Here is a 448,571-nt window from a genome sequence, read left to right on the forward strand (position 1 = left end):
ATAAGCCTATATTCTTCATTTTTTAATATAAAATTGTAATATTCTACAGTGCAAACATGCTACTACTACTAGCAATAAATTACTACATATATGTCATTCTCAATTTCTTAGACAAGTAGACCCCAGTCACAACAAACATATAAAAAATACTAGAAGCGAAATATTGCGATAAAATAATTATTTAATGATTGTAGAAAGATTAAATCTGCCAAAAAAAATTGCTTATGAATTATTTTTTGTAATAGAAATGGCAAATAACTTGACGGCTCACCTGATGAAAAGTAATAACTGTCGCCTATTTACATTATTTACATCAATAACCACATAAATCACAAGATTGCCATTCATATCTCGTATCATCCTACCGTATATTGTATTCGTTATTTCATATATTTATTCAACGCTTATAAGTTGGTGTAACTATAACAACCGTCAGATACGCCCGACGGATCGAGCTGCACTTAAAACAGGAATTCTGACAAATTAATTACGTTGCGTTGTATACGTTCAAAAGACCAATCTATACAAAAGATAACCAATATTAACCTAATGGATTCCTGAGTTACTCCAAGTAAACTCGTATTTAAATCTAAAGATATTTAAACATCGCCCTCGCGCTCCTCTCGCCATAAATAAAATAAATACAAATATTCTCACGTAAGCGAGTACCTCGAATGCGTTCATTTACATTTGTGAATGTAATAAATGGGGTATCTTCTCCTAAATACGAAAGTAGACTTACGAAAATAGACATTTTTGTAATAAGCAGCCACTATTAGAAAGCTAGTGTCTTTCAACATATACGAAAAGCTGTAAGTATATAGGATTCGATTGATTTATACTTTTGAAACAAATAATTCATCCAAAATCAATAGAGCTCTCATATTCTTATATTATATACTTCACTTAAATGGATAATATATACTAATTTACTTCATTACTACAGTGTTCTTCAACTTACTGCATATGTATTCCAATTATTGGGGGTAATAACAATTCTGCAAGTGTTTTGCATTATCGTGAGATATTATTGCACAGTTCTGAGCGCCCTGTGAGGGACTTCATATAGTTGATGTTCTTTTATTTGATATGTCTCCACTAAGTTTGACAGTTTAGTTAAATATTTATTTTACAGTACCAAATACAGTCTTCAGGAATCTCATCATCAACATCTCAATGTTTTGTAATGTCTTTAGTGCTAATCACGCTCTCAGGCGACTGCGACAACATTCTATATGTGTCTTTTTTAATAATCAGATTAAAAACATAATAATATAAACATATAAAAATGTAATAATGTTCTTAACAATGATATACATATCATCTAAATACAAAATGGCCGCTCCATAAGCAGTCAAGTATTGTGTAAATATTGCAGGAAAGGGTTGGCACACCTGCATATATTCATTCTCATACTCGAACAGATTTACGACCAACCTATTGAGCCAACAAATAAGTTCTTCCAAAAAATCCTCCCAAAAAATATAATAAGAGCATCACAAAAAGCAAGACACGTCAACGTCGTCCGCACTCTGCGCTCCATTGGTTGCGCGAACAAAGAAATATTGCCGCGCATTCATTTATTCTCTTTACGCCATATTCATTTTTTCTTAATTTAGTACGAAAACTGGAAACGACAGTGAAGTCAATTAAGGCAGCTTTGTATTATAAGGCTATGATCACAAACAAAGAAATACGGATGATTATTTTTGTTTATAACGTACAAAAATAATGATTATGCACTGAAAGAAACACAGTAAGATGATAGATATATAAAATATGCACTTTCGTCAAATAAAATTCAACAAACCCACAAAATCATGCAATATTCATATGAAATCAACTATACCATAGATACAATATAGTAAACATGTAACTAATCGCTATCTGTACTTGGAGCATGGTTAAGTATGGAAGATATACAATAAAAAGAGATTAATAGAATTTTACCTGTTCGTACTCTAATCTCAAAAACAACTTAATCGATCCGGGCATCGTTTTTATTAATAACATATATTAATAAAAACGATGCCCGGATAAACTTCACTTCAAATTTCGTGTTTCTTTTATTCCAAATGGATTACAAGCAAAAAAGTTAAACTAAATGATAAATTCAAATAAATAATCTGCATTACCTACATAGTCACATACCTACGTATACAATTAGAAAAATAAATTTAGATAGTTGTTGTAATAAAGCATAATAAGTATGCCTACACTGCATTGCAATGTAATGAGACATCGAGGGTCGTATCATAAACTTTAATATTAGAATGATATGTCATAAAAGTTTGTCAATAAATTATTCAAACAGATCTCATAGGGGCCCCCCTACAACTAAATACAAATATCAGGATACTAATTATACGTTAGTTTATTTAGATTATACTTATCTAGTTTATAACATATTTTAGTGCACCATAAACAAACATAGCAAGAGTTTACAGCTCCTGACGGTCTCGGCGCACATTCGAGCCATTGTGCCTCTTATAATTTTTATTGGGGCAATCCGTCGGGCTTGATTTACTTCTTCCCGAACTGACGGATCTTTCATTTAATTTACGGTTCTACCCCAGTGTTCCAAACGTAATAAAATCTTACAAAAACAAGCAAAAATTAAGTCGTCGCGACAGAGTTTTATTGATTTTTCTCGACAAATAACGATGGGTATATAAACAGTAATAAACAACTATGATATGTATCTACTATCAAATTATAATGAGTGACAAGATCAACGTATCAACAGTTGTTCTACTCAGAATCCAGTAGGTTCATTACTGTAATATTTCTACATGCTATTAAAGTCTTCTCTCTTGCTAATATCTGCAGGCTCAAAATATATAATAAAATAAGTGGCACCTTTTTGAAACTATGATATAAACCGTGTCATATTCTGTTTATTCAATGTGATTTATTCTAAACTTAATCCTTTATAGAATTAATATATAAACTGCCCGATACATGTTCTTAACTTTATAATAGATCATTTATAAGTAAGTGTAAGATTTCCAAAACTTTATCAATTTTGAGCATAACACAAGTACAAAGATTTATCATATAAAATTTACAGAATACTTTCACTGTTCTACTACTATGGCGGTACGGCTCTATATGATTTATGGTATGAGCAATCTCTTGGAAAATTTATAGTTCATATTTTCGGTACATATTTTAGTGGATATTCATAAGGTTTCAACCCACTCCGATTCCTATCCGACAGGCATTTGGCACCGCACCCGAAAATGTTATTATCATAATATCGCTTCTACTCATAACGCTATCGGCTTGGCAGATGTCTTCATATCCTCAATAACCCATAACTTTCAGAACATTAATGTCAAGTCAAATTAAATGTCCGATCCAATGAATTCATTGATTCACAAGCACACTAATAAATAGTCATTACAAAAAGAATCTCCCTAAAGAAGAGCCAATGGATGTCCGAGAATGTACATTTAAACATTGAAAATAGGTGAAAAAAAGTTTTTAATTATTCGTACCTACATCATGAGCGAGCTAACAGTTACACGTTTGCTGTGCGTCTCATTTGCAAGTAACAAGATGCGTATTATAGACCCACGAAGGCAATAAGATAAAAAGACGCTCAATAAGGCGCGATCAGAAGCAAAAATGAAATAAATTGCCAGTGAATAAAAGTTCTGTGTGCAATTGAAGCGAACATGGCTGCTCATTAGAAGGCACGGCCGATCCTGGTTGACCCACCCGCCAGCGCAGCCACCACGCCGCAACCACCGCCACCATCGCCGCGCACATACCACTGAGCGCCAACTAACGATCTCAATAAATACTAATTGCACACATACACATCTTAAATAGGCACCGATTTGTCGCCTTTTATCTTGGATGAAAACAAAAGTGTTTCCGATTCCAGGAAAGTTTCACATGTACGGTCTTCACAGTATCGAGCAACAATGAGTTTACTTCCAGCCCTTTTGCCGAAAAGCTGTAAAATCGTGGAGCATTAGCATAACAAAGCTGGCAATTTATAATGACAAAGCGACCGGGTACGTACAAGATGTCACTTTCACTTATTGCAAGTGGAATCGCAAAAAACTGGAGCACTTATTATTAAATAGTATTTAGTTGACGCGTTGGATCAGTGCGGATATTTTTTTTAAACCACAAGCTGCACAGAAGCAATGTAGCGGCGACAGGAGTGGTGCAGCACGTCGTGACGAGACAAAAACTTATTTCACTAGAATATGGATCCCTAAAGCAAAGAATAATGAAAGGCATGTCGCAGTTTGCATAATGCGGCAAATTAAAAGAAATTTTTAGTTCTGCTAAATGACTACACAATAAAACTATAGAGGCGCATTCACACTTTTATCATTTATTTCACTCGACCTATATATTATTCCATACTATGATATGTTGTTGTTACGGCATCATTAGAAAATGGTACAGATTTCGCGCAAATATTGGAATGTAATAAATGCTTCATAGTTAAACTTTATTAATGGCGTATGTTTTATCAAAATTTCATATTGACACTGACAGATATATCAATACTGCTGAAACTTTATTTAGATTCATAAATTGGGACTTGAACAAAATTTTATTTACATGGTTAATATCAATTATAAACCATGTAAACAAAATTTTGTTCAATAATCTATAAATACAAATGTTGAATTATATCTTATTGTTAGATAGTGGATAAATATTAATCAACATTTTCGTCTCTATAGCCGTTTGTATTACGTGATGGTATAAATGTAACAAGGGCGGCAGACGTAGTGCACCAAGTCAACGTCACACATCTCCACGCACCATTTACATGCACCCGAGCGCATCCCGACGCGACCCGTGTTGCTGCCTGCCACACAGAAATAGTATAATGTCATATCAAATGTTTAAAGACACGTGCCATGTTACACGCCTGTTCACCGCGAAAGGTATCACAAACATTGTTTGGAACATCCGACGAATTTTTTCCTCGATATGGTCAAGCAATGTTCGACCTACGCCAGAATCTGGGCTTGTGCAAGAACAAAGATATTTTGACTACCTGGCTTGTCCGAATAAAAATTCAAGTCAATATCCCAGCAGCTGATAAAAAGTATTCACATCTTATGCAGAATAATAGAGACAACCTTTTAAAGTGTTAAAATTTTATTAACATTAGACAACGACAAAAACCGTATTGACCAATGGGCTGGTCGTAAATTTTAAAAACGTCACATTTTTTGTGTTTAAATTTCGAATAAATTTACGTTTTTTCCTAGCTCATGACTAATTGGCGCTGATAGAGAATAGGGCGGCGGGGTGCAGAACAATATTGTTTTGTCGGGTTTTGCAAATATAATAATAAAAGTTTATTACCCCGTTTCTGAAAGGGTTTGTCTCGAGATAGGCTGAAAGGGTAGTCAGTAAAACCAAACTTCGTGCCATCATAAGTCAAAACGGGACGATTGTTCGGTTGCACATCATCATAAATCAGCTTTAGAAAAATATTCAATGAATGGGAGTCGTTATTCAATACGAGATCATTACACAAATATAGATTTTTGGCATTTATGCACGTAGCGTGGCTCATTGTGGGTGGTTTGAATCTTTGCAAAATTCTACTGTTTAAAATATTCTGCGAAAAGAAAGTTAAATAGTACTTATATAAATGGTGACATCTGCCTGTTATTTGTCATCTGCTATGAAATTTTACTGTTTAAATAAAGATCAAACAAGTGGAAGTGGCAATATCAGAAAATTCTTACTTACCATGTTCAATACATATTTTTCTGGGGTCCATATTAAAAGGTGACCCGACTATATTTTTTTATCACTCGACGACGACCATTTTGCTGTCGCTATTTAATCCATAGTACATCCACAGTTCATTACAGTTTATGGCAAATATATTTTTAAAGATTATTTGTTATTAGTAATGCAGTATATGTTTTAATATTTTTTGTTTCACTAGGTACTATCTGTCTACCCTGTATAGAACCTAGCATGAACATAATAAATTTTAAATGTATCAGGTAACTGCAGCTAGTTAAAAATGGCGTTATTACGGTGTTTGTTAGTGATAGAAGAGTAATGAGCCGGGTTGCAGACAGGGTCAGCGCCGTCATACGTCATCGCTAACGACGACAAATGATGTAATGTGAAACGAATGACTGACGACATTCGATTGTATAAATATATTTATATACATACATCTATATCTAATACATACACCTATATCTACTACATACACGTACGTCTATATATATGTATACAATCTGACCACAAGAATATTATAAATGCCAGTGACCAGATCATAATGACATTCGACGTAAAATAGATTATACCACGAGAACATGCATTGGATAGTGAGATAGGCTGAAATAACTTTGATTTCGGAAAAATTAAGTAAGGCACAGTTGGTCTATGACCCCACACTATATTGTCCCTGTATTGTGGAAGTTAAAACCATCGAATTTAACATTGATACTGCGATCAGAGATAGGAATAATATTTCGTTTATATAATTGTAATAATATATTTAAAAAAAATTGTTTGTTAGTCCGTGAATGTGTGCGGTTATGTATGAACGCGCGAGCTCATAATTATGTGTGTGTGATACAATCACATATATCATAGTAAAGTATAGATTTTATTTAATTATATAAAACAATACATATGTATTAAAAAGTATAAACAAATATTAATTAAATGGCAATGAAAATATTAATCAAGATAAGAGTTTGTAACATTTATAAAAATAGAATAGTTTATATAGTTACTTATTGAAATAGTCAAATTGGGTGATAAGAGTTAATAACTTTTAAAAAAAGAATATTTTATATAGTTAGTTATTGAGATATTATGTTCTAAGCATGTTTTATAGCACTACTTTATTATATTAAACGGCCGATGACAGAGTTCAAGTAGATAATACAGAGGGAATCGAGCGTATTTTTTAACGAACAGAAGGAAGGTGTCAGTCGTCAGTACTATCCATCACGCTATTCGTTTCCTGCTGGCTCGTGACACATGAATTACATTTTAAAACAGTATACATTCCAACATTATAAACGTTCCAAATAAATATTTTTGTATATTAAACAGAACGCGCACGGATCAGTGGGTGTTGCAAACTTATTATCAGCCATATCGTTCAATAAACATTAAACATATAAAATAAACATTGTTTTTGAAATATACTTCATAAAATAACATATATTTAACAGACAATAGTGACACCTATACTAATATTATATGTGAAAATATCTGTATGTTTATTTGTTACTCTTTCAGAATTAGTCGGCTGGACAGATCATAATTATTTGATATGACAGAGAAGAATATAGTTTTAGTTTTTAGTTTTATACCTCTAGAAAAGCAGACAAAGCCATGCATAGCAACTAGTAGTATCTATGTTATATTAAACACTTAGTTAGTTTTAAATCTATTTTATGTTTTTTGTGGAAATATATTTTTTGGTAACATTCTGCTGAGCAATAACAACAGTATACATAATTACTTTACGTCACTAACACAATGAATACCTAGGTTGCAGGAATGATGTCACAAAAAAGATCGCACGACGTCTTCGTCGCATCCGCACACAAATTAATATTAGATTAAAAAAAAAAGATTTTCATTACTTCTTAAAATAATAAATACATAAGCATGTTAGTTAATGAAGAAATTTGCATAGTTAATCATATCCATTGTGAAAAAAAAACAGATATATATATATATGTAGTTATAATTCAAGGCCAAAACCGACTCAGTGTAAATTCTAAATGTCACCCTAAATTAAATGTCACATCCTAATAAAAATGTAACTTGTAAAAAATCAAAATATCGTAAATAGTGTAAGAACGGTGCAAGATCGATGGTTAGACAAGTTTCCCACAGAGATTTGGCGGCGAGACTGCGCGACCGACCGGCTGCACGCGACACAAAAATAGCACACATTTGTCGAAAAATAAATTTTTCCCCAAATAGACAGAAATATACAAAAATGTGTAGCAAAGAGTGAGGGGCGAACGTGATGGCGTCCCGTAATGTGCGCCCCTAATTAAAACGTTAAAAACCGACCGCTTCTGAAAAACGTCAATTTTGAAGAGAAATGTGCCGTCCATGGGATCCCCCTATCATGCGTTTTTATTTATTTAAACGCTTGAAAAGAACAAATGGATACCAAGGAAATGAATAAATGCATACCATATTATTCTTTTTCAAAGATAAACTAAAAAACTACATTAGTGGTTAGATATTATAATTAGACAAATGTATACTTTTAAATGATGTATTTTTATGTTAGAAGTAAATAAACATATGACACTGTCACCTACTTCTAGGAACACACAAACCTGTTACCACATGTACATATTTACTTCTTAAGTCTTTGTAAGCGTAATGGATATTGAGTTACGAGTGCTGATTACTATCATGTCTTGTCTATGCGTGCACAATATCAATAAATTAGGAATTTAGTTAGCGTTTGAAACACAGACAAGTAAGGAATGGATAAATCTAGCCGTTAAAGCGATATGCAGATCTGCATCGACATTCATTACCTAATTAAAATCGCATGCCCCTTCCGCTCGCTACATTTCTCCAACGCGCTGCCAATAAATTTCATCCGCCAGTCGCCCCATAACGATAACCAGTTCCTCGGGAACTATCGTTCAATCTGCCGTCGATGCCGTATGTTGATCCGGTCGTGTACCCGCCGCTCTTCGCAGACGGCTCTGTCGATACCTATGTATTATTTAGTGCCAGCACTACACTGACTATGGAAGCAAGATGCTGTGTGTGTGCACCCAGCACACAAACGCACACATCTATCAGCGCAAATGTCTCGAGACTCGAGCCACGTCAGCTCAGAGATAACGAGCTCACATATTCATAAAGAATAAAGAATTACTTATCCAACAACCTCTTCACTCTCCGCATCCTCCACCCCTCTTTGATCGTAATGCTCTCATTCACACTCTCCGGCTGATCTCGATCTATCCGTTCCCCTCTGAGACCTCAACGAGAACGGTTCTTAAAGCGATCCGAGTAGAATTGGATTATAGACTTTAATTTATTCACTAGAAGAAATATTTCATTTTTCATCTCACCTTGATCATGAAACCCTTTCATTCTTCGCGAGTATCTTTTGAGCTGTTTCAAAACGATCATTTCGTAGTAAGATGTAGCGACCGGTTTTAATTCTTACACACATAATACGAGGGATCATATCGTCGCTCCTACAGAGTGGGACAAAAGCTCGTTATCGATTTAACAACTCCGCGGTCCAACCCTCGAGGCAGCATCTTTATGGGCGACATATTTGATTCGAAAACTTGTTATGCTTCGTCCTAAATAAATTATAACGAGAAATTGTAATCATTAAATAGATATATTTAATGTATGTAGATGTCGATGTGACCACGGCGACGGCGACGGGCTGGCAGGCCCGGTGCCGGCCGATGGGTTCTGACGGCACGGTGCAGTGTGGAGGTCTTGCTTGCGGGTCGCGGGTCGCGGGCGCCTATCTGCCTACACGAATGCTCGGCTCTCCGAGATACCGCAAACAAATCTCGGTAACTTTTGTTTGTCTTTTTTAACATTTTATTGCTTATTTTGTTATATATCTGTACATAGATAAAGTTAGACATTCTTAGATAATTAGCTAAATTCGTTTAGTTACGGTAAGGAAAGGCATGTTAAGAATATATAACTATAAACATAGATACATCAAAAATAGATATTGACTGACTGTGGGGCAAAAATCAATACTAAAATATAATAAAGGCTACATGGTTTCTTGTTTCTATAATAAAATGAAAAATTATAATATTCGTAGCTGTCATTATCAGCATCATAATAATCGTTTATGATCCCACATCTCCTCCCAGGCCTCCCAAGAGGCTTTAGTCTATTACCACTCTAACTGTGGCGATTTGATACTTCGAGATTTCAATATTTTGCACTCATGTTTTTATTCTTTCTTTTCCTTATCAATTCTTCCCAGATCCTGGATATGAATCGGAGTTATAAAACGTTTTTCTTACTTCCACTTCCCGATTAAAGCTGTAATGAATTCTAAAACTTGGTATCTGGGTGACAGTTCCGACTTTTTAGTATTTGGTGATAGAACGATGATCACACCTGCGCTAGTGGTAAATGTGTACTACTTCTCATCCTTTCAGTTTTTGTTGTATCCGTGATACAACAAAAACTGAAAGGATGAGAATAAAATCAGTTCATCGAAAATATAGTAATCCATTAGGAACATTTTTTTTCTAGGAGAGACGGTGTGAAGGTCAAAGTGTCAGACTTACAATCCTATATCTTTTGTTTTATTAAATTAAAACATTGTTTTCATACAATTCGATTTCTTTTTCACAATAAAAAACAATGTCAATACACAAAGAAAATGTTGCTGGCACAAATTATATGTACCATATAAATGCGGTTTCATTATGCGCAAGTGATTAATAAAAAGTAAAACCAACGATGTGTTGAAGCATACAAAAAGCAACGCGAGATGCAATGAAATAAAATGTTATATAGTGATCGTTAACACGGCCCGCGTCCAATATTAAATGGACAGCGGTGGAGTAAAAATTAAAGACAAACATAAATATCAAGAAAAAAAGTTTGATTCAAGTTCGGTATGACCGTATAGTAAGGCTTTTTCCACACTGAACAGAAATATCGAAAAATATCATAATAAAAAATACGATGTTGCTCTGTGAACAGCTCTCTTTAAACGTTAATATTTTATATCCTTTTTACATAGAGCTCAAAACCTTATTTCTAAATTAAAATAGGTATAATTACTATAACCACATAACCTCATATAAGAAAATTGATAATTATGGGCATTATAACGATTTCATTTATTATTTAATTTTAGCACCTATCTTATTGACAAATAATAGTGATATTTATGATGTAAAAGTATATTGTAATTACATTTATATATTAAGATTTTAGAGATTACTAAAGACGTATTGTTATTATACTACTATATATTTTATTTTTAATAAATAATTGTTTATTCCTCCTATAGAAATATTTAATTTAATTTCCATAATTAGCTAACAACCGTCCATACAAAACTAAACCAATGTATAAGAAGTTAGTATGAATATATACGAATAACAGAGTTGTCGTTCTTTTCGCTTATTGTAGAGCAGGCCTTAGCGGTAACTTTTGACGTTTGAATTGTAATTTGATATTTTTCGATCTACACTTCCATTGTCAGGTTATAGTCAAAACCCACATAGTATGTTTTATTATCTGTTTTATGAATGGAACCCTTTACTATGTTAGACACTTATACGATATGTATCTAAATAAAAAATAATTGTTTCCTGTTCAGTACCTATAACATGATTACAAACAAACTTCTACTGTATATATTAGCTGGATCATAATGAAAACTTCATAATGTTAACAATCGAACTCAACATAATGTGTAACTTCATAAGTAACAAAAAAGTAGGGCTATGAATAAGTTTTAACTTTGATTTTTACGTTTTAAGTTGGTATAGAAATAAGAAGATTTTTCCAAAATGGTTGTCCCTTAGTTCCTTTTATCGGCTATCTAGGTTTATTTAATTAGAAAACTCTTATTTATCCTTTGAAATAAATTACATCTCATGTCTCCATCCCAACGTCTTTCGTATGCATTTTATGGAGATAAATTTATGACAAGCCTTTTTTTAAATTACATATAATTACGGATACCCAAAGTATTATAGAGGAGGCACCACCAAAACTGGATTGGAGGGAGACGAATAAATTAGAAGTTAAGTTATGAGCGGGCCGATCTAACAACATGAATGAAACCGCGGCCCCCGCACCTCAGCCGTTTCAACACCGCCACCTGACGCTTCGACCGCGTGTGGCCTCTACCTTCGCAGTTCCAGGCCTGAACTTGGAATTAATAAAATTTAATCAAAAAGAAGATAATAATTATTCATAAATATTGTGTTACACAAATTGGTATCGACTTAAAGAATTGGGTGAATGACGATATTTTTAGTGTGTATGTACTTACACAGCAAACTATAGCTTTATTGATACAATTTATTAGTATAATCAAAGTATACAGTAAATAATGGTGTACTAATCTACTGCATGTAGCATGAAATTAAGTTTTACGAAAAAATTTATAAAAAACAAATATTTTTTACTTGTTAAAGTACCTACTAGAAACAATAGGTAACAATATAAAGGTTAATTACTTCTTAATATAATAGTAGTAGGTAACAATGAAGTCTGCTTCGGCTACGAACAATAACAAAAATTATCATGATACTATTCACTTGTTTATGCATAACTTACATTTTACCTACATAATAATATGATGGCATTATTTTTTAATTAATATTTAAATTTATTTAATTCGCAATCAATTAGCACTACTGAACATTTTAATTATTAATATATGATACATTAAACAGTACTTAACGCCCAACGATAATTACCTCATTATAATATGTTTTATTCATACATGTCTCTTACAAAACTTGTAATTTCCATTATCGGCAGAAAATTATATTCTACTAATACTGATTTACCAAATTTAGTGATCGATTACTAGAACATTTACCTACTAAAAGTCTACTTGACTTTGTACAAAGTTATCTGTCTTATCTAATTCAATTATAGCCTTCTAAACTAAATTTAAATAATTTAGTTTAGAAGGCTATAAGACCTACAGTATACGAATGCACGACAATCCTTAAGCATGACAATGCACGAGTACCACGAACGTCACATTATGACACGATGTCCGTGATGATGTCTGTATTTATAGACAATGGTTAAAATAGCTAAACAAACTATATTAAGCAAAAAATATCATATAGCATACTATTTTTTTAGAGTTTATGAAGTAAAGTACGGCACTGGCTCGAGGTGAGATGACGCGTTATCGACATCGGTAATCTAAACCCAAAATATTACGATTCAAAACTTGGTCAAGACTTACCTCCGCTCTGGTCGCGGCCAACCAACCTACCAACAGATTTTACGATACAGCGGTCCAGATGTTATAAGTAATCCAATTATTTTTAAAGAAAAATCTATAGACTAGCTTTACTTCTACTTCCTGTATTCTATACATATCGACACCATTTTTTTACATCCCTGAAGAAATTCATGAAATGTAAATTTTAGATTAGTCAAAAAATTTCTAAAAACTGTGTAGTATTCATTCATTCATTCATAATTTAGGAGCTGTGCTTTTGTCGGTGGAGCTCCCGCCACCTTCCACAATCTTCTATCAGTCCTTTTAGCTGTTGATACGACACGACTCCAAATTTTTCTTTAACTTGCTTGATATAGCTGTGTCTTGGTTTTCCCCTTCCTCTCTTTCCATCTATTTTTCCTTCAATAATGTTATTAATTAGTTCATCGTGTCATATCAAGTGCCCCAACATTTTCGCCGCCTATTCTCAATAATATCGATCTGTCTCTTTTCTTTAACCCTTTCAAGCACTTTTTCATTCCTTATTTTATAGTATTTATTTATTGTGTAGTATTAGACAATATGAATTTCAGTCTCTTGAATATTTTTCTACCAATATGTATTTATTATGTCTTTATAATGCGAATAGATTACAAATGATTTTTCAAAAATTCCGAGCAACAGTAATTACTAAATTTATGAGTAGAAATCTGACGAATTCTAGAAAACTATTTCTCGAAGCTTTAATATTGAGTGAGACAAATGCTTTATTTATCATTAAAATTATTCATGTTACGACTTCAATAGCATGTCCATTCATTAATGATTAAACGGATTATTTAATTTAAACAGTCGACATTAAAAATAAAATATCATATAAACAAGTAGATCGGTAATTAAATTTTATTCTTTAGGTTATAAATTGTAAAAATATTTTGTTCTATTTTGGGTGGGAGCTATTTCGGTTGCACGCGACATCGACAAACGAGTTCTCTGATTCTATATGGATATTCGCTTGTGTTGAGACAAAACGATGGCCGTATGTAATATTGACTTTGTAAAAATCCCGCACCTCGTTATGTGTCGCGATTTAATTGAGATTTTATATTAATTAGAGTAGCGACGTACTGGTCTCGAATGTGCCCAACGCACGCAGCCTCCGCACGCAACTGACTAACTCACAGACATCGCATGAACAAAATATAACTAGCGAACTGGCATAAACTTTACGCAAATGCATTTATTGCGGAGATCTTTAAAAAAAATTTAAATTATATAATCCCAGCCCATTTTACTGTCTAATAATGTAGCTTATATGAAATTTTAAAATCATTAACTATTGTTTAAACTTTAAATTGTGTCACTATTATCACAATAATGACACCATTTATAATATAGGTTAGATAATAATTTTGTTTTTTCATTTATTAGTTAGTCTATTTTTAATATACACAATTTGGATATCTACTCACTCATACCTACAAATAGACTGATAGTTACTATTTGCGTATTAGAAACACTTAAACCATGTCCAGATTTAAACCGACTAATATTGTCATGCGAAAGTTTGTTACTTTTTTCCGTAATAATTAGTAAAGGGATTAGAATGAAACTTGACACACAAATAAATAATTTCCTAGACTAAAACGAAGAATACTTTTTACAACTATTTATATTGGCAACAGCACAGGATATAACTAGCGTGAAATACTTTTTTTGTAATATATTTCTGAATATACTTCATTAATTCCAGTAGATTGCCTTTGGAAAGTGACACCTTTTTCTAAGAGTCAAAAACATGTCTCACTCATTACTAGCTATTTTACCTATATTGATTGACAAGTTAATAAAGCAAAATAGGTTTATAAGTATCAAGAGAAGATTCAAATTGCGTGATCCAATAAACGAAGTAACTTTAACGTTTATAATATGCGTATTGAAGGGATGAAGAGTAAATTCATGGAGAGGGCTCGCGTGCTCGATGACGTGATATCGCGCCGTCACGCGTGTTTACACCGACTTTATAACAAGTTGTAAGGTGGCAAACTAACAAGCCGTTACAATATCTCGCCTCTGCCAATGAGGCATGCAACAAAATTCCTATACGATTATTTCATTATTACTACAGAATGGTTAGCATCTGGACAACATTCTTTTTATTCCATTAATATCATATACTACATGACCCATCTAACGTATTACTCACTATATTAAGTAACTACCTACATTACAAGCAGTTTTAACGTCTCATCAAGATGGACATACTTATTAATACTCTTAATTAACAACTACAAGTTTTTAAATAAAGGACAAGTGTATTAATTAGCCAGTTTAAATTTGTCACTGTCTTCTGTCATTAAAATAAAAGGCGAGTAAAAGAATTTCTAGATTATCGATAACTCGAGACGGTGTCTGTATGCAATGTGTCACCGCCTCACCGCCAAACCCGACCCTGACTTCCCATCTGATGATCTGTGAACATATCCACTGATCTCCTTCCACATATAATAATTATTATAAAATAATAAGAATACCAATAATTTAACCATACCAATATTATAAATGTGAAAACCTGTATGTCTGTTACTTGTTCACGGCTAAATGACTTTATGGAGTTGCTTATAGATAAATTGTATCATGAGGATAGTCATAGGCCGTTTTTTATCTAAAAAATAACTGCAAGGTGTGAAATAGGGGATTGAACTGTGGAGTGTGAAGTTATGCAGGCAAATCAGCGAGTAACATCTAGTGTCCTATGAAATATCTGAACGTTTGTTTATATTTTGTGTCACAAAAAACCTACGTTTCAAAAGAAATGAAATTGGTAGGTAGGTTCATTACCTAGAATATGGTCCAATTTTAAATGTTGTTCATGGTTGCTGATATATTGCGTAATATATGAGTAATAAATTAGTCAAATTCAGGACAGTATTTGAAATCTGTTAAAAATGAAACCTAAATTTTCCGTTACAATAATTAATAAGTATTTATAACAGCTCGATTTAGCTGAATAGAGATTTCTTATAATGCCAGTTATAGCAATTGAAAGGATGCAATAATGCTTGACAAACACATAATTAATTAAACAGAAATGTAAGAGCTCTTTTTGTGTACGTTTTGTTTAAGCTTTACATGAAAGAGGGACAAAAAATGTCACCATTGTAAAGCGAACTAACGCTCATAATTGTTGTGTTATTTCCTTTTCATCCAGGGTAGGCCTTTTACCAATAATTTCTTGTCATATTAGACCTTCGAGTTTCGGAACTATACACATTACTTGCTTTTTACAAATTTTTTTTTATAAAACTTTTTAATGTAAATAAAAAGCAGGCAAAAGACAAATAAACAGGCAGGTGTATGAAATAAAGTATAAAATATAGGTACTATATAAGTTAACTATCATATTTCATCGGTGTACTATCTACCGATTTTAAATTGAGTATCTCATATTTGCATATTAACTACTACACTAACCTACTACAGATTACTAGAGTGATATATATCCATGGTACTTCTCTTAATATTGTCATATATGTAATTACAATTTAAATTTGACTAGCTATTTTTACTTTGACTAGTTATTTTTACGCACCACCAATAGACATAATAGGTTAGATAAAATAAAAATACTGTAGATAATGGAATTACTTAATTATTATTTTTTTGCAATTAATATACAAATTAAAATCTCATAATACATCACAATACTAATGCAATATTTTATTCTATGTAAGTACTCATGAAAATATATAGGAACCGCTGATTTATAACTAATTAAATTAATTAGTCCACCAGCCCGCATTATAAATATCACCTAGTGTGGTATCGCCCATTTAGCGACACATTCTCGGAAAAGAGCGACAAACAAATGGCAGAATAATATCCCGTCTATATAATATTATATGTCACGAAACCAAAGCTTTATGAAACCGGATATTTTTGTCATATCTTATTTTATTGCGGCTCAATAGAATCAAAGTATATTGAATGATTCAATAGGAGTAATGTTTTAGGAAATATATTAAAAGGTAAGCTATAACTAACTAAAATATACTTTGTATTCCTATATCCATATGGGAAATGTAGGTAACGCTGCATAGACCTTGTATTAGTAGATATACCTCAATTATTACTGCTAAATGTGTCAGTTAATTTCCCTGTGAAATCAGTTATTTACTTTTGTCTCTTTTATTATTGTTACTTCAATCTGAAAATAAGCCAACAGGAAGTAAGTCCAAAGGAATATCACTAGTAATGAGAGTAGTTTTATTATTGATAGTGATTATATCCAAAAAAATTACAGATCAAAATATAAGATCGTATAAGAGTTTAATAAAAGAATATCCTCAAATATAAAAAAATATGTACACACTGTCCGAATACAATAAAAAAAACGATATCGAGATAACGACATTACATTATAAGCTTTAGATGTGTACGTCACGGCACCAGGACAGATATTATGTATTAATCCAATAGTCTTTTACAAATTCAGTGTGCGTAACAATTTCAAATTTTGCACAAATCTAGTCGCATTTAAAGTATTGTATTACTTGATGTATTAAATGGCCGGTTGACAATGTCGTGCGGATATTAACCCACAAAAAATGTCCTCGAATGTCCCAAGGATTTTCCGCTTCACGCAGAGGTGCACTCCGCGGGCTCGACAGTTGACAAAATATTGCATTGTTCCTATTATCTGCCTAGTATTTATTTTAAAACGTTATTTAAATGGATGATTTTAAGCCCGTTCGACTGATGCCGCTTTTGTATTCGTGTTTAATAGACTCGCTGAGCAAGAGCAAATGCGGATATTAGAATCTTTTTCAATATAATAACTATAGACATTGCGGTCGTCATTGATAGCGTACATCTCAGTATTTTACTTTAACAAGAGCCATAACAACATAACCAAACAAGACTATAAAAGCAATTGATTACCTTTATCACTTTGTTCACTCTGTTATGGTCATCAAGCTATCGGTGGCCATAAATTTGAATTCACTCAGTAACTTCAATAAAGGTAATGAATGAAGGCAAACCAATAAAATAATAGAAATAAATTTGATATGACCGACATATGGTGGCTCTAATGTGCGGCGAACCCTGTTATTGCTGTCAAACATGCGACAAATAGCTCAGAGTCTGAATTCAATTTCATTTTATCCAAACGTTGATTACACAGTATTGGTCCGTCGGACGACAATGAAAACAATCTACAACGACCAATATGTTCACACCCCTTTCTTTTTGATTCACTGTGATGACCAAAAAGTAAATTCCTGTTTATTATTATTCCATTACCCGTCACCCCATTTTAAAAAATATGTCAGCAGATGACGACTGGGTTTTGCATGGGGACGCGGCCGATGGGCGCAGGGAGGTCGCGACCCGAGAATATTCAATGTGTTTATATAAAATAATTTTCATGTTCGACAAGTCGCGATACAATGCCGTATATTTTTTTGCTCAGTCGATAAATTGGCAGGATTATCATTTAATGGAGGGCTCATGTTTGTTGGGCTTGTCCCGATTCCCTATGACTGACATGATTTTATTAACGCCATATCGGTGTTCCGATGCGGATCGAATAATTTTAACGTGACAGCAACGATGCGTACATAATTCACTCGGTTTCATTTCGAAAGGTATCGTGCCAATTTAACTTTAGGACGTACGAGTTCGGTTATTAGTCAATTTAGGAGTTTTAGGATAGACATGCCTATAAAATATTCAGCACGTATGCGGGCTTCTATCGCATGACACATAGGTAAAATTTAATTGACAATCAAATATTCACATTTGAAACCTTTTGTTTCCACTCGTAGTGACACTAGATGCTTTAGTTATGGAAAACCACAACGTCGACTGCCACTTTTAGCTACTTTAACAATTCATTCGAATTCTGTTTATTCGTGTGAATAAAAGCGAGAGACAAATCATTTTTATTTATAAAAGAGAACACAATTTATTGTGTCACACAAATTCAACATATTTGGGGTAAGATCGCCTAATCTCTTTTATATTATGGCGAATAATATAAATCCCTTATTAGCAAGAAGATTAGGTAATGTTATTTTTTGTGTGTTATAAAAATTCGCTTGTATTATTAGTATGCGACATGCATCGGAAGTATGAGATGTTATCTAGTCCCGGCGGAGTCCCCGATTGTTGACACTAAATATTGTGCGACACAATGAAATTACATGACATCTGTAGTACAAATAACGGGAATATCTTTATTCATACCGCGACGAGCAAACAGGCTCCCCTCGCGTTTATATTGACACCGCTCCCAACGTCTGCTCACTGTCGCTCTACTAACACACTGTTATGTTATATTACTTGCGGATAATAGGTTACGATACATACAAAACAAATAGATGTTTTCATGTTTTAGAACAAATACATATTGTTAATATCAATTAAGGAAATGTTGTTTTTTAAATCAGAATCCGCGAATAATTTAAGATTTTGTTTCTCAAAAACAACCGACTTATCCTCCCTAAATTTGTATGAATTTTGTAGAACCTTAAATACTAAAATTACAAATAATCTGTTAAAAGTATTGTATTTTAACATTTTTTATCAATTAATAATTAGATACAACAATGAATACGTAGTTACTTGTTATTCTGAATTATTTTTAATTTGCCTAAAATAAATTATATTTTATTTTTATAGCCAAAAATTGAGATTGAAAAACTCACAGGTAAGAAGAAATAATAATGAAAATGACAACAGAAGACGGATATTATGTTATCACAAGGAGGGCAAGGAAGCGATTTACAATAAATAACTTTAATATTAGAGTTACTCCCCCATATTGATATCGATAGTGAAAAGAGAACCCTTCGCCTTCGGCGGTTACAGAGAACGTCAACATTTTATTTTCCAAGTAGTCACACTAGAGTATTATTAGTATATATTACCAGTATATCTAAACTGTATAAAACTTGAGTTTGTAATATAGATGAATATAACAACAATATTTAATAAACTAAATTTTAATAACGCACTGTAGTCAGTAGATTATTTTAAATTTATTGTTACTGATGGGTTGTATTATTGCAATATGGCGTATAATAGTTAAAATATTTAAAAATCGTAGTACCATAAGAAAACGTAATCTTAATTGATTAAATGAGATTACAACGATTCAAATAGGAAATAATATTCAAAATGTTATGTATCTCTGAATTCTAACAAAAACGGTAAAACAGTCGTAACATGTTAGCAAAGGAGCCACTATTACTTTTCTTTACAACTCATATTGACAATGTCGGAATCCCGCGCTTTGTCATCTGTGAGGTAATATAGCGTTGAATTGTTTTGTTTCAAAATTATTAAAAATAAATATATAAATATTATGGTACTGAATGCAATTGAGTTTTAGCGGATGACGTATTTAACAAGAATACTTAATTTTTTACGTATAATTTATTAATGATTATATAAAGAAATGATTATATATAATTTACTATTAAATATTGGGTGTTTATGAATCAGACATACGTCTATTTATCCACAAACACTTTTGATAGTGGCAAATCAACTTTCGTGGGCGAAGAATTTTAAAAATGGTACAATATTTTGAATCAATTGTCTACCACATATTAAGTTACAGGTTTGTGTCCTATAAAAACTTAGGAATAAACTATCTTTATTTATTTCCTTTTTATATTCTCTTATACTTATACACTTTCAAAGTCCATAGATGCATAACAAGGAATTATTTGATTAAGATTGCTATTTCATACAACAAAATCATAATTTCCATTTAATCTTCTTTATCTATATCAATATTAACTCCCGATGTAACATACAATATATAATAATATTCAATAACTAATCATTGATTTTTTTTAAATAAGATTGAAAGTTAGAAGAGAAACAATAATTATAGTCTTTTATTAGGAACCTTTGCCAAATCTAAAACAATAGTAATACTGTCTGTAGTGTAAAATAAAATAATAAATACAAGGGCTATATTTGAACAAAATGGTTACCAATCAGTGCAGTAATTACAACCATATATAGTAAAAACTTAAATTCATACTACACTATAATGTTACTTCTAGTTCAAAACCTAGAATGCAAGGTATGTAACAAGGTAGGTCCTACCTATGCAATCAGAAGAACGAAGTAATTTAAGACAATATCCGAGATATTGTCTTAAATTACTTCGTTCTTCTTCGTTCTTTAAGGTCTAGGTTTCTCAGTTAAATTAGTTATTGTGGTACCCTTTGTGGTAAGGGTACCACATAAGTATAGGGATACTTATGGGCAAAATCCAAGTATGTATAGTATATCTGTGTGTGATTTTGATTGTATGCGTATGTATGAGTGTTATGTATCTTTTATTATGAGTAATATGTATAGTAATTAATACATTTATACAAAAATAGAAATGAAGCCAGGTGACATTATTCATAATAACAATCGCGGTCCAGTAAAATCAGATCCGGGTGTATTGTAAAGAATTATGACAATAATACAAAAACAGCCTTCAACAAACTGAATGTCCGAATCGAGTACAATTAAGATATAAATCATCGGAAGAGCGATATTGTATTTGAAGGACGTTATGACTGTCCGTGTTCGATTCCGGGTCGAATCTTGCCCCAGTTGCCATTAGAAACGGTCACCAATTTATCATTAAGGCAATTTTTGCAATAATTGTTTGGTTTGTGCGGGCGGTTTCTTATTGAAGTGTGCTCTACTTCGAAATATGAAAAGGCGACGTAGTCTCATTCAGTTTTATTAATTAATTTAGTTTAGTTAGTAGTTATTAATCGCACTTTTTTTATTTTTACAGATGCTGATGTGATATACATACATTGTAAATACACTAATTAAGTTACATCAATAATAATCACAGATGCAACTGCATATCTATAATTAATCATTTTATTTGTGTCAACGATGAAAAATATATTATCAACTTGGCACTAGCCTGATTATTTATAATACATATGTTTTTTTATATTGATTGAGGTATAACGTAAATACATATAGATATTTTATTTCAATAAACATTTGATAATTTGTATTTAGTAGTATAATATATTATTTATTATAATAACAATACAATATTATAATTAATAGTAATTATTCACTAATAAGGAGATTAATATAATAATTGTTCAGCATCAAGAAGTACACGATGTATTTACGATGTTTATACGAAATAACTCAAATAGAGCAACCTTCGTGCCGTACGCCGGTCAGCGGTCCACCTACGCACAAAAGGCGCGTGGGTGCAAAGATTACTCTCATTCAATTAAACCGCATTGTGCGCCGGCGCATGCCACTTTCGGCTACCTCTTAATTACCGCGCAGCTGCTGACCTGCGTCCATCTGGAACGTCACCACCTACACTGACATGATATCCACAGGCTGATTTTATATATATTTCTATGTAGTAATAATAATCCAGGACCGAAACGAAACTAAGCAAATCTTGTACAAAGAATTCTAAAAATCGACAGAAAAATTAATAACCCAGACCAATATAAATAATATGTTTTAATTTGCGACCATTGAAAAAAAGGTTTTAAACTAAACGCTTAAATACCGAGAGCATCAATATTTTAATAATCATTATAGATAGAAATCACAAGGGTTAAAATATTTTAACTCTTATTGAATATCAAGATAATTAGTTTGTGAACCTATGCGAGATTGTGTGGGTGTCTAGTATTAATTAAATAAGAAATAGAGCATCCTGTGCAGCGATGAACACGCCATATTCGGTTGATCTGTGTATTATAGGTGAAAGTGTCCAGTGACAATGGGGCATCGGGTTCGAGTGGCCAGACGTCCGGCAAATCTCATTTGTGGATTTATCATTAACCGTATTTCAACCACCCTTGTCTCATCACGGTTTGAAGCCTATTAGAGGATATAAATTTTATTTCCGACCATTGTCAATAGCGTACGGATGTTTATTCTTCATAAATTCGTTATATTAGGGTAACCTAACGAAGTGCATTTAGTGCAGAATAACGTTTGTCCTTTTAGAACTAATAGTATATTTTCATCTCATTTAATCCGATACTAATACTACAAATACAAAAATACATATGGCTGCTACCTTTATATCACTAAACAACTGAAAAGGTGTTATCGATTTATACGTAAAATAACATTGTATCCCGAATACTCACATGTATTTTATTTTAAAAAAAGCAGATGAAGTTGTTGATTATAAATACATATTTTTATATGCAATTAATATTCGCTTATTCCTCTGCCCAATGTGACTAAAAATAAAATAATTAAATTGAGTGATACATTATAGAAGAAAAGAGAGACAATAAAACATGTAAGCGAACTAATGTCGGAGTGAAGTCGTAAAAGAGTGAAAATATTGGCAATAACACTACTGCACTTTTCAGAACAATGAGGTGTGCCTTAAATGCGCCTTATCGACTTACTTCTATCTTAACTCCACGATTACAAATTTATGGGTATATATGGAACCTATTTGCTATAAATAATCCTATTTTTACGATGCCCATGCCATTTGAAGCAAGACTGTCAAATTTCACATAAATAATTACTGGTCTACGACCGATCTTATCGTTCACAGCACGTTACGAGTTGTAAACAATAGAATAGTTCTAATGACTGAATGAACAATCGTAAACCCTTGATATTTACGCACGATTCTTTCAGTACTACCTTTTGAAAGGTTTTATAACTTTGCCGGGATGGTTAGATCAACCGTTCCCTTGGCGCCCACGCCTGTCGCATCTCTATATCTGATTTATTCATACCACCCAAAAGACATGATCAGCTTTTAGAATGTAAAGTCTTTTTCTGAGGCCTGAAGCCTTTTGTTAACAAGTGCACTTTGAAACCACTGTACAAAATAAAGATTGTGCTACACTATAAATTTATATTTACACATCTAAAAATATATATATATACTTACATAAACAAGGCACAATGTAAGACAGTACTCAGTTCATTCTGTTTATTCCAAATATTAAGGTATACTATGACATTATAAATATTAAATTTTCAAGTTTTATGAACCAGAATATACTTAAATGTTTTAATGGCATAAATTGTAAAATTAATAATATTAAAGAATATAGAATAGTTTTGTGATTCAGTCTCGTTAGAATATGTATGGTTAGTATCTAATCATTACAAATAACGTCAGAGTTAACTTACAAATAATAATGACATAAAAGTGCAGATATCGAATTGCAATTAAAACTATCGATTGCAACTCGTAACAGAAGCACAGCGTGGGTGGACATAATAGCAGATGTGTGCGACCCTTACAACCTTACCGCTGACCCTACACTTATTACTTATTGGATTCGCTTATTTATTTATCAGTGTTCGCTAAAAATAACATTTTTATGAAGCCTGAAATTAATAATCTGAAGTTGATTCTTGATTTTAACAATTTGGGGGGTCTATTTTAGGATATAAGTTCGACTGACGCAAGCCCGGATAGGTACGATAACGATACAATATTTATTGTCACCCGACGTCCGTCATTAAGATAGTGTCAAAACTTGCTGGCACGCACACGGGCATCACTTACAGAGGCAGCACTCATAATTATTACTAATGCCTTAAATATGTCAAAACAGGAATCCAGGTAAAAAGGCGTAATTTACGCACGGCCGATAGAGATTTGGCAGTTGGCGCCGTGGTGCTCGGAGGCAGGCGGGTTGCCATCGCGAGAAGGCGCCGAGTTTTTGTCAACCATTGTCTTTGATATAAATTTTAAATAGGAAATGTCCCTTTTTATGGAGATCTAGTTTACGGCGCTGACAATGAAGGCATAAATCTAAGGAGTGTATCACTATACGCTGGCGATGATCGATCGATAAACATTATTTATGTACTTCCGTTGACTAGACACGATTGGATAGCTTCGATGTGAATAAATTCGTAACACATATTGAATAAGGAATCAGTGATAACGCGTGGGAAACTAGTTATTAGGTTACGTATGTAATAAGACATTTGGGAACCTCAGTAGGTATGTAGGTTATTTACTTTATGTTATTTAGTTCACAGTCTACGATACCTATAATTTTGCTGGATTAGAAAATAAAACAAAACATTCGAAATGAGCTGTATGAGTAGGCTAGCCATATATTATAAATTTTGCGTATGTTAATAGTCCAGTGTAGGAATGTTTATCAAAGTTAATTTTATGTCTGCGAGCAGTTCAGAGAATTTATGCCGATGGCATCGGGCGTCGCAAGAAACTCCATTATCCCAATATGTTCTCGATCGATTACCTACTAAATGTTCACCATCAAATACCTTTGACTAAATACTGTTGCAACAAAACGATACAACAAAATCAGGACCGGCGGACTCTATATGATTGATATAATTAAGCAAAATGTTAATAAAGGGGACAAAGCCGGTCATCAATACCAAACGCGGGTCCAATCAACGTGCCTCCGGGAGAGGGGCTGATTAACGACAATAACTCAGGGACAACACCAACTTGCTCACATTTATTTTTATTTTAGTCCCTTTCCAGTCGATCTCTAATGAATACGGTTTATCTTCAAGTTTATATAAAAAATAAATCGCTTTTAACTGAAGAATCACGCCTTAAAAAAGAAACGCTTATTAAAATTTATTTCTTTCTCTCCTCGCGGCGCTGTCGTGTACTTGAACTCGAATAAAATTAAAAAGTCAAGAATTCTTATTTATTTTAATACAATAAACCGCAATCGCTGAATAAAGATAAATAAAAAGCAATAAAAAATAAAATCGCATTAGCAATAAACAAAATACTTCAGCGGATGTGGGCAGAGCGGAGAGCACGCACACGGAAATACGTAGAGTGGAACCGTGGCGTCGTAGAAGTTACGACGCGTATTAGAGATGTATCTCTAATCTGATTACAAGTAATTAATTTGATTTTTTACGTTATTAATATTATTATATATTATTTTTATTGTAAAATTAATTTTAAAATAAAAATAATCTACATTATAAATAGAATCATTTACCTAGCTGATGAATGAAATATGTAACTTTTTTAGGCAACATTTATCTAAAATATTATCAATAGTTACAACATTAAACCAAAAACTTTCCAAAAAGTATTCACAGGACAAGGAAATAATTTATTTTAATAACATGTTAATATCTTAAAACTACTATTAGGAAAATGTAATAGTGAATTCTGTAATGTTTACATATGCCTGATAAAAATTGTAAAGTTCCCTGTTTCTATTGTGGGCGGTTCCTATACTTACAATTACTTTTAATATTCTATATGTATAGCTAGTATGTGGTTAGTAAATAGTTAGGTATATATAATACTATGTAATATAGATAGTAAGTATTACAAAACAAATTAGAGAAATCTATTAAACAAACAATTTTTCTATAAAAAGGAATCTCCACAGAATACTGTTAGCCGATTGTCACGAGTGCTACCCTCGTCGGCGTTTTCTTAATTGTGCCGAAATATTTATTTGATTGCGAAGTTCGTAGCACAGGCGTGCAACCGAAATGGTCAACGGCATCCGTATATACCGAACGCACAATGGCTATAGCGTTTGACTGGCTCACTAAACATCCCACAATACATAAGCCACGTCTATTACCGACACGAACAACTATCCACTCATCCTTGTACTTCATGACTGGACCTATGGCACTTTATTACTGAACGCTACACAGTTATTATGTTACACTGCTCGCTGACCCGACACGTAATTTGTTATCCCATGTTTGCGACTGTTCCACTTTTACCAGACGGTGCCATTTTGCATTATATTTTTAGCCTTGTTAATGATACTAAAATAGAATGTTATAAACGGTTGACCTATGACAATTAAAATCATTAAAAAGGGTAACCATGTAAGAATATTCTATAACGTGTTTTTATATCTACATAAATACCTAATATTAAAATAAAAAATACTGAAACGCTATCCTTTTGTGTTTCGTGACAACTGTTAATAGATATATTGTATAAATACTAATATTTAAAAAACTATTGTAATAAACTTAAGTAAATACCTACTATAAACAAGTGGGTAATAAAAACAAACAGTAAGTATGTTGTAAAAAACTATTCACTGTAGATTAGATTATTTCATGAGATAAAACGTTAAAAACAGTCAATTAGAAGAACGCAATGTCTACGTAAGTTTATTACAAAACATTCCTCAACTAAAATCTTGCACTGCCGATATACACGAAGCTTGTCCGTCAGACCATTGTCGTATCTGAGATCTAAATGGGCCACAGAATCGATATTCGATACATTGGTAACAGCGTAACTACGCATCGTGCAGATCATTGCCGTGAACGAGAGATGAAATAAAGTATGAACTGGTCGCCCACTCCGATCGCAACAAATACAACTGTATGGTGCCCAAGCCAACAATCGAGATGCGAAGCGCCGATAACGATGTCAACTAGCGCAGCCTGTCCTCGCCGTTCCCATGATTTGCGATGCCGTTCTAATCGTTATAATTACGACCTATCCATCAAATAGACATATGATAAACATGCGATTCGGAAACCGATCCAAGAAATCGGTAATCGTTATCGATCACAACGCGTCCGAATATACCACAGTTTGAGAAATAGCAGAGATCATTTTTTGCAAGAGTGACGTGTTTATGAACGTTCCGTTATAAATTCTCTTTGATCTCATCTACCATGTCACTTTGAGTTTTCCAAGTCGTTTCAATGTTATGTTGGAAGTGCAGACATCGGTCGTATAAGTATTTTTATTGCTCTAATTTCTCTAGTCACGTTTTGATCGGTCTGTTGACGATGGTCCTAACAAAGCTGACTAATTATGGTGGTGCGGCATGTCGTAAAACAGTGCATATTGACGGAATATAGAGAGGCCGGCACACAGTGCTTAATGACATTAATCACATTGATTTATTGTGGTTCCGAGTTATTACAGGCCGGGCATCGTGTGCTGTGTGCGTGCATCGTGTAAGTACGAGTACATACAGACCGTTGGCTGTGGGGGTGTGCTTCTTGTGTAAATGTGATACGCAATGCATACAGCATGTTGCAAATCCAAGTGGTATCATTTTTATAATCATGGTACATCTACACTAGATCGTGTTCCACACTTCTATGTACCTTACTACACTTGTCCCAATTATAGCCACTATATACATCAAAATAAGTATTACCATATAAGATGTCCTTTATTTGCAACATTTGCATTAGAATAGAATAGAATAGAATAGAAAATCATTTATTCAAATAAACATTTAAGCACTTTTGAATAGTCATAACAATTTGTTTTTTATCTAATTAATCACAAGAAGAAAGCAAATCTTTTAATATGCTTTTTCATTGATATATTATACACATACATGTAATAATAATTAAACAAAAGCAAATCAGTTAAACACATTACAGCTATAGCTGTTTTTAAATTTATTTATTTTTTATTTCTAATATGCAAAGTAAGTTACGTTGTAAGTCAAGGTCATTAGAAAGAAGATTGAAGACAAATGGTGCACGAACAGAAGAAAAAAAACACTGAATATGAAATAATTCTAGTCTGCTTTTCTTATATAAATTTACTAATAACTGGACATCTAACAAAAAAACACCCTGTCTATGCGTACTATGAATGTAGACCGCTGTAGTGTGCGTGCTCGGCATTAGGCAACAATTTACGCTGTTTGCGGCGTGTTAATATTGATTGGCTCGCTTTATTTCCACTCGCGTGATTCTATCCATGGCACTAAGCCGAATCCGCATATTGCCTCCAAGACCACATGATAGACTATCCAAATGGCTCTAAACTATCCTAAGCGGTGCTATTTTACAGAAGGCAAGAGAGACTGTATAAAATCGTCTGCTTTAATACTTCTATCTCACGTATGTACATTCTGCTGGCATACAGCTTACCTTTGGTTTGAAAAGTAAGATGTTGTTACCTTAGTTAAGTCCTCATAGATAGCATGAGGAGTATCCTATGCGTCATATGATGACGTGATGTTCGATGACTTATATAGACGACATTTTCGAATGGGCTTTCAGCATATATTTAATCCAATTATACAAAATAGTATTATATAATTGTACCCCAAACCTCAATAATATATACATACATACAGCAACGGTTGTGAAAATCTACGCGTGCAGTCAACACTGAGCATTTACAAAGAATTATTTGTTCAGACAATTTATTACGGTATGTACGTGAATAGAATATTTAACATTGGATATTGATCGCAGACAAATAACTTTATGCTGACATGAAGCCAATGATAATAATGTCATATAAATGTACTGAGGAAAACTTACATTTAAAATAATATTTGACCAAGTTAAGTAGACAATATAATTACTTAAATAAATACATCCAATTTTTTTAAGCAGCTCTATTATTAAATATTAGAGTTTAAAACAAATTATCGCTTTACAAGTCGATTTATTATTGGTATAGACTTTTACTAGTTGCTCCCGTGACTTTGTCTTGAGCCATAAACCGTCTTTATCACGATATATAATGATATGATATGATATATAATCACTTTCTTTTTTACCTTAACAGCTTATAAAATTGGTCTGTTTATTAATCTTAGCTTAGACTAATATTGATAGTCAAATTTGACAAACGCCAAGAACCATTTAAAGTGAAAACTTATATTCAAAATCGTTTCGTTTTTGTTAGACTTTTCGGCCTCTTATACACGTCACATTTTCTATTTAGTAGTCTCAAAATTATCACTGAATGTATATATTACAATATAAATAATATGTATACATTACAAAACATCAGTTGGTACACTGATAGATGTGAAGTTACTTATAACTCTACCAGTGTTACTCTATATAGAGGCCATGTAACCATCCACTACGAAACGTTACGTGCCCATTGCGAGAGACACGTCTGTCTGTCCCGATTGAGCGCTAGCCAGCATATCAAACACATGATTATAATTTCATAATGCACTCATGTCAACGTAAATAATACGCAAAATTTATGTTACGAGGTTCTCACCGTTCGACCGAGGCGCGAGGAATACCTAATAAGCTATCATTAGCTTTAAAACTGAGTGCCACTCATATTCATGTGTGAACGTGGTTATAAATTCAATTAAGCCGTTTGTAGATATACCAACGTAGTGATATTGTAACCATATGATCTCGAATGCAAATTCATTTTCTTATTTGCATAAATGGCTATTTAAATTGTTTTATGGTTTGTTTGCTACGTGAATTACAGCGGTCTCACATTGCGCGATGTTTCGCGGACACACATCGAGGCCCTATTTTGTAGTAGATCTCAACGCAAATGTTCAATAAATATTATCTTTCCAGAAAATAAGAGATAAAATACTTACTCTAATTTACTTTACTCTAATTATATTAAAATATATGTCATATATATCATCACCTGGATTGTATATTTCTCAGGCTATCAAGAATATTTAGAAACTACCTATTATGTAGAATTAAGGTTAGTGCTGATGGCAGAAACTGAAATATATGGTTATTAATTATCCATGTTTTTAATATCTTCCTGATTGCCAACAACCTTTGATGTTAAATACTAAACAAAAACATTTGTTCTATCCGTCATTCCTGTTTATCTGCCAATCACTATATCTTTGACAATGAACAAGAACATTTGCTAATATTGAAGTTGATTATTATTTCATAAAATGTACTAGTATTGTCTATGATAGCAGGCGTACGCTTCCCCACAGTAAGAGTATAACGTCGATTAAGTGGGTCCATCATCGTTAGTGATATATTCCACCAAAATTAGCTACTCGTAGCAAAGAGTAATAAATATCACAATAGGGTTGCCATCAACACAACGTGGTCAATATATTATATTATTGATGAATATACAATAAATAGTTTTTGTATAATATATTATACAAAAACTATTTATTATATTACATATTAACCATGACGAAGATTGAAAAGGTTTAAGGTTTAATTGTGTACATAATCGAGGAACGATAGGAATCAGTGTTAGTGGAGAACTCCTCAATAGGTTGTTATATAAATTATTAACTATCAATGGCTCAAGTAGCATTGATTTTTTAATAGATTTATTATAATGTAACGGTACAATTCACCAAGAATTAACTTTGATTGTTTCTAGAGGAGACCTCGTGGAGGTTGCCCTGTTAGGAAAGTACTTTGCTAGCAATGAGCACACATGGTTTTCATTATTAACCATTCTTCGCACCTTGAAGTATGGATTACAAAAAAAAATACAATAAACAACACAAGCGAAATGTAGCATTGGAATTAATGTTGATAAATACGGAAACGCAGCGACGTGGCGCGTCGGCCGCGGCCAGGACGCCGTCCATCCATCATCCGCTCGTCGCGCATAAAAACGCTCGTTAGTAGCACTCCCGCCCCCGCCCTACCTGCCTGCCGACTCTCTATTAATGTTCCACTCAAGTGCCTCTATTACTCCTGTCATTTATTATATCCATTTTGGCAAATTGTCTTATCTCGCGCACTGCGGTTGCAATTAACACGAGCCTTTTGTATCGCACCGTGAAGGAAAGCCTGCTTGGGGCGTGCGGTGAAATCTGTGTCGTTTCAGCTAGGATATTCAAATCTTTTTTATTTAAGGGCTTTTGTTAATGATATAATATGTTTATATGAAATAAAAATTATTGTTAATGAAATAATATACACTTATTTCTTTGATAATTATTGTAATTTAATTGGTAATACCTAAATATATATATATATATATTGCGAAATAACAATTTCCTTTTCCTTTTACACATTAACGGCATCAACGACAATACATCATCACGTGACGCCTGATGCCTCCGTAAGCTGTATATTTAATACTATATCTCACTTTCAAACAGAAACATAGCGTATAAAGCAAGCTGCTTGAAGGTTGAAATAGATGAACCAGATATACCCACGCAGATGACTTTGTCTAAAGACTACCGCTATTTGTATTTGTTATACAATACATAGGCAATAAATTAAGTACCTAATATCTTATCAAATTAGATTGTGTTTTAGATATGTAAATGATCTAATTAGTAGTAACCTGTATCCAATAACAATACTGATATTAATAACATGTATTTACATATTTAGTAGTATTGTTTGCTGATGACACATCACTTATTTTCAAAGTGAAAAGAAATACAAAGGATTTTAGCAATATAAATGCTCTTGAGGATGTTCTAAACTGGTTTACATCAAATAATCTAGCGCTTAATTCAATGAAAACAAAATGTGTTAAATTTTCTTTACCAAATACATAACAAGTAATGATAACTGTTAGTCATTCAATGATCATGTTTTGGACTTTGTTGATGAGACTTCTTTTCTTGGTATTGTAATAGATAATAAATTGCAGTGGGGACCACATATATTCACACTGGCCAAAAGACTTAGCTCGGCTGCTTTTGCTATCAGAAAAATTAGACAGTTAACTGATACTGCAACAGCGAAGCTAGTGTATTTTAGTTACTTCCATAGTATAATGTCATATGGTATTATATTGTGGGGAAGGGCGGCTGATGTAGAATAAATTTTTATATTAGAAAAAAGAGCAATTCGTTCAATATATAATTTACCGTGTCGCGAATCTCTTAGAGAACGCTTTAAAGAAACAGGTAGTGGAGTAACTTGAAACAGTCATGCTGGCTATAAAGTTCAAACTTGTGACAGCGTGGTGGGTCGGGTCAATGTGCTCCCTCTGATATGGTTGAGTGCAATGATGGCTGACTCATCGGTCATACTCGTGAACGCTTGCTGCTTGTGGGGACTGGTCTGTTCAGGTTGCGAACACTGATATATTTTTTGTTTTTTTTTCAATAGCATATGCTGGTGGTCACTCTATTCTCCCAAATATGAATTTGAATGAATCTGTACTAATGTAAATAGGTACCTACATTTAAAAAAAAATACGAGCTGAGTTTCTTATCAGTTCTTCTCATCTTTCGAAATTATTCCGAACTGACGGTAGATTTGACATATCACACACAGACTCTTCTGTAATAGACCTACATGAATAAAGATATTTTGAATTTGAATTTATTACCAGAACCTATACTGACAAGTTCATTGTTTTATAAAGAAACAAAAAACATCGCTATAAAACTATAAAAAGCCCACGGGTGTCTTCAGTTGACACAGAGTCGAAAAGATTGAGGACATGCACGCGAGGGTGACAACGCTCACGTATCCGCGGGGAACCCAAAAAGCGCTTATAAAAGTATGTGCCGGAATCCGCCAGTGAAGCCCTGCGTATTAAAATTATTATGAAACCGCCGCCGCGCCGCGATAAGGCGGGATGATACCGGCTTAACACCGCGGCGAACCCCATCCCACCCCCGACGCCCCCTTCGCACTATCGCACAGCACTCAAATGCCTTTTCAGCGTATATCTACGTGAAAAGTTGGAAATAATGTTTATGCATAAATTTTCCTGCAAATAAACAAAGCACATGCTACCTACAAAGGTAACAAGTTTGTAGGTGATTCGTTAATTTATTTACAGAAAAAAGTATACATGAAATTATTTCACTCTTAACATGAGATTCTTATTATTAAATAAAAATGTAATAACAGTAACTTGTTATCGCTTATAAGCTAGACAAATTTTGTTTCATTGTATGCACTTTTATATATATATATATATATATACATAGATAAATAATATTAGGCAGTATAGCTACAAAGATAAAAAAGGCATCTCGTTCAGTGATGTCTGTGTATATCGCATTAATGTTTAGGATATTCATATATAACTATAGATAACGACGTAGGTAAATATATATTCTTCTGGATATCAGTCGCGAGTATTGAAAACGACGATTCCGTCTAACTGAGCTATTTGAGAGATGCTCTACATCTGGAGAAAACTGACAAATATGTATACGATATAATAAATTCCATTTCTTATCGGTTATTGCCTCGTTTCATATCTAATTATGTATACAAAAACTCAACCAATCGTAATTTATGATAATTTTAAAACTATGATCTTATATATTCAACAATTTATTTGCGAATGTCTTATTTGGCTGGGTGCGAATTAGTTACATTTACTCAAATCTTGGTAGTGAAATACAGTCATAAATCAAGCGTTCAATTCAAAATTTATATGATATGATATGTGTAAGATACATAATAAAACTTAGAATGAAATTGTATTGGAATTATAAATAAAATAGGATCGGACAATAACAACAATTCATAAAAATATATTAATTCATTATTGTTCCATGCTACACACATTTCTGATACATACAAATCTAATAGTCTATTAGCTATAAGTAAGTAAAATATACAGACAGGTCTATATTAGAGTTTAAATACTTAGACAAACACTGCAACTAAACTTACAACATTAACCAAATAAACTTATTCCAACAATGTAAACATCAGGCAACTTTATGCAGAAGCTGCAATGGTATGTCGAACGACAATTATAACTTTGGCCCCGGACACGACTGTACGTTCCGTTGCAACAAATAAAATATGTCCTCGAGCGAAAACGCGCGAGGAGGACGCTACAGAGAAATTTCGTGCATGGCACGAGACAAAGATAAGCTTAACCAGCACGAAATTATGAGCGTTTAACTGTTTCTAGCTGTAGAATCTGGCACGGGTGCTTCGCCGGCTCGCCAGCGCGCGTTATTTACGAGGGGGGCCGCGCCACCACCCGCCCCCTGGTGCACCCGAGATAGTGCCTTCCCCGGAAAAGCGACGACGCCGCCGCCGCAACTACCGCGCGACAGGACTCTCAACAACGACACGACCCACCAACATAACCCTTCATACCGAATACATATGGTTCATTATAACCAGCTTTATGTCTCACCACAGCACCTCGCTTACACCTCGGGATGGCTCGTGCAGATTGCTGCCTACCCGCGTTTAAATAGTACTCAGATTTGACCTCTATCACCGACGCAATAGGATTAAATCGACTATATGACGCTTGGCCACTTTCAGTTCTGACTCGAATAGTTTTCCTACATAGTGAAGATGTCTGTATTTCTGGTTTATGATAGCATAAAGCTATGCTTGGCAAATTTATACCGTTACATTGGTGTAAGCATGTGGTGAACTCTACCGCAAATGCTACGAAGCGATACTACGCACTATTAACATAGATAAGACGCACAGTATTATGATAGAACTGTCTCACTTCCTTAATATAAATGTACTGTAATATAGAAGTTATTGTATGCATAGTATAGTATTGAAAATTTATCGATATTTCTAAAATGAACATTCGTTTTGAAATAATATAAAATGAAGAGAGAGAGATCTCTCTGTGCAACAGATTATAAAATAGATATCACTTTATATCTGTTGTATACGGCGTGGACAGTTAGTAAACCTCAATTCCTATTAATGTATCATATCTGAACCAACTCTATTTGGTCACCCCTGGAAACCGTCGTGGTTCTAGTGAAATCGCCACAACGACATTGAGCATATACTATTAGTGAAGGCGAGAGCACACCCTTAAAAATAAATATGTCGTGGAGTTCGAAATATTTTTTTATAGTTCTTGTCATAGATGTACTCAAATACACTAACTATATAAAGTAATACCTTCTTAATTTAAGTACTCTTTATTTATATGAACTTCATAACAATTTAAAATGAAGGTATTGGTAGTAATAATAAGGAAGTTAGTAGCTACATCTAAATTACTAGCTATTGACAACTAGAATTGTATTGTATCTTCTACGTTTACTAAAAGCAGGTCGTTAACGTATCCTGAACATCAATTCAAACTAACACAGATGAGAGGGGTCGCGTACCTATGTCATTTAAGTGAAAATATACGACACACAGAAAAGAGAAAAATGCGCAAAAACTGTCTAGAGCATTATGCGACGCGGCGAACCATTACTTTTAATATAAATAAAATAACAAAATATGAGCGTCCGGCCGCTGAGTGCCCCTGGACACTTTTATATTTCAAGAGCTAGAGAGCACCCGCCCGCGCCACCTCGCGGCCAAGCGCCGCCACACAAGATTTATTTTTTAAGTTCCCCAAGGTACAGTCTGCTTCATAAAACAGTCAAAATGATTATCTCCATAACAAATTTCATTATAGGACATTATCGAAAACGTATTGAATAATTTTTTGTAGATTGCATTAGAATATTAAGTAAAATTAATTATTGAATTATTTTATTTCTGTACAATCGGTGAGTTGAAGATTATAGTTCTTGATATACTTACCGAATTAATTTAAAAAGAAAAAATATAACTATAAATGTAATGCAATAAACTAGATATATCACAATAAATACACTATTGACCAATTTATTAACTATTATTTATAAATGTGACTGTACCGTGTACAATAGATGCACAAGCTCGGAAACTTTTCAGATTTGAGAATGGATATCTGATAGTTTTTATTAGTATTGAAGTCGCTTGTTCAAATCAGTTCAAAATATATTTTTATCCAACTTATATATTGTGAAATGCCCAGGCTAGGGTATTTCATAATATATAACTAGGATAAAAAAAGTATTGTGAGTATATGTAGTGATGCTGAGCGTTATTTGTGGACCCAGACATTTTTCACCCATTTGATTACTTAATGATTGAATAATTGGAGGAATGGGCTAGACATATTACTATACTTAACTGGGAATATTATAGCTATGCTCTACTTACAAATATTTTGCTAAAATAGCTAAAATTTATTTCATAGCAATTAATTATATTGCCAAGTATCGCATCTGTGATATGGCGATATTGGTATACTAACCCTATCTATATACCCTACCTACAATAGATATATTATGTTTGTTTTACTTGAAGGAGTTCATTAAACAAATTTCCTTATTAATTCTCTATGCCATGCTACCACATAGCTAGCGTTGTATATTAATGTAGAGATTAATACAAAATTTCGAAACTATGTCTAACTTTAACAAATAAATTTTAACATATAAAAATCTACACATAACTTTTATATGTAACTTAGAATGCCTGTGTATTATTTTACCTTGATTATGATAAAATAATATATAGTATATACGTTCCTACGTTTTATATAATAGTTATTTTAAAGTACATTAAGATAACTCTACAACCTTGTATTTACATCACTAAATAAAGAACACTTATAAAAATCAATACTTTGATAAATTAATGCTTAGTCTAGTACTTTTTAATTGGCCTTTTAGATATCATTTCCAAAGATATAATTCCCAAACTAACCGTTTCATCTGTGTACTAATTACACCGAACATTACCCCGAAACCTTACGACGCATCATCGACAATATCGTGAATAGCGGCCGATCGTAAACTGCGCCTAACAAAACAAAGAACATAACATACCTATAGAGTCGGCAATAAAACCGCGCGAAAATGGCAATAGCTATTCAAAGGGAGATATTAAAATGCATGGAAATAAATTCGGCATCGCATTCGGGCGTACGGCTCTGGGGGTGCAGTAAAAATAAACAGCGTCGCCATTAGAACTCACTTCCATATTCAAATTTATGAACGCGTCCGCGATCGCGCCACGCCGCCCGCCGCACGCTGTCCGCCCGCGCCACTCAGCCCACAGCCCACAGTCCACGAGCCCCGAGACCCGACCCACCGGTCATTTACGATCGCCATAATAAATTTGACGTTCAATTTAAAATTTTCACCCTCGCTTTACTTATTGCAAATGTTACAAAAATATGGTGAAAGTATTCGCCGCATGTTTATAAATACTTAATATAGAGACAAGACTGGCGTAGTACCTGAGTAGGAACTAATTAGTCCCTATCTTATTCCCCTGTATATTACCTTTGTTCCGTTATTTTTAAGTTACCAATAATATATCTAATAAAATGCAAGTCTTTCTAAACTAATATTATCAAGAACAAATCTTCGGTACGACGAGATCTCCGTTCTCTTACAAAATTGTTCCCAATTTTAACCTCCATCATAACTCGATCATGCATGAGGTTAGTGAGTCAAAATGAGGCTTTAAGTTACGTGACCTAAACTAAATACAAAGTAACATGCTTGCAGCATCAACCGTCCAATTCAAACAGTGATTAAAATTACGACGGCTCGAGCCTAGGTATGAACTCCTAGTAGTACCCTCAGATTAAAGTCGTATTCGTCAGGAAGAAGTAGGCCTTCAGCCGTTCCATAAGTCCTTCAGCGAGATTGAAGTGCTTCTCGCCCCGTATCATTTGGTAAAATTTTAGAGGCCAGCAACAAACAGCATTACCTTATAATAGTTCGAAATAAATCTAATCACAAACTTCTATTTAAATATTAATATAATACTTACTTACTATGTAATTAAATAAGCTAGGTATATATTGTAATGCCTGTGAAGTGCGTAGAAATTATTAATTAGATTACATTAACATAAAACATAGTTCATTCGATATTTCATTTTGAATTGTATTCACTTACATAATAAACAATATATAACGAATATTTAGCATACAATTAACACTAACTCTGACGAACATTAAGACACGAGTAACATTCTATAAGAATAACTGGAATCAAAACAAACGCAAGACAAGAGCATCCAGGAGCCGGTGCGGCCGCATGCTTTAGCTTAAATAAACAGAACTTTTCAAAAATTTGTGTATTTAAATCGAATGTGACTTGTGTTACTGCGCTATTTCTGTTAACAGCCGCACTGATGGATCTGAAATAACACCTCCCATACCGTACAGGGAACTCGCATTAATTCATAAGGGATTAGATGTCATCATAAACAGGAATTATTTAGTCAACTGAGGTTAAAAACAACAACATGGCTACTTACTGGCAAATCAGTTTGGAAATATGGCGTAATAAATGCTATTTTCAATAGCGTGTGTAGACTAAGACCCTTGGTAATAAATTTTACCCATGTAAGTACGATATTTTTTGTTAGCACTAAACTCATTGCGGTGAAACTAAAAGGAGGGTTGTTATGCCTATGTAAACGTTCGGTAAGACATAAATGTTACCATACATTTTTTTAGCCGTAAACTAACCTAAATAGGTATTTCGAATGCGTTAGATAAATACTCATAATATCATAGTTACATTGTTATGGGGTGACCTCCTAGCTCCCTCCCACTTCCTAAGAGGCATTCAATTAAAAAGGCATTAATGGCCATAGAATGCATGCCAAATAGATTATGACAAAAATTAGGAAACTTAAATTTGGCGAATAATGGCGATTTTTTTATCAATATTAGGCAAATGTGTTATTAATACATTTATTTTGACGACCTAAGTGGTATAGCGATTTAGCACCCCGCCTTACTTCCGATGGTCGCGTGTTCGATTCCTTGCAGGGTACAAACATTTGTATTCATGAGTATGATTGTTTGTAACGGTATAATAGGTGTTTCATATGTCTATTATCTATGTAAGTATGTAGAATAAAATGTATTTAAATATTTATATCAGTTGTCTAGTACCTATCCATAACACAAGCTATGCTTAGCTTGGCACTAGAGGGCTCTGTGTGAATTGTCCAGGTTTCTTATAAAATATTGAAATATTTTCATTAAAGATCCGACATCATTTTAATAAATTATGACTTATTATAACTTTAAAATATAATACATTTCGATGTAATCTTTCATTCCCTATTTAATCGTAGAGTACAATTTACAAAAAAAATCTGTAACTTTTCTTTCTTCATTTTTGGCACAAATTCCATTGTCTTCCAAAAATTTATAAAATTAGCTCTAAAAAGGAAATCTCCTATAAACGACCAGTCATAGTTAAGAAATTATTTTAAGAAAATAAATAGCACACAATACAAGATTTCCAGTTACAGTGCGTGATTTGACTGAAAGGCCGATTACATATTACATATATACATATTTTATGATACATACATGGCCGATACAATTTTTTTTCAAAGCTGACAATATCGAGATTTGTCTTATATACAAATTATGAAGATCTATGCAAACGTTTCAAGGTCGTTACATTTTGTGAAACTCTATTTAATCTCCTTAAAACCACATTACATTTAAGTACTAAATATCTAAAGATATATAGTAAAATTAAATAACCAAAGTAGTTATTATTTATTGGAGTGTAGGTTCCGGAGCTCGCCGCCCGAGCCGGTCCGGTAATGAATATTCAACACTCATACTACATAAAAACCTCACCTTGTTGGTGACAGTTAATTAAAACTTTAATTTAATTATATTATGTTTTCTTTGAACATTGAAATTTATACGCCACTGTACTAAATTAAAATAACTTAAAATATTAACTGGGCGTTATAAAAAGTTAGATGCAACTATTGTCTCTACAATGTTGCAGTATCCAAACGGTCCAGTCATTTTGCTACTTATTATACTTAATATTATTTATCTTAAAATTAAACCGTTTCCATGAGGTCCCTACAAATAGTGCCTTCAGCAATAAGGCCGCCTTATTGTAATAAAACATGTGTAAATTGATATTTTGTGTATTGTCCACTATACAAGTATATTTCAAATATTACAAATAAAATATACTCTACGTATCTACTTAATTTTATATTAAATAATTACATTTATTAGGTATTCAATAATCTAATTCACACAGCGCCATTTAATCCCAAATTCAGCTAATTATTAAATAGATAATATGTTATACATATTTATTATTAAAACATAGGTGAAGTTTAAAGTACTTTTAATAATAGGTAAATAAACTAATTATTACGTTTGATATTATTGGTTTATTATTATTTTAGTAAGTTAATTTTAAACTTTTTTAAGATATTTATCTTAGGTATATGTGTATCACAGATCTGGGAGGTGAAGGTAAAACAAATGAAACTGCAAAATGTTACACGACAGACAATTCAGATACAATAATATTCACCACTGACACATTCGTATCCCAAGCAACCGCACTTGAGAATTAATCGATCGTGTTTCTCACTAAATGTTTTCAATTAAATATTTCGTATACTTTGTTTAATTATCGAAATGCAAGCATCCAAATCAATTACGGGAATTACCACTTGGTAATTAAAAAAAAAACAAATTAATCATCCTCTCCAGAGGTACGGCGAGTGACGTAAAAGAAAATGGTATCCGCCGATTGTGCTTAGTCGATACCTCGAGTCGATGACTGGCAGAATCGACTAAATTGCTTCTATCACATTAATATTGGATCCCGGGACCATGCAGTCACACGTAAGGCTATATTTAATTTAAACACACAAAGCGATTGCTATGGCTCCCGGTTTATATTTTTTTGTTACAAACTTGTTACAAAAATTAAAATTGGTGGGTGTGAATGGAGCTAGTTACAGATGTCAGCGGCGGGTATTAGTCACACCGGCGAGTGTTGGATGTTGGTTGTCTTTTATACACGATGATATACAAAACTATCATTATAAAAATGGATGAAAGTATTTTAATTAAATTAACCAGAAGGTAGAGTCGGCTCTTTACTTGACGAGAGCAGTCTCTACCTTCTATATAAGTATTACATTATTTTTAGTATTTAAAATTTATTTAGTATTAAATACCTATAGATAATGCAATATTAAAAAAAGTAAAGTAGAGCTATGTTCAGACTTTAGTCTGATTCACATTAATTGCATTATATTTAATAATAATATTTATATTTATTTATCATTGTTTATTATTACGAATGAAATATCCAGTAAGTGCATACATATCTAATTATTTTTAAAATTTACAATATTATTTTTAAAACACAAAAATTATATTGTGAAATGGAATGGAGCAACATTGAATACGATCTTATATTTGGCGCGAAATACAAAAGTTAGAAGTAAGTTTTAATAATATTCTAAGTTAATTTACAGAAACATATATATTTTTAATTTGTGTTGATCTCATTTTAATAACGTACATTTTTATATAAAAGGTAAACAAACAATAATATTTAATATTAATAAATATATTGAATAGGGAACCTGCACATTAGACAACTCTACGAATAGACCTATACATAAATAGATTTATGAATTTCATAAGCAATAAAATACAAAAAATTTAGTTATCAATCACAACAACATATTTACGCGTACATTAGCATTTTTATTAAATAAAAAATGTAGAGCTGTTTGTCAGTTGCCAATATATTACTAGAACAATATAGGTACTAGATTTGAACTGATATAATTAGTTAAGTAGCAACATAAATACTAAAAATAAAATATTAGAAAACCAATTTTAAACCCTTGCATTTCACTTGCATGGACATTAATTTACAGCACGTTATATTAACAACTGCTAACACGCTAATGTTTAAAGAAAAATATGAGTCAGATATCTACACCTTATAACTACCAGACAGACATAAGTACACTAGTTATAATATGAAGAAACTATAATTTATGACGTGTAGCTTCAATTAGCGAATGTGGGAGGCTTCGCGGGGCGATCGTCGCCCGCCATCTAGCGGGCGTCAGCGCCGCCCACCACCCGCCTCGCGGACTCGCGGCCGGCCACATATCGCTTATGAATATGAGGCGTTATGATTATGAAATATGCCCCGCCCCGAATATGGAATATGGGAGAGGGGGTCCCTGCAAGCGCGTGCGAATGGGCGAAGTTTGATTTATGAGCCTGGCGCGGCCCCGCCTCCCTGTCATAACCGTATACCTGGTGCGCGCGCGCGCTCGCCGCCGCCCGCCGCCCGCCGTCTCCTCGCGCTCAGTCCCGCTTCAGATGGCGAGAGGTTCGCTAGGGCGCACTTCGAAACCGCGTCCGCTCCGCACTCCGCACTGCGTGTTACGAACCGAGCCGAAGGCACCGCGCGCGAGTGTCGCCCGTCCCGTCCGCCGCGTGCTGTGAACACACCGCACCGTTCTCGCCGGCGCGGGCCCGCGACGTCGCCCCTGCCATGCGCCGGTACTGAGACAGCTGAGCCAGCGCGACACCATGCCGCGCATCAAGCCAGCCTGCGTCCGCCGCGTCTCCATCGGTACTTAACCCAATACATCACACTTGCGACACCGCGCCACTACACATGGAACAGTGAATTAAATTGACAAGGAAAATACGGTGATTTATGTCGATAAGTTTGCGTTCGCCCCTCGATCGAGTACCGTACTGAAAATGATTCAGTTAGCGACGATAAAATTCGGCATCCACCAGAGAGTGAGCACTAAAACTCGCATCCAGCGCGGTGAGTACAAGTGCAGTGCTTTACCACGCTTATCAAACACCTGTTATGATATTGTTAGTCACGGATATTATTATAGCTGTTTGGATTGTAGTGCTATCTATTTTATACGTGAAAATATACAAGTTCTAGGTGTACCTAATCCGCGGTATAAACTAATAAATTTGTACTAAAAATTTATTAGTTAGGTATCTACTTTTTTTTAATTTGTAGATAAAAACTTTTAAAAGTAAATTCATAGAAAATTTTTGATATTTAGTTAAAAAAATGAAATTTGTCTATTAAAATTATTCTCATTGTACAAGTTCATAGAGTTAACTTTAGTCGAATTATCACTAAGTGGTTACATACCATCTTTCGATAAACATAACTTTTGGTGAAAATAGTAACTTTAACACCTAAATGCCTGGTTACTGGTAGATACGGGGTAACTGTAGGTATAAATATCCAATTAATAATTTTTATCGATTTTGTACGTACAAATAAACTATTATCTTTTAAATTTTTAGGTTATTGTTAAAATGTATACTTCATAACATAGTATTATTGACACTTATAAAGAACAATTTTAAAATAATAAAATTAGTACTATGGGATAGAACTTGGTGAACTCATGATTAAAAATAATCAAAATAAGTATAAAATAGAGACTAACAATTATTTAAGTAGGTAGAGTCGCTAACTTAAATTAACTTAATTTAAAAATTATAGTGAATTTAGAAATTCTATTTATAATACGGTTTTAATAAGCACGTAAAGTATATATTTGCGTACATTTTTGAATTATGAACTGTTTTAATGTAAAATTTCTAGAAATAGGACTTCCATAAACAAGAGAAAAGTTTTTCTATTCCAAAATACTCATAGATTTTAAATTAGACACATGACAGATATGTTTTAATAGGTACTTACATTTTAGAAAATTTATATTTAAAAAAAAAGTTTTATGTTTCTCGAAAACTTGTGGATTTTGAAAAATGAACATGATAGATCTTTTTAAAGACATGAACAAAGTGTAAACAAGTTTTCTTTTCTTAAGCCATAGACTTTTAAATTATGAATATAATAGATTTATGACTAATAACCCGGAACCCCTGTCTACATTTATTATTTCTCCAGGAAAGATGTAGTTTTTTTTATTGGGAATATGAGCTCCATAGCTTCACACATTTATACCTGTAGAAACTTTAATAGGTATTATAAATTAGCTTGTTTTTTTTTTAATAGTGATTTTTTATGATATATAATTTTCCTAATCCTTATTAGATTAGGATACTCTAGGTAGAAAGTATTTAGAATATAGTATTTTGTGACATAGATTTATATCTATGTCACAAAGTACTGCATTAATTAATTAATGCAAATGATATATTAAATATTAGGTATCTACACCTATTTTCAGCATTGCATTCGATGGCATCCAATCATTTAGTTTAAGATGTAATTTTTACATAAATAAAAATGTAAACAACACCTATTGAATTGAAATATTTTTCTATATTTATTTTCTTTAGATTTCCATATTGATAAATGAGTCAGACTGATGTATTTTTATTTTGGACGTAGATTTACATCTGGTGCCTACTACATGACAGGTTTAACAGTCTGTGGAATTCATTATCTATGTTAGGAATTTGGTACATTTACCCTAACCTTATACCGATTATATAAAACCGTATACCACACTATAAGTAATAATAATGTATTATTACAGATAGGTAATATAAATAAAATAGTTTTTTGATGAATCATAAAAGAAACAAACTTATTTGTTGTATAATACTTATTAAATATAAAATATTGTACATTATAAAAGTGATTATTGATTAATAAATAAAAATTACATTTTTTTTTTATAAATGGGAAATTCATAGTAGGTAATGTTGAAAGGTCAGTGCACCCTGAGTGTATATTGAGTAAGAATTAAGTAACACTTAACCTAATAAATAAATACCTATATACTTACATTATAAATACTAAGGTACCGTAAGTCATAAGTAAAAAAGGACATAGTACTAATGAGTTTTGCTAATTTCTAATTAACGTCTAAGTGCATGTAGGTTTTATTTGAATATTATTATGAACAAAATTGAATCAAATTAATTTTTAACCTACCTCGGAAAGGAAGTTCACAATTTGTTGACTTTTTGTCTATTTAGTAATTGGTTGCCTCTATTCTAAACATTTTTTTTGCATTAATTTGCTGAAGTACTTAAGTCACGTGGTCAGAAGTTTTTTTTTGCGACTAAGTTCTATCTGCTAGATACGTATCATTAAATGAGCGGATTCCCAACACTATATGAAATTATTTTAAATATAATACATATGGACGGTGTTACAATTATTTATACACTCCTACCTAGTATCTAAATTATCGGTAAATGTAAGTGGCTAACATTAACTCGATCTGAAAGTCTATAGTAACTACGAGAGGTAGGGGAGGGGGGATCGTGTCTAGGTATACCGACAAGCTGTAAAATTTTATTATTACGAGCACAGCGCGGCCGCTTATCTCATTGCCACTTTTATGAGTGCTCTATAAAATATTTAGAGACGTTTTTTATCTGGTAACGATTGAAATAACCTGCCCGTTCATATTCTTATGAAATATATTCACTGTTTGTTTGTAGGTAGGTACGGTTAATAAATTCGAAAAACTCGTCGCCGGACCGGTTCTATCTGGTACTAAAATGAAAGATTGATATGCATACTGCGTCCATTTACCTTGAATGATGAATAATAATTGCTATTGATGTTTAAATTATAGACTTTCTGTAAGTAGATTAATTAGAACCGACTCCCAATTATAATGACCAAATATTCTAACGGCCATTATATTTATGGACATTAACGCCACCCACACATTCTATGTGTTACATTTCCTTATCTATGGCTGGGTACGATATCATATATGTATCTACTATAGTTACGCATACATATGTAGGGTACAATTAATCAATATACCTAAATATTATGTACGTAGGTATATTTACCTACAGCCTGTTACAAAATACATATCCATTATTAATTCCCAACATGCCAACGTATTGGTAGGTAATTTTCTACGAATAATAGAATATCATCTGACATGAATATTTATGTCCTATTTAGGCATTGTGTATTATACCTATACCTAACTTGCCTAGTCTACTACCTATATTTCCTATATAAAAAAAGTTTATAATATATATATTTTTAAAATTGATATCACATTACGGGCACAAGCATACCTGATTGTTACATTTGTCTAAAAAAATAACATGATTTTAATTTTAACTGTCTATTTGTAACATTGGGGTATATCTATCTATTCAAATTGATCTAGTCGCTGTAAAATATCTGGTTATTTAAAGACTAAACCATTTTCTTATCTTTTTGATTCAGTGCATAGATAAGGCCTTAAAATTATATTTATAAGAAATATTATAAAAATTAATACAACGAAAAAGTTCTTACCTGCTTACACAAATGTCACAGTGTATAATCGACTTTGTCCATGAAGTATGTATCTATACTTTCTTTTTGATTAAGGGATTTAGAAACTAGGCTAAAAGTAATAACTCTATTGATCTGAAGAAATCTATTGTGCTCGACGATCTTTAGAGTTAGCTGCCTAGGCCCGTCAGGGTCAAGAATTAAAGGATATTCTTAGGAGAGATGGTTTTTATCTCCTCAGGATAGAGTGAGTACTTTTTACAAGAGATATTTCATTTATGCATGTATGGACTACAGCCATATAAAATATACATGTATACTTAATATATATGTATGTATACTTTAACAATTTTAAATTATTATAGATGAGTTATCTTTTCTATCGCTATAATTGACAACTTTTGTAATATAATTACTACATAGTATAAAACAAAGTCGCTGTCGCTGTCTGTCCATCCCTATGTTTCCGTAAATCTTTAAAACTAAGTAGGTACGCAACGTATTTTGAAGCGGTTTTTTTTATAGATAGAGTGATTTAAGAGGAAGGTTTACATGTATAATACATGTACACCCGTGCGAACGGGGTGGATAACTAGTATAATATAAACCTACTTGATACGTTAGTTATTATAATAACTTCATTCTTTCTTCTTCTTTATTCTTTATTCTTCAACTTTCAGTATTAGAGAACCACTTTTATAAACTATATTGAAACTTTGCTGCATATATTACTGACCACCCTGTCACCTACGGCTTCATTAGTATGTAGGTATAGCATAAATATATATATGTAGGTAATTGTCTATCCAATGTCATTTTTAAACTGTTTCAAACGCTACATAGGTATAGAACAACTATTATTAAGACTCTTTATGAACGTAAAGTATCCAAACAAATGATTTTTAAAATGTTTGTCTGTTTATCCTTATGTTTATGCGCTTTAATTTCAGATACAGCATAACTGATTTGGTTCCTATTGTCACTAATGATTAGCGTTTGTTTAATCTAAATTATTTACACAAAAAAAGTTATAGGTACCTATAAGATCCAAATCACGGTTTCCATTAATTGTGCAATAAGTGTGTTCCACAATCAACATGTAGGTATATTTATAGATTCGACTGTACATAAACATAATTATTGATTCGAAATAGATATCCTTAGTAGAAACTGATAACTAAGGAAATGATAATAAACATAGGTACTTCACATTCTAATTAGGATAGAGCAAACTTTCATTTTGAAACAGACTACCTGTTTTTTTTCCTACTCTACATATTATACAACTTATGTAGATACATAGATAGGTGCTCTGTTTAGCACCATAGTAATTAACCACTTACGACTTCTTTAATTTCTTTATTAGTCGATTGAATTATTGGCGTCAGTGGTATTCCTTTGGCAGGTTCTATGTAGCTAATATTTATTATAGCCCAATATGTTTATGAACATGCAACGATAATCTGCCAACGATTAGACTTTCCCTGCATTACTTATTAACATAAATAAGTATTGCATGTTATACACGCTAGTCGACTAAGGTTTTCTAAGGCCGAATCTGTTTGACTTATACCTATAATTTAAACTAGTTCCCTTCTTTACATTTGATACTGACTGAACAACAGTTATAGAAACTACTTACATAGTTCTATCGACTGCTAAAGGAATAGTGAACCGCCCTCTGCATGGTGTGATGTACGTAATGGGAACCGGTAGAAAATGACAGCTACAGTAAAGTCGGTTACTTTGTTCATGATGACATAATCATCAGGAACTTAGTTTTAAGTGGAGACCGTGTGGCGGTTGACTATTTAGAATTTTTATATTGTTAAATAAGTCGTGAATGTCGTAGGATGAGTTTATTTTTCTATGAATATATTACACTAATTAATATAATAATAATAATCTCACAATTCACACAGTATTATCTAGTCCCAACCTAAGCAGAGCTTCTGTTATCATTAGGTACTAAACAACTGATATAAATACTAAAATACACTATTTTTTTAAATGCATATGTTACACGCAGGCTTATACATATAATCATACATATAATAAATACAAAGGTTTGCTCCCTACGAGGAATTGAACCCGCGACCAACGGATACTAAGGCAGTGTGTTAAATTGCTAGACCATTCATCCGTCAGTTAGCAATGGGGCCAATAGTTCGCATGTTTACTATGCACTCCATAGCCTTACCATACTTAATATAATTTTACTAGCATTACCATAGGTTATTTGTAAAGGTTACCCCAAACTTGTCTGCTAGAAACTGAATCTGAGAAGAAATTTTGAAATTTTCATACGAAATTGATCACATGACAGTACAATATGTATAAGTATGAAAGTTATAAAATCGTTTTCATTTTCCAGTTCGCTTCTTTGATACCTAATATTATTAGTGTTACCATAAGGGTTATACTAAGAGTAACCTGTACTTATTAACTATATGTACACGGTTACTCTTAGAACAGTTGTACAAGGTTAAAGCAACTATTACCCATAACTGCATCAGCATAAACATTTATACACTATATAACTCTCAGACTATATTTTTAGACAAAACGTAGCCTATGTTCAACCTAGTAATAATACAGTATATCTTCATATTCATATTCAAATATCATTAAGATCCGTTCATTCATTTAGGCGTGAAAAAGTTACAAATAGACAGACAGACATACTGTCGCCTTTATATTATTAATATGAAATATTTCACATAAAAATTCTCTTTATACAATACAATTTTTTAGTTATTTTGTAGGATATTGATGATTAAGTTTTCTTTTTATAAATGTACAAATGGTAATGGTTATAGAAGAGTGGGATGTATCTGGCACAGACATTGCTATGCTTACTACAATACAGTATTGTAGAAATTGAATTGTTTTTGAAAAAAATATACATTTTTTATTATTTCTATCTTATTACATAAAAATATCACAAATTTATTCAAATGTACTGCATGTATCTAAAATAATATATATCTATTGTGTTACTGCTTTCGATATAGTATTTGTATTGTCCACAATACTTGGGTAACGCTTTTCAGATATGAAGACACTTTGTTTTTTTTTTGTTCCGCGTAATGCGGCGGCACAGTCTGGCCGGTAAACGTCTTTGTGATGCCGCAACATGGAGTTCTACTGTCAAACAGTCGCAAACAGACACCGGTAATCCTTCTCCTTCCAAATAACTATTAAACACCGGCATCTTGCCACAAATGAGATATTTAATCCCCCGCCGCAATATTAACCGGGATTATGCCGTGTTGTGTTGGTGCTCACTTTCAACTGACTATAAATCCTCTATTTATATATTTATGTTCTCAATTCGTCTGCATTCTTTTATTAGGTAAGCAGTACAAATATTCGGTATGAGCAGTTCTATTTCGAATATTTATAATTGCAAAATTACAGTTATTAAGGTTTCTAAATATTCGTAAGTTCCCTTTAGTTTAAAAGTTATATGTAACTTATTGTTTGTCATAACTTACCTAATAATCAGACAGACATACTTTTAAATTTATATTAGTATGGATTAAGTACCTAATACCTATGTATAAACCATCAACAGATTGGTACTTCCTTGGTGTAAAAGTACTTCCTGTATTCAAATTGGTATCATTTGTAAATAACTAAGTTACTAAACATTAAATACAACATTGTGATAACACACTATTAATGTGTGCAAAGCAAATTAATAGTATCCTAATATATGGAACTTTAAAGAAATATTTATTTTGTTTTTGCACCACTATTTCTCTCATGAATTTACGTGTATTATTTTTCTAACATTTTTTATGCCATTTTGTTGTATGTATATACATTAAGGTTAACCGGTATTTAAAAATAAACAATTGAAAGTTTTTAAATACATACGAAGTGGCCTGACATATTATTATGCCGTTAAATTAATACATATGCCTAAACAAACATTTGATCGCCTGCGCGATCATTTTTGTGTTGACCTCATATATTTATGTCATATTCATTCGTATTTTTGACAACCTTTGCTCATGGTTTTTAGAAATCATTTAGTGTAGGTATAGAAATTCAGAACCTAAAGGTATTGACAAATATTATCTATATGCATTTTTGATGTTTGCTTCTCTATTTAATTAACCGCAGATGTATAAATAAAAGTGTCAATAATATATATATATTTTTGGCTCTTTATGACTGCGAAAATATGTATATATGTATATGTACAGCGAAAAGTTGTTTAAAAAGGCATAATTATGAACCGTTGTCTCAAAATATGAAAATATAGTAAGTTCATTAAATTCCCGCACATAGTTATAAAATATTAGTGCAAAATTGACAGCATCGGTGGTTGAACGGTTTGTTACTCATTGTTATTTTCCGATGGTCGCGGGTTGCTTCCTCGCTTGATACAAACAAACCTATTCATGAGTAAGTTTGATCTGAATGTTTTCTATGTATATAACTTATCTATATCAGTTGTCTAGTGCCTATAACACAAGTTCTGTTAAGCTGGGGTGTAGATCACACTGTGTGAATTGTTGTTATAAAATAAATATACCTAGCGACTATATTAAAAATAACATAGTTAATTATTCCGTTGAAAGTAGCTACCTACATTTAATTTGTACATTATTACAGAAAGGGCTTAGATACATTTTTAAATGTCTACTAAGGTTGGTAGTTAATTTAACTTTCAAATCCAAAGTTGTTATTGGACATATACATAAAAAGATATCACGGCTTGAAATATTAAAACGGTGAAAGTTTTATGAAACTGATAAGCTAATTCGAACGTTTAATATTCGGATGTTTGATAATGGGCCCAGTAGTGGGCAGTATGGCACGTCAAGTGTTTCTTCGAAATCATTTTGGATTATGAATAATTTCGTAATCTTATAAACATCATCAAATACATTTAATAATATTAAAAAGTCTTAACGTGGTCTGAATTGACGTATTGTCATACATTCTAACTGGAATTGTCCAAATTATGATTGTAATGAGATAATAATTTAAGGAATTAGCTTTTTATCAAACTGTTAATTAAGACTAACTTGGCATCTTAATGGAAGTCCATAAGTATGTACTGTATATATTTTTTGTTAGGTACACAGTTGAACATTTAAAGTAGACTCTAATTTTAAGTGTAATAGAACAACGTTTACAGTTAAGGTAAATGACGGTGTTTAACAAGAAATCTCTAACATAACTGGTAGTTAGGCAGTAACTTCTTATTATAGAATCCCAAATTGCAGCTTTCAATCGATTTATAATCTTATTCTGTCACTTCTACAGATGCAACTTTTATAGTTTTATAATCTTTAACCAATTGTCAAAGTTATTCTTATGCACAGCCTATGGTCATCATTTAAATACAATTAAAATAAGCACAATAGATTATTGTAAGAATCTTTTTGCTCACTGTTAAGCTGTAGAAAATGGATATGCAATGAGGTACTTATTATACTACTATAATGTAGTAATTAATTTGTAAAACCTAGAGCATTTAGATAGTAAGAGATAATATGTTTTCCTCTTACAATACTAATAGCACCATTCCATCATCCATTATGAACAAAGAATATGTGTGCAACATATTCCTTGTTCATAATGGATGATGGAATGGTGCTTCCTTCTACACTACGTTAGCGGAATAAAATGACAAAGTAGAAGTTAGCAGAAGATGATAAAATGAAAATTACTCCAGGCCAGTTGACCCAATGATTTCATGTGGAAACTGCGTGTAGGTCAACTTGATAGGATATATAGCAATGGAGTCAATTGGAGGAATTAGTACTGGGTCGGATCTCCTAAAATGTCACCACAAAGTTTGCAAATTTTGCTTGATTCATGTATAGGGTTCATTTGCAATCACAATATGCAAAAAATATATTGTATATGGTAAATGCGAGTAGAAAACGTGACATTCGTAACAGTGTTGGCATAAATAATTAAATCTCTTTTTACATAAATCTGACCTGAAATATTTTATTATGTTTAAAATTTTCTTATAATTTAGTTTATACATAATTTATATTTATATATTTAAATATCATTTTATAACTTACACGATACCAATTTAAGTATACAACGGTATTGTTTAAAACACTTGCTATTGCTTCTACCTACTAAACGTAGGGCTGGTGGCAAAATTATTACGTTTATAAGCAGCAAAATATATCTTATATCGACAAATGATTTTGACTTTGACATTAATAGATATATTTTTGGAAATTACCCAAATTATTCATGAAACTATATATACAATCTGCTTTATCTATACTGATTAAATGACGAGGTATAGGAAGGTGGCTGGAATTACTTGCTATAGAGGCATAATACCTTCGTTCTTATGAATGAAGTAATGAGTACCACAGTTATGGAGCTGTTTATGTATTTTTTTATACCATGTATGTAGGTGGCATACAGCCCATCTGATGGTAAACGGTTACCGTAACCTATGGATGCCTGAAACATCAGGTGTCACTTAAGAAACCTTAATATTCCCTTCTTGAAAAACCCCAGTAGTCTCTCGAGTAAACCTCGGCAGGTCTAGGTCTAGGTATAAGCAACATTGTTTCACATTTTAAACTATATTGTGCTCAACTATATGCGCTTTTTATATACAACCCATATCCGTCAAAGATGTATGCCAATATATTTAAACAAATGTATACCAAAATATACATAAAATATGCTTACTTTAAATATCACGCTTATCTATTTGATCTGTTTTAATATTCAATTGTATCAAATGCGGCATTTCATTGCCAAAACATTCACCGGTGCTACCGTCGCGTCGGAGACAACGTTTTGCATTGATTTCGAAAACTAGAGCATTTATCTACTCATTCTGAAATATAAAGGAATGCGGTTTACAAATATTGTAACAAATCTCAATCTTCTATTGTAAGAACATAAGTATCAAATTTGACTAACTGATATTAGACATTGTTTAATATCTGTAGTTATGATTTCGTACTTCATAGTAAGAGAATTCACATATACTTAGGTTAATTACAGACTTATAATAAAATTACTTCGACTTTTCTAGGCATTGTTTTTGTTTAACAGGCTTCCGAATCAGACAGTAGAATCTTAAAAAAATATAATTAATAATTTTGAATATTCGTTATTCATTTGGCGAACAAATTATTAACCGTTCACAGATAGATATCTTTGACATCGTCATAATTACATATATTAATGGGTTAAAAAATACAGGTACAGTCGCTGGTTACAGATATTTTTAAATAACCACGCGATTTATTTTACTGTAAATTATTTTTGCTTATATGCTGTTTCTAAATTACATACATTGAAATTGTACTCATTTTTTATTAGGTACTCGACTCGAGGTTCATGTAGAAAAAATCTATTTAAATTCAAAATTCACTATTATTTTTTGGACTGGAGCTTGATAATTCGTATTAATTTATTTTAACTTTTGAATTTATTACGTTCCGTTGAATGTTGAAGTAATTACTGAATTCTCCAAATATGTTGTATGTCCGTTGTATTAATTCTGAATCAATTTAAGATACATACGACAAGATATTTTAAATACATTCATTTGAAATATCTGTCGTTGGATCTTAAGTTTTATAAAAATATCGTAAATCATATTAAGTCATATCATAGTAAGAAAAATGTCAATGAACAAATCGCCCTTTAACCATAGAATTTGAGAAGCTAACTACCTAAAAACATTAATATACAAAAGGTATTTCACATATTATCAACATTTTGTTATTATAAAAAGTAAGTACAACAGCTATGTAATAAGAAACCAACAAATGTCTGAAGTTTGAAGAGTTTTACATTAAAACTGGATCGAATTCGATAATTCCATCTTACACGTGTTACAACCTCGAAATCTAACCTAAACGGTAACGTACAACAACGCCACCTAAAAATCAAATTAGAGAAATTGTTCCTACTAAAACGATATATATGGATCCTGTCGTCCACCGTGGGTTGCTCGGTGTCACCTATTTCAACCACCAAGCAACTTGCTTTGTAAGCTGTGTTTCAGTTATAAGCTGAGAAAAGGTGGTGAAATTACAGGGTAAAATGCCTTTTATGCCATGCCATACCGGAGGATATTATACCTAATATCCTCTGGTATGGTATCACACAATAACGTGATGCCCATAGCGCTGTTCATTGATACCTATAGGCGACGGACGCTACCCCAGAACACCAATATCCTAAATACTTACTCTCAGTGGACTTTCAGCTGCCATTCCAAATAAATTTAAAAAATAACTAGTACCGTCATCAATTGCAATTTGATTCATAAAAAATGTAGATATATTTGGCTCAAATAAGAATAAGGTCTAGTTGTAAAACATAAATTAGCGGGTCATCTAATGTAGAATTTAAGTAGTGAGCCTTCGATTTATTAGATACTTTCACATATCTACTAATTAGAATTATTCTTATTTAAACTTCTTATTGGAAATATTATATACAGTAGCTACCTGCCCACGTTTTAATATCACTATATTATATTTATTGCCTATAACCATTCATTTTATTTTCGATAACACTACTGATAAAACATTTTTTCCACTTTGTCAAATCTGCTATATTAGGTAACTGAAAAAGAAAAGTGTAATAAGAATTATATTAAAAATTCTCTATGTTAAAATTAAGCCGATACTCGTTTTCTTATATTCGTATAATTCTGTTACACAGGATAGCGCTACGTATAATAGAATTTACAAGGACTAGTAGCGACATCTATTGTAGAGTGGCTGAAATTATTTTAAGTACTACAACAAACCTCAAATTACTTTGATGTTTTTCATAGGATTGATATAACTTATAATGAAAGTAAATTTAATATTATGTTACGATTTTGTAAAAAGAATCTAAAAGCGATAGTGACGGAAAATTGAAGTAACAAAATAAACCGAGATATGACGGGCTCTGTCTCTCATCGTTAGTTCACTGTACCTGATATAACGCTTTAATAGGTAGGTATTTTTGAAACCATGTATGAGACCATGAATTTACTACGTTTTCGTCTTTCGCATAAATTGTTTCAACTTTTATATTTATATTGTACGGTCTCGTTATCAGTGTTGTATAAAAGTTTAACATTTATTTTTTCCACTTAGTTTCTATCTGAGAGTGATTCCGTTGTGTATTTTACATGGCTTTTGGTTTAGACCATATAACCGTGAATTAATGTTCCCATTGCTATTTGCGGGCCTCAGTGGTCTATAGGATTAGAAATCCTATCTATCTATCTTTATTTACAATGGTCGCCGATTCGATTATTTGCATAGTGCAAACATTTGTATTCCTGAATATGATTATATGTATTGGTCTGTCGGGTGTTTTCTATGTATATTATTATAATAATAAGCTAATCAGAGGTTGTATTATGGGTACGAACCTACTGATACAAATATTTATATATATATTTTTGTCAATACATACATAAAAACACCCAGACCGATAGAAACAATCATACTTATGAATGCAAACGTTTGTACCGTGCGAGGAATAGAGCCCGCGACCATCGGAAGTAAAATGGTGTGTTAAAACCGTTAAAGCAACAAGGCAGACACTTTAAGCACATTAAAAATACTAGTAGGTATACACATATGTTTCAGATAGAAATAGAATATTTTTATTCGTACCTAGTATCCACTGTCGAACTTGAAATTCCCGATGTATTAGGTTCAATTCTTTTTAATTAGTTATAACTTCTTTACACTTCATTTATGCTCTCGGAAGATTCAATTTATATGATAGATAGATATAGGCAGACACCAACAAATATTTTATTGTTTTAAATTTGGTTATAATTGTTATATGATATAATCTCTAATATAATAGATGGCAAACAAAATATATTTTTAAATAACGTAATATTACAACTTGATAAAGATTAGAAGATTTTTTTTCTCTAAATACTTGAAATACCTACTCGATACAGTGCAATACAAACATTACATTTAGATAGGTTACTTCATATTATAACTTACTTATATTTGATTTCATTGTTACAGGTGAAAGTTCGGGATCGTGTTCAGAAGAAGATATAAACAATATCACCGACGATGTTCGAGACCGGCCTGAGGCGCATATGTGTCCGCGCTGCCAGGAACAGTTCGAAAATCTTCACGAGTTCCTGTACCACAAGCGGCTCTGTGATGAGAAAGCACTTCAGATGGGCGAAGAGAGAATGCACTCTGACCCAGAGGATATGGTCGTTTCGGGAGACGAAGAAATGGATGGCCCTAATAAACGCTTAGAGCAAGTGAGGCGGCATCGACAAGATGCTGAAAACAATAATAGCCTCGAAGATGGTGAGGCAGAAGTGCCTGAAGCCGATGTGCCGCCGGTCGGACTCCCATTTCCCGTAACCGGTCATGTAACTCTTGAAGCTCTACAAAACACGAAAGTAGCTGTAGCTCAATTTGCTGCGACCGCAATGGCAAATAATGCTGATAATGAGGCAGCGTTACATGAACTAGCCGTGTTACAAAGTACACTATTCACACTGCAGCATCAACAAGTATTTCAGCTGCAGTTAATAAGACAACTACAAAATCAACTTTCGCTAACGCGACGGAAAGATGACCAACTTCATAGCCCACCACCGAGTGAACCAGAGCCTAATGCACCTACGCCCACCGCTCGAACACCGTCGCCGCCTCGTCCGCCACGGGAGCCAACTCCTGCAGCTCCAATTCCTCCTACTAGCCAAAGCTTGCCCTCTACCCACTCACATATAACTCCTAAATCTGAACCAATTTCCATTCCAAAAATTCCAAATTCATCACCACCAATGATGTCCCACCCTCCCTATAGCTCCATATCATCCTCGTTAGCATCTTCTATTATAACAAATAACGATCCGCCGCCGTCTCTCAACGAACCAAATACACTCGAAATGCTACAGAAACGAGCGCAGGAGGTACTAGACAATGCATCACAAGGTTTATTAGCAAATAACCTTGCTGATGAGCTCGCATTCCGTAAATCAGGCAAGATGTCACCCTATGATGGAAAATCTGGAGGAAGAAATGAACCGTTTTTCAAACATCGCTGCCGGTACTGCGGAAAAGTTTTTGGAAGTGATTCGGCGCTGCAAATCCACATTCGATCACACACAGGTGAAAGACCGTTCAAATGTAATGTATGTGGATCTCGTTTCACTACCAAAGGAAATCTTAAAGTTCATTTCCAAAGACACACAGCCAAGTTTCCACATGTGAAGATGAATCCCAATCCTATACCAGAACATTTGGATAAATATCATCCACCGCTACTAGCACAGTTGTCGCCGGGACCCATTCCCGGTATGCCACCTCATCCATTACAATTCCCTCCTGGTGGGCCAGCTCCTTTTCCACCAAGCCTGCCACTGTACAGGCCACCACATCACGATTTATTACCTCCTCGCCCACTAGGAGATAAACCTCTTCCACCTCATCCGCTGTTTGCGATGCGAGAAGAACAAGATGTTCCAGCTGATCTCAGTAAGCCCTCGGCGCCGAGCCCATCACGTTCCGCACCTGACATGTTTAAGTCCGAGCCGCAAGATGAAGAGAGCCAACGAGATTCTAGTTTCGAAGAAACAGATCGAGTAACACCTAAACGAGAACCTGATGAAAATGACCCTGTACAAGATACAGAACAGGATAGATACCCATCAACATCTCCTTACGACGACTGCAGCATGGACTCCAAATACAGCAATGAAGACCAAATTGGGAGAGAAAGTCCACAACTGAAGCCTGACCCTGACCAACCGGAAAATCTCTCAAGTAAGAATTCACCGATATCTGGACCAATTTCAATAGCAACGGGGCTTCGTACTTTTCCTACATTCCCATTATTTCCTCATTCTCCACCCAGCAGTATTTCCTCCGGTAGTTTAACACCTTTCCACAACATCACCCACAATGTAGTTGACGTTGATATCGCGCGGGACCCTGTTTTTTATAATTCATTGCTGCCCCGACCCGGTAGTAATGATAATTCGTGGGAAAGTTTAATTGAAATTACTAAAACCTCAGAAACATCTAAATTACAACAGCTAGTTGACAATATTGATAATAAATTATCAGATCCAAATGAATGTATAGTATGTCACCGTGTTCTTTCATGTAAAAGTGCATTACAAATGCATTATAGAACACATACAGGCGAAAGACCTTTCCGATGCAAATTATGCGGTCGCGCTTTTACAACCAAAGGTAATTTAAAAACACATATGGGCGTTCATCGCATAAAACCTCCGACGCAAATGCTACATCAATGTCCAGTTTGTCACAAGAAATTTGCTGACCCTAGTCTATTACATCAACATATACGACTTCATACTGGTGAACGTATGACAATTCCATACGATCAAATACGTAATATTGAAATAAACGGTTTTCATTCTTTAAGCAATGAATCAGACGTCAACGACTACTCTCCTTACCCGTCTATCCTTCCTCCAATGTTTCCAACTCCATCCACTCCCGGCGACCGACGGGCGGACTCCCGCGGGACCGACGATGAGAGCGGCCGGGACGAGCGCGAGCCCGCAATTCGGGAGTTCGACGACGACTCTGATATGAAGGATCGTCGAACTTCGCCGCTCTCCGTCTGCGCCTCGGCGTCCGAATGCGAAGTAAAAACCATCACCACAACGGCTTCCCTCCCATCGGCGACAGGTTCGGAGAGCGGGCGGAGCGCGCGAGCCTCACCACCGTCGCCTACGATGTCGACGCTGTCGACACCGCCGAGACTGCCACCGCACTCGCCGCTGCCTTCGCCGCCTGCGCCGCTTGCGGCGCTCGGTGCTCTTGGAGGATCGCCCTTCAGCCCACTCGGACTCGCGTTCCCTCCCGCAGGTATGCGATAGCGGGATGTTATATTTTCGTCCGCCCCGGTCGCCCAATTTCCGTTCCTTTTGCTTAATCCTTAAACTGCCAACTAATCAACAATTATTTATTAACTGGGCGCTCGAATACACGCTGAATGTAACAGAAAAGTTATGTCTGCAAGATATTTTACAATCATCTAATCAATAACAGTGTAATCGTGCGTTCCGACTATACATTGGTGACATTGAGTTAGAATTGAACAGTGGATTTATTTGTGTGCAGTGCGCGGCAACACAACATGTAACATCTGCTACAAGACGTTCGCCTGCAACTCGGCACTGGAGATACATTACCGGAGTCATACCAAGGAACGGCCATTCAAGTGTACCGTCTGCGATCGTGGATTTTCAACAAAGGTTTGTTGTTTTTATTATTTATTGTTACTATACATATTCAATATATGTGAACCTATAAAGCTAAGGCATAACGACATATCTATTACCTACTATTATTACAGTATAAACTATAGGAATATTTTTAATGAATAGTTTCCCATATTGTACCCAGAAAAAAGTAAAAAAAAATACAATATCACTAAAATGATTATCATGTAATAGTGGCGTACATAGCTACGATTGAATACCTGGCATCTGGCCAGCTCATAGTTTATTGTTACACAAATAGCTGAGCATACGTGTTTACGACACATCCACTAATTTTCTCTACATCTACAAAAATCCCATTGACAATAAAACTTTTATCTATACCTCTAATACTAAAGTGTGAATGAGTAATAAAGAGTCCGCGTCCACTTTTGTTCAAGATAGAAGACATAACGAGCGAATAGCAAACGTTCGATGCGTCAGATAAACGAACATAATTTTAGTTAAGCGGAGACAAGTCTAGGAACAACGACAAAGTTTATGCGCCGGTTTCATTTCATCCAAGTTTCAGTGCATTAATTTTGCAAGCAGTAATTACAAGTCGCTAGTCGGTGCCACTGCTTCGCATTAGTTTTAGTCGTTGTCTTCTGGCGCATTCGAGCCTTTTGCCAAGTAAATAATTGACGAGCATTGTTTTAGGTTCATTTTCGTTAGCTTACAGGTTCATTTATTATAATTTAATCGAAACTACTAGTGTTTACAACATATTGATTTTGTACAATATATTGGTTGATTTTATTAATAAACAATTATCCATAGATAGGTTCCTGTTATGGGAGACAGGAAAACATTATTTATCTTCTAATCATTTTCTTTTATATGCATAAAACAGATTCGTATGCAGAAAACGTAGTTAGGAAATATCAATTGAAATTACAATTAACCAAATAAATATCTGTATTCTTATTACATTATTAGTGAATTTATTGTATACGAATATGCAATGTTTATAGGTAGTAAAATACGGGAAAGTAGATTTCCGCCCCGCAGCGCCGGCGCTCCCCATGGTTTCCATTACTCAGCGCTCTAGCGTCTTATTTAGTAATTTATGTGTCAGTTTTATCTTCCGAATTAGGTATTAAGCATAATAGTTGTCAATAATATTTATTATAACTTTTAGTATTAACACAAAAAAGGGAAGAGTAAAAACTTAGTTCATGTAAATATACTTAGATATAATGTACCTAATATAAACAAGCTTCTTGTGTAAATTAAATACTTAATCCTAATTTTTAGCTTGTTTATGTTATGTGTTATGTTTGTGTGGTTATTTTCTGACTAATCAATTCTAGTTTGAGAAAAGAATCTTTTAGTAATTATAGTAAGTTCCTTTTATTTATTATTTTAGAAATAGAGCGCACGGATTTGAATGTGGCTTTTTTGGAAACCTATTAAATTATTTAAATTCAAACATTTATTTTTAACAAAGTATTAGGTAGGTTTATATTCGCGCTCTATAATTCATGAGGTTAATAATGTATATAAATCAAGTAGACGAGAATCAGAAATATTAAACTATCGTCTGCGCATAATTTTACTTGGTGTAAAAACATGTATAACAGATGTAGATATATTATCATTTTGACGGGTAATGTTAGTACTTTGTTTCCCAAAAAATACCCTACAATATGTTGGCAAATAAAAGTTGAAACCAAATAAATGGAAGATAATTTGTTTAATAGGCTCTCAACCTTTAGTAGGTGTTTTAATTGATTCGATTTTCTACATACGCAATACAAATTAATTTAACTTTCACGACAGCCAAGGGTAAATATGATAAATAAGGCATTTATTATATTTTAAAACGTTTAAAAGCAGAGTATGCGTTTAAAGATTTAATTTGTTATATAAAATAATAAATAAAGGCTGTTAAAAGCATTTTTATAGCGATTCAAGTTTTATACTCAGATGGGCCAATATTTCAAGCATGTAAGTTGCGCTTGCGTCGCAGTCCATCGCGTCGCGCCACAAAAATGATAAGTCATAAAAACAACGTCACGGAAAACGATCGGAATATTAATTCATGTCGTAAAATATTTATTACATATAAATCCTTGAGCCTTTACCTACGCTTCTCGTCATAAAAAGATTATTTATGCTTGACAAAGTAACATTTTTCGTATGTTTCCGAAAGTGACCATGCACGGCTCTTATCAATAAAATATAGATTATTTACGGCGGCGCCGGACCTTTAATTTTAAAGTTGACTGTCCTACCATCTTGTACATTTTATTTAATTGAGTTCGACTGATAAATATGTTTACTTGTTTATTTTAATTAGTTACCTTCGTCCGCATGATGGGGTGTATTAATATCGGTTGACCAGAATAAAAGATGTCCAAAGACCCTCTTTATCCCAAATACTGGTTACCTGATGCGTTTATGTCTCTCATGATGATTAGGTGAGCCCAGTAGCGTAACCAAATCATATGAAGCCCGTGTGGCAAGTTGATTAAAACCCATTCTGTAAGAAGCTTGTGATTACTTAAATACATAAAATAATATTTTTTAGAAAATTAAATAGCCAATATTAGATTGGTCTTGTGCTTCCACCTGTATGAACGATATGCAGGGCAGATGGCACCAATGGATAAGGTTGAAATCGGGTCATTCATTCCAATAGACCATCGTAGCAAATATACTTGAATTAACCCTAATTGTATCCAGGGGTGCCCGGGTGGAGTGGGATGAATAGTGGTTGCTTTGCTGACCATGATGCCACTAGACCATTAGTAACAATATCCCTTCTCCTACAAGATCTCCTATAACCGGAACAAAAAGCTCTATTAGTTACAATTACAAATATACTTTACGGTCTATATACCTACCTACCAACACCTACTCGCAATTTCGTTAGTATTACAAAGATCAATAGTATAATAATACTCTAAAAACAACAATAACATACACAGAATAATCACAATCTAAACGCGATGCTATCAATTGGTACTCGTTTAGATTGTAATTATTGTGACCAAGAACCTTAGTCAAATAAGAGCCTAACGAGACGTGAGCATTGATTATTTATAATTATTCGATGGACTAATGAACTATATACTTATTATTCAATATTATTAATGTAGAATATTGTTACAAATAAATAAGCTTAATAATTTTAATTAGCACTTTATCTCTATTCAGATAAAAATTACAACGATGACACCGCGTCAAGTTCAAAACAGTATATAACATCATTGTTATATACTATTGGAATTTGTTAAGCTAAGTTGGTCATCCAAGTTAGCTTAGTCTATGTTAAAAGTAAAATGGCTGTAGTAGCTAATACATAATACTAAAAACAACTAACATGTCCTCAATGCAGACTATAATTCATGTCTTTATCCGACCCAAATCTACTATTTACGTAATAATAGGACAATTAGTTATGGATAGGCTGTTATAGCAACAAGCGGTAATAAACTAGTAGATAGACTTACCTATATGTACATTTTACTGCGACATGTTCTTATCTTCTTCATCACAAATACTTTGTAAAAAGGTAACCTATATCCGATCTCATTATACAATCTAACGTCACGTCAAACATTGATCCGTTCTTCTTCATTCCAAATGCTTTGTAAAAATATCTAACCTATATTCGAACGTTTTCCTGCAAAAAAGCAATACTTCGTTCAAAATTGCATTCAATTCTATGCGGTACTCATCTAATTTTTACGTGATCAGTATATACTTAATATATAGACTGTGAGAATTTTTAAAAAACTGTTGTAATTCATTTTCTGTAACAAAGACGCTTTCATATTTGTTTTTTTTATATCTATAATTACAGACATTGGTCTGTTGTAATTTTATATTACTTGTGTCTGTAGGTATGGATTAAAATTAAATTAAAAGAACTCGAAATACATTAAATATTGTAAGTAGATACCTAGCTCTATAGGTATTTGTGAGACTATATTGTGACGTTAGAACACAGCAACGCTACGTTATCCACACCGAGCAACATCGGTGGCTATTTTACAAGCACATTTAAAATTACAATAAGTGTCGCCAACACCCGTGGCGGCGAAAGTTCACGGGCCAAACAATTTTATCGATTATTCCTATCTTATACTTATACATAAGCCAGTTTATTGACTCTCCGAGAGCGTGTTCAAGTATATCTAGAAAAACCGTCTATCTTGACTAGATTTAAAGATAAAAAATTTCATGCACAATTATTGTTAGAATGGCAAAGTTTGTCAAATAATGGAAGTCTTTTTGATATACCTATAAAGAAGATAATAGTCGAGACGAGTTTTTGTTAAACACCACTGTGGCAACACAAAATGACTAAGGCGTGTCGTAGATTACGAATATTGACGAAAAAGTCGATTCTACAGAATCGGGGAACCTATACCTACTCTATATAGATAAGTCATAGAAGTGTAAGATAAAAGAATACAAGCATATGACATACTTTGTTGCTACCTCGAAGGGGTGAAGATTGATTGACCTATACTAATATGAAAGCGTATATTATACACCTGAGCACCAACACGATATAAACAAAATATACGTTTTTTAATAGTTTGATCATCAATTTCTCAAATGACTAGTCTCTATGACTAGGTTAGTCAGTTTTTTTTTTTGTGTGTGGTACCATTTAAGCAAACGTAAATAAGAAATAGATATTGCAGCAAATAATGTTTTCATTATTGAAATAAAGTGATAATGACTTGAAATTCGTTCCTCAGTTTAGTAGAGACGACGTGACGCTACGATATAGGTACAAAATCAAAAATAGATTCAAACTCATAAAACCTCATTTTTGACATCGGGATTAATAATAAATGAGCAAGTATAGATCCACAATCAAGTATATAACGTTAGATTTTTTTATAACATTCATTCACTTATATATTTTTGGATTTAAATAGTAACCATCAATGTAGACCTCTAGCGTATTTACATTTCATTGCACTATAATAAAGCTATCTGATTTTGACATTGCTTACATTAGTCAAGTTAGTGGACTTAGTTAATGGACTTTATATTAATATTAATGTTAGTGAACTTGCCACTCTAAAACAATTAAACCAAAAAGTTTAATTTATTAACGCTTTCATAATATATTCACTTAGCATGCTAGTAAATTCACATAGAAACCATAAATATCGGTATTATGGAAATTAAGTAGATTTATATGAAAATGTTAAAAATACATTGTGGCATTATAACGAATATGACCTGCTTCCTCTTGTGAGTAAATAAAAATATCATCGGCGCATATGAATCGCCTACTTAAATATCTATTGATTCACCGTATTATTTTTATTCATATTTTAATATAAATCACATATTTTATCGCAGTCTAAATAATTAATGTGGATCTGTAATGGTACATAAATATTCTAGTTATCCTCTAAACCATGGTACAAGATTATTCTTATGTATGTACACAAAAAATATATGTATGTACTTGTTAATAAAACTAAAAAAACAAACAACAGTAGTTAAGTGTGTATACGCATGTATTTATAATTAAATAATTCTTTAAATACTAACAGTGAAATATTGTTTAAACCGAAATATTCGATGTAGGTAGGTACATATAAACATAAAAAAAATATTTTACTTGATGTTTGCCTCTTCGTTTCCTGATCGAGTTGGGATTTCTAGAAACCTTTTGAATCCAAATTTCTAGTTCTAGCTATATTGGTTGCCCCTACCAAATGCAACGAGTATCTTAGTCTAAGTATCAAGTATAAGTCTAGATTATATGCATGATTTTAGTGTCACCCCTATGTTCCCCTTTAGTATGTGTGTGTTGTTATACATATATAGGGTTGCCATATATTTGTTTCACATCAATTGTATTTAAATATTTTTTTCTATTGTATTTGTTAATATATATGTAATAATTGTTATTGGAAGTGTACGTATTGCCGGCACCCTGTGTATGTGTAACGTTGCGTGTATTTGTGGTTCCAGAGCAGTGGCGGCGGTTGCCAGTGCGGTAGGCGCGCGCGCGCGACCCGCCCGCCGCACGCCACTGCTTTGGATTTCTGGAACGCCTTCGTCTACCCGGTATGAAAGAGCGACGCCTGAGCGAAACTCTGTTTTAATTATATTTTATCGAAATAGGTGTTGTTACTTTGTGAAATTCCATTTTACTTACTTATTGGATTTTAATTTTTTTTTTTTAATTCCGCTACAATCAGCATGTGTCAGTGCGCAAATTTGACTAAGACCGTCCCTAATGGTGATCAAATTGTGTGCCGTGTGGGTGTACTCAATAACGGGTCGGAATTTGATCACCATTAGAGAAGCTCGTAGTCAAGTCCCAGCACTTAATATTTGTTGTCTTACACATGGTAACTGGAGGAATTAAACGAAATAAATGAAATCCATTAAATAGATCTATTTTTATTACCTAACAAAATTATTCTCTAAAAAATCCTATACTACCTAAAATACACATTTTCAATTAACACTTGATTTGAAACCCTGATTGAACTAGCTTTTAAACTTTGAGCTCGATAAAGATAAAGAGTACATCTACTTTATATATTTACATAATCTATAAATGTGAGTTATGAAACTTTCGCATTTAATCCCACAAAATGTATAAACATTTCGTTAAGTGTTTAATTAATAGTCAATCATATACTTACGTAGATGAATATTTCAATATAAGCAGGTACTACGTCAAAGTCATTATGTACAAAGTCGAAGAGTTAATAAAATAATTAATTATGAAATATAATAATACATATTGTTCTCGAGTTTATCTTATTCAGTAGATTACTTAAATTATGACATTTAGTAAAAAATCAAGTTAAATTTTTGCTTAATTTAACTTCATTTTTATATAACGTAGTGAGAGCATAATTTTTAATTAGTGGCTTTATGTCATTGGAGCCATAATATTGCATCTTTAAAACAGTTCCTTATGCAAACCATTATAAATAGTTACATAAATATAACAACAATCAAAATGTACTTTAATTATATACAACAATATCAAACAAATCATTGCGGCGGCCTAAATCTACTTAGGTACTTTTTAATTACTTAGAATAAACGAGATATTCTCATTTTAATGTAAAAAAAATAAAATTTGACAACAATCTATCTCCACACCAGTCCCTTACAGGTTAGGCAGAAAGTAGCCTGATCTCTAATAAAACATTAGACCAAGCTAAAACGTGGACAACGAAACATGAAAATAAACATACTACATTTATTAACAGGGTAATATGAAGCAACATATGCTGACACACAAGATTCGGGATATGCCTCCCGGTTTCGACAAGAATTCGAGCGGATTGACCGGGGGCTCGAGCGAGGACGGTCGGGATGGAAGCCCGGACCGGCGCTCCTCACCCGACAAGATGGACCTGAAGCGGTCGCCGCCCGCGCACCCGCCGCCGCCCATGCCGCATGCACCACCGATCGACATGCCGCCACTGCCGAAACGACCTACTGGTAAGTTTTTAATGTCTAATGAGTAACTTTGCAATCCGGGAGTAGAAAATTTGCTTACAACTTACCTATATTTGTATTATAAAAAACAAAAGTAATAGCTATAATAAACAACACAAACATAATATATATATAAAATAATTATATATTCGACACTATGTGTTGTATCCCATTCTCAACACAAGTTTGGCTCTACTCTCGGACAAACAGATGTATCTAGTCAATAAAAAAATGTGATCACGTCAGTATTAGGGTATTTTTATGTGGTTGATGATGGAATGACTATTCTGCCTAAGATAATAATAAAGATGAAGTAAGCAAGCAAAAGATGGGATAAATGCAATTTATCACAAGACATACAGCAAAGGGATTGTCAATGTTTCTAACAATTGCTTACCTCGGACCATGTTTTCTATATAGGCACGAAGTATAGTATAGAAATTGAGACGTTACTTTTGTTGTTTTAAATTCCATATGTTAAGTCCCATATTAGATAATTTAATTAATTAAATTATGTATCTAATCTGTTTGCCAGACAATTACTTGCATACAGCAACACAATTAACATTTAAGAAGCACATCCAACACTATATAGTACAAGAAACTCCAAACTATGTTAAAGAGTAAGAAAAGTGTCTCTGTACCATAAGAGGTAGTAACGAATGTTAAGGAAAACCATAAAATGTATTTTGATATATAGAATTATACGTATTTATAAAAGAAAATCACTGACGTGAAATAGGATTGGAATGATTAAAAAAATATTTCTCTTTTTGCCATATTACATGACATAATTTAATAATATTTACTTTTACTTCCCGACATAATTATCACTAGTCTGATTCCTATATTGCGACAATTTTCTGAAAATACTTAATCTTAACTCATAATTAGTATTACAAAACTACTACAGCAAAAATTCAAATATTAAGACACAAGTATATTACAAAAAGGTAGACCTTAACATTCATTTCCTGATGCGCAGTGCCCAGTGCTCCATCGCACCCTCCACCACCGACTTCATCCAAACATTTATGCGGGGTGTGCCGTAAGAATTTCTCGTCATCATCAGCTCTCCAGATCCACATGCGCACTCACACTGGGGACAAGCCGTTCCGATGTGCTGTCTGCCAAAAAGCCTTCACCACAAAAGGGAACTTAAAGGTAAAATAATTTAAACTTATTACTTCATATACTTCATATTTACATACTTATATCCTAGTAATAATATTAAAAATACTATATAGTCTATTCTATCGTAATACTACGTGAATGTCAAATATGAGATGGTTTAGCAGTGAAACCATAAAAAACAAACCAACTCACTTTCTCATTCCCAATAGATAATAAAAATAATAGCAGTCATACACTACAAATTATTTGGTTTCTTTGCCGCGTCACTCAATGACTGAAATAGCTAGATGGATTTTAAAGTAGATGTACAAATAATCCATAATAGAGAATCCTAGAGAACAAAAGAAATATACCTTATACTAATTCAAATAGGAAAAGAAAGCATAACTGTATATATACCTACTTAGTAGTGAACAGCAGTCGAGGAAATAAATTACTTTTATAGATAAATCTAAATTATATACACAGTCAAGTAATAATATTTATTAAATCAATTAAAAGACGAATTCGAGAATCTTGCATCATTTTACATTGATAGGTAAAAGTTACAAAATGGCGGAAAACAACCCTTTTCTTAATTTGCATTAAATACGTGTTTACACCAGGTGCATATGGGTACACATATGTGGAGCGGCGGCGCGTCGCGACGCGGACGGCGCATGTCTTTGGAGCTGCCTCCGCGGCCGTTACATGAACCCCACGAACTTCTGCGGAGGCCCGACCTCTTCTACCCGTACTTGCCTGCACCTTTCCTCAACGGCATGCAGCAAAAGGTAAATACCAATGCTATTGTAAATATAAATTTTAATTATATGGATTTATATATAGTGATAAGTTTGGTTCGCTAAACCTGTTTGGCATTCCTGATTTATCGATCATCCCAAAGGTTAACTGGTAGAGAATGACTCTAGCGTTAAGTTTGCCTTTTAATAAATAAATAAAACAGACACTGTTCACAAATCTTTGAAAGTTTCTTAAAAGCAGTTGCAAGTTGTTTCTTAATCATAAATTACATTAACCTCTTGAACTACAATAGACAAAATAATGTGTTAATGCCATTAAATTATTAAAACTAAGAAAAATAATTGTTGTTACAGCTCTTAGACATTAGGTATTAAAACATAGTTAGAAACGTTTAATTCTTAGTTTAAAATACTGATTTATATTTATGTACTGCTTAATATCATCTTAATACATAGGTATATGTATATAACATTTATATATATTGGAACGGTGTATACACCTGCAGAGGTTGATAGATTGAGCTTCAGGTTAGTGACAAATTAACCAGGAATTTATTATGATGGTTTCCGGGGAAAACTGCGTGGAAGTAAACCTGGCTCGGTGTATAGCTAGCAATGAAGTCATCCGTTCCCATTACTAACAACCCCCTTCCCCCCTATCTAGGTATATATATTATACTTACTTAGTTTTCTATTTTATCTTGTCCCTACAGCTGAACGAAATATCAGTAATACAGCAGAGTGCGGGACAGAACGGCGTAGCAGGGAAGTTCCCTGGATTATTAGGCTTCGGGGCGTTCGCTGGAGCAAGACCCGGTGCCGCATCTCCACTCGAGAGGCCGCCGTCCCTGGAAGGCGGTGATGAACGGCAAGCAGCTATGCGTGAGCTGGCTGAACGTGGGCGCGAACTCGCCGAGCGGAGCAGGCAGATGCGCGAAGAGAATGACTACCGCTCCCCGCCCGCCCACGCTTCGCATCCGCCACCGCCCACACAGCCGTCACCCCCAGCGCCCCACCACCAACACCCGCATCCCCTGGCCTCGTTACCGCCACCGGCGCGTACCGAAGGCCTCACCGTATAAACGGAATTGCATTATGAATAATCGAACACATTCCAAAAATTCTCGAATTGAACTGGTGGCCGTCGAAAAACTTCAACTTGAGACAGCGAGTGATATGCAACCGGATAGTGTCATGTCTATATTGTACAAAGAATTAGTAATAGGTAAACTTATATGAAAATAAGGGACTGATAAATTTACGACGAAATAAACGTCTGATATAGCATAATTATATGCAAAATGTAGTGCTATGTAACAAATTGTTATTCCACGTGTTATAACGCCTAGTATTACGATAAGTAACTTATATGCACGAGTACGGGCCTGGGGCAATCGGGGGCTCCACGCGAGCCCCACGTTTATGTCATTACTCTGTGATAGTGCACATTAGAGGCTGCGTCCTACGAACTGAAGCGAACGTTTTGGTAGTACTATCGGATAGGATACCTAATGTAGATGCAGCCGCATGTGCTATGACATCAAAAGTAAATATAAATTATCCCAAAAATTAATTAAAATCCTAAATATATATCTTTAAACTGTAAATAATTGTATAATAGCGATGAGCATAAAATATAGTTATATAATTATATTCAAGTGAAAATTTTGATTATTATCCTAAGTGATAATGGAGGGGCGATATGCATGATTTTTGTCTCCACATTCCAACCAATTGTATTCAAACATTTAAACCGTCAGGATTAGGAGATTTGTCAAAACATAAATGTATCGAATACCACACTAGATATACTTGTAATTGAGACCTACTTTAGGTCAAGACGAGGTGTTTAATAAACTTAAATACATTTAAGTATTAAAGGTTAATGACATACCAACCTATTCATATCATGTAAATTAAAAAAGTATTTGCATTTGAGGTCTACATAGTTATAAGTATTTAGAGTCATAGCTATTATATCGCTTTAGAATACTTCGACATATCGTTGTAAAAATGTGAGCGACAGATGTTATGAGAAAATGTAACTTCGTAAAGAGTAATAAGTACTATTGTAGAATGTCGCCAACACTCTAAGCAGACTGATCCACAGCCGTATCTATCCAATTGTATTAATATAGATATTTATTTCCAAATGTGCATTTCTCAATGCTTATGAATAGTAGTCTGATAGTCGATTTGATAATAAGTTTACGCGAAATTATGTTCACGAATTATGTGTTTTATATTTTCGATACTGTAGTAATTATATTATGTGTATAAATGTCCTATTAAATTATTTATAAATTTGAAATCATGCATACACTCTTAGTATTAAATGACGCTTGTAAGGCGCTAGGCCTCGTACAACAATTTAGTTGTCTAGAGTAAAATTTCATAGCACCTACAGTTATTGATTTTCAAGTTACAAATAGATGTAGAGAGTAGTATTAGTCATGAATATGATGTGTCATGTCATGTCAGTATAAATAATCATTGTAAATTATTAAATGTTTATGTAAATGTCCAAAAAGTATTCAAATTATTTAAAAAATGAAAAATCAATTATAACTAATTATTATTTTCTTTTTTGTTATCCTTACCCTGGAACTCCCTTTTTATTTTAACACTTTTTTTTAAACTAAATAATTAGATATATCTAGTACGCAGAAATGGTAACAGATGATTGTGATTATATATTCTGCATCATCGAGTACTGGGGAGGGAACAGCTAGAAATAGTCCTATTGGCCCCATTATCAGCAACGCACCCTGTCAGGTTGGTGCTCCACTCAAGAAACCGTAACGATTTATTCGTCACGATAAGTAGCATATTTTCATCCAGTGCCTCTTAACTTTCATTGGTGGCCCGCTAGCGATGGAACGCTATTATTGCAAACGAAATTACCACTTGGTTAAATTTAAAATAACAGAATGATAATAATAACTCTACTGACGATTCACACAGCGTTATCTAGTCTTAAGCTAAGCAGATCTTGTGTTGTGGTGTGGACAATGAATAGAAATACTTTTATTTTAAATACACACAATACACATACTAAACACCCAGACAAATTCAAACAATCAACAAATATATCGTGCAAGGAATCGAATCCGCGGCCATTGCAAGTAAAGTGGCGTACTAAAACGCCCGACTACCGACACCGTCAGCATGATCATACTGAGTTCCATTGAACACTTGATTGCTGAGCCTTGCACTAATATCACTTTTATTAATATTATCTGTGAAAATCGTCATTTTGGATTCTATCACAGATGAAACTCGCGATTCTTTTCATTAACTCACTGAATTACTTGGAGTGGAAGTGTAAAAGAAAGTATGTATATTCCATCAGCTTTCCATTCGGATTAAATAGTTTATAAAAAGATTATAAAGCCAAATTTTTCCATATTTTAACCTGGTGCGATTCCGTACCCATAGGGAATCGCACCAGGTTAAAATATGGAATAGGCATAGTTCCGTATGCCATAGGGCATATGTTAAGTCCATGAATATATCCATAATAGTAGTCCATAATATAGGTTTTTCGAAATCATGAATATAGCTAAAATTCCAAAGGAATGAAGTAAAATGTTAATAAAAGAAAAGATCTTAAGAAAGTTACATAGGCTTTGTCATAATATGGTGTTTTGTTATCATTACAGTAAGTGATGATATATGCTAGGACTATAATAATAGAAACTACCAATAATACACAGAGATTTTTATTAATTATTTCTATTTTAAATAAAAAAGTATTATTACAAACTGTTATATATTTAGCTCCCTAAAATATAATAGTAATAGAAATTGAAATGAGAGTTAAACTATTATGTCTCTAAGTACTTAGACAAACTAATATACTGTATTGAAAGTGTTAGAACTGTTTAAAGTAAGAGGCAGCTACCAGAACACATTATCCCCATTTCCACCCATATAGAAGTTATTATAGAAGTCATACACACATTGTGCATGACATTTGTATTTGTACTAATATTCTACACTTGTACCACACACATTTAGTGTACATTGAAGTGATACAACCTCTGTTACATGTAAAATCTTATACATTAACCATGGTGGAAATGGAATGTAAGCATGTAGCTACTAAAGTAGTGAATGAGTAAATCAGTCATTAAACCTACTGAATGTTGAAGTTAGAAATTGATGACGCTGGCCAGCTTCTTGACTCGGTTGAGCAACAAGTCGCCCTCGCGGATGGTGGCCTGGTACAACTGGGAACGGTCCGCGTCGGCACCACGACCCGCACCGGTCACTACGCAGCCTGCTACTGCGTCGATACGGCACTGTAGCCGCCCCGCTGCCGTGAAACTAAAAGCAAATAGCAATTTAAACTTAATTGACAAATATGATGTGATTTCTTCTGTAATTAGAATGTCAAACAAGCGGACGGCCTATTTGATTGTAAGTGATAACAGTCGCCTATATACATGATCACTACTATGATGTTATGCGCGCAGAAGATAAGAAGCCATGTGGTGCATGGCTTATGCTGTAGTTTCACTGCCATTTCTCATTCTTAATCTGAAACAACTTACAACATACTTAATTCCTTAAATTGCTGGCACTTAGCTACATAATTGTTACCAACTATACAGCTTAAGTTAATTTCATCATTTAACCTCAACCGAAAAGAATGAACTCTAAACTGTGTTTATGGAAAAATCCACCCACTATTGCACAACAGGGATCATCAAAAATAAGAAGACCACATGAAACTATACTTAAAAAAGTGACAGTTGCAGTTTATTTTAAAATATACACTTACGTGGATATTTCCTCTTCAACAAATTCCCGAGTTACACCAAAGGTATCGGCGATGTTGTCCAGGCTGAGCGAACGATAAGCGCGTAATAATTGAACATAAGCCTTGATACGCGCCTCACGCACATAATGCTGATAGTGAGGCCTAAATACGGGGTCCACACAGATTTGGGTCTCAACCTGAAAATCATTTTGCAGAACTTTAATAACCATAAAAATATTATTTCATATTCAATTTACATGTATTTACTAAATGAATATATTTTAATGGTTTGTTTTACTTTACTGTTTCATAAATAATATAATTGAAGTGTCACATACATTGTAGGTATATTGTATATAAAACAGTTGCCCTAGGTTTTTTTTAAATTTAAACTTTTTTTTACCGTTTTAACTCTTAACTTTTTTTAAATTAATATATGAAGAATTAAAAGTATGATCACAGTTAAAAAAAACTTATGCAATATAGCAAATTTCAGATGCCAATTACAGTTTTGTCATTGACCAAAAAAATTAAATATAAATAATATGATTTATGCTTAGTGCTTACCCAAGCAAGACTCTTCATAAAATCAGCATAACGACATTCATGCAGAGACTCAACCAGCTCTCTTAGTTCAGGAAATCTGGAACGTAGAGCCTGTACAGCGGCACCTTGCCGCCGAAGAGCTGCTTGCAAGGCATGGCGTTCCAATGCCAATGCACAAGCTAATACACAGTACTGAATGATAGTTCCTGAAAATTACAGGCAATATGTGAGAAACATACAAAATATTAGCAGCATATACAAATCAATCAAGGAATACAATTCATCAAATGTATCAAAGGTATCTTACCAAAGTCAACCAACTCGTAAGACTCAAAAGTGGACACACAATCAATGAAGAGCTCTGCAGCATGACTGTAATCTCTGACAGCTAAGCAATAAATCGCCTCATATGCCTTCAACTTATTTCTTGAACGCCAGTCTCCACCTTTGTCTACTAATTCATGAGCCTGGAAAGTATAAACAAAAATTAGTAATAAAATTCTGAATAATTCACACAATTTAGTCCAAGTTAACCAGAATTTGAATTACATGTGTACATAATATATATAAAAAATGCCCTGACAAAGCAGTCACGTTCATGAATACAAGTGTTTCCATCACAAGCGGAATCAAACACTCAATCATCAAAAAGTAAGGCAGCGCTAAACATATAAAGCACCAGGTTGCAAAACAATATTGTACCTGTTACCTGGTAATAGAAACAATATTACATACAATAGGGTGAACAGTAGATTTTATAATCTATCAACAGCCCAAAAAAAAAAAAGTATTGACATAAACAGGCTATGGTTCAAAAATGTATTCAAAATATGTACAATGTGATACCAATGGTACTTGTGTTGCCTAGAAAATTATACTGTCATATTTACTTATTTATTCATGAACAATGTACATTGTATTTGAATGTTGATATGATGGTTGATAAAATTAATAAATTTCTTCTTTCATATTCTTATACCAATAATTATATATTGAATCATGTACATAGCTTGGACATAAATTTAATGGCAATAAAAATATTGACACAATAATATCAAATATAAAATACTTTATAACATCCACTGGTAAAATGAATAAATAATTGATGACCTAAACTTATGAGCCCTTTATTAAAATGTATGTCAGCCAGTCAAGTCATGAAATGTATGATCCATGTGATAAGAAGATTCCCACAGATCAATAAAAGAAATGTTAATTAACAATCACCTTAGTAACAGCCTTTCCCATGTCTTTAACATTACAACCATGAAAGTAAGCAATCCTAAAGAGTGCAAATATTGCATCCAGCCTTCTATTAGTAGTCAATGTAGAATCCTCATACTTGGTAGTGGCTAATGTGATAGCAGCTTCTTTGTCACCGATTGAGCAAAGGTAGTCCAATCTGAAAATTATAATGTTTCATCTTTACATCATATGATATACAGTTGTTGTCTGTCTGTATTTTTACATCTTTTAAATTACACAATGGATTTTAATTCAGTATACAGTAATAGATAAGAGTCATGAGAAAGGTTTATATGTATAAATACATGCATATTATAATACAAAAAGTAAGCCAGGTCAGGTCAATAGTTGAATCATATTAAACAAACTCTCTTAACTTATTTATTTATTGTCTGTAGATTAATGGCAATTGACATTTCAATTTTTTAGTTTTATTTCATTGCATATAAAAAATGCAACAGAAACAAAAATATGTAACATGAACACGCAACAATGGGTAAGTTAAGAAATAATCTAACACATTGCCTATTCAACAAAGCAATTAAGGGAAATGTCAATTATGATTAATCTAATAACTTTTGCAGCAAATATATCTATGCTACAATACATTTATAGTAAACCAATGTAGTAAATGCTAAAATGTTAGCAGTTCTATCTACATCATACCACAGATGAGGCAGGCATAGATATAAATAATAAAAATTAGTAAAGAAATAATAGGTTTATAGTATTTTTTTGCTTATTTTAATACGTGTAAGCAAAAAACATACCTGTCTTGCCACACTGGAGTCTCAGAGTCATCCTCTTCAAACTTTGCTAACCTCTCTTGGTTTTGTTTTGCCATCTCATCATATAATTTTTGGTCCAATGGCCATCCAAGATCAGTACAGACTTCTTTATAATAAGGAGCCATATTTCCATTTTTAATTCCTTGGAGAAGTTCTTCTTTCAGCTGAACATTATCACTCAATTGTGGTAAAGAGAGTTTAAACTTAATACCTGCTAAAGCCATATATTCAGGTGTTTTACCCTCTGCAGAAAGCTCCATTTTGTTGTTTATAAATCAAATATTAAACAATGCAAGAAGAGTTATGTATATTTTATTCTATATGATAATTTATAAATGTGAAATATTCTTTATAAGCTGTAAATTTACTCAGCAGTTTTGGGTTTTGACATTTCTCTTTTTTTTTTTAGACGAAGGCAAAGACGTTTGATAGATCAACGACCGCGAACTGAATAAAGGAAAGAGACGGATGGACACAAGTCTTCCGCACCTCTCTATGGGCATCCAGGTTTAGGCCTCGAGGTGAGCCCACTGGAGCAATTTCACGAGCAACAACACCCGGGATCAATATTTAACCCCCTTGAGTGGATAATTATTTTTTTATGATAATAGTGTTCTGTGGCGATCACTGTCAAATGCTGGATGTTACTGTCAGCCAATGACAATGACATACCAGTCACTACTGTTGACAGATCACGAATGCTGTTCTATTTTAGTTTCTTTTTAATGTATTTGTTAAAAATTTATATTATTAAAATTATTATCATTCCTTAAGCTATTTCGTAAAATATAATTTATTAATTACAATATTTTTTGACATATATAGAACTAGTTTTAATAATCTATATAAATACAGAAAACTTGTTTGAAATACGTGTTTAATATTTAATCTTCTATTGAATAAAAAATGGTATGATTGTGTATTAATCATAGTAATATGACGACTCATTGTTTATATAGTTTTAACAATATTGATATTGCAGCATGGGCGAGTAAAAGTTCGATCAACAGAGGAAGAGAAGATTAGGAAGGAGAAAGAAAGACAAGAAAAATTAAAGATATTTAAACATGCTATGCAAAAAATTCAAGATAAGGTACATTTTATGGAGTTTATCAATAATAAAATCCTTATATTCTTATTAAAATTATTATTAATGATAAGTAACAATTAGATTTTTTAGAACAGCTTTTTCTTGCTCATTCTTATTGTGATGAGTCTGCATTTCAAATGAGTGGTAGAATAAGAAAATGTGACTATTCAAAAGTGCTTTTATTAAGTTTATTTGAATAAAAATGATTTCTATTTCTAGGGGAATGATGTTAATGATTTTAAAAAAATACAAATTTTATACAGTATTTATACAATTGTGCTAATACATGTATTTTACCACAATTGATATAAATAAAAGGTATTCAAATCAGAATTATATGTATATCTGTTTCTTACCCTAACAAATGTTTGTGTCTAAATTGATTACTTTGCAATATTGTAATTAATTTTGATACAAACATTTGTGAAAAAGATGTAAATCTACCTAAACAAATTACAGTGTGAAACATGTAAACCTGTTTGCAATATTTATTACAATAATTGTTGTGACATTTGTACTTTATCAGTTTAAATTTTTCAGCCTACCAAACAGTTTTCTATGTTTATTTTCCTGTACCTATAAATTTTGTATATTATGCAATAGAGCATTATACATGCTAATAATGCTCTATTGCAAAATTGATGTCTGTATATGTAAATTAAATATTTAGAGGAAAAATGAAGAACTGGACCAAGAGCTAATGGAACTGACTGGTAAGGTCCTTACAACAAACCCTGATATTTATACATTATGGAACATTAGAAGAGAGACTTTAAATGTTTTTAGGTACAGTATATTTACATTTGTCTAAACATTACCTATCTAAGAACCCTAAATAAAATTATAAAGGCAGACAATGATGGTGATCTGATAATGATTAACTAAGAAAATATAGATGTATGCTATATTACTTCATTACATTTTGTATGTATTAATATTATTGGTATCATATACAATTATCTTAATGGTTGATTAGTTTATTATATTTTTAAATAAGGAATCAGCAATCCTACTACAGTATTGCAGATTTCTTTTTTAAGTGGTTATTATTATTTATTATATTATAAATAGTTTATAACTGTTAGTGCCTTAGAAAAATGATATAGTGATTATTATTGCACTATCCTATATATCCTAGTTTGGCAATCAAAGTCAGGTAAGTTGTTAGCGAAGTTGTTTATTGACTTAATAGGTAATATTTAAATTTACAGAAAAAATATGGAAAGTAAGGAAGAAAACATGGTGGAATTGTATGATGCTGAGTTACAATTGACAGAGTACTGTTTGAAAATTAATCCAAAGTCCTATTGTGCCTGGCATCAAAGAGAATGGGTGCTATTGACAAGAACAAATCCTGACTGGGAAACAGAGTTATCTTTATGCAATAAATACCTGAAGTTAGATGAAAGAAATTGTTAGTATACATGGAATATTGACAAATTAGTTATAATGTTAATAATCTACAAGGTTTTAATGAGGAATAATTATGGAGAACACCTATTAATTAACATACAGAAATTAAATTCCTCTGGTTTTTCTATGAACTTTATTGGTATGTTCAGTGGGTTGTAATATTGACAAACAAATGTAATTTTGGCATATAATATTGACATAGTTCAGTGTATTTATACATACATTTTCTGCACCTTACACATTTAAAAATTTTGCGATTGTGATTTCAATTTATTTGTAACTGTTGTAAGGAAACAATGACTTTTATATGTATGTCAGTAACTTAAAATTATTTCCATACTACTAGAACCTTTGTTAACCTAGCATATAAAAGAATTCATTGTTACAAAATGACATTTACTTAGTTGAATAATTTCATTTTTTATTTATTCATTTAATTTGAATATCCATCCATATTATGTTAGTAAGCAACTTGTAAACTATTTTAGTAAATTACAATGTATATCCTTATGAAGTATCTTAAATATTATTTGTATATCAAATAATCCTACATTTCAGTTCACACTTGGGATTATAGACGATTTGTAGTCAGTCAATGCAAACCCTCTTTAAAAGAGGAATTTGATTTCACAACTGAGAAATTGATGGATAATTTCTCTAACTACTCTGCATGGCATTACAGAAGTAAAATATTGGTAGAATTACATCCCGATCTTGAAGGTAAGATGAGAAGATAATATTATACCTACACTGTCAAATCACTTCTAATAAATATATTTTAATGTCAAATTTATATAGTGTGTTAATCATAAAATGGAAAGCAAAGATAACATTTTTTTTTCGTAAAGATAGTTTTTCTATTCATGCAGTTTTATTTTATTTATCACTCACATCCCTATCATCCCCTGTGAAAACTTACAATAATCTCTACTTATACATTTTTTTATTTTGTTAATTTATTTTTAAATATAAACTTTAAACTATAAACTTTTGGTAAATTTAAATTGATTTATTATACATTATAGCTGGCCGACCAATTGAAGATGGACATCACAAACATGAGTTAAAAATGGTTGAGAGTGCTGCATTTACTGATCCAGATGATACAAGTGCTTGGTTTTATCAGAGATGGTTGTTAGGTAAGGTAATATTAACACATTTATTCTGATTTGCAAGTGAGTTAAGATGCTGGCTTTCTCTTTACTATGAAATAAAATCCTCATTTTCCAATAACATTTAGTCTTTGGCAGTATGTCTTTAACTGTCTCTATCGATAAATAACTAACAAAGATGCATGACCTTAGCCATCTGAAATTTCGATATCAGTTTGTATGACTGCTATTGCAGTTGTCACAATATTGTTATATTGTCCGCATTGCTATTTCTGTATATAAGCTATGATTACCTCTTAACATCAGGACCACCTGTTTGCTATTAATAACAAGCAGAGTAACTGTATAATTGCCCGGATTTATGAGCATCATTTTAAATACATACATTGTCATAATTTAAAATTCACAATGATAATGAATTATATATTACTAGCAGTAATAAAAAACGCAACTATGTTTATTTTCAGGTTTAAAATGGTTTACAATGTACGTTACGCCGTATTGGTCTCATCTTCTATTGTCGTGACTGTATTTTTATTGAACTAAGTTTCAAATTATAAATCTCTCATTTCAGGTGCTGTAAAAGTCACAGTCGACCTTGTAGTATGTACCGTTAGTCCTATAAAAACAACAGTGGCGTTTAACAAAAAAGTCTCCAAAGATTATGTTAAAAAAACAACCCATTTAATTATAAATAATGCATCTGTAAATGGAGAATGGTTATCCTGTACGGGAAATCAGTATGATAATGTGTGGATATATGATCATAATGAAATAATTCATGATAATTTGGATATAAAGGTAGAGGCATGTATTTTTTTTTAATTATTATTTTTTTAGTTTACAATTCTGTGTTAAAACTGAGTTTCATTTCCTAAACTATATTGTTGATGTTTTTATTGTACTTGTAGTCTTATAAATAAGAATACAAGAAACTGTGATATATCAATAACTGACTGAAAGTGTACTTTGTGTCTGCAAGTTTCTTATTTACTATTTTTAGGCATAGTTTGGGACAGTAACCACTATACCCAAACTTTAGGTATGTTTAATAAAACTTATTTAAAAAATTGTGTTCTAATTATTTTTCAGGTAGAATACACTAGAGACAATGACAATAAAATTATTATTGCATGTAATTTGCAAAAAAATACTGTGTACATTGGAAAAAGTAATATAGATTTTCAGAGAAAATATTCAGAACCGGTAATTGAGGAATTAAAGAAACAGCTTGATTCATGTCGTCAGCTACTGGCCATGGAACCAGATAACAAATGTAATTTATGGTTTTTAATTGAATAATTAATTTTTTAAGACAATCATCATCACCAATCACTTATTTTCTACTGATTTTATTTACAAACATCTTAAGCTTTTCTTTATGCAACTGGTATGGTAAACAAGTTGACGATCCACCGTGACCGTCGCCTTTCGTACAGCACCATGGACATTTCACGTGACTCCCATGACACCACTCATGCATTGTCATTCTGGAGGACTAAGATGTTATGCATGCCTCGATATCCTGTAATTTCATTGCCTTCTCTCACTGAAACCTAATGACAACTGTTAAGGAATACCTACTGTGTGTAAGACACGTTCCTTAGTATATTATGTATATCGCCTTCAGGCCCCAAAGAGCTAAATATTTCAAAATATAAAGTAAAAATACGAAATTAAATACATTTTTTTAAATGCTATCGACAAGATTACCTTTTACAACAACAATTTATAAAGCAAGGTCCTCACGCAGATGACTTTTTACACTAGATAATTATTATAGAATAATTATTATTATAACATACCAGTTTTATTTTAAATTAATACAGGAGCAGTTAATATAGAAATATACTTATTTTTATTTTCAGGGACTCTTTTGACTACAACGGTTCTTTTACATTGCATTAATGCAAAACATTATCATAATGAGGTTATTCAAAATTTAAAAACATTACAAAACAACGATAAAATGCGTGCAGGGTATTACAGTGACTTAATATCAAAATGGAGTATAGAAAATCAATTGCAAGATGATTATAAAAATGAAAGTGCAGAGTTTACAGTAAAGTTTTCAGAGAAAATATCGTCATTGCCACATCTCCATTATTATAGCTTTTGTGAGACTGTCAATTTATCTAATCAGAATTTAACATCACGGGTACTACCTACGTTGTCTGTGCTTCAACATTGTAAGGTAATGTATAGTTTTTAATTAAATTAATGTACAGTTTCTTACCTATTCAACTTCGTCTACCCAATCTAATATCTTTCCCATTTTTGCAAGAATTTTCATTGTGCCATAGCTCCTATTAGTAGTGTCGTGATGTTATGTAGCCTTCCTTGTTAAATGTATTATGTAAATCTAACAAAATTAGATCACTAGCATCGGAAATTATCGCGAAAAAAAAAACTCGCAAACTAGACCAAACGTTACACTTTATCTGCATTTTTCATATAAAATACGGCTATATCCATCCTCGTGATACAGTTTGTCTTTACATTTTTCATTAGAGATCAGAGTGGACACTTAACAAACAGATGTACAACTTTCGCTTTTATAATATTAGTATTGAACAACAGCATTAAGTAATTGTTATTAACTAAATAATCTATATAAAAAAATATATTATGTTCCAGAAATTGTCATTGGAAAATAACAATTTGACGACGTTGAAAGGATTTCCTCCTCTGAAACTTGTTCATTTAAATTTGAAAGGAAACGAAGCCTTGGATCTTAATGAAATAGAAGTGTTCAAGAAACAAAATAATTATGAAATTACGTTTTGATGACGTGCAGTGATATTTACTAGATAATATATTTATTTTATAGTATGTAAGTGTTAATTAAAACCACTGTTTGCCGGTTTCTGATATGAAATATATTCTATATTTATTGAAAAGAAAGTAAACAAATTAAAATGATTACAAAATGCATGCAGTTGTTACGCATTACCATTCCGATTACTAAGGTATCATCCCTCCGTCCCCTGTAATTTCACTGCAATGTACATTCCACCGAAACAGCTTACAAAACTAGCTTTCGCCTGTGAGACGCAGACAACTTCACTTGTCAACTACAGAGATTACATCCAATATCTGCTGAAGTTAATGGCATATAATCGGACAATGCTCTCTCGCCCCTTGATTAGTATGGTGATCAGGTAAAAACCTTACATAAGTGACAACTAGATATACGATGTCATAAGCGTAACTAGACACGAGTTAATCGGGTTATCGTGGTAGAAGAGTGTTACAAGTAGGATAAAAATATTCCTTGCCAAGTCGAAATTTGAAAATAGTATAATATAGAATATAATAATAAGTTTCTCCATACTTGTTTTATTAGTGGAATTTTATATTCTTCGGGAGTAAAAAAATAATATATTTATCAAATGGATACTTACTCAATTAGTGTATGTTTGCCTACAGACATGTCAATTTGAACAAGTCCAGAATCTACACAAACTAGTCGTGATATCTATATGATCTAACCACATTTACACACTAATTATGATATATTAAACTAGATTGCCGATTCGGTTTTGCACGGGTATTTATACAAAAATTTTGACATACATATTTTCATCTTTCGATATTGATTTCAATAAAAATAAGGTATAGAATATAAATTTAAAAATATTTTATCGCCTATATTCATCAGGGATTATGTACGGATTCTAAGTGTAAAAGAATTCTTCAAATCGTTCCAGTAGTTTCGGAGTCTGATTGTTTGTGCAACAAACGAACAATCAAATCTTACCTCTATGATAACACAGGTATATATCACTTTCTGTATCTTTTGTTATAAGTAGCTTAAGTTAGGGATTGTAATTAATTTCTATGTAAATAAAAGTTCTTAAATATAAGGAAGTATTTTTTTTATTTATTCTTAATTTGTACTATTTCATAGGTTCACCCCCTACCATATAGTAATATTTGTCAATTTACATATAGTATTATTAACAGTTTTTAAGAATTCGTCACCTTCCCAATATAGCTTTCCACAATCTTCACATACAAATACTGGCTTATTTGTTACTGATAAACTATTGACGTCAATAATTTGTATTGGCAAACCTTTACTGGTTTTACAAAGGGATTGGTGTGTATGTTTAACTGGTTGTATATGATACATGTCATCATCATAGTCTGAATCACTTAGAAAGTTATCATAATTAGTTTCCTCATCATCATAATCATCAGTCACATATCTAGGACCAGGTGTGTCTGCATTTGTGAATGATTTATAGCTATTACACAACTGTAAAACTTCTTTGGAATCAATTTTCTTTACATCTTTACTATTGCATTCAATACAACATGTTAATAAATTATTTTGTACAACTCTAATGTTATAACTATTTAATACTTTATCTAATTGGTCTTTAATGGAGGTAGACATGCCTACATCCAGTATAGAACTTTGTGGAAAATTAAGAGAAGGTGAACACTTTAACTTAACAAGTAAAATTAAACGATCTTCAGATATAGCTAATTTGACTGTATCACACCACAGCATAGTAGATTCAATTGTTACTGTGTCTATACCACAATATCTTAAGTAAGGCATTAAGTTAGATAGTTTAATATCAATTAAAAATTTTACATCCTTAACTGATTTTGTTTGACTATTATTTACACATGGTTGAAATCTTTCAATTATTTTAAGTCTCTTAGAATTCTTTGTCTTTTTTTCTGACATTATATTGTTACAAATTTCATCAAAATTAATGCCCTGTTTTTGACACAACTTTTGCAGCAATTCATAAATTTCTATAAGAACATGAGCATCTAGTGCTGCATACATAATTTGTGTCTCTCTTAAAGGTCGTAGTTCCCAATTAGAGCATTGTTCTGATTTTTCAAGAGGTAAACCAAAACATAATTGCACTAAGGAACTAAGACTGTTGCCTCCAGATTCATTATTACAAGGAAAAATGAAACCTATATTCAATAAGTGTTTCCAAAGCAAGCCTAAATCTAATAAACCTTCACCTCTCACTTTTATATTACCAAGACCATTAACTGAACATTTCAATTCTTTTAAATCTTGCTCTAGTCCAAATCCTAACTTAACTATCTCTGCATTATCTAAGAATGACTTATGAAATGTGTACCAGAAACTGGTATATTGCTGGTTATTTAATAACAAAGCATCTACCAAGTAGACATTATGCTGAGTTGCAATCTGTACTAATGCAACTTGTGACTGTGTGGCACCAAATGATGGCTTCCACTCACAGTCTACACTCACTACACTGCAGGTAGCTAATGTAGAAACCATCAAATCATAAAACTTTTCTGCTGTGTCTATCATTATAATTTGATCAGAAGGCAATGAAAACTTGTAATAATTTTGAGCAGGATCTACCTCAGTGTCCCAGTTCTCTTCTGGTGTATCTTGCAGGGAGACATTTCTAAGAGCTAAAGGTAAATGATTTTCTGTTAAATTGAGGTACTTTGCCCATTTTAGTGCTTCATTTCTATCATAGTCTATTAACATGTCTATAAATTCATGAGCAGATTCAACATTTTGTTTTAATGAGTCCTTTACCAGATCTTCCCAAACTGATAAGCTCACATTATGTTCCTGATACTTCTGATGTATTAAGTACTTCAGTCCACCTGTTGTACGGTTTTTACTAAGATTTTTACAGGTTTCTATAGGGATATTATATTTATTGCACAGTCGCCCTACTAGCTTGCCTAAAGGTTTATAATGGAGTTTTTCATATTTGACATGGCATATTTTATTTTCATCTATATATTGCTGTATAAAATCACGAGTCCCAAAGTTTTTGTCCAGTAATTTATCTAGAAATACTAGGAGAGGTTGCACTTGATTTGGGCATTCAGAAAGATATTCATCTATTACACAAGTCTTGTCTTGTAATATCAAAGGAAACAAAAGATTTTCAACTGGAATGTCATCAAACAATTCCATTGCTATAACTATCTGTGATGCTTGCTTACAATTGTCATTCTTTATCATATCATTTACGAAAGGTAAAATGTCTTCTTTGATTGTAGCCATTTGATATGTTTTTGCTATCAAATTCAAAAAGTGTTGATTTCTTTGATAAATGGCGAAATGAAAAGCAGGTAGTTTTATTGATTGCTCTGGAACAGATCCACTGTGTGAAGACCATTTCTGAAGTGTTTCAATGATATAAAAAGGCAGTGACTTCGGTTTACAGTCTTTACATTCTCCACATTTTATAACAAAAACCAAGGCTACACGGTAAGGATCGGGAACTGACTGGAAAAATATTTCTATATTTTTCTCTATTGTTGTGCTTTTCTTCCACAGCCTGTAAGCATCTTTCAGTTGCTCAAACCAGACAACACTGTTTACATCCAAATCCACATTTAATCCAATGCTTCGTAAGGACTCCTCAATAGATGGAACTATTTTAATTGATTGATTCTTGCTGACAAGTTCATTTAAATTCATTTTGCACGTTATTGCAATAGAGGCTCTAGGTACTCTACGTACCTGTATACGTAATTATTTCACAATTAGACGTATCTGCTAATATAATGAAGGGAATACCTCTGTTATTATGTTAAACTTAACATTTAATGCCATTTAAGTCACGTCAGTTTCTGTGTTATTGATATATATTTATACATTACTGTAAAGAATTGAATTCTAAAGAATATAATTATAATAAGCAGAAAGTGGCAGAAACTAAATATATGATATATATACGTATCTCATAGATAAATAATAATCCATGTACAGCACAGATCAGAAAGACTGGTGGACAGCTACCATAGACCACAGCACAGATCAGGAGCAGATTATCAATCTTACCACTCTTAGTGGTTGCATGGACGATGATATTTTTGTTTTTTGTGTGTTACACACAGTTTGCTGTTCCAACTTTCCTTCCAACTTCTTTTTAAGGTACCATACCTTAAAAAGATACTTGTAAATAAAACGCAGGACAGTCCTCTTTTCTCAAACATACATACGCTACTGAGAATATCGGTGCCTCTACAGTAAGTAGCTATGACGTGGTCTAGTGTTTTGAGTAGTCATGCTCACTAAAATGTCCAGATTTGTGGCGGCGTGGTGGGCCGGGTCATTGGGCTCCCTAAAATATGGTCGAGCGCAGTGATGGCTGACTCATCCGTCATACTCGTGAACGGGTACTGCTTGTAGGGACTGGCCTGCTCTAATCACTATAACTGATTTCCTCTTATTAATTGTTTAACCAGTTGGTTATATATTAAATATTTTTTCTATTTGAGTATTTAATTGAATTAGTGCTAATAGGTGGTCTGTATTCATACACTTAAATTAAAAAATGTAAAATAATAATAAAATTATTTAAAAGAGCAACACGCAAGTTTCTTGCTCGTTCTACTTGTGATATGATAGCTTTCCGAATGACCGGTAGATTAAAAAAATGTGATGACTATTTAAATGTGCTTCAATGTAAGTTTATTTGAATAAATTATTTTCTATTCTAGTCTATTCTATTTCTTAAGGATGTTATTTAGAATTGTGAATTATACCCGATTAAAATGTATAGTTTTGCAGTTAAATACGGAGCATAACAGTTACAATTGAACTCCATACAATTTGTCTCTCTTTCAAGTATGTAGTTCATACAAAATAGAAAATCTAACAATTTCCTCAGGGCGTGTCCTTTCCCCAATATTGTACTTACTGTACACTAACGATATATAAGTATACATATATATATACATTGTTAACGTAAAAGTAGAAAAATCACTATTAGCAGACGACAAGGCTTCAAAAAGCTGTTTTCATGCTGAGTGAGTGGTTCCGTCTGTAGCGTGTAAGTAAATGCCGCAAAATGAACACTTGTGCACACGTGAACATGACACTATTGCTCAATGGATCCAACTTTTCGCTCAAAACATCCCATGAGTTTCTCGAACGAAATAACTCGGTGTTACGCTAAATACGAAACTAACGTTTGGTCCTCACATCAAACGAGTCTGTTTACTCCTTACTTAACAAGCATAGTAAAATGTCACTTAATAACGGGAGCTGACCTCCCTACGAGTCCGTTCCATACCACACACACACGACACTGTCCTCGCCAGCGAAGACAACGAAAAAAAACGATATATTCCGAACTCTATGCCTCATCCACTACTATTTTATATGCTTTGGCTATAAGGTGTAAACCCAGATAAACCATAAATAATATAATTGTTTTCTTTCATCAACTTTATTGACATTAAATAAATTGACAACTTTGACAATTCAATTTCTCCTAGATGAAATATAAGAATTTTCATTAATATTTATTTTTTAAATTACTTTATCTTTGTAGAATGAATAATGCACCGCAATTTTCTTTGCGTTGGAATAATTACGTTACGCACGTTACAGAAGCATTTAATGTTTTACGATTTGAGAACGATTTGGTGGATGTCACCCTGTGTTGTGACGGTGGCAAAATAAAAGCCCATAAAATGTTATTATCTGCTTGTAGCAGCTATTTTAAGCAAATTTTTAAAGAAAATCCTTGCCAGCACCCTGTGATAATATTTAGAAACTTTAAATTTGAAGACCTAAATGCTATCGTCAACTTTATGTATCATGGTGAAGTGAATATTTTTCAAGAGCAATTGGAGTCGTTCCTTATCACGGCAGAGCTTTTAGAAGTAAAAGGATTGACCGATAATATCGAGGATGAATCGCCAAAAAGCCAATTGAAAATGAATGACAACATTTCATTAGATTTAAGTTCAAAGTCGACCCGTTTTTCTGAAGATATTGTGCCAGTATTATTGGATGAGCCGATAAATTTAGCTACAATGCAAAGCGATAGAGCCAGAGAAGAATACATTCCACAAAATAATTCGCTGACAAGTCTTCCTGATCAAGAGAATGAACATTCAGAATCACGACCTAGTATTGCAAAATTGGATGAGAGTTCGAGCACAAGACCCAAAACAGCAATTACAAATGAAGACATGCAAGTTGATCAATCAACGTCAGCAGAAGATATTTTAGAGAAGAGCACTTCTGGTATGTATTAAGGTAACCTTTGTACAAAGTGGTTTGTATAGAGATACAGATAGGTAGAGCTGACCGAGATAGGTAAGACAGAGGTCTTACCTATCTCGGTCAGCTCCTTTGTAACTTGGTTTTCCATTAGAGTGTGGGATATGACTGTGAAATTTCAGGATATGGAGGCATGATAATGTAGTTCACCAGAATGCACCACATGGGAGGTACTACAGGTGTACATGATGATATGAGGTGATGTTTATGTATATAGGTTATGGTTACAAATTGCAAATAAACTACAGACACCCAATTTAAAAGAAGAAAATCATATTAGTTTAGCGGTTTACAAATTAAGTAAATATACACATAGAAAAATTGTATGCATATCTCTTTTAAATCTACAATATCTCTCCTAAATCTTTAATTTCTACAAACAACAACCCATGTTAATAATATAAAAAACTCAAAATGCGAATTGTTTTCAGAATCCGACTTGGCGAAATTTCGTTGTCAACTATGTCCAAAAGGTTTTAAGCATCCAACATCATTGACTCTACATAAGGACTCTCATGCTGGGAAAACACAATGTCCTGTCTGTCACCGTTCATTCTCGCGATCATATGACATGAGGAGTCATTTACAAAGGATACACCAAGGGAAACAGTTGACAATAAAGGAAATAAGATATAAAAATAGCAGTGACAATGTTGGGCCCAAGCAGTTCACTCATAACATATAGTCCTAAGAATATGGTAACTACCTGTAGTTATCACAAATTAAAGCACCTGGTGCATAATATCTGTATAATTTAGAGTATATTCATAAATTATGTCACATGATTTTTGATCCTCTCTTCATCCTTGTCAAAACTGTCCACATTTCAGAAATTCCTCAGCTCCAACTGTTTTGAACTAGTTTGTTCCTCTCATCCTATGTTACACAATGCCGCTCCTTCAGTCCTCTTAACATATTACCTAATTTATGTATATACCCTATGAAAATGTTTATGTGTATAAATAAAGTGAAGGATATTATAGCAGTTTTATGATGTTCATAATGAAGTATATTTTATTTAATATTTATATTAAGTCACAAAAAAATTGCTCAGTGCTGTAGCTTTGGCTATTTTTATACTAGTCTACTACAATATTATTGTTTAATATAATTGTTTCTATTATTTTTTGTTTTATTTATTAGTAATAATTAGTAACATACATTATGCAAAGGGATCTGGATTGTTATAGTGCTAATGTGGATTAATAACCCCATCTCAAGCAATGAACCATGGTTTCCATGTGGAGGTCAACATAACATAGTTCCTGAAGATAGTGTGATATATTCCTGATAAATTTACCATAATGGCCTAACTAACCTGACCTCATGCTCATCTTATCATTCTCCACTGGTGCCCCGCCAGCGTAAACCGTTAGCGTATAGTGCGTAAACCATTCTATTATCAGATATAAAAATACATTCACATTAGATAAATCGATAACAAATCCTTGGCTGTACACACTTCTATTATATTCATACACTGTTTATACCAAAATGTCAGTGAAGGTGGAAAAATTAGGATTAAACCTAATATGATGATGATATGAGGACAAATGGAAGAGAAAAACATATTACGCCGAACCCAAAGGAATGGGGTAAGGACCACTCAGATGATGACATACGTAACTAAGTTTATGGGATCACTCCGCTTGGTACTATTTGCATAATGTATAGTTTCCGGCTCGAAGGACTAACACGCATTGCATTTCAATTTGGTTTGCATTGAAATAAGTAGTAAGACTTCTAAAACTTTACTAATGTGTTGTCAACATACTTATATCGCAGCGATGGAATGGTTAAAAAGTAATTGAATGTACGTATTTAAAAATAAGGAACATATTTTGACCCGGGATATGGACTGAAAAATACTTGTTACGATAATACTACCGTAAATATATTTATTATTTTTCTATTACAGAAAAATATTAGTCAAAGTTTATTATTATGGAAGCAAACCAAAATATGTATAATAAAAGTTCGTAAAAATAAAACAAAAGAATACTTATTTCATTGACTTCTTGGTAGGTAGGTTATTGGTATATACTTGTTCATAATCGCGTTTATATTACAAGACATCTATGTACCACACACTAGTGAAAAGGATATTCCTGTTTGCCAGAAATATCTTTTCACTAAAGGTATTTCTGGCAAACAGGAATATCCTTTTCCTTGACCTTTCCGGCGAAACTTTAAAATGTCTATTTATGACTACAAAGTGGCAGTTTGTATAAATAATTTTGTCAAATAGGTACCCATATTTTAATTAATAATAGGTAAAAACATATAAAGAGACAATTTTAATAAAAAAATATTGTTTATCTATGTTTGTAATCTGTAACGAATGTATCAATATATAAACAGTTATGATGTTTTAAAATTGTTACAAACACTTCAGTGTATATACCATGGTATTATCATAGAATAAACCATAAGATAATATTTTTTCAATCGTATTTGTATATAAAGCTTCAAGATAAATTTTGCACAAATGGATACCAAGTATTTACCTAATGTCCATTTATACAGATTATATACTTTAGGAATTTATAAAAAAAAGAGCGATTACAGGCGTGAGAAAATTATCACGATTACTGACTAAGAAAATACCATACATTGCAGTAGTATTAAATAAAATTGATAGTAAATGTAAAGTGGGGAAGATATTGTTTACTCCTATATAATAATAACGAAAACAAATACAGTGGGTTTAAGAACCTCCTATTTGAAGTCGGTTAAAATATCTAGCGCCTATTCAATCTACTGCAGAAAGAAAAGGGGAGTGCATGCAGCTTTGCAGGGGTAGTGTCGAAGCTCTGTAAGTAGGTATGTAGCCGGGACAGGGGTGACTACGAGGGCGGTGGCGGCGGGGGCAGCAGAACGGAGTGTGTTCGTTCGATACGATACGCGCGACGCGCGCGCGCCCGTTTACAACCAGTCGTATTCAGACGTCGCGGTAGATGGACTGTACGATATTTGTCGGCGCGCATCTGTCAAACGCTTCGATATCGATATAAAACGAATTCATTACTATAAAGTACGTATTCATTTGGAAACCGATTAGGAATGTTATAAACAATGTTACATCCTTATAAAAATAAAACTCGGAAAGTTCTTATCAATTGTTTAAATCTATGTATTTTGTTTACATTCGAATCACATGTTTACCGCTTAGTTTGGATGACAAAATTATCAGTCAATTGTTAATTGGAAATCAACAAATTTAAATTATCTTTGTGAATGTAGTGAGAATATGCGGATTTTATCAACTATAAATTCTTGTTTTGATTGTCGCCTATAAAATTCTGTGTTATATTTAGCCAAATCAGATTAGATGTCTCGTGAATTTGTGAGAAGTGTGATATTGTGAACGGTAATTCAGAAATAGTGCAAGCTTTTATTCAGTAAAATAAGAGTGTGAATATTTCATGGTGTGTCGTGAGCGGTTGTGTATATAGAGTTGAAATTAGCTCAGCGGGTGGACAGCGCGCGGCGGCGCACGGGGGTATTGATCGGCGGTGCGTCGAGCCGCGAGACGCCGGCGTCGCCGCCTGCCGCCTAAATAAAGCTCCCCATGTGTGCGCTCTGCGCTCGCCGCCCTACGCCGATCCATCCCGCCGTCGCCGCCACCGCCGCCACCGCCATCGAAGACGCTTTCGTCCTCCTCCCGTCACATCACACATGATTGCGATGTTGCTATTTACTATGCACCGCTATCTTTGATCGTTCTCAATCAAAGCTTTGACCCAGTTATTTCTCTGTGATATTTGACCAATATTTTCTGGTACTAACCTAGTGATGGTATTGAAAACCCAAGGATGACACCATAGAAGATTTAGCAGAGACCTACATATATATCTAATGGTCTATCTATCTAATGGAATAATTTATACATATGTTATTAACACAGTAAATAGCATGTTTACATAACATATTATATATACACAGAAATCTTGTGAAGAAATTGTGGTGCAGCTACGATATCATCTTTATCAGACAGATAAAAACATATTACAACCCATTTTCTGTGTGAGAATAATAGGTTATATTTAGCTAAAAAGTATTCTGTAATTCATTAATTGAGGTGTTGCGACATATTCTGTTCACTGCATACTAGAGATCTATTTATTAATATTAGGTAATTAAAAATATCTTTAAATTTTGTCATCTGAACTAAGTTGATTGGCGTGTTGACATTTGACCTTTATGTAGTTAGATACTAGGACATAAATAAATAAATCGTTTATTTTGTAGGTATGATATCTTACGTTAAGTGAGGTCCAACTAAGAGTGATGGCACGCACAGTGCTAGCGGGCGGAGCTCTGCTCTGCGCCCTGAGCGTGGTCTTGCAGACGCGCGCGCTCACCCTGCTGCCACACGACGTTCGTCCCGGCCACGCGGTTCGACATTTCGTCGGGAATCATTCTCGTTATACATTACTTGATCCACAATATGCCTCCTACTTTGCTCTACTAGATGATGGGCTACTAATGACTACTGCTGATCTCTCACCACTTTTAGATCAACCACTGAATCTTGCCGTATTGGAACAAACTCCATACAGCAGCTCGGCTCACTCTATCCATCTCCTGGTAATGGATCGTCGGCGAATGATTCATTTTCCCACAACTGATGGTTTACAGGGAGATATTCCTGAAAATGCCCCAGCCGGGACTGTTGTCGATTTACCAGCTATACGAGCCACAGCTCTTCTTACTGTTGGTCCAATAGCTTATAAAATTATTAAAGGCAACGATGAATCAGTCTTTTCTCTACGCGAGAAAACTAAACATGTATCTATTCCCTCAGTAAGATCAGTTATTACAGAAGGAGATGTAGAAATAATTGCTACACGTCCTTTAGACGCTGAGACAAAACGATCTTATAATCTGGTTGTTCAAGCCACGGACATTCACGGAGCTAACAAGGCAAATCTTCCTATTCGAATAGAAGTGACAAATGAAAATGATCATGAACCAATTTTTGAGCAGAGTATATATTATTTTGCTGTAAATGGTACTCCGGATGAAAATGGACCCAATGGAACAACACGCTGGCAAAGATTTTCAAGTATTGGCAAGGTTCATGCATTTGATGCAGATGGTGATCGTGTTTACTATTCTCTGAAGAATCCTAGTAATCTTGTAGTTATAGTGCCTCAAACTGGGGCACTGATATTAGTAGGTGAACCTGACAGTCATGAAGCAGAATTGCGAATACTTGCTCATGATACAGGCTCCCCGCCGCGTACAAGCCGACCTGCGCGTGTGTTTCTTGAGTTCGTTGTCCGTGATCGAAGAGGCCTTCCTATGCTTCATCGCGAGAAGCGTCGTGTGACTCGTGCAGTTCGACCCACAAAGCGTATAGAGTTTACTGAAGCTGATGGCGAGGTGGAAGGCCGTGCAGTGTTTACGTTGGAAAAGGAAACTGATCGTGAGACTTTTAAAATACGGGACGAGAATCCGTGGGTTACCGTTGAGCCTAGTGGTGTTGTGAAAGTTAAAAAGAAGTGGGACTATGAGGAGTTAGGACCTGAGAAGACCATCGACTTTTGGGTTACAATTACCAATGCTGGAAACGGAGGTAAGTCCACTACAAATTATTTACATGAATTTTGTTTTTTAATAAATGTTATAATAAGCTAAAAGTCCTATTACAAAATTCCTATAATATCCAAAAACATCTTCATAGATCTTCACCTACCTACCTAAATGTATAAGTACTTAATATCTTATTTCTAAGAATTGTAGGTACTTATATGTATATTAATATAAAAAAATTTCAAATATTTTCTCAAAGATGTCGTTACTGCTTCTATTTTAGATAATTGAAATCATACTAAAAAATATGTATGACTAAACAAATCTAAATACATTGTTACAATAGTTTTTAGATTCGATCATACAATGTCAATTTATGAATTATAGTTAACTAAAAGACATTACGTATCTACCATATAAACATCAACATATCTAAAAAACTTAACAATAAGATGCCGCGACCGGCGACCCAATGCGCAGCAAATCGTCCCAAGTTACATTATTTTTACGTTTTTTTGCCCCTACGCTGTGCTTAGTTTTTGTCGATGTGTATTAAGTCATAATCTACTAACGTCTCAATCGAGGGTGGATTGGGATAATGACAGGGAGAGAATAGGCCGAATACACATTGTTTTTAACTTTGTACTGTGATGCGTCCAGCTGCGTTGAGAATAACTTATTTGATAGGTATTTATAAATTCGTAGTTTTATCAGATTTTATAGATAACAATTTAGAATTTCTGAAATATTACACTGATATTAATAACTTCAATTTAATTACTGAAAATTTAGTTTCAGTCACTTTAGGAAGTTTGGTTTTGTTAGAGCTTAGATTAATAAGGAATTTGTGAAGATATCTATGATATAAATATCAAACAATAGTCTGTTCAAATATAATGTAACGAAATTTTAAATTATGCCAATAACTATTTAATTGCAAAACTAATAAAATCTGTTGCATTTCTAGAGACGATGTAACATAAAACTAGAGAGTCATTGCTATGAATCCTCTCAGTATGTACAGATATTTTGACTCCTGCGTTATTAATATATTATACGAAGCTTCATCAAAATTATGGGAGGTCGGATGTGTGAGAAGCGTGCATCCCTTTCGCGGTCGAAACTTTAATACCCGACACGCCGCGGGTCACGATACGACCAATTTATATAATTGCACTTTATCTAAGATGCTATAAATTTCTGGCTTACTATATTCCTTTACTCTATTAATCTATATGATTACGCGAACTTATAGGGTAAGCAAAGAGGTTCAAGTAGCATGTTTGTATCTTACATGTTAATACAGGTAAAAGTGGTATAAAATTAGGTACATGTATACTTATCTAAAATGAAAATATATCTTATATGGGAAGTACTTTAATTAATTTAAAGTTAATAACCAAAAATTAAAGATATAATTATCAAGTATAAAAATTTTCAAATGCTTAGATAAAAAAGTAACACAGTTTTTCACTGTGTAGGTACTGATTTTTCGCCTAATTTCTCCGAATGTAATAATAACAAATATCCACAATGTTTCTGAATGTGTAAATCATTAAATATCTAATAGGCGCTTTCCGATAGAGGTCCGTAGTTCATACACCTGTCGGATCGAATCGCGCAATAGACCATGACTGGATAGCGACAAGTCCCAAACGCTGCTGTCACGAGGATCGAACGAACATTCCCATCACGACCGCAACCAAATGATCTGATCTGATAGTTAGATGATAATTGTTATTTCTTCATATATCACTCAAATTACTGAGTTCTAATGGATCCCTTTATATTGTTTCTAGTGCGGCACAATCACATCTACGTACTGGTTTGTAAATTATTTTGCTACTTTTACAGCATTGAATAGAGAGTTAATGTGACAGAGCGCAGAAATGTTTATGTAATTGAAAGGGAAGAACAGAAGTGTATATTTAAAGGGATAAGACAAAATTTTACGGATAAGAAACAAACAAAACTAATTTTTAAAAGTAAAAATCAGGAGATCAAGGATATTGGAAATTGCATTAGGCATAACGAGCAGAAATACGGTTCACTTTGAGAGACGAAGGAAGAATTGGCAGCTTGTTACGGAAGTAAAAGCGCTAGGCACAGTCAAAGTCAAAGGAACAAGGGGAGGGGAATTGCATACGAAAAAAATCAGCATATATTATGGATATAACATATTAATCATGGAGCGTATAAAATTTTTGTACAAGCATAGGTGTCAAGATGATAAATTCATGGTTATACAATAAATAATTGTCATTTTGTTTGACTCCTAAAGTATATAATATAATATCGTAAAGTTAAATAACTTAAAAATCGAATTGAACCTTGGGCTGGAAAATATAGAAAGTATTTTTCTAATTCGATAGGTAACTTTATACATTAAATTATGATTACGTTATCAAAAGTGCATCGAAAGGCATCATTGCTGCAAGTGGCATTTCCACCAGTCACAATCATTGTAATAGTAGGCGACAGGTTGACACCGTGCAGAATGCGTTGATAATCGGGGACCTGTCGCACGGTCGCCTGGCCGCACGCTGCTATCCTGCCGCTTGACGCTTCATCTGATCACACGATGACAATTAGTAATACGACCGCTCCTTTACTATGTGGGTGTGGAATGCCATAGTTGTAGTTTTATAGCTTATTCAAAGCCGTATAGTCTTTCAATAGATAAATAACATAATAAAATGATTTTTTAACATTATACTATTTGATGGTTTTAGATTTCTGTCTATTTGTGCACGCTAACCTCTGAAATAGAAACCTATTCGCATGCCGTTTCAAGCATTTTCGTATTGCAAGCTTTTATCCGAATAGGTTTACAAAGAAATCTATTGCTACTTCGAATAACACGCGTATGAAGTCGTGGGCGTGGTTAAGTAGGTGTAGTTTATTTGCTACTGATTTTATAAATTTTTTTACTATATTACTACAATTGTACCACTGTCTGCGTTGTGGTCCTAATTGTCTTATTTAAAAACATAATCACTGGTTGTAAATAAAACGGTAGTATACATACGAGTATGTATGATGTAAGCACCTAATATTTGGACTTCTAGTACTCTTTCTACGTGAATCTCAAGCATCTTTTATAGAAACCAGTTTCTGAAAATAAATACGAGTAAGATAACAAAATTACCTACTACGAAAGCTATTGCAACCATTTATACCTACTGAATTAACAAGTGAAATCAAATGTTAAACAATAATAGATGCAGCCCAAATGCAGTAATCAACGAAAATTAAAGTTTTCGTTGTTGTTAACTACTAGTAAGTGTTCAGATATGAAAGGCGTTATCAATAAACAATTATTAAAAAGGAAACACAAATATTTCTAGTGCATCAGAAGAGTAAATCGTGGTTCGACTCTGTGTTATCGAGCGCGTGTATTATCAAAATAAATCGAAACTAGTGTTGTTTAATTACAACATTCTGGGTAGGCAGCGCCCGTGGTGGGTGGCCATACCCGAGCCCAAGGCACCGTTGAACGTCCCGCACCTCTCGGAAATCTAATCATTATCATTATTACGAGGATAGAGACATAGATAGGTAATAATGAACAAGCGAGTTCTTATAAGTTTTGTTTTGGATCGTCAGTTCTTTAGATACAAATATAAATATTTTGTTTACGTCATGTTACACTGATTATTACTGTTTACTGTAGCCCTTTAATATTATTAAGAAATGTTAAAAAGTAGAGAAGAAGGCGACTCTTACTACACTGAGCTGTAACAATTTTAAGCGTTGCACCGGGATTTTCGAGAGACGCTCGTCAAAGCACCTTTGTCTACTTGAAGGCGTGCTCTATTGGCAAATTAATTCCGTTCTGTTCTAGCAGCGTTGCTCTTTGAGCTACAAATACGGTGACAACACAAAAGCTTTATAGAGTGTTGTTGGGGAACTCATTCATCTGAGTATATAGTTGCTATATTATGCTTTGTTGCATTCATTGATAATCTAAATAATGATACATTTTTGTTTCTTTTGTGAGTACACATTACATTTAATGTACTAAATCCACAGAATTATTTACTTTACCTATAAGCAGTATTATCCAAAGTACAGGGTTATTTCTAGCTCATATATAAAGTATACAGATACGATCTGTATATACTTTTAAATATCAATACGATTGTTTTTATAATGTTACCATACCATAAATCAATGATACACCTTTTTGCAACGAAAGCATCAATTTTACGCACTAATAAATACATATTATGACTTTTTCACTACCGATATCACTATCTACTTACTCATTTTGGATAACTGTAGCTGATGGTAAAAAACTGTTGACTTGGATTGCAAAGGTAAAAACCTTTTTTACAGTTGTTTAAATGTTTTTTATTTCTGTTTGACTTTAATTCTGCTACGTGGTATACCGGTAGTCAGCTTGTCGTGGCATGTGGTCGTCCACTCACTTCTAAAGTAGGTATTATGGTCTATGATATAATTAAATTTCGTTTTGACAGGTGTGTATTTATGCAAATACGGCCTATTGGAATGCGTTATTTAGAGAAACAGATTCGATTAAGAACAGTTTTTCATCATATAGCATATGTTATCCTATAAAACTTTTCTGCAATAATTAGAATGTTTACAAGAATCAAAGTAAAATAAATTTATTGTTGTATATTGAATAAACAAAGCTCAGTCGAACTATTCGCAGTTTTTGGTTATCTAAGTCTGTTGAAAGTTTTCCGTGTGTGTTTTCTAAGAGATTGTCGGAAATTTAACTCGTTACACAAAGTTCTAGTGAATTCAAACTTTGGATACAATATCTGAAGTCTTATGAGCCGGATAGTTATATAATATGGTACTATATCGAATATTTGGAAGGTCACAATGTTCTTTCAACGCAAAAAAGCGTTATAGATGGAGTAATCACAATGAGTATATTATCATAATAGAAATATTTGTGAACACAATCGGACACTATTATTTTTATTGGATTACTTTGACTTGAGAATTGAATATGTTCTCAAAGCAATGTAATGTGGTTGTCTCACTTACGCAAAGAAATTGCTGCAGCTAAACTACAACTGTTATCAAATTGTTGGTTAACCACTATGACATTAACTTTAAACAACTCACAAGTTTGTAAAGCTATTATTACCTTGGTCAAAATTGTTCAGTGTTTTATAAATAAATATTATTTACGTCGTTTGCCTGTATTTTGTTACTTGAGAAAGTGAAATTATCTTTTTAATGACAATGTGGGCTTTTTATGTTATATCTAATTAATTGGACTAAGTAAAGAAAAATTATTTGAAGTTTTGTATACAAAAATGTCTTAATAATACAAATGTATATTGTTTTTACTTATAACGACAGTGAATAGTTCACGGTTAGTTCCGTACGTACAAGTTTGTTTTCATTATTTTAATGACATATTTGACTATTACGATGTAATAAAATTTCCCACTCATCGTCCGAATTAGAACATTGTTGGTGTTACCAAACCCAATGTAGTAACATTTAAGTCTTACACGATACTGAGTAACAAACATTAAATAATTTTCGACAGAGACAGGACAGGATCACGAGTGTTTTAAAAATACAGACATTATTATTATGTATGACCTAAGTAATAAAATGGTGACTGCGCGAAACATATTGAATGTGGAGCGGAGTAGGTGGTGTGACGCGATCTAGTGGGCCTGTCGTATTAAAATTGGCACATCCGAATTTGACCGGCGATAAGAGATTGTCATCATGAATATTAGGAATTACATTTGATGACGTTTAAATTTTACATATGATGACTCCTGTAGAATTTTGTTTGTTTGCGTATTTCACTCGCGTAGTTATGCCCATATTACTTCTCCATGTTTCTTAGGAGGGGTTTAGGACTGAAATGTGGGGATTAAAGTCTTATTTATCCTGAAACAACAAAATGTGTTATTGTTGTCCGAAGTGTAAGATAGTCAGTACAAATAAAAACACATAAGCAATATACACATTTTCAGGATTGGCAAAACCTGTGTTGTACTATGCGCTATGGAGTAGCTATATTTTGTTTGTACAGACCACGGTACTGTATCCATTTATGTGAGATGATTTTACAGATTTTAATCAATTCGTTTGCCAATTTGTTTGTCGTTCTTAGTTGTCTTATCTATATTTTAATCAGAAAACCGAGTTTCTTGTTAGCTATTCACAGCTAACTACATAGAAAATTAACTTATTCCAAATGTAAAAGACCTACATGCTTAAAAATGTATAAAGATTTGATGACGTCAGCTCTTTTAGATGCTTTTAGGGACATTTTTACAAGCTCGTATAGTTATACCTACAAATTAGCATTACTGTAAAATCATACGGTTATGTATTATATGTACTACATGGCAAAAATAAAACGAGTGTTCTTGCTATCATATTTATTTTATGCTTTTTCCCACGCATATAGCAGTAATCGAATAAAGTTGTGTTAAAAAGGTCGTAGTAAACTTGCAAGTGTAGGTGGGTTGTAGAGGCTATGTACAGTTAATTTTAAAGTGTATATAATACCAAGTGACAGTGGTAATAGTGATTAAAAATATGAAAAAAGTATGAACGAACAAGAAACTGCACGCATTCACTATTAATAAAGTATAAAAATTTTAATACACTTCAATACAATTTCCGTTTTGTAAATTTGTTTTAGTTGAACGTGTAACATGTATTTCCAGCTAATCTTTATGACTAACGCTGTATATGATTTGATATTCGGGTAAAAAACTATTAGCATTACATGTGGTCGAATTACGGTATAAAAAATAAGTGACAATACTGGCCGAGCATCACGTACTGGTTCCAGGCCGTTAGTCGGGTATTGTTTGTTAACTTCACTCATTCATCCAATCAATGGCAATGGGTGCGGGTGTCGGTCGCACAACAATCGGCGCACTGGCCAATTCCCCTCATTGTCCACTAGCTACAATTACGTACGAGCACTTCCTATGCATGACCCCCCAGATACAGCATCTGGCCTCTTGATGTTTTGCTTTTACGTTCGTTTAAATGAGGATGTATCTCTAGTTAATCAAACAATATTCATTGATTATATTGCAATGGTTATTTGTAATCTTGTGTATTTGTTATGATTTTCAGTTCAATGGTTAGTTAAGTCTATTCCATTTGATTTTATTGATGACTAACTACCTACGTAGTAGGTACCTATTGTTGTGTGTATAATGAGCTGATCTTGTTTATTAAATTTTCTATTGAAAGAAATAAAGTAGGTATTCGTTTAGAAATTAGATTCTGATTATAGTGTTGATTCTATGAATTGAGTAGTATATTGGATTATTATTCATCTCAATGGGTAGTTGTAGTGTGATTATCTATTGATTTTTACTACCAAATTTATTTAGGCTCTTGACAAATAGCAAATTAATATAATCAATTTGATTGAATAGCCACAGATAATGTTACAAGAATATTATATGATATAGCAAAATATTAAGAGATATAAAGTCATACAACAACAAACGCGACCCCATGACCTCGGCACACCATGGCGCCTCGAGGCATACCTACATTAAGTTTTTTAGTGGATAAGAATTCCACACTCCACCACCCTCGGTCACCCTCAACGGGAGGGTCTATGGAGGATGCTTTCAGTAAAAAAAAAGAGCCAAATATCCTATTTAAAATTATTGCAATTCTTGTTTAGCGAGAACGAAATATTATTTCGAATATGAGTACAAATACATTTCTTATATTAAGTTATAAGACAGTTGCGAGAGGAATATATGAATTTATTTAGTAGATCGATCATCAATAACTCGTCATATCTGAAACAATGATCTATGTTCGTGGGTCGTGACTCGTCAGTGATGTTAGATGTTGCACCTCTCTCCTATAATTAGAACTAACTCATAGTAAACATAGCAGGCGCTGGAGTGCCCATTTATAGGCTTTCACTCTGATTGTGATTTGATTGCGGTCATTTGCTCGTCTTCGTAAACGGTGGAGCAGCCGCAATGCGTTTACATGCTCAACTGACGTGAGAGATCACGATTTACTTGCCATATAATAAAGTGCCTAACCATTTGATACTGTGAACTAGTTATATGAATTTGATTAAACCTCTTTTGATTATTCAGGTCTGGGTCTTTTAACTGCAATTTATTCTAGGCAATCTTTGAATTCTGCTTGAGTTGTCGTTCGTAATGATATATTCTCTATATTTACGACTAACTGTTCTCGCGACTTCGTCCGCATGGAATGAAACTTTTTTTCTCTCTAAAATATAAGATTATTTCTAAAATAAAAGTATACTAAGTTACTACTTATTACATAAGCTACCTGCCAAAAAAAATCTCATCAAAATCGGTCGTGCCGTTTCAGAGGAACAAACAGACGGACAGACAAAAATGATAAAATTGGTATATTGGTGTATGTACCGTATTTATATACATATGCATGTAATAAAAAACGGCCTTTTCAATATTACAAACAGCACTTTAATTGCGCGACCATCGCTATCGGATGCGTTACATTTTCAGTTGGTGATCAAATTCCGATTGTTATTGAATCTATACCTATATGATTGTCATCGTATAGGTGTACATTCAATAACAATCGGATTCGATTTGGGTGTTTCAGAAAGAGGAATCATCAGGTACAGGTTCGGATGTAGCTTAAAAGCCTAGTGTTGATGTTTGGTAACCAAACAGCGACTGCGATTCTCACACAGTCGACAGTCTCGCTTTTACTATATCAGAGACAATTCTTATGTAATTCATGTTAAATTGAGCATGAAATAAATATACACATGCGACTATAAACGAAGCAATTAATCTACCAATACATCATTGTTAACTATAACAGTAATACGGATGTTCTGTCGTAATTATTGTACTATGTAGTACCTGCTGTCTAATTGTCTGCTCTCACCATAGACTCTGCGTATCCCGTGAACAAGTGTTGGTCTGTTCAACCTGAATGAACGCTTGTTTGACCTCGCATTCTCAAATGTAACATGCATTGCATTGTACTCCTGCTCTATTGTTATTGTGTGCATTGTTAACCCAATTCAAAAGATACAAATTACTATGTATTTTTTACTTCAGAACACAACCTGTTTAATGTAACATCTAAGCCCTACAGTTTTACTTTTATTGTGTCCCTGTTTGTGTTTATTTCAGACGAATATGTAAATAGATTACTTTATGCCCCTGGCACCTTTGTTAACGTTTTGTTAATAAAAGTTAACCTGAACAATACCTATCGATCCCTATGTTTTGTTACAAATCTCATTACGTTTTTTATTGCCTTTTCTTTTCTTTTTCGGAATTATAACATCCATTATGTTATAATTCCGTCACACCAATATTATAAATGCGATAGTGTGTCTATATATTTGTTGTTACATTTTTACAATTAAATGGCTGCATGGATTCCAATGAAATTTGACACGAAGATAGACTGACAATATAAGAAATAGATATGACAAATTGTAGGTCTAGTGAGTACATATTTATTTGACTCAGATGCCGTTAGAAATTCTCATGCGTTCAAAATGGCTGGCATTAAATATTTAATTATATAGTCTAAACAAGGTATAAAGCTCTACCACCTAATAATAGGTAGCAGTGGGTCTATAAAAAAATAAAGTACGTCTTACATTGTGCTAAATCACTAAAACGGGGGGGTTTAAACACTCGCCTTGTGGTATGCTTGCTCCCTCCATACCATTATACAGTTTTGCAATGACACTTGAGAGTCCTTCAGATCTACGATTGACATTCAGAGTCGGTACCAGACGGCTTAAAGTTCACCCCTTAACGCTGCTGTACAACTTACAAGAGACGTCTCGAATGCCAACTTGGGCTGTGGGAATTGTATTAGCGAGCTATTATATTCCAATACCTACCTATACTATTCTGGTGTCTTTTGTAAATTAAAATACTAGAATTGTTTAGTGGTATTTGTAAATATTTAATTTTAGTTAAACTGCGTTCATTTAATGTTTAAGTATTCAATCTGTAATAAAAATAATCTGTATAAATTTGTAATTAATCTTTTATTAGTCAGTCATTTTAGTATTAAATATTTTGTAAAAATGTGTGTCTCTACAATTCATACTAATGAAATCGATGGCAATATGACAAGTTTTCTGTCCTTATTTTGTACGGTTTTAAGTATTAATACTGTAATTGTGTCAGAGCATTACATGGAACATTGGATCGATCGTTTTCATTGGAATATTAAGTAAGCATATAGCATGCAAGCAGTAGTGCATAATATGTTCTAGTAAGTGCTTTTACCCTCTATTTCGTTCATGTTACCATAATGAATAGGGATAATATAGTAGGGATTTTTTCTACCCCAAATACTACATATATGTCAAATTTTGAATTGTTGGTTAAATCTATTGATTTTTTTTCTATCGATTTGCCTTATTAAGGCATGATGCCTGATGTAACAAATAAATAAGCAAACAAAAGGAAACAAAACTGACTTTCATAATTTATAATATTAGTATCGAATAGAATACGATTAATCAAAGCGTGTGTCTGTTCATTACAATGGTTAAAGTATACGTGGTTTAGTACCAAGTGGCGTCAAGTAGGACACCTCAATAGCTTAGTGCTGTGAGCTTGCACTAGCGGAGGGCGCGGGGTCACGTCTGCTTTCAACAGTTACGAATAGATATATGAATACTACATCATTTCAACCTGTAATTATAGCCGGTATTGTACAAGTTCTTCTACTATCTCATCATTATGTTGCGTAAATGCAATATTTCAAACTTTGTTTGTAAATTACTATGTAGATATAGCAATAAATTTATTCGAAAGACAGCGATAAGCTCGCCTTCTTTCTGCCACGTTGGGTTCAAATACATTTGGGGAAAAATGGGCATGTCATGCCCGCTAATGTCTAGTAAATTTAAATTAAATTCTTATTTGAACACTTGACAATTTATTGATGGCAATGAATGTTGTATTTGAATATTAATAAAATATGATCATAAAGTAATATTATTCGTATTATCATGCTGTAAAAAGACGGGAATGTGTAGCGTGAACCATATAATCAAATATTGATTTTATGTTGTCCAGTAAAGTATAAAACGTAAAGCGATTACATTCACAAACTTTTAGGCAATTTATGGCTGCGTAGATTGGACGATTTAAGTTTTTAAGTGGTATTTGATCGTCCATTTATTTGTAATTTAGTAAGCGCAGAGTTATTGTAAAATATAGTATTATGTTAATGGCAAACATAGGACGCTAATTGTAGTAAAAATATTAGTAGATACTGTAATAATATTTTCAAAAATAATGTTTTATACTTTATTTAAATACAGAAATCTAGTTTTAAATACCCAGATCCAGAACCCAATATTCTTTTTAAATTTAACGAGTGCATAAATTTTTTTATCATTGACAGGTAATAATAATCACTTAATATTTCGTTATGCTAGAATTTAGTGTTTCGAAACAGTGGTCATATATTAGTAACTAGAAAAACTAACATAATAAATAAACTAATATTTAATCAAAAACGACCATATGTATATATTAAAAAAAAAGACGGAGGCGTTAGGCCTATTGCCGTTGGAAGTGTAATCCGTCGCTTGGTCGCTAAATGGGGTTATTATATATTCTAAATTGCAGCCTCATCAGATTGGCTTTGGCACAGCTTTAGGTGCCGAAGCTGCTATTCACGCTACACGATCATTCACTGATAACGAAGAGGTGTGTGGAAGCCATAACATAATTTTAAAGTTGGATATTGAGAATGCTTTTAATAGCTTGGAAAGAGATGTGATATTATCGGAAGTGAAGGACTGTACTCCGAGTCTATATCCATTTCTTTATCAGTGTTACTATCAACATAGTAAATTATTTTATGAGTCAACGTCGATCTCATCGCAAGTCGGAGTACATCAGGGAGATCCGTTAGGTCCTATGTTGTTTAGTCTCGCTATACATAAAATTACTTCTTCTCTTGAATCTCCTTTGAATGTATGGTATTTGGATGACGGTACGATTGGAGGTGGAGTAGATGTAGTCTTGAAAGATGTTCAAACCATCATTAACAAATTTAAAGAGATTGGCTTAGTACTAAACACAAAAAAATGCGAACTATTCTTTTGTAATGCACAAACATCACTAGGTGAATTACATCGACTATTACCGGGTATTAAATTGGTAGATAAAACCAATTTCACTCTTCTTGGAGCCCCTATTTTTTCCGATGCCATTACTATGTCTTTAAAAGAGAGGGAAAATATTATTTTAAAATCAGAGAAAATTTTATTAAAACTATCAGCACATGTTGCATTAAGTCTTTTTCGAAGTTGTTTGTCCACGCCGCGTTTAATTTATATTTTAAGAACATCTCCGGTCTGGTTGTTTCCCGATGAAGTTGCTTCTATTGATAACTCTATTAAAAATATCTTAGAGGGAATCTTGAATATTAAGTTGGATAATGCTACAGGCAGCTCTGCCTATTCGACATGGAGGTCTTGGTATCCGTCGAGTACAGGACACGCTTTCCTGTCGCATGGTGCTCTAAACCTCGTCACTCGTATTTTATAATGGTGACGGGTTTATTTTACCATTTGTGAATGAGGCTTCGTACAAATTCAATAAATTATGTATTTGACCGTCGGAGTTAATTTGAATGATTGGGCACTTTATTAGATAATAACTCTAGCGATATTGAAACTAGCATCAATGCATATGTCGGTGGACCAAGACATCATGGACTTGTTGTGTCAGGAAGAAAGGCATGCTCTTATGTTTATTGATAACCTACAAACAGTTTTCGTTATTCGTAGATATTATTGCTGTAATAATTAACAGTCGATCCCTGCTGTGGGATGCGACGTGCGTAAGTACGTTTGCTGCTTCTCATCTGCGGGACTCCATTAGTCGGGCCTGAAACACGTATATTTATTTATTATGATTTGTGCAAAAGTATTTATAATGCTATATAATATATTTTATTTAATTTTATTGCGGGTATGATACGGGACAATTATTAATAAATGTTTTTTTTTTTTCTTATTATCTGTATTAATGTAATTAATTTTAGGTTTAAATAATAACATCGATTGTATTGTTAATAGTTTTAGAGAATATTTATTTCAATAACTGTATTTAGTAGTCGGTTTTTTTATACTTCTTTATTATAAAATTATATAAAACAGTAAATATACATATTTACAGAATCTAGTACAGAAAATAAACTATGCATGTAATTAGGTAGATGTATATATGCTTCTTTAATAGTTCTGAACATTTGATTAACATATAAATTTATACCAACTTTATGTTTATATTATACTAGTTATATATTCTTGTGAAAATACGCCAACAGAGCTACTGACAATCAGTGATTAATTCATTACAGGGAGAATAGAATATAAGGGGGAAGCAGTGTTTTTATTAAGATATAGTGCACCTTTGGGAAGTAGGTGCAATTATTAGTAGGCTCCTTGATGCCCCGGGGAAATATTTGGGGGTTATAATGTGGTTGTGGCCCTAACGCCTGTCGCCCTTGGTAATCAAGCTTCGTACAAATTCAATAAATTATGTATTTGACCGTCGGAGTTAATTTGAATGATTGCGTGTATAGCGTGAAATCGTATGTACCTACAAAGTCGTTCGTAGATATTATTGCTGTAATAATTAACAGAATCACTGCAGGATAAGTTTGCCCTTATATTTATTTATTATGATCTTGCTCTATAATGCTATATAATATATTTTATTTAATTTTATTGCTTAAATAAATATTCTGACACTAATAAACAAACTAATTGTTTAGTTTTAGGTATAAATAACTGACTAATCCGCGATTTCGTCTACTTTGTTTTATATGTATTCCAGATTAACGAAAAATTTCTATAGAATCTGTTTAATTGTGAAAATGTGACAATCAGACAGACACATTTTATCATTTTTAATATTATTATCGATGAGCTCACATCTGCTAACGAGGAATACATATTGTCAGGTACATAGGTTACAAACAATAACTTAGTTCTCTGAAGTGACAAACTATTAGTGCTCAGGGAAATTCTATATTGTCCATAGGCTTATACAGGACTGTTACAAATTATTTCATCAGCTGGACAACCTGTTAGGCATTGGCAATATCATAAAAATATTTTATGCGTCGTGCATGTCTATACATATACCTACTTTTCATCGGATATCGCTTCTGACACGTTTATCGTGATACAATCTATATCCTAATTCTAGATTTAGTATGTATAATATTGATCGTATTCATAAAATATATTTTTGGTATATATACATATTGGTCGAAGAAAAAATATAATAGGCACGTGTAACTTAGTAATAATTTTCCAGAAACCCAATGGCAGCGGGTATACAATTTGCATGTTTACGTTATGAGGAATACTAAAATTATTTGTGTATGTTGAAGGTGGAATTTCAATTATAGGCTAAAATTCATGATATGTGGAATAAAAGCCGTAAAGAATCGCTTACTATTTCCGCTGCGTGAATCATACAATAATTACTTATACCGCCGATGCCCAATTCATCACTTCGAATTTTATAGAGCGCGTTTCCCTTTAATAACTCGCGCTTGTTTCATTTTGCTCGCCATGAGCTACATGATTAATCGTTTGGGAAAACATGGCTGCCTAACCCTGTTATTTAGGTATTTGGGATTTGTGGCCGCTAAATTGATGCAATTATTTTTTCGTTAAGGTGACCAACTAAGTATAGACTGCTTCGTTTTGCAAGTGACTTTTAGTTAACGGGTGTTGATGGTGTTGTCGTGCATCGACTATTTGGCCGATTAGTCTTCGGTGATTATACTACGAATTCCGAAAGTGTGTATGAGGTTCGACACGGACTGCGGTTGTCATGGTATGATCAATCATTAAATGTCTTCAGACCCGTTATAGACAGATGTAAACAGTTCTAACATAAACACATTAAAATATTTTGAATTATATTCGTAGTATGTAATATTATATTACTGTGGTCGTAGTAACCCATTATTTTAAATTATTTTTAATTACAAAATAATATTCTATGATCTCAGTAGGTTTGTTCCTCCAATTAATTATGTACATTATTTCGTAATATTTGTATTGCAATGGATGCGGACAATGACGTGATATAAGAAATATTTTTGAAAATACTTAAAGTGGTTAGTTAATAATAACATCACTATTTCTTTTCACATCTGCCTATAAATTTACTAATCTACTTCTAGAATAAATATAGCAGTAGTACTGTAAATTTATAGGACAGATACATTAGGGTTTGATGTATTCGCAAAACGGATGGTTCATTCTGTGGACAGACATCTACTTATAGCTTTTAAAAAGGCTTCTCACACGCCTTATTAGTAGACGGAATATGGCATGGGTATGTAGTACGAAAAAAGTGACAATAATTGTTGGTGTCCAAATATGGATAACAAGATTTAACACGAAATTTATGTAGAAATTCTCGAATAGCAATTATTTCTAGACCCTTAGCCATATGTTATGTCACAATTAATGTTTTTTCTCAAACGTCCTCTAAGTCCTATAAAGGGTTTAGAAGTAGGTAATACATCAGTAGTTACTAGCACTGTTCCAATTAGCTTACGATTTTTGTTTTTGTCCTTTACTGAGCGTCAATTTATTTGTCTGGGCAATCTAAGTACGTACGTGACCTCCTTAGAAATTTTCTGCTTCTTTTCAATTTATCGGTCCCACACGAGGTACGGTCGAGTTCGAAGTCTGGTTATTCGATACCATGTCACCAGTAACTTACATTCAATAAGGTCCCATTTTGTTCATTATTTATTAAACTCAGGCAGCACTCTCATAAATTCGGTGTTTGTTTCATTTCAATTAGTTTACAAACAAAAAAATATATAAAACAATGTTATTCTATCAGCACATGGATACACGAATTCCAGGGTTCAACTAGAAGATAAAACACATTTTAAAATTAATTAATTACTTTATTATAAGAAGTCAAAATGTGGAAGTAAAAAAATAAGTATGCAGCTTTATTAGAAAAACTTAATGTAATGACATCTACAGTTATTAATATACTCATTATTGTGAATGACTTTTTGTGCTTTTTCTTTAAAAACTAAATAATTATTTTTAGTGAAACTATACACTCCAACTACACATATACTCGTAGTTAGAGTAAGTACACTAATATAAAAATCGTCTGCTACATAAAAAGTGAGTAGTGTCTTTTAACACATGAAATAAGATTACATTCTTAGGATTATGGTAGGAAATTATTATAAGTGTGAACATCACAACCGTACCCTTTAACCCGACACGTAGTAATCCCGTTTTATGACCGTGGTATCTACAAGACAGCTCCGATAATTTCAACGCTTTCTATTATAAATAACTGGAAAACTGAGTCGAGTGCCTGTGTATGTTTGTTTATTACTCATAGTTGTTGTTGACAGCCTCGGTAGTCTAGGGGTTTAGCATACCGTCTTACTTCCGCTGTTCGCGGGTTCGAACCCTCACACTATACTAACGCTTTCACGGGTATGTTTTTTTTAGTCGATGATAATGAAATGATGCACCCGCCTGCGCTACCGGTTTACGCTGACGGGACGCCAGTGGGGGTGATAGGATGAGTATGATGTCAGGTCAGTTAGCTCATCGTGACAAATTTATCAGGATGGTATCGTGAACCGCATGGAGGTCAATCTGACACCACCAGAGGTACCAACTATGATTGTATTTTAATCTGACTGAATTGATGATCTGATTTAAGGATACATGTAGGGATAGGGACAGCGACTTTGTTTTATACTATGTAATGATGATGATGTATTTAAAAAATATTTATTTCGATCCATTGTTTAATAGTTATAGTACAAACTCTGCTTAGTTTGGGACTAGATGGCGCGGGGTTTATTATTTTGGATTATTATTATTCTTATTGTATTATTATTCTTCTACCGCAGCCGGCCTCGACTTCGCACAGGTCCAATTTTGAATACGGATCTGTAATTAAAAAACGTACCCGTTTTAATGAATGATAATCTAGCTTTTAACAGGTTATATATATGGTTTTTTAAACGTAATTTTAGATAACAAGGCTCTTGTATGCATACGTACATATAAATTTAATCTTGGAGATAGCTTTTTGGAAGAATATTTGTATTGATAACGTTTTATTATTTCCAGATTTGTTTAATTCCGCTCTCATAATATATGGACTGTGTGAGTCTACTGTAGAAATGAGCTGTCGCATCTAACACCTATACCAATAAAATACAATAATTTATTTGTATGCACTTTATATCTATAATCTGAAACTAATATACTTATAAAAAGAACAACTGTACTCAATGACAAGTTTGCTTCGACACTTCGCTTAATGTTGTAATAAATATGACTTTAATAGTCCACTGACTAGTAATATTTTTTTAAATAATAATATTAATTTTATTAAATATTTATTTTTATTACAGAAATAATTACATTTTATTTTTCTAAATAAATTATTCGCCCTAATCAACGGCTCTGATGGGCGATGTAACTGAACTTTTCTTGGAGTCTATTTTAAAACAACAGTGTAGTATAGTTTTTGTTCCTTCTACTAACAAAGCTGTTCAATTTCATAAATGTATCACTTGGCTTGTTTCATATAATGCATTTATTATGCATTTTGTACAAAACGATTATTTATATCCCGCAGAGCGCTCGCGTGAGGCAAACAACCAAACATCCATATTATTTATGTATTTATGCGGCAACTTTATTAATTTATTTTTAATAAATTGGTGGGCTGTAAAAAATTGTTTAATTGGATTGGCAGCGTGCTATTTAATAACGAAATTACTTATAACAATGCAATCGTGACCAAGACTCCGTACAGTCTGTACCTCATCGCTACCACGGCCTACTTGCAATGCCGCGATATCTTCGCTGCAATCCTAACCTCTAGCGAAATTGCACTTCATTTGCGTGTACAGCGCTTCTGAGCACTGCGTTCCCACGCCCTCCGCTGTGAACCGACTCCGACACAGACAGAGAGCACGGAACATCACGTATACATTCCAACAGCATCGCCATTGATCGATAGATCGAGCCTAGTGCAGTATCATTTTAACATCTTTATAATTGAGGATAATGGTTCTTATTACAATATAGTTAGTAATATTTCAGTTATGTCGTGTCATCATAAGTTCTCAACACTAGTCGCGTCAGAGTTCAAATAGAAGTGGGATCGACTAACTGTTTTTTTAGGGTCGACGCTGAGTAGCATAGATCTCAACATAAAAATACGAGACTGCGCATAGAAACGTGTTTAATCGCTGGAGACTGCGATGCAGCGTGGGCCAGTCTAACCTGCGTTATGAGAGAGACAGCGATACCACACGTGCGCATGATGAAGCGGGCTGACGGTGCAGCTTTTGATATCATAATTAAGCCGGGAACGACCGACCCGATGGCGGGAGAATAAAAAATGTTTATTTTATAATCATAAATGAAGATGATTTTAATAACTCAACACGTTTGGTTATTAAATCAAGCTCGGACGTCGTGCATACTTCTGGCTTTAGAATCACGTTTAAATGTTCCATGTAGATGAATGCCCTATGGTTTTTTATTATACAAGAGTCGAGAAAGTATTCATCGCGGCATGATAAAAACGGAGATGTTCAATAGCGCTATGTGGGAGACAAATGAGAATTAAGTTTTTATTGTGCTTCTCTTAATAAGATAAAAGAAAACTATTTATCATGCCCATGTCGTGCCAATAACAGATCTACAGATAAGCGCAGTTGACAATTTAGAGCTATTTATATCTCGATAACAATATGGTGATGATACTTGCTGGTACAGTTTTATTTTGTGCGTGTCGTCATTATATTTATATCATATCATTATATCTATCATATCATATATCATTATATTCGTAACTTCAGTGCTTCAAGAGTTAAAGTTTAACACATCTGAGATAAAGGTAGCACAAGTACTCAATAAGTATTTTTTAAATTATTCTATTCAAAGAAATGGTGCTGTGTACTTAAATTAATCGATTGAAAAATGAGAAGGTCGTTTAGTCAGTTATATAAATTTTCAAATATCAATAAGCCGGCAGTTAAAACACATATTTGAAGATCTTTGATCACACATTTGAACACGTTGGCTCTAACAACACTATACCAGTCACACATTCTAAGTAAATATGGACTGCAGTCACTCAGTAGTACCTTCACATTTGAACTTACTGGATAAATGTTATTCCAATAATGTTAACATTAATCGTGTCAGATTTATTAAAGTATGCATAATGTCCATAGGCGATACAAAGTGTTAGTCAGCAATTTAAAAAAGGTTTTGTTTGTTTTTTTAAAGATATGTAGTCCGTGCTTTTTATGTGCATTATACCGAAAATAACTTCGCACAGTAGCAGCGGATGCACGTGTGCGTTATAGGCTCCACCCTCTGCCTTTTTGTAGCTATGTTTGCGCCGGCGCGGCTCAACGGCAGTCTCAATTTTGAAAGAGCGTATTAATTAAGGAGAGTTTCGTACGTTCTTTTATTTAAATATTATTCAATCCACAGTCTGACTTTTCAAAGTATGTTGCAGACGTACCCTCTGATCCAATAGGTACAACTATAATATTACATAGATTGTAGTTGCTACGGTTGTTGCAATATTATCGTACCTAATTTCGGCTTCTTTGTGTTTGCTGTTAAAACGCCTAGACTACTTTTCATTAATTTTTAATAGTCTATACCTATGTAAAAATATAGTTGTAGAGTAGTTATTCTACCTATATGATAATATAAATGTCAGATAATATTATTTAAAAAATTTTGTTATGTAAATACATACAATACTACTCGCGTAGGTACCTCAACCTGTCTCTTTATATTATTTCACATCAGATCTATCCCTTTTAAAGCCTTGTCGAAATATTTATGTCCCATATTGAACGTGAAATCCCAAACAATGAGAAAGCTACCGTTTGGAACGTATGCGTACGCGCTTCTCGCCACCGCACGTGTTCCCCTCATACATTACAATAGATTAATAGTCTGGTGTTTTTTTTACATTTAAATTATCTGTAGTAAGGTTTGTAATTTGTTCGATCAGGAAATGTAAATATTATAGATACAAAATGTTACTGTCTGTTGTGATAGTTTGTATTAAAAAGTACCTATATTTGAATTTTTTTATGTAACATATGTATCCAAATAAAGTACCTATACAATAAAGCAATTTACTCTGTTTAGAGGTTTAGCACGCCGCTTTAGTATGGTTGTTGTATTTGTCTGGGGGTTTATATCAAAATATGTACTTAAGTATTATGTACGTTTTACTTACCATGGGACTAGACGGTGTTGTGTTAAATGCCCAGGGTTATTTATTTATATACGAGAATAAATAAAGTACGTAGTTAAGTTTGCAGTGGGTTAAATAACTGACTTAAATTATCCGAGCTATAGAAATTTCTGGAAATCCTTTCAAAGCGATGCTTAATTTTCCAAAGGAATATTATGATAAACCATTAGTCCTTATGCAGAGCACGGCCACAGAATTCTAGTACAAGTTAGTTCCTTTTACAGGAGGTTAATACTGCGGAGTAGCGTATTTCCGCTGATTAGGCGGTTTAGTATAAGGTTTAGATACGAGTTTTATCCTTCTTTTGAATTGCTGTATTATTTGTTATTTCCCTTCGTCGCTTCATACGATATTCTGAAATCTAAAATGAGAAGTGTTGATATAGTTAATACTAGTCATTGTTACTTGGTCATAACAAGCAGACTCAAAGAATCCCTATGCAAAATTCCCAGCTTTCTTCCAGCTCTAATAGATTTAGTTATGCATAAGTATATACTTATGCATACTATATAGTAGTATTAATAATATTAATGTTTTATACTATGCACTTAATTTAATTCTGGGTTCTCTATTTTATCCCAAATGACTGAATTATGTTAGGCCTTTTGAAGCTTTTTTTTTGTTGAATTGAACATTTGAATAGTTCTATTCTGTAATACGTTCACACGTACATATGCTATAGTAATACGTCACGATATAAACTATTACATATTCATCGAGTTACAACTTTAAGTTTATTTTTTATGTGGACGGACTAACGAGCGGCTGTTGTGGGCGTAAGGCGGAATTGAAACTCAAATAAATTGAATTGTGTGACTATGATTACCTCAAGACGGTTACAAGCTACATGCATGAACAGAATTGTATTCGAAACGAGATTCAATATTGGTTTTTATAATTGGAAAAACGTGTGAATGTAAACATGGGTTACATTTGAATATATTATTCGTATTAGTGATGTAAACACCAAATCTATCGAAATCGATTCCACAGAGAAATCGAAGGTCAATGAACTTTATTGCTTTTATCTTTACATCTATTAGTCTATTTCATAATAACAATTAATAGTAAATTAAGTAAAATATCAACTGTTAGCAACACGCAGTTTCAGAAGAATGTTCTCTTGCAAACACTCAGATTGCGGATTAAACGATCTGCCGAGGTTTAGTTTTTCTAGGAATATGCCTTTTTTGAAAAACTACATTAGTAGTTTTTTAAAAAAGACATATTAGGTACATAGAAATCTAGAACGCTCACGTGTCACCCTTGGTATTTAAAGTATTATAAGTTACAGTAACTGTTTACGCAATGCGCCTTTGTCAAGTTTGCCATCATTTTTGAAAAAAGTAAAGTCATATAAAGGTATGGAAAACTACATTTTAAGAGAAGAATTATACGAAACGGCTTGCCTGTGACCCGTCCAGAGTCGGCGTCGCGTTAGAAGACGAGGGCGACATTGCACGGGGTCATGCATCGATCGGGGCGGGCGCGCCGGTGGCACGTCACAGTACGAAATTCGAATTCGACACTGCCTTATGAAACACATGGTGCACCCTTTTAGACGTAATCGCATTTAACTTTCATGATCTGGTGATATTTATAAACAATTTAAAATATATTGTATGAGATAAAATATATTTCAAATATAATCAGTAGGTAAGGGGATTGTTAGTAATGTAGGCTAATGAACGGACGAGCAGGAACGGTTCCATAATCATCCCTTAAGAAAATATATAATCAGTATATATATCTATGTATGTCAATATCGAAAGTAGATAGTCCATACCTACACTGTATTTATAAAGCAAAGATTTTTGGGTTCATCATTTGTGAATTTGTGAACTTATTTAATTTTGTGAATTATTATTATATATATTCGCTATTAATTGTATATTAATCCAAGTGTATAGCCTCAACGTAGGGATACCATTGCTATGTTGAATTTAAATATACTCAGAGAATTCTGGAGAAGTCACCATAGACAGAAACAGTGAATAACCTCTGAATTACCCCATCTGAGTTTATGAGTGAGCAATAAGCATGTTATCGGCAATAAAATGTATCTACCGTTCAAATGCATAGGTTTTTCTACCGAGGTAGACTTTGTAAATAGTCGTCTATGTGGTATCTTACCTTTGATAGGTTCCTTTATTTTGTATTTCATTTTTCTTAAGACAATTCAAACAGTGCCATTTAGTTCTAAATTAAGCTAGCTAAAGCTTGTGTTATGGGTACTAGATAACTTGATACAAATACATAGATTGTTTTTCTTTAGTACATACATATTATACATAGAAATCACAAGAATAAAAATGTTTAGGATTCGAACCCACAACCATCGCAAGTAAGGCGGTGTGCTAAACCGCTAGACTACCAAGGTTCGTTCTTTAATCGTACTAAATACCACCATCGAGTAACCACGATGAAGAGAAGACGTGTTGAAGGGTTGTCGCATGATTTTCATATATCACGACATGACGGGCGTCTGCAGCACTTTTGATATATACGTATAAACGTTTGTCACTTTTAGGTGGGCTCTCTACTTGTTTGCCATTTCAATTTTTACAAAAAATGCTATACGAAATATATAAGTACTTTTCCATGGCGTATAAACAAAATATACCCACTAGTATAATATAGTATGTGCGGGCGAGTCGTCGCCGGAAGGAAGTGAACGGTTCAATTACCGTGCGGTACCTAGTATGACCGAGTGCAACGGTGTGGTCACATGTAACACGACACGATCGATATTGCGACTGTTTCCCGATTTACTCTGCTTGCGGCTTTTCAAAATGCAGTTCTGGTGGGAACTCTCATGAGTTGGTAATTTCGTACATGTTTTTTTTACTAGATAATTGTGAAACGGTGCTCCCGTTTGTGCTAATGTTATACGCTGGCGGGGCACCAGTGGAGATGATATGATGAGCATGAGTTCAGTTTAGTTGGTCCATAGTTACAGGTTCGCCAGGAATTTATTACGATGGTTTCCAGGGAGAACCACGTGGAGGTCAACCTGACTTGGTACACTGTTAGCACTGTAGTAATTAATTCACATTACTAACAGTCCCTTTTCCCCCTATTTCGTACAGGTTAGTTTTGCTTGAGAAACAATGACACAAATTGTGATCTTTTTGTCCTATTACTGCTAGCCACATTTTTATTGTGATAGATGTATCAAGCAAGTACACAAATATAAAATTTACCATGCAGGTATGAAAATTGCTTTCAATTTCTTTTGAGTGATCTGCCAGGTATAATGCGAAATAAATCTAAATATGTTAAATGAATTTAATTTAACTAGGTATATAATAAAAAATCTATATGAGTGTAGTGTGTTTTATTCTAAGATTAAACAACGATACAAAATATTGCGTCTCTAAATGCTTCCTATAGAACGAATTTCCAAAATGATTGAAATATCTCTTTGTTTTCTAACAAAAGTTTGGATACGCATTTATACATTTAGAACTTAAAAATTAACAGGTTTTTTTAAGACTTTAATATTTATAAAAAACGCAACGCGATTATCATTTTAGATCATAAATTTATTACACATCATATTATCATTACAATTACAGTCAATCGAGGAAGTTGTAAGTATAATAAGCTATTGTTAGCTCTCTAAGATAAACATACATGCATATTTTCCGAGATGTGTTTGAAGAAGAATTTGTGTTAATTACCCCTCCGTGCAGTGGCACACAGTGGTAAACAAAATATTATTATATTCAGGAAAATTGTATGATGAAATAGTTAAAACTGATTACATTTATGATATTAAGGAATTATTTCATCGAATTGGACAATAATTCAAAACGGGGATTGAAATTCCGACATACTGAGCCAAGGAACCTTTGTATCATATATGTCCTTAGACTAAAGTCGTATCCGTTATGCAGATGGTCTTCAGCCGCTGCCTAAGTAAGGTTTAATAGAGTGTCTTCTGGACTTCTGTTCATATTCGTCTGATGAAGCTATTATGATAGATCGAAAATAAATGGATAAGCATACATATGTACATAGATGTAAGAAAGTGCGTTATACTTTAATCCTGCCTAAATGGTAGTACTTCTTGGAAAAAACGTTTTCTCGTGGTGCATTTACATTAGATTTTGTTAAGATGTTACCACAATAGCGTGATCGTGACCGCGCCGTAATGATTCGGTAAGAAGATAGCCTACCACACCACTCACTTCTACCATTCGGCTTCCTACGTCGTGAGGAGATTTAATTGTGAAATGCGAAGTCTTTCCAACTACACACGGGACCAAACTAATAGAGATAGAATAATAGGATTCCAGTGTTTGTTGAAAAAATATTTAGAGTTTCATATTTTATAGTAACTATAATATTTTTAGATTTAAAAACTATATATATATTGATTCCTATTCCACTCGTATTCTTGCTTTATATACATAATACTAACTTTATCAGACCGGTCTTTTATCTACCGATTATTAGCATAGTAAATTGAACAAATGAACGCACAATTGAAATTAATTTACAACATTGTTTCAGAGATAATGAGATTATTAACGCGAACGTCAGGAACATAAATGACTTAGGCGCTTAGCACACGGCGCGATTCTCCGTCAAGCGTCACGCCGCGCCATGCCACTTAGGCTGGTATGCCACATGCGTAGAGAGGCGGTTTTCGAATACTCCACGGCGAATCGCACGTGCGAACCGCGCCGTGTGTAGTGTGTAATGCGCTTTTTAGAGCTGCAAGAAATACATGCAATTGTTTTATCTATTTTTAATTAAAGCAATAAACCATTTTACTATAATAAAAGATCAAAGTGTTTATCTATGAAGCGCTTTGATTCTTGTAGTAACTTTGAAAGTACTCCTAGGTATAGGGGGATTTTTTTGGGAATAGAGTGAAATTGGAGTTGAGTGTTGTTAGTAAACAAATGTAATTAATATTAATAAATGTTACTTGCATTTATCACAGAACGGCTTCGAGCTATGGGTGCGATTCTGCAATCATTTGTATTCATGAGAAACGAAATATTGCGGGTGATTTGAGCAAATAATAATATGTATATATTAGACGGATAAATTGAAATTAAAAGTATTTTGATTTGTAGTAAATTGTAAAGGTTAATGCCATTACCAACATTAATATGTCTGTACTTTGTAAATAAGAGGCGGGAAGTGCGCCCTATTCAAATCTCTAGGTATTATCCATTCTGTGACTTTTGGTTTGGCCTTGGTTTGGGTACACACGTACCATACAATAGCCCTTTGTGAATAATATTAACAACTCGTAAGGGAGATAGTTGAAACAACTTTGACGTTGTTACTGGTTATCACTTTATTACAGCCAAGTTTTACTGGTATTGTAGGAACGCGTACAGTTAACTTCATAAAAATGTTAGGCCGAAAATATATTGGCAGAAAAGTTTGAAATATACATCATTAAAAGTTTAGAGGTCATTTCATATGATCTACTTCTACTCGAAGGGAATAGAAGATATAGATTCATTGTAATACCTTATTTAAAAATTTAGTATGTATATCTAATGCTGAAAACATAATATATAATATTAAAGACATTATTATTCCTTATTATTAAAATTAGAAGAAGATTTAAAAAGACTTCCAGATGAAGTCGAAATAACTGTTGCAAAAGATGAAAACAGTACGTTAATTAAATTTTTGTATATATGTATGTAATTGTAATTAATTAGTTCAAAATGAACACATGTTTAAAAAAATGACCATTGTTGTTGGCCGACAAAATTTACTTCATCTTCTAGTCGTTTTAGTTTCTTTAAACTTTTTCTTCTTTTTATAATATTTTCGATACAAGGAGCTGTTGAACTGATTAACTAATTTAAGTTCCAGTTTCTGTTGAATTATGAATACCGATGTGGGGAAGATATAATAAGGCTCTCATAGAGCATAGTATGAATTTTCATTTATATTATACATTTTTATTTATATTTATATTATAAATGAAAATTCATACTATGCTCTATGAGAGCCTAGTTAATTTTTTTCTTTTATTTGAGATTTATGTAGACTCAAAAAATTCTTATTACATAAATTTAGTCATATCCTAATTAATAACATTTTTCTTTAGAAAGATTTAAAATGATACCACTTCAGTAATAAATTATACAGTAGAATGATTTCGGTAGAGCTTTGCAATTGTAATTGAAATATTTTGGGCATTTAATATACTCACGGTAGCAACAAAAATCGAACATAAATTTTGTTGTCCCAGATTTTAACCAAGATATGCCCCATCCTCCAGAGTGCCGCCAATATTAGCATAGACATATTACTTCTGTTTGTAACTGTCTCTTAGCCAGTTCCTTTTATATAGTTAGTTACGTATAACCAATTTTAGACTCTACTGTCAGCCATAAAAGGCCTAAATTTGTATGCTTCAATCAACTATTGTTACTGACCGTATCACTAGAGTATTATTTATTTATTTTAGCAATGATTGAATGTTATACAGCGATAATGATTTGATTACAGGAAATTCAGTTTGTGTATGCAGCAGTTTGTGTTTATCAGTGAGAGTGAGAGATTCATATAATCATCACATCGCTTCCTGGTAAAATGTCTGTATAAATAATATGAATTAGGGCCCTTTAATAACGCGAGCGTGAATAACGCTACAGTAAAAATAAACAAGCACGCGTAACTGCTGACGTCGCTTTCTGACGATTCAACGTTTCTCTACGTGTTGTACGCGTATGAACTTTTGCAAACTTATATGATGAAATAAGTATTATTACATGTATATTACGTGTGTGATAATGTTTTATTCATACCTACGTCATGCTATGTTAGGATACATTTTTATAAATACAGTCGATGTATGATTGTATTTGCGTACGACTTTCTGCGGATGGTGTGCTTTTACGTAGGACATACATAAATGACGCAACAGTACATTTATATTATGTATATTTATTTGTATTTTATTCACTCCAAATAATGAAAAGTATGATTAATTAAAACAAATGCTAATTTAGTGATACCTACATATATACTAGCTACTTATTTATTACGGAAGATTAATGGAACTATCATTACTATATAACTATACAGTTATAGTATTTTTTGTATTAGGTATAATTGTCTTTTGCACATTATTATTTTTCAGGATTATCATACAATTAGTCCTAACTAGTTGTATGATTAAATACTGAGATCTTTATATTTTAACCGAAATAGGAAGGGGAAATTTTGAATATCAATAAGTACCTAGTATTTATTAGAAATTTTCAGGCGTAAATAAATAGAAGACGCTTACTAATATTGCTTTGTTTATGTCCAGTTCTAAAAACAAAACGGAGCATTCGTGAGCAGGCGGTTCACGGTAAACGCAGAGGGAAAGAAGCCGATGGGATACATAAACAGAGTGCGGGAGATTCGTGTCAACGGCCGCGGCTTTTTGCCTCGTCCCCCGCGCACTTCTCAAACCCTGCCGTGCCCTCCGCGCAGCGGGTAGCGATTTCAAGGGTGGATTGAATACAATACTTCCCCATACCTAGCCTTATAGACATCTAAGATTGCCACAATCGTTAATTTTCTTTGGGTTCGATCTTGATTACGATTAGCGATGCAAAGTAGTATGTTACTTAACTGCTTACGTATTTTAGTGAGTAGTAGTAGTAGTTTTAACTGATATTGATAGAGGTAAATTAATTTGAGTCACTTGATCGCGAACGCAAGTATAGGTATCCATCGATTTATAACTAATCGATGGATATAAGTACTTGCAGTTTCATCCTCTATTTAATTTAAAAGAGACGGTCTTCTCCCGGCTCACTGTTTCGTAATGCATCACACGCTTGCATTAGCACTTCTTTTTGATAAGAGATTTTTTCTTTTTGCTCCAGCCCTAAGTATGGCAGTGTGATGTTTATTAGACTATAAATCTTTATCAAGAATTGGGCTATCAAATGTAAAAAGGATTTTCAAATCGTACTACTTTTAGACGGATTTATTTATACAATATATGTATATAAGAGTAATTGAAATCAACGGGTATAACACGGCAATATGCATGGCGTTAATTGATTATGCACGGGATTATCCATGTAAAATCGTTGGACATACAGTCCACAGTCAATGAAATAACTGTTGTGATAACATTTTAATGACTACATGATGACACAAGAACGATCCATAAATTAGTTGCCGACAAGAGGAAACTCTCAAACAAAAAAGTTGTGACTAATTTAATAACGGTTACAACTGAGTTTTAAGGATCAATATATTTGGATGTGTATAATGATAAAATAAATCAAAAGTCTGGTTACTAAAGTAACTATACACGTGTTACATGACCGTAGAATATAATTAGCAAAAATGAAAATGTCCTTGTACCAAAGGACAAATATCTCGTATTTTTACGTGGATCTTAATATGGTTGACATTTTTGATCAGCTATTAGGTACACATTTCTTCCTATTACCGTTTCAATTTCATTATGATTTCAATTTTGTTCATATTATGTAATAATAGACGAATCTGTCATACATATTTCAACTGTTATTATATTCAATGGATGTTTGATAAAGTTCCACAGATATCTTGTGTATAATACAATACAACCTGAACACAAAGTGACAGTCAAGGTCGCTTTATTTACATTATAATATACGAATTATATAGTATTTATATGTATATATATTATTACGCTGTGTATAGTATTGACTTTCTACGTATAATAGTGAAAGGCAATTACTGAGTAATCAAATAATCACCTGTAATGGGTTACTGTTCTTTTTTTCAACAATAAAAAAAATCTAGATTTTATTAATGTTTACTAAAAAGTAGTGGAATGTTTTAAGTAAAAAGTAATTTATTGTTCTAACATCAAACATGTCATTATCAGTATTTGGAAAATAAAATATACAATAGCATTTATGAAGTACGTATACATATCATTCTAAAAATTTTAGTGGCGTATGTGCATTCTTTTCTACGATTCACATTTTAGTTCTTTACAACAGCAATCCTAAGATTCAACTTTAAGGAATGCAAAATTGAGACAAATGAAACAGATTTATTTGTCTACCATTTTACATTCCATAAAGAAGTTTTTTCAAGTTTGTAAGGTTCTGAATATATTTTATAGTAATTTGCATACCTTCCTATCCCTTTGTTCAAAATTATAAGTGTGATAACACATAAGCAGTCAATGGATGAATTCTGTTCGGGATTAGTTACTTTCTCGTAATACGACCGGGCTTAAGCATAATTTCATCCCGGATCGCGAATGTATCTGGCTGGCGGTCTCGTCCGTGACGTGAATGGAGTGAGACGTAAAACGTAAGACCCTCCCTTCAGGTTGGAAGCTATTGATCTACGCTCTATGCGTCTCGTCTCGCGAATTCGATAACTCATCGCTTCTAACTAGTTCGTATAAAACTTTTTCAGTTATTGTTTTATTATATCTAATCACGTAACCTTTTTACTTTATTGATATTTGTGACAGGAAATAGGTTCATAGCCGTAGGTATTATAAAACTTCGGTTTGTGGGATTCTTCGTATGACAAATTATGTCAGATTATTATGACAGACGTGATCTTTATGAATATGTGAGATTCTTGATCCGAATAATTTTCGGCAAGTAAATTTAAATAAAATAAATATTTATTGTCATGTTATAATATTTTATACAAGTTGTTTATAAATGTAAATTATTCTCTACCTAATTAAAATATTAGTACAAAATAATATCTTAAAGATATTTAAAATGAATGAATACTACATTATGACGTCAAAAAAGAAAACTGATGATAGTAGATTCTTTCTTACCTACTTAATAGTATTAGATAATGACCTCTCCGATATTATGGATCTAAGAATGAAACCCAGCTTATCTTAATGAAGCATAATCTTAGCAAATGATTGATGGTTTGGACCGATCAGCTTTGTCTCTACTTTTATTTCAAAATAATAATGATATTAAGCGAGATTGAAAAGTTTGCTTATCGTACAAATATATCGATTGTTCAATATATCAAAAAACACTATGTCATCGCCAAGAATATTAGTTTCTCTAGTCAAGTTTTAATAAAATTTCATTACTAAACTTTCCAGAAGACTATATGCATTACTAGCAGACTATCTTTATGGAATCCGTAAGTTCGGCGCAATAGTCGATATCCTAAGTTCTCGTAATGGGGGTAGTTTATTTAGTGGCTATCAGACCGGAGTCCTCGAGTGAAGTCCAAGTCGAGTCAGCGGAAACACGATATAGAGGGGCCGCGTGATATATCGCCGATTCGACGCATTCCTTGAGAAAATATCGCAGAACGCATGCGTTGTAGTAACATATTTCCTATGGTAGCAAGGGTGGAATTGTGCTGAAAGCTTTGTTAAAGGTCATCCGTACGAAAGATATTGATGTCCAAAGGAAATACATACAAGTTAGTAAGCATATAAAATGAAGATAAGTAGGCACACCTATTTATATTTATATCCACTTTAGCTGTAAATACATTAAACATACTGAATTGTGGTCTTGACTTTGGAATTTATAAATAGATATTTTTAATAATAAATGGGTATATTATTGTTCACATGTACTCATTTTACAGTATATAGTTATTTTTTGTTTATGCTTGAAATGTGATAAACTATATCTCCATATTGTGACCAATATCCATATATTCGTTAAGCTGGATACAAAAAATCACTTTAACAATAAATGCGATTTAAAGCGACCGTTTGTCGTTCTGAAAATGAAATATAGTTTGATTCCGCAATGCAGTGGGTTGCATAGCAGGGCAGTGGTTACTGGCAGTCGGCTGCACCGACCACACTGTTATGTGACTGCCGCATGAATACGGCGTGTGGTAGGAACATGTCAAATTGTTAGAAAATATTGATCTAATATAAATATTTTACTTACGTCATGAATAATATAATAAATAGTATTTTACAAATTTTAATCTTATGATAAAATTATTATTATTATAATATTATAGAGTGCATGTATATTGTTGGATCGGGAAGACAAGTTATTAACATTGACTGCTCTGATTGATATGATTAAAGAATGGTTACATTCTATTAGTATATATCAACATAGTATAATTACTTTTTTTCATATTCTCACTTTCCTTTAGAATCACTCTATGTATTTAAAATAAACCGCTTCAAAATCAGTTGCGTAGTTTTAAAGATTTAAGCATACATAGGGATGAACAGACAGCGACAGCGACTTTGTTTAATCCTATGATAAAATTATTATTATTATAATATTATGGAGTGCGTGTATATTGTTGGATCGGGAAGACAAATTATTAACATTGACTGTTCTGATTGATATGATTAAATATAGTAATAATATCAACATAGTATAATTACTTCTTTTCATATTCTCACTTTATGAATATAATGCAGGCGGATCCAGTATTTCTATTCCTTCATAGAAATCCACGTAGAGTCACGTGGGGCAAGTGTGCGCAGCGGGTAAGTGTACGCACTCGAAGTATTTCAAAAACGGTTTATAGGTACGAATTGATAACACCCCTCCTCATTAGCGCACAAAAGGCTATACTTAGTGCAACTTTTTCACTGTCCGCCGGTGAACCATTTTGTTTCCGTAAGTGAGTATTGTTTTTTGCTTGAATTATTGCGATTTTTATCTTAAATGACAGACTCATTCCTTTGTAATATATTTATATTTTGAAATTATGCTATATACCATCGAACAGTACATTTTATGTAATATAAGCCGTGTTTAATCTTTTGGTGATGACGATTACGTAATATTGCTCAGTTCTGGTTAAATTTTATTTTGATGGTTTGGGGTAAGTGTGCGCATACGAATGTCGGGTAAGTGTGCGCATGCGAATATACCCCGCTCCGCTTTGGCTTTGTATTTATGATGCAATTTGTTAAGTTTAATTATACATAAAAAATGCCTCGATTATAAAAGAAATGCCGGATAGAAGTGTTGTCACAGAGGAACAGCTAGAAGCTGTTAAAAGATTAATTTCGGAGGTTGGTAGCAAACGACAGTGTGGCACCCGCAATAATGAGTGTACCTTCGTCTAGGAATGAATATGTACGACTGTCATCCATCCAAGAAATACCGAAGTTGGCCTTAGGCATTTCTTGGATGAATGACTGTGATTCAAAATCGGCGAAAGAAAGGCAAAAAGTCAATCATTGATACTGTAAGTTCTTATAAAGTAGAATTGGAAAAACAAAAAACAAGAGGAAGAATAAATTGCCAAAAAAGAAGATACGACTTGATCTGAAAATAAATAAAATGATGAGCAGGAATTATTTTGCCCACTGTGTGGAGAAAAATACATATTTCCACCGAATGAAGACTGGATCCAATACAGCATCTGTAAGAGCTGGTGGCATGAACAATGCAATAACTTTAAAAAGGAATTATTTGAACTGATGTATTATTAGGTTGAGGATGTCTATTTTCTGGTTTATCATATGAGTCTGACTCTATTTACTGTATGTTACATGTTGCGTACACTTACCCGCACTACTGCGCACACTTACCCCTATACTTGGGTAAGTGTGCGCATTTAAACAGTTTTGATTTTGTTGATTTCCAAAGAATTTGTGTAAATGATAATTATTTATTTTGCGTTTAAGTTGTTGATTATTAAATATTTTATATAATAAACCTTGTTTTGTTCCAGTTAACTTCAAATATTTTATTATATGATACTTCAAACCTTAAGTGCGCACACTTGCCCCACGTGACTCTACGGTGTAAGACTAATTTCAATGACTATTTACTATACATTCTCATTGTATCTGTTGCAATACTTTTAAACTTGGCATAGGTAGATTATATTATATAAAGAAATACAGCATAAAATATAAAAAGTATATGAATCTGCTTTATGATTAGGATTGTTATCACAATTAAAAATATAAAAAAAAAACAGTAATAAACTTTATATGATTTAACTTTTATGTTACATTATCTACATTTTACTAAAACATTTACATCCTTAAGATTCTCTTTCTATCTGAGTGTAAATAATATTAGGGGAGACGGCGGATGTTGCCGATTTAGCTGTGACGGCGACATCGCTTTCAGATTGATTGTTCTCAACACTAAAATCAATAGTAACGATTGTATTATTGGTTGACGCGACGACGCGACCCTCGAGAAAACTATAGCAAGCAGGTTGCATTGTATGGGGACCCTGCCAAATCTCATCTGACACGATAAATGAGGGAGCAGCAAAATAAATTATATTCTTTCTAGCAAATATTGAAGCTTAATTAAGTTATTTCACTACGTTTGTTATGGTTACTAGAATCCCCAACACTATTATCAAATTTATTGATCTATTGGATCAACTTAAGAGTCAAAAACATTAGCTTTGTATGAATTATTTTTATTCCTAATTCTATAACCTAGTACTAACCTTATTTTAGGTATGGTACCTATAAAAATATGAAAATTACAGAATTAAAAAAAACATTAAAGTATTGGTAACTAGCTATACCCCGCAGCGCTACTTGTGTATAATATGTTCGCCAATGTTTTCGCTGTTTACGTAACGTAAAAAAAATTAAAGTAATTTCCTAATTGGTGAAGAATTTTTATCAGATTTTATTACAAAACGAATAACTGTACAAATAATCAAATCAAAAGATACAACTCGAAATAAGTCATAAATAGTCTTTCTCCCTTACACAGTAAACAGCAGAAATGCATACGTAATGTAATGCTATACTTAATTCGCTCCGTCCCTAATGGCTTGTAGCAATTCCTTGCTATATAATTTACATTTACAGGTCGCGTGTGACATTAAATAGAATTTAAAATGGAATCCGATTTCTGTTTCGGCAAATGTCGACTTTTTACGTGGTCATTAAAAGGAAGTGTTTGTGCACTCCAGATTTATACCACTTTTATGGTCCAACCGTGAGATACTTTTATCACGCCCGTAGTTTTCAATCATAACATTATTTAATGACTTTTATTATTGCAGTAATTTCTCCAAAGAGCTTATAAACGAGAAACTGACGTCTCAATTTTTTAAAATCACCTAATAACTTCTTTTAGAGCTGAAACTTGAGTTTAAGAGCTACTCTTTAGTGCAGTAATCGAACAGTGCACCCCGTTCCGTAAATGGGCTTACGGCGCAGACACATGTCTGTTCAGATATACATGTACACCTGTGTTTATGTTATCGTTCCTCAGAAATGAGGTTTATTACCTACGCTTTGTCCTGGGCCGTGCTTAGCGCCCATGTAAAGTATAAATCCTTTCCCAGTAAATTGCTCTCATCTCTGGGGTAATGCGACTGAAAACGTTTCTTATTTTATTTCCTTTCATTCTACGCATCGTTACCCAATCTTTTATTTATGCAATGGCATCCGATTATTCTTTTAGCTTTGTTCCAGTGTAATATTGTATTATAATAAAGAAAATGTTAACTGTCTCATACACATAATTTCAATTCTAAGTATATAATACTTAGAACTAAAGTTATGTATATGAGACAGATTGGTATTGTCAATGTTTTTAAGATTTAATTTTTTTTATTAACTTCTTTATTTATAATGAATTTTTTTATTGTAGGTATATAAGAGGTCTATAAATAAAGAATGTAGCATTCTGAAAATAAAAGTGTGTCCAGTAAGAATTGACATATAGCTTACATAATATTATTTTAAAAGTATAAGTTAATAAGATAACGTAATTAATTTCTATTATAACAGTTCCATTATTACCATTAAATATTATACATTTTTTCATTTCAACGCCTTCATTTTTCTATTTCAAAGTTGTGAAAGCTTTTATTTGAAAAGGGTGTATTGAAACGAGTTATTCAGCCCAAAGGATCTCTTGGATACTTGCAACCCTCGTGTTACTGCACACATGCTCTGCGTAAAAGCGCTCTTTTGAGACGTCTACCGAAGAGAGAGGGAACCACTGTATTTCCACTTGCAATAAATGAGACTCGAGTGGTGTGTCATATTCGTATTATTCTTTTTAATAGGAAAAGCAACTCTGTGTTTAATATCAGTAAAAGCGACGTACATTTTATTTTAAGTCTGTAATAAAAATGATACGTATGAATGTAGTGTTGTGTAGGTGTACGAGTCAATTTGAAAAGTGTATACTCTTTTTTTATAGTTATGTTGTGGATTAATTTGCTTGAAAATGTATGCAACGTACTGACCATACATTGTAAGTTAAGATACATCAGTACTATGAAGGTAGTTCTGCAACAAAATCTATGAATGACATATTTAACAACAAAATACGTAATCCTATTTTATAACGGTCTCTTTAAATGATGATATAGAGTTTGCTCTTACATGTTATTATTTTCGTAAAACTTTACTATCTCTTTTATTATTGTTTTGGGAATTCCTTAAGTGTAGTTACAGTTCAGAGCAGAATTATGTACAACATAAGTTTCTGTACAATAACCTGGTTTTGTATGTGAATAAATGGTGTGCTCAGCTATTACGTATGATATAATGATATAAGGAGCAGGAAGTTGCGGCAATATAAGTAGGAAAGTTTTCTTACGAGTAAAGCCGGGCGTGCTCAGGGGCCATCTGATGAGTTTAAGAAGTTGCTCCTTCCTCATGCTTTGTTCTATCCGCGGGCGTGTTCTGAACGCTAAATAGAACAGCTGCCAACTTTCGACGATGCATTTAATAAGTTGTGGTGTAGTAATGATAATGTTATGGCAGATATATTTCACACAAGTCCTTACCTCTGATTAAAACTAATTAAGCATTTGAAATGAGAACTTGTTTGGTCTACGCAACTGAAACATTAATAAAATAGACGTCAATATGGTATCAGAATCTAGTAGGTTCGTTTGCACAAACCCTTGAATTTAATTAGAATAGTACTCGTACTAATGAAATAGAAGTTTGCAACTTAGATGCTGATGAATGATTCATATTTCCCGATGAGAAAGGTTTTAATTAAATTTTAGTAAGTATACATATTGTTGAGGGAACCGAGTTGAACGGATGAAATAGAGTAAAGATGAACTAAAATAATCGCTGTAATGAAAACAATTAAAGTGTAAATAGTGAATTTAATTAAATCGTATTGGTTTTAGTTCTCCAATGACTGATCAATTAACATTGTAAAAAAGAATTTAGGCAACTTACCAATTTATATTACGATTTACCATACAACATATGTGAAAGTCCTTTATCCCAGATAGGGTAAGGCATTCTATTATTCTCAGTTGTTAGTTATTATAATAATGTAATCATTAATACATTAAAAGTTTATTTTATGATAATGTTTTATGACTTTGTTGATCAAGATCATGCACAGAAAATTCATATTTTTAACGGTAATGGAATTACCATTTTATAAGTACTTACCATGCATGCAGGCGTACTTTAATAACGTATCGAATGCGGCGTAAATATTTAAATATCTAAGTATTTAAATTTCCGTGAAATATTTTGGAAAAGCTTTTAACTTTCGCTTTCAATTTAAAAACAATTAACTCAAAACTCGTCAGAGTGAAAAGAGACGTGACCTCGCGGGAGTCAAGTTCGGTTTAAAATCTACGATGTTAGGAACAGCCTATAGATGCTATTATAGGTATTACATTGAAGTCATTATAATTTATGTAACATAGCTAATATTACAATATATTTACCACTATTTCATTTGTTTGAGATAAAAGATTGCGTATATCTGTCTTTGTGACATAATGTCACGTCTTTCATTAACACACGGCTAACTCTTTTATAAAAGATGACAAACATACATACCTGCAAATTAGTGTAGATAACTGCTTTTCTTTACCTATCCTTAGACTATTTAAATATTATTGATGCAACAGAGTTACCATGTTATCTATAAAAGTTTATGGCAATCAGATTTCATTTTATATCTACATTCATTTTATTCTACAGGAAAATTGTAGAATCGACTCGCTGTGTCGAGTGAGACGAAATTATTGATTTCAGCGCAGTGAGAGCGCAAACTTTTACATTTGCTGTCTTTACCCGACAAATTGCTATCTAAAACCATTATTTTCTTCTCATGTTTTCTTTAAAGATATTCTACCTAAATTAAAATTATGTAATTAACTTTAGTTGCATAAAATAACCTTTTCTATTTCTTCCTAAGGTATGTGGCGTGAAGGTTAGAATGCAAAAGTTTAATTCACTTATTTTATAGCGCAATTTTTGCTTTTCTTATATCTTAGCGTCCACTCACGCCCGGGCGGTGTAAACCAACGGTGCATCACGAACTTCTGGCTAATGACTTGAATGGCTTCATTAAGAGAGTTAGCCTGATACGTGACTAGAAATTCTAGCTGCCTTAAACCTGCCGTAACTGGGTGCTCGTCGTGAAAATTTAATAGGTATTTTTTTTGTAATCGTATTAGCATATGGAGCGAGATTTCAAACTGAAAGGTCAGAGTGTGTTGGGAATGCTCGTATTGTTCGAATCGTAACACGTGTGCAGTATGTGAACAGTGTATTGACGGGCTGGTGCTGGTTAAAAATAGAGAACCGGACATTGAACCGGCGGCTCCGGACATCGCTGTAATGAAAGTGTCCCATCGCGCGGAGTTTGCGTTTTCGCAACTGCATGGATTGAACTCATTTTCCTATACTTCTTGTATATATAATATTAATTTCTGTTAGAAAATTTTCTATGGAATAGGTATATGTTATATGACTGATGCTTCACCTGATGGAAAGTTGCGACTGTTACCACTGTCGTGGGTCGCCAGTCTGAAGTGCTAATCAAAGCAAGTACTTAAATACTTATTCCTCTTTTATATAAACTGTCCTTGTGTAAATAATAATTAATATTTCGTGCTGTAACAGAAAATAAATTAATAGTGGGTTATAAAATGTATAAATAGAATAAACGGTACCTTTATAATTTTATAATATAGTCTTAGTAGAAAACTATCTTAATAAATTGTTAAATTACACAATAAGGCAGTATTTTAACAAAAAGTACGTATACTTTGTGTACATAATAATTTAAAAGCGTTCGCGTTCCGTTCAGTTGAAGTAGAACGTTGTCGCAGTAACTGTTATTAGTTCAGTGTGGCATGTATGTACACATTAGTGGATTGCTACCACTACTCCTATATGATTAGTCGCAGTAGGCACGCGCTGTAACCGAACAGGTGCTTTTACTGCACCTATTAATAGACAATACTTGTTTATGGGATCAACGAGTTCCTATTTTTTTTATGAAACTAGTGTAGAAAGACTTCATTCATTCTTTAATTTATGTAGTATTCGAATAGAAAGATTTTCTTAAATATTCGATTCCAATTCAATTACAAAACAAATAAAAATATATTTATATACATGAACTATATCAGCATATATCTGTAAAAATAAATATCGGATAGATAATGACTTAAAAAGGTAAATACCATCGAATACCGTCTATTCTTGGCAAATTCGAATTGATCCAAACCGGTTCATATCAAGAGGCACAATACCATGCAAACGATTAGATACAAATCTTTCTTATTCATCATAGATGTTTTTTTTTTCCAGACATAGTAACCAATGGAGGGTTACTATACCTACCTACCTACCCCTACCATCGCCTATATACGAAAATAGTATCACGGACATCACGTTATCATGTAATGTCCGTGATACCACTCGTACATGAAGTCAGGAGGAGATGTTATTTCACTCAACCGAAACATCCTTACCAAGCAAGCTGCTTGGCGGCTGAATAATGTACATACATAGGTTCACACCTTCACAGTCGTCTTCGTCCTCATGTTCTGCGGAATATGAGGACGAAGACGACTTTATATATATTTTTTTAAATAAATTTATTATTCTAGTATTTTACTTGGTTATTAAATTAAAATTTATATTCACTAAAAGTAATACGCTCTTTGTCCACATATAATTCGTAACTGTGAAGCACTTCTGTAAATATTTCTACAGAGTCTCTTTGTTTGATGTGACATGCCTTGCGTGGGCTTGACCATTGTCCCGGATTGTTTCGTGCCCTTTGATATAATAGCGTGCGATAGAGGTATAACTGATGCTCTGATTCTAAACTGTTTATATTGTGGAGTGTGCCATGATTTTGTTTCATCACTTGAAGTGTACTCGTGTATATGTAATGAACGCATTCAGTGACGGGGGATCTCATTGTACTCATATATTTATAATAGTTGAGCAATATGTTGATAGTATTTGTAAAGGCAACTGTACTACTAAGTGTGTTATTCATACTAATTTTATTAATGCGAAATGTGCTTAGATTTCTATGCCAAATGTGTTTCTATTGTATTCTTGTAAAGACTATTTAACATTATTCAGGTCTTTAAGGGTTGAAAGTGGTACCATTTTGCTAAGTATTTAAGGTATCCTAATATTAATATAGAATATATCAATATCTTTATCTTAGCTATTTCAACTGATTACGAGATATCTTTTCGAAAAGAAGCGTTTATTTCTCTATTGGCCCCATCATATTTTATTGCGTAGTTCAGTTTTTATAGAGCAAAATACATATATTATATAAAAGTGTTGTTTTAATATAAGATTTCATACCGTTTATTATTTTCCAATAAACTACAAATACCTTTAATTCGTTTTACGTCGTTACCAGACGAGAAATTGTTGATCACTACATAAATAAAGAGGAAGATGAATGAACTATTATAAGTTCAGTAATTTTTTTCATAATTTTATACAGTAGAATATAAAATACGTCTCCCACTCCTATAGAGACAAAGGTCAGTCTGTACTATTCCGGTCTATGTTATTCCAAGCGCGCCTGATGCTATTACTTATTTACAGATTCACATCCTCTCTCCGTGCGACAATGACTATATTACTTGTCTGGGCATCTAGGTAATTGTATTTAGATGCCCATCACACAAGTGATATAGTCTCAATATGTGCACTACAATTTGTAATGACTGAAAGGTAGTAGCAAATCCTGGGCGTATTCTCAAATACGCTGAATAGGCACGCCCATTTCGTGTACCGTACCGTCACAATGTTGTCTGTTAAACTGATGAATCAAACGAGACTTGGAAGGAATAATAATTCTCAAATATCCTGATATCCTGTAAGATTCACTACTAGGAGCTGGGTTCAAGTTATGTTTTTAAATTTACAATATGTATTTATAATGCACGCAGAAAATACTATTATCCTTATTATTATACTTACATTATATGTATATAACTTTCATATTAAAATGATAAGTGCTATAAATATGAAAGTAATTAAATCATACAGTGAATGGTTAAATAATTTTGTTAATCAACAGATCCACAGAAAAAATGTAAACTGTGAAATGAAGTTATTTTATCTACGAGTATCTATTTCAAAATTAAGAATTTAAATATCGGTTTATCAAAAACATAGGTATTTAATTAGTTTGTAGGATTGTAATATAAATTGTATTTACCTAATATGTCTGATAATCCGAGTGGATTCAATATTTCTTAAAGAATATTATTGAAAATTTCAAACTTCTAAATAGCAAAATGGATTGTCTATTGCCCATTATATTAATTATGCTTTTACAAACCAGTATAGGTATATCACACGTCACTTTTCAAAAACTGTCAGAAATATTATTGCATGAAATAAACTGGCTGCCTTCCTGTAATATAATTCTGACCGACACCGATGTGGCTCTAACAAAGCAAATAAAAGGATTCGTGAGCATAAAAGTTTAGATTATAGGCAGTAAGTTAAGCTTTATTGCGTCAGTGTGATGTGGGTATCCTCCGGTATTTCACTTTATACGGGTTCCGCCCATACTTGTTTAACTTCATATAAAAGCGAAATTTGTCCCTATACTGATATTTCGCAACTTTCTAATAGTAACCCAGTGTTGCAGTTTATCACACCACTTTACTTGCGATGGTTGCGAGTTTGATAATCTCGCGATACACACAATTGAATTAATAAGTATGATTTTTCTATTGGTCTGTGTATTTTCTATGTAGTTTATATAATGTATTTACAGAAATATACATGAAAACATCGCAAATTGGGATCCATTTTAATGATACCCTTTTTTTGCAATTGCTTTTAATTTATGACAATAGACGCTATTTTAGCACTAGTTACAAACATTTATAAATTATATATACGGCATATTAACAAATTTCAAAAATACTTTAGAGAATAAGAGCATTATTTATCGAAAAAGTAAAATATAAACTGTCAAGCACTAGTTGCGAGGGATGAGGCGAGGTAATAAAAATCAGCCGCGTTTGGTTGATTCGTGATTGGTTTAATACACAGAGTTATTTACGAAATACGTGCTGTGATTTTTCTATTTAATTCTAATCTTTCAAGCCAAAAACGGAATTTCCAGAATACTAATGTTTTTCATATGTATTTACTTACACCTGCGTAATGTGTAACATAATGTCTTATTTACTTAATAGATAATACAAAAATGAAACTATTTTGATGACTTTTACTTTATTAGATGCTGGTGCTTCTCATGTGGTCCTATAATAATTTAATCAAGATCTACCTGTACTTTTTTAATTATACTTATTAAATGTATATTTTAAGTTTAACCGTAATATTCGACTTACATTTTTTCATATATCTTTGCTTAGTTTTTTTTTATAGAACGTTATTTAATCTATATTGATAGAAATAAATTTTATTTCTAAATGCTAACATAATTTGTAACATTAATGAACAAAGGAAGCTTTATCTTAATATAATATATAGGTACTTATTATTTTACTGTTTGCATTTAGTCTAATGGCCGTTTTCAGTGTAAGATAATAAATCTTGATTACAACTTCTTAAAAGTTTTATCGAGTTTTCAAAACAGTGATGCGAATAATATAAACAATTACTTTTACTTGCCGGTTATTATTTCTAAAACAATATAAAACTTTGCAATTTTCTATTCTCCTCTTCCTATTCCGTCCTAATATCATCCGTGCACTGAAATGCCGTTTGTACGTTATATTTTCTCAAAAAGACATTTGTACCCGTAAATTTTTATAATTCTTTTTTTAAACTTAGTAACAAGTTTAAAAAAAGAATTATTAAAATTTATGTCTGATTGTATGTCTACAAAACTACAATGAAATCGCGGGCATACGTAGTTTAAAATAAAACATATTCTATATATTTATAGAATGTACTGCATCGGCTTTACACGCTAATTTAATTTGCGGTTAATTCACTAAAGACGGAGACACCACCTTTGGGCGAAAGGCTCTTGAAAGTGTAGGCCCGTATCACGCTTAATGAAGCCGTGCACAGCAGTTTTAATTGCTCGGACAAGGCCCGTATACCACACTCGAGTCCCCAAATGACCCGACAAATTGATGGGCACACGCGATCCCTTACTTACATTATTATAGCTATTTACTGTAATAACACTTTTCAACTTAGATTCTAATCCGTTTTTTGGAATAATAACTATCACTTTCATGAATATCGATAGACATATTTACAGAGGTATTTTAAACAGAAGGCATTTATGATTGTTTCAATGTATTTAGTGTAATTTTAGATAGTAAGAATATATACAAAATTCTACTATCTGTTCACTTTATTACTGTGCTACTTATTCTAGGTTAGTAATTACGAAACTCTAGAAGTATGTATATATCCTACGTCAATTTGCTTTACTGTTACCAATATCAATTCAAATCAAATGAAAAATCGATATATAAATATTACATTGGCTGTCAATTTATCTTTTTCATAGCCTATATTAGAAATAGTATCTGAAAGACCGAAATATAACCGAAAATTATATACTTACTTAAAAATAACTTTAAAATGTGCACAACTGTACATCAACTTAGCCTAATTTTGAATATATGTTTGCACATACTTTGATACCAACATATATTTAGCTATATCAACCAGAAATTACGCTAACTCTTACCTATTATATAATATTGTTATAAATATATAATCGAAGAATTAAATATTTATATATGCGAAAGACGAAGTATTTTTTCATCATAATGATATGATAAAATATATAACTCGCGTTAAACATGACTTTTTGCAAAATATGACATATTAATATTTGCTCTAATGAGGCTTTATTCTAAAAAATACATACGACAAACATGCATGATGTTAATTGCCATCAGCGCCGGCGGTGGCACCAATTTTATCGTACAGTTTCATTGGCCCGTTATACCATCTGTTACATTCAATGCTAAACAGATATTATGTCGATTAATGTTTTAGTTCAGTGGCCGTGCAATGTGCAATTTTATAGCGGTCATGCCTGTTGTGCAGAACATTATTGTCGCTTGATTATTTTGTATCGTTTTTTAATATGGATCCATACATGTTAGTAACAATATGTGGCTACATTGTGTTTCTAGTTTATTATATGCTTTACAGCTAACATAATTATGACAAAGGTCATGTCAATCTAGACTTAACCAATGGTCTACATTCGACCAAAGGATTGCTTTGGTAGATATTATAAAGAGAGTATTGTATACTGTAATAGAAGCGGCAGTGACTGTTTTTAAAGACCAATTTATACAAAACGGGCTCTATTAAAAATGCAGCCAATAAAATAACCTTTGGGATCATCTATGAATAATGTGGTCTATTGTTGAAGATGAGAAAACGATCTTTTATCACGTAAAGTCTCTTATTTTAACTTAAAATGAATCTTCAATTTTTACTGTTATTCTTTTGGTCTAATTTTATTACCAGCATTATTTAATATTTTTCGTTTTCTTTTTCAGGTAATAACTTAGTCGTGACGTCCTTATAAGAAGTGGATTGGTAACTAATTGGAGAAATCGCCACATTAATTTGATTAATCTTTGATTTATCTTTATATTTATCTTAACTAACATTTTACTTTAATTATTATTTGCAACTGATTTAACATAACATTTGTTACAAGCCCGACATCCTTGTGCTAATATTTTTGGCCAAGTTTTCACTAGATATTCGAAATCATTAGCATTAAATTATATTAATTGTGAAAATATTTTAAATAAACTGACTCACACATGTGAATGTGGAACCTATCTTGGAGTAAACCAATCAACATTGCGCTCTACAAAGTAAATATATATTAAAAACTAGCTGACCCGCGCAACTTCATTTGCGTCATATTTCGCCCGTTTTTCATTGCAGCTCCTACTGGTCGTAGCGAGATATTATATAGCCTTTCTCGGCAAATATCTACCTATCGCATACTAAAAGAATTTTCACAATCTGTAATAAATTCAGAGATACTACCTACAACCAACTCGTCATTCTTGTGAACTGATCTAAATATTTATTTTTTGTGAACCGATCTAAATAAAGCAAAGACTATTAATTACACTTTAGGTAAAGATTATACATATATGCAGAACATGAGTAATAACACCGAAGGTTTTCTACATACATCCTTTATTTATCAAGACTATATGCATATATATATAGAGTTTAGCTTAAAGTTATACAATGTACACCATCTTTAAAAAAATCTAGTTTTTTTATATAAACGTTAAATAAAATTTAAAATTAACCGACTGAGACGTTTCTAAAATTATTACGTATATACACACAGACACATTTTAACATTAGTCTGTATTACGTTGATAAAATCCCCCAATAATAGGTTTTCTCATATATATTTTGGAAAGATAGTGAACACTTATATTTTATTACATGTATAGATATTTACACGTTACACTCAAAACTATTTACACGTTCGTGGTTACTATAACTATAACTAACTAAATAAATAAAGAGATTCAAATTTATAGTACTCCTTTTGCTTTTTACCCATGTTTAAACAGAAGGTAATTTCTACAAACAAATCATTGTGTCTTTATTTCTATATAATACCAGCAATTATTACGACATTAGGCTTGAAAATGATGCTCTATTAAATTGTTAAAATAATTATAACTACACCATTTCAATGCTGATACATTTGGAAAATTATAGTTCGTAATCGTCAAATTATAATAACGAAATCACGATGATTAATGATAAGAACTTTATTTATTGTTACTTCGTTTATTATTTTTAGACAGACGTCTATGGACATTGTTACAAAATTACAAAACCGTCAATTATAAAATTTTCAGAATTATGTCACATTCTAGAGACGTAGGCTATGCAGAATATGTAATGTCATATTGTAGTACATTTTATGATTTATTTGTTTCGTAATGCATGATGATTAATATTCTCTTATAATGAATGACAGAGTTCTAAGATAAAAGAGTTTAATTTAGAATCGCGTCTAAGCAAGTAATCATGTGTTATATATATATATATATACATATAGTAGATTATAGCGTTACGATTTGACAATGGCTCTACATAAGATACAATTACTTGTTGTAGATCTGGGATTTGGATTCTATAAATCTGTCAGATTCACATCTTTACGACATCAGATCATCAGTAGATATGTATTAATTCTTATGAAACCGTTTTAATATAGATTTAACAGTGTTATAGTGCTAAATTTAAAAGAAATGCTGTCATATTTCTTGCTATTGTATAAAATAATAAAAATAATGCTGACAAATTCCGTTTTACACTGTCGTTCGCTCTCGCTGTATCAAGCTCGTAAAGCCGAAACTAGATTCAACTTATTAAAGTTTCATGACTCCATTGTCTGCTTCATCTGTAGGCACTCTGCAGCTCCTAGCGATACGCGGATTTTATCTACATTATATTATTGAACGCTTTTCTCATAATACCTGTGTAGAATCTAATGTGTATGCGTCGCTAAACTTATTATTTAAAACATATACATAATTTTATATATTAAATTAATTTTTAGAATATACTCTCCAAGGCTTTGACCTGTGTTTAGATTAGAAGTAAGATAAATAATCTCAGATCTTCATTATACTTTTTCTGATTTCTTAGATAGTTTTTGTTTTTTCAGTAGGTAATTTAGAAATTTATATAGTTTATTTACAATATAAGACTCATAGAGTCAAGTGACATTTATGTTGCAAAAAAATACATTGCAATTGTTTTTAATTTTTCTATGAGGAATATAAAAACCTTCTAAAGCAATCTCATAGAAAATATAATTACATAAATTAAGTATACTAAGGTAACCATTTTCATTGGATTTAAACCAAGAAAATTCTAATCCATTATTGAAATCATTTTCCTATTTCTCTTGTGAATATAATGACTACAACACATTATTGATCGAAATAATTTATGGCGCGCGTACTTGATCATTAAAAAAAATAGAAAAAAATCTAGATCCCTCGAATCCGTCTCGCACTTTACCTGTTTTTTTCTTATAGATATTCACACAAACCACTCGTGCGAAGCCGCGATAAACGGATTATATTCGATATACCTACCTACACTCAAGACACTTTATATTTTAACTTGATTACGTGTCAGAAAAAGTAATAAGATTGATAAGCATTTTAGTATTATGAAAATGAAGAATGGCAGTTTCATAAGGATCATTAATCAAGAGATCATTTACCAAGTCCAATATTGATTTATTATTCTAAAAGTTTTTTTTAAACTTCTGACAGGCATCATCAGTATAATCAAATAGGTACATGTAGTACATTCATTGACTAATTTGACGATGTTGTTATACCAGTTATCGCTGGTAAGCAATGATAGATTTCTGATTAGGATTTGAATAAATATTATATTATGGTTGAGATTTAACAAATTGTATATATACATTTGTAATTATGTAATTGCCTTTGGATCAAGCCCGACAAGGTGTCACGGGCTAGATAGCGAAACCTCGGCTTAGCGGTCAGGTAGTAAGCCGCCTGAAAACTATATGAACTCATTTAACGCTACACGAATTTAAAAGTTTTTGATTAGATATATATTGGATCTCTTATAAACGTATATCTTTATCTTTATGTAATTCTAAATCTGGGTTAAACATATGTGGAATATTTCTGATGTTATTCAAGGTTATGTATTTCTTTTTACATTGATTTTGTAATTTACATTGTAGCGGAAATTCGGCTTTAGTTTTATATTAGCTATGAATTAGTAAAGACCTGTTGACACCGACAATTGTAATGTCAAAAGTTTCTGGTAGGATCTTAGTAATTCTAAATTCAAATGCAATTCTAAATACACATGATGGTGTAAAATGTGAGCATTGATTATGAAAGGACATATGGATACTATAATGTAAACACATATTACTCTTCGGAAAATAAACATGTTCGCTTAGTTAAAGCCGCGAGAAACAGCTACTAATAAACATGGTGACACAGCCGTTATGAACAATGGTATTACATTGATGTCCAATAGTATATATATATATACGGGATTTCTACTCATTTTCAGGCGGCATGTCATGTCGAGTAGGCCACGAGGAAAGCACGCGGCGACGGTAGTGTAGACATGCGCAGTGTAGCAACGGCGCCTGCCGATTATGAGGCGGGGAGGGCATTTGGTTGCAGGCCAACAGGGGGGTTTGACCCACCTCTCACACCTCGCAAACGTTATTAAAACCCCTATATTTTACGGAATCCGACGAGTGTCATTTATGTCTCTGTTCTCTCAACAATCAAGGAATCAAAATCTAATTTTCAGTAATTATCGGCCATTCTGTACTTTCATTCCGACGTAAACGTAATTAACGAGAGTATACTTTTATTGATTGATATTGAATAATGTTGTTCCTTTACATAATTTTATCCCAAAAATGCTACATCACTGTGGATAACTACGTTATCAGTTAAAAGGCAGTCTGATCCTAACATGGCGTTTTAAAAGATTGGCAACAGTCCATATATTGAATTTTAGAGGTTTGATAACTTTGTAGACCTTATTTTCCTACCTATCAACTTTATATTGGAATCTAATTCTTCTTTATCTTCAAATTCTATCAAATTCTTTATTACATTTTCATAACCTAGAGATCTTCCCACGTGGTTCTCACATCATTGTACATTTGTACATATAGACAATGTATTTTCTACTGATAACAAAATTTTATTATAATTTATGGTACCAAGTAGTAAACAAAATACATCATTTATCTATTCATTACTCTTTTATCTTATTTTCAAATTCAATCTCATTCTCTGTGGGGTTTGGTTTCCTTGTTCATATTAAAAAGTTAGGTACATATCTGTACATATAAATATATATGTCTTTTCATAAAACACGAAGTCAATATATGATAGAGATATTCAGTGGATTACATATATAGTAGTAAATATAATTTATTTCGTTCCGATTGCAGTTGCACGTTACATACAAACTGTTACTTAGCAACAATACTTATTTTAAATGTGATGGATTATACTTTTTCTACTACAATCAATGTGCCTAATACGGTCCCTTAATCCATTACATTTAAGACATTCTACATCTCTACATTTAAATAACATACATAATATATATACAGAAGAGTATATATATACCAAAATTAAATCTGTTAAAATACTAACAATTTCTGTTGGACCTATACGGCCCATAACCTGATAGAGATATTCAGTGGATTACATATATAGTAGTAAATATAATTTATTTCGTTCCGATTGCAGTTGCACGTTACATACAAACTGTTACTTAGCAACAATACTTATTTTAAATGTGATGGATTATACTTTTTCTACTTCAATGAATGTGCCTAATAATATATATGTATATATATACCAAAAAAAAGGCCCGTTAAAATTGGTCCAGCAATTTCAGAGATTAGACGGAACAAACAGACAGACAGACAGACAAAAATTGTAAAAAATGTTATTTTGGTGTATGTACCGTATTTATATTCATATGTATGTAGTAAAAAATGGTTATTTCAATATTCCAAACAGACACTCCAATATTATTTATATGTATCATAGTAATGGATTAAGGAATACCTGATAAAAATTTAAACTGTACTTTAAATTACAACAATTATAAAAAAAATAATAATGTACTTTTAATATATAGTGACATCATCAGTCTAAAAATTTGGTTACTATTTCCGATATCATTAATCAGCACACCGACACACTTAATTGTATTTACGTCTGTGACCGCCAGACATTCGTCGCGTTAAACTTTGTATGTTACTTGCTTTTTCTTGCAACGTTACTCAGCAGGGAGTAAATAAAAAAACATGCAACGGCGAGAGTCCAAAACAAATAGCAATCACATAAAATCCTGAATGCAGTAATAGTTCATACATATATGTATGTTTTTACTTTTGGCGTGCGTCCAGAATATGTCTAGGTACAAACAAAGCTGCTACTGTGCTCTGTAGTAGGCCATTCCCCTTCGTTGTTTGGTACGACGAATTTCTCGAATTAATCTTGATATATGAGATACGGTCACTGTGCTATGCATGTGATATACAGCTTTCATAGTATATATTTTCTTTGGATAATAAAATTCATGTTTAGCTTAGCTTATACTGCCGCGTACAGAGTTGAGGGGCGTTTATGTTTTAAATATTTGTGCAACACGTAGACAGATTTGAATTTACGTAGGTCACATTTTATAAAAATAAAGTAGGTATAGTAATATTTTCAGAATAATGTTAGTTGATTAAAATGTTTAATAAACAGTCTTGACAGCATCTAAAACTATTCTGATAAAATTTGCATAATAATATAGCGTATTTGCATGACGATCTTTGAATATTCTTTTGCCTGATAACTTCAAGCAAAAAGAAATAAATTTTCATTTCAGTTTTCTTTGAGAATAATTGCGACTAAAACGAGATTAAATTCGCGTATCGTCTAGATATATATATACATTATGGTATATTTAATATAATACACAATATTTAGGGTCATTGTATTATGTTTATTTGTCTTTAAAACTAGCTACACCCGAAACTAAAGCCGAGGAATAGGATTATAGCAAACGGGGGATTTATACCGCGGATTTACGAGAATCCTCCCGGACAAAACGGGATACCGCCTAGCCTGCTTGTTAGGACCTATGATAATGCGTGTTGTTTGTATGTATTAGAATAACCATCCCAGTATTTACACGCGTTCATGTTTCTTTCACAAAACATGTTGCAATATATTTGTTACTGTATCCATCAATAGATGTTTGACATTGATTATTGACATTCTTGATGTAGAAAAACCGATTTCTTAAATACACTTATACACATTTATTTTTTGTATCAATCAAATCAATCATCAAGTTTTAATATATATAATAAAGAAAAAGAATATATATATATTCTTTTTCTTTGTTACGTAATTGATGGAATTTTAAAAGTTTGTGAATGCTTTAAATAAAGTTTCTTATAAATATTAGTTTTCCAAGGATTATATATTCTGTTAGTTCTATTCTAAATAATGTGGCGATTTCTCAACTCTAGTAGTGGCAATTGTAGCTTTAATAATATGCTTTTAATTTCAAACTACAATATCAATCGGACATTGAGCATTGTGTTTTTATTTAATAATAACTTTAAACTTGTAGATAATGTGACTAATGTCGGTGTTGTTTCTTTTTCACGCTAACCCTTTAACAGTGGCTTTAAAATGTAAGTATATAAATATGTATCTTATATGTAAAATTATTTTTATTACAATTATAATTATTGTAATTATACAATACAATATTTATTTATACAGTATATAACATAAATATTTTGTTACACAATTTTGTATGGTGCAGTGTTTCTGTAATCCTGTTTAACATGGATAAAGAAAGGCGCCAACTGGTAACCGCCAAAATAAAATGTGTAGTGTGAATTCGCTTTTTGTTTAAATACAGTACACATTTTTTTATTTGTGATAACTCCGTTTTTATATTTAAATTCCTGTTTCTCTATATGTCATGTAAAATAAAGTAGTTTGAACAAACAAAGAAATTGCATAAATGTTATTTTAACAAATTCTGAGTTTGAATTGAAGATATTATATATTCTATAAAAGGATTGTTACCCGTCCGTATTTGCTCATAGCTACTTTAATCTCCTATATATTTGTTTAGTACAATAGACATTAAATATACAAATCTTCACATTACGTTTTAAGACATCTATTGAATAAACAATTACGTAAATGTTTCAGATACCGATAACCAAAGAGTTATAATCCACGTTAAGGATGTGAACGACGAACCTCCATACTTCATCAACCGCCCACTACCGATGCAGACTGTGGTACAGCTTAATGCAGCTCCGAACACACCAGTTTTCACTCTTCAAGCAAGGGATCCTGATACGGACCATAACATCCACTACTTCATAGTGAGGGACAGAACTGGAGGGAGATTCGAAGTTGACGAACGTTCGGGAGTGGTTCGCACTAGAGGAACAGACCCGTTCCAGTTGGATATGGAGTATGTTTTGTACGTGAAAGCCGAAGATCAGGTAATTTAAATAATGAATACGTACTTAGAAGAGTTGTTAACTGTAGTCGATATGGTGAACATGATACTTTTTTTTCATGCTCATATTTGTGTATATTTTAATTTAACGTAAGACCAAAAGGATAATAACAGCCATCTTTGTTATTTGTTGCTATTTATGTTACCAGAGTGTGGTAGATAATATTGTATGTATTATATTTGTATGTAGGTTCTTTATGTGCAGAAAGCTATTGCATCTACTCTATAACTATGTAAAATAAATAACAACACCAGAGATTCAGTCAGAAATATGACCATACAAATTTATTAGCCATATTTCAACTCACGATGCTTGTATCTAAGGCAGGGTAGCAAAGTACCAGGCCCTATGGCTAAAATCGATATTAAATAATGTATATTAGTTACATATAGTAAATTAAACTAGACAGATGCTCATAGTACCTTTTATAAGTGACCGCAATGACAAAAGTGATTGTATAAAAACAATACCGACAGGAACACTCCTATTTTAAATATGAATAAAAGAATAATATCAGACAGGTAACCCCATTGTCAATCTCTCTCTCTCAAAAAAATAGTTATCCATAAGGTTTTGCGTCTCTGTTGATGTGTTAGTAAGTAGAAATTACTTACTTACTTACTTAATTTATTAAAATATTTTCCTATTTTTACTTCAACAATAAGAACTTTTCAATGTATTTGAAAAGTTTTTTAGACCCGCGTAGGCTGTACAGTTATCTGTTAGTGTGTGAGATCGGTTTGGTCAGGACTTCACACTTTAATATTTTAGTAGGTAGAAATGAACAACTTGCCTGTTTGAGCCAAAAAAAGATTCCTTCTTAGAATGAAGCCTTGTCTGACTTTATAACTGATAAGTAATTCAATATGTTACGCATATGTCACCAAACTTTATGACTCAAATATGAAGCTCTGAATTCAATGATTTCATGTATGTTGAATATTAAATTGAAGATGACAAAGTTTCACTTGCCAATCTAAATATAATAATGTGTAGCAGATCTGTTTATTTCTGGGTGACCTAAATTGGGTCATCTTTCACTGTGTATATGGACGTCAACTATTTTGTTATTGTTATTGGTCAGAAGATTTTATTTGATTAGTTGTCGTCGAGTATTTAGCATATGAAATTTAAAATATGCAAATAATTATTTAATTTTAAAATGCAATTATAATTTTAATATACAAAATTTTGAGTATGGTAAAAATTATTATATTAATTCTAAATACCCTTAGATAATTAATACAGCGCCATCTAGTCCACGATAGCAGAGCTTTTGTTATGGGTACTAGACAACTGATATAAATACTTAGAATTTTTTGTAAATACATACGTGATATATATAGAAAACACCCAGACCGATACAAACTATCACACTCATGAATACAAATATTTGCAACGTGCGAGGAATCGAACTTGCGACCATCGAGAGTAAAGCGGTGTGCTAAACCGCTAAACCACCGAGGTCGTCAATATACACTTTATTATACACATTTTACCCAGAAATTTGGTAATTAAAAAAAAATCATAATATTATAAGTACTGTAAATTCAAACAATTATTATTTTTGTAACTCCGCTACTTGAGGACATTTAATTATTAGTTTCACAAATTCATTCATTGGTCTGTTATATCTTTGATTTGTTATACTTTTTATTTACCCTGGTTAACCCTATGGGTATATAAAAGTATGATTAATAAACTAGTTTCACCGAATCGTGTTACTATGTCAAATGCAGCAATTATTTACGTCCAATTACTTATATAAATATTTCTGGATTTTCAGAGCGGCCGTGTCGATGAAAGACGATTCCAGTCCACTCCCGAGGAACGGCTCAGCATAGTCGGTGGTAAACGAGCTCCACAGTTCTACCTTCCAAGTTACGAGGCTGAGATTGCAGAGAACCAGAAGAAAGATTCAGAGTACGTTTATATTTAACTGCTGTATATACGATTATGTTATAATTGGTATAAACTACATCAATATGTAATGTTTTCCCGGATATTTCAGTATATACAATATCGTTTTTGTAAGGTTTTATTAATTTTAGTTACAGTCATATTGCCTGTATTAAACAGAAACATACATTTATTGTGATGTAAAGTAAACAGTAAAATATATTAAGATGATTATTTCATGTTCTTATTCATTCATAAGGTTTACAATTTTTATATAAACCTGGTTTTTGAACTAGAGTTATCTGTGTGACAAAGTTAGTAGGTACCTTCCGAACAATTGTGGTCTTATTAAGGACCGACAAAACCAGTAACATTGAGATAATGTTGTAGAAATCTAACAAACTTATTATATATACATGTATAAAGATTAGTTATATCTAAAAATTTAAAACAGTATTATTATATTTGCGCAATATTATGTGTGCATTGTATGCAAGTATTGTATTTGTAAGTATCTACGTATTATGTGATGACTGTGTATGTTTCGCATTTGTATATAAAGCCAAGTATATATAAATATAAGAATGTAACAAAATAGGATTTTTAAATGGATTAAACCGCCTGTAAAAATATGGCTACAAAGCTATGTATCTGTGGATTTCGTATAATTGAGACTTTGAGAAAGATCAACTGTGAACTGTTACTGTTCACGGATTACAAGTACAAGGAGTTCTATAATAGAACCCTTGTGTTGTACCTACAAATATAGAATTCTTAAAGTATATTTTTAAATTTTTATAGGGCTTTTCTTCGAATAGGGGTCTTCTTTCTATTGGAGAAATATTAAATTAAGCAAAAGGATATTTAAAAACAACGGAAAGATAAATATTTATAACGCAAAATTTTGATTCCAGTAATTTATATGGTTATTTTTTTCATATTACAGTATTATCTCGGTGAAAGCAAAGTCATTTGCTGATCGAGAAATCCGCTACACTCTCAAGGCTCAAGGACAAGGCGCTGGCACGTTCAACATCGGTCCTACTTCGGGCATAGTCAAATTGGCCAAGGAGTTGGACTTTGAAGATTTGAGGCAGCCGCATGTGTATTCCTTGGTTGTTACAGCAACTGAGGACTCCGGTGGTTTCTCCACATCTGTTGAGGTCTGTTTCTTATTAATCTGCTACTGATTTTATATTATTATTTCATGTATTTATGAGTATTTTTAAATTTATTTTTAGGAAGTTTAACGGTGTAATTTTACATTTTACTTTAAATTTCTATGCCAATTATTTTTTTTTTCTGATAGCCCAATATTTCTCTCTAATACCGCAGATAACATAATATTAATAAATAAGTTATATTTTATGTAAGACTGCTACATACCTAATAGTTAATAGTTTGTGTTTACTAATGTTATAAAGGGTAAATATCTCATTTGCAATATATAAATTTTAAACCCACCAAAACCAATTTTTAAATTCGTACTATACCTATTACCTATTTATTAATGTGGTATACTTAAAATTTGGTATACAGGTATCGAGAATGTATTAGCACAGATAACATAATATTACATAGTATTAGCTACCTACATGTTGTCGTTCAATAAAGCATTTATGTAGATAATGATAAAAAGGTCATCATGTAATTTATCCATTGCACTTAGTTATGTTTGTATCAATAAAGACGAATAAGATAAATTTCTAATAGTATTCGATATATTTATCAGTATTTATTTTTATGCTAGAACTTTTATAAACTCGACCTTATATTTATTTTTCGATAATTTATGACACTCGCAAAGCTGGAATTTAGAATTAGATCAACGTTGGCCATTCAGCTTAATTTTAGTAGATGGATTTTTTATTTATTTTATTTAAACTCTTTATTGCACCAGACAAAGAAAACACACAAAATGATATAATACATAAACTGATACAAAAGGCGGTCTTATCGTATCTCTTCCAGACTACCAGTAGAGAAAGTAACATTAAGATAAGAAAATAGTAGGTGGTGCACGTAATGAACATAAATATACATTTGTACATAAATATATCTATTAATATATATAATAAAATATAAACATACGTAAACATACAATACTTTAATGCACATATCTTCAGAAAATATGGAACTATGAGACAAAGAGGACAATATTTAAAGGGAAAGAAAGTATTTGACAGAGACTTTGAAACTAGCAAGTGACTGAATGCTCCGAATGCTAGGGGGGAGTGCGTTCCATAACCTGACAGCCTGGACAGAAAAGGATTTAGAATAGAAGGAAGTGGAATGAGAGGGATATCTGAGAAGGAGGTTGTTAACATTACGCGACGGATAGCTACTGTTCTCATTGAGAAATGTGAAACTGTCACTGGATCAATTTTGTATAATACTAGGTGTTCGCCCCCGGTATCGGTGGGGTGTATATGTATTATACATATAAACCTTCCTCTTGAATCATTCTATCAATTGCTAAAAACTGAATTCTAATCCGTCGCGTAGTTTAAGATCTAAGCGTACAGACAGCGGGGGTAAATTTGTTTTATACTATATAAAGAAGTAGAAACTGATGCTCGTATGAGATATGGCCATCTATTCCACTTATATAAAATTCTGAGAGTGTGAAAGAAAAGATGTATAAACTAAAATAAGGTATACCAAGAGATTTCAGTTTCATTCAGTTTTAGATAAATATCTTAGAGGTTTCTTTTATTTTTAGATATCCTTTTGTGTTCTAAATAATTCACAATGTACTAATATACTTAGTTAGGTACAGAATATAATACTACAGTTTACTTATTATTACTGTTTTGCTTTCCAGCTAACGATTCGAGTCACGGACGTCAACGATAACGCACCAAAGTTCGAGCTGCCTGATTACCAGGCGCACAACGTTGACGAGGACATACCTCTGGGCACCAGTATCCTCAAAGTTAAAGCCATGGACGCCGATTCCGGAAAGAACGCCGAAATTGAATATTTAGTTTCAGGTACATAACAAATTATATTAAAACAACATACCAATTTTTATGTATGACTACTAGCGCCATCTATATTACTTTTATGTTAATACAACTTTCATATCTACACGACAGATGGCAGTACTTACTCTGTAATGGTTACAATTACCACGGACTATTGTGGTGCGCGAATTCTGAAATCAGTCTCATGTTCATACAAATGTAATATAAACTTACCATTATTTTGAATAATCTTATGTCTTCATTTATATTATATTTTATAATAGTAGATTTTCAACAGTTGTCATAAATAATCAATACACATTGGATTACCAATTGAACGTAACGTATTTTTTTTTAACCTTTCTACGATTGCAGTAAAATTTTATATATCCCGAATGATGTGATAATATACTGACTATCCTGAGTAGGTTTATCAGATGGTTTCTATACATTATATTTTGATTTAATGCTCTAGGAACTATTAAATAAAATTACTAACATACGTCAATATTCCTGTCATGTCATTCAATGTAGGTATAAGTTGATAATCAAACATTACACATACTTTTTCTTAATAGTAGTACAAAGCCATTCATTTTTAATGGCTTTGCACCTGCAATGAATTTCTTCTATTTACGCAAAGTTTTTAAATATAATTCGCACAGTTTATTGCGTTATAGTAAAGAATAAATGTAATTCCAACGATTTCTAAGTCGTATATATTTTGGTTTAGTTTTATAGACAATATTAGATGTACTTAATAATATGTTCCAGATGATCACTTCAGCGTAGACTCCAATGGAATTATAACCAACAATAAACAGTTAGACGCTGATAATAATAATGCTTACTATGAATTTGTTGTCACCGCAAAGGATAAAGGAGAGCCTGCTAAGACCGGAACAGCTACAGTTAGGGTTTACACAAAGAACAAAAATGACGAAGAACCCAAATTTTCGCAACAAGTGTACACTCCAAATGTAGATGAAAATGCAGGACCAAATACTTTAGTGACAACTGTAGTAGCATCAGATAAAGATGGTGATAATGTTAGATTTGGGTTCGTTGGCGGAGGCACTAGTTCAGGACAATTTGTTATAGAGGAAATAACTGGTGTAATTCGATTACATAATAAAGCTATATCCTTAGACAGAGACAAATACGAACTGAATGTAACAGCGATGGACGATGGAGCTTGTTGCGTTAATGGAGATGCTACGATACATACATCCACTGCTGTGGTCGTAGTATTTATAACTGACGTTAACGACAATAAGCCTATCTTTAAGGATTGTCCTAGCTATTTTCCAAAAGTTGAAGAGGGTGCGCCAAATGGTAGCCCAGTTATAAAAGTGCATGCTACTGATGAAGACAAAGGAGTGAATGGGCAAGTGAAGTATTCAATAGTGCAACAGCCAAATCAGAAAGGTACGAAATTTACTGTTGACGAAGAAACCGGGGAAGTGTCTACAAATAAAGTATTCGATCGAGAGGGTGATGATGGAAAGTTTGTATCGGTAACGGTAAAGGCGACGGACCAAGGTGAACCTTCGTTGGAAGGCGTTTGTTCATTTACGGTAGAAATTACAGACGTAAATGACAATCCCCCACTATTCGACAGACAAGTAAGCTATATGAACTGTACATAGTAGTTTTATATGCACGTATACATAACTGCATGACGCACACGTAAGTTAATTTTGCATGAGTATCAGGTGCCGCGATTGTTGTTTATTATTATAATGTATATTGCAGAAATACGTGGAGAATGTAAAACAAGACGCTAGTATAGGGACAAATATACTAAGAGTGTCTGCATCTGATGAAGATGCCGATAATAACGGTGCTATAGTTTACACTTTAAGCGCACCATATAATCCAGCTGACATAGAATATTTTGAAATTCAGCCTGAATCAGGTTGGATTGTCTTGAAGAAACCCTTAGACGTAAGTACGAATTTTAGTTATAAATTCACATCCAATAAAATCCTGTGTGCTTATGATAAGAGCGAAGCGTGAATGGGATCAACTTTACTATAAAGTTTGGTGGATGAGTGCTACCTACAAGCCCTAGGATTCAATTGGCACATACTTTAAGTTTACTTAAATGTAAATAGTTCTAAATTTATCTGCTGCTGTAAATTGCTGTGAAGAGGGGTAAATCCTGGCTGTGAGGAGTAGTTGTCCATTGAACGGCAGCGCGAACCAGCGCGGGCTGCTTGGGCCGCCCGCGCCGCCGCCGTCGGGGGCTTGTTCTTCTTGCAGCACTATTAGTTTCATTTGCCGCCAACGCCGGCTCCGCACTAAATCTTCGTTAAGATTTATTTCCGCAGCACCATCTTGCATTGACTATTCTACCGATAAATATGACCTGTGTATATTACTAATAACAGAGATAATACTGCTGTAAATATTTCACCGTTGAAACCTATGTTTAGTTCTAAAACATGTACAGTTTCTGTAAGAGCACTTATGTATAATATTTCGCACAAACTAGTTTTTCAAAGTTTATTTTATTGTAAGTAATTAATTAATTAATTTGAGAAGCTTACGCTTTGAACATACCTATCAGTATTATATGTATGTACATGTTTTGTTACTAATCTCCAATTTTATTTTGCGGAGCGATGTAATTTTTCCCATAAGGGCAGTTCGATTTCTGCCTCGCCAAAGTGTGATCGCTCTTGTAGACGACTACTCATATAATAATGTCATCCATAATGGTATTATCATTGTAATTGTAAAATTTTTTACAGGGCGCCAGTTTATTGATATTATTGTATTTTATTAGCATTAATCGAGATGGTCAGATTGCCTGCCAGGCAGTTTGGCCATCTGGCCAGTTGTGACATTATTCCTTCTGTGAAAGGGGCAACGTTCTCAAAACCAAATTTGTACAGTTAACCGTAACGTCCATCGTTTGTAATATATTCATTTCAATGAGTGTCGTTTCGTTGTAGTCATTCGAGGTCGCTAAAATATTTTTATGGCAACCCGACCTTTCCGCCATGTCTTGTATGCAGAGCCGCATGCATTTGCCTGCTTTTCTTAAGTTTTTTAATTTTTTTAATTAGTTTAGTTACATTATTGTAAAAAGTGTATTTAATGTACAGTTTGTCTTTTTCCTTATTGTACAGATCGAAATTTGTAAGATACGAGAAATATTTTATTTCCAATTTATTTTCTTGCACCACCTAATATTGGCTACATTAAGGAAAAGCTGTAAGTAAGTACGAATGGAGCCTGCGTGAAACCCGATAAGTTGTGACTGGTAGTAACATTATGCAAACTTCTGTTTTATACTCTTCTCTTGTTTTTATTTAGCTTACTGAACGAGCGCGTGACGTATGTGAGATTAGTAATTTGTTTACTATGTAAGTGATAAACTACAAAACTTCTTTAAACAGCCGATAGATATAATCTGAAAGAGGATCGATACTTGAGTTTACTTTTAAATTATTTTAATTGTTTATTAGCAATGAGTACTTATGTGTTTATATTTTAGTTGTGTTATGTTTTGTTTCTCCCCGCTGACCGCTGACCTCTGACCCGTGTATGTGTAGCGGGACAGGTATCGCCTGCGGGTCCGCGCCTCCGACCGGGGCCACCCGCCCTCCTCCGCAGACGTGGACGTTGAATTAGACGTGGTAGACAGGAACAATAAGCCCCCCATCTGGGACATGTCCACGTATGGCCCCGTTCACATCAAAGAGAATGTCACAGTGGGTACCGTAGTGACCAGTGTGAAAGCAAGGTTGGTATAAGGCGCAGCGGGCTTTCGGGCCCGCCGCTCCTCTACTCCTTAACACTACTAACGACGTGGTTTTGTCTGTTTCCATCGACTCTTTCCCCAATAGCGAGAAACATACAAGTTGGAGGCTATGGCTCAAGACAAGGGCTTCCCGCCCTTGTCCAGATCCGTCGAGGTCCAGATAGACGTAGTGGATCGCGCTAACAATCCCCCCGTGTGGGACCACACGGTGTACGGCCCGGTCTACATTCGAGAGAATTTACCCGTGGGTGCCAAAGTGGTGTCCGTGAAAGCAAGGTGCGTGTGTAACTGTTCGGCACGGGCACCGCACGCAGCCCCGTCACTTGCACGCAGTGTGCCACGCAGCGGCGCGCGGCCGCCAACCCTTCGTTCTCCTGCCCATAATCCTAACATCTTTTAGTTTTCATTCCTGTGTTCTTCGTTGCATAACCTATATTTAATTTATATTTCTCGATAGTTTATGCAGCGACGAGCATTATTTCCGTTGTGTTCCATTTAAGGCCCATTTTGGATTGAAGTGAACTCTATATTTCTGTCTAAGAATGGAATTTGGACATATCGAGATTAATTCAATCTACTGTGACATTCAATGGAATGCATACATCCATGTGTCTGTGCGCCGCTCGCATTTCAATTTATCGTACGTTTGCCTATCACTTGGTAATTACGATTGTCTCTGTACGTTCGTTTACAAATGCATCGTCATGAACACAATATGGTTACCGTGATTCACTAGCGTGCATTTGCAAGGGCTCACTGCTTACATGGAACGGGGATCACAGTTAATCGGGCTCAAATGTCGGAGTTAAAACCAAACTTTAGTGAAATATTTCTGTACTATGATGTATGAGTATATTATAATTATTAATATACCGTATAAAGAAGTATACCATAGATATACAGGAATAATATTGTTTTAATATCATACAAACATTTCAACTGTATTTGATGAATAATAAACTATAACAAAAGCAAATGTCTAAATATAAATATTTTACTAAAGTTAATAATAACAGGAATGCCTTGCTCGGAAGCAAATAGGTAATGGAATATACGTTTTTGAACGTCATTTGTAAGAGGTATGGGTATTTTTTAATTACAACTCATTGTATGCATGTAGGCCGATGCATTAACGCATTCTGAATCATTATTCAATATATCTAATTTTAAAGATATCTAAAGAATCAAATCGCATGTCAGTATAATTTTTAAATGTTTAGTCAGTAGACATTTTCGTTCGTAACATTTTCAATTAGTATTATTCAATTAGTATCATTTTCAATTTTTTTTTTCATGAATTTATTTATCATTGGTGCTTGCATAAGTACTAGTAATTTTTTTTTCTTTTTAATTGAAACGTACAAGTTATGTTTTTCGTTTATAAAATTGTCAAACATAATTAGTTACAATTGGTGTACTTAATATCTTCTATGATTTGGAATATTTTAGCATACTACATACTATTACGACAAAGCTCTTCGTTTTTCCATATATAATTTTTCTAGTAATATTTTGTTGGTCTGTATTATATTCTTAATATAATTGTCATTAAATAATGAAAATACCTATATAATGACATTATATCTATGAAAATATTTGTAAATTTAAGGAAGTATAAGAAGATAATCTTGTTCTTTTATAAGATATAGGGAGTTTCCACGACAAATTTATGTTAGATATAAAGAAGTTAAGTACTGCATTTTTGTTTTATTTTTATAGTGCATCAACCACGTCAGCACAACGAGTATTCGTCGATGACAATGATTCGTTCACCTCTATTACCTTCTCTGTCCATTTTAAAATACACATTTCAAACTTACATGAATACATGAAATGGAATCCATTACTAATACACCGTACTAACTTAACATATTTTAATATAATGTGCCTAAACTAAAATTTCTGTTGCAAGAAATAGTACAAATTTAAAAGTTAGATTAATATTTAGACTATGTCCATGTTCAATAGGATAAAATTACTGGGTAACCGTGCAGGACGAAGGATCTGTAATTAGATTGAACATAACAGATAGGTTATGTGTCAATAGTTAAGTCTGTTCTTAATTAGCCTGAGCTTAAAGCGGGTACTTAAACTCGGCACATTTTCTTATTCTTTTCATATTCTTCTTATTCGGTTAAACGACATGTGATTAACATGGTTATGGTCAATTTAGGAATTAGGAATAATAATAGGCATTGTTCAACTTGATTTCAGTAATCTGAAATCATATTGATAATGAAAAATGGATATAGATACATTTTTACATTTCATATTTATATAATTTTTTTGCTGATTGAAAATAAAGCTTTATTTTATCATCTTTATCATTTTTAATTTGCTATTCCAAATTATTTTTAGTAAGTAAATCTACGTCAGTCTGAACAAATTTATTTGGAAATTTAATCATCTATTGCTACAAAAATATATGTCATTTTAATATTTATATATTGCCTAAGTTAATATATTCGTAGTGATGCTAATAACAAATAAGTATTAAGGTGTCACACCATTAAAAGCATTACATGAGAAATACGGACCCGCAATACACGTTATATAAAGCAAGTTTTACAAATTGCATCAATTTTATTAATTTAATATAAATACTAGATGCATATCATCGTAGTCCTCAGTAATGGCATAAGGGTAATAGGCGGCAGCTGATTCCTATCAGCCGGGCAGTCAGCTTGTTAGTCATTACAGTAGCATAAAACAAGTACCTGTATTTAATAAATATTTTATCGTTTAATGCTAAAATGTTACCTACTGTATAATGTGAGTTATATACACATTTCTACCATTAAGTGTATTAAGATTTACTCACACGACTATATTCATTATCATTATAACTATGTATATGCAATCGGAAAAAAATTTATTTAATATATTTCTGTACTTTAATGTAGTCCTACTCAATATTTAATGTCGTCAAGTGTCAATAGTAGATATTCCAATAATTGTATTGTTGTTTGTTTGCTGTGAAAGTTGTTATATTGTTTTATTGTATTTTCAGCTCGGGCATTGAAAACAACCCGACCGTGTTTTACCGTCTGATGCCCGGATCGACGGCTCAAACTAATAAATTCCATACTTTCTATTTACAACAAAGGGCCGATAATGGGTTCACTTGGGCCGATATAAAAGTAAATCATCCTTTAGACTATGAAAGTATCAAGGAATATAATCTGACTATTCGAGTTGAGGTAAGTTTGTGATAAATAGTTTTTTTTATTTCGTATTGATAAGTTCATAATGGATTACGACATAACACTTATAAGTGATAAAAACCTAAATAACGCGTTCTACTGCAAAAGTGATGAACAAAATGTAATGTTAGGTACTTAGGTGGTGTGCCCATCTAAAATTATTAAATTAGTAATATAGACTACTTACTGTCTGCTTTAAAATGTGTCTTCGAAGACTTGTAAGTCGTCTTAATGCATACTTCTGGTACATTTATTTCTACCTCTAAACAGCTCGCTGTGTTTCGGTTTGAAAGATGATTAAGATAGCACGTATTCTGCCAGAAGGTTAGTCAGCTTATTTGTAATTCTGAATTGTTAAGTTGTTGCTTACTGAAATGAAAATGTATTAGGGGTATTGCCTGGCGTTGCCATTCCTAAATACTAAGGTGTCATACCTACGTACCTTATAATTTCAGTGCCATAGCGCACATATTTTGAATAAAAAGACAACTTAATACTTAAACTCTAGTAACTTGCTCGGCTCAGAAATATGTGACGTAGATGACTTGTGTACATAAGTCTCCCTAACTAATTAAATAATTATGTTTATTAGATAGGTCCCCAGTCTTAATTTATTTTAAGTACCTATTCATTCCAATCGGCTATCTTATATACTACTGAGGTTAACCAATATTACCCATTAGATACATTATATAAATTGGTTCGATCTCCAGTAACTTACTTCTTACTTAGTTCGCTAACAACTCTTAGGCTTTACATTCTCTACTAAGTTTTGTATACAATTTCGTATAAGCAATGACCCTTGCTTGAGTTCAAAACTGAATAGATATGTAGATAGTTTTAAAAAGCAATTAAACTATGTTTTGCTTATTTCGTACACATTTGAAGGCAGAACGTCTCCTTCAGCAGTCTCCTCTCCAAACGCAGCATTGATATTACGAGCCGTTTCTGTCGCGTCAGTTCCGTGTCGGAATTCGTATTCAAAAATGACTCGGATTTTTGAACTATTATAACTATTATAGACAATATTTTTCAAAAGAAGTAAATAGATATAGAACATATAAAGAAACATGTTTCCGTAAAGTAGGTATATAAACTTTTTATACTTCATTGACGTCACTTTGCCAGTCGCTCGATTAGTAATGCTTGACACTAATTTCTCCGGGTAAGATGATATTATTAATTAATGTCTATTACAGTCTAAGATCTATAATATTATTTTTGATAATGCCACAGCATAGCGATATAGGTCAGCCCCTTTAAATTGATATACAATGTTTTTGAGCAACTATAAATAAATAGTTCATAAAAGTTCCCTCATTAAAATGCGGGAATAACTGAAATATTATACTTAATAGTTGTAGGTTATAATCTTCTATTATTAATTGTTATTCAATACATGTTTTTAATCTAGCCTAATTGAATAATAAATTAATACCTATCTAAAATTCATTTTCACGGAAATCACATAGATAAAGTTTTCAAATACGTTTATAATAAATAGATTGTTTGATAATCTGTTGCGATTCTGTCGAGAACCTTTCGTCCCTACCGTTTATCGGTAATTCGGCATGTGTGGCCGCCCCATTCCAAATCAACTTGGTAATCTTGATGACTGTGTGGACTTTTGTCCCGATATCTTCATTCTGAATTCTATCACCCATTGATTACATTAAATCTTTATCATATAGCAAGCAGAATAATATATTTGTCATTTATTTTCATTACATCTTTGTATGCGTCACATTTTCCCGGTTTTTGCAATATTTCCTTTTGCATCTAGGCTTTTATTGGCCGTACTGTGATGTTATATAGCCGTTAATCTTCTTGTATCTATCTTAATATTATTGTAGATAAAATGGACCACTGTTTCATTGAAGCGAAATTTAAATTGCTTTTTATTAAATATATTAAAGTAAAGAATAAAATTCAATAAAAACTCGTCACCTCAATGTAAATAATATTCAATACAGTCTTATTAAAATCGATCACAAAATTGTAGGAGTGTCATTATTTGATCGTCCGCCTACTGCAATCACTTAAAGTTTTTGTTTGGTGGTTTACTGAATCGATTGTATAAATTTATTAGAGAAATTAATATATTATATGAGTTTGTCAATATTTTTTTGAGAAGTAAGAGTGGGTCATGGAATCACAAAACTATATTATAAAATTTGTTTATTTTGTTTAGAACAATGGCGCTCAGCAGCTGGCTTCAGAAGCGACTGTCTACATTATGCTAGAAGACGTCAACGATGAGATCCCACTGTTTACGGAGAGAGAACAGGAAACGGTCCTGGAAGGAGAGCCCATCGGCACGAAGGTGACGCAGGTCAACGCGATAGACAAGGATGGAACATTTCCGAATAATCAAGTAAGTTGAATTAATTATCCAATAAGAACATTAATAAAATTACCATTGTGGAGAGCGTCGTGCCCTAGTATACCACATATCGGTGAAAAATGAACATAAAATAAACTAATAAGCTCATTTGCTGCCATGTTAGATTCCCATATAACGAGCAAAATGTGAGCATGTCAAGTCTTGCTTTCACAACATCGACAGTGGAAGGTGCCACTGACTACCTCATCTAAGGTAACAGTCAGAAATCTACGTTATATTATGTTAACATTAATTACCAAAATCTCACAACGTTTATATTGTCTGGATTTTTTCTCTTAAATATTAGAAATAACTTCTTACTTGTGCTCTTGTAAGGAACTAGAACGATAATGTAATGACTCTTCTTATTAAATAGTCAGTGATATATTAATGGTAAAAAGGTAGCTGTGAAAACAAAAATTAAAGAGTACGTAGATGTTATATTTCTAGTGGTTGTTTTACGTTAATCCTAGCACATGATAATGTCAATTTTATTTTGTTATAAAAGCATCATACATTTAGGTATAGTAGTTACAAAAATATCATACATTTACGTACAGTAATCAATCAGATATATTTATACGTATATAATACTTTTTGAAAACGAATACACAATGTACGTAACGGATCTTTGCTAGTGAACGATCTTACGAAAAAAGTAACTTATTTTAAATGAAATTGCATTTTCAATATGTACAAAATTAAATAAAATATGAAAAACGTTGGAGACATAAGGTAATTATTATACTAATTAATATATATATGTACCGAATGGGCTTTCTTTTTTTACGGCTTCTCGTTATAATAACCTTAAATAATAAGAAGTATTTGCATAAAATAATTTATGGTCTCCTTCATAAAATTTTGCTTTATGATTCTGTCCTTTGGTTTATGTCATACCATACTTCATAAATTAAGGGTACAATTCCTACTCCTAAATGGTTTTGTAACAGTGCCACCAAAATGGAATACATTTTTTTTGACGTCAGTTACCTATATGGTTTATAATAAAATCAAGAATTAAATATATAAGTCCCCAAATAAAACCGCAAGTTATGCTCGATTCTTGTTTCCAATTTCAATCAAGTAATACAGACGTTTGTCCCCCCAAACGATAAAATACACTATTAACACAAATATAATTTGTGAACAGTTTTGAACTTGGTATACAGATTATTTTTAGCCAAAATTCGCTTTAATTTAAATTAAATTAAAACTCTATTGTTTTATATTTTTGAAAGACTGTTTAAATAGTGAAAGAGGTGCAGAACCCCGGAAGAGATCTAATAACAAGATCTGCACGAACATATAATATGTACGAGTATATATTGAAAATTACGTGTATGTCTGAGTTTATTTTATATACTTATAATAATTACAAAAGTAAAAGCATAATTTTAATAAATATGATGTTAGCTTAAATATTTATTTAAAATATATTTTAAATAAGATAATATAATTATATTTGTAGACACGAAATATCCCACACAGTACTGTACTCTTATGTCAATTCACTGTTTAGATAATAGCTGGAGTCTATTGCTGATGGAGCTGGAGAATATCTGGCCGCAGTGTATGACTATAAAATTAAATAAATACGGTGGTAACTCGGATAACAATATTTATGCAATTATCAGGTTCCTATTAATTAGTTTTGCATATGCTTTAACATTACATTGTCATGTGGGCGTTGCGTAATATGTAGGAGAGGGTTACGACACAGTTCTGTACCCTTTTCAACACGAAAATAACCTTAAAATTATCACCCACGAAGAGAAACGAAACTCGAAATAAAACCCCATACCCATACTTACACCCTTTATAGAACCTCTGGTCAGTATAATAATAATAAGCTTATTCCCTTGTGCACAGTAGTGGAAAGTTAAAGTGTTTTTATGATGATGATTAAGAGAATATTATGAAAAGGCATCGTTAATTCTGGTATTAATGCAAATGAGACTATACATTTTCAACCTACTTGAAATTAGGGAGAGTTTGGATTGCACCGTGTTTTTATATGTTAGAATACATTCTTGCTTTTATAATCAGTTGTCTATACTCTTGTTTTAAGAAAAACATTTTATTATGATTTACAGTTCAGTTCTGCATTCGGTATTTAGTTTTCAAGTTCTGGAAAAAGTAAAGTCGTTAGAGATACCTACGTATGAGTTGTACTATGAATATGACAGTGTAGGCTATCCATTAAGTCATATTTTGGTGACATTCAATTCAATTGGTCCATTATGTCGTATTGTAAATTATTATTAATTATTTCCATGGGTACTGCAAATGCGCTATTAATGAAATAAATAGTGATATTACAAAAATTCCAAATATAGATATCGAGCTTACTGAATATTAAAGATCAACGAGCTCCGTTCATCTCCTGACGGTTGGTTGAAGTAAGCGACAATATCGTTAGCGCTAACGATCTTAATATAAAAAGTACGAAATAAACGCCTTTTTTGTGTATTTGAAGAATTTTATTGATGGATACAAAAATGTAATGCGTCTTTTTGTTCTTTTGTAATATTATTAAGATGTAACATAAGTTAAGTCGTAAGATAAGTTTTATTCATATTTTATTTGCATGGATTAGGTTAGGTTATTTATGAGGTTATCTAAATATATATAACTCAAAGGTGACTGACATAGTGATCTATCAACGCACAGCCCAAATCAGAAGTAGATGTTATGACGTAGGCATCAACTAAGAAAGGATTTTGATTAATTCTACCCCCAAGGGGATGAAAGTTTGTATGAAACTTTGTCAATTTTAAACCGATCGGCCTGAGACTTTGCATGCATAAAGCTACTATGATGTAGGAATCCCCTAAGAAAGGTTTTTGATAAATTCCACCCCTAAGGGGATAAATTAACGCGAGTGAAGCCGCGGGCAAAAGTTAGTTAGGAATGAGAGAGTATGGAGTGTGAGAGAAATAAGAGTGATGTTCAGTATTGTTTTATTTATTAGATTCTAAAATTAAAATAATATGTACATATGTATGTTTTAAACTACAGTACATATATTATAGATAATTAATATTAATTGATAGAGCAGTTAAATATCTTAAATAAATTCGTATTATTAACACAACGTGGAGTACGTATTGTATGAAATTTTTTTGTTGACTGGGTAAATCTAATTACAAAATTTGTTATAACACTGGATACGGAGTATACTCTTCTTTTGATGATAAATTTATCTTTAAAAAAGTCGTTACGGATGAAATTTCCGAATATTATGTTTGGACCACATGCTGCAGCCTTCAATTTCACAATATTGTAGTAACAAAAAATATTGCTTCTTCTTTTCGAACCTTTTAGAAATTGCTGACATTATACAGAGTTACAAATGAAATATATCTAAGCCTAAGTAAAACTAAGGTATTTAATACTTAAGATATTATTACGTTGTATATTAATTTATAATATATATTTCTATGTTATATGTATAATACATATAACATATAGCTTTTAATAATATATTTCCTTAAGGTTTTTAATTTTTGGTTTTTTGTTGTATAATTAAGTTGTATATATTATTTCTACTAATTTTAGTGATTTTTTACAGTACAAAAGACATTATTAATCTCACATATCTAAAATAATGTTCAATGTTGTTTGCGTAAATAATGAATTGAGTATATATATAACTTCAAGCATTATGACCCTCAAGGATTTTATCCTAGTAAAAGAGTTGTCCATTGAAATAAAATTATTATAGAACCAACACTTAAACTATCGATTGCAAATTATTGTACTCAGTGCAGAATTAACTAAGTTATCATTGTAACAAAAAATGTACTGTCGCCGGTGGCGATAAGAAGCCAATCAAGAAGTCGTTATATAGGGGAAACAGTATAGTTATCGGCCAGTTAAGCGACCACTCGATAAAAAAATACAAATAAAAAAAAATGCATGGCTCTAAAATAAATACAACTCACGATATATGTTTCTTTATTAATGTATTTACTATACCAGGTGCCTTACATAAACTTTTATTAAATATTATAAGAGTAATGTGAACTTAAAAATATAAAACTTGAGATCACAGTAATTGGCCATAAAATTACAGTTACTGGCCATCAAATCATATAGCTAACCCTGAAAAATAAAATATAAATGGAAAATTTAACAAAAAAGTAGTATCATAATTATATTATTAATAACTAAACATCTCTTCATCGTGGTTTTCATCTTCAGAACATTCAGAATTATAGTGTCGTCATTTAACGATAAACAGTTGTGGCATATAAATCAGAAAGTTCATCGTCATCTATATGTTCTAGGTGTTTTTGAGGAATAATGACAATGGTATACTTTTTACATAAACTACATACTACTGACTTATTTTTATTAGACAGACGCTGGCACATATCACAAGTAACAACCACTATATTAGATGGAATCCTTATTTTACCGTGGTTGTTAATTTCAGTATCAATAGTTTCCTCTTTAGCATTTTCCGTTACAGTCTTCATGTCAATATTTTCCTTTTTCTTATCAATATTTTTTACTTCTTTCCTACACCTTTACCTTTTTTGGTCTTCAGAACATTTTCTTTTTTCTCTTCCCTTTTTCTTGCTTTTCCATATCTTTTTTTTCAATGGTTAAGCTAAAATTCTCAGAAGTCATCACAAATGGAGTCTTTTCTGCCTTTCGAATAAACTTTCTTTTATTTTCTAGAGCCTCCTGTAAGTACTTAGTAATTGACTTATTAAGATGAGTAGTTTCTGTCTTTGTGGTTACAGAGGTAGAAGTGGAAGGTTGGCACAAAACTTTAGGCATTTTGGTAGGTGTGAGAGTAATTTTAACTCTTGTCACATTATTTTCACTCATAAGATTTACATTTGTTGTGTTATTAGTGGATTGTATTTCAATATTAGTGGATTCTTTCTGTGGAAGATCACTTTGAAAAAAGCTCCAAAGTTTGAATAATATGGAAGCGGAATTATTCTGCATAAAGCCTTCAGATTTCAGTATTTTCATCTCGTCTATCATTTCCACCCCTACAATATCTTCGAACTCTCTTAGTGACATGACCTTGTTTTCGTTATTTTCTGCAGTTTGTCTATCTGTCTCTTCAACACTTGTAGGTGCACCTAAACATTTGGAGTAATCTATTGCATTCTCATCAAAGGGACACAAGCCACATGCCCGAAAACCATTTATAATTGTGTCAGATTTTAAGTCGTTAACAATGGTTTTTAAAATAATAGCTATGTTGATATATCCAACATTTTCTGATTGAAATTTACGTACTGCATTTCGGTACATTTTTTTATTGGTCCAAATACAGAAACATCCTGGCTGAGTTAATTATAAGCTTTGTTATTTATCAAAAATAAATAAAAAAAAGATATAGTAATTATACTTTTTCTATAGACTAGTTTTACGAACGATACAGTTATTGGCCTAGGCTATTAACTGTGAGTAATGGTTTAAAATTTGTAGAAATTGTGTAGGATACTATACAGTGTAACAGAAGACGTTATCTTTAATAAAAACGCTACCTTAACTTTTTTCAATAAATACAGCTATTAGCATAGGAGGCCAATTACTACGTACTATTCAATTAATCGAGACACTAATTGGCTAACAAAATTTTGCGGTTATTGAAGAAAATAAGTTACAATACAACTTTAATCTGTTTATAACACATAAAAAGGCTATGTTTTATCAAGTTTACATAACGGACTGACTACATACACATTTCAAAATATCGCACAAAAAAATAAATGCATTCTTAATATTTTTTTAACATACTCACCTGATTTTGTTCCTCCAGCAAAAAATCACACATCGGAAAAGAACCAAATAATCTAGCGGAATTTTGTTGAAACTTTTAGACAGAGAATAAAATTGTCACCATTAATCAGATTTCAAATCTACTATTTGTATGGGATGTTGCTAGTTTTTTGGCAGTAAAGTTGAAATGGCTAATAACTGTAAAGGGGCCAATAACTGTACTGTTTCCCCTATAAGTCGGTTGAAAATTATTTCGTATTTCTTGTTTTGTTCCTTGAAGACTTCAGATAAATGTGTCGTTCTAGTGATAAACATTTGTTTCCAATTTTGAAACATAACTTACATAGGTTACGACATTTGACAAAATATTTATTGTAATATTATTTACCGAGCTGGAATTTTGTAAAATGTGCCGTGTCATGTACGTGCATATTTTTCACTCTTATCTATTTTGGTCGCTAAACTGCATAAAATGTATTATTGTATTTATCTAGTTTTGCCATAAATAATTCTACAAGAAAAAATCTTTATCTTTTCTATTGCATATAACATTTATTGGTATAAAGTGTGCTAGTATAAATATGAATATAAAATCATTAAAATATATGAAGCTTATTCGAAACTATCTCTATTTCCTGCAATAAAGTCTTTAAAACGTTGAGGCTAGTTATCAATAGTAGCACCACAGTAGTACGGACTCTTTCCATGGGAAAATTCTTCACTGGTAATCTTAAGGTTTGCTTTAGAAACTCCAATAGCGTTTAGAGCAAACCTCGCTCTCTAAAACTCATGATAAATCATAACTCAGCGGATTAATTTCGGGACTAGATGACGACCAGTCTTCAGCTTTGATGGAGTCCGGAATGTTTGTTTCGAATTAAGCATGGATGGATTGCGCTTTATGAACTAAAGCTTACTATTCTTGAGAAGGTGGTTATCTTGTATACACTTGAGCCGTTGTGTTGATACTTATTTTAAAAAATATGGCTCAGTCTCTCCTTTATAACTCCCTTTAAACCAACACCAATGTAGGATAATGCAGCGTTGTACTTTGTTTACTAATTGGTAAGCTTTTTTAGCGATTTGAGCCTAAAATATTGCTCAATTGTAAAAAAAACCTCATTCGTAAAAAAACAACTTCTGTGATCTCCTTGCGTACTGCTTAAGTAGTTGTTTTGATTTTACCATTCTATTCTTTTTTTTAATTACCAGTTACGTAATGTGCATCTCTTATAGGCTGCAAGCCCATCTTTTAAAATACGCGACATGGTGTAGGAGCTATCATCATATGGGAGATGGATTTTTTTGTTTTCTGACAGGATTTCTTATAGTTCTTTTTCTTACTGCTTTGGTTGCACACATTTTCGCACGAACACTGTGTGGACGTCCAGATGTTTTCTGTCACAAACAGAGTAGGTTTCTTCATTGTACTTTTCAATAGCTCGGTATACAAACGAAAAGACTAATATGAAGCGGATGGAAAGTTTCAAAAATAGTACATATTTGGTTCCAGACTTACTTTGTGTAATGCAATCACAGCGATTCGGTTTTCTTTATCACCCCACTTCATTTGGTATCACAAAAAAAATAATTTTATTATGATACCAAATCATTTCAAATATCATATTCTACAGCCCATTGGCGCGGAAATCAGAAAACAGAATTAACATTCATAAAAGAATGACAGATTCCAAATGCGAATGTAATATTTTGTTTAAAAATAATTCTGACAGTGTTTAAGGCCAGATTATACGTATTAGTTGTCTACAACCCACAACGCAAACTCTGCTTAGCTTGGGACGAGATGGCGTTGTGTACCTAAATATTATATTATGATATTATAAAAAAATATAAATAGTAATAGGTGACAACGGCAACGTAGGTAACACTTACAGTAATTACAAGGTGTAGTCTAGTTAAATATACATAACCATTAATTTCGTCGTTTTAAATCCACTCTGTCAGAAATAATTACCCTGTTAGCCTAAACAAATATTTATTAGAGTCCGTTCAAATGTTTATCATATTTTATTTGACAAAATATATTTGAGTAACTTATTATAACAAACGCTAGGTTCTGTTATGGTAATAAATATAATAATGTATCATATAAAATGCCACGTAAATGGACGATGAGTGATCCTTGTTTGTTTAATGAGATATAAAACTTTAAATAGTTCGGTCCCATTCTGAAAATATACATATATAATATATATGTATATTTTTTATATGACTAGAATGGCCTGATAGGGAAATTGCAACCGTTATCATTACAATACTACTTATTTACTGCGTATCAACACTTGAAGTAAATGACCTCGTTTCTCTTTATATAAAGGCTATATCGATAAAAATATCGATGGATTTAAAATAAAAGTTATAGTTGAATATTATATTTGTGCAAATATGCAACGAGTGCAATTTACTCCGCCTATAATTTTCAGGAACACGCGCGTGTGAACAAAAATGCAATATTCATTCGTTGTATATGATTTCGCTTTGGATAGCTGTACAATTTTATATTATTAAATAGATTGCCTTGGTTTATATAATTTATAGTGTGTATCTTTTATTTTATTGCTAGTAGATGCGTATTTCTATCTGGAAATATTTGTTACATGATATCGTGGCTGAACAAAAACTTTGCGTCTCTTTTTCTAATGAATAAAGGATTTTATTCCGCATTCCAAAAAATATCCTATATTATTGTTCATTTGTATCAAAATGCGTACCTTTGCAGGTATTCATTACCGACAGGTACTTAAATAAGCGTTTACAAAACAAACATAGCTATATAAAAAACACTACCTCATATTTATATACCTATATATTTTCAGGATATTTATAGAAATTATTGTTATTGTAATCATTAGGGTTTACTTCTTTGTTAATTAATTAAAAATTATAACACACTTAATTTCCATGTGAAACGGAATGATATATAATTGTTAATTGTTACTGTCAAAACCTTTTGTTTCATCATATCAGCCCATCGTGTCCTGATTCTGGGTATTAATTTTAAATCTAGTGAACTGAATGAAATGACTGCAGTTAGTGAGATGGAAACAGTAATTACATATTTTGCAATGTGTGTGTCTGGTATGGATTCAATACAAAATAAAAAATCTCTAATCTGATAAATAAGCATATACGGAATACGTACTCTTTATAATGTACTAATCAATCAATGTTTTCTTTTATAAGTATTATTATGATTATATACTTTCTGTTAACTTGCTGTGATCGAACATATTTTAAGTAGTAGATATAGGCTATATACGAAATCGTTTTAAAGCCTAAAATCGGAAATACCTAACCTTGCGACTTTGTTCAATACTTAACAGATATCATAGACCACACGAAAAATTAATAAAAAACATTAATAAATTGTATTTCGGAACAAAACTTTTGTTGTGACAAAGGTTAATGAGCTTCGTTAAAGGCAAAAGGGATAGGCATTTTAATCCATAACGAATTTGAAAGATAATCCATCATAAAAATATATTTCTGATAATGTTTGCGGATTTATAAATGGAATTCAAACTCGGGTATCGCAAATATCGATATTTTTTTAGGTCTTTAACATTAATAAATTCACGCTGTAACAGCAGAGAGGCTTTATGTACCTACATAGTTGAAAAACTTTCCTATCTCACAATCACAATTTCGTAACTATATTTTCTTTTTTTATACCAATCGTCATAGTGTTAAAAAGAATGAGGTTCAATTGATGGATAGTACTAATCGTCTTCTATAAACATAAATAGAATAAGAAACCACATTCTGACGTCCATGGTAATACAGGTACACAAAGTTTATATGGAAGAAATGAATTAATGTAGTTACCTGCGTGTGGCTGTGTAAGCGACATTTTCGTTGTTTTTACGAGAACCTTTATGATATTAAAGAACTATGAAGATCATACTTTGGGGGAATCGCGATGTTTAGTAATGAGCAAACGTAAAGCCAAATAGCAGGTCTAAAAACATAAATCCTTATAATACTAACTGATAAGATCTTTGTCATTTTTTTCATTGTGTTAAAAAAAAGATGTGTGTGACCATTTGCATATCTGAGTTGACTATATTTTATTATAGTTTGTGATACATATAATTTAATCTTATTATTAATTTGCTGCGTTAAGTGTTTCGGTTCTTTTAGAATTATTATTTCACTCACAGCTACGTTTGCACTTAAAGTTACTGCAATGAAGAAGTTTTCGAGATGTTCCATCTACCAAGTATAGTTTAGAATCTTCTGACTTCAATGAAACAAGATAATGTACGCGTTGATTCAGATGGCCTTTGAATTGTTTACGAACTAAATCTTCTCTATATATTATTCTAAGCTGCTGAAACTGCTTTGTACAATGTACTCAAAGTAATGTACCTAAATAATATTATGCAATATTATAATATCTCTAAACATTAAATGACTCTTTAAATATAATTATTCGAAACTGCACAAGATATCACAGTAGTTTATGATTTAACGTCTAAATGATTTAACAATCGTCCGGAATGAATGATGTCAGAGAATATGATAATAAGAAATACTTGTGAAACTTAACTATTTTCACCGAGAAATAAAATTGAAATCTGAAAATAATAGTTGCACTTTTCATATTAAACTGATTACATGATCGAGCAGTTTATGTGCAAGTTGTAAAAAATATTTGTAGCTTTCCAATTGTGCTTTTATGATTTTTTTAAGTGTCTTGAATTGCTACAACATCTGAAAAGACGGGATAGTTAGTAATAGATTATTGTTCCATATTTTTGACATGACAATCTAGGTTAAAGTTGTGAACTAAAAACATACTATCCTGCCTAAAGCATAATAGACGACTGTGATACGTTGTGGATATGATATTGTGTTTTTGGTATTTAGTTTTAAACTAGATTTTTGCGTGTGTTCGACGTTGTCTTGTCGATAGAAAGTTAAATAAACATTTTCATTATATTATTCATTGTACAACCTTTATATTATAAATTCGTATAAAGGATGTACAATGAATAAAGAAAGAAGTAAGAAGAGGGGGATCGAAAGAGTATCTGTTTGTATGTCAGTTTGGTAACTTATTTTAAAAGCACGGATATAGGTTACGTTTTATTAAAAAAGCATACAAGATCTCGAGTAATAACTAGTATTATACCTACAAATTTTATATTCTGGAGGAATTAAAGTTAGTGACGTAATATCTATGCATAGCATATTGTAATAATTGGTACGAGTATATTTGTAGTGTCTTCCAAATTACATTGCCGATCTCCGTGATATGCAGTTTAATTGATGACCTTTTGCTATGTCTCATGAAAGGATAATTTTATTATAAAAATTGTTTATTTATAGACATATTTTGAATTAGGTTACACGAGTACAGCTATCCATCAAATGTCACTAATCAATTACTTAAATTACATTCTACATGAGCAAAATTTAATAAATAGAATTTCTCTTCCTCCAACATACAGAACTCTTCAAAATTTATGAAATTTACACATAAATAGTAATTAAAATTATCGTACTAAGAAATGTTTCTGTAAATGACAGTGCAAATTTTAATGTCTAAATAATATACATATTATTCCCCATCTTACATCTAAGCGGCACATTATTTTCTATAGTACGCCGGTTGTGCAAAATACCATGCACGATAACATTTTCCATGCATATATTCAAGATTTATTTTATTCTAAGAACAATAAAAAATCTGTAGTCATTAAAAGTACTCAATGTCTTTAATAAATCAAATGATTTATGAGAACAACAAAACTAATTATAATTATCATTTCCAATTGATGTCGTTTTAATATGCGATTTATTTGAAAAATATTTTACTTTAGGTTTACTACTATATCGTGGATTCGCCGCGCAACGAAGGAAAAGATTTCTTTGAGATCAGCATGCAGACTGGCGAAATCTTTACGAAGGTGGTCTTCGATAGAGAGAAGCAAGGGGCATATGCTCTAGAAGTGGAGGCACGTGATGGAGCTCCCTCGGCCCGGCCCAATTCAAACAATCAGCCAAACTCAGGTAAGTTTATTTTTAATGTCAATACTTCAAAAGAGTCTAAACATTTGCAAACATATTTATTATTATGGGTTTCAAGTAACAAAAACATTATTTTTTACGTTTGTTTTGTTACAAGAGTCCTAAAATCACAAAGGAACTCTACAAAAGAATGATTTTATAAATATTTATGTTTGAAAGCATTTGCTACATGAAAAGTTAACATGATGAAGGTCAATATTAAACAGGTACATAGTAAATTTTATAGCCGGCGTTTTTAAGAGCTCATCCTGATCACAAATTAAATGAAATGTTTAAAAATGTTAAATGTATTATTTATTACTTTTGTTCGACTTATAAATAGTTATATTACAACACATACTAAACCTTTCTGAATCTGAAGACACAATCTGAATAAATTGTATATAAAACTGATATCATACCTTCAGTTTGTATACACATATACCAGGCTTTATTAAAGAAGAAATGACAATATCTTATTTATTAAGTGCTACACATATTGCATGTTTAATCATTGAAACATATATTTCGGATCGGATTTTATTCGTGATTATGTAGTAAGTATCTAATTGTTTCTACTTTATGGAATATATTTCTGAGTATTAATTAATTTGTACGCTAAAAGTAATATTGCTAATCCAGCAATGGAATAAATCAAATATCATATTACATATTTAACAATAACGGGTAGCTAATGTCACCTATCATTATTTATATCTTATCTTATTTTACCTATTGAAATTAAATTCAAAAATAAAACTAAAGCATTGGGATCCATTTATGATGTTTATAAATACGCAGTTGTAGGTTTTTAGTTAATTTACATATTTAGCACTATTTCATTATTCAACTATTCGATCATATAGGTATCCAAAGTACTTAGAACTTTCGACTTTTAGAGAGGATCGGGTCCCATTTTAGTTTCATAAAATTTAAGTACAGTCCGTAACAATAAAATCGTTCAATTCATCTGTTGAGACGAAGGGTCTTTGGGTCGAGAGGCGTCTCCACTTGAGCCCAAGGGCTAATCACTGCCGCGACCCGCATCCAAATGACTTTTTCTCCGAGCATGTGCCTCACATTGAAATATTCGTCGACGACCTTCTTTTGGCAACTGTCGCTAGCTGGAACTGCCTATCTGCCTATCCAAGTGGCGACCCTCTTCGTTGTGGATATTGACATACGGCGGTCTCATATTTCACAGTGTTTTCTCGGGTGTCGGGGAATTGATTGTATCGCTACGTGTGACACTATAAATTGTCCGTTTTCAGCTTGGCCCTCTATTAGGTAGGCAGGTCGGCGACGCCTTGCCGTATCGCGTCATCGTAAATCAGGCAGCAGAATAATCAGCCGATGCCCCAGGCCCGTAATCCGGTTAAGCTACTCATCCTTGTATCTGTCTCGCGTGTACAATAGCGAGCTTTAGATCACTTGTGTTTACATTTGTATACATATCTACCAGTTTTATTGATATATAGCGAATGCCATTATTATTCATGGGACTCAATAAAATACTGAAGTAACACTCAATCGTAAATTTATACTATCTTCGTGTACGTGCCGGGAATGCAAATATCCACGTCTTGGATTCTACGAGTAGTGTCTTCTACAGGTATTTAACAACGCTGATTAAATACTCCACCAAGTTATAAGTTTCATTGTGAATACTTACATTTAAGTTGGGGAAAGATAATAAATTGCTTTTCAGTATTGAATGTAGGATTCGGTGTGAATATTGTGGCGGACCACGTAGCAATTTCAGCATATTGCAGTTGGTCGTGAGAGCGGGGACGGCCACGGCAGCGTGGTATGTGCGCACGCGGTTCGCATACTGATCAGCATATGAACATACCCGCATTACAGTAGTCACTATTGTATAGGCAACGCAATTTGCCAATGTTTAGCAATCGATTAAAACTAATAATATAAAGTCGAACTTAACTTTTAGAAATATTTGAAGTGTCTCATTGTTTTATTTTGTTATTATATTAATTTTTTAGATTCCATGAAATATATTTTTAAATAATAAATATCGAAATTATATAATACAAGTATTACGAGATAAAGAATAGCAGTAATTAACGAGTAAAGGATCCGTCGGTTTGTTTCTGTTTCCCATTCCAGTTAAATCGTTAGAATTATGTTTCGTTGTGTTATAAATAAAATTGTATCGTATATACACCCAATTACTATTCGATGTAGTATTCTACTATTATTCTACTCATATCGATAGCTATAAGAATGGACACCAGACATGGTGTTATCATAATCTAATTTTATGTGATAGTATTGTCAAATAATAAACATGTACATCTTAGTCCTTATATCTAATTAATTTATAAGTAGTGTTAGTTATAATAGGTCAAATAAAATTACCTGGAATTATGATTATTTCACGTAACAATAGTTCATCGAATCCTTTTAATAATAAATGAGACATAGTATTTTTATGATTTGATTTAATTAAAATAAAAATTGGATACTTAAATTTACTTTAACCTTCATTCAAAATTAAGTAAATCATTCAAACAAATCCCAAACATATAATTCTATAATCACAGAATTTAATGTAGAATATAACGTAATAATACATTTTTAGAACGTATGTAGGTATATCTGATTTACGGTTAACGAACTGCGTTTTGCAATCAGGATATCAATATTGCCAGCTTATTCAAATTATAATGGAACATGATTTAATGATGATGGCTTCCCTTACAGTGGTACATTAATTAAGGCTAAATATTATTTCAATACTAATGACTGACCACGATTTATTCTGCATAGATTATCCCATAGAAACGCAATGAAAACAGATATGAAAAATATTATTCAGTGTAATATTGTTTCTTCATAATTATGGCCCCCGGTTTCACCCGTGTGAAGTTTATAGCATAAACTTCACACGGGTGAAACCACGGGCACAGCTAGTATATGCCAAAGCCTATTGATAAAACGAACATATTTTAAATAATCGCAATAATTGTTATCAATAAAGGGACTTTAACTTTGTGACTAATGTTATTATGTCATACGTTGTAAAGTGACACTTGACATTAAAAAAATCAATTAACTGTAAATATTTGAAATGTGATTAACTAGCAACTTTCTCCGTTTTCGCAGGAGCGTTTCAATAATTTTATACAAAACATTAACGAATGCCCATTAATCTTCCTCAGAACGATTCAGTTGACAGATGAAAACCGCATGAAAATCCGTCCAGTAGTTTTTTTAGATTATCGCGAACATGCAGGCAGACTTGGCGAGGGACAGACTTTGTTTTATAATATGTATATATATAGAGACTAATTGTTTTATTTATTAATAGTTTTCGACTCTCGACACTTTCAACTTAGTTGAAACAACGGATGAAGTAAAAGGAAAATTATTTAGTTATACAAATAAAGGACCTAGTAGATACACAAACAAATGTAAATGGATTTTTTTCAATTAGCATACTTATTATCGATAAATTTTTTAGTTCTCGTGAATTATTCAAGAAATTATGTAACACGGAAGGTGGCGTCAAGCGAAAAACAATGAATCCAATCGCAATGAGAAACGGGATGGTACAAGTAGTCTCGCCCGTCGGGCTTCTGAACCGTATTCGTTGCTCGGTATTCCTTGCTACATAGCACTGCGCTTCGTCGGTTCAACAAAATTTCAGTTTTTTTATTGCCAGTTTCTGTTTTCACGTTTTGCGGGCTTCTCTTTCAACTGTACGTCCCTTGGCAGCACTTATCGTTTATTACGACTGTTTTTAATTTGTCTGCTTTTAATGGTTTTTTACTTTGTTTTTGTAGTATGATCGTATTCTTGGTTTTAAAACGATGGATTCTTAATCTGGATTTATGATTTTGGGGTTCTGAGTTCTTGTAATTTTTATTGTCGGCATTAGTTATTTATTCTGAATAAAGCTACGTCTGTAATTTTAAATGCGTAGTATGCATGCTTATATGTAGATTCTACGATCCGAAGAAAAATTAATATGCATCCTTCTACATATCAATACTATAAACTGCAGTATTCGATATATGACATTGAGTTGAGTCGTTACATGCCCAGAGTAACTTTAGTAAAAATTTACGAGTTGTGAAAATTTCATTGTTGTTACATCTTTCTTTTGTTAAAAGTATTTTCAATGCTTTGATAAGTTTTATTGTTCAACGCTGATTATCTTCAACAAATCTTAACTAAACTTTTGTAAGACAGAAAAGAGATTATATCATCCCTTTGAATAGAATAAAGCGAAAACGTCACTTTTAACAACAGTCTATTTAAATCTGAATTTTATCGTTATTGTTTATATTTAAAAGATACACACTTGTCTTAAGGTCGTCAATAAATCTGTTACTGTTCTTTTTCTGTCACTATTCTTTACTAATTTAATTTCCCATTAGTTCTAAAGTCCGTCTATTATTAGTAACCAGCAAAATATAGCCCTTCGTTTGTCGTGACATACAACTTAATATTATAACGTAACAATATCTATATTACTTATACCTTAAGGACTAACATATATATAGAAAATAATAAAACATAAAATATTAATCTAGACTTTGTGGTCACCACAATCACTATGGCACTATTCGACAATGTATATTCATCATTTATAAACAAATATTTGGATGAACTTAAAATCTGACTATTAAATTGAACTCCTGGTATACGCTAAAATAGTTCACTTTAATGAAGCGTAGTTTTAAATGCATCAATATCCAAATTTATTCAATGCTCAAGTTAATTGAGTATTACCTACGTATTTCTACGCGTTGTTGACATGAATCAAAGAAGATTGCTGCGACCTGCTACTAATGCCAGGATGACGTCAAATAAATGAGGGCTGAACGCTGACGCCGGCGGCTGCCAGTGTCGGGGTGGACCGGTGCAATGTTGCTTCAAGTCGTCTATTTCAACTATTTCCAATTACTTGGGCTTAGAGAAGCTGTGCAATGTCGCCAAGTGACAAAGCAATATTCCGCCCCGGAAACTTGGTGGCCTACATTTAACGTGGCGCCCTCGGGAATTTGTGATGAGGCTCCGAATGCAATGCCTGCTGTAAATTACTGGCGTAGTACTATTAAATATATCTGTTTATCAAGACTATGTTTTGACTTCGGTAAATTTGGCATATGAAAATAATTATGATGGAGAAGGACAATTCGCTACTTATTTATATAGTAAAATAATTTAACCCTGTCACGAAGATAAGGACAACTAAACTACTTGATCATCCCTTAAGTTTGATATTTTATACATATTAATATATAAATTCAAAGTGTGTCTGTTACCTTTTCACAATGAATCGGCTGAATAATAACTATATGTGACATAAAGATATTTTATTACAAGGGCGGGCAAATACTAACTAACTAACTTATATCTTAAAAAAAATTAAATGTCGCGGGTAACAGCATAGCATAGCTACTAAATCAATAAGTTGGTTTATAGAAGACTAGGATTAGATTTCTAATATGAGTTAATAAAAACATGAACATAATGTATGTAGTATGATGTTTGTATAGCCGTCTAAATATAATAACGTAGTTATATTAGCGTATAAGCAAAATATATACAGAAGTCGTGCAGGACTTGCGAAACACTCCGTGCGTGTCTCATTTACCGTATTAAATTAGAAATTCCTACTTTTGGGAGGTTATTTACTTACTGCTTGGAGCGGAGACTTATGTCCTCGGCATAAAAGCTTATTTTATGTTGTCGTATTTATTTCTTTCAATGGGTTTCTTTATAATATTTCCTTTTATATTCTCAAAAGCGAATATCTGTATAATAGAGCAATATCTATTCATATACAGTACCTACTAGTATTAAGTGTCGTTACATAGAAATATTTCAAAGAATAAAAAAAATTGCACTAAGCTATTTAGCTATTTTGGCAGTGGTTATATTTTCTAATTTATAAGTAGTAAGATAATATACCACACAAGTCTAATGTAATGCAGTAAATTTAGTGGTAACATCTGTATACGGATGTGTATTAATCGTGTTGTGATTTGTGTAAAGTTACTATTTTATTATTATTATTATTATATGATTCCAGTGTATAGAAACAATTATCCCTATATTATTATGTGCATCTTCCCCGTTATCTAAATCTTCGTAGTTAGTGTGTCTCCTTTTATGTTCACATTATTTTAGACGTTTAAATTTTATATATAAAGTACTATGACCGTTCGACTTCAAAATCTATAATGACAACATGAGATTTGTCACATGTGGGTAGATATTACTAATTTCAGGTAAATTTTCAATAAAGCTATTTATAATATTACCTCGTTTGTAAGAGAATTTTCCCTGTCATTACGACTGCTATTCACGAGACGAATCTTGGTAATTTGAAAGCTTTCTAGAGCCGCCTCGGCATGGGAAGCGGGGTATTTTCAGTAGGGCGGAATTTTGCTAAATCGTCAACTCAACACGAGCCGTTTTATAGGCGCCATAAGTTTCAGGAATCACCCGTCTTGGCCGTCATAAAAATCACCTAACCCCCTTTCGGTGCGAGTGTGTTCGCTCGTTTGCACTCAAATATACGTTAACGAATACTCTTAACCAATTCATGAATTTAGGTTCAGTCTAAACACCTTTGGAGTCGCGATAAAAGAAAGATGGTACGATCCTTCGTAGAGTGGAGGTGAGTTTAATTAAAACAAGCCATCGTTAGCCGGCGCGCCTCTGCGCCATCATCCCACCAGCGCAGCGGACCGTTCAATAAGCGACTCTAATTAAAAACACTAATAATTAATTTGTAACGATGTTGTCGGTGCGAAAGATCAAATTGCTTTGTCCGTCATGTTGCCACTTTTTGATGAGTTCCATTACGCATATTTTTTTTAACCAACTCCGAAAAGGAAATCTTAGCAATTTGGCAAGAAATTTTAATTTGTTTTACAAGCGAAAAGTTTAGGTCTCGTATAGGTTCATACTTATTTAATGCCGATTGGAGTTTCGAGATTTATAGAATACATCTTACCCTAAATTATGCCAATATTGCCAATATTGTTAAAATTAGGAACATAGCATGCTTATATGATTTTTTGATATTATTGATATAAAACTGATGAAATTTGCTGAATTGTGTAATGCTTATCATACATAAACTCAAAATATGATAAAAAAAACTTACTCATGAGTATAAACTTCCTTAAAAATATTTTATATACAGTTATTTTGTATAAAATAACGTAATATGTTTACTAAATTATCGTCGATATAATATATCAATAACATCCCGCAGAAAATTGATGTATTGTAAATACCTTCTTTTATAATTTTCTGGAGCGTGATTGGCTTCTTATAAATATTCATATATTTTACATATGAAGCGTACGTACAATATGAGTAGGTACACTAGGTACATAAGTAGAAGTATATAAAGGTATTAATGAGTAGAGATGCGGAAAGATGTCATTTGTTTAATAAGAATTTAAACTGTGTACAAAGTCCTGAATAGATATTTTTTTTTTATATTGAACATATCAAGGTACAATGTAGTTAACCACGTTCTAGAATACTAATAACTTAAATAAACTTCATGGATAGGGTTATTGGATTAATGAATTATTTATAAGGATCTTGCTAAGAGGCCTTCTTCTTCAGAAAGTTTGTTACCTTATAGTTATAACAGAATTAGCAATTTATTTGCTTCATGATCTGTAAACATAACAACTGGATAAGACAAAGATAAGGAACACGAATCTTAAATTTTATAATTTTTACAAGGTTATATCTCTAATAATTATTTTGTACAATATACCAATTAATATTTATCTAAAAAAGCTGACTTTGCTGCAAGTGATTATTATTTACAATTAATAGGTAGCTTCGTAAATATCGTTTTCCTCTTTTCGTTTAGATATTATATTTTCAACCGGCTGCTAAGTAATTTGGGAGAATATCAAAAAGAAAGGCAAGGGATAACGGTTCTGTCGCATTTTTTTGTGTGTATGTCTTATATTTAAAAAAGATGTTTAGATGTTTTTTATGCAACCGGGTTTACTTATGTATTGGTCACTCATTTTGACAATTTTAACGATAACAAAATTTGATGGTTTTGTTGGAATTCTAAGGACTAATTCTAAATCTCTAATTCGAAATATAATATTTGTAATTCAATTCTTTCGCCTTTGGTCTCATTTTTTATATCTAGGAGAGCACTCGAAAGACTGTTCGGCGATTGTTCAGCAACCGAATAGGTTGCTGAACAATCGCCGAACAGTCAACACTAGGCTTCCAAGCAATATTCGAACTCTATTTAATGCCCGATGATGCCTTTTTCAGAGGAGAAACATGTGTCGTAAAATGGATGTAGACTGAATAAAGGTCGAAATTTGGTCACCAATGGGTCAGAACGGTGCCAGTGGCGTCAGGTCAGGTTTCCGCGCAGAATATTTATAGTCTCACGCATGTTAATTGCTCTACAATTATTAAACAAAATAATATAAATCTATTAAGAAATGAAATGGACTTCCAAAAATAACATTTAATTGGATAAACTATAGACAGATAACAATCAGGGTTTGGTTATACTATTGTAGTAATAGAGTAGATTAAAAAAATCTATGTCATTATGTAAAGAGATTATTTTAACTATTCTAAATGTCATGATCTACCTAGCTATGTTTACATAATTTCGCGTGACGCTTTAATAACCTCGGGCGTTTTTATGGCATTGCCACGTTGTACACAAAAAATATAAATAAAGAGGAGCTATCTGGCTATCCGTTCTATAAAAATAATGTTGACGTCGTATCCCCATTTTGTTAGAAAGGTAGGAAATGAGCCCTGAAATTGCGCACCGTTGTTATTGTAATTATAATAGTTATTTGTAGTCCAAGGCATTAATGAAGCGGAGCAGCTGCTCGTTTATGAGGATATCTATAGCGGTCAGTAAAGGGTCAGCCACTATCGTTCTTTGTTTAACCACTTTATGTGAAAGCTATCCCGTATATATTATACATTTTGCTGATTAAAAAAACTAATCCAGTGTTAAATTTGTTAGTAATTAATACAGTTTATTTTAGGTGGAGAAGTAGTGTACACGTAATTTCCATAGTGCTAGCTTGATTGTATATTCTGTCGCAATATAGATACCTAATAACAGAATATAGAATCCAACTAGTCATACCTAATAGAGACCACATGTAATCGTTAATCACACTGTACATACATTATAAATATGAAAGTTAGTAATGTTTGACTGTTACACAATCGAGCTTAACGAACTAGAATGAAATTATAATTCACGGCACATAGCATTCTGTTCAAATTATTTTAGTTCTGTATAATAATAAACAAATATTTTTTTTTATAAAACGGATTTGAGATTTTCTCAAAAGGAATAGAAAAATAACCTGATTTTGGTGCCTGATTTAAATTTAATAATAAATGTTATTTTATTGAAATGGCAGTGTACTTTTATGCATAAGTAGCTGATCAACATGATAATGGTACTTGTACATCTAAACACTCGGCCTCGACAGTATTAGAGGAAGGAAAATAGTCATGTATGAGTATAGAGACGGAGACGTAGTATCTGCGAAAACTGACTACGTATAAAGATGATAGCACATAGCAACGTATCTCAGAAATCTTCTCAATGCACTGGTTTTGTATTAAAATTCTTTGCCTTGAGATGCAGCTGTCAGAAGTTCGTTACCATATTTCCCTTTTGTATAAGCGATACAAGTAGTAAATGCGCTGTTTGAAAAATAGACACAAAATTTAAAGTGTTCTTTTAAATCGCTTCTAAAGCAGTCAAATAATCCTATGTTTTTTTTATAACTATCCACTTTTTCATATTGTTATTACATCACTTTGTTCGTCTTCGCTGTATTAAATATACCGATATGAACTATAATAGATATCAGAAGGTTATTGTGAAAGTGGCTGAGACCGTATCAGTACTGGGCGGGGCTTCATGAGTAATGGAACTTTGAGCTCACATAGGGAGGGTCCACTTATGTCATATGGAATGGTATGATTGATAATACTTCTTGAGTAAAAACACTGTTTCTTTATATCATAACGCGGTTAATATATACGTAGAGACTAGATATACATTTTAATAGACATTGTTACATTTAACAATTTTAATACGCATAAATAAAGGCATGTGCAAATTTACATTATAAAAAAAAAGCAATCATAATTAATCTATTAACGAACGTCAGAACCTTTGAGAAATACTTCTTTTGATGTTACTGATGTGTTTTGAAATAAATGTATGTGAGTGTGTGTAGAACTTGTTACGGTAACGAGGTTGTTTATTCTAAACAAAAATCCAATATCTGGGAATCATGCAATCAAGCATAAATATATCAATAAGAAATAACATAACCAAATTTCCGAATATATTATTATAAACAGAATGATATATCAATTAAACTGGCTGAGCTTCCAGCAACAGACTCCTTCTGAAAACAGAAGAAAGCTTTAAACTGGTTTACTTACTTCAATATACAAAATATTAAAGTAAACCAGTTTATAGCCTATACAACAGCATTTAAAAGTATTAAAAAATTGTATCATCATCATCAGCCCACTGAAATACTAAAGGTGCTTAATTTAAGTTTAGTTGGATAAATATTTTTTCTATTTATATTCCTCATATCGCTAACTTTAGTAGCTTCTAAAATATAACTTTGTGACAGATGAACAGTAGATACGGACGGATGCACCATAAGGGTTAAATTTTATCTTTTTAGTTCGGAACCATAACAATACGATTAAAAAGTTTCACTATTTAAATAAAGTATTTTCAAATTGTCGTACAATGAAATACAAGTTTAACTTCTATTCCTGGTTGTCATAAATGCTTTAGAATAAATGGACACGAAAATAGATCTTTTTTGTATAGCATATTTAATATATTTGATTTTGAAAAGAAGAGTTGAGATTCTTTGAATTGGTATACTAGTAGGTTTTAAATGTGTATTTTAATATTACGGATTATTTTCAAAGATTTTAAATTACGGTACAATAAAATCTGATATCATAACTATTATAGGCTGCGAGTTCTTCAGATTTGAATTTGTATCAAAATCGACTACAATATTTTCTGTTTAACTTCAGACAACTTCGAAATTAATTCTCAAAGCAGCTCTGAAAAGAGCTTTCCGTCAAATTATTATGAAGTGATATCGGATCTCCAAATCTTATTGAATAAATATTTGCCTTATCCTTCTCAATAAATAGATAGCATTATTAGTAAGGTAAAACTTTTAATCGAATATGAAATATGATGAGTACGAGTGTAATGGAAACCGAAATCAGCAATAGTATTAAATTATGAGATGGAATAATTTCTTTCTAAATAACGAAGATTGAATACAAGTAATTTAAGATTGTGTTTCAGAAAAAAAAGACAGCATTCGCATCGACATTAGAATAGGATCGGCAACGAAGTATAAATCAATATATCATATAATAATATAGTAATCAGTGTTTATTAACTGTGACACTTCTGATATAAAAACAATCTTATATCCCTTTTGTATGTTTACTTAATAATTATGTATACATATGAATATAGTCAATAAATGTAATATTTGCAAATTACCTTTTCCGGAAATTGAACTTTGTGGATTCGTAGCTATTTTATTTTTGCTACCTTAGCTTTTGTAAGTTTCTATAACGAAATCTCTCAGCACAAAATATAGTACCATCGGTTATATTAGATACTTTATTAAATTCGAAATATATTATCCACTGAAAGTAGGTACGATAAAACATGAAAACAGTCTATTTGCACAGCGTGCTCATTGGAAATGTTTCCGGAAAGTATTTTGAACGAATTGTGGCTACACAAACATCTTACTTTCTTTTTTCATTTCTTTTTTATACAAATATTTTGATCGTTTTCCAAAAGTAATTATATTCTATTGAAATAAAAGTGACAATATATGTATATATATAAATAAAAACGTATGTACTTGTTGCTAAGGTAAATCGTAATTAGGTGTTTGTGCCTACCTACCAGTGCTTTCATATAATTTAAATTTTGTATGTATAATACTTTCCAATCGGGTAAATAGTAACCGAAAATTCTTTTTGAAACTTAATTAATTGAAATCACAATAGAGTTTCTTGCCTGTTCTTCGAACGGGCTCTTCAATAAATTAATTATAAATAAAACAATTTTTATTTAATTAAAAATCAATCGCTGCTGTGTAATTGCTTTTGTTGTCTGAGTTATGCGGAGCGTTAGCCGTTGAGGTTAAAAGTATCAACTCACTCACAAACTATTAAACTATAAGTTGAAATTCCCGTAACTCGGCAACTTGTCCTTTAAATTAGACAATTATATACCTTAACGATTTTAATAGCAGAAAGTGTAGTTAGAGGAATGGGTACCGTGTTAAATGAATACATGACATGCCCACGTCTCGGTATTTGGGTATCTTTGAAACCAAGGAACCAGGGAGCGATCCTACCGCTAATCAGGATTATTAATTGTTACAAGCAGTATTTGTTATTCATTCGCCCAGACTTGTACCCATAATCTTTGCGGTCTTAGGTGGGTAAGTAAACTACTAGGCCACCATGTTCTCAATGTCTTTTTATTTAATTTGATTATTATACTAAGTTGCGTGTGAACAGTACGATCGCGAGGGCGTAGGGTAAATTAGCTAATGTTTAAAGTTTTCAAGGTTTAGTTAATTAGTGAGGTTGTAAGCGAGGGTTCGCTCGATGAATGAGTAGAAGGTAATGGCTTGTGAAGAAGGGGAAGAAACCACCGTACAAGTTGTTGTAGTAAGTGCGACTTGTGAACTGTACCTTATAACTATTGCATGTTTTCCTCAACTTTTCCCTATGGAGAGTTATTGTTGTACTATTAGGTCCCAACTTTTCTGTGTAGTGTTCCCAAGCAAACAAACTTGGAATAGTACATTATTATTTCCAATTGAGTTTGTCAAGCCGACCGCTTCATATATAAGTAAATGTAGACGAATATTATTCATAAACGAGAAATACAATAGTAAAATAAATTTAAATTTTATATTGATCGTTCATATTCATTGTATTTTTTTTTACCAGTTCATTACGTATTTGTATAAACTCGTTTATTAGTGTTAACGAAGTTTGATTATTTAGAGTGATTATTTTTATATATATCACACACAGTACACAAAAACATTAGAAGTTTCATCAGAGTTAGCACAGCGGCTCTATTTATAACAAATACCTACTATATGAAATCGAGTTATAAAAACAAAATATGCAAATATTCATCTACTACAACGTTTGCCAGTATGCAACATTCTTAAGTTTCTGTTCTCTGTGCGCAAAAAGAGATTGTTACGTCAATAAAGCCATTAGCTTTTTTTATGCATATGTATGACCATATATTTATTGTAACAAGATTTTATTAAAATTATTAATGCGAAAATTTGTGAGTATGGATGTTTATTACTCTTTCACGCAAAAATTACTGAATGGAACGGAACATAGGCTCAGCTAGTATACTTTTCATTTATTCTGAACTTCATCTAGATTATCATTAATTTTAATAAAAAAAGACTTTTCCTGGTATTGTTATACTAATTAAATTAAAAGATGGGTTTTTTCTTTCTGTGTTCCAAAAACGGTATAATATAAAATTCGTCTGTAAATTCGAGTAATAGAAGTAAATATACGTAATTTTAGCTTTATTGTCATTTTGAAAACCATCACTCAATATTTAATGGTTAGGAGAAAGTTACTCGAGTAATAAGATTGTTGAAAGAAAAATTAAGGGATTGTTTAAACTCTGCCGCGGCGTAAAAGTGGAGGAACTCCTTCAAGTTGTGAAATTATGAAGTCTCACCGAGGCGTCACAGCCAAGAATACTAATTAGTTGAATTGGTCCGTCACTGTTTCCGCTGTATACCTTAAGAAATACCTTTTTAGATCACAGTCTAACCCCGCGACTAGGTTCGCTTAGGGCTTAAATATAATTTGCAATTTATTTGCATGTACATTTATTATACCATATATCACCAAACGAAATTATACTTTTACAAAAATCTTTTAAAATCATCGTAAAATTACAAATTTTAGACAATGATAGCGACAGATCGCATGTTTACATACGATAGGGTCTATTACATAATCTAATTACACTAGATGATATTTATTAACATTTTGCTACATTTTTGCGATTTTTAAATCTCATCGCGTATTTAAAATGACTTAGACTTTAGAAAGCACCATGATGCTATTTATTCAAGTCTATTTTCTGAAGAAATATATTGTGGTATATTTTATACAAAAAATACTTCTTTATATAAAATATTTGTAGAGCGGGTGGCTTTTTATACCCACTTACTTTTTTATAGGAATATAATTATAAAATATACCTAATTAGGTAAGCATTACGTACAGATTATATTTTATGAAAGTAAGCATTATTCACTTAATTGCTTTAAATATAAAAAAATAAAGTACGAATTGAAATATGAATCAGTGCGGTTTACAATCCAAAGAATCTTCAAAAGCATTTCAAATTAAATCTGAAAGGAATGTTTGTGCCGGCGAAATTGCTCATTAATTTATCTCGATCGTAAAATTGTACGCTTTGCTATTGCCCGTAGATTTCAGTTAATTTTATCGAAATCCGCAATTTCACCGACGCAGCAGGTGTTAAAATATATAGGACAACTAGCCAATCTTCAATTTGCCCACTTTTCCGTAACCATTTTCACCTCACGTGCAGTTGTAATGTACTACGTAACTGATATAGCGCAAGTTGAAATAGTTCTCCAACAGCGTTCGTGTTCGGATCAAGTAATGTGATTCGTTTAGTTGCGTATCTATTACTTTCAATTTACATTACAGCTATCTAATGTAGACTATTGATTGTGTACAATTTTAGATGACTAATCGTATCACCTTTAGTTACTAGTTGTAAATATATTCAAATGCAGTCAGTAGTAGTGTTTGTTACATAATGTTTGTAAGATTCATTTATTCAGCTACGGCTTACAAACTTCAAATTATAACTGAAATGCCAGGGAAAGGCTCCGTTGCTTTAGAAATAGCCTGTTGAAAAGGTCGGTAGCTATTACCGAATAATCTCGGTACCCAAAGGGCCTATTTAGCTATACATAGCCGTGAGGGTACAAAGTTTTTTTAACAGCTGGTTGATGTAAGCAGGTGTTCCAATAAGCCCTGTCTCCACTAGTCTCTTTTCAACTCACGTCCTCGCCAAGTCGTAACAGCAAGGCACTTCGCTTATATGAAATACCGTCTTTATGGTTACTTATTGCCGCGAATATGATCGCCATACTGAACATTTATGTATTTTTTCTTGTTTTCGTACTGCCATATTAGGTTTTATCGTGTACCAACAATTTATATACTTGCATTTATTATAATTTATTGGGGACGCTTCGTGCCCATACACAATATAATTCGGTTGGTATATTATACTGCGAAAACACAACTTTCGTGTATCTATGTTATTTGCATTTTTTTTTTTATTTTGTATGCTTTATTAATTGCAATCATTATTTTAAATCATGTGATGATTGTGATATTATGATAATAAAATACGCTGATGTAATATGAAAATTTGATGATATTCAAAATAAATTTCGTACTACAATTGGAAAATTGATTTTTTAAAATCTTGAAATCATTCATAAGTACAGTAATTCTTTGGTATGCAAACAAGCATGACATGTATATGCCTTTTCCCGTCACTGCTCTTCAACAGCTTTCAATTTCTTCTAATGGTTAGCTAGTAGAAAATGTCATTGACCTACCAATTGTACACCTTTTTAATAGTGCAATGCAATAAAGAATAAATAAATTAGATAAAAGGTTTTGTGAGCGATTCGAAATCGATCTTAAACTCCATTCACGTAGTAAATGGATAAAGTCTATCCATTTGGTTACAGTGTAAATGAGAGGTATATAAATACAACAAAGTTAGTATGAGTGTACATTTCTAAACCCGTTTGACTGATGTAGACTTTGTACAAAGTTGTCTACGTGGTTTTTTATGTCTCGTCTATTTCTAGCGACAACCAGCTTGCTCTGTAGTGGGTTTCGGTTACATAGCTGATAAGGCTGTATAATTTCGAAAACGCCGATGTACATGACACTTTAGACAATAGAAATGGTCAAATCAATACTAAGGACCTCACGACGATGTGATGTCTGTGATGCTATTTATGTAGGTATATAGGCGATGGTTACCATTTCTCGTCAGGTGGGCAGTCTGCTAGTTTGCTATTCCCGTTATTCGTATATGAAAAAAGCTTTATCAGTATTTACTCATTAGTTCACTGTTCGTGAAGAAGTGAAGTATATTGTTTCAAAAGGCCAATAGACTTAGTTATAGACACTAAGACGGGATCCTATAACAAATGATTCCAGAACTATCGATTATATTCGGACTTCCTGCGTGACATGAGAAATATCACCTCTGATCCTTGGTTGCGATTTATTTTTCATAACGTGAAATTTGCATCCAGAATTTAACTCTTCAGGTAGAAGAAAAGTAGTGAGAATTTCACGACACTGCGGTATCAATAAAAGTATAATTATTATTTTTAATAAAACACGATTAACTCGTCTCAGTTTCATATGAGTGAAAAAATCCATTTAATTCAGCCTTAATAGCTCAGCCGTTTAGCACACCGCCTTAGTACCGTAGGTTCTATTTTGGTATGATATTTCATTGTATTTGTTGGTATAATTGTTGTAATGGATCGGGTATTTTCTATGTATATATAGTTATAATACAAGATTGGTTGATCGGTCACTGTTTATGACTGAATGAATTGCCATGGGTTTATTAATTACGCAATATTAAATAATATCTGCTATTCATAAATTAATTGCAATATTATAGCTTCTTAATATGTATAGTGATAACCTTATAAAAAAAAAATCATAGTTTCATAGCGTAGGCAGCGACTGTTCAATTTTGAAACTGCATTCTGATGGTCCAAGTTTTGTTTCATACATGGATTTCAATATTCGATTATACGACTGTGGCTAATGATCACATTAGTTATTAATACATTTGAAACAGTCTAACTCAAAGTTATTGAGGCGTAGCTTCCTTGTTGTGTTTGTTGTGTTGCTAGTAGGTAAGCCAAACGTGATATGTGTCGTCTCACTGACTTCGAGTAACTCCGCCCAAGTTCTTAAGCCGGCCTTAGTTAATCCTATGCATACATACTTATTACTACATAGTTGCTGTGTTTTATCTTTCACGTTGGTACGAATAAACATGAATAATGTTATATTTTATGTAATAAAGAGGTCTACACTATACTACATGGTATTTTTTCGCTCAAATATCTAAATTAAAAAAAAAACACTTGATTGTTATTTATAGCAATTTCTAACAGAAACCTATATCCAGTCTAAACTTTGCTTAAAAGTTAGGTTTAGTGTTATATTACAGCAATATTCGTGACTGCAGTATACATATTTTTATGATGCCTTTGAGCCGACGTCATGTAAATCTAAATTGTTAATTGTAAATTAAGCATATTAAACGGTACACAAAATCACCTATAAATTGTATGAAAGTACCTATATTTATTTTTATTAAATAATTTATCTAAATTGCAATAAGTACTGAATGTCAGTTAATCAACAATTTACTCTGCTGTCGGAGAAAAGTTAATTTTATTTTCATTTTCAGCCGCAATTCAAATGCTTCAGATTGAAGTACGTTCGGAAATTTCACACACCATGTAGTATAAACTGTTGACTAATTTCAAAGAGGTATCATTCGATTTATTGTAATTCTGAGATATACATACTTCGGTCATATACAGTCAAAAATCAAAATCAGATCAGTTTTTCTGACTTTGTCAAGTCCACTTGTTTCTTGGATACTTTCCCAAATAGCCGCAAGAAAGGTCATTCCTTTTGTTCTATTGATGAAACAGGATATAAATGAAATAAAGTTGTGTTGTTGAAACACAAAGGAATATAGTTTGGAGTGAGGTCCCTCGCGGCAAATGCCGCCGACAGGTGCGGGGTGAGGCGGCGACGTGCGCGTGACTACGGAACAATGACTTCGAAAAATAACACATTTTTATTTATATTTTGTTTTCCTACATGACTACATGTTCATTATTTGTTAAGGAATTGGACTTTTATTGATAATGTTTAAAAATATATCTGCCATTTAAGATATCTGCATTTATCCGTCTTAAAAAACCGTTATATAGTATTAAAATTCTGTCTTTATTCTTATTATCATTAAATGTAATTAGGAATCCAAAACTTTTGTTGCCTTTTATTACTTTTTTAGAAGATTAATCATATCGTACACCTAACCAATGTCAGATTAATTAAATTGTTTATAATTTATGTACTTAGACTGTACCATAAAATAAAACATATCGAGTGGATTTTCCGAAAAAGATAATTTTTGAATCCATCCAAATTGCCATTTAGGTGTGAGTGGTTGGTTTATTCATATCTAAAACGGTAACTATTTGGTAAAAATAAAAATGGTCTCACTTACACTCATATGTATGGTGAGTGAACGGTATGTGGCGATCGTTAAAAGTGAAATTATTTTTTTATTTTTGACAATTTATTTTCATGTCTGTGTCTGCTATAGAGGACATCCACGTTCCTGAAATCCTTTGTAATTTTCTTTTCATAACAAATTGAATTATTTATCTTATTTTGTTATACGCCAATCGTATTATAGCAACTCGCCTAACACAACAGACATACCGTTGAATTTTATTCCGCGTAAATAAGTACTAATTTACTCTATTTCCTGAAGTAATCTTTCAACAGGTACTCAGTTCTTAAATATATTTTATAGTTATAGAATATTCTTTTACTATTTAGTATTACTATCTTAAATAAATAAATATTCAGTATTTATGTACACATTAATAAGTAAATCCTGAAAAATATGGTACAACTATGTTACTGACCACTGGTGCTTGCTCCGTTGTCCACTTTCGTCCACTGCTATTAAATTTGACAAACAGTTATGTAGAATAGGACATAGCCCAATTTGATACCCTTTGACATGTTAAACCAATTCGTATGCATTACTTTGAATCTGACATAAGCTCTGGAATTCGGACAAGAGTCATCCTCTTCCTGAATATAGTATTCACTAGGGTATCGATGTAGGTACTGATATTGCTTATAGGTATATGATTTATATTATTCCTATTTATATATTATGTATATTTTAATTAATGTTAATTCTGAAGTACGTATAATTAAAATGAGCCTTTAAAATATAAGTAATTACTTCCACTCCTAACTTCATTTGCGTGACCAAAACTTGTTGTTTCACTAGAATTAAAAGAAGTTAAACTAAAGCATTAACATATTGCGGGGTAACCATTAAAAAAAATGTAATGTCTGTAATTACTTTAAATTAATAGTATTAAGCTTTACGTACTGTCTGGATATAACCAAAACACGAAAAATACGTTCATTGAATTATTTATTGTTCACTGTTAATGACTGCCGAAAATATTGTATGGTTTCGTTACTTTTTCGTTGTTACAGAACTTTATCTGCTATAATTAAGATGAATCTATTAACACCCAAAATATTTAATATGAGAAACCGTTTTCAATTATACTCCATCAGATACGATACGATATATATACCACATCTGGTATGTATTTGAAAACATTTATTTTTGCAGTCCAGGCAGAGTTTGCTATCAATCAAATTTATAGGTTAATTAATGTTCTAAAGTTCTATAAGAGTCAAATATCACTGAAGAAGACTTATGCTGAACTCGAAGTCAACTTTAATATTGTAGACGAAAATTGTACCATACTTACGAACTGGTAGTCATATTTCAGGTTTTTACCACCTCGCTTCGCACAGGTGCGGTACGCATCCGCTATTACTTGGGGATTTTGTCGCGGTGAACTTTACTATAATTTTATTCATGAATAATTACGTTGTCGCTGTAAATATTTAGCCCCGTGTAAAAATGTGAATTTAGTAATATCTTCTCGAAATTATATTAAAGTATCATGATGAAATACAGCGATAGTATATGTAAGTAGATTTTATTATCTCGTAGAGTCGTTCCACAACCGTTTGAATACTACCTAGACACCCAAAAACATGGCACCAACTAGCTTCAACTTATGAAACTATAGCATGAGTTTGTCTTTTTTAGCTTGGGGGATTTTTTGTATTGTCTGTCTACAAATTAATTAGTAAGATTGTATTAAATAAAATGATATCCTCAGTGGTCTAGCGGTTTAGCACACCGCGTTACTGCCGATGGTTACGGGTTAAATTCCTCGAACGATGCGAGCATTAGTATTTATGAGTACGAATGGGTGGTGGGTATTTTCTATATAGAATATTATATATTATATAGATATAAAATGTAACTATGTAAAACACTGTTTAAATATTTGTATCTGTAAGTCTGGTATCCATAACACAAGCTCTACGTAGTATGCTGGATGGTGCTGAATGAATTGTCTATTGTTATAATTATTAAAAAAACCGAAAAGGTACACTAATATCCTCACCACAATAATTTTAAATGGGAAAGTGAGAGGACAACTTCTGATATTGTGCCGACACTAATATTTAATATGCTCACATTTCACGAGCATATTATAATTCAACTACAAGAGTACCTCATAGCGATATTATACCTATATCCGATTAAAAATCCCTGGACAGCTTACCCAATAAGCAAGGACAGGTAAAAAAAGGAACATTGCAAAATTGCAGTAGCAATTGCATAGACATTCCCAGAGGAAGTTAAATGAGAATTGAATTCTCGTCGAGAAAATAAGTCGTCTATTGAATGTAAAAAAGTGTGCTGTGATAATTTATTTTACTGTACTATATATGTATGCATGTATTAATTGAAAGTACTTTTTATATATTATTTATTTTGAAACTATCTAATCTGACTAATAAGTTGTTATTGTTAAAATATATGGTTATCTAAAAAATAAATTCTTATATCCATCGGTCACGCCATTTAATTGCTTTCTAATACTAATCGATGCTTACTCAGAGAACTTTGTTATGGAATTGTAAATAAAGAAAATTGGAGAATTTCAGTAAAATTAAAGACTATTTTAACTTTGCGCCTTTGACAGTTCGCGCATTTACTGAGACATGAGAACGTCCATCCGGTAAGCTAGTATTAAAGTAAGTAAATTAGCGAAACAATAACATATTTACAAAATATTATTAAATCGAATAAAAGCTAAATCGTAAAAGGCCATAATAATCATAATTTATACGAAAAGATTTAACTTCGATAATGCAATACCAACTCATTTAAAAACGTTGGTCCAAGCAAATATATTTCCATTTTTGGTGTATTGAGTATTTTCGAGAAAGCTATAAATAAATAAAAGCGGAGCAAGGGCTTATGAATAATACTTAAATGGGCAGAATATTAACATGAATTTATTAAACAGTCGATATTTACGCTTGGCCTTCGATTGTTTCTCTGATGTACTATTTTAACGATCTGTATTAGATAAGGGCTTCATGTTACGTTAACCGATATCTGATTAATATACTTATATTTTTGTTTTTACATTTTATGAATAGACAGCATTATTCACTATTAAACTTTGCTATAATAATTTGACTAAGATATGCATTATTTGAGGCACCTTATTTCAATCTTTACCATTTCTGTTTAATTTGTAGTAATTGGAGTGAATAAATTGGTTTTTTCTACCGACATTAATATATACTTTTGAAACAAGGGCGAGTCTACAATATTTTTATGTTTATCCTCTAAATAAAATAAAATAAAATAGGTGTCTGCATAAAATATTCACTCTATTATCATAATTGTAGTAAAATAGAATTTTTTATAATATACACCTTAGATTTATCTCTATTAGCACGTAACCAGGACGCATAAGAATTCTGGTTACGTGCGTTTTAAAATTAACGTTTACCTGCATATTTATTTACGAGACATTATATTTAGAGAGAAATTTTAAACATTTAAGCTCGTATCGAAATTACATTTTTAAAACACTAAAAACCTAACTATTTTGTAATGATTTTGTACTCTGGATAAACTCTTGGCATAGTTGAAAAATATATAATAAATTCGATTTATCATGATTGGAAACTCATATGAATAGCTATGAAAGTAATAAATTGAATTAATGCTGTTAAACATTGTAATGAAATGTATGCAATACCTTATACATCTCAATTACAGAAATATTATATATCGCTATATGTATATATTTATTTGGAACCTTCATTTAGACACACTGGCCTTAATTTATTATAGTAATAGCTTTATGAAATAAATACTTCATAATACCACTTACCTTAGACATATTAAAACAAATATTCCGACTTTAAAGAATGGCATTAATTTTGTTACATGCTGTATAATAATTCTTCAAGTTCTAACTGCGTATCACTTTGTATTTTATTGTAGTTTACCTCCAGCTGTAAATGCAACTACGAATTTCTGCTTCAGTGTTTCCGTATATTAAATCTAAGATCGACATTGGTATGTATTTTTAATACATGCCAACATTGTCAATCAAAGTCACTTTTATCCGCTTACGTTCGCGGCGAGGATATAAGGTGCCTAAATATTTCTTGAAATACAACATAAACACGATTTTGCACTCACCCAAGTAGACAATGATACTTTATACATACTTACATGTGTCGTTGCTGATAAATATAAAGGTAATATGTAAAAGGCAAAATAACTTGTGAAGGTGGCTCTATTTCTATTATGATGGTTCAATGACAAATGCAATTACTTATACAAATAGCTTGGGCCGTAGGTTTGAGTTTATTTTCATATATTATTTGTTATACCCTTATTGCATAAGAAATAAAGTTCATAATTTTAAAAAGAAAAATATTTGAACTGGACTTTTTTAAATAGGACCCACATCTTCTAGCTATTTATCAGTGACACTGAGTACGGAGCGAAATTCGTTTTGTATTTCAAAGGCACCGGCGAATGCTTTTAAAAAATTCAATGGACTAATTAATGTCATGTTTTTTTTTAAAAGATCGCAATACTGATGTCCATTGTTCCAAAAATAAGAGTGCAAATAGATGAATAAATTCATTAGCACCTTATTCGCTGCGTATTCGGATACTATGACCAATGTTTTTCGTATTTTCTATTTCATGATATAAAATTCTGGTTTACGTACAAACTTTTCATTTATGAGAATGTGGTTAGGAAATAAGGAAAACTGAAATCCAATAAACATAAGAATAGATAGGCGCCATTTACACTATTATTTATTTGTTTACACTTTATTATTCTATTATAAGAGGAATATGTATATTGATAAACACAATCGCGTTAAGTGAATCTTGTATTGAAGTAATTAATTAAATATTGTTTTTATTTTATTTCAGGTATGTTTAATATACAGTATCAAACATGATGTTCATCTACCATAAAAGGTAAGTGAATTATATTTTGTACTTGTGTGTTTAAATTTTAATAATTTTTTATCGCATTTCTTCTTTATAGAGATTAATCGGAAATTGGTTAGAGAATACAACATATACATTTTCTCACACAAAATAATTCTCAAAATCAATATTGGTGATCATTTTGCTTTTTTTCTTGATCGAATCATTCAGTGGTTTTCCTAGAGATCGGCTCTTGACACGACGCCGCCTACCCTCGAGATCTTACGTCGCGGTCACGGAGACCCAAATTCAACTCAATAGGCAGTAAAAATAAATGACGGCAAACAGGGTTCGATAGGTAGGCAGTACGATGGTACGTTAACAGGTCGATTATGCGAGGCCATCGAGCGGGCACTACTGGATCGGTTCGGGAGACGGGGACCACTCGCTCCGCGATTCTAATGACGGGTCACGCATTCAAATGACTCGATTCCCAATCGATTGTTGGTTACAAAATTTCGCATGAATTTTATTCCTACATTTTATCTATGATTTTAAATGACGTATGGAATATTATACCGGATTTAGTTGTATAGCAAAATATATATTCAATAACAGGGTAGTCAGATTTATTCTACACATGAATAGCGCCATTATATTCTTGTAATGCAGCTACATATATGCTTTCAGCGTGTATTTTATATCGGAACACTTATGCTTCATTTCGAATTGTAGGTGAGGTGAATAAACAAACACCTGCTCCGATTCAAAGAGTAGTATGTCTGCATTTTCTATTGGTGAGCCTCTACATTGTCTTCTAATGGCATATTCGAGCCATTAGCTGATGCTGTGCCGAAATGTGCTTAATATTTCAGCCAGTAATTTAGGCATTGTGCCAAGAGTAAAGAGCAACTGTATCTTAGTAGGTACATAGAAACAAGCTATGGTAGATTGTTCCGTATTAATAGAACTAGTCATGTCATGTTGCAGATAATTAATTCTTAATTAAGTGTGATAAATAGTTCGTGAGCAATATACATGATTTGGATTATCTTGATTACAACTGCATAAATATAATACTAGTGGACCCGGCAGACGACCTTCTGTTTGAAATAGCAAGGGTACCTACCGAGTCTATTGAAATATAATATCTAATAATAGTAACCCCTGGTAAAATCTACTCTGCATTATCTAGCCCAAAGTTAAGCGGAGCTGGTGTTATGGGTAGGTACTAGACAACTGATATAAATATTTCAATAGGTTTTTTGTATATTATAAATATATACACCCAGACCAATACAAACAATCATACTCATGAGCTCATAACTCATGTTTGCACCGCGTGAGGTAAGTCATCATAAAACCTGCAACCATCGAAAGTGTCACCGCCGTGGTATGCTCAAATCCCCGAAGCCTTCAAATATATATCATATGTACACAAAATTTCATCCAAAGAGGTTCTATCATTTAGGGGTTAGGTAACAATCATACAGACGAACTATATATGTCCGTTACATTTACGATTAAATATAAAAGAGGTATATCCTTGTTAAACCAATAATGACATGAATTTTTAAGCTAAGGTTCGTAGTATGTTCTCCAATAATGAGTAGTAGACGATAGATGCAATAAGAGAACAGAAGACAATAAAATATAATTTATATTGGTTTCTTAGCCTTATCTACGGGAAAGTTCTACAAAAGTATCTGTAAACTCTTAAATAACTAAATAAAGGTCTACTTGAAGAACAGTATCAGAACCTGCATTGTGGAAAAAATGTCGAATCATTTCTACATAATGAGTCGACTTCGGCAACTCATTGTCCGTAGAAAATAATTAACTTTCTGACTCGACATAAATTGAAGCATCCGAGTCTTAAAATTTAAAGATATTGTAAGGGTAGGAAATTGATTATGTATTTTTCTGTAGACATGCACCCTTTTTATATTATTGGAATGGCAATTAAGCTCACGATCTTCCTGATGAAATGCAGCAGTCATTGGTAATGTACATGAACAGCACTATTTCAGGTGGGTGCGATTATTGAAGATCTAGGTGTCTTGCTTCAATATCATACAATTTAACTGCCCTATCTCAAATCAAAATATAGGATACAATGTTGCATTGTAGCTTACAGTCCTTGGCGTCAGAAATAGGTGAGGCAAAAGTAACCACGAAAGATACCTTTGTACAGTCTATGTACCAAGATAAAACACCTTTTACATCTATTGGGTGTTTATTTGGGAAGTTAAGATTAGATACAGCGGGGTTATCTTGTTTAAAATACTATAGTAAAGATTTAACATTGTGCTAAGCATTCTCACCGTTCTGGCGTGGACAGTTATTGGAATAATTTATATATAATGCTGCTGTTCCTTTTAGCATTTACGTTATAATTTGTTTTGGTGCAAGAGGGTGCGACTATGAATTTTGGCGAGACCTCATTGTTTGGAGGTAATTTATATCGTGTTCAGAGGAATTAGCGAGGAGCCGCCGTAAGTTCAGGTGCCACCACGCCCCATTACCTACCAGATTTACTTCTCGTTCCCATTTGCCTCTCACTCCGACGTATAATCTGTTTAGTAATTATTACAGCTCATTAAAAATATATTAAGAGTTTGTTTTATGTTTTCTTCCAATTTGGATGTCACAGAACGCGAACATAGTAATAAAATACATTGTATAAATTAAAATGTTAAAAAATTTGTCCAAATTATTATTGTTAGACGAGTTCGAAAAGTTAGTATTTTTTTCCTACAATTATAAGTTTGAGACTAGGTATAAAATCTTTATACTACATTTTTCAAATGAACGGAAATCTGCAACCAACAACATTAGAATAGATTAAAAAATAAAAAATAGGGATGACTAAAATATTGGATACCCGTCATGGGTTTACATTTTTTACACTTACCAAATGATTCTAGCTTTTTTTTAAATTTATGTCGAGTCAAATGTTCCGGGTTTACCTAACAAAAAATAATTAAAGAATAAAAGTTACACTTAAAAAAATCGTTTCTAATATTTTTAAAATTGTCAATGTGCGAATAGTTACCGAAAGTCACTTGTTTTTATCTTATGAAGATATTACTTTCTTAAAAAATATATTTCATTTACACGAGAAAATGTACTGTAAATAAAATATTGGCAAGTGGTAAATATAGATATTTTACGTCATCAATAAAATGGTTATAAACTTGATACTTCTATGCTCCGATATTACACGCTGACCGACATTCAAAAGACCTTTTGTGACCACTGATGTGCTCATACAAATAAAATATTTTGGCATTCCGAAATACTCAAATGACGGAAGAGGGCCATGACACGGTGTTGCGTTGGTGGCGGGTGTGGATTTAAAAAAAAATGTTTTAACACCAGTGTGTTAATAAGAGCGGCGTGATAATATAAAAAAAGACATACGTACGATAACATGCATATTTTGAACAAAACACGAGGAGGGAAGTAGTAATTGTATCTTCTATAATATTATATAATCTATAATTTGTAACAAGTAGCAAGCAACGTGACCATTCCCACTATACTTCAGTCTGCAAATCCTGTATACGTACATATTGCAGCCTCTCCGCTTCTCTGACGGATTACATCGTTTCGAATTCGACTTTACAAAGAAATTTCGAGCATACCTTTCCATGGTTCGTTTCAATATGTACCCTAGTCCTACCGTCAGCATCCTACACTACTGTATCACTGAAAGAAGGTACATACTGGTTCAAAACTTTTCTTTTGAAGTTTCAAGGAAATAGACGACGAAACTTCTTGAAGGATTGCCTAGACCAAGTATGCCTTTATCAGACTTATTATCGAAGTTATTTTTACCTAGTTAATTGCAGCATCTGCTCGAGGCAAGACTACGTATTCAGTATGTTTATTATACATCTTTGTGTCTGTTGAACGTTAAAAGTTAAAGCCAAAGTTTCATAGAGCTTTATTACGAATCCTTTTTTCAGCTTTTTGCGGTAATGGTGACAGGCTCAGCTTTCCCAAGCGACCATTTATAACGAGTTTTAATCGCGACACGAAAATTAGTTATATTACGCGTCTATCCGCCTCGACGACTATATTATATGGTTATTAACTCTGACGACACTCGTGAACACTGCCTGGGGAATAGAATGAGTGAGAAATTAAAGACACCTACCGTAATTATACTTCTTTTTAGGGTTTCATGTCCATACTTAGAGACTATAAATTCATACTTATTATGTAAATTCTTGTCGCAGGGAGAGCCGTGTTAAAGTTATAAAAAACGCTCGATAATCTTTTCGTTTAAAGTGAATGGTAATATGTTTTTGTTTGTAATGTTATCTGAAATTAGTATACATATTTTGTATTACCATTGCACAAGGAACATATTTTCCTTATTATATTATGCAAAAATTACAATTTACTTCGTTATTGTCAATGATAATAATAAAATAGATATATTTTCTCTCTGGATACTCTTTTCTTTATTAAACATATGACCACGATCGAATGGCTTGACAACTAACCAGAACTTAGTATTTTTTTTTATAAAAATTTAGTCTTAACTTTTTTTTTTCTTTCGAATTATTTTTGATCGAATCCTTCAATTGTTGAATATTAATTTGTAATTATTAGGTACTCTTAAATAAACAAAAATGATATCGCACCAATAGATTTAATATCTAATTAGATCGTTTTACAACATTTATCACTGCGTGTATGCAGAAGAAATTGTTCATTTTATTGTAGGCCGTGATTTTGAAGTCAAAGATGCCGTAAAAAAATTTTGAGCCCAGAAACGTGATAGTTTTCTCCTTCATGTTTAAGTGTATTTTGTATGTTCCCTGTAAACATTAAAAATAGAATATTATTATTTATAGCTAAAGCTGATATTACCGATCAAGAGGTTTTATTACATAGTATTATAGCAACCGATAGATATGTACATATATTTTGAAATAGTGTATCATAAGTAACACCTGATATCCAGATGTTCGCTTTCCGCCACACGATCATGAGCTTGTTTGCCAAAATAAAATGGGACAGTTAGCGGTATTAATTACTCGATTGTTTCTATTATAAAACACAATATTCGACTTGTCCGCAATTTTCCAAGCATATTCGAATTCAACGTGACAGAGAATAGGGCTACTCGCTGTCTCTCGAAATAATTTGGTTTATTGTCGATGTTTTCCATCACCGGAGAGGTTTCTGCTAATTTTAATTACAAAGTCAGAAACATTGGATACTTCTTGATTTTAGCTAAATTCAACCCGACAAACTTATAAACCAGTTTTGTAAATGAGGTCATTATGTTCTATTCAATTTGAAGGCAATATCAAGGTATTAGATTATGGGATAATCAAGAGTAATGTTATTAATTGTGCTAATTTTTATAGTGTTTGTGTCTGTTATTTTATAATTATAAATAAATAGATCTTGCGGTTACGGAACTACTTATCAGAATTATCTAGAGTGATGTAGGAATGTTCAAGACTATTCACCTCTACATGTTTATGTAAAGTTACAAGTACAAAATTACATACAGATATGGAATGAAGTATTTTATTACGCAGTTGGAAATTCAAACTTATTTAATATAGAGATAGATCGTATAATTTACAGATATTCAACTTCGACTCATCAACTGTATTGTTGTGGCGCCAAACTATAAATCATATAAAAGTTTGGTGTTTCTATAAAGTAAGTAAATATGTGTATTGCTATCTTTCAAAAATAATCAATACTGTTAAAGATGAACTACAGAATGAGAATTACAAATTAAGGCTTTAAGATTGGTATGTGCCGATAAAAGGCACTCTTATGCTCTAAGGAAAGTCATATCGTTATTAAATAAATAGTTATTATTGTTAAAGTTAATATCAACGATTTAAGCATGTGGCCTAATATAGGAGCGTCCCGTATGCCTTGCAAGGCGCTCAGTATACCTTCGTAGATAGCAGTTAGGTAGTAAGGTTACCTACATTTCGCTGATATGACCTTTAATATCTTATCTTTTAGATTTACTAGAAAATAACTTACTTTAAGCACCTTACAGCTGGTGGTTAAATTAAAAGATTCTACTAAAATGGGTCCCATTACAAAATGTTGACATGGTTTGTCAAGAGCGTAGTTCCATAGTTTCTTTGTGACATTGTCGCTTTGTTTCGATCCAATGGTTATTCTCGCCTGTGGACGAGCATACGTCTTTGTTATACAGTCTTTGCCATTATATAATGCTGTGACAATTGAAGAACTTTAAATAGATGGCTCTATCGCACATAACTAAATCTATTCTGATGAGTTAATGAAGTAATGATATTACTGAACAGCTTTTGTCTGGGATTCTACATGGATTTTACTATATCTATAGATCGCATTAACAAAAGATTTTAAGACCTATTTTGACAAGAGTTATTTCACAATTAATTTATTCTGTCTTCAATATAGACAAATGGAAGGGTAGACAGAGAAAATTGTAAATGTTTATATTGAAATATTTTTAAAATTCATATTTACGGTATGATTATAATTTTATATTATTATAGTACATATACATAATACATACCATAGTATGTATAGTATATATAATATCTATGTAATTAAGAAACATGTATTTTGAACTGAATGTCGTAAAAAAACATATTAAAAGGGAATTCGTCTTTATGACACACAAGTAAATTTAGGTACAAGTTCGTGTTGTGACCTTTTCCCTTTTAGGATGTCGAGTAAATATATATACTATTCGTAAATGATAATAATAAAAATACCGTGGTAACTGGACAGTCTTTCTGGAAATCGATGGCGTAGCCGACGTTGGAAATGTTATTTGCACTTTCTATTTCAAATATTCCACAGTTGTTTTGTTTCGGTCCTTTGCACGTTTCAAACGTTTCCCAAGATACCGAGTATGGGCCCTGTAAAAACGTGCAGGTATATAACGAATGTGATATATTACACACATCCATTGATATTCGAAGAATATTCATACTGGTAATGTTTTTATTTATAAAAAGAAAGTCTTCGTTCGCAACTTCCTTGGTTAGAATTTTATTTTAATACGGCTGGTTATTTATTTATTTTAGGGATAACAGGGGTTTTACTATAGGTACTAACATAACATAACTAGAAAATACAGAATAATGATGTGTCCGGTTCAAAAACATTTATGTCTAACTACTTCTGTGTTAAATAATTACAAGATCTAATTAAGGAACCTGTACTTATAATAAAGAGTGAAAATGATTCTGCATAGAATATGATATCAGATAAACTTGTAAATGTATATTACAAAGTCATATTTAACGAAATACTGTAACGTTAAATATGATATGACTTTTGAAGTTCTCGTCTATTTATGTGTGTCACTCATATTGATCAAACTTTGCAAACATATTAAAAGTAAAAAAATAAGGTTATTGGATTTATACCTTCAAAGAAAAGTGGAAACAAAATAATTACGAGTTCCTATGTATATTTTTGATTCCCGAATCTTCTTATCTACGACGACAGAATTCAAGTTCAGTTTGTGTGTATATAAAAGATAATCTCTAGAACCACAGTACAAACTTAAAAAAACCTTACAGCATTGTTAAAATTTATTAACTTTTAACAATGTTCAAATATTAATTTGCAAGTACCCATATTCATAAAAAAACATAATGTATAAAGTATTGCATTAATGTATGTTTGAATGACGTCATTTAAAACTTAATGCTTTTTAAACATGTATATTTTTACCCGGAAATAATATTGGGATTATTTTCGGTTAAAACGAAGTGAGGGATGAACACAGTGCCTGTTCCTTTTATAAAACAGTACTTGCTTTATAAAAGTTAATATTATTTTTGAAGCTTAATTTTTTTATTTATGTGAAAAATGAATGAAACTATAGCCATTCGGAATCGTTATTTCATATTTCATATATAATATTAAATAAAAATATACAGTAAGTATTTGAGAAATCAAATCGAAGTTTTGCCGTGAAAGTTTAATTCGTCTCCACGTTATGATTTGACTGTCAAATGGAAGAGGACGAGATTCTTAATTTGTTCCTATTTATGTATTAGTTGATATTTCCGCTAAAACAGGATAGAATTTGTTGATTCTTTTTGCAATCCATACGATTACTATTTGTATTTTGGAAATTAGTCAGAATGAGTGAAAGGTTATATCATTCTGACAAAATCAAATGTGCTTGTTTACAAATAATTTTACAACTTACATAATCTTTGCCAACTATCTGCGTCTGTCCAATAGTATAAAGCCAAGAAACTAAAATGACAGCATGAACAACAGAAAACATGTCTGATAACTGTGTAGTCGTCTATTCATATTACTGAATCATATAAGAGCTCAACAATAATAACTTTATGCCAGAAATTTATATAATCAATTCAAAACATCTAAATTGTGTTGTAATTATTCGTATATGGTTTTTAAACAAACTAATTCATGGCTCTTTGTTGAATTAGCTTTTAGCTTATATAATTTTTCTATATTGAATATAATAATTATTTAGGTATAAACCGAACCGAATATAAATTTGAAAGTCAAGTTCAAAGCAATATCATATTTGATTGTAATTTGATTTTATCTAGTGTTCCCACACTAGATAAAATACCTATACAGTACCTACATATAATAGAAAATAACCGACAACAATTTTATAACTAAATTTATACCTTTGTTTCGAAATTATGTAGTTAAGTACGATCAATAGAAATGGATATATCTTCCGAACTTAGGTGTTCAATTTAGATCAGAGTTAATTATGAAAAGGCATTAAAAAGTGAATTATGAATTTAAATTCTACTCTTGGGTACATTGAGTTAGTTGTTTAATTAGACACTAAACAAAAAATATATCTATAATAATTACTGTTTAAGTAGCAAACCAGAATCGAAAAGTTGAGTCTTTAGAATGACCAGAAATCTTATACGCCTCTCGTTTATTACATCACGCGAATATATGTCAATTCACTTGAATAAAGTGGATCTCACAAGAGTCATTCTATACTAATAATATAAGCCAGCTGAAAGAATTCGCTGGCGCGCGATCGTTACCATGCGCCACCAAGGCTTTGGCCTCAGCAATTATTAATGCATTTTATTATATCCTGTTATATCTTGGATAGCCTAATGCGTTTCTCCATTATATGATGTTTTGGCTATGAACAATTTCACCAGGTTCGTGCATACTTATATTACACTTCAATGATTTTTAATGCTATAAAGTACTCGATTCTATTTGTCTGTATATATATTTATATGTATATATTTTGCATTGGTAATCAAAGTAAAGTAATTCTCAGTAGTTGCATGAAGCTAGACTACATACTAGGAAGTGCACTTGCAAATGCAACGATTTTACCGCAGACCTTCGACCTCTTTGTTGGCCGGCTTATGTGACGATCACTGAGCTTACTCTAAATTGCAATTAAACCAACTTGCGCTTTTAATCAAGCTCGGTTTTCATTCTAACATATCCTAAAGTTTCTGCCTTAGTCAAATTCAACAGTAAGAGTATTCTCAACATACTTAGAGCTGAGTCATCTGCAACTGTAACATCAATGCATACACAGGTGCTCGATCGCATTGTAATATCTACTCGTACAATCCTCCAAGTTATTGTCTTACTTTATTGAATAAAAATATCTATATATTATCGGGAATAATTTTGATTGACGCCAACAGATGGATAGGGTAGCAATTCGTTGTGTTTCTGAGGTAATTTAGTCAAATCGATTCAGCATCTTGCGTATTGTACAGCTGCTGAGTTTAATAACGTCTTTGATAAAGACGTGTATCCGGGCCGGGTTGGATGAATGTGAGGTCCTAATATGCTTCGCCCTCGTCGCGCTGCCGTCGACCGCTGTCGGCTCCGAATAAGGGTTCACGTCATATTCCTTACCGCAGCTCACGCCCATTCATATGGATAGTGCGGTGTAGTTTACATATTTTGATGCCCCCGTTGCTTTAATAAAGCCATTAATTTTAATAACTTATCGCTTATACGTTTAATAATTTGGGTTTATACGGTTTATAGTTTTAGATTTCCATCAACATAACAAATGTAATCGGAATATGCTTCAAAGTTGAAATCCTTGGTGGAAATAATTTGACACGGATTATAGAACTTATTGATCCACCATACAGTAAGATTTGTTTGTTTAGGACTCACAGCATTTTATTGTGGTGGAATGAAACAAAGCGAAAGCACTAAATAAAATATTCACCCGCTCGTTCGTAAAAATGATGACGTTTTGTAACAATGTGTGAAGTCGTTCTGAGTAAAATATGAACAATTTGCTTATGCAGGGATTCTTGTCAAGTGTGGTGTGAACAGTGATACATATCTAAAACCCGGGATCAAGCACGGTGAAGTTGTTCACATGGTACTGATAAGTTTTCTTTTTACTAACTTTTATGAGGATCCCATCTCATCGGCTCTACATCCGTTAAAAGTTGAGAAACTCGATCAGATCTCGTTCATCGCTGCTTATACTTTGTTCTAAATATAATATTGCCGTACCAAGACTATAAAATTATAGTCAAGTCTGTGATGGGCGAATACTTGGTCCTGTCTTATTATCTAGGTTAAGGCGATTGAATCTTCTTCGTGTACTTTGATTTAACGGAACTTATTATTTTGGCGTTTTAGTCTGCTAATTCTAAATAAAATTCTAAGATTCCTAACCGTAATTATGATTATTGTATTTTATATAAATCCGAATGGTTATACATATCGATGTAAGAATTTTAATGACTGTGTTAGTTAGAAATTTGGTCTACGGATTGTATGAAAATATTGCCACTACATGTATCAATAAATGTTCCAGAGTGCTTGACACTAAAGACCTCTAAAATTGTAACATTAAATCTAATAATACTAATTACCACTATTTTATGAGGGTAAAGGTGGATAACTTTACTCCTTATAAAGGACTTTATGGTGATTAATAACTAGTTGATACAAAGAACTGTATTGATCGGCATGATACGACCTAGAAGTATGTACTCGTATCTAATTTGTAAATGCCTAACCATATCGAAAAACAATACAAGTATTACTCAATATACAATTTTCCATTCGCCACTGTTATCATAATGACATACTATTGATCATAAAAGAATTACGGACATATAATCATAAATAGTTTAACGGGTAAGTACTGTGACTGTGGCAGGCTATCCTCCAAATGCTGAAAATGACGTAGTAGATTAACTTGAAACAGTCATGTTCGCTATAAAGTCAAACTTGTAGATGCGTGGTGAACCGGGTCGTTGTGCTCCCTGTAATATAGCTGAATACAATGATGGCTGGTTCATTCGTCATACTTGTGAATATCGTGTTCAAGTTTATAACTGCTATTGAATTATTTTTATTCAGTGGAAATATATGTAAATTGAAGTATATGCAGATAGTCACTATATTAGTCCTATGCTTTAGTTTTAATAATTATATATTATTGTAATGATGAATAATGTCATTAGAAAAGAATGAGGACAAAGTTTCGTACCAGTTCCGCTTCATTCGAAGTACATTCCAAAATGACAGCAAATTAGACTTAGTATAATTAATAATAATAATAATGAGTAATTTTGAATTATTTAGTTTCGATTCGAGAAATCTATTTCGTAACCTACTGCGGAGTATTTTTCCCAATGCGCATGATTAGATTTACTTGTCTCGTGTCACTGAATCAATTTTTACTTCACGAGATATTGTTTATGTATCAAATAAAATAAAGCACAGCAGTTGATCCTGCCGCACCAAAGCACTTAAGAGCGTTCGAAGTGTGATGAATGAGGGTGTCGGTGACGGCAGCACCAGCCGCGCGGAACACTGCGCGCGCTGCGCTGCCGTTCTTATGATTGATAGTGGTTTATATTACATTGAATTAAATATATATAGTATTACAGTAATTTTTACCTTTATTACTAATAAATATATGCTTTGTTATATGTATTATATATTTAGCACGATGTGTTTCCCTCGGCTTCGTCGGGGCGGACTTCGTTATCTTCCGTTTCCGTGGAAATTTCGGGATATCCCTTCGTACGTTGTACAAATGGATCTCCTATACAAAATTTCACGTTTCTACAACAAGTTGTTAATTTAGAGTGTGCGTTATAATTTCGATCTACATAATAGTTACTCATATCTAAATATTGGTTTATGATAATGTAAAATATTATTATTTACATTAATTAGTTTAATATACTTAATATTTTAATCCAACTACAAAGCTATTTATAATACAGTACACAGTACAGTTCGTAAAATATTCGTAAAATATGTGGGATATTTACCAAAATAAATATCCTCTTTTTTTTCAAGCGAATAAAAAGTGGTTGAGGTGGTGGCCACTTTAATTAATTTCTAATTGGATATGTGAGAGTCGGATATGTTTGCGTACGAAACGAATTCGTAGTCCAATCTTGTGTTTACTGTAAGACCGTAACCCAAGGATTTTACTTCCACGTCTACGTGTCAAGTGTTTGGATCCCTTATAACTTTGCTTTATTTTTATTAGGTATTGGTCAAATATTAGTCAGCTATTAGTGTTTTAACATAATGTCATTTTGAATATTGTTGTATTTAATGCATATTGTTTAAATGTATAGTATATTAAAATGGAATAGCGATCGTATTAGACAAATTGGTTGTTAAATAAAAAGTTTAATCCATCACATTTAAAATTAGTACTGTTGTTGCTATGTAACCTTCATATATACAACTATCATAGTAACCAAGAATATATTATATTTACTGTTGACTTACCACTGAAGATCTCCATAAATTTTTAACCAAGTGCCTTATTAAGATGTTCTTATACGATCAGTTTTTTTTGTATGAAGTGTGATATTAATGATTATTGGTACAATCCTTTTACAAATAATCATTACATTACATTATTCACAAAAATTATCACTACTAGTCGTATTAATTAGTCTAGTTTCTTTCCAGAATAAAAAATACTCATTACTCTCAGAGGTTCCAATATTAGATCTATATCTTCTAATTTATATTACTGTGCACTTAATACAACGAACTGTCTATGAGTTGTCGTTATTATATTACTCACTTACTATTACATACTTGATTGGTCACCTTCACATTCCAACGCTTACGTCGAGAACATCTAAATTGTTCTCATTCCCGGGATTACACAGTTCTGCGTAGCGAATTCCTCGTCATTATTACATACATCAATAGGTAAATGTGCCTCCGTATTTCGTTATGTAGTTAGTGACTTCCCATAATTTCAACTGACTTTCAAAAGGTTCTCAATGTGCAAGCAAACAAGTAAGGATACGCAAGCAACTCAATTTATATGAGAACTAAAGTTCTTACCGTGATTATACAGAAGCTATAATTGTCAGCTAATAATGCGTTCTAGTAAAACCATCAGTAAACGTTAAAAGTTAGGTAAAACTTTTAATTTTTTTTTATTTAAATCAATTTAGAGTCATTTCGAGTCAGATATTAATTTGCGTAGCAACTTCTACGCAAATAAATCTAAATTTGAATGACGCTAAATTCTAACTTTAAGACTAAAAAATGACATGTACAATATGATACGGAGTTACAATGTCTATTTAATTGCGGATATATCGGCAATAATGATATAAGTATAATATCTACAATAATATATGAATGTCAGTTTTGTATAAGCAGCAAGGAAACCGAAAATATTTTGTCATTTTAACGTTAATGTACCGTCCCATAATTTACAGAGATAATTTAATTAGTCTGTGATATTTTAATATAAAATATATGTTTTATATTAATCTGTACCCAATGTAATTACTGTCATAAGTAATCTTGTCAAGTGTATAGTTTATAGATATCAATTGATTATCATAAAAATGTGTAAAGAGGATCATTTGTGATCCTCTTTACTTTTAGTTACATTATATATCATGAAAATATGAAAGTTACCAATGGAGAGAGTACTCCACACTATGCGGAGGAACTAATGGAACGGCTGTATAGCAACTTCTGTCTGATACCATAATACTTTAGTCTTAGAGCTCCGTTGAGTTTTAACCTCTGCTCGGGCCGTTGTTATTTCGATCCCCGTTGAAAATGGGACAGAGTATCGATCGGAGAGGATAACTAATAGTGTGAGGATGGCACCCTCTATCAAAACTTTCTAAGTCGCTTTCATTTTGATACCACTTCTCTAACTTATGTTAGCAAACGACGGCTCTGTATCCTCGAAAGTACATCAAGATAATTTTCATAGTCATTTCATTTTATACCTGAAAAAAATCAGGGTTCTTTAGGTTGATTCAATATTGGGCGCCGGGCGGGTTTTAGACCTAAGGGACAGAATTTTCATTCCAAAACGTGAAATTGTGGCTAGTGTAATTTGTATACTGATTTTTCTTTTAATCGATTTTAAAGAAGAAATATTTTATTTGTCTATATAAACAAAAATAATTTTTCGTTACTTCTTAACCGATGTAGGGGATTTTTTTTTAATTAACGAACTTATTTCTTTATTAAACCAATATTAGGTAAATATAGATCTATAGAAATTGTATCATCATAGAAATTTAGTCGACAATATTTGTTTATACTTATTACATACACATAACAATCCTAGTGGCTCACTTGAAAGATTTGCTTGCAAACAGAGTGGCAATTGTTGATCTTGTTACTGGCTCCATAATTGCTATGCTACGATGCTTGTATACGATATGCAGAACTTGATAACCGCATGTAATAATCCAATGGTTCGTAGTAAGCCGTCTTGTTACTAGCGCATAATGCAAATTTATATGTACCTATACGTACTACACTGCTATTTTCTTAGTATGTATTGTATAGTAAACAACTAAAAATACAGCATTATAATATCGAACAAATCAAATCGGTCGGCAACTGAAATGTATATGTCTGTCAATTAGGTATTTCTTTTTTACGTGAAACTAAAAATTAAGTTGTAAGTAGTTGTGTATATATGTATAGTATCGGCTTCCAGACCTTTGATTTTATCTCCGTGCTGAGCAAACATTAGTGTAGATATGTATCAATAGAAGGGGATCAACAAGTAGTTTTCTATTAATTTTAAATACATATAATATATATATGGTGCACGTCTACAATTTAGATTTTTTTAGACAGTTCTTACTACCTTTGGCTACCATGTCTGATATTAGGCCGCAAGTCCTATTATTTTAACACTATATAATGTTGATGCATAATACTATTACTACTACTATAGCAATTCTTTATGTTGAATCTCTCCTGATTGATCGCCCAGCTATTGAAAGAGCAATGCCCCCCAAAGTCGGACTGCGAGTGTTTTGTTACCAGTCTTTTAGATATCGACATCTGCAGCCCAAGTTAATTTACATAATTAATCTGCGTCCAACGGCAACAACGGTGGTGCGTTGACGCCTCTCCATTAATTAGCCACAAGCCAAGTTATACCAACTTTAAAGTCTCTGTGGAGTAACCATGTTATATCAGACTTTTACTCTCGTTACAACCACAAATACACAGCATAAATATACCCATTGGGAGTACGCTATCAAATATTCAGGTACGTTCTCTAATATAAATCTAGTGCTATGTTTAAAGTATTCATAGCACGAGTTCCCTAAAAAGTTGGCTTTTTATCCTTTATGTAAGTTATCTATCTATACTGTAACAAAAGTGTATACTCTACATACGGTCTTAGATATTACTATATTTTTTGCGAAAATTTAGTCAGTAAGTTGGACATAAGCAAATGAAAGCCCTTTTAGATTTCCCCGAATCGGCAAGAACATAATGGTTATAATTTAAATACTTGCGTATGCTTTATCTATGGATAAGATATAACTAGATCTATACATAGTCTGATACCGTTTATACTTTGGTGCGAGAAACATAAATATATTTTTATAGAGTACTATACTACGTGAAGTGATAGTTATACAATGTAACCGCTTACACAGACCAGTGACTCTCCGCCTCGCCAACCCGTGACGAGGGCGCTTCAATTAAAACTGTTCAAGTTTGTTTAAATGTTTGTGTCAGGCCATTGCCAACGGGAGTTATTACAGTGCACATCTCCGCGCTTCAAATTACGGTCCAAATAATCTAAGATATTCCGGTTTTAAATGCGTGAAATTAACTTCTATTTTTGAACTTACAGCCTTATAAAGGGCAATGATATGACGTCAAAAGAGTGACGAGAAACGGAAAAAACCAATATACACGGAAAAAATATAATTTTTCTGTCACGACCTTTTGCAACACAGATTATAAATCACGCATCCATGCTTCGTATTCACGGATTTTATTATTACAGTTCTTTCATCTTGTATCGTCACATTTTATCTATCACTACTATCCTTATAACTTTTAATTAAATATGACATATATGTATTTACATTTCAATATAATACAACATCATAATTTATACCTATATAATATACCTAATGTGCATAATAATTATACTAAATTATAATAATAGCTGTTACAAACAACTTTGTTGTGCTTGAGTCGTATTTCGAGACAAAAGATGGCGCTCTCCGTGCTATAATCTACGTTCACGTCAAATATTATTACCATCCGTTCAGCCGTTTAGTCGTGAAGAGTGAATACATATTATAAATGCGATCGTGTATCTGCACCTACTTTCTCGTTTATAGTATTTGTATGGATCAATAATTATCTTACGGACTTATTATATTATTACTATTCTACTTGTATGACCATTGGTGAATGCACTGGCCAACAATATGTACCCATAAATAAATAAATAAAATGTTTATCGAAAGTTGCGGGTACAATCGGTACAGCCGGCTGCTTTGAAATAGTGAGATTTAGATTGTAACTCGGCTCAGCGAAGTTAGCCGCACGATATTTCATTCCCGGTAAGATTGCGCTTGGATTAACAATAAATGTGAAATGGCAACATCCAGTTTGTTGTTCAACTAATTGGGTACACAGTTTACCTTTCTTATTTTGTCGGAAATTCTGTAAGCTGTTCTTTATTTTCCATTGGAAAATTACTCAAATTATATCTTTCGAAAGTGCTACAAGTAAAACTTACTGAAATTTTAGATTTACAAATGGCTGGCAGTGTGCTAAGTAAGCTTTTCTCAAAATTATAAGGGTAGCATTAAACCATTAGCATTTGTTTAATCTTTGACCAACAGCGCTTTCCCAAAAGTATAGGGATAATCTTTGGGAAATATTATATCCAAAGTTGAGAGAAATATGTGACAGGGATATAGGTAAAGATTGTTTAACGTCTACATTTAAAGTATATACATACTTATAGAAAAGTGTCTTCAAGTTGAATGCAGAAGATATGTTTATCTGGATAATTTGATAGTATTTCAGTTAGAGTAAAGTAAAGAACTCTAAGGTTTCTGTAATAAAATATTACAAAAAAATAACAGTGATAAATTTATTTTACACGTAGAGATAGTAGTGGAAAAAGTCATGCAACATTATAGATTTACGATAGGAAAACCATGGGCGTAGTTTATCTATGTGTTACAAACAATTTCTAAATGTAAACGGGTGTTCGCATAATCCACATTATCCAATCAAAGAAAATCTTATTCTGGAATTAGCTAAATGTAAAGCAAGCAAGCGTGGTTAGACAGCAGTGTCGTTGTGAAATCTTGCGTATTTATGTAATTCTTAAGTAAGCCGTTTAATCGTCCATTGCGTACTTAATGTTTGAGCTTCTAAAAGATGGGGGGTGAGGTGCTGCAGTGAAGAGGAAGAGGGTCCCGAGGGTTGGTCTCGTTCTAGCTAACAAATCGCTTGCCTGTACCATGCACAGGTAGCGTCACGGCTCATTACTCTAAGTTTATGTTCGCCAGATCACTTTAACGTAGTGAATAAACAGGACATAGGCTTATGACTTGACTCATAATACCACTTTGGCACAATTATATTTGCTATACCTTCAGTGGCATTATAAATGTTTTATAATAAGATAAAAAAAATTACAACTAAATTATAAGATAAAATAAATATTAACATTTTAATTAAACTAATTATCACCAAAACCTGTTTAAAAACTTTAAAATTAAAAATACACTGTACTGAAATATGTTGTATCTTAACCTTGTCACTACAAAAAAAAATATGGCACACAGAGCATATAATTATTATTCTGCTATTTTCCGTCTTTATAACAGCAGAATATTCTGTGCATGACATTGTTTATTTCACTATGAAAATAACTAAATGAGACAATTGTACAAAACATTAGTATATTAATTAAGGTCGATAAGATTCCACTTAAAAAGTAGAGTTGATTTGTTTAAATAAGTTACTTTTAATTTTGTATTCGCTTCAGAACTTCACTGAATATTGTTAATACTATTTGTATATGATTCTGATAAGAAATTAGAATGTAAATTGTTATGGGGGAATATTCCTTTGTATTGGTTTAGATCCTAATCTGTATACACAGACGAATTTCCTGTCAATCAGCGGTTACATGCGCATGGCATAGAATCTGTGAGATAATATATTGTTAGAATGAAATAGGCTTACCATTTGATAGTCAGTTTTGCTTCCCTCTCTCCAATCTCTAGCTGGACTGGCTTGTAATTTCGTTAACTGTAACCTTGTTACACGGCTCAGTGAATTTGAGATTGTCTTTTGTTTGTCTTATTGTTTGGCTTATAGAAACACCAAGAAATTCTTGTGTGATTAACAGAATCGATTACAAAATCTTCATTATAATAATATTACAATATACATTCTTGACTATTATCCCAGATGGTGTAGGTACTAAGAGGCATTGTCAACGATCGAAGTCGTGGTAAACGTAACAGATGTATAAGACCATATTTATTACAGGTATATTTGAATGCAACATGGCAGAGGATTAGCTTATTGCCATCTTTTGAATTATTATATTTATATTTTGCGTCTCTTTCTGTTTATATTTTGTTTTATTATATTTGGACGCCAACAATTGTTTTCTGCACTATCTATGGTTGACTGGTAGAAAATGCCGCATGGTGTTAAGTCCGCCAAATATATTTGTATGCACTAAAGTTAAATAAATATTATTTTAATTTGTTATCGTTGTTTCTATAACTGCAAAATCAGTTATAAATATACATATATAATATATTGCTGTGTCAGCAACTTTTAAGATGTTGGTCAGATTCAACCTCCCGACATTTTGAATTTAAGTCTAGTGTTATAACTTATCAGTTTGATATAATTTCACGTGGCAGCTTTAGCGTATTTAGTTTCATGTATACTTTGTTACACCGTGTTTGCCTTCACTACCTACAGTTAAGTTATTAATCGCGCTATCTCGCTGTTAATTACATTATGGTGTTACATGTTTGCATGTGTATAACTTGGACTGTCAGCATAAACTTTACTACGTGATCCATTCCAATTGTGTAAAAAGCTGAGCACAAATGCCCGACCTTGGCAGCAGACGGGGTAAAGATTAGGCTGAAGTAGAAGATATTATAGTGGCATTCGCTTAATCTATATAATCTCATCAAAACTAAATTGTGTGCTGGGGGAAGCATTTTTGTGCATTGTACGAAATATAGTAGTTATATTATTTTATTACAATTTTTTTAAATGATTGTTATATTATTTAAAATTTCAATATAGATATATTATTATTATTGTTATCAACAGTAAAAATATATATATATAGAATGTTTCTATATAATATCTAAGTATAATATAAATTTACAATGCCTCACATATATGCAAAGCTGGGGTTAGACGATAGTATGTAAAAACTTACAACAGTGCTTTTAATAATAATAATAAAATACGGTAGAAAAGTAATTGTATTGATTCCTAATCTTTGAACGGCACTGACCTGCCGGATTTCCGGGTTGCTATTTTAGACGGGGATTGAAATGCGATAGCTTTAGGTTCGAACAGCTGACGGTGCTCTTACGTGAATGTCATATCTATCAAGCAGGAATTGGTTGACAGTCGCTCCATAACTCATTTGCAGCTTTGCTCTGAATATTTGCCTCCATTTATATTCGATGAAATAGAATAATAAGAATGAAATCTGTTTTATTTTGGTTAATTTATAATATCTATGTATGTATTAAATAAAAAAAAAATGGTGAACAGTTTTACTGATGTCGGTCGAAAAGTGAAGTTTTAAAATTATGTAAAAGTATACAATGCATAAACAATGCATATTATGGGATACCAATCAATAACTTAATTAAACAAAACAGGTTTAATGCAGTACATATATACCATAGTATATGTGTATACCATATACCATAGTATATATACAAGTTTAGAAGTCAATAAGCTTATCAACCGTCTTTTTTTGTCTTTTCGATCATTGAAGTGGGCATGGCGAAAGACATTCTACTGTATATCATTTGGTTTCATGGAAAAAGGGATGTGAAAGTCAAACTCATATGTATGTATATTGTAACTATACAAATAGGTGTTTTTTGAAATATAATACCTATCCAAATTTATCAATCATATTTATTATCCAAAAAATGAAAGTATCTTATTTCCTATTTTATTTTTCATTTCTTATTATTGTGATGGTCATAAATGAAATTATAGATACTATATAATAGAGAAAAATATTCAGACATTTATAGAATATGAAGCTCTCAATTCCTGTATGTAGGTATTCATCAACGTATAATAGAAAGCACTGAACCATGAAACATGATATTGTTGGCACTCTGTCGACGATATCATTCCTATTAATTAATGTACACATATGTAAGTGTCTACCTATAGATTAAATGTTCTATGATAAAATACTTTTTTGAAAGAAAATATTTAGCCCGAAAATGTTTAACTTCATATAACAATATTAAGGCGACGCATCGCAAATATTGACCTCAGATACCTTAACTTTTCTCAGCAATTACAAATCATTCGGGGCTGATATTTAGGTATTTCATTTTTCAGATCTTTGACATCATATTGACAGTTCCCGTTACATGATTGATTAACTTTTGTAGCAGAGAAAAAAATCTCAAAGATTGGTCTTATAAAATATATTTTTGATTCGTATAAGAAAACGGGACTGATTTAAGACTCGAATTTTCTAATATACATTATACTAAATAGGCACATAAATAGTACCATTCAGATGTATATAATAACCAATAGTTTTTATTTTAAACAAGATAAACTGTTTTTCCGCAAAATAATCTCTTGCTCACAAGTTGTTTTGTATGTTAGAGCAAGTCAGTCAGTCCCCGGCCCCTGCCAACGTCGGACCTGTGCTTAGCGCGGAGAGCTCGCCTCGCTATCAAATCGTAAATTATTTCGTCATACTATACTGCGTACGCTATAGTATGGTGCGGGTGACAGTTACTAATTTTACATTTAACAATTACTGTATTTAAGTTAATACAGTTAGTAATGATTCATTGTACATAATACGAATGTAATACTAAGTAATAATTTGTAAAGTAGTGACAATTAATTGTTAAAAATGATAAAAAACTTTTAGTATTAATGTAAAGAAATGGTTAAGAAAATATAAACAAATTTTACATTATTTTGATTTCGTAGTTATTTATAAATAAAAATGGGGCACTCCCATTATCTATACATATAAATAAAATTGGAGTGTTTGTTGGTAATATTGAAATAACCGTTTTTTACTACATGCATATAAATATAAATACGTTACATACACCAAAATAACATTTTTTACCAATTTTGTCTGTCTGTCTGTCTGTTTGTTCCGGCTGATCTCTGAAATGGTTGCACTGATTTTGACGGGACTTTTTTTGGCATCTGGCTAAAATAAATAGTCTTGTACGCCGTTTGGTAGGATTTTACATTATTTTATTGTAAAACTAATTTTATTTTTTATTTCTTAACTCAAGAAGTTTTGTTTTGCTTAGATGTTTTTTTATTTCGTTAGTTGCTGAAGTAACAGGTACAGGTAAATAATACTTATTTATGCAATTACCTTTCATTAGACGTTAAGAAGAATTTTAAAATGTTGATAACTGTTTATCTAGAACAGGGGTGAGCAACCTTTTTTATCAACGGGCCAATTTAAATTTTTAATATTTTGTTGGGTCGCACCTAAAGTAACACTTATTAATAATAATTTACAAAATTATATAATTACATGATAATTATAATATTTACATGATATTGAGACACAAAACCCTCAATAATGTAGGGTATCCGGCCTTTTTACCAATATGTCCCGCCAAACTGGATGGTCTGTTCGGCTATTAGGATTGGCGAAGTGACAACCCTACACCCAAAGAAAAAATCGACTGACTCATTATAACAAAGTAAAATCGTGGAGTCGTCTATGAATTTATACAAAAATTAAATATTGCTGTAACTTAATTCTTTTACTATTTAAAGTAATGTAATCATTTAGTTACCCTTTTTACATTTTTTACACTATTTTATTTACTTATACGAATAAATGTTATACGTACTAATACTAATAATATATAATATTGAATCCAAAATAAAGTATTTTTTTCTCAATGTTACTACATATTTAGTGTAATCAAAAAATTATTGATTGTCAATAATTTCACAAAAATATTATTTAATTAATCATTGTTGTCTGTCCGACTATATGTTGGAGTATCACATAAATATTTGTGACATATTTTCAACTTTATTTTCCCCGATAAGTACTTTTTATCTGTAGTAAGTCTAGATAAGCACTTTTCTTTGTAGCTATGGAAAGCAAATCAAAGTAATGGTGAAATATTTGGCTTCGATTATACTATACAGGCTGTCCCAGAACTCAATTTCAAGCAGTGAGAGAATTGATTGTAACCATCATGAGAAAAATCAGAAAAAAATCTATTCCATGCAGTTTGAAAATTAGGGGCATTAAAGAAAAACTTAGAAATTTGGTCAAACTATAACCATTATTCGGTCATTGTGGTTAATTTTTATTATTTTTGTTCATTTAAACTTTGGAACCATAAAGCCAAATAACATTTCTAGAATCACAGTAAAAAATAATGACACAATTGCCCCAAGTTTTCTAGAATTAAGACTATTTGTTAAACTATATTTAAAATTTTCATAAATTGCCGAGTTTGAAAAGCCCTCTTTTAAAAAAATGTACTAAAGTGCGTTGGCAAGTGCCATTAAAAGTTCGGACATTTAATCAGGATTGTAAATGTACAATATTACACTTGTTGTAGTACACTTTTTAGTTTCATACTAAAAAAAAACGAGAAAAAAAACTCAAGTAACCCGATTTTTGCTAACCCATTTTATTCCGTTCAAATGTTTCTTATTCACACAAGCTTATAGTAGTAGGTTCTTAATCTTACGGCAAAATGATGAGAGAAATGGGTAGTGGACATGTTGTCGTGAGCGAGGGAGACATGTGCCACGCAGTGAGACGGAGATGCGTCGTTTAAACGCGCGCGAATGAAACAGATACAGTCGCCATACCAAGCAAATGGCTACGCTACCAGTCTGACACCAGTTAGTACATTTTGCTCATTCTGTTTCAGCTTCAGCTCAGCCTACTGCGCGTCTTTCCGTATTCGCTGTTGTTGGCTTCTCTTTTTGGACTTGGATTTTTGTGAATTGAACTTGTTGATTCCATACCGACAACTTTGGGTTGTCTCTTTTGGAATTGGACTTTTGTGTTGGTATCCTTGTTATTTACTTCACAAAAAATTGCGAACAAGCACCTCATTTATGAGGAATGCAGATGCAATGCAATTGCTGCTGCTAGGCTTTATCGTGAAAGATATCCAAATTTAGAGCGCTATCCAGATCACTGCTTATATGTACCGGCCGCACTCACGGAGGGCGGCCATTTCCCGAATCAAATACGGGCTGGAGGTAGAACTCGCTTTCCTTACGAGGAAGAAGTGTTTCAAAAGGTCGCAGATGACCAAAGTATTTTCGTTTGTACACAAACGAAAATACTTTTTTCTTCTTTTTTTTTTTTTTTTTTTCTTTTTCCCGTTCTTTCTTATTGTAATAGCACAGCACATCGTATTTTACAAAGACCCGAAATGCATCCGTTTCACGTACAACGAGTTCAAACTAAAAGTTTTCCTCAATATTATCCTTATTTAAATAAACCTAAACTAGGTTAAGATTTTTCTTTATTTTACTTACTTTTGTTGCCTTTGGTAAAAGTGGCGTCATATCTGTCTCGCTCACTCATGGCAAACATGTCCACTATCCATCTCCCTTATTATTTTGCCGTAAAATTAAGATTCCTTGGTAGGTCCAAGGAAATAAATAAATAAAAAAGTGAAATAATGAAAAGTATTATATAAATTTATTAAAACGTATGTATTAATACGTGACAACTTTTTATCCTTTTCTTTTTATCGTAATAACTTTTTATCCTTTTTACGAAAAACAGCGCGGACGGATGAATATGAAATTTCGCGTACTTATAGTTTATATAGAGAAGGTTTGCAGAATAGTCATTAAATTATGCATAAAAATATAAATAATCATGTTCAAACCTATTCATTTGTATGAAGTTTATTCAATTTATTCAATAATTTCAATTGTATGAAGTTAATAGATCTTTTATGATTAGGTTGTAATTGTTCACGTCCTTTTTACATGTAATTAAAACTTAATATTTATTATAATAATTTATAAATTACTGTAAAAGTTTGACTATTTTGTCATAAAGTGTGTATCTTTACGTACTTTACTTACATATAATGTTAAATTACTTACGCATTTTTAAAAATATACTTTCTAAAACATAAAGAAATAATGTCCACTACGCGTATCAAATAAATAAAATTAAAGTCACATACATTATTGCTAAATTTAGGTTTATTGTATCAAATATATAATATATATAGATTTTTTAATTGATATACCTATCATTCACAGAAACGTAGACTTACTGTCTCTTTTATAAAGTAACTAACCTTCGTATATTTTCACATTTCATTTAACGTAAGTAAGTTAATGTAGTATACATTAAAATATCTAGCTGTTTCAAAAAAATGTCGTTGGCAAATAAATAAACGTCGTAATTACCAATTACAATATATACGGAAAACACAAAGATTATTTTTTGGTGTTTCTTTCAAAGATAGTAATAAAAGCACTAGTTTACGTTAATTATAATCACGGAAATATGTAACTCTACCTCAATATTTCTATTTAATTCTTTACTTTAAGAATCTTTATAATTAATTCGTATCGTAGTTAGTTCCACTGTATTGTAAATTCTAAAATATCAATGTGCCTTCATAAATATAAATTATATAAACAAACAGGAAGACTCCGTAATAGTTTTGTTCAATTGGGGACCGAAGCTTCGTCTACTTGATTCACGCGTTACATTGCGACACGGACGCGTGTTCGTGATATCGTGGTACGGGGAGAGCGAGCGAGCGCTGGCGGTCGATCGGCGATACGTAAAACTATCGGGGTGCATGAGGTGCGCAGACCGCGGGGCCCGATTTTGAAGTAATAGTTTATCACGGCGTCGCCTTAATTGTATAGTATTCATAGACGATAGATGAAGGATGCATTTTCATTATTAGATTTTATACAAATATCATCCCTATTATTTAATATAAATATATATAAGTATCTGTCTAGATTAAATGTGATTAGAGAAGATACATTTTATAATGAAAATATTTAACTTTATGTAACAATACTAAACGTAGTAGTAATAATATTTATATGTATAAAGAGTACATAGATTATAATTATACAAAATTATCTTACGTAATTAGAATAAACTTGTAAAATGTTACGTATGTGGCAGTTTATAATTATAATGATCATGGCAACAAACTGTTTTACAACTGAAACAATGAGTGTAATTATTCCACTTTCATGAGCGTATGTCACTAATTATGTAAATAGGAATTTTCGGGGTGACGAGCTCGTGTCGATGGAATACATGTATAGTATGGCTTTAATGATGGCACGTGCTATGCAGTGCCCATTCACAATGCACCGTGCTCTCTCGCATAGAGTTATTGTCTTTGCATGTATAATGGGTCATATAAAGGCCATAACTTCGTTTATATATGTCATTAAAGCTTTTGCCATCAATATGTTTTTAAACATTTTAACAAAAGGTGGCAGATTAGGGATAAAATATAGAATGGTCAAATATGGTGTTAATAATACTCGTACTTATTATTTTTATAGTATAAATGTTAGTTATGTTATGTTATGTATAGACTCTTCTTCTTTTTAATCTTGCAAGTTGGGCAGTTTATTGTCCAACACATTTTTTTCTTCTTGTACCAGTAGTAATTTCATATACATGAAGATTCTATTTCATATACATTTACATTGATAGTTTTGAATTTGGATATGGTTTAATGAAAATCCAGTAGTGATTGCGAAATGGAAAGATAAAAGCAAAAAATCATAATTCTTATAAAAGAATATTCCCGGGCTAGCTATTTGAATAAATATCAAGAGAGAGAACCATTTTTCACCGCGCTGGTGATAATAATGACGCTATTTATCAACGACTCGAAAGGGTAGGTAATTATTAACGTTATATTTCGGTGGTTTTGTTTGTTTACTTACACTGTGGACGATATTTTTTTCCGGTTCGCGACAGCGGAATAGTACATTTTGTTTGACTGCGCGGAGATAGCTCCGAGTGATTTATTATAACGTTGAATATGCATGTCGAGATGAAAAATGACTAACACCGTGTGTGTATATCCATTACGGATAAGAACAAGTTAGGTCGACTTGAGAACATGACCCGGATGGGTGTGCCATCGAATGACCTCAGTTTGACTCACCGGGAGAGTGTGCCGGCGGTGGGAACTGCCATCCACACGAACCGCCCCATCCGTGTCTACCGCGTCAACCGCGCCAACCGCGCCAACCGCGCCAACCGTGCCAACCGCGCGAATACGCTACCGCGCACCGCTATCCGCGCTGAACGCGTCACATTGCGGAAGTCGTTAAGAAGATAAATCGTGAACCACACAAGAGCCCATGATCCTTTTAAAATATTTAAGTGAAAGCCTTTTTGCACTACTTTCTTTTTACGATCTGTTATGTTAACCCTCACCCTCTACGTTTACTACACAATCATTGACATATATTTTATTTGTAAGTCCACTGAACTGCATGTTTATGGTTATACTACAAAAGATAATAATTTCTCGAGTTGAATACAAGTTCTTTAGAAGATAGAATTTACAAAGTGTGAGATATTTACACCTAGTGCACCCAGGCCAAATTTGTAGAAGTAGTTCTGAACAATAGTGTGAAAGTTTTACTCGAGCGTGCCGAGGACTGCACCAGGCGACTGCTCCGTGCCCGACGCTTTCATTCCCTTAATACGGCTCTGCACATTGCTATATAAACTCACATAATTTCAACTATAATAGCAATTTTACTCTTCCTATACGTACAGCAAGAATTCTCTTATTGTTCCGCGTTACCGACCTGCTTGGCATACGTATGCCAAATATTGGCGGCAACGTGAAACCAATGTTGATATCTCTGAAATTGAGTTCAAATTAGGTTGCGATAGCGTCAACCCTGTCACGAAGAGACAGTAGATTAATGTTCCTTTTTCTTTGGGAAATACATGCATGGAAAATTTTCAGAGACAACAAATATTTTCTAGTTCTTGTACATAGTGTTGTATATGGTGATCGAATTTATCAATAATCACAATGGTTAATATAATAGTAAAAGTTACATAAAAATAATTACCTATATTATATTTATCATTACACATTAGTTATTAAAATTGATTATTAAAAAAATCTACATGACAATAATGTAAAATACCTTAATTAATTAATATCTTAATATCCTTACATAGTGTGGTTTAGCTAGCCATGCTCAGCAGACCTTGTGTTATTGGTACTAGACAACTGATAAAAATACTTCAATACAATTTGGAATCGAACCCGTGACCATCGGAAATAAGGCAGTATGCTAAACCTCTAGACTATAGACTACCGAGGCTTTTAAATGCCGTCCATGCTAAACGTTAACTATTTCATATTTTGAGATATCCAACGATTCAAGTGTCGACATTTTACTATTATTATATACAAATAAAGTATTAAACAAAATCTATGCAAATAAATAGGCCATAATAATACTACTTGATTGCAATAATGCAACGAAACTTAAATAATTAAAATAACCTTATTGGTTCCTTTTAGTTACATCCCAAAGGTCCCAATATTCAAAACGGGCAAACGGCAAAAAGCATAGTAATTAGTGCGAGCCGACAACAACCTAATAACTCTCAGTCTCGGTTACAAACCTTCTGTAATGAATTCTAAACACGGTTACTGAAATGAAGTTTTAGCCATATTATTAAGCAACGGAAATGTTTTCTGAAGTAATATTTTTAAATTGAGCAGGAATGTAATATATATTTGAAACTATACCTATATTGAACAAGTCTAACATATTTTTAATATAAATTTCTTTTATAAAGTAGATATTTACTAACAAAAATATTCCGAATTTTCCACGGAATCCACGCAGGCAAGTCACGATTATCTATGTATAGTTCTTGTATCCTTGCTTCAAATGGAATCTAACCTGCGATGTTAGATTCCTCATACAATGCAAACATTTGTATTCATAATTAAGATCGTGTATTAGTCTGATTGTTTTCTATGTATATTATGTACATATTTACAAAAAAATTGTATCAGTTGATTAGTTGGATTCTATCAGTTATTTGGTACCAATAATGCAATCTCTTCTTAGCTATGGTAACAATGAACAATACCACATTGTCTATGTTCGTATAATCATATTAAAATTTCGTGACCGGATCATAGAGTCATTTAGAATTGTCTCCAATGTATTTCACACTATCGGAGGCAATCTAACAGTTGGAAAGTACTTCTATGTGACTACGAGCCTATCGTCTCGATAAGGACATAAAACGTCGACAGAAAGATGCACAGAAAGCCCGCAGGGTACAGTTAGACCTTTTGGCAATTGATGTACGATTATTCGGGTTAGCAATAAGTGCAATCTAACTGGCCTAGATAAATGGCAGTATTATTTCCCCAGATATTACGATTCCGTTGCCAGGACACGTTCTGAATAAATTAAACTGCAATTTGGAGGCTTAATACGGTATGTTGTAGTGCTATTGGGGTAGAGGTGTGTTGCGGCACACAAATATAAACGCCACCATATCAATGAGTACACAAAGGCGTTATGCTATCTGTCGATAATGCGGGCAGCCATGTGATTGTAGCGCAAGGCTCTAGGGATGGCATTTTGTAATGCTCATTCTATGTGTAGTATATATGTATTTTACATCTATCAAATGCTAATGTTTGACATGCATCAATTTTAGTTATTTGGCAATTTTCTTCTTTTATTTAATTGTCATATGTATTTGTAGATTATCGTCATACTTCATTAGATAATTTTATTACAACAATAAAAAAATACCATTCCGCTTTCTATCAATTTTTTTAATTTACAGATAGATCACTGTAAAGATTGATAACACCGTACATGGTTCCTCGTTATTACGTTTAATTTTTACAGACTTGATGAGGGTACTTGTAAATAATCTACTTATTTATCTTCTATACTAAATATTAGTTAGTATTAGAATACCAAAGGGACCTCTTATTCCCAATATGATTATAATAACGTACATTTACACCCTAATATACTAATTGACCTATTAATAACAGAATCTATAAATTGTTAATACAATTATTGATTAATACAAATATACCGACTAGTGATTTTGTAGCATACTTCTACGTATTAATTTTAAACATAGAATTACTTGTGGACAATCTGATATTTGAAATAAAATTTATATACACATTGACAACCACTTTGAGACATAGTATATGTGTCTATTTTCCAAGTAATGAATAGTTTACGAACAAGAGATTGAACTTGAGAAACACAATGCTTTGTTAAATTAAGTTACGCTACATAGTGTTTGACGAGATCTTTGCAAACTGTTGTTGATACTAAGCCAAGTTAACTAAAAATACCGGAATAGTTCTGTACGCTCTCGTTCTGAATGCCTCTTTAGTCTTTGAAATTTGGTATTTAAATAGTTACGAATGGAATAAAGTAAAATACACCTTTTGCGTGTGTATTATATACAACATCTATTTTTACGTTAAATACCTTAACGCAAACAAACTGAAAAATTTGTTACACACACACACACATAATTAATGTTTATATGGAGAAGTAACTAAAATTTTTATAATGATTGTTAAAAATATACGCTTTTTGTATATCGATTGCTCTGATAAGTATAATTATTGTATAAATGTTTGTCGCAATAAAGAGTTAATAAATAAATTAATGGGTAGCCCATTTGAAAGTGAAAATAGCTGAAAGAGTCGATCTTAACTTAACTAATAACTAAATAAATTATATTCCAATTTGGAACAGGTTTAAAATATATTTTAATTGTGTCCACGTGGTTTGCGTTTAACAGTAGGTATAAGGCATTCAATCAACTCGGTCAATTGGTTCGAATCTTTGCATAGCTAAATGGGCCTGTCGCAAACACAGAATAGGCACAATGTTGTTTGTGAACCCACATTCCTCGTCCGCAACGAAGCTAGCAATACCCGTTTACTGTGTTTCTGAATATTCGTTGCACACAAGGTAGGTATTCATTGAAGCGTATGTTTGCGTTTGCATCCTATACATCTAGTTTTACCTTATAGTTGCTTTGAGAGGCGTACGTAGAGGTATTGATAATCTCGCCTTGGGTGATATACGCCTTGTCTCATGTATTCTATAGGGACCGCAAGTTAATGACATTTGGCAATTAATGACATTGTAATAGATGTGTATTGTTGTTGTTTAATTGGCTCAACTGCATATTCAATTACCTAGTAGTGTAATTAGTGTAATGCAATGTTATTATGTAAATTCACTTAGGTGATCTGCTTTTAATTATACTGACCTCGGATTTAACGGTATAATTAATCGCATTAGTCGTTTACTTGAAATGTTCCTCTTACTGTAATGTTTGCTCTGTCCCTCTTGGACTCGCGCCAAATATAAAAATCTACTACTAGTCGATTCAATTATGCTAACATGTTCTTTTTACATTTATATAACAGTGTCTAATGTCTTTTTTACAAATACTATGCACTTAATAAAATCAGAATAATGTTCATAAAATATATTTTGCGTTTGATATACAAGCAAGATTAGAATTTGTAATACTTGTTTACATATGTGCAGGCTATATCCTCTCGTATATTTGCTGAATTCAGGAGTATAGAAAGAATAGTAAGATCTATATGATACTTTGGAGTCCCGATGACCATTAGTTAGAGTTTATTTATGATTATATATCTGTAATATATAAGGATTAACATTGCATTATAATAAAAATGGGTACGTTATACATTCTAAATATATTAAATACAATCCTATTAAAAAATAACTGCGTGAATTTATTTTACATTTGTTGTTGATAACATTGGATATTGTTTTTAGGTGAATGTTTATTTTAAAATGCGACATACTTTTTTCATATATCTTACGTAGGTTAATTCTTAACTATCATAAAATTAGTGTAGATATTTTTAATGAAAATTAATTGATACAAATATATATTGTGATAAAACCTGACATTTTCAAATGTTATATTGTAATTCGGCAAATATTTGTCTCATTCAGTGACTTGTAATGAAATTTTGTCTTAATTATTTTTCAGTTTTCCTCGTAAATTTTTCAGCCGAGAGTTGCTGAGCCATTTCGTAGCGGAAACATGCTTTTCCAGCTTAATTATTTCCTTTTTTTACAGTGTTCAATATTCATTCCGATTTTCGTCGAGTAGACATTAAAATTCATAACTCGGCTATTATACCCATCAACATCTGGCGCCAGCGAAGGTTATTATCTCAAACTCTAAGAAAAGCATTAATTAATTCAAAAGGTCATGGTTTAATTATAGCTCAAAACTGCAATTTTTGGTGCTATTACAGAGATAACGTCATAGATTTTTGCTTTTGTACATTTGACGTGGGCACACACATAAAATTAAGAAAATCACGCCATATTAGCAACTTTTTTCTTTATTTCTTTATTATAGAGTTTCGATATTTTGGCAGTACTACAACCGCCTTGATCACGAGTAAACTCACCCATCTTCAACCGTGACCATGGACCCAGTGATTTTGTTAATTTTATGTGTTCTAGATTCAGTTTAAGTACTTGAACTGATGGTAGCTTGAAACTAAAATATAGGCGTTCTATGAAATATTGAATAAGTTCCATTGCTCATATTTATTGTAGGTAATAGATGGAATGGATGAATGGATATTATTATGTAGCATTATGTCATTAACTTCGGTAAATAAATTAATCTCGGTAAAGAAAGTAGATTTCATTCCCTTGTTTCGCTGAAAAAAGGATTGCTTTCTGAAAATAATGAATCGTGTTTTCTACTTGTTATATCATGGATCAAAAGCTTTGCAACCCTATTATAATTCATAACAAAATATATCTTTTTGTTTTATCTTTTCTTAGCTGATATCTTTTATTAATAATAGAAGTTTAATGTAATTTTTACAACTATAAGTATAAATATGAAATTCATAACATATGGGCTGTTACATAATTAATGGTGTTACAAATAGTAATTAAATAATAATAATTTACAAATAATAATTCATTAAATTACCATCAAAAATTAAATTTGTCTGCCAAAGTACGTAAGTGTTTGAATCTTTAAAGTTTTAGATCCTTTTAGAAAAAACTATTCAAATATAAGAAATTGATGAAAAGAAAAATATGAACATAAAATTACAATAACATAATAATTTTTAGAGCTACATAATATTAAAAATCTTATACAAAAATGGGAGTATCGAGACATTACTGAACTGTTTAGTTCTTAGTCATGGTCGGTAATAAGAACAAATAAGATATAATTTTGTTTGTATATAAATTAGATTTTTAAAATTGATATTAAATTCGTAACACATAAATGCTTTCTTGGTATAATATTTATCGTTCGTCTAAAACATAAAAGTCGATCGTAATACCCTATACTCATTCGATTAAAAGTGGAAAGTTTATGAGTTCTCACATCGCATCTTTCGAGATTGGTTGGATTTCAACGCGGCTGTTTTATGCATTGAAGTGACGTTTTATTACTTGGACACTATCGTATTGTCTCCTCGAGTTGGTTGCGATAAATTTGCGTCGACAGCGCCCGCCCACTAACGTCGCTACCCGTAAAGCGGATGACAGCGGCTGGCAAGGGGCGAAATCGTAAACAAGGTGTTACGGTACTCCAGTCTGTTGTACACACATGTAACATCCGCCTAACATCGTTGTTGGAGATAGCACTCAATCATACAACACCTACTACCAGTGTCAAGAATATCTTTCTATTTCTTTGTTTTACAATTATGTACAATTTAAGAAGACAATGAATTTGTCTTATAGTACAGATGAAAAATATGTCATGGAGATAGTTATTACTAATGCAATAATAATGTTTTTATTATTGTTGTATATAATAATAATAATAAATCGTTTGGTAGTAATTGCTTCTGCTGTAGACTATGCACTTTTGCACATTTTGTGATTCAGTACCCTGTTAAGTATGATTCTTGTTTTAAATATTATATATAATAAATATAAAAGAGTTAATAAATACGTTGTTAAACAAGTAAGTACAATTATAAAAAATACTTAAATTCTGCCCAGTCTTGCCCATTCTGTTCTTTCACAACTTTTTACAATATTACATTGTACTTGTTTGTATTTTATTGTTTTCGCTATAAACATCCAGTACCTAAGGCAGAGGAGCATAAAGAATAATGGCATCTTTTTAGATCTATTTGCGTTCCATTTCTAAGTAGTAAACATAACTCCACTTTATAGGGCAATTTACGTAAATTCAATCTTTTTAGATAGTTAGTTAATAATGACTTTCTCTTATACATTCTCATACACTTCCTCACATAAAATGGTAACATCTCAATGAACAAACTAATTTGATACATTGTTTTTAGAATTTGATGGTAATTACTATTTAATTTGATGGTAAATTAAATGTACCCAAAAACAATCATCAAGTAGATACTAATTGGCGGTCGCGAAAATTTAAAGAGACCGACCTAAATTTGTGAAACTGTAGCTAATTATAATAGTATATTCTATCTCCTATTAATCTTTTATTATTTTCTAATTTTAACTAAATCGTATTTTCTAGTTAAGCTATTTCTAAAGGATATTTATTTTATTTAAATACGGAGAGTATTTATAGACTACTTTTTACATACAATAAACATTCCGACTTAAAATAGCTAAGTATAAACACTGTTATAGATATAATATAGGCTTCCATTTCAACAAAATTTTAATAATATGAGTTGTAGACAAAATTATAATATTGGACAGTGCTTCGGTTGAAACTCGATGTAGAATATAGTGCTGAATTCTTTTACGCAATGAAATTAAATTATATGACGGAGAGACGGCGCACTAATATCCAACTCTCACTTGTCAGATTTTTTACGTCGCTTCCTCTTAGATCCATTTTATATTTTTATTTTACTCCGTTCAGTCTAATTTAATATGCGGCCTCGTAGAAGAAATTGTGAGAATATATTTTCGCATTTGTTAACTCCACATTGAATGAAATCAAATTTGCCTGCTGAGTTTTGACAAAATTATAAAAGGCACACAATCAGGAGTTTCTTGTGGCAATTGTGATACATGCAACAATTTTAATCTGGACGGAAATCTCTGTCGAATTCATCTCACAAGTAATTTACAAAACCGACGTCTTTAAACTTTGAAATGCCAGTGTTGTGTATAAGTACGTAAACCTGAAACGAATGAGCTTTTATTTAATCTTATCTATTAGAAAGAAAGAAAAATCTCGTTCTTCCTAGATAGGAATTTAGACAAGCCCTCTATCGCGAGATTTTTAATTAAATCTGCTTTGATCACAAGACTGGAATGTCGCTTTCGTAAAATGATTCAAACCAATATAAAAGTGGTGTTTGTTTTCTGCGTAACTTTTATGTCAATACATGTTTGTGTACTCATTGTTTCCTGTGTCTTTGTCTACTAGAAACTATTTAGTGTCCTTGTTCACTACAAGGAAGAAAAGGGACCGGAAATTATAGGGAAACTCTTTCAAATGTTATGTCTGTAGACTCAGAGACTACTACATTTAACTGGTTTAACTATCCAAATAATAAATAACTCTTATAACTACAAATTAAAATACAATGGAAAGGTATTCAGAAACGGTATGATTTGCTGTAACCATTATGGTATATGAGATAAAAAAATTAAGGTTTTATTATTTTTATGATTTGTTGTTCAGAGTGTTTGTAATGATGGTTTGACAAACGAACATATAGACAACATTACAAAATATGTTTGATGTGAGTTCAATTGCTTATAGGCCAAAAAAGTTTAGCTATAAAAATTAAATTAAACATTACGAGACTAAGTGCCAGTTAAAGTCGTAAAGTTTTCGGTTTATCCTACTTCCGTCTTTCCGCAAACGTGACTGGTCCGCCGCATTAAAATCATAAAGACTAAGACTTCGTCAATGCAAATATCAATTAAGATTAGAATACGTGCCAACGATAGAAGGCACGTGACTGGCCGATCGTACCACACCGCAACCCTACCGTCCCAACGACCCGACCGCCTACAGTCTGTCTTTTAGAGACTGACGCAGGCGAACTTAAACTTCAAAATGCGAAACGTGCTGTTGCTTAAACAGGCACTTACCTAAACTAAGCCTTGTTGTACGACCTATTGTTTGTAAATGAATTAAAATGCGGTAACTTAATAATTTCTTCGTCTGAATTTCTATATAAGTGCAATGATGTCATTATTACTGCGCACAATACACCACATGAAGGACAGATGTTGGACGGATATATTAATCAATGTAACCAAACAGGCCTTAAAAATGGTATAGGGTTTGCATTCTTGCAAAATCTAGAAACGTTTCTGTCTATATTCATTAGTCAAGTTTAAAACGGTTGTCGGACGACCATGCGCTGTTATCATTTAAGACTTTGTAACTAACAAGGGTCTTCGCTCAGCTTAATTAGTCTCTTTAATTGGCATTTCTAGGGACTAGGGTAGACTGTCCGATCTCGAGCGGGTGCGGTGGTGGTCCCCCGAAGACAATTTGAACTTGAGCTAACTCAAGAAACGTAAACATATATTGCTAGCACCCTCTCGACTCGTCTGTCTCAGAATATGATTATGATTCTGTTCATACGTGGTCGTCTGTAGTGAAAACGAAGAAGCGATGCCGACAGTTCTTGCTAGCATTAAATTCTTCATACTTGTATTTAATTAGTAATAGAAATTAAATCTTGAATTATCAGTAAAATCATAAAAAATATTGCACCGCGTTATTTAAGAGAGCAATAATGAAAAACAATTAATAAGACAAACTTATAATAATACATTCAATGAAATTAAAGTTATTAAACAAAAATAAAAGATATTGAATAAAATTAAGCGACATTTAGTTAAATAACAAAGGAAATATTTAATCACAATTATGACATTATTTATTCATTTATTTAACTTCAATGTACTAAATACAATAGTTTTCGCAGATTAAGTATAATATATGAAAATTTATAAATCAAATATTTATCAGACAGAAACAGAAAATTAATAAAAAATTAAAATGGAACGCATAATTAGTGAGTAATTTAATTTTAAATAACATACGTCAGTTGTGTGACTCTACGTATTATAATAATAAGTATATTTAATGTGCTGTCTAATGGGTAAGAAGGGAATGAGTAGGGAAATTATGGTTCATGGAATAAAAGAAGGATAAAAATGCTGAGCCGAACTTAAATAATGGGATAGCGGCAAGAATATAATGATATATCACGCTATCGTCGCTACAAGATAACGTAATATACATATCATACATGTTTCTATTTTTATATTTATATGTATGTGTAGATCTAGTGATTGTAACTAGTAATTATATTATACGTATTATATCTTCATACATAATAAGATTTTATGAATTATTGCATATTTTTAAAAATGTTTTTTTTAATGTCGGCAAAGGTATTTATAACTCTCGAAAATATTCGAAAATGGAATTAATAATAAACTTTTCGGAATAAAAAAGAAAATATGTTTGTAAAACAAATATTTGCCTATTTTTATAGGAATAGGAATGTAGAACTATTTACAAATCATCATAAGTTAAGTTCAAGTTTTATGTCTTGGCAATATCGCCAGTACCTTGTATTTTTATTTTTTATTCCGTTTATTAGTTTAATTCATGAATATTTTCGAGAGTATTCGAGAGTATTTGAAAATCCATTTAAAAAATATGAATTATTTCATAATATTTTATTAAATATTAATGTATGAAGATGAGAATTGCACACAGTCTGACTAATTTATCTACGACCTAAGATAAATTATATTCAAAGCGCAAAATTTACATTACATACATATTTAATTTAAGCGGCACATTTCGGTGACCCTGAAAGAAAATCCCAATGGTTTTCTTAAATATTTATGAAGGCTCTGACGTCCAGTAACTTTTAATACTTTAGAAATATTATCATATCCTTGTTATAAGCCCTTTCCGATAAATATTTTCTTGCAAACAAACTCTGGATGAACAATATTTTAAGAATAGAGTATTATGTGTAATCTGTTACATGTGAAAATATTGCACTTTTATAATTTTAAAATGTACCTAGACAACGCAACGGTGAGATCCTTCAGAAAAATCTGTTCAACTCAAGAAAAATTTCCGCCGAGATTGTAACAATGGTCTACAACGCTTCGATAAGAGATAAATTCATTTTTAGCGAGATGATTTATCAGACCTCGCGTACGGGGCGCGTGCGACGTCATCATCGTCACTTCCTTATACCGACATATCTTCTTGATAAATGGTGAATGAAAAGAAGTAAATTGTCAAAAAATAAAGTAATCTCTACTAGACTGAAGTATTCTTATAATGCTTAAATAAAAGTAAATCTATAGCACTGACAATATTATCTGATTACATTCATAATGAGTGCGTAGCGACTTCTATGTTGATTATCGCATGCCTCTTACTTGTTATACTGTAATTATTTATATAAAAAAAACATCTATTAAAAAGAAGAAGTGTGAAAGAAGAATGAGCATGAGTGGTAGAATCAAAATATGACTATTCAAAAGTGCTTGTAATGAGTTTATTTGAATAAAGATTATTTCTATTTCTATTTCTATTCATGTAATTCCTTATTTCTTGGATTTTATTCTCTGTATTTTGAGACCTAGACAATAAAACAACAAAAATCACTTGTATGTAAAAACTCGTATTATATCAATTACTTGGTACACTGCATGTCAAAAGGTGAATATATTCTTATCGAAACGCGTTAGAATTCGGCCGCGCGCCATATGTCGATGACGTGCCTTAAGCGCCTGTTGTGCCAGCTCTCCTTTTATTTATGATCCAGTTGAACGGTGCTTATTACGACTGCGGGAGTAGAACATGTTTCATATTCCTGACTTACTTCCGCATTTTCTTGACGCATATTGAGACATTTTCTTGAAATGAGTCGTCTTATTCTCGAGCTACATTTATATTAATACATCCGTTCATACCTGAGGTATCTAATTATCGTTTTACATTACAAGAAACGCGCCCAGGCCTGAAAGTTGATTAATTACTCGCATAACTAGAACAATTTGTATAATTGGGGAGTTTTATCTTATACACATAAATCACGCGTCAAGTTTCAACACAGTTGCAAGAGTTTATTGTTATTCACGGCGTATCTTGAAACTGTGCAGTGATGTGTTCCTCCCTAAGCCCCACATATATTCGCCGTTTTTGTCTATCACTTGGCAGCAACTTCCCTAATGTTTTCTCATTCGCCGGCAGTCTTCCCAAAAACTTAGCTCATTCTTGTCGCGGTGGGTGCTTTCGCGAATTACGAACTCGGCACTCAGTCGTCGATGCGTGTAAAATGTCTTTACGATTCCCGTAAATCTTGCATTGCGCGCGGATACTAGAGCACAAGGCTACATTTTTAATTAACTAATTGCTAATTGAAAAAGTTTATAGCACAGAGGCGATGAAGTTTATGTTGTCTCAGGTACGGAAATCGAATTAACCTATTTTTAGTCAAAAACAATCTTCCATTATCATCAATTATTAAGTGAACGTAATAAAATTGAGTTTCAAAAAGTTTGAAGTATAATTCTTTTAATGGAGATTACGTACCTATACATTTTAATGGATGGCTTCTGTTTTATACGCGATATACAATCTATATAGAAAATTATACAATGACTGTCAGTCATTGTTGTAAGGTCTGGGCTATAAATTTTAATTTATTTTGAATTCCGTATCGCAAAATGTAATTAAATGGAATATACCACTTTGTTGTCCATAAAAACATAGCTTCACGACTGTCATCTCAAATGGAGTCAGACACATTGTTAACTAGCAATGTTGTGGGCAACGCAACAATACACCTTTTCATAATTCGCCAAGAATATTTTATTCCAACGTGTCAGGAAATATTTGCAGATTAATTTGTCTTGAAATCGAGTTATTATATTTGGAAAAATATATGATGTACAGCTTTTAGCTGTAGTCCTATAATCCTGGAAAAATTCAACTTTCTAAATTTAATAAAAGTTACGACCCGTCAAAGACGTATTTCCATAGTAACTGGCACGTAATCACATTATCAAGAACACTTCCGGTTGTTCAAAAACATGAAATTGGCGTAAAAGATTTTGTATTTAATACAGTTAAGTTTAATACAATCTAAAAATATTTAAAACCATATAGTAGAAATTATTGGGTTCAACGACACGACACCCAAAAGCTATTGATATAAAAGTGCATGTGAAGTACTATGAGCATTAAAGCCATTTTTTCCAATTCACATTATTCAGAATAACGTTTATCCCTCAAATCAATTCAAAAGAATTTATTAATTTCAAAATTGCCGTCTATCTCTTTATTTGTTACATTATTCCCAGAAAAGTGTCAAACGAATTGAATCGAAATTGTTATGTTTGTGTAAATATCAGTGCAACATAATATATTAAAAATTGTTTTTATTTCGTTTATGACTTATTTCATAATTATATTATTTATAGGCAAATATCTTATATGTTAGAAAGCTGGTCTAGATTGATGACAGAAGGAAGTACGACCGTCGTCTTTAACAAGGTTATATCTTGCAGTTCTATCAAAGTCTAATAACATTACCCATCCACTTCCTTCGAAACTTGATTTATTTCTAATAAAATAACAATCTTTATTTATATTTTAAAAACAGAAAATAACTTATGACTCGCTAGAAATAAAATTGAATTCCGTAAACTTCCTTCGCGTTCATTTATGTTAATAAAATTTATGGACAACGATATTCACTACCTGTGTAAGTATTTCACGTTCTTGACTGTTTAATACGTGTGATGATTTGTAGAAACATTACAGATCGTTATTATAACTAAAGTACAAAGAAAAACTAATAATCAGGCAAAGATTATGAGTGTACCTAGGATACGTATCTAAACTTATTAGTTCAGTCTTTCCCTAACAGTTTGGTGTTGAATTGTGAAATTAATAATAGCTTCATTACCAATAGAAAGTTTACAATATTTTCTAGCGGAAAGTGTTATTCCATGGAAAATATTTGAATCACAAATTTTCAATTAAGTCGTCTACTTCCATGACACATAGTTATTTATTTTAAAGCTTTCCTGATTACATTGACTAATTTCGATATGTTCGACTTTACTAAAACAATCAATCTTAATCCTTAGTAAAAGAACTGTCTATCTAATAGGCAAATATATACTCTCCATGTGCCTAAAAACAAGCAAATGTTTGCTGTCATATTAGTACAGTGTCGAAAAAAAGTAAGAATAATGTAACGTAAAAGCTGTTTAAAGGGGTTAAACCAGATCTCCGTATGAGCCGAAAATGGGAGTTGCATGAGTCAGCCCCTAGTTCCGGGCTCGCGGGCAGTGAGCCACGGATCCGGCCGGGTTTCTTTCGAGCTCGTTAACGAAACAATAAATAATGATTTGGATGTCTCCACCATTGTGACCTATTGTTTGGCTATCATATTTTCCGTCGGCCTGCCGGCATCATGCCGGTGACGTTTAGCCGTTTCTTTTCTGCCGATATGCTGCCAATGACATGCGACGTCCAAAGATCTGCCTTACTCTGATATATTTCTGCACCTATAATAACAACAAATACAAATTATTTACATTAATAATATTTATGGATCTTTAAATGATATTAGATTTAATAGATTTTAGTGATATAAACTTCAAGAATAATGTGACAATGGCGATAATAATCATTCCAGTTTGAACTTTGTATCATTAATTTCATTGTCATAAACATAATTTCTGTTAAGCTTCCTATAATTATATTTGCTTGTCAATTCCCTTATTGTATACATGTACCACCTAAACTTAATTGGGTGTATTTTGGGCGCTAGCGTTAGTTCTTGTTTGAACATCAGGTTGAAACTGATGAGATATCTTCATAATCGTACCTGATCGTCATCGACCGCACGCACTCACATGACCGTGATTGCTTTGGGAAACTATTCTATTAGTATAAGATGTTATAGAAATTACCCCGTACTATGATTTAAGGTGTAATTGAATGGAGGAAATTGGATTTTCTTTGTATTTTTTCATTACGAAAATATATGTTGAATAAATGACGTATATTGCTTTAATATTATTGGGTTCAAGTTTACATCAAGCTTCAATTTTCAGTTAAAGCTGTTTCTTGATTATAGCGTAATCTATCATAGTTAAAGAATTACACAACATATGTGTTCTCGTAATTAAAATTTAAATCTGTATATATATATAAATAACAGATACAGAACTAATTAAGAATATTATTTAATTAGTACCTATTTTAATTTTTATTTGTATTATAGAGTCTGTAAATGTTGTATGCTAGAAATAAATGTTGTTTTAATTTTCAATTCATTTCCTTTATTTGTAAAATAATTGTATGAGTCTTTGTCTGGCTGTGTTATTTCTGTGTTATGTTTTTATTTCTGACTTTATTGATGTTTATGTGTGTATTCCATTTAAAATAAACACTCAATGACATCAATGTTTTGTTTCAGGTAAGAGGACCCAGTTATCATCCTGGATACGTGATATATTGGTAAGGACATAGTATAGCTTTACCCAAATCGGATCAAAAGATAAATTCTTTTTACATTGAAATTGAATCCATGTTTGTTTCATTTCACACAAGGTGTTAGTTTTGTAATAATACTTTTTTACAGTATTATTATTGTATTTTTACTTAAAACCATATTTATTAATCAGTTGATACAATTAGTAAACTACTTCTGAGGTTCTACCGTTTATGACCCTGATAGAAGGACACATGAGTTCGTTATAATAGAATTTTTGCTCGTTATAACATCGAGTCGTAAAAAATGATTCATGCGTCAAAATAACCATAAAAATTCAATAAACGTTGTTGAAAGTGTAAGAGGTACTTTCTGGATATTGTAACCAATTTATCTTTTTTACGATAGATATAATTATCTTTTGATATGCTTGTCTGGTTACACTTGCTGTGCCAGCAAAATGTGTAACCATAGTGAGAATGGTAATTTGAATTATCATATATATATAACAAACTTAAATATATTATGGCAATAACTGAAGTGGAGAAGGCTGGGTTAGTCGATCTTTATAATTATTACGTATACTATCAGTAGTCTAATATTAAAATTACTTATTTGACATCACTATCAGATTATCACTATCATTCTTTATCTAACATACGTGTAGGTACAATTTAATTGTATATACGTATGACAAATTAATTGTAATTTCCTTTTACTTTATATTAATTAACAAAGCTTTTAAACTTTCTTGCCAAGTTAATCTCATACTACTTGATCGATAATACAAGGTTAAAGTTAGAATTGAAATATTTCAATGGAAATGTACAACGGAAAATGACTAACTTTGCTTTATTCTTATTATCTGTAGTATATTCAATGTTAAAGGAACATGAAGTTTTGCAGTCAAATATCGGAAAACAAGCTAACATTGTAAAACTAGCTTGTGCACAAAATCCTACACTAGGCGAAAATTGCAATATTGAGAAAACAATTTCGCACGTGTCGGTGCATCTTTGCCAATGTATATTTACAAACGTTTACACGCATTGTATCATGTACTGACTGGTATCAGACTACCTTTTGAAAACATTGCAATACTGTCCGATGTTTCAAAAAGCGTAAAGCGCATTGTTTTCTAGTTAGTAAAGGAAACATCTAGTGCTGTCAAGCGGTGGCTGAAATCTAATGGACATCTATTTACTTTGACGAAGGCTTTTACTGGGAAAACAACGTAACGTCTAGTTCCTGCAGAAAGTGTTTGTTTGTTGTTGCTATCTGCGTAGAATACCTTATTAAGTTACTAAAAGTATATTCTTTATCTGACTAGCATTAGCTAATATTGCAATTATGCCAGTAATATGTTATACAACAGTAATATGTTTTAGCGGAAAAATATATATTATTACATAAAAGGACAAAAGAATGCTAAACTTGCTGTTAAATTCTTGTTTATATGTATTTGTGGGCTATAAACGTGTAGAAATTTGGGGCTTGAATTCCTGTACAATTTCGTCCTGGTGTAAAAAAAATTGAAGATAATATTAATATTTGTCGTCTACGCCTATATCTTACCTATTAGAGCCGCTAAATAGCTTGCTCTATATGATGGTTTTAGTTTACGGAAGACATGAGATGGTGAAATTACAGGATATGGTGGCATAACTTGCACTTCTCGGGGGTGAACACACAGAGTCACATGATAATGTGATATTTGTAGTGCTGTTCATGTATTATATGTAGGCGATGGTTAATACTTATCATTAAGATGGCTGTCAGTCTGATTGTGTTCCAAATTACATAAAAAAGTGATAGATACTGAAATTTAGTAGTTTGATATTACAGAGAAGAAGTACAATGATACATTATTCATAAATAATTACGTAACTACATTCATAGAAACGTAGATAAAAAATTTGGTTGTCTATGGAAAAGCTTAGATAACACTGAGACATTAAATAATAATTGATGAATAGAAATTTCAATAAAATATTTTTTAACAGATTTGATTAATTTCAAAATGATTCTGGTAATTACTTCGTCTGTAGTATCTACATATAATGAAGGTATTTGTGAACGCTTAGAATTCAGAATCAATACTTACTTTCCTATTGTTATTTCCGTGATTTTTAAAATATGGATATTCAACAATTTGGTACCGAAATACTAACGTATCCATACAATAAAATTGTAATATTCTTTCTCGTAACTCATTGAATTTAATTGTGCCTATTGTTAGCCTTTTCATGATTACATTGACCATTACCCACACTATAAGTTGAACATTGAATGTACGAATTACGGAAATGCGACACTATTGAATTGCCAGTACAATTTTATAATAGAAAATAGTAATAAGGTAATAATAAACATTTAGTGCGATTATTAATATTATAGGGATCTCTCTAATATTATCAAATTTAATGAAAATAAAACTAACACAATTTTTGTAAATACCTCAACATCATTTGCAAAATTGTATTTGTATGAAACATCTACTTTATTACATTGTTTAATATTCTTGCCTCATAAAAGAATATTATCGACAATATTCCTTACTACATAATATGTTGGAGTGCCTTTAGAATTACTAAATATCTATAGTAGTATCTTCGCAAAAAAATAGTAGTTTGTTAAATTTAAAGGACTTTCTTACTTTTTTTTTGTAATGTAGAATTGAACTCGAATGTTATTTTCCAATCTAATCTTTATTCATGTGGGCCTAATGCAGATTCTTATGATAGATAAATAGTTTCAGTAGAGCGGTTTTTAGTTGAAATAAGAAATTACTACTCTATTATATTTATGATTGTCATATTTTTGAAATTGAAACTCTATATAAAATTGTTTTGTGATATGGTAGCTACGTTTCTAGTGAGTTCAAGTAGTTACACTACATGTCCATCTAACATGGCGTACTGGATTACAGTCTGTTTGGAATTATACGAACTTTGTCTTAAAAATAGCATTTTTGACATTCACGAAATCTTCACATTCACGTCACTCGAACCCTTGTCGTATATTTTCATTCGACTGCTGAAATAATAAGGACGATGCTATTTAGGTGTGTTGTGGGTTTGTAGTACTTTACCTATTATGTATGGGATCTCTAGCGCAAAGTACAGCTCAACGTTTCGTGGATTTTAATGAAGGAATAAGTATACAAATACTATAGGCAACTTGAAATTATGGCATTTAGATGATATTGAAATTTCTAGGACCTTCTTAACAACACATTGTGGTCGTACTTATAGTCACAGTTCAGTCTTTAGCCTCCTATTACTGAGCTAGTCAGTCGACTTGAATAAGGTTTTATTTCGGATTTTTCCTTTTTTGTACCGATGTATTCGTGCATTGTTCTCCTAGCTGCCTGTTACGATAGCCTCGGACTGAATAGGAATGGCGACAAAAGTGTAAGGACATCTTGGCCAAATGGAATTCGCATAATTTCATGACCATTATTTTCACAATAAAAAAAACTTAGGAAGACGCGAAGAGAAATATTAATTAGTTATAGAATTTAACAACTAAAAATGACTTATATCTTTTTATATTATAGATGTTATAATTATTACTATAACAAAAATAATGAATGTCTACTGTAATTAGTTGACTATATATTTAGTTGCGCAGTTATACGTGATTTGATAAATTAGTTCAATTCTTATAAGGGATTAGAGCCGGGTTACGGATTGATTAATATTATAGGTTTCTCTCACAAGAGAAATTGCCGGGCGTTAATGTATACGTAGATGGTCTGAATCCTATATAGATATAGGTATAGTGTAACAATGATTAGAACTGCCATTGTTTATAATTCTTTATTTTAGTTATATATAATTGTCATTAATATATGTCTTACTTAACAACGTTTTTATGCACAGATCTCTAAGTAGCGCTGGGTAGGGATAATGTAATAAAAACAAATGACTTTTATGGCTTGCTAGGTATAATTTAATATTATATTATATCTGTGAAAGGTTAATGTTCAGACGTTATTTATTTAATTAAAAAAAATCATACGATGTCTGTTATCCTATTTATTATAGAAAAGGTAATAGCTAGTGTTTTATAAAAGAGGTAATAATGGCTACCAAATGGAGAAAGTTGTCTATTAAAATTTTCTTTGTATGTTACACATTATTTTCATGAAATTTGAACTGTATTTGACGAAGATATGGTTTGGTTCTGGTTGTTAAGAATAGTATATAACCGAGTAATGAATTCCCCTTTCAGATACATGCGAATTAAAATCTGGACATACATTACCAAAATAATATTATCCACTTCATGCTTCGATAGTCGCGTCGTATTTATAATAATTATTACAAGTACTAAATTAATTTATTCCTACAGTCCATTTTATTGAAAGTTTAATCGTTCATCAAGTTGATTGTAATTATTGACCATAATAATTATGTTAAATAATTAAAATCAATTCTAAAAATTATAAATGAGCATAGAAAGTTCTAGATCTTAAAATAACTTTATTATTCATTTTCACTTCTTTACTGTCTATTTCTGAGAATAGATAACTTTCTCTCTTGAGCACCAATCATAGCAATGTACATTGAATGCTAAAAATTAGACTAAGATTTATAGAACAAAATTGATGTTTTATTATTCTTTCTTTTTGTTTGAGGTATCATAAAAAATAGTTTCTACGTCGTACTATTCTGTTACACTATAAGATGACTAACGTATTGCCAATTTGCGATATATTTCATTAAATGTTTGAGCGATTTTTGTATCTACTTTGTTATATAATACAAAAAATGTTTAGGAAATTCTTTTCATCACTCTCAAGTAGCTGTAACTATTGTTAGACCACTAAACGACAATTTAAATAGATATTTTTTCTTTGTTATCAATGATTATATATACATGTATATATGTACATTCGACGAATGGCTATGACAATAGAGTTAAGAAGAGATATCTATCGACTATCTGAATTACAGCAAGAAATATAATATTTGCGTTACGGTATATGTTTCTAAGGAACTTCGCTATTGATTAAATTAAAATTATAGGTATTCTGAATACTTAGAGTATCGATTAGAAATATATTTAATTAATTTCAATAGAACTTTATTTTTTGGAGTACGTATAAGTTTCCTTAATACTGATCTGTGAAGCAATTTAGTATTCTTTTCTTGAAGGAACTCAATGGGTATAATTAAAAACAAAAGTATTAAATATTTTATGTACCGCCAGTAACTTTGGTAAATTATAGAGTAAAGCAATATCTTTTTCTAACAAAAAACTGCTTATTGATTTACTCATTCGTTTGTTGCGTGACATAAAAAAAATATATCCATGTCCATTTATATTTTTGATTGCCACCGAAGGTAACACCGATAACAACAACAAAAAGTAGATAGTATCACTCACTGATACGTTGTATTTAAACATACCCAACGAAATCTCGGAGACAACGGAAAATTGACAATGCCTGTTTAAGGTTGTTATATACATCTCGGATAACAGACGTGTGATATTTAAATTTATTATGAAATGACAATATTAATCAATGGATATAAGAAATTGGCATATTGGTGCGTGAGATGCGTTAGATGCGCGTGGCGGAGGGCGGGCGGCGGCGGCAGCTCGCCAGTGGCACGGCGTCCCGCGTCCTGGCAGCGCGTCGCGGCGCCAGCACCCTTCGCTGTAACTTTCAACCACCCGCGCCTTGCGTGTCATTACCATTTATCCCACGTGCTGTACTTCATCCTGGATTTGGATATATGCTAAAGTTTTCTTTGTGAACAGTGCTTGTGTGTGATATGATACTGTGAAATATTGCATTAGAAAATTATACTAATAATATTAGAAAGTTAAAATTTTTCCTATCTTTTAAATAATTATACTTTCAAACGTGACTTAAGTCGGAAAATCAGTTTAAAACTTTTGGTCCAGTCGATTCGGAATAGCAATGAGTGAAGCGAAGTTTTGAAAAGTTTATTACTCGCCACAAGTTTCTTTCTTTTGTCTACTTATTTACATATAGGTATCTAAATATTTCGTATTGATTAATAATTTATGTCTATAAGTATCTGTAATGTTTACGTTTTTTATTTATGAGTAAAATAATTAATAGTATGTAAATTTTTAATAATGTTCATGAATTGTTTCAAAATGCGGTATTAAATATATAAATTGTAAACTAATATTTGTGTTAACTTCTACTACTTATATTCAATACTAAGGATAATAAGATGATATCAAGTAAATATTCCTCGATAGACAAAGACTGTTAAATATTAATACACAAAATAATTAACTAATTTCTAATTAATATTATTTTCTATTCGATAATAATATATTTCTATAAAAATTACGTTATATGTGATTTTTTGCAACATATTTATTTCATAAATACTTAAAAATGTTTGGTTGTGTGTACGTATCAGACTATCCCATATTTTTAAATAGGCTGACTGGATTTAATATTTATCTACAGTAGGTAGGTCTATACCTACTGTAGATAAATATTAAAGCCAGCATGGGGAACATATTATGTCAATATTGCAGACGAAATGCCAAACATTCACTATGCGGCAGTGAAAATTCTTGTGTAAACATTGTAAGGTTATATTAAAAATATTTCTGTACACCCCATCAAATCGTTGGTTAATTTATTTTGCTGTGGTCATATTGTTACATCGAATTCTTTAAATAATTCACATGTTTAAAAGAGCTGTCAGGTTCAACAATGTGTCTTTTTGGTAGCCTATTTTTAATTTAAACTAGGTTCTTAATAATGTTTTTGAAGTAGTGTACAATGATTTTCACTTGTTTTAGATATGTTAGTCTCATTTTATTGAGTGCTAAATTAGACATAGTATAGAATAGTACGAGGAAAGCTGCTGTGCTGCTTTCCTCGAGAAGCCTGCCTGAAGTAGTTTAATTTAAATAAGATATTATATTGATAATATTTGCTATATTGAAACATATATTTGTAATATTATTCAGCTTTTTATAAATAATAATTTTATTATCTGACATTAACAAAATTAAACGTAAATTTCTCTGCAACTACGGTATCTTTCGTTTCTGGAGCTATTTTCAAAACAAAAACCTTAATGTGTATTCTATGTGCATACTTTGAAGTTTCTACACTTTATATACTTTTTGCTTAACACAGAGCGATGAGTTAGAATACTTTTTTTTATTATTTTAAGTACTTACTGGAATAGGTATATAAATTCGTGATAAATTTTGTGCTACATTACAAAAATACTTCATCAACTGCTTATACTTTGTACTAAATTCTAGAGAAAGATAAATTATCACTTCACGGTAAAGGAAAAGTCGCGAAATGCCTGCAGATGACTGCAAACTTGTACTTTTTTATTGCATAATATTATGAATGAATCTGCATCTAAAACTCCAGTCAAGTGAAAATTGAAAGCGGTTATATTTACTTACTGCTATATATTTTATAGAAATGTTTTAATATAGGTATTACTGTGCTGGATGTAGGAATATTTTACATAATCTTTTGCGCTGTAGGTAGGCTCATGTTCGTGTTTAAAAAGGTAAAAAAGATTATTTTTGACTGACAATTCTTAATGATCCGCTAAAAGCCGTTCAGTTGGTTCGCTTTCGTTTGCATGGAAGGTGATACTAAGCTCATTTTCAACTCAACAAAGTAAAAAAAATGTATAAAAAGATATTTTAATTTCCCGATACGAAATACATCTGTATTTATAGACATTTCGTCAATCGTTGTGTAAGTAAATACTATCAAAGGGTAACATGTTACATTTGAAATGTAGTGACCATGTTCTGGGAGAAAATGTTTCTTCGAAAATAGATATCCCAGTACCACAAACGTAGCTTTGCGTAGTTGCACCTCTTTAAGCATTAAATCAGGACTTGGAATATCCTATGATTTGTCTTTGTACCGGGAATGTAAAACATTTGCATTTACGTTTACATTGTCGTTGAGTGTGTCCTGGCCTAGTGGTTGACTACCTGCTCGTAGAATTACACCGAAGAGGTCATGAATTCAAATCTAGCTGAAATTAAAAAAGAAAACTATAAAACTCTATGCGTTAATTTATATATCTGACTTATGCTTCGGTGAAGGTAACACTCATTTCAAAGTAAAAAAAACATCCGAGCGAAAGGCCCATCCTCTACCATGTTAGATTCGAAACTAAGCGAATTGTAGCCATATTATGTCAACTGTTTGTTTACCACAACAACAGTTACATTGCCTATGGCTAAGCCCCATAACAGTCATAACGGTATCTTTATTTGATGTTGTAAAACGTTTCATTTTGCTATTAGATATATTATGAATAGTGTCTTTCGTATTTTGACTTTTAGAAATATGACCTCTAATACTGAAGTTGATATATGCTCTATTAAATAAAAATTATTATCAGCCACAATTTTGTGCCCATTAGACAACTTATTATGTATTTAATTTTTCACCCAGACACACGTTTGTAATCGTATCATATAAGAAAAAAAATCTTCTATATTAATATAAAAATCGTGACAACTTAGTTACTAGGACATTATAATATAGTAGATATGTTAACTAACTACTTTCTTTGATGTGGTTTAATATTTGTATAGAAAAAGTTACTGCAAAATTTCGATTGAGAAATAATTATGTTCTACGATATAAGTTATTAAATTTCCAAATTATAACGTTAATAATTTGTATAAGCCCGTCTACAAATTATTATATTCTCAACTTTTAAACTGATGGAGTTGTATTCAAACTTTAAACCCATTTTTTATTCCCCCTAGGGGTTTTCTTTTGAAAAACATTTTCTTAATACTCGCTGGAGGCGAGTATTCAAAGAATCTTCATCTACATTTGCTTATTTATAACTGTTGTATTTATCCACGATATGAATGTGTTAGAACCTATAGCGTAGATCTGTTACTTCAATTTACCCATGCGTCACAATTTTAATTATAATATTGAGCAAGCAAGCTACCGTGTAATCGCAAGTTAATTTATAACGTATATCGGAATATAATCAATGTCGTACCTGCTTGTAAATAATTGATATATGTACGTACTGCTAAACTTCTATGAAGCTTGCTCGGAAATAATGAGACGAAACCTTTGACATGTTCTTAAATAAGTTATTACACCTGGGTATAAATATAAATTACTCTTAAGTGCTTGATGTTGGTTTGATTAGATTAATCTAATTGATAATGATTATAGATAAGAGGCTCTGTTTTAATCTTGGAGCCCCTGACAAGAGGTTTTAGGTACATTTGCCTGGTTTTCTATTGTCCAGTGCTATCACATACACAGAATGCTCTCTTCTTAAACTTGTTTAGATAGCTGATTGATACATCAATTAGGTACATAGTTAGGTACGTACATAATAAACATAGTATAATATATTAGCACATATATTTTACGTATGTGGTGCCGATTAATTGACTAACTATTAAAGTAAAAAAAAAAGAATTTTTTGACTTGGAATATTCATTTTTATGTATCAAATATTAATTATTTTCAAAACAATAAAATAAATATATAAATTACCACTGCAGGACATAGTATATTGTTATGAATACTCTATAAACAATCGTGTATAATTGTGATTACAATTTAAATCGTTGTCACAAAGGAATAAATCGATTAACATTTTATTATGCGGACAGATAACATCGCCCATTATACAATATGTTAATATTGTTAATTAACGAAAGCTAATCGTGTTTATTCATAAAGTGTTGCTAGAACACAAAACTGCCTCAACGTTATTAATCTTTTTAATTGGGGTGATGACTTTTACGTGACGTATCTGATATACCATCGAGTCTGTATAAGCAGACTCAGGACTCGTCCGATGGTATATCATATATCAATACAGTAATATTAAGAATTTCACACTACAATTTATAATTTGTATTATATTTTATTTTAGTACTATAGTACAATAACTATTTTAACTTTACATTAACATTCATTAGTTTTTTACTATTATTATTTATGATATATTTCTAATACTAAATGTACATGACCTCGCATAGTTGTGGATCAAAGCGTAGTCCACACACAAGTAAATAACCTATAAACTGCAAATAGCTCTGGTTGAAAAAGATTGAAATTTTTGTGTTCTTAGATATTTTGATAGATAACAACTCCATGTGCAATTTAGATATGATGAAAAATGAAATTATATGAAGGTCGGATTGCAAGAATAAAATCATATTCTGCGATGAAAATAAACATATATAAATCTTAAAAATTAAATCACAACAAAGTAATAAATACTTCCACTTTCTAAAAACATTAATATAGGAAAACATGAATTCATATTTATTATATTTTTTTATTAAATACATAAATACAATACTATGATTCCTTTTCTGTATACATTCGTATCGGTCACAGAGGACAACCATATATGTATATTGTTAGATTCGTTATTTCATTAGGTTGATCAAAATGATTTACAGACGAATGACTCTCTTGAAGATTATTACACGAGTAAGACTATTAACATAATAGAAGCTTTTCATAGGCAGTTAATTAAACATATTGATAAGGTCTGCTGTTCAGTTGATTGGTAGTTTGTTTGGTATGGAAACTGATTGATTGGTTTGCTAATAAACTAGCTATTGAAGGCACATTCATGTCGATTGGCAGTACTCATATCCATCGACAGTTAATCGGATTCGTCGACATTAATAGCTATTTGTCAATCGTCATACGAGTGAAATGTGATTACGTGATTACATTTACTGTATTATCCACGCCCTGTTTGCGTATTCATTATTTTGACATTCACTATATTGATGAATTGTGCATTTATTAATGTAATGAAAATGAACTACCGCGAAAGGATCACGATGATGATATTCCAGTACATTTCAATATCAGAACGGGATTCAAAAATATTGTAATTGTTGCATATTGCAAAAAATGTTAAAAGACTGTATCTTGTTTTTGTGTGTTTTTTAAGATGATTGATTCATATGCTACGGTAGATTTAGTAAACGCTGCAAAAATAAGCCAGTGAAGTTACACGATGAGGGGCACGATATCTTATTCCTTCTAAATAGTAACGCATAAGCGGTATCACGGGCATCACACGATAATGTGATTATTTATATATATTAATAATCACATTATCGTTTGATATATTTCCAAGCAATGAACTTACCATTAAATAAACTTTTGCTTCTAGAAATATAAATTTTATCAAAAGATTAAAAAGATAACTTAGTAAACAAATGGTTATGTTAACTATTCATTACTGCACGAGTAGTTACGACAAATGTCTATTACACTATCTGTTTACCCATAACCCAAAAGTTTAGATTAACCCAGCCGTACAGCTTATGCGTTGATATTAAGCAGTCACTCACTCAAGAGAAATTTCTTTATTTGCATTATTTTGAACCTCCTACAATGTAGATATTTGATAATAGAAATTTTTAGGAATAAAATTCCTTTGAAAATAGCATTAAAAGATTGGTGGCTGGCGTCCGACACAAGACATTAAAATGTCTGTATTTGCTCAGCAACTAGTATAGGTATTATTGTCCAATAGTTGTGGTTTTTATTCGAGTAGCTCTCAACTTTTTTAATTCTAAATTTTTTTTTTAATACGCAATATTAGATAGTGAACCGATTTTAACTAAATATTTATAAATATATTTCGAAAAAGTAACAGAGAGAGTGTTAACATTACTACAAAGATCACATTAGACAAAGCATGTCTAATATTTTGTTAAAAATATGTATGGGGCAGAGATTACGTTATTACATAGACATATCAAATAACTGGTTATCAATAGAATGGAATACCAATAGAATTGTGAAATTGGATAGACAGGGAATGACATTGCATTATATTTAAATTATTATACAAATAGATTTGTTCTAACTGATCAATACTGGCTCCGGTTTTAATACATACAAGTTCTTTATTTATTTACTTGCTACATGATAAAACTGTTACGATAATAACTAAGGTAGTTGATAATATACCGGAAGGACATCTATGGTGTATTATCAGCATTAGAACATTAAAGACAATTGTGAGTACAACAATATGTACATTATATGTATAAGTACTAACTTTTACAATTTTAATTTTAATATAATCTTATTCTCAGATATCAATTTAAGGATTTCAAATATCTCACGAGAACAAAAAATAACTTCTATTGTATTGGCGAAGCCGTGGTAAAAGCTTATTATAATTAAGTACACTCACTACAGTTGTCCATTTACTTTATTTATACGAATATATTTTCTATTATCTTTGGTTGAGAATAAAACTCCGTATTGTATTTAAGTATTTGTTAATTCCTAATTTAAGCCTGTTCTAAACATCGAAATTATATAAACATTGTAAATTATTTATTTCCTCATGAAGACTTGTGGTGTATTTGGCAATTTTGGAACAATGAAGATTATCAGTGTCACTGAGTTTGACGTTTTATCTCTGCATTACATTCCACCTCGCAGCGACATGTTCTGCCCAAAATGTCTGTCTGTCATAAACTAACTTTGAGTTTTGACGTCGACACCCAAGTTGAACGAAAGTTTTAGTACCTCACCTTCTCACAGGTAAAGTAAGAGAAAATACTTAAATTTCATCCGGGTGTTTACGAAATGGTAATTCTTTATAAACAATTTGAAGTAATTTGCATCTCACCTGAACGTTGTGTTTACTGTGTATAATTTTTCCTATTGTTTTTGAACAATAAATTCGGTTTTAATTTGATTATTTAAAATTTGATGAATTACAAGTTACATTTTATTATTTTTGGTCTCTTATAAATTACCTAGCTATAAATTACCTAGGTAGAATCATCATCATACTCAATATGATGATGATTCTACTTAGGTAATTTATAAGCTTTATGATTTGTCTGTTATTTATAAATATTTGACTGATTTTATTAATGCGACAGTGATTCTGTCTGTATGTTTGTTATTTTTTGTTCACCATTAAACAGCAGAATGAATGAATGAATTTGTTCTTATCATATTACCACAAATCCGTCGACATAGGATATTTTTGATCAAAAAATAATGTGAAGAGGGAAAGATATTAGACGATAAAGCTTTATACAAAGTCGCTTGTAATTGCTTGTAATTTAAAACTCTATAATCAGAAGAACCAAACTATGATCGGAGTGATTTGATATAGTTTGTAATTTTCATGGAAACGAAGTAGCAAGTGTATTTAGATATATATTTGTGTAAACAATCTCGGTACAGTTCTACTTGTTAATTTCGTACATGCTATTAATGGGTAACGAATGAGAACTTGACAAACAACTAACGACATGTCTTAATCATGATCTGTCTATGTAAATATTCATATATTAAGGATTACTAGTAGAAAAGCCGTGTATTACTCGCTTGGCTAAGAATTCTGTACCATTTTCTTATCTATTTCGGTGACGAAGCAGTAATGCATGCATCATTGGGTTATGGTCTGAAGTATAAAATAGTGTGCGTATAATCTCTGATATTAGAGGCAAAATAATACAATCGTCAACTTGTATTTTTGTTATATCTCTGTTAATATTAATGGTCCGTCTATTTTCATTGTAACACTTTTCTACCTCCTTATATAACATTTCTTTTAAAGAATATAGCATAAAAGATAGCCTAAGATAGACCTCATATTACGATCTATCCTCATATCAAATTTCATTAGGATTCGTTCAGTCGTAAAAAGATAAGACAAGGTAACTGAGGCCGTCGATGATATTTGGATTAGTTATATTTAGTGAATACGAAAAACTTTTTTTCACTAGGTACATTAAGATAAAGAGAGAGTACAAAATTTGTGTGATGTGAATATGTCGAGTGTAATCCCCAGTACACAAAATATAACTGTGTTCTACACAAAAATTGTCCTTTTAGTGAATTTTGTAGTTGACTTCAAACAGCTTAAGGAATGATAAAAAGTAAGTAAATATAAATAAGACGGTTATTGATTCATTAGCTATTTAGTTTGTGTATAAAAATTACGGTCATAAGTCCCTGAATATATTATATTCGCTTCTTTGTGTCTATTCTTATTCTCGGTTGTGCATAGAGTGGGCAGGTAATCGTGGGGCCAAATTACCAGTCCAAAGAAACAAAGGGTATTGTTATTCACATAAATGTGGAATCGTGTCGCAGGATAATGGATTTTGACATGAAAGAGTCTCTTCAGTTCTGTAATAATCTGATAAGTAAGAATTAATGCAAAGTTTTGTATGCATGCAAAGTGCACTGCAAATATATTCTAAATTCTAGCAATTTCGAAAAATTTCGCGGCTTTCAAATTGATCTACTTTTTATCTTGATACGATCGGATTTCTTAGCATGAAAATGGAACCGAAGTGAAAGTAGGGGTTTACGTTGGATTCAATGTAAATTGGAAAAATACACACAGGATTGGAATTTCCTTCAAGTTTCAAATATAGAAATATTTTTTTAACATATATCACAAATTCAGTTATTTTATTATTTTTCCTTTAGTTAGGTTTAAGAAAAAAGATATATTTATTAAAAAAAAACAGATAATATTTCAATCGGTGGACGTGATTTGAAACATAGATGGTGAGGTCGTTGGCGAAGTTTACAGTGATGCTAGGAACATAATATAAGTTTGCCCGTAAAATGTAACAGCTGCATGGGGTGTAATGATACCTACTCAAACCGAAAGTCGGAATGGGAAATTGAAGAGGCCCATGGATAAGGAAAATACTGATGGAAGCGCCTGAACAATAGAGAGAAATATATACTAAGAACGAATGAAAACAGCTCTGTACATGTATGGGGGTTATCTTGAGAAGGGTCGTTTCACAGACAAGTAGTCTGACAAAGCGTTATTGTCGTTTATATTGTATTAAATAAGTACTCCCTTTTAATAAACTTATGATATGTTCTATTGTGTATAACATTGAGGGTCTATTAATTAAACAAACTTGTTGAAATTGCTCTATTCGCAGACATAAATGTACTTGTAGCTGTTTTAAATATATTATTTTATCCAAAGTTATTCCTATATTTGACCTACTGATATAAAATTGAACGGCTTTTGAATATTTAGTAATAAGAAATCCTTTGTTATATTACTACGAGTAAAATTAACATCATTTTCAAGTCTTTCGGCAACAAAATATGTAACATAAATTCACTTTTAATTAGACCCCGAGGAAGTATCAGTCCCGGAAGTTCACTTCTTTCATGTAGTTATTTTATGCTTCAAGCATTTTTGTGTAGACTACAAAAATATGTTTTGTAGTCTACACAAAAGTCTACATACAAAGCCTTTGAAATGTCATGCGTAATGTTAAATAAGATTTATTGTTATAGGTTACTTTTAAGTTTAAGTGTTTTTATATTTGTGCTTGTTAATTTAGTTAAGTTCTATAGCGTTGTCTACACTGGCCTTTTTATATCTTTGTATTTCATTACCTAATAGCAAGAGGGTACAGTGTCTTTTTTTAGATGCGAGTATGTACCTATGTGTTCTGTATAATTCTTATACACCAAGTCATTTTCAATCATTGCTTTCTATCCTTGTATTTGTCTCTACCAGTAGAAACATATAGGTCAGAATTTAATTGATACCACACTCCATATGGAAACTAATTTCAATAAGTGTAGCCAGATTAGTATCACCTAATGAGCTTAGTTGCATATTTGCAGCATCCTTTGTATTTGCACTTATACGCGTCCAGTGCGAAAACCATAACAGACCTGTGTAATAGAGTATAATATTAAATTATAAATGATATGACTTTGTCACATCTTGGATTTCTACTAGATATTTCCAAGAATCCAGCACTAAGTATCGATGACTAAATTTGTCCTGGTACATAAAGGAAGACGATCTATTTGATATTTTATGTTTCAGATCTCTTTACTTTCCTCAATAAACTAATACGCGTAAATAAAGCATAACTCCCCAATCCCATAATTTTAACGTGGCATACACACAGTACAGAATGTTTTATTGGTCTTCAGGGTAGACTTGGGGAAACTTGTATTTTGCTCGTATATGTCCAGTCAATAGACTGAAATACTTTTATAACACACATGGGCTTTATTACGTTTACACTTTCTGTCGTATTGTTACTTTTACGTATTTCGTTCAATAACTGGATTTTATTGAAAATGTGCTTTTCTCTTTGTGCGAATATAATTCACTCAATATTAGAATATATTTTTTCTGTTTTCCGTGTACACACTTGTATATTACCTTCAATTCAGAGAAAATGCCTTCACAAATTAGATTTCAAATGATATATTTACCTGACTACAAAATTACATAAATCTTCTAATGTAAAAGGAGCGATGTGTTTTTGGTCTCCATTTTTATTATAATACTAACTGTTATTGGCGACTTCGTCCGTGGAATGAAACTTTTTTTATTACATTAAATAAAATGTCTAAAATAAAAATACTCTAAGTTACTCCTTATAATATTAGCGATCTGCGATTGAGTGAGAGAGAGGAAGTCCATTACGTTATTAAATGTACATGAGTCTACAAATTTCGAGATCTGACTGAGACTGAGAACGAGACATCATCAGGCCAGGCTCATTACTTGGGTAATGCGTATTTACTTAGGAGACATTAATACTATATTATTATGACATTCTTGTTTCGTCTATGTGAAATAGCTATTTATGGCACTAAATATGTATAAAACGTGCTATTATGAAAACATATAGTAAATTTTTGTATTTATGTATGTATATATATATTCCGCTGCTGCCCAGCCATAACTCTAGGTGAAGAAACCTATTAATTACTTCATATTCAACTAAATAAATAAATGGGAATTAATAGTAATACTACTACGAAACTCTTTGCATTCACTATTATAAATTTGTGTAATTTTGTTTTATAAGGCGGCGAACTCTACAAAGTCTTTTGTTTTGGATTCGCAAAATTCTACGATGACTACTTATATATAAAGATGTTGAACAGGATCGGTTTAGATAAGAACTAGTTCAGAAGTGGATTAGGGACGTGTGTTTAGTCCAAGTGCCTGCGTCGGTTGGCAATGAGAGAAGCGAATAAAAAGGATTGAGACCGGCCAGAAACATTACTATTATCGAGATCCGATTCACAAAAGAAAAGAAATGTATTGAGATTACCTTTGAATGGCCATAACAGATCAATAACAATGTTATAATCTCTAAAATTAATATATAATGACATGACATGACAAACTTATCATAGTTTTATATTTTTTATGATACCAGACTACTACTCTACTACCTCTTACACAAAAATAATCATGCCAAAATAAAGTAGTAATATGCGATGCTTTCAGTATATACTTATGGTTATACGAACTGAAATAGGTTTACTCTCTCAAGTTAGTCTACCTATCACACAAGTATATCTAAGTATTTAGTTATAACAGGGAAGGATTTAACTTCGGAGATTTGTTGGCTTTGGGCTTCTACTCGCCGGCGAGTGTTTGCTAGACTCGGTACGCGACACGGCTCACTGAGCAAATTTGTGAAAATCGCATTTGTCACACATTCATGTTTGTATATTTTTTATCATAAAACCGACCCGAATTCATGACATTTTTACGGACTGTGTGTGAACTGTGTTTGTGCATACATGAAACGTTTAATCAGTTTCAGCAAGTGCGGCGAGTTATTTTTTGTTGGTTGTTTTAATTGTTTATCATCGTGGTTCTTGTTCGAACAATAATAATTCAGGGAATAAATTAGTATTCACAATGTTGGACGTTTTTATGAGCAAGCAAGATTCTTTTCAATATTTATAATGTGTTTACTTTTAAAAGAATGCAATATTCTATTTATAAGTAACAACTTGTTTTATTTAGAAATAATTTTTAGATATTTAATAGAATAATAAATAATGTTATATAATGTTGTTTTTATACAAATTTAGAGTATTTACTATAGTACAACTTAGTTCAATCTTAATTTGTATTATATGAATAAATGCTGTCTGTAGATTTCATAGTTTCATAGTTTTATTATTAAAATAATTCCACGTGCACGAATACATGTAAAAAAATGTATGTTTATAAACACAAAAATGTATATAGGTTTTTTATTCGAAGTACTCAATACCAGATAATAATGAAATAATATCGCAGAGTTATAAATATGATAATCTTATGAATACTTAATGCATGAAGCCGGTATTACTCGTGTATAAAAGTTAGTGTCTGTGTCTATACATTATATAGCCAGCCTAGTCAAGGAGATGTTAACTTAGTCTTAGAGCGTTCGTATAATACATACGATTGTGCATGTGCGGCAAAATGTTCACGGAGCGTGTGCCTCCCAATCTAATTAGGAGCAACTGGAGGTAGCTGCGATCGAAACTTGCGGCTTATGAGAACTACTAACAGTGCTGACGAGATTAGGAAATACTTTCATGAGATATATTTTTATCATAATTATATTACAATCTGTACATCATTTTTTATCATAGTTATACAAGAATCTTTATATCATGTAAATACGATGTTTTCTGTATACCGACGGATTGATGATTGATCATTTCTGAAACGGATTTGTTATTATAAATTAGCACGAACTGGGTGTTTCCAAATATTCGCTGCTGTTGTTCGTAATAAGGACTCTCCATATATCCATATTTATATTATAAATGCGAAAATTTATCTGTTTGTCTGTTTATTACCTTTTCGATTCCAAAAATCGACTGAACATTTCTTAAGTATAAATCGAACGTCAAAGTGAAAAGCAGACAAAGTTGTAAGTAATAGCTAGTTAGTTATATTTTAATCAACTTGTATAATTACATGGCAATAAATATAATTTATTATCCAAGACTAAAGCGTATTTCATGGCTTTTTACCTCCGACACTCGGGAATCTGATTTAAATACCAACTTTCATGATGCCTAATGAAATTGCTTATTTAATACGCCGCGCGACTTATGGAATAATTACGGAGCATCGTACAGACGGAATCTTTTTGTTGTTTACACAAAAGGCTGAAATTGGTTCACAATTGTCCTGTAAGACACCTAGTCCTATCACAGATCGTTATCATAAGAAAAATGAATTGAAGTGACAATTTTTTTTATAAATATGTAGGTACATACGTATATATATACATAAATTAAAGAGGAAGACATGGTACGAAGTAATCAGCGTGAACATTTTTTCTACCGTATTTTGAAAGATTATAAAAAACAAGATATCGTAGTAGAATAACAACACAAAAGAAGCACCAAGGACTTAATTTTGTATTTTAGATATTTGTAATGCATGTAGGTACGTAAGTAAACTATTTCATTTGCATATAAATAAATCTTCATTAATCACATTTTATAAGCTTTCATCGTTCTATTAAATCTTTTAAGAGGGTTATCTGCAAATTGGATTTAATCATTGAAAGTTATGACCGAGCAAATACTCTTATCGCGTTTAGGTACTATTTTGGATTTTAAAAACACTATCGTCTATTAAAATTTTCGATCAAAATCATTGCATTGTATATCTAGTAATTAATAGACGGCAGAGATAGCGGTAGCCTAGATTGCTTCGTATCTTAGTAAGTTGTAGGAGATGTTGTAAGATTTAAATCAACAACAATATAATTTAAAATAATAAATTTTCTGCAAATGGAACATTTACTACGATGATACCCATCGACAACAATCCGAAACCCTGAATTATATTGTTTGTGCTTATTCATTGATAAGTTGTTAATATAAGTGATTTATTATTAGATAAATTTGATTCTTTTTTTTATTGATGATCTAAAAAAATATACGAGTAACTGTGTATAAAAGGCTATGTATATTTATTGTTATTCTAATTGCTAATACTCATTTACTTAGCTACCTCAAATTTCGTATAGATAAATATCATAGTAATACAATCACCTACATCTGTCATAAATAAGAATACTCGTAATTACAAAGTAATGCTTAAGTTAAGCAATATATTGCATGACCTGGAACCAATTTTGCAATTCATGGTCCTATTATAGCTATATTGATGATAGACGTTTGGTTCTCAGAAATTATTGCTAAACAACCGATAATAATAAAGATACATAAAAAATCGTTACTACAAGTATAAAGTCGATTGTGCAAATATATATTTCTTTTAAGTTAGTGTTCTCTTGAAATATATCTTGTCTGTGTCAGGTTAACTGTAAATCAGTACTTATTAATTTGTTGAACATTATCAATTATCCCCATTTTTTTTATAGATGTATGTGATGAGATGAGAGATGGGGTTGTGTCATACACACACCCCTTCTCTGTAATTTCCGACGGACCCACATTGAGGATTGCAGGTTTTATCTTCCTGTCTATTTATCACTATGACTTCGGTGACGTTCGTAGTCCCAAATTTGTTACTCCCCGAAGTTGCTAAAAATATTTTCTATGATTTTTTTAGCAAAATATGCTGTCTATTTAGCGTTAGAGAGAAATGTTTCTCAGTGTCGTGCCGGTAAATTTAATACATTGCTTATTAATAAAAGCTCATTCATGTTTTTTGTCACTTTTGTCTTTAATATCGTCCATTCCAATTAATTTATTATTTGAAAAGATTATATATATATTTATATATGTAAATAAACATAAATTATATGATTCAAAGATTTCTCTGGTACATATGTAAATTATTTAGATGCTTTTGTTAATTACTATCAAATTGGCCGTTTACTCACTTCATACGACACGTGTAAACCTTTACCTTTATAAGCTACCGTCAACCTGTATTAAGTTACAACTTTGTATTATAGGGTAACAAATGACAGGAATTTGTTCAACTGGGTTCAACCGTGTTTGTTGTCTGCGCCTCGCAACGTTTATTGTTACTTGTTACAAATCGAACGTTCATATTGCGAGATTGTATCGCGCGACCCTTGCCTATTGATGCCTCGTGAATTGATTAGTTTCAACAATAACTCTGTTTATGAATATAGTTGCGATTTATTTCAATATTTTCTCCACTGAAACGTTACGACGAGTTCGGTATGTGAAACTTGAATAATAACAAAGTCATTTAGATTATGTGTCTTCTAATTATATATGTATGTGATAATATTTTGCTTTTTACTTCGTAGTAGTCGGTTAATTTATGTAACAAAAGTCTATTTGTCTAAAAATATACCATTATCGCGATTGTTATCTTTAGAAATAAATAGAATAAATCGATTTTTTTTTTTCAGAAATATATATTTTTTCATTTTTATTAAATATATGTTGATATATTTTTCTCTTGGGAGTAATCCCTGGTTAAATTTGTGTATAAAAATTAATTTAAAAAAATACAGAAAGTTGAATAAAATAATCTATTACGTGTTTATATAACTAGGAAATTTGGAATTATTAATTACATATATTTAGGTTTATATATATGTATTTATATTATTAGCTTAATAAATCGAAATTCACATTTATTATAAATCCCTATTTATTCTATTTATATTTTGCAGTACCATTTGTTAAAAATGCAAGAATTTTAAATAAATACAACCGTACGAATTTGTCTTTATCAAGACGAACGTTGAGTAGCTAATAATACTTTGTGAGGCGAGTATTTATTTTTCATTTCGTTTAAGCTTATTTGCCTTCACGAATATCAACACCGTAATGCGTTTTAGCCTCTATGGGAAGTAAGTGCGACCGTGTCGCGTTGATTCGTACTGCCACCGTTCGTACTGCTGCTGTAATGGGGCGGGTGTTTTTCCCGACCCATGCTTCCGACGCTTTATCAACAGCGCTGCTCTTGACTCACTATTTTTCCTTAGCCCTTTTTGTGACTAATACGAAATTGTTTATCTTGAATCCTTTTTGCAAAACAGCGTTGCCTTGCCGCTATATAAACTCCAGTGACTGTGTTAAAAATAAATGGTATCCCGATAGCGTTCTTGTTTAGATTTATTGGAATGGGAGGTAACTTTGTTTCCATCTTTTCATCGGTCGTTTTCGATTTGTATCTCTGTACACTGGATACTGCAATCGAATGCTGGTGTTTAAGTTTAAACGGAATGTGAACGATTTTCAAATGTGGATAGATTCTCTTACATGAGCATTGTGAGAATAGTTTTTATGTTCCAGTAATTTTCATTAGAATCATTAGTCTTTCTATTTTACTGTTCTATATTTAGAAGCATTGTTGGATGTTTTTGTATTAATTGAGTGCCCTCCAATTTTACGAAATAAAGTAGATTTTGACTGATATGTTACGAAATTAAATTTTGATGTAAGAAAAGAGTTCACAATAATTTAAAATTCATTAACTGATTATTAATTTGGTTACAAAGTATTCATGATATGAATATTTTGTAACCTCTGATGCTTTGTCGACTCAACAACAACAATTAGGATAAATGTTTAATAAAATAGTTTCTGAATGTCATACAAGAGTAATGAAAAGTAATACCGAAACCTAATGTCCTATTTTGAAGCAAACATCGTAAGATGTCGGGTAAAAATTACTCTTTAAGATTTCATATGGATAATCTTCAAAATAGCTTTGCACAAGTATCTACTTTGCTTCCTTGCATGAGCCACTCGAGCTACGGATAGTACCTCGCGCTTGACTCTTATAATGCCAACTCGTCGGAAGTTTGCTAAGACCTCATACTTCTTCGAGTGGCGTTTCTTGCATATAAGAGGTCATGTATTCCCTACTTGCTGTACTTTACATTTGACGGGTTATGCAGAAGGTTATCACCTTAGAAAATTTATTCTTTAATTCCCACTGAATGAATATTACATTCGTGTCCTTTTGCGTCAGTAAATCTCATTTTCATTGATTTATATTGTGCGAAATTGGTTTATCCGACACGGTGATTGCATCAGTGATTCGTTTTATTGGAGCGTGAAACGAAACGAACAAACTTTTTATGTATGAATACAAAAACCAATATAGAATTGTTTCAACGATCTTTTTGTTAATTCAGAAAACTTTATCACCAGCATATTAGATATATTTTATTATCGTATCTAGTCTTTTCTATGTGATATTATGGTTTGTATTAAAAATTCGTCAGTTGTTTGTATCACGCGTAATGTGATAGCACTAATCCGATTTCAAGTAGTTGCCAGCGAGCGCGAATTTATGCAGAGCCGCTATATCTTTCAAGTCCGCTCAGTAGATTTACTCTTTTTAGCCTGAGTTTGCGTCCCACCCGACCCAGTTTAATGGCCAGTCGCGGGAACTGTACAACATCCGCTGTTTTCCAACCCCCTACTTATTTCGTTTCTCCCATTTGTTCACAACAGCTATGATACGCTGTAATGTTACCTTCTACAGTCTAATACGACAGATATTCTTTATTTACATTATTTTATTTATATATTAAGCTTGTAAGTAAGTAGGTATTACCATGACCTACAACTATTTACTTAAGATGTCACAGAATCTGCTGAGTGTCGATAAATAAATTGTGTAGTATTATAATGTTATGTAGTATTGTAAAGTAAATTTTATATTGAGTTTATCGCCCCCATAATAGACTCGTGGATAATTAGACAATTTATAGAATATATTTAGAATATACTACAAAGAAATATATCTGTGTGTGTCTCAGTATTATTATCATTGTGTCAATACCGCACATGATAATTTATATCATTTTAATAATAATATTAATATTTAGACCCTCATTATAAATTAAATTTTATTTAATAAGAACCATTTTAGGTTTAAGTTTTACAATAACGAAATGCAAGTCAGAGTAAGCTTTCGTTTTTATACTTCTATTAATTAAATGTGGTACCACATTTTCCTTACGGGAACAATTTTGAACGGTAATTAAACATCGCAAGCAAAAAAGGGTAGTGTATTTTGTGGGGGTAAAGTTAAGATTCAGCCTCAGAATACGAAGTTTGCTTTGTGTCTAAACGCCATTCCACACTTTCCGGATTGTGTTCTTTTTTCTATACAGTACATATATTCGAGTCTTCATTTTGTTTTATATCGTGCTTGGCTAGACTTGGTCTAGATATTGCATTTTATATTATATATTATTTTTATTTTACCATTTGCCGCAAACTATAACATTTATTGCTTGTCTTCTTAAACTATGTAATGTTGTAGTCATATTTCTACATTCAATATCTACTTTTATTTTTGCATTATTTCACGGCGATGATGATAACTATAAGAAATTATTCCTAAACTATAACTTAATTACATTTATTCCCAATTCATTTATTACTATATTTTATTATTGGTACCGTAAGTATAAAGTAAAATACCTAGTTATCTATTGTCACAGAATTCTAAAAAGTAACATGAGCGAAATAATATATTGTTAAAATAAAATAAAAGTTTTCCGCTTTAATAAATAAACGTATCTGAATGTAAACTACATAAGCGGTTTAGATAGCTGATCTAGTTAGCGAAGAGTTAAGATCACGTATAGCTGTCATCCACACAAACACGTAAAAGTTTTAGCGAAATGACAATCGCCGACAATAGCGCTGGAACCGAAGGCAAACTTATATAGTGCTTTATAAATTAAATTCCAATGTACTTACACTACCTAGTTACTTATTTCTACGAAAAGGATTTTTGGATCTATAGTTCTATACTTACATGTCGCTTAAAATTAAATTTAGAGCAGCTGAACATTCTCCGTGAATGCAATGTTTCAGAATAGGAAAACCAGTAAAAGTGGCAAAGTATTCTATTGAATCTAAACTTTATTGAATCTTTATCGAGTACCAGAAGGAACTACGCAGCCTCAGTCCCACGTGTAATAAAAATAAGTGACTTTTATTTAATATTTGCATTTGTTGATTTTCTTTGCCTGCGGCATTTTTGTAACGGAAAGCAAATATTTTTCCCAATGAATAGATATTGGGTCAGAAGTTTGTTATTAATGGAAAGAGACAATGATAATAAATTGATTTTTCCTTGATGGGCGGAGACTCTTGTCTCGTCTGCGTAGGTACTCTGTTTTATGAAAGTCAATCCGCGAGGGAACCGTGAATTCGTTATAATAACTCCAGGAGGTAGGGTCACCTCAAATACATATACTTCAAAAATGTTTTAAGTAGATTTTATATGATTGTCAAAAGAAATAGGTTCGATATAAGGTAGTATTATTACGTTCCAGTGGATTGTGAGTATTCTTCTGGAAATCAATACGTTTATACGGTCAATTGGATAAAATAAGTATACCTTATTGAATATAAAGAAAAAATAACATGGTATGTACAATTTTACTTGAGTTTTTAAATATTCAATCGAATTTGAAATTGTTTATTTTTGAATAAACCAAATATATTTCAATAGTATGCAAACACTTGAGATAGTAGTTTTGTTACAAAGTCAGTTCTAAAGACTTTTATATATTAACTACCAGCAAAGTGCAAGGTACAAAATTGGTACGGTGTTATTGTTCTGTTGCTCATAATGTAAAAGTATTGTGTATTGTGTTCCACTAAGTAACAAGCAACAATTTTACCTGCTTCATTTACATTATTAAAATTTTACTACGCAATTTATGGAGTAGTAAAATCCGTCGTCCCTAAGTCGCTGTCAACATTAAATCAGGAGGGTAAGCCGAATTTCTAACTGTTGGCATTACGTCAGACGTAGTGAATACGGACAATATTTGGTAGCCATAATTCCGGGGCATTTAGGTCCGACCACGAACCAACTATTAATAACGGTAGATTATGAGCCCGGTTATGCTTGTATCATCCCTGCCGATTCAGCCGACCTCTTCAACGTAAAGGCAAGCCCACATTCGTTTTCCCATTCACCTCTCTTGTCATAAACACATTTTGCCTAATGGACTACCTCGGGACTACCTTCTTAGACTATTGTTTTTGTCCAACAATCAACCACTATGTATCGCCCGGAGTATCTATTAGGATATGAATCATTTGTAGATAATAGGAATTTCCTTTTGAACCAAGGGATAATATTTCTCTGCAAAATTGCTTCCGCTGTTGTTCTCGAGGGGAATTATGTACCTATTAAGAATTCATATTTAAGGCTTATTAGAGTAGGTCCGGAGGAAATACTTAATTTGTCAGTAAATAAATGCACAAATAAAGTTTTATTACACTGTCACAATTATTAGACTACTTGGTATTTTATAAAACTACTTTGATAACAAATTTTACAAAGGAGGAGCGTTACAATTTGTTGACTTTTTTATAGTAGTTATTCAGTAGATTATTCGTTAAGGATTATCTTAGTGTCGATCTCAAACTTACTTTATTTCGACCAAGTTATATTGTTTGTGAAACATATCATTATATGTCACAGAAAACATAGATAATTTATGAAAATACCTATCCATTATCCTAGCATTAAGATTAAGATAAGCATTAGCGAATTCGTCAGACTTGTCTCAGATCTGTAAATAGAGAGGCTTTTTATTGTTGACAGGGATTACTTTATCTAAAGCTGAACGGAGAAGGCAAAAGATCTCTTAATTTATAGCCCGTTTTGTACTAATGTGATGAGAAGAAGCCAGAAAGTAGCGCCACTAATTGATGATTTGACGGAATGCAGATTAAAGAGAAAATTGAATTAGTATGATAAAAAGTATAAACGTAACTTACACTCATCATCGTCATTGTTATCATTGTTCTATTTCTTTCTATTTCTTTCAAGGGATTTTTACTATTCTCTTCAAGGGATTACATGATTGTAATATATATGAATATTTGTTGTGTATTGAATAATATATTATCAGTATCAGAGCATCAAAATCAGAATAAAAAGGAAAATCGTCTTTAAGCTTTTAGTCTATATTTGCATACAAGTAAATATGCAGCAAATACTGGTGTCCCAAATTTTAGGTATGATTTGTACTGATGATGAGCTAAGGCATTTAAGTAAAATTTGAAGTAAATATTTCTTATTAACGAGGCGACCGCATTGTCGCCTTTGAACTGCCTATTTCATTATATTAAATGAGAAGCTATTATGTTAAATTAAGAAGGTCATAACACACAATCCCCTTCCTTTTACTCCTCCTTATTCTATGTATGTATTTTACTTTTCTCAAATTGAATACATTTTATTTAGTTCCAGCATGAAACGCCGTTTGCTTGTGAATTTCGTGTTGAAACAGGGAGTGCTTATTACGGACGAAGTAAGTTCAATCTCTTTTATCGTGGCATTATAGCGGGCAGAATTGAACGCTGCCTCGTATCCCGCCAGTTGCTGGTGCGAGCCTCCACTCTCCCATAAAATTATGTTAAACTTGCTCTACGTTTTTATATCCTTATCATTCTTCTTGTAAACTCTAGTTCATTATCGTTGTTGAAAATAAATGTTGATGGTATGTCATAGATCAGAGAATAGGATAAAACAAAATATTTCTTCTTCTTCTTTCCAAGCCACATACGTGCCTTAAGTTATGCTCGAGTTTAAGTTTCTGTCGGTGAACTATTAAAAGCTGAAAATACAAATTTTAATTATTTAATATGCTATATGTATTGCAAATGACAAGAAAATCTAATAAATGTAGTAGTATTTTATGAAACAGCAATATTTAGGATATTCTCACCATATTCTCACCGGCCATACATTTCTCATGGGTATACATCGTTTTGCCTTTTAGAGATTTCATTCTGTATTGAGACGATATAAAAATAGCTGATACTGTATCCATGTGAATGATACAAACAACATCAGTGTGTCGCGAGGTGAACAATGAAAAGCTATTTATGTACTTGATATTTTCGGTAAAAAGAGTGGAAATATAAAAAATACGACATGATAAGGTTGAAATGAATACCATTACTATTTTGTTCATATGTACGTAACTACTTATCGGTTTCGTTACACAAATTTTTACATAGAACATTTATTTCCGTTGGATCCATCTCCATTGTTAGAATCTGTAATGTGATAGAAGCATACTCCAGTATCCGGTCCAGCATACAGCGACCAACGTCCTATGTACTTTAGTGTGCTTCACACGCTTTCGTACAATTTTTATATTAACTTTAAAGCCAATTTCAGGAAAATGGTTAGCTGCCGGAAGCTTGCAAGTGGTTTCGTATTTTTGGGATTTATTTTAGCTTGAATCTTTTAGGACTTGGTGATATTTAAGAGAATTATATTAAATCATATTTTATCTAACTACGATATAAATCATTATTATTTGTATCTTGTATAGTTAAAGCTAGATGCTTTATTAATAATTTCTCAGTTCAGACAGCACAGTTTGCAACTCAAAATTTATATATATAGTATAATATAATAACATATATTATATATTTTAGTGTGTGTGTTTTTAACATAGCCTTTTTATATCTGTCAAAATTAGTGTGATAAATGGGATTTTATTCATAATGTGTTTGGTTTATCGCATGGAGAATATACGTAAATTTTGAGAAAAACCAAATAGGTTGCCGATTATGCGGCGAACCGCCCTGGTCGTAATTACCGCTTCACCAGACTAAAGCTTGGATATAAATTGAAAAACCGACTCCCGGTGAAAATTCGAGCCGGAAAATATCTCTCTACGGCACTTGGCCCACTCACCGCGACTGACAACATTGCAGATAATGTATTTGTTTTTGCCAAAATCCCATTGTTTTTGTGAATAATAAATTTTCTTTTTCGACAATTACAACGGATTTTATTACTAATTGCTTCATTAATGTTAATTAAATCGATGTATCGCACATACTAGCCTTGTTTTTAAAAGCCACCGTTACCTTTTTTGTAGGTATGCAGTGTTTTCCGGTATAGGTACGAAGACTACTGTAAATATTTTCATAATGATAATATTATAAGGGTTGCGGCGTAATGGTATTGTCGGAGGTAACTTGAGTGTTACCACTTTCAATTCCAGTAATGGTGTTCATTGCTACGTGACATAATACTCCTTCGGAAAAGATCTATAAATTCAGTCCCTTTTTAAATGTTAGCTATATTATTATTGTAAATTAAAAATATCATGGATGATTTAGTACTTAACATTTCAGTGTTTTTTTTTCCTGGGCAAAAATCACACTGAATCCACCTTTTTGCACTGCTGTATCACACAATTCAATAACATAAATATGCATTATGTGATACTTGTGGTGTACAGTTTAGTCATTATTGTTACTGTATACTGCATATAAAACATTGATCTATGTTATCTGTCTATCTACATATACATTAAAGCAATGAAAAAAATGGTTATGTGAAACATAATAATTATTATAAAATGTTTGGCCCGTTTCGAAATCCTTCTAAAATACATGATGATTGAGAATATTATTTATTTATTATATATTAAAACAGCCGTATTTTTTATTATATTTGTATTGAAATAAATTAACGTTAAAATTTCAGTAATCTAGTATCCATGCCACCAAAAGCTTTTCGACATCTAGAAGGTTGAACACGACCTGGGTCTTATCAGCCACTTTCTGAAAAATATTAAGATGTCTTAATTTTAGTATCCGTAATCCCATATTGTAAAACCTAACAAATAACCAATAATAAAGAACGCATAAATATTTCTTATATACATAGTAATATATTTCATATACTAAGATAGAAAGTAGATATATTTATATATTTTTATTGATATCCTCTTCTTTACCTCTATTGGAAAATTTCGCAATATTCTAATTTATGGGCCGTTCATGCCTTATTACATGTATTGTAGAGAAACCCGTTCAACGTTATCTGGATCCGGATTTCTTTATATAATAACTAACGCTACTCACATTATCAATATATCTTAAAATGTTGCAAACGTGGCAAAGTAAATATTGCGTACGTTTTCCTATAAAGATTCATTTTCAGCCCAAATATTTCAATATTCTTTTCTCATTATATATTTTTATACCCGTAGCAAATTACATCGCATTGCGCTTGCCTGCTATTCTCGCAATAATAATGACTATACTTGACTTCACACGTTTTCTTTATGATTTAAATTAAGTCTTTAATAATGTTCATATAAACGATTTTTATATAAACGGTTCATTTTTAAAAACTAGTAACCAATTGTCGTAGTAACTGTTCCATACTTCCGAAGTGTCTGCTGACAAGTGATTTTTAAGAAACTTTTTAATGTGTACATAATTTATTTGTAAAATTATTGTCAACTATATATGACCTGCATATATAGTTTACAATAATTTATAAATTATGTACACATTAAAAACTATATAACTTGTATAATTTGAAATGATCTACATAATAGGTACGGGGTCTCATCGATTAACTTTCCATTTTCAGAATAAGACTGCTTTGTAATCGGCAGGATGTCGTCTGTACGTGACTTAAATTCTGTTGCCTCTTTTGACCATAGAAAAAAGTAAATTCACTTGGGGGCGAAGGTTATCTGTGATTCCAGCCGCGGCGTGTCTGAATAGGAATGATCCGCACAACAATTGAGGTGATAAAGGCGAATCAGTGTGCTATTTAACCGCTAAAGCAGTAATTATTGTTGCTTGTATTTCTCTCATTGACTTTCTATACATGTACATGTTTCTATACATGTTCTATATATAGTTACAATATACCTAATATTTTGTGTCAGCTATAGTAACACTTATTTGTTGTGATACTATATTTGAACTTTGTTAAGACAATTCCAGTAGGTCTTGATGTAGTTAGCCCTGCTTAAAATGACATTATACTGATTTTTTACTGGTGTAGTAGAAAAAATAGGTTAAAATGTGCCTTATTCACATACAACAAAATCATTTCAACTGCTTACCTCATTGAATATAATTATTCACTGTTTATGTCTTTCGTTTCGAATTTCTTTCATATTTTTGTAAGCTTGTCAAAAAAGAAATAAATAGAAAATGTGACTCTAAGGCAAAGAGTATTCCGAGATTTCTGCAAAGAAGTAAATGCTAATTTAGCTGAACGAATTGTGAAAGAGAAAGATTAAATCCGTTGAGAGTTTTGAGCTTACTTCACTGAAATGTTTACAACGTTAATTTTATCTCCGTGCATTAACTTCGTTCAGAATAATTGTTCATTTTGTCTCAGACTATAAAATAAATAGTTAATCGAAGAGGTAAGGTAGGGTACTTTTTAAAAGAATTGAATTAGGTACCTAATTAGTTTGAACATGACTTATCCACAGACCATAATATAATGTAATGTAATAATGTAACATGTTACGCTAGCCTATACATTTAACCATGAACAATTTTACTTATTAGTTGTAGTAGATAGATACCTTACTTTACGCAGAGCGGCGTGCCTGGGCCGACCACGATAAATTATCCATTGTTGGGCGCCGAATTCAACAAGAGCCGTTTTTGTTCAATTCTTCGTCTCGTCGTCAATGGGAAATTTATTGCTGCCTCTCCCGAATTTAAATATGGCCGATTATGTCGAAGAACTTAAATGATGTGCGCACTCAACTGAAGATGGTAATTTTCCCATTTCGATTCTCACCTTTAGATTAAACCATTATAAGCCTGTATCTTTTAAGGTCCTTTCAGTAAATGAACAGTACAAAAAATGGGACAGAGAAATATAAATTGCTGGGGCAGTGCAAATATGGACATGTAAGTTTAAGATATATTGAATACCGAAATTTTCATCTGTAATATACAACACGTCATCTATTGTCTAATAAGTTGCGAACTGGGAGCATCAACTTGTCGGTCTCTACATTTCCATACTTAGCAGTTTGACACCAAAAATTTGTAGGAAGTTTTAATTGAAACATCTACTGAAGTACGCACGTAACTGGTAAAGATTAAAGAAACTTTCACAAAGCGGCGGTCGTGTAACGGCGAGGTGAGCGGAAAGCTGCAAACATCTAATGCTCATTTGAAATCAAAGCAACTTTTTTTATTGATCTTTCGAATGGACCCCTGCCAAGTTGAATAAAGTTGTAAGCGCTGACCGTAATCTGTTCAGCGCTCGATCCCAACAACATGTGACCGACGTCAGTCGGTTGACCTCACACGTTTCTCCGTTTTGCCACTGCTCGTTACTTTTGTGAGCACCAGGATTCCATCTATCATTTTACCCTCGAACCGATGACCTTTCACATGTCAGAAAGAAGATTTCCGCTTAGGATATCCACATTTATATGTTTTCTGTTATTATAGAAATTACCTCGCAATATTTTTCCCTAGTCAATTTATACTTGGCTTCATAATCATATATCTCTTTTACAAAGTGGAACTGGCCACGTTATTGATATATGTATTCCTTCATCATTTGAACATAGGAAAAATATGACGATGGGAATATGACTTCTTCACTCCTTATTATGTAAATTGAAAATAAAATACCTGCACATTAAATAGAATGAAATTCATAATTATACTAATGTATTAAAAAGCGAAATAACAAATGTTGTTATGAGGAAAGTAAACTCCGAAACCATTGCACTGATTTAAAAATTCTCTGGCTGTTTGAAGGATACATTATTCCAGAGTTATACGTAGTATGTTAATACGAAACTCACAAAGTATTTGCAACTGGTTAAATATATCAAACGATTAGTTCATATATATGACTGTATTTTCATGGAAGTGCATGATACTAATATGAAGTGTTTCTGGAAATAAAACTGAATATTAAAAAGTCACAGTATATGTTATATTAAATTACTTTAAAATATAATATACTGAATGCAAATATGGCACTTAATTCTTCTCTACAAGACTTACAGAGATATATTTAAAACAAAAATTCTAAGGTATTTTGTTGATTATCACAATTAACTGGCTTTTTACACAATTTGAGCTACACGGAAAGAGAGCTAGAAAATTTCCATAATAATTCCGTAGCGTTTTCATTTACATAACGTTTATTTCAGGTTATAAGTGTATAACATACAAGAATAGTAGGCAGGGTCTTCTTTAATCTATTGAAGGCCCTGGGCACTTTGAAATAATCGGCTCCAATACCAGGTAGGTACTACGAGATATCAGAGAATAGAAAAAATAATTCAGTAGATTATTATTATAGTCTAAATGTGATCAGGCTATAAGTGTGTATGTAATGAAAATAGTAGTTATACATTATAGTTATTGTACATCTGCTTTCATAAAAATCCCTGTTTGTTTTAACTTAACTTTTATAGTATTTGTATTATATTCAGATATACATAGATCGTATATGTATACTTATATAGGCATACATATGGGCGTGACATGTCAATAGCTAGCGGTCACAAGAGTCTAATTTGTCATTCCCACAGCCACTTGATTATCTAGCTTACCCGCGTGATACCGGCATATAGGACGCTATCCGTTAATTATGAATTAATGATTTTTAATTTAAAAGCTTTCGAGTTCCAAATACAACATTTCAATCATCTTTTCAATGTATAAGAAGTAATAAACTAATTTATATATCTGATTAGTAACCAAACTCTGTAATAATTTCATGCTAGAAAAAGTGTGAACAATATTTGTAGTTTATTTTTTACTAGTTGCCAACCACAACTTTGTTTGTGTAAAATTAGTACTTCGAGTAGTATTTTTTACTTTTTATTATGATTTTAATATCCCTTATTTAAAAAAAATCATACTCCTCCCCCGCAGATTATTTTTAAAATAGAAGGTAGCCTATGCCCCTTGTATTTCACATTTATAATATTAAGAATGAATAATAAACTTATACAAAACATTGTATGTTTTCTTATTTTAATTTAGTGTTTTCTTTATCTATACATAAATTGCTATACATTTTAACAAAATGATTCCGATTGCGTATCATATGTTTTACTGCTCCTTCATAAATTTTACCATCGTTTTATCTCTTTTACATTCAATATCCTTTCTTTACTTTGCCTACTCTTGTCTGTATTTACATTATCGTTTGATTCTGTAATAATACATTCGTGTAATAAACACACATAGCTAAGTAACTATTAACTTAATTTTTAAGTCATTATGTTTGGAAAAGAGTTCATGTTAGCTTACCGTGTTAAGAATTCGTCTGCGTAGGTACTTTAGTCTCACGGATTACGTCCGCGGAACAGTTTATTTTGTAAGTTATGAGTTGAGGACATGATAATGAAATTATAGGATAAAATGCATTTCTGTCCCCAGTCCGGAATAGTAACACATTAGTGGTGGCACGGGCATGACAACATAATGTTTCTGCTGTTCATGTACATATATAGGCGATGGTTTCCATCAGGTAGGACCGTTAATTTGTTTGCCATTCCATATTAAAAGAGTGATGGTAGTCACTGAGATACAATTCTATTTGAAGGGTTTCGTTGTTACTTATTGACTTAATTAAATTTGTGTAGGACAGACAAATTTCACATTTGTGTATAATAAAATAGTAAGATAGAGACGAGACGAAAACTGTCAGTTTGTGTATAAACGTTAGTATCACGTAAAAACAGCAGGAGGAATTACAATTATATTTTCCCAGAAAATATTGTTAAATATGGGTCAAAGTACTAGGAGTAAATAAAGGAGTCAATTAATATTTTACTACTACATCTACTAATATTACTTATAATATACATATTTATATTTATTCGTTTATTATAAATAAATGCCATTGACGAAGTCACGGGAAATAATAGTAAAAAAAACGTGCATATGCAGCCTACCTTCAGACGATGGTGGGATGCAAACCCCTCTTGAGTTTTTTTACATTTAAAAAAAAAACTTTTCATTTCTCCATTAATTCTAAATTTATAGTAATAACATAGAAATTCTAATGAGCGTTGGCTAACTTTTGAATTATTTTATCTTATTGTTTTCTCTTAATACCTGAGGGACGAAGCTTGGCTTTAATTGTATTTCTTCCAAATCGAATTTTCTCTGAGTTGATGAGAGTGTACTTAACTGAAAGGTATATTCTATTACTAACTACATCTATATTTCTTTTACAATAGTAAAAATATAGCATTTCTTTTCTTCTTGGCATTGTCAATTTTATATTACATTTATTGATTGAATGTATTATTAACCTACATTAAAACATTTCAAAAATATTGGGAACTTCTCTTATCGTACAGAGTAAGTCTGCTAAATCAACTAACGGCCACAGTGAATACAAACAGAATAAAAACTTTAACGAAAAAATGCGATTAATAGCATCAAAGGTAAATGATCAACAAATTGTTTCGCTTTTCGTAGCAGTTTTTCTTACACCTTTAGACTTCTCAGAAAAAATCATTTTTTGTGCGAAGAAATCGGTAAACAGGGCATAGGTTCCTTACACAATATGAAACCTAACTCTGCGTGACTGGACTTCTAATTAGTGGGTTTTGTTTTGCCGTGCTATAAAAGTTAAATATCAGAAAAGATCAAAAGAAAATTTTTACCTAAGACTTGTATTCTGACAAGGACATTTACTGGAGAGAAACTACTGCAAAGAGGTATAACTTTGTGCTCTTCGGAAAAAAAGGAACTGTCAGACTATTACTACAATATTTTTTATGGATAACAATGAGGATTTGTTTTATTTTTGAGTTGCATACTATATAAGTATTCATTGCTGTGATAGGAGCTTTTTAAGAATGTTATTCAATGAGATAATCGTGGGTACACGAAATAAGTATTCGGTCTGAATAATACCGCACACAGTAAAAGATGTACCAGAACTTAGCAAAGTCGTTACTGAGTTTGTGCGAATTTTCAGGTTATATAGAATGTAGCTGAGGACTTTGTACAAAGGTACTTTAATTTCTCCTATTTTTGACGCCTAGTAGCTTACATTTTAACCTGTTTTCTGATGTGAAATTACTTACTTAGTGATACATTATATTGCAAAGTATTATATCAACCAATTGTTGGTATAATTGCATTAGATTATTCAAAATTACTTATACAATATTCTGTACTACATTGTGCACATTTATTATAGTATTTATAGGTTAATTATTCCACCAATATTACATAACAAATGTGAAATAATGGATATTAGATGTTTAACATCCCCCACCGTTGACCGAATTTCAATCGAATTTGATACTAACGGTAGGCCAGATAGACTACATTTTAGATTAACAATTTTTGATGTAAGTCTTTATGTTTACATTTGAATAATTTTTGAACAAAGAACATAAACATTTGTGGGTTTATTTTTATATACAAGTCCAGTTATTACTACGGATATATAACGCTTAACGATAATGATATCTAGCCAGTGGCGACCGCTAACAGTCCTAAATCTTAATAATGTGTTGTTTGCTGGACCTGTGCAAACATAATTACGACACTCAGAGTATAGCTAAACACTCACGTTTTAATACCAGGCGAAATGTTCGATAAAATATGTACCTGCTAACTATTACTACTAGCCCTGTTGTCCTTGTCATGTTTGGATTGTAAAGTAACGTAAATGCTTACAGGGATGTTTCCTTGGATTAATTTGACATACACAAGGATTATTTAATATAAATATCGCTGTTATTCGGCAGCCTACATGTACCTAGTTGCCAAAGGCGTGGGATAATGTAGCGTAAGGGATGGTCTAGGTCTATAAATAGATAGATTAAATTATAATTGTTATTTAATATCCATTTATCAAATTGTAGTTTTCGTTAGTGAGTCTGAACCTTCGCATTTTATGTAACAGTTTGTTAGCAAACATCCGAATATCCAATTTCTATTGCTAAATTAACATAAAAATTAATATATTTATTTTATAAGTCATTCATATAAATGTATACAATATTACTAACTGTAATAAAAATTATTAGCAAGCCCCTAATAATAGACAATTAAACGTTTGAAGTTTTGAACTATCTGTTGACTTTACCAACAATGATCCTTGCCGCAGGGTAATATAATATGTTATTAAATGCAATGACATTATAAGTACGCCATATGGACAACGATTTAGGTGTAAACACTTACTTCAACTTACTAACTCACAAGATTTGTATACAATCAATGCAAGTATATGTTCAAACTTATCAAAATAATCAATGAAATTGTTTTAGAATGTCGAAGATTTCGAGAGATTCTCAATCTAAATCGCTATAAAACATATTTTCGAACAATATATTCATATGTTTATATTAAACTTATACATTGGTATAATATGACAATTATATGTATGATAATACAATACAACATTATTTCGGCCAATTGTGTTGGCATTGATTTCAATAAATTAAGTATATTTTTTATTGTACTATAAATATATTTAGATAAATAATAGTATGAAACCATTGGTATAACTTTACTTAATATTGCAGTTCATTTTATTCGATAACGTAGTGTTTAGGTGCGAAACTCGTGGTGCAGCGTTGTGAGTTAACATTTACTTAATGGTAATAGGACTCTCAATTAACGATGGTGAGCTTACCTTTATTCTCGTTAATGGATACGTGCATTTAAGTAATGGTAGCTGAATAAAGTAGAAGTACCTATCTTGTAAAGTATAATTATATACAACAGTAACTTAAAAATTCTTAAATTGATCGTTTTGTTTGTATTTATATTAACAAAATAATAAAATTCCTTATTAGAATTGGATCCCGGTACAACCGATTCTTAATTATTGCTGTAATAATGTAGTGTTTTGTTATTTAGTTTTAAGAAAAAATGCGTTTTTATCCAATAAAATTATGAATAAGTAATTCCACCTTGACACTTAAAGGTACCAAAATTATTATTATCTATTGATCTATTTGATTTGAGCATTAGTAGATTACAACTGGGCGTTACAAAGCAACGTCTCTTATCTACCAAAACAAGATTTTGTGTTTTGCCTTTCATGTTTATCAAAATAAGTATTTTCTCCAAAAAAACTCACTTGGATAAAAAACCCAAGGATTTTCCGCCGCCCAGAGCTTAATACTTAAATTAACTTTAGCAAAAGTATTATATTATTTTATGTGTAATTGTTTTACAGACAGTCACGTAACATAATTACAAAATGAACTTGTGTGTTATTTGTATCTAAATTATTACAGTAAAGATAATGTGTCCTCATTAAAATAATTTACATGTGACGTCTCTTAAAACGCAATTGGTGAAACATAAATATAATTATGTTAAATATTTGTTATGCGTGGTGTTAAGAAAATTTGTCGTCATTTTATAAACGTTAATTGTAATTATGAAACTTTCGTACTAACACCGGTACTTAATGTATACAGTTTCTAAACAATATTAATAACATTGAAATAACTTCATTTCTAATGTATCTATTACCACACAAATGGCAAATTATCTAAGATAATAAAACGTTACATGAAAATTGATAATTTATATTGACAGAATGAAGTTAGGTATAAAATTTAAATAGGTCTTATTACAAGGATAGGGATAATGGATAATCTACTTCCATTTATTCTACTGGGATGGATATTACTGCACTTACCGAGTTCAAAATAATCTACCTCGTTCATGGTCTATTTTATACTAGAATTTAGGAGCAGAGTAATATACCATAGTAATTGAATCACTTTATAACCTCATAAAGTGGAAGGTGTTTTAATAATAAGTGCTTTAAGTTTTAATACTCGGAATTGAATATCTACGAGTAAGAATACTTATGGAAAGTAAAGTGAAATACCACTGTTATAATACCACTGTGATCGGTTTACATCTATCGGTTTGTCATAACATAATGCAATATATCAGTAATTATTATTATAAGTTTATTGATTTAAAATTTGTATTTAACTTAGGCATTGTTTACGTAAATAAAATAAGTTTTATTTATTTCGTAGCAGGGTCCGAAATATAAGCGCAGAATTTCATTATGGAGCATACGAGTTTGTTGCGTAGACTCATGAAAGGTTTACTTCCCTTTTCCAACTTTATGAACCGAAAATCTGAGATATAGTGAATCTACCGCATGAAAAACTAGTACAGTATGTATAAGTTAGATACTTGTATATAACAAATACCACGTAATACCACATATTGATACATTGTTATATGTGCTAGATATTTGAGATGATTACACGGTCAAATCTTTGAAACGAAATTGGAGTTTGGTATGAAATTGAAGTAAAATTAATCCAATTTCATTCTGAACTATTTGACTATTACCAGCAAAGATAGCTCCTACTATATTCTATGTAATATCCTATGAGAGGCAATTTATACCTTATTACTATTGAGAAGAATGTATATATTCGAAAAACGTAATTCATCGAGAATGTTCATATCATACGTAAGCGTCTTTCGATGTTTGCCAGACTTCAATTCACAATCTCAGCACAGATTAAATAATTGTTAATATTGACCTCGGTCTTCAGAACTCAGACTATTGTTAGTGGGGGCACTGAACCAATAGTAATTCAGTATCCTCATAGCTCCTCGGAGAGGCATTAAGTAGAGTCATTATTACAAATATGAAAAACTATCTGTATTTAGTGACCTATTGTTTACAAACTTTCGCAAAAAAGTATTTAAATTCAATTGCATTTTTCTTTATATTTACAAGTATGGTATGTGATTTCATTGCCATTTCATCGGTATTGCTGATATATATGTATATTTTACAATCAATAAAATTTTATATATTAATGTTTATCTATTAATCAAGTTGCCTTCTATAAAACAAAAATCTAGTTGATAATATTATTACCGTTTTATTTATTTCATTGTTATGAGCGGTTGACATGTTTTATGTTTTTATGTGTACGGGAAGAGACGATGAGGTCTGAAGTGACTGCAGCTATTTAAAAAACTTTTACATTCAGAAATTGCCCAGTTTTTTTTTAATGTTCTTTGGAAAGAACGGCTTAAAATGAATCCTATATATGTATATATACCTGTACATGTATTTGTATATTTGAGAGGAAGATAATTTTATGTAATAGATACCTATCATATAACAAGACCCCTTTAAGCTCGTTTAGCGCAAAATGACGTTAAATAAATATTATTGGGAGTAAATGGGTTCTGTAACATATAAATTGTAACCCTATCGCTTTAGCACTGCTTGAGCATTAAGCAGCCCGAGTAATGAGTATAGGCTCGAAGTCTATAGGGGTCTTCGATCCAGTGATAGGCTTTAATATTAAAGGTTTACCCTTTGTCTATATAACAGTAATGACGGAACTTCAAGTCTCAAAATACATTAATATGTATATTTATAAATACGAAAGTATCTGTATATCAGTTACCTTACGACGACTGAATTGATGAAAGAATCTTAATGAAATTTGAAGGACATCTTTACAAAAAGCGATAACCTATATCCGTCCTTGTCATATAAACTAAATTGCAAGGTATACATTTAATCTCAAGAGAGACGAACGACGAAGTTGCAGGTAACAGTTAATAAATAATATAAACTTTTTTATTTATCCACGGGGTTTTTTTGTTTAATATTTCATACATATTGTACTAAAATCGTAAATGCGGGCAAACACGAGCTAGTCTTTAAATATGAATTCAATAAATATCTCATTTCTGTAGACGACAGGTATTATATCTTGAACAAAATTTTATGCTTGTTTTAAGCTGACTCAACTACGTCTGCATCATATTTTTCCAGTATTTGCAACGTAGGTACATAGGGCATAGGCCATATACATTCACCATAGGCCTTTCTAGATAAATGGGCTATCTAACACTAAAATAATTTTTGACCTAACTGTAGACTCTACTAAGATTACCCGGAATATCCAAACTTACAAACTTTATCTTTTTATAATATAAGTAGGTATATGGTCAAATTATAAGTAAACTTTGACATCGAAGACTGCCTCTGATGAATCGTGCCTGCGAAGTAATAAATATTGTGATTTGCTTTTTGTTTCCAGTTTTTTGTTCAGCAACTTTATACTATACTTTATTTTCTACTTAGCACAACTTCTTTTTTATATTATTTATACCGACATATACATATAATTTGCTATTTTTATTATTTCTTTCATAAGTTTGGAAATATTTTTACGCTTCACTTGTCTTTATTGGATTCTTAAAAGCCACGTCTATGCTTTTCCGAAGGAAAACAACCATGTTATCAAAACATAAATATGTCTGTTAGTGTGGCGGCCCAGTATCTGTTTTACTAAGAACATTATTATAATATTTATGCAAACAATATTATGTATTCATGAAAGTTCATTTTTTGTAATAACTTTTTTATCTGGTTTAACAAGTTTCTACTAGCTATTTATTACCCGCGACTTCATCTGTTTTTGGGAAAGTTAGCCGATGTCTGTTCTCGTGATAAGATAAGCCAAATTATTTTGGAAGATAAGAAATAAACGTGCAGACAGTAGCACTTTCGCATATATAAAATATAAATATGAAATACTAAATCTGTACATGTAAATAAGGATATTAGAGTAGAAAAGGTATAAACTTATTTTTTGAAATGGAAATTAAAATTATAATGAATAAAAGATAATAATACGTTACTTTACAGTTTGTTTATCTTAACCATAAGCATACTCAAAATTTAAATGCGTAATAATGCAGTTTATAACAATTAAAAGGAGACAAATTATACAAATTACTAAACTTGAAAGTGATCCGAAGTTCACTGTTAATGTTCTTCTAACTGTCTACTAACATGAAAATAACCACCATATAAGTATGGGACTTTAACAACAGAATATAAATCTTCAAAGCTTTGTATGTTAAAAATATTTTAAATCCGCTTCAGAGATTTATCCTTTGTGATCTTGCAATCTTTACTAAGATATTTCTACACTAAACAAACGCAAATACGAGTACTGCTGGGTACCATAACTACGTGTTCAATAGAGATTTAGTCAGGTTTTCATATTTACCTTCATTTATCAATATTATGGGATAATAGTAACGTTACAATCTAAACTACAACAGTCGTAAAAAATGATGATCATAATGAAACTGGAAAAAAATTACCGAGAAGGAAAGTGGCAAATTGAAAATATATAACCCTTAAAATATAAATGGCGGTCACGTGAGCAATATAATGAAAATTTGAAAATTTATTTCTAATTTTCTACTTTATTTGTAAGTGAAATTGATGTAGTTTCATGAGTATTCTGTCATGCTTTACGATTAAACCTCGGTATTCTATCAGAAATATTAAAAAAGAAAAACATTTCATGTATTGTCCACAGCGCATAGTTTTCCCTACAATTTACGCTTCAAATTACTTTTACTCGGCCTGTAGCAGAATCTCAGAGCTTTTAAATGAAAACTCCGCCCGTTTATGTCGTAATATTTCAAACTCGGCACCATTTTGTATTTCTGTTTACGCAAGAATTTATTCTAATCGCTTTGTAGACAGGTTAAGGGTGTTTTGCTTAATACCATTCTATTATTTTGTTTTATTTGGTTTTTATGGTTTAACTTGACATATTACTTGGGGTACTTATATATGTAGTAAGTATAATAACAGGGTATTGATATATGCTATGAATAGATCTTATCATTTTTAACATATAGTTTATATCCATACTTACACAGATAATATTATAAATTCAAAAGTGTATTGTCGGTTTTTTACTTTGTCCCGAGTAGATATTAGGCACATTGATTGAAGTAGAAAAAGTATAATCCATCACATTTAAAATAAGTATTGTTGCTAAGTAACAGTTTGTGTGTAACGTGCAACTGCAATCGGAACGAAGTAAATTATATTTACAACTGTATACGTAATCCACTGAATATCTCTATCAGGTTATGGACTAGCACTAAAGTGAATATAATTTAGTGAATTCTAGAATATAGTGGTGAAAACAAATCAAAATTCTGAAAATGGCAGATGACGATACGTCGAGTCATGGAATGTACGGTATCATGAAACTCAAGGGTGCTTCGGACTTTCCCAACTGGAAATTTCAAGTACGTAATTATCTTGAAAATAAGGACTTATGGAAGATAATAGAGTTGGAACACTTTGATGACAAATTCAAAGATGACGACCGTAAAGCCCGTACTACGATTTGTTTATTATTAGATTCCTCATGTTTTACTCATGTATATAATGCGAAGACTGCTAGAGAAGTATGGTTGAGACTCTGCAGAGCATTTGAGGATAAAGGTTGGGGAAGACGCATCACGTTACAGCGACAGCTTTGGCAATGCAAACTTGAAAATTTCGACTCTATGAATAAGTATATATCGCAAATAATATACTTATCGCAGCAGTTAGCTGATATTGATGCAGAAATATCAGATGATTGGATTATTTCCATCATGTTAAGTGGTTTGACTGCGGAATATAACCCGCTCATAATGGCTGTGGATAATTGTGGCAAAACAATTACTCTTGAGCAAATAAAAACCAAACTGCTACAGGAATCGAATAGACAGTCGGAGGGAAACTCAAGTGAAGTACAAGCTCTATCTGTAAATAAAGCACGAAAATCTGCGGGATCATATAAAAAACCAACCGATCGTAAGCAGATGACTTTTAAGTGCTTCAAGTGTCATAAACCAGGACACAAGGCATCAGAATGCAAAGAGACAAAGCAATATACTAAGAATGTCTCTGGGTTAGTTTGTCTGAACATGGGAGAAACTAATTCGAAAAATTGGTATCTGGACAGTGGCTGTTCTAATCATATGACGCACGATAAAAATAAGATATCGAATTACAAAAGTCAAAAAAGTGACTTAAAAGTGAAAGTAGCGAATGGTCAAGAATTACCAGTACAGGGAAAAGGAAATGTCGAACTATATACAAATGGAACATCTAAATTGAATTTAGAAGATGTTTTACACGTTCCCGATTTGTCCATGAACTTAGTCTCGGCAAGCAAACTCATAAAAAATAATTTTGAAATTAATTTAAACCAAGAAGGTTGCAGCATTAAGAAAGAAAATAAAATTATTGCGGTTTGTCAAGAAGTTGGCGGAATATATGAAATAAAAGAAAAACCAATAGTCAACTTGACATTGTCAAATAAATTAATTTCAAATCTTTGGCATAAACGTTTGGCTCACCTAAGTAGAAAAAATATGTACAAATTGAATGGATTAGTAACTGGTATGAATTTAAAATCGACAAATTTAAGTGAACCATGTGTACCTTGTATTAATGGAAAGTCATGCAAAAGTCCCTTCAAAAATCAAGGTACGAGAGCTACGGATATCTTGGAAATAGTGCACACTGATCTCTGTGGCCCAATTGAAGCAAATTCTCTAAGCGGATGCAGGTACATGTTATTATTTATTGACGATTTTTCAAGAAAGACACATGTATATTTTTTGAGAAATAAAAATCAAACATTTGCTAAATTTCGCGAATACAAGGCAGAAGTAGAGAAACAAACAAACAACTCTATTAAATGTCTAAGATCTGACAACGGTTCAGAGTATTGTAATCGTGTTTTTGACAAATTTTTGAAGTCCTCAGGTATACAACATCAGACCACCGTACCATATACACCTGAACAAAATGGTGTAGCTGAACGAGCAAACAGATCCATCATGGAGAAGGTGAGAACATTGCTTTATGAAGCAAATCTCAGTAAGAAATTTTGGGCAGAGGCAGTGAACACCGTAACATATTTAAAGAACAGAAGTCCTACAAAAGCTATTACCAATGCTGTACCAGAGGAACTATGGACAGGAAGAAAAATTGATGTAAGTCATTTAAAAGTTTTTGGTTGTTTGGCTTACGCTCTAAAACCCAAACAAAAGAGACAAAAACTTGATACAAAGACGGAAGCTTTGATCTTTGTTGGTTATTCCACAACAACAAAAGGATACCGACTAATCGATCCAAAGACGGGCAATGTAAAAATTGCGAGAGACGTCAAATTTTTAGAAGATATTTTTCCTGGCGATAACGTTTCTGATGAAATGAAAAGCACAGTGGTTCCTATAAATTTGGAGGAGGTTCAAAAAGAATCTGTGACAAGAACATGCCCTGAACGGAACCTAAATCATGACGTTAACTCTTTAGAAGCTGATTCAAGCACACTTAATAAACCTGTCAACAGTGAGATTTTGGAGACTTCAGAAGCTGAAATCGAAGCTGATCCTGTGGAACCCGAGAGGAGATACCCTCTTCGAGAACGTAGACCTGTAAATTATTACCATTGTAATGCTATTGCAGAAATTGATGGCGATCCATTAACAATAAAGCAAGCATTAGCGAGATCTGATCGTGATTTATGGCAGAAAGCAATTGATGATGAATTGCGATCACTAGAAGAAAATCAGACGTGGAAGCTAGTAGACCTTCCACCTGATAAGAAGGCTATTCAATGCAAATGGGTATTCAAAATCAAGAGAGATAGTGATGGTAAAATAAGTAAATATAAGGCTAGATTAGTTGTCAAGGGCTACACACAGGTACGTGGCATAGATTATAATGAAACCTATTCACCAGTAGTAAGAAGTTCAACTTTAAGGTTACTATTCTCATTAGCTGCTGAATACGATTGGTTTATTGATCAATGGGACGTTACTACTGCATTTCTATATGGGAAATTAAAAGAAAATATTTACATGCATCAGCCCGAGGGAGCGTTTATTAAAGGTCAAGAATCAAAAGTTTGTAAGTTGCAAAGATCACTTTATGGTCTGAAACAAGCTTCGAATGCTTGGTTTAATGAGTTAGATAGGGAAATGTTGAATTTAGGTTTCGAACAATCTAAAATAGAGCCATGTTTATATCAAAAACTGTTAGATGGTGATAAAAAGTTAATTGTTGTAATTTATGTGGACGATATTTTTGTTTTTGGTAATTGTGAAAACGAAAAACAGAAACTGAAAGAGGGGCTACTGAATAAATTTAAAATTAAAGATTTAGGTCCTGCTAGGCATATTTTAGGTATGCGGCTGAGGAGAGAAAATGGTGTCTTATATCTCGATCAAGAACAATATATAACAAATGTCTTGAACGACTTCGGGATGACTGACTGTAAACCAGTTAAAACCCCAATGGAGCTAGGTCTTAAATTAGAAAAAGCATCAAATTCGGAATGCGACTTGCCATATCAAAATTTAATAGGATGTCTTAATTATTTAGCTGTAAATACTAGACCAGACATAGCACATGTTGTTAGTTTATTATCTCAATTTAATTCCTGTTATAATGAATTACATTTCAATTGTGCTAAACGTGTTTTACGCTATTTAAAGGGGACATTGAATCATTGTCTTTCTTTTAGAAAATCGAAAGATGTTAATTTTTATGGCTATGCAGATGCGGATTGGGGTGGGTCTTATGACAGAAAATCTTTTACAGGTTTTATTTTCAAATTAGGCACAAATATTATATCGTGGGAAAGCCGAAAACAACAATGCGTATCACTCTCCTCAACCGAAGCAGAATACGTAGCTGTGTGTCAAGCCTCAAAGGAGGCTGTATATTTAAATAATATACTTAACAGTTTACTTAAGAGAAGTAGTAAGCCAGTTTTGATTTATAATGATAATCAATCTGCGCATAAAATAGCTGCAAATAAAATGAATCACAATAGGACTAAACACATAGATATAAAATATCATTTCGTTAGAGAGGCAGTGGCTAATAATAGCATTATAATAATGTAAATAAATAAATAAATAAATAAATAAATAAATAAATAATTAAATACTTACCGACCGAAAAAATGATAGCAGATATCTTGACGAAATGTGTATCAGGTCCGAAGTTAAAGGTAGTTGTGACTCAAATATTACAAAATTATTCTGTTAAGGGGGCGGTATAGGTCCAACAGAAATTGTTAGTATTTTAACAGATTTAATTTTGGATATGTTTTTTGCTAGTAGTTCTATTGTTTACTCTTCTGTATATTGTTTTATATTATGTATGTTATTTAAATGTCGAGATGTGGAATGTCTTAAATGTAATGGATTAAGGGACCGTATTAGGCACATTGATTGAAGTAGAAAAAGTATAATCCATCACATTTAAAATAAGTATTGTTGCTAAGTAACAGTTTGTGTGTAACGTGCAACTGCAATCGGAACGAAGTAAATTATATTTACAACTGTATACGTAATCCACTGAATATCTCTATCAGTAGACAGCTAAATGAATATTGAAAATTTTATATTAAATTTCATATCCTGAGGCTGGATAAGCAATTTTTAATCTCAAAAAAGCAAACAAAGTTGCAACAGTTAGCTCTTTACAACAAAGTCTGTAAATAGTACGTGCAATGATCAAAATCTATCCATTATCCACATTGTTAAGCAGAACAAGGCTTTAATAGATGAGAACGGGAGGGTACCGCCTGTAGTGGCAGGCGAACATCTATCGTACTTTTATCTTTATAGGACAGACTCGAGAGTGGTCGAGTGGCGGTAATAAATGTAACATTTTTACTTACCACCACCCCGTGTTAGAGTACCTACTGCTACGTCCGTGTTCGCGTTACCCGTCCGCATTTACCTCACAAATCACGGCGCACCCCTTTAAACACTTTTTAATTCCTGATTTATTGTGCTACGACATTATCCACACTTCTAATCCTCTTGTGAGTTATCCTCCAAGTTTTGTAACATCACGAGTAATCCCAACAATTTGAGACGGCCCGCTGCGTGAGGAAGATTAAAATTTGTAATCGATGTCTCCTCATCTTTTATATTTTGGTATTAGTTTGAAATAGAATTTTGTAATTAGATTCTAAATTATATATTATTCTTATTACCTGTATGTTAGAGATACAAAATAAAAATGGATGAATTAGCATATAATTATATTCATATTTATGAAGGATCATATAATTGTAGTACTGTGTACGGTGCGATTTCGTCTGCTTTTTTAAGATAGTGCTTCCTTAATATTCATTCACCTGTTTAGTCATGAAAAGCTAATACGAACAATCACACACACTTTCACGTTTGTAACATCAGTATGGATTCCTATTTCCTTTAACAATAAAAATCCAGATTTAGGATATAATCAATTTATGTCGAGTAATATGGTTGAACTTAGTAGGTAATATATATTTGTTAAAACTGTATTTCCGTTATATATAATTACTATTCATATTTTATCTCTTAACAGGAATTATGTAGTCGTTTCTGGGACTGGTTATTCTAGATAAATATGCAACCAATGATCGCCACCGTTAATTGTTTGTCGGCTATAGCAACACCGTCCTATTTATTGTATGTTCGTAATTTAAACGCAATTTTGTTGTCAAACTAAACAATATCTCAAAAGTATGGGAGTATATAGAAGTTCATTGATGACAGGAACGAATTGACTAGGTATTTTCTAAACTGTAATTGAAAATTGAATTTGATGTAAGTAGCTTTGGGGATAAAAATACATATATTAATATATAACTAGTGAAAAACCCATACTATAGCGGGTTTTATAACTGAGTGAAATAACGGAGGACAATATCTATCTTGGAAGAATGTACATACATAGACAAAGGACCGTTTTCACAATAGATTTTTTAAACAATAGTCTAACTTGTTTATTTATTGTTTTTTTTTCACTCTTTTAAGAAAAGATCCCGGCGTTGCTGCAATGTAAATCGTCTATAAAGTTCAGAAATTTGTCAGAATTGTAAATCTACTCACAACAACATGGGAATTGACCTCCCTCAAATCCGACACTTTGCTTCACGGACTAATGAGCTATCTAGAGACACGACGCGACGTTGTGGTAATAATTATATTAATCCTTTAGTTTAACAGTGACACCTGTTTTAAAACGAACAATCTTGAATTTTTATAAAATTTTCATTTATATACTATATTTTATTATATGTTATATGAGATCTTTTGAAGCAGTAATAGTAGATGTGATTCTTGTGCTTGTTCAAATGTCTTGGCACGAAATATATGTGAGCATAAAATCTTTTATGCTGTTCTTAATAGTTATTTGTAAAAGTAAAATATTATCTTACCATTCACATTTTAATTAGTTTACTGAAAAAACAGCAAAGGTGATAAAATTATTGAGTACCATCACTGCAGATTCTTCTTCGTGTACGATAATTACTTTTTCCACAACCTCATTAATCTATGCATAAATCCATAAATTGGTTAAAATAAAATGAAAACTTCGCATAATGTAAGGGCGCTGTTGAAACTCGTCCGCTTTGTTCAGGCGCCTTCCGTGCTTTGGTAGTGCCACTTCAGAAGCGTTCCTGTTTGTATTTTGTACACGAACTTTCCGAATATATTATTTTCAAGGGCCACATTCAGATGTGGAAGAAACTGATTTAAGAGTTACTATTCAATAGCCTAAAAAGGATAAAATTCCCAGTCGACTACGAGCAGTCCCTCCACGGGTGTACGAACACTACTATTGTTGGATTACATTAAGGTTCACTAAAGCTTGACTCGTAGGGTAGGGACTATATTTATTGGTTGGGAGCGTCAACTTTATCCTCATTGATGTTACAAATAGAAATAGCCTTGCATCTAATTTCTTATTAATGATATTGTTTGTAAACATACAATAAAAATAGGGATAACTGCTATAGTTTTTAATGTTTCATTGATATTATAGGATCACATTATTCATTCCAATTACATAAAAATATGCTGTGAAAGAATATCTATAATTACTATATAACTAGAAGAAAATTTATAAAGCATAAATATTTTTTTAGTCATATGGTAATTGACGAATGTTTTAAATTATGACTAATACATGATTCAAACACTGTATTTAAAAGCTTGTTATTCATTTATACATTAATTATACAACTTTTTAATACTCTACCGAAGTTTCAAAAGGAGCTATAGCGATTTAGGCGCAAAGGTACGAGTGTATAAGATATGTATAATACAAAAGAAACGAAAATTAAAACATAAACTGCAGTTGTCTTGCAAATCTGGTGGCATTGAAAGAGATTTATACCGCTCGCGTCGACTATAAATGAGTGTTTAGCATTTTTCCTATGTTTTCCAAGCAGTGGCGTCCGCTGTCGATCGGCTTGCCCAAACAAAAGACAACAATTTGCATTTTAACTAACTGATAACTGGACAAGCTCGACGCCGCGCCCTCTAATTTCCTTTGGACTCGTTGGAGACAACGTAATTTTCTTTTTTAGCTCGGGGTTGCAGATAAAGAAATACTATTATCTTTTGCCATGACAACGAGATAAAAACTTTGTTCTTCTTAAGACTTACGACTCTATTTTAAGTGGTTCATTTTTATTTAACAAGAATACTCGCACCTTGAAATGATTACGGCTTAAATAAATGTTTAATATATAAATGTATTATTAACACAGATTATATTTGCTTTTCTACAAAATAGGGTATTTTTTTAGTTTTATAGTATATATTTTTTTTAGAAGTAATCTTGTCGTAGAACAATTACATTATTTCATAAACATATTTTCTACTATAATATTTTATTTAGAATCGCAAGTTAATTTCCCCATTTTATAAATTCCCATTCTCCTGTAGTTATATACTAGAAAGGTTTTGTTTAGCCTCTTTCATGAAATGGAACATAATTAGAAAAGTAAAAATTTGAAAACTTTATTGTTACTATTCTTTGCAGATGTTTCAGATTGGTGCTCCAAAGTGCTTAAGTAATTAGTATAAATGCTAATGTAATTACAAGTCGGCAGATACAGTCACGTACTTTCCACCACAATGCCCAAATAAATCACGAGAAAGCCTGCATTTATTCCGCGGAGAAAATTAAAAAAGTTCAACCAATTTTGAATGAGTTATTATGCAATATCATCGTCTGTTTCTAGATGTGTGCCAAATATTGGCTAGTATTACTGTGTTGATGGCCTTTCAGTAGACGAAAAGTAATATGTTTCAGAATTTTGAAGCAACTATCTAGATTTAGTGTTCCATTTCCATATATTTATGAGACTTAGTTGTTTATTGATTATGATTTTGAAATGTATTTTTTAATAGTGTTTTTAATAAACTTCTTTATAAATTAAATTATAAGTAGATTTTCAAGAAATTCGTGTGTTATAGACTATCTTTTTTTAATTTAGGTCACCAACGAGGTTTACACTAACACAATTATATGTTAAACCAATAATGGGTTTAACGCATTACCGTAATTATTGGCAACAGTATACGATTTACTGCCTATAGGCCTGTATAGTTGTAGTTACGACTTACGTTTACGGTTACGAAAAATCATTACTCAGAAAAAACTTACCACTATCAAATAAATCAGCTATTCCCTTTTACGCGCAACTCACTCACACACTCGTGTGATTCTAAGTCGATTGACCGGACAGCTTTATGAATAAATGAGTACATCACTGAAACATTATGTAGGTACCTTATATTAGTCGTTATTTTAAATTATGTATACGTATATATACATATATTAAGTTAACGTCTTCGTATTGGTACCTAATGAGGAAAAAATTGAAAATTCACTTAGCCATATATTTACTCGAATAACGAATAAAATCAATTTCACGGTTTCCTTTGTTCAAACTTTAGTTTATAACTTTCATAACTTTCTTAGAAGTTGCGATGCGGTACAGCGATGGATTTTAATATAACGAATATGAATATACAGTTTAGTGTTGAAAATGTGATGTACGTGGCGCGGTTGGTTGGTGTACAGTGATGGCTGCTCATGGTAGTGTTGACAATGTATTTGAGAGAGTGATCCATGGCTAACTCTGCGGACTTGGGCCACCTCGCCGCCAGCCTACTCCGGCTTATTATAGGTAAGTTCTAAGTTATGTTATCAAATTATATGTTTTTCTACCAAGCTAGATAAATACTTACCTCTGTCTCAACTAATACTGCCACCAAGTGCTTTAAATTTTTAAGATGTGTCCAGTTTGTTGATTCAGTATAATTACATGTCTGCACCAGCAGCTAGCAAAGTAGGCTGTAAAAAATTTCAAGAAAGATATTTAACAGTAAAATTACAGGCTATGTAGGTACGAGTCTAATACATTTCAATGATAGTGATGCTGAGAGATTCGGCGGATTTTATTATTTTGTGGTGTGATGGGTGGATAGAGGATGATTACCACTTACCATTTCGGTTTTCACAATTATAGAATTGTTTATGTTGTTTAGATTTGTCTGTATACCTATATATATTAAGAAGAAAAAACGGAAAAATATAAGCAACTATTCAGTCGCTTAATACTTTCACGTACTAATGATGTAAGCGATAAACTAGTCGCATACGTCATTAGTAAACATCGTGCTAATAGCTCTCATCATGTTGGAGATATTATGTAGTGGATGGAATACAAATAAAAGAATAAGGTCACTTTAATTTCGAATTAATCTGAATATATGTGTATTTTCTTAATCATTTTATAATATTATAGATTCACATTCGTATATGCTTTTCATTTTCGATAAATATTTATTGAGAGCAGTTTTATACTCATACAAGTACTGATGGTATGAATTTAATAATAATCGTATAAAATCTGCACTTTTGCAGAGTGGTCATCTATATAAGTGTTTAACAAATGATTTCAAAATAAAATCGATTTTAATAGTAGTATTATCGATAGTTAATCCTACAATAATCTCATAACTAAATTATTACGGGATTATTTATTCTAGTTGTTATGTATTAACTATTAATATATAGAATTGATATATGCCCATTTGTGTATTGTATTATATCGGCAATGTAATTGGTCGGTGATGTATTATTCAACTTCCTTTTACATGGAATAATTTATGAGCAGCGGCAGTTTTGTTATTACTACATAAGTAATACCATTCTCATTATGATAATATACTACAGTAATTCCTAAAACGATAGTTTCATTATGTTAAATATTACAACGTAGGCAAAACGTATACGCTACTCAATATGTGCGGTAGTGCAAATATGTAATATGAACTCACTTTAGACTTGATTCTAAAATACCTAGGCATTAAAATACCATTGAGAATTTATGTTATCGTAGTGAATATTAGTAAATTTAATGACTATTGGGTGGAGTTTTACACCTGTGTATTTTCTAGTATTTTGTTATTATCAAAGTCAATATGTATTCTTGTGTTCTGTTCGACAACACAAATAATCAGTTAGATTTCCAAATACATACTACCTTTCCTTGTATATAAATGTATTACTGATACTTTCTACCTAATTTTTACTATAATTTATACATACTTAATATAATATTTATATTATATTAGTGATTATAGCTTCAGTAGTATTTTTCATTATAGGTTTTAGTTCAGATAAATACATATATCATAGTAATAAAGAAAGATAGCTATTATTTGTAATTGCAATATAGGCGTTGATACTGGTGGTATATTTTTGTGTGACTCATCTCGATTTATTTTGTTGATGGTAATGGAATGGTGTACCCGTCTACGTCTAACTTAGCCCGTCATGGCGAGTTAACCACGAATCAGGGTTGCCAAGTTGAAAACATTTAGTCTAGTGCAAAGAAATACATCTCATACATTACATCAATTTGGCATTTGCCTAGACCGATTTTCGTAGAACAAATTCTCATTTAAATTTATATCATAGCGAAAATGTCCTCGTAGCACCATAGGCCAAATTTCTAGTATTTATATAAGATTCCCTGTAAGTTTGACATCCTTTCTACGTATTAACCGTTATTTATGTATTACGTACATAGTTATATATATATATATATATATAGCGCTATTCATCAAATAGGCTATCAACTTGTTTGTCACTCCACTACATAGTCAGGAACAATAAAATACGTAGGTTTCCTTTCTGTATTCATACGCTTTAGAACAAGATGGTCGGTTTCACAATCTGATGAAGAATTCATGTTTGGATAAACAATTTCCTTCTATAGAAAAGGTCACCTCGACTTAATCCGTTACAGGTGCCTAAGTTGAGAGTTCAGTTCACTTATCTAACGTCAATTTACTTTTGTTTCACTATTGACCAAATACAAAGTTACCAAAGACTGCGGACATAGAAATGAGATCCTTATTTTGAATTCATTGAATAAAAGTTTGGTCTTGATACGTGTCTTACTTTGTTATAGTTCTACATATATTCAAAGTAACCTATTGACCAATTGAAATAAAAACTTTTTCTTTTACTCTGTCTGTTCTGGAAAATCTATTTACATTTACAACAAATACTATTTATATATATGTAGATAGACGTAATTCTATATACCTTAAAGAAGAATAAACGATTATCACATATTTCTCAAATTATAATGTGATATATAATATTTAAAAATAATATCTAATTGCAGAATATATTCAATTGAACTACAATAAACTTCGCTATTATTAATGTAATGTGGCTAAATGTATGTAGTTTCGTCATTATTCATACTTAGTGTAACTTGCCTAGTATTTCTCAATTCAGAAACATACCACTACTTCTATATTTCGTAGTTAGACCATATTCCTTTAGGACATTGTAAGCCGACCCGTTAACGATTAAAATTATAATAAAATACACTATCCAACATTTATTGCGGCTTATTCCATAATATTTAACAATGCTTACGGTAACAACATGATAAAAGGAGAACCCTACTATATTCTACTTAATTAAATATTATGTTGATTATGGTATTATAATCGAGAATAAATTCTGTGTGCCGAATTAGGTTTGTGTTTTGCAATAATCAGGTACAAGAATCGCTATAGCCAAACTTTCCTAGTTCCTTGTTGGCTGGTTAGTTATTCAGTGTTGACAGTCTTCTTCATTTCAAACTTTTATTTTATAATTTAATTTGATTCGTTTTTGTCTGTCTTCTTTTAGAATATTTGTTATGAAATTGTTATGTTGAAATTTGTTCTCTCATGGGCTAGCGTGGGAATTCTTTTTGACTTATTTACAATATTTAGGAATTGAAACATGTCAAATGTATCTCTGTAAAAGGATTTTGAATTCAACATGTCAAAGTATAGATATATTAACATGACAGCTGTAACTATGTTGAAACGTTGGGTAAAAAGGAAATCTTTTTTGTATTTGAAATCCTATACTTTTCATTTATTCGCTGATATAATAGAAATATTTGAATAGTTAACCCAACGTTTCTTGCAAATACATGATTCAAAATTGTACTCCGTCCTATATGTTATTTATTATTGACTGACCGGTACATAATTGTCTGTCATATGAATCCATGATCATGTCACATACTGAAAGTTGTAAAATTTCGGAAAAATTATTAGAAACACCTGGATATGCCATTTAAACATACTAATAAAAACTTATTACTCTATTCTGGTAGAGAGTCTTTATACACATTGTCTATCCTAATAACATTATCTATGACTAAGGTACAAATTATATATCTTACACCATATATTGTACTGGTTACTGTCTTCAAACTACACGTTTTTCTGTTGCATAGCAGAAAAACACAGTAGGTACAATAATTTTTATAAAAGGTACTGGTGATCCGGACCTGCTTCTCCCGGGTGCTCATTACTTTGTGAGTTTTGTATATATTAACATAATATATAGCCTCGGTCACTCTGGAATAAAGTTCCCTTCAAATTGTAAAAGAATTTCTCAAATCGGTGCAGTGCTTCTGGAGTTTACTTTCCTCATAACAGAAAACAGAATATACCTGATATTTTTAAATTCATCCCACAAGTCTGACCTACTTACTTGCATTTATAAAACAATACCGCCTAGAATTCGGTACAGTACACATATCTTGAAGTGTCTAATGTGGATGGTACATCATCCACACAAGCGGACTCGACGCTTTTCTGCTTTTGCTTGTTTTAATCTTCCTAATGCAACGTCTGATGCGCGCTTTAGAAATGGCCGACACAAGTTGCCTTAACCGGAACTATATATGTCTGTTTAATTTGTCGCGGGAATAACATTGTTGTGTTACTATGTCGGTGTGAGCATTTAATTAAGATGAATGTTTGACATTCACCGTTGCTGTTTGATTTATGACGACAGGGCCGCGAAAATTTTATTGGATCTGTAAACGTCCCTAGTGACTGGACGTGTTTGCTTTTTTGTTGTCCAATTTTCATTTTCATTTCTATATCCGTCAACGTTATTATTATTTATGGCATAATAGATGAATATATTAACATGCGTGTCCCTATACCTACACTTTATAAAATATATTTCTTACCTTATTATTTGTCAATGAAACATAAATAGGAACATTTTTATTTCCAAGTACTAGTTTTATTCGACTCATGAAGTCAATTTTTTTTAAACGCTTACAATAATTAAAATAATATGCTTCAAGTCCGCTAGCAAGATTATATATATACATATAAATTATGTATATATTCATAATTAGCGATCGGGGTTCAATTTATAAGAGATAAGTTCCCTCTTACAAAAACTTTACATGTTTTATAATGTATACATCATAAAAAATAATGCCTGCTGAGGCAGTTTAAAATAAAAATAAATTTGAATAATGAAATCCCGTATGCATAGGTTTCCAAAATAACGTTAAATTCCAACTTCCTTATTTCGCATAAGCGTCGCAAGCTGTTCCATCATGACTAAACTCTTTTATTGCTTATTTCAACCGGTTCATACTTACTGAAACAGTTTTTATATTTATTGCATTTATTACTTTACTTCGTGGCAGTTTACAGCTGTTGTTACTATAACTAATACAACTGCAATTGTTATCCTTTATCTAGGTGACGAAACAACTATTTTGGCTTATATTCTGGCGCAGAATTTTGTTGAGCGTAATACTTTCTGCCATTGTCTTGGATGTCATCAGGGGTAGTTTCATTGTTTTAAACATTTCCTTAGTGCTCAGGTCAGAGTCTTTCAATTTCATTTTTCATACTTATATATAAACAGAATAGCGACAAACTTTGGCATGCAAATGTTTGGTATATCAATTTATTTTGTACAGCAGACTTGTTTGTTAGATATTTTGTTGACTTAAGTACTTATTTTCATATTAATTTTGGTCATCTGATAACTGCTCTAATCTTGTTATTTCAAGTTCTATTCTGAAATAGCCAAATTTTTAGTAGTACATTTTTATCGGACTCGGTTAACAAAAAAAAGTTGTAGTTTTTTAAACTATTATTTTATTATTTATTAATCACTTTTGCATCTGATATGTATAACAAAGAACATAATTTATAGAGCACGAATATACATAAATAGGTCCTAATTGCTTAAGTAGTCGCTTTCAGTCAATCTTTGGGTAAAGAAATAAATACAAAAGGTGTAGTAGTTACGAACACGGAAGATATGATCAATGAGGTTTAGTTACTCTAGTAGTAACCCGACTTTAACAATAAACAACATTTTTTGGTTAAATTGACAATATTGAATGCAGTAATTAGTCAAAATCTTTTAGTTACCAGTACAAATAGTTTAACCGTCACTATTTTTTAGGAAATTAATATATTTTTTATGTACAATGATGTAACTTAACGCGTTATCATTGACAGTTTTTGTACATGTACACAAAATATAATCTTTTATTGAAGCCGGTTAAAATTTAATTAAGAACCTACTAGAATTCATCACAAACTATATAGGATTGGCAATTTACAGACTTTAGTATGACTTTGGAGCAAGTATCCATATTCTAGACACATAATGGCGCGAATTTACTTCATAAACGAATGGAGTGCCAAACTCAACACACGGCAAACTTTAAAGTTAATTATTAACTTTGATGATAATTAATATCTCCGCTGTTGGCCGTGACAGCCTCGTTTTGAACAGTCGAACGCGTTCGCAAATATATTACATATAGGTATAGCTGTATGATTGAAAAGAGATATATCGCGAAAAACCGTACGAAACGTACAAGAAAATGACTCATCAATTTTACTTACTAAAAAGGCGAATTCGGTGCTCTGTTTATTCAAGCGAAAAACAGAAGTAGCTTAACCTAAGATGCCGTTGCCCGAACTATTTCAGAAGTGGACCCTTCTTTCGGCCTCCATTATCAAGAAAGCTAAAATGATATATAATAGATTGGTGCGAGTGTACCTTCGATATGGTTGAACTTTTATTGAATTTAATAGATGTTCTGATAGAAATATTTAAAGTACAAGTAATAGTAAAAGTTAAACCTGCTGACTATACTATATTATATCTAAAATGCGTAACTAAATGCATCGCTCAACGGCTAATATAATAATAAACTAAATTAACTATAATAATAACATATTTAAAACCGAAGAATAATTCGGAAGAAAAAAGTAGAACGTAACGGTAATAAGTAAAGTAACATACATCATTAAGATACACGAATAAAATGCCACGTATGCTTTAATAAACTATTAATTATAGGATTAAATATCATTGATTCATTTGTGTGATCCGATTTTTCTACTGTACCTGTACACAGGTGTTTTATATTCCACTCCAATGAATTAACTTGCAAAAACCTTTTTGTTACTTACTACTAAATATTCCTGATTTTTAAAGGTCTTAACTGCCTTTTAGAAGTCTGCCAATTTTGAATTTTAACTTAACTTTTCAGAATATTCAAACCTGCTTTTTTTTTCGATATGTTGCTATAATGGACTGAAATCGCAGGTAAACGTAATATCTGTAATATTAATTAAAACATTTTTAAAATTCTTTTACTAGCAGAAAGTTATTCTCGATTCAATACTCGGGAATAACGTGATTTTCTGTTTGAATAGCACTGCTTTCAACCAACTTGGAAATGGAACAGGCTGTACTCGACTGATTTAAGTCCATATTCGTGTTTTATAATCTTAAATACTTTTCCTATTTTACAAAGTAAAACTTTGACAAAAGTATACTTAAATATATAAAAATGTTATGCTTTATAACGTGCTTATTCTTTGTTAATTTAAGTATTATTATAAATCATCGGGATAACGTCCTTCTTTATATTTACATACATACATATATAGATTCAATAGATTTTTGTAAAGTGTAAAACTACAGATTTTTTCCAAATCCATTCATTATATTGAGAATATTTTGTATACAAGAAATACTGATTTTATTATATTAGATTCCTTGCCTAAAATTCTTAATTATCTTTATTTAACAGGAGAGACGGTATTTTATTACAATATGTATAGTTGTAGGGAGCGTTATGGACGACGTGACGACGTTGCGCGACGACAGGTCAAGAGGCTATGACGTGCTCTCGACCCGAGCCACCTGACGCTGCTTTTAAACTTTTTCCAAATCCCATAGTGGCTTTCATTAAGCTACGAACTCTACCTCAAGTCTCTAGACGTTAAATATTCACGGAGCGAGTGTACCTACCTAAAATTTACGCATAATTATATACTACTCATTTCTTGACACTCGTACTTCAAGCTTTTAATAACTACGGTAACCGTTTATAATCAGACATAATCAGTATTTTTGTTACCATAATCGTAGTAATCAAGCCAATTAAATTTTTTTATACCACAGTGGTAATGAAGCATACTCATTACCACTGTGGTATAAAAAAAAATATTTAATTTTATTATTATAGATATTTTATGAATACCTTATTGAAATTATATGGTACATCTGTTCTTTAATATATTATAGATGTCTTTATGAATATTATAATTAAAGTTATAATTTCATCTATTTCTTTAATATATTATTTATGACATAGTAAGTTGAGCGCGAAGTGACTTCTACATGATGCTTTAGTCAAATAATATTTTTATTGTTAAGTTAAGCTGACGTTGAAAATCGATTTGATTTCACGTAGTCATGAAACAAACAAATATCAATTTTAATTTTTTGGTGTCCATTCTATTTTAAATCTGTAGATTAATTCAGAGAATTTCTTAGACTTTCAAACTTAAACGTTCTAATAAATACTCTATGGCATATAATAAAGATTAAGTATTTTTATACATTCTTCTCCTTCCCAACTATTTCGTGTATGCAAAGTTTTATGATAATCATTTGTACTATTAAGGCACACAGAAATATCAAATAATAAAGTTATGTTCACATTTACAATATTAGAATGAAAATTTATCCTAAAATAATGTACACAAAATATCCTATTATATATATTAACATTTTTGTACGCGTATTATTATTATATCCATCAGTCTAATCCTTGATCCGCGATATGTCCTGGTTACAAAGGCCCATGTCATTTAAAACCTCGGCCAAACTCATTGCATTGTTGTCAAAATTGTATCTCCAACATTTCTTTTTCTAATTTTATTCTTATTTGTAAAAAAATCTACGATACCAAATAGAAAAATTAAACATTTTCTCTTGTTTTAGCTGCATTGTACGTATACACATTATATTTTCCTCTGTAACTCATTATTTTTCACCCATTATAACCTAACATACTCGCAACTTAATCTTATTTTATCTGTTTAGAATAATTTATCCTTTAGTTCTTTATTTTATTGTTTATTCTTCTTCTTTATAATTAGAATAGCGCGGAGGCTCTGTTAATGGTTCATCATCTCGATTTAGGGCTTAAGTTAGTATTTAAAATCTGACGGACACTAAAAAAATATATTTCTAACAACCAATAACAAAACCAAAATTCAATCTGATCGACAATGGTTTGGCTTCTGCCTTGTTGGATTCTAACATACCCAGCTAAATTATTACATCAACAATTGACAATGTCTCTAACCACCCCATTCGGCATTACAGTCGTGCCATAATAGTTGTCTGTTTATTTTATTCTTTCACGCGTGTCTTCTATAATTATAACAATTATACAGCCTTGTTGTGTCAGTGGAAATGTTTAAATAGGCTTGTTTATTTTAAACTACACAGCGGGCTTTTTATGTAATACTGGTTTGTTTTAACAAAAGGAGTTTCTAGAAAATATATACACTAAGGATTTATTTCAGTTTATAATAAATAAAATAATTATTGTATTATAAACAAAAACCTACCGATTGTCGGAATAGAAGTTTTGAAAATAATGAGATTCCCAGAAGCCAACAACTGAGTTGGATAGAGGGTAATTCGTACCTTTTGTGAGTTGTCTGTTATGTGAGCGGAATGTTCTGTTTAAATATATATAGATATATATACAACAGTTATGATATTATCTGAGCATGGGCCGTCTATTCCACCAGTTACCTACATAATATAGGATTTTAATAAGAGATCTCCCTTCGACCTTCGCCGGCCGCGTCCGCCGTTCGCCATCCGCCGTCGCTCGCAAGCGGAATGTTGATGCGTGTTTTGGTATTACACTCAAACTTCATTCTTAGAAATGACTCCCATAAAGAATAGTCCGCATAACTTATCCCTAACAGATTTATTTGTTTATCCCTAGGTACGTTTAAGTATATTATTACGACTTTCAGTACTAGTGTAGTCGTGACTTTACCCCTTACTTTACATAAAAATATTCATTTGTATGTTACACATAGTATTGAATAATGATCTTGTTTACAAATAAGAATTCGTATATACCAAATACTGAAATCTACAGATATACCTACTCATTGATATAAGCTCGTAGACAAATAAATGAAAATAAAATGTTTTTATAATCTATATTGTTTATTGACTATGGAAATACAGTTTAACATTTTTTTCAGAATAATCGAAAACATTTTAAGTATAAATGTAAAATTTCTTAGATAATTGAATAAATTAATAATAATTTATATTGTCGATCTATTACTTTTATTATATATGTGGAAGATGCTCTTTAAATAACTCTTTAATATTACACCAAAAATTTTACATTGTATTTAACAAGAATATGCCATAACATGCGAATGGCTTTGCTCTATATAACCGCACACTAATGAGTCTGAGAGTTTAGTCAGATTAACATACAAGGGTTCTCTCATATTTATGATAATGTTTGGGACATGTACTCTACAAACAAATAGCGGTATTAGACTCACGTTGTTCTAAAAGATAGATAAATACACATTACATTGAAGTCGGGAGTTTGAGCCCGGTAATAATTCAGGGGTTTATTTCGTAGTTTCGAATTCTTCGTCGATTTTGAAGCGTTCGAATGGAATAGATATCGTTTACTATTACAAGACAACAATAATGACTACGTTGGTAAAATTTGAATAATCATTTCGAATTTTCAATTTAAATATTATATTTATTTGATTATTTGTAACTTCTTGGGTCTTTCCTGTTTCAAACGTAAGCTTATGAAATTTTCATACTCTTAGAATATTGTTTAGTTTAGTTTTATTCTGGTCAATTAAAATCTTAAGTCGTGCCGTATTTCGCAATGACCGACTTGATGCTGGTTTCCAGTACTTATCCTCAAATAAATAGCAGCAGCAGTGGAATCTAGGTGAGCATTTATTCCATTCAAGCGTGTATGTGCGTTTGGAATTAATTAGCAAATTTGGGCACAAGAGGCGACCGCAGGCCGGCGTCGGGCGCACTGCGGTTGGGGCTGGGCGCCGTGGCCTCCCACCCACCTGTCCTGCCCAGGCTTTCCTATTCCGTAATCCGATTATTCGTCTGTTTTTGACATAGAAAATAAACATAATTGGGGTTTCGTTGCCCACTCTGTACTAAACATTGTACTACGTTGCAGGTACCTTTTACACACACTACAGATTTTACGAGTAGCTATCTTTAGACATATAGATTGTCTATTTTATAAATGTTCTTTATTTGTTCATACATTTTTACGATACCAATATTTTAAATGTGCTATTTGCTTCTTTGTTGCGTTTGGAGGTTTCTTTAATCTAATCCAACTATTGATGATAAAAACAAATTGTATTTGTTCACTAACAATCAATGGAATAGTGATGTAACCTTGTACTTTGTCAAGTTGATTCCCAGGATCTTACTTCGAACCATCATAGTTAATACCTGGTATATTATAGGGCAGACCGGCTAACTTCATGCTGTCATTTTCCAAGTCTTCTGATAATCTGCAAAAAGGCGATATAAGCCTTCAGCAGTATGAACAATTTCTATTCTTATATTAAAAAAGTTAGTGTATCATTAGGTATTTGTTTTACTTCCTGTTTTTAAAATATATTAAAAAAAATTAAAACAGGAAGTAAAACAAAAGCCGGATATTGAATGTATTATTATATTGTGCGCATACAAAAAATTGCGCACTTAAACAGCGTATTTCTACTTTATCTTACATATGAGTTTCTTCGTAGCCTGTATTTTAGGTATCTATGTTGTATTGTATAAAAATTGTCTAGCAGTTTCCTTGCGTGTGAAAGTGCTTTTATGAGAAAACTACATAATTACCGTTATTATTAAATATCATTTCATTAGTTTGTGTCATGTATCACGTGTTATTCGCCCGGATAAATCTTCGTTACATGTAATAAAATGGTAACGAGACTAAAACCTTCTATTTGTCTGTTTATGTGTGAAACTCTCACGTAAAGACGACTGGAGAAATATATTAACAATTTAATTTTACTATAGAATATGTTTTTAAATATGGATCAAAGAGAAAGAAGGCCCTGAAAAATACCTCTCAAAAGGGAAAATATTACCTAACATTTTTGCACTTCTAGCAGCATAGCCTATAGTTACATTTATATGTCATATCATCATATTTAGCAAGCTTACGTTGTCTCAAGTATTGCCGGTTCTGTCACATAAGTGGTGCCATAACTGTCACAGTATAATCTGTGTTGTATACACATATCTGTACGTCGCAGTTTTCCATTTTCCAATCGTTAGTCCCTTTCCTTATTTGTTATGGTCTGTGGTATAAAAAATAGTTTAATAACACGTAAACTTTGTTTAATAAAAAGCCGAGAACGGATCGTCAATGTTTTTAGGACAAACGCGTGCAGTTTATATGATGATAAAATCCACACGGAAATTTTCGCACCAAAAATTTGATGAAAAGTTTTAGAGATGAATCAAGAACCTATCATATTACATATTTTTATTAATAAAAAAAGTAGAAGTAAGAACTACAGGTTGCTTTAATTATGTAATTAGATACCTCCTTAAAACAAAAACTATATTATTGGTACATTTCATAGAGACAATAAAATAAAAATGTTTATACTGTGCACCTAGTTACATAGTAGTCCTTTAAGTTATTATAAAAAAAAACTCAGAACTTACCCAGGTAACTGCCCGGAATTTGATCGAAAGCTGATAAGCTCAAAGCTGGCTAACACAAAAGAAATGTGTCACTTATATAAATGACTATCTGACTTACTTTCCGGTGATGATGAACATTGTTAATAAAAATTGGAGCAGGGTGGTTGGTTTCCTGCCATGTTGGATTTAAATATTCCAAGAAAATGGTCCATGTCCAATGTCCAAGTATTGCTGTTGCCAAGTCTTTTTCTGCCCAATCTAACATAATAGTCGTGACGATATTCTTCACTGTCAAGGCATCACGGATGTTATATATAGTCAGAGTTTATTAATACATAAATAATTACGGTAGCTATATAAACCTATCTATCCTATGTATCCTAGCTTGTTGTATACGTAGATCAGTCATAATAAAAATAATACTGTGTTGATACTTAATTAATTCTATTTTTAAATTTAGAGGGATTCTCATAAATTAAATTTCAGTCAATCTATCATGTTAAAAATAATTTTCATACTCCAAAAGAAACCAATTTCAAAGCTGACATGGATAAATAAAGAAGAGAAAAAATGTAAAGAATAAGTGGATACTAAAGCGCTATTTAAATATAAAAGATTGGCGGAAAAATGACAGCTACAAAGATTTATATGTCTACAGATAGATATGCCCACAAACTTCGTGCTGGATAATTTTTTTCCTCATTTCCTGTTACGTGCAGATGTAGATGTTTGACCTCATGCTATGAATCAGAAAAATATTACTTATTGTTTGAAAAATAGGTATGTTAACTATATGTGTTCTTTAGTAACACTAAATAAGATATACTGTTGGTTATAGGTTTTATTTACGTACAGTTTAATGCTGATGTAAAAATAAACCTTTCAGGAATCCTTGGATGATTTATAATCAATAAAATTATCTTTATTGTGTCATGTATTTATTATTTTGTCTTATGTACACGTTTGTCCACGTATTGGTTGTAAATTTTTCAGATTACATATCTTACTTATTAACACGATTATTAATATTGTTCCAATGTTACTGAAATTAGCGCCATCTAGGTTTTCATTATTTTATCAACACGTCGCTGCAATTCTGCCCTCTGTGAGTTGAAATATATAGCAATGTCTGAAACGCGTTGCGATCTCTTAGTTGAAATTGTACCGCCATCTAACGGAGGGATGAAACACTAAAATATACTAGGTATCGAGAACAAAGAGGAATACCAGTTGTTTACTGTATTTCGAATAGATGGCGCTGTACGTCTGCCATGGACATAGTTGATCAATAAATGCAAATACGTAAATAGGTGCCGAACAAGATGTAGGTAATTTGAATGTCGAATTGTTACAAATTATCGTTTTGTTCAGCGATTTGCGGAGGGTAGATTTGAGAACGGAAATAGTCGTCACTAATCGTATAATCATTGCAATTTTACTGGTGCTAAATCTATGTACCGACAGATCTTACTATGTATTTATTCTATAATTTAGGTGTTGCTATTGATTTTTGTCCAGGAACACAATGACTTGTGTCTGATGTTAATACTTTCACTTTTAAATGTAGCCTACTTTAAAATTACATACCTACATTCCTACATGGAACTTATGTATATCTACTTAAATTGAGGTGAAGTATCAAATGAAAGTCGGTACTATTTTTATTTACAAATAACACCTATTCGTTAGTATATAAAACTGTAATAAAATATTAATCACATAAATGTTTATTATTAATTTCTTAGTGGTAACAAATTTGCAATTAATATTGTACGAGTAGTACAATAGTTACTGCAAGAAAATTTTTACAGAAGTAAATAATAACGTACAGAAAATATTAAAAAATATAAATAAATATTTTCTGTTTATGATTATTTATTTCAGTATATATTTTCGTCAATTATTACTTAAGGAAAATATTTTTCAATACCCACAGTTCATCCTGTATTCTTCAGATTTCTATTTATACATAACGTAGGACTTCTTTTATTTCAAGCCTCTAAAAATGAGCTCCTCAATTTTAATTAATAAAAAATACAATTTATCTTATGAATTAATTTTTTTCTAACCTGCATTTGGTTGACTTCAGTTACTATCTTTCTAACTAACTTTTCATCACTAACTTTACAATGGACACCACAGCTGAGCAACTTTTAAAAAACATGGATGACTTATCAACCTTGTTCAACACCCGAATGGAAGAGTTTGAGAAGGGCATTCCGTCTTTCAGGTATATAAGGATTACGATTTTGCCTCATTTAAATAAGATGGACTTATCAAGGCACAGGTGGAGATGCTTCAACAGTCTCAAGACCGTCTGGATACCCATTCCCGAAGGAAGGTCTTACTTTTTCATGGTGGTAACGAAATTTCTCAATTAATATTGCTCAACGACAAAATGAAATTAGTGTTCGTCCTGATGCCAATATGTCATAGATTGGGAGCTAAAAGAGGCTGCTCGGCCTGTTCTTGTGCGGTTCACATCTTTACAATCCCGTTCAATGGTTTGGAACGCTAAAACTATATTAATCCAAAACACGTTTACAGTTCCTAACAAATATTGTCTTTGTTGCGCTCGTAAATGCATAAATAATATAGTTGTTTTCTAACAAAGAGCGTAAGAAAATAACATCTATGAGTTGAAAACACTCATTTGCAGCATAAAAACTCATAAACAGCTAGTTATGTGTTGGTGTTGTGATATATTTTTCGGTCGGTTTATTGTCACTATTTAATTTTTATATTCACTCTGGTTTAGGGTATATTTATATAATTTATGAATTTTGATTTTTGTTACCGTCTATTATTATATCAGTTCTTTGTAAGTACAAATTCATACAAATACAGTTCTGTTTGTTTTGATGAACTGTCATGTCAACTGCATATTCAATGTCAACTGATATAATAATATCTGTACTGCGTTTTGTTAGTTCTAGTCACTACATACATTTATTTTATTTTTTATTTTTATGATGGATATAGTCACTTGGTTTTCCTACTGTAGTTTTTGTAAACAACTTTTTTTTTGTTTTATTTGTATACTTTTTTTTTTAAACTAATATATTGTTAGGTATGTTAAGCTCTTCTAGTCAACCTAAGCAGTTAATGAGCCAGCTGTAATTGTTCTTTTTTATTACAATTTGTATTTTATTATTATTATAATTTTAATATTTATATATATTATTTGTATTTCTTGTATTCATATATATTTATGGATGTAAATGATGATTACTTTTCTTGCTCTTCTGATGATTTTGACACTGCATGAAATTCTTCTATGTCCGATAGATCCTCTTGATGACAAACTGCGGACTATTTTTGGATTACCTCTCCCTTGTGCATATTAATGCTCAGAGCTTATTAGCTCATTATTCCGATCTTCTCACATTATAGTCGATTGTATTTTTATCTCTGAGACATGGCTTAAATCTCTTCCCTCCACCTGCTGTGCTATTCCGGGCTATAAACTTTTTCGTAATGACCGTACTACCTCTGGGGGTGGCGGTGTGGGGATTTACCTTCGCAGCGATTGTTGTGCAGAAATAGTCTGTGCATCTCAACCACAAATAACCGCTTCATTGGAATATCTCTTCATCACTACAACAGTTCATCACAAAAAACTGTTACTGGGTGTTTTGTACAGTCCCAATGATAAAATAGATTATTTTAATTCACTGTTCTTGCACTGTCTGTTTTGATAGTAATTGTTAGATCTAAATACCTGTCTCTTGAAGAATGATTAAGAACTGGCAAGCTTATGGGTTTAACATCTGCGCTTAATCTTAATGTTTTGCCCATGGCGAAACCGACCCATTACTTTCACAACAGTAGACCTTCCCTTATTGATTTAATTATAGTTTCTCATCCCCATACTACTATCTCTCACGGACAAAGTTCTCCTTTCTCTCAACATGACTTAATTTATCTTTCATACAACTTGCGTCCTCCAAAAAATAAGGGTAAGGTTCACTTACTTCGCGATTTTCGGCATATGGATCTTGATCGTTTGAGAGAGGATATGAGAAGAGTGGACTGGTCTCCCTTATTACTTTCGGACGACATTGATTCAATGATAGATATATTTAACTGTGAGCTTATAAAAATTTTCGACACCTATGCTCCAGTCCGGCCAGTACGCGTTTGCTCCTGCCCCTTGGCTTACTCTGAATATTTAATAAACAAGAGAGTATTTTTTTAATTATATTCAAAGAACAGAATGTGTAGGGATGCTAAACCATACATTCATTCAACAACAAAACCTTAATCAGTCTCAAATTTGAAATTTCTTCAATCACTAGGAGTGGGCAAGATTCTTTTAAAAGTAACTTGGACCTCAATGCTTTAAATAAGCACTTCTTTCTTGTCACTCTTTTATGCTAATTCTATTTACTCTTTCAAGTCTTGCTCCACTCAATTGCCCTTCATTTACTTTCTGCAATACCAGTAGATGCTGTTAAGAAAATCCTTCTATCTTTTTCCTCTAAAGCCATCGGTAGTGACAACATAAGCCTTGATATGATCCTTCCTGTGTTGGATGACATTTTGCCAGTGCTTACTCACATTATTAACTTTTCAGATGTCATACCAGTTCCCAAAACAAGTAATCCCACTTGTCTCTCCCAATTTCGTCCCATTTCTATTCTTCCTTTACTCTCCAAAGCTCTTGAATGTTGTCCATAATCTTTATACATATCTCTAAACCTGTTATGTCCTTTCCAGTTTCCGTCCCTTCCACAACTACTGGGGCGCTTCTTATATTACAGAGCATATACGGCATATGGATGACATCAATTGACATTATTTTATTGGACTTCAGCAGTGCATTCAACTCTGTTGATTTCGATATTCTCCTTGGTGCCCTCCGTGCCTTTAACATTTCAAATTCTGTTATAGAATGGTTCTCTTCTTTTCTTTTCGGTCGCCAGCAGTGTGTTAGAACCAGTGATGGTTCCTCAGACTGACTTCTCTAACTGCTGGTGTACCTCAAGGCGGTGTACTCTCTCCTTTACTATTTTCAGTGTTTATTAACAATATTTCTCGAGTCATTACTTCTCCCTTCCATCTGTATGCAGATGATCTGCAGTTATACCGTCACTTCTCCTTGTCGGAAGTGACTCAAACAGTAGAAGCTTTAAACTGTGATCTCTTGAGTATTTCGTGGGAATCTTTGTCTCATTATTAATCCAAATCCCAAGCCATGAGTGCGACTAAGGTGCAAGTTGGATTGGTCTTTGGTACCCCCAATAATATACAACAACATTGAGATAGCGTACATAGGTTAAAAATAGGACTTATTTTGGATTGTACTATGTCATGGACCATGTCAAATATTAGTAGAAGAATACACTTTTCATATCACTCTCAAACGTCTCCAATATTTTCTTCCCTTCAGCACCAAAATTATGCTCGCGCAATCCATTTTACTTCCCATTCTTGACTATGACGTTTGCTTCTTAGATATGACTGAGGAGCTTTTAAATAAACTAGAGCGCTTACAAAATTTAGCTATAAGATTTATCTTCAGTTTACGCAAATATGACCACGTTTCCGATTTCCGCGCTCGTTTAAAATGGCAATCCGTATTCATAATGTGCATATTATCCATGCTCTATAATATTCTTAATAATAATGCTCCCGACCTTCGTTGCTTTCAATTGTTTTCCCGTCCCAAACGCCTTTGCCAAAACCACTCGAGGATCCTTAAACTTCCTAAAGTAACATTTTATGGGTAACGATTAGCTATGGATGATTCAAAAAAGTCCATCTAGTGGTTCTTTTAAGAAAAAGTTAAAATCATATTACCTTTCTACTGCTATGTGATTAGTGTCATCATTGTATATATATCTTTGTAGTATTTATTGTTTGATTTAGTATATATTTATGGTTATATATATATTTATTATAAATGTAATTTTATTTGTTTAGGTATTCAAGTACATATTATATATTAATATATATATATTTTTTTTTTATCTTTATGTATATTGTATTAGTATCTGTATTTTGGACATTATATTTTTATGTTTAGTTTTAATTATTTTGACATTTTCATAAAAAATATAAATTTTAACCCACTCAACACTTCCTATACGTTCTATTGAGTTGACTGGAAGAGATTTTTTATATATAGCTGTAATTAATTTACTTATAAATGTATTTAAGTGCAATAAAGAATATTTATAAAATATTTGAGACCTCATTTTAAGTAAACCTTATTGTTAAAGTAACGGCGACTGAAATAGTAGAGACCAAATGGATTATTCTAGGGTCAAATTAACAGTACTCGAAATAAACGAGCATCTATGAAGTAATGCATGCCAGGACAGGACCGCATTATAGTCTATTGTTTCCACACGTCCCGGAGGGATAATGTCAAGTCTGTAGTAATAGGAAAGCTTTCAACTTCGTGACTAACTGAACTCTACTAAAAAGATCATGGTTGTTAGTTTAGTTACAACTGTTTGACAAGAAACCGAATATGTGTCGACTGTAATTACATACATAAGTTTATTTCATAAAGTTACATATGGATATCTTTACCCGTATCGCAATGAGTACTTGCTTCTGAATATTTAATGTATTTTTTTAATTATATTCAAAGAAAACATTGTAAGGACCAACTTTGAAACAACAACTTCCTGTGTGTTTTCCGAGAAAGAAGTCAATTTTCTTGTTTTATGTTATTATTGCATTGTATACTTTCTCAACATTGTTTTATTTGCTTTTGAAACAATGAGAATCCCGGTATGTGTAATCACAAGTTAAATTTGTCCTATTTCCGGTTCTAACATTTTATATTTATACATATTTTTAAACAAAGTCCCCCTTAATATATATTATTAATATACTGTTGAATATTATGTGTTAATAAACTGTTGAATAGATTTTCATGTGGTTTTCTTCCATCCAATAAAGTTCTGTAAAAGGTTTTAGGTGTCACTAAGGTTCGTTGAATTTGTTGATATACCAGTGCGAAGTCGGGGATTACTAGTACATATATAAATCAAATAACAATGCAATATTAGAGTGTCAGTGAGTTGATGTGATGATAGAGGCGGAAGTGGTCATAGTAAAGGAAATAATTTATCTAAAATGCAATCTGTTAAGTATTGGATATTGTTTTTCTGAACTTACAACACCCCTACTAAATAACATTTTTCTACGATTAGGGATGATGTTTATTAGTTTTTGCATATTCATATATCAGTCTTGTATTCTTGAGTTAATTATTGTAATTAAAATCACTGTTTTTCAAGTAATACCTATAGTTATAACATTATAGTATATTAACAAATATTTGATATACTATATATAAACATGTAATGATATGTTGTTTTCATGTTATATAGTTATATATCAATAGTAAACAAGCTGTGTTTATCAATAGCAGTTGTTATATAAATGGTCGCCATATTTTCTGTCAATAAATCATACGTATCAACAAAATAAACTGTACGGGTATAAATAGTGTAAACTGCACAGTACCTATGTTTACCTACTTCCATGAAAGTTTTATTAAAATTATTCAACTTTTCAGTCAGTCCATCAGGATCAGTTGAGATTAAAAATTTAAACACGTTAAAATGTTACATTTAGTTAAAACTCGATAACTGAATTAACTTGAAAAAAGATAGTAACATTAAGAATTAATTATATTATAATACAATAAGGGATGAATTTATATCGACATGTTGAAACCTTTTTTCCTCATATGTGCTTACGTCGATAGCCTATTCTATTAGTTTCAAATAAATCCGTTATCTTAAAGGCCAACCGATCAAATTAATCTTTCATTGTTTCAGGTAAGCGGATCTTCTTACGGGTCCCGATAAGTAGAACGGTAATAATGATGATTAAACCGTAGCCAGCGAAAAGGTAAGTCTAACATATACATACATATAAACATATTAAAATTATTATACTCTTCGTGACTTCTGTAGAATTTGTGTGTATCAACAAAGTTATGTCAAATAGAATAAAAAGTAAAATTTAAAACCGATTAGTTATATACCTTATTTAGAAAATGTCACTATTTAAACGCATTCATGAAGTACAAAAAAGTATATCTGATGAAATAAGGAGTTCAAAAATTATGAAAATCGATTGAAATCAGAACAAACAAATAAGAACCGAATTGGGTATAGCATTTTTATACTAACTGCATACATCGTATTAATCGCAGATACCGTAGCTTCCTGTAAGTTAATAAGTTTTTATTATTCGCTAAGTTTTTTGAAATTGTTTCATTACAGAAACATGCAGAAATAAGAAACCTTTAATCTTTTTTATATTACTAAGTACTACTACAACTTACTAACTAAAATCTTATTTGAATTCCACACGCGTAACAGGTTGATAATATTTAGTATCCGACAGTATTAATTGGTGTTGTTAATTGCAAATTAATCATTTAAATGTCACAGGTTATTCTCATGCAAATCCCTATTGTACAGTTGAGAGTTAATTTGCAGTAAACGCCTCGATAAAGTTCAAGATTAAATTAATGAAACAAATTGTTAAGTTTCAACACTGTACCCAGTTCCTCGGATACTTGTATATTATAGAAGTTAAGCATTGTTATCGAAGAACATAGTTTACTGCACATATTACAATGAATATTATATATTGGTTTTAACCGTAACTTTTTAAACATCCTTTTCACCGTGTCGTTGATATGTCAGAATTAATCTATTAATTAACTTTTAGAATTAGAATTTATTTATTGATACTCTGTCCATTGTACCTTAGAAATTATTGCGTTTCAGATTATTCTATCTCTTATTAAAACTACTAGTATAGTTATTTTTATCTGTGGATAAAAATAATAAAGAGTTGAAAGTTTTAATGAGTATGAGAGTATCTATGAGAGTAGGTACTGCGCGGGTTAAGTTGCAGGAAACAGTCTATGTTTTGTTATATTACATATTATAAAGCCACGATTTTTTCACGATTTAACCGCTGAACATGTTTGATTGAAATTCTTACATTGTAAATTGTCGTTATCCGGGATGACCTCATAGAATAATTTCAATTCTATATTATGGCTATAAAATGATTATGCATGTATTATGGAAATAAATTGACTAAATTTCTTGTACAAAACTAACTCATAACATCGTAGTACGCGGCGCATTTAATTCTCTCTCTACAATATATTCCATGAGAGGCTATTTCCAGAGTTGAATACTCATGAAACCCGTGGGATGATAAGCTTCAAGTATTATAAAGTCTAGTTATAAAATCTCTTCGGTCCCCCGTACGCGCAGCAATGAATTGGGACTTGCATAAATAGATCTCCCCATTTATGACTTTCTGCTGGCCCCCTCACATATTATTTCATATCTCTCTATTGTTGGGCTTTGTATAGTGCGATATTTTAAACACGCAACATAATGAGAATAGTTTAATATCATAGCTAAATAGTTTTCTGTATGTGTGTTAAGATAAATTTCGGTCAAAATAAAATTGAATATTTAGTTACCATTTAATTAATTATTTTTCATATTTTCTGCGCAACCATCATGTCGAACCGCCATAAAAAGACCCAAATTCATCGTGTATGTGAAATCTTATTAAATAATCTCTATTTCAGTAGTATTATAGCATTCATACATGAACAGAAGTTTACTAACTTTAGTTTTAAGTTAAAAAGCTACAATTTATAATAGAACTGCGAAACTGTATACTCAACAGTTAAATTGTTTCAGTTAAGTTGGTGTTTTCACCAATGACATAAGTGTTTAAGTTAGCAAACTATCGATCGTTTTAGTACGTCCATACAGACACTTTCATCATTTATTTACAATTTGCCGCTAAATACTCTACAATGAATATATTAAAACTTTTGTATTGTTATGAAGTTACTGTATTGGAAAAAGTAATAATATATGGAGTCTGCATATCAAGTCTGATATAAAATATTAGAACAATATATCTTACATTCTCAGTAGCTGTCACCGTTATTTACTAAGTAGGTCACGTAAACAAACACGTATTTTTCGTAAACGATCGACTTATTCGGAAACGTAGGTATCTAACTCATTATGAAAGTTTATGTTTTTATGATTTTTTTATTTGTATTTTTTTCTATAAAAATTACATGTATGTTGATAGTTAGTATAGACTTTTAAAATTTCATTTAGGTACTGTCCAACCATTTAACAATGTCTGCATAATAATCTAAAGATCTTTTATTAAATTATATGATCGATGGTACGAAATGGCCTGGCCATAGCTGATTTATTGTATGTCCACATAAAAGATTCACTCCAATTGTTAAACTTTATGACTAGAATATTCTATAACAATAGTTACAACTGTAGTTATAGAATATTTTAGTCGTTTGTAAAATATAACTAGACTTTATTAATATAAAGATATCACAAAATTACTGTTTTATCAACAGACTGTAGAAATATTCTGTCTAGAATTTCTATATTTTCTAAAAATGTTTGATTGTTTCTACGTAACATAAACATGATTGAAATACGTTATTTCTACACATCCAACTAGTTTTAGGTACTATGACTTTACTGGTATTAGAACTTTATAATCACAGTATATACAGTACCAATTTATAGCTGAAGTTCCTTTGTATGCTGTCTATGCCATACATGCGCTAAATGGTACAAGCGAACACAGACGCGGACGGCCGATTGTTGCGGCCGGATGCTGCTACCATTTCCGTGTTTCGATCGTCCAATGAACATCGAAATAACTTGTAATCGGCTGACGTATTGGGTTCAGTTTAGCCAAAATTTGTATTTTAGTCTAAATATATGATACAATAATAAATACCTATAACAGTAGGTAAATTTTAATTAGTTACTACGGTCCCTTTACTACCCTATCCTGGGTATGATAATAATTTATAGATAAATATTTATTTATAAAACTATTAGTGATCTCCAAATAATTATATAATTATATTTTTGAAATCTTAAAAGTATAATTTCTGCTTAGTATATAAAATTGACTTGAAAGGAAATTCAAGTTGGCGTAGTTAACATATTTTAAAGGGAAATAGGCTGGCCCGACGTTAGGTTGAATTCCAAGATCCTTTGAAATAATTTACGATTATACCATTAAGTACGTAGATATCCAAATTATGTTGGGCCTATGAAGTCGGAAATATGCTACGCTTTTTTGCTAAGAAGTAGAAAAATAGAATTGATCAACTGTGTAACCATTTATAACCATAACAAGGACAACCTGTTAAACATTAAACATTTTTTTAAATATTTAATTTATTTGAAGGTGTGTACCTATATTGATATATTGTAACATCGCTATATAGAAATCCGTAATCACTTAACTGATACAAAATTCATGGAACGCCAAATTGGCGAGTAAATCTTGAACATAAAACAACGAATAAGTCCATTTTAATAAATACGCTTTGTTATCTACTGTTACCTTTATTTACGATTTATATTTTTTCAGATACATTTTTTCATTTTTTATTTTATTGTCAGCTATATATGTAATGTCAAGCTGCCAGTGTTTAAATTGTATTGCTCATAAGATTGAGACTAGTTCTTCTAGAGCGACAGTTACAGGCATCAGTCTGTTTGTCTTTTAAATATTATAAAAATATGATAATGAAAGTACATAAATCATTTTATAGAAAATGTCGTACTAGAAGTTGATTAGGTTGTCGGAATATTACTTAATTTGTCTGCCGATCATAAGAAAAAAATACAATTGAGTGTGATAGTATTGGAACTTTGTTAAATTTATATCTGGCCGTTCTTGATAGAAGACAGCTTGAATTTTATATTTGGAAATGTCTTCTGTTGTTCGCGAATTTTTCCTATTGACAGGTTGTTGTGAGCCTTGTTACTTTTACCAAATATATATATTTTACTTCTATATTTCGCTATATTTACTGCCGCTGCACATTCAACCCCTACAAAAAAATATTCAGTAAATGCTTAATATATTCATAGTAAACATTTTATCGAATATACAATTTTTTTTGGAAAATGTTTTTTGGCTATAACATTTTAATTATATTTGTAACCTTATACAAATAACCAAAAATCTTAACTATGTAAATACGCACTATAATTTAATATGTATCATTACATATTATTTTCGGGAAATGCCTTCTATTTTAAAAATAATTTAGACGTTTTTTATTATTACTATAGTTATTTTCTATGTTAATAATCGTAATAAATGATATAATAGATAGATATCTAATGGATTATCTAGTTATTGATTTTTATTTAGTTGGATGTTCTATACTCCCTATTAATACAAGACTACCAATTTAAAATTACTCGCTATTTAAATTTAAGTTTTTACACAGATGAAATATTTCATTTATAATAGCAGGACCGAAAAAGTAACTATGTATATTATTATAGGTCTACACGGCAGTAAATTGAAAAAGGATTACGTAAAATAATGAAATTAATGTTGTAACATGAAAAGCAAACTGTCAAATTGAGTCTCCTCTTTTTTCAATCCGATTTAAATGAAATTTATATTCGAGTACTTCGGTTGAAACTCTAAAACGGAATTTCTTAATACAACCTACAAAGTTGTAAAAATATGCTGTCGTTGTTTCATTGTTAATACAAGTTTTTGTTTCATTAGAAGCTTAAAAACAATATTCAAAATATTACTTATTGTATGTTTGACATATTTTAAAATAAAACGACGATTAAATAAGATATTATTTCGTTTGATGTGAAAGAATTAAAAAGTGGTCTCTTCGCTTGAATATTATTATTGTTTAATATCACACAAACTAAAAGCCTAAATTGGCTGTAAAATAAAAGACTTTAACTATAGATTAAGGTTACTCCTTATCTGAAACATACAAATATGATTAAAGGTATCATTAGGATATTATATATTCATATGAAGTATACCACAGATAATATAATATTACATATATTAGATACTATCTAGTGTTTAGTATTTTTACCACTTCATCTCGTTTGTTATAAAAAGGAGAATTTTATCTATTTAACTACATTATTTTAGGCACATATACTTTAAAATTGCGATGCTATAATAGCCATAGTTAATGGGGGTATCTATGGCATACCAGAAACGCTCGTGAGTTGAAGCTTTCAACTTGGATGTGTCTTTTATCATGTAATATTGTAGGTACCTTAGACCATTCTTTATAAATGTATTAGTACATTGTAAAGTAGATAGATATAAAAGGGAAGACGACCGAATCACAAATAGATGGAATGTGTAAAAGATGATATATATAAGAGTAGAGTAAGCTCAGATATGATAGCTGATCTGATAGGGACCGATGGAAACAGATGACGGCAACACAACTGTTATACATAGAAGTAATTACGTCGCTATAAAAGAAAATAACACTATATAAGGGCATTCGTAAAGTTCGCTGGGTTGTCCTAGCTTATTGACAAAGTTTTACTGGTACTAATCTAAACAAATACATTAGCACAAAGGTACCTGTGGACCCAAATCTATTTTTACAGAGCTTAACGTCGCGTGCCACGGCGTTTATTTGGTACGACATAAAGCGTTTGTGTTTATTTAATTGACCTATTTATAGAGGCAGGAGCAACTATTGAAAGTCACCCACTGACTAGTAATTTAGGTCATAAATTTTTAACCGACTCCAGTTCTTTTTCTATTACATATATTTTTATAGTAAATGTTATTATTGTTATTTCTGCTTCAAATTTGATGTTTCTTCGTTCTTACTTCAATAGTTAATTTTGTTATGATCAAAGTAAGTTTATAATTAAACAAAATCTTGAATTAACGCGTGTTTTACTAATCTATACATGATAATTTTGTTATATTTTTTGTGTAGATATATTACAAAATATCTTTATTAGATATACATAATATTTAATTGACGTATCTACGGTTTACCAAACTTATGACAGAATTTAAATTAAACGCATTGCATTTTTATTCATAATGAACGCAGTAATGTTAATAAATCAACATTAATTGATATAGGTACGTATGTACAATTTGATTACTCGTATATTTACGCAATAAAGCAACGTGTTGCTAATAGGCCCGTTATGCACGTACGTGTCGTCCGTTCTTATTATTGCATGTTGACAGAACATCAAAAACACAAAATGTTGGTCCAGCCACGGCACGCGGCCATGTTTCGGCATTCGCTCAGGGCCTTTCTCGCATAATTACAGGAATGCATTGTGGGACGGCCGCACTACGTGAGCCGTATACCGCTGTAATTTGAGCAAAAGTAGTAAAGAGCAAAAGCAAAGAATATTTCTGCACGTAGGTACCCATAGGTATAGGTACAACTTTTGTACACTGTATTGTTAGCTAGTTTGATCTGAATATTATAAATAAATTGAAAGAATTCGAATAGGTAAATTAATTACTTTTACGTTTTAAATTTATATTGACTTGTTCTATATGCAATATATACGAGTATTAAATATATATTCTTTTGATCAATAATAAGTCAGGAAAAGTTCAGTAGTTTTCCTTGTTATACGGGTAAGAACTACACAACTTCTACATGAACCATGTTTTCATTTAATGCCTTGACAACTAGTATGTTAAGTCTTCTCAGAGTTATGTATATAAATATTGGTCTATTATTTTCGTGTATGTGCATATATATATCTGAGTAAGTACATAATTATCAATATAAAAGAGGAAAAGCCGAAGTAAAATCCTCTACTTTACGGCTTGACCGTTATAGTTGTAATAATACATCCATAAGAAGAAGATTTATATATTCTTCTTATACCGAAAAACCCTACTGCAACGTCAATGGAATATTCAATAGGAAAAATTAAATGAAATGTTTAGCTCTTTGGCGAATTTACGTTACTCCCACTACATAAAGCTGGTACGATGGCAGTCTGTTTACTCTTATTATATTTTTCATCTGATGTCCGGTGAGAATTCTGTAGAGGTTGAGAAAATAATTCGCTGGCTCAAAGGGATCTAGCGAATTGCTTCCTCAACATTATAGGCTTAAGGTATATTAGGCAAGCAATAGCTGGATCTATTTTTTACTTTTATAAGAGTTATTATGTTTTAAATTTAGTAGTAACTTTTAAATATTGTAGACGATAAAATATATGAGTTCAGAGATTATTCACATCAAATAGATCTTCATGACAGATCATTCTAAACCTTACTAGCATTATTATACATTTTATATAGAAGAAGAAGAAAGAAGTAAGAATAATAAAATTATCTGTGATGTAATGAGATACAATTGAATTTATTTGGGGAAAAATAGTGTTATATAAGCCGAATACTGATTGAATAGCCGCACACATCAGTACGCGCTCCGGCAACAGAGTTATTTTGGTATCGTAACGGAGTCCGTAATTTTGGGTGCTTTTACATATATCGATCATATTTTGGCTTCAAACTATAACCCATCACCTACAATCGAAAATATAAATATATTGCTGGGCTATAAATTTAAAGAAAATATGTATTTTCTATTCATGAAATAATGTAGTAAATAAATGAAATTCTCTTTTATTTTAGAGTGAAGAATAAAGCATGTATCACTAGTATACTATGAAATTTCAGGTAATTACGTTATTTCTATTACAATGAAGATATCAATTAATTAAAAGAGCTATGAACTACATACTAACTACAATTGGGCTCAATTGAACTGAAAACTATATAGATATGAATAGTGGCGTATTTTTGTGTTGACATTTTTCTCAATTTTACATTTAAACTCCGGCACAGCTATATAATAATTCACATATTTCTAGTGCCATAGATTTGAAACACTGGCTTATACTTTACTACATTTTTCAGTGGTACGGATTTCGGGCCTTTACTCAACCTCTCCTCTTTACCCGAGCACTCTACTACTACTACTTATATACCGTTGCTGTGTGCATGCATCATACCTTACGGGCATAGTTGAAGACTCTCATGTCTTCTGTTTGACGCAATCACAGTTTTCTTGCATACTTGTTTTAGCAGTGAAATTAAATAACTATCTGTAGTTATATTATGAAGATATTGAGAAAGACGGTATTACACAAATAACTTTATTGATCAAATAAAGAAGAATAGGTACAACTATAGCAAACTTAGCACATATTTTCTACCAGCTCTTGAGCAGTATTCTCTACCAGCTATTAATTTTTCAACCATTAGAATGACCAGTAATTTACGAATGCAGTATGTAGTAGTTAAGTATGGAGTACTATACTAAATATTAAATATACATATAACTAATATAGCAATGAAATTCTGAATACAATTTTATTCCTCAGATATAGTCGTAACGCAAGAGAGTGGTGACTTCACGATATTGTTCATGAATGCGTCATATTATTTTTTCGTCAAATAAACTAACACTAGCTCTTTGCTATTTCTATTCGTATTAAAAAAGAAATATTATACTCACTATTCCACTTTAACTTCTATAATACAGTATTAACCTAGTTTAGTTCGGAACTCGCAATAAATAAACTTCAATTTATGGTCACTCTGCGTACGACTTTGTCATTTGTGCTCATTTTCAACTTATTTCACTTGGTTATAATACAAAAACATAAATGAATTCAAATTAAATGTATGAATATAATGCATTATTAATGGCATCAGAGTTGATTTCAATTTATTATGTAAAATTTTATCGCTCATTGAATAAAACTTACTACAATATTTTAATGTAAACAAATAAATAATATCAAATAGTCTACTTCTATTCAATTACCACAACAAATAAATATTCAGTAAGCGTTTAGATAATACTTTGTATTAAATTTTATTTTATAAAAGTTTTATTCAAAGGTTATAATCTCTCGGTAGCTATCCATAAAGAGAGTATTCAATATTAAATTTCATTTACTCTTAATATTTTGTTATTAAATTGCTACATAAAAATATAAACCAGAATAAATGTGTATGTTAAAAAAATAGCAACTAAATATATTTATTTATTATATTTCGTGGTTAAAAACAAAACCGGCGCGCGGCGTCATCAGATATAGAGCATGCTGACTCTGACAGGATTTAAAACTGTCACTGATAAGTCCACTAACTCATAATAATGGGTCTAGCTGGGGCGGATCGCCCTCGGCTGCCAGCCCCTCACCACTCGCCACTCATCGCTTCTAACTCTATACTTTACGCAAAATCATCAATTAGTTTTAAAAATAAATAGCATTATATACGTTTTATTTTGCTATTTACACGTATGTATACATACGTACATATTAAATACATATTATACATACATACATATTAAAATAATTAAAGATTTCGTAGTCTTATATTTCTTTTGAATAATTTTATTTTATTTTTATTTTACCACGCATTCGGAACGCAGACTCATCACAGGAAGAATGTGCAAGGAGCTTGCGTGTTACTCTTTTAAATAAGTGTTGTTCCAAGTAAATAAACATTAACAAGGATTAGGCGTGCGACTAAAAACATAGAAACTGCTACGCTCTTAATCTTTAATCAATCAGAAAACATTGTTAGCGCTATTACTTTTAAGTTAGATTTTTTCTACAAAAATATGTATAGTATCAATTAAATTAAACTATCGGTATAAAATTTCTTTATTCCCATATCATTATCATCACTATACATATATATATCACTATCATTAATACTCAAATAATGTAGGTATAAATAATACAACTTTAAATCCAAATATTGTTTACTATACATATTTAATATATAAGAAGATATACCTAGGTTATTTAGAGCGTCGCAAATTGGGTCTCGCCGAAAATCTACAAATACTTGTAATACGTGTACATGATTATACCATAAGGTGCGTTCACGTTTAAGAAGCTTATTACTGAAAATACGCAATTCATGTTACATTAGAAGGTTTTAGGACCTGTAATAATGATGACTTATTTGTATTGTAAAAATAGAAATGCTCTTTAGAAAAATTGTAAATGATTTAAATGGAAACTAAAGCTTCTTTATTCTACTTGATGTTAAACAAGGTTTAATGGTAAGTGTTGTCGTCGCCACTAAACATAGAAATTCTACTGTCACATTTGGAATCTTTTGCAGAAAATACACTGATGCATCTAAGAATTAAGACCTAAGACAATGCGTTGTACTCTAAATATTTGGACTGAATGTTAAAATTCAACACAATATCTATTTATATATATTAGTATAAATTTGATCTTGTGTATTTTACAAGAAGAAAAAGCTGGACAGAAAGACTCACTAACGAGAATGTATCAAGGATGGATTGAAAGAAGGGACGGTGCCAAAAATAATTGAGAAAAGATGAGTCGTTTTGCCAACTCTTATAAGAGAAAAAAAATCAAATGATCTCTAGGAAGAAAATATTGAAGGGATAAACCAAGAAATAGTTACATGGTTAGTTAAAAGGAAAGTTGGATGTCATGTCGTTTAAGAAGGTTGGAAAGATAGTCTGGAATAAGGCCAAATGGAGACGATACACAAATCAATTGTCGTCAAAAATGTATAATCGAACCTTATCTTGTACCTTTGATAATTTAAGGGGGTCTTCCTATGTGACGGCCTGTTTTTTAGGGATATTTTAGGATTTTTTTTCTACGACCAGTAAATATTTAGAGCTTCAAGTTTTTTATCATATATTAACACATATTTGGACAGTATAAATATAAAATTTCAGCTAAAAATATTCAGTCAAACTAGAGTTACAGCGCTCTGAACACCCCCGCCTCGAAAAAAATATTCCTCCACGATTCCGGCTGATTTATCTAAAAAGAAAAAAAAAACGGCGTTTTAATTTGAAAGTCTTATAAGCACGGAATGACCTATAATCAAATGAATATAAAAAATATTTTTTTTGATAGACATTTGAAATAAAAGTTGAAAATTACAAATTAGGCGTTTTTTTTTTTTTGTTTTTTGCTATAAAAAAATCGAAGTTTTGAAAATTTTCGATTGATAATAGTTCATTCCATGCGTTTACATATATTGCGTGTGCCCTGTAAATTTCAAGTAATTCGGTCCAGCCGTTTCTGAGATACAATGTAGGAAACTTTGAAAAACACAGTTTTGAGAAAAACGCGTTTAAAGTTTCAAGTCCGTTAAAAACTATTAAAAAATCAACTTACTCTCAATCGGCGATGCCTGGTCCATAGAGTATTCCTTCCTCTTCCTCGTGAAACTCTTTTAAAGCAGATTGTTCAGCTCTTGAGTCAATACTGGCTTGTTTAACGACATCACTTACGCGCCGCTCAGAGTAAGATTCGCTTTTCATCCCGTTTCTCAACATACGCTTGGGCTTCACGACCAACAGGGCATCCCATAATCGACATAACTTTTAAAATACCTTGAAAACCTTCATTAAAGATAATAACTGCTAAGTAGCTAGCAATTTCAACAACTTTGGGACCAGAATGAAGATGTTTAGGAGCGAAAGTCCAAATCAAAGAATTCAAAGATTCGTTATTGTTTTGTGTCTCTGCTCCTAAACAACTAATTAATTATTCGTCTTTCGATAAATCTTCGAATACCGGTTTGATATCTTCTTGGACTTGCGGAATTAGATGGTTTATCGTGATGAAATTGGTCCAGTTCATTATTAGCTTCAGCCTTACGCCATTTACACCAACTGTCTTCGCCTTCTGGACAAAATTGATGCTGAGGGTTTTCATCAGAAGAACATTTGTGATAGTACGTTGCCCAAACTTTCTTTCTCATATCTTCAAGCGAATCTGGATGGCGTCGAATTGCTAATCCGTAGAATTTTGTAATTTCTTGGATAACTTTATCAGTAAGTTTACCTACTCCTTTTCCTCCTATTCCTTAATTTCTGTTTAAGTCTGTAGAAACGTGTCTAAACTTGTATAAACAAATATATTAATAAAAGGGAGGCCAGGTATAAAGCTCGCCGGCCGGTCGCCGGCCGGCCGGCCCGGTCTCTAACTGCCAACTCACCGCTCCGAACCGCTCTTTCTTTTACCTGCTGTATCTTTAAAACGACTTCTAATTTTCTAAAATCGCTTTACTACCGTATTCTAGACATGTTAAGGGAGCAATTTATGAAAAAAAAAAATCGATTTTTTCAACCCATCACATAGGAAGACCCCCTTAAGTAGTGATTATGGGAGAGTTTAGCCACTATTATAAATTAATTATAGTATATGGCTTAGGTTAACGAGATAACTATATATATATGTATAGCTGTCTTTAGTTTAAATATTGCGAATTTAATAACATGAAGATAACAGTAATTTTAGTACTCATTTCGTCTACTTCTTTTCTTCGAATATTTGGGTTTGATTTATTACTTCAGAAATATTTCCTTTATTGAAAGTCTTTAAGAAGGATTTATATTCAATATTATATTTTTTACTTTACCATTATACAACCATATTTTGAGAGAGAATTACTGCCTCATGGCATTCATTACGTGTCGCTCAGTTTCAGCAACATAATCTGGTAAAATAATTATCTTTACAAAATAATTGTGGTAACAATGGATTTATATAACGTCATATCTTATACCTTAGATGCTTATATATATAAATATATAAATATTATTGTGAAAGCTGCTTATAAAAATCAGTCATACTTATAAATTCTAAATCATTTTTAGCGCCATAATTCAAGATATGAAGCATGAAAGGACCATACTTCCTTAATGTTTCCCCAAAAAAGCCAATATCTCCGATCAATTATGATAAATATTTTCTGTGTCAAAATAAATCTTATTTTTATCGCAAGTTTATTCTTTACTCTTGGCAGTTTACTTTATTTAAGCAGAATTAAAAGGAATGATAAAGTGTTCGTTTAGAAATTGAAACAGTATTTATTTTGCAGTACATGTAAAAGAATGAATACAACTATTATAATAACAATATCCCTGAACAATTCAGACAGCGCCATCTAGCCACGCAAAGCTTGTGTTATGGGTACTAAACAACTGATATATGACGAAATACATCGTTTTTTTCTGTTAATACATATATAATATACATAGAACCTGACGAACAAACAATCATTTTAATAAACTCAAATGTTTATACCTTTTATGCGAGGAATCGAACCCGTAACCATCGGAAGTAAGGTGGTGTATTGAATCGCTAGGCCATCGAGGCCGTCTGTTATTTAAAATAACATTCTCTGTATATTACTTTCATTGGTGTAGTATATTTACTTTATTTGCCTACTACAATAAATACGTTTTAGTATAAATATTTATCCGGCTTTATCAAATCCATTTGAGCATACTTCAGTTTGAATGGATCCTGGACATTTTACACGAGAGTCTGTATGCTGATTAATTCAAGCCGCGGTCTCAATCAAATTGGATCGTAAATGGGGCTTTCAATGTCATCATTATTATCGTATTTGTGCTCAAACGACTCGTCTATATTTATTGGCTATAATTATAATAGATTATATTATTTTTGTTTCTCTACATAAAGTAACATAGTAATTTAACTCAGCAGCTACGTCTTCATTTACCACCCTCGTGAGGTTTAATGTTTTATTTTTAACACAATATAAAAAATTACCTTTTCTTAAATTATCTGTCGACCTTTACGTATATGCCATAACAATTGCTATATTTAAAACTAGTGGGTGGTGCCCGCAATTTCGTCCGCGTGGATATTTGTAGCGTCGTATTATGTATTATTTTATGAATAAATTCTTTAACAATACTATACGCCGTATTTAAAATTAATGAATAAATATGTTGACCCACATTGAACAACATGTTCTGTGAAAATTTAATCATAATTCCTGTAGTCGTTTTTACGCAAAACCTTTACACAGAAACAGATAGTAAGGTTTCGCCTTGTCCTAGTTTTACGATTTTATTATATGTAAAGGTAACATTAATAAAGCCACCAGGCTTTGTTAATAATAATTGAATATTGTATAATAATAATCTGCACATTTACTCTTCAAATCTATTTAATACAGATTCACTTCGAATAATGATCAGAATTTGCCTACCAATCCATATACGAAATTATTGTATTATGTTTTAAATAATCAGGATAAATATACGTACAATACACTTAAAATAACAAAGGAAACATTTTTATTTTCTTTTGCTTTATCGATTTTTGTAAATACTATTCTTATCTATGTTAGAAAAGGGAAATACAGTAAGTATTGTACCTGTTCCAAACGCAACATGGTTTGCCTGACGGTGTTAGCGTGTTGGCTGACAAGCGACGTAATTTTCTGTTTCCAGGAGACAGCAATTTTCTTTTCAAACGTTACCCTCGCCATGTCTTGTTGGATTAATCACATTGCTATGCGGAACACTACTTGAATTACATTTTATCGAGTTTTTTTGCAACTTGTGTTAGGTATAATGCCGACCTACACAATAAAGTTTTAGACAAAGTAACTTTTTACGTTTCGTGTTTAGAATCCATTACAAGTCTTTCTAAATATTTTTCATTTATGAGTAATGTTGTATCCATTAGTTTACTATGAACAAATATTATCTGTTTGTTTCCTGCTTTATTACATTCTATGGTTATTTTTATATACATAATATACGTCTATAAATATGTTGTAGAATTAATCATTTTTGAAGGAATAGCTAATAATAAAATTAATGTTAAACTCATTTGATAGCAGAACTTTTAAGTGAGACCATAATTTTAGTTTTGGCTGTGGGCCACAGACTGTCATCGTAGATCCGAGAAACCAATTTGGAAGCAGTTTGTTGTTTGTAAAACGAATTAAATCTTTTTTTCCTTATTACGTCTTTCAAAATCTCAAAAGGTATTAGATAAAGAAGTTTCATATAATTTATATAAATCTAATATTGTCAATTTTCTGCAACAAAAATTACAATTTAGTCGATAATGATCTAAAGTCGTTACAGCTGTTTCTCAAATTTTAGCTTAATATGTACTTATCTATATTATTATTTATTACCATGCGTATAAATGTGAAAAAAGTTCTGTATTAAAGAAATCCCGCATAATATCATAGTCACCATAATAGCTATTCATTACTTATTTTAAAACAAAACATTTTGAATATTATATTTAAAATATCCAAACCATCGGTTGAGATAACAAATTAACCTGTACCCATTATCTTCGAAATGATTCAAAAGACGTTTCCGTAAATTATGTCGAATTCATTATTGATAATGTCAGACTTCTTTCGGTGTGAGGCTGCGAATTTACGAGGAACGTCTCAATTTCCCCACAGTGAAGAGCAATTTCCCTGTGTTTGTTGTCGTGCGTCTCGCCGCAATCTGCGTCCGACCTCTTATCTAATATCTTTTGATACCAATAACTTCTTACAACCAATGATTTTAAGGCTATTGTATTCAAATATTGATTTTTTCTTCATATTTTAAATTAAATAATAATAATACTTACCACTATTTTGTATCCTTATAATTTAAAAGACGTTTATAAAATAGAGCAGGAGAAAGTAACTAAGTAAAGTATTAAGACGTTTAGGATAGTTAATGAGAAAATTTTAATGAAATATTAAATAAAAAATCACATAAAATACAACCTCAATATCTGGCTCATCCGTCGTACAAGCGAAAGGGTGCTGTTTGTGGGTACTGATCTCTTTTGGTAACGGCCACTGATTAGACTATTTTCTTAATTTGAAATTAAAAATGAATCTGTATTTATTAAACATGTAAAAGCTCATTTGAAAAGGATAAGTGCTCAGTTTCTTGTCAGTTCTTCTTAGCTCGAATGCACTCCCAATTGACGGTTTACATTTCATAATAGACTTACATGAATAAAGATATTTTGATTTTTATAAAACACCGAAATAATTGTTTAATATGCATTTTCTTTTACTGTTTCTCTTGTATGTTGTGTATATTTCTGTATAGGCAATCAAAGTAGTATTAGTTTATTGAATACTCTGTGAACACATATATATGTATATATAGGGAAGACTGCTAAGTGTTAATGTTGAGTGGTTTGAACTTCTTGGTAGTGGAATGGTTTGAACGGAGTCAAACTACCGCTTGCGTAAGTTTTACTGTGCCCATACTCCCGCGACGGACGCTAAGACGCTTTTACGAGCGATGCCGAACGTTGCGCTCACAACTTCACTATTTTTAAATTACTTTACTGCTATTTGAGCATTTCATACCAAAGCTCCAGTTATAAAATTATGTTAGGTGATTCGTAAGATTTTGCAAAAACTTCAATTCTTTGCTTAAAAATATATACATGAATGTTTCTAAATGTTAAAATTTATGGTACTGGGTATTTCAATCCATTGATATATTTCTGCTTTACTACACTCTAATTGGTTGGTTCAGTCTGTTATTTTCAGGAGACTAACAGAGTGTATCCTCAGTCATATTCTTTCATCTAAATTTAAAGACGTTTATGATACATCATTTCAAGTAATTTAATATGAAAAATTTTAATTTTCATCCCATTTGTTAAAAATTTAAACTAAATTGGGATACACGATGCTATAAAAATTTGCATAAAAGTGACATGTATTATTTATTGTGAAAATATCTACGATTTTACATCCACGATTTATTCGTAAAAATAATTAAAAATACATTCGACATATACATTTGTACAGAAAAATTAAAAAACTGAAATATGAATTTTTTATTTGATTAATGTGTTCTTTATGAATAGTAATGTGATAGTAGTTGCCGTGTGAAAGAAAGATGATTTATTTTATATTTTATAATATATCTGAATATTATTAAAAACTACCTATTATAAAATTCTATTTGTTAAATATACGTATAATGCAAGTGCACATTCAAAACAAATAATATTAATATTAATCATAATATTTCCACAGTCTACGATTAATACCGATATATCCCGATAGATACGTTTATACCTAAAACATCATTCACCCTGTCAGTATACAAAGGATCGACCATAATTCCCTTCAAACCTAATTTATATCAAATGATGTTTCCAAGACGGCCCGTACAATGGAAATAACAGATAACCGCTATAAAAGGTACATACCATCTTTTATCATTTTATTATTTGACTATCTACAGTATATTTGGTATATAAAAACAAAGAAACAAATCTTAATTTATGAACACAACACTCGTATAATAATTTCGCTTTATCAAGAAATGCTTTTAGATACGCATCAACAAACTTATAGGTAACTTAAAAGATCTATACCGGTACCGGTAGATTGAAAAGTATTGAGAAACAGGCGAATTCGATTTACTAAAACGTCTATCCTAATAATTTAACAGACAGAATTTAAGTCAATCGAATATTCAATAACTTTATCTTAATATACAGATAAAAAACATTTCTTCATAACTAATATATGAAATTCAATAAATATTTTAGTACTGAAAACTCCATTAAATTATTACCAACTTTTTAGTTCGTATATTTTACATTCTACGAAAAAAATAGACGAAATCACTTGAGAAGCGAAAGGCTGCGAGCAATGTGCTAACTCTCCGAGTAATGTGCTGGAAAAAACAACTGGCGAACATTGTTGGAAAAAATGCAAATCATAGGAAATTTCAGCAGTGGCAGTTTTTATGTCATACGCCTAGAAAAGTATCACATTCTTACTTATTTCTACCTTGAAGTAGAATGTCTATTTTATTTGTGCTATTACTAGTAATGAATACTTTATTATTTTTTAGTCTGAAGAGTAGGTAGGTCGATTCACATATGAAGTATAAAATAGTGATTTGGCTATAAAATGAACTATAAATATTGCAAAACAATGTGACCTAAAGATTATTATTATGTTATTTAGACATATTTAGTAATTTCTCTGGTGTCATAATTTTACTTGGGAAAAAACTAAACCTACTTGACCTGGAATTTAATGAACTTGTACAAAATCTATCAGTATCAGTACATTTCAGCGTTTCTAAACTACTGAACTATTTAACGATGGTATGTTTGTATATCGATCACCATATTATGATTATACAAAACTATTGTTTTGTGTAGAATCTGCGATATGATCACGTCGATAGTATTACTTTCATTGCGATAGATTATTGTTCCTATTAATGAAGCTCAATCTGCGCGCCGTTGCCTTGCGGCATACTCAGAGTCAATCGCTTCCCATACATTTATGTACGTGCTATAGCACCTATGCTCACAATTACACGTTAATGATATCGTTAAACTGTTTCTAAACTATTTCCAAGTTTCCATCGAATCTTGTCTCTTTATGTATTTTGTCATTTAATAAATAAATGCTCGAGTCAAAAGTGGAATATTGAATTAGTTGTATAAAGTATTTTATTGATATATTTATGAAAAGGAAAATATATTTCTATTGTATCCTTATTATATATTAAACGTATTGTAATTGATCTTATAGTGTAATACAAGAATGTTGTTATGACAAAACTTTATTAATATTATGGTAGAAAGTAAGATGTTTGTTGGTAACTGGGTAGAGTGTCTCCACAAACTCTCGATAACAAGCAATAAGTTCAATGAAACGTTTCATTTACTTACAGTTTCCTATTTAATTATAACAGATATGAGCAGCTTGTCATTGATTTTCTGATAAGTGGTAAGATAAGTTTCATATAACATTTTAAATTAAGATTTTAAGCTGACGTACCTGATGAAAAGTAGTGAACTTTATCTTTAACACCACCAAATCACAAAATATGTAAAAAAGTTATTAATTCGATTATATTCATTATGCATCTGATGTAAATCATCCAACCAATCCTTAACTAAGTTTCTTTATTATATTGCTCTTCCTGTAAAACTATCTCAAATTGTATCGATTCTATTTTTATTACATTTATGTGGACCTTATTTTCGTACGATTACATAATTCTAAAATAAAAATCGGTGTCGTTTAGTACGTATAATCAGCTTATCGAATTCTCTTTGAGGTGAATTTATCAATGTTATGAACTTCATTATAAATGCAACTACAGGTAGCGATATTACAAATAGAGAATTTGACCATTCAATTGCCGCTCTCTGCTCGTGTTACAATCAAAGCAATTTTGGCATGATTTAGCCAGAAATCTAGTGATGCCATTCATTCGATAACCGCATTTACTATTGAACTATAACGTATATCTTCATTATACTAAAACCTATATGGATTTACAATTCATTTATTAATAATAAATGAATTATGAAATTTCAAATACTGAAAATTATGCATGAGATAGCTATTACTACCTACTAATACCGACAGAATTTCAATTTTAAAGTTCTTTGAAATTTAAATTTGTGAACTCGCTCATTTTTATAAAACTGAAAACTTTATTGTTTATTTTTCAGACATTGCAGTAATTTATTATGAATTTCGCAGGTTTTTATATTTGAAAATAAAATTTTGTATATTAAATTATATATATTCGCGCAATTATGTTTGCTGAATTTTCAGTTGAAGAGTTTCTTTGTCGTTAGTTGCATAGTGCGAAAAAGCAGAATCATATTACGGATTCTGCCACGCTATGAGCTGCCACTATTATCACTTTTCCCATGAACATATATATTTTAACCTGTTATATGTGTAGACGAATATATAAAACCTTAATAGATTTTTATGTCTCTTTTTGCATTAGACTGAGTATACCTTGTTCATTCCGTACTACCGTGAGTGAACATATTTCTTGAAAATAAATTTGGATCTGCAATTATGGGGAGTTTAGGGATTTTAGTACATTTATCCTCAATTTATATACATGAAGCATTTACAAAGGCGGTGTAGAGGAAATTAATAAAATTTTAATTTTAATATTACCGACTACCAAATGAAAATGTGAAAGAAATTATTTCAATTTCTCCGTAAGGTCTCGTTAGCGAGGGCGTCGATGCGTGGCTCAATATCCCCACTTGCCCGCGCCTGTCACGCCATTTCTTCCGACATATTAAATTATCGCCAAATGTTGCGTTCCTGATTTATTCCCACACAACTTTGCTTGTACAATTTCAATATTAGATTAGCATCTCCCCTTCAAACTAGTCGAAGATGTTTCAGACATAATATCCCTAAGGCCGGTTAGGTAACGAACGTTGGAAACCTATAACCAGAGGCCAGAACTTGAACAAAGTAATTTTATATTGTTAGGGTTTTTGGAAAATTATAATTAAATCGTGTATCATATTTATTTTGTTTATATAATTTAAGAGCTACGCTCTTGTCGGTGGAGCTCTTGTCACTTTCCGCGATCTTCCATCATGCTCTTTAATTCTTAATACGACACGACTCCCATTTTGTCCTCAATTTGTTTGATATAGCTATGCCTTGGTCTTCTTCTCCCCCTATTTCCTTCTATATTATAAGTATCATATATTATAAAGTTACTAAATTAATCTTGTTCACACGTGGTAGGGCCGTTCATCATTTTTGCACAGGAATCTGGCCCGACCAACTGGCTGTATCTACGGAACCTATAATGAATGGGAAGAATGCAAAAAAATATCACATATTTAAAATATTGCTATACATATTGCGAAAATCAATGAAATAAAAAAGTTAAAAAAAAAACGAGTTAAACGAGTATTGAAAAGTTTTAAAATCGACTGCACTCTTTGGATTAAATAATATAAAAGACTAACTTACCGATATCCTTTTTCCTAAAAACCAGTAGTATAAGTAAGCCATACTATTTTTAAACCACATTGCTACCATTTCATGGATTTTTTAATAATCCACATATAAACAGTAAACACCACGAATATCATATTACAAAGTATACTGTGATGTATAAAATATATTTTCAGGACCTAACGCGTTGCGATTTCAAGTAAATGGTACACATACCTGCACCTGAGTAGATTAAGGCTGGCAGACCGCGTTCGTAATACAGAAGTAGGTGAGCGAGTCAGTTTGAAAAGTGTCAGTGCAAAAATGTGCTACGTTTGCTCGAGAATGCGGAAAGAATGTCAGATGAAAGATTCACGAAACAGAAATACACTGCGAAAGGGAAAGGATGCCAGTACCGGGAAGGCCTAACATAATACCTAGATTTACTGCCAGATAGAGGAGCCAAAAGTCTCTCGTACGGGCATATATGCATGAGAGGAGGTATAAAAATGAATGAAGCCTGAGTTATATGTAAGAATAGAAGTCAGTATTTTTTTTACCTAACATATAAGGGAGCTCATGAAGATACGAATTGTAAGTTATTTGATAGTATGAAATCATATACAACTAATATCATATACTCTACAAGCCCATACAGAAGCTCTCGTTAAAGTAGTTAAACCACATTAGAAATGTATGTTAACATCCCGTCCCTTGAGAACAGGATGTAATTTAGAGTTAGGTGTTACCTCCTGCCTAAAGTGCTACCGCGAACGTAGATAGTATTGATAATTTTATTGGGTAACAACATAAACATTAATGGAGATACATGACGTAGGTACCTACATTTATATGAATATTAAGCATACCACAGCTATTACTTACAATGCTATTATTAAAGAGATAAGGCGTCTGCACCGACCACTAAGTTACAAAGGTTATTTTAAAAATGTCGGTCCCCGTAAGTCAACGTAGTTAGAATATTTATATTCTATAGCATCATATATATGCTTATTCTTTTCATCCCAAGGACATCATAATAACCATTTGGTAGAACAAAACACGACACAACAGTGGCAGAGGAGAAAAATGGAAATTAATCCCTAACTAATATGCTAGGTATATTAATGCTATTTTATTTGTAGTTATAACATTTTCAATAGAAATTTACAAAAACAGAATCGTAATTTAACTGAAAGTAAAAATGCAAACAAGTAATCTTACGTCATTGCGACATCTACTTAAATTCATATCTGTAGGTAACATTTTACTACATATGTACACTCGCATAGACAAAAATATATTATTTCGTACATATAGCAGTCATTATCTAGTAAATGTTTCGGTTAACATGGTTTACTAACGCTATGCGGGAAGATATTAATGAAGAGTGTTCAGGGAAAGCATTAACGTTTGATCTAATGAATGTAGCTACAGGCACGAATGTATATAATTTAAGGAAAGCTCGCATCTTCTCTGTATACTTGTTAGGTGTAGTTGGTTTGTACATGATATTAAAATAATATTAATAATAATATTCCAGAAAAGTAAATTTGTTTTACAACATGTACAAACTACTTTAATGTCTAAGAGCATTGCAGAACCATGGGACTAATCCATGTTAATTACTATTACGCTTGCTCTATTTACTCCTATATTTCATTCTTACGTTTAATATAAGGAATGACTTGTTCGTAATAATGTAAACCAGAAATTCATTTAAGTTTGGCAATGTTGGACGCGGGAGAGCTAATGCAATTAACTACTTAACGTCAGGAATAGGGAAGGTCGCATAGGGATTGTAGCAAACTAACCGCACACTATCTTGGCAGCACCGCTCTTCGCCACCGTCAAGAATAAGCTCTCATTGCGAACTCCTGGCCTTGTTCTCGTCGACACCAATACTTGCCAATCCCGCCCTTGCTGTACAAGAACCATTCTCCCTGAATGACAGAGAACACGACCGACGTGCATTGTATCGAAGCCGTTCTCAGCTCTGACAAGATCTAACATTACGTCAATATACTAGGTTTATTGTATACTAAACCCAAATTAACATTATTTTATTCATATATTTTTCTTTTTCACAAAAGACTAAATGCAATGAGGCTTGTCAAAATTAGTTTATAGGTAGAGTGATGGCTGATGTAGGTTTGGTTTAAACCAATTTCTTTATTCTATGTCACTAGTAACATCTTTAAGGACTACGTTGATGTTGATGTTAAAAAATAATTGTAAATCTAACCACACCATCGAACCATAATAAATAATTTGCGATTAAATATATTGTGTATTTATAAACTAAAAATATTTCTTAAAATCAGTTTCTTGTAATACTTTCTAATGAAATAATACACTTCATTGAACACCACATAGGCAAATTCTGATATTACTCTTGAGAAATACGAGAATAATATTCAAGGTTTTATTCAGAGTCTATATTTTTCCAGATAATGTATGGTAATTGCCTGACTAAAATGTTTATTAACCCGTTCAGTTTTTAATTAGCAATATATTGGTTAGGCCTTTGTTTATTATTTTATAGTCATTATTAAATTTAATGATTCGCTTAATGTTATATGAAATTATATTTATTAAGTATATACCTCGCCCTTGACTTGATACATAAACATGAACATTTATTAAAACAGAATAATGAATTCCTATAGATATTTATTTATTTCAGTCGCTATCTATTAATAGCGTAAAGAGATAGGAGCGACCACGTTAAAACTTTTACGTAAAAACTCTATTAATGCATATCCACGTCCTCGTCGTAGGTTTTTTTTCTTAAAATAAAGTAAGAGTATCAAGTTATTATTAAATTGATCCCATATAGAATAGTTCGTGGAATCTTATTAGTCAAACTAGTAAGATGTCATGTATGTAATTTAAATTACGTAGTATACGGACTAGTGATAGTGATAGATAGTGGACTGTATTTATGGAAATGAAAATAATTGATGGAAAAGGAAGCAGAAATTCGATTTCGACCTTGGGAGAACGTCTTCCACACTCCGAACTCTCCAAAGTAAGCAATGTAACACCAAACTTACTCACCTTTGTTCAGGAACGCTGTGTAGTACTGTTTAGTGGCCACGCACTCTAGAGTATATGTACATATTTTCATAAAAACAATTAATTATATTAAATAAATCATGAATTATCTTGTTGTATAAAGTTAAAAATATGGAGCGTCCTTTAAATTTCAGTTCTTATTTTTCAATTGTTTTTCGATTCTAAATTCGAAATTTAAGTGGCCACAATTATTTATTTTGGCCAGTATTACCAAGCGCCCTTTGCTTCAGTAAGCAAGCCGGTGATACAAACTGCTTAGACTAAGGAGCTTCGGAATACAGAACAAAAAATATGTATATAAATAACGGCTGTACTCTGAAATATACACATATAGATATAGTATGGACATTGAAGGCTTTATAAGTAGACATACAGTAAGATAAACATATATTGAAATATTTTAGTGAAATATTCCAATGTATAAAGCAAAATTTTAGCTAAGTCGTTTTTTTTTATTTTCTCTCTTTATTTCCTAGCAAATATAAGTAAATAATAGCCAAAATTATTTGTTTTTATGGTATAATTTTATAAAATGTAAAAATATGGCGGTACAGCGAATAAATACTGTTTTGTATTTTTATGAAACTATCAATAAAATATCTTTATTCTTAGATCTATACAGATTGACGATATGCCTAATTTACCTTCAGTTCGGAGAGCTTTCGAGTTAAGAAAAACTGACAAGAAACTCAGCTCTGGCTCTCGCCTTCATTTTTATCAAAAGGAAATAATTTAATCAGTAACTGTAACCTGAATAGATCAGTCCCCACAAGCAGCACACGTTCACGAGTATCACATGAGCAATGAGCCAGCCTTCATTGCACTCGACCATATTAGAGAGATTTTTAGATCTGAAATGCATGTTTGTAACTAGCCAGCGAACTTTAATTCTTTTCTTCTGTTTTATACTGTATACAAGAATATTTTACATAATATTCTTGCATTGTTCTTTTTGTGTGAGTCCACTGTAAGTCTATGTATATGTAAATCGAAGTATGTATATCAAGAACATATACGACGTCAAATTCGGAAATAGCTTTTCTACGAACTGAAAATAAAGAATTATTAAAATACTGGAAAGAATATCTAAAAGGCTGACAAATTTATTGTCAGTGAAGGAAAACAAATAAAATAAATTGTTTGTACAATTTTATTATTATAAACATGAGTTAAAGTATCGTTTTAGCATTTTTCAGTATGTTATAGTATTCTGAAAATGAAAAATTTCATCCTATATTAAGAAACTAAAAGCTACTTTGTCTAAATTTAATGTAATCTTTATCAATTCTCAGTTTTTTAACACACAGTTTTTAACGGCATGTATTCTCAATTTAGTCCAATTTGCTCCAAATATATTATTATACTAGGGTTATACAAAAAAGGTGCCGTGTAAGTGACATGCACTTAATTTGATTCTTATTGACAATGAAACTCGAAAGCGAAAAATTATTGTATCGATAGGTAGCTGGAACCCTGTCAGAAACAATGCAGACAAACGACAAGGTATCCACATACATAACATGTAATCATAATATTTGAGAGTTAAACAAAAATCGAGACAGAACTCCACAGAACTTTAATGTTACAACTTTATAACTTATAATTTATATAAATAAAAGTACTATTAAAAGGTGAAAACAACAAACAATAGATTATTTAGGCAACAAACTCTGTATTTGGGAAGGACTGTAGCGGGCCAAGGGATATATCGACGATACTGTCCCATTGATCACGTTTTATGTGTGACAAATAGTCTCGAGTTAGGCGAAATTGCTTTCCGATCCACTCTGACAAATAATGTCAGGCCACTGACGCGTGACCTTAGTCGTTTTCGTGACTATCACAATTTGCCTACACTTACTCGGATTTTGGACTCAGTATTCTATCTTCTTATGTATGCGACAAACATATGGGATTCATCCTTTTATTTAGCACCCTTCAACTACATAAAAGAGGCAAAAAAAAAACTCCGCGCGTCCAAACTTAAACTTTCGTTAACTTGGGTACGTGGCTGAACTTTTCGGGACAATTTAATTTTCCTTTGATGTTATATTGACAGCAACTTGTCAAAGTTCAATACAAATGTTTAACGTTCGCATAAAACTGTATAAAAATATGCCAAATTTGTATTTCATTAGGAAAAGCAGGGCAGAAACAATAGACCAAGAGTAACAGGTATTCTGATGCAAAATTACTTTTAGTTTCCTATAAGTTCATGAATCGATTATTACTCAAATAATCCTGAATTAGAGTATATGATCGAAGTGTTTATTGTGCAAAGTCATACATTATAGTGACATTGCTACTAATTACTTTAAAATGAAATCGTTGACAATGAACAGAACAGCTATTACAATAAAATACAATGCTACTGTTAGTCCCCCCCCTCCCCCCCTCCCACTGAATTACAGTACAAAGGTGCGTTGTCGTTCCTCTATTGTACTCAAGCCCTGCCTGGGATAATATGCGAATCTTTTATTCAAGTGCCTTGGCCTCCGACCGCCGCAAGTAATAATACAAAGATGAAGTCAACATTCATTGTATTGCTCTCAATAGGATTTGACGGGTCCATAGCCTTAAAACCTTGCTTAAACAGGATTGAAGCATGTCAAAATATTTCCAAACTATTTACTCATTTTGTTTCTCATTGCTTTTAACATGTTTTCAACCTTATTTTGATATCACACCAATGGTTTGAGACTTGAAGTAATAGCCGATAATATTTGTTCCGTTTTCTCTAACAATTTCACTGATAATAGATTTCGGTCAATTGTTTTTGTTGTCCTGATCAACATTTATTGCCTTATTCGTATGCAGGACCAAATCTAAAAAGGTTTCCGAACATGTAATAAAATTTTATTTCTTTTAAAAAATACTAGTAACGATTGCTAGCTGAGTACAGTATACTGAAACAATAAATACAGTTATAGTCAGTTATGAACAAAATATTTACAGTATGTATTACAAATATATTCAACGATGACAATAGATGCATATGTACTCCTAATAGTTATTAAATTGGTAATATAAATAATAACTATATTGCATTAATGATAAAAAAAACTTGAACAATTTCGATAAGAATTCTTTACAAGCGTTGTTAAGATGAGTGAAATGTATACAAGTATTTACACGTCTAGTTAGACTTCATTTTATGTAACTAATAGTAATAACAACGACTTATCACCTCTCTGAAAGTAGCACATTTCATAAACATGAAATGTTTTCATCTCATGACCAACCAGCTGGCGAGTAAAACCTACACTGGAGTGTAATTTACATTTAAATCAAAAGGAAATAAGGGTTACATTTCAAATTATCAAAACGTATCCATTGCTATTTGGCCTTTTTATTTTTTCTAAATATGCCTATTTAGAAAAATTAAAATCGATTGCTAGAGAAAATATTGCTTAGCTGTTTTCTCATAATATATTTAAGCTGTTTTACGAATTATCGATATGTAGTTAAAGGTATTACACTTTTTGATGTTTACGTATATTCATGTAAATCTAAACAGATTCATGTGAATCTAAACAGTAAATCTAGACAGAAGTAAAAAGTAATAATAATAAACATTGACAATTTACACGGCAACTCAAGTGCTAAGCTAAATAGAGCTTGTGTTATATGTAGGTATTTGACTACTTATACAAATACAAGTATACATTTTTTGTAAATATAGGTATAGCTAATAACCCAGATCAATACAAACTGTCATACTCATGATTACAATTGATTGCACTGCATGAGGGTGGAATCGAACTAGGACTATCGGTATTTTTTTAAATTTGAATGAAATACCTGTAAAGAATGGTAGACATATGCGGTTATATATTTTATACATATTTGTATATTCATATGGACTAATAAACTGCATTGTTAGTTAAGACATGATTGCAAACTGAATTGTTCGCAAAGTCAGTTTCATCTCCATTAAATTTTTTTTTAATATATTTGAATGTTAATAAATATAATAAAACTTTTCTGTAAACTTCTCGTCAAGTGCGGAAGTATGTCGAGTACAACTTAAAAGGTCGACTATAAAACGAACAAGTGTCATTGCGTTTCGCGAGAACCTTCCGAATCGAGACGTAAGCAAATGTGAATGGCTGAAGTTTAATGAGCCGTGTGCTTACCCCGTATCTAACTTCGTGCAAACTCCTATTAAGCTATCGATTTTTACGCGACTTCAGAATTAAGTAAGTGAACACTCATTTGAATTCCGTATGTACAAATTGCGATAAACGACCTTTTAATTTTCTTAACTTCAACATTTTGTTTTCATAAACATTTCAATATTTGAATTTCGAATATATACGAACGCCTATTGCGGTTTGTATCGTGTATCACAGATATTATTTTGAAGGCAGTATCGTATCTAAGAACATAGATAAGGGTAGAATACCAACCAAATCCACTGTAAGAGCAATTTGTATGTAGTAGGCCTACATTTTCCGCACAGCAACCCTTCCTTTCGTATTCGTTTCAGAAGTAGACCTCTACTGGTTATCATTAATCATATATTTGATATAGTCATATGCCCCTGTAACGGGTCGATATAATATATATATAAAGCTTAACATTATTATTTTATATCTATACTAACTGAACCAGCCAACTTCGTACCGCCCCTGTATTAAATATTCTTCCAATGTTGTCGTAATAATTGTTTATTTCAAATATTTATAGTGGGTTCAGAATTGTTTTTATACCTATAACTAAATTTACAAAGATGTGTCCAGGTACGAAAAAATGTGTACCTTAATAATAAATGATAAATAATTGATATATTAAGATTGGTTTTACATAGTGGTCGATTTTGACCCATCATTATTTTTTTTATTGGATCAGAATGCTTTGAAATTAATATATGGATCATATATTACCTTCAAAGCATCGAATTCTTATATATGTAGGTATAACATATTACATACCTAATAGTTCAAGTATATTCGCGATATATTATCCTATTAAATGTATTAAGATTATATTAATAGACTAATTTATTATCATTTCCATACGAAAACCGTGCATGAAATTAATTAAATTCAGTAATTTCTGAAATATGCGTGGATCAGTCAGTAAGTTTATTTATTTTATACGTACACTTGTTTATCAATACGGAATATATTTTATAAGAGAGGAAATGTGTAAGTGCTTACATGTAGAGGAGAAAATGTATGTTTAGATGTAGCAAATATATTACTTCCTTAACATAATTGATCTTCTTAAACTCGACTATATAGTTTCAGAATCATTTTAAAGTAAATAGGTTTTTTATCTTCATAATTACTTATGTATTATATAAAAAAATATTACTATTATTTAAATGAATACAAATAACAAATGTTTCTAAATATCGAGTGTAATAAAAAAGTACTTTGTCATTCATACTTCTTCTTCGGTATGAAACATAAAATTTTGTTTCTTAATTAATTATGCATCATTGTTTTTCATTTTTATAGGGGTTGTCATAAACTTTTTTTTTATAATATTTTTCTTTAAAACTAGGCTTACTTATTTATTATGTAAACTGATTTTTCTTTATTCTCGTTTATTATGACTGCTTTTATGATATTTACTGACACATATACAAGAGCAATAGTCTACATAATTCAATAAGGATAAAATTGACTGCAAAACATTAAAGTAAGATATAACAGTGTTCGTAAAATTGTGGAAAGCATTTACGTGACTGAAATTTTTAGATCTAAAGGCGTTTTAATACTAGTGAATGTATTATGAATACTTTAATATATGTGCAACAATTTCCATTTTAAATGTTTATTTTATATGAAGCAATCTGTTTGGACTATATGAATATAGTAAGTTATATAAATTACATTTTGTTCTTTGAATAAAAAAGTGTTTAGAAAGTTTATTTTAAGGCTTTTAAATATAATTACCTGAATCTGCAGAGTTTCAAATCCTCGTGGCAGCCAGGGTTGGTTGTGGCGGACGTATACCTAATACCCGCGCCCGCTCTATTACTATGCGTATAGCCTTTCAGCCCCAAGCAGCTTATTATAATATAATTATTCATATCACGTCTTCACAATTACCTTATACCAACCTGTCATCCACATAAACCAATACTTCCCAAATGGAACATTAATCGACGCCATGACGGTGTTTGTGTTGTGATATAATAAAATAATATTATATAATTAAACACATTTAAATAACATATGGAATATATTATTATAATACAACATAAACACCGTCATTATATAATAGTAATTTATAATTGCTATTATATAATTAAACAGCAATAATATTTATTGAAAGAATTACAATTTTAGAAAGAAAAGATTAAAAAAAATGTTTATAATACTTTCTTGTGTGTATGTTATGTTATGCATGTTAGGTACGCTTGTCAATACTAATTGTTACTTTTAGTAGGTATTTTAATAGATTTTGCCACAATTCCTACAAGTATACACGTACCTTACAAATACGAGTAGGTTTGTGTATAAAATAATTCCTTTATTAATATTCACCTATATGTACTCAAAAGTAACGGAAAAGGTATAATAGTCGTGAAACTCAGCGATAGGATTCATGAAACTGAACAAAATTCCCCAAAGGACATGGGTCGAAATAGAAATATGAAATATATTTTTGAACTATTCATAATAATCCTGCGATTTCATTACCCTTCCTATTTCAAGGTGAAATAGGAAGGGTAAACCTAAAAAAAATAAGTAAAATAAATGTATTGTTAACCGATTCTCCGCAATTTGCTCTAGTTCTTGTCTAATATGTACTAATAAATATGGAGCTGATATATTTGTATTAATTGTGCCTCAGTAGTCTAGCGGTTTAACGCACGGCCTTACCTACGATAGTCGGGAGTTCGACTCTTCGCATAGTACAAATATGTATTTGTGTTTATGAGTATGATTGTTTCTATTTCTTTGAGTGCTTTCTGTGTATATTATGCATTTATAAAATAAATGAATTTAAGTATTAGTATTAGTTGTCATTAGACAACTAATACTAATACTTAAATTCATTACCCATAACTTACCCATAACTCCACGCTCTGCTAAGCTTGGGGCTATATGGCGCTGTGTAAATTGTCCTCGGTTATTATTGTTATTATGATACTGGTGCCATCAATAATTGCCATTAATTATAGCAAACATAAACAATGAAAAACAATCTCAGTCTTGACTGAGATCGACTCTGTAGAATAATTACATCGCCATCGTCGTACGTTGAAAACATGAAAGGCATTTCTTCATAGAATCATAACGTAACATCTTAAAATGGTTATTTACAAATACATAAATTTTTATTTTATACCCTAGTTTGCTAGACGAAAGCTTTTGAAATCAATTATTGAGTATCTTTTTGCCAGAAGATGCTCTACTGTACTAATTGTATTTTAAATTGTTACTACTGCCTGATATCTTTTTGTATCATTTTTGAATGGCATTTAAGCTCTTGAAAGGAGTATGGCTGTGTGAAAATGTTAATATAGTGTTTGCATATTACAATAATACATGTACCAATATCTTAATCATGTAATATACGATCATAAAAGAATTGAAAGAAATAGACCTTCAGTTCAAATTTTATGACGACAGAACCCTGACAATACGAGGGGTAATCAAGTACGGATTTTATGCGTTTGTTTTTATCCTTAACTGAATATAGCTAACGTAAAATTGTATATCCAATTCTCATAGAAAACACGTTCTGTATGGAACATATTCATTCACGTTTTGGTAGACATGTATTAGACTTATAAAATGTCTACTAACTATTACATGACCCACTCTACAAGACATTTGCCAGTATACTTTGTTCTCTAACTGGAGTTATAGCAGCTATTCGGGTAACGACAAAGGAAGTAGGTAAGTAAACTTGTGGTGATATACTTTAAAAACTTTAATTATTTATCTACCGAGGTAGACTTTGTACAAAATTGTCTGTGTGGACCTCTGTCCAGACTGTTTCAGCCGCCAAGCAATTTGCTTTATATGTTTCGGTTGACAAGAAAAATAAGATAGTAAAATAAGGATCACCTTATTTTACTATCTTATTTTTCTTTTATTTATTACGTAATTTGTAACGTCATCATTATCAAAGTCATCAGATAGAAGATGGTAACGCATGTGAGGTATCACGGTCATGATAATGTGATATCCGTGGTTTTAATCATACATATAGGCAACGGTTACCATTTATCACCAGGTATACCATCAGCTTTATTATCATTCAATGACATAAGAAAATCTTATATTTACTGTACTATACCTACTAATATTTTACTCCAAAAATATACAGTCACTGCTATTGTCTTTAAAGTCGCATATATTGTCACTAATGATGGGAGGTTTAAAACATAAACGACCACAATGAATCATGCGGGAGAAAATTTTAACGTCGTCGTGTGGCATTGTTTTCAACTTGTCATTATTTCATCTTATTACATTGATGGGATTTCACAACATCCCATATGTCGCAAAAGAAGTATCTAAGAGATACGTTCAATGTAACAAACATGATAAATCACGTTCCATGATATAAGTGTACATATCCGGGGACAAGTTTGAATTGTGTGATTATTTTTCGAATATATATAAGCAGGATAAAAAGATTCTCGGTAAATAAAAGTGTTCAGCTAAGGTAAGATAATGCAGATGAACAGACAGATAGAAAAATGATTTATTCGTAATAATAAATAAAACATAATAAAACAGAATCCGTTATTGACTACCGTCAGTGGATTGTATCTGTAAATAATCGCTGTTAAATAAAATTATAGAGTAAAAATATTTATCTAAATAAAGTCACTTGTGATTTCCAAACCCATTTTGCACAGTAAATATATAAAATACTTATATAAAAGATTAAAATAGTGTAGTCATTCATTATATCGATACATTATCCTACTAGGCAATATATGTGTGTATACTTATTTCTGTTGCAATAGTGAAAATTTAACCAAAGATTTATTTTCTTGTTAAGTTGATATATCAACTAAATTATCAGAAGTCATGACGGGATGACGAGCATATACTTTGCTTTCCAGAAAAAATAAAACTACTCGTAGCGTTGCCACACAATAGCGTCAGCCTAAATCAACATAGAGCCGGCTTATTTGCACAACATACAAAGAAAAAGGTTTGTGTAAATACGAGAAATTTTTGAAGTAATATTTACCGTGACAGCTATTACGTAAATAATACTTATCAAAAGAAATAAGTAACTCCTTATCAATTTATTTAAAATATAAATAAGTATATATGTAATATACTTATTTATATAAGAATTTATATTTTTGTTAAATAATTAATGATAAATATATTTAGAAAAATATTTTTTAATACATTAGTAACACAAGAATTTGGTACTTCATAATAATATATATGTGTATTTTATTTCAATATAAAAATTTTAAGTTTTTGAAATAGACAGATCAGGACATCGTAAGTGCCAAACAAAACTTCGCTTAGATTTATTTGTTACCCAATGCGTGCTCTTCAGCGCTAACTTTCCATATTAACTTAACACCAAAGTTGGTAACTTTTCAATCTGCCCAACAATACTTAATTGCGATGTTCATTCGATAATGTTCGTTTCATTATTCCTATTTATATGAAGTTTTTCCTCGTTTGTCAGAAAATGACTAACTTCTCTGTTTAATTACATTATAAGGCTTTTGTTTGCGTATTTTTGCATATTGCTGCTCTCGTTTTTATAATATCATTTTCTCTATATATATAAAAGATCATATAAAATATTATATATAGCAATTTTACTTACGCTCTATATTATTCCTACGATAATTGAAATATTGTATAACTACCTCAATGTATATATTACATGCACTTTTTGTCATTTTCTACTTAAAAAGATACTTTCTTATTGGTTTATTTCAAGTCACATTGTTACTCATATATGTTAAGTCGTCCTCATAAATATAACAGTGATTTTTAATGTATGCGAATGTGTGAAAAACCACCATTACCTAATACAAATATTTCATTTTAGGTCTAACAGTGTTCTTTGTGTTTATACTCCCAAAGCTTGTTTGTAGTCTCTGCGTTTACGAAATTTTGTTGATCTTGTTAATTAATCGTTTTGTATGCAGACAGGCTCCGAGATATTCCCAGCGGAGGTTTTATTTTTTAAATTAACGAAATCGGAACGCCTAGTGTCTGAACGGAAGACGGTTTATCATGTTCGCGGGAAGACTGCGAACGTAATTATGATCGACGTCGAGAATCCTCCGCAGAATATAGGTACATATTTCAGTAGAAATACAAGTATCGAATAATGATTAACAAGACAGATCTGAAATCTTATAAAATTAGAAAGTAAAGATCTATGAAAAGTTACCATCGCATTATTAGAGTATGTCGTATTTTCGACATGACGTGAGGTAGCGTTCCTATAATATTACTATGACCAAAATTGTTGGTGGTTGGTGGAAGCTCATTCTTGTGAAGTAACACTTACGCCGCTGCACGCTGCCCCGAGCCTGCATGCTACAGGTATATATAGACAGAAACATGTAGGGTTCTATCAAGATTTGCGCTGTGCTTCTTCTGTTAATGGAACGTCGAAGTCGACGGAATTCATTCCGTGATTAATAGCAATCTTATCAGATTCCGGCACTATACATTAAACGGGCGATCGCAACGGACTTTAATCGCCGGACCTCCCGTCGGAAAGGTGCAAATTAATTACACTGATAGCTGTACCGCTGGTACATTAATTTGTATCTAATTGATTATTTGTAGGCATCTCTTTGATTAAATTCCCTAACAAACGTAATATATTCTGAAATAAGCTCGGTGTATTATTAATTTGAAAACGACTGAGACAATCTGAATCTATATTAATCTAACGCAAAATTACATCGTAATTTTCGTTAATGTGAATACTGAATTGAATACCTTTTGTGATAATGAATGACGGTGGCTGGTGGCTCATTTATGAGATTATGTAAGTGTTCCTAGCTTATCGTCCTACTTACTAATAGTGAATGTTTTTATCAACATTGAAGTGTATTAGGGCATGTTTTTCTGTTTGAAATGACCCTCGTGCAATAGCGTCTTCCAGCGGCGCTGTAGGGGCGGGCAACCGCGCGTCGCGGCGCGGCAGTACGGCGGAGGCTTCTATTGAAACGCACGCTTCGCGCGCGATACTTCGAACTAACTCTTCAATGATAACTGTTTCCGTTCAATTGTGCTCGGGCATGGGATGGCCAGTGATTTGGTGATTTATTTACAATTGATATTAATGTGTAATATGTCGTTTGTGTGTGTGTGAAAAAATATAGTTGACAGTTCATAAAAGCCATGCGGTGAAACACCGTGGGTGCTGGTAGCACGCGCGGATATGGTGGACCCCCTGAAAATCTTTTGGGTTTTAACTAATAGCACTTATTTAGGTATAGTTGTTTAAAAAATATTATTCGATTCGACCACTATTTTAGTATGTACTTTGTTACAAAAATTATTGTTTTTATGTCTATTACTGTATTATCTTTCTTTAATTTCATAAATTTATGTATTATTATAACAGACGTTATAGTTAGTATTTACGTATAATATATTATCATATTTGGGTATAAAAGTATAGATATAATATAGTGCATTAAACAATTTCCATTTTTTGCAGATAATTTAATTAGAATAGAAATATAGGAAACACCCGAACAATTTAGTACTGCTACTGCAGTAGGTAGTATTAAAATGTTAGGTTTATCAATTGTATTAAATCATTTACTAAGTGTACACAAACCCATATATTTTTTTCATAATCATACTCACTCATATATCATTACATTTTATGCCCTTTTAATTTTATTTCGTATATCGTATTGAATATATTCATTTTGCGTATATTCCTAAATAATTAAATTTGTACGTTTAAAATAAATTAAATTTATACATGAAGTAGTACAACATTGAATTTTTTGTTCTATCCGTAAACAAATGTAGTATAGATCCTTTTTATCTATTATCGTTTTTATAACATTTCTTTTCTACCGTGAATGGTAACAAATATACATATCAACATAGAGTATGAGTTGTTGACGAGACCACGAATAGAAACTATACGAAATATAAGGAAATGTATTATGTCATTACGCATAACTGTGAAACTTAATGGATAGTGGTGGCAGCCTTCGCCTTGTTTGTTTTTACATCAGCACGACTTCCCAGCTAAGGGGTGTGGATCATTTACGACTGTTTTATGGTTCATTTCACATTCGATTCGCGGCGGCCTCTGCTCATCACAATTTAATGGCAAAGAAGTACTCTATGCCATCGTTCTTGACTCTTTATTAGGTATATTCTAAGAAGAAAAATGGCATTTCCAATTTAAATATCTCTTCAGCTTGGCGTAATTTCCTGAAGTAAAATCATGAAAAAACTCGCTATGTTTTAAGTATACAAGTATTCGATATTATTTTATGAATATGATTTAAGAGATATCGTTTATTGAAATCTAGTACTTGTATTTCATATAGCACTAATAGATGTAAGTACTGCTTAAAAGCGTACCACTGATTTACAGCTACATTTTTATTAGAATACAAAAATAAGAAGTTGGTAACATAACAATTTGTTTAAGCTAAATTCGTGCTGTTAATTTTATTTCTCGATTTCTTAATACCATATATGGCATATAATATAATGCGACCTAAAGAAACACTTATTTTCAATGAGCAATTGGTTAGATCCAAAAGGTGCTTAATTACCTGTTCCCTGTAATAATATCATTATTGTTCTATACCACAATATTAAAAGAATACTATGAAATTTTGCAGAGGTAAACTTTATTAAAAGTCTGGGTAATTCAGTCTTCTATTTCAACCGCCAAGCACCTTGCTTTGTAGGCTGCGTTGCGATTAGGCATTAAAATTATTCAATTTGAAGTGTGAAGTATATCTTTGTCCTCTGGAATGGCAATGCATGAGTGACATCGTGTGTCACAAAATATCATGATTTTATAGTGCTGTTCATGTATATAGGCGTCGGATATCGCTTACCATTAGGTGACTTATTAGGCAGCTTATATTATTTGCTATGCCAATTACATGAAAAACAATAATTCAAATGCGCTATTATAAATATTTTACATCATGTTCAGCAATTACTGAAAATTTAATTGACGGCACTTATTCCAACCTTTCGGCTTAAATCATTTCCTAATAAGGATAAAAATCTACAAATTTGTTAAAGAAAATTATCGGTATCTAAACCGTAAACAATTGTTATTGTTTTAGGTAATATCAAAAATAACAAAAGTGATCGTAAACAGTTTTGATGGTTCTGAGATCCGAAGCGCGACATAACTGAGGTTGTGCCTTCACAGGAATTTCGGGGACTAACAACTTAATTAAGTGCTTAATTTAAAACTTCATTGTTTGTTATCCTTAATTTTTTGGTTATATAATACTTTGATTATAAAGATATTACTAGATTATTATAAAATAATTAGACTGCAGGTTGTTTAATAAAGACGTTGTAGACTAAATGAATAATACTGTCGCAGTTTGTATCGCTTAAACTTCACTTGCACATCTCTTTGTTTGCATTTCACTGTGTGTGGTACATATTCATTAGTCACATACGTTATTCAGACTTCAAAGAACTTGATAGTGGATACTTGGTTACATCTGTTCCACCCGGTTAATTATAAAACATTTTAATTTTCATTAGGGAAGGGATCCAAAGTGTGAAGGGAAAATTGAGGCTAAGGTCATTAATTATAAAGGTCAAGAGGGGCTCGGGTTAAAAACAGGCAGTTTTCAAAAAAGTTAATATTTGGATTTCATACATAAACGAATATATTGTTCACTTAATATATATCAGATAGACGTAACATAAGCAACAGGAGGATATTAATACCTAATACATTATTGAAATAAAAATATAATGGAAGCGTATAAATAAAAAATGTCTATAGGTCGAGATGAAGTAATTTATATTCATTATTGTCGGTTTTGTCATTATCATAATGTAATATTATGTAAGAATATTTTCAGCAAAACCAATTTTATTCTTAGCCTGTCAGTATAATCCAGCGATATCTAATCTAATAAGTTTACAAGTTACAGTAAACATCCAAAATTATTTCCAGTTCTTATGTCTGATTTGTTTAGGAATTTAAATTAATGGAGTTTCTGCTTAAGACAACTTGGAGTAAAGTTTTCAACGTATTAGTAGAAGCATATGCTTTGCTGCTGTCGGAACTTTTGGAAATGTTGTCTTTAATATGTAAAAATGTATCGTATCAAGATTATCTAAGGCTGTGTCTGTCGACTGGGTACTTCGACTTTCCTAAAATTCATTATCTATTATTTTTATACATATTACTTTTACACAGCAGGTATTACTAGACTCCCAAATATTTTGCCCAAATTTGTCGCCCAAATACTCTGTATGGGAGGTTACTAAGCTGTTATAAAATACCCACTACGAAAAAATATACCTCAGTTTTTGTGATTTGTCTCCATACTACCTCAGATAGATAAACTTACTGCAGGTTTTACGATTACAAGTTATAGAGTAGAGAATATCTAACAGTAATACTAGTTCTTAAATCTTATTCCGCTAGTATTTTTTTATTTAATTTTAAATTCAATTTTATCGCACTAGCGAAGTGTAGTTGCACCTGTGCGCCACCGAACTTTGAACATCACAGCCCAACTTTAGATGAGACAATAACTCAATCCGATGGGCGTGTACTCGGCTCGCGAATATAATCGACACGATTCTAACACAATCGGCCAATCCACAGTCGAGCGAACCCACTTAAACTAATACGACCTATTGAAAGCAACCGCGGCAAAGTTACGCTAACGAGAAGGTTTGAAATGTGCGAGCGTGGCGGTTTTGTAAACGGATCGTCTCTGCTCACGCTTCATCAGTACATATTCCTGTGTCTACATATGACCATAAAAAACAGGAGCAATATCGTAGCAGCGGTAGAAAGACTTATGTGTTACAAAATCAGGGCTGATTTCACATCAGTGTGTCCGCCGACCAATTTAACCAGTACAAATTGCTCCAATATTGTCCTGATTTTAGAGATTTCTGTACGCCCTCTTATACTGTGTTTTATCTGGTTTTTGAAGGCAAATCCTTTAATATTTACACAATCCCATTTAATAAGTGATCTATCAAAGTACACGAGATCGTGATTTTTAATTAAGTATTACGTTTATTGTAGGTACGACTTTAAAACTCAAACAATGAATTTGAAAAGGCTCGTACAAGTTGTGACTTGGGTATTCTCTTTGGTAAACAAAGCGCCTTCCGAATAACTGATATAATATAACAGTGTATAAAGTTGGATCATGATTGCAAATTCTTATATAAACGTATTTTATTCATAAATATGTGAGCGCAGTATCCACGCAATCCCCACATTTTCTACGGATATTGAACAAACCACCTGCTATGGAACATGCTAAATTAGTTTTCTTTTATTAATAATACGAATCGTGCCATTAGCTATGGTTCATCACTAGAAATTGCTTTGTAGTCGGATGAAAAGTTTCTCTATTCTTTCTAAAAATCGAGTGGGTAAATATTTTCTTGCACCGTGCAGTTTTCTATCACAAAAACCATAAGGTATACAGAAAGTTAGAAATGTTTTCGATTAATGTTGCCTGAGAATAAATAGTACCGTATTCATAACTAATTTTACTTCTAGTATTTATTCTGTTAGAGTGTATCGCTGGTTATTCTTGTTGTGGTCTCTTAGAATATAGCGTAATCTTGTTTTGTAGTCCAGAACTTTTATGCAACGAACTTTCAACAATTTATTAATATTAAAGTACAAAGAATCTGAAGTTATACGTACTATCGCATATTAGCTGTTACCCCACGACATTGTTTTTCTTTTTTGAGATAAAAGATTGCCTATGCCCGTCATAGTGAATGAATTTATTAACATACAAGTACAATTTCATGATTAAACGGCTGAAAGCTGATATAAAAGACAGACATAACATTTATAATATTAGAATGAAATTATAGCTTCCGATAATCTGCTTTTAGTGACATAACTCAGTAAAAACACAAAACAGTTACCATCATGTGGTCAAAAAGCTTGATTTACAGACCACTTTCACCAAAAAACCAGTAAAGTTGCTATTAATTTACTTTACTAATTATGTCTATAGTTGTTAATAACACATAAAGTATATAACAGCACATGTACAACATTCAACGCCACAATTCAGAGCCCTTAATAATAAATGACAATGCAAACTGATGCAATTAATTCTAATACATAAATGTACTAATAACTACGATAGTGGATTGTCATTATGGAAGTGTGTCAAGAGGACGTTGGGAGTTGGCGGTGTAAGAACACACGTTGCGGTTTTAACACAGCATATTGGTCATTTTATATTGTATACACTTATTTAATAAATACTCATTTTAAACCAAAAATAATTAGTGTATGATTGGTAAATAAAGTATATAAGAGTTGTTTCCTGCGAATAACTCGCATTAATTTAGACGTTAATTTTTAGACTTTGTGCAAAGTCGAGACGGAGTTCGTACTCTGTCTTACCATTTTAGGTAGCCTCGAAAGCAGCTTCTTCGTTAAATGTGTTTCGGTTATAGAGTGAGCATTGAAATTACAGGGTACGGTGACAAACATCTTTGTTCACCGGAATGACAACGTATAAGCTATGTCACGGGCATCACATTATGCTTTGATGTCTCTTTATATACAGACGCGACTGTTGTCGTTTACCGATAGATGGCCAATCTACTTACTTTCTTGTTAATAAGAAATACACAAAATTTATTAACGATCCGCGTTGTACTTAAAGCCGTAGGCAGTAATTGAATTCTTCTCTGATAAACTGCTTATACGTTGCGATTTGTGTAATTACTACACTCAACAAAAGAAATTGATAAAACATTTGTATTTACCTTGTTTTAAAAAGTTCTGGCTTCGTAGTGTCGTAGCATAATAAACTTCCAAATACAAATTAATTTAATACACAGAAGTTTAAATTATTAATTCATTAATCATCATTTGCATTTATTTGTTTCTTACATAGAATAAGAAATTTCAAGACAAGAAGTCAATAGTTTTTGTCTACCTAATAAAATCGTGCAATCTATTTTACAATATTCATATTCGCAGAAATTACTTAATTACTGTATTCGCAGAAATATCTCTTAAGTAATCCAACAATATTAAGTTGCACTACCTTGATGACCGTAAACATACATATTTTTAAATATTACAAATGGCAAAAAGCTAGCTGCGCTACATATTCGTGCATTTTGGGGTTATTTTTCAACTGTCAAAGGGTAGCAATGAGCTCGTATTGGTTTTTGTTGTGTAAAAAGAGTATTGTATTATTGTCCATCAGGATATCAGTATCGATATCAGTATCGCGACAATGGCAGCTGTATTCACGCCAGCTTTAAAAATCCCTTTTCATTGGTTCCTGCAGCGTTACTTCACCGAGAAATTCTATAACATTTTTCATATTCTCTTTCATCTGAATATGATTCTATTGCGTTTTGCCCGTCAAGTCTATCCTATAGGAAATTGTTTTTATCTCGTTGAAAATTGTATTGAATTACTTTATATGTTACAGTGACTTCTGAACCGTGTGAAAGGATCTGAAGATTCTTTATTTGATATACATATTTGTTAAAGTCGTGAATCAAATATTGGATTCTAAAGTGTTTAACTTTTATCGTACTTCGTTGTTATACGTAGGATAGAAACCCTCGTAAATTTGTCTTGTTCGGTTTACCTTTGTGCCGGGTTATCTAGATGACCGACCCCGTTACGTTTCTGTTGGGACTCTTGAAGTGGTCCTGTGGCGTATTGGAAATGACCGAAGTCATACAGACGTACAAATCCAGTGGGAAATCAACAAACGATTTGTGATATTCCGCTATTGCTTTCCTTATGTCCCAGCATTATTTATTTCTTTATATGATCCTGGATTTGAAAACCACTAAATTAAATTATGATACAATGAGAAATGATTACACCATTAAATCAATTTAAAGCGTAGCGTGTAATAGCTTTGAGTTGTCATCAAGATTTTTTTCTATGCGGTCGTTTAAATAATAAACACTCTTATAAATTAACGGGTAGTTAAACGATACTCGTCAATCAATCCAATTAAGGAATTTTACACTCGGCCATTAAAACTTTGCTGACCTATTTGGGAAGTTGTAAAGCGCCGAATAACATACCCCGATACAACATCCAAGAGCAGTGCCCAAATTGGTACTAGCACCAAGCAATTGGTGCAACATCAGCATTGACAGATTTTATAATTATTAATGAGTTTTTAATTCTATTCACGACTTCCATTAGATTAGAAGTCACATCGAAATCATTTATATCATATATCATGTTCCACCAATATTTTCTTATCAATCACATTGACTGGTATTCTGTAGAACGTCCTCGAACTTAGTGTTATTAATACTTTTCCCAAAAAAATCGCTGTCTCTCGGTATGTCTTACAAAATAAGTTAGTTGATATTTCCGTTATTATTCTGTCATCCACTATTTTCTACATGATAATAATTTACTATTCAATATATTGTAGTATCCTCTATAACAGTGTAGTAATGTTCTTAATAGCCAGGAATATACTTCTTAAATGATTCAACAAATCAAGATATCACAATCCTATCAATATTTATTACCCACTATTATATTATTACCATTACAGATGTAGATCATAGATATTAAACTATATATAATTCAATTTTATGTATGCAGTACCAAGTCTAATGATTAGGACAATGATAATGCTATACATTATTAGCTATTTCTCAGGGCTTTGGCACATGCAGAACATTTCTAGTTACAGTGAATATTCACAACCTTTGCATATTTGATATTTACGAGTACATCCTAATATTACCCTATTTTATCTTCGTAGATTTCGTGATTAGCCGTTAAAGAACTTAATAATATTTTGAAATTTATATTTACTAGTAGCACACATAAAAAGAAAAATGTATATGTTCTATATTTCTTCACAGTAATCACAGTTGCATTTATCATGGTTCTTTTTAATTTACGTCATACTGCCACATCGTGTACAAAAGCGCAAATCTATAGTGCTCGTATTTTATTGTTCCGACAACCATTACGATACACACCGTTTAACCCAAAAACTGAAACGTTGAATGTTCAAAAGCCTTGCAAAAACTAGTACGTCATTTCTACCAATAATTGAATTTGAAATAAAAGTTGAACTTATTTGTGTTGTCCTTTGTTGTTAAACAGTATGGCCGCGCCTTTTGTTTACAAACTATATGAGACACATTATTTACCTGTAGAGATAAAAACTAAGACTAATAATTGTATTATTATTTATTGTTTACGTTTCTTTAATTCTAATAGTAATATAACACAACAATAACCGATTACTCAACCGATCATTCTAGATACGTCAGTCTTGCTTGTATCCTTTTTTATCTGCGTAAGTCAGCTTTTTATTTGTTTCTGTTACGTCAATTCCTCATCGTTGTATATTCGAAACATTGGATACGCTATTTTCTCTTATCTTTAGCGCCACATTTTAAGAAACCATCATAAGCTTACATTCTCGCATATTGATACAATGACAGACATTTCGTATTTGAAAATACAAAAGGAATACCTAACGTTTGTTTCGGCTCGGCATAAAATATATTTTAAAATATATCAAACGTTAGGTTTTCAATCGCGTTCGCTGAGGAAGAACAATCGCCATTTATCTTCTGAAGTAGTCTGGGGAGATCTGATAAGACGATCAGCGCAAGGGTGTAGGATTTTTACGAATTCGGTTGCAAGGCGTGAATTTACGAAGCGAAGTTCCGGCTTGGACGGTTTATCGGAAGAATAGATAGAGCTATTTGTGTTTTATTACACTATTTCACATATATATGGCACTGAAAACATATTTTTGTTGTTATAACAATAAAAATATTAGTCATTTCTTGTACCAACTTTTCTTGAAGTGCATGGTTTGCAAAACACGGCCTTCAGCTTCGGATTTTTACGAAGTACATAAGGTCGCTTTGTCTAAGTAGAGGTATTCTATGTATAGAACGAGGTGTACCTCGTTTGCCTATACGTCGTCACTAAAATATTAATCTTGCCTATTAGTTGAAAATTCTTTAAGCTCCTTGGCTAACCAAATTCATACAACTTCGGTGTATAGAATTATTCTATATTATAAATTTATTATTTACTAATAGATTTTGTGCCTCTATTGTTTCGTCTATATTTTGGTGTTGCTCTGTTCAAAACTATTCCATGTTAACTGTATATAAATTTATCATCGAAATACAATTTAAATTAGTTAAATATTATTTATCAGCGAAAACTTTTGAGCAACCCTACTGTGATGGCATTTTACCGAAGTTGATCTTAACACGATAATAACTCTCTTTCAATTTACCATTTTCGTGCGATTAAATAAAAATACAAAAACAAATTTCCCTCGAGACCGCTAGAGCTAAAACAAGGTAACATAAGTCGTGATTTTTTTCTAAAGGAATGCCTTTAAAAAATTCTTCTAAGTAAACTGTGTAATATCAAATTGTAGTTTAATTTGCTTCCCACATGATATTGTCAATAGGATAGTATTTAAAACGAATATAAGAAACAGAATTCTAAATGATATGAGAATGTTTATCACATCGTTTACTTCTTTTTTTTTATTTGATTTGGATATTAAACTAACAAAGGTTTCACATTAAGGTAAAATTTTTCGAATCGAATATTTGAAAATAAAAAATCAATTAGATTTGTTATTTTCAAATATTCTTGTAGTAGCTAATGAAAATGTACTCAAAAGGTATTTGGCCATCCAGTGAGATATATCCATATATATTTTCTATTCGTTTTAAGAAGTCACTCTGAGGTTTAATTACAATTCCTTTTATGTTAAAAATGAATTGATTTCAATCTTTATTTTAATTTTGTCAAGAAGTAGATAGATATATAAATCCTGTCTCATTTTCTGTTTTCAGTTTTATATCGATTAGCCATAGTATTTAGTTTATTTCTCAATAGTATATTTTTGTTCTATTGCAATTAATTTATCTGTCAAAAACCTTACCATTATTTAGTATTAAAAATTAAACAAATCAAGTAGTATGGTGAAATATGAATTTCCTTTGAAATGCTAGCGACACTGTCGTCAAGTTCTAGTAAGGCACGTCTCAGCACTCTGCACCTCTTGACAAAGAATTTCATTATCAGCACACCGGGTATGTGAATGTGTCTTAGAGATTCGATCGTCGAACATTTTGCACTCTGATAACGTTCTACTATTTAATAGAAGATATGGAAGATGTACCAGTATGCCTATTATGTGTTTTCTCGGTACATAATATTTAAATATTTTTTAACTTCTGAAAATCCAGAGAGAGCCTACTTGGATGCTGTTTCTCAGATTTACGGATGAGATTAAATGAGATTACGTGGCACATTAGCAACACAGGAATTGTTAAGTAAGCAGCGCATGAAGAGTTTCATATGACAGTATATTGGTGCAATGTGCATGTCTATAGACAACGGTTACCAATCACATCTAGTAATCTATTAGTTTGATTTCGATTCTATGTTGTATTAAAACAATCCTTGACAATTCTGTTCGGCGAAAAGTTAGTACCTTTGTACGTTACTGAACAATCTTATTTAAATTATATTTTCTATAGCTTACAGGTGACGAAGGGTCGATGTAACATATATTCAGAATACGTAATCAAACATAGTTTGAAGGTTACATTCTAAGAAATATCGCATATTGTTTATTTGTAAAACTTGAAAATAATTAAATTATAAAAATAAATTTTATAAGTCACTACTATTCCTTTTGCAAAGTTTTATTCATTTTCTTGGTAAATAAAATTATTAAGTCATAATCATTAGTCCAATTAACTCTGTAGTTGTAATATTCATTTACAGGAATTATAATTATTTCTGATTTCTAGTAACTTTATTTAAGTAATTAACCAAAAATATTACAAATTCTGAGAAAAGATTTCCAATCGAATGAAGAAAGTGCAAAGTGGAAAGTTTGTTTTAATTTCGTTATTGTCTGTCTTTAATCTATTGTAGCTACATTTCCAACAGTGTCAATTATATTATATTCTTTCAACTTTATAATAATCGACAAGGCGGTGTTTAATAATACCAGGATACATATAGAATATTTTTTTTATGCATTGACACAATTCTTTAAGGAAATTATCCGTGCAAACTTCTTGAGACGGTCCCTCGCCTGTTTGTCAAAAAGTTGGCCACAGCATCGTTAGGCCGCTCTTAACGTCACTGATTAGTTTTTATGTACGCATTCAGACCAACTTTCGAAGTTTATGGGGAAAACAAAAAGTCAAGAGCGTGATTAAAAATTATTTCCTCCAGGGTGAATGTAATTCAATGCTTTACTATTAAGGGTTAATTTACTTTAAAATTGGCTTGCTTTTATATCCTTTGAAAAGTAACGTGCTAAATGTAAAGTATGCTTTCCATTTTATTTAAGATATCTATGTAAGAAAAATTATTTTGTTGTATTTTTTTTTTTGATATAACATAATACTCTTTGTGTTGTTTGATTATAAGATAACTTAATTTAAATTTAATAATCAATATTGATTTTTCATATTACCCCCACACATGTATATATAAATATTATAGAAAAGTTTCATTACTAAATTGTCGGTATAAGTCACGTAATTCACCAATATTTTGAAGTTAAAGTAGATAACTTTGCTAGTAATTTCGTATTAGTTTCACGTTTTCCCCGATTTATGTCACCAACTCGTTACACAAGCTGAAATAAGTGAACTCCGTCGTAGTTCAGATACCGCGAATAGGACAGTGAGTATCTATAGTTATTCTCTAGAAAACAATACATTCAACGTTACACCCTAAGCTAAAGGTTCAGAATAGCTTAGCAAAATTATAAGTGTCTGCATGTTTTCGAATAAACCAGCCGGACATTCCGGCCCGTGGGTTCTAATTTATCATTGTTAGAGCGCGTCTCAAACGAAAGCAATTTCCGTTTAGATTTCTTTTTTCAATACATCTTTTCTAGGGGAGCGCAGATTAGAGCTCATCTGACATCGTCCAATTAGGATTTTGCTATGGGAACTTTCGTTGTGTTTTCACGAAACCCAGGTATATTAAATGCATAGCTGTACCTACTGATTTTCTTATATACACAATTATATTTACGTTTCTCCTAACCATTCATATGGTATACTATAAAGCGAGTTGAAATAGGATTTCTATTAATTTAACAGAAAAAGAAAACACAACTGGAAGTCTATCATAAATATTGCTCAACTCAATTACCCACAAACAGAATAAATGTTGTTTTTCTCTAACAATTTTCTTTACTCATATCTGTTTATGATTAACTACTCGTACATAATATATAAATTAAAAATTTGTACTTTAAAGAAAGGTTCCGTCTCTTTCTCAATATCTTCGAATAAAGCGAGAACATCATAACAGGAAAACATATTAAACACGAGGAAAATCATATATTTATTACTGATCAATGTGACTCTACCACACTCGGTAAATATATTTATTGCACTACAGAAACTGTTATCTAATTTATATAGTTCTGAACACTTGTTTGGTCAGTAGAGAAAGAAATAACAGTTACGAAGATATAACATACATCAATAATATAATTAGTACATATATCAATAATTAGTCCCTAATCATACATCTTAAACACGTATACGCACTTTCTGTTTTTAATATTTTTAGTTTAGAGTATTTTACAACAGATTTATGGTAAATTTTAATCGAACTATTTTTGTATTAGGCAGTTATTTAGGTTATTATTAAGTTTATTAATTTAATTATTTCAATTTAGTGTATCTAAATATAAATGAATAAGATGAACTCATATAAAATTATAATGAGATCTTGTACTTATTAAGAGAAAAAAAATCTATTTTATATTTATTTCTAGGGTATTGTAGATTAAATATTACGTACAGTAAACTGAAAATCTTACATCATCATATAATAACACAACATAATGAGAAACATTTATTTTCACCTAGTTAGTTTAGATGTAATACAATGTACAACATAATATATGATGCTTCAACAAAAATGGCAAGAGTTTCTTAATAAATTTTCGCCGCAGTCATAAAAGAGATACATTTACGCACAAATATTGCAAGCGCAAAATGCACAATAGCAGTTACTTTAGCTATAGCAGGCATAAAAAGGAATGAGGCAGAGCTTCTGGTATCTTGTTGTCTTCAAAGTGTCTGGTAAACTAATTTTGTTTTTTAAGCTAAAAAGTAAAGATTTTTTACATCATTTTTGCGAAGTAAATTGAGTTATTGAAATGTTTTCCACTCTCTCGAGCAAACCTTTTTTACCTAGACCACATTGAAATCTAGCTGATGCCTTTGAACCCCCAGCTGCTATATTTCTAGCATATTCCCAAATATTTGTATCATCAGATCAGATATTGATATCATCACTGCTTTATTCTTAAGTTTACAGTTTATTTTCTGTACTATTAAAGTCTGTTCAGGTTTTTTTTTATAGATTATTATGGAATGGTGCACCCGCCTGCGCTAACGGTTTACGCTGACGGGGCACTAGGGAAGGATGATAAGACGAGCATTAGGTCAGTTCAGTTAGCCCATCATGACAAATTCACTAAGAATTTCCTACTATGATTTCCAGGAGGAACCGCGTGGAGGTCAACCTGACATGGCACATTACTAGCAATAAGATCATCAGTCCACATTACCAACATTCCCCTTTCCCCTGGCTGTTTAAGTTTTTCTTTTTCATTTTCGTCCAATGCTTACAACCGTTAGAGAAAATAGGTATTATAAATAAAACCACAGGCATAAACTTAGACAAAAATATATTCGAACACTATTTCTGGGTCACAAGAGACACAGGTTAGTAAGTAAAGATTTTTAAACAATGGGTTTATACATTAATTATCACTCAAACTTCTAAGTGCCTAACTAGGTGCTGTAGCTTGTGAATATTGAAATAGAAATAGATTTTATATTTTTATATGAAATCGATAATACCTAATATTAATGCCAGTTTTCCTCTACTTATACTGCTTTCTGACTACGATTATATAATAAAAATACTTAAATGGGTCTTTGGTGATCTTTACGATTTTTTATATAACTTTACTGATGCTGTCCGCAAAATGAATCATTCCTTATTCAACAAACCAAACTTAATGCCGAAAATTGTAGATACTTGAATAAATAAAAAAAAAACATAGCTTCTTATTATTCTTATAATTTCAGAATGTAATACTGGGAGTATTACATTCTGAAGAGTAGGGTGAAATCGTAACTAAATTAAGAGTTGGTTACAATATCATACACACGTTGCAAAATAATATGAAAGTTTCTAAAAATAACACTCTACTTGTATTAAACTTTGGAATAAGAAAACAATTCGAAGTTATACCTGTTTTCATTATATTCGTATTTAATCATTTATGGAGTAAATGTTATGTGCCGAGAAGTACAGTTATTACTGTATATATTATATAAAATTGGTAGGTAATTTGTTTCTCTAACTTTTACTTCTATGATAATATTTTCATAATATCTTTATTCATTTTCTTATAGTACTAATAAATATGATATTTGTAATGATTTAAATAATAGCTAATGTTAATTATGTTTAAGTGGATGGAGAATTATTTTATTTATTTATTAACTAAATAGGTATGTAATACAAGGATTGTACTTGACGGAGTAATTGTTATTATTATTTAAATAAATTAAAGTAAATATGTAAATATTATTAATTAACATCAGAAATAAATTCGACGATAGATTTGCGGTATATTAAGACGATGTTGTGTTACTATACATTGATATGATGATTACTATGATATTGATGATATAATTGTATTGTGTTGGAGTCTATTTCTGCGTTTGACCTCTCATTTGGGCAATTGTGTGATAACGCATAGTAATTAATTATTAATATTAGTGAAAGTCATTCTTAATTAAAATATTAACCGACAATGGTAAAGTTGTTTAGACATTTATTTTTAATTGTCTACTATTATGAATACTTTATTTTACATTCATTTATAATTATGCTACACTTTTGTTTATAAATCCATACTTTATTATAGGTTATGTATATAGCATTGTATATAGCAACATATGTGTATTTAACATTTTTTATAATGTCGTATTTAAATATATTGATATTCATATTTCATACAAGAATAGTAGAAGAATAAGTATGATATTTGGCCTTTTTACATTGTAGATCAAGCAATTTGAATTTGTTTTTGTATTGTTTCAGTGACTAAGTTCATACGTATCGGCATAGCTGACAAGAATGACAACCCGCCGTACTTCGACAAGGAGTTGTACGAGGCTGAAGTCGACGAAAATGAGGACATTCAACACACAGTCCTCACTGTCACCGCCAAAGACCACGATGAATGTAAGTACATAGATCGTAATACAGTTCAGCCAACAATGTATTATACGTCAGACGTTGACGAATATGCGAAAAGGTAGAGTTGAATAACATTATTACAATTAAATAGCATATGAATAAATGTTTTTGTCTTTGATTATTTGATTTTAAAAACAGAAATGAAATCCATATAATGATTTCTCTTGTTAACTTAAGTATTTTGATTTGTAACTATATAACAGTAATAAAACACATAGAGCCAAGTAATCTCAAACTAAGCAGTACTTACACTATGGGTGATTGAAATACTTATATAATGTACATGAAAAATATACAGACCAAAAAAACATTCATGGCCATGGATACAAATGTTTGTAACGTGTAAAAATCACCCTGCAACTATAGGAAGTAAGGCAGTGTAAACACAGTAAACTACTAGACAACCGAGATCGTTATTCTACCTAGATACTTTTAATATGCATTAAATAAATAAAACTATAATTAACTTATCAAATTCTAAAAGAATATAAGTGCCTCTGTACGCAGCATAGTAATTGTATTAAGCAGAACGAACACAATCGTGTGTAGGAACGAGTATAAAAATAAATTAGGGCAGTTTTCTGTGGAGTCCAGCACAAATCACGACACAGATTGCGAGATAACTGTAGCTTTCTACCGTTTATAATCTAAGAGATACAACATTAATGTCTAGTTGCATTTGCCTGCTAGAATTACTTTTATACATCCTTGAGAGATTTTTTTATATTGTCTCATATAGAGAATTTCATTTCGAAAGATCAAAAGTTAAGAAATCTGTAAATATGTATATAAATAATAGAATATTCTCTATTTTAAATATTGTAATTCAAGTTTAAGTAAAATTAACTTCTCTAATAAAGGTATCCAAGTACATTTCTTTGGCATCTTCACTTTTTTGTATTGCTTCTTGAAAAAGAGCTAAGCAGGGTACTGGTCTCTTTCTCCACGGAATGAAAATAAACACAATTACCACACTGGCCACGTGTTTGTTTTTTATGATATATGTACATAGATAGAGGTTTATTTCACGATTGTGTTTTTTGTACTGATGTGATGTTACTTTTTTCTTCTAATCAACTCTTATGATATGCGTGATTGTATATGTTAAATGTCTGACATATATACATTGTTGGTTCTATTGTAGCCACCAATATTACTGAATATTAATAAAGTAGTTGGTAAAGATCAAGGCTGCTAATAACAGAATGAATGCCATTTTGACCAACATAAACTACGCTTATAGTTATATTCATAACTTCATCAGTGTATATTTTCATTTATATAATAAGCTTATCAGAGAGTAAAAAAACAATTGTATTGTCTAAAGTTATTTATTTCATGTATATATATAGATTTAAGAAGACAACGACGACTTTTAAGAAACTCGAACTAACCACAAACTGCGATAAAATTCCCAAAACTTGAATTATAACTCAAAATGCTTCAAGTCGTATAAATAATAATAAATAATATTTATTGGTTTTAAAATATACTTCCAATTTTCCCTAGTTCAATATATTTCTTATCGCCGAAATCAACGGCTTTTGCTACGTGAAATACTAAATACAGTGCGTGCGTTAACCCCAATATGATTACCCGATACAAAAATTCAAACAACTAACGTTTACACAATTTCATATATTGTAGAATGTATGTGGATATATAATTTACATAATCTCCAACCGGGTTCATTGCTTTTCGGCCTTTGGAATATATCCTTTTTGAATACTGTTTTAGAAGCCACACTGTTTTGACCTGTACCACTCTTTATATAATTAGGCCACAGTAGAGATTAATTTTAGGGTCGGGTCGGTGTGGTACTTGCTGTTATCAAGAAAATTAGTAAGTTTCTGATGTAAATTCAAAGCATCAAATATTCTCTTTCATTTTTCTGTACTAGCTTAAAATATTGATTAAATGATAAATACCCATATATTGTTTCTTTATATAAACAGTATTTTCTAATTAATTAGAAATCAGGTCTATTCTAGCAATAAAAGCAAAGAATCAGTTTCCTAGAATTGTAGTCAAGTTCGAATGTAATGTGAAAATTAATATGAAATTAAAATTACAGCACGAAGATCATAAAGAAAAAATCGCTTTTTTGTTGTGCTGGTTTTTCTTTTTCATTCTGATAACGTTAACACCTACATATATAAATTGGTTAAAACAATTTTATGTCTATGTAAACTACGAATATGTAGGTTATATAGCTTACTTGCTACCTACTAAATTAATCATTTCTAGCCAATCAGTTCACGTAACTTTTTTGGCTGTTTTTCATATAACTAATTTTATTATTGGTATTAATTTTCATGTTTTTTCTAGTTATATTAATACCTTTCATGCTTAATAAACTATCTAATTAGTAAAAAATATAGCAATTAATATATATCGTTACCGTTAAGTATTAAGGTAAAATCGATAGAAACATTTTAAATATGATTGTATTCAAGTCTATTTAAATATAGAATATTTGAATTATATGTTGTCTACCAATATAAAATATTGTTTTAAAGCTATGAGTTATGTGGTGCACATACAAAATTTGTAGGCTGGTCGAAAGTGGCAAAGCTGATTAAATTCGTAACATTTGTATATAAACTGTTTTACGGCTGGTTAAATTGGTCCGTTTTATACAGTATTTATCTTCGACTTAATTCTCTTTCCGCTTACATAACCACCATTCAAATTTATAGGAAAATTATAAAAGGAATATTGTGTAAATACTTAATATTCGAGAACTTGATCTATTTATTTTAGAAGATAAATTATAGACTTGGTTACACCAGGATTATACGTAATGTCGTTATGTTCAAAATCATTGTCGAAACATTATCATTTTCATTACATAATATCATTTTAAACTAAATTTATAGTCGAACAACAATACAAACATTTTTACCAAATTTTATTCTTATGCCAAAAAATATATATCTATGAAAATAATATAATATATATAAATTATATCTAAAAAATTTAGATAGAACTAGAAATAATTAATACACACCTATTTGTAACAGCTTACGATTGCTTGTGATTAAGCATGTAGCCTGAATGTTCATAATTTTTTATTTAATTAGAATAATAAAAGATCTGACACGGCACAAAATTGAAAGTGACAGCTGTCGCCTACATAGGCAATATATGTATGTACAGCTCTACAGATACCTCGTCGAGAAGTGATGCTCGTGAAACCTCTGGTACATTGCAATTAATAGGGACTAAAGTGTCATGACTCTGTACCCTAACTTCACTGTCATACATTCCTTTATCCCAGTTTCTGTCTCATCTTTTATACCTATAGTATTTTAAATTCTATAGTAGCAAGGACCTTATTGACAGTTCTAATTCTGTTTCTATATAGCTATATGTTAAGTTTCAGCTACAAGCCAATAACACTTGCAAAGGTCGCTAATGGATCACTCGCTTTTGAATAGTCTCTAACAAAACATTCCATAATGGATAGATAGGTACAGTCTATAACAAGCCTAACAGATTAAACAGTAATCTATGCAAACGTCAGAACAACATTTTACATCAACAACTTCGCCTCGGAACTACTTGGGAATATTGAGGGATGTACCGAGGAAAGGATTGGTGGTATCGGCTAAAGTTCCGCATGATTAATTCAGAAGGAAAGACGTTTTGAATATATAGAGATATTCCATTCCTATTTCGATATATATGACTAGGTTAGTTTATAGCTGCTTTAAAGTCAGTATATTCGATCACTTTGATGTTAATATACTAATAGGTGTAAAATAAAATGTATTGGAATCATAATTATTACGTAAACTGTTGACTTAATAAGGAAAAGCTTATTGGAAATTATATTTTTAATTATACATTTTTCATTATTGAATTTTTTGATTACGCAAATGTATTATATTATTTTACTCTAATTTTATAAATAGGAAAGATTTGTATAAGTATATTATTTAAATGATTAAACTCAAAATGTATGCAAAGCTAGGACGAGTAGCTAGTTTCCATACAAACCTATCTATTTATATAATAATATAATATTCGTGAACTGTAAGAACCAGCTGTAATGAAACATCTGTATAATTTATTTTATAGTTACCAGAAATCATAACGAATGATCGCTATTTAAATAAAACTGAAAACCTTTTATCTCCAGTTACCGTGGGAATAAAACATAACCCAAAATCATAAATTAGTAAGTTTTTAACTTCAAACATTGCGGATCTCCTGTATATACAAATTTTCATCTTATCCTTTATAGTGTAATTTACTTCATAGTATCCTTTTAGTAGCAAAATTGGCAAACTAACGTACATATTAATTTTTATGTGGGATATAATTATTAAATTATAGAATCAATTAAGAGTAGTAAGGTTTTCTCAGTGCATACTCATCAAAAAACTAATTACATGACATGTTTTTCAGGGTCTTAAGGTAATATATTTGTTGAATACAGTATGGTTCAATATATTGACTGTGCATATTACGCCAAGCGCAAAACGCGTATGCAGTGTTATAAAAATATCCTTAAAATTATGTGAGAACAGAATATGTATAATTTTTGTTTCATTCCCACGGGCTCGCACAGGATATTGACATACGAGTACGCTCCCTTGCGGACATACGGATGGATTGAACACTGCTTGTATGGCCAGAGTTCCGGTGTGTTTACGAGTATATACTATAGGGAAAATTTCTACAAAGTCCTTTGTATATATGGTCCTTCTATTCCCTAACTTTTGTATTTCATGTCTATAGATGATCTGCCATAAGATGGGTCCGCTTGTTTGCTACAGTAATCCTATTAAAAGTATAGGTAAACTACGAATGCAGGAATGCTCTCATACATACAGCATTATTTCGCCATAGTAGACGTGTACGAACTTCTCTGCGTAGGTACCTCTATATGACCTATTTCAACCGCCAAACAACTTGCATTATCAGATGGGTTTCGGTTGAAGCGTAAGACAGTGAGATAAGGTAGTAAAATTACAGCGGCATAATATCTATATGGAAAAATATTTTATATACGCATGAAATTACGTATTACACTGTTTATACATTAATTTGGTTCCTCTGGTACATATTCGGGAACAAGCTGACGGCCTATTTGATGGAAAATGTTCATCGCAACTTGTGGATACAACGACATAGACTCATATCGTAGAGTCTATCATCACAACATGCGCCCCATTGTCACTCTTAAATAGATAATGCTCGTGTCAGAAATGGCACTTCCAAATAATGAAACTCAGCGTAGGATAGATGCGTATTATTGGCTAATAGTAGAAATACGTAAAATAGCATGCGATAGGTACAGTATAGAAAAAAATAATCACAGTTCTACCTACTCACGGTAGTTCCTAAAAACAGAATATATAAAAAGCTATTCCGCCGGTTGTATTGCGTGCGTGGTGATATATCGACTTACTCGACAACTAGGTAATTGTTTGGTTGACTGTTTTATATATCACAATATTTTTGTTAAGTTAATTTTTTTTTAAATGAACAAGTATTGTACATACGGCAACGAATTTATTTAATTACCGAATACTGGTGCCATTTTAAGCTCCCATCTCTTACAGGCATAACTTTATGTAACAATGTTACATATAAGCGAGCTTTCAACTTGAGTTGTTGAATTTAACTCAATTTACCAAGCATAAGTTTTAAATGTAAGAAAGTTGTACAAATTATGTTTGTATCAAAGTTATGATACATATGTATGGAATATTAATAAAAGTACATATATAATATATTATTTTTACAATCTTTTCAATCAAACGATAAAAATAAATATTTTCCCGTTTTCATAGTTTCATAATATCCGATTTGTAGCGGAACAAATACTATTATTAAGTAAATATTTGTTGCCCCATTGTTTTCTTCTTAGTTCGGAAAATAAAAGAGTTGAATTACAGAGAACGAGTCTTTGTATTTTGTTTCAGAATACAAGTATAATTAAAGTATTGTGAATTAATTTTTTTATTATAACAACATTTAGCATATTTTTAACTAGGTCTAGAATATATAAGGTTGTATACAAATCTCTAAACACTCGAAGTACATATAATAAAATAAAAAAATTATTTACGAGAAAATAGGCACAGTTTTGATTAAAAAAACTAATAACATTGATTTATTCAAAAATAAATTATATATTTCTATATATATAAAATATTTATATATATTTTGTCAATGTTAACACAAATATATAAAGAAATGATTGTTTTTTTTAATTATTTTCATATTGCATATTACATAAAAAACTATATAACTACTACAACTGCGTTAATAATTTCATATAAGTGAAAGGTTTAAGATATTTCTGTAATGAATTAAATTCATTGTTATTTATAAAAAGTCCACTGCAATTTTGAATACAATTTACATAAGAAGGTATTTGACCCAATGGCGTTCAATAAAAATATTCACTAAAAGCTGTTGACAAAGCATTTTATTTTTTCTTCAGTTTCTTTGTCGTCGGAGCTTTGTCCATTTTCTTTTAAGTTGAGTGATTGTTGGTATTGTGATTATTTTCTAAAACAACACGATGTTTATATAGAAAATACCACGGATGGTTTTACTTCGCCGCTTTTTCTATTCATTAAATAATATCTTCATATTTATTATGAGAAATAATAAAATAAAATAATTATAAACCGATAATAGTAATGGACTTCAATTATATTTGTGACAAATCTTTCTGTGGTATTTAATGTTTAATAATACCATATTTCTTTTAGTATTATATTCATGTATATGAATTTTAAGAGCCTATGATCCAAATACATATGCATATATGTATTTGGAACATAATACACCCGTACGACTACATGGCGTATTAACCACCACATTATCAATATGTATAGTCTATTGATACCTTATGCTCAAATATCTTCATTGGCTTCCTATAGTTCAAAGTAAATTTTGCGCGAAACTTGAGAGATTGTTTTCAAACTCTCGCGGAAACGCCTTAGACGCATATTACGAGAATTTTTGATATACATACTCATATTGAGAGTGTGTACGGTTACGAGTAGATATCTTATCGCTTAACGTTTGATCGATGGCATTTCACAGTTGCTGCGATACATTATTTTGGAGAGTTAACTCGACACCGCTTACACTTCACCCTTCAAGCATGACCTTATTAACTCAGCCTTTCCGTTACCTTTTCATAATGATATTACAGTCGCAAATTCTGGCAGAGTTGGTAATATAATTAAGTTAAGGCAAGTAATAGGTACGTACTTTAAATTACGCTTTTGCTTTGCCTATCTGGTAGGAAAGAAGAATGTAAAGGCATCTTGAACTGAAATCCTCCTGTCGACGCTGGCGCTGCGAACTATTTTATTTTGCCCCGTAGAAAACATTTCTCGTTTTCTTCTACAAGGCAACGAAATTGAAAGTATAATAAAATTTTCTCTTACTACATCGTAAATCTTTTAGGGTCGTTGATGTCCTGTCGTTTGTTTTCACCGTACACCCACTTCGTAATGAAATTGATCAAGAGATTTTTCGGACCACAGGTAAAATTATTTTATAGGTTAATTTCACTACTGTTATTAATGTTGAATTTCTTAAGAATTCACCTAATAAAATATTGTGCTGTGTTTTCTTAATATCAAATTGTTAGCGAGATGTTGATAATACGTACGTTGTGTATTCCATTAATTTCAACGTAGAACTCGCAAACACATTTAGTTACTTCTGGTTTAATTGAAGAGAAATCAAGCAAAATTTTGTTATTCAGAAGTTATAAATTCGGTTCGACTTTGTAATAAAGTAACAAATGTACTCTGCTCATATGAAAAGCATAATTACACCGTAAGTACTTGTTATTGTTACCTACCACGTCGAACTGAGTGCGTATTTATTTTTATTGAATTTTATATGATTTCTTCTTTAAGCTTTAAAAATACTGTACTCAGGAAGTCCATGAGTCTTTAATCTATATTAGGTAATAGGCATTAATAGAAGTTATTAGCGTACACGCTCATGTTATACTTTGACAAAAACCTAATTAGGTATATATGGATAGGTATGTACGCACAGTGCGAGGGTGCGTATTCCATTAAATATGGTAGTAAAATCATATCTCATGATCTACTTACTCAGCATTTTCGCTTCCGCTTTTTTCTAGAAAACAATTATTCCAGAGCATATATTATTTTTTTATTTAATTTCTGAGGCATAAAATATATAGAGATAGATAATTTTATGGTGTCCGTGATATCAAGTCCTATTGAAGAATTGTAAAATAGATGAAGACTTCAATATTACTGAAGTAATCCACCGAGTACGGCTATGGATATAAATTAGATAATGATTATTAATTTGGTTGGCATCTTATTATCAGTACTAACCCTTGTCTTTTCTTTTTATTTTAATATTAATAGATAAAAAAAACTGAAGCTAAAAAATATGTTACAGTTTCAATTATAAGTGATTTGCTAAAAAATGTATTTAAATAGTTAGTCTAGTTTGTATTTCTTTGTACTAGTAATAAGTTATCTTTCGTATTTTAATTTAATAAAATCCAAACCGAACACTTACAAACAATTACAAAAGATAATTTTAGTTCTACTCTTCATAGTTTACCTTTCATTTGTATCAACGGAAACAGTTAAACCGTTGTATATTGTTTTGGCACAAGCTTCCCTTTCTTCTCTGTAACTGTAAACTTTATCAATTTAGTTAATGTAGACTGTTCTACTTGTTTTAAAAAATATTAATGATAATAGAATAAAATTTTTTTGTTTTGTTTCACACTATCAAATAAGCATAAATATAATTCAATTATTTCAGAAAAATAACCTGTATTTGTGTTCTCTATTAAATTCAAATGCATCTACATTAATTTTGTACATATAAAATGAAGGTATATAACCGCACTATAATAATGTAACTAAATTCAATGAAATAGTCTAGTCTTCTATAGCACTAATACATGTAAATACATACCATATATACATAATATATAGAATACATATGACTAAAGATGAATTTGCAATAGTCAGAATAGTCAGAGAAAAGCAAAACATTTTTCTCATCAAACAAGAATTAATTTAATCAATTAACTTATATCCACTGCAGGGCTGTCATGAGCACTGCGTGCTGCATAGTATTTTCTTATACCTAGTTATGCATATCTAGCCGTCTGCGACAGCTGTCCTTGCGACACGACGAGATAGCCGGATCCAATCTACTTTTAAACAGCCTCCATTTTTCCGTAAGAAAATTAAGCGGAAGAATTGAAATATACCCACGACCGCACTGCTGCACTGACAAATTAGAATTTTATCTTTCACTGCTACACTATTGTAATCCTACTTTTTGTTTATGTTTTCGCGTAAAATATAACCTTCACTTCATTTCCATAGTTCGCTCATGGGACTATAAATATTTTTAACGAGTGTAGTGGGATTGTTTATGGTACTCAAGACTACAATTAATATGTAGAAGTAATCAGTGCTTTGGTTTTAAACTTCTAGTATACGACTATAGGAATATCCGGATCACCACAGTTTTAAGAGGACTTTCTATTTCTAGAGATATACTTTAAATATTCAGTAGAAAATATGATAAATATTACTTCACTGAAAATACACACATTATATTTAAGTAATACTCTTAAACTATACGAGAATACCCACATAAGTATAGTAGCATTCTAAATATTTTATATTCATTCTGTATCGTAAGAGGGGTACCAAGTATATATTCTATGGAGTCTATGGTATGATAATTAATATTTTTCAAGTGATAAATAGTACTCGTATCATTAGAAAGGAAAATGTACTTATTATAAAAACTATTATTTCCCATGATAATATTATTTATTGACTTCCTAATATATAATGTGTGTGGTGACACTGAATATAAAAATTAATGTGTTAAGACTTCACTTCATTCCCAAAATACTGCAAACTATATTAAAGGACCATAATATAACAGTGTATGAAAAGAAAAATTAGAATTAAATCTTTATGTCAAGCTGCTTAGTCTGCGTGGTAATAGGTGATTTTTTTATATAGTTATATGGAAAGATTTAAGCCAATGTATATAATAAATTAACATTTGTTTAATATACGGTTTTCGCTTTAGTTAATATAGTTATATTGCATATACAATATTAAGAAAATGTGTGTTGTCTGAAACCGTCGTGCATATATGAGACGAGTTATGAATGTGAATGAAGCTAGAATTGTGTGTAAAGTCAGAAAGCAATGACACCCATGTTCTCTCTGCCTACCTCGTTAGTAATGTGATATGAAGATAGAAAATAATAAAGTAAATGTCATTTTGTATTAATCATCTTGCATTTAATTCCGAGAGTAATTAATCACGTGAACAATTCAAGCTTTATCTGCGTGAACTTGTTAAACTGGTACCTAACTTGTTCTCTTTAAGTTAGTTTCCCGAATATGGTTGCCATTCACCGCATTGTTTGAGACCAACGTAATTTTAACTTTCCCACGACCATCATTGTTTGCATACCTATTTGATTATTATTTATATATATATATCTTACTTTATATTATATTAAAATGAGATTTTTAACATTCAATGCATTTAAATTTTACATTGCATTGTCCAACGTCCATTGAACCTGTAATTTATAACATAAACAGGTACCTATTTATAATACATAGATATGTATTATAAATGGGTACTTTTGAGTTTATTTTCCGACGAATAATATACATATTCTGAACTAATACTCTATGTTGTACTACAATAAAATGGTAACAATTGAATAATCTGAATACGATATGTTTATTCGCAGTAATTAACACAGGATTGCTAAAAATAACCACAATATAAATTTAGAATGCTTTGGGTGATACTCGTTTTCATCTATTTATCTTCGTGAGTAAATGATATTTTATAATTAAAAAGCTTGAAATGAATAAGTTTTACAGCATTGCTGCTTTGCATAAACCAATTCCATAAAAACTCAACTTCTCACTTTCATTCTCTCTCTGTAAGAGAACGATATCAGCTTATTATTACTATGTTGTCTAAGACATATTTATAGGATTTATTTCGAATTCTTTCCTAGCTCTGATATTTAGTACTGCAGCTCCAGAGTTGCTTCTTACGACACTCGGCTAAAAAGGAATGGTTATAAATGTTTCACCTTACTTCATTACACAACTACAACTATTCGTTTCAAACTAAACTAAATAGTACTTTAAATTAGAAATTGTTTAAATATTATTACAGAATGAAGTCCATTATCTTAGTCACAGATGCCCATCGAATAATTGGATAATAACTGCTCCCAGGAGCAACAATGTGGCGGCCCATTTAACAAGGGGTCTGGACGTAAGTGGCAGCTCCTAGATCGAAACAGAGGCTACGCGATCGTAACACCACGGTCATTAAGCTAACGAATGAAGATTACTTTCACAGCACAATTGATCACTGATCGTTAGTCTTAAACCAATGATCTCCAGCAGGATTTACATGCCCTTTTCAATAGGCATGTAAATCCTGTAATTTGTAAATCAATAACTTAATAGCGCTTAAAATGTATTGGTACGTTTTGCAATAGATTCTCTCTTTACATTACTATATTCTAGCACTGGATAAAAACTTTACAACTGAATAAATAGGACTCGTAACGAAAATCATAGATAACTAAACATATTTTTATGCTATGGCTCCTGTTAATAGCTATAGATACTACATCAACTATGACTTATTCATAAAGGACTTTTCTGAAATCACTGCGACCGTCGGACGTAGAGATGAGATATAAACAAAGAACAGGTATACATACGAATGCGTGCCATCCATATGCGTGAAAATTTATAATTTACGGCATATTTTTTTATATTAGAAACGTTTTTCCTTGTAAATGGGTTTCATGCCTCAGAGAGACGCTATCATGTAAGTTCATTCGCCCGCCTTTTTTGAAATGATGAAAAAATCCATATTATATTTTTTATCATTTCATTTTATAATTTTAACATTCAGAACCATAAAAAAAAGTGTTGATACGTCATCTATTTGTTCGTCTGTAACAACCTTATATTAAAAGTTTAATTTTTATATCTTACATGCTATGACGGATGACTATTTTGTAATTATTTCCAATATTTTCAATTTAATATTATTCACTTTAACTGAAATGAGTTTAACTTGAAGTAATAATATTATAACGGTAGAATACATGATAAAGTCATGCTTAAGAGGTTATATTTATTATATGAATAAAAGAAAACTGTAAATACATTGGTTCACTATAACAATAATACTTAAGGAATAAAAAAAAAATATATGTTCAGTCCAGAAAATTAAATTAAATTCGCATGAAAATTACACAAAAATATAAAATTTCAAAATTTTATTCTGCCAGTATAATTTTTATTTTAATGTCCATACACATTTGTATGAGTACACGTATTCATCTCTCAAAAGTAACATTATTTTAATTATCAACGTTCCGCAACAGTACTTAACAGTACGACTGCTGATTTAACTTTTACTGAGGATTTTATATGTATTTGGTTTATTTTATTATAAAAAACTATCTTTAGACATACATATGTATATTATTTACAGTTAATGTTATGATAATAGCAACACTTGACATTTCACTGAAAACATTTTAAATAATCTTTGCAAGAGGCGAACGTACCGTACGCCAAACAAGCAGACGTCCCATGTTTTGTTGTTTTTCATCATCAGAGAGTATTTATTTTTTAATGTTTATTAGTTTTTATGTGAGTCGGGTGTTAAACTAATATGCTCCGATGCTCTCAGTATATTATTACCTAAAATAGTCATAAAAGTTATAAGTAGGCATATAATAAATAATAATCAACTATCAAATTTATGTCATTAGTACAAAGTTTGTTTTTAACTTATTACACGCTATTATTATAAGCTGACAGGTAAATACTATCTGACACGACTGTATCTACTAAAGAATATTCACTTTCATTTCTACGCAATATAACTAATAATCTTGTACTATAAAATAAAATGAAATTGATTTAAAACATTATTTTATATACCAACAACTCTCTACTAACTTTAGTTATACCTATTTAGGTTTTGTACACTCTGCGTAAAAACAGATTGATATCCTTATATGTCATGTTAATGAACAAGTTTTTATCCTGGAAAACCAAGAGTCCCTTGGGCAGAAGCTGGTGAACTAATAAAAAATACATACTTTATCTCGCAGCTGGGAATTGCACTATGAATAAATGTATAACCCAAGATTGCGCCAGTTATTGATGGCCACCTCGACGCGCCATAACTTCTATTATTACGGGCTACATTAATTACTAAGAACTTCCCGATATGAAGGTCTTACGTACCTTACCTTCCCTAATTAATATATTACATTTGTTTAGGGCCGTGTGTATTCCACACGCGATCTTTGTTAGGGAATGAGAAATACAACGTTACTTTGGTGTGTTGATGCATCATGGTATTTGATGAGTCTCTTTATTGACATAGATACATATATAATACATGGATTATGATACAATACAGTATGGGACTGTACCGTAGTGGTTAAAAATTCGGTAACTTGCTTACTATTGCTCAAATTGAAACAGAATATTCTATATTCAGATTCACTAGAATAAATCTGCAGGTAACAAGCTATATTGTTAATAAATATTTGGTACATGGCAATTATGTCTGTCCACTATTTTGTACATGAACTATTATAACGTTTGAGAATGAATCGTAAAATAAATATTTCGCTTCTGAGGACCCAGAACCTAACCATATTATAATGATATTTGTCTAAACTTGCCTGGAGCAAAATTGAACGTAAACATTTTTAGGCGACATGTCTGAAGGATTGAATATACATATATATCTCACTAGTATTTATATAGTGATGTATATATATATATATATATATTCTTTCTATTCAATCCTGTGGATACACCATTGTGTTGAGATGAAATTGTACACGTTATGTAACAAGTCAATTACCGTGATTATATTTCTATGAGCTCCCCATATTTCGACACTGTTCTAGTATATTCAAAATCGACTCTAGATAACAATTACTTTAATATATTTTTATGGCAACCTTATATAAAGAACTTGTGGTCAGAGAAGAACTCAAATATAAAAAGATAACTACATTGCGTAAAATTAGAAAAGGAATGATATGAAAGATAAATTCTAAGCATTAAACGGCACGTTCTAACCAGAGTTGTAAATCAAAATCCCGCACTATAACATGTGCGGTGTGTCCTAATTAATTCTGCTTACGAGGACACATTAATAACTGCTGTTAATTGAGGCTGTCTTCGTCTGTAACTTTAGTCAGACGGCCATTAGGTACACGCTGACGTCTGCGTCTTAATCTAAACCGAAACCGCGGCGATCAACTGAATAAATTAAGGAAACTCCACAAAATACTTGATAAATTGCTCCATGCCCCAGTCCACTTATGTGTTCAAATCGTCGCTCGCGCGTTAAAAGCTGTATAAAATAATTGAATGTGCCCATTTGTCTTTTTTCCATTGCCCTAAAAGGCTACCAAAGAGAATCGTTCAATATTATGTGCTATAGATTTTCACATAAAAATATTACAAGAATAAAATCGCGTATATTTAATATTACATAACATATAATACCGAATTATATGATATGTAATTTTAAATATATAATGTTGAACTAGGTTTTTAGTAATAAGCGAAACTTGTGAAAACCAAGTGCTCATGAAACTAAACAATACACACAAAGTGTAGTATCTAAGTTAGTGTCACATGTAATTCGGTCTAAAAACTTATTGCAACATTTTCACTTATACAATAGACATATTTTGTATATTAATATTACACAACATATATAAAACTTCGTGTTAACATGTATAAATAACTAACGATATAGTCTTTAGTGAAAACACAATATTGAGAGCATGTTTATTCAAAATATTAAATATCGTACTGCATATTGTTCATTAACCATTAATGCAAACAGTGCGTGCACTAATATAATTGGACCGATAAACTCAGTCAGACAATTTCAGATTTTTACATTTTCTTTACTTTTTTACTGATAATCTAAAAAGGATGTTCTTAATAGTCAGTCATTTGTATGTATTTTGTTATGAACTATACTTGCTGTTTCTATTACGGGAACAAAGTTATCTAGGTTAACGTGATTATACAATAAAATAGATTAATGGAAACAACTTTGTAAAATATCAAAAGATGACAATGTCTGATAATTACGATGATTTTACAACTTCCATAACAGGTTCAATATTGTGAACATATTTGGGTCAGTTGGAGTTCGAGAAGGATCACTCGTCTGGAGTTCTCCATTAATTGCGCCCACTACGCGACAGGCCGACCCGTAGCGTCACGCTGAGTGATTGTCCCGCTAATTCGCCATGACGTAGGCGATCAGTGTCCGCACTGCTCCACCACCCTTCCCCCACTTAGTCTACTCCCTACCGGCTACCTCTTCCAGTTCTGAACAAACAGAACATTAACCGGCCCAGTCGGCCCGTCTGCAGCTTGATGACCACTCAAATGTTTACGTAGGTACATATACCACAACTGTATACTACTATATCCCTCGTTATATTGACGTTAAATTCCAGCTGTGGTACTTTGAGGCACATTATGAGAACGTATGAAGCTAATATATATCAGTTATGAAACTGGGCAATTTTGTGACATATTACACTAATAACAGAATGTATATTACACGTTTATTGTTGTAAATATATATTTTTTAAATTCAATGTTTCTGTTTTAATTACATCTTGCTATTATTATATATTTACGACAGAACTGGTAGAGGCTACTCTAGATGAATTATAGCTCAACTATCGCAATTCTTAAAAGTTTCGACTGCTATAACAACATTAATCATATACAAACTGAAGCAAACGTTGGTAACGCACAAATAAGTTGGAGCTAAAATGATTTTCTTGTTATTTTGAATAGTTGTTCATGATTTGTAGGTACGTTTGGTGTGGGTTTTTAAATTATGACGGTGTTTTGTACCCTTTTATTATATACAATGTAATAAAAACGCTTTACGTCTCTTTCTTTACGTTCTCGTCTTTTTATCAGTCTTAATTCAATTATGAATATTTAAATATTTGACTTATTTCCCTTAAAATATCAACAACAAACCAAATTATCCAAGAGGCGATGTAGGCTCGCTCTCTGCTAATTAAGATTGAAGTATTCTCAGAGAAGAGTGTGCTTGTCTTGTGTTGCATTGACCACAACTATGACTGTTTCCATTACCTCTGATTACCCTATACAGTTGTGAGAATACATGTGATGTTGATTTAAAATCAAATACATATATATCAAGCCAGTCCTTATTTTATATTTGACTATGCAATAGATTAAAACTATAATCCCCCACTCATTTACGATCAATCTCCATTAGTAATACTTTTAACATTACGTTAAGTAATACCAATTGCACACCGCAATATGTTACAGTTCACCGAAACCAAAAACTCAAATAATGTTTATTGTGCAGCAACACCGAGTGTATTTAATGTGTGCACACAAGATAAATTCTTACTTTAAGAGTATATTTGCTCATATTTTCACTATCACAATACCAGCCATTTAGAAATTTACATTTAGACGATTTCACCACATTCTTTTCCATGTCTATTCTAATATTAAAAATAAGAAAGATTTATTTTTTGTATGAATATTAATTTTCGATGAATGATCTCTAAAAATACTTGTTCCATTCGAAAAATATTTTCACCTATAGAAAGTGACTATCATACTTGTATGTAGGATAGTCTTCTATTATTTAATATGTAGCCCATTTATTTTTTATATTGTATATTTACAAATTAAATTTTACAGCATATTTTTCATGTTATAACATCTTCTGTAATGGATTCTTTGGAAATATCTACCAACAAGAGGAATTGCAATGCAGTCAAAAATAGCAGAACTTTCTTCATAATTATTTTAATATATGCGAGCTGAGGATCGCCTAAGTTAGTAGCAGTCTCTCTGTCTGTTTGTTTAATATCAACGTAAGTTACATGTATTATATTTTAAAGAAATATCTCTACCTTTTGGGTTGTTTCCCGCATTAGATTAGTGTCTAGGAATAAAACTTTAGTGTGCACCCGACGACACTTGACAAATTACATTATGATTTTGTTGTCGACGCCGCTGAACATTATCGTAACTTAATTTTCAACTTATATTCGTGTTAAGTGAAGAAGTTTCAACATAGATTTCTTTTGTAGTATTAATGAAGGCGTAGCTTTTTGGTAATTCCGCACTGAACTTACTAACGAGTTTCAATCCGCATACGGAATTATTGAGTCAAAGTTAGCACTTGGTCCGGAAACGATTCTTCCTATTGAGCTGTCTCAACTTGAAAAACTTTTTTATCTTCTATATTTTCAAGTTTATTGCTGGTTTACGAGAGCTTATTCAGACGGTCAATTCGTTTTCTAATAGATACTTAGTGAATAGATTTCTAAAGCATTTGAAATCGTTCAATGCTTCCTGTGGGATACCAACTTATTTCTCTTTGTGACATTTAAATGAATAGAATAACTATACTTGGTTATATTTGAATGCAAAAGATATAGTATGTCAGTAACACGTATCGATCGATCGTAGGTCGTAGTCATATATATAGTGAATATAAGTATACTCTAACTATACTGATAATCATGAAAATGATTTATTATTTACTAGTAGGTACCCGCGAGTTTGTCTTCTTTTTTAAAGCTTAAATGATCTATCTTTATCGCCTATGTTCGCCCTCGTGATACAAAACATCATTATATTCAAATTCATTACAATATTTTCAGCCATTTAACAAAACCTAACAAACAGGCAGATTGGCAGATCGACTTTACTTTCCAATTTATAATATTATAACGTGGAACCCCATTTACTTTCATTTATTACCGGGAAGAATTAATATAATCGAACGATTTTTTGCGAGGAAAATTGACTTACAAATTGCAATTAAAGTCCTAGGTATATATAATAATCAGAGATAAAGTTAATTAAGATTGTTAAAAAATTGCAATTTCAAGATTATAATTGAAAATCCTTTAAACGTGCTGAAGATATTCATTGAGACGTCCTCATAAAGGACTGTGGAACGAAATAATGCCACGTCTATAAGTATATATAGCTACAGGTTTGTAGTGCTACGAGACTGCGTAGCTATGGGGCTACTTCGTACCAACTCGAAGAATGTACAATTAATATAGAATGGAACTTGCAAAGATACAAAGCAAACGTTTTCAATAATATTTTCCTCTCTTTCATCTTTGCCTATAGAATTTTAATTAACATTTAGATAAAAACATCGTATTAAAATGGCGTCTTGCTTAATTACACATTAAATATTCGAAGGTAACATTTTCATGAGGCACGTGTAATATTTTTCCGCGTGTAATACCGTTTATTAAGTTATATAGGTCTTGGTGGTGGTTTAGCACGTCGCGTTGCTCCCGATCGTTGTAGGTTCGATTCCTCGAACGTTACAAATAAGAGTATGATTGTTTGTACTTTTGAGTGTTTACTGTGCATATTATATTTACAAATATACTGTTCACACCTTATATTATATTTATTGTAATAGATCACTACATAATCATTAAGGATCATCATTAATGATTATGTAGTGATCTTTCCCTTAGAAGTTGTATTTTGTTTTTCATTTATTTGTAAATGGACAGTAATTACAATATACTGAAATATGGTAAAATTAAATAACAATATCACATGATTATTCCGAAAGTATCGTGTATATTAATGACAATATGAAAACAAAAAATGTGCCAACGAGGATTATCAGTAGATATAAATCCTATGATTCTCGTTTTTTTCTGAATATTAAACAGTTATTGGCGCCACCAAATGACGTAAATGAAAAAGACTAATGGACGGGCCATTTATGTGGGATCGATTTTTATTAACAGTCATAGATACAGTAACATATTCGATTCGAACAAAACAAAATACAAATTAGTCTTTATATTCTAACGTCTTTATATAATTTGTGTTTATTTTATTTATATTGTTTATTATATTTACTTAAACATATTGATGGCACTTATGTTTTTTCATGATATTTTATTATGTGAATTACGGAAATTGTATGATGATACCTCCCTGGAAAAAAAACTATCATATGTTTTCAATTATACAGGATCAAAGTTGAGACGATTATTAATAATGTCTCTCATTACTATATCATGGAGTCATGATATGGTGATGAGCTTAAAAATCGATTTATTTTTATTAAATGAAGTGTGCTGTATTGTATCCACACATATTTAACATACAATAGAACTACGAATACAACGTGACGAGAAGATAGACGATGGTAAATTTTTAAATTATAGAATAAATTAAAAATCAAAATACTATAAACTAGTTTTAAATTAAAATGTAATATTATAAGCAGAAAAAACAATTTTCATCTCTCTACCCGTAGATGATACTATAAACAACTTTGTGATAATTCTTCATACTCCTTTCATTAAACCTCGTCTGGCCTACTTTTCAGTAGCATAATATTGAATAAAACAGTAGAACCAAATTATACTTTACTGTTATACGAGTAATTTAAATTTTAATATTTTAATCTATTTTGTTAATACATTTATGCCGTAATAATGAGTCTGTCGGAGTTTTATTTGTAAGGCCAGTTATATATATGTAACTATAACTTTACTGGCCTTTTATTTAATGTGACTAGAATAGAAGAGATTAGTTTTAAATCCGACACCGCGAGGTCTATTCAACTTACAAACCATTAAATCAGTTACATAGGAACCCGAATATATAATTAATTTAAATACTTTGTCAAGCAAAACACATACCCTTTCACAGATTGTATGAATATTCAAGTTATATTATAGTTTGGTACACGCATGTAAGGATTTTAATAAAGGTGACACCTAAACTCCGTGCCCACCCGGCGAACAGCAAGTTTGTAGTTGGAACCAATATGGACGACATGTGTGGTCGCTTTCATTATATATTTGGCCTTCTACCTAATTGAAGACTTCGGAATCCGTAGAAGTTTAGTGATGCTACATACCTAGGACCGACTATCTGGCGGGCACACTACACGAAATGTTCGGACGATAATTAGAATCAGTATGCGGAGAATGTGCTCCCTATCCGCCATTTGAATATTTGCCTCTGGTCGGAGTTTGTAGGGTACTAGTTAGAAATGGCAGATAGAGTTTTATTAATGTCCGAAATGATAACGACATGTCGCGCGGTCGCACACCCCGACAGGATTACTGACGGTCAGCTGAATTAATAACTCGCTTACTGCCATATAACGGACGTCGCAATACGTATTACGATTCTTGTTTTAATTTTGCGAGGGTTTATTCGTGGTGCGGAGTTGTAAGGTACTTTGCGTTTATAGTCGCGCGGGGATAACATTGTTTACGTGTAAATAAAAATTGATGAATAGACGAATGGAATGACTGAATAGACATGAGTCCTCAATATCGTTATTAAATTTGCAACACAAATCTGACATTGTTTTTGTACCGTATTTATTGTCTTAGAGCCTCTTATAAACTTAATAAAAATGTCACTATATCGATAGGTAGTTTAGTAAAAGTTCATATTTATAATACTTATAAATTATTTTAATATTGAACAGAAAGAAGAAAAAATAGAACAACAATGGTAACATTGTCGGACGATTACGCGACCATGTTACTTCCAACACGTCTATTCCTGAAGATTTATGTCGTTGCAATAAAATCTCTTCGTTTGAATAAACATCTCGGCGTTGGGCTGTGACAAATTGCTGGGCTCACCACCAAAAGCTGAGACGAGCTTTAGCTGAATTAATTCTTTTTAACTGCAACGACCGGTCCTTGTTATAGTTTGACTTGGTCGTTAATTATTCATGTCAGAATTCTGTCTCCAATGAAGTACTCCGTAGCTATTCGCTTGTTTTCGATTGCACAAATTAAATCAATCATTACTTGAAATTTGTTTAATTTTGATTGATGCTTTTTGAAAAATTAATAAGACTTTCAATTTATATTTTTCAAAGCATAAAAATATTGTAGAATCCAATTATCTACTTTTGACCAACGGGCAGCGCCTTACAAACTATTAACAATAAGACACAATATTTTAGAAGTGATGTATAACTAAATAATTCACCGAAAATAATTAAATTATCTCTCAATTATCGAAATTTTTAATCCAAAAAAGTATTTTGGAACCATTATACTGAGTGTTTTTACTTGCTGGTTTTAATTTAATATTTGTATACAATACCATTTCGTATCCATAGCTTGTTCTACTCATGTTTTCAATGAAAAATTACTTACAACGCCAAACTGAACGAGAATATTGAGTTTCAATAATTTTACCGGAAATATGTACGTGAAGGCTTTCGCATTTTGACGACAAATAGTATATAAAATATTGTAATTTACATAATACAATAAATCGGGAGATTTCAGTGCAGTATGTTCAATTGCTTGTACGGACTATTGTTAGCGTATTCCTGCAATGCATTCTGTAGTTCCATTTATAAATAAAGTAACGTGAAATACGGTTATTCTTTTTTATATTTGTAGTAACAAATATAATCTGTAGGTATATAAATAAAATATTCATTCAACAAAAAAGTTATCCCTTTTACAATATAATACCAAATGTCAAAGATTATTAATTCAACTTGTTTTTGTGTTTGTATTTTTTGTCCAGACCATAGAATTGCGATTATTTTTATCACTAATACGCCATATTCCTATATTGATCTCATATGAATGTATATTTTATTTTATTTACTTAAAAAATATAACGAATAAGAGAATACGTTCTCAAATAGTAATTAAATTACAAATAAATTTTCATGTAGGATTATATACCATTCTAATATTTTTTAAAAAGCATCCACATTTGGTGATGTTACTAAAACTAATTAACCGGAACATCGGCATGTGTAACGTCGAAGGATAATCAATATTATAGAAAGACGAAACCCACCTTTGCAGTCAGCATTGGGAAAAACAACTTTAATTAAAGCGCTCTACCATTGCGTTTATAATTGAAATCTTCGCTTCGTCAATAATACGTATTACATTTATTAATTATAAGTTATATATTTTAACAATATGATATACCCCTTATAATTTAATATAGCTCTTTATATAAAATACTTGATTATCGACTCCAGTTATGACGGAAGTAGCTCTATCCTACATTTTCATGCACAATTGTAAATTAAGTGCTTATCTTCTCAAGCTCTCTGGGTCTTATACTTTTACTCTCGGTCTATCTTCGAATTATCACACCGATATGACTGCCATTTCGGCTTGCCAATCTTGTGAATTCTATCACGTAGTTGTATTCCTAGCATAGACATCAGCATAGCCAGCGGGCTATATAAGATAGCTTTAAGCTGCTCAGCAGAGCACCTTAATGCTATCTTATATTAAGAGAAATATAAGTGCCAACGACGAAATTCCTACCCAATAAATTGAATCGTATCGAACTCCATAGTCATGCTGATATTCCGTATTTTTAATCTTTTTAGTTATATTATTTTTTATCTAACTATACGATTATCATTGCTATTTTACCCACGTTGTCTATATGGTATTAAATGTTCAGTATGTAATACTAGAATTTAGCAGTTTTTTGAACCTCTTCATTGCGTATTCTTTGGGCTTAGATGAAATAAAATGAGTAATTTAGATGAAAGACATTTTAATCGTGAATGTAAATTGGTGTCCTTATTGTTTCTATATCCTAATGGAAAACATCTTGTATTTGAAACGTCCACCTCTTATTTAGATTATTGTGCACTGTATATTATCTCAGATAGTTATACATATTAGTACAAATTGCAAGTAGTTTATTTTTATTTACTTTATGTCTATATATTATACACATACGACTTAATTATGCATAATAATTGCACTTGACTATTCAAAGGGAAATACCTTGTATACACAGCCGTCCACTACTATGCAAATTGCTATATAAGTAGATATAGATGTTCTGATTTGCTCAGGACAACGAAACGACTTAAGATATTTGTCTTCTATATTTGTCTCTTCCCCTTCTATTGACTGCCAGCAACACACTTAAGGTCTTACACTGTATTTGACTGCAGAGGTTACCGAGAATGCTCGAGTTTTTTTCCTTTATATTCTATTAGGTTTAGTAATCAATATAGGTAATAGTAGGTATTTTTATTAGTAACCATTATCCTCAACTTCGCCCGCTTTATCTTGTTTTGAGATAAAAGATAGTCCATGTCAGTCCTAGTAATACTATCTATCTTCATGTTAGTTGTGAATAATTAATAAAAAGACATATTTTCGCATTTATAATAATAGTGTGAAAGTATGGATTTAATATATAGATAAACTAGCTTCGATAAAAACTAGATGAGATACAAATGGAAAACAGAATTGAAAACTTGGCACACTTTTTACGATTTGTTATTAGCGTTATTAGCTGCCACTGAAAACGGCAATGTTTAGGTAAAATGGACTGTTGCCAGTTGTGAGTAGCGAGTAGGTACATTTTTACGAGCTCTAGTTGTATAGGACGAAATGCCATTCAAGTAGTCTGAGTACTGAATAGCCCAAAGTAGGAAGCCCGTCTGCTTTTACGAGTATCCGTGCCACTTCTGTTACATCTTAAGATATACTTTATTACAAATCTCTTTTCCTATATCTAATGTCTAATGTAGCCCTGTATATAGATATAATTCATATATATGCTAACGACGTAACCAATATCAAACTCATGCAGTCGCAGTTATACGGGCTTAAGCTGAATATTGACGGTAGATCGGTGAAAACGTTTTTAACTGACTACCAATAAAAGTATTTTAGGGGTATGTACGCATTTGAATATATATCTAAATATTGAAAGGTCAGTATGAATTATAACGATGTGGTTGATTTCAATGAATACAACGACGATAAATTTTGTACATTTCTAAATTATATGTCAATCGAGGTGATAAAGTCTGAGATATAAGGCTATCTCCCAATTCACTGTTATATGATACAATTATTCTAGTAATTAAAATAACAACTTATTAAACAATTGAAAAATTATTTCGTAAAAATGTATTCCTTTAATTACTATAGAGATATTAATTTAAAAGAATCTTTGATATTACAAAATTATATGTGATTATAGTATAAATAAAATATAAACTTTTAAGTATAGATTATTATTAACTAAGTATAGATTATTATATCGGTACTATTACTGTACGCAAAGTAAATTATTTTATTATTCGGACATATTTATATAGGTACTTTCAATAAATTACTCTCACAGTTTATGTGAACAATATTGATTTATACCTAAACCATTTCGTGTATGCCATATGTGTCTGATAAAAAATTCATGTGTCGGCGTGATAACTCTAAGGTTCAATAAAAATAATAATCCTTATATTTCCTCTATATAGTTATTTTTATTATTAACTTTACTTACGTATACTTCTGTTGAATACTGATGTAACTGTAACGGAATACTATAACAGTTTTAAATCCTTGTTTGAAAACAAAATTCAATGTTGTTCAGTGCTGTCCCTTTCTGTTGTTTCAGTATCAAACAAACATTCTTTGGATTACTTTCTCAACTTCACAATTTTTCAAGTTTTCCTTAAGAGCCCTCTATACCTACCTCTGCGTCCTTTATCGATTCTACGTTTCGCTTGAAAAGATTTTGCCATGTAAAAATCAGAAGATACGTACGTCCTGTAATACTGTAAATAATAAAAAAACATTTTTCCTTATCCTTTATCGATAAGAAAAAATGATGATGCGAAACTAACATTTCTCTATATCAAACCTTTTTGGATTGTGAGGAATCTTGTAAGTTAATGAGCGTTATTTGCAATGATATCATATTTATTGATTTTTGGTTGATCAACTGTAAATGATTCACATTATTAATACACAACTGTAGAAGCGATTGTCCGTCAGTTATACATATCAAGATCTTTTTAAATATCTACTGTTGATTCATGTTCAAGGGTGACCAGTTCAGAATGCGTGTTCGTAGTCGCTCTTCGCTGGAATATTATTCGGGACCGGGCGGACCTATGCATATTCATGTGCCCGATCCAGAGGCGCGTATTAATTTGCATCCTGATCTGACACTACTACCGTTACATTGTCCGTTTCCGTTTCTTTAGAATAAAGCCTGCCACAGAATAACTACTTTCTGGTTGCTTCAATGAATCGTAAAATAAGTCGATCACGTACGCCAGCTGCCACTTTGAGTAATTTACGGTATATAAGTACACCGAAATTTTAACTAAAATTCTCTCTACAGTCGTTTGTCACCCTGATACTTGGAGCTTTTGACGAATAACGCTTTATCTAAACTTTGATAAAACTTTAAACTTCAGTCATTGTGTGGCTGAACCTATTCTAAAATATGCGATCTGTCTCTTTGATTAAAATCGGTATATACATTAAAATGAAGATTATTTTATCGAAAGTACATTTAGAAGCCTGTTGTATTTAAAAATCGTTAGAAAAAATAATGCTGTAATTTGTATTAAACATGAAATAACTAACTTGTATTCTCTTTCAAAATTATGTCTTGGTCTACAAACCACTACGGTTTCAACGTCTAAGACGTTGAAATAAATTTTATTGAAGCTTTTGTTTTAGAACAATACAACTGCTTTTCTTTTTGTACATACCTACAAAGTCCTGAAATAGTTTCCGTACTGGGACGTGGCGCCAAACAAATGCCGCCGTAAAATCACCGCAATGCATACCTCATGCCATAGGTAAACAGTTTAATAAGAAAATATATTGTAAAAACGTGATTAATAAAACACAAACCACTATTATGCAATATCTTATCTGTTCCAAAACTCAGTTGGTATAAGCATGTCTTTTGCGCCCAATGCGCCATGAAATTTGTTCTATGTTAGCAAAACTTGCCTCTTCGCCTTCTTTTATCTTTAGTGCGTGTAAACACAATTTATCGGTTGATTTATATTAGGTACATTATTGAACAAAACATATTTCTAACCATATCAAATTTACAAATATATATTAGGTAGGTATATGAATATTTTGAGATTTTTTTCAAATAACTGATCGTATTAGCTAACAATATAATAAAATTTATCGATTACAAAAAGAAAGATACAATTTAATTGACATAGACAAGTAACAAATAAATGTCTCGATGAAAACCTCTTATTCATTAAAAAAATAAACTATTATAAGCTCGTCATGTCAATAAAATCAAGTGTTTAAATATCATAATTCATAGACATTCACTTTATTACGGTGTTAGAACTGTTCAATGGTAACAATAGTTACATTACAAAAAAAATATTTTAAAATTCTTCTATTTTGAAATTCGGTTATTACTAAAATAATTATACCATGGAATCTTTAGAACAGATACGATGCTATGTGAAATAACCGCGGTAATTGCTTAAAGTAAATACAGCTAAACTGTTTTTCGTCTTGTTGTGTTACAGTTTCAAGTGAGCTTTAATTAAATGGCTTGAAACTTGTGTAGAACCGAGTCAGTAAATTCTATATCTACTAGGTACTCTTACAATTTATCAAGTTGTTTACTAGTGTTTGCAACATTCACTGTCTAAAGTGCATTTAAACTATTAATAGAAGCCTACTTCTCGTATTTAATTACAGTTTAATAATTATGAATTATTAAAATACATGTTATAAATATGGTACATAATCATAAGTAATATTATATTTCTATATACGAGTAACTATTTTTTTAAGTATATATTCCAACAGCACCAAAATGATTTTCTGTCAATAATTAAACTTAAAACAAAGAGACGTTAAAAATCTATTAATAACTACGTAAATAAAATATAGGTACTTATGTTCCACTCATATTTGTTCGTTGCCGGATCAATACGTACACACAGTTAATTAGCGTTCCTTTTGTAAAAGCGGTGAACTGGTATAAAAATAGAGACTGTTATTAACTTGAAAATACTTTCAGTAAAAGTTTATAGACCCATATTCATTGAAAAAATATGAAATTGAGTACGACGATGCAGTATTGCTTCGATGAAATTATTAGTTTCAAAGTAAGATGGAGGCACGCTGTGGCAGATATCGGGTAATTTCTTTTAAACAAGTTTCGCTTACATCAGTGTTTGGTGGACTTCGATGGAAACTAATTAAAAAAGGATGTCGCGCAATCGAACAAGATCTTTTAGACTCTAGTGCACTTTTGACGGTAAGATTTTTCCCGTTGAATGTAAATAAAAATGCTGTTTACATTTAGTTTTTTTTATTGATTATACATCTTATTCTTAAAATATAATAGTAGAAATGAAAAGTTGTTTGATTTAACATATTTTAATTGAGTTAGTTCTATTAATAGAGTTATTTATTAATAACTCTACTAATGATATTTCATGTTAACAGGATAAAAAATAAAGTTGTACTTAATACGAAAACTTACTATTACAATTCTTAAAAATAGAATAGAGGAGAGGAGAGGCGTCTCATTATTGGACTTTCTATGTTACTATTATATCACTGTTGTGGGACTGTATTCTCAATGTTTTTCCTGTCCGCCTTGATTAAAGGACCCGACAATTTGACAAAACATAGGAGACAAAAGCTAACCCGGATCATAAATCTGATATATTTAACAAAAAAAAATAATAATACAAGCTCAAATATCACATGTCAGCAATCGCAAAAAATATACCTACATATGTATATGATGTCTACTTTAGATGGAAACAAATGTACGAGTAATATTTCTTTACAGTATGGACTGTAAAACATAGTCAATTGAGAGGAGACATTTCACTCACGTCTCGCCCATTCTTTTGTAAACTTTTGTTGAGTTGAATAGTGAACACAAAGTTCTTATTTTTTAAGTGTTTCCTTTATCCTTGAATTTATAGTACTTTTTTACATTTAATTCACTACTCTATGTATAATCATTCAACACGCATGTACTTATATACGCAATATTACTTATTTCTTTACTCTACAACTTTCTCTAAGTTTCTCTGTCTCTTTGGTATCTGAGCCTACATAAAAATTACAGGAAAATTCTAAGTGAGGTAAAGGAGAAAAAAAATATCACTTCAAAACATCAAATGACTTCTATGTCTATGTAAACGTTAGGGTATCCATTCGTCTAATAATACAACGATGCCTTAATGATATCGTATACTCAATCTTCGTTCTTATATTGAAAGATTATGAAGGGATATTGAGATCTAAAATTATTTAATCATATTCTTTACGAGTACTTCTAATACTTATACAGTTGGAGTACAAAAAATTAAATTACATTTACAATCAAGATTAGCAGAATATGTCTTATTTTTATGTTAAAATTTTATAAACCGAGGAAACAAAGAGTACGTAATTCCAAACGAAGTTGTTTCCATCATAATTATCGCTGACCTCGAAGCTTATCATATAATTAGTGTTCTTTTACATTTAAATCATATTTTCTGAAATATTATTCAATCAAATTATTCATAGAATAAGATATTTTCCGAATAAGAGGGTTCATTAAGAGATATCCGTGCATTATTGTATATTTTGAAGATATTCTATTTTCACTAAGTAAGTAAAGTGTATTTGGTACCTTTCTATCTTTTTTAAAAAAAAATATACAAAAATTATTTTCAAATGAAATTGTAAATTTATATGTGAATCCATATGTTTATAGAAAATAAATTATTCTGCATAAGAGGTAAGGAGTGCAAATAGAACAATGAGAATATATTTGTCAAGCCATGAGAGTCTTTGTGTCTTTGTTATGACTAAACGTGATTATGCAAGAACAGACTAGATACATTTAGATTTGGTGAAGCGACATACCATTCATCGCAGCGGGTGGCTACGAGCACTTAGCTGGCCACTGACGATAATAACAAAAGACTAGCACTTATTTACCTAAAAGGCAGCGAGAGTTTTGTTTCCACACTGTATTTCGTCCAAATATAGTGTCCAATTGCATAATTTATTTGACAAAAACCTTTTTAAGTGCTACCAAGCTAAATAGAAAGGCTGTTAATGTACATGCTTTATTTTAGAGATAATTGAATCGCGAATTAATACTTTTTATTCTACTAACAAGTTTAATCCAAAATTATGCAGAACCGAAATGTATTGTAGGAATATACAATATCTGTTTTATGTATAAGTTACAAATAAAGCTATCGATATCTGCAGTGTATTTCAAATATACGTGTAAAAACACAATAATACTAGTATATTTGCTAAAATATAAGGATTATTTTGTCAAAAATAATATTTTTTTTACATACCGAAAATAATTTTGACTAAAAAAGTGTCAACACTGGTCGAAGGATAATCAATTCGCAGTGTTATCATAATGGTGAATTCTATGTGACGGTGATAAATGATTGCCAGGTCAAGTGAGCTCTTACAAAATAAAAATTACATTGCCCTATAACTTACATCGCTCGTAAAATATTTTTTCTGTGAAATATTGGTTTATTATTTTATGTGTATACATACGCATTTCTAATATTACTTTTTTTTTTTTTAATGTTCGTTACATGATATCTCTCATCTTATTGAAAAAAAATATGTTTAACTTTTTGTTATAAAATAAATCTAACAACTTCTACAAAAATCAACTAAAAAAAAAGAGTTTGGCACTCATAGGATAGTTTGAATATATTGAATAAATGCCATTCTCTTTACAAATATATTAATTATAATACTCTTTATGAGTATGGAATAATATATAATGTTAAACTTAATATTTACTTTTCAAAATTTAATATTCTTTTGATAATATTTACTAGAAAACAGTGTTGTAATTCTTTGGTTATGCATGTAGAATGCAGTAATCTGAAAACGCCAGAAGAGTTTTCTGAGCGAATAACATTGTTTTACAAGACCTTTGCCCTCTTACAAATTCAGCGCTGTGTTATGATTTTATTAGCTTTGTTTTCAAAGTTTTTCATTAGGTTTTTGTTTATTTTTATCTTTGACGTTCTAACGCTCTTATTTGACATTCTTTGTAAGTTGTCTATTCGGATGTGTAAACAATTGTTTGTTATTTAAGAATATATCAAACCAAATGCTTTTAATTTTCAACTGATTTCAAGAAGATTTATATTATTAGTTCTATTGTGTAAGGCGATTTGTTTACCTATTCTTATGGATTGGTCATATCAATCTTTTTATAGTTAATGTATTTTCAGATTTGATTAATACATTTAGAGAATCTAATCTGAATATGAAAAATAACGTTATTCAAACAAATAAAAAATATTGTGAATATAAAAAATATGGATGACGGAGGCACTGATAATATAGTTTATAGTTGTCGGATTTCTATACAATATTCCAGAATGAGTAATGACTCATGAGTTTTTATTTGTATAATTGTTATTTTTAGTGCAAATGTTTTCCAAACTCATACAAAATATTAGTGTTAAAATCATTCATTATTTATTTACTTACTGACAATCCCAATTTTAAGATCTATGTATATTTTGCTATACTTATATCAACATATAAGTCTTTAAAGTTATATGCGCTATAATTTATGTAGCATTCACTTAAAATCTTAAATACCTAACCAGCAAAAAAGACTAATCACGCTTTCTGATTCACGATTTCACGGACACTAAATCCAGTCTCATCATTGACGGGGATAATTCGCGGATGGAATGAAATGATTGTTTCCGAATTCAGATAACGGCTCGATAAGCGTAAAACCCGCGCATGCTTTATATAACGACTCGTCCCTGCATTGTTTCATACGAAACATTTATTAACCACCAGTATTCCCACATGACATTTTTAACAACGTTGTTTTACGAGAGACTCGTACGTTTGCACGAATATTTGAATTAAGTTAGAAAAAAACGTTGAAATTGATAATTGCTTGTCACGGGCTTGCTTCTCTGTTGATATAATTTAGGGAAGTAGTTTTTGAAAGTTCTAGAAGTTTGTATCCGTTATAGGTTCTGGCATATGCTCTTTGTCAGATTATTCATAATTCTGGCTTAATGAACGGCAATTGGTGTAATTAATATAGAAGTCGTAACATATGATAGCTTATCATATGTAAAGTGTCAATCGTATTCTGTAATCATTATATATAGATATACACATTATAATTCTCATATAATATTATAATGCAGTCAATAGTATCTTAATGTGATTAATAGATTCTAATTTCTTGACTGTAATTTTTTTGTAATTGCAAAATATACTTTAATTTAAAGAAACAAACACAATTTTGTAGAGAGGTAGGTACCTACTACTATTGGATTCTACAATCTGCATATTCGCTTCCTGATCGGAAAAGTCAGGAGTACATGTTATTTTCCTACACACAGTCGTCAGTATTTGGGTTTAGACTTTAATCTTTTAAGTGCAAATGCCAATAATATGTTGTTGTTCTTTTGTGGTACGCATATTTTCATTGGGATCCAATCTGTATAGGTAGGGTTTATTAAATCCTTTTTTCTATGCATTTTTAAATGAAGTTTTTAGAATTTATTCAATTAAATCATTTTAAATCAGTATATATACTTTGTTTTATTATATTATATTATGATAAATATATTAATTCACTACCTGTATAAGAAATTGATTGTTTTACTATTTCGACATAATTTCGCATGGTAATATATATATTTATTGTATGTATTTAATAATTGGAAACCACATCACAAATTAATACAAGAAGCAATGGTTAATAATTTAAATTTTAAATTGCGTGATTGATCACAACTTTCAACTAACAAAACTTTGTCAAAATAAAATTATGAGATTTATAATTACAATAATATACAAGATTCCTCATTTTATGTTATTAGATTTATGTGTTCTTCTCTTGCTAATACGAGCATGAAAATAGTTATTGATGTACGTTAATCCGTCAAGCGAATATGACATTCTCAAGGCATAACAACAGCCCTGCGGAGTAGCGACACGTTAAATGTTCCATACCAACTAAGTTTCGCGAATACGTAATACCGCAGCATCCATTGTCTTGTGAAATTATAATTCTTGTTTGAACAAGTATATGTTTCCTTGGTGTTCTGTACAATTTCACTGTATTACATGTATGATAATCAAAAGAGTGCGTTACTTAGCAAGACAAGTCTGTTTACCGGTATTTGCAAGGAAATGTTTGTATTTCCCGGGATTGCGTGTGCGGGTGGGTAATAATATAAATATTAAACGAATATTACGGTGTTTGCGCACACGCCTTAACACTTCTATAGTCGTGAATTATTCAAAGACCGAGGTTCCCAACACCTTACGTCCTCAAATTTATACACCAAAACAATAGTTTACCACGAACAGCTATGCCATTTCACGATCGAATGCCAAATTATTTTATTGTGTAACAACACATATAACTTCGAGTTGTTTCTATTACAATAATACTTATGTAAATTCTATAAATAAAAGTATGATTTGTAAGTTTTATATGTATATTTTTTGTCTTATTCGTCTGTAAACCAATTCATATTCTTTAAATTACGTTAATAAAGATTTTCATAAATTATTTTGGTGTCGCACATTTAATTAGTACATTAATAAAAAAGTAGTATTATGATCATTAGTGTAATATCTGAAATAAGAACTAATTAGATAACAATTTTATACGAAAATTACGTTTTCTTTTATATTATTATAAATATTTTTTTAAATGTGTTGAATTACAAAATTCGTCGAAGAAAACGATTTTTCTATAAATAATATTTAATATATACATTGTGCTATTTTTTCAAAGATTTTCTTTTATGGTTATTATACTTCCCTACCTACTTTATAAACAGAATTTTCTAACACTCTGTCATTTTACTTTATTTACCTTATATTAGAGCAGATATATACACAATAAATAAAGGTACTTAATTACTAATTCATTCTAAAATTATGTAAATCGAGCCATCACTAAATCTAGAGTTTCCGGATGCTTTTACCTCAAATACTCTCTACATATGATAATTAATATTGCTCATACATGCATTCAGCTAAGAATTAGAATACGTATACAATTATTAGAATATGTTTTGCAGCGAAAGTTAATAGAGTCACGTACAGAGTGTGCCGTGTAGTGTCAGCCCCACGCATTACAAGGCCTGTCAGATAAAACGTCCCGAACATCGGGGAATCAGGGATAGCACACGGGCCGCGCCTGCTGGCCTGCTCATATTTAAACTTTTACAAAGGCACAGCCCCGACGCCTACATAAATCAGCCGGCTCTTCCTTCACACATCTCGCCTGAATTTAAATAGGCCCCTATGCACGATCTCTCGTGATTTAAGACCTACTTAACGTGGCACCAGTGGTTTTTACATTTTATATTTGATTTATATCGAGATTTAATTTTTTTCTCCTCATACATACGTTTATCATTAATGTGTTCATCTTAAAATAATTAAGTCTTCTCTTAGAACTTATATATGTACGTTCGTCACAAAAAATATTATTAAAACATTTCCTTATCTATCATTACAAACAGACATCTTATGTAGGTGTATCCAGTTGCATGTAATACAAAAAAAAATTTAATCCTAGAGAAGATAAACAAAATTTATAATTAATTGAATTACAGAGACAAAACTGGAAACAATTTAACTTTTGAATAAGTAAGTACTATGGATTATTAAATATCGATTGAAACTGCTCTAAGTATGTTTTTGTGCTCTTCATAAATTCTTCCATTCATTTGTCTATTATTATTCATGTCATGGTACAGGTTTCTTTCAAAAAGAAGTAAAATGTAAATATATTATAGGATACGATATATTTATTATATATTAATAATAATGTTAGGTCACGTTGAGATTCAGTATATAATTTGTCAGCACTTCAACCGAAAGGAGCTTTATATGTTATCCTTTGTCTGGTTCTTGCGATCTAAGTCTTCGGCCTTTACCTTTATGACATCTCGTGAACGCTTGTAATTTAAGAAACCCGTAGTTTTTACCTCGGATAAGCCATTCCTAAGAGACTCATTCGTGTATTCCCTCCCTAATGAGTTTCGGTAACAAATTATTTATTGACTCCGATTCCCCAGCTGATTCCACACAGAAAGATTTCCCTTTTAGACTGACTTTTCTCGGCAAGAATGTGTTTCCTTTTTTATTCTCGCTTATTATCTACTCTCAACGTAAATTAAATTTAAACTAATCTGCAAACCTTGTCAATAATTGTTTTGAATTAAAGTCCTTAATCTCCTCATTTTCCTTACTGTTTATACAATATACGTATTTCCATTAGTGTCATTATTCCATGAGAATAGCAATGAATTGCTATACTAATGATACTTTAGGAAATGATAATTTCATTTAGAAAACATGAAAATGTCGACAGGTCGTTGTCTCTATAGTACCTGCATTCGCAAAAAAACCAACTGACCCCTTAACTAATATATATTCTCCCATGTAGCTAAATACACAAATCCTGCAGATAAAAGAAATGAATACTAAATTTAAAAGCGTAACAGTAGCATGATTCATATAAAAGTGATTATGTTGGAATAAAGTGATTCACATTATTTACAGGAAAAACTTTTACTTTAAATAAAATCATTTTAGTCTTAGCCCCTGAATAGGTATACTTTTATGTGAATAATACATATGTAAACCTAGAAGGTAGGCATTTCCTGAAGTGAGCTTTCGAGGAAATTACAAAACTGCTTTAGAGTATGCACGGGCGGCAACCCAAGGTATTTACAGGCTTATTAAAAGTCAGTCGAGAGTGTTCCCGTGATTTACATGAAAATTCTTGCTTTATAACAGTAATAATAATTGTATTATTATCAAAATTCTATTATATATAATATTATTCTATTTCGTTGAACAAATATGAAAAACACTAATATATTTACTAACTATAATTTATACCATCTACCTGATTCAGTTCATTGACATACTATTATTTACATTATTATATTTTTGTGACTTAAAGTAATTTAAAACATTATTTAATTTGACTGTATTCGTAAGAAAACAAATTACTTGCTTCTAAATCTGCTTCTAACTGACTAATCATATGCCTAATCTGCGGAATCGTATAGCCAATTATAAACTTTCCTCAATCGGTAGTTCCTGGTATACCTCTAACCTAATATACATATTTTCATTAGGTGTGCTGAGGTTTCAGAATTTCCCATGGGAATGAAAGGAAACCAGCTCTACGTGTATTATAAACTCAAATAATATAATAATGGTCATAATCAATACCATCATCACAAGTCTACTGAAGGATATTGGCCTCATCCAAACGCGCAGTGTTCAGCCCTTTACATCCAATCCCTTTCGCCAAATCTGGCTAGTAGTTCTACATTACGCCCGCCAGCGATCTCCGAGTTAATTGATAGCTCTTTTTTATTTAATTTTAGCAATATTAACGGTATAATTCTACGTATTACTAATCTTGTTGCAATTATCTCTGGCCTATAATAATCTTTAATAGTAATTCTCATACAAAGATTGACAAAACTGTAAAATTTTACAGGCGCCTAAAGAATAATTTTATATTGATGAAAACTGAACTCGATATGTCATTGAATTAAAATGTACTTACATGAAAATTAAACATTAGGAAATCCTTTTTTGTAAATTATCTAAATTTATCAAAATGTAACTTCATTGTACAAATGTACATACCCGAGAAGGTCGATGTTAGGCGTAAGGCGTGTGTCTTTTGTAACGCAGTGCGAATACACTAATGAATAATGTATAAGGTACTACCATCAACAAGCCATTTGATCGGCCGATAACATGGAGCTTGTTTACTAGGGACTCGCTAATCCTGACTTCCGAAATCTAACAAGATTTGAGTGATGCCAACCCAGCCGGCGCCATATTCAAAAGTTTATAGATTTGTGGTTACAATCCTCGTAGTTAGCCGATTCCTAAAATTAATCGTTCTGTTGTTAGTGTATAAATAACATTTAAGTGCTCAACTAAACATCAGTATTATTTGTTTGTTTGTAAGTTGTTTGAGAGATTTAGAAGTTCGAAGATTAATTCATAATTAGTACATGCATATTGTAAGCCTAATCCAACGATTACGTTATTACAATTGTTATTCTAATTATGTATTTTTGCTCAAGTTGAAACTATCATAGCTATTCTTTTAATTGTCTTACTCCAAAAATATTTTGTTTTACAAACCCTAATAGTGCAACACAACGAAATTATTTATCCAAACACGATGACTGGCTTATAAAATACCTAATCTAATCTTTCTTAAAACTTTTCTTCGCCCGTCATGACGGCACTTTCTAACTGGGTAAAATTGGAAGTAGGCTGATCTATTTATATCGGAATAAATTTAAAGCATCAATCACTGCTGCGTGTTTTTAACAAGATTTTGAGTTCAACTTTCCATGGACTAATAAATAAAATTAAATTTACGTTCCTATAAACAGGTACGAATCAAGTACTTTAACTCATATAAGATATAAATAAATAAAAAGTAATAAAATATAACCATCACAAAAAATAAGTTTCAGTGACCATTTTAAGTTGTTAAATTTATTAAAGCTTTCATTACCCGTATACTCAGTGTTCAGATTTCCTGCCATATCACTAAAAGCTCTTAGTCCAAGCAGATCCTAAACGCACTCAATGGAATTGAGGTCGCGGATTACACACAAACCTCAGTAAAACCGAGATGTTGCTTGTTCTGGTGCTAGAACATGTAAATAACCCGCCTTGTGTGTGTGAGCAGCTTTTTTTTATCTACGAACCTGTCACACAAACATACGATGTTATGGTAAACGATTACTGCATCATTACAAACTACGGAGACTAGGAGTCTAATACCCTCGGAATGGCAACATAGGGCAATCATGGGCATTACATGAAATAATATGGGTTGTGTTATTTATATATGTATAACGACGACGGCTATCACTTAAATACATGACGTGGATGTCATTTCTAAAAAAATGTTGATAGGTAAATTATTTTACACACAGAATTTCGCAGGAGAATTTTATTGTAATGCTGTAAAAGAAGTAGCAATATTCATTGCGTACTCTTTTTTATTTCCACTTTACACCTATAATATAACAGAAGATTGAAATCAGTGCTGTAAGCATATAATATAATTAATTACTTAATTGATCGTTATTTGACCCAAATTAGTCTGTATCATATTTACTTACATTTATCATCATATTTCGCCCCATTAGCATAATATATTTTTAAATTATAGCTTATGTATTATTCTGAAGTATATTGCTGCCGAGTAACATCAAAATCCGTTCAGTAGTTATTGCGTGAAAGACTTACAAACATCAATACATCTATCCGCACTCATAAACTTTCGCGTTTATAATAGTAGTAAAACTTATAGTAGAAAATTATTCCTATACTCGTATTATTATAATATAATTACTATGTAAGCTACTTTGTCAATCATTACAGGGTCAAATGGCTTCAATAACATTAACATCATCCGATTAAGTAGCTCTACGTATCGCTATTAGCTATGTAACCTATATATTTCCGTTAACTAATAATAATTGTTATTAAGTATTGATACGTATTACTGAGGAAGTTATTACACTATCAATGGCTCAAAAATGTGCAAACTTCTAATGTTTATAAATAAATTCCTCCAATTATGCTTATAGATTTTTAAGCAAATTTAAATTCAAAGATTAATTCTAGTGTAAGATTTACTACATATACTCGTAAATATATTTTATGAGTTTATTTAATAATCATATTCATCCTATGTGAGATCCTACAATAACAAAAAGACCTACTTAAATTTAATTACTTGGTTATATAAAAATAAAACCAAGTACATATTTATTAAGATATCTGTTATTCTAATTATAATAGAATAATATTCAGTGAGCTATTTTATTGCTTAATAAATTTGCCATGAAAATTATATATACATAAGTAGATACTGTCTATAAATTTCGGTCAAACCGTAAATTTGAAAGGGAAGCTGCCCGAGGCTGTGCCGGGTAATCGCGAGTTAACTAACCGTGGTAGAAGCTTGCCGTTCGTACCCCGCCGCCCTCGCTGCGCCGATACTCTCGTAATGAGCCCAAGACAATCTTTTATTGTCTGTTTGGACTTGGATAAATTGTGATAGATGATCCTCCACATCTTCCAGATTTCGAGGCAGCTCTATCTGTCTTCCAATTTATATAGAGAGCATTCATTGCAAGCTCATGGCCCGAGTATGACCAACGTTTACATATACACAGGATATGTATGTGAGAAAAGTCTCGTTTTCCGCATTCATTTCTACTGTAATGAAATGCGAGCATCATGTGCGGACACTTTTTATTTTAGATCCCAGTCGAGAGAATCTTTTTTGAGAATACGCTGCGTTTATGAAAAATAGCGAAGCTTTACCGAGACCGTTTTATAAAGCGCTAGTGATGCGCAATTGCGCACATGTCTGGTGACAATATAAGACAAGCCATTTAACATTGGGTCTTCAGTGTGTAAAGATATAGAACTCTTTAATACTTAGAATCTCATGCGCAACGCTCTTCCTAAACCATACGTAATAACTATATGCCAAAAATGTAAAACTCACCAGATATCACAATGATTTTACTCAAGTGCTACGTCATAAATAAGTGCGAGTAATATCTTAAAATTTCCACTTTACTGAGCACAGATACTAAAATTGTGCGACTGTAACTAACCGGTGACACAAATACTTTATCTACGTCGGAATGAGCAATTGTTGTCGGACGTGAATTCTGGAATGTGTGAGTGTATTAAATGTGGTGACGACAATCGTGGACGCCCGTGGTACTACCAATTTCTATAGATAAATGAGCAGACCCGGGGGAGGCGTCGAGGTCGCATTGCCGGTGACATTTGACCGAAGGCTCACTTCCACCGCCTAAAACTCACCTCGCATCGACCATCTCCCTGCAATTTCCGCCCTCTAAACGACTCCCTTGTTTCTGTGCCGCGGCAGGAAATCCCAACGTTTTACTTTTTTATAACCCTGCTTATCTGGCTACGTAAGAGTCAGCCGCATTGCGTTTACACTAAGCAGATATATTCTGATGTCAATCCGCTGATAAGTTCATTAATATTTTATGAGTGGAAAAATAAAATGTATATTATTAATATTTTTTTATGAAACTGACAGGATTGAATTGTGGCATTTTTTTATATTAGTGATTATCACCTAGTATTAATTACTATACTTAAAAAGGCCTCACATTGTAATCAGTATTATAGCTAGTAATATCATTGTCATCGTGTCACCGTGCATACCCGATCGACCACGACGATAAGTGGTGAGACCTATCCACACAGCCACCTTTGCACAAAGTCGGCAGCCATAATTTACTGTGTCTATTTAACGCAACAAGAAACTACAATTATAATTACATTTGTTCTTATTTAACATTAACAAAACCTTAAAGAGTAATGAAATATATGTTTTTACTTTTCATTTTAACACTTTTATTCGTTACTAACATTCTATGAACACAATTATGTTCAATACTGTTATGCAAAATATGGAGCAAATAAACGTGCATAATTTGATGATTTTTTCACATCGCTTGATATCTTGTCAAATACCAGTGGATGTGCGCCTGCGCAGAAATCGGTACTATATGTTTTTTTTTTCTCGTATGTATTTACACAGACACTACGATTCTCAGCCCAACTATGTAATTTCAACGGATCAACATCATATTCTTTGTTAATTAGTCACTTTTCTTTCAGCAAGACAATTACAACCCCATTACGATTTCCAAAACTATGTAAATATTATAGGGTATCCTTTACACATATATGTTTTAATTACCTGAGTTGAACCAATAGCTTACAATATTATAATACATCCATTCATCCTTTGAAAATGATTTCCATTTATGGAATAATATTTACTGTGCTGTCTTCGATATCGCTTATAAAAGGCATTAGTTTTGAGCTCTATAATACTATTTTAATGGTCTTTCAAAAATATTTTATATCGCACAATAATTATATTTGAAATTTGACGTGTAATGCAGACGTTGCCAGTCATGGCCCCTTTTAAGGTTACGCGTATAAACCATAATCATGCCAAAGCATAAAATGTATTCAAAATATAATATTTTATCAGTATAGGCGGTCTCTGTTGCTAAAAATTTACAATTCAGGAGTTATATGTCATATAATTTTGAATTAAACTTTTTTAAAAATTGATAAATCTTAATTTCTGTTGTCTAAACTTTATTATGAAATATTGGAAACAATATATTATATACAAATAATGATAGATTCAAATTAACAAAGACGTTTATTGCATGGGTCTCTTATGTAATTTTTATACTGTAAAAAAAAGTAATTCTATAAATTTAGGTTGTCGTCAATAATTAGAATCCTAATATACAATGGAAATGAAATGAAAGGAAATAATATTCCATCATTATCATACTACCATCTGAACCTTTATCGCAACACTGCTAGCAATAAACTTCATAATAAAAACCATAAAATTTTAGAGATTGTATACAAATATAACTATATTACATAATAAAAATAATATATTAAATATATGCGGCCATATTTTAACATAGGTATGTATATTTTAAAGTAAAGCGAAGTCGTGGACAAGAGAAGTGCCACCCAAAGCACTCAGGCGGTGCTAGCCGGAGATTTACAGCGTGGTCCTTTATTGAATACTGCTGGTTGAAAGAAAACTCGTATATTTTGACATGCCCGCTCGCAAATTTATGACTTCCATTTATTCTTCTGACAAATGGCAATTAAAAGTCACCGGTGGTTCTCGAGAACTGGCCTTCATGACATTTTTATTTCTGCCTTCAACATTACCGCTAATCGATGAAATGAGGGTATCATATAAATTCAAAAGAATCAATGTCCTGAAAGTGCTCTGCGACGTTTAGCTTCTACCTTTTTACAGTATATAAAAGCCGTTTAGATGTCAAGTAGAAATATCTCTTAAAGCAGATATTTTTATTTTAGATATACTATTTAACTCTTAATCTTTTTGCGGCATGAATATTTTAGATGACTGGAATCACACTGGTCTTACATGCATAGTTACTTAGTGTCCAAATTACTCTGTAACTGTACATGTTTGTATGGTTATATACCCACACAACCACGTTTTTATGATTTAATATGTACACTATTTGCAAGGTCATGTAATATGATAGTAATAAGATATTTGGTTGAAAACAATTGATTCATCCCGGCTATGAGACCTTAAACAAGGCTTAAACCTTATTAGTGTGAGTATAATATTAATTTCATTTCCGGCTTGGCTGCGGTCAACAAAGTGTTCCTGTAACCTTTTGCAATTATAATTTCCCTTACCTCTAAATCTGGTAAACAGCTTTAAAACTTGTTCATAAATTAATAAGTTTGATGATCTTGATGGTGTAGCTGTAAATACTCATTCACTAGTTGCGCGTTAGATTCTTGGACATTTTGTATTAATGAGTATTTTTTTTTTGTTTTGATATAAAATATGTTTCGAATTTCAATCTTTATGACATATGCAGGTATTACAAAAAATATATACTACTCTTAATTTTATGTAAGTATTGTGATACCGTATTGTCATATAAATAATGCCAAGACTAAGAACAAAGACTAAGAACGACAATTTATGTACGTATGTTTTGTGTGGAATTTTCTGTACCTACAGTGGCATTTAATAACAGCCATGAACGATTGGAAGGGTATGACAAAAGAGGCCTTTAGTCCTCGACCATTAGCTTGGTCATTAAGCTGTCTCGATTTACGGCGTATACTCACTTGACGTGCGGTTTAGTCCTCTATTTCGTCTCCCTCATACAAACTAAATACTACCTACCAACTAGCTATTTGTTCTTGTTTAATTAACAGACGTAAACCCCGGATTTAATTCTACAGTAGGACAGTTCAATATCACCTACCTATTCAATATTGATCGCCTGACACTGTGCAAATTGGAGATCTTGCCAAGTTCATGACTTTATCGTATAATGTTACTTATACAATGTATTTAAATAGTAAGTCTAACTAATAATTTATTATGTACATGCTGCTACCCGCCTGTTTATTCGCGTGAAATTTAACTTTTTTTATTAATGTAAATAAAGTTAGAAAGTAGAAATAGTCTTAGTTACTCCTTATGACATTAGCTACTTGCTAGTAAAAAGCGATTTCAAAATCGGTCCAGCCGTTTCAGAGATGAAAAATAAAGGACAAGAACAAACAAATAGACAGAGAGACATTTTTTTAAATTCTATATTTTATATAAGTACCATATCTACATACATATGTATGAACACTGTAGGTTTTGTTGAATGATCTAGTGACGATACCATAATTAACTGCTGACACCTACCGATAATGACATCTCCATACAGCAGTCAGATTCTGATCACTGTTAGGTTAGGTTTAACCGTTTACCATCAGATGGGCCGTATGCTTATTTGCCACCTACGTGGTATAAAAAAAAGGTTAGGTAACAAAGTAATTAAAACCTTGTTTATTACAGAACTATTCGTATTATAACCTAATTATGTTAACAATGTGTATTAAACGCGTAAGTTTAAGAAAATATCCAGTAATTTTATTCTCAATTTAAATATTCTATTACTATAGACGAGAAAGTATTTAAAACTTATTGTATTTATACTAAGTAATTAATAATTGAGGCTATTAAATTTTATAGCACAACATAAAGTATAAAATATTAATAATTCTCTTTTTGTGCGAATGCCTATCAGTTAAGACCTCTTTCTCTGGATCGGTTATAAATATACTCAAAGGCAATGATGTAAAAGGTTTCAACATAATTTTTTTATTAATTAGGTCAATATTAATTGTGCTGCAAAAGTAAAATTTTGTAACTTTATGTACTAAAAATTATGACCCGTCAACCAAGTCTTCTATACTTAATTTCTCAGAAAATATTTATCTGTACCTAACAGAGGTAGAGGGCAAAAATTTAATATAACTCGTGAACGAGTGCTGTTTGTGAGGACTGGTCTATTCTGGTTACGAACACCGATTGGACTATTTTCTTTTGCAATAGCATATGCTGGTGGTCACTCTATTCTCCCAAATTTGAAATAAATTTGTATTATTGTAAACACAACATCTATTTGAAAAGAATACGAACGGTTTCTTGTCTGTTCTTCTCATCTCGTAATGATATCGAACCAACCGTAGATTTGTTATATCATAAGAGTTTGTAATAGACCTATATGAATATTTTTTTTTAATAAATAGAAAATTTAAAACGGGAATACGGTACCTGTATGGACAAACTGCAGGCTTAAGTCTTTAACCTAATTTAATGCGGAGACCAACCCTTTTATGCAACATCTTATGTTTTCACTACACAACATTCCCAACTGCAATTCCAAGTCGTATAAATACAGCTGCGAAGGATCGCATCCATGAACATGAATGCATATTTTTCAACACAATTCTTGTGAATATAAATATTCCGTAATCTTTTGATATTTGTCATTGTGATAATTAAGAGTAGTGTATAAAAATCAGTACCGTTTATTTACTTTTAACACAATAAAGCCAGCGGAACATGACACTGACAGTAATGTTAGCATTTCTGAATATCGTACATGTAATTTACGTGGAAATAGATATAAATAGATATTTGTGTACAATCAATACAATTATTTACTACATAATTTAAATTTGTGTATATTTTCAACAAAAAATATTATTTTACAAAGTACACGTTTAGCTACATTTTATATTTTCAAATATGTATTAATGCGTCACATATGTATATTAGTCTACTATTATATATATATTTAATATTACATGAAATAATAAAGTAAAATACCATATTAGTTTAGTTTGAAATTATATATTAGTTTTGTTTCATGATAAATCCAATTTATCCAATGTATAGAATATTAAAAAATCGTGAAAATAAATTTAAAATGATACTATTCTTTTTATAATATATATATAACAGTTTATTTCTCATTTATAATATATTTAATAACATTCCATAGACATAATATAGTACCATCATATATTTAAAACAACAAGTACTATATACGTATAGCTCCTTATGTTTGGGATTTGCGTATGGATATGCTTTATTGTGAAAATGGCCTCCGCAATATTTAATAATGAAAGCGATCATTTTAGCCAACCCAGAGGGAAAAGGTTATTGTTTTAAATTATATTGCGTAATTTAAAATAAATATTCCTCGCAACAGAACGACGATTATTGTAGCTGTATTTATCAAATACAGAAAGCATAAAGGTAAGCTACGAACACACATCTATTTATAAACGACGTATTATTTTTGTTACTTTAAATAAAAAAATAGTGTATGAATTTCTACTGTCAAACAATAGTCTGTTGCGCTGCTGTAGTTTATCTTGCTTAAATAGTAATTGGATAACAGTGATAGCCAGGTTTTATAGATAAAGAGTCGCTAGTTGGTAAAGCTCGGCGTTTGGCCGTGATTGTCAGAAGATTGCTTTCGTTTTGGGTCTGTGCGTAATCTCTGAAAGTATTTTTGTGCGGTCTAACTTCGGATATGGGGACCGCTGATGTGTATTATGTCATTATGGAGTAAAGGCAGCGTAAGTAGTCCATAGTAATATTAGTCGCAGGGTTGCCCTGTTATGTATTAAACCTCCCGAAAGTAATCCCTCAGCAATATTAGTATACGAGTACATTTATTTTTTTATATTAGAGACCCGCTAGTTACGCAAAAATATTAGACGACTACTAAATATATTTTGCACTATGATTGAGCAGCGTCATAATGGAATAGTAAGTACTTATAAAATAAGGAGATAAATTTAACACTAATACATATATATTTCATGTACATTTATTGCCATATTAGTTATTATTTGTAAAGAGAAAACGGTAGTTTCGAGTGCTGCGGAATAAAAATTTACGATAAATTATACGTGGTACGCAACGATTCATTACACTGTTTTCCCCTGAGGAATATAAATAAAAGATGTGCGTCTATTTGTATAAAAACAAAATAACGTAACGACGTGAAGATGGCTCTGCGCAAAGACGTTTATAATAACAAGCCACAAAGGAGGCAAACGGGCAATAAATACAATGTGCTTAGTTTTGCAAGAATAATCCTAATCTTCTCTCGTCTTAAACGTTAGCCGCGCTATTTCATAATGAGAAAGTCATATCAGAACGCAACACAGGCCATAATGTGAGTAATAAAGTATAATTAACTGTATGTAGGTTGTTTTGGTTTATGTGAGTGCGATTAGGGAACGGAGGCTGAAGCCATTCTGCTGCAAGTACATTCCACAGCGAAACTAATTTGTTTCAACTTTACATGGGGAAATTGTTGACTAATATCCAAATAAACATGTGTCTATATACGTCGCGTCTGGTATGAGATCGGCAGAGAGAAATGACTCTTGTTTGTCTTATATTGACTGATATATTCCGTTACAGTAACATTCGTCATTTGTACGTGCGTTCACTCGTCTTTGTATAAATAAAATAAACAAAAGAGTATCTCAAATAATCGCTTATAGAATTCCATAGCTTTATTGTGAGGTTGAGCTTATGAACATATGTTTACAATACATTCGAGTCATAGCATTCGTGTCACATGAAGCCAAAGTATAGTTTATTTATTTACGGCCTTGGTGATCTAGCAGTTTACACAGTGCTTTACTTTCTATGGTCGCGGGTTCGATTCCTCCAACGATGCAAAGATTTGTGTACCTAAGTATTTATATCAGTTATCTGGTACTCACAATACATGCTCTGCTTAGCTTTGGACTAGATGACGCTGTGAGGATTGTACAGGGTAATTTTTATTATTATTTAATTAAGAACACTAACAGTATACTAGTACATTCGAAAAAATATTGAAAATAAATTAAATGTGTATACGTATTAATTATAGTTTCTCAGTATAATACAATTATAATAAGTAAAATTAATAACAATTATTTAAAACAATCTCCTGTCATTAGTACAGGCCCTTTTTGAACATTATGTTAATTTAGCGGGTACGAAGGACTTTTGTGTTTAACTGTACGTATTATGTAGTATGTACCTAATCGTTGGTACACGGTGGGTAATGAACGCATACCGTATTCTCAGACTAATTGGCCTATAAAGAAGAACACCCCTTCGCCTCCCTTTGCGTCAGAATTTCATTTTAGAGAACACGACTGCGGTGCCTACGAATGAAAGGCTTCTGTTGTGAATTATTTTTGTTTATTATGTACCAAAAGATCCGCAGTCGAAGCCGTATCAGAAATGATTAATTTCGTTCACTTCTTCTGATGTACAAGCCAAGAGTATACTACTGGGAGTGATACAGCAAGAACGAAGGCTTCGGTTGTACATATTTTATTACTTGTCTGCAGGAAAAATATGACATAATTTTTATTATCCAATAAAGTTGTTAGCAATAAACGATTAAGGTTACAATAAAACATAATAAAACAAGTTCATTAATGACAATATAATATATTTTTTTTTTGTTGTAACCATTTAAGTTGTTAAGTACTACTAGTTGTTAAGAGCTACTATCTAATACATTAAAAACTTAATCAACAGCAAAATTATCGAATTTACTTGATATAATTTCAATTCATCATTCAGAAATTAATTTTTCAGTCTTGATACTTATTTTCATGAAAGAAAATATACTTGTCGGATAGAGTTTTTAAAAACATAGTTTTTGGTTTTGAAGCCTTACTTCAAAAATAATATTTCTTTTAGTCTAGTCCAGTCCAGTATATAATATAGGTACGTATGTGTATATCCAGATTGTTGTACTAGGTATACGATTTTTTTAGGTAAAAATATTAGCAATATTTTGCGCTTAGAATGAAATTTATTACCTTTATTAGTCAGATATCATACATAACCTACTTAGCTTATATACTCGTATGATAACTCATATTTTTTTATATAATTAGAATGTTAAAAATCTAACTGCGATTTATACTTGATGGTAAGCGATAACCATACGCTTGTATACATGAACCAAGCACAACGAACATCATGATATCATGTGACACCTATGATACCACTCACGTTGGAATTCCAGAGAACTATGATGTCATAGGAGAGAGAGTCTCCTGTAATTTCACTGCGTAATCTGCATCCTAGAATCCTTGCTGTGTTTCCACACAGCAACAATGCAAACTGCTTAGCGGCTGAATTAAGAGAGACTAAGGAACGCCCACAGACAACTTTTTCAATATACCTCAGATACAACCTACAACACATGTTACAATAAGAAAATATAAAAAACCAATTGCCAATTTAATGTGTTTATTTTAATTGTTCAATATTGAGTACCAATGTTCGTTAATTTAAATTACTTTATTTAAATATCATTATTTTAAATTAAACCAAACTTTGTTAAGATAAATATATTAAGAAAACGTCTAATTAAAAATTACTACTTACATTTAATTTATAATAAATAATAAAGCCTGTGTAGGTCAGTCGGAAGAAACTCGGATGATACCAAACTAATTAGATCTTGTACTGGAGTACAAGTGATACTTGAATATTTTTTATCTCTGTATATTCATCGTATTTATATATAAAAAAAGAATATTACGTACTATATGTATATAGTAAAGCATCGAACCAATCGGTACTGATTGGTATAATAAACCTAACATAGAAAAGTTTATTGTGCGGATGTCGTATAACAATAAATGAGGCAATGTGGTAAAAAACTGATTGTGTAATATTAATAAAAAAACAAGTTATTACTTATTAGTAATTTATAACTGGATTACCAAAAATAATATTATTAGATATTTTTACGCTATTTATCATCACCTGTTTCATATATATATGTAATCACTATGATAATCCACACAGCCATTCCGTAAATCTGTTGAGTTTTTCAGACTCCCCTTTTTTTTATTCTCCACTCAATTTATGAAAGTACCTACGCGTACTAAAGAACGAGGTATGATATTTCATGCTGTCATTGTTAGGTGAAGCGTGAAGTTTTAGCTTTATTGAAAGTTTTATATATTTTATGTAGTTTCATTAAGTTATTCAGGTCCCGCTATTGGGTACGCCTGGTTTATTTGTCTTTTAAAGAAGTCAATCAGTAGCTTTCGTTGTTGTATTATAAAAATAATGTCATTTTAGAGTTCATACTTATCTTCTATACTATTCCATTGTATACGTTAAATAAACATATATATATTACTATTACTACCGCTAGTTCTTCTGTTTCTTCTTTATTTCTGAAATAACTAATATTATGTCTATAATACTTTTGTCACACTCATGTGCCATTATGCAATATATGTACTAATTATCATTCGTTGCATAGTAGATATGTATACACTGTTATGTAAACATTGTGTATGACTTATTTACCAATTGGTACACTTGCCACCTAATTGTTGACTAAAATATATATTTTCTATTACAGCATCGCGTATTCGATACGAGATCACGAGCGGGAACATAGGCGGCGCCTTCGCAGTCAAGAACATGACAGGCGCTATCTACGTGGCGGGTGCACTCGACTACGAAACTAGAAAACGGGTGAGTGATCTCCATTATTTACTTTCAAAACTTGGTCATACTTATAATAACATGCCAATCGTACTAACATCACGTACTTATTTATAAATGAAAATCAAAACCTATTAATAATAAAGGTCTCATTTCGACATCACAAAATAAAAGCCCTATTTAATTTCCGTAGATTGTTTCTTAAGTATACAAACCTCAATGTTTCCATGTAATTGAAATGAAACGTATTCTGTCTTATTCTTCAGACTTCGGAAATAGAAATCAATTTATGTACTCAGATGTTGACAAATTAAACTGTCATCCAATTTTGTGATGTGTCTGTTCGTGTGTAATTTTAGCGATTCAAAATGAATGCTGCAATTATTTTTAATTTAACTCAATATTGATAAATGAAAATTAAATTGGGTTTCAATATGCCACAAAGCGAACACGTTATTATTTACTCCTATGATACATGATTACGACTCTAATTTTAAATGTGGAATAAAGTGATTTTAATTTTGTGTAAGTCACTCAAATATCAAACCCAAATCACATCTTTTAAATATTCAGACCGAGTGCAATCTTAGTTACATTTCCGAAGGAATATTGTCAGATAGCCATTTTTTTAGGCATAACGCACTCAAATACCCCGGATTCTATATCTCTCAACTTATCTTAATCCTGTATTGAGAAGTATAATAAAAATTGCTTAATTAAATTTGTGAATTATAAAATTCAATATCAATATCACGTAACTATCGTTGCTCAAAATAAAAACGATAATATTAAGGTGTATTTCAAGGAATCCGCTTTTGAATGATGAATGATTTGCCCCTAGTGTAAGGACAAGAGTGCCGCAGTCGTGACTGAAAATAACTTTGAAATCAGTTACCGACAAAAACCCGTCACTTGAAATGTTAAATAGAAAAGATTCATTATATTTTTTGTGCTAGCGTTCCGGGTAATGTGAGTTTGAAAATACTAATGGAACTTGTAAGTAGAAAATGTTGTTTGTGTTTTCTCGACTATAACGCGCGCGTTTTCAAATTCGAATGATTTAAACTGTAATAATTTCAGTACGATACGTTTGAATTAACATTTACTGATACTGATGATATTTAGCACTTTAATAAGTCAATTAAATTGAATATATCATGTTTACTCTTTACTCATGATTCTCATGCTCAATGCCCAATGTATATAATAAAATGTATTGGTATAAATTTTAGATGACCTTGATGTGCAATTATGTAAAATATTAACTTTAGTTAGTAGTTTACATATTTTGTTTAAAAAAAATTATAACAAAATGTCAATAGAACATACTTTCGCATTATGTATAAGTTAGAAAGTATAAAACGCTGAGATCTGTCTTAAAACATCCTCTTTCTCTATAGTAACCTAACTACACAACAACCTATCGTTTATATTTTACTAGGAAAAATGATAAAGTTATTTATTTTGTCATAATACTGGTATCCAGGTGTTTATAATCTCCTGACCTTTTTTATGCTTGTACGGGCACATAAAAGGTCTGTTAGTCATATCTTTTCACCTGGTCTCATGAAATAACAACCTAAACACTAAAATAAACTTATTTAAATTCGGTAATAATTTCCTATTTCACACTATTGAATAAAATAAATGTAAAGGTATAAAATCATACTATAAAATTATTTTTTTAATTGTAAAATTCTGAAGGGGACTATATTTCAGTCATAACTTTTCGTGAAACCAGGGTTAGTGCTTTTACAAATTGAGCTACCGTTTTGTTGAATGTGAAGCGGTTGATAAGACAATCCATTTAGTCTGTACAATGATTCCAGTCCTCTTTTAATTAAACTTTGGTCGCCAACTCAGGGGTAACAATACTATTGCATGAGCAACATAGCATCTAATTTAATGTCAATGAAGTTATTTATATGAATACTTAACTCTTATTACATAAATATCATCCAATATCAGATTATCAGATTACTTCTTATAATCAGTACAAAACTCTAGATTTGAAACAAAATTTGCATTCATTCCAGCTTAATCTAAAATATATAATAAACGTGGTACGATGATCAATATTATCTTCTAAGTTATGCTATTAATATATATCCAAGGTGAGACAGGTTAAAAATTATTAATCACCTTTTGAATATAATTTTCTGCTAAAATAAACGCTGTGAAATTGTGAAACAGTGTTTTAATTTCTTTGGCGAGTTTAAATTTGAAAACATCGTGTTGGTGCGGCGCCGTGCTGCGGCCTATATAGCCATCAGAAGAGCTCTCTTTGTTATGGCCTCGAGAAAGTTACGTCAAACTTTCCGCGAGATAAATAATTTAATCTTTAATACCCATTTAAGCGAGCCGGCGTAGTTCCTACCAAAGGCTGTATTGCTATTAAACTGCAGATTCTCACGGAGCTTTAATGAAAATGGGTTTATTCTGTGGACTCCTTTCAAGCTTGTATAAGCCGTTTGGTCATTTTGTTTAATTGACTTTATAAAGTGTGTAATTTTTTATGTTCACATACACTGTATTAGTAAATACTTACATAATCATTACGATCTAGATCTAACAACAGCTGAAAACTAACAACTACTTAAATTAGACTTAAATATTCAAAACATTTCAATATTATTATTCATAACATAATAGCAGATTTCGAAATCATATTTAAGTGACTTCCAAAAGAAGAAACATTTTGACCATCATTTTTTTATGTAACTTTAGTAGAATATGAAACAAGCATACAGCTCAACCTGATGGTAACGTACGGACATCATATTATCATTCCGGAAAACCAAGATATTATGCTTGGGTACCCTGTAATTTCACTGCCTTATCTCATCCGTTAACCGATACCTATTTTACTGTATTCTGCTTAGTGGCCTAAACTTTGTTATATAGTTATAAAGACATTCTCACAGACAACTTTCTATAAAGTCTATATCAGTAATAACTGTATCTGAGTTTACTCTCGTCTTAGAGATTTTTCTCAGCATTGGAAGTCGGTTTCTTATGAAATAAAAATTATTTTATTAGATGTATGATATTTACAAGTATTAATATTATTGCAGCCAAAATTCTAGTACCTGAGATAGATAAATATTTTTATATGTACTTGACAAATCAATATAATGGACTGAACACGTCCCATTATCCTCCATCAGCCGCCCTCTAATGATATTGGGACAGGACAGAAAAAACAAACAGAACTTGTTATACTAATCTCTTGAAAAGCTAGATATTACACTTAGTCTGCCTCTGAATACGATTCTCACATAATACATTTTCACCAATATTGAATACTCAACATAGATTGAATATGCCTTTAAATACACTCAATTACAGTAACTAAAACAAGCAGATCTTTACTCGTTACAAATTAAAGGTGGTATCGTTGATTAAATTAGTGAGCCATATAATTTTAATCAGTTTCAATTCGACAAATGATCAAACGTCCTTTAGAAACTTATATGTTATGTGTAAGATGTCTTTACATATAAACATTTCCTACCAAGCTGAGGAAATTACTGAGCGACACTGACAGATGACACCAATAACTCCCTGGTGACACAGTGTCTTTCTGTTTTCGAAGCAAACGTTAACGTATTATTATACCTCTAAAATATTCCCACTACTGGGATACAACTTGTAACTCACTCCAAAGAGAATCTAAATGAAAATGTATTGTCTGATAGTATGTAGTTGTAAGTATTCATATATTACAAAATGGTAGTTTTTTAATTAAGTATCACAACATCGTTAGCACCTTTAATTCGACGCTTGTAATTTTAAAAGTTTACCAAAAGAACTTCGTCGCCTTATGAAATATGATTCCGCCCAACTTCTATAAACTTAGATATTCCTGTTATTCTTCGAATTAAAATAAAGTTAATTAAAGCCATTCCTTTTTAAACTTTTTAGATTAAAAATATAAAAAAACTCTGTTTTGTAGTTACAAAATTACAAATTGTGATATCATTATTCTTAAAATATCACACATATACATACTAAATCAAATCGAATACGTTTTCGTATACGATGCAATAGTAGAAATATATATTTTAATTAATAACAGTATGAGCTGAAGTTAGCCGCGTCGGATAACCTGAAGGAAAACTACACTACAGTGGTGATTCACGTAAAGGACGTGAATGACAACCCGCCTGTGTTTGAGAGGCCCACCTACCGCACCCAAATCACCGAGGAAGATGACCGCAACCTGCCCAAACGGGTCTTACAGGTCCGCTTCGCTGTTGTGTCGTACATTAGATTCTTTATTCAACCGTATCTGAGGCACATTTCAATATGGACCACATTTTTATAGCCATTTTATCGATTTTGCATGGCATGAATATTTCGTTTGTGGCTGTTTAATTTTGCCGTAGTGTTGTTTTGTTGCTAGTGTCCGTCTTGTTGTTGTTTGTTGTTTTATTTGCATTTAACTTTTTTATAGTGTTCCGCAGTTTAAGAACGAGGTCAGCGTTGATATCGAGGAGCTGCTGTCTTTTTGTTTTTGTTATGGAGTAGTTTATTCGTCATTACATAACTGAATTTTAATGAAATACGATTATTATTAATTATTTAGAGAAAATAGCAACTATTTCGTCTATTTAATATGACTAATAAGACCAGTTTAGTTTAGTTATTATTTTTAACGTTATATATATAGGGTTTAAAAATTTTAAGCAATAATAAATAATATAATAATAAAGCTAGCAGCCAATAAAACAAATATTTTTTTCCAAGAAATGTCTTAAATTCCTACTGAATTTCACTGAATGTCAGGTAACTTCACGTTCGCTATGATAAAGTTCTTTCAAAAATATCCCATTGGTTCTAATATTTATTTACCCGAAGCTATCAATATCGAAGTATTTTTAATATAATTCCGCAATGGATGCGGACTTTTCCCATTTTTATAACGATAATGACGGAAAGTTCGACAGCTATCGTGAGTTCAACAGAAGTGCGCGTTTAAAATTTGTACTTTTCAATTATTGCACGACTCCCGTAAACTTCTTTGCTCAACATAAATTAACTTCTTTGTAGTAATTAATCTGTGGCTTGAAAATATGACCAATATTTTCATTGCTGACTTTAATAGGAGAAATGACGATAGAAAAAATCATTACGATTATTTTTGAGCTAAAGTATCTTTTAATTCAGGTATTAACGATTTGTAGTATATCAAAAATAAAAAAAAAATGGTAATCTGTAAAAAACAAAGATGTTAAAAAATCATTGAAAATCTAAATTGCAATTACTTGAGTAATTCTTGAATTTGTAAAAAAAATTGCGTAAAAATACAAAATGTAATGAATAAATAAATATTTTACTAACAAAACTATTCATTTATAAACATATTGTGTACCTTATGATTGCACAAAAATAAATGAAATATTACCATTAGTATCGATAATAAATCGGACATCAAAATTGTAAGTGTAAATAAATAGTGTAGTGTTAAGTTTGCATGAGCATGTAGTTTGCTAAAGTGTGCGTATCGGCAGTATGACATGACGCTGGTCGCATCCGACGGCCGCAACGAGAACTCGACGCGTGTCATCATCCGAGTGTTGGACGTTAATGACCTGCCGCCTCGATTCACACACAGCGCGTACGTCACAGAAGCCTTAGAAGAGACAGGACCTTACCCCCGTTCCCTAATACAGGTTTTGTTTTGTTTTTATTTTTTTAAGCATTTATTTTATTTTCATTATTTATATTAGAGTATATCAATTTCATTTATGTTACTATTATTAACCCTTCCCAAATTCATTCCCCTTTTGGCAGTTTGATGGAAGACCCCCGTATCCCTCTATATTAGAGTTTTATTTATTTTGTAACTGTTTAAGAGTATTTTTGTTACTAACCACCCATCCTTTTCCCTATTGGAAGCAATAAATATAAATGTTACGATTGGTTTTTGGGTCACATTCATGAATAACATTCTCAAGTCCATACTATTCAAGTATTTCATAACAAGGTTCTGTATAACACAAGTGAACTTCTCCAATTTATTCAACAACTTCTTGTGGTAAGTATGTACGTACCCACTTACTTATTTTGGTGTGAGATTTTGCTTTATTAGCTTACATAATAGTGTTTTTGTGTATAATGCATCTTTAATGACTACTAGTTTCTAAGTCACAGTCACAAGCAAATATGTAAATCCTTTAGAACTTCAACACAGTTTCATTAGTAGAAACCGTTTTTTTAATAACCAATACTTTGTTATAATGACAAAGACAAAATAGTGTTTACATATTGTCCTTGTGATATTTGAATTCAGTGGTGCCTAAATTCCAGTAATAAAAGGTAAAAGGTATGCCATATATAATGGCTATGCATATATGTATGTCAATTTGTTTCAATCTTTTTCATTTATTAAATAACTTGCTTCACAAGATCGTCATCTAAATATATATAACTCAAAAGTGACTGACGTAGTCATCTATCAACGCACAGCCCAAACCACTGGACGGATCGGGCTGAAATTTGGCATGCAGGTAGATGTTATGACGTAGGCATCCGCTAAGAAAGGATTTTGATAATTTCCACCCTTAAGGGGATAAATTAACGCGAACGAAGCCGTGGGCAACAGCTAGTTATTAAATATATGGAGTGTAAAACTACGTAAATTTAATATCATTTTAGAATATATCATCTTTATAAGATATGTTGTAAAACTTCAAAGCAGAAATAATTTATTACAATCAATGTTGTTTTTTATCGCTCCAAAATAAATTTAATAATGTAGCAGCCATAATCCAAATGTGACAGTGACAGTTGAGTTTCATCTAAAATACCTACGGTGCTTTTGCAAGGTCTAAACATAATTTTTATAATTTATATTCACATTACATAAACACTAAGTCCTGGTACATAGATGTTATTAAATGTTTATAGGTAATTTATGTAATGTAAACAGTATTAGATGTGAAAAAAAAATTATATTTACTCTTTATGTTAAGAATAAATATATATTTTTTCTTTTATTAACTTAAGATCTGAAATTAGATACACAAAGCAGATGTATACTACACATATAGAAAGATATATTGAATTAGTAGCTCCGCCTTACTTCAAAACGCTAATTTAACTTTACTGTTTCTCTTTGTTGCCTATCTGTGGAGAATTACCTTTTGGAATGATCACTTTACTTAAGAGATGCCAAGTCGAAATTTTATTATTATACCGCTTGGTATCTATATCTTAGTTACATTCATGTTTACACGATTCATGTGTTATTTAGATTCCAACCCTTATGCGATATACACATACCTAATAATCCATTTCTTTAGGATTGTTTCATAATATTACAAATAATCACATATTATAATTCTCACTCAGGAATCTATTCTAATGAATGAATTAACTTATCTTATTTTTCATGATAATCATGTTATTCGATTCCTAATTAAATAATATGGGACAAAAGGTTGCTACCACCTTGTTGAATAATAAATTGTACGAAAATTAACTTGACATTTATACTAGATCATGAAAAATGTCCATCCGCCGTGAGAGTAAAGCTCTTGTCCCAAGTCGTTTGTAGTGACAAGCTTTTTATAATTGGAGTGAAATTCGCAAATGATCCGAGTAATTACGCAAATGTCGACCCTCTTCATTTCTCCTGGCCGGTCCTGAACCGCCTCTTCTAATTAGACATTCCCCTCACTCATATACGAAATATTTAGTGCATTTTCACAAAAATTGTTCCCAACTGGTACTTACTAGTCCAATGTAACTTCCACTGCTCTATTTTTTGTTGGATTGATGAATATAAAATAATGCATGGAGTGTTCTGAAAGGGCACCAGTGCAAAATCATAGCATGAGGTAAATCTCTGGTCAATTATCTTATCACAATATAATCGCCAGCAGTTAACCACGATGGCTTGCACATTGTATCGCGTGGCGGTCAAGGTTGTAAGGTACATTACTAGCAATGGAACCACAAATGCTTATTATTAACTATCCCCATCCTCTGTTGTCATTATACTTGTGGTACAGAAAATATTTACACTATATCCATTTTATATAAGTACAAAGAAATATAAAATGCATCTTATTCTTTAAAATATCAGCAACTTAAATACAATAAATATGTTTTTCACAACGGCGATTTGATCTGTATTCTTACGTGGAATATACTAGAATAAATGTATCTATAACATCCTAACTAAAACAATATCGCAGCTCTGTATTCTACAATCCAATAATTAATTTTATTTTTAAGAAATATCTAATGGCTATTTGTAGTTTCGATATGTCTGTACCTTTTTACGTACAATATGTTTACATTCTTTGTTCTCAGAATAGTGTACCGAAACTTTTGTGTTTTCATGATTTTGTAGGGAAACCTTAAAAAGGGGAAAGTTTCCGTTGCTTCCGGCGGTGTGATGCCGCCCTACTACCCTATACGACCAACGCACCGCCCGTTGCTAACAATCTTGGGTGTCGCTTGGTTCATAACTTCGACAAACTTCCGGGCACATAGATCCCTCTATAAAATAGTGATTATACTGGCGAAGCTTACATTTGTAAAGTAATAGGTATACACCTTGATGTGCAACCAATTTTATTTTACTACTTAATAACTCTATTTATTTCAAAATGTAAAATCATCTACAGTATTTCACTAAAATCTTGAGATATTAATAACGTCAAAATTCCTTGTAATATTCATTAATGCATATTTATTCCGTCTTGATGTAGTTATTTATTCATTTCATGTACATGTAAAGTTATTATATTTTCATATCTAATACAGAAAGCAAACCAAATTGATGACATAAAATCCTGTAATATTAACTTGTTTATAATATGTAATAGAATTAGTGAAATTATATCTTATTTATACATAACTGTCACTTAGGTAATACATTTATATTAGCTGTTTTAGTATTAACACTATATTTTGTAATAAATGTAAAGTTGAATATAATTAGGATATATCAACGAATTATGTTAATTTTGTTAAATATACTCAGAAATAAAAGCACTCTACACTATAAGGACTTCCTTAATGTATGATTCATTGTCACTGACAAGAAAGAAGCTATAAATATTTAAACGAAAAGTTTACATTATGTGTATACGTACTATGTTATATTTACACTCAACCTTGAATTTTACGTTTACGCATAAAAGCTCCGCCAGAGCATCTCATGCCCGTACATGTGACAAACTTATCGCATTATCCTTTCATTACTGATATGCCTCTATATGTCTTCAAATTACGTGTCATTAATACTAAATTATGTAATTAGGTAACGGCCACTGATGGTGACAAAGATAGACAGCAGAACATCGTATATTTTCTCACTGGACAAGGCATCGATCCAGATAACCCTGCTAATAGCAAATTTGACATTAACCGCACAACTGGAGAAATTTTCGTGCTCAAGGTAAGACTCTTGACTTTTAAATATACAAGTACTTCATTTTTATTTTTCAAAATTACTTTTAAATAGCTTTGTAGAACTGTCAACTATTTTCTTTTTTCAATATAACCATGTAGGATGGTAACAATTTAAATAAAAAAAGTATTAATCTTAAAAATTACAACGACGGTTACCGTTAAATAAAATATTATTGTGAGGGTAATAGGGATACCATATCTCCATAAAAATATCATTATATGTATATGTATTATTGCGAAATATAATATGATTATATGACTTCCGTAAGAAAATATCATATTTCAATTCAAATTATATATCTGTATTTCTATAATATGTATGAATAGAGCATTTATACGTAATCTGAAATAACCTACAAAGGGTGCACGTGAGTTGCATATCAATAATGCAGTCCCACATTGGTTGCATTCTGTCCGTATAATATTATGTGTACATAAAATTAAACACTACAATGAAAAACAAGATATCTTAAATATGTATTGTATAATAAATATATTGATTATTGGTAAATGTGTTTTAATGTATACAATAGAACTGACTACTGACTTTATGTATTAAATAATATAACTGATTACAGCCCCTAGATCGTGATCAACCGAACGGAAGACCACAATGGAGGTTCACTGTATTTGCTCAAGACGAAGGTGGTGAAGGTCTCGTAGGATATGCCGATGTTCAAGTCAATCTTAAGGATATCAATGACAATGCACCTATTTTCCCACAAGGAGTTTACTTCGGTAATGTGACAGAAAATGGCACCGCCGGCATGGTTGTTATGACAATGACTGCAATTGACTATGACGACCCTGCTGAAAGTAGTAATGCAAAATTATGGTACTCTATAGAGAAAAATGTTATCGAAGAAGAAACAGGTTCTCCTATTTTCGAAATTGAACCAGAGACGGGAGTAATAAAAACTGCAGTGTGTTGTTTAGATCGTGAAAGAACACCGGATTACTCAATACAAATTGTAGCATCGGATGGAGGGGGATTGAAAGGGACTGGCACAGCATCTATAAGAGTAAAAGATATAAATGATATGCCACCACAATTCACAAAAGACGAATGGTTTACAGAAGTCGACGAAACTGATGGCACCAATTTACCGGAAATGCCAATTTTGACTGTTACTGTTCATGATGAAGATGAAACTAATAAATTCCAATATAAAGTTATAGAAAATAGTGGTTATGGTGCTGATAAATTTACTATGGTTAGAAATAATGACGGTACTGGCTCTTTGAAAATAGTACAGCCATTAGACTATGAAGACCAATTACAAAGTAATGGTTTCAGATTTAGGATACAAGTTAATGATAAAGGAGAAGATAATGACAATGATAAATATCACGTAGCTTATTCATGGGTGGTAGTTAAGCTTAGAGATATAAATGACAATAAACCACAATTCGAAAGAGCGAACATAGAAGTGTCTGTCTATGAAAATGCAGAAGTTGGTAAAAGTTTAGAAACATTTAAAGCTACTGATCCCGATCAAGGTGGAAAAAGTAAAGTGTCATATGCTATTGATAGATCATCAGATCGAAAACGACAATTCTCAATAAATCAAGAAGGTACTGTAAGTATTCAAAGATCTTTAGATAGAGAGGATACACCTCGCCATCAAGTTAAAATCTTAGCTATTGATGATGGAGTTCCTCCACGAACAGCTACAGCAACTCTTACAGTAATTGTTCAAGATATAAACGACAACGCTCCAACATTTTTGAAAGATTATAGACCAGTATTAACAGAACATATTAATCCAAAAAAAGTGGCAGAAATTTTAGCTACAGATGATGATGATAGATCAAAAAGTAATGGCCCACCTTTCCAGTTTCGATTGGATCCTGGTGCAGATGACATAATTCGTGCTTCTTTCAAAGTTGAACAAGATCAAAAAGGTGCTAACGGAGATGGAATGGCAATAATTTCTTCTTTAAGATCATTTGATAGAGAACAGCAAAAGGAATACCGCATCCCTATCATTATCAAAGACCATGGAAATCCCGCCATGACCGGAACAAGTACACTTACCGTTATAATTGGCGATGTTAACGATAATAAAATGCAACCTGGCTCTAAAGAAATACTTGTATATAATTATCAAGGCCAAGCACCAGATACTGAAATTGGCAGAGTATATGTTTATGATCTCGATGATTGGGATTTACCTGATAAGAAATTCTTTTGGGAAAGTACAGAACATCCAAACTTCACGTTAAATGAAGAAACTGGTATGATACAAATGAAACACAAAACGAAAGAAGGAAGATACCATTTAAAATTCAAGGTTTATGATAGAAAACATACACAAACAGATGTTCCAGCAAACGTAACAGTATATGTTAAAGAAATATCTCACGAGGCATTAATGAATTCAGGTTCAATACGAATATCGGGAATATCAGACGAAGACTTTATTAGAGTATGGAATTATAAAACGCTTAGTGATTCGAGGAGTAAACTAGAAATATTTAAAGATAAATTAGCAGACTTGCTTAATACTGAACGTGAAAATATTGATGTATTTAGTGTTCAACTCCGAAAGAAGCACCCACCTGTTACAGACGTAAGATTTTCAGCGCATGGAGCTCATTACTATAAACCAATTAGATTAAATGGTATAGTTCTGATGCATAGAGAAGAAATTGAAAGATCTGTTGGAGTTAATATTACAATGGTTGGCATTGACGAATGTATCTATGAAAATCAAATGTGTGAAGGTTCCTGTACTAATGTGCTCGATATCAGTAATTTACCATATATGGTCAACGCTAACAAAACAGCACTAGTGGGAGTACGAGTTGATGTAATTGCTGAATGTACATGCGGCGCTAGAAATTTCACTCAGGCAGAAACTTGTCGTAACTCACCATGCTATAATGGAGGTAGATGTATTGAAGGCAAGTACGGCCTAACTTGCTCATGCCCACCAGGCTATACAGGTCCTAGATGTCAGCAAACGTCAAGGAGTTTTAGAGGCACAGGCTGGGCATGGTACCCCGCATTAGAAATGTGTGATACTTCACACTTAAGCTTTGAATTTATAACACGAAAATCTGAAGGTGTATTACTCTACAATGGGCCCATTGTACCGCCTGAGCCAGATGAAATAATGGTATCTGATTTTATTTCAGTAGAATTAGAACGAGGCAATCCTAGATTGTTAATTGATTTTGGTTCTGGCACTTTAGAACTGAGAGTGAAAACGAAAAAGTCACTAGACGATGGTGAATGGCATAGAATAGACATTTTCTGGGATACAGAAAATGTCAGAATGATTGTTGACTTCTGTAAATCTGCTGATATACAGGAAATGGAAGATGGTACTCCACCAGAATTTGATGATTCAACATGTCAAGCTACAGGAACTATACCTCCATTTAATGAATATCTAAACGTGAATGCACCCCTACAGATAGGTGGTTTATATATAGAACATTTTGATCCCACTCATTATCACTGGCAATACATGCCCATAGGAAAAGGTTTTGATGGATGTATACGCAACTTGATACATAATAGTAAGTTATATGACTTAGCTCATCCTGGACTGTCCAGAAATTCTGTAGCGGGTTGTCCTCAGACCGAAGAAATTTGTAATCAAGCTGATACTACGTCAAGATGTTGGGAACACGGAACATGTGTGGGCAGCTTTTCTGAAGCAAGATGTCAATGTCAACCTGGTTGGACAGGACCGTCATGTAATTTACCTACAACGCCAACTAGTTTCAGACCACAAAGTTATGTTAAATTTGCTTTAAGTTTTGAACCAGATCGATTTAGCACTCAAATACAATTACGATTCCGTACTCGTGAACCCCATGGTGAACTCTTCAGAGTAAGTGACCAACATAATAGAGAATATGGCATTCTTGAAGTAAAAGAATCTCGTTTACACTTTAGATTTAACCTTAACTCTTTACGTACTGAAGAACGTGATGTATGGTTAAATTCTGTTCCTGTTGATGATGGTCAATGGCATATAGCACGAGTTAGTCGATATGGAAGTGCAGCGACGTTAGAAATTGACGGCGGTGAAGGGAGAAGGTATAACGAGACCTTTACTTTTGAGGGACATCAATGGTTATTGGTGGATAAACAAGAAGGCGTATATGCCGGCGGAAAGGCTGAATATACAGGTGTTAGGACATTTGAAGTATATGCAGACTTCCAAAAAGGTTGCTTAGACGATATCAGGCTAGAGGGCAAGCATTTGCCTCTACCTCCGGCAATGAATGGCACGCAATGGGGACAAGCAACCATGGCAAGAAATCTCGATCGAAACTGCCCGTCTAATAGTCCATGCATTAATGTTCACTGCACAGAGCCATTTGTATGCGTCGATTTATGGAACGAATACGAATGCACGTAAGTATATTTATTATTTTCACACTAATTTACAATCATTATAAATACATATGATTTTTTTTCTAATCCTTTAAAGAAATTGATATTAAACTTCTGAAATAAGGAATATTGTAATGAACGATCCTAATAATTAAAAAAAGTATTGCTTCATTAATTTTTTAATTTCTAGCATCATATGTTTAAACGCGCACTGAGTTTCTCAATATTTTCTTATGCTTTTTATATATATACAATAAGTATAACAATACATTTAATATTGAAAAAATATTTTATTTAATTTAATTTAAATAAAATCTTTATAATCACTCGTATTATTATTAATCTTCATCTCTTATATATTACATATAATTACTTTTAGTATAGTATTATACTTTATATGACTAACATTTTAATATAGTATACTAAAGTGCATATTGGACTGGTGTTTAGTTGCGGTGAGGGTTTGGTATTGTCTCCGGACGGCAAAGGTTGCGTAGACAAGAACGAGTGTCTCTACTTCCCATGTCGCAACGGCGGTTCGTGTGTGAACCGCGAGCCCGGCTACCGCTGCCACTGTCCCGAGGGTTTCTGGGGCGAGAACTGCGAACTCGTTCAAGAGGGGCGCACGCTCAAGCTCAGCATGGGCGCGCTCGCTGCCATCCTCGTCTGCCTCCTTATTATCATGAGTGAGCACAATTCAGATGCGCTTCCCGCGTCCGTCATTAGATTTCTGTCCCATCGCACTCTCACACTCGCACTTATCACCATCCATAGTTCATTTTATAGATGTATATGTGTATTCTAGCTGTTTTATTAGTATTATGTATAAGGTAGATCATGTATTCGGGGGGCTCAGTGCGCGATGCGGACACGTCCGCAGCGGGAAGGTAAAGCGCACATTGTATAGGTGTCCGGGTGGATCTACTCGGGCGTCCGGCACTTGCGTGAACATAAACGAGTGCCTGATGAACCCGTGCCGCAACGGGGGCTCTTGCATCGACCGGGAGCCGTCGCGCCGCTACGACTGTATTTGCGCGTTTGGCTACACCGGCCACGACTGCGAACTGGAGTTACTCGCATCGGGAATCATCACACCATCCAGGGATTTCATAATAGCTATCATTGTCTGTTTGTTTTTGCTTTTAGGTGAGCACTTTAATTTTTGGCATGTTTCTCTAGACCAGTGTTTTTTAAAGGTTACGTCTCCATTTCGGTACTCCTCTGGGATATACAATTCTACCAAGCTTCCAAAAAATTGTGCTCTAATTATTTTATAAACGTAAAATATCAAATTTAATTTTATATAATAATGAACAAGCGTCAGACTACATAATAATTAAAACTGTTTGAGAGGGATTTTCATAATTAAGTATATTAGGGTCGCGATGTCATTAAGTTTGAAAAACACTGCTCTAGACTTAATGATAATTTCTTGTAAACAGTACATTTCATTTATCCATAATTAGATTCATGTTCTTATTCATAGTTAGTGTTGTAATCAGTCAAACCTGAGTTTATGCACACGTGTATAATAATATATATACAAATTTAGTACTTCTGTCACAAGGAACTACTGTGAATTGCAATATACTTAAGTATAATTAATGATAAGATAGATACAAGTGTTTATATATTATTACACGTGAGTGTACTTCCTTCTATTGAATTATTAGATTTAATTACGGGACGCCTAAATTATACTCTGCAAGAATAATAATACCCTGAATATTCAAATTTACTCGGTAAGGAATATTAATAATTAGAAGTATTGCGGCTTAGCTATTAATTATCACTCAGTTATTTACTATTTTATTGCTCATATTGAGATATCTGTCTTCACTTTCTTAGTGGGTAAGCAGAGAGAGTTAGAGAACAACAAACTTATATAAATATCTTGCTTCAAATTACTCACAGAAACCAAAATAAATTAAATAACCCTTACTTACAAAATCAGTTCACTATTTCTGAAATTATACCGTCACATACACAAAAAAATATAGTGGAATAGAAAAGTCTTAGGATTTAAATTATATTGGTCTATCTCGATTTTGCCGGCGTAAAACAATATATTTTATTATGTAAAATAAATATAGGCTTTGTCCATTTTGAATGATGTACTTTTCAAATGCTAAAAGAATTATTCAAACAAGTGCATTTATCTCGGAAATGACCCTCCGCATGACAAAAAATTTACACTCTTTCTTTATATTAGCGTATATTTAATACAATTATGTTCAGCGTAAAACAATACATACGAAAACGTTACGGGAATTTATTTTATGCCTGAGTTGCTTGTACAATTCTAAAGGGACGAAAATAATAGATTCAACGCAGCACTATGTTCTACTCTATTCGAAAATCAACGTCCCTCCGGTCCCTTCCTTTATTAAATATCTATCGGAAATTGAAATGACGGAAAGCAGTCCGAATCTTAGTTCCATTATTACCAATTTCCTCAATACAAACGTATTTCTGTACCATAAAATATTTGTTTCATTATATAAGGAATATTAGGTCCCATAACGACCTCTAATATATGAATGTGATGAACTTAAAAGTCCATAAAATTATTATTATTATTTCATTGATTTTATTGTGTTTTTCCGAAGAAACATTAGACAATATACCAGCGCCATTAAGAAGAGATTATTTACCTATGAAATTAAATTATTATTCATTCTATTAAACTCTAAATTATTACTTTGGTTTTAAGAAATGTACACAAAATCATAAAAAAAATATGAAAGAATACTACGAGTATTATGTTATTAATTCATACTTCAAAGGGGTATTTTATACAAAACATCAATTAATAAATAAGTGATGATTCTTATATGTATAAAGTAATTGGATAATACATATATATTTATCTATTTTTTAATATAATAGTTAATAGTCATTAAATTACACCCAAGAGATTGAGATGAAATCTGACCGAACCCGAAAAAGTATGTGTCTATTATATATTTGACGACCTCGGCGGTTTTGCGGTTTAGCACACCGCTTTACGTCTGATGGTTGCGGGTTCGATTCCTCGCACAACACAGATATTTGTATTCATGAGTATGACTGTTTGTATTGGTCTAGGTGTTATCTATGTATAATATGTATATATTTATGGAAAAAAAACATATTTATTTGTATCAGTTATCTAGTACCCATAACACAAGCTTTAGCTAGCTTAACTTGGGTCTAGATGGCGCTGTGTGAATTGTTCTGAGTTTATTATTATATTATTAATAATATATTATATATAGTTTTATTTTATATTATATTATATTATGTATATTATTTCGTACTGAATATACGGTGATGGAAATCCCGTATCAAACTAAAATTAGTCAGAAAAACAACGATAGGATCGCCCTCTACTACGTTGCATTTAAAAATAATGTCGGCATGTCGTGTTGCATTCACCACAAGATAGAATAGACATTACCTCTGACTATCCCATCTGGGATGACAGTCGTGATGTTTTGTTATGTTGATAGTGAATAAACCTAAACAGGAAACATTTCTCGAATTGTTTGCGCTCATCAAACTGTAACGAGCTTTAACCGGTCTCATGCCAACAACTCAACCATGACATTTGTAATGTTTAGGCTTGTCCCTTTACAAATTATAACCTTATCTATAAAAAGTGAGATTATTAAGAATACGTAGATATTTATTTGTATTATATTTCAACCGACTTGCGAAACCAGGTCTTTCGGCGGTATTTTTTATATGAAAAAGTAAACAGATTATGATGACTCTGGTAATCTATAGAGTTTATTTCCGTCTTGGTGTCATACTAAATTTATCAACACTGAAGTATATTTCTTTTGTGGTTCTTAATATATATACTATTTATTAATCTTACAATCATCATCTTAACAATCAATCTATTGTCACAGTGTTTTAAATGAGATTTTCTTCTTTGTTATCTGTGTATTTCTTTGCTCTACAAAAAATATCGTCCTGATGTATACTTGACATGTATCTAGAAAGAAAACTTTTATCCCCTTTTTTAAAAAAACAGTGTATTTACTTTTTTCAATATTTGTTTAAATTAACATTGTTTGTTAATTAGACTTATTAAAATATTATTTTCCAACATAAGCAAGCATTAATACAGATTCAATTTAAAAAGCTCAAAGGCGAAATAATAACACATTATCCACCTATACACACGTATTCGCTACTTTTCTTGTAATAAAATAGCGCCAACATTAAAGGCCACAAAGCATATTTAATCCTGTAAGTAGGTAATTTAAATATTCGAGTCATGTCGTCTGCCCCATTAACGTTAGAGACGGGTCTTTGAAGGTTTTCGCACAACAATCAACAATAAAATGTAGAAATCGAATAAATTTCATTTAGTTTTGGTACAGTGCTTTTTGTATTCTTATTTTTATCTCGAATATTTAAATGCCTTTTCTATATGTTAACTTCGTTTTGTATTGTCAACGACTTTAAATTTACTAAATTCAATTATCATTTGACATATGTATGTATTTTTTTTAAGTTCATTTTTAATATTCTTTATTGTATTCATGACAGTCCTTGTACTCGTCTTCGTGGTATACAACCGACGTCGAGAAGCCCACATCAAATATCCGGGTCCTGATGATGATGTACGCGAAAATATTATCAACTACGATGATGAAGGAGGTGGTGAAGATGATATGACCGCCTTTGACATCACCCCACTTCAGATACCAATTGGTGGCCCCCTACCCGATCATGCACCTGCAAAACTACCATGTGAGTAAAATTGAGAAACTAATAAAAATGTAACTGATCTCTGTCTGTAAGATATATAAGTTTGTGAAACTTTATCAACGTGATAAAACCTAAAACATTGGTAGTTAGAAAATTTGTCTTGTGTTCGCGCGCAACAATCTTAAGTACCTAATGACTTAGCCGATTTGAATTCGATTTTCACTACGGCACTGTGGAAAATTTCCTTTAAAATTTGAGTTTGTGTTATTTCTATCAGATTACACCTGATAAAATTATGCAAGTATGGAGTTGAAGGCTCAGCCAGTAAATTAATATAATTAAATATCAGAGAATCACAGTATTTGTCTGATCCTCAATTATAAATTCCCGTTATATGAGAAACTAGGAGACGAACGCAACCAAGGGAAGATAATCTAGAGAATCGATCTAATCGGGACTTAATTAACGTAAACCAACGTACCATTATAATTTACACTATGTAAATTATCAAATTACAGTAATTGTAATAGTGCCGTCAACTATTTGTCAAAGGTGTAGGTACAATAGACGCTCATTGTAATTAAGTTGCTATTACATATTTAATACACATCTGAAGCGTAACGATAGTGCTCTATTTTAGTAATATAGCACCAATACCTATTAAATTGAATAATCTTTTGTATGTAATAAGAGTATAGAGGTAATTAACTCCATTTCGTTTCGACGTGCTCTAAAATATCTGTAAACATTCATTAACTATAAATAAAGCAAAAGTTTTAAATGTATATTTATATTTTTGTTACCTGGCATAAAACACAGTATACTATACAGTTTTATGAACATTGTCACACCACTGAACCGTGACTTGATGAGATTAACTTATTCATTTGTTGGCATAAAAGGCGATACTCTGTACGTAAGATAAAAATTTCTACATAAATATTTCCGATACTGAAACGTGTAACCTTCAATGAAGGTTGATTGTATGCCAAGTTATTTACCTTGTTTACTATACATAGTCAGGTTTCTTCTATTTCATTATATAATAAACTTTTTTTAATGAATACGTTAAAAGCTTAATAAAGTCAAATTAATTAATTAACATAATGAATATTTAACGAAACCGTAAATAAAAAAGTAACCGCAAACTGTCTACGTGTAAGTAAATATTACGTGTGATTTTTCTATTATTTTAAACATCATAACATAATAAAAAGTAGGTAACTTGTCTTCTAAGATACTGTATTGTAAAGTATACTTGTCATGCGTAGACCTAGTAACAGAGATTGTACTGAAAATATGATGGATCATTTATATTCAAAACAACTTCAATTCAGTCTCTTTCTAGATTCGTAATGTCAAATGTGTTTTCAAGATCCGTTGATGGGTGTCGGACTCGGAGTGGGGCCCATGGGAGTGGCACCAGGAGTCGGGGTCCCCCTGCCAGGAGAGACGAATGTCGGAATGTTCATCGAGGAGCACAAACGACGAGCGGATAGCGACCCTAACGCACCCCCTTTCGACGACCTCCGCAACTACGCATATGAAGGCGGCGGCAGCACAGCCGGCTCCTTGTCTTCTCTCGCATCTGGTCAGTATACGATAGACAGCAAAATATATGATAACATTAATTCATACAACAATAGATGTTTCCTCCGACATCGTCAGCATTTCTTAGACAAGAGATAACCTATGTTCGTCCTAGTGATACTATCTCCACACAAAATTTCATTAAGATCAGCTCGTTCGCTTAGTCGTGAAAAGGTAATAGACAGACAGTCACAATTTCACACTATGGAAGTATTGAAATAAATATACTGTCTTCTATACGTTTTACTATTTTAAAAGTCCACGCCTATGTTTAGCTACATATAAATTCCCCTTTTACTTGTAACATAAAAATTTCAAAGGAAAAATAATTAAAGATTCAAGTTCTAGAAGTGGAACTTTTGTATTGTCCTACTCCCTGGAATCGTGCAGCAAACAAATTTTATTGTCTTGCTCAATTTAAAAATGTTTTCGTCAGATAGTAGGTATTTTTAAGCAGACTATATACAGAAGAATTAAATAACAAAAATCTATTGAGAAAAATAATAAATGCGATGAAAGACTGGTGCATTAATTTTATACTATTGAATACAATGTCATCTCGACTAAACTAGACTTCTATAATATATATTTGTGTGAATCCTTTATAACGTCACAAAAGTACTACTACAACACTAGTATTTTATTGAACAAGATCACGAGATCTGTCGTCAGCGAACTTCGAACGTGACACCGTTTTAAAATTTATGGTTTCGACTTCAGGCGATTCGTTCACAATGTACCTGTGAAGCGAAAAATTGAAGTCCCTCGCTTCCTATATGAATAAATTATTCATACAAATTCTAAAACAATCCGGTTATATTCAGGTACCGACGATGAAGTCCACGAGTATGACTACCTGGGCGCGTGGGGCCCGCGCTTCGACAAGCTCGCCGACTTGTACGGGCCGGAGCTCGACGAGCAGCTGTAGATGCTCGCTTCCCCCAGCCGTCGACCACTCGGCGGCATAATTTAGTCAATTGTCTCTCACTATCCTACCCACTAAGCCACCCTAAGCCTGCTATCTCGGGAGCGGCACTCCTTGACGGGGCCGCTAAGTTTAATTTTGTAAATAAACAAATGGGACGACTACAACGCTCCACACGACTTATAATTCTTATCAATTTTATACGACTTTATTTGTAGTAGTTAATATGTTTAGCTTAAGTATACCTACTCATTTAAGATAATTATATATATATTTAATTGCGTCGTTTTTTATAAAGTTTAATCATATATCTCCACCAAATATTTGATATAAGTTTTTATTCGATTTAGCCATATTATGAGTCAGTATTTTATTGGGAAGTTAATTAGTTAAGCGGATTTGTGCAGAAGGGTCAGAAGTGAATCTGAACGGTGGGTGTTTGTAGATAGTGTGCTATAAATGTGAATAATTTATACGAGTATTTTGTAAGTCCACAGCTTTACGTGATATCACATTAATGAATGGCCCTTCTGCATAAAATCATTTATTATTTAATGTGAAAGAATATGTTATATTTTATAATAACGTAATGATAAAATTAAATAAAATGTCCATTTGGACATCGAGTTTGTAATGCTCATTCAAAATGTGAAATGTATGTAAATGGGGTATGTAAATACAATAATAACGGAACAGCTACCCCTATTACCTTAAGTATAACTCATTATGATAAGTAATTCAACTCTATGTTAAGTGAACTGTACAGTAACTGGTGTAACTCTCCTAAAGTCTCCGTGTAGTGCTAGCTAATTAGAATTGTCTGGGAGCCACTACGGTCTACTCATAATTTTAGGTAAATAAATTATAGTCATGGCTCTTGGAGATTTTCAGTTGTGACGCGGATTTGTGCGTGGCATGTGTATGTGTATGGCAGTTTGAATGGGACGTGTATGACTAAATGTATGTATGTATTTAATGTGCGCGTATGTGTATGGGCGCGAGTCTCTCAGGATACCGCGCTGATATGTATGGAGGGACTGTGCCAATTTATTAGCATTATCGATGCAGCTAATGACGGTAGGATTAAGTGTTTGCACTTTATTTATTCGTATGTTTAAATATAAATTTAGTCGCACCTAGGAAAATATCAATAACTTATTAAGAGTGTTGTGCTAGAATACTATTCTACCGATTTTGACGTGAGATAGCTGTCGAGACCATTAGAAGTCACTAATTTATAAAAAAAGTAATTTATAAGAATTTATAATAATAATAATTTTAATAAACAAAGGTTCCAGACAGTGTCTCACTTCGACATCGAATTACGATCAGTGTAAATTCTAGAATACACTGTATTGCGTTAAATGACTGATTTAATTATGCGTTTGAAAGCCTAAGATTTTGTAGATTCGGTTATTTAATTATAGACTTGAAATACCTTATTCTAAGGTCACCCACTAGTTTGCACTAAAGACAAATATTATTCAAGTACATCAATATTAAAGCAATTCTCGTTAATTATTATTCGTGTAAGTAGACATTTAATACCTAGTTAGTCACGGTTTATATTACTATTTAAGTTTCATTAAATATCATTACACTGCCAGTATCATATATATACCTAAAGACGAATTACGATAGTTATTTGGTCCGATTTTATATTTCAGTCTATACAACACGTTATATTGTAAGTTTTTTGACTCTTTATAAACTGATACATTTCCACAACATCGTTGTTTCGCTATGAAACTTCGACTCCACTGACCTACACAATAAGCTCTGCGGTGTGTTTAAGTATGTACCTACCTCTCATTTCAAGGTCCCTTGTAATTCATTAATAATGTACATAGTACATAGATATGTGTAACATACTTCTATTCTCTCGTAAACGTCAAACATATGTTACCGAAACCAAGACGTGTACCTATTCGCGTTTGTGAATGAATATTGCGAAATATGAATGTGTTAATTTGAAATTTACTACAATAATTAAACCCATACCCTTTATGACTATTAACGTCTTAATCTCCCAATTATGTTCCTAATTATTAGTATCGTACATTTTATCACCGTGGAAATTGGTATATAATGGAACTTGTATTAAAAAATCTGAATGCTATTACTGAATGCTACAAGTAATAACAGCTGTGAGGGATAATTAACATAAGAGGCGACCGCTCTTATTCGATTGTTAACATTGAGCTTTACTACTTCTTTCTTCATCTTAATAAATTAAATAAACAATATCAAATAGCCATACCTTATAATTCAATTTAATATTTCGCATTACATATCAAACACTCACTTTAGTTCCGATTTCATCTAAAACAGTTTTTTTAATTTTGCATGGGTCTTTATCATTTGATATTGCAAACTCTACAAATGGGTTGCAATTGCAACTGAAATCATTCATTTAAATGGAAAGCTGGATTAGTTAGTTGAATTTGAGAATTGTTAGCGACTATATAATAATAGTTAGTCATCGGTTGTGCCTGCTGATAACTGATACTGATTTCAAATAATAATTATACGTTTAATGGGCTATATTTAATTTACAATAACTATAAAGGAGAGTGAATATTAGAAATACTGGATTAGAAATACAAAATACGCTTGACACTTATTTCCCAATTTTGAAACTATGGTGTAAATATAAATTGTGTATATCAACGTTAACAATCGAATGTGAGTTTATTCTGAATGGTATAATATAATTATTGAGATATTGTATAAACGTAGAGAAGATGATTGCAGTAACACATCTTACGGCACGATATTCACTAACCTAACACTAAAGTTGATAGTGAAGTATGTTGTCGATAAATAAATTTACTTGTATTAATTTATTCTTAATGTCAAATATACATTTCAAACTCTTAAAACAATACTTTTAATTTTGTCTCAATTATTATTAGTTGAGTTGAAACTCTAGAGCGTCTTCTCTAGTAAATACGTTAGTATATAATAACTCAATGCATTGCATTAGATTGAATCTGTTATGCAGCTGTTACCATTGTCATACACGTACCTACTTACAATAAAAAACCAGCAGAGCACACAACCCTAGTACAAATAATAAACAGGTGCGACCAGCAAGGTGATTATTGACGGAATCGATTACTATCAACTCAAAACCAATACTCAATTTTTATACCCAATAGGTATATACTTTATTTTGGTATACCTATAGTGTTTTTATTTACAAATAAAATGTTATCTACCACATTTTCTTAGACCTCCGTTCCATATAGTCACGTCAAAAGTCAGCCTGCAGTATCGTGGCGCCGTACTGGTGCATTCTGTATTTTGATTTATACAATTATTATTAATTAACTACCGTATAGTTATGTTTTGTTTCAACTGTGATTATTTAGAACTACAACTCTGATGATTACATAAAAGAATGAATAAAAATATGAAAAAAATACTTGGTTTTATTTTAGCCAATTTATGCTTTATGGTTTTATTTTCCCAATTAAAGAGATTATATTTACGCGTAAATTTATATCCTCACTATTCATAAAATGGAAAACTTAAACTTTATTGTATTAAGAATGTTTTTGGAGTGTATTTTACTAACTTAATATAAGTTAGTAATATTTCTATACTTGTTACTTCTTAACGAAGTCTAACACTAGGTATATGAACTAGTACGACATTTTCCACAAAGCGTTAATTAATTTGTAACCTGGTATAGTATAGGTATTGTTAGAAGTCAGATAAACTTTTCTTAATTCATACCATAAATCATCCATTAAAAATTATTGTTATCTTAAAAAGAAGGATTGAACGGTGAATTTTTCAAATATCCTGTAGAGATTATAAGCAATCTATGGAAGATTGCTTATAATGGTGTTAAAAAAGACTATTCCTCAATTTAACAGTGAGATTTGATTATAAATCCTACTAAAATTACATTACAATTTAAAATCACTCGTCCACAAAATGTGGAATTCAGAAACTTCTTCTTGTTAATCGGTAGTATAAATCTCCCAAGATGCTCAGTGTTTCACTGAAAGATATCATAAAAAAAATATGTCTTGATGTTTTTACTTCGTTTTAATAAAGGAAAATGTCTCCAGCTCCTGTCTTAAGATTCACGACTGCTGAATTCACTGAACAAGAAAAAGTTGAGAATAATTCTCAAGAAGTTTAACCAGTTCTACCTATTTCAAGCTATTTAATGTACGAATAAAGACGTAGTAAAATTTAATAATCTGTTTTATCTTTACAGGACATTAGAAGCACAAGATATATTAGCATCTTTTAAAATTTCGTAACATAAGTTACCATGGCGTAACGCCTGGTAAATTGCTGTGTGTGGCACAATAAGCTGACACCGCTACCAGGAACAGCAAATTACCACGAATCGGCACCTAACACCAATTATTAATTGTTATATTTTTTACAGTAGTCTTGTTCGATCTTTAGACATAATTATACATTTTGTACCTTAAATAATTTCATTTGTTTTAATTAAATAAAATATATTTTTTAAAAGGCAAATATCGCCCGCCGTAACATAAGTGGCGCAGTCGGTAGGATCGCGGCACTCTAGGACTTTGTAAATAGAAGTCCTCGCGTGAATAGACTCTTCGTGTGTTGAGAACTAGAGTGAACGGTGCTAATCGTTACTATCCGCGATCTCATAATAAGAACTATAACGGCGGCATATTGAAGACTTGCGGGAATCCGGAAAATTGGAGACCTGTGATCGACGAGACCCGAAACGGAGATGCAGAAGATGCTGTGTTGGTGAGTACTCTATTACTTTCCAAGTACATCCTATGCTCTATTTCCTTTCGTATTTAATTATAAGTGAACTTTAATGTGTATCTGTCTATAGGCTCGTATCGCTATAGATTTCACAAGTCAATTTAAAATCAATTGAATTCTGTGTGTATACACGTATTAATAGTAGTATAGTTATTATCATAAATATAAAATATTATTAAAATGGAGTTCGCAGCCGACTATAAGATGATTACTGACCTCATGCCCAAATACGATGGGAACCCTAAAAGATTAAACTTTTATTTAAGAGAAGTTGATAATTTAATGGGACTTATCCACCCAACAGCGGATGCAGGCTCTCTAGCTATAGTTTGTCTTATAAAAAGTCGCCTTAGTGGTGCGGCGATTGACGCGATAGCTTATGAGGAGTCATTAAACAGTTGGCCCGATATAAAACGCGTTCTACTAACACGTCTAGGAGAACCTAGGAACGAGATTCAAGTTATGCAAGAGCTCACACGTATCCGTCGGAATAAAAACGAGGATGCGGAATCCTTCGGTAAAAGGATTAGGGACCTTTTAGATACTCTGTATATGGTTGGGCAACACACCGACAAATCGTACTATGAGAAAATGGCTATTGAGCAATATATCAGTCAATTGGACTTCCATATATCAATAGGCGTAAGAATTATGATGCCAGGTACATTGGAACTTGCAATAGTAACCGCACGACAGGAGGAGACGAAATCAGTTACTTATAAGAATAATTCTAGTTTTAATTCCCAAAACCAACAGCAAAAAGCTACAAAAATAGATAATTATAAACCTAATAATTTTCCACGTCAATTTCATGGTCAAGTAGGTACACCATTCAATTTTTCAACGCAGCCACATTTTTCACAACAAATGCCATTTAATCAATATGTACCTCAACAAAATAATCTCAGCCCGGAACAACGGCAACAGTTAGTTAATTCATTATTACCCTGGAAGAATAGACCAACCCCCGGTACTTTTAAGCAAAACTCAGGCAACTTTAGGAGTAACAATAACCATCAAAGACAGCCGAACGTCCCACAGCAACAGGTAAGTCCGAATCAACTTACATCTGACGTCACTATGCGATTGGTTAACAAACCGACACCTCCACAATATGCATATGAGGAATTATTCTACACTCCGTACGAAGGTAAGTCCGACACACCTCAGTATTATTGCAACCCGTTAGATTATTATTCCCCTCATGACGAACAGCATAACAATTACTACCCTAACACTAACTTAATAGAAGAACAAATTGAAACATCTCAGGATTTTTCCGAAACTCAGGACGAAGACGAAGAGAGTTGATAAAACTAAACCACCAAGATAAAGATCATCTCCCGTACATAATAATCCCCGAGTTTAATGGAAAGTTTCTCATTGATACTGGCGCCTCACGTTCTATGATATCGCCCGATGTCATTCAATACGCGAAACTCGAACAATGCATCGATTACGAACCATTCGAGGTAAAGACAGCTCACGCGGTGACGCAACATGCATATGTCGCTCATTTGCCCCTACCATCAGTCTTTAACTCGAACATCACTCACAAATTTCTCATTTTCGAGTTTGACAATAAATATAAAGGATTAATTGGATTAGACCTATTAAAATCACTCTCGAGTAATATTGATTTAAAAAATAAAATACTTCGCACCCATACTACTGACATACCAATTTATTTCGATTACCCCAAAAAGAATATTCGATTAGAACCGATGTGCCAAAAAATAATTAAAATTAAATGTAACTACACAGACGGACAGTATATCCATGACGAGTACAGTTGGACACCCGGTTTAGTATCTCCCGCGGCAATAGTTAAAGTTCATAATGGGACATTCCTAACATCAATCATTAATTCAAATACAGAAAAGAAAATGATTACAAACAAATCCCCAATCGAATTACAACCATATAAGCAAAAAGAAAAACCGATTCATTATTCATATTCAATGCAAAGTAATATAAATATTGATAAAGAACTATGTGAAAATTTAAAGAAAATTCGATCTAGCCATATGAACGAAGAAGAGGAACGCGAGATAACTAAATTGTGCTATCAGTATAGAGATCTATTTTATTCCGAAAACATCCCTTTAACCTTCACTCACGCTGTTAAACACGAACTAAGATTAACTGACGACACCCCGATTTTTGTACGTAGTTATAGACAAGCCCCACAACAAGCACAACAAACAATTGATTAGAAATTAAATCCCAAATCGATAACCTTATGAAACAAGGCATTATCCGCGAAAGTATATCACCATGGTCATGCCCTGTACACATAGTCCCTAAGAAGCCTGACGCTTCTGGCAAAGTCAAGTGGCGATTAGTCATTGACTATAGGCGACTTAATGATAGGATTATTGAAGACAAATATCCTTTGCCGAACATTAGCGATATACTCGATAGACTAGGACGTGCACAGTACTTCAGTACAATAGATCTAGCAAGTGGGTACCACCAGGTAGAAATGCACCCTCGTGATATTGAGAAAACAGCATTCTCAACAGAAAGGGGACATTTCGAATTTTTAAGAATGCCGTTTGGTCTCAAAAATGCTCCAAGTACATTCCAGAGACTAATGGATCATATTTTACGTGGACTCGATAACGTCTTTACATATTTAGATGACGTTATAATAGCTTCTACGTCACTACAAGAGCACATGAATAAATTAAAACAAGTATTTGATCGTTTAAAAACTCATAATCTCAAAATTCAACTCGATAAATCAGAATTTTTACAGAAACATGTACAATTCTTAGGACATGAACTAACAGCCGACGGACTTAAACCTAATAAAGATAAAATAAAAGCTGTTTTAAATTTCCCTATCCCAAAAACACAGAAGGACATTAAGTCTTTCCTCGGTTTAGTTGGTTATTATAGAAAGTTCATTAAAGATTTTGCTAAATTAACAAAGCCTATGACTATTTGTTTAAAAAAAAATCACAAAGTTACACATACACCTGAGTTCATAGATGCTTTTAATAAATGTAAACAAATACTAACCAACGACCCACTCTTGCAATTCCCCGACTTTGACAAGGACTTTATACTTACCACAGACGCATCAGACTTTGCTCTCGGAGCAGTCCTCTCTCAAGGCTCGTTAGGTTCAGACAAACCTATTGCATATGCATCTAGGACACTTTCTGAAACAGAAACCCGCTATTCAACTATTGAAAAAGAGTTGCTAGCTATAGTATGGGCGGTAAAATACTTCCGACCATATTTATACGGCCGTAAATTTACTATCTATACAGATCATCGACCACTAACATGGCTGATGTCCCTCAAAGACCCAAATTCAAAATTAACAAGATGGAGGTTAAAATTAGCTGAGTATGATTATAAAGTTATATACAAAAAGGGTAAACAGAACACTAATGCGGATTCTTTATCCAGAGCAAAAATATTTCATAATAGCATTGAATCCCTGTTAGTAAATTTCGATGACAACGATGACGACGAAATTATCCCACGTATATTTGAAAACGCACGTAGGGAACTTGAATCTGAAGCTGCTGAAGCTGATCCCCCTGAAAACCAAGTAAACCCTTTAAATGTACAGCCTACAATAAACCCACCTACAGTACAAACACATACATCAACCGATAGTATGAGTACAACTTCATTTGAGCCAGGTCACCTCATATCTACCAAACACACCCAACCAGATAACGACAATATAGGAATTCCAATTATAGAAGACGCTATAGAAAGACAGCAAAAACAATTCTACATAAGGTCCACTCCAGGATCTGTATATAGAGTAGAGGATAGGTCCACAAATTCTAAAACAACAATTAAAGATGTATTTATACCAATTAACAATACTGAACGCGAAATAATAAAATTTCTAAAAGAGCATACTGTAGCAGATAGAGTTTTTCACTGTTACTTTCTCGATGAAAACCTTTATTTAGAATTTTCAAAAATATACACCACAGTCTTTAATGAAAGAGGCCCAAAGTTATTTAGGTGTACAACCCGTGTCACATTAGTAGAAAATAAGACAGAACAACAAAATCTTATAAAAAAATATCACGAAGGTAAAAATATACATCGCGGTATTCAGGAAACGTATAAACATCTACGTAGAAATTATCACTGGCCGAACATGCTCCTATCAATTCAGGCTTTTGTAAATAAATGTGACATTTGTTTAAAAGGTAAATACGAACGCAATCCTTTAAGACCAACATTGATGAAAACGGAAACACCTACTAAACCTATGCAACACTTATTTATGGATCTATATTCTACTGGCGGAGGAACGTTTCTCACTATCATTGACAATTTCTCGAAGTTTGCGCAAGCTGTGCCCTTACAAGCCTCCAGCAGCGTACACGTTGCAGATGGCCTACTACAGATATTTGCTATACTAGGTTTGCCCCTAAAGATAACGACAGACTCAGACACTAAATTCGACAACGACATATTAAAAGAAATCTGTGCATCACATAATATAGACATACACTTCACTACCCCATATAACCCCAACTCAAATTCCCCTATAGAAAGATTCCATTCAACAATCGGCGAAATTATACGCATTCAACGCATGACTAACAAAGATGACACTATACAAACACTTATGAGATATGCAGTTATCGCATATAACAATTCCATTCATTCCACAACAGGTTATACTCCACACGAATTACTTTATGGACATACAGCGGCTAGAAACCCATTAGAACTCTACTATAACAAAGAGTTTTACCAAGACTTTGTACTTACACATAGGACAAATGCAGAAGCAGTGCAGCAGTCTGTGGCAGCCAATCTGTCTAAAAATAAAGAACAGGTAATAAACAAGCGAAACCAGGAAGCAGAGGAAATACGTCTGAAGGTAGGTGAAACCGTTTATAAGCAAAAGGTGTAAGGTGGCAAAAACAGCGAGAAACGACAAAACAAAACCAGTTTTTAAAGGCCCATATAAAATTATTCATTTACACCCTAACAATGTGGCTGAAATAATAGGTAACCACCCTAATTCCAAATCTATAAGAGTACATTTCAAGTTATTACGAAGACCCCACCTTGTTCCAGGACGATCATCTCCGGAGCCCTCATGCTCACATCAGCAACCACCGTGAAAAACACTCCCATTGATAACTCTAATGGTATACTTTTGCTAAAGCAGGGGTCAGTCCTTAGACAAATAGATACTTTTAACTTAGTATGTGCCTACAACATTAGTTATTTATATACAACTACATTAAAGCTGAGTTCTCTATATGCAAGTACCAAGTTTTATGATGATAAGATAATTCCAGGAGAGTTGCATAAATCGTATACAGATCAAATAGAGTATAAAATACAGATGATACAAAGCAAAATAATAGCTATTATACCCCATAGTAGAGTACGACGCGGAATTTTTAACGGATTAGGTTCTTTAGTAAAAACAGTTACAGGCAATCTAGATTACGATGATGCAGTAAAAATAGAGCAACAAATTTCTAATCTCAATAATAAAATACATTCTATACAAGAAAAATCTATTGTAATAGCTCAAAAGACTATTGCAGAATTTGCGAATCAATTAGATAAGATAAATCAGAATCAAAATAGGTTAAGTTTAATTATACAAAATATAACGCAGCATTCTAATATAGTATTTAGGCAGTTTAGTTTATTACAAGTTCATATACAAATAGATTTTAGTTTACAGTTAATATTAGATAAGCTAATGATCTTAGAAGACGCTATGGCATTCGCACAAATAGGTATCATGCACCCCAGTGTAATAAATACTAAAAACTTAATTATTGAAATGTTAGATATGAAACGTAAATATAGCTTCAATCCCGTGGCACCGATCTATCTAGAAAATATTCACGAAATAGAAAAGTCTATAGAGGTTAAAGCTTATAGTACAGAACAATCATTAAATTTCATTTTAGAAATACCCTCAGTAGAAACAGCTACCTATGACCTTATCCATATGTATTCTATTCCTAACAAAGACAACCTTACCATTATTCCCAAATCCAAATACCTAGTACTTGGAAAGGGAGAGTACACGTACATAGATGAAGATTGTCGCAGCATCACCGAAGACGTACACATCTGCAAGCAGTTGTTACTGAAATCCTTACAAGACGCTGGAGATTGTATCACAGCAACAATAGAACATAAAATCAACCACGAATCTTGTCCATACGCAAAAATGATGATAAAGAAGGGAAAGTTACAAAATATTAGTCCTAGTAGCTGGCTTCTTATCACCAACACTCAAGAGGTCCTGAAAGCAACATGTGGTACTGAAATAACGTATCACACCCTCAACGGAGTACATCTCATCGCAATCCCCAACGAGTGTTACGTGCAAGTTTTAAATAAAACTCTACAAACTCATAGCAATACTGTAACCATTGAAGACATTATTCCATTACCAAAGCAGGAGGCAATAAGAACAGATGAAATTCAAGCAAAAATACAACTAGAAGACATCTCCTTAGACAATATACATGAACTCATAAAAACAGCGCATTATATACAAGATGATGTGGATAATAATGAGACTTTCATATCACTAAAACCAAGTTGGACTACCATCGCCCTATACCTCCTTGGTTAGGCTATTTGAGCTGGAAATTAATTACATATATAACTACCCGAAGGAAGAAGATGGCCGCAGACCAGATTGCTAGACCATCCCCGCAGAAGAACAGCGAGACGCGGTTCTATCTAAAGGAGGAGGAGTTACCATGGCGTAACGCCTGGTAAATTGCTGTGTGTGGCACAATAAGCTGACACCGCTACCAGGAACAGCAAATTACCACGAATCGGCACCTAACACCAATTATTAATTGTTATATTTTTTACAGTAGTCTTGTTCGATCTTTAGACATAATTATACATTTTGTACCTTAAATAATTTCATTTGTTTTAATTAAATAAAATATATTTTTTAAAAGGCAAATATCGCCCGCCGTAACATAAGTCATACCTTCGTAAATTTCGAAACGTTACTCTCTTTTTTATTTAAATATGCCTGAAGTGCCGAATAGTTACGGATAATACACATGTTAATTTTCTGAGGTTTTTTTATAAAAGATGACTGGTGATGGTATGACTAGAAAACGCCGCCTGTACAATAACCTCACTTCAATTCCGTATTTCATACTACGTCAACCAAATCATAGCTGCCCTTATGTACTAAGAAAGCTGTTTAAAAGTAGGTGACAAAGATCTACACGCAGACTTTAGAAATCCGCTTCTACTAAAGTTACTTAGACTATGTAATATTATCTTATCTGTGCTACGACTAAAGTTAAAATAAGAAATATGTTAGAAACATTACAATATATTTACATTAAAATCTGTTGAAACATTGCAAAAAGATGCAAATGTTATTACGAAACAATGAAGGAAGTATGTATTATTTATTGATTTAATGTAGGTAGTTGTATTTTTGTGCATAATTGGATAAAAATATTACCATTCTCCACTATTTCACTATATAAACTATAAGTTATAAGAATAAATATAAGTAGATATATGTGTGCGAAGTTTCATACTCGTTCTGGGCATCATTTATTTTGTATTTTACTTGTCATTAAATAGAAGAAGAAAAGACTCTACTACTCTACTTGCATATGTCTAACCCATATGAAGTGTTACTCTTAATAATTATTATTTTACCAATCATTTCATTGCTATGCCCTCCACCATGCCGTATTAAGAATAACTCTTAATACGGCATGGTGGAGGGTATGATAAAATACCATGTAGATCTTATTTAAAAAATACATTGTAGTTGAAAGTGTAACCTATATACCTAATAAATAAGGGCTTCTACGATGCCTTAGATGGTTAGTCTCTACTCAGTTAACATAGAGCCTCTGTGATACCTGATATGAATTTGTAGACGTAAACTTTGCCGCTTTACGATACAGTAGGAGGTATATGAATACGGAAACGTAAACTTTTTACTTTGTCAGATATTTCATAACGTCTTGTTCTTCTTTTATATATATTACTTAGTCTGGTCATAAATATTAATTTTTTTTCTCTCCTTTTGGCTCCGAAATATTACAGTAAAAATAAACAAAATATTATATTTGAATTTAGAATCTGTCATTCTTTTACGAATGCTCATTGTTTTTTTTTTTGTTCCGTTTATCTTTTACAGGAAAGGCAAAGGGAACTGCGCCTATACAGCCATGTCTGATCGTTTTTAATGTTCTTAATTTTCTTAGTTTATTTTATGTCTTCAATTATTGTACATTGCAAAAAATATTCTTGGTTTCCTTAATAGTTCAATCTAAAAAATGATTTTGAGTCTAAATAGTTTCTGAAAAGAGCTCAGGACATGCCTCCCACCCTAGTAGACCCCAAGGAAATGCCAGACTGAAGAATTCGCCGTATATAATATAAAAAAAAAACCCGACACATCGGATCACACACCCCCGAGGCGCCAAAACTTCCCCATACAATGAGCCCCTCACCCGGAAGACCCCCCGAAATCTTTTTTCGTTAATTGTGTCTTTTTATTTTCGCGCCAATCAATTGTCAATTAATTTTGTGATATTAAAATGGGGTGGAGTGGTAAAGAGATCGATGTGATTGCATTGTAGGTATGGAGCCAAACACATTTTTTTTTAAATCTCCATCTGCTTTGTATTAGTCAAATGTATGTGTACAATGAAATCTACTCTGTCTGTGACAGAAACAGACTGGCCGTCCATACAGTGTTCGTACGATAATGGCAATCAAAGCGGAAAGGAAAAGAGTTCGAATAATTCTTGTCAGAAAGCAAAAAATTGTAGATACATATCTACTATAATCATATCGAGTATTTTAAAAAATTACTTAGGAGTTGCAGCTTATATCTAGGAGATGCACTGGTCATTACTTAACTGATAATTTAAAAAGAATAGGGTGGTAAAATCAAAACAACTAGTTAAGCAGTATGCAAAGGAAAGTTACAGTAGTTTTTTTTTGCGAATGAGTTTTTTTTTATACTTGAGTATATTTTAACAAGCGTTCTATTAAATAAGTTTCCTAATTATTCAACAGAGTACAATGTGGACATTATCGCACTTCATGGATGGTTAAGGTAAGCAAGTAATTCGGAGTGGAGAATAAGTATCGTTGGGCATATATTTGCAACGGGAAGAGATAAAACATAATGGATAAGATAAGTAACCCCAAAAGCCTTTTTTCTTGTCGGAGGACGATGACGAAAGGAGCGACAGCAGCAGTGAACTAGAACAGACAAATGCCTACTACTATTAACCATCATACAAATTCGAAAAATAAATATAGAAAGTTTTAGGTGAGTTGGATGGAAAGAAGAAATGAACCAATCCGAAAAAAGTAATAAAAAGTTTCTCATCAGTTTTGACACATTACTAGCAGTTTACGAGTTGTGTGTTTCGATGTTATTATGTAAGTGGTATATAAAATTGCGGTTGTCGTACTTCCAATACTTTTTGCAAATTGGAAATTTATTTCTTATTAAAATGTACAATAAAATGAAATATAAGTATCTGATATATAGCAGTGGCAAATGTATATTCATGTACAATATTATTATATTGCTATATGCTATATAAGCACTAGAAAACGAAGCATGATCGCTAAATTAAACTCCATGAGTAAGTATCTACCGTCCTAGTCATTACTAGTTATTATTTAACTAATTGAGTTTCGTTTAATCACATCTTCTTTAGGCGAGGAGTGATTAATATGTAATAAAATATACTGGGGCCTTATTTTATTAGTGTTTCTAAGCGATGATTACACTCTTTCCATGAACTACGACGTCACTTATTTATATCTATTGCCATTTATTATTCCAGTTATGACTAGTTCTAACGTAATTAATTTACTCTCTATATTTATTTCCCTAGTATGAGTACCTACTAACCTACCTACTAGCTACACGCCCCTCTTCCCACGGATGTAAAGTAGATATTATATATATATATATATATATATATATATAATATAATATATAAAACTTCCTCTTGAATCACTCTATCTACTGCTGAAAATACTTTAGTTTGAAAAATATAAGCGTACAGAAAACAGGGCCAACTTTGTTTTATACTTTGTACTAAATTATAATATAGATATTGTAAAATTAAATAAATACTTGAGTGCTTATATAAAGTCTAGACTACTTATCGTGGAACTAGCATTCACTCAGAGTATTCCCGGACCAAACTTCGTATATTTCAGGAAGGGAATCGCGAAGTTTGCGACTAAATCATACTTAAGTTCAGACAAGCATCCGAGAAGATGGTATGGTTACAAGTATCGTCTGCTCCAACACCGTTAACATTAGCCACATAAATATGCCTAGCTAGAATTAGTTGGCGTAGATCACGATTACAGCAGTACAAGCAATTAACAAAACGACTACTTGCCTACCTATCATTAGAAGACGGAACATTAAGGAATACTTAAGAAAATTCAGTACTGAACGAAGTGAATCAGTGAATACGAGAAGAAAACTCAATTTGCCTGCATTTATGCCAAAGATTTGAATTCATTCAAGGAAGTAGGTACCTCCCAACTTGTTTATACTAGTAGAAGTTTGCTATCGCCACAAAATTAGTTGTGTCAACCATATTTGAAGACTCTACAGACTCTACCTATTTAAAATTAATTTTAATACTTAGATATGTTACAGTTTAATAAGCGCCCGTCTTCGCTTTTGGCTACGAGCGCCAAACGTCTAAGTATTGGGATAATCAGATATTATTTGGGCGCAGAAAACTTAACTTAATCACATTGTAACGACAATAGTCAATTAATTTGAAAGCAAAGTGCCGAATGATGGATAATGATTACCTAACCTGTTAAAGTTGAGGGAACGTCGGCAATTTACCTATGTAGGTACCTACTTTATTTCATATGATTTCAAATAAATTAGGTAAATGGTAAGCTAACGAGAAATTCTATTATAGTATCTGTTCTGTGAGTACCTAATTATTTTATTAAAACTGTAGTGCGTTTATTTACTGTCATTTATAATCATACAGAAAAGTTGATATGTATAATAATATCTATAATAATCAAGAAATTTATTAAATTCTCGCATTGATTAATTCATAGATTAACTAAATACATAACATAATATCTACATGAAGTATCATAGAATTAAAATTTCTTCTTTTTGGCAGTCAGTTAAAAAGTAATTTCTCGTTCGTTTCATTAGTTACAGCTACCTGATCCTACTATGACATTATTTAAAATTCATAGACGACCTCTACCTATAGACGTATTAGCTCGAAATGAGAAACTTTACTTTAATGAATGTTTTAATATTAATTTGAAAAGAAAATGGACAGCGTCTAATTATATTCTGTAGATTATTTAAGGTAACTGACTGGATAAGAAAATCTTTACAGCAAAAACCAACACTTCTACACTAGTTACTAGTAGATATATATGTATAAACACAATATATCTATTTATTACAGTTGCACTAAACTAAACCGTAGCTATAATCAATAATATATCTATACCTAGTTACTACAATAAAACTCCAGAGATTTATTTCTAAATCACGGGTTTCCACGTTTTTCTTGTGGCAGTGAAAGTGAAGTACGGCGGTAAGTATTACATCCTTTATACTCCGGAATGGCAACGCATATAGGGTACTTATTACTGCCGTCCATGACGACGTGATATTCAGGACGAAATTCATATCTATGTACCAATGTCGGTTGCCGCTTCACCAGCTCATTTGCACTAACAAAAAATCAATAGGAAGTGGACAATGAAGAACTGGAAGCAAATTTTTACTTTCATACTAAATTGTTATTCAAGTCTGTCATAGAATATAAATTCAACATGTACCTACCTACCTTGAAGATAACCTAACTACATATATAATAACTTGAATGACTGTTTATATCTGTATATAGATATCTTTCTTACCTTTTACATACAGTAGGCATGGCAGTATCATTTGGTTTTCTTCACGCTGAACCTACGTAGAAGGAATAAATATAATTAGATACAGAACATTTACATGTTTTCTAACCCAATATCTGATTTCCTATTATTCTATGGTTAGTTAGTACAAATAATAATTATAGTATAAATATAAATAAGTATTGTATATTTTTTTTTACTATAAGTAGGTACACATATCTAATAAATAGGTTAGTTACCTACTAATACATTGAAAATACTATTTCAAGCAAAAATTTTGTAATTCGTTAAATTAATGAACAGAGTGCCACTAACTTAAAACCGTTTAACTGGCAGTTGGGAACACTTGGCACCTATTTTAATTAATTTTTAAATTTATTGTCAAGATGGCACATGTGGTGCCAAGTACACAGTTCTGGTAATTTCCTTTCTAAATGATGTTTATCTATATTCCTTTCTGTTTGAATATTCACATGTTTACCCTTACCTACTTGAAACTCGCTAGCAATTTGAAATATATTATTAAAATAATATCAATTGATCGTATCTATTTGCATTCAACGTTTTCATTTTCGTGATAAATAGGTATCTATGTATAGGTTTGTTGAGTACATAAACTAGCTAACTTAACCATTACATTTTCTGAAATTTTACTTATGAATACTAGATTTTTGTTTTAGCACGAGTATAGATAATGTGTTTACATCATCTAGGGCTTAAGAAAGGATGCTTGATAATTAAGTAAGTAATTAACATTATTACTAAGTGGGTACGAAGATAACCAGTCTCCAGTAATTGTAACAAATATGATAGGTACCTGTTACAGCACCATGGATGTTACAAAATGTAGATACCTAAAAGATTTTATAACGTTCTTAGTGCCTGCTAAATGAAAATTTTCCATCATATCGGCTGACAGTTTTATTAGCTTTACAGTCGGTAATATAAAAAAAGACTTCGCCTGATAATCTCTAGGTACTCACAAAACGTATCTAATAGGCTAATGAGGTGTCAATAAATATTAAGAAGCTTAGCAAAAACATATCTGGGAAAAGCAAATAAATATACCTAATTCTACAATAAATGTGACTATTACTCATTGATAACAAAAGTAAAATTTCAGATTCGCAAACAAGTTTGTGATTTGTGAACACAAATGAAAATATCAGTGTGAACAGAAATATATCTATTATTCTTTCGTAGATCTTTCGCTAGATACGTGATCTCAGACTTGGTAGAAAGTTTGATTTAAACATAAAGTTACTAGGTATCTGTCCAACAAAAAGAAAACTCAGCGAAAGAAATTCGGAGCGTGTAAAAAATAAACCTCGAGCCGTATACTCTAAATATAAATTGAAATAATTTGTTTACCTAAGATTTTTTAACAAATATTTTTTATGCATGTATATTCATAAACTACAGAAATGACGGACAATCCGGCGATGGTGCCGACTCAAACATCTTCACTGTTTCGCCAATTAAAACTACTCACTGTCCTTTCAATATACATACTATTGAATGTGGCCTTTTTATTAGAATGCATACAGATTTGTTTGAAAAGAAGGGTGACATTTATATTTTATATGTACGACCCTGGAAATCTTGTATTACCAAAAATGAGATTACGTTTGTACAACAGTAACAGTTACCCATGCATAAATCCATAAATGTCTGTATGAAATTATAAAAAGAAAGTTTTTGGATTGCTGACTAGACTAGAATAGACTGAATGTCAGGACTACATTTGTATAATTACCACATTCGTAGCAATATATAATTTCATTTCATTTCTTTCTCAGTGGTGAGAACTGTGGACTCATTTGCCCCGGTTTCTCGTCGGGCCTGGGAAACTAAGCAGAGCCCGATGTTATATTCACAAAATAAAATAATACCTACTTATCCAATTTAGAAGAAAGTAGGTACCTCGTACCGCTGTTGAAGGTTTTCGTTCTGATTTTCCTTAAAATAGGGCAGGTACTACTACCTACATAAATATTGTTTAAGTAGAAATTAAAATAATTGAACCTACGAGTATCTACATAACGTAGCGAATAATGTTTCAGTAACTACAAGGGTTTCATACCATCGTGTTCGTGGATAGTTGAAACCGCTAATAATAATAGTCGTTAGAATCTATACTTTCCGATGTAGGAATCTATTTATGTGAATAATATAGCTACTTAGACAAGTTTAATCTTCATATTTTGTGTGAAGTCACGCTTTTTTATGTAAAATTCCTATATATCTACTTATAAATGAAGCGCAACATGTACTTCATTTAGGTATATAGATACAAACATTTTACTTAAAGATAAGTTCTTTTTTTTAATTACCCATATCCAATCAATAACATAAGATCGTTTTAATTTCTCTGTACTTAAACGTGTGCAATTTTCTTGTAAAATCTAGAATTATAAAGATATTTAATTTAAAAAAAATATCACATGACATCTCAGTAATGACAGAGCATAAAGAATATTACCTACAACTTTACCCTGCAGCTTAATAGATCTATCGTTTATTGTTCTTCTCCAAAAGTTATACCTAATACCTATAATGGTTTATTTTAACACTTATATCTTCTGCAATCATTATATTTTCGATTTCAACCAGTCAATAGTTATCTTCTAACTTTTAGAGAAGTGTAATAAACGTTGTCTCAGGTTACAGGGTTGAGGATCTGTAGAGATCATACATCTCTTTATAATCGTTCATTACATGAGATGCGAAGATTTTTATCTTTGTAATTGGGTACTTTCTTATAATTGTTTCATTTGAACATTAATCCTAATCTGCTTAACTCGGTATTAGATAACAAATATATTACTAACTGAAGAAAACATTAACGAATAAAGAACTAAATGAAGAAAAAATAAATTAATAAAATAATCATTACATAGTATAAAACAATGTCACTGTCGCTGTCCGTTCCTATGAGCGTGTGAATTGTCCAGTGATATTATAGTTATTATTAAACAATGTAAAAATAAGTTTCTTTTACATTTTGTTATTAATTTTCGTAGTACGTAGATATATAACACATAAGTTTAAATAATATCAAAAATAATAGGTTAAGTATGTAGGTATA

General features: G+C 31.8%; 6 protein-coding genes across 10 annotated transcripts; 4 read left to right on the plus strand and 2 right to left on the minus strand.

The window, feature by feature from the left end:
• Positions 1 to 42,699: 42,699 nt before the first annotated feature.
• LOC131853498 (homeotic protein spalt-major) lies at positions 42,700 to 71,608 on the plus strand. Of its 4 annotated transcripts, none has more exons than XM_059204399.1 (9): positions 42,700 to 42,837; positions 56,487 to 58,250; positions 59,148 to 59,327; positions 59,583 to 59,716; positions 65,678 to 65,773; positions 66,940 to 67,174; positions 68,157 to 68,335; positions 68,911 to 69,078; positions 69,762 to 71,608. In XM_059204399.1, exons 1-9 carry the CDS (start codon positions 42,795 to 42,797, stop codon positions 70,128 to 70,130), a joined length of 3,168 nt encoding a protein of 1,055 aa, XP_059060382.1. In that variant the 5' UTR covers positions 42,700 to 42,794; the 3' UTR covers positions 70,131 to 71,608. The 4 variants fall into 4 exon arrangements, with proteins under 4 accessions (XP_059060382.1, XP_059060381.1, XP_059060384.1 ...); XM_059204398.1 differs by lacking the exon at positions 42,700 to 42,837 and adding an exon at positions 42,891 to 43,041; XM_059204401.1 differs by lacking the exon at positions 42,700 to 42,837 and adding an exon at positions 42,891 to 43,041 and having other exon boundaries at positions 56,487 to 57,596.
• A 1,184-nt stretch (positions 71,609 to 72,792) lies between these two features.
• Positions 72,793 to 76,950, minus strand: LOC131853564 (26S proteasome non-ATPase regulatory subunit 6). The gene is made up of 6 exons (XM_059204485.1): positions 76,375 to 76,950; positions 75,587 to 75,761; positions 74,667 to 74,826; positions 74,381 to 74,565; positions 73,835 to 74,010; positions 72,793 to 73,377 (listed from the first exon to the last, which is right to left on the minus strand). Exons 1-6 carry the CDS (start codon positions 76,650 to 76,652, stop codon positions 73,203 to 73,205), a joined length of 1,149 nt encoding a protein of 382 aa, XP_059060468.1. The 5' UTR covers positions 76,653 to 76,950; the 3' UTR covers positions 72,793 to 73,202.
• A 239-nt stretch (positions 76,951 to 77,189) lies between these two features.
• On the plus strand, positions 77,190 to 83,040 carry LOC131853606 (geranylgeranyl transferase type-2 subunit alpha). Its single transcript, XM_059204554.1, has 10 exons — positions 77,190 to 77,301; positions 77,375 to 77,485; positions 78,153 to 78,268; positions 78,694 to 78,896; positions 79,454 to 79,615; positions 79,921 to 80,034; positions 80,582 to 80,808; positions 81,100 to 81,283; positions 81,876 to 82,201; positions 82,645 to 83,040. The coding sequence occupies exons 1-10, from the start codon at positions 77,299 to 77,301 to the stop codon at positions 82,792 to 82,794; spliced, it is 1,596 nt and encodes a 531-aa protein (XP_059060537.1). The 5' UTR covers positions 77,190 to 77,298; the 3' UTR covers positions 82,795 to 83,040.
• Positions 83,041 to 83,883: 843 nt separating this feature from the next.
• On the minus strand, positions 83,884 to 86,747 carry LOC131853607 (exonuclease mut-7 homolog). Its single transcript, XM_059204555.1, has one exon. It carries the CDS (start codon positions 86,459 to 86,461, stop codon positions 83,927 to 83,929), a length of 2,535 nt encoding a protein of 844 aa, XP_059060538.1. The 5' UTR covers positions 86,462 to 86,747; the 3' UTR covers positions 83,884 to 83,926.
• A 1,491-nt stretch (positions 86,748 to 88,238) lies between these two features.
• Positions 88,239 to 90,142, plus strand: LOC131853588 (zinc finger and BTB domain-containing protein 49-like). Its single transcript, XM_059204528.1, has 2 exons — positions 88,239 to 89,023; positions 89,491 to 90,142. The coding sequence occupies exons 1-2, from the start codon at positions 88,324 to 88,326 to the stop codon at positions 89,742 to 89,744; spliced, it is 954 nt and encodes a 317-aa protein (XP_059060511.1). The 5' UTR covers positions 88,239 to 88,323; the 3' UTR covers positions 89,745 to 90,142.
• A 1,865-nt stretch (positions 90,143 to 92,007) lies between these two features.
• On the plus strand, positions 92,008 to 430,882 carry LOC131853626 (neural-cadherin). 2 transcript variants are annotated; one of them, XM_059204595.1, is made up of 21 exons: positions 92,008 to 92,093; positions 93,311 to 94,640; positions 145,885 to 146,186; positions 147,991 to 148,127; positions 149,050 to 149,266; positions 150,928 to 151,096; positions 151,844 to 152,694; positions 152,825 to 153,016; positions 154,633 to 154,823; positions 157,852 to 158,041; positions 160,236 to 160,418; positions 172,025 to 172,214; positions 359,149 to 359,292; positions 407,698 to 407,813; positions 411,862 to 412,026; positions 417,061 to 417,198; positions 417,791 to 421,587; positions 422,017 to 422,252; positions 426,109 to 426,312; positions 427,646 to 427,861; positions 428,685 to 430,882. In XM_059204595.1, exons 2-21 carry the CDS (start codon positions 93,350 to 93,352, stop codon positions 428,786 to 428,788), a joined length of 9,033 nt encoding a protein of 3,010 aa, XP_059060578.1. In that variant the 5' UTR covers positions 92,008 to 92,093; positions 93,311 to 93,349; the 3' UTR covers positions 428,789 to 430,882. The 2 variants fall into 2 exon arrangements, with proteins under 2 accessions (XP_059060578.1, XP_059060577.1); XM_059204594.1 differs by lacking the exon at positions 422,017 to 422,252 and adding an exon at positions 422,474 to 422,712.
• The last annotated feature ends 17,689 nt before the right edge of the window (positions 430,883 to 448,571 follow it).

This window comes from Achroia grisella, unplaced genomic scaffold, assembly GCF_030625045.1.
Source record: "Achroia grisella isolate CSIRO2021 unplaced genomic scaffold, CSIRO_AGI_Agris_v1 utg903, whole genome shotgun sequence".
NCBI classification, from domain to species: Eukaryota; Metazoa; Arthropoda; class Insecta; order Lepidoptera; family Pyralidae; genus Achroia; species Achroia grisella.

What these genes read in the sequence shown, in the direction of transcription:
- LOC131853498 (XM_059204398.1), top strand. Translation starts at nt 42,972, where the DNA reads ATGATTCAGTTAGCGACGATAAAATTCGGCATCCACCAGAGAGTGAGC. An exon ending in TAAAACTCGCATCCAGCGCG is followed by an intron (nt 43,042 to 56,486) that starts GTGAGTACAAGT and finishes TCATTGTTACAG; the next exon opens with GTGAAAGTTCGGGATCGTGT. An exon ending in GGAACGCCTTCGTCTACCCG is followed by an intron (nt 65,774 to 66,939) that starts GTATGAAAGAGC and finishes ATTTATTAACAG; the next exon opens with GGTAATATGAAGCAACATAT.
- LOC131853607 (XM_059204555.1), bottom strand. Translation starts at nt 86,461, where the DNA reads ATGAATTTAAATGAACTTGTCAGCAAGAATCAATCAATTAAAATAGTT.
- LOC131853606 (XM_059204554.1), top strand. An exon ending in TGCAAAAAATTCAAGATAAG is followed by an intron (nt 77,486 to 78,152) that starts GTACATTTTATG and finishes TTAAATATTTAG; the next exon opens with AGGAAAAATGAAGAACTGGA. An exon ending in CTGTGCTTCAACATTGTAAG is followed by an intron (nt 82,202 to 82,644) that starts GTAATGTATAGT and finishes ATTATGTTCCAG; the next exon opens with AAATTGTCATTGGAAAATAA.
- LOC131853626 (XM_059204594.1), top strand. Translation starts at nt 93,350, where the DNA reads ATGGCACGCACAGTGCTAGCGGGCGGAGCTCTGCTCTGCGCCCTGAGC. An exon ending in AATTGAATATTTAGTTTCAG is followed by an intron (nt 151,097 to 151,843) that starts GTACATAACAAA and finishes AATATGTTCCAG; the next exon opens with ATGATCACTTCAGCGTAGAC. An exon ending in GAGAAATTTTCGTGCTCAAG is followed by an intron (nt 417,199 to 417,790) that starts GTAAGACTCTTG and finishes AACTGATTACAG; the next exon opens with CCCCTAGATCGTGATCAACC.
- LOC131853564 (XM_059204485.1), bottom strand. Translation starts at nt 76,652, where the DNA reads ATGGAGCTTTCTGCAGAGGGTAAAACACCTGAATATATGGCTTTAGCA. An exon ending in ACTCCAGTGTGGCAAGACAG is followed by an intron (nt 75,762 to 76,374) that starts GTATGTTTTTTG and finishes TATAATTTTCAG; the next exon opens with ATTGGACTACCTTTGCTCAA. An exon ending in TGGGAAAGGCTGTTACTAAG is followed by an intron (nt 74,827 to 75,586) that starts GTGATTGTTAAT and finishes TATACTTTCCAG; the next exon opens with GCTCATGAATTAGTAGACAA.
- LOC131853588 (XM_059204528.1), top strand. Translation starts at nt 88,324, where the DNA reads ATGAATAATGCACCGCAATTTTCTTTGCGTTGGAATAATTACGTTACG. An exon ending in TTTAGAGAAGAGCACTTCTG is followed by an intron (nt 89,024 to 89,490) that starts GTATGTATTAAG and finishes AATTGTTTTCAG; the next exon opens with AATCCGACTTGGCGAAATTT.